This window comes from Chiroxiphia lanceolata, chromosome 22 (genome assembly GCF_009829145.1).
Source record: "Chiroxiphia lanceolata isolate bChiLan1 chromosome 22, bChiLan1.pri, whole genome shotgun sequence".
Taxonomy (NCBI): domain Eukaryota; kingdom Metazoa; phylum Chordata; class Aves; order Passeriformes; family Pipridae; genus Chiroxiphia; species Chiroxiphia lanceolata.
In genome coordinates, this window is record NC_045658.1 from 5,436,520 (window position 1) to 5,924,106 (window position 487,587).

The window sequence follows — 487,587 nt, forward strand, 5'->3', positions numbered from 1 at the left end:
TTTTTTTATATATATATTTTATACTTTATGTGGCTTTGGCATCTCCCGTACCTGCCATCCCTCCCCAGCGTCCCTTCCACGTGGGATTTGCATGAGTAATTCCCGACTTTTGTTTCCCGAGCAGGTGGCCCCGCCACGCCCCGATCCCAAACCCAAACCCGGGGGAAAACACCGGGGGAAAAAAAGGGGGAAGGAGCCGCCGGTGACCTCCCCCCTCTGCCCGCCAGGTGAGGCACTGCGGGGCTCACGTTGCAGCACAGATGGGATTCATGGAATTGGAGAGGGTGGCTCTGGAAAAGGTGGAGTTCTTCCCACCCCCCACCCCCCCCCGGTCTTTGTTTTACACCCCAAAGACAAGTTCAGGTCAAAGTCACGCCAGAGTCTTGATATTGATATTCCACTGTTTTTTTTTTTTTAATATTAATATTCCATTGATTTTTTGTTAATATTGATATTCCACTGATTTTTTTTAATATTAATATTCCATTGATTTTTTTTGTTGATGTTGATATTCCATCGATTTTTTAATCGATATTGATATTCCATCGATTTTTTGTCGATATTGATATTCCATCGATTTTTTTATTGATATTGATATTCCATTCATTTTTTAAATTGATATTGGTATTCAATTGATTTTTTAATTGATATTGATATTCCATCGATTTTGTTGTTGATATTGATATTCCATCGATTTTTTGGTTGATATTGATAATCCATCAATTTTTTATTGATATCGATATTCCATTGATTTTTTATTGATATTGGTATTCCACTGACTTTTTATTGATATTTATATTCAATCGATTTTTATTGATATTGATAATCCATCGATTTTTTATTGATATTGATATTCCACTGATTTTTTTATATTGATATTTATATTCAATCGATTTTTTATTGATATTGATATTCCATTCATTTTTTAAATTGATATTGATATTCAATTGATTTTTTATTGATATTGATATTCCATCCATTTTTTATTGATATTGATATTCCATTCATTTTTTAAATTGATATTGATATTCAATTGATTTTTTTATTGATATTGATATTCCATCCATTTTTTATTGATATTGATATTCCCCTGATTTTTTATTGATATTGGTATTCCATTGATTTTTTATTGATATTCATATTCCATCGAATTTTTTATTGATATTGGTATTCCATTGATTTTTAATCGATATTGATATTCCATTGATTTTTTATTGATATTGGTATTCCATTTATTTTTTTATTGATATTGATATTCCATCAATTTCTTTGCTGATATTGATATTGATATTCCATTTGGGCTGGAAGGGACCTTAAAAGCTCCTCTCATTCCATGGCAGGGACAACCTTCCACTAGTCCAGGTTGCTCCAAGCCCTGTCCAACCTGGAGCAATGTAACACGGATAATTTGGAATATCAGTGGGCTGGAATATGGGAATATTCCACAGATGGGCGGAATTGGGAATGAGAGGAAGTGGGAAAGGCTGGAATCAGGTGTTTGTTCCTCCAAAGGGTGTTTTGCCCGATGAAAAGAGCTTTAAAAGCTTTAAAAGCTCCAGGTGCAAAATTGAGGAGAACAATGGAACACAAGCACCAGCCATTGGGATACAAGGAGCACCTTTGGAATTTGAGGAGAGGGAATCCCTGTGTGTGTGGTGCCGGGTGTGCAGGGAGAGGAAGGCTCAGCAAAGCTTTGAACTTCCCAGAAAGGTTCTGGAAAAGGCCTTGGGAAGTGTGGAGCAACAGCCTTAAATTTGATTTACTGGGGAAGGAAGTGGCCAGGGGGGAATTGTGCCAGAGCTGGGCCACTCTGGGTGGCTGAACACACCTTTCCTGAGAGGGCAGGGACAAAATCCCTGCTGTCCTCAGCACGGACAGGGTTGGCTTCAGCAGCAAACAACACCGGAAGTGAGGGAACTTCCAGAAGGGCGGATTTTTTCCGCCGCTGACCCAAACCCTGCCTCTTTTATAGAATCAGAGAATCACAGAACCAGCTGGGTTGGAAGGGACCTCTGAGATCATCAAGTCCAACCCTTGATCCAACCCCGCTGTGGTTCCCAGCCCATGGCACTGATGCCACATCCAGGCTCACCTTAAAAACCTCCAGGGATGGAGAATCCGCCCCTTCCCTGGGCAGCCCATTCCAATGGCTGAGCACGCTCTCTGCAAAGAAATTCTTCCCAATATCCAACCTAAACCTCCCCTGGCACAGCTGAAGCCCGAGCCCTCTTGTCTTGCTGATGGTTGCCTGGGAAAAGAGACCAACCCCCCCCTGGCTCCCCCCTCCTGTCAGGGAGTTGCAGAGAGTGAGGAGGTCTCCCCTGAGCCTCCTCTTCTCCAGGCTGAACAGCCCCAGCTCCCTCAGCCTCTCCTCACAGCACTTGTGCTCCAGTCCCTTCCCCAGCCTTGTTGCCCTTCTCTGGACCTGCTCCAGCCCCTCCATGTCCTTCCTGAGCTGAGGGCCCAGAACTGGACACAGCACTCCAGGGGTGGCCTCACCAGCGCTGAGTCCAGGGGCAGAATCACTTCCTTGGACCTGTTGGCCACAACAATGGTCTATTCCGGCTGTTGGAGCCTTTTGTGACCCGTTCTGGGTCCTCTGGGTGATGTAACCCTGCTCTGGGTGTAATCTGCAGTCTGCACAGCTCTTAGGAGTGAAAATTGCCTCCATTGTTCCGGGGGTTTGTGGGTGTTTACGCTGCAATTCACTGACTTGATCTGCAGCAAACCTGTTTTTAAGTGCAGCCCTAATGTGGGAGATTGTTCAAAAGGGAAGGTGTGTCTGGCTGATTAGCAGAGTTGAAGTCACCCGACCCTGAGCAAATAGTTCCTGACCTGAATTTGATGTGAGTTTATTGACTTAATATAGAAACCTTCGAATTGGGCTGCAGGGAGCTGGGTTTAACCATTGCCTCTCTTGGGTCACTGGAGGTTTACAGAGGGGATAATTTAAGGAGTGTTGGTGGGTTTGGTGACTTTGCTGTGAGGTCCTTTCCCCTCTGTGGACTCCCCACCTTCCTGGTGCAGGGTTTAGGGAAGCAGCTCCATGCAAAGCTGTTCCAACACGCGGTGGGAGGGGTGGGAGGAGGAAGAAGGTGCTCACTGAGGTGTTACCTGGGCAGGTGACTCAGAGGAGGCCACGCCACGGGTTCTGCTCTCTGCAGAACCAGAGTGCTGACTCTCCTGTTCCTGCTCCCTCCTGGCACCAGGCCCTGGGGGAGTCAGGGCTGGATCTGCTCTGTCACGCGATGGGAGCTGGAGATCTGCTCCACTGAGCCAGCCCGGGGCTGTTCAGGTCACAATCCAGGAAGGAATCCTTTCCTAGCACAGGTTGCCCGGAGAAGCTGTGGCTGCCCCATCCCTGGAATTGTCCAAGGCCAGGCTGGAGCACCCTGGTCTAGTGGAAGGTGTCCCTGACCTTCGAATGCCGCTTCCAACCCAAACCATTCCATGATTCTATCAGGATTGAAACCCTCTGAGTGTGTGGGCAGAGGTGTTCTCAGTGCAATCCTGTTGCCCAAGAGGTTCTTGATTACATATTAAGCAGGTCTGGGGGGAAAGGGATCGCTGTTTGGCCCAATAAAACAATATAATTTGTGGCGGGGGAGAAGCAAAGGAGATTAATGGTCAGAGGTTCTTTGGGCTGTGACAGCAGGAAAAACTCTGCTGCTGGTAACTCTTGAGAGGCAAAGAACGTGTAATCCGTTCCTCTTTCTCTCCTGGTCTCAATTAACTAGGTTTTCTCTCAATCTCCCTTTCTTTACCTGTAATACAGAATTGCTCAGATTGGAAAAGCCCCCTAAGGTCGAGTCCAGCCATTAACCCAGCCCTGCCCAGTCTAACATTCTGTAGTGGGGGGAAAAGCCACTAAAATCCCATCTCAGCTCTTGCTTTTACCTAGATCATGGGGGTCTGTCCATGCAGCCCTTGGTAGGTTCAAGGAGCACTAACTCAGTGTGTAACTTGGCCAGTCTGTGGTCTGATCCCAGCCTAACTAACCCAGCTTACCCACAGCTCTGTTAAACTCGTGTTCCAGCAGCTCTGAGCACAAGGAAGGAGCTGGTGTCACTCACCAAATGTTTAAACCCAGCTTGAATCAGGGCTGCCCAACTTTGAAGGACAGAGTTTCTGCCCAAAGCTGAAGGGCTTTGTGTTTGCAGTTGTGATTAGAGGAGATTAAATTCGATTAGATCTTTGGGGTGGTCTGGCTCTAAAGCAGAATCTTGGGGCTGGTGGCATCTGCAAATGTGTGCTGCTAAAACAGGCACAGTGTCCTTTTGTGGACTGGTGTGTTCTGGGGGTGCTGCTGGACTGCTCAGCTCCAGGGCTACGAAATAATGCAACAAGAGCACTGCCATGGACTTCACTGGGGTGGCATTCAGGACCCTGACACATCCCATGGGTGGATCAGCTCCCAGAGCTTCCCAAAGCAGCCAAAGAACCTCCCTTCACTTTAGAAATCACCACCTGAAGAACACAGGTCTGTGTGAGGATAAATTGTGAAGAAGAAAACAACGGGAACCAAAGTTGCCTGGCAGAGGACAAGTGTTTAACAGGATGGAGCCACTGCCACCCTTCCACTGCCACCCAGTCCTGGCTCCATTTCCACGTCTGGGCCACAGGGAGCAGTTGCTGGGCCTGTCTGACTGTGCTGGAGATTAGCAGGGCAGGGAAACACCTGCTTCCACTTAACTGATCCAAGAGGAAACAAAGGGCAGGGAAGGCACGGCCTGAACAACCCAGGATTGGGTGAAAACTAATCCCTACCCTCAGCCTGGCAGTTGGCAGCCAGAACCCTCAATTTAAAGCAGCTGAGAGCCCCAACTCTTTAGATCTAAAAATCTTGCTGCCACCAGGATGAAAGGCTTTGTTCCACACACCACCACACCTCCCCCTTTTTTTTTTTGTTTTTTCCCCTCCCTTTTTTCTTTTTGCTCACCTGTGTCCAAATGGGAAGCAGGCAGATGGGAATTCAGCGATCCCAGATGCTGCTCTGTGGCACAGGCAGGGAGGAGGGACAGAAGGAAAGGGCAGAAACTTTCTGATCATTGTTTAGGAGCTCAAAAAAAACCCCTTAGGAGCTTGAAAACCCCCCTCTGGTTTTATCCCAGAGGAGGAAGGAGGGAGGATGGATGGGATTCGTTGATGACCCACAGCAAGGGCTTCAATCAGTTCAGATGTGGGATTGTGAAATTCTTGGAAAGGAGGGAACGTGGTGCTTTCAGTGAGGGCTGGGGCTCAGCATCTCTGCAAGAAAGGTCTCCAGGGAGGGGGGTTTAAAGTTGGATGCTCAAAATCATGTGCTGTGTCTAAGATCATTTAAAAAGTGAGTCAAATTTCATTCAGAAATTTGGGTGGTGTCCCTGCCTGTGGCAGAAATTTCGTTCAGAAATTTGACTTACGCCAGTTTAAGGACGCTGACATCAGGCTCTTTTTTCCCCCCCTCTGTTTGCTTTGGTTGGAACAGGAACAGTTCTTGCAGCTGAAAACAGAGATCCATAACACTGCCAGCCTCCAGAGATGGGCAGAAATGGGATGCTGAGGGCTCTCCTGGGACTCCTCCACGCCGTGTTTGTGTGTGTTTGTTGTGTGAGATCTCACCTTTCACTTGTGCTCCGCGGCAACACCACTGAGGTCTGGCAGATTGGGTGGGTCTGTTTGCAGGGAGAAAAAGGCTGAAGGTTATTAAATATTAAGATTGATTTTGAAGGTTCTCTGAGATGATAAAACCTCCCTTTCTGCCATCAGATAAACCCAGAGCAGGCTGGTTTGACCTGCCCACCGCTCGTGTCACCCCCGGAGCGGCGAAGAAGCGGCGAAATGGCCTCGTGACCTCGTGGCAACTCTGGCAAAAAGTGTGGTTTTTAGCCACAGAGAGTCACCCCTCCAGGTTATCACACCTTCCTGGGCAGGGAAACACCCTCCTCCTCTGCTTGCTTCACTCAGGGCACGGGAGGTTCCTCCAGCTCTGCCTCCCGTCCCTCACCTGCCAGGTGGTGCCTTGGGCTGAACTTTGCTCCCACAAACACGGTTGGGTTTCGTGTGTCGGCCACTCCTCGAGAGGACTCGCCCCATCTGCACGGAATTTGGTCCTTCTGGCAGCCTGGGGAGAGCAGGGTTTGCCACCCAAACCAGGATGCCAGGGGGTTAATCCCGGGCCTTTCGCTCCGAGGAGTTGCCGAGAGCACGGGTGGGAGGATGGAAGAGGTTCGAGCACAGGTGGGAGGATGGAAGAGGTTCCAGGTGATGCAGGAAGTGATGTCAGAGGGGATATAACCCTGGGATGAGAGGAATAAACACCTGGATGGGTCTGCACTGCTCTGAGCCCTTCTTAGGAACAAAGGATTGGGACATTGGATCAGGCACCCAGCGGGGCTTGAGGCCTGTTCGGAGGAGCTGCTCAATGGGAGAAAAAAAAATGGTGAATGAGCTGCTGGGAATGGCTCAGAAAGGGTTTGCTGGTAGGAAATGGAATCATTAAGGTTGGAAAAGACTTCCAAGATCATCAAGTCCAAAGTTGTGTGGCAGGGAGTGTTGGATCCTCCGTGTCCCTATCCAGCCCAAAGCCACAGACTCTCTCCTGCAGCCATCAGTGTTTCCCTTGGATCATTTGTCTCCTGCCAAAATTTTGGTGTCAGTGACATCCTGTGGTGCAGCTGCACCTGAACTGTGTCTGCATTTGGTCTTTTCATTTTCTTTTCTCCTTCTCCACAGCTCATCATCCCAGTCCATGGCCAATCCATGATTTTTGCGTGATGACACTGGAATTTTCACAGCTGGCTCACTGAGTGCCCCAGGACACAGCATTTAACAGTCCTGGTTCTTCTAACCCCAAATCTGATGGATATTTGGATTTCTCCACTTAAACCGTGCAGTTTTCACCCAACTGCCACCTGAATTCTGGTTCCCTTTTAACTCATCATTTACCCAAGGAAGGATTATTAAGGTGAGGGTTTGATTTGCTGTTGATAATCCAGCTACAGCTGAATTGGTTCAACAACCACAAAAATGAACATTTTGGTAGGAAGTGCAATAAGTCACACATTAACCTTTGCAAAGATGAAAAATACATAATCAGGTCTTCTCTGCTGGACTTCATGGGGCTTTTTAAAGGGCAGAGCCTGCACCTTCAGCACAAATACATCAGTGCCAGGAAGGGAATCTCAAGGTTGATGCTCCAAGATCATAAAACCCTCGAGAATTCTCATCTCTGCAAACACCAGGAAAAGATTTGTTTTCCTATTTGTTAATTAAAAGAGAAAACTCAACTGACCAGATGCTGATAAGGCACAAGTAGGACTTGGATGGCTTAGTCATCTGCTGGGTTATGCACCCCATGAAATGCTGCTGCTGCTTAATGTTCTTGCTCTGTAAATCATTTATTTTAAACCTGGGCACTCCTGAGATCAGCCAGGGTATTATTTGTAACCTAAATATGTGACTTCAAGCAGATCACCCTAGCTCTCTTCATCTCCCCATTCAACCCCTCAGATATCAAACAATTTATTTCTCCTTTGTCCACGTTTCCAGGCTGCATCCCAACCTCTGGAAGGCACATGGATGGAAAAACATCCAGGCACTGAGACTTCTCCCAGGGAAGGATGAGAGGGCAGCCACATAAACCAAGCACGAGGTTTTAAGTGGGAGCTTTAGAGACATCAAAGAGCTTTGCAGATGAAATGATTCTAATTCTCTCCATACAGACTCCAGGTAAGTCTTTGACCTGCACCTAAAAATGTGCAAAAGATGGGCTTGGAACAAGGTCCAGCAGCCACACAGGGATGGGGTTCATGGGGAGAGAAAGGTTTGGGATTGTCATCAGCCTATGGAAATCTCCTGCCTGTGCAACCAAATGGCTCCAGGAATTAACCCAGCACAGGCACACAAATGCAAATCCACTCATTTCTTCTCCAAAATACTGGGGGTTGGGCTTGTCCCAGGCAAAAATTGTGTATTTTGAAGCCCCAGCTGCAGGAAAATCGAGCTGGGGTGGAAGAGGCAGCTGCTCAGGAGCACAGCTGGTCCTAGAACTGACCTACAAAAAACTGGGGTACCCTGGCAGGAGAAGTCAGTCTGACACAACTCAAGGTTTCCAAGGCCTCCCTTGAGTTAGTTCTGAGGACAAGTTGTGTTTCAGGGGAATTCTTCTACCAGTTGGGCTAATTAGGAGGATAATTTGTTGTTTCATGAGCTGCATCTTTCATGGGAAATACGAATGTGTTTCCTTCCTAACAAGGAGAAAACATTTCACTTGTTTTTCTACTCTCGTGACACTGATGAGAATGTTCTGAAAACTCCCTTGAAAGGGGATGACTCTAAATATCCAACAACATTTAGAAAGCCAGGGTTTTAATTCTTTTTAAATTCTTTTGTTTGAAATGTTCTGTTACTGAGCACAGGTGGAACTGAGCATCAGTTCTGTCTGACCCCCTTTTCAATATTTCAAAACCAAGTCGTGTCTTCACCTGGGTCCACACCAAAAATGGAATTTCTGGCAGGAAGTGCCCCAAAGATCTGGGCTGAGGGACTTGCAGTCGCTGCAACCTCACTCGTGGTGCCCACCTCGGATGTCCCTGCAAGGGAGGGATGACCTTGGAGAGTTCCACTCAAATAATCCAATCTCTGATTCTCTGAGTCACATTCTGGTTGACTGAGCAACCAGTTGGCTTTTAAAGGATCAGTTCAGCAAATTGGTCTGGAAACAGGCAAGTGGAACTTGGTTTGCAGCAGGAGAGTGTGTGGGGGTGGATTTTAAAGGGGATGAAGAACACCCAGTCAGCCTGAACTCTTGGTTGCCCGTAGGCCTCTGCCCTTGGGCAAATGTCAAGGGTGTGGAGCTGGGTGTGGACAAGAAAAGGCTCTGGGGAGACCTTGAAGCCACTTTGAGTGCCTAGAGGGTTCACAGGAAGGCTGGAGAGGCCCTTTTGGCAAGGACAAGGGGAATGGCTTTAAGCTGAGAGTAGATTTAGACCAGATGTTGTGAACAAATCCTTCCCTGTGAGGGTGGGGAGGCCCTGGCACAGGTTGCCCAGAGAAGCTGTGGCTGCCCCATCCCTGGAAGTGTCCAAGACCAGGCTGGAGCAACCTGGGCTAGTGGAAGGTGTCCCTGCCTGTGGCAGGGGGTTGGAACGAGATGAACTTTAAGGTCCTGCTCTGGGTGCAGGGGGTTTGCATCTGGAAACACAAAACCAGCAGCAAACCTGGAGCCAAGGACAGGAGCTTCTGATCCAAGAGGACAATCCATGAGGGCAGAAATGATCCCTGGTACAGCCACTCCCTGTTGTTGTTACTGTTGGAAAGCCAGGGAGCAACGGGAGAGACCTGAAGTGATATAAAACATAGTAGGGAGGCCCTGACACAGGTGTTGCTGTGGCTGCTCCATCCCTGGAAGTGTCCAAGGCCAGGCTGGAGCAACCTGGGAGGGTGGAAGGTGACCCTGCCCATGGGAAGGGAGTTGGAATGAGATGAACTTCAAGGTCCTGCTCTTGGTGCAGGGGGTTTGCATTTGGGACCACAAAACCAGCAGCAAAGCTGGAGCCAAGGGCAGCATCTCCTGATCTAACAGGACAATCCATGAGGGCAGAAATGATCCCCGGAACAGCCATGACCTGCTGTTGTTGTTGGAAAGCCAGGGAGCAATGGGAGAGACCTGAAGTGATTTAAAACACGGTGGGGACTGTGATTTAAAACACTGGCACAGGTTATACTGTGGCTGCCCCATCCCTGGAAGTGTCCAAGGCCAGGCCGGGCTGGAGCAACTCGGTCTAGTGGCAGGTGTCCCTGCCCGTGGCAGGGGGTGGAATTAAATGTCCTTTAAGGTCCCTTCCAACCCAAACCATTCCATGACACACAGTTAAAGCCCAGCCCCTCACCTGAGCCCGCTCTCAGTGCCTAACCCAGCCTTTGTTAAGCCGGGGCCGGAGGCCGAGCCGGGCTCAGCGAAGCCGCGGCACAAGGCGGTTTCTCCGGGGCCGCTCCCCAAGGCCAGGACACACCTGTTGGGAGCCAGGAGGGCCCCGGGATTGGCTGGGGCAGGAATGCACCTGCGCAGGGAGGGGTGAAGGGCTCCATGTAAGACGAGCCTTAGACACTCGCTCCGTCTCTTCTCAATTCCAGCTTAAACAAGCACCACCGGCGCTGCCTGCGAAGGGAACCGCGCTCGGCCGAGCCCTTCCTTCGCTTTGCTTCTATTTTTATTTATTTATTTATTTATTTATTTATTTATTTATCTATTTATTCATTTATTTTACTTTTCAAACCCAGCTTTGTCTCAACCATTAACACCGTGGGGCAGTGTGTTGTTTTTCCAGGTACAGTTCTGTTTTTTTCTCTCCGTGACTCTCACGGCCAAAGCCTTTCGCCGCCGGGCTCGTCTCTCTCGCTCTCTTCCAGAAGATGAAAACTCTTGTGTTGCCGCTCGTTCCGTCCTTTTTTTCTTGCCCACTTGGTTTGGGAGAAGGCGGTTGTGCTTCCAGCACTGAAGTTGCTTGGTGGGTGTGTGTTCTTGGTCCTGGTAAGCCACAGTGTCCAGGTACTGCGGGGGGGAAAAAAGGGATTTAAGAACGACTTCTTTAGTGCCTTTCCTAACTGCCCATCGATCTCTTCCTCTCCACTCAACTTTCTGCAGGGCTCTGTCCTCTTTTCTCTTCCTCCCTCTTTCCCCCCAGGTGGATTAAAGAGGGTTTTGTTCGACATATCAGGTTTTGTCTGCTCAGTTAGGGGGGAGGGGAGGCTCTGCACATGAATTCAAACTGTTCATTTTACAACTGGCCAAACCAGTCAGGGCAGGTAAAAGCAGAACCAAGGAGTTGAATAGGAGGGAGTCGTGGGGGGGGAAAGCTGGTTTCACCCAGATGTCATGGAGAGCTTGGAGGAAAAAAAAAAAGGGGGGGAGAGTCTTTGGTAAAAGGGAGAGTCTTTGGTAAAAGCTCCCCTAAATTCAAAGAAAACGAATGTAAAATGAGCGTCGAGGCCTCTCTCCAAAGAGAATATTTGTATTTAAAAGAGGGTTTACCAGCTTTGGTGCTGCCAGTGAGGATTGTAAATGCAAGTTTGCTGTGGGCTCCTTTTCAGGCTCTGAGTAACGATTGCCGTGCTTCAATTAGTTTTTTAATTAACCAGCGTTTCGACGTCTTTTATTCCAACTGCAAAACACCCAACGCTCTGCTTTCATTTTTTTTTTCCCCTGCTGCTTTGGAGCCCATATTGGTGGCTCAGATGAGGGTGCTGCCAGTGAAGGAGAGAGATTTGGAACTTGGGGAGGTGAAGGGAAACTCTCACCCCGCCGGAGCCGTCGCTTCGCGCTCGCGGCAGGAGGAGCCATTTTGGGTTGGTTTTGTTTATTCTTTTCTCACCTGAGGCTTTTGCTTTTTCCCTTTTCTTTTTTTTTTTTTTTTGGGGCATGACCAAACGAGCCTAATTAAGCCTTGCCTTCACCCCAGTGCTGGAGCCTAATTAAGCCTTGCCTTCACCCCCTTGCTGGTTCCACTCCTGGCCCCGACCGGCCTTTGCTTGCGCCGGCGAGTTGGGCACCGAGGCCGGAGGAGAGGAGACAAAACCAAGAGGTTTTGCTTCATTTTTCAAGTGTGAACTTCTGGTGGTGGGTTGGAGGCCGAGCTGCTGCTGGCCTGGAGGATGAGGCACCTAAAAAAGTCCCTAAAAAAGCCCCTTCTCCCGTTTTCTAATTCCTTCGGCGACGCCGGCGGGATAATTTGGGCGTTTCGTGAGCGAGGAGGCTCCTTGGAGAATTCCTCCTGCCCGGATCCAGGAAGAGGAATCGGGCTTTGTGGACACTGAGGGAGTCAGCAGAAAATGTTTACTCGCTCCTTCCCTCCACCCCTCGAGGAAAACAACCTTCCAGAAAGTTCTTTGCGAGGCGCAAAGAGCGAAATTATTCCGCGTTTCGGCCCAAAAGAGTTTCAGGGGATTCCCACTTTTCGGGGGCAAAGCTCGTCCCAGTCCAAAGGCTCTTTGATTTATTTAGTTTTCAGGCTTTTAATAACTCCCTCCTGAAGAATTTGGCCAGAGATCCATGAAATAACACCAGTTTATTCCCCCCTTCCCATTTTCAGTGAGCTGAATTCCTGATTTAGTTTTTTTTTTTTCTGATATTTTTCCTCGTAATTTCAAGTCTTTAAAGTCAGCTGACTTCGCTTTTCTTTGATGCAAAAATGTGATTTAAATATTATTTGGCTTTATCCTCGACTCCTCTGTAACAAAAAGATCAGTCTCACTCTTGATTCAAGCAGCATTAATATAAGGAAATCACAGGCTGCTGTCCACAAAACCCAAAATAATAAAAGGTTTTATCAGAGGGGCTAAACGTGGAGTTTGAAATTTGGAAACTCAGGAGTGAATTTGAAAATTCAGGAAATTTTTTAGTTGGTTTGATAACTTTAATTTGAGCTCATTTCAGCTTGCAAAGGGCTGAAGTGCCCTCCCAGAGCTCGAGATGTTACGTGACGAGACTTTTGGAAGCAGCTTTGCTTTGTGGGTGCTTAAATCCCTCTCAAAATTCACCAATTTAAATACATTATTGGCTGTTGTTAAAGATATTGTTACCTATTATTAACTCTAAGTATTTTAGATTCTTACTGATACATTCTAGATTATTACTGAAGAAGAATTTGGGCTGTTAAGACGCTCTCGGGTAAATGGGCAACTAAATTCAGGCCACCAAAATGTTCCAGAATTATAGAAAATTATAGAAATAGATAGAAATATAGAAATATATAGAAATACAGAAAAATCAGGATTTTGGAAATGATTGATTAAACCTGGAGTTGTGTCTCCTCTTCCCATTCCACACAGGTACTTCTCCCAGGAATTACCTTGCAGTGGTAATTGTGAGCACAGCTTGTTTTAACACACTTCAGGAAAGCTAAAATCCCCAAACTTATAAATGTGGCACCTTCCAGGATTCCCTGAGGGCTGGAGGTGATTTTAATTCTGGATGCAGGGATGGAGCCAGGGGCTAAATTCTTGTACTGGTTATACTGGGCAGTGCTGGGCTCTCTTGAACATGAATATTAAATATTGGGCCGTGCAGTGGATGAGTTTGAGGAGCCTGAGCTGACCTGGTGACACAGTTTTATTGAGAGAATCTGAGATTTATTAAGGTTGGAAAAGTCCTCCAACATCATCAGGCCCAACCTTTGAATATAATAATAAATAAAAATAAAATAAATTAGAAAATATATATATATTGCTGTAAAAAATTGAGCAGTATTTAATTCAGAAAAATAAGAAACAGTGCTTTTAATTCAAGCTGAGTCAATGCACGTGAAAATATTCAAATGATACCAGTTAATGGTGGAGTTTAAAAAGCATTTCAATATCACATTCATAAAATTTTGAACCTTCTCCTCAGGTTTCCCCTTCGTGGTGGTTTATTTAGGCAGGAAATAGAGTTTTCTTTGTGCCCTTGGTCTAAAAAAAAAAAAAAACAGGGAGAAAGGCTGAAAGTGATAATTCTCTACATTTTTAATAAGAAGGGAAAAAATCTAAACGAGGTTCAGAATTGCAAAAAAAAATGCAAACTGGGCATAAAATATACATGTGATCAGCTGTTCCTCTGCGGGAGCTTTTGTTTGCAAAACAACTTAATTAGAAGGTTTTTACCATTTTTTTTAGGAAAAGCGATCCCAGGCAATTCCGTTTTCCACATTTTTCACTTTAATTTGGGGGTTGGGTGGGGTTTTTTTTACGTCTCTGCCTAAAAATAAAGGGAAATAAATGAGTTTTCGGGGCTTATCTCAGGTCGGGGAGGAACAATCACGGCTCGACCTGGGGGGGGGGGGGTTTGAGCTTTTAAACCCAGAACTTAGTTTGCATCGAGGCTTTTAAAGCTTTTATTTTTGTTCCTTTTCAAAACTCCAGGTCGAGCTTTTTTATCTGATGGAGCTCGGGAGATCTTTAAAGGCTTAAATTTCACCTGCTTTGTTCCTTTTCCTGCCCGTGACTCTTGATTAAGGCTCAGCCCTCCAGGTTTAATTAAATAAGTTACTTTTTTTTTTTTTCCCTTTCTCTTTTTGGAGCTGAATTCTTTGGGGAAATATCTCACCAAACATTCCCACTTTTCCCGAGATCCCAAACTGGAATTTTAGGGTGGAACAGGCAGGTGAGGAAGGAGAAGAGGGGAGGGGAAAAGAAAAGTAATCCGGGTCTAAAGTTAATTAGCGGGCTGTTAAAATCCAAAGGGGGGTGGGGTGGGGCTGATTTAAGTTCCTTGTTTTCCAACCCCTCTCCAGGAGTTCTTTCCCTTCTCCCAAGGCCTGGCCACTGGGAATGGTGGTGATGATTAACCAGGTGGTAACCTGGAGACCACGGGGTTGGGTTTATATCTCCCGGGTACCCAAGAGCCCCAGGGAAACTTCACAGAGGGCCCTGGGAACCAGGTGGGAAATTGGGAGAGTTTTGGTGCATTTTCCATATTTTTTCGTATTTTTCGTATTTTTATTTTTTTTTCATATTTCCCCATATTTTCTGTATTTTCATAATTTTCTTAATTTTCTTTTTTCATATTTTTCTTAATTTTATTTTCCCATATTTTCTTAATTTTCTTAATTTTCTTAATTTTCTTTTTCCATATTTTTTCTTAATTTTCTTTTTCCATATTTTTTCCTAATTTTCTTTTTCCATATTTTTCTTCATTTTCTTTTTCCATATTTTTCTTAATTTTATTTTTTCCATATTTTCCCATATTTTTCCCGTATTTTTTCCTATTTTCCCATATTTTTTTTCCCGTATTTTCCGTATTTTTCTCTTCCCGTTTCCCATATTTTTTGGTGCTTTTTCACTTCTCATTTGGTGCCTGGATGTCTCCCCACGGTAAGGGTATAACCACCCTCTCCTCCTCCTTCCCTCTCCTCTTCCCTTCCCTCTTTTTCAAACCCTGCCTAAAACTAAAGCACATTTTCCCCTTTTTGCCCCTAAAACACCATCTCAGGGAGCAGAAAGGAGGTGGAAGAAAGGATTTATTCATCCAATCTACTCATTAATTGCCTTGAAAATCTGATTTAATTTTTTGTATGATGTCTCCAAACTTGCCCTGCTCCAGCCACAAGAACTTGGGTGTTATTTTCTCCAGACAACGACTTTAATTGCTTTTAATTGTGTGTTATTGCCACACTTGAGTGTACCAAAAGCAGGTGCTCTGTCCTACAGAGCCAGAAATTCGAATTTCTCAGGCCTCTGGTGGGCGAGAATATTTCATTGGCGGTGGAAATGTTGGATAATTTGCAATTTTTTTTCTCCTTTTTTTTTTTCTTTTTGGTAAATACTAATAATTCCTATATTTGCTAAGTGTTAAATAAGTCTCCTTGAAAAAGAAAAGACTATAAATGAGCTGAAATGGTTTATTAGGCCAGTGAGAGATTATATTTCTGAGATTATATTTCTGGGCTGAACTAGATAGAACCAATCATGTGGGATTGAGCATCAAAAAAGCAAAATATTTGGAATTACTGGTGGGATTGAAATGAGGATTTGACTGAGGAATGTGTGGATTAAAAGTGAGGGGTTCCATGTAACTTGTCTTCCCTCTGACAGGATCCATAATTCATTTGTAGGGTGTGAAATAAGGGGTTTTTTGGGGGGGTTCTTTCCCTATAATTTGTAATTTCCAGCCCCTCCTTGGCTGGCAGGTGGCTCTGGGATGTGGATTCCGGGGGATTGGCTTCGTTTTCCCTCACTTTGGGAAATCCTGGCAGCAAAGAAACACAACTGTGGAAGTTCCTTCCTCCTTAAAGCAGGAAAATCAAAAGGCATTTTAAATAAAATATCCCATAAAATTACCCTCAGGCCTTTGAGCTGCTTTTTTTATTGAGTTGTTTTCCTACCTGGCTGTTAAATTTTTTAAAGCAGCAGCTGCTCCACGTCCTAAACCCTTGATAAAAACCATTAATTTACTGGTTTCAGTTCCAGGATGATAAAAGCTCCATAAACTCTTTATTTGCTGGTATATATTTATAAATTCTCAGCAGAGATCAAAGTGTTCTGGGGGTCTTTTCCCTCCTAATAAAAGCAGAAAACCATCACATTTTTGCATCTAGAGCAAGTTTTCCTTGAATTCATCATCTGTAATTCACTCCTGAAACTTGTTTGATATTTAAAGTATCTCCTATGGTGCTAAGAAAAAAAAAAAAGACGACCCAGAAGCTCTTTCTCTTGTCTGTGATCTTTTATTTGACAGCATTTGGGCAAACCAAACAGATTATTATTGCTATTTTAATACATTAATTAATTATTGCTATTTTAATACATTATTAATTATTGTTATTTTAATACATTAATTATTCGAAAGCCCCACGAAGGATTTTGATTCTTCTTTGTAACAGGGAAAAAAAAAAGGCTGGGAAATGGTTTCCATGTTAGATTTTTATTCTAACTTTTATTCCAACTTTTATTCTAACTTTCATTATTTTATTTATTATTTTCAGACTTTTATTCCATTTTTTTTTTTTGAAAAAACCCTCATTTCCTGGTGATAACGGATGGGCTGTAAGTGATATGAAGTTTTTTGGGAATAAAAGCAAACTCCCCAGGCATTGTGAGGCTCAGTAATGATTAACCTGGTGCTGGGGCACAGGGATTGTTTGGTAAAAAGTGCATTACACAGCTCAGAAATATGTGCCTGGGTCATTATTGTGGCACGTTCCCATTCCCAGACTTGGATGGGAACATGGGGGGGGGGGTTGGGTTTTGGGGAAAAAAAACCAGCAAAAAAGCTGTTGTTGGATTTTGGGGGGGGGTTGTTAGTTTTTTTTGCTGTTGTTGGGGGTTTTGATAGGGTTTTTTGTTGTTGTTTTGGGGTTTTTGGAGGGGTTTTAGGAGGGTTTAACCCCAAATACAGGTTAGAGGGGTTGACTTAACCTGAATTTGGCTCTCGTGGAAGTCAAGCCAGGCCAAGGATGAGTGGCTGGCACAGCACTGGGATGCAGTGGTGGGGCACTGATGGTTTAAACTGGTGTTTTGAACTGGTTTAGGTGATTTATGGGGTGCTGGCAATGCTCTTTCACACCCTGTAGTGGTGCAAAGATCCCAAGTTTCCACTGGAAATGGATTTGGGGGACGTTGCAAAGATGCCAGGCCGAGGATGAGCGGCTGGCACAGCACTGGGATGCAGTGCTGGGCCACTGATGGTTTAAACTGGTGTTTTGAACAGGTTTGGGTGATTCATGGTGTGCTGACAACACTCTTTTATACCCTGTACTGGTGCAAAGATCCCACATTTTCCCTGGAAACGGGTTTGGGGGACGTTGCAAAGATGCCAGGCCAAGGATGAGCGGCTGGCACAGCACTGGGATGCAGTGCTGGGCCACTGATGGTTTAAACTGGTGTTTTGAACTGGTTTAGGTGATTTATGGGGTGCTGACAACACTCTTTTGTACCCTGTACTGGTGCAAAGATCCCACATTTTCCCTGGAAACGGGTTTGGGGGACGTTGCAAAGAAGGGATTTGGAGGACGGTCGATGCGAGGCCGCAGCGCACAGGAATTTTTGGGAGCTGGAGCAAGGCCTGGCTGGCTGAGTTGAGCAGCTCTGGTTGTTTGGTTGTGTAACATTCCCAGGATTGTCTTTCCAGAGCAATTCCTGCCCCGTGGGTCAATCCCTGCTCGGGGCAGACACCCCTGGCCTGGCTGTGACTTGATTTTTCTGGGCAGAGGGGGCACAGAGGAACTGGGCACAGCTCCTCAGCCACTTGTGCCACGTCAGGATGAGATGGAGGGAAGGAACTTTTGCCATGAGGGTGGCACAGGTTGCCCAGAGAAGCTGTGGCTGCCCCTGGAAGTGTCCCAGGCCAGGCTGGACACTTGGTCTAGTGGAAGGTGTGGGTGGAATTAAACATCCTTTAAGGTCCCTTCCAACCCAAACCATCCCATAATTCTCTCAAAGAACAGACTGAAGTGAGTTTAATCCAGGCTGGTGCTTTTTTTGGAGTCTTTCTCAGTGTCTGAAGGGAATTGATTGATCCCAGTGCAATTCCTTTTGGAGCAGGTGCATTTTCCAGCCCCCTCTCCTCCCCCTTCCCTTTTGTTTTTAGTTGCCCACGGTAAAACACCATCTCAGGGAGCAGAAAGGAGGTGAAAGAAAGGATTTATTCATCAAATCTACTCATTAATTGCCTTGGAGACCTGATTTAATTTTTTTGTATGATGTCTCCAAACTTGCCCTGCTCCAGCCACAAGAACTTGGGTGTTATTTTCTCCAGACAAAGCCTTTAATTGCTTTTAATTGTGTGTTATTGCCACATTCGAGTGTACCAAAAACAAGTGCTCTGTCCTACAGAGCCAGAAATTCTAATTTCTCAGGCCTCTGGTGGGCAAGAATATTTTACTGGTGGTGGAAACGTTGCTTTTATATAAAGGAGTTTTATTTTAAGATGGAAAAATCTGTTTCTCTCCAGGGTGTTGAAAAAGTGCCTGAACACCCGAGCTGAGGGTCAGGGGCTGATGGAAAAAGGGCCCCTGGCCCTTCCTGTGGGGTTTTCCAATGATCCCATCTCATCTCCTCCCTTTCAAGGAAGAGATTTTGACCTTCCAAGGAGCTTTAGTGGAAGGAAGGGAACTGATGTGACCTCCTGGGATTTTCTCCATCACAAAACCCGTCAAAAGTCAGGAGGGTGAAAAGGGTTTTTTTGAAAGGAAAATGCCCTAAAGAATTCCTGACTTTCCATCCCTTTACAAATTCCCCTCTTGCAGAAAGAACCTGTTGAAATGTGGCTTTTTATTTTAGGTGTTCTCTGGTGAGCAGGAGGTGGGTCCAACACTGCTCTGTAAACTCTGGACACACAAAGAGATGTCCTGATGAATCACTTGGCACAATTTGACTTTTATACCTTTTAGGTGTTGGTTTGTGGCATTTATATACATTTTTTTTTCTGCCTTGAACATGTGACTGGGTGAGTGCAGCAGCTCTGGAACTGTGGAAAGGTTCCAATAATCATTTTAATAATTAAAAAACCACTTTAGGGAAAGATTCAGTGAGAACCAGGCAGGGCAGGATTGCTCTTGGAGGCCTTAGGGCAGAGATTTGATAGTTTAGGTTGCATTTTATTGCCCATAAAAGCGGGAGATGTCACCTTGCAGCTGGGCCACAGTTGGAAATCCTTTGGATCAGGCTGGAATTTGGAATCAGGATCGTGCCAACGCCTTCTCCTGGTGTTGAACCAGCAGGAATTAAGTGGTGATTGCCTCGAATTGCCCTTGTGGCATCTCTGAGATGTCACCAGAGACACTAAATCACTAAATCACCCAGACTGGGTTGGGTTGGGCTGATAAAGGTCATCAGGGGGATCTGAAGGGAGCTCAGGAAATCCTTCCAGCTGGATTTGGAAAAGCAGGTTGTACAAGCTCCCATCTCCCAGCAGGTCTGACAGTCAGGGACACCCTGGGAATGTCCTGGGAAGGAGGGGCAGGAAAGGGGCACCTCAGTGCTAAAGGGGAATATTTCAGTATTTTAAAGTGAGGAAGTGGCTTCCTGGCAGCTTCCCCAGGTTGCTCTTGCATTAAATGTTAATTAAAATCAGGTAAAAGAGGGACAAACTAGAGAACCCCCTCTCTGTCCTCTGTAATTGTGACATCTTGGGTATTTTCTGCCTCAGGGGAGAAACATTCCCTTGTCCCCCTCAGCACTGGCTGCTGTGTCCACCCCAATTGCTGCAAAAATGGGATTACACACGTTGGAAGGCAGAATTACACTGATAAATTCAAATATCTGATCCCACATTTCACCCTGAAGTGATGGGATATCTCACAGTGCATAGTAATTTTATGACTTCAGTCAGAATCTTGGTTTATTCCCTAAATTGTTACAGTCAGTGGGTTGATATTTCCTGAGTTATTAACAGCTGAAGGATTTTTCTCTAATTATAGTTGGACATCACAGGGGTTTTTGTGAACTGGAGTCATTCCAGCACATTATTATTCTTCTCTATATTAATTAGATAACAGGTTGCTCTGATTAAAACTGAGTTTAACTCAGCCTGGGGTTTTAGTGCTTAGAAAGTCTCTGCTCTACCTATTTTATTTCAGCTACAGTTGTCACATCTAAGGGTACTTCAGACAAAGAGCTATTGTCTAATTCTCCTTCTTTTTGGCTTTATTCCATGTTGTTGATGCAGGAAAGACACTTCCTGGTGTAACTGGAGTGTGTCTGTGTGTTCACTCCTTTAGTGGGACTGATGGGCTTCAGTGTTGTCATAAAAAGACAAAAAAAACCACCCAAAAATACAAAAAGAACCCACCTGCAGGGTTTTGGGGGTGTTTTTTTTTGCAGTGGCCTTGCAGAATGTCAGTGAAACAGAGCAGGGGGGACTCAAAAATCAAAAGTATTTGTGTCCCAGTGCTGTGGGAAGGGTAGGATGTGCATTAAAGGACATTAAAACACACATTAAAAGGTGGCTGTGGCAGCCTCAGGGAAGAGCTCTTGTCCTGGAACTGATTTGGTTGGAATTTCCCTAAATTGGATCTCGAGGAGTTTGTCAAATGATTGGGAATCACAGAATCCTCGAGGTGGGAAAAGAGTTTTGTACCCCAAGCCCATCACCTTAAACTGGGGGGGGGAGGGATTTTCACCACTTCACCACATTTTTTTGGTAGCTATTTTCACTTAATTTGAACCATTTTCACCGATTTTTAACTTTTTTTATGCTGAACTCAGTCCTGTTCTAACAGTTCTGAGCTTTTGCAGCTTTGGTACAAGCAGGGAGGGGGTTTTTACTCCTCTCCTTACCCAAATCCGACCACTGAGCTCCCATTATTCAGGAATTCAGCCTCCCTGACCCGGAGTTCCCTAAAACCAAAGGCAAAAAAAAAAATCTCTCCTCCTCTACTTTTAACTGCCCCTTTTTCATCCCTGGGGGTTGTCAGAGATGGATTTAAGGGCGTGTTCATCACTGATCAATCCTCTGGCAGCAAAAAAGGGGAGAGGATGCTAAACCCCACCCCGAGGCCACTGGGCTGGGGAAGTTTATTTTGGCAGCAGGGCCTGGAAAACAGGGATTTCCAGGGGGTTTTGGGATGCCCTGGAAGGTGTTTGTCAGGTTACAAATCTTATTTTTTTCATGGGTATTAAATGTCACCACTGAGTTTCTTTGGGGTGAGAACGCTGCATTAATTTCTTTAGTTGCTCCAGAGTTGTTCAGAGGTGTTTGGGTTTTTTTTTTTTAATGTATCTGAGGCAAAAATCAGTCATAAATTCACAGGATAGGAGGGACCCACAAGGACCATTGAGTCCAGCTCCTGGTTTGTGAGATCTTGGGTGAAGTGTGAGAGGCTCCAAACCTTTGTGATTTCTTTGAGTAACTTCGTGCTCTGCAAGTTGTTTAGAGACATTTGGGGTTTTTTTTAATGTATCTGAGGCAAAAATCAGTCATAAATTCACAGGATGGGAGGGACCAACAAGGCCCATCAAGAACTCCTGCTTTGTGAGATCTTGAGTGAAGTGTCAGCCTCCAAACCTTTGTGATTTCTTTGAGTAACTTTGTGCTCTGCAAGTTGTTTAGAGGTGTTTAGGGGTTTTTTTTTAATGTATCTGAGGCAAAAATCAGTCATAAATTCACAGGATGGGAGGGACCAACAAGGCCCATCATCCAACTCCTGGTTTGTGAGATCTTGAGTGAAGTGTGAGAGGCTCCAAACCTTCTTGATTTCTTTGTGTAACTGCTCTGCGAGATCTTGGGGCTCCCCAACCATAAATCTGAATTAAATCATGACTGAAAAAAATCAGCAAATTGCCTTCTTGAAACCCAGATAAGGTTGAAATGGTGTAATTATAAATAGGAGCATTTCTTGGTAAGTGCTGAAGCTGAAGGTGGGTGGGGAGGTGGTGGGGAAGAAGCAGGACTATTTACATATCCAAATATTTCTGGGATGACTTTTCAGGACGTTGTTGCTTCTGCCTGTCCCAAAATGACCAGCATCTGAAAGCACAAAAATGCTGAATTTCTCCCCCCCAAAAATGCTGAATTTCTCCCCCCAAAAATGCTGAATTTCTCCCCCCAAAAATGCTGAATTTCTCCCCCAAAAATGCTGAATTTCTCCCCCCAAAAATGCTGAAATCCCCCCCCGAAAAATGCCGAAATCCCAAATATCCCCCAGGTGATGTTTCCCCTTTTCCACCCCTCTTTTATTTCTCCTCCAAGCCATCAGGTTTTTGTAGCTGGACTCTTTGAGATTCCATCACCATCTTACTGGGCAGCATTGGATGTTTTCTGCTTTTCTAATACTGCCTGGTAATGATGATGATGGTGTCTCGTGCACAACGCGGGAAAATCCGACAGCAAAATTTGGGGAAGCCAAAAAAAAATCCCAAAAAAAAAAAAGGCAATTTCCTTGGCCACCCAAGAAATCCCTGCTGGCCTCACAAATCTTCCCCCTGAGCAGGAATAAATTCATTTAAAATGAAGTGCTAAAGAAAGGGTAGATCTCACCTAACAGCAATTATGGATCGATAATATGAATAGAAAATTATGGGGGGAAAAAAAAAAGCGTGAGAAACGCTCAAATAAATGAAATATTTCCATGTTTAATGTTGTAGCAGCCAAATAATCGCAGGGATCCTGCTCCAAACGTGGGTTTTTATTTCCTTTGAAACACTTTTTGAACGTTTAAAAATGTTTGCAAAGGTTTTATGGAGTGAGTTTTCCTTGTTCAGTCGTTTTTTCCCAGAATCAAAATGTTCTTTTCCACCTCAACCACCCAAGAGTTGCCAAAAGTGGAGTTTTCCTTTTTTCAGCCCCTCCAGGGCTGCTCCTCCCCAGGCCAATATTTTGAGAGCAAAGCCATTTATTTTAAAAAAAATTTTAAATTTTTTAAAAAAAATTTAAGACTTTTCTGTGGCCTCCATGTTTGTTTTTTTTTTAATACAGATTTAATTTCACATTTTATATTTTTATACGGATTTAATTTCACTTTTTATACGGTTTTAATTTCACATTTCATATTTTTATACAGATTTAATTTCACATGTCATATTTTTATACAGATTTAATTCCACTTTTTATATTTTTATACAGATTTCATTTCATATTTTATATTTTTATACGGATTTAATTCCACATTTTATATTTTTATACGGATTTAATTCCACATTTTGTATTTTTATTCGGATTTAATTCCACATTTTATATTTTTATACGGATTTAATTCCACATTTTATATTTTTATACGGATTTAATTCCACGTTTTATATTTTTATACGGATTTAATTCCACATTTTATATTTTTATATGGATTTAATTTCACTTCGTGTGGGGGAGAGAGAATGAGACTGAACTCCCATTCCTTGTTGCTTCAGTGGATTAATATTCTATATTTTAAAATATGATTCTTCTTCTATGAGGGTTTTTTTTTGACTTGTATAAACCCAAATGTGTGTGTGTCTGTGTGCATATTTATATTTTATATTTTTATTTGAATATTTCTCTCTATTTCTACATAGATATAATTAAATATAGTCTAGAATTCATTGTATAGATAATTATATATAGTTATTTATATATATATAAAGATTAATAATTTTTATACAGGTTGGTTTGACCTGTATAAACCCAAATGTGTGTGTCTGTGTGAATATTTATGTTTTATATTTTATATTTTATATTTTATATTTTATATTTTATATTTTATAATTTGAGTATTTTTCTCTATTTGTACATGCATATAATTAAATATAATCTAGAATTCATTAGATATATAATTATATATAATTATATATAAAAGATTAATACAAATATATTTGTTTTTCATACAGGTTGGTTTGACCTGTATAAACCCAAATTTGTGTGTCTGTGTGAATATTTATATTTTATATTTTATTATTGGAGTATTTCTCTCTATTTGTACATGTATATAATTATATCCAATGAATTCTAGATTATATTTATAATATATATAGTTATTTATATATATGTGTATATATATAAAGATTAATAAAAATATATTTCTTTTTATACAGGTTGGTTTGACCTGTATAAAACCCTGTATAAACCCAAATGTAAAAACAAATGTCTTTTTATTTATAGATTCAAAAATATGATATTATTTTTATTTTATATTTAATTATTTTAATATTTCTCCCTATATTTTATATTTATATCTATCTATCTCTCTCTATATATATGGTTTGACCTGTATAAAACCACGTATAAAACCAAATTTATTTTTATTTATAGATCTAAAAATACGTTATTATTTTTATTTTATATTTTATTATTTTAATATTCTCCCTATATTTTATATTTATATCTATCTATCTATCTATCTATATATGGTTTGACCTGTATAAAAACAAGTATAAACCCAAATATATTTTTATTTATAGATCTAAAAATATGTTATTATTTTTATTTTATATTTTATTATTTTAATATTTTTCCCTATATTTTATATTTTATATATATAAATATATGGTTTGACCTGTATAAAAACACGTATAAACCCTAATATATTTTTATTTATAGATCTAAAAATATGTTACTATTTTTATTTTATATTTTTTATTTTATATTTTATTATTTTAATATTTCTCCCTATATTTTATATATATATATATATGGTTTGACCTGTATAAAAACATGTATAAAACCAAATGTATATTTTTTTATACATATATATTTATATGTATATATATATAAAAATTATATTTTATATATATACATATAAAAAATTATATTTTATATATATACATATAAATATATATTATATATATACATATATATATTTTGTATATATACATATATATATTTTGTATATATATATATTTTGTATATATACATATAAATATATATTATATATATACATTTAAATATATATATATTATATATATATTTATTTTTTATATCTATAATATGAAATACTACATCCTTATGGCTGTAATAAGTACACACAGTGAGAGGCCTTTCCTAATCCAAGAGATCAGACAAATAATAATAATAATAAGGGATGAGGAGAGGGAGACAAACCCAACCACCCTGGGCATGCAGAGCCCTGGGCTACCAAAATTCTGAATTTTTTCCCTTCTCTGCTGCTTTTAAACTTCCCCTTCTCCTAAAAAACCCCCCGAAGCAGATGTGCCTTATCACCTTTATCATTAATTCTCATTAATTAACATTCACTCTGCTCGATCGTTGCCTGCCTGTGCACCTCAGTCTTTAATTTAAAACTCAGTCCCTTGAATTTAAACCCCCAATTTGCCTCTTAAACCCGACCCAACCAAGTGCTTGGTGTAAAAACAACTCCCTGTGTTAAATCCAGGCCACCTTTGTCACCTTTTTTTTTGTGCCCTTCCCAGCACTATTTTCTTTAGAAACCACTTTTCAGGGCATCTTTTGACCAAGAAGACTTGAAGTTTTGCGAAGCAAGAGGGAGGAGGGAGTGAGGAAACCCAGAAATAAAACCCCAAGAAATCTGAAATCGAGCCTGACCTCCTATTTCTATTTTAGATCTGCCTCTTAAATCAGCTTTTTGGCCTCTCCTGGTCCCTTGGAATGCGCCAGAACTCCCAAACCATCCTTTAATATCCAACATCTCCCTTGTTTTGCGCTCCCAGTGGCCTTTCCGCGGGTTTTACGGAATTCTGACCCCCAGAAGAAGGCGGATTCCTGGGCAGACCGTGGTCCTCTGTGGGCATCTTACTAGACAGTGCTGGATTTTTTGGCTCGACTCTAACACTGTCTGGTAACGATGTTTAAAGGGTGACCCAAACACCAGCACGACTCAGGAGGACACTGTGCCACCAGCCAGGCCCGAGTGGAGCGTTGGCAAAGAGGGTAAGGATGTTAAGGTGTTAATTTTAGGCAGAAAAAATGGCTATAAATGTAAATAATTACGGAAGAAGCCGCTGGAAACCACCCTGCGGGTGCTGCTGGGCCTTGAGGTTGTTGTGCCAACTCCACCAGCTCTGACGGACGAAAATCCACGTTTTTGGGGGTCGTGCTTCCTTCTCCCTGAGCTGTGGGGTTGGAGCTGGGATTTGCAGGGCGTGGGATGCCAGGATTTCCCCCTGGCACTGCCATGCCTGGCTGGCAGAGGTGGGTCAGGGCAAGGCCTGGAAAGGTTGGAAAGGTTGGAAAGGTCACTCTTCCCACTCCCAGTTCAATTATCCCTCCACGGCTGAACGGCCCCTGAACTCCCAACCTTCCAACCCGCTGAGGGGAAGGGGGGGGGGTTCATCCAATCGCTCCTTAGGGAACACAGGGATTTATCCCAGGCAAGGAGCAGCTCCTGGGGGCTCACCCTGCTCTCCCCGACCAGGTGGAGGGACCTTGAGAGCTGCTGCCTCCAAGGATTCATCCCAGATTCCAGCTGAGCAGGACACGGGGGGTGGGGATGGATAAAGCTGGGATTAGAAGCTGGAAGTCCCTAAATAAATAAGTTCCTCTCTCCAGTGGTTTGGGGTCCAATTAAATAAGTTGCCTGGGGTGACAGAGGACACCTCTTCTTACTCTTATCACCCATTTCACGGAATCACAGAATATTCCAAGTTGGAAGAGACCCACAAGGATCATGGAGCCCAAGTCCTGGCCCTGCACAGGCCCATCCCAAAGAGTCACACCCTGCGTTGTCCAAACCCTTCTTGGACCCTGTCAGGCTCAATTCCATCCTGTTGGATCCAGGCAGTCCAGCTCCATGGGATTTAATAAAGCAACAGGAGTTCCAGCACTGCTGGAGGGAACATTCCTGGGGCATTGAAGTCCTGATTCTGGGAGCAGCTTCTGGGGTAAAACAAGGCCTGTTTCCTGGCCAAATCTGGGGACTAAATAAGGTGCAAGACTAAATAATCTCTCCTCTAGACAGATTTAGTTGCCTGGAGATGTTCAGGATCCTTGTCCTTGTCATCCTCATCCAAATCAGTGCTTTGTAGACAGCTGGATTTATTATTCCCATCCTGTGGAGGATGGGAATCCATGGCAGGACTCATCAGCAGGCCAGGGACAAGCTGAGATTCCACCTCACACGTGGAATCCCAGAATCATTTAGCTTGGAAAAGACCTCCAGGATTATTGATCCCAAACTTTGACCCATCCTTCCTTGGACACCTCCAGGGATGGGAGTAAACTGGGTGCAGAATTCCTTGCCAAAACTAGTGGGTAATACAGAAACACCAAAAAAAAAAAAAAAAAAAAAAAAAAGGATTAACTGGCATCTAATTTAAACTTTAATTTGGATTACAAGGTGAAGAATTTGGGAGGATGTGGCTGTGCCTGCTCAAAATCCACTTTCTGAGTCCCTGGGCCAGGCTGAGCTCTGTGTTTGCCCTTGCAGGTTGTAAATTCTCAGGCAAACAGGAGAGAGGGAAGAAGGAGAGGAGAGTTCTTTGGTGATTAGTTACTGTGTTAATGAGTAACTGGCTCGGGAGGGATTGAGGAAATGGTGTGAAATTCGAGTGACTCTGCAAATTGGCTTTTAACAAGCGTTTAAATGAGAGGAATTGGAGCACACACCTCCCTCCCTCCCCCCCTCCATCTCTTCTTTAAACAAGGCATGGGGGGCCTCACCTTGCGTGGAGTTGAGTAAATAAATGGTAAAGTGTAAATTGAGGGGGAGAAAGTAAATAGTAATTAAAAGAAATGTTTAAAAAAATGAAGAAAAAAAAAGAAAGGGAAGAAAAAAAGAAAGGGGAGAAAAAAAGAAAGGGAAGAAAAAAAAGAAAGGGAAGGAAAAAAGAAAGGGAAGAAAAAAAAAGAAAGGAAAGGAAAAAAAAGAAAGGAAAAATAAAGGTGGTAATTTGAATCATCCGTGGCAGGCATGGGAATGTGGCCCTACAAAAAATGAAGTGGAAATCAGGGAAATCCCCCCCTCACCCCCCCTCTCCCCTCTGTGGTGTGTGCTTAGGAAAACATCCATCCCACCTTGTCTCAGAGACTCAGGGTTTAGTCATGAGGGCCAGGGGGCAGCCCGGAAAAATTCCCTCCTGCCTCGGGATCTTTCCCTCCCCTTCTCCTCCTGATTTTTATCTTCTTCCAACCCCTTTCACAGCAGAGCCATTCCATGGGCAGTGCTGGTCCTTGGGGTGGTTTAAGAGCTGTCTGAGGGCTGGGCTGGGCCAGGCTTAACTCTAAAAAAAAGTTGCCTCACAGAGGGGAGTTTTAATATGGATGAGGGAGAGTCTTTAGGGAGCAGCCAAAATGTGCATCCAGGAATTGTGGGAGCAGCGTCCAAGGGAGAGGAGGGGACGCCATGGATGGAGCTGGAGGTGAGTCCTTCCCAATATCTTAAAATTCATATCCCAGTGAACTGGAAACAGTGGTGTTTTCATCACTGAGCTGCCTCGTAACCAGCAAGGAGGTCGAGTTAAATATTTACTGCTCATTGCTGGGGCTGAGGGAGAGGCCTCCAGCCTTTCCCTGCCCTTTTTCCACCCCGGATCTGGAGAAAGTGTCCTTGGCTGGTGGTGCTTTTCCCGTGGCCTGCTGATTGCTGTCTTACCAGGCAAAGTTAGAGCTGGCTATTTGTGTCTAATACTGTCTGGTAATGCCGTCAATCCCAGGGCAAAACCTTCGTCCCGACGGAAACGGAGCCAAACCCGCCTTGATCCCGAGAATTCCCGAGGGGCTGAGCCCTCCTGCTGTGCTTTGGGATGCTACTGGAAGCTCCAGGTGTGCTGGGGGGGGGGGGGTGTTGTAAACACCCAAAGATATTCCAGAATTCCCGAAGAAGTAGAAAGAGAGATGAGAAAAGCCAGGGGAGGATGAGCTGGAGTGTCCAGCTGGTGTTGCTGGGTCAGGATGGGTTTCCTGCACTTCCTTCCCTGAGGAATGAGGCTCCTGGGATGCAGCTCGGGAACTCTGGGGTCCTATTGTCCCACTTGCCTGGAATTTGGGGGGGGTGCAAAGATCACAACCCTGGAGCTTCGAAAAAAATGTCCTAAATCTGAATCTGTTGAGCAGTTCATCCTAAATCTGAGCAGTCCATCCTAAATCTGAAACAGTTCATCCTAAATCTGAATCCATTGAGCAATTCATCCTGAATCTGAATCAGTTCATCCTAAATCTGAATCCATTGAGCAATTCATCCTAAATCTGAATCATTTCATCCTAAATCTGAATCCGTTGAGCAGCCCGTCCTAAATCTGAGTCAGCTGAGCAGTTCATCCTAAATCTGAGCAGTTCATCCTAAATCTGAATCAGCTGAGCAGTTCATCTTAAATCTGAGCAGTCCATCCTAAATCTGAGCAGTTCATCCTAAATCTGAATCAGCTGAGCAGTTCATCTTAAATCTGAGCAGTCCATCCTAAATCTGAGCAGTTCATCCTAAATCTGAATCAGTTCATCCTAAATCTGAGCAGTCCATCCTAAATCTGAGCAGTTCATCCTAAATCTGAATCAGCTGAGCAGTTCATCTTAAATCTGAGCAGTCCATCCTAAATCTGAGCAGTTCATCCTAAATCTGAATCAGTTCATCCTAAATCTGAGCAGTCCATCCTAAACCTGAATGCATTGAGCAGTCCATCCTAAATCTGTGCAGTTCATCCTAAATCTGAATTGGTTCATCCTAAACCTGAATCAGTTGAGCAGTTCATCCTAAATCTGAGCAGTCCATCCTAAACATGAATCAGTCCATCCTAAATCTGAGCAGTCCATCCTAAAACTCCAGTTTTGAGCAGTTCATCCTAAACCTTGTTGGATCTTCCCTTGTTGGAGCTTTGCTCTTTATATTTCTGCCTTCACAAGATGCCCCAACATGACATTCAAGGGGTTTTTTTTGGGGTTCTGGTGTTCCCTGAAACGAAACAACTGCGACCTTTCAGCACCTCTTTGCTGATGAGCTTTAAAAGAAGTGAAAACAAGAACTATAAATGCCTTTTATTAAAATGTGTTTTATTAAATGCCCTGTCCAGCCAATTTTCAGGGTTAATTTTGCCTCCAACACCCTCAAGGAAGGCAAAGGGATGAAGAAGTTGCTGTGTTCTCACCTTCCTGCAATTATTGGCAGGAATATTCTGCTGTCGCTGGTTTTTATCACTGGAATCCACCTGTGAGGAAAAACAGGGACACAAAGGTGGTTTTCTCTGCAGAATTTTAGGAAGAAAAGCCTCAGTGGCTGCCACTGCACAGATATATTTTGATATTTTACAGCCATTTCATGTGCTGTTTGGCTGCCTTAGAGTTGATGGGGTTAATTTCAGTTTATTTTTAAATAAAGTAGTCGAAACTTATCCCGTCTCTGAGTTGAATTTATTTCGAAGCAACACACATTTTGTAAGCGAAATTTTATGAGCAAATTGTTTTATTTATTCCTCTTTTGTTTTGACCCTCTTCCCTTTTATCTTAGACCCGATTTGACAGCGAAAACCTCGAAAAATGGCGACAAATATCTCATTTAAAGTTTTCAAAAGGAGTTTTTTCCCCGTCCTTATTCGTTCCTTGTCGACCCCAAACCCCTTATTTCGACATATTTGATGTTTAATGTCTGATATTTAATTCTGTGGAGCCATTTGGGGCCTGCCCAGCTCATTATTCCCTGTCTGCTCTTTGATGCCTTCCCAGCCCATCCTCGGAATCAGAGGGAGAGAGGAATTTTTGAGCACCAGGGGGATGAAGGGAAGCCCAAAAAACGAGCCAGGGTGGGTTCATAGCCCCCAACTCTTTCACCTTTGGCCTTTTTCTCCCTCAGAACATGCCCTAAAAAAAAAAAATCAGGGCCATTTTAGAGCTGTTTGGGAACAGGGGAAGTGCTTATAAATGTATTTAAAATCATAATAAGGGTTGGTTGGAGGGTGAACACGGTGACTTAGACACAGCCTGAATTTAACTCTTTTTTTTTTTGTTTCTTTCTCTCTTTTTTTTTAATTAAACAAGATTTCAAATTAGAAGTTTCAGGCAGATCTGAGAGGTCTCTTGTTGCTGCATCCCGTTTTTCCTGCCTGGATGAGGGAATGGAGGGAGCAGGGAATAAACCTCGGGGTTAATCACTCTGTCAGTGCTCAGAGGGTGAATCTTTGGGATGCCATTCCAGGTTGGAGCTGTACTTATTCCCTGAAACCTTCCCAACCCTTTCAGGGCATGTCATAAACCTGATAAAACCGGGATAAGTTCATTTGACATGGAGCTCTGAGGTCATGGAGCAGGAAGCTGATGGAAACAGTCCCTAAAAAGCCCCCAGGATGCTGAATGCTGCTCAAAAATAGAATTTCTGGGCTGCACCTGCACGTAGCTCAAAAATAACACAACTGGTTTTTAAGTCCACTTCTACTCCAGGCTGATGCTGCCAAAATCCCAGTGACCTTTTACTGGTATTTAGGGATGGGGGGAAGTTGGGTTGCAAGGAACTGGAAGCTGGAGAGGATAATTGAGAAATAAAACCGAGTTCTGGAGCCGCTCCCAAGGGAGTTCCCAAAACAGCTCCCAAATGCTCCGACAAATAAAGGGCTTAAAAAAAAAAAAATCACAATAGCTCTGGGTCCTGCAGGATGTGGTTGACAACAGACAGGAAAATTTGGATCCCCCCCGATGCTGGGAAGCAACAGGTTCACTACCAGGAACTCCCAAGGGACAAAGAAATGAGTGGAAAAAGCACTTTTCCCATGAAACTCCACTGGAATAGTTGCCTTTAGACTGTTGGGATAGCAGCTTTCCACCAAAATTCCTTCCCAAGGGCGCTTGGGCATCATCCCTCTGCCCTTCCCAAGGCTGCTGGGAGGAGCTTCCCGGACTTCCCAAATCCCTGGAATGGCTTCAGAGCCCGGGATGCAGCCAAGGGACAGGTCCAGGCTCGAGCAGCCGTGGACTGGGAAAGCAAGGAAAGGCCTTTTGGGGCAGGAACAGCTCAAGTGGAACAATTAAACTGGTTTAGTCTCAGGGGAAATTCCTGGTTGGTATTTTTGGGAGCCTCACACGAATTCAAACACCTGGAGAACATCCTGCAGGGAATGAAAGGACACTGGAGCACAAAAAAAAAAAAAACCTGGAATGTTTTTTTCCAGCCCCCAACCAGGAATGTTTGGACACAGCCTGAATTTAACTCTTTTTTTTTTTTTTGGTTTCTTTCTCTCTCTCTCTCTCTCTTTTTTTTTTTTTTAAATTAAATTAGATTTCAACTCAGAAGTTCCAGGCAGGGCTGGGAGGTCTCCTGTCGCTGCATCCCATTTTTCCTGGATGAGGGAACGGGGGGAACAGGGACGTTTTGGGGGCTGGAAGAGCTCTCAGCCCTCACTGGTGGCAATGGAGAATTCAGGGAAGTTCCATGAGGTCGCCAGTAATTCCGGCTTCCCAGGGATGCAGCAGGACTGGGGGATTGATGGGATTGGAAGAGCCCAAATCAAATTAAAATTCAAGGGGATTTGGGTGCTCAGCCCTTGGAAAAGCCACAAATCCTTGGAGGACCTGCAGCCCAGGGGATGGTTTAAAACACCAGGAGCTTTGGTTCCCATTCCTGAGCTTATTTGAGAGTATTTAAGAATATTTAAGAGCATTTGTAGCTCATTTTCTCTGGCCCAAAACCTCTCTCAGGGCCAGACTTGTGGCAGCAGGTCACTGTTGCTGCCCTAAAAAATATGACTCCACTGAAGATTGGAATTATTATATTTTGATGATACCATAATTCCATATAAAATTATGTCTAATATACAGAAATAATGATTTTTTTTGCCTATTTTTCTTTTTTTTAAATAAATTTTCTGCAGTTTAATATTTGAATTTTGCCTATTTTTCTGGTTTTATTTTTTTATTTTTTTTAAATAATTTTTCTGCAGTTTAATATTTGAATTTTGCCTATTTTTCTGGTTTTATTTTTTTTAATAAATTTTCTTCCGTTTAATATTTGAATTTTGCCTGTTTTTCTGGTTTTATTTTTTATTTTTTTTTAAATAAATTTTCTTCTGTTTAATATTTGAATTTTGCCTATTTTTCTATTTCTATTTTTATTTTTTTTAAATAAATAATTTTTCTTCTGTTTAATATTTGAATTTTGTCTATTTTTCTGTTTTTATTTTTATTTTTATTATTTTTTTAAAATAAATTTTATTCTGTTTAATATTTGAATTTTGCCTATTTTTCTGTTTTTATTTTTATTTTTATTTTTTTTAAAAATACATTTTCTGCAGTTTAATATCTGAATTTTGCCTGTTTTTTTGTCCTGTACACCTTGGATTTCAAGAGAACACCGAGCAAGAGTTCTAACCTTATTAAATGGGCCTTTCCCATCAAAACTTCCCAACTTTATCCCCTTAAACAACAAATTGCCCCCAAAATGACTCCAAGATTGTTTGTAGAGCAAATCCAGCCCCAGGAACTCTTTTGACAGAAAAACCACCTCAGGTGAAGTCTCTGGGTTGGCAGCACAGGATATTTCCTGTTTCTTTTTCCTGTTTCTGTTTCTTTGAGCCTGGAGTTTCCAAGATAATAATAAATAATATGAAAAATAATAAATAAATAAATAGTAGATTAATAAATACAACATAATAAGTAATAAATAATATGATAAGTAATATAAATAATAAATATAATGTAATAAATAATCTAACAAATAATAAATAAATGTAACATAATAAAGATAAATAATCTAATAAATAATTAATATAAATGAATAAGTATTGAATATAATAAATAATCTAATAAATAATAAAAATAGATAAATAATTTAATAATAAATATAATGAAAGAAAAATAAATAATAAATAATAAATACAATGTAATAAATAAACTAATAAATAAATAGTAAATATAATATAATAAATAATAAAGATAATAAATAATCTAATAAATAAATAATAAAAATCCATAAATAATTTAACAATAAATAAAATAAAGAAATAAAGATTAAAAAAATAAATAATAAATATAATGTAATAAATAATCTAATAAATAAATAATATAAATAGATAAATAATTTAATAATAAATATAATAAAGAAATAAAAGTAATAAATAATATGTATAATGTAATTAATAATCTAATAAATAATAAAAATAGATAAATAATTTAATAGTAAATATCATAAAGACTTAAAAATAAATAAATAATAAATAAATAATAAATATAATGTAATAAATGATCGAATAAATAAATAATAAATATACTATAATAATCTAATAAATAAATAATATAAATAGATAAATAATTTAATAATAAATATAATTAAAAATAAAAATAAATTAAAAACAAATAATAAATATAATGTAATGAATAATCTAATAAATAATAAAAATGGGTCAATAATTTAATAATAAATATAATAAAGAAATAAAAATAAAAATAATAAATAAATAATAAATAATCTAATAAATAAATAATATAAATAAATAAATAATAAATATAATAAATCATCTATTAAATAAATACTAAAATTGGGTCAATAATTTTATAATAAATATAATAAAGGAATAAAAATAAATAATAAATAATGAATAGTCTCATAAATAATAAATGTGATATAATAAATAATAAATATAATAAATATAATAATAAATAATAAAAATAAATAAATAATAAGTACAATAAATATAATAAATAAAAATAAACAAATAATAAATAATAAGTATCATGAATAATAAAATAATAAATGAATAAATAAATAAATAAATACTAAACTGTCACTTTGTAATTTCTTGCTTTAAAGACTTTTAAGTTGGAGTTTTAAAGCCTCCCAGGTTCGTGCAGGTTTTGTGTGAAGGGGCAGCTGAGGGGGGGTCAGAGGAAGAGCTGCTGATGCTCCTTCCCCCTCCCCGTCTCCTCCCAGCCAACAGAAACCTCCAGAGTCACTGAATTATAAATTTAACCCAGCAAAAAGTGGGAGAACAGATGCTTAAAGTGCACAAAATTCAATTCCCGGTGCCACGGGGGGGTTGCAACACTCCCGGAGTGCCCAGGGAGGGCAGGGAATGCAGGCAGCGGGAAGGGGAGGCAAGGCCAAGGCTCCTGGGAAGCTCTGGGAGCGCTGGAGCCCAGCAGAGCCACTGTTGGGCAGCAGGGAAAGCACAGGGAATGTTCCTGGAGGTCGCCGTGAGCGGGGAGAATCGCAGCCAAATTCCACCCGCCGGGGATTTCTCTCGTCCCTTTGGGAGGGAGGGAGGGAGGTGGGGGAGTCACCACGTGGGAAAGCAGGTTTGCTGCTGGATTTTCAGCCTCTCGGGAACAGTGGGGCCAACAGGGCCAGGGAAGTGATTCTGCCCCTGGTGAGGCCACCCCTGGAGTGCTGTGTCCAGTTCTGGGCCCTCAGCTCAGGAAGGACATGGAGGGGCTGGAGCAGGTCCAGAGAAGAGCAACGAGGCTGGGGAAGGGACTGGAGCACAAGTCCCATGAGGAGAGGCTGAGGGAGCTGGGGCTGTTCAGCCTGGAGAAGAGGAGGCTCAGGGGAGACCTCCTCACTCTCTGCAACTCCCTGACAGGAGGGGGGAGCCAGGGGGGGGTTGGTCTCTTTTCCCAGGCAACCATCAGCAAGACAAGAGGGCTCGGGCTTCAGCTGTGCCAGGGGAGGTTTAGGTTGGATATTGGGAAGAATTTCTTTGCAGAGAGGGTGCTCAGCCATTGGAATGGGCTGCCCAGGGAAGGGGTGGATTCTCCATCCCTGGGGGTTTTAAGATGAGACTGGATGTGGCATCAGTGCCATGGGCTGGGAACCACGGCAGGGTTGGATCAAGGGTTGGACTCGATGATCTCGGAGGTCCCTTCCAACCCAGCTGGTTCTGTGATTCTCTGATTCTCTGATTCTCCCATATTCCCAGGAAGGAGCTCCCTCCTCCCCCAGCAGGTCTCAGCATCCCTGGATGTGTCCAAGGCCAGTTGTCCAACCTTCAGCAGCCCGGAAGGATCTCCACTCCCCTCTTCATTCCAAACCTCTTAAGGCCCTACAGGCATTTCCAGGACTCTGAGGACTCTGGGATAAGCATGGAAAAGCAACAAGGTTGGGTTTGGAGGTTTCTTCACCCCTGAGTTCTATCCCCTGCCAGTTTTTGGCTAAATGAACCATTTGATGCTGATGACAGATCCCTGTTTCTACAGGAGCCTTCCCTCCCTCACATTTTTGTTTTTATCAGCCCATTCATTTTGTGAGTGCAGTGAAAAGGAGTTTGAAACAATGGGAGCCTGGGTTTGGTTTTGGTTTTTTTTTTTTTGTTTTATTTTTTTCAGGCAGCTGCTGTTTTGTTACCAAACTGGGTGTGTTAAAGGATTGTGATACTTGTGGAGCCTCAGGCAAAAATGTGAAGGTAAGAAGGCTGATTTGTGTAACCTTAAATTCTTACATGTAGAGATTTTTCTGTCCTGCAGATTCAGGAGCAAGAATGGATTGGTTCAGATTGGCAAAATCAGTCATTATTTAGACCAAAATGTGGGTTTTGCCACGGACAAGCAGCAGTGCCAGGGAAGAAGTGGTTGGACCCTGCCTTAGATCTCCTCTGGATTCCCATTAGTGAGGAATGACCCGTGCCCTGAGGAAGGAGGCTCCTTATTCCTTTGAAAACTGCTGTTGGCATCGATTGCTTTAACAGCATATCCTTGTTAGCTGTGCAGACATCCAGCTTTGATGATAAAGGGAAACAATTCCCAGGTTACATCACTCTGGCAATAAAAGCAGCGCTGCTGCATGAAGGGCTCTTTGTGTTCTGACATAAACTTCGTATATTCCCCGGTAAATATTAGTAAATCTTTAATTACCTCCCGCTCCCCGGATCACACGGTTCCTATTCCTCTGGAAAGGAGCTGCTGTGGTTTTTCCAGCCTCTCCCACGAGCTCCCTCTGCCGCCAGAGAGTGTTGGGAACACCTTAAGAAGGGTCGGAAAAGGGACAAAGAGCTTTTAGGTGTGGGATGAGCAGGCTGGGAGCTTTGACTTTCCATTTGATGGGTCAGGAAAACTCCCAGTCCAGAAGAAGGGGAGGGTGTGGTTGGCAGAGGTGGGAGCAAGAAAGACTTTGGAGAGGCCAAAAAGAAAATAATTTAATAATAAATATAATAAAGAAATAAAAAATAAATAATAAATATAATGTAATAAATAATCCAATAAATAAATAATAAAAATATGTCAATAATTTGTCATGCCTGAAAAAACCCCTGCAGCCAGGAAATGGATGTGGGATTGTGATCTGTGCCATGGATCTCTGCCTGACCTGGCAATCCCTCTTCCCTGCCCCTCTTCCTGCCATCATTCCCTCATGGATCTGCAGACCAGGAGCTTCTCAGGGCAGTCTGGTTGCAGCACCAAAAGGAGCTTTAATTTATGAAATTGGCTGCTCCTGTTGTGCTGGAACACAACAATCACAGGATGCAGATGTGTTTTTCCAGAGCCAGAATTCCTGTTTCTCCTCTTTGCTTCTCAAAGAGACTGTTCTTGCTGGTACCCCCAGATATCTCTGGTCACACAAAACTTGAGCTCTCCTTGCTCAGCTCTCCCTGAGATTTACTCCCAACAAGGCTCTCCCTTAGCTGGAATTGTCCCTGATGAAAGGGAATCAAAAGAACCAGAAGGAAGGAACAATTTGCTTTTCCAGCCCTTCTCTCCTCCCAGTGCCACCCTCTGCTCCAAGCACTGGCAAAACACACCCTGGAATATCAATTTATATATCAGAAAATCCTGTTCACTTGGAGTTTTACATGGCCTGTGGAAGTGCAGGCTATGGTTGGGATTATCAGGGTGCCTCTGGTTTCCCTGGAATAGTTTGTTTGCTCACGGGGGAGAGCTTTCCACCCGGGAATTCAGGATCCCCTGGCACCAGTGCTGTTAAACAAAGGGCAGGTGTTTATTAGCAGAGCAGTTCCTGCTGGGAGGGGGGAAACAACCTGATCCTGGAGTTCTTCCCGATTCCAGATGCCTGGATGAAGCCAGGGGGGTGGGATGTGTGCCATGCCAGCTGCTTCCCAGTTATCCTTCCCTGCCAGAAACTCGATTCTCCCCGTGCTCTGTTCCCCAGCACGGGCTGGGGAAAGATGAGAGTTTGGAGGGTGGAAACTTCACCAGTCATGTTAATGAGGGGTTCAGGAACACCAAAGGCTCCCCAAAGGCTGGGTTTCACCGTGTTTACTGCTCTGTGCCTAATTAGGGAGGCAGGGATAGGGAGAAAACCCTTCAGCTCCCTGAATTCCCCAAGGAAAAACACCCAGCGAGCAGGGAGGGATTGGTGGCCCCGTGACAACCCTTTACCTGCAGGTGCCTCCCCCAGGAGGGAAGAGACAGGGTTTAATTCTAGTAAAACAGGCAAACAGCTGTTTACTGTTTTATTAGAGAAAGGGGAAAGAGTGGAGATGTCAATGTTGGTGATAAAAATGCAATTATGGGCTTCACAGTCCCAGCCCAAGGCTCTGGTCCTGGATTAACAAATAAAGTCCATGTTAGGGAGCTCTGAGAAGAGACCCCACTGTCAGTGATCCCTTTCCTGTCTGAATTGGTCTCACTGTCCACTTTCTGTCTGATTTTGCCACGTGCAAATCGTGGCAGGGCTTTAGAGCTTCTCCTGTCCCGGAGGAGAGACGAGACTCGACCGCTTTGATTCCTCCCCGTCTTCCTCAAGAAGCAAAGTGGAGGAATTACCTGAATCCCTGAGGCTTCATTCCATCAGCCCGAGCCCAAAGATGCATCAGTTGTCTCCATGACTCGCTGGGGGGAGAATGGTGGGGGCAGAGGGCACAGCTTCCTCGGGGGAATTTTGGGAATGCTGCGCTTTGGAGCTGAACACAAAAGAAATTGTGAAGGCGTGCTTTGGTTTAGAGAAAGCTCAGAACCTGGTTGAGTTCTCCAGGTTTCTCAGAGGATGAGAAACTTTTCAGCCAACTTTCTGGCCTCTCTTTTCGTGCATTTCCACTCCAAACTGAGGGAAACAGCAGCACCTGCTGCGAGTTGCTGGAACTCACCAAAACTCTCTCAGTAGAGAATTTTTGCCTGATGCCCAATCCAAACCTGTCCTCTGGCACTGGGAAGCCATTCCCTGTGTCCTGTCCCTCCATCCCTTGTTCCAAAGTCCCTCTCCAGCTCCTCTGGAGCCCCTTTAGGCACTGGAAGGGGCTCTCAGGTCTCCCTGGAGCTTCTCTTCTCCAGGTGAACCCCCTCAGCTCTCCCAGCCTGGCTCCAGAGCAGAGGGGCTCCAGCTCTGATCCACATCCCCGATGATCCCTGGCTTTAAACCAGTGTGTGATGCCTCTGACACCACAGGGAATACACTGATTTACACCAGTTAAATATCCACCCAAGGCAACGAAGTACTTGCCTTCACCACCCTGAGTTATCAATAATTATCCACCCAGTGTCAGAAGCAGCATCTCCAGCTTGACCATTTAGCAGCAGCTCCTCCCAGAGGAGCCTTTAAAACCTGCTCAAATTACACCTCGAGCTTGCAAAGGGTGAATCGAGCCCGGCCAAGGGGTTGCCCGAGGAAAGGGAAGCGTTTAAATGCAGCGATTGAGGTGCTGCGAGGGCAGCCCAGCCCTTCCCAAAAAAACCACCCGGCGGATTCTGCCGCTGCCAAAGGAGAAGAGGAGCTCAAACACATCCCGGCAAAGGGCAGCGGGAAGAGCCGAGCCCGCGAAAGGGTGGAATTAGTGCAGCAGGAGCGGGCAGGGCACCCGACAATGGGGCTCTTTGTGCGGGAGGGCACCGGGGGAGAGTCGGTGGCACAGCCACGGGAGCTGGGGCTGCTCAGGTTTCACCGGGAATTGTCCTTCGGGAGCTGGGACTGCTCAGGTTTCACTGGGAATTGTCCTTCGGGAGCTGGGACTGCTCAGGTTTCACCGGGAATTGTCCTTCCCAACCTTGGCGTGCAAAACCCTGCCTGGGTAAACTTTTAAGTGGAAGAGAAGTTCCAGTGTCACCCCGTTGTGGCAACTCCTGCTTGGCTGGTTAAAAACCTCAGCCCTTCCAGCCCCCTGCGTTTTCCATATGGAGCCCCCAAATTCCATAAGCAGCCCCCAAATCTGCTTTTTGGCAAGAATAGGGAGGCTCTCCAGGCACTTAGTCAAAGAGTCATTAGGAAGCTGGAATGTCCACATTCCCACATTTCCAGTCAGTCTTGGCTTTCTAAAAACCTCAGCCCTTCCAGCCCCCTGCATTTTCCATATGGAGGCCCCAAATTCCATAAGCAGACCCCAAATCTGCTTTTTGACAGGAGGGTCTCCAGGCACTTGGTGGTCCCAGAGTCAGTTGGCAGCTGGAATGTCCACATTCCCACATTCCCAGTCAGTCTTGGCTGTGTGGAAGCAAGTTGATAACGTGGTCATGACCTTGCACTTCTGACAGTGTTTCCCAACTACTGACCAGGAAGTGAAATTTGGAGGTAACAGGCACAGAAAGGACTCAAGATATCATCATGGGAACCATTAAAGAACTGGGAACCATGAATTTCCATGAAAGGCAGAGATCTAAATGCATTTAATTTACCACCACAAAAAAGAAAAAAAAAAAAAAACAAAACACAAAACCAAAACAACCAAAGAAACCAAAAACAAACTCCCCAAAAATCCTCATCAACTTGTAAAATATGGAAGCTAATCAACAGCCTAGGAGACAAAAAAAAAAAAAAGTATATTTATAGTGGAAATGTGAAGCTATACAAGATGAGACCACAATAAACTGGAAAAGGTGCACATTACCCAGATTGTAGAAAACTGGCCACGGGAACACAGGAAAAACATTTTTATGCAGAGTTTAAGAAAAAGTTTGGCCATTTTTTCTAACTACTGCACAGTAACTTGAACGGGATTTAATTCAAGTTACTTTTAATTCAAGTTACTCCTTCCCTGTGACCCCCGGTGAGCTCCAGCAAAGACTCACCCAATTCAATGAACTAAAAAGACAATTAAATGAACTAAAGGTGGGTTGTTTCTCTCTTTTTTTTTTTTTTCCTTTCCCTCAGCAGCAGAACAAAGCCCTGGCTCAGTCCTGCATTTCCTGCACACGGAAGGTTCGGGGGCTTTGTCTGTCGGCAGCAAAACCTCGGCGAGCTTTGAAGAGGCAAAAAAAGAACATTTTAGGGAGAAGAAGGAGCTCACCGAGAAAAACCTGTGGAACGTCGGTGCCCTCTGTTGGCGCCTGCGAAGCGGATTTTCCTCTCCCTCTCCGAGGGGAAAAAGAAGGGGGAAAAAATATCGATGTGCTGGACACGGGGGGGCTTCCAAAAACACCTGGATGTGGCACTTGGGTGGTGAGATTAATGGTTGGACTCGATCTTGGAGGGTTTTTCCGACCTCAGGGACTCTCCAGATCGCGTTTTAGCTCTTTAAAACGTTAAACTCTTTAACTCTTTAAAACGTTAAACAATCGTTTAAACAATTAAGTTGTTGTCGTATTTCTAAATTCTCTCTGTTTCTAACTTTTACTTCGCCTCTAAAACCTTCGGGGTGTTTTTCAGGGATATTTCATTTTCTCCCTTGAAAAGAGATTCAAGAAAATCAAAAGCTTTTTAGGCATTTCACTGAATGCCAAAAATTTGAGAGAGAACCCTTTTTATTTTACCCTCCAGCCCAGATCGACCTGCAGCTTAAACCAGGACTTTAAAACTTGTCTTGGTTTGAAATTGCCCCCCCCCCGGGAGTTGGGGGGCCTAGAGGTGAGATGATTTGTGTAATAATTGAAATATAATTTCCTTCCTTCCCATATTGAGTCTTGTGTTGTGCCTGGAAAATCCCTCTCACGCTGGGGTGAGTCGTGGGAGGGGGGCTTGGACTTGGAAATGGGATTTTTGGGGGTCTCAAACCACCACAAAACCCCCCCAAACTCTGTGATTTGAGCTAAAAATTCAACCACCCTCTGAGTCAAACATCAGGGCAACAGCATGATAAATATTGTCCTTTCTGATGGAAACTTAAACACTCTTTCCAAGCTCTCAGTTCTGAGCCAGGAGCTTTCGTTTCCTTTGGTGCAACGAGCAGCCCTGGTATTGAAACCCTCCAGTGGGGTTTTCCCTCGGAATTGGGGTTTTAAGCAGCCAGAAAATGGGTTGGTTTTCCCATCAAGGAGCCAGATGCTTGGGCAAGCAGAAAGTGGAACTGCTCTTCGAGGTAGGGCGGGAAAAATCTGAATTTCCATGGATTAATCAGGCCCAGCTCAGCCTGTTTCAATCTTCATGGCCCCTCAACACCCCCAAAAAGCCTCATGCACCTCAGCCAGGCTTCCCCAGGGCACTCAGAATTTATTCCTCACTCCCTGGAAGGGTTTCTTACCCCAAAAAGTTGCTGTTTCTCTGCAGGAAACACTTTGTCAGCCGCGGTTTCCTGCTCGTTTGGCGGCGGGAGCTGAAAAACCGGGGGAGGGAAGGGGCAGGAAACGAGAGAGGGGGAGGCAGGAAGGGAAAGAAGTGCAAGTGCAGAGGGGCACGTTCAGTGGCAAAAGGGTTGGGGTGAAAATTCGGTGACAAAAGGGTTCAGTGTCAAGTTCAGCAACGAAAGAATTCGGCTGGAAATCCAATGACGAAAGGATTGGACTGAAAATTCAGTGACAGGAGGATTTGGTTGCAAATCCAATGACAAAAGGATTGGATTGAAAATTCAGTGACAGGAGGATTTGGTTGCAAATTCAAAGGATTTGCAAAAGGATTTCGTTGAAAGTTTGATTAAAAAAAAAAGAATTCGGTTGAAAATTCAGTGACAAAAAGAATTTGTGTTTAAAAAAGACTCAACTATTTGAAGCCAAAGGGTAGAGCCTTGTTTGAAATCAGTGTCAGAAAGCAACCAGCTCCAGCTGCCCCTTGAAATTGAGGCAGAATAATTCATTTCCAGCTCTAGGAAACTGGAGGAGCACTAATCTAATATTAAAAAAAAAGCTTTTGTTCTTTTTCTTCGGGGGCAGGGGGAAAAAAACCCATCAGTGTTGGGCTTTTCCCTGTTTTCCACTGTCTTTTCCTGCTCTATAAACTCATTCAAGCCAATGTCTTCCTCTGGGCAGGTTGATCCTCGTTTGAGGGGTTGGGAAGTGTCCCTTCTGTGAGCCAGTATTCCAGGCACAGGGATTGCCGAGGGCCGGGCCAACAAGAATTACAAGAATTACTCCCTTTTTTTTTTTTTTAATCCTTGGTTTCCCTGCAAATTCCGTGGCTTCCCAAGGGAACCTCTGTGCCCTGGGAACTGGGCCTGAGCAGCACCTTCTGCTGGGATGGCAGAGGAGAGGATGGAATGGGGGCAGAGGAACACCAGGAGAGCGGTTGGGCAGGAGGGAAAAGCACGGGAAAAATAAGGGAATGAGAATATTCCTTCTCCCTGTGCCCTGTTCCCTTAATGTGGGCATCACTCTGGAAAAGCTGTGAGAGCGCCCTCAGGAACGAGTGCCAGCCTGAACCAGTAGGATTTTCATTTCCCAAAAGCCAGGTCTGTTGAGAGCAAAGCCCCCAAGTGCCCCAAAAAGCCGCTCCTCCTCTTCCTCCTCCTCCTCCTCCTCGCCGCGGGTCTCCCGATGCTTCACAGCCCATCCCCTTCCTCCTGTTCCTTTGGGAAAGCTCAGCTCCCCGTTCCCACGGCGCCCCACAGCAGTTTATCTGTTGGAGAGCTCGTTGGAGACTTTGAGGGACAGCATGGAAAGCTTTTCCTCGGCCGTTTTCCCTCCGTGCTCTTCCTCGGGGAACTGGATGCTGGAGGTCTCCGGGAGCTGCGGAGCCGCCGGCGGCCTAGGGAAGTGATGTTCCACGTCTGCAGTGAGAACAAGGACAGCAACTGCACCCACGAGGGTCTCCACACACCTCGGGGGTCCCAAAGACCTTCCCAAAAAGAGGGAAGGATGGAAGGGGTGGAATCGTGGCACGGGTTGGGTTGGAAGGGATGTTAAACTCGTTCCGTGCCTTCCCCTAGAGCAGGTTGCTCCAAGATGGTCTTGGACTCTTCCAGCTGGCCTTGGACTCTTCCAGCTGGCCTTGGACTCTTCCCCAACTCCCCAGGGTTTGGGAATCCATTCCAGGGCCTCACCACCCTCCCAGGGAAGGATTCTTGTCCCGATATCCCATCTCACCCTGCCCTCTGTCAGTGGGGTTGGAAGGGATTTTAAACCTGCTCCATGCCTTCCCTTAGAGCAGGTTGCTCCAAGCTGGCCTTGGACACTTCCAGGGATTGGGAATTCATTCCAGGACCTCACCACGCTCCCAGGGAAGGATTTTTTCCCGATATCCCATCTCACCCTGCCCTCTGACAGCGGGGTTGGACAGGATGATCCCCTTCCCACCCTGTGGTGTGACCCGAGCGACGCTCAGCGACCCGCCCCCCAAACCCGCTGGGTAAATCCATCTGAATTCCATTTATTCCCGCTTCATTTATCCCACTCAGCCTCCTGGAGAGCCCCCGAGGGTGGCCTTACCCTCAACTGCGAAATATTTGTCCTTCAGGGTCCAGATGCAGAAGTGCAGGAGGAAGGTGAGCAGGATGAGCACGAACACGGCCACGGCCGTCAGGATGGCCAGGATGGTGGTGGACAGGGAGCTGGAGGGCAGGAGAGCTGCAATTAAAAGAGATTTAATCAGAATTAAGCAATTATGTGCCCAGGTTGTCGTTAAAGGAGAGGTATTTCGAGGAAGTTTAGGTGTTAATTTAGTTTTTTGGGGGGAAATAATTTCCCGAGGAAAGAGGGCGAGTTCCAAGTCAAGGGTGTGACGGAGTTGTGGGATAATAAAGGGAGGGAGAAAGGGAGAAATAAAAGGGGGAAAGGAAAAGGGAAAGAAAGCAGGAAAGAGAGTGAAAAAAGAAAAGGAAGTAAAAAAAAAAAGGAAAGGGAAAGGGGAAGGGAATAGGAAAGGGGAAGGGGAAGGGGAAGGGGAAGGGGAAGGGGAAAGGGGAAAGGGGAAAGGGGAAGGGAAAGGGAAATAGATAAAGAAATGGAAACAGAAATGGAAATAGAAATAGAAATAGAAATAGAAATAGAAATAGAAATAGAAATAGAAATAGAAATAGAAATAGAAATAGAAATAGAAATAGAAATAGAAATAGAAATAGAAATAGAAATAGAAACAGAAATACAAATACAAATAGAAATAGAAACAGAAATAGAAATATAAACAGAAATAGAAATACAAATAGAAATAGAAACAGAAATACAAATACAAATAGAAATAGAAACAGAAACAAAATAGAAACATAAATTAGAAATGGAAAACTCAAATAAATGTGCTCTGTCCAAGGATAACTGGGCTCTCCTCTACCTGGGTCACTGGCAGAGCTTTGGATCTTTGCCCAGGTCAACAATTCCACGATCAAACTCACAGGGAACACAGCTGGAATTCCCAAAGCCAGCTGCCATGGCAGCGAGCGCCGGGTGGGAAAGAGTCCCGGGGGAATTCCCAAAGGAGCAAACCTTTGGGAAGGAGGTACCTTGCTCCACATCTTTGGGAGAAGGAGGGAGGCCACACTTGGAGTTGTGGGTGCTGTTGCCTCGGCTGAGTGTCACAAACCCCGAGCTCTCACAGCTGGAAGAACAACAAGAGGCACATTTGGAATATCCCTGTTTTCCCTTATCCCTGTTTTCCCTTATCCCTGTTTTCCCTTATCCCTGCTTTCCCTTCCTTCCCCTCTTGGCTCCCTTTTTTCCTTCCCTCCCTCTTCCCACAGCTTGTTTCCTTTAATCCCCTTTTGCAGCAGTGCAGGTAAAGTTATTGCTGTTCCCCCACATCACAACTGCTTTATATTCCCATTTTCTTTACTCTCTTTGTTCCCAGTTTGGAATAATGTCCCTGTTTGGAATAATTTCTGAGCTTGACTTGGAAGCAGGTTGAAAACCCAGCAGTTTGTCTTAAGTTCTGCTTTGAGACTGACTAAAAAGCCTAAAGAGACACATCTTGATTAATTTAAAAAGCTCATCAGTTAATATCGTTGGTGATCTTGTCTTTGATTGGGTTTTATTTTGCAACGTCAGCATTAAATATTTTAGTTGTTCTTTAAATGTTAATTAATAATTAATAATAATAAAAAATTAATTTGGGTATGTAAATGTTAATTAATATTAATTTAAATATATCAATAATATTAATATTATTTAAAGATTTTTTAATATTACTTTTAATATATTAATAATACTAATATTATGTAAACATTAATTAAGTTGATATTTTAATATTATTTTAAATAATTAGATAACTATTAAAATAATAATGTATAGCCATTAGTAACAATTAGCTTTATTAATTAATGATAAGTATTTCAGATTATCAATTTAATATTAATAATATTAAGATGATATTTAAATAATAATATATTGATATAATAATAATCTAAATAATAATCTAAATAATAATTAATATTAATTGCTATATAACATTATCTAGCAATTTAATAATAATAATATGAAAATGATATTTAAATAATAATATAATATTAATGTAATAATAATCTAAATAATAATTACTATTAATTGCTATATAATGTTATCTAGTAATTTAATATTAATAATATTAAAATGATATTTAAATAATAATATAATATTAATATAATAATAATCTAAATAATAATTGATATTAATTGCTATATAATATTATCTAGCAATTTAATATTAATAATATTAAAATTATATTTAAATAATAATATAATATTAATATAATAATATAATATTAATATAATAATAATAATAATATTAATATAATAATAATCTAAATAATAATTACTATTAATTGCTATATAATATTATCTAGCAATGATGATTACTATTATAATTCTAATGCCTATTTTCCAAGCAGGGCCATGTCAATAAATCCATACTCAGTCCAGTTCCTACACCAGCCATTCTTCACACTGGAATAAGTTCCCGTCTCGCAGGGTTTACATCTGAACGTGAAATCTGTGTCTCCTGCACGAAACGAGAAGGGGCGGGGTCAGTGCTCAGATCCTGCTTGGGAATGTGGGATCAGAGCAGCAGGAATTCCCTCCAGGGATGGCCCAGCCCTGGGGAGGCTCAGCAGCAGCTCCTGCCCCGGCTGGGAGGGCAGAGGGACAGGGTGTGATGTGCCAGCACAGGGAGGGCAGAGGGCAGAGTCTGGGAGGGCAGAGGGGCAGAGTGTGATGTGCCAGCACAGGAGGGCAGAGGGCAGAGTCTGGGAGGGCAGAGGGGCAGATTCTGGGAGGGCAGAGGGGCAGAGTGTGATGTGCCAGCACAGGGAGGGCAGAGGGGCAGAGTCTGGGAGGGCAGAGGGACAGGGTGTGATGTGCCAGCACAGGAGGGCAGAGGGGCAGATTCTGGGAGGGCAGAGGGGCAGATTCTGGGAGGGCAGAGGGGTAGAGTGTGATGTGCCAGCACAGGGAGGGCAGAGGGGCAGATTCTGGGAGGGCAGAGGGGCAGAGTGTGATGTGCCAGCACAGGAGGGCAGAGGGGCAGATTCTGGGAGGGCAGAGGGGCAGAGTGTGATGTGCCAGCACAGGAGGGCAGAGGGGCAGAGTGTGATGTGCCAGCACAGGGAGGGCAGAGGGGCAGAGTCTGGGAGGGCAGAGGGGCAGAGTGTGATGTGCCAGCACAGGGAGGGCAGAGGGGCAGAGTCTGGGAGGGCAGAGGGTCTGATGTGCCAGCACAGGAGGGCAGAGGGGCAGAGTCTGGGAGGGTAGAGGGGCAGAGTGTGATGTGCCAGCACAGGAGGGCAGAGGGGCAGAGTGTGATGTGCCAGCACAGGAGGGCAGCTCAGAGCCCACAGGGACTAAACCAGGACCCAATGGGCTGGTCCAGGAGGGAAAGTCCCCCTGGAAGTCTGAGCACCCCAGGGAAAAGCTCACGTTCAGGAAGGGGAAGGTTGAGTACAAAACAGGGAAGGGAGGGGGTTTGGCACAGAGGTCACATTTCTCCCTGAGCCTCCCCAAAAGCAGGGGAGCTTAATAAGCATATTGAGGAATATTATCTAGTTATAAATATATATTATATTTCATTTATGATGCATTATATTATATTTCTATATATTTATTAAAAATTATTATAATTATATATTATATATGATATTATTTATAATATTATATACTATATATTATATAGAAAAATTTATTATATATTATATTTATATATGATTTTATATTTTATATTTATGATATATATTTTACAATATATATAATATATATTTTTATTATATATTGTATTTTATATATTATATTATAATATAGAAATATAGAAATAAATAAATAAGAATAAATATATAAATAAATTTTATAATTTATTTATATATTATATATAATTATATATATAATATTTTAATATATATTTAAATATATTTATATATAAATATATATATTATATATTTTATATATTTCTACATATAATATTACATATTACATATTATTTTATATATATTATATATTATATATTATATATTATATATCATATATTATATATTATGTATATTTATAATATATATTTATATAATATATATATTTGTATCTTATATACAATATTTATTATATATTATATTAATTATATTAAAAACATAATAAGGCATATAATATATATATTCTAGCATATTAAATATATTCTAGCATATTATTTATATATTATATATTATATATAATATTATATATAATATATTATTTTATATATATTATACATTATATAATATTCATTATATATTATATATTATATTAATTATATTTATTATATTAATTATATTAAAAGCATAACAGGGCATATAATATATATATTCTAGCATATTATATATATATATATTCTACATAAGGAAGTGGGAAGGGCAGTGACATTCCAAGGCTGGGGCAGACTCTTGGAGTGAGTTTGGGGTTGGTTTAGTTACCAATCCTGGTGAGCTCCTGGCCCTCAGCACACTCTGGCAGCTTCCTGCAGTACAGACAGTTGGTGTCCCCACAGCTGTGGCCCTGGGGGCACCTGCAGTCGTGGTCCTCGATGCCCTGGCACAGGTTGTTGCCTCCTGCCAAAAAGAAAGAGCTTGGACTTGCCTCTCCCCAGAGCCCACAAATTCCCATCGCTGGGAATAACCCCTGGAATAAATGGATGCCAGAAGATGTCACCCCCAACACGCTGGGGGATGGTTGGAGTGCCCAAAAGCAGCACCACTCACATTTTTATACCTGTTGGCAGAACTGGGTCTAAACCCAACCCATTAAACCAGCACCTTCCCCACCCTCCATCCTTCTGTTTCCAGGGGAGTTTTGTCACGAACTTTGCTTGCCCTGAGAAAATATCCCCTCTGGTTCTGAGGCTTCATGGAAGCAAAGGGTTGCTGATGTCTCCTGAGCCCATCAGTGAACAGCATCAAGCCCTTGAGGCAGCAGGGAAAAGACTGAGAAGAAAAGGTTAAGAAGAAAAGGTTAGGAAGGAAAGATCTGCTCAATCCTGGAGCTGAGTAACTGTTAAAGGAAAAAAAAAAGCCTCCATGGAAATGCTGGCTGGGTCAGTGGTGTGATTAAAAACCCACAGAGAGAGGCAAAGATCATCTCCTGAGATTGGTGGTGGAATGTCCAGGATCACCAGGGGAATGCCCACACCTTCCTGTGCCAGCTGCCCTCCTCTCCCTGACCTTCAGAGCTCCAGGAGGTGTGCAGTGAGTGCCAACAGCCTGGGGAGCTTCTGGCTGCAAATCCCCCCCTGCTCAGCTCTGGCTGCACTAAAGAACAGAATGGTTGGTCCTGGGACCATGGAAGGGGCCACGAGAATCCTCTGCTCTGTCCTGCAGCTTCACAAACACAGGATGTGCCCTGGTCAGTCCTGCAGCTGCCCCCTCCCACCTCTGCTGCCTCAATCTGACTTAAAATGACAGGGGAGTTACAATCATGGACCCACACGATGGGTTGGGTCGGGAGGGATTGTAAAAATCATCCAGTTCCACCCCCTGCCACGGGCAGGGACACCTTCCACTGTCCCAGGTTGCTCCAACCTGGCCTTGGACACTTCCAGGGATGGGGCAGCCACAGCTTCTCCGGGCAACCTGTGCCAGCCTGCCCACCCTCCCAGGGAAGGGTTTCTTCTTAATATCCAACCTAAATCTGCCCTCTAAATCCAACACCACCCCAAGATCAGGCAGAAACAAAGGCTAGAACCAGTGATCACCTTGTGTGTGCATTCTGGGATGGGCACAGGTGAGTGCCCACTGCCCTGGGGAGCCCGTTCAGTGCCAACCACCCTCTGGGGGAAGAACCTTTTCCTGACATCCAACCTAAACCTCCCCTGGCACAGCTCCAGCTGTTCCCTGAGTCCTGCCTCTGGTCAGCAGAGCTGCCCCTCCACTTCCCCCTGTGAGGATCCAGGGCACCTCCTGAATTTAGGGCTCAGAGGAAACTCTTCCCACCTCTCTCTGCACCTCCAGCTCCTCGAGACACACTCGGCCAAACAAACCTCCCCTGGCAGACACCAAGATTCCCTTACCTTCCATCAGGATGCATTTGGGGCAGCATTTCTCTGCATCTTTGCTGGTGATTCTCCTCTCCCCAGGCTGGCACTGCAGTGCCAGGCTTTGCTGTGCCCAGAGCTCCAGGCACAGCAGCAGCAGCAGAGCCCGAGCCCTGAGGGGCCCAGATTTGAGGGTCATGTCTGGAGCAGACGACCCAAAAGCAGGGCAGGGTGGGCTGTGGCAGGGCTGTCCTGCCCCAGGGCTCCTTCCCCTGGCTCTGGGGCAGGTGCTGGGCTTTTTGTGGCCTCGCTCTTCCTGCTTTTGGAGGGGCGGGGAAGTGATTTCGGGCACGTCACCAAATCTGACAGCGGTGACTCTGAGTGTCAGAGCAGCAGGGGAAGGGTGAGGTGCAGCACGGTCCTCCAAGGGGTTTGCAGGTGGATGGACAACTGGGAATTAAAGCAAATTAAGTGGTTGGGTGGATTCAGCGCAGCCAGGCTGTTTGATTCATGGAATCGTGGAATGTTTGGGTGGGAAGGGACCTGAAAGCTCATCCAGTCCCACCCCCTGCCAAGGGCAGGGACACCTTCCACCAGACCAGGTTGCTCCAAATCCCATCCAACCTGGCCTTGGACACTTCCAGGGATGGGGCAGCCACAGCTTCTCTGGGAATTCCCTACCATCCCTCCCCACCCTCACAGCCAAGAATTTCTTCCTAATATCTGATCTAAACCCCTTCTCTGTCAGTTTGATGCCACTCCCCCTTGTCCTGCCACTCCAGGCCCTTGGAAATAATCTCTCTCTCCTGTCAGCTCCCTTCAGGCACTGGAGGGCCACAATCAGGTCCCCCCAAAGCTCCTTTTCTCCAGGCTGAACAATCCCAGCTCTCCCAGCCTTTCTTTCTATCCACAGTATTTTTTCCTCTCTGCCTGGAGTTTTATCAAGCACATTTGTTTAAAATGAAGGGATTTAATTTTAGATTAAAAGAGACAGAAGAGACAAGGGTAGGGTGATCTAAACCCCCTCTGTGTCAGTTTGAAGCCATTTCTCCTCGTCCTGCCACTCCAGGCCCTTGGAAATAGTCTCTCTCCATCTTTCCTGTTGCTCCTTCAGGTCCTAGAAGGCCACAATCAGGTCCCCCCAAAGCTTCTCTTCTCCAAGCTGAACAATTCCAGCTCTCCCAGTCTTTCCTCCATCCCTCGGATCATCTTGGTGCCTCCTCTGGACTCTCTCCAACAGAACAAGTTTCAGCTTGGAGTTCCTAACAAATTTAGAAACCTTCAAGGGTTTACCCATCAGATTTCAATGTCCAGGAAATTCATCCATCCACTCAGACCTTCTCATTCTGTTCACTGTTCTTCCCTTTGGATCAGGAGACTCCAGTTATTTTCCAGAGCTGATGTGGATCCACGTGGATGCCACGAAACCAAGACAACGGATCCTGCAAGCTCAGCCCTGGGACCCAGGCTGGAAAAAGCTGCCCTGGGCTCTTCAGAGACCATTTATCCCCCCTGGGATTGGGGTGCAAAAGGCACTTGTTCAGCAGAATTGTGCCCAGGCACAGCCTTGTTGCCTGTGAGCAGCACCTGCTGCTGGGTTTCGGTTCCCAAATGTCTGGTCTGACACAAACACACACACACAGAGACTTCCATCTCTGCTGGAACTGTGCCCAGTTTGCTTCCCCCCATCCCCTCCTACCTCCCCTGTTCTCCAGGTTTGCTCTTAATCCTGTGGCTTGGGGCTGCTTTTACATGTGCACAGTGAAGACTATTTAAAATCCAACCCCATTCCCAACTGAGCAGGGGAATTCTGGTGCAGAATCACCTTGTAATGGATTCAAGGCTGGGGAGAGTCAGAGCTGGGAGGAGCAGCTCTGGAAAATGCCAAGTCTGCAGTTTCTGACACTTGTCCTGCTAATTCCTGAGTTAAAGAGACACCCAGTGAAGCCTGAATTAACTTCCCACAAGGCACCACTGCTCTTCCTTCAGAGTGCTCTGCACTTTCTGCCTGAAGATTCACTCCTGGATCTCAAAGAATAAGCCAGTCAAAGAATAAATCAGTCAAAGAATAAACCAGTCAAAGAATAAACCAGTCAAAGAATAAATCAGTCAAAGAATAAATCAGCCAAAGAATAAACCAGTCAAAGAATAAACCAGTCAAAGAATAAACCAGCCAAAGAATGAATCAGTCAAAGAATAAATCAGTCAAAGAATAAACCAAAGAATAAACCAGTCAAAGAATAAACCAGTCAAAGAATAAACCAGTCAAAGAATAAACCAGTCAAAGAATAAGTCACTCAACACATCCTTCTCTTGGTCTTTGGCCCATCCAGGGATCCACCCAGCTGGTGGTGGATCCCTGAATGGCTTCCTGGTGTTCCTGCCACGGGCTGCAAACCCTCAGGTAGATTTGACATGCAAACACCCCCTTGCAGCTTTAAAACTGCTGCTGCAGAGCTGCCTGTGCCCTTTGATGTGCTGAGAGAAACCTTCCCATCCCAGGGTGACATCCAAGGCTGGCAGGGGGCACGGGGCTCTGCCCTCACATTTTCCCACACGATGCCCTGAGAAGGACAAATCTTATGTTTCAGAAACCAAAAACCTCCTACCTGGTGTTTCTGCCACCCAGGAGATCCCCTGCTCTTCCCACACAGCCCTGTTGCTGGCTGGGCACAGCCTGTCCCGTGCCAGGGAACAGGGACACGATGCCACCGGTGCCCGGTTGGGAAACCCCATGTCCTGGGTCAGCCCCCTAAATCAGGATCCCTCTTCTCAAACACCCTGCTTGGGCAGCCAGGGGAAGGTCTGGAGGTGCCCTGTGCAGCAGCACACTTTGGAATAACCCACGGGAACAACCGTTGCTCCCATGGGATGGGGGATTCTATGGGGGAAAACGTGAGCAGCAGAAGGTCAAGTCTCTCCACACCTTTTCTGACCACCTTCATCTCCATCAGTAGAGCACAGAGACACAGCATGGTTTGGGTTGGAAGGGACCTTGAAGATCATCTTGTTCCATCCCCCTGCCATGGGCAGGGACACCTTCCACTGTCCCAGGTTGCTCCAACCTGGCCTTGGACACTTCCAGGGATGGGGCAGCCACAGCTTCTCTGGGAATTCCATGCCAGCCCCTCCCCACCCTCACAGCCAAGAGTTTCTTCCTAATATCCAACCTATGATTCTCAACCTCCTCCATGTCAGTTTGAAGCCATTCCCCCTTGTCCTGCCACTCCAGGTCCTTGGAAACAGTCTCTCTCTCCTGTCAGCTCCCTTCAGGTCCTGGAAGGCCACAATCAGGTCCCCCCAAAGCTCCTTTTCTCCAGGCTGAACAATCCCAGCTCTCCCAGCCTTTCTTTCTATCCACAGAATCTTTTCTCTCTCTGCCTGGAGTTTTATCAAGCACATTTGTTTAAAATGAAGGGATTTAATTTCAAATTAAAAGAGACAGAAGAAACAAAGGCGGGGTGATGGTGCCAGGGCTCATTCCCTTGGAGCTCAGCACCAAACAACAACCACCAGCACGGCCTAAACAGCCAATTAATTGGAATTTTTTAGCTCGGTGCCACACAGGGAACAGAGAAAGGGACCTCTGAGGGCTCCCCTGAGCCCACAGGTGGTACCCAAGGGGGTGCAGGCAGTTGGCCCAGCTGGTACCTGCCACCTGGTGTTTATCAGATCATTTATTTATTTTTCTCTCTCTTTTGGACCGTTGGGTGGGTTTGGGGGGGTTTTTTTAGGTTCTTTTTTTCCCCCCAAAATTGCCCTGTACGTGTTTTTCATTCTTGTTCAAGCACTACAGTCGTAATGACACTGTGAGATGGTGGAACATTTCCAGTCAGATCACAGACAACAGTTGTTCAAGCCAAGCCTAAAGCTCTAGAGTCAGCAGTGACCTTTCAGAGGTAACCTGACTATCTGGCTTCAAAATCTTTGGGGTTTTTCAGCCTTACCTGTCTCTGCTGGAAGGTGACATTTCAGCTGTCAGCCCCTTCTTCCTCGCTCAGACCCCAAAATCAGGGCTCCACTTCCTACCCCAACCTCCCCAGGGGAAAGGACTCTGTTCCAGCCCCCCCTGTCCCATCCCTCAGGGCAAATTGAGGCTCAAACATCCATGCACCTTGTGATGGAACAGGGAAAATGCCCTTCCAGACCCCCTCATCCCTTCTCCCTGCACCCAGAACACAACAAGGAGTGCTCAGGGATGAGACCTGAAGGAAGAACCAGGTCCCTTTTTTGGCCCCTGCTGACCTGCCCAAATGACTAATCTTTTTTTGGGGGGGGGGGAAACAAAACCAACCAAAACCAAACCATAATAAAAAATAGCCCGAACCGCTTCTCAACCCCAAAATTAGTTCTTGGCACTCCAGCAGCTTCACTGCTTGGCCCTCACGTCAGCAGTGAGAGAACTTTGTCATCAGAGAGAATATTTGGTTTCCTGACACTGAGTTTTTGCTGATTACCCATAAGAGGTGACCAAAGAAAGCCTCCAGTTCTCCTGTAAGAGGCTGTTCACGTGAAAGCTGCGTAATTGCTGAATGACTAACGAGCTTTGTTGGGCCCAAATTTGCCTTGTAAGCTCCAGCTCATCAATTATTTTTGTGCCACCGTGGAAAAACTCCACGAGAACCTGCAGGACCCATGCCCTGTTGAGGGGGGGGGAACTGGTTTGTGCTCTTGGGGAACAATTGTCTGTCGGGGTTTGAGGAAAAAGCCCTTTGCTGGGACAGCACCAAGAGGTGGCACTCAGGGGAGATGGAGGGGTTTGGCACAGCAGGGAGTTTAAAGCAGTGGAGCTGGGGAAGGGGCTGGAAAATGAGTCCTGGGAGGGGTGGCTGAGGGAGCTGGGAGGGCTCAGCCTGGAGAAAAGGAGGCTCAGGGAGGATCTTGTTGCTCTCCACAACTCCCTGAGAGGAGGAAAGAGCTGGAGGGGATCGGGCTCTGCTCCCAGGGAACAAAGGACAGGAGGAGGGGGAACGGCCTCCAGCTGTGCCAGGAGAGGGGCAGGTTGGACATCAGGAGGAATTTCCTCATGGAAAAGGTTGTTAGACACTGGAAGATGCTGCCCAGGGAGGTTTGGAGTCCCCAGCCCTGGAGGTGTCCAAGGAAGGGCTGGATGTGGCACTCAGTGCTCTGGGCTGGGGGACGAGGCGGGGACGGGTCAAAGTTTGGAATTAATGATCCTGGAGGTGCTTTCCCACCTCAGGGGATGAATTCTGTGAGCCTGGGGTAGAGCAGAAGCTCTGCTGGGCTGCAGGGAGCCTGGAGGGACACGGGCAGAGCCCGGGGTGCAGCTCAGCCCTGCAGTGGGGGCACGGTGAGGGTGGCACAGGGACAGCAGGACACCCCCAGGACACCCCCAGGACACCCCCCAGCAGTGACAGCTCACCCAGTGCTGCCCAAAGACTGGGGTGGAAAAAAAGCTGGAGGGCAAATAATTTATCTGCTGCCTGAAACCAGGAGATAAAATTGCTGTGTTCCTTCAAATTGCTGTGTTCCTTCCTTTTTTTTTTTTCCCTTTTTCCTAGAAGTTCTGCTTTTAGGCCAAACCTGGAGCGTTTGCAATGACAGGACTGGGGCTGCCAGACCTTGAGGTCTTGCAGTGCCTAATTCCTGCCCTTTTTGTCCCACAGGGAGGATCTCACCTGGCCCAGGTGAAGCAAACAACGTGGCAGAACTCATAAAATGAGTTAAACCCTCACCCCAAACCCTCAGGGCTTTACAAGGACCCCCGGATCCTTCCCAAGGAAGGTCACCTGTGCAAGGAGTCACCTCTCCGGGCTTCAAAAGTGAGCCCAGGGAGTAAAAAAACTGAATTCTCAGAGGGAAACCAAACCCAGACAGAGGCAAAACCCCCCAGCCAGGCTTTGTGTTCCCTTCCCATCTTCAGCAGCTGCCTGGGTGTCTGTCCCTGACCTTTCTGGTGGCAAACCTGAGTCACTGCGAGGCTCCTCCGAAGCAGGGGAGGATGTGAAGAGAAAAAAAGCAGGAGATAAAGGATCTGGGGTAGCCACAGCAACAGAAACTCGTCACAGGCTGGGGAGAAACCCACAAAGAAGAAAAAAGGCAAAGGAGGAAGTGAACATGAAAAGCATAAAGTGACAGATCGGGGGGGGGGAGTTTTGGGTCTTGTTAAAAATAATTATGATTGCTCCTGTAACATGAAATAGGTCTGGAACAGCCAGGTCTGAGAGGAGGGTTCACAGACAGCAAAAACCAGCTCATTTTTTCCAGTGTGGCTCTCAAATACTGTCTGTTCTTGCCCCAATCCTTCTCCAAAACTGAATGACTGCTGTTTCTGTTCTTGCTGTCTCTGTTCTTGCCCCCATCCTTCTCCAAAACCAAAGACAGCACAGCAATAATGAAAAAAAAAAAAAAAAAGGAAAATCCCTTAATTTTAAACAAATATGCTTGATAAAACTCCAGGCAGAGAGGAAAATATACTGTGGATAGAAAGATAAGAGGACTCAGGGTTTTGTTTGGTTTTCCTCCTGGGTTTTGGGAGCAACCCAAACCTCTGCAGCTCCTCACGAACAGTGGAAGGGGCTGTAACTCATGGCCAGTGCAGCTGAAAGGAAGTGGAGTTATCCATGGAAAAAAAGGCATTATTCTCCCCCAGAAATACAGTTATTAGTCATTTTTACAGATGGCTCTTAAAACAATCCTGAGGGGCCAGACACAAAGCAGCCCAGCCTTGTGTTGTCAGCTCAGATGGAGCTGCACAGCTCAGACTGGGGGGGGGGGGGAAATAAAAGCTGAAGTGTCTCTCAAGTGCCTGAAAAAAAAAAGGGGAAATCTGAAAGGCTGAAAAACAGGAACTCATTTGGTGACAAGGCCTGCACCTCTGAGAAGGGAAAGTTTCATTTCTGGCAGTAGGAAGACGAGCGTGGGCAGAGGCAGCACCAAATCATTCACCACTCTCAGCTACTTCCTGGCATTTTAGGGAGGACTGGACCAAAAAAAAAAAAAATTCCAAGCAAGTTTTTCACAGAAGGGTGACAACGGCAATTAAAAGTAAAAAATTGCTATTCCTTCATTTCCAGGGAAATATTTGTGCTGGTTTATTTAAACTGGCAACTCGCCAACCAACACCCAAATCCTCAGTAAATCCAATCACAAATCACAAACTGCTTTGGGTTGGAAGGGACCTTAAAGAAAAGGTCATTCCAATCTCCTGCCACGGGCAGGGTTCCCAGTAAACACCTTCAATCCTATCAAATATTGAGTTTTTTTATAGGATTATCCAGCACAGGGATGGGATCACCCAGTACAGGGATGGGATCACCCAGTACAGGGATGGGATCACCCAGTACAGGGATGGGATCACATAATACAGGGATGGGATCACCCAGTACAGGGATGGGATCACCCAGCACAGGGATGGGATTAACCAGTACAGGGATGGGATTAACCAGTACAGGGATGGGATTACCCAGCACAGGGATGGGATTAACCAGTACAGGGATGGGATCACCCAGTACAGGGATGGGATCACCCAGCACAGAGATGGGATCACCCAGGACAGGGATGGGATCACCCAGCACAGAGATGGGATCACCCAGCACAGGGATGGGATCACCCAGCACAGGGACGGGATCCAGCTCTAGGGCAGGATTGAGCAAATGCCACTTGTCCTCAGCTCCCCCAGCAGGGCCAGGAGATGTTCCTTCTCCAGCCCTATTTTTTGAGGAAATCTCCAGCTGGGGAAGCTGCAGGAAGGCACAAGAACACTCTGCATTGGGTTCATTCCTGTTCAGCTGAGGCAGGAAACGAGGGAGATTCCTGGAAGCAGCTGATGAGCCCACGGGACAGAGGGGCTGAGACTTGTGACACGCCACCAGCTCATCTGTTCCTGTGGGCTGCCCTTATCACAACCCACAGCAGCCTCACAGGGCCCAGGAGTTCTCAGCACCTCACTCACTTACAGGGAAACGTGGTTCCTGCCCCAGGGCCCCCGAGCTGCTGCTGCCCACGGGCTGATGCTGCTCCTCTTCCGAGAACCTGCCGGGTGTTCCCTGGAATCCCTGCTCGGAGTCATCCACCCACCCCCCAGGAGGAGTGAACCTTGAGGTTTAAAGAGCTCTTCTGGAGGGGCTGAGCCTTATCATGTGCCAGGTCCTGCACTTTGGCCACAACAACCCCCTGCAGTGCTACAGGCTGGGGACAGAGGGGCTGGAGAGCAGCCAGGCAGGGAGGGAGCTGGGAGTGGGGATGGACAGGAAGCTGAACAGGAGCCAGAGTGTGCCCAGGGGGACAAGAAGGCCAATGGATCCTGGCCTGGCTCAGGAACAGGGTGGCCAACAGGGCCAAGGAAGTGATTCTGCCCCTGGACTCAGCGCTGGTGAGGCCACCCCTGGAGTGCTGTGTCCAGTTCTGGGCCCTCAGCTCAGGAAGGACATTGAGGGGCTGGAGCAGGTCCAGAGGAGAGCAACGAGGCTGGGGAAGGGGCTCAAGCGCAGGTTCTGTGAGGAGAGGCTGAGGGAGCTGGGGCTGTTCAGCCTGGAGAAGAGGAGGCTCAGGGGAGACCTCCTCACTCTCTGCAACTCCCTGACAGGAGGGGGGAGCCAGGGGGGGGTTGGTCTCTTTTCCCAGGCAACCATCAGCAAGACAAGAGGGCTCGGTCTTCAGCTGTGCCAGGGGAGGTTTAGGTTGGATATTGGGAAGAATTTCTTTGCAGAGAGGGTGCTCAGCCATTGGAATGGGCTGCCCAGGGAAGGGGTGGATTCTCCGTCCCTGGAGGTGTTTAAGGACAGACTGGATGTGGCATCAGTGCCATGGGCTGGGAACCATGGAGGGGTTGGATCAAGGGTTGGACTTGATGATCTTGGAGGTCCCTTCCAACCCAGCTGATTCTGTGATTCTATGATTCTATGGCCACCCCATCACCTCTGTGGTCAGAGCTGCTCCAGAGCAGATGCTGCACCCACAGTTCTCAGGTCCCACAGGAAGCCAAAGGCAAGGCAGGGGGAGGACTCAAAGCCTGTGATGATTTGGTGAGCACAGAACATCCTGAGCAGGAAGGGACACACAACATCATCCAGTCCAACCCCTGGCCCTGCCCAGGACACTCCAACAATCCCACCCTGTCCCTCATAGCGTTGTCCAAACCCTCCTGGAGCTCTGGCAGCCTTGGGGCTGTGCCCACTGCCCTGGGGAGCCTGGTCAGTGCCAACCACCCTCTGGGAGAAGAACCTTTTCCTGAAATCCAACCTAAACCTGCCCTGGCACAACTTCAGGGCATTCCCTCAGGTCCTTCTACCTTTAAAACAACTTTTAAGAACCAAGCATAGTTTAGCTTACCAAATTATTCACAGTTCAAAATGAACTGATTTAACCAAACCATTAGATCCCTCCCACAGCAGCTGTCACACAAGCAGTTCAATAATCAGAGAAGCCTTCCAGTGGCTGCATAATGTTACTTTTTATGTAAAGAAGCTAATCCCTACAAACTAAATTGAATTTAAGCAACAACAATAACTAAAAAACCTCCTAAAATTAATTCACAAGACAAGCCAGAAAAGTCCTGAGACTTGCAGCACTATGAGGTCAATTAAAAGCCTTTCAGGAATTATTGCAAAATTTTATTTGCTCAACTCACAGAGCAGAGCTCAGTGCCTGCCCCTCCCCTTCCCCTCCTCTGAGTTAATCCTGCTTTCTGCAGGAATTTTACACTCCAGAATTTTTGCTCCCAATTCCACACACACACACACACGGGCAGAGCTGCGACCACACCTTTATTTGCAGAAGTCCCTCTCAGCCCCTTGTATACAATACAAATGTTTCCATACAACACAAATGTTTCTATACATTGTATATGCACCTGGAAAACAGGAAAAGTCCCCCATATGTATAACATATAGGAAACTTATGTTTAAAAATATTTGTATTCTTGAATACATTTTTAGCTGCATATTTTCTCATATGCTTCAGTGCTGTGGATCCAAAGTGTCATTTCTGAGGGGTTATCTACAGGGGAGATACATTTGAAGTGGAAACCACTTCTGAATTCTGTCACTCTCAAGTTTGCTGCCTCTTGAACTGAGGCATTTCAAACACATCAAAAGCTGCCCACGACAACGCTTCAGGTTCCTCCCAGATTTTCGAACTTGCTGTCTTCAAAAAAAAAATAAAAATCATCAGAATGCTTTTCAAAACACTCCAGGCTGCTGAACTTGTGGGAAAAATCAGAGAAGTAAAGTTATCACACACAGTGTGGGGGGGTTCTGGGTGGGGGTTCCACTCCCAGTGTGCTCCAGGGGAGCAGAGTTTAGGGCAGAACAAGAGTTCAGGCAGCAAAAACGCTGCCCCAAAGGCCCAGATATTCAGCACTGGGTTAATAAATCAGCTCGTGCCTCTTCCCAGGGAGCAGCCAGGGAAGGGATGTCTTTCCTAAGCCATGTTTTCCGGCCCTTCCAGCTCCCTGAACACTCCCTGCCATCCCAACCCAGTGCCCAGGAATGCACGGAGCACTCCCAGCCCAGCCCGGGATGCTGAGCCCGGGATGTGCCTGGGAGGGAGAACCACAAAATTCCAACCGGGAACAGCTGCTCCCTGAGGCCAAAGGAGCCACTGAGGAGCCCCAGAGGGACCCAAGTAAACAGTTCCACAATTAATTAAACAGCTCCACAGTCAAACAGCTCCACAGTCAAACAGCTCCACAATTAATTAAACAGCTCCACAGTTAAACAGCTCCACAATCAAACAGCTCCACAATTAATTAAACAGCTCCACAATTAATTAAACAGCTCCACAATTAATTAAACAGCTCCACAATCAAACAGCTCCACAATTAATTAAACAGCTCCACAATTAATTAAACAGCTCCACAATCAAACAGCTCCACAATCAATCAGTTCCACAATCAATCAGTTCCACAATCAATCAGTTCCACAATCAATCAGTTCCACAATCAAACAGCTCCACAGTCAAACAGCTCCACAGTCAAACAGCTCCACAGTCAAACAGCTCCACAGTCAAACAGCTCCACAGTCAAACAACTCCACAGTCAAACAGCTCCACAATTAATTAAACAGCTCCACAATTAATTAAACAGCTCCACAATTAATTAAACAGCTCCACAGTCAAACAGCTCCACAATCAATTAAACAGCTCCACAATCAATCAGTTCCACAATCAAACAGCTCCACAATCAAACAGCTCCACAATCAAACAGCTCCACAATCAAACAGCTCCACAATTAATTAAACAGCTCCACAATCAAACAGCTCCACAATCAAACAGCTCCACAATCAAACAGCTCCACAATTAAACAGCTCCACAATTAATCAGTTCCACAATTAATCAGTTCCACAATTAATCAGTTCCACAATTAATCAGTTCCACAATCAATCAGTTCCACAATCAAACAGTTCCACAATCAAACAGTTCCACAATCAAACAGTTCCACAATCAATCAGTTCCACAATCAAACAGTTCCACAATCAATCAGTTCCACAATTAATCAGTTCCACAATTAATCAGTTCCACAATCAAACAGTTCCACAATCAAACAGTTCCACACAGTCCCAGAACAGGCACACCCCTTGGAACAACCCCCCGGCTCAGAAATGCAGGAGACAGCAAAGAATGGGAAGTCAGTTCTTGATGAGGCTGGAATTGGAGTCGACCTGTTCCTCCTGGATAGGAATTCGACAGCTCCCGTCCTCTGAAAGAGAGAATTAGAAAAGTAAATACTCAGTAAAAATGCCAAATAAAAATAAAAACTGAATAAAAATAAAAACTGAATAAAAATAAATACTAAATAAATATAAATATTAAACAAAAAATTAAACAATAAATAAATAAAAACTAGATAAAAATAAAAACTAGATAAAAATAAAAACTAGATAAAAATAAAAACTAGATAAAAATAAAAACTAGATAAAAATAAAAACTAGATAAGTATAAATTCTAAATAAAAATAAAAACTACTTTAAAAATAAATACTAAAAAACCACGAAATAAAAATAAATGCTAAATAAAAATAAAAACTACTTTAAAAGTAAATACTAAAAAAAATTAAATACTCAATAAAAATAAATACTAAATAAAAATAAAAATGAAATAAAAAATAAATACTAAATAAAAATAAAAATGAAATAAAAAATAAATACTAAATAAAAATAAATATGAAATAAAAAATAAATACTAAATAAAAATAAATATGAAATAAAAAATAAATACTAAATAAAAATGAAATAAAAATAAATACTAAATAAAAATAAATATGAAATAAAAATAAATACTAAATAAAAATAAATACCAAATAAAAAATAAATACTAAATAAAAATAAATACTAAATAAAAATAAATACTAAATAAAAATAAATACTAAATAAAAATAAATACTAAAAATAAATACTAAAAATAAATACTAAAAATAAATACTAAAAATAAATACTAGATAAAAATAAATACTAAATAAAAATAAATACTATATAAAAATAAATACTAAATAAAATTAAATACTAAATAAATAAATACCAAATAAAAATAAATACCAAATAAATAAATAACAAATAAAAATAAACCCCAAATAAAAATAAACACTGTAGAGTAGAAGGGGCAGGAAAAGGGAAGGCAGGGACTTGTCTGGTTTTGTGGATGATCATCAGATGGGTGACATTTGGTGCTGGAAAACACCAGTGTAGGGATCAGTGAGGACACACTTTGCCCTGGATCTGTGCATGGAACCTGAGGCAGCTCTGGGCTGAATTCTCTTAATTCTGAATCTCAAATTCATCCCTTCCCAGCCAGAGCTTCCCTGTGTTGGCAGGAAACCCTTCCAGGCAGTTCACTTCTCCACGGGCAAAAAAATTCACAATATAATCTTTAAAAGTCCCTTCTGGATCCTGCCCGTGCTGAGCAGAATTCCCTGCAGGAAACCACAACAAAATTCCTGCAGGGATTAAGGAGGGGGGAAAACTGGAAAGGGGTGAAAAATCAGAGAGAGGATCCTTTTGAGGAACCTGGGCTTTAAAACTGGGACCTCCTGCCAGCAGGACTAAACAGGGACTAAACCTCTGGAACTGCAGCTCTCATTAGGATTAATTATCAATTTTCCAGCAGGAGGGTCCTGATTGTTCTTTTTTCCCCATAAAAAGAACCTCACTCTGGTTGTTGCTCTGCAGGGATTAAGGAGGGGGGGAAAACTGGAAAGGGGTGAAAAATCAGAGAGAGGATCCTTCTGGGGAACCTGGGCTTTAAAACTTGAGACCTCCAGTCATCAGAGGCTAAATTTCTGGGAGAAACTGCAGGTTTCATTAGGATTAATTATCAATTTTCCAGCAGGAGGGCCCTGATTGTTCTTTTTTTCCCCCATATGTTTTATTCCATAAAAAGAACCTCACTCTGGTTGTTGCTTCCACGAGGCCTCCCCTTGGTCTCTTTTCTGGCTGCCTGGATGATGAGCAGCAGGATGGACATTCCACTCACCATGAGCAGGATCAGACACAGCAGGAGGAGGGAGAGAGAGCCTGGGGAAAAAAAAAATACAGGAGGAGATATTAAAAAAAAAAAAGATTCAAAAAATTCAAAGATTAAAAACAAAAAAAGGCTCCAGCTGGAGCTTTCCAGCTTCAAAAGGAGGGATCTGGAAGTACCCCTGAACCACAAAGCCTAAAAATCCCAAATGTGGAATCTTGTGTCTCACTGGGGAGCTGTGTAAAATACAGATATGGTTCTGAGTTAGAGTGGGATTTCCCCTCCCAGGAAAATCACTTTGATTTCGTCTCCCAGAAAAATCAGTTTGATTTCTTCCCCTCTTGGAAAAATCAGTGGGATTTCCCCTCTTGGAAAAATCACTTTGATTTCCCCTCTTGGAAAAATCAGTTTGATTTCCCCTCTTGGAAAAATCAGTTTGATTTCCCCTCCCAGGAAAAATCACTTTGATTTCCCCTCCCAGGAAAAATCACTTTGATTTCCCCTCTTGGAAAAATCACTTTGATTTCCCCTCTTGGAAAACCAGTTGGAGGGTGAAAATCCCTGCCCAGCTCTTGCAAGCCAAGCCCAACCCTGGCCAGTCCCCTCCTTACCCCAGTTGGTCTCAGTGGGATCAGTGGGATCTGGGCAGATGGAAGGACCTTCCCCAGGTCTGGGTGGGGAGGAGATCCCAGCAGTGGAGCTGTTGTTCTCCCTGTTATCCCTGTGGGAAGTGCTCAGGACACTCCAGGCAGGGGTTGGAGTCCCAGGGACCTCTGGCAGGGGGACAGGGCTGCTGCAAACAGCATCCTGGAACTCTGTCCCTGCTCTCAGGGTGCTCTGCCCAAGGCTGCTGCAGCTGGGAAAAAGAAACACTCAATTAAAATAGCAAATAAAAATAGCAAATAAAAATACCAAATAAAAAATAGCAAAAATCAGGGGGAATTTTTCAAGCCCTTGCTGCAATGACTTTCTGAATTATATCCACCACAATCCCTGTCTGAGCAGCACAAACTCAGGGTTTAGCTCTTCTAGAGTGCACAGAGATGTGGAGAACAACTGAGATGTTTTATTAGTGGAAAAACAATCCTGCTGGGATTTTTCTGACAGGTAACAGCCCTGAGGCACAGCTGCACTTGGCCAGGGAACCTTCTGGACAGAAACAAAGCATCCTGGGCCTCTGTCCCTGCTTTTCCCAAGGCTGCTGCAGCTGGGAAGAAATCAGGGGGATTTTCCCAGCACTTGCTGCAATGACTTTCTGAATTATATCCACAGAACACATGAGTGACCACCACAATCCTTGTCTGAGCAGCACAGACTCAGAGTTTCTCTCTCACAGAGATGTGGAGAACAATTAAGAGATGTTTAAGAACAAAGTTATTAGTGGAAAAACAATCCTACTGGGATTTTCTGACAGGTAACAGCCCTGAAGCACAGCTGGGAATAAATCAGTGGGAATTTTCCAGCACTTGCTGCAATGACTTTCTGAATTATATTCACCACAATCCCTGTCTGAGCAGCAACAAACTCAGGGGTTATTTTTCCTGGAGTGCACAGAGATGTGGAGAACAACTGAGACGTTTAAGAACAAAGTCATTACTGGAAAAACAATCCTACTGAGATTTTTCTGACAGATAACAGCCCTGAGGCACAGCTGCACCTGGCCAGGGGAACCTTTAATACAGAAACAAAACATCCAAATCTCTTAAAAAAAAAAAAAAAAAAAAAAAGGCTGTTGTTGGAGGTGAAGAGAGAAAGGGCCAAAGGCTTCAAATCAGCACAGGCTGCTCGAGGCTCCTGAGAGCCACAAGGAACATGGTTTTCACTGCCCCTACTGCAGGTTTGTTCTGCACATCCTGATTTTTTTTGGGGCATCAACTGCTAAAGATGTAAAGATGGACACCTCTGGCTCAGTGACACCTACTTGGTCCAAGGCTGACACTTCTCGTTCCTTCCTGGGGAGAAAGTCCCCTCAGGACATGGTGAACACACTGGAAAAAAGGGAATAAAGCAGGCAGGGTGTGAGCTCAGGGAGCAACACAACTGTGTGACAGCTACACAACAATTAAATAATAACTTAGAATGGTCTGGCTCGTAGAACAGACCCAACAAAAGCCTCTAAAAACCCGAGATATTGGGGCAGAAGTAACACAGCACACCCAGTGGTTGGTTTTAATCTGCAAGTGGCAGGATTTCCTGCTTTAGCCACTGGTGAATGATGGATATTACCAAGGAGAACATTCCTGTTTCTGACAGGAACCACAGAGCAACAAGTTTGAACAACTCCCCTCGTGGGGAGATCTCCAAGAGATAAATGCCAGCAGCTTTTACACTGGAAATAAGAGGAGACAAACGACAATAGCCTTTTTTTTTTTACACTGGAAATAACCACCTCAGTCTGGTGTGGAGGGAAGAGCTGGGAGAGCCTGGCACATCCAGGCAGGGAGGGAGCTGAGAGTTTGGATGGACAAGAAGTTGAACAGGAGCCAGAGTGTTCCAGGGGGACAAGAAGGCCAATGGATCCTGGCCTGGATCAGGAACAGTGTGGCCAACAGGTCCAGGGAAGTGATTCTGCCCCTGGACTCAGCGCTGGTGAGGCCACCCCTGGAGTGCTGTGTCCAGTTCTGGGCCCTCAGCTCAGGAAGGACATGGAGGGGCTGGAGCAGGTCCAGAGGAGAGCAACGAGGCTGGGGAAGGGACTGGAGCACAAGTGCTGTGAGGAGAGGCTGAGGGAGCTGGGGCTGTTGAGCCTGGAGAAGAGGAGGCTCAGGGGAGACCTCCTCACTCTCTGCAACTCCCTGACAGGAGGGGGGAGCCAGGGGGGGGTTGGTCTCTTTTCCCAGGCAACCATCAGCAAGACAAGAGGGCTCGGTCTTCAACTGTGCCAGGGGAGGTTTAGGTTGGATATTGGGAAGAATTTCTTTGCAGAGAGGGTGCTCAGCCATTGGAATGGGCTGCCCAGGGAAGTGGTGGATTCTCCATCCCTGGAGGTGTTTAAGGACAGACTGGATGTGGCATCAGTGCCATGGGCTGGGAACCACAGCGGGGTTGGATCAAGGGTTGGACTTGATGATCTCAGAGGTCCCTTCCAACCCAGCTGATTCTATGATTCTCTGATTCTCTGATCCCTGACTCACCACTTCCCAGGGGCAGCCCAGCTGGCATGAACCCTGCCTGGCACATGCACACCCTGTCCGAGGTCTTCTCACACTTCTTCACCTCCACGCTCCCACTCCCTAAAAAAAAAAAAAGGATTAAAAAGCAAGTGAGAGACAAGACATAACACTGAGAGAGAACACAAATTAATTCCCCACCCTGTGTGGAAACACCTGCAGGGAAGAGAGAAGAACCCTGCAGGGTTTTCAAGCCCCACCACGAGCAGGAGGGATCAGACATTGGCACAACCCAGACTCTGGGTGGGAGGTGAGAAAGGAAACAGAGACCGATTCTTCCCGACTTTGGGGGAGGAAATGCCCCCCTGCCCAGTGCCTTACTGGTGTTGCAGACTGTGCAGCTGTTGCAGAAGCTGTGGTGGTGCTCACTGCTGAAATATTCATCCTGGCAGGGGATACACTCCGTGTCTGCCGTGGCCGTGCAGCGGTTCCTCATCCTCTCCCCTAAACCAGGGATCACAGAGCACACACTGCTTGGGATCACCACAAAACCCTCTTTCCCCCCCCCATTTTTCCCCCTGAATTAGGATTTTCATTTTCACAGGGTAAAGCATTTCCATGCATTAGGATGAAACAGTGCCCTGAGTGTGCTGGTCCAGCTTCCAGCTCTGCCTGAGAACACTCGGCGGGTTTTAGGATCCCAACATCCCAAAAACTCTGACCCACAGCACCACTGGGAACCAGCAGCTGAAGTGGGATAAAAAGGGCCTGAGAGCTGAGGCAGTGATTCTCCCAGCAGATCCCAAATATCCCTTCTCCAGACCACCTTTCCATAGGGTTTGGACATCTCAGTTTGCAGCCAGTGGCAGAAAAAAGGCTGAGGCTTCATGCCCCAAATAATTCTCCCAGCAGATCCCAAATATCCCTTCTCCAGACCACCTTTCCATAGGGTTTGGACATCTCAGGTTGCAGCCAGCAGCAGGAAAAAAGGCTGAGGTTTCGTGCCCCAAATAATTCTCCCAACAGATCCCAAATATCCCTTCTCCAGATCACTTTTCCACGTGGTTTGTGCACCTCAGTTTGCAGCCAGTGGCAGGAAAAAAGCAGGTTTTTAGCACAGTAATAAGTTTGATTTCCAGTGTAGTACAATGGTTTTGTGACAGAACCTGCCTTCCTTTAGGACTTAAATATATATATTTATACATAAATAATGCAATTCACCCCAAATAATCCCAAACAGGGACAAAAATTGTTGTTCCCTTCATTTTGCTTCTCCATTTTCCCACCTGCAGGTGAATGAGCATCAAGCCTCTTGCTTGCTCTAATTCTGTTTTATTGAGGGCTGAGTGGCAAAATTAGGATTATTAAGGAGCATAATATGTGCAATAAATGACATTTTAATATCTACAAGACGAAGAGACTGTGAAGAAACGTTTCCCCAACAGCAGCACATTTTCTAACAATGCAAAAACCTGATAAGAGGGTTTTTTTTTCAGTTTAAGGGGGAAGAAAAGGTGAGAGATAAAGTGTTATTTATCTGTCTCTGCCCACAAACGTGCCTTGAGCTCCCAAACACTCAGATTTTAAAGAGTTTTGAGAATAATGCAACAAACTGCCTCAAATCTTAAGATTAAAGGCTGATTTTAGCCCAATTAGCATCCTGGAGGATAAAACTCCTGCATCAGTTCACCCCACATCCAGTTCAGGGATAGATTTAATGATGAAAATAAAGAGTAAGGAGGGAAAACCAAGTTGGTTTCTCCTGACAAAAGGCTGAAATCCCTCCTGGAGACTCGTGGATTGTGGAAAAAAACCTCGTTCAATCTCTACAAGAAGAAAGGAGGAAACAAATATACTCCCTGTCAAGTAAATTTGCTCATCTTTATCTCTAAATCAAATATTTTTCCTTTAAAAAACCCCTCACCTTGTTACACTTTGCTGATCTCTACGAGCCAAGAACATTGATTTTTTTTTTCCCTTAAAAAAAACCACCACTAACATGAGTAATATAAACTCTGCCACAAAGGAAAAAGCTTAAAAAAAAACATCTTTAGCAACAGAATTAATAATTTTTGTTATTATCTGAGACTTCTGAGGTTCTTTATGTGATAAAAGACAATAATAGAATTGCTCCCACTTTTTTTTTTTCAGACAACATTCCCAAAGTGAAAATGCCCTTGACTGACATTTTAGAGACACAGAAATTAAAGAATAAAAGGTAGATCCCTAAATTTTGTACGTTACAGAAAGGAAAAAAAATCTGAAAGATTTTTTATGTTATAATAAGATTTATCTGAAAGATTTTATGTTCTAGAAAGAAGAAAAGCTCCTCACCAAATTTTCTCTCTGTTATCCTTCCTCCAGCCTTAAATATATCCTTTGCACATATTGAAATATATCCTGATATCCTGAAATATTCCTAGGAAGCTGGTTTATACACTTATATCTTTTATATAATAAATAAGATTTCCCACAGAACCCAACTTACCCGGGGCACAGTCGCTGCAGCATTTATCCCGGTACGGATACTGGTGTTCCCTGCATTCCAACCCCCAGGAATTGGGAACAGCAACCAGCAGGAGCAAGAAAACAGCAGGAAAATTCCCCCCTGACCGTGCCATAACCGTCCCAGCCCGGTTTGGGTGCTCGGGGAGAGGCGATTTCACAGCCCCGGGGCCACCAGAACAAATTGATATTTCGGGCGCCGGGAAATTCCCGGCGAGTTTTCCACGCCCCTTTCCTTCTTCCCACCCCCCCCTTTTCTTTCTTCCCACACCACCCCGAGCCCCGGGGGGTTGTTTTTTTTTTTTGTCATTCAGTTCATCACTGAAAAGATTCACAGGCAGGAAGGTGAGATGCTGAATTGCATTTTGAGGTTTCTATTCTTAGCTCTCCACGCGGCAACTCCAAAAGAGCGGCAAAGGCCAGGCTGGGAAAAGCAGGAAAAGGCAGGAAAAGCAGGGATGGGAGAGGCTGAGAGGCTCCCTGGCATCGCAGCTGTGCCCCCACCCGACACCAACAGGCAGAAAAAGCAGGGAAGACGTTAAGAATTCCTAAATTTAATTGTTTGGTCTCTCAGAATTTGACTCGAAATTCTTCGCTCGGGCTTTTCGCTCCGGTCTCAAGAAGACCTAAAATTTCATTCCTTGCCCAAACGAGTCAAATTCTGAGAGACCAAACAATTAAATTTAGGAATTCTTAACGTGCCCCCTGCTTTTTCTGCCTGTTGGTGTCGGGTGGGGGCACAGCTGCCATGCTCAGCCTCTCCCATCCCTGCTTTTCCTGCTGGAATGAAATTTTCAATCTTCCCGAGACCGGAGCGAAGACGTCCCACGGGGAGCAAATCTCTTGATTTAGGTTTAATTGAAATTAAAAAACCACAGCCAGGCTTCCCAAGTCCCATCCAGAGGTGCAAAGGAGACTTGCTTGGAACGCCAGGAATTCTGGAACTGCAGTTTTCCTGCAGGGATTGGGAAGGTTGAACGGCGACATCACGGGGGGGGGATTTATCCGGAGCTGCCACTTTCTCTTTTCTCTCCTAAATTTCTGGCAGAGGCAAAAACAGCAACTGGTTTTCTACTTCTCCCGTTTTTCCAAGGATTTGGGAAGACAACTCCCATGGAAAAGAAGTTATAGCTTGAAATCTTTCTTTCCAAAATTTGACTCGTCTGGGCAAGGAATGAAATTCTTCGCTCGGGCTTTTCCCTCCAGTCTCGGGAAGACCTAAAATTTCATTCCTTGCCCAAAGGAGTCAAATTCTGAGAGACCAAACAATTAAATTTAGGAAATCTTAACGTGCCCCCTGCTTTTTCTGCCTGTTGGTGTCGGGTGGGGGCACAGCTGCCATGCTCAGCCTCTCCCATCCCTGCTTTTCCTGCTGGAATGAAATTTTCAATCTTCCCGAGACCGGAGCGAAGACGTCCCACGGGGAGCAAATCTCTTGATTTAGGTTTAATTGAAATTAAAAAACCACAGCCAGGCTTCTCAAGTCACATCCAGAGGTGCAAAGGAGACTTGCTTGGAACGCCAGGAATTCTGGAATTGCAGTTTTCCTGCAGGGTTTGGGAAGGTTGAACGGTGACATCATGGGGGGATTTATCCGGAGCCGCCGCTTTCTCTTTCCTCTCCTAAATTTCTGGAAGAGGCAAAAACAGCAACTGGTTTTCCACTTCTCCCGTTTTTCCAAGGATTTGGGAAGACAATCCCTATGGAAAAGAAGTTATAGCTTGAAATCTTCCTTTCCAGAAGTCCCCTCTCCCTGAACTGGAACCTCCTGCACGGAGGGAGCAGCCAAACCTCGGCCTGAGCCCAACAGAAATTCTTAATATCAAATACAAAATAGAAAAATGCACATGAAACACTTGAATTCTTAAAAAGAAGTTTCCTGACAAACTTGGAATAGTTTGAACTTAACATTCCAAGCCAGAAATAACCTCGTGGATCCCTTTTCCAAGGGGTTCCCTGCTTGTGTTGTCAGGTTTAATAATTAAGGTGGTTTAAGCATCATCTAATTCCCAAATTTTAATGATCCTGGCATATATTAACAGCTGAAGTTCAGGACATACATTTATCAACTGATATTCCTAAAATTTCTGTCTTTAAGCTCGTTTTAATGTGAGATTATCAATGGAATTTATCCCTCTCTTCCATGTTTAAAATTGCATTTTCATTTCTCTCTTCCCAAGGGTTTCATTTTTCCCCACAAAACCTCACCATTTCCAAAGGGAGATAAATATTCAATGAAAAAAAAAAAAAAAGAAAAAAAAGAGATATATGGATATAAAAAGACTCTTACACAAGCCATTTAATAAAACAAACAGACAAAAAAAAAAATAAAGAGAAGGAAGAGTGAAACAGAACCGGCAACACTTATATTTACATTATATTAAGAGAATAAATTTAATCAAATATAACATCTCACTTGCAGGAACCCTTCAGAAAGAGGGGTTTTCTTTTTTTTTTTACAGTAAAGATGGAACCAGAGTAAAAATAACTGTTCTATTTTTGCAGGAGTGGATGGGAGCCAAGATGCTCTCAGAGATTTACCCAGAGCCAGGTTGATCCAAGGGCTTCCCAAGCAAAGCCTGGAATTTCCTCCCCTTCAGCACCTCCAGTTCAGCTCCAATTTGCACAGAGACAACTGAGTTTATCAGTCTGAGCAGGGAGTTTTAAATCCAGCAGCCATCACACCCCTCAGGGCAATCCCACTGCTCTGGGAAACTTCCCCCCCCCCCCCTTGGTTTCGTTTTAGAGCAAAAATCTGATTTTTTTTTCAGCCCTAATTTGAATTCTCCCCCATCTCCCCCCAACACAAAGCCTGTCATGCTACAACCAGGTTTATTTTTTAGGTAGATGCAAAAAAAGCTTCTGTGGAACCTTTAAAGTGAATTCCTCCCCACGGTCCTGAAGGATAATTGAGTGATGGAGGGAAAACTTGGATTAAATTCCCAACTAGGCTGAGAAAAGCACTGGGAGATCAGTGGAATATCCCGTGGGTATTCCCAGGAGGTCAGAACACGCCTTGGAACCGCCACTCCCTTCCCAAAAACCCACCATCTCCCTGTTATCTGGGATTCCCAGGGATCAGCAGCTACGAGGGCAACGAGTGAAATATTTCAGAAGCCTCCCCCAAAAGACGATTTGCCCAACTTCAGCTGGAATTCCTGCCCAATCCAGGGGGAACTGAGGCATTCCAGGACCTTTCCCACTCTTCCTGGCCTGGTTTCCCCTCACCCCAAAGGCAGCAAGATCCCGTGGACGGACGGAAGGTTGGAAGTCTGGGACAACACACCGGAGGCAAAGGACACAGATTAGCAGCAAAAGGAACTTTCTGTCTGGTTTTGGGGGCTTGGATTTATTCCTTTTTTTTTTTTTTCCCCCCCTTCTCTCTCTTTTTTTTTTTGGAAAGCCAGAAAGTGCTTGAGAGCTCTGGAGGAGCCAGCAGGGTCAGAATTCCTCGTGGACGTTCCGGGCGTAGTCCATGAGTTTGCTGCCGGTGAAATATTCGCTGTATTTCAGGATCTCCTCCAGCTCCAGGTGGTGGTTTTGATTCTCATCTGCCACTGCAATCATCTGCTTGGCCTCGTTGAGGGCGTTGTACTCGTTCATGGGATCCATGTATTCCTAAAAAACAGGGATGAGCAGCGTTGGAATTCGCTTTCCCACAGAGCGGAACGAGCTCAGCGTGGACCTCACCGACACGGCCCTTCCCAAATCCTGGAAAAAGCTCCTGGCACTGATCTCCAGGAGCCAAGAACACTGTCCCAGCTCTTTTTCCTCTCACTGCCCCCTTGGCTGATCCAGCAGAAATCCAGATTTTTCTCACCTTGTGCCAACAGAAATATTTTTGACGTTTTGGTTTCAAACCAAACCGGCAACTTCAAATTCAGAACTCACCCCAGTTCAAAATTCCAAATCCTCCTGTTTCTGGAGACGACGTTTTTTGAGGATATGTTGAATTTAGAACTTGCTTGGGCCATTTTAAGCCACACTGCAGAGGTCAGAAAGCTCAGAATTAAAGCATTTTGCCCCTTCACCTGACGTGAAATGAATTAAAAAGTCTCGGGTGGGGCACTTAATTAAAAGTTACAAGAGTCAAGATTCATTTCTCCCCAGAATATGTGACAGATGTGTAAGTGCATAAAGACTTCACAGGTAAAAGAGTTATTTTTAAAAGAAAATACTCAGTAAAAAGATCATAAAATTGTCCATATAACCAGATATCCATAAAATATCATAAAACTGCCCATATAACAATTTATCCACACTGCCAAATATCTCTATCCAAATATTTGCACACTGAGGTGGTGAGGGACTTTAACATTCCCCCAACATCCATTTCAACTTTAACAGGGAGAGAAAAAGTAAAAAAAAAAAGCCAGAAAAGGCCCCAGACCAGAATCCACACTTGAAAATAACAATTTTTAAAAAAGAAAAACAGCCCAAAAGACAAGACAGACACTGGGGCCCCCAGTGTTTGTTCCACTCTTGAAAATCATCTGGGTTTTTAAAGAAGAAAAACACCCCCCTCTTTTCAAGGCTGTGGGGCCCCAGTGTTTGTTGGGCACTGGGTTTTTTTTTTTTTTTTGCTTTCTTCTTTCTTTTATTTTGGTGGTTTGGGGTTTTTTTTCTCCCCCAGAGAATCTCTAGGTTGGCAGTTGCTCCTTTTGCAACTGAAAGTCTGAGTCAGTGCCTCTTTTGCCCAGCTCACCTGAGGAAATAAAACACACACCAGTGTTTTGTGTGGGACAAAAAAAAAAAAACACACAAACCCTCAAAGCAAAGCCCTGAATAACAGTTTGGTTAAGAAAACTTCCCCTCTCCTCTTTAACTAAAATCATAACAGCACCTGCAAGCCCCACAGAGCACAATAAACCACGGGGTTGTGCTATTAATTGGAGTATTTTGGGATTTTGTGTTCTCTCCAGCTGTTTCAATGCCTGTGTTTTAGAAGTGGTGGGGTTTAAATGATGAGGGAACTCACCTCCAGCTCTTCCATGGTGACAATGCCATCGTGGTTGGCATCAATGACCTCCTCAAACTCCTTCCTCCTGTCTTTCACCCAGTCATCATCAATGTCCTGAGCCTGCTGGTTCTCCACGGTGCCAACGGGCAGGGAGATGAACTCGGACAGGGTGAGCTTCTTATCTCCATCCTGATCTGCAGAAGAACCACCAAAGAGCTGAGAAGTATTTCCCTGGCACTCAGGTGCCAACACTTCTGAATTAAAAAAAATACAACTTTCTTGGAAAACTCAACCCTTTATTTCCACTTTTCTGAGTGGAAGTCACGACTGTGACAGGGCTGCTGGACCAGGGAAGTGCAGAGCAGCCAGTGCCCTCCTCAGGAAACCTTCATATCAACGTGTTTTATAATATTTAACATTTTATATCAATGTGTTTTATAATATTTAACGCTCAGCAAACCTTTTCTACTGTTGCTCCAATGACCCTGCAGCAGCAGAGCTTTGTGTGAAGCAGGGAAGAAGCAGAAGCTGAAGGAGTAGAAGCTGATTTGTGTTGTATGAAGTACTCAGAGTACCTTTAATGTTCCTACCCAGAGTATCTTTAGTGTTCCTACTCAGAGTATCTTTAATGTTCCACTTAGAGTACCTTTAATGTTCCTACTCAGAGCACCTTTAATGTTCCTACTCAGAGCACCTTTAATGTTCCTACTCAGAGCACCTTTAATGTTCCTACTCAGAGCACCTTTAATGTTCCACTCAAGAGTATTTTTAATGTTTCCACTCAGAGTATTTTCAATGTTTCCACTCAAGAGCATTTTCAATGTTTCCACTCAAAAGCATTTTTAATGTTTCCACTCAAGAGTATTTTTAATGTTTCCACTCAAGAGCATTTTTAATGTTTCCACTCAGAGTATTTTTAATGTTTCCACTCAGAGTATTTTTAATGTTTCCACTCAAGAGCATTTTTAATGTTTCCACTCAAGAGTATTTTTAATGTTTCCACTCAAGAGTATCTTTAATGTTTCCACTCAAGAGCATTTTTAATGTTTCCACTCAAGAGCATTTTTAATGTTTCCACTCAAGAGTATCTTTAATGTTTCCACTCAAGAGCATTTTTAATGTTTCCACTCAAGAGTATCTTTAATGTTTCCACTCAAGAGCATTTTTAATGTTTCCACTCAAGAGTATCTTTAATGTTTCCACTCAAGAGCATTTTTAATGTTTCCACTCAAGAGTATCTTTAATGTTTCCACTCAAGAGCATTTTTAATGTTTCCACTCAAGAGTATCTTTAATGTTTCCACTCAAGAGCATTTTTAATGTTTCCACTCAAGAGTATCTTTAATGTTTCCACTCAAGAGTATCTTTAATTTTTCCACTCAAGAGTATTTTTAATGTTTCCACTCAGAGTATTTTTAATGTTTCCAGAGTACCTTTAATGTTTCTATTTAGAGTATTTTAATGTTCCTACTCAGACTATTTTTAATGTTTCCACTCAGAGTACCTTTAATGTTCCTACTCAGAGTATCTTTCTAATGTTCTGGTTTTTAACAACCAGAGACCCAACTTAGCCTTGAGACAACTCCAGGATTTGTGTTAACAGCTTATTTTTTTTAACTCATCATGCCAGAAGACAAGCAAAGCAGATGTGCCAGAATTCCAGCCTGACCCCTGGCACTGCAATAACCACCCAATATTCCATTGGTGATGAGCTGTGGTTTCCTCCCTGCGAAAAATTTCCTCAGAAACGTAATGTGTGTTAAGAATGTGAGTTGAACAAAACATGAGTTAATTTACAGGGAAATTACAGGGAAAAGCAGCTCCCAGGAAGACCCTGGAAAATTCCCTACCCAGATCCCGGATGATTTCCTTCACCATGAACTTGAGCATCCCCCTGCTGTGCTCGGGGTGCAGGAAGGACAGGAATTCCTCCTCGTTCAGCAGCAGGTCAGGAGGGGGGTTGTCAGCCTGGTACCACCGATCCTTCAGGTTGTCTAAAACTTCCTGGGCTGCAAATTGAATCACATTTAAGTCACTGTCACATTCAATTAATTTAAAATACACCTTGGCCTGGCACTCAGTGGATGCTCCACGAGCCCAAACCCTCCACGTGCCTCAGCAGTTTAACACAAAGGAAACATTTTTGCTGCAAAGAGCAAATGCAAGTTGAAGTTCCCGTGAATCAACAGATAAATCAGCAGCAAAAAACTCCTTTTACTTCTCTCTCCTTTCATTTCATTTCACAGTCCCACTGCTTTCATCTCTCACACAACCACTGCAGTGAAGTTTTTTTTTCCTAATTTGACTGAGAATCAGAATTTACACCCCCCCCCCCCCGAGTTTCTGCTAAAACCACACATCTGATTTGAAATCAAACCCACACGGTGTGAGTTTGGGCCTGAACAGGAAAAGAAATACCTGCCCAGAGTATTCTTTGTCTCATGTGGGCATTTTCTAAATGACACACTGGAAAAAACTCTGCCTGGAGCACTCCCTGCTACCTGCAGATACACTGAAACACAAGTCTGAAGTATTTGCTTTCAGGAAGTTTTCAAACACTCTGAGTGTTATTTACCACTCAGATATTTTTAATATTTTTATTTCATAAATATTTTTATTTAATAAATATTTTTATTTAATAAAGTAAATAATTTTTCAGTGTCATTTAATAAATTTTTCAATGTCATTTAATAAATTTTTCAATGTCATTTAATAAATTTTTCAATGTCATTTAATAAATTTTTTAATGTCATTTAATAAATTTTTTAGTGTCATTTAATAAATTTTTTAATGTCATTTAATAAATTTTTTTAATGTCATTTAATAAATTTTTTAATGTCATTTAATTGTCTTAAATGACTCCTGAACTCTTCATCAATTTAAACTTCATGAGTTCAAAACTTTAAGAAGTTTTAAAAACCTCCTGAAAGCCTTCAGGTTATCATTTTTTAATTTAATTTAACAAACTGGCTTCAATAACTCCTGAAGGCTTTTGGTTGCTGAGTTACAAGAGGAAAAACCACCCCAACATCTACATTTGTTGAGCTGAGAGTTGGAATTTCAAGTGAAGTTTTCAGTGAATATTCCTGTGATGAGCAGAGAAATCCTTCAGTCTTAATATGAAATATTAATAATCTTGGGCAAGTTTGTCACTGGCAAGTTTTAGTTATATCAAGGACACAGTTAACTCAGAATAATTTATAGTTTTCCAAGGCAGTCAACCCCAAATGTGAGAAGTCCTAATTCAACACCCTTTGCCTAAGTCTTAAAAGAAATTAAAACTAAATTAAAACTGTCAATCACCAGGTAAAATTGTTGTTATCTGCAGAAATTAATTCAAGTGGTGCCCTTAATTTTGGCCTGGCATCCAAACTGTCCTGTGCTCCTGCTTGAGGCTCACAACAGGCCTTAAGCTCTGAACATCCCTGTGCTTTTTATTAAACAGACCCCCCCAAAAAAGCACTTTTATGCTGCTTTGGAGCACAAGTCTCAGCTTTTGCCTCTCAGCCCAGGAAGCTGCAGATAAGTAATTTGATTTTCCCAAATAAGGCTGGGTAGCACAGGTGGAGAAGTGCTGGTGCAGCCACTTGCCTGACTCAGCAGATGTGTTATCTGATGAGCATTCCTGTAAATGCACCCCAACCACGCTCCCCAGGTGTTTTCCCTGCTCCCATTTGCATCTCAGTTGCTTTTTGATCAGTGGAAAGTGTCACATCAACCCCATTTTCAATGACTAATTCCTGCAGGGAAAGGCAAAAGCTTCGTGTTTTTAATTAATGGGAAATTTAAACCCTTCTTGAGTCGGGGAGCAGGGAGATTCCTGCTAAAATTTGCCATTTTTATGGCACATTCCAGCTGGAAAATATGTAGGATTTCTGTTTTATGACTCCCACATCCTACATTTGTGTACAAGCAGAACAACCAAAGCATTCATCTCCTGTTAGGAACAGTTTTGACACTCAGGTTTTAGGAACAGAACAGAAAAACCAACACACCCCAGTCTGCACTTACTTTCTTCATCTATTTTCAGCTCTTCGTTGTTTTTGATCTTCTCAGCAATTTCTTTTTCATTGAAGCCTTTACTTGCCAGGAATTTAATTTTATATTCATCCCAGGACACGTGGCCTGTAAGGAGGAGAGAGATGTCAGGCATGACACAACAGGGTTAAAAAAGGATGAACTTTGGACTAAAAAACCAACTCATTCCAAACCTTTTGGTCCAGCCCAAGCAGCAGACTGAGATTTATGAATGGCAAGATGAAAACTAGCACCTGATTCACTTTTCTTTTTTGTCTGGGCTCTGTGGAAACAATCAATGATGTCACTGTTGTCACCCCATCCCCACAGAGCCACTTGCTCCAGTGCCCTGGGACCACAAGTGACACGACAGAGCAGCGAGCTCAGAACCACAGGCTGGGGCACAGCCCCTTCCTTGCTGCAGGAATGAAAAACTTGGGATTGTGGGCAGCCCAAAGGGATTTGGGATGTCAGCACAGCACCTCTGAGCAGTTCTGGACACCAGGAGACGCAGGAGTCTCTCACTCTTACCGTCCCCATCGGGGTCCACAGCCCTGAAGTGCATTTTGTTCTCTTCCACGGCCTCCTGGAAATGTTCATCCGTCTTCTCCATGATCCAGCGCTGCATCTCCTTGGCTCCAATCTTTTTGTCATTATTTATATCCACCCTGGAGGAAGGGCAGAGCCTCTGTCACACCTCCAACTCTGGGAACATGCTACAGCTGAGGCTTTTTTAATTCTGAACACATTTAAAGGTTCTGCACACCCACGAGCTTTCCAAGCTGTCCGGCTCTGCTCTGTCCAAGATTTAAGGATTGAGGAGGGAAAGGTGCAGCCTATTTTTAGATTCTAAATTAATTGCTTCGTTCAGCAGGCTGAGAACATTTACAACCCTCATTGTTGGAGCTCCAGAGTAACAAGCAAGAAGTGAGCAATTTATTGCCTAATTAAAGGAACTGCAACATTTAGTTACCCCCTCAGTGAAACACGTTCAGCCATCCTTCACTGCCCTGTAAATTAACTCATATTTGGTTCAAGTTAACCCACATTCTGCTCAAGTTAACTCACATTTATGTTTCTGAGGAAATTTTTCACAGGGAGGAAACCACAGCTCGTCACCAATGGAATATTGGCTCATCTCCTTTGGGGCAGAGCTGACAACTGCCAGCAGCTCCAGGCTTTCACTAATTGCAAACACTTCTCCTCCAAAGTTCTCTCAGCCAAGAATTCCCTCTTCCATTTGTCTCTCCAAGCCTTTTTTCCCTTTAATATTCCAAGCTCTCTGAGGTTTATTGCTGAGCTGCCTCCCTGTGTCTGCCCAGATCCCAAACAATGAAAATACAACGTGAATAAACTTGTCCTTTAAACTATTTTATAGTCTGTAGCACTTTTAAGTGGAATTAACCCTATTAAACCAAGGTTCCTCTGCTACACCTCCAACTCTGGGAACATGTTACAGCTGAGAGTTTTTAATTCTTAACACATTTAACACTTGTTCTCCACGAGGTTTCCAAGTTGTCTGGCCCTGCTTTGTCCAAGGATGTGCTTTTTTCTGACTAAAATCATCAGGAAACATCCAACCTGGCAATCCTGTTTTCCTTTATGTCCCACCAACAACTGCTTTCCAATTCCACTGATGCTGATTTCATTCAGAATATAAAAACTACAGATGAAGAATAAGTACAAACTCACTAATTTGCCACTTTGAAGGGGTTTTTTTTTGAGCACACCTTTAAGCATTTATTCAAAATAGATACAACTGAAAAGCCACCACTAATATTTGAGAGGCAAGAATCTATTTAAGGCACACCAAAACCACTCTGCTTCAATTGAAAAAACAAACCCCAAACATAATAAAAAACCCCCAGCTCGACTCTTGCTTTGTTATCTCTCCATCACTGGAGTGTTAGCACTGAAACTCAAGTTCTTAAATATGTGATTTGCCTTTAAATGTCAACTAAATGTTAAAAGGCTTGAGCCAAAGAACAACCCCAGCACCTGATGTTATAAAAGAGAATAAAACTGTTATGAGAGGGGGTTTAAAGATCATTTCAGGGCTATATTTAAATAGCAGTGTTGGTGACAAGAGCAAGAAGATGGTGATTTTGCACCCACCAGGTTTGACTGGAACAGGTACAATAAAAATGAGACTAAAACCAGAGCATTTCCCCCCCCCCCCCCAACATTTAACATTTGGTTTCCTGAGATCAAAGCTATCAAACTTTCTACTTCCAAGCTGTACTTTCCACCTAAATCACCCCAAAACTACCGAGGGAGGGAACAAACATCCCATTTATTGCTCATTTAGGTCACAGGTGGCACCTCTGAGTAAGAAATAAGTGGGCACTTTGTAGGATAACTGACTTTTTCCTACAGTAGGGGTTCTGTTATATAGGGATAAAATAAAAATAAACCACTTTCAGCCCAGTTTCTCAACCACAAGCCATGAAAAAAAAAATCAGATTTTTGTGGTCCAGAAGGTCCATTATCAATAAGCCACTTTCAGGTCTCACCCAGAGCCCCAAAAATGCCAATTTTTTTTTTTTGAGCTCATAAATCACTTCAGAGCTGGTTTGGGTTTCATCCAAAGAATGATTTCAGGGAGGACACCAGGAAGCAAAACACAGAATTACCAAGTGTTTCAGTCACATGGAACTTGCCTGGGAAAAAAATCCCAGTTTGGGGAGCAACTCTTTCATGTCCCAACTTTATTTTCACTAATCTTGTTAGATAATAATTTATGCTTCAAATTGACTATTTTATCCTGTTTTATCCACTGAGGAATCTCAGCTTTCACTGATTAAACCCACACTGTGTGTGTTGTCTTTGTGCCTTCCAACACAGCAATTCCAGAACATTTGGAAGCCCAGGACTTTGGATTTTCACAGGATTTCTCTTGTAGCCTTTAGGAGGATGTCTGGAAAGCAAATCAGAGCCCCCAAAATGCTTCCCTACATTTTTAAGCTGATCATCTGAGGGAATGTAATTTTAAGGATCTGAGTGGAATTGATCTTAAATCCAATTAATTTAAGCTTCCCAAGAAACCTCTTTCATAACAAACAGGCAGAAATTAAAGAGTTAGTAAATTGTCCTTCTCAAATTACAAAGTGTTTCCAATAAATGTAAAACAGCAAAGAAATCTTAATGTTTTTATATATCCTACCAGTGAAGTGGGTGAATAACAGACATAATAAAGGATTCCACCCTAAATTAAAATCAAACTCAGCAGCATTAAGGGCTCCAATGTAATTTGAGCTGCTCTAAGGAAATTAGTCCTTCACTCAAAAATGCAAATAAAGCCAATTGTGCCACCTTGTGTCTAAAAACACACCCTGGGTTTGATTTCCAGCACAATAACTGACCTCCAAACACCTGACCCAGCACAAAAAGTGCTTTAGGAAAGGTCTTAAAATAAATATTTTTATGCCAAGTAAAGAAACAGATGAACTTCTTTAAAAAGCTCTAAAAGAAAACTTTAATCTTTTCATTCCCACGTTTCATTTTCTTTTTCCAAATTCTGGCTTTGATAACACTTAATTCCATGAGGCTGCCCTGGGGATTGCTGAATTCCTGGAGTTTTTAACACCCTCAAAACACAAACACAGCACTTAAAGGCTGAGGTTTTTCCTCTCTTCATTGTTGTAATTTTTCAATATTACAGGAAACCACTCCAATTTTTCACTCTTTCCCTGCCCGACTTACTTGGCAAAAATGACCATCAGCTTCTTCCTGTTCCTCCTGGGCTCGGAGTCCTCCTCAAACTCCTCCATCTCTTTTCCCAGGAAAACCTCCTGGTGGAATTCTTTGTTCAGGTGCCCGTCCATCTCCATTTTGACCCCGTTCAGGTGGTCTGGGGGCAGGATCTCGTTCTCCTCTTTGCCATCAGCTGCTTTCTCCTTGAGCACAGAATTGTTTGCAGGCCGGGCACAAACGTCCATGAGGAGGGAGATGAGCAGGAGGGATAAACACAGAGAGCCCAAACTGCACAGGAAGGTTTGTCTCCACATCATTTTGTCCTTTTTTTTTAATTTAAAAATACTGGCTGATGGAATTGCTGCGGGTTAAACGACCTGAAAACAGAAAGGAGAAAATATATAAATTAAATTCTGGATAATAATAAATAACGAGCGCCTAAAAATCAGAAGAATTTACACACAACTATAAATATACAAGTGTAAAATATATAAGTATTAAAATCTACACAAAATATAAATATATAAGTATTAAAATCTACACAAAATATAAATATATAAGTATAAAAAACTACACAAAATATAAATATATAAGTATAAAAAACTACACAAAATATAAATATATAAGTATAAAAAACTACACAAAATATAAATATGAGTATAAAAAACTACACAGAATAAAAATATGAGTATAAAAAACTACACAGAATATAAATATATAAGTATAAAAAACTACACAGAATATAAATATGAGTATAAAAAACTACACAGAATATAAATATATGACTATAAAAAACTACACAGAATATAAATACGTAAGTATAAAAAACTACATGGAATATAAATATGAGTATAAAAAACTACACGGAATATAAATATATAAGTATTAAAAACTACACAAAATTTAAATATATAAGTATAAAAAACTACACAGAATATAAATACGAGTATAGAAAACTATACAGAATATAAATATATAAGTATAAAAAACTACACAGAATATAAATATATGACTATAAAAAACTACACAGAATATAAATGAGTATAAAAAACTACACAGAATATAAATATATGACTATAAAAAACTACACGGAATATAAATATATAAGCATAAAAAAACTACACAGAGGCATAAATATACTACATTGTAATATATGTGATATATATACTATATATGTAATATATATACACACTATAAATATCTGTATAATATGTATACTATGTGTAGGAAAAACTACACGGAAGTATAAATTAGGAAGAACCTACACACAAATACACAAGTATTTGCTGTGAGAGAGTAAAAAAGAGCCCTTTAAATAACAAATACATGGAATTAAGGTGCTGGTTTTCAGCCGGCAGAGGACTTTGGAAGGGAACACCCTTCAAGACGCAGAAATAGCCACGGCAGCACAGCAATGTCCCAGAGATCCCAACAGGACAGCTGTTTAGAAAGGGATTAAAGGTCTTTTTGGAGAGGGATGAGTGAGGGAAACGCGATTCGATACCAAGAGAAAGCGGAGCTGGAAACACGCAGGAAACAGCGGCAGGAAGCGCAACCCCGCGGCGGACCTGTCACAGAACCGCAAAAATCACAGAATATCCTGCGATATGTGGGATAATCCAGGGAAAACGCCCCAAATCCAACAGCGCGAGCGCGGGGGAGCCCGAATCCCCCCCCCCCTCCCACAGCCTTCCCACACGCCCCAAGCCCCGCGGGGCTGCGGGAGGGGCCGCCCGCACTCACCGGGGGAGCGCTCGGGAGGGAGGAGGACGCGGCCCCGAGAGCGCCGTGAGAGGCGCGGGGAGGCTCCGGGCGGGCCCGGCCGCCCCTCAGCCCCTCGCGGCCCCTCACGGACCCCCGGGCGCTGTGAGGGAGGAGGAGGAAGAGGAGGAGGAGGAAAAAGGAAGATGGCGGAACGACGTCACCGCGCAGCGTGAGGCCACGGCGGCCATGTTTGGTGAGGGCGGCCGCCATGTTGGCTGAGGGCAGGAGCCACCTCCCCCTCAGAGGGGGCGGCGCCGCCTAAAAGCGGCTCTTGAAAGAAACCTCTCCTAAGGCTCAGTTGGTGAGAAAGGGCGGAAAGCGAGGAGCAGCCATGAATCCCCCTGTGCGGGGCGCAGCGCGGTGAGCATCCCGCGAGGAATCTTGTCCCCTCGCGGCGGCCGTACGGACCCCCCCCCCCACATACACACACACCCCCGTTCCCGCCTAAACCGCGTGGGCGTGGCCGCGCTCCGTGAGGGGGCCGCGGCGGCCATGAAGGCGCTGCGGCGGCTGGGCCGGCACCGCACGGCGCTGGGGCTCGGCGGGCTGTCCCTGTGCGCCGCCGTGCTGCTCTACCTCGCCAAGTGCACCTCCGAGGGGCTGCGCCCGCTGCCCGCGCCCCCCGCCGCGCTGCCCCACAGCCAGCCGGGCCGCGGCGGCGCCCCGCCCGCGCCCCCCGCCCGCGCCGAGGGCAGCGCCCTGGTGGCCGTGGTGGTGATGAGCGGCCCCAAGTACAGCGAGCGGCGCAGCATCATCCGCAGCACCTGGATGGCGGCGGGAGGGCGCTCCCAGCGCGGCCGCGTGTGGAGCCGCTTCGTGGTGGGCACGGCCGGGCTGGGGCAGGAGGAGCTGCGGAACCTGGAGCTGGAGCAGAGCCGGCACCGCGACCTGCTGCTGCTGCCGGAGCTGCGCGACTCCTACGAGAACCTCACGGCCAAGGTGCTGGCCACCTACGTGTGGCTCGACCTGCACCTGGACTTCCAGTTCGCCCTCAAGGCTGACGACGACACCTTCGTGCGCCTGGACGTGCTGGTGGAGGAGCTGAAAGCCAAGGAGCCGCGGCGGCTCTACTGGGGCTTCTTCTCGGGCCGGGGCCGGGTGAAGTCGGGGGGGAAGTGGAAGGAGAGCGCCTGGGTGCTGTGTGACTATTACCTGCCCTACGCGCTGGGCGGCGGGTATGTCATCTCCGCCGACCTGGTGCGGTACCTGCGGCTCAGCAGCGACTACCTGAACATGTGGCAGAGCGAGGACGTGTCCCTGGGGGTCTGGCTGGCGCCCATCGACGTGAAGAGGGTGCACGACCCCCGCTTCGACACCGAGTACAAGTCGCGGGGCTGCAACAATAAGTACATAGTGACTCACAAGCAGAGCATCGAGGACATGCTGGAGAAGCACCAGACCCTGGCGAAGGAAGGGAAGCTCTGTAAGGAGGAGGTTAAGCTCAGGCTTTCCTACATGTACGACTGGGGGGTGCCCCCCTCGCAGTGCTGCCAGAGGAAGGATGGCATCCCGTGAAAAGCCTGAGGGAAGGGTGCTGAGGTTACTGTTACCTGGGGAGAATCCCAGTAACCAGGGGTTACAAATTACTCTTAAAAAAACAAACAAAACCAAAAAAAAAAGGTTTTTGCACGACTCATTATGTCAACGAAACCCTGAAACTCCCCAAGAGCTGCTGACGTGGCAGGAGGGAGAGATGTTTGAAAGAAAACACAGGAATAGGGGGCAGAAAGCACGGAAAAGGCTCCTGTGACAGGATTGAAGGCGAAATATGGATAGCAGAGAAAACACGGGGAGAGAAAAGTTGCTGGGAGATTTTTCCCAGGATTTATTTGCTAAAGATCAGTGACAGGCCTTTGTGCTGTTGATAAGGTTGTGAAAACAGAGCCTGCTGCTGTTTCCTGGTGAGGAAGAAGTGTCAGTTTGGGAAGAGTAAAAGAGCTCCAAATCAGCTGCTGTTACAACAGGAACAGGGCTGGTTGTTGGCACGGGCAGGAAAAGGGACCAGTTTGACCTGGGATACCTGTGCTGGGGGAAGGGAGAGTGTTCCTGGCAAGGAATGGAGTTATTAGACCTTCTGTGCAACTTGTCTCTAAGCTTTTTGCTGTTTTTTAAAGTCAACATGTACATAAATTATTCTAAATTAAACCTGGCAGCTCCAGAGCGTTTAGAAAGGTGGGTGAGTTTGGTATTGGGCAGGTAGAGAATATATTCTCTTTTTTTTTTTTTGAGGGGCAGGCAGTTCTGCAAAGCCTTCAGGGGTTGGTTCTCACACTGTGTGTGAGGAAACATTTCCCCTCCAGCAGTAAATATCTCACTGGCTGCTGCAAGGCATTGTAGAATTCAGATTTTATATTGCTCTGGATTAGTTCTCCTCTAAATTAGCAGTGGAAGCCCAGAAAACATTGCCCTCACCTAAAAGAAATAAATCAAGAGAAAGAGGTTCCTCCACCCTGCAAATCCCTGTTTGAGAACAGGAAAAATTACACTCTTTTCAGTGTAAAAAGTCACATTTAGATGCCCAAACCTGGACTGGGTGAATCCCCTCCTCCTCTCCAACAAGCACCTTGGAAAGGAACTCAAAATAATTGTACAGGAGGCCTGAACTAACTGCTCAAGTGACCCAGCCATAAATGTGATTGTGGCCCTGAGCTGTGGCTACACTGAGAGAATTCTTGGAGCTGCCACAGCACCAGCTGCAGATTTTAACAGTCAGTGCTGGCAGACAAACAATTCCACCACATCATTCCTCTCCAGACCTTTAGTTGAGGAATTCAAACATATATAATATATATATATATAATATATAACACCCACAGGTATTTTTTTCCAACTCCCAGTGGGCTCTGTCAGCTGCAGCTCTTCCAGTGCAGAGAGTTTTTTTGCTTTTCTGTGTAAAAATGTTACATTTCTTTCTCTTTGAAGTGTCCTTTTTTTTTCCCATCCTTGACGACCGGTTTTAATTTGTTGCACTCTGCACTTTCACACCCGCAGGAAGAGACAAAACACACGAAAAAAAAACCCAAACAAAAAGGGTGCCAATATCTTTATTTTCACAACAAAAGGAGCAATTCATACCAAAGGACTCGAGTGTTGGTTTTTTTTGTTGTTGTTGGTTTTTTTTTTAATTATTCTCATTTTGATCAAATTATCGAGGATTAAGAGAAGTGAAAATTCGAGGGAATCTCTGAAAAACAAAGTGAAATTAAGGAAAAACTTAATTTATTATAGCATGTGACCATCCTAATGCATGCTTAGGTGCTGCCAGTGCTTTTCCCAAGGGATCCTCTTCCAAACCAGGAATTTGACGAGATCAGAGGAAATTTCCCTGGATTTTAACTTTTTTTATTTTTATTTTTAAGTGTCTGTTTGCCCCAGTATTGTCTGTATATATGTGCTTGAACGCCTGTAATGTGAGTTATTTATTTATAATTCCTGCCAATGTGTTCTGTACAGGAAAAATAAGCTACTTAAATGACATTTGGAACTTCGGGAACTGTAGTTTGGAACTTTGGAACTGTAACATCCACGAGAATTAGGGAATTTTTTCATGTCCCAGCCATGGTTTCTGGGGCAGAACTGCAGATTCCTGTTTTCCCAGCTATTCCAAATAATCTGTTTCTCCATTCCCACCCACCACTGGATCCATGGGAACTGGAAACTCTCTCACTCCCCCCAAAAAAAGGGATTTTTCACGGCTGGGAAACGAAGAAATGTTGGGATTTCCAGCTGAGCTTCGAGAGCCTGGAAAACATTCCGTGGACAAATATCCAGAAATTGTGGTGATTCTTTGATATTCCAGGATCTGGGAGGTCTTTTCCAACCTAAATGACTGGGGGAGGGCTGGATTTTGGGCTGACACACCTTCTGTGTTCGAGGTTGAAAAACCAAATGAAGCTTGAGAGATTCTCTCCTCCTGGTCCTGGTTTGAGTTTTCCTACTAAAAATCCTTTTATGGCAGGTGCAGCACTTGGATTTCAATGCCCAAAAAAGTCCCCAAATGAAAATAAAAAAATAAAGATTTTATATATATATATATATATATATATATATATATATATAAAGATTTTATATATATATTTATATATATATATATATATATGTGGTCCTGGTTTGAGTTTTCCTACTAAAAATCCTTTTAATGCAGGTGCAGCACTTGGATTTCAATGCCCAAAAATTCCACAAATGAAGAAAAAAAATAAAGATTTTTTTTAATATATATATATATATATGTAAGTAAATATATATATATATATTTGGTCCTGGTTTAACTTTTCCTACTAAAAATCCTTTTATTGCAGGTGCAGCACTTGGATTTCAATGCCCAAAAAAATCCACAAATGAAAATAAAAAATAAAGATTTTATATATATATATATATATATATATTTGGTCCTGGTTTAACTTTTCCTACTAAAAATCCTTTTAATGCAGATGGAGCACTTGGATTTCAATGCCCAAAAATTCCACAAATGAAGAAAAAAACATAAAGATTTTATATCTATTTATATATATATATATGTATGTAAATATATATATATATATAGGTAAATATATATATATATATTTGGTCCTGGTTTAACTTTTCCTATTAAAAATCCTTTTATTGCAGGTGCAGCACTTGGATTTCAATGCCCAAAAATTCCACTAATGAAAATAAAAAAATAAAGATTTTATATATATATATATATATATATATATATATATATATATATGTATTTATTTATTTTTTTTTTAATATTTTAAAGGAAATGTCTGTGAGCTGAAATTCCAACTTTAAATTAAATTAAATTCTTCACTGAGCCAAACACGAAGCACTTTGGGAACAACTATAAATCGAATATTTAACATTAAAATTAAAGCTTTTTCTCAGGACTGGGTTCCAGAGCTTTCCATCAGGATATTCCCATCATCTCTGTGCTGTGTAAATGATGGTTTTATACTTGAAAAATGGGATTTAATTGTGATTTGGTCTCTTGGAGTCTCATTTCCGAGGGCTCATTTCAACGAGAAATAAGTGGATTTTTTGGTCCTTCTGGGAGAGTGGGAAGGTTGGTTGGGGAAAATAAAACTTCTCCAAAACCAGATTTTCCAGGGTTTTTTTGTAGCTGTTCTTAGTGGCAGTAACTCAGTGATACATTGAATTTTTTATTTATTTATTTAAACGTTTCCTGCTCGTTTTTGAGCTTTTTTCCCTCCAACACTTTGCGTTTTTAATCTTTATTTTTTTTTCATTTTAATTAAATTTTCTGGGGTTGAAATCCAAGCCTAAAAACTCAAACCCGAGGCTTTTCTTTGCTTTTAACCCTGTTAGAACTATAAATATTTATTATAAAATAATAAAAAGAAAAAAATATTTGCACTGTGACATCTGCTCAGATAATTTTAAAGATGGTTTAACCTCTTTAAAATGTGTGTGGGCCCCATTAATTTCAATAATTATTAATTTCAATAATTATTATTTTCAATAATTATTAATTCCAATAAATTATTAATTCCAATAAATTATTAATTCCAATAATTATTAATTCAAATAATTATTAATTCCAATAAATTATTAATTCCAATAATTATTAATTCCAATAAATTATTAATTCCAATAAATCATTTCAATAAATTCTTGAGTAATTATTCATTTAATTTATTTCAATAAAGTATTCATTTCAATAAATTAATTGCTAATTAATTATCAGTTTCTTGGATTAATTTCAATAATTATTAATTCCAGTAAATTATTAATTCCAGTAAATTATTGATTCCAATAAATCGTTTCAATAAATTCTTAAGTAATTATTCATTTAATTAATTTCAATAAATTATTAATTTCAATGAATGAATTGCTAATTAATTATCGATTTCTTGGATTAATTTCAATAAATTATTAGTTATTAATTTCAATAAATTCTTAGTTATTAATTCCAATAAATTATTGCCCCTGGCACACAAAAATCACTCAAAATTCGCTCCAACCCCCCCCCAAAAAAGGTCATTTTTGAACTTATTCCAAGCAATGTGAAGTAAATAAAAGGGAGAAATAAATAAAGGGCTCCTGAAATGGCAAAGTTATTTTTTTTTCCCTGTGATTTTGGATGGTTTGGATCCAAAAAAAATGATCCAGTTGCTGCTGGAAAATCGGGATAAATCAGGAATTTGAGGGGGATAATTGAGAACAGGCTGCCCAGGTCAAAAAGCTGGAAGATTTATGCCAAGAATCAAGAAATTGGCTTAAAAATAGGATTAATGAGGGATAGAAAAACAGAGAGAGAATTAAAAAAATGTGGAATTCGTTAAAAAAAAAGAGAATTAATTCATGGTTCGGTTTTACTTAACGAGGCAGGAACTTCTCTCCAGGATTCCACAGGAAAAAGTGGGAACTGATTCCTGGGCCTCTCAGAGCAGGAAGCTGAGGGAACATCCCAAATCTTCCTCCTGAGGGATCCCAACTTCTCCTTCTCCATAAAAAATGGGCCAAAAATCAGAAATCCGGCAGATTTTCACCCTCTGGGGCAGCAATGAACCCTCCCCTCGGATTAAACCCTTCCCAAATTTAGGATCAAACCCTTCCCAAATTTAGGATTAAACCCTTCTCAAATTTAGGATTAAACCCTTCCCAAATTCAGGATTAAACCCTTCCCAAATTTAGGATTAAACCCTTCCCAAATTCAGGATTAAACCCTTCCCAAATTTAGGATCAAACCCTTCCCAAATTTAGGATTAAACCCTTCCCAAATTTAGGATTAAACCCTTCTCGAATTTAGGATTAAACCCTTCTCAAATTTAGGATTAAACCCTTCTCGAATTTAGGATCAAACCCTTCCCAAATTTAGGATTAAACCCTTCTTGAATTTAGGATTAAACCCTTATGAAATTTAGGATTAAACCCTTATGAAATTTAGGATTAAACCCTTCCCAAATTCAGGATTAAACCCTTCCCAAATTTAAGATTAAACCCTTCCCAAATTTAGGATTAAACCTTTATGAAATTCAGGATCAAACCCTTCCCAAATTTAGGATTAAACCCTTCCCAAATTTAGGATTAAACCTTTATGAAATTCAGGATCAAACCCTTCCCAAATTTAGGATTAAACCCTTCTCAAATTTAGGATCAAACCCTTCCCAAATTTAGGATCAAACCCTTCTTGAATTTAGGATTAAACCCTTCTTGAATTTAGGATTAAACCCTTCTCGAATTTAGGATTAAACCCCAAATGGGATGAGTAAAATAAAGAGAATAAATAGAATAAATGAAAAAATAGAATAAGTTTAAAAAAATAGAATAAAAGAAATAGGATAAATAGAATAAAAATGAAATAAAATAAATTGAATAAAATGGACTAAATAAATTGACTAAAATAAATGGAATTATAAAAATGAAGAAATAAAATGAATAGAATAAATTACAAAAATAGAATAAAGTAAATTGAATAAAATGGAATAAATAAAATGAATAAAATGGATTAAATAAATTTCCTAAAATAAATGGAATAAATAAAATGAAGAAATAAAATAAATAGAATAAATTAAAAAAATAGAATAAAATGAAAGAAATAGAATAAATAGAATAAAAGAATAAATAGAATAAAATAAAAGAAATTGAGTAAAATAAATGGAATAAACAAAATGAAGAAATAAAATAAATTGAAAAAATAAACAGAATAAATTAAAAAAATAGAATAAAAGAAAAGAAATAGAATAAATAGAATAAAAATAAATTGAATAAAATGGAATAAATAAATCAACTAAAATAAATGGAATAAATAAAAGGAAGAAATAAAATAAATTGAAGAAAAAATAAATAGAATAAATTAAAAAAAATAGAATAAAATAAGAGAAATAGAATAAATAGAACAAAAGAAATAGAATAAAATACTGGAATAAATAGAATAAAATAAAATAAACTGAGTAAAATAAATGGAATAAATAGAATGAAGAAATAAAATGAAGAAATAAAATAAATTGAAGAAGTTAAGAAAATAGAATAAAAGAAAAGAAATAGAATAAAAGAAATAGAATATAATAATAGAAAAGGTAGAATAAAATAAAAGAAATTGAGTAAAGTAAATGGAATAAGTAAAATAAATTGACTAAAATAAATGGAATAAATAGAATGAAGAAATAAAATAAGTTGAAGAAATAAATAGAATGCATTAGAAAATAGAATAAAAGAAAAGAAATAGAATAAAAGAAATAGAATAAAATAATGGAATAAATAGAATAAAATAAAATAAATTGAATAAAATAAATGGAATAAATAAAATTAATAAATAAAATAAATTGAAGAAGTAAGATAAATAGAATAAATTTTAAAAAGTAGAATAAAATAAAAGAAATAGAATAAATAGAATAAAAGAAATAGAATAAAAGAATAGAATAAAAGAAAGGAAATCGAGTAAAATTCGGAGTGTTGGGATTCCCTCCCCCAGTTTTCCCGTTGCCTTGCCCTGTAAAATTCGGTCACTAGATGTCCCTCCCTCCCTTTTATAAAAGCACCCAAAGTGTCCAAAGCAGCTTTTTGGGCCCCAAATCTGATTTTTTTCTCTGCTTTTTGAACACAGGAGGCGAAGAGTTTTCCAATTCCCCAATGGAATTAGGAAGGAATTATTAAGATATTGCTCCGTGGAATTAATGAGTGATAATGGAAATGGAAGGAATAAAAGAAATCGACCAAAATAAGTGGAATAAAAAAAATTAAGGAATAAAATAAATCGACTAAAATGAATGGAATAAAAAAATTAAGAAATAAAATAAATTGGTGAAATAAAATAAATGGGATAAATTAAAAGAAATAGAATAAAAGAAATAGAATAAAAGAAATAGAATAAAAGAAATAGAATAAAAGAAATAGAATAAAATAAAAGAAATAGAATAAAATAAAATAGAATAAAATAATAGAATAAATAGAATAAAAATAAATTGAATAAAATGGAATAAATAAATCGACTAAAATAAATGGAATAAAAAAATTAAATAAAATAAATTGGTGAAATAAAATAAGTAGAATAAATTAAAAGAAATAGAATAAAATAAAAGAAATAGAATAAAATAAAAGAAATAGAATAAAATAATAGAATAAATAGAATAAAAGTAAATTGAATAAAATGGAATAAATAAATCGACTAAAATAAATGGAAGAAATAAAATGAATAAATAAAAGAAATTGAAGAAATAAAATAAATAGAATAAATTTAAAAATTGAATAAAAGAAATAGAATAAAAGAATAAAATAATGGAATAAATAGAATAAAATAAAAGAAATTGAGTAAAATAAATGGAATAAGTAAAAGAAATTGAGTAAAATAAATGGAAGAAATAAAAGAAATTGAGTAAAATAAATGGAAGAAATAAAAAAAAATATAATAAAAAATAGAATAAAATAAAAGAACTAGAATAAATAGAATAAAAGAAAGAGAATAAAATAATGGAATAAATGGAATAAAATAAAAGAAATTGAGTAAAATAAATTGAAGAAATAAAAAAAAATAGAATAAAAAATAGAATAAAATAAAAGAACTAGAATAAATATAATAAAAGAAAGAGAATAAAATAATGGAATAAATGGAATAAAATAAAAGAAATTGAGTAAAATAAATGGAAGAAATAAATAGAATAAATTAAAAAATGGAATAAAAGAAATAGAATAAAAGAATAAAATGAAATAATCGAATAAATAGAATAAAATAAAAGAAATGCAGGGCTGGATTTAGGGAAGCGCCTGATTTATCCATAAAAAAAGTCCAGCCTGGCTCCTGAAAAGCTCCGTCGGAGCCAAAGGTTCCTGAGGACGGGGGAGAAGGGTAAGAAAACAATGAGCAGGATCCAATTTCTGAGGGGGAGATAATTGAGGGCTCCAGCGGCTGCAGATAAGATCAGGCTCAGCTGCTGCTTTCAGCCAGCGGGGCTGGAGTCACCGGAATAAATCCCCAAACCTGAGCCAAACGGAACCCGGGCTCCCGAGGATTTCCTTCTGCATCAATATTCCAAGGGGCTGGAATGAGCCGGCAGGGAGGAGGCTCCCAGCCCCGTTGTCCTGAGCGCTGGGGGCACTGAAGAGGAGAGGGGAAGGGTTGGGATGAAAATGGGGAACGTGGAAGGGGTAAAGTGACCTTGCTTTTAATTCCAGCCGTGCCAAGAGGAATTTTCTCCTCCTCGGAGCGTCCCAGCAGCTCCATTTCCTTCGGGAAAAGAGGCAGAGCCCCACCAGGGCCATGATGGGCAGCTCAGGGAGTGCTGTAGGAGCCTCTGGAAGTGGGAAATGCCTGGGTGAATTCGGTTCTTCCAAACCTCAAACCTCACCTGGGTGAAACCAGATGAGCCTGGATAAGAAATTTGGGGGGGATTAATACTGAGCTGTGAGAAGCCCAGAGCCAGGACAAGGGGCAATGGGCACATTGACATGAGAGGGGTTGAAACTGGATTCAAAGGCATTTTTTTTCCCCATGGGAACAGTCAGTTGTTGGATCAGCTTGACCTGAGAGGTTGTGCAGTCCCCAGCCCTGGAGGTTTCCCAACCCTGAGGAACCTGCTGTGCCCCCAGAGCCGACCCCACTGGGAGCAGGAGGTTGGACCAGGCACCTCCAGAGGTCTCTTCCAAGGTTAATTATCCCAGGATTGACAGCAGGGATCAGGCACGTGCAGGGATCAGCCAGGAGTTCCATCAGCAGGCAGGGGAATGCTTGGGAATCATCCCATCCCACCCAATCCATGTGGATCTGCTCACTCCCTGACAGCTTGTTTATCCAAAAACATTTGGCTCTCTGGTGCCTTCCAGATGAAAAGAGAGATCAAAGGCCCTCGTTTCCTTTCCTCCCACTGCATTCCCATTCCACGGCCTCGCTGAGCAGGGATCGCTCTGTGGGATTTGAAGGACCCCAAGCAGAAGGACAGGCCCAGGCCCAGGTTGGAAGTGGCTGCAGATTCCTGGATTGGGAATGGCCAGAGGCTGAGTTGGCAGCAGCTGGGAGCAGGATTCTGCAGATCCACGGAAAATGCAACCCCAGCAACATCACTGAGCAGGTACAAAGCTGCTCGGAAGGGTCTGTCCCTGCAGGGTGGGAAGTGCCAGGACAGTTCTTCCACAAATCCTGGGAGCTGCTCCTGCTTAGTTCAGACACTAAGTGGGGCTCCCATCCCCAGAGAACTCACCCTCCACTCCCAGGATCTCTGCTCAGGGGGTTTGTGGATATTGGGAAAAGGCTGCCAGAGCTCCAGGAGCGTTTGGACAACGCTCTGAGGGACAGGGTGGGATTGTTGGGGTGTCCTGTGGTTCCAACTCAGGATATTCCATGATTTTAAGCATCTCAACCTCCTCATTCCTTGAATCATCCCAAATGTGTCCTCTCTTTCTTCCCCTGCCCGAAAGCAACCTGTGATTCCCTGATTCCTCCCCCAGCCCCTGCCGTGCAATCAGGGTGTTTATTCCAGCACTTCCCCTCCCATTGGGCTTCCCATTGCATCCCAAACATCAAACACGGATTTTCCCTTGGCTTTTGTCAGTGAAATGGGCTGGAACAAACCCTCATAAACAACTGGATCAGGAACACTTTAGTTAAAAGACAGTTATGATATTTATTTTTTTTTTTTACTGTCGTTTTTTAACTCTTTAAATCCCACATCTTTCCACAGCTGGGCTGTTCCCCTCCATGGCAAGAAACCAGAGGTAAAGAAGACAAAAAAAATAAAGACAGAAGTGGGATTAAATCATCATTTAATAACCACTGAACCTTGGGAGTCACCCTGGGTGGCAGTGGGAGCTTGGAGGATCCTGCCCTTATTTGGGAGCCATCCAGGGGAGAGGGAAGGAAGTGGGAGGAATTTTGTTTTTCTCTCCCCCTTTTTGTGTTTGGTTTTTTTTTTTTTTTTTTTTTCCTGGGCAAATCTAGAACAATCTGTGGGGAAAAACCTGGTTTAGGGGTGGAGCTGGCAGTGCCCAGGTGGTTCATGGCTGGACTTGGTGACCTCAGAGAGCTTTTCCAACCTGAATTATCCCGTGGTGGCACAGCTTTGGCAGGGACTGGAGCCCACAAAGGCATCCCATTTATTAGCAAATTATTAATTATACTCCCTTATTAGCAAATTTTTCTTATATCCCCTCTATTAACGAATTATTTCTTATGTCCCCTTTATTAGCAAATTATTTTTATATCCCCTTTATTAACTAATTATTTCTTATACCCCCTTTGTTAGCAAATTATTTCTTATATCCCCTTTGTTAGCAAACTATTTCTTATATCCCCTTTTTAGCAAATTATTTTTTATATTACCTTTGTGAGCAAATTATTTCTTCTACCCCCTTTCTTAGCAAATTACTTCTTATATTAGCAATTTTTTCTTATATCCCCTTTGTTAGCAAACTATTTCTTATATCCCCTTTATCAGCAAACTATTTCTTACACCCCCTTTCTTAGCAAATTATTTCTTATATTACCTTTGTTAACAAATTATTTCTTATACCCCCTTTGTTAACAAACTATTTCTTATATCCCCTTTATTAGCAAATTATTTCTTATATCACTTATCCCCTGGCATAACTCCTCAGCATCTTCACTTCCCGCCTGAACCCCGACCTTGCCCAGCCTCTCCCAAGTCCTTTCCATCACCCAATTTGTGAAGTAAAGTTTTTTTGCTTTAACTCCCCAGCCTTTTAAAACATTCCCTTGCTCGAGGAGGTTGATGAATCCATGACTTTGGGAAGCTCTGAGTGGAAACTCAGCGAGCTGGAGAGGAAAAGCTGTGGGAAGAGACTCTCCTGTGAACCCACCTGCTCTCTGCACTGCAGGTGCTGCTCTGAGGGCAGAGAGGGGCATCCAGACACCCCAGAGGAGAATTTAGGGGGCTGAATAACCCTCTAGATTATCCAATGTCTCCCCTAGGTTAGTCCCCACCTCTCCTGGAATAAATCCCTTCACCCTGGGTGATGTCCCAGCCTCTCCCGGGACCTCGTGCCGTGCACTGAGCAGCAAATTACTCCCAAATATTGCTGTAACTCCTCCCAGCACGGATCTCCCGGCTTTCCTGGACAGTTTTCCACCCTTTTTTTTCTGCCATCTGGTGTCCAGAGCCCAAAAGCAGATGTTCCCACTAATCAGAGCCCTCCAGATGGTCACCAGCCTCGGGATGTTTGTCTTACACAACTCCAAGAGCCAAAAATCCAAGGATGTCACCGAGGGAAAAACCAGCTGTGTGCTCTCACAGGGATTGAGACCTGACTGAGCTGGAAAGAGCCCTGTTTGGCATTTGAGAAGCTTCTTATCCAGTCACAGGCCTCCAAGTGCTTTGATAACATTAATCAAGGCTCACAGGCACGTCTGGAAGGGCAGGGAGGGTTTCTCCTGCCTCAGCTACAGAAGGAAACACCGAGGCTTTGGAAAGGGAATTGGGCCTTGAATGTTGTGATATATCATTAATGCAGTAATTAAAATATTGGGGTCTCATGGCTTGATTTTTGGAAGGTCCCAAGCCTTGATTTTTGAAAAATTCCAAGCCTTGATTTTTGAAAGACCCCAAGCCTTGATTTTTGAGAGACCCTAAGCCTTGATTTTTAAAAAGTCCCAAGCCTTGATTTTTGGAAGGTCCCAAGCCTTGATTTTTGAAGGGTCCTAAGCCTTGATTTTTAAAAAGTCACAAACATTGATTTTTGGAAGGTCCCAAGCCTTGATTTTTGAAGGGTCCCAGGCCTTGATTTTTAAAAAGTCCCAAGCCTTGATTTTTGAATGGTCCCAAGCCTTGATTTTTAAAAAGTCCCAAGCCTTGATTTTTGAGAGACCCTAAGCCTTGATTTTTGGAAGGTCCCAAGCCTTGATTTTTGAAGGGTCCCAAGCCTTGATTTTTGAAAGATCTCAAGCCTTGATTTTTGAAAAATCCCAAGCCTTGATTTTTAAAAAGTCCCAAGCCTTGATTTTTGAAGGGTCCCAAGCCTTGATTTTTAAAAAGTCCCAAGCCTTGATTTTTGAAGGGTCCCAAGCCTTGATTTTTAAAAATTCCTAAGCCTTGATTTTTGAAGGGTTGTAGGAACAAGTCCATTGTGAGGCCAGGAAAGCACATGAGGAACTCAAGCTTGGATTTTTCCTCTTTAAAGCAAATTCTAATCTCACTATAAAGACTCCCAATAAGCATTTTCTTGTGGAGCATCCTCACATCTCCACTGTTCCATGGCTCTGGCCCGTTTTCCAGCCAAGGAAGAGCTGTTTGCAGACAGAATGAGAAAGGAAATGAAAGTTTGACCTGCATTCCCAAGGAAGTGTCCCAGGGAAATCCCTGGTGCACAATCCAAGCCCAGTTTCTCCCAGAGATGGTGAAGTTGCAGTGGGCCCACCAAGTGTGTCCGGCCAGGGGATGAAGGCCCCAAACTCCTGGGAGAGGTTGTTGGGGTTTTTTTTTATTATTTTATATTTTTTTTAAATTTTTTTTTTTTTTTTAAATCTGACTCAACTTCATCCATCTTTGTTATTCTCATTGTAACCCAGATGATCTAAAAATTGCCCAGGCCTCCAAGTGTTTACTTTGGAAACAATAGGAAAGGCCTGGCCCTCGGTCACATGTGGCCCAAGACTTTCTTCTTCAGCATAATTAGAGTTCCTTCCATGGCTAATTAAATTCTCCAGTGAATGAAAACAAATTTCCTGGAATGAAGATCATCTTGATTCACTTTGGGCAGAGCCAGGCTGACGTGCTTCTCCCACTCTGCTCTCTGAGGGTGTTGGCTCTGTTTCTAAAATCTTCTTATCCACCCATGACAACGCAGGGAAATGGTCTCTGCTGGGCTCTGCACAGGAATTAGATCCATTTTATTCCTCTTCTCTGCTTTAGGTGATTTTATAGGCTTTTCATGTCTCCATTCATCTCTTTTTTTCCAAGCAGAACACTCATAGTCTCACCTATATAGTTCTATATTCTGATTATACCTCTTAGTCTTTGCTGGACCACTTTCTGCTCCGTGCTTTTAAGCAGGAATTCCTTGTTGCCTACCAGAGTTTTGGGGGTAAATTAGGATATTTCTATAGAAATATGATCCCTTTTCTTATTCCCAGCATGCCAGGTCCCACTGCATGGCTTTCCCCCCTTATCCTTTTTTTTCTGTGTCCCCATCAGGGATAAATCTGTGGGAATAAGCACCGAAGGGAAAAAAGAAGTCAGAAATATTGTTGTGACAGCTCTGAATTCCCAATATCTCCCTGTTCTGCCTCATTTCCCTCCCAAGGAATGTCCCCAGGTAGCATCAGAAGTGCTCACAGCAGCTGTGAGGGCACAGCAGTTGGTTTTTTTACTGCTGGTCCAGCCACGTGCGTGTGGGAAAAATTCCTAGGACTTGGACACCCCTTACAGTGGGTGAATGAATTATCTTTAGTGCTCCAATTCCCCCTAAAGACAGCACAAGAAAACAGCATTATTTTAACCTTTAAATGTGGTTTTAAGTTCCCAGTGATGAGGGGAATGAACATCAAGAGAAGGACAGGCTTTTACTCCCATCACACCGTGGGTTTTGGTTGCTGGTTTTTCCCCTCAGAGTTGCTTTCTTGGTTTTTTGCCCTCTTTTTTCCTCTGCTTTCCCCTATTTTTTTTTGGTGCAAGAATAAATCATAACTTTTGCCATACCTATTTAATTTAGACCACACTCTTTTATAGGATGGCAGAGCCTGTTGGTGTAACCATTGTGTGATCATTGGGGTTTTAAGCTCAATTTGCTCATAATTTGCTGGAAGCCACCACCAGGTTTCAACCCACTTGGGATTGAATTTGGGGGAGGTTCCTCCCGGGGCAGACACAGATCCAGCTCCTCTGGGATTGTCATGTCCTCTGGGAGCCTGAATCCCACCCCAAGAATTCCCTGGGCAAGGCAGGTCTGGACTCTGCCCCTGGCACCAGCTGAGGTTCAGCTGAGCCCAAGGGAGACAATAAATCATGGTTAGGCTGGGAGCAGAGTGGCTTTGGAGGCAAATTCCTTCCCTCTCTGACGTTTTCTTTCCTGTTTATCCCTTCCAAAGCCTCCCTGGATGGGGCTCAGTTCTCCATCATCCTTTGACACGTGGGCTCCGTGTCCAACTGGCCTCCCCCCATCCCCTGGTGGTCAAACCCCACCACATTCCCTCCTGTGCTGCAGAACCTCGTGCTCCAGACAAATTTGGTTCTCATTTTATCCCCCTAATTCCCAAATTTCTGCTCCCTCTGACGTCTTTATGGCCACCAACTAACACACAGCAAGCTCCACCTCAGCACTTCTCCCTGCGTGGTGGTGGCTGCAATCCTATGGAATCCTGAATATTATGGGATCATTCCTCTTCTGAATGAGGTAGATGTTCTGCTCTGAAGATAAAACTGTTCCTTGGCCTCCAGCACAACTTTAATTCGTTGTGGACGATTCTGACTCTGCTGCACAGGGTTTTTTGGGGTTTCATTTTCAGGACCAAACCCCTCCTCTTTGTTTTTGAAAACATTTAACTCACAAACTGAGGGCTGATTATTCCCAAGTCTTTGCTAAAATGGCACTAAACAGGTGGACTGTTTTGCCCTCTGTGTCAGGCCAGTGCAGAACAGAAATTCTGTGTTAGAAACGGGCTGGACATGAGCTCATTTTGCACTCCCTGAATTAATTCCTGCTGTTTGCTCAGCGACGTGGGAGCTGTTACGTGTGAAACTGCAGGGCCACCGCGTCAATTAACCTCATTATGCCATGAAATACTGGGGAATTTGTCAGTGAAAGGCTGGTTTCATAGGTGACCTGATGCTGCCAAGGACTCAGGTTGTGTGTCTGCTCCAGGCTGGAAAGGGGGAGGAAAGAGCAGCTCCAACCTCATCTGAGCAGCTTCACAGGTGCTGCAGCGCCAACTCCAAGCCCCTCTTTGCAGCACAAACACCAGATTTGAGTCTCAGGTGTTGTTTCAGTTGCATCTTCCACGTAAAATTTGTCAGCTGAGATGCTCAGGAGCCACAAAGCAGCACAACCCCCCCGGAGCAGGGAGGTGGCAGCAGATGATCCCGCTGGGAGCTCTTCCACCCATCCTGTGTCCCTGCTGATCCCTCACTCCAGCACCCCACACGCAGCTGGGCTGCTCTGAACCTCAGCAAAGCCTCCTGGGGGAAATATTTCCCAAGGCAGGGCTTCATTTTCCCCCTGGTCACCCCTCTCTCCTCTCTTTTCCTGCCACCCTGCACGGCCTCCCTGCCTCCCAGACAGAACAACCCAGTGTGTGTTGATCTTTCTGAGCTCCCTCAGAGAGCCAGTTCTGAAGGACCTGCAGGCTGCCAAGAATAATGTGAGGGACAGGAAAGCACAGTCTGCCGGGGCTGGACGTGCCACCCATGTCGTGGGGAGAGGAGCCAGGGGGAGGTGGGGAGAGGGGAGCACTGGAGGCTCTGCAGGGACTCAGAGCAGCTCAGGATTGCCCTGGGAATGTGTCCTTGGCCTCTTCCATTTAACAAGACAACCTGTTTCCAGCTCTGTCTCCTTGGGCTGTGACCACAGCAGGCTCAGCAACCTGCTCACCTCCTGGGACAGGTCAGCAGGGTGTTATCCCTGGGTTAACTCCATCACAAAACATCATTCCATGCCTTGGGTGCACTCCTTGTGCTGGACAGGGATTGAGTACAAGGACTGAATGGAATTAGTCTCTCTGGGGGCCAAAATTCCCATTCCAAGAGGGTGCAGAGCCTTTGAAAGCAATGGATTGAGCCCTGCTGAGCCTTCTGCCTTCCAGCACGGGAGCAGCAAGACGACCTTGGAGCTCATCCTGTCCCTGCAACTCCCCATCCATGTGGATGCAGTGAGTTGGGAAACTCTTCTCCTGGGTTTGTATACCAAGATCCACTTGCCAGAATCATGGAATGGTTTGGGTTGGAAGGGACACTGAAGATCATCCAGTTCCTGGATGATCCCTGCCACAGGCAGGGACACCTTCCACTATCCCAGGTTGCTCCAACCTGGCCTTGGACACTTCCAGGGGATGGGGCAGCCACAGCTTCTCTGGGCAACCTGTGCCAGGGCCTCCCCACCTTCACAGGGAAGGATTTCCTCTGTATTTCTACCCTAAATTTCCCCTTCTACTCCCCTGGCTTTGCTGTAAGACCTTCTCACCAGAAGCTCTGGAAATGTCCTTTCCTAAGGGATTTAACAGATGGAATGAAAGGAGAAAAATTAGATATGTTGCAGGAAGCCTTTTAGCTTTCTGGTTTAGTTTTGCAGACACAGCCCAGGTCAAAGAGCCTCAAGATTTTGGGGGAGTTGCTCCAAACCCCAAGCTCTGAACACTTCACAATCTTCTTGGGGCGTCCTGTGCAGGGCCAGGAGTTGGATTTGATGATCCTTGTGGGTCTCCCTTCCAGCTCGGGGTGTTCTGGGATTCCTCTGTCTGGGATTTGTTTGTCTGCAAATGGTCTGGAAAAATAAAAATAAAATAATAAAAAAAAAAGACCTGCCCTTCTCTCGAGCTCAGATTAATTTTTTTGGGAAGTATCAGTCACCTGGAAGTGAATGCCAGGGATTAGATCCAAGAGTGATAAAAGCAGAGAGATCTGGGCCTCAAAGGCTTTTCTTTATAGAAGAGCCAGTGCTGGCCCAGGCAGCTCCTTTCTGGTAATGCCCAGATCTTCCCAAAGGATTTAACTCCCTTTTCCACAGCCAGACAGGCTTTGGACAGGTGCTTAAGAGCTGGGCAGGAATCACTCAAACCTCCCTTGCAAAAGAGCTGCTTTTTAATTAAAGTGCTGGGGTTTATAAATAAAGTTATATAAATAAAGTTATATAAATAAAATTATATAAATAAAGTTTTACTCATAAATATGTATTTTACATATATAAATATATGTTTAGAGAAATAAATAGAAATTTTATTTATAACTATATAAAGTTATATTTATGAAAAATCACGTTTTATAAATAAAGCTGGGCTTGATCTGAAGGGTCTTTTCCAAGCTGTCCCTCTGGAGCTCAGGGATGAATCCTCCCAGTACCAAGCTGGGGAAACTGGTTTAATACCGGGAAAAGGCGACTTGGCAGGAGGCAGAGGAGGAACTTTGATGCCTTTGAGCTTGGCTTCATTCCCTGGGGTGAAGCTGGAGAGGTTCCCCCCCCCCTGGTTTGCAGGGATGCTGCTGGGACAGAGCGGGAGGGGAGGCACGTGCAGCAGCCAAGCTGCTTCAAAAAACACCAATTAATTGCCAGAGCCCTGCTGGCAGGGACCCAAAAACCGTGGGGGAGAGGTGAGGTGCTGGCACAGACTCTGTTTGCTTCCCAAATCTCCTGGTGGGATGAGGGAGGTGACGGTGGAGAGATGGAGAAGTGATTGAGGGCAGACAGAGCCTGCCCTCGTCACTCACCCAACGTGTCACTCACCTCCCAGGGCCTCTCCCCCTGCCAAGAGATTGATGAGGAAGAGATTTTGGAACAGACCCTCAGTCCCCAAGGCCTCACCTGAGGGCACTCGTGGAAAATTCAAACCCAAAAGCAACAGGAGTGGGCTTTTTTTCCCTCAGAGAAGCTGAGCCAGAACCATCAGCCAGGCTGGACATTCCTGCCCTCAGCTGCAGGAGGAATTCTTGGCTGGGAGGGTGGTGAGACCCTGGCACAGGTTGTGCTGTGGCTGCCCCATCCCTGGGAGTGTCCAAGGCCAGGTTGGAGCAATCTGGGATAAGGGGAAGGTGTCCCTGCCCGTGGCACAGGGTTGGACTCCCTGGCTTTGAAGGTCCCTTCCAACCCCAACCATTCCACCACTCTGTGATTCCCAAGGCCAGTCTGGAGCAACCTGGGATAAGGGGAAGGTGTCCCTGCCCGTGGCACAGGGTTGGACTCCCTGGCTTTGAAGGTCCCTTCCAACCCCAACCATTCCACCTTTCCGTGATTCCCAAGGCAGAGCTTCTTTTGCACACTTACTCCAAGGATTTCTCCCAAAATTCCCAACGGGAGGGAAACCTGAGCAGAGTGATGGAGCAGGTTGTGTTTGCTCCTGCAGGGAGGCACTGCCAGACCACACAGCTCTGCTCTGCAGGTGGGGGGTTCTTATAAAACAGAGACAATTTAGGGTTTGTTTCTTTGCTTCATAAATACAGCACATGTGTGGTCTGGGCAGGAACAGCCCAGCATGGGCTTCCCTATCCCAACCCCCTTCCCAAGGATTTTAAGGCAATGCCATCAGTGTGTTCATGACTTGGGCAAACTTGATTTTCCATAAATATAACTTTATAGTTATAAATTCCACAGGGGATGGCAGCAGGGCCTCTGTCCTGAAAGGAACAGTGCCCAGCCTCTCTCCCCTGGCACTGCCAGCCCGGGTTTGGTGCCAGGGGGCAGCTGAACTGGCAGAGCTGGCTCGGGGATGTGGTGGTGCCAACCCCTCGTCCTGGCAGCTTATCCTGCCTGCTGGGTGGTGGGAATGATTAAACACAGCTTGGGATTCATTCCAGGATATTGTTCAGGTTGCCTTGGGACAGACCTGCTGCCCCAGCCACCAGCCAGCTCCAGGAGGTCCATGTGAAGATCCAAGGTGCCAAAGGGATGCCAGGATATTGGTTGGGTTGCCTTGGGATAGACTTGCTGTCCCAGCCACCAGCCAGCTCCAGGAGGTCCATGTGAAGATCCAAGGTGCCAAAGGGATGCCAGGCACTGAATCCCAAGGAATTCCCCTGCAGTTCCCACTGATTTCAGCCCCAAAAGAGACTCAGGACCCCTGAAGAGGTGGCACAGGTGGTGCCATGCAGGGCTGTGCCCGAGGAGCTGGGACTGGCACAACCCTTGGACAATCCTTGGACAATCCTTGGACAATCCTTGGACAATCCTTGGACAATCCATGGCACTGTTGGGGCACAACACGAGCTGCCAAGGGCAGGATTTCAGGCTCAGCAGTGGATTCCCTGCTTTTGGCTGGAGCAAAATTAGCCCTGGGTCATCCAGTAGATGGGAATTTCCTCCCTGAAATTATGTCAATGTTATTTAAAGAGGTGCTGAGGGGGTTTCTAAACGTGGCTTAACTTTGGGGAGGAATGTTTGCTCTCGGTTTATCCAAAATGTTGTGCTTGTTGGGGGTGTCTGGGTTAAAGATGTTTTATCTTTACTATTCTAATCATGGAATATCCTGAGTTGGAAGGGACCCACAGGGACCACTGAGTCCAACTCCTGGATGTTTCTGCAGCTCTTCCTTGCTGAGTGACTATAATATATAAAATTATATAAAATTTTACATATTTATATATATATATTTATATAAATAAAACATAAAATTGTATATCAATAGATAAAGACTATATCATTATTGAACATAGCTGATCCAGGATATAAATACTAACATATTTATTTCTATTTCTCATAGGTAATCTGGTATTTATTTGGTATAAATAGAGACTGGTTGAGGTCAGGGAGGTCATTACCAAATCAGTTGGTCTAAGACAACCAAAGGTCTCCCCTCTTCCCACTCTCATGTTGCTTTTCCTGAGAAATCATGGCTTTCCAGTGCTCTTGGACAACTTTATTTCTGGTCCCAATCACCCCCCTGCTCTGATTTTCATGTTTAATGCAAAGCAGAGCAGCCCCTGCTCCTGCCATTCCCTGCTCCTCACCTCTGAAACACAAAAAGCTGCAGCATAATCTTCCCTTCAGTGCTGAAAAATCCAGGATAATCTAAAGTAAATATTAGTGTTCCCCTCACACAAACACAAACTGCCACTGAGGGCTGAGGAGCTGAGCCTGCCAAAGGCCCAGCTGAAAATATTCCTTTGGGAAGGGCAGGAAGGGTCAGGAGCCACTTTTTGGTGCTCCCTGGACTTGGGGGGGAAAGTTCTGCTTGGAAGAGAACAGGCCAAAAAAAAGAGCTTCATTCCAGAGCTCTTGGAAAAGAGGGCGAGGAGAAGCAGAAAGAAGGTTTTCTTGATTTATTCCCGAGGAAATCCCAGAAACACGGAGTGGGTTGGGTTGGGAGGGACCTGAGAAAGATCCTCTCATTCCAACCCCCCTGCTGAGGGTGCTCTGCTTGATGTCCTGAACCAACCATTGCCCCCTGGTCTCCTGCAGCATCTTGGATCCATCCCACCCATTAATCAGGATAATATTGATCCAGCACATCCTGGCCTCTTTCTGTCCATCCCTGCACTTTCTTGGATGTTCCTGGGAAGTTTCTCCATCACAGGGTTTATCCAGCACTTTTTCCCCCTCTGTCAGGAGCTGAGGGGATGGTTTGTACCTCCCACTGAGTGGACAATCAAACCCAAAAGAAATCAGGTCTTTAAATTACTGGTAAGAACCTGAATCACAGGGACAACACAGAACTTCTTATTTCCAACAGAGTTAAGAGGTAGGAAGGAAACATTTGCCAGAAAGGGATAAAGGTAAGACAGAAAGACACCAAAGCATTTCTACACCAAAAACTGAGCCCTAGTGTGAAATAGACTCTGTTCTTCTTCCCCTTGTATTCCAGAGATCCCAACTTGGAGGAAAATAAAGCAACTCAGAGCCTCAAGTAGGACCTGCACCTTCCAGTCCTGTGCTTCTCCACGGTGCCCTTCTGCCCCTGGCAGAGCAGGACAGGAGGAAAGGCTGGATCCTGGATTAATTCTGAATTTTCCATTAGTTTTTCAAGCAGCAGAGACATTCCACACTTGAAACCAACTGCATTTGCCCCGTCATTACTTTCTCTAAGCTTTCATTTCAGCCCCTTTTTTTTTTTGCCTCGTGCCCTTTTATAATCCCCCTGCTCGGAGCCAACCCCCTGCTCCTTTCCTAAGTGCCATGGATTTGGGAAAGACATTGGATCTCAGAGCAGAGCTTTGTCAAGAGGAGGTTTTGAAGACTGCTGACAGCAAGAGAAGCAATCAGAGGGTGTGCATCCCCATTTCCAGGCAGGATTTGTCCTCCTCCACGTGGTTTTATTTCGGGATAATCGGCCAGGGATGGTCCTGCAGAGCTGGTTCCTTCTGACCCCCCATCGCCCAGATGTGGGAGAGTGAGGGGTAAAACTCACCCTATGGCAGCACCAGGGGACATTTAGGGCAAAGCACGTCCCACCTGGCAGGTTCAGCCACCTGAGTGGTGATTTTGGAGGTGTGCAGGGCCAGGAACTGGTCCCTTCCCGCTCAGGATAACCTGTGATTCCAGGCCTTGTTATCACCACCCTTCCCAAAAGCTGGTTTGCTGATCTCAGGGTCCATGCCCTGCATTTTATACGTGCTCAAATCTTCCCCTGGACCCACTCCCAGCACACCCAGGATGCTGTTTTTCCAGGCAGGAATGCTCCCCTCTATCCCATGCCCACGTTTCCCCTCTGCCTGCCCAGGAGCTCGATCCCTTCCCACGTTTCTGCGGAGAACCTGAAACCACAAAGGCACTCAAATCCCAAATCCCCACCGGCCTCAGGGGGATTTAGAGCCCCAAATACCTTTGGGAAGTTTGGAGGGGCCAAAAAGCCAGGAAAGGGAGATGCCTAAAAATCAGAGAAGGGGGGGATGGATGAGCCCGAACTCCCAAAATAAACGAGCCCGGCGCCTTCCCAGCTTTCCAACTGGGAGCAGGGGAGAATAATCACCTGTAGCCAGCCCTACACCCAGTTCCTCCTCCCTACACGCCCCCCCCCCCAAAAAAAAATCTCTTCTTTATGGCACTAAAAGCACACAGAGCCCACTTTAACATTTTCCAACCAGGGTGGGCAAACAAACGTCCCGGTAGCGCCAAGTATGGCCCGGCTTTGGCTCCAGAGGGAAATTTCCAGCCACTATGGAGCCAGACACATTTACATTCCTCTATTTGAAGTAAAAAACCCTAATCCTCTGGAAGATTTGCAGTCTGAGCAGGAGCTGTGCTCTCTCAAACACACCCCACCCCCCCACCATTGCCTCGAAGGTTCCTCGCAGCAGCAGATTCCCGAAGGAAGAAGGGGTTGGGAGAGAAAAGGGACTGGGAGATTTTGGGAATTTGGGGAATTTTTGCCAGTTTATCTCCAAGATTTCACCTCTAGGAAAAGAATGAAGCTTTTTTTTTTTTTTTTTTTCCCCTTCCTTGTTTAACCAGCAGGCAAACAAATGAATGGAGAAGGAAAGTGTCTTGTCTGATGCCACCCAAAAATTAACAGTTTCGTGGCAGAGCCAGCCTTGGGAACTCCAAAGGCTTGGCTCCAGCAATGCCATTAATAAACATCAACTTAATACACAGCTTTGTGTATTAGTACACAATAATTAATATTTAATACACAATTCTGATCACCTGAAAGACTCACCTGCAGCCTTGGCTTTCCCTGCTGGTCGTTGCCCAAAATCGGCACTTTCTTCCCCATCAGAGGATTTTTTACTGAGCTCACTGTGTTTTGCTCCTCACCCTCCTCCTATTGGCAATAGGTGGAATTCTTCTGGGAACTGGAACATGCTGGGAAGTCAGATGGAAGGTGTTTCCAGCCCGGGAAGCTCATGTCCTAAAGCCAAAACTCTTTGGGAGTGACATCTCCTGTCCCTGCACTTCACCAGCACGGGGAGGTCACACAGGTGACATCCAGCCTCCAGCAGGGATAAGAGGAGCAGGAAATGGGAATTTCTTTATAGGAAATCTCCAGTTCCTGCCAAAGATAAGAGGAAGACAGAGAGAGGAACTTTTCCTCAGGAACAGGACGAGGGGCAATGGCTTAGATGGGATATCAGGAAGATGTGGTTGAGGTTTGGATCCCAGCCTTGGCCCTCAGGAGAGATCCCTGGAGAAGGGCTCTCACTTCCTTCCTGCTCAGGCCCAAGGACCAGCAGCAGTCCCAGAAGGGGTCAGTGAATGCCTTTTCCCTCCTGGAATTCCAGACACATTACCCAGCAAACCAGAAACTCTGCATTTCCAGTCAGGGGCTTGGACTTGCTGACCTGGTTCTCTCGTTCCTGTCAGCACAGACGTTGTGAAATTCTGATTTTCCTGGTTTTTCTCTCCTTAAAAACAACAACAACAAAAAACTAAAAAAATCTTAAATGGCCCTTGAAGGTTCCCTTGGTGGCCACCCTTCCACACCAGCTCTCCAGGCAGTGTTGCCACAGTGCTTTCTCCTTTCACATGTCAGGCCCAAACACTCCTGGCTGGTTTTGTGTCTGCAGGCAGATCATCTGCTCTTCTCCCAGGACCACCAGGGAGCTTTTGGTGTGGGGACCAAGGGTTAAAAGTGGAGAACACTCTCATGCCATGCCAAAGCATTATCCTTCCCACACTTGACTTGGATCCCCTCACCACTGAGAGTAGGTTTAGATGGGATATTAGGAAGATATTCCTAATTTTTTGAGGGTGGGGAGGCTCTGGTTGCCCAGAGAAGCTGTGGCTGCCCCATCCCTGGAAGTGTCCAAGGCCAAGTTGGAGCAACCTGGAATAGGGGAAGGTGTCCCTGCTTGTGGCAGGGGGTGGAATGAGAGGAGCTTTAAGGTCCCTTCCCACCCAAACCAGTCTGGGATTCTGTGTGGATCCATCACAATTTAGGGTCTCTATTTCCCCCTCCTGAGAACATTTTAGTGAAAGGCTCAAACTAAAAGATACACATGGAAAAGTCCCCTCCATGGGCAGTGCTGAGCACTCCTGTTGGATATCCTGACTGTAAACTTCCCTTGCTGGCCTGGGCACAGGGCAAAAACATCATCCCCATTTTTCTCCCTGCTCTTCATATCATTTTATGGCATTTTCCAGAAGCCTGAAATGGGATTCGAGTGACAAACCTCTGAATTCCTGTCAAGCTCCTCTATATTCCACGGCAAATTAGGAATTTGCTGTCCAAACCACACAGACTGAACTGGCCCTGATCCTGCTGCTCTGACAGTCTGATGTGTTTTCCTTTCCCCTCCATTTCATTCCCTTTGGCCAATTCCAGTTGTTACCCAGCCATGAATCACGACTGCCTGGCCCTCCAGGGTGACCCACAATAAGGGCATTATTTGCAGGATAATCAGCCTCTTCTGCCAGACAAAAATCTGGGAAACGTCAGACTTTGTCTCCCAGAGTCATGTCTGTCCCTTCCTACACGGAGAAGTGGGAGGTTCCTGAATTTCCTGAGGGGTTTGAGTTGGAAGGGACCTTAAATATCATCTAGTTTCATCTAGGTGACACCTTCCACTGTGCCAGGTTGCTCCAACCTGGCCTTGGACACTCCCAGGGATGGGGCAGCCACAGCTTCTCTGGGCAACCTGTGCCAGGGCCTGCCCACCCTCCCAGGGAGGGATTGCTTCCCAACATCCCAACATTCAATCAATCCCTCAAACTCTGGCAGTTTGAATCCATTCCCCCTCGTCCTGTCACTCCAGGCCCTTGTCCCAAGTTCCTCTCCATTCTCCTTGTGAGCCTCTTCCCAAAACAGATGAGCTGATTCCTGGCCTTGACCACTTCAAATTAAGCCTTTTATCCACTCTTCAGTCAGGAATATTTCCAGATTAGGCTGCTCCAGACCCCCTGACACCCCTCAAAACCCTCACTCAGACTCTTTCCAGGGAATATTTCTAGATTAAGCTGCTCCAAACCCCCTGACACCCCTCAAAACCCTCACTCCCAGACTCTTCCCAACTCTACCACTTTGAACTAAACCCTGCTGTGGAAACCACCTATGATTGCAAAATAACTTTGCTCCATTGGGTGAAACAGCCCCAAAACTGGGTGCTGAGTGTTCACAACCCTCAAAGAAGCTTCTTGCAGTGGATCACTTCCCACATATGTGAGCCCAAGGGACTGAGGCTTGGTGGACCCGAGCCAGGCTGAGGTGAGGGGTGTCAAAAATCAGGTCTTGACTCTTCAGTCAAGAACATTTCTGGATTAGGCTGCTCCAGACCCCCTGACACCCCTCAAAACCCTCACTCCCAGGCTCTTCCCAGACCCTTCCCTTTCAAACTAAACCCTTCTGTGGAAACCACCTATGACTGCAAAATAACTTGGCTCCATTGGGTGAAACAGCCCCAAAACTGGGTGCTGAGTGTTCACAACCCTCAAAGAAGCTTCTTGCAGCCCATCACTTCCCACACATGAGAGCCCAAGGGATTTGTTCCTCCCTGGCTTAGACTGGGACTTGCTGGCCCTGAGCCTGGCTGAGGTGAGGGGTGTTAAAAGTCAAGTCTTGACTCTTCAGTCAAGGACATTTCGAGATTAGGCTGCTCCAGACCCCCTGACACCCCTCAATACCCTCACTCCCAGGCTCTTCCCAGCTCTACCACTTACTTCTGTGGAAACCATCTAAGACTGCAAAATAACTTGGCTCCATTGGGTGAAACAGCCCCAAAACTGGGTGCTGAGTGTTCACAACCCTCAAAGAAGCTTCTTGCAGCCCATCACTTCCCACACATGAGAGCCCAAGGGATTTGTTCCTCCTTGGCTTAGACTGGGACTTGCTGGCCCTGAGCCTGGCTGAGGTGAGGGGTGTTAAAAGTCAAGTCTTGACTCTTCAGTCAAGAACATTTTGAGATTAGGCTGCTCCAGACCCCCTGACACTGCTAAAAACCCTCACTCCCAGACTCTTCGCAGCTCTGCCACTTTGAACTAAACCCTGCTGTGGAAACCATCTAAAACTACAAAATTAGGTGAAACAGCCCCGAACTGGGTACTGAGTTTTCACAACCCTCAAAGAAGCTTCTTGCAGCCCATCACTTCCCACACATGAGAGCCCAAGGGACCAAGGCTAAGCCTAAGACCTGCTGGCCCCGAGCCAGGCAGAGGTGAGGGGTGTTCCCAGCCCCATGGCACGCTCGGGTGGCCCGGAGCCCAGCCAGCCCCTGGCAGCCTAATTCCCAGCAGATAAGGGGCTCTGAGCATTCCCGGGATTGCCAGGCGGGCCAAGGGAGGCCCGGCCCGGCTCCAGCCCCCTCAGTGGAGCAGAAAGGAGCCCCCAGGCCGGGCTCACCCGGGTCAGGGATGCGGCGCCTGCGGGGCGTTGGAGGTTGGCAGGAGCGCGGGAGGGATTTGCAGGATTTCTCCCAGGGAAAATTGTTTTCCTTGTTTTAACTCGTGGTATGTCCTGGCTCCCCGCCCACGGCCTGGGCTGGAAGGGCCCTGCCATGGAAAAATGAAGAGTATTTCCAAAGCTTTCCGTTGCAAAACTTCCCGGCTCACGTGGTTTGCCTCCGTCCCGTGGAGCAGCACCAGGAGAAAGGTTTAATGCCTTTTTTTTTTTTTTCTGAATGGTAAAATCTAAGAAAGGGGCAGCCTTCAATCTTTGGGTTACAAATATATATTTTTATACATTTTTATCTTATTTTTATATTGTTATGGTTTTATTTTACGTATTTTATATATTTATATATTTTTATTTTATATAGTTTATATATTTATACATTTTTATTTTATATATTTTATATTTTATATATTTTATATCTTTATATATATTTATTTTATATATTTTATTTATTTTATATATTTCATTTATTTTATATTTTTTATATTTTTATTTTACATATAATATATATTTATATATTTTTATTCTATATATTTTATGTATTTTATATTTTATATATTTTATATTTCATATTTTTATATATTTTTATTTTCTATATATTATATATTTATACATTTATATTTTATATATTTTATATATTTATATATTTGTAATATATATTATATATTAATATATTTATATATTTTTATATATATTATATATTTATATATTTTTATTTTATATATTTTATATACTTATATCTTTTTATTTTATATAATTTATATATTTTGCATATTTTTGTTTTATATATTTTATATATTTATATATTTCATATTTTTATATATTTATATATTTTTATTTTATATATTTCATATTGTATATATTTTATACACTTATCTATTTATATTTTATATATGATATATTCATATTTACATAAATATATAAGACATAAAATTTATTTATATAATATATAATTTATTTATATAATATATAAAATTTATTTATATTTATACATTTTATATATTATATATTTTACATATATTATATATTTCATATAATTATAAATTATATTTAATTCTACAACCTAAATTTATTTCTATTAAATTATAATATATTTAGAGTTATAAATGATGTAATTTAAATTATAGGTGTGGATATAATATTTTAATAACAGTTTACAAAACAATAGTATTTGTAAACTAGTAGAGTGGTTTGTTTGTTTCCTGGTGTTTGAGGCAAAGAAAACAAAGAATAAAGAATAAAATGTGAACATTTTCTTGCTGACATGTCAGAGGGAATAACAGGTTGTTAAGTTCCTTCAGGAGGTGGAAAGAACCAACTCTCGAAGTTCCCAAAAGCCATTTGTGCCCACACACCACAACATTCCCCCCCACACCTTCCCTCTGCTTCTCTTTTCATTATTCACTTCTCCTTTCTCTTTTTTTTTCCCCTCCAGGATTGTTTTGTGGAGGGGGAAATCCAATATTCCGTGACCAGCTTGTCCCCAGCACCTCCCACCCTCTCCTGGCTCTTTGATCCCAAAGATCAAAGGGAGAAAAACAGCCCGAGCTGGTGACAGTGAGAAAACCAACACAGGCTGGAGAAACAGAAAACACCTCCTCAGAAAGAGAAATATCCTCCTCAGAAAGAGAAATATCCTCCTCAGAAAGAGAAATATTCAATATCTATTCCTGCACTTGCAGCTCTGGTCCCCGGTTCCCTGACAAATACACCCCTGAGTGACCAAGGCACAGGTTTTGGGGTCGTCTGGGAAGTTTCTGTGAGGAAAAGGGTGGGTTTTGCCAGAAAAACAGTTCAGGCCCCTATTATTTTTTCCTCTTTTTTTGGGGGGGGGAGAGAACTTCCTAAATTACCCCAAAAAGGACAAAATAAATGCATGAGAATCACAGAATATCCCGAGCTGGAAGGGACAGACACCCCAAACAATCCCACCCTGTCCCTCAGAGCCTTGTCCAAACCCTCCTGGAGCTCTGGCAGCCTTGGGGCCGTGACCAAACCCTGGGGAGCCTCTTCAGTGCCCAAAATCCTCTGGATGAGAAGCACAAGGAGACCTGGAGCAGCCTCTGGGGTGTCCCTGGGGTGGTTCTATCCCATATCCCTGTTCCAGCAGCCCAAGGTTGTCCCTGGGGTGGTCCTATCCCACATCCCTGTTCCAGCAGCCCCTTGGGGTGTCTTTGGGGTGGTTCTATCCCACATCCCTGTTCCAGCAGCCCCAAGGGAGTCCCTGGGGTGGTTCTATCCCATATCCCTGTTCCAGCAGCCCCTTGGGGTGTCTTTGGGGTGGTTCTATCCCATATCTCTGTTCCAGAAGCCCCTCAGGGTGTCCTTGGGGTGGTTCTATCCCATATCCCTGTTCCAGTAACCCCTGGGGTGCTTCTGGGGTACTCTTATCCTGTATTCCTATTGAAGCAGCTCCCCAGAGTGGTTCTATCCCATATCCCTGTCCCAGCAGCCCCCAAGGTATCTCTGGGGTGGTTCTATCCCATATCCCTGTTCCAGCAGTCCCCTGGGATAGTTCTATCCCACATCCCTGTTCCAGTAGCCCCCAGGGTGTCCCTGGGGTGGTTCTATCCCACATCCCTGTTCCAGCAGCCCCAAGGGTGTCTCTGGGGTGGTTCTATCCCATATCCCTGTTCCAGCAGCCCCAAGGGTGGTTCTGGGGTACATTTATCCTGTATTCCTATTCTAGCAGCTCCCCAGAGTGGTTCTATCCCATGTTCCTATTCCAGCAGCTCCAAGGGTGTCTCTGGGATGGTTCTATCCCATATCCCTGTTCCAGCAGACCCCAGGGTGTCTCTGGGGTGGTTCTATCCCACATCCTTGTTCCGGAAGCCCCAAGGGTGTCCCTGGGATGGTTCTATCCCATATCCCTGTCCCAGCAGTCCCCTGGGATGGTTCTATCCCATATCCCTGTTCCAGCAGGGGTATCTCTGGGGTACTTTCATCCTGTCTCCCTGTCCCAGCAATGAGCCATAACAGAGCAGCCCCCCCGGGCGTCTCTGCCCAGGGCGAAGGCGTCGTGTCATCACAATCCTGAGACTCTCCAAGCTGCCCATTCCACATGCCAGGACTCCAGAGGATTTTCTGCCTCTTCCCAGAAGGAACACAGCAGTTCCAGAATCCCAGAATCAACCGGGTCGGAACTCTGAGATCACCGAGTCCAACCCGTGAGCCAACCCCGCCTTGTCACCCAGCCCATGGCACTGATGCCACAGTTAAACACCTCCAGGGATGGAGAATCCACCCCCTCCCTGGGCAGCCCATTCCAAGGGTTGATCACTCTCTCTGTGAAGAATTTCTTCCTAATATCCAACCTAAATCTCCCCTGGCACAGCTGGAGACCGAGGCCTCTTGTCCTACTGCTGGTTCTATCCCATATCCCTGTTCCAGCAGCCCCTAGGGTGGTTCTGGGGTACTTTTATCCTGTATTCCTATTCTAGCAGCTCCCCAGGGTGGTTCTATCCCACATCCCTGTTCCAGCAGCCCCAAGGGTGTCTCTGAGCCCTCTTGCCCTACTGCTGGTTCCTGGGAGCAGAGCCCGATCCCCCCCGGCTCCCCCCTCCTGTCAGGGAGTTGCAGAGAGCGAGAAGGTCCCCCCTGAGCCTCCTTTTCTCCGGGCTGAGCCCCCCCAGCTCCCTCGGGAGCTCCTCACAGCCCTTGTGCCCCAGTTCTGCTGCGGGCACTGAGGCATTTCTGAGCAGCGGGCACATCGTTGGCAGCCCGCTGCCCAAAAATGCGTGTGGTGTTTGTGCCCCTGCAGAGCCCTGTCGTGCCTCCTGGCAGCAGCCCAGCGCTGTCACTCGGCACAAGGCACACATTCCCTGTCATCCCGCCCTCCAGCTGTCAGCCCTGGCGCCCGGGCAGCCGGGGGAGGATCCTGACAGGGATAATTTGTCTGGCTGGGAAGGGAGGACGAGCCAGGGGACGTGTGGCGGGATGTGCCCTGGAAAAGAGCTGAGCACTTGGGGGGGGGGGAAAGAGAGGGATGCAGACAGAGAGAGGCAGAAGTTAAGCAACAAACAGTCTCTCCTTCCCTAATCCTCTCTCTGTCTTCTCGGGAATGCTGCAGGTTAAACACAGAGCCCTCTGTCTCCTTAATTAATCCCTGCAACTCCCGGCTTTGCACCTTCCATAAACATCTTCCCCGAGCTTGGCTAAAGGCATTTATACCTAAAACATGATAACTGAGATATTTAAAGCAAGGAATTTCTATTCTGCTCCCCACCAGCAGCACGGGGATCACTGCCCCTCCGCTTCCCTGCCCCTCTGCTTCCCTGCCCCTCTGCTTCCCTGCAAAGTCCCACAGCCAAACGTTATCCCAGTGCAAAAATTCACCTGTCTCCTTGTCAATCCCTCGGTTCCAGCCCTGCCATCTTCCCACCTTCTTGCCAAGCTCCTGCTTTTTAATACCAGGGGCTAATTCTCCTGATCTCCTGCCCCACTGCCACAGGAAAGGTTCACACACACACCCCTGGGGCTGTGGCTGGTGAAAAAAAAAAACAGGGAAAAGGGAAAAGTGCTCCCGGCTAAAAGGAACATTCCTTCGGTGTGATCTCACCAGCCCTTCCATCACCTCTCCCAGCACAGTTCCAAGGTTGGACCTGTAGGTAGAAGGTGGGATAATCCTGATTTCCCATGAATTCAGATGGTGGGGAAGAGGGAAGGGATTTCCACTGGGATTGGGATGGGAAGGATGAGTTCAGGCGGAAATGCAGCAGTTTTCCCTTGCTGGCCCAACTCTCCAAATCCTCAAATGAGGATGGAAACCTCACCCAGCTCCACTTCATCCCGGTCAGAAAAGCACCACAACTCCCAGGATAAATCCCACAGTCAGGCTGTTCAGGCAGGATTTAGGGAATGGAATAGAGCTGCTTCTGCCAGGAATCAAACCAAGGTCAGTGCTGTTGGGATTTGTTAACCTGGAGCAAGAAAGGGCCAGAGCCTGTTATCCCACAAATGGGGGATAATCCAGATTTGGGGATGGAAGAGGAAACCAAACTGGGCAGGGCTTCACTCTGCAGAGTGCTGAGGGTGGAGAAAGGTGCCTTAAATGAGATATCTTTAAATAAAATGCCTTAAACAAGAATCTCTTTAAATAAGGGACCTTAACAGTGACACCTCTTGTTTAAACTGCCTTCACTCCATTCCCACAGGGATGGGAGAGGACACCTCCTTTATGGCCAGATCAGCTCCTGTCACCTGGAATTATTCAAACAGTCTCCTGGCAGGAGGAATCAGCCCAGAGAGCCTGGAATCACCCTCATGAGCTGCCCCTTCAATTCCCAGAAGGCTCTTTCTTCCTGCAAGGAATTCTTTTGCAACTTTTCCATGGGAGTTTGGTCCCAAGTGCAAGCCTGGAAGTGTGGGAGGAATGGAGGAGCCTTGTCCCATCATGGAAACAATTCCATCTGCTCCCTCAAACAGGGTAGGAACACCTCCTATCAAGGAAGATGATTTTCACCTTCAAGGGGGAGTTTCACCCATCAAGGAGGAAGTTTTCACCTTGAAACCTCTGGGGGGAGCTGGGAATTCTCCGGGATTTCAGCGAGGTGCCCCCGAAGAGAGGGATGTGCTTCTCCCAAAAGGGGCAGAGCTGCACCCCAGACTCCTCTGAGCAGGTTTCACTCCTGCATTCCCGTTGTTCTTTCCTCGCCTGCCTCGGGGTCATCCCGGGAAGCACCTGCCGTGGAGGTGCCAGACAGAGATGATATCAGGGGAAACTTTGGCACCGAGATCGACACACTTCTGAAAAGCCAATTTACATTCCTTGCTCTGGGCTTCTGGAGCCAGAAAAATAAAAACAACCCAAAATTAAAAAGAAGAAAAAAAAAAAGAAAGTTACTTTGGATCCGCTTCCCTCCCACCGTTTCCCTGCTCCAACACCAAAATGAGGTTCTGGCTCCTGTGCTGTGTCCTAGAAGAGTCCCCAGTGGGTACTGCAGAGGGAACAAGACAGCAATTATGAGATTGTGATGAAAAATGCTCCATTTGTTGCCTTGCCCAGCCCTGTTCCCATCTCTGTCCTCAAGGGCTTCTCTGCAGACGCTGATTTGCTTTTATGCTTAATGATGTTGGGTTGGAAAAGAGTCTCCTTTTTTTTTTTTTGACACAGAATCTGTGTGATTCCCCCCTTCCCTCCCTCCTCCATCTCATCCCTGGAGCCCTCAGGATCCTCAGGGAGGGAGATCAGCACCTTCCCAGCCCCAGGGATGGAGCAGCACCAACCAACACTTGCAGGTTTGTTGGTCCCAACCCGGCCCTCTCCGTGCTCCCAGGGAACAGAGAGGTGGGAAATGGGCATTTTCTGCTCCTGAATTTCCCTCCCATTATACTGTGAGTTGTTGCTGGGACTTTTACAGGGCTGGTTTGAGAAGCCACTTTGAAGAAAGGCTTAAGCAACTCATTCCATGTGCCCTGTCCCTGATAAATGCAGTGGGTACAGCCTGGCTTTGGCTTGAGCTCTCACATTCAATCTCAGGCAAGTCATGGGCCTGAGCATCCCAAATCCACTCTTTTCTTCCACCCATAGCTCAGTGCCCCACCAGCTCCAACGTGGAGCATGAATTAATGACCCAGCATTAGGTTGTGATGCAATAAAAGATAATAACATTAATATCACTGATATTAATATCACTGCTTCTATCTCAGATGCTCCTGCAGCTTCTCTGCTCCTTCTGACCACTTTTCCTCCTTGTCTGCCCATCCTTCTGCACCTGAACCCCCTGGACACAGCTCAGCTTTGCCCTGTCTTACACAAACCCTAAAATTTGCCTCGATGCAGCCCCAGTGACCTGATTTTCCAAAGGAACTTTCTGCCTTCCCCCCTCCCTGCTGAACCAAGAGCAGGTCTTGCTCTTCCAGCTCCAGAGAGCTCTCAGGCAGCCCCATAACCTCACAGCCTCAACCTGGGATGCTCCTTGAGGAGCACAAACCTTTTAAAAAGGTGCTTAAAGAAACCAGACTCCTGTTTTCCTTGGAGCCCATGGAAGCCACAAGTGGCCGGAATTATAGGAACTGCAGTTTTCCAAACACCCCCCATTGGCCCCTCTGCTGTTCCTACCCAAAGCAAACATGCCCAGGCTCTGAGGCCTGGCTGAAATTTTAGGGAATGCTCATTTAGAGGGGAAAGGTTTCACCTTTACGAGGGCAGCAACACAAAAACCCCACTGAACCGATTATTTAAAGCAACACATTTTATGGAGTTTTTACGGGCTCTCCTCTCTGAGGAGCTGATTTTGGCAAATGCCAAATTGTCCAGGTGTGGAATTGCAGCCCCTGAGCAGTGCCAGGCAGCTCCTGATTTGCAGGAATGGAGGCCCCTTTGTGCCAGCTGAAGAATGGGACATAAATCTGCAAACCTGTCAACAAAAGGCAGCTCCTTTCCCTGAATTATTAATTCAACCCTATTGAATAATAGGAGCCCATTAACGAAGATTATTCCAGCTTTGTTAGGGGTTTGTGTTAAGCAGCTCCCAACTAGAAAAGCAACAGTAAATGGGGTCAGGAGGTTTTCTGGTGTTTTCCCACTCGGGAACAAAAGTTCCTTGGGGAAATGTTCCTTTCAAGCCTTTTTTTGGCTCTGGGGAGGGTTGACTTTGGATGGCACCTCGTTCTCACTGGGCCACGGGCAGGACTCCTGAACTTTTCCTGCTTTCCCCCCAAGCAATAAAAGGTGATGTTAACAACAGACATCGATGGACTGAGCATCCTTAAAGACAGCTTGGGAAATGAGCTTGGAAAATGGGGAGGACTGGAGTCTCTGGACAGGCAGAAAGGATCTAGTTGGGCTGTTCCATCCTCTCCCACACCCCTCATCACCTGCAGCAGCTTCCACACCTGGGGAGAGCTTTCCCTTTCCCTTTCCCTTTCCCTTTCCCTTTCCCTTTCCCTTTCCCTTTCCCTTTCCCTTTCCCTTTCCCTTTCCCTTTCCCTTTCCCTTTCCCTTTCCCTTTCCCTTTCCTTCCCAAACCTTCCCAAACCTTCCCTTCCCAAACCTTCCCTTCCCTGTGCTGTGCAGCGTTCCCTGGCACTGCTGCCAACCCTCTTCCTCTCCCCCTCACCCTCCCGGCTGTTATCAGATCCTTTTGGGAGTTTTAAGCTAATGGCTTCCCCGCTCTAACCCCGGCATTATCCCTGGAGATCCCTATCGCTCCCTAATATCCCCCGAGGCTCCAGCTCCTGTTTGTTTAAGCCGAGGGGGGAAAGGCAGAAGAATGTGGCCCATTGAGCCCCGCGAGGGGCAGCGGCTGCAGATCCGCCGCTCAGATGTCTCGCACGGGCCGTCTGACGTTCCCTTCCCTCTTTTTCCTTCGGAGACAAACGCCAGGGAAAAGAGTAAATATGTTAAGCGCGGAGCAATTCCGCGGATTCCAGATCGGCAGGAGCCGGGCTGGCTGCAGCTCCCTCCCCCTGTCCCTCCCTCCCCCTGTCCCTCGCTCTTACCATCAGTAAATTTGCAGATGACACCGAGCTGGGGGGAGTGTGGATCTGCTGGAGGGCAGGAGGGCTCTGCAGAGGGACCTGGGCAGGTTGGAGAGTTGGGCTGATTCCAACGGGATGAGGTTCAACAGGGCCAAGGGCCGGGTCCTGCACTTCGGCCACAACAACCCCCGGCAGCTCCAGGCTGGGAGAGAGTGGCTGGAGAGCAGCCAGGCAGGAAGGGAGCTGGGATTTGGGATGGCCAGGGAGCTGAACAGGAGCCAGAGTGTGCCCAGGGGGCCAAGAGGGCCAATGGATTCTGGCCTGGCTCAGGAACAAAGGCGAGATCAAAGAGGGAGAAGTCTGAAATTCCAGCTCCAGATTCCCTGCAGGGAAAGGTAAGGACAAGGTTAGGAACCACAACAAGTGATCCCTGAGTGTTTGGAGGGACCAGAACTCCTGTTTGGCCCCCGAATTTTGCCATCCACTTCCCCAGATTTATCCAATCCACGGAAAACCTCGTAGCAAGACCACAACCTTCAAAGGGATGGCATTTCCAGTAGCTCCTGCCTGTGGTTGAAACTGGAAATATCATCTTCTGAGGTCAGCATTTCCTCCCTGCCCTGCAGAACACCTCTGGCAGTGTAACAGAGGGAGGGGAGGGGAGGGGGTGTCAGCCAAAAAGCCTTCAGAGGAGGTGCTCCCCCCTCTCTCCCAGGGCGATTTCCATTTCATTTTCATCAGGAGGTTTCAGGAAGGCTGATGACTCTTTCCCTGTGATGACTCTTTCCCTGAGGGGAAGGGAGATGATCCCTCAGTGCCAGCACCCTCTGCAGAAGCCCTGAATTCATTTAATGCCTTTTCCTCCTCCTCCTCAGCAGGAGGAGGGAATTATTGCTCCCCCAGTTATGGGAGTTACTGGAGAGCCTGGAGGGCACTGGTGATCTTCACAAGGACAATGTCCTTGCTGCTCAGCAGGGACACCAGGTGACACCTCAGCTCATGGGATCAGGGAATGTCCTGAGCTGGAAGGGGACCCACAAGGATCATCTTGATGGGAAGGGAAGGGAGAAGGGAAGGGAGAAGGGAAGGGGGAAGGGAAGGTTTGGGAAGGGAAGGTTTGGGAAGGGAAGGTTTGGGAAGGTTTGGGAAGGGGAGGGGAGGGAAGGGAAAGAGAGGGGAGGGGAGGGGAGGTTTGGGAAGGTTTGGGAAGGGAAGGTTTGGGAAGGTTTGGGAAAGTTTGGGAAAGTTTGGGAAAGTTTGGGAAAGTTTGGGAAAGTTTGGGAAAGTTTGGGAAAGTTTGGGAAAGTTTGGGAAAGTTTGGGAAGGGAAGGGAAGGGAAGGGAAGGGAAGGGAAGGGAAGGGAAGGGAAGGGAAGGGAAGGGAAGGGAAGGGAAGGGAAGGGAAGGGAAGGGAAGGGAAGGGAAGGGAAGGGAAGGGAAGGGAAGGGAAGGGAAGGGAAGGGAAGGGAAGGGAAGGGAAGGGAAGGCTCCTTGACCATCTCCTGGTCAACTTAAAGCGAGTTCTAGAACCTCATAAACCCTGTGGGAGCTGCTGGAACCCACCCAAGACCCTTCCCTGAAGAGCTGGGTGAGACACAGGAGGGATGAGGGAACTTGCCCTCGTTGGAAATAGAGCCCTGGGTTTCCATTCTCTTGCTCTGAGACATATTTGCTCCCCAGGGTCAGGTTGTGCCCCCCTCCAGGACACACCAGCCACCCCAAGCAGCTCCAAGTGTCACCCAGGCTCAGCCCTGAGGGCAAGGACACACAGCTGCCCTGTGCTTCCCTGCCCAGCCTCCTGCAAAAACATCCCTGGAATCTCTATCACTTCATAAAACCCTCAGTCCAAAACCTGCCTGGAGATATTTTATACTGTTTGAGGTCATTTCCCCCCCCCCCCCCCCCCCCCCCCCCCCAGCCTGACTGTCACTCCTGCTTTAGAGATTACTGGCAACCCCCAGCACCCTTTGCTGGGAAAAAATAATAATAAAAAAAAGAGGGTTTGATAACTCCAACAGCCCTTGAGAGCTGGGCTTTAAACAAAAACAAACCAGGCAACCCCAACTTCATCATCTTGGGAGAGGATTCCAAGTGTAACACTGTCAAAGGGGACACCAGAGGCAGCTCTGGGGACAGTTTTCAGGCACTTTAAATGAGCTCAGCTCTGTTTTCTCTCCCAGCCCTGCAGAGTGTTCTCCACCAGCTGAGACTTGGTTTCCTGGCCACGCAAACAGCTCCTTAAATGCAGCTCCTGGAACCAGGGAAAGGTTTGTGTTGGAAGGGACCTCGAAGGTCATCCAGTTCCAACCCCCTGCAGTGGCATCACCACCCCTGGAAGTGTCCAAAACCCACGTGGATGTGGCCCCTGGGACGTGGGTCAGTGGTGAACACTCTGCTGGGTTGATGGTTGGGCTTGAGGACCTCGAAGGGTTTCTCCAACCTCAGTTTTTCTGTGATCCCAGCTCAGACATCCCCATGTTCTGCCTCAGGAAAGGACTAGGAAAGGCTGGCGGGGATTTTGGGAGACAACAGGAACCCCTTTCCCACTCTGGGTTCTGAGCACTTGGGTTTTCTGCCCCCCCCCATGAACCTTCTCTCCACCCTCAGGAAAACAAGCCCTCAGAAAAAAAAAAAAAACCAAATGGTGAAGAGGAGAATTCCCTAAAGAGAGAACAGGAGAATTCCCTAAAGAGAGAGCAGGACAAACTCATTTCCAGTCTCCTCCTCCCAGCTGGAGCTCCAAGTGTGTTCATGTCTCCAGCCCATCAACCAGAGGACACTTGGATCAGAAAGCATCACCACGAGCCCTGAAAAATCTGCTCTCCCAGAGCTCTGCAGCTGAGCCCCAGCTCGAGGAGGGCAAACAGCAGCAGAAAAAAAAAAAAAGAGAAATAAACAGTGAAACCAGTGAAGAAACAAACTGTGAAACCAGTGAAGAAACAAACTGTGAAACCAGTGAAGAAACAAACTGTGAAACCAGTGAAAAAACAAACTGTGAAACAAGTGAAGAAACAGTGAAACCAGTGAAAAAACAAACACACGAGCCTCGTTGACACCAAACAAGCTGCAAACACAAACTTCCTTTGCTTAAAAAAAACCCCAACAACCAATACAGCAGAGGCCCGAAGTGCAGAGAGGCTCTGACAAAGCACAAGTGCTTCAAAAGTGGGATTTAAGATCCCAACTTGAAAAGCCACAAAAGGCCAGAGGATGATTTTTATGGAAATGCTGCTCTCCAAACAATGCTGGGTTTCTCTCTTGGCCTTTGGCTTTAAATATTGATCAAAATTGCTTGTTGTGGAGGAAATAAAAACACTTGATCCTGTATGAAGCTGGAATAGAGGTCATAGAGTAGCAATAAACAGGTTTTCCCCCACCAAACATCAAAAAAACCCCAGAGGAATTACCTGAATAACGAGCAACCAACAGAGATCCAATTTCTCATCGATAAATCCTATAAATACATATTGATTGATCCCTTCCCCTCTGGTTATTTATTAGGGGAATAGTGAGTTCCAGAAGCTCTGCAGGAAACTGGCTGCACTGCAGGAACTTTGGGACACCTAATCCATGGAATTCCAGCCTCACCTGACCATTCCATGGGGTTGTTGAGGGAGATCAGCTGTGGAATCTGTGAGAGTTTAATATTTTCTTTACATAATTACAATTCAGGACACAAAGCAATGAAGATCTGAGCTTGTTTCAGTGCTCAGTTCTGTTTTCACAGGATCAGCAGCTCCCTGATTTTCCAAGGAACCTCAGCAGATTCCCCCCCCCTTTGGAATCTGCTCTTGCCAAAGCCCGTGGTGTTAAACTCCAAATATCACAGGGCATTAATGCCTTTGCAGGGCTCGTTTTGCTCTGCTTTTTTTCCACCACAGTCACCAATTCCCAAGAGTTTTTAAATCACCCCTGAGGTTTCCTGGTGGACTGAGCACTTCCCTGACATTCTGCTGCTCCCTTGAAACCTTCTCCCGGAGAAGAGGCTTGGAAAGGGTCTCTGTTTGAGTCCATCATTGGCCTCGGGGCTGATTTATAACCTGTGGCTATTTATAACAGGGGTTTTATATGACAAACTGATCATTTTTTCTGGATGGTTCCTAGCCTGCCATTCCAGGGCAGTTTACACGAGCTGGGCTCCCTCCCATGGAGCGAGGGAAGGCAGGGAATCTGCTGCTAATCCAACATAAATACCCCTGGAGTCAGTCTGGAGTGTGGCACTGAAATCATTTGCAAAACATGAAACCCGAACAGAGCTTAAAAACCTCATAACCTGGCAGCTCCCAGCCAGGGAAAATATCCCCCTGAGTGCCTGGGATTGGGATCCCAGCGCTGGGATTTGGATCTGTCCAAGGCCTGGGCTGTGGAGGCAGCTCTGCTGTGCTCCTGAGTCCAAGGGTGAGGGAAAATAGAGAATTCACTGCAGATTCCACGTGGGAAGGGCTGATCCAGCCAGAAAAACACGGGAGCAGGGAAGAGCAGCAGGAGCAGGAACAATCCAGGGATCTTGGGACAGCAGAGCTCCCAGGGCAAAAATTAAGAGTGGCCATTTGAGCATAAACACACCTGGAAGGTGACTCTGAATCCTGACAATCAGTCCAGGAGTTAAGCCCTGTCCTGGACCAAACACCTGCACTCTGGGATGAATCACTGGGATTTTGGGCCGGATTTTCCACCAGTCTCAGTGGATTCTCCACCAGGTTCATAAGCCACAGCTTTCAGCACATTTTCTGAGGGCATCCAGCACAGACAAAGCTAAAAAACCTGCTGGTGGCACTGCCTGGACCTCGGAGACAAGGGCAGAACATCTTCCAGGAGCCCCAGGAGATGAATCCACCACCTCACCAAACCACCCTTAGCTTGAAGCTGGAAACTCAGAGCTGGGCTCTGTTTAGAACGAGGAATTAAGAGTGAAGAGAATCACTTTTACAGACTTTCACCCTCACAAACCCGCTCTGATCTGCATCAGTTTGGCCTCAGTGTGAGCTGGATGTGCAGCCAAAGGCCTGGTGGGGATTGATGCAAAGATTGAAGCTGCAAAGACTGATGCAGGGGAAGAGGAGGGAGCAAGGGCAGGGTGAAGACAGCGAAGTTTTAGTGATTAGTAACCAATTCATCTCACAATAAACTTTCTGAAGGTGTTCTTGATTCAATATTTAGGACCTGGGCAGAGTTCTGACTCAATTTGTTAATCTTTGAAGGTGATTTTCTGCCAAACCTTTCTGCGAAGAACTCGAGGGTAAGAAAAAAAACTTCTCCCGGTAAGAAATGTGCTTTTCCTCACCTCCAGTTCCCCCCAAACCTTGAATTTATCAGAAATTTTAAAGGGAAAAAAGAAGCTGCAGCAGCTGTTTGTGAGCCCAACAGTGAGGTGTCCCCATCACATCCCCCTCAGCTCTTAGGGGGAGCACTTAAACACCCAGGAATATGGAGAGCTTGTCTTAAACACCCAGGAAAAACCCCAACCACTTGATCTGTGGCTTTTTTTTTAGCCTTCTCCCCTTGCACACTCCACAACCAGCCACGGGGTGGGATTAACACACTTGGCCACTGCAGCACAGGCTCAAGCACGTGGGGTTTATTTTGGTATAAACAACTCCTTCATCCCGAAGACTCCCGAGTTCTTAAACCCTCTTGGCCCGTAAAGTTTATGACAACAGAAGAGCTCTGAAGCTTTGCTTTGCACACCATTAATCTCCCCCCTCTCCAAACAGCTCAGGAGCCTCACAGAGGGTTTGTCTGAGCTCCAGCCCAGCCTCGTGTCCATATTAGTCAGGAGTTTTGTGCATCCACAGCAAGAGCATCTCAAGGGTTTCTTGGCTGCTTCCAACCCATTTCACTGCTGGATGGGCAAGACCATCCAGAGCTAAAGGACTCTTCTAAAAAAAAAAAATCACATTAAAACAAACTTTCTTTTCCAGCAGATCCTTCCACAGCTCCTCAAACACAACATCTCTGCCTCCCTCCAACCTCACCAGCTGTGCCACCTGGAGCTTCCAGAAATGTCATATATTGAGCAGCCTGAGCAGCCCCAGCCAGGGATGACATTTCCCACCCCTTCTGCTGCCCCAGCAATCTTGGTTTTCGTTGCACAGATTTATTGTAGGTGAGCAAAACCTGCAGCAGCAGAGAAGGGATCTCTCTGCATTCCCTGCAAACATCCTGGACTCGTTTTGGGGCCTTGTTTCCACCTATTTCTGACACTGTTCCACAAATTCCTCAGCTCAGCTGAATCACTAAAAGCCCAGGAGTCTGTTGGAAGGGAAAAGCTGCATTAAATGGGGGGGGGGGGGTGTCCTTCTTTGGGATTAAGAACATCCCAGGATGTTGCCACCCCTTGGGTCACACCTTGACCCACGAAATGTCACCACCCCTTCACTGTATCAAGCTGAGTTTGTCTGCAAAGCTGCTGGGGGGGGGGGCCTCAATCTGACATTTGCACCAGATTTGTCTGGAAAACATTCCCTGGATGGTCTTTGCCAGCACTTCCAGGCTCCAGGCACAGCTCAGACCTGTGACCCTGGAAACCTGGAGGGAGTGAGCCTTGCCCTGGGCTGTCTTTCATTCCAAGAGGTGCTGCACCTGATCCAAGGTTTCCAGCCTCACTCCAAAGCTTTGCCAGGCTTTGGACAACCAGTCTGATGCCCCCTGGGAGCTGCTGGTTTTGTGGTGCAGCCCAAAGCACGGGTGTCTCTTACTAAAACATAAGAACACGGGAAGGGAGCTCAAAGTGGTGCCCTGGGTTTTTTACCTCTTCCTAACAGCCCCAAAGCACTGGCAGGGAGTTATTCAGCTTCAATAACATCAGGGAAATACTCTGATATCAAGAATTAAAGAGTTCAGGTTGGATTCCCCTCCAGTTCAACATTCAACAACTCCAGTTCCCACGAGAGAGACAACTTAAAATCGCATGGAAAAGGCAGTTTTTCCAGCAAACCCTTGTCTCCTTCCTCCACCACACACAGAATGAAGTCACTGTGTCATTCCCCCCTCTCAATCCTTCATTTACAAAGTCGAGCACCCCCCAATGGACCCCAAAAGTTCATGCTGATTACAAGTGCTACTGTGAAATAAAGGTACAACACGACAAAGCCCCGAATCTCAGGCGAGCACCTGGTGAAGCCCAAATTAAATATCAAAGAGTCCGTGTCAGAGGGACAAAAGCACGTTTTGGGTGACAAATGAACCAGTGTGGACCTGGAGAAGCAGCAGTTTCTGAAAGCAAAGCCGAGGAGGGGCTGGGAAGGGAAAAAGGGCTCTTGGCTTGTTTGAAAGGATGCCACGGTCCCAGGGAGCAGTTTTCGAGGTCAGAGCAGGGTTTTCCTCAGTCCAATCTACACTGCAGGGATGTGGGTCCCATCCTTCCCTTCCCAGGGATGTGGTTCCCATCCTTCCCTTCCCTGCTACGCTCCCATCAACATTCCCATGAAGTCGGATCCGTTCTGGATGGTGACGGGAGCTCCGGCGCTGTTGTCCACGAAGATGGAGGTGTATTGTCCAGCCTGCAGGAGAAAGGGAAACATCTGACACATTCCAGCATAAAAAGGGGGGAAAAACCCCATTTCACCTCCCTCAGCTAAGCCCAGCAGCCTCCTGCCCTCCCCTGGGGGAACAGGATCTGCCCCAACATCAGCCTTGACCGGGAGGGAAGAGATTTTCTGCAGGGAAACTCTTATAGGTTTATTTTAACTCAGTCCTTTCTGCACTGGCATCTTTTGGGGGGACCTGTGCTTCAGCTTCCCTCCTGTGAGATGGGAAATCCAGCTGTCATCTTGGCAATGCCAGGGGAGAGTGGAGAAGGAAAAATATTGGCTCTCATTTCTTAGAGGGAAGGTTATTATGTGAAATGTGGATCTGCCCCACGTTCTCTCCAGTCCCCCCCCAGCTGAGGCATTTCAGTTCATTCACAGCAGGAAAAGGGGCATAAAACTGCTGAGTTTTCCCCCTCTGCTGCTGAGAATTCAGCCTGGCCAGGAAATAATTCCAAAGCCTTCCAAGAGAAGCAGGGCAGTGATTCCCAGGGTGCAAGGACTCACCTGCAGCTGCAGTAACCCGTGGACGTAGATAGTGAAGATCTTGCTGTTGCTTTCCAGCCCAGCAATGACTTCCAAAGACCTAAAAAGAGAAATAAACAGGTTAAAAACCCTTAGGCAACCACAGCAGTTGTATTTGGAATGACAACTGGCTCACAACCTCCCTGGAAATGAGACCAAGGGTACTCAAGAGGTGACCTGCTGGCATTTGGAAGTGTCCAAGGCCAGGCTGGAGCAATTTGGGATAGTGGAAGGTGTCCCTGCCCATGGGGTGGAACAAGATGAGCTTTAAGGTCCCTTCCAACCCAAACCATTCCATGATTCCATGATTCCAGCAGGAATCAGCTACCTTAAAAATAAAACAGAACCTCGTCCTCGCTGTCTGATGGAAACCCTGCAGAGGACCCACACAGGGCTGGGAATTCAACACCCAGCTGGGGGCAGGATTGGGAGCCCCCTTTTCTCTCACCTTCTCAAGGTCCTGTAGTCTCTATCCCCACCCTAAATGCCCTTTAGATTGATCCACACACCAATTGTCCCGGTTTTTTCGACCCCCACAACAGTTTATACTGGTTGTTCTGCAAAGAGCTACAGGCACTCTGCCAACAACAGCTCGTTTATTTGCAGGGTGTGAAAGGCCTGTTTCACCTTAACGACACAGGCAGGCAGCCTGGGTGAGAAAAACATCCCCTGCAGCTGCTTTGGGAGGACATTTGGATCAGGGGGCACATGGAAGCAAAAAAACCCAATCACTGAATAGTTGTGCTTCAGCTCCAGCTGGAGCAGAGCTCCAGGTCACCCCCTCAGGCACTGCTCTTTTCTAACATCGTGCTCTAAGAGCCATCCTGTTCCTTGGGAGATGCAGGACAGCTGCTCCTCCGTTCACAGAATTCCAACCTGGCTCCCCTGGGCAGGATCCAGGGTGGGAGGAGGTTCCTGAGACACCAGCAGGGCCCGTGTGAGCTCAGCCCCAAAGCACCATGCAGAACGGATCCGACTTCATGGGAATGTTGATGGGAGCGTAGCAGGGAAGGGAAGGATGGGAACCACATCCCTGGGAAGGGAAGGATGGGACCCACATCCCTGTAGTGTAGATTGGACTGAGGAAAACCCTGCTCTGACCTCAAAAACTGCTCCCTGGGACCGTGGCATCCTTTCAAACAAGCCAAGAGCCCTTTTTCCCTTCCCAGCCCCTCCTCGGCTTTGCTTTCAGAAACTGCTGCTTCTCCAGGTCCACACTGGTTCATTTGTCATCCAAATGCTTCTTCCCTGCCTCCCCAGGGCTGGCTGAGCTGGTTGTTTTCCCAAGAAAACCAACCCCTTTCCTCCCTTTTTTTTTTTCCATGGAGGGGGTTGCTGATGAAACCTTGCAAGTGCCAACGTGCTGCCTGCAAGGGGATGATGTGAAAGGCAAATGGGGGCAATTTGGCCCAGGGAGAAGGAGCCACTTGGCACCAGCTTGGCTGAGGAGCTCAGGCTGTGTGTCATATCCTGCCAAAAGCCCAACTGGGGTGGGGACTTCCCATCATTAATCTCTTCCACTCCAACTGTCTCCTTCGCCTCCCGAGTTTCCATCCTCAGCCCAAAGCCCTGGGGGCTCTCCCAGCTCCCTCCCGGAGTGAGTGTGTGTGCTGACATCCCAGGAAATGTGACTGTGTGTGCTGACATCCCAGGAGATGTGACTGTGTGTGCTGACATCCCAGGAAATTCCACAGGCACGGTGTCCAGGCAGGTTCCCATCCCTCCAGCCAGCTCCTTCCGTGCCATGGGCCAGTCCCACTCCCACCCACCCCACGAGAAAAGGGAATTCTGCTGGTTCTGCTTCACTGCCCAACCAACCCAGAGCCTTGCAGGATCATAAATTGTGGCCCTGGACAGCTGAGGAAAACTCCAAGCCAGACATCAGAGGGTTTTATCTCAGTGATTAACATCTGGGTCAGCTCTGTCTAAGAAAAAGAAGGGTTTGCTGTCCCAGTTCTTTGGAGAAGGCAGCTATAAATTCTTAGATGGCAAGTTAATCTCCAAAGATCCCAATAAACCTGCCTGGGCTGGATGGGACAGAGAGGTTCCCACACCCCAGCTAGAACCAGAACAGCTTTCTAGGAGCTTGCAGCTGAAAAGATCTGCAATGAAGAAGGCACAGGGAAGTTTCCTATTCAGATAATTCTTGTACTTGCATTTCCCAGACTGAGGAAGCAAGACTAGAGTCGTGCTGGGAGCACAGTCTGACAAACCCAGCCTTTAGTAATAACCTAAAAGGACAGCAAAGGAGAGAAAGGTACAGAGAGCAAGGCTTGGAGACAGAAGTGAGTCCCCCAAAAGGAAATATTCCCTCACATCCCAACAGGGAACACCTCTCTATATTCCCAAAGCATGTAGAAAATGATTCTGTGGAACTTGCTCATAGGAAATCCAAGGTCTGGGAGTCCAAGTTTATCCTCTTCTGGATAAACTTGCTAAGATAAGAGGAGGTTGTTGTAGGTGAAAAGGAAAAAGCACCAAAGTTGAAGAGAGGAAAATACTGATGAGTTGAGTCTGCCAGGCAGGGGGAAGGGCAGAGTGGGATCTGCACCCTGCAAAGGCACTTTGGGAGAGCTACTCCTTAAAAAATAAGATTCTGCCCTACTCATACCTCACCAACCCCTGGGATTAAAGGCCTGGGCTGTCCCAAAAATCACTCACTGTCAACACACATCCCAGATTTCAAGATCCAGCTGAGGGTCCACTCGTAGCACGACCTGAAGGAATTCTCACAAGCACCACCAGAAATTAAATGTCTCCCAAATTTTGCAGCTGACTGGGATATAAGGGGAAAAAAAAAAAGATCCCTCCCTTCTTCTACTGAGAGCAGCCAGTCTGACAGTGCCTCATCAAGGGCTGCAATCCTAAAAACTCTTCCCAAGAGCCTCCAAGGCCCAGGAGGTGCCAGTTCCTCCAGTTCCCTCCTTGACTTTCCCTCTTACCCCAGTCACTGAGGGGTGCTCAAAACCAACCAAGTCTTTTCCACAGCCCAGTGAAACCTGGGAGAGGTTTTATTATCCCAAATTTCATGTCCAATTCCCCTGCCAATAAATGCCTGTGGAGAGGGGCCAGTCCCATTTGCAGCTCCCTGACTCCCTGGAGGGCTGAACCAGCCAGTCCAGCAGCACATTGATGGGCTTGGGGGTTTGAAGTTGCACCTCTGGAGTGGTTTTATGGATAAATGGATATATTTCAGTGGTGCTGTTGCTGCTGGCAGAGCTGCAGGCAGGGCAGAACAGCCCTGCACACGTATTTCTGCTCTGGTGACAAGGGCAGAGCCACAGGCTGGGGCCACTCTGTGCAAGCACCATTGCCCTCTGCTGGGGGCTTCTTGGCCCAGGACAGGGGCTCCCCAAGCCCCTCTGTCTCAGCAGAGCTTTCCCAAATCCCCCTGAGCTCACTGACCTTCCCTGGCACTCGGGGAACCTCAGGGCTGCAGCTCAAAGGGTGACAGGAGCACGGAAAAGGAGGAGCCAACACATGTTTCCATAGCCCCGGGGCAGAAGGAGCAACACCCAAGGGTGCCATGGCCTAAAAAAGCTGTTTCTTGAGCAGAGTTTTGCCCCCAGCAGAGGAAAATTCAGCAGCATTATCTAAGCAAGGTCCCCAGGTCAGCTGAGGCCACCAGAAGGCATCAAAAACCTCTATACATGCCCTGCACTTTCTGCCCCGGGACCCATTCCCCTCTGTTTTCCACTTGTTCATTCTCCTCATCACTCCAACATCACGAGTGAGATGCTGGGATCCATGCAGGAGGAGGCTGAAATCCTAAAAATTGAGCTCTGGCCCCAAATTGAAGTGTTTCTGTGGCTCTGTGTGTTAATGATGGTAGCTGAGCACTCAGCACCTGGAGCTGAGTTCCAGCTGAGTTCACTCACAATTCTCTCATTTTAGGCAAATCTCAGATTTTAGGCATATTATATTAGGTAAGAGTAGTAATATTTAGGTAATTAACTAAATTAGTTATTTAACTAATTAACTAAATTAGTCATTGAACTGAAAGGTTAAAAACCAGAATTAAAGGAACACATAAAAACCCGAGGGCCGGCTGGAATCTCTCCCTGCAGAAAAGTTCCACGAGCATTTATCACTTAAAACCCACTGCTGGTGAACCTGATTTCTCCCCCAGTTGGTTGAAACATTGGCCCATGTGAGAAAAATAATTGCCAAGGCCACCCTTGGAGTGACTCACGTGTATCTGTGGCACAGGGACTCGATGCAGATCAACACCCGGACGTTGTCCCTGGCTCGGAGCTGCACTTTGCTCTTCAGCTCACTGTGGTCTGGGGGAAAAACAGAAGCACTTTCAGAACATAACAGGCCACCAGGTGGTAGTTCTGGGCTTCAGAGAGGCACCAGGAGCCTCGTGGTTTCTGCACTGGGTTTGGGGGTGGGGGTTACTGGGTGGGTTCTGGGAGAAGCTGCCAGAAAGTTCCCCCCTGTGTGATGGAGCCAGTGCCAACCAGCTCCAGGGTGGATCCACCACTGGATCAAGGCTGAGCCCATCAGTGATGGTGGTAGAACCTCTGGGATAACAGATTTAAGGGGTGAAAAAGTGCCAACTGCAAGCAAAGAGAGGATGGAGAACACGTGGGAGAAGAGATGCTCCGGGTGCTCCAGAGGAGCAGTGACAAAACACAGTCCAACCTGCCTTCGTGGAGTTCTACATCATCATCATCTCCATCTCTCCCAGAGCCTTTTGTGGGAGCCATGATTCCTGCACATATTTGGTCCCTGAGCTGGTGCTCCCTAAGGAATGTTGGTTGGTGTGGTATGCAGGGAGCAGCCCTGCTGTGGTACCAGCACCCAGCCCTAAGGCATGGCACCAAAGGGACATGGCACCAAAGGGACATGGCACCAAAGGGACATGGCACCAAAGGGACATGGCCAGGCTTCTCCCTGGATGCAGGGGGCTCTCCAGGACTCCTCCCTGCATGGCAGAGGTTCCTGTGGACAGCACTCACCCACGTGGATGTTGGCTGAGAACTGGTAGATGCCCGAGACGGGCGCCGTGAACCGTCCCGTGGCCAAGTTCAGCCCCGTCCCTCGCAGGAAAGCTCCTTTGGCCAGAGGCTGCAAGAGGACAAAAGCAGAGCCTGAATGAGCCCCCAGAACCCTCAACAAAGAACCAGCCAACCTGCAGGAGAAAAAAACCTGGAAAAATGTCCTTGATCCCCCAGAACACACATTCCAGAGGGGCTCTCTCAGCCTCCGGTGCCCACAAAAGGCAAAATTATCAGTGTAAGACACAGAGATGCCCCTTTTCCCACTGCTGAATTCTCCCAACTCAGCTTGACCAGACTGCTTATTCCATCCCTGTTCTTGTCCTTATTCCATCCCTGTGCTGGTCTTTATTCCACCCCTGTTCTTGTCCTTATTTCATCCCTGTGCTGGTCCTTATTCCATCCCTGTGCTGGTCCTTACTGCATCCCTGTTCTTGTCCTTATTCCATCCCTGTTCTGGTCCTTATTCCATCCCTGTTCTGGTCCTAGTGGCCTCCACTGATGTTCTGACACACAAAACCTCCCATTATTGGAGTCAAGAGGTCCCTCTTAGTCCCCAAAACTTCCCAGATGTGGCCAAGCCCTGTCCCCAGGCTTAACTTGGAATCTTCCCCCCTTCGTTTTTGTGACAACAAGGGCAGACAAAACACTCCTGTGGGTCCCCAAAGCTTCTCTGCCCACTTTAGGTCGAAATCAGATGGCTTTGAGACTGTTCAAGAGCAACTCTTGGATTCTCAGAGATTCCATTTTAGTTTCATTTCGTTCCAGGCTTGGCTTCTCCAGGACAGGCAACAGGCAGCTTCTCCTCGTGGCAAGGAGGAGGCCTGGAGTCAAACTCACAGCAGATTATCTGACTCAGACTAAAATAAACCCTGCAAGAGATGTTGATTGTTTGGTTTGGCCTCGTGTGAGCTTGGCTGGGGCTGTGGAGAGGCTGCAGTGGGCCAAGAAAAAGCACATTAGTCAGCCTCTGCTTCCACCACAAGGGCACTCTGGGCACTGGGAACGTGTCCCCCGAGCCCTGAGTGGGGAGATTTGTCCCAGACTGGTTTTATGGGACAGAGGAGCTGCTCAGGTCTGGCTCTGGGAAGGCTCCCCCACACTGCTAAATCCCCAAACCAGCCCCAAACACACGGCTGAGTGACCTCAACATCCAAATCTGACTGTGCCTTCCAACAGGAGATGGCAAAAAGGGGGCCTGAGACACGGGGAACACATGAACAGCAGTGCTGCTACACCACAAAAAGGAGTGGAACAGCTTTGTTACTCCCCTTTCTTGTTCATCACAGCCAGAAAACCCCAGCTCTGCCAGGGCAGGAGGAATAATTTATGTAGTTTTCTCTTTCAGTGCTCTGGTCTGGTCGACAAGGTGCTGATCAAAGGTTGGATTCAACGACCTTGGAGGTCTTTTCCAGCCTAAATGTGATTTAAAATTCTGAATATCTGGGCCTGGTGGTGTTTGTTTGGTTACTCCATGGTAAAGGAGTAGAATGATCAACCTGCTTTTATTCAGCCAACCCCAAGAAAGGCTCACAAAAGAGTTAATTCCTAGTTTTTACCTCTAAGATTTAGCTCCAGTCTTAAATTTCACAGAACTAGAAATGTTTTCTGTGAAAATACATCCACTGCTCACGTGTGTGTACAATGGGAAAACAATAACAATGAACTGCAGGACAATTGCATGTCATGCCATGATCCCTAAGTCTCTGTATTCATCAGTGGGCACTGATTTGTGCCTTTGTGCACATCCAGACACACAAACCCAGCTCTATTTCCTTGCATACGATATTTCCTATTTTCATTTTAAAATATGGAATTTTTGAATCATTTGAGAAATCAGATTATTAGGCTGATTTTGTGTTTTCTTCTGTGCACACACACACACACACAATCAGTAGAACAGCTGAGCTAACAACAAAGAGCCTGGATTGTGTTCTTATGCCATCACTACACCATAATTTTGATAATTCTATTTTTCATTTACCCCACTGAAAGCAGGTCCAAGCCCTGTATGTGCAGAACTGCACAGTTAATTCATTCCTTTCTCGTTCCAGTTATTAGCAGGATCAGCAACATAATTCCAAAACCACTGGCTGAGCATGGAAAGCAATTTTAGGCACCAGCAAATTATAACTGATAAAACATTCCTGTTTCTTCATGCCCTCTGTGGCTTGTTATTCTTCTGCTCACAGAAGTAGACAATGCAGGGTGAGGTTCTCTGGGCAAAATATTCCATTAAACCCTGTGGCAGAGTTCCTGCTGCATTTGCTGCCTCCCAGAGCACACTCATCCAAGCTGCTCCAGGGATTTGTTCCTGAGAAACTCCCTCTTGCACACAGTTCTTCCAGAAAGCAAAATATTTCAGTGTTTCAGACTCTGTACAAAACCAGCTTCTCTTCCTCAGTCATCTCCCATCCCCACACCCCCAGAAAACTGCCAGGAGGAAAACAGGAGCCAAGCTCCAAGAACTGGGATGGGAAGCACCAGCTTTGCTTTTTAGTGGGAAGAAATGTGTGGAATTATCTGCTTTTAAAGAACAGGGATGCCCCAACCTCCTGATCCAGCACTAGAATTCACCTGCCCAAGGCAGGACCTTCAGCTCGACCTCCAGGCACTGGAGACCACGAAAAGCTTCTGGGGCCACTTTAAATGATCTAATTCCAGTAAAACCCCTGGATAAATCCCACTTCCATGGCCTCTCAGAGGCTCCACTGCTTCAATTCTTGCTGTGAAGAGCTCTTGCAAGAGGCAAAGGTGAGAAAAGCTCAGGTGGGAGATACAGGAGGAAAAGGTGGAAGGGAAAGGAGTATCCTGTGTTTCATCCCACACTGCAAGGAAATTGGGAGACCCAGAGGGAGGGAATGTTCTTAGAGGGAATTCAGCTCTGAAGGATGAGATGCTCAAGGTCAGAGTGACTCAGACTGGAATCAGAGGATACAGGGAGAGGCTGCTCTGAGCATCAGCTCTTCCCACTATCTCCAAATGCTTTGGGGAAGCTCCAAATCCAGGAATTAGAGGCAATCCCTGTTATCTCACTGAGAAGTATCAAACCTTTGGCTTCCTCACACTCAACTGAGAGAATGGTGGGAGTGGAATTATCTCCCTCTCCTCCTTGGACTGTTTCAAGACAATGTTTTCATCCTTGCAGGAGCAGCCACTGCCTCCCTCCCTCCCTCCCTGCTGAATTCCCCTGGCTCAGAGCACAAGCCAAAACCAGACACTTCTTGTCCCAAGCTGCAGTGAAAGGTTGGCATCCAGAGCCCTGCCAGCCTCCCACACCAGAGCAATTAGAAGGGAGCTGGGCACAGGATCCCAAAGCTTGGGAAGGAGCAGCCCACACACCCATTGCTGAGATGTCTTTATTCACATTTTCCCCCCCTAATTAATGAGGCAGTAGATCTCTCTGGCCCTGCCCACACCTCGAGTGCAATCCTGCCCCTGTGCCAGCACCCACAGCGCTGTCAAACCAAGCTTCCACAAGTGTGTTTGGGAAAGAGCCAGGAAAGCACCCTGTTTGGAGCAAAAACCACTGCCTCCAGTCCTGCAGCTGGGGGAAGTCCAGCAGAAAACTGCTCCAGAAGGGACAGGATTCTCCAGAAACAGGACTCAGAGCAGCTGGGAAGAAAGTCAGCACCTCACTGCACAGGCAGGGTTAGCAAACCCTGCTGATGGTCCCTGTCCATCCTCCTCAAACTCTGCTTCTCACCTCCCAAAGGCAACCACGTCTCTGAAGGCCCTGTGCTCTTAGATTCTAGAATGTCTCCTCAATCATCAAATAACTATTTGTTTTCAGCTCTTACTTTGCCTGACTTTGACACTGCAAATTCAGGTCTTATCTGCAACTGTTAATCCAAGTTTTAATCTCAAATTCAACAGCTGGCTTATAACCATGCTTAGGATGGCCCACAATGGTGTGCTTGTCATTGTAACCTGATTGTAATTAAATTATATGAGTGATAGCTATGAGTCTTCTAAAAAAATGTTATGGAAAGAATTTGAGCATCAGGATTGGCCCAGCTAACAAAATTCTGACTTTTATTTGGGTTCTAAAAACTAAAACCAACGGCTTCTGTCTGCCTCTAACACCTTTCTACCTATGAATGTTACTCTGGAATTAAATGGGGTGGGCACTGAAAAAAAAGGACAGATCATGGAATCATGGAATATGAGTTGGAAGAGACCCACAAGGACCATCAGTCCTGCACAGACACCCCAACAACCCCCCCATGTCCTGAGGTGGTGCTATATCCATGGCATCCAAGCCTGAGGGGGGTTTCTGGGGTGAGCCTTTCCCCACAGAGCCAGCCCTGGAGCTGCTCCACACCCAGGGTGGGATTCTGGTTCAGCCTCTGACCCCTCCTCACCGACTGGAAATTCTGAAGTTCCACCAGGGTCTTCTTATCCACGGTGACCTGTCCCTTCAGCTTGCAGTGGAAAGCCTCTTCCACACGCCTGTGGGATGAAACCTCCTCCAGGGAGAGCAGGAGTGGAGGCAGCTGGCTGGGATGGGCTGAGACAGCCAGGGCTGCTCGACGCTCGATGGCTTCTGAGGGTGAAAGAGAAGAAAAAGAACAGGAAATCAGAGAATCATAGAATCAACCGGGTTGGAAAAGACCTCTGAGATCATCAAGTCCAACCCTTGATCCCACACCACCGTGGTTCCCAGCCCATGGCACTGATGCCACATCCAGTCTGTCCTTAAACACCTCCAGGGATGGAGAATCCACCCCTTCCCTTCTCTGCAAAGAAATTCTTCCCAATATCCAACCTAACCCTCCCCTGGCACAGCTGAAGCCCGAGCCCTCTTGTCTTGCTGATGGTTGCCTGGGAAAAGAGACCAACCCCCCCCGGCTCCCCCCTCCTGTCAGGGAGTTGTAGGCTTGGTTTCAAGGCCTGGCCTTTGAAGCCACCAGTGAACGTTTGCAGAGCCAGCTGTGGATTTGTCCCAAAGCAGCAGCTCCCAAAAAGCACAGACCTCTCAGAGTCTTTACCTTTTAAGATCTCCTTAAACTCCTGCAGAAGGACTTCCCGGGTCACTTCAGCTCCAGGGGCTCCCGGAGGTCCCTGAGGCCCAGGAGGTCCCGGGGGCCCAACGAGGCCACGCTGAGGGAGCAACCAAAGGAAAACACAGGAATTAGAACCAGGGAATGACAGGGATAGACCAAAAATTCTCTCAGCCACGAGGCCCCCTCCAACACCAGTTCAAACACAGATCCTAAACTCCCTTTCCATCCAGCTGGGAATTCCAGCATTTGGAACTTAACTCATGTGCTTCAGGTGGGAGGATAAACCTTGCTCAGGTGAACACTGACCGGTTCTTCAGGCACAAGGCTGAGTTTGGTGCCTCTGTGTCTTCTCAAACCACCAGAGCATCCTACAAGGCCTTTAAGCTTCTTATCTGAACTGGAATATCCCTCTTGCCACACCCGACATTATTAATTGCTCATTATTAATTGCTCAGACATAACGATCACACCTGGGGGGTTTGCTGGCACAGCAGAGCTCTCAGAAAAAAATAGAGCGGTTCAAACACCTCTAAAGCTCAGCTATAAACACCTCAGAGCTTTAAACTGACAGGACAAGAGTGTCATCAAGGCTATTTTTGAGGCACGTTGTTCCTGTTTCCTCAGGGACCTGCCTGGAAGCACTGCTGCCTATCAGCTCCCTGAGAAATAAAAGGAAAGCATGAATGCATTCAAAATTGTCTTAGCAGTGGATTAAAAGTGCCCACATGACTAAGAGTCACTCAGATTTGAAATCAGCTCCTTGTCCACACCTTGATTAATGTATATCCTTTGAGATGCTTGAGCTGGTGGAAGGAAAAAAAAAATGGCAGAGGACAATTTTTATTTCTACTGAGCAGAAAAATAAGCAAAAGAAGGCTCAGTCCAAGAACAGCTGCTTGAAACAAAAGCAAGTATGGAATTCCCACATCTTATCTCACGAGGCACTTGTTGGCTCAGACTTCTCCAAAACACTTGGAGGAATTAAACACAAACAAGAGGGAAAGTCAACGTGCCCTGGGGTGAGAAGGTAAAGCTGGAGCACCCAAAACCCCCTGAGAAGGAGCAGCAGGAAGGGAAGGCACAGTGCAGGGCAGCAACAACCCACCAGTTTCTTGTCCTTCCCTTTGCATCTCCTCTTGGAGGTGTTCCCGTCGTCCGGGCGGTGCACGAAGGAGATCCAGGTGCGCCGGGGGTCTGTGATCCGGGGGTCTGCAGAATCCAGGACCTGAAGAGGAACAACAGCAAAGACTGAAACCACTGTCTGGCCACTCCACGGGGTCAGAGAACATGAGCCAGAGTGTGCCCAGGTGGCCAAGAAGGCCAATGGATCCTGGCCTGGATCAGGAACAGTGTGGCCAACAGGTCCAAGGAAGTGATTCTGCCCCTGGACTCAGCGCTGGTGAGGCCACCCCTGGAGTGCTGTGTCCAGTTCTGGGCCCTCAGCTCAGGAAGGACATGGAGGGGCTGGAGCAGGTCCAGAGGAGAGCAACAAGGCTGGGGAAGGGACTGGAGCACAAGTGCTGTGAGGAGAGGCTGAGGGAGCTGGGGCTGTTCAGCCTGGAGAAGAGGAGGCTCAGGGGAGACCTCCTCACTCTCTGCAACTCCCTGACAGGAGGGGGGAGCCAGGGGGGGGTTGGTCTCTTTTCCCAGGCAACCATCAGCAAGACAAGAGGGCTCGGTCTTCAGCTGTGCCAGGGGAGGTTTAGGTTGGATCTTGGGAAGAATTTCTTTGCAGAGAGGGTGCTCAGCCATTGGGATGGGCTGCCCAGGGAAGGGGTGGATTCTCCATCCCTGGAGGTTTTTAAGATGAGCCTGGATGTGGCATCAGTGCCATGGGCTGGGAACCACGGTGGTGTGGGATCAAGGGTTGGACTTGATGATCTCAGAGGTCCCTTCCAAATCAGCTGATTCTATGATTCTATGACCAGACTGCTGCCTAAAGCACATCCCCAGCACAAACATGCACAGAGGGGGTGCTTGAGAAACCAGTACGAGCCAAGAGCTCTGAGAGTCCTTCAGAGACCTTTCTCAAGCTGCTGGGACTCTCCAACCACTCTCATACCACAGCAAACCTGCCCAGATGCCAGAGATTGTTCCCCACCGGCATCTGCCATTTATCAGTTGGCTCAAGGGAGCAATAAAGGGGATTAAAACACACAGAGAGTCTCGAAATGCTGCCTGACTCTCAAATCACAGGCTGCAGAGTGACAAATGTGCACAGAGGAGAAACCACAACTCCCAGTGAAACCCAGAGTCCAAAACACAACTCCCAGTGAAACCCAGAGTCCGTGTCTGACCACAGAAAAGATGTTTATTGGCAAATTTAACTCCCTACATCCCTCAGGTGGACAGAGAACTTCTGCAGAGGAGCTTTGGCACTGCAGTGCCTGGTTTTGGACCCCTGCTGAACCAGCTTGGGGCACAAGGGATGTTATTGAGGGGATGAAGCTCCTACAAGTCTGACAGCAGCTCTGCCACAGCTCAGACACCAAACCCCTGCCCTCAGTGCCCTGAGCAGTGAGAATGACCTTGCAAGGTGCTTCCAGTGCATGTTTGCTCATCACCTGTCCCATTTTTGCTCCCTAAATGCCACTTCTCAGAGAATCAGCTTGACTTTTAATCACATTTCTAGTCCCACTTACAAGAACAGATTCCCTTCCATCGCATAGCAGGAAAATAAAAGCACCCTTTAGAATGTTAGAAGGCAGGTGAGGTTCCAAAAACAGCCACACACCCTCCTGAGAGCAGCAGGGATTGGACAGAGGGTTGCAAATTTTAACTGGGAATAACAGGGCAAGCCCATTTTGAGGGGGAAAAGACCAGAATCTCTGTGTGATCTGCTGTGAAAAACCAGCAGGATGTGAGCAGCTCCCCAGAAATCAGGTGTGAGATGAGCAAGAGCAGTTGTTAAACATCTCAAATTCTGTTAAACAACTCCCTCAGTTCCATAAAATCAAGGACACCCTGAGACATTTCCCCATCTTCACTCTGGTTGAATTAATCAGGGTCATGGTTATCCACACTCCCCACAAATTCGGTCTGTATCAAAACCAAGAGCAAGACAGTTTAGTTCATTATTTCTCTCCCAAAATCAGGCTTGAACAGACTTTTTACTACTGTAACCACATTTCTACTCAGCCACAAACTGTGTTCAGCCAAGGGCTTCTGGTAGGTTGTTGTAGCTAATTTATTATTTGCCCCTTTTAATTACTTGAAGCTTCAATAGCTTTCCGAAATTCCATCACTGGGAAGTGCTGTACATGGAGCAGCCCAGAAATCCCAGGGATTGTGGGATCAGACACCTCACCAAAACAATTGCATCCGCCCACAGGTTGCTTGAGTTTTTGGGAAGCAGGAGAAAAGAGTCAGAGACACTCCAAAGAGAGTCCTTTGGTGCAGGTTTATCCACTGAAACATGTAAACATCAAACCCAGAGGCAAATGTCCCCAAAGTTTACAAAAGTCCTTGGAACAGCACAGGAGGTGCAGTTTATCCTAGAACAGCATGGGATGTATTTATCAGTTTCGTGGAAAATTAATGGGAAAAGTTGGTTCTTTCCTGCCCCACCTCACCTGAAAAACACAGGGGTGCAGCATCACCACCTGCAGAGGACTTTTATTAATATTTCAGTTTATAAAAGGTCATAAAGGCAGGTTAAAATCTTCCTGCAGGTGCCTTTTTGGGGACTGACAGTGTGTGGGGAAGCTGTAGGAAGGAAACAAGCAGGAGGAAACAAGTTATGAACAGAAGCACCTGGCTCGGGCAGGGTGTTCCCTCAGTGCTGTGACAGCAGAGAAAATGGAAATAAAATCCCATCCCTCTGCAGTGGCTTGGTTAAATCACAAATCCTTCCACAAGACACTCGTGGCACATCCCAGAAAAAAAAAATAAATAAAAAACCCCTGAAATATATATATAGAAAAAGAAAAAAAACCAGTGAAAAATAAAAAATCTCGTCCCTCTGCAGTGGGTTGGTTAAATCACAAATCCCTCCACAAGACACTCGTGGCACATCCCAGAAAAAAAAAATAAATAAAAAAAACCCCTGAAGTATATATAAAAAATAAAAAAACAATAAAAAAAATTAAATCCCATCCTTCTGCAGTGGCTTGGTTAAATCACAAATCCCTCCACAAGACACTCGTGGCGCATCCCAGAAAAAAAAAATAAAATAAAAAAACCCCTGAGGTATATATATGAAAAGAAATAAATCAGTAAAAAATAAAATAAAATCCCATCCCTCTGCAGTGGGTTGGTTAAATCACAAATCCCTCCACAAGACACTCGTGGCACTCCCCAGTTTCTCCAGCCCAGGGCTGATTGACAGTTAAAATGAACGTTCCATGCTCGTGGTATTATTATTTAATTACTATGGCATGCAGCAGCAATCCCAGCAATAAGCAGGCAAGCCTCTGTTTTTTTTGGCAGAGGGAGCCTCCAGCAGCCAAGAGAGACCTCGCAGCCAACTCAGGTATCCGAGGGGATGGGGAACAGCCCTGGAATCCCAGAGGGGATTTGTCCCTCCTTGGGATGGTGTTTGCAGGGCAAAGACACCCTGCAGGAGTCAGGAGGAATCCTCGGGGTAAATCCAGGGAAATCTCCTTAAAACAGCACCTCCAAACCCCACAGGAGCCTTGCCAGGGATTGTTAACGACCTTTCAGTCAGGTCTTTAAGCACGACTTAAAGTCTGAACACAATGGCACCTTTCACTCCATTCCAGAGGGTGACACTGGAATTAGCCCAGGCTCTCCCTGATTTCCCTCACAATGAGACAATTTGGGCTGGAATTTGGGTGCTGGATCTCTCTGGCTCCAGCCCCCCCGGGACACTCAAGGTTCAGCCACAGGGAAGAAACCACCGGTCAAAATCCACACTCAAAAAGCAGAGTTTGGATCCTGAGAGGTTCCTGAACTGCATCTGGACTTCCCTGACATTCCAGGATGCCGGGATCCAGTCCAAAAAAACCAACTGGAAGCGGGCAAAAGTCCTTCCAGGGTCTGGGTGGAGAGAAGAACAAAGTCAACGCCACCTGTGAGCAGAGTTTTACACCTAAAACCTGTGTTCTCAGAGTGGGTCAGGACGGAAAGCAAGCATGAGAACTTGTCATTTTGTGAGGGGAAAGCATCCTTTCCACCTGTAATTAGTGTATCCAAGAACAGACTCCAGACCATTCCAGTCCACACTCCGTGCCTGAAGTGACTGCCCTGCAGTTCTGCTCAGTTATCTGGGAATTTGTCCCTCTGGGAGGAAATTGTATTTAAGAATCCTTTGTTTCATTTTAATTTAATTTCCAGGCACAAAATGGACTTGAGTAAGCATTTCCATTTTCTCAGTACACACATTTCTGTGTTGTTCCCCCTGATTTACACCAGCCAGGGCATTGCCTGCTTCATTATGAAAATGAAGAATGAATAATTTATTTCAGTAGTGTGTTTTACTTGGACCAGGACACAGAGTGACAGAGCACTCTTATTTCAGCCTGAAAACCCCCGGTGTCAGCTGCTAATAACTTACAGCTCTGCACACTCCTGCTTATTAATGAGATGTAAAACCAAGGTCCTGACCACTTGTGGTTTTTCAAAGATCTCTCAAGAATTCTCCCCCAGAGCAGAAGGTATCTCAGCCAAATCCAAGAGGGAATTCCTACCGAAATTCCCACCGTGTTCTCTGATTAAAAAAAATCCCACTTCACTCCTCGAGCAACTTCAACCACAAACAGGCTGCAGTGGTCACACCCTTAATGGGTTTAACGACTCTCCTGGAGCAGGTCATTCTGGGTGAGAAAACATCACGTTTCTCATTATTTATTATCATTATTTTCACGTGGGCCACGAGGAACTGTTGTGATTCTGTGTGTTCTTTGTTCAGAAAATTCACAAAACCTCACCTGTAATATTCCAGAGCAAGACACGAACGTCAGACAGAAAACCAAAGAGAGCAACACCTGTTACAGGGAGGTCACAGCCCAGTTTCTCCCCTGGTTTTAGCACTTGTCAGGCCCCAAAATGCTTTTCTCTCTGTTCCACTTGCAGACACACCCTGCAGGCTCAGACTGAAATCTCTGTACAGAGGAGAAACTGGTCCAGGTAATGTCATAGAACCAGCTCCTGCTTTCAACTGGGAGCAAAAGACCCCTAAGAAATAACTCAAGGAGATTTAAGGAGTAAAGCAGGTAGAGCAAGGCCTTGGTGTCTGACAGAGCCAGGATTCCAGCTGGAAGGGACATCCAGGGGTTGCCTAGTTCATATCCATACAAATATCTCCAAGGGGGGGGTCAAGAGGATGGTGCCAAACTCTGTTCAGAGACAGGACGAGGAGCAAAGGGCATAAACTGGAACACAACAAGTTCCACCTCAACAGGAGGCAGAACTGCTTTCCACCAGGGTGGCAGAGCCTGGAACAGCTCTGGAACAGCCTGGAACAGCCCTGGAACAGCTCTGGAACAGCTTTGGAACAGTCAGGGAGGGCTTGGAGTCTCCCTCTCTGGGGACATTCCAAACCCACCTGAACACATCATGTGTCCCTGCCTGGGTTGGGCTGGATGAGCTCCAGAGGTCCCTTCCAAGCCAAACCACTCTGGGATTCTGGGATCCAACCCCCCCTCCCTGCTCTAAAGCCCCATGTGCAGGCAGGGGAAGGCAAATCTGGCAAGTGGCAGCTGCAGGTGCTCCACCAAACCCAGTCCCAGGGAGAAGATCCAGGAGATCCAAACCTCTGCATCCATCCCTCATGTTCTGCTCTCTCTCTCTCTTTCTCTCAGTCCATCTGTGTCAGAGAAGAAAACCCTCATGTGCTTGGCAAGCACATCACACTGTCAGCAGCTCAAAGATAAGACTGCAGAAAACCTATTTTAAAAAAAAACAAAATAAAAAATAAAAACCCAACAGACTCACTATTTCCACGGAAATATCGGGTTTATCAGATTTGAGGCTTCTGCTTCCCTGTTTTAGTAGAGGTTTCACCACATGACTCATGGACTGTGAATGTTAAAGGGGAGCTTTCTCCACTCCTGTTTTAAAAGAATTCCCAAGAGAGTTTTGTCCCAAACTGTTTGGCTTAATTAGAAGGAAAACACATCTACCTTTTCAACAGTAGGAATAAAAATCACTGCTCCCAGCTCATAATTCATTCCCTGCTCTGATAAACCTACCAGTTGGCCACAGAGTCTTCCAAGGTAAACACAGCCTTAATTTTTACTGCTCAAGGCCACAAAAATTCCATCTTTCCTGTTATGTGCTGCAGAGGATTAAATGGGACACTGCTGCTGCTTCATTTTCCTGTGCAGGGCATCCCCTCATGAAACAAAAGTGCTCTCAGAGGTACCTTCAAGGCTCTAAAAGGTCTGTTTTCCACAGAGAACAACCTCACATTAGGTAAGGACACCTTAACTATTATTTTACTTCTTCCCTTAGTGAATATAAATGGTGATGATTTGGTGTAAAAAGCAACTTTTACCCCAGAAATGGTGGCAATTTTTAAGCATTTACAGCTCGTGTAAAACCCTCCCTGAGCCTGGGCAGGTGCTACATAAACATAAAATACAAAAATACACTGTTTAAAAGCAACACTTAAACATCCTGGATTTCAACTCAGAACAGACTCCAAGGAGAAAAGTTCAAACCCTCTGTAAAAATTTGGGGAGTGATTGACATCAAAGGTTTGGGTTGTCCCATCCTTCCTGAACAGAACCTGCCCGAGCTGAACTCGTCCTGCAGCCAAACCTTTGCCATGGATATTTTAAAGCAAAGCATTTCAACACACAAACTTGCAGCTTCCAAACAATGTCTGCTTTAATGAATGCCCACGAGCCTCTGTGTGGGTTTTTTTTCCCCAGTGGATGTGTGACTGCATCAGAATTAACCAGGACCAGTTCCTGCTTGTTTTTTGCAATCGGGATGGATCCTGCTCGTGGTCCAATCCACTTCACATCAAGGCAAATTAACTCCAGAATAAATAGCTGCACCAGGTCTGTCCGTGGCCCCTCTGCAAGGGCAGAGAGTGAAGCAGTTGTGGGGAGAGCACAAGTGATGGATTAAAAGCACCTCAGGAATTCAGCCTGTGCAGAACCTGTGCTGGCAGAGCCCTGCGACACACACACGCACAAAGAGGAGCTGCAGGAAGGCAGCTCACGGCCCCCCAGGACAATTCTGAGGGCACAGCCAGCTTTTATATGCAGGACTATTCCCCAGACCTGCCCAACCTTAACCAATTACTCTCACAACAGCCCGGAGTGGGATATTTGGGATGTCAGCCCAATTGTTCCCCCTCGGCCATGCCCCAGTTGCTGGCAGGTCTGTTCCCCCATTGCTATAGTGACTGCCAGCCCTAATGCTGCTGATCAAAGTCGTGCTGGAGAGGTCACTCTGTCCTGACAAGGGACATTTTTGTGTGAGCAGGGGAGGGGGAGAGAGCCTGTGGCATAGGGGAGACTCCCTTCCTGCTCACTCTTCCAGTCTCCCTTCCACTTCATCCTGCTCCTAAAACCTGCTCTTAATTCTTTGAGCCCCTCTGCTATTCCCAAGCATTCTTCCCGAGCATTCTATGCAAATATTCATCCTAAAGGATTCTGGGGGCTCTGAGCAACTGAGTGGAAGTTTTCTGGGTGATTCTCCCAAACATTTAACATTTAACCCTGCCAAATTCACTCACCAGCTACAGCCACAGAGGTACCACACACACACACACACAGGGGCTTCACTTCCCATTTATACACAACTAAAAACCATCCTGAACCCTTTCCTAGAGCCTCAACCACCCTAAACACATCACCTGACCACACCCAAAACCCTCTCAACTCTGATTTTTGGCCACATTCTCCTGCACACAGAAAGCTCTGGCACTCTGAGATGTTTATAACGTTGTATTTGCTAAAGAAGGCTTTGAAATAACATTTCAGAGAGTTAAGACTGTGCCTGCAAGAGGCATATTAAAATCCCAGCATCATTCCTGTGATAGCCCAACTTGCTTTAATTTTAAGTTGTTCATGACACTGTTCACACATCAGAACTTTAAAATATCTTTACCCTTAATCAGCTACAAGGGGACTGGAACTTCAGCCCTGTGTGTTCCAAAGCAACCATAAATTGGAGTATTCCAGCGTTTGCTCCAGTAAAGCCAGAAAATCAGTCATGCAAAGGCAAAAGAGGGAACATTTCTCTCCTTAAAATCAAGCAGCAATTTAGCAAGATTGCCTGAAATCACTGGAAAAAGGAAGCAGCACCACTCTGCTGGCAGGAATAAGCTCTGCCAGGACACAAACACCCACCTTGGGATGCCCGTGCAGCTCCTCACTGTTGGACAGGGTGGTGTTGAAGGGCTCTGTGTACTGATTGGGCTCTTTCTTCACCTTCCTCTCTCTCTTTGCTGCTGAAACCCTGAAGAGGCAAAACTGCTGACACAGTAAAGTTGCCACAAACACCCAGGTGCACCCCTTCATTTTGGAAAGGGAGGGAGGGGCCAAGTCCGAGCACCAAAAAAAAAAACAAACTTCACCACCAATAAAGGAACAGAGTCCTCTCTCCAAAAATAAAAACTAACAGGGTCAGAAGTGCTAAAGAAGATCCTCTGGGCTGTGCACTGCCAGATGGGCAGCGAGATGGATGTGCTGGTTGCTGAGAGGTCTCTGCTCAAGCAGGACACATGGAAATGGTACAGATCAACTTGTTTAAAATCTGGATTCACTCGGAGAAGGAGGTAAGTCCATTCAGCCTCTGGGAGCTTTACATAAATACAAGAGGCCCTGAAAAGTCCTGCCACCCACCTTGAAGTGTTGCTCTCCCCTCTACCCCCCTCAAATAAGTCTTCAGACTCGTTTTAAATGCACTCAACTATGAGAAGTCAAACTGCTCTGGGCAACGGTTGCTCAGGCCAGAGCTGACAACACGAACTCATCAGGGGGGCTCTGGTTGTTCCTCTTCACCAGGAGGGTTCACTTGCTGTCATTTGAAGCCTCCTGTTGGGTTCAGAGCAGGTTTGGATGCGTTCCATCCGTTCCCTCTGGGCTGATCCTTCCCCCTTTCCTCAGTGACAAGTCCTCATCCTTCCCTTCCAGGATGCTGGGGAACTGTAATCCGAGGTTGCTACAGGCAGTGCTCCTCTGGAGGGGCTGGAAGCATCACAGCCTTGTCGGGGGATGAGAGAGACTTCTCACACCATTAAACTTAAAACGAGGAGAAACAAAGGATCTGAGGGCGTCCCCAGCTCCACCGGGAACAGGGAGAGTTTTCCCAAGTGTGGTTTGTCCCCCTCTCTAGCTGAGGGAGCTTTCCCTTTTCTCCGAGGATGAGCAGCAGCTGTCAGGGTGCAGAACCTGGTGGCTGTTGCATCCTCATCTCCCCTCACACCGGGCAGGATTTCAGGTACCTCTCAGGGTCTGATTTCTCCCGCTGCTCCTTTCCCCGGCTGCACGTTGGCAAAACCCTCCTCAGCTCCTGCCTTACCTCGGCAGAGAAGTCCTTCTTTCCCGAAGGGGTTTCCATCAACTTCAAGAAAAGCAAAAGAAAAAAGAAAAGACAAGGGGAAAAAAAAAAAAAGAAAAGAGGAGGGATCACATTCTAATGAGCTGTCAAGCCTATTCTCTTCACATTCCTATTAGACTCCCTGATAAGTGGAGCTGGCCCGTGTGCCAGGCAGATTTAAATCAGTGCCCATTCCCTGCTCCCTCCCCTCAGCCCTGCTCTGTCCCTCCCCTTCATTATCTCGGAGAAATCACCATTTTTCTGGGAAGTTTGTAAAGCTGCACGGGGGGAACGGGTGGTAGAGCTAAAAAATATGTGGCTTGGAATAAGCACTCGGCATCACACACGAGGATAATCAGAATCCTGCCTGATTTCCCAGGCTCTTCCCTATTTTCCTGCAGTTCCCATTGGGGGGGGGGGGGGCTGATTTCTTTACAGGGTGGGCTGTTGGTTAAAAATCCCAGAAACCCAAAGGTTCCCTGTGTCCTACCAGCACTTCAGGAGGGGATCTTGATGTACTTGGACACTGCAAATCTCTACCAGTTCCCCACCACCCAGAACAAATATTCCTGTTCTTCCCACAAAGATTTTTCAGCTGCAAAGATTTCCCTGAGGCTGCGTCGTGAGAAAGTCCAGGAATGCTAAAAAATTGAAGATCACATGGTTTGAAGTCCTTTATGCAGCCAGAAAATGAGAGATTTGCTTTATTTTGGCAATTCCTTCACCAGAACTTCTGTGATCCAACTGTCAGCACAGATCTTCCTTGGATTTTGCAGCCAGGGTGGATCAGGAGCAAAGCTCAGGGAAACTGAGGCACAAACACATTTGTTTGAGCTGCTTTATTTTGGGAATTCCTTCACCAGAACTTCTGTGATCCAACTGTCAGCACGGATCTTCCTTGGGTGGATCAGAGCTCAGGGAAACTGAGGCACAAACAACCTGAGCTGCAAAAAAAATCGAGAGGTGGAATAAAGACTGGTGGATCAGAAGCAAAGTTCTGTTAATATGGTTTGAGGAAACTGAGGCACAAACAACCTGAGCTGCAAAAAAAATCAAGAGGTGGAATAAAGATTGGTGGATCAGAAGCAAAGTTCTATTAATATGGCTCGGGGAAACTGAGGCACAAACCACCTGAGCTGCAAAAATCGACAAGCAGAACACGGATTTTTAAATTTTTTACAGCATCTTCGGGGAGAAATGGAGTTTAGGAAAGAGAACAAAGTAAGAAGGGCACTTACCCAGCAGCTCAAGAGTTAACAGCACATCACCCCTCCCCCAGCCAGCTCACATTCCATCAAAACTACGTGGCAGACTTTATTTGTTAATAATATTTAACTTTCTTTGGCGCCTTCTCATACTTAAGCCTCTTTTTTTTTTCAGGTTAGTTGTAGACAAGCCATGAATTTGTAAAAGTGCACTTGATGACACATTAATAGGACAATCTGTCATAGCCCAGCTAAACAGCCTGACAGCTCCACACACCACGGCGGGCAGGGACAGCCAGGGCTGGGCTGGGCTTGGCTGGGCTGGGCTTGGCTGGGCTCTGCCTAAAGCCTCTTCCCTAGCCTGGCAGCAGCTCCTGGGACTGGGGGGAAATCAATCCCAGCTAATCCAAGGAGAAGGTGTTGCTGGTTTGGGCTGTAAACTTGGGACAGTGGTGGGACAGTGACAGGGTGGCACCCAGAGAGATATCTCTGGGCAGCCAGGAGGGTTTGGGGACGTTGGGGACATTGCAGTGACATCATAGTGGCACCTGCAGGGAGCCCCAGGGGACCCACACAGAGCTCTGAGAAGGTGCTGACACAGGGACAGTGACATGGTGGCACCTGGAGAGGTACCTCTGGGCAGCCAGGAGGCTCTGAGGGTCTTGGGGACATGGCAGTGACATCGTGGTGACACCCACAGGGAGCCCTGGGGGACCCACACAGTGCTCTGAGAAGGTGGTGACATAGGGACAGTGATGGGACAGTGACATGGTGGCACCTGGAGAGGTATCTCTGGGCAGCCAGGAGGGTCTGAGGGTCTCAGGGACATTGGTGACATCGTGGTGACACCCACAGGGAGTCCAGGGGACCCACACAGTGCTCTGAGAAGGTGGTGACATGGGGACAGTGATGGGACAGTGACATGGTGGCACCTGGAGAGGTATCTCTGGGCAGCCAGGAGGTTCTGAGGGTCTCAGGGACATTGGTGACATCGTGGTGACACCCACAGGGACCCTCAGCAGAGCCACACAGAGCCCTGGGGACGTGGTGACAATGTGACAGTGACATGACAGCGACCTGGTGGCAGCCAGGAGGGTCTGGGGACACTGGGGACATCGTGGTGACATCACAGGGACACCCACAGGGAGTCCTGTCTGAGCTCCATAGAGCCCTGAGAACATGGTGACACGGGGACAGTGATGGGGCTGTGCCATGGTGGCACGTCCAGGTGCAGCCAGGAGGGTCTGGGGGTCTTAGGGACCGTGTTATAAACTTCCCAAAACATCCTTTTCCCTCCTTTGGGCTCAAACAAGTGCCAGCACAGCTGGTGCCTCCCCTGCAATCCCAAATTTCCAGCTGCCCACCTTGGAGTTCCCATCCCAGCTGCAGCAGTTCCCAGGTCTCGCCGCTGCATCCGCAACGTCCAACCCCTGTTGGCAGGAAAAAGAAAAATAAAGGGAAATCAAGGATATAAAGTCTGAGGTGGCACTTTCACAGCACAGCAGCTCAAAGATCTTGGAATAATGGGAAGGAACCCTCCAGCTCCCTGACAGGAGGTTGTAGCCAGGTGGGATCGGGCCCTTCTCCCAGGTGACAAGTGATGGGGATGAGAGGAAATGGCCTCAGGGGAGGTTCAGATGGATATCAGGGAAATGTTTTTCATGGAAAAGGGTTGTCAAGCTTTGGAATGGGAATCAAGAACCTCATGGATGTGGCCTGTGGGGACGTGGATTAGTGGTGACCACGGTGGTGCTGCTGGACTTGATGGTCTTAAAGGTCTTTTCCAACCTTACTGATTCCATGGAAGGCAAACAGTTTCTCCCTGGAGCTCAGCACCACTGAGGCACTTCCAGGGATGGCTGAGAACAGAACAACATCAATCCTGCGTGAGGAAAGTTTGGAAGCAGGGAAAACGTTGTAAGAAGCCACGTTAAGGATTCCAAACTGTGCAAGAACCCAAAGAGAGTGTTTGCAAACCCTCTAAGTGTGAACAGAGCCAGGGAGGGAACCGAAGAGTCGGGCAAGGAACTTGTGATCCCATCTTTCAATCTCCCCTTCCGTGATTTTACTCCAGACAGGCCTCACCTGACTGTGCCAGGAATAATATCCAAAGGGCAAAAGGGCAAAAGCTGGGATTCCCCCACTTGCCTGTTGTGGATATATGGAACAACTCCTAAGCCTTGGCACAGAGATGGGGATTTTTGAAGCCAGTACAGTGGCTGACACCCCCCACCCCCCCCATTCCTGCTTCATCCCAGATAAAGGGCTGGAACAGGGAAGGAATCCTGCCCTGGAAGGGTTGGGAGGTCCTGGCACGGGTTGCCCAGAGAAGCTGTGGCTGCCCCATCCCTGCAAGTGTCCAAGACCAGGTTGGAGCAACCTGGGATAGTGGAAGGTGTCCCTGGGTGGAACTGGATGATCTTTAAGGTCCTTCCCACCCAAACCATTGTGGGATTCTGGGACAATCCAACATAAACTCAGGCTGTTGGTTGATGTACACAGGCCCCAAGGCTGCCAGAGCTCCAGGAGGCTTTGGACAACACCCTCAGGGACAGGGTGGGATTGTTGGGGTGTCCTGGGCAGGGCCAGGGGTTGAACTCATGATCCTTATGGGTCCCTTCCAGCTCAGGATATTCCATGATTCCTGAAGCTGTTTGAACAAACCTGAACACACCAACGAACAAAAGAGCAGCTTTGGGAAGACTCACCCGGGGTTTATGGTCGCTCCGGTGGGAGCTGCAGTGCCCGCATCCCACATTCCAGAGCCTCTCCATGCCCGCATTCCCGGCCCGCTGGATCCCGACCCGCGCGGGATCGCTTCGCCATCTGCTGGCAAATCCATGGAAACGCCGACACACCTGGGAAAACCGCAAAAAAAAAAAACCCCCACTCGCTGCTCCTCCAAAGGTTTCTCTCGGAGTGACCAGGTGGGAAATAACCCGTTGGGGCAAAGCTTTTCCCGCTGGTAAAAGTTCCCAATAAACCCTCATGAACTGTCCCCTTCCTTGCCCAGAAAACCTTTTCAATGACATGCTTTTCCTTCTCCAGAGATTCTCTTTTGTACAATTTTTCCACTGAAAACACGATTTTCCTGCTTTCCTTTTGCAAAGGAAGGATCAGCTTGTTCACTGTTTGCCTCTTCGAGTCACAAAATAAACCACTAACAGCCCAAAATTATTCAGAGACAGTCAAAAAACACCTTGAGAAGCACAAGGCTTAAGGGAATAATTGTAATTACAACTTTTGAAATAGTTGTTGTTTTCTCATCCAGTTTCCTCCCAGTGATTCCTTTCCCAAAAAGAGTCCCACAGAAAGCCTCTGTTTTCTCATGAATGTTTATTATGAACAAACATTACAATGCAGTCATTCCCACTCCTCAGTACATGCTCGTAGCAAGGGAACACTTCCATGACCTGGAAATCTCAGGGGGGAGGAAGGTGATGACTACACAAAACTCCAGAATTTTAAAAGTAAAAAATAAAATAAAAATCAAAGAGATCTTTCAAGGCGACCACAAGATGTGTAATTCCAGCTGCAAAAGCTCCCTACCACCAATTCCTAACAGTCTGACAGAATAAATTTAGGGAATTGCAGCGTGAAAGTCAAGGGCCAGACATTTATTCCAAGATCATATAATGAAGGAGAGCTTTTAATTTGATTCCAGCAAGTAATGAACTGCTCAGGGCATGGGAATATTTCTGCCTGGGCTCCTCCATCCAATGACTTGGGTAACAAAAAGATCAGGTACTGTTAGAAATGCTTAAAAAAACCCCACAAATCAGTAAAACCTACACAAAGGGGGATAAATCTCGTGGTACCAAAGGCAAGGAGACATAAAAATGTTGCAAGGGGGTCAGGGATTGCTCCCAGCTTCCCACAGATGGCACCTGGAATGGCTGGCAAGTCTTTTCTCCCAATCCAGGGGACTCAAGAGAAAAACTGCAATTGTGGAAGTTTTGGGTTTTTAAACACAACCAATCCTCAGGGGAGGGAAAAAAAAAAAGCAGCATGTCCAGGGTTTGACCAAAGGGGGTTTTGTTTCTGCAAACAAGAGACCCACCTTCAGGTGCTCAGGTGCAGCTCAAGGCCAACTTCTTGCCAGGGAATAAAAAGCTTTTTCTTCACCATCTCTGGCTGTTTTTCTCTGAGCTTGGAGAGGTCACAGAAGGTGCAAACACACCCCACCCAAGGTCTCCTTGCCTTTGTCTTGGTTTTTGTGGAGAAAGAACTTCCAGAAGAGAAGATAACCATGGACAACCAACAGAAGGTGCTGTCTGGTAATGGCAGGAAAAGGCATGGCAAGGACACAAAGAGGTTTGAGAGGTGCAACCTCCTCCTCCTGCCTTGGAGAAAAAAAAACATGAGCCATCCCAAAAATCCCAGCCCTGCAGGAGAGCCATGGCACTGCCCTCCTCCCCAGCACCCCCCCAGACCCCACTTGTCTCTAGGATTAAGCACATACGAGAGGTAAATGAAAAAATAGTTATAAATAAGATTTGGTAAACCCATAAAATAATAATAATAATAATAAAAAAAACCATAATCAAAGGGTTTATAAATACACTTAAAATCCAGCCTTTTCCAAATCCCATCCTCACACACCCTGACTCCTTCCCTTCCTCACATCAGGAAGAACTGCTTTAAGATTTCTTTAGCAAAGAGCTGTTCTGCTGATTTTGGTAATTCCTACCTATTGCAGACAATTGGTCACATTTATTGGTGCTCTGAGCTGTTGGCTCATGGGTTGACAGGACATTTTTGCTTAAAATTCAAGATACCAAGAAGCTTGAGAGAGAGAGAGAGAGAGAGAGAAAATCTGAAAGGGGAAATAAGACAGTTTCAAAACATTCTTAGACACATGAGGTAATTATTTATTTGGGCTCTTGAGAATAATTAAAATAAGACTATACAGTGAGTGCAGAGCTTTTATCCCTGCTACCACCTTGGACAGTTGTAGCATTGACAGTGTGTCAATTCTGAAAGGCACAGCCAAGTTTGCCTCTGCTGAAACAAAGCTGTTGGGTAAACTGGTAAAATTCAAGCAGGAGGGAGAAAAATCGAGCAAACTCAATTTAAAAAAAAATAAAAAAATAAAAAAGAAGTAATTTCAGACAGACTTTTGAACTTCAGTGTTTACCCACAGTGCTGGAAGCCTGTGAACAAACAGCAATATTTCATTTATCAGTCACCTGAAGGGGAACAGTGATGAACTCACAGCTAAAAAAAGCTTCCAGAATCCCAGATGAATTTTGGGTTTGGCTTTTGGTGGCGATGGTGGTTTGTTGGGTTTTTTTCAAGAGTGAACAGTGGAACAATTTGAAGGGTTAATTCAGGCAGTGACACTTCAGATGGATTATCAGCTGACTCTGAGGAAGCTGGTTTGTCACTGAGACTCCTTTGCCTTTTTCCCTTCCCAAGGGCTGGGGTTGCCTCAAGCCCCACAGCCTGAGGAATGCAGAGATTTTGGAACACACACTCAACTCTCTCCATTGGTGGGTGCAGTTTTATTATCATTTCACCAGTGGCCCCTTGTGATCAGAAGGAACTATTACAACTTTCCAAAAGAACATCTCCCAGAATGAAAATCTGTAAGTGAACAAATCCCAAACAACCCTGGAGATGGGTATTCCCACTAGAGGCTGATTCCAAGGCTTTTTTTTCCTTGCTAAGGGCCAACAGCTGCACTTCTTGTAGCCCAAATAAAACCTTCAATGACACTGTGACAATTTGGACAACACATTTAACACACTGTGGTGTTATGTTCCCACTCATCTAATCACTACTGACTAGATATGCAATGATGGTCATTCTAGTTGGAAAAAAAAAGAAACCAGCAATTTTCTGTAGCATCAAATGTTCACATTGACCAAACCCTTCCCAAGTCCACGTGGAACCCCTACTTGAATCACTGAACACCTGGACAGACTCTTCCCTACCGAAAATAAAACGATATGCAGAGAGAATGGCAGAGTTTTAAAAATTGTACAGTGAAGTAAAAAGCCTTATTTGCTCGAGATTTTCAAATCTCCAACGACAGATGGAGGACTGCTATAAAAAAAAAAAAAATATCAAAGCACTAGAAATGTAGTGTCTCATCAATAATGCTTCGACTTGTGAGAAACTACCAGAAGAGCAGCAGGAGTTTCTGCCTAACCCAAACTAACTCCAACTCCCCACGAGAAAAAAAAAAAAAAAAAGAGTCCCACCACTCGTCCTGCCAAACTACCGCTAGAATTTTGGTCTTGGGGGGGGTTTTTATTTTGCTCTCCTCCTCCTCCTCCTCCTCACTCCTGGGCTATGCTCCTCAGGACATACTTCACTGTGTAGGCAAAGGCTGCGAAGCCCACGATGACAAACAAGTTCGCCAGAGCTCCGCCCAGGAGTCCATGGTTGCGGTTGGGCTGCTGGAGCCCGGGGGGGTTGGCGGGGCCCAGGGCCACGTGCCCGTTGAGGAGGGGGAGCCCGTTCTGACCGTAGTGCGCGTCCCCGTCGGGCACCACGTCGGGCAGAGGCAGGGAGGGGGGTCTGCTGTTGAGCTCTTCTTGTGCTTTCTGTTTTTGTTTGATCTCCTGGAGAGGGAGAAAGGCAAAAAAAAGAGAGAGAGAGAGAGAGAGAGAGGCCTGAGGGGTTGGAAGCGAAAGCTGGTAGAGGTTTGGGTGTTCTGAAAGGACTGGAAGTGGAAGTCGTGGAGCTTTGGGTGTTCTGAAAGGACTGGAAGTGGAAGTCATGGAGCTTTGGGTGTTCTGAAAGGATTGGAAGTGGAAGTCACGGAGCTTTGGGTGCTCTGAAAGGATTGCAAGTGAAATTCGTGGAGCTTTGGGTGCTCTGAAAGGATTGCAAGTTAAAGTCATAAAGCTTTGGGTGTTCTGAAAGGATTGCAAGTGAAAGTCCTGAAGCTTTGGGTGTTCTGAAAGGACTGGAAGTGGAAGTCATGGAGCTTTGGGTGTTCTGAAAGGATTGCAAGTGAGAAGCTTTGGGTGTTCTGCAAGTCATGGAGCTTTGGGTGTTCTGAAAGTCATGGAGCTTTGGGTGTTCTGAAAGTCATGGAGCTTTGGGTGTTCTGAAAGTCATGGAGCTTTGGGTGTTCTGAAAGTCATGGAGCTTTGGGTGTTCTGAAAGTCATGGAGCTTTGGGTGTTCTGAAAGTCATGGAGCTTTGGGTGTTCTGAAAGTCATGGAGCTTTGGGTGTTCTGAAAGTCATGGAGCTTTGGGTGTTCTGAAAGTCATGGAGCTTTGGGTGTTCTGAAAGTCATGGAGCTTTGGGTGTTCTGAAAGTCATGGAGCTTTGGGTGTTCTGAAAGTCATGGAGCTTTGGGTGTTCTGAAAGTCATGGAGCTTTGGGTGTTCTGAAAGTCATGGAGCTTTGGGTGTTCTGAAAGTCATGGAGCTTTGGGTGTTCTGAAAGTCATGGAGCTTTGGGTGTTCTGAAAGTCATGGAGCTTTGGGTGTTCTGAAATGATTTCAAGTCAAAGTCATGGAGCTTCATGTGTTCTGAAAGGATTTCAAGTGAGAAGCTTTGGGTGTTCTGAAAGGATTGCAAGTGAAAGTTGTGAAGCTTTGGGTGCTCTGAAAGCCAGGAAGCCTTGAGTGTTCTGAAAGGATTGCAAGTCAAAGTCATGGAGCTTTGGGTGCTCTGAAAGGATTGCAAGTGAAAGTCATAAAGCTCTGAATGTCCTGAAAGGATTTCAAGTGAAAGTCATGGAGCTGTGGGTGTTCTGAAAGGATTTCAAGTGAGAAGCTTTGGGTGTTCTGAAAGGATTTCAAGTGAAATTCATGGAGCTCTGGATGTCCTGAAAGGATTGCAAGTCGAAGTCATGGAGCTGTGGGTGTTCTGAAAGGATTTCAAGTGAGAAGCTCTTGTCTATCTTTTCCCCACTCTCCTGTGTGCAATAATTAAGACCTTTTAAAAGGCTTCCAGGATTGACACAGCCTGGGAAAAATCCTGAACAATTAGTTTGCTACATAGAGAAGCTGAACAACTCCAGAAAACCCAAATATTGTAGGGCTGAATTCCCTTACCTCCACCACTTCAGGGAAGAGCTCACAGAAGACTTTATCTTTTAAATTAAATGCTAAGCTTTGTGCAGCGAGTTGTCTTTTCTGTGGAGGAAACAAAAACATCAGCAGCAGCTGCAGAGAAATTCATTTGCTCCAATCCAACAGCTGATTTCCCCCAAGAAGGGTGCAAACCACCAGCCAACTTTATCATTTACAGCATCACACCTGTGAACATTACTCACTACAACACCTTTATAGACATAAATATGTTCTCAATTCTTCAGCCTGTGGGATTAGGGGGTTGTGTCAGTGTGACTGCTTGGCTGGCACATCCAGAGGAAGGAAGGAGGGACAAAATCCCAACCACACTGTTTATTTCTGAGATACCAAAATTCCTGCTGTTTTGCCATTTGCCAAAGCTGCCCCAAGGTCCCTGACACCCCCTGAACTCACTGTGAACTCAGATGTCTCTATGCTGCCCAGTGTGGGGCCTTTTTCCACCATAAAACTAAGGAGGCCTGTCAGGATTGTGGAGACTGACCACGCTGGATTCCACGTGTCCGGGTGGAAATCAGTGATGGAGAGACACAACCTTCAAAAAAAAAACACAGCCAAGAGGTTTGGGTTTGCCATTAAAATCATCACACAATTAGGCACAGTGCTGAAAGGGTGTTAATTGCTTAAGTGGTAGAGGAAAGGTCCTTACCTTGTGTTACACTTAAACCTTCCATTAGGTGTAATCATATAAATACTAGGAGGTTTAAAAGGGAATTCTCGGGGGAATATTAGTTTCCCATGATAATAGCCACCTGCATTACACAGAGAGAGGAATTACTTGTTTTGCATGAAGATTAAATCCTAAACTGCTACTCAAAATGGGCCAAATAAACCCCTTGGCTTGTCTCCTTCTCCCCCTCTCACTGAGATCAAATTCTTCATCTTGTGCCTCTAAAACTAGGGAATAATAACCCAAACTTGCACCAGATTTACTATGGAGGCAATTCTCTCACATTCTCTCTTACAAACAGTAGTTGCTGCTGTCAAGTCTGGAATACACTGAAGGAAAACCAGCCAAACTGTATTTAATACAACAAAATGGGTTATTTTTCCCAGAAGCTGAGTGCAAACACAACCCTGTGAAGAATCCCAGTCAAAAAAAGCATTTCTGAGAGGCTCCAGAGGACACTGTGACTACAACAAATTAACAAGGCTTTTACATTTGGAGCTTTCTCCAGAGAAATTCATAAAGAGAATTTTTACATCTCAGCTCACCGAGAACATTTCTGTGCTAACAAAATGGGACTTTTTCAAATTATCTTTTGCCACACGCTCTCTAAAGTGAGCTGTCTGCTCCAAAATCTTTAAGAGGAAGATCTCTGTCTTCATCTTCACCTCAATTTTATTTTATTAAACCCCTTGCTAACAGAAACATTCCTGACAGCAGTATCACCACCTCTTTTCAACCAGTTTTCCCACAGACTGCACTGACAGATCCTGGAGCTATTTTTAGTTGTATTTTGCCCATTTAAACCACCATTTAATCACTAAATACTGCAAACAAAACACATGGGTTTTACCTTCATAGGGTGTCATTTCAGGTCCCCTCACAACATAGTGCCTGGGAAAAGAAGGGAATGGAAACACTGTGGATCCAGCACAGAATCAGCCCCCAATATCCCTAAAAAAATGAGGATCTAATCATCCAGCCCAAGCTTCCCATGCTGAGGAGTGAGGGAGTTGGACTCGACGACCTGGAAAATCTTGTTCTCTCTCCACGAGTGATTCCAATTCCCATTCCCACTCTTACCATTCCAGGATATTGGATGGGAGGGGCTCTGCACAGATGTAAGGCACTGGATCTTTCTTAATTCTCAGGTAGTCTTGTTTAAGCCTCTGGGTTGCTGTGGTTGGTGCCCTCTTATTACTGTTGTTGCTCATCTAATTAAAAAAAATATATAAATACAGTGTTAGTAGACACAGAGCTACAGTCACTCCTGGGACACTGCTCCAGGTTTTTGCACAATCCACTTTATATTTAAAATATAAATTGAATAACCTTCACTTTTTTAAGTGGCAAGATCTTAACTGACACAGTCCCAAGAGACATCTGTACTGGATGATCCTTCCAGCTTGGGATATTCTGTCCTAAAGGTCTTTTTGAGTAACTGATTTCCCTGTTCAGCTTTGATATCTACTCTGTAAATTTACATGTTTTAAATTCATCTGGTGTTTCTACACGTCCAGTTATCTAAAAAAACAACAACAAACCACAATAATCTCGTTGCTGACTTGGGGGGGGGGAAGGACTTGGAATTAAATTTGCTCCTGCTAAGGACTGAATTTCCAGAAGGGAACTCCTGAGCCAGATTATTCTCTCCCAGACAAATAAAACCCCTTCCAAAGGGAGACAAGTCAGTGTGAGGGGAGGAAATCCCACAGTGTTTACAAGACAAAGAAAGAATTAGCCCTTATAATGCACCTACAGAACACACTAATTAACAACTGCTGTTTGACTCACTTTCCCCTGAGAACTTTAGGGAATTACTTGGCTTTAAACATGGAATAAAAAGGAAAGACTTTACAAACAGAGATAAGACAATGCCCACAATGTGACACGAAATATATGTTAAAATTCCTACAACCCTTTCTATTCCTTCTGTGCAAACATGCAGCCAAGTAAAATTTATTAAAGAAACAACATTTAAACCACGAGCAACAGTTGTACGTGGTCAAATATTCCACCCCTACTCAGAATAAACCCTTTAACCTGCCTTTTGTCAGAACTGCTTGAAACATCAGAGCATTTTTTTTTTTTTGAAGCCACCACCTCCCGAAATCATAAAATTCAGAACCTTTCCCCAAAGGAGCCAGCTCTGACTTTAAAAGAAATAATTAAATAATATCTTTTTACTTCGACACGATTATTTGTTCTGATGTTTTTCAGTAATAAATCGAAGTAGTAGTAGTAGCAGTAATAATAATTTGAAATAAGCCCTCAGTACCTGATAATAATATTAATAATAATTTGAAATGAGCCCTCAGTACGTGATAACAATAACAATATTATTAATAATAATATATTATTATTACTAATGATAATTTGAAATAAGCCCTCGGTACGTGCTGCGAAAACACACTGAAACATTTTAACGCTTTAAGTGCGGTCACTGGCATTTTAACGCGCCTCAAAGCCTTACCTGGAAGAACACTTGTATCTTAAACACGGAAAATAAATGGCTACGACCGCAAAGGCAATTTCTCACCTGGGCAATACAACCGGACGAGGAAAAGTGAAGGAAGAAAGAAGACAAGGGGGGGAAGGCAGGCACGGAGGGACACAGGGAAGGAGGAGAGAGGGAGGGAGGGACTGAGGGACGGAGGGACTGAGGGAGGGAGGGAGAAGGAGAGAGAGGGGCTGAGGGACAGACAGAGGGAGGGGGGAAGAGGCAGCCAGCCGGTCCCGCCGGGGGCAGCCCCCGCTCACCTCTCCGTGCCCGCCAGGCCCCGGGCGGCCCCTCCTGCCGGCGGGCGGAGGGAGGGACGCGGGCAGCGGGCGGTCGGGCCGCGATGGCGGCGGCGCGGGCGGGGCGGGCAGGGCCGGCCGGGGTCCCCTCACGGCTCCGAGCCAAGATGGCGGCGCGGGCGGCACTTCCGGGAAGAAGCCGCGACGCGTCCGGGGCGCGCGGCCACTTCCGCTTCCGGTGTCGCCATGGCGGGCGCGGGGCCGTGAGGGGGGCCCGGGGCTGGGCCGGCCCGAACCCCGCTGCGAACGCGGCGTCACCGCACAAAGCCGCACGAACACAGAATGTGCTGAGTTAGAAGGGACCTACAAGGCTCACAGTCCAACCCCTGGCCCTACACGGGCACCCCCACAAGTCCCACCACCCAACAGTCCCACCACCCAACAGTCCCACCACTGAACAGTCCCACCACCCAACAGTCCCACCACCCAGCAATCCCGCCCTGTCCCCTGAGGGCGTTGCCCAAACGCCCCCTGAGCTCTGGCAGCCCAGGAGCCACGACAAAGCCAATCGCGATTAAATAAATAGCGATAAAACATGCCCCGTGTAATTAGACATGGCTGTTCCATTACGACTTTACAGAATCAGGGGATATCCCGAGTGGGGAGGGAACCCCAGAGGAGCATCGAGGGCCAGCTCGTTGTCGTGCTTTGGAGGGATCGAGGCATTGTCTTACCTTTTTTTTTTTTCCCCCGAGGAATTGGCACGTAGTGCCAGGACAAGGGGGAACGGCCTCAAACTAACAGAGAACAGGGTTAAATGAAATATTGGGAAGCAATTCCTCCCTGGGAGGGTGGGGAGGCCCTGGCACAAGGTGTCCAGAGAAGCTGTGGCTACCCCTGGATCCCTGGAAGTGTCCAAGGCCAGGTTGGAGCAACCTGGGCTAGTGGAAGGTGTCCCTGCCCATGGCAGGGGATGGAAAGAGATGGTCTTTAAGGTCTCTTCCAACCCAAACCATTCTATGATTCTGTTTCCTCACTGAATTTACCCCAAATAAAGGCAGAATTTTTTCTTACTGCTCCAAAAAAATTCAGGCATTTTCCATGTGAGTAATTCCTGCAGTGCCCACGGTGCTCGAGTGCTCCCCGGTACCCAACAGAGGGCACTGGCAGCCCACGTAATTTTCGAGTTCTTGGTTAATAAAACTGGCTTCAGTCTCCAAATCTGTTGTCTAGATTTGCTCTCCTGCCATGGGGTTGGGGAAGGTTAAATCAACAGCAGGAAGGAAAAATAAATAAATGGCTGTGATGTCATTACCTGTAAGTGAAAATCGAAACCATGCATACGTTTTAAGTTTCAGTTTCTTTCTACAATGAGGACTGGAAAATATTGTGTCCTCAGACATCTCACTCAAGGATGTCTGTTTAATTGTAGTGGGATAATATATTTGATTAATTTGGTTGATAATTCCAAGGTCAGGGTGGACGGAGCTCGGAGCAACCTGCTCTAGTGGAAGGTGGTAGGATTGGAATGAGATGATCTTTAAGGTCCCTTCTGACTCAAACCGTGCTGTGATTCTACGATTTTAGCATTTTCAGCTTGCTGAGAGCTGTAAACATTTTAATTTCACGGTAGTTTCATTTTGAATGTGTCCTATTTTCCCTGATTCCCTCAGACTTCGGTCACAATAACGGGATATTTCATACACAGCGTTCACAAGTCCCACCTGTGGCCACATCAGATCTCTTTGATTTAGCGAAGTTTATCAAACCAAATCCTTTTCTTTGAGCTGTTTTGACTTTGAAGCCATGAAATGTTTTAAGGAAAAACGTTTTGCTTCAAAACCAGAAGCAATAGTTGATCTGTTTGGTTTTAATCTCTTACACTGATTCATCCTCCTGTCTAATCTTATATGAGCTCACAGTTTACAAATATTTTGCAGAACAGGAGGAAGTCTTTATTTTAAATTATTATTATTATTATACTTCAAGAATTCAAGCCCTGTATAAAACAAGGTATTGTTGGAATGCTCTATTAGCTACATATATTTCAGCTAATAAATTCCCCGGGGCAGCTCATGCAGGATAACACTAATTTTATACCCTTTGACCTGAGGACCTGTTTTTAACTCAGCCACACCATTTTGTCTATTTTGTGTGTGTGTGTGTGTTTACACTGGAATTCCTACTAAGTCTGGAAATATGAGAAACGTGAACCTGGAGACTGAAGCAAAGGATGCTGAGGGGATTCCAGAGCTCCCACTTAACACCTCTGGCATTGTCCCTGATGTTCCCCAAGCCCAGAGCATTTCATGCACAAGTGTGTTGTCATTAACATTCCATTAATCCCTCTGGTATGTTCTTCTCCACACTAATGACAGCCTGGAATGACACTTTGCTCTCACAGTAGTTTCTTTCTTGCCAGTTGTTTTCCAACATGCAAATGAATCACACACTTCAGAACTTCCTCTCTGTGAAGTGTCTTTGCGGGGGACTGTTGTCGTGTCTTGAAGGCATATTTAAAACCTGGCCTTGGGAAGTCACTACAAGTTCCATATTTATGTTTTTAAATCATTAGGTGCTCCAAGTAAATAAGTACCTACTGTTAAATTGATTTGGAAGGTGATTTACTCTAGGACTGAGACAAGGGAGACAGTTCTCCAACTCATAAAGTTGTTGTTTTAATTGGATATCAGCCTGTCAGCAGGATCATGAGGGTGGTTGCAGGACATGAAAACATCTTTATATGCATCTTTATATAAATTTTTATATGTATTATTGTTCAAAAATCCATAACTGCCTGACTTTTGCACCTTTCATTGTAACTGTAATGAAAGCATTGCAGATTTTCAGGACAGGTACAAAGAAGAGGAACCAGAATTCGTTTCATGTGTGGTTTCTATACACAGAATTAGGATCAGAATTCTATTTGGGGGTGCCTTTGAGAAGTCCTTGGCTGCAGCATCTCCATCAAATGAAAGCAGAGCTTCCTGGCCCACTCCACACGTGAGGACTTTGAGGCCGACCTTGGGGGATGAAGAAATAATTTGGGAAAGAAAACACAGCCTAAGGAATATGGGGTGGGGGTTACTCAATATGGTAAAGCAATAAAACCCCTCAGGAGGATAAAAGAGCCAAAAACAAGGAAGAGAAATAAAGAGAAAACACCTCTAAATTGCCTTTTGGGGCAAAGATTAAAAGACAGCCAACCTAGCAGCACTTTAGGAGAAAATCAACATCAAAAAAATCCATCAAGGAAATGGCACTGCTTTGGGATGGGAAAGGAGCAAGATGTTTTAATGCAAATGCCATTGCTCATAGTTTAGACCTGGAAGTGATGCAGGTGCTCCAATGGAATCTTGTCCAGTAAATGTGGCAACGCTGCAGCTGCTGCTTGGATTGTCCAGAAAGAGAGAAAATGTTGGGGGAACAGCCCGAGGCTGCTCAGAGCTGGGGGGTGCTGATGAGATGGAGGGTTCCTGTGTCCCAAAAAGACATGGGATGTATCCTTGGGGAAGCAATTTCATAGATTCACGGAATATCCTGAGTTAGAAGGGACTCACAAGGATCAGTGTCCAACTCCTGGGCCTGCACAGGGCACCCCAACAATCTCCAGGCTTAAGCAGTGAAAAAATTGAGGAATTTTACTTCTTCCCTGAATACAGAGAACTACTCCTTAGGCCTTTCACTAGTTTTCCAGTCCCTACAGCCTGTGGAATTGGAAAATCAGTCAGTTATAATGTGTTCTCTTATTTTACACGTCCCTGACGTGGATCCCAGTGAGACTACTGATCTGCTCATCTTCTTTGCTGTCTGAAGCCACCAGCTGGCACCACACAAATATTTTGGAGGTGCCAAGGCAGAATTTTCTTGCTGTGAAGAGGATTTTCCTGCCTACAGGCACGAGCTGCCTGAAAGAAATCATTGCCCAGGGAATAAATGCAGGAGCATGGTCTGATCTCTCCTGCCTGACAACCTCCTGGAACAGGGGCCTCAGGGAATGGAAGGTGCCAGACAAATCCTGCCCTAAAACACATCCAGGATGCAGAGCAAGCCAAAGCCAGAGGGCTCAGTAAAGAAGGAGGTCTGGGAGGGCTACCCCAAGCAGGGGTGGAGGTTGCCAAGCATGCTGAAGGTCAGAGTGAGATGGGACAGAGGGAAAGGGGCTTGGATGGAACACAGAAGGAGAGAAGAAATCAGGGGAAAAAAAATCCTCAAGGGCCTCAGAACGAAGGGGACGTGGTGACCTTGATCCCAGAGGTGTCAGGCACGGGACTGAACCTTTGCAGAGCCACAGGGAAGGAAAGAATGAATCTTTAGGATGTTGTTAAGGAAGAACAGTCACCTGGAAGAATTTATGCCGTGAGTAAGAGGTGATTTAGCTGAGACATCTTCTCTCGCTGGGCAAGGGAGCAGCATTTATGAGCCTTGCTGTTGGCAGCGTTGCCACAGCTGCAAGTTGCTCAGTGATGCTGGAGAAGCCATTTTTTATTTATTCCACATAAAAAACATGTGCCAGACACTGTTCTCTGAGAGGCCTTCTTTAGGAGTTTGGGTTGTGCTGTATTTAAGCATTAATAAATATTGCTGGAGTGTATTTACTCTTAATTTTTAAAGAGTATGTCTTCATTTTGGGGGGTGCAAATCTTTCACGAGTTCAAGGGGTTTTTTTCTTTTTTGGGAGGGGCTTTCAACGGAAGAAAGTTGGAATTGTGAACCTGATTAAAGGCAGAAGGATATTTGCTGTTCAGTCTTCTCTGGAAGGAATTCCTGGCTGGGAGGGTGGGGAGGCCCTGGCACAGGTTGCCCAGAGAAGCTGTGGTTGCCCCTGGATCCCTGGAAGTGTCCAAGGCCAGGTTGGACAGGGCTTGGAGCAACCTGGGCTGGTGGAAGGTGTCCCTGCCCATGGCAGGGGGTGGCACTGGATGAGCTTTAAGCTCCTTTAAGGTCCTTCCAACCCAACCCATTCCATGATTCCATAATGACTCTCCATCCCTGGTGCCTGAAGGTGCTGCAGTTGTCCCCACCTGTGTGCAGGTGAGAGCAGAGACACTGAGGAACAAAACCACTGTCCCAGGGTCATGTTTGCTCTGACTGAGCCCACCTTTTCCACTCTCTGAGCTGGCCCTCAACCCAAGACACATCCTCAACCAATAAACCTTCCGAGACCTTTCTGTGAGAGTTCAGAACACGAATACAAATGTCTTGGCCAGATTTAGTTCAAGTAATTATATCCTGACTCCCTCAACTCCCTTCCAGTTTCAGGTGCATGTGGGATGCATCACTTCCAGGTCTAAACTATGAGCAATGGCATTTGCATTAAAACATCTTGCTCCTTTCCCATCCCAAAGCAGTGCCATTTCCTTGATGGATTTTTTTGATGTTGATTTTCTCCTAAAGTGCTGCTAGGTTAGTTGTCTTTTAATCTTTGCCCCAGAAGGCAATTTAGAGGTGTTTTCTCTTTATTTCTCTTCCTTGTTTTTGGCTCTTTTATCCTCCTGAGGGGTTTTATTACTTTACCACACTGAGTAATTTTCCTGCAATGATCCTTTTGGCACATTTGTTTCATAGTGTTACAGAAATATAGCATATTATTTTCTGGTAGAACTGTAGTAATTTCTAGAATTCTCCAAACCCTTTGATTCTGTGGGAAGTTGATCCTCATTATTTTTCTTAATGGGAACTGCTAAGTTGTTCATAAATTGCTTCACGTGGGTGATCACCTTGAGCTCCAGAGAAGGGCTGTGATGGTTCCTGAGTCTCACTGATTCATCCCTGATCACGAGGAAATTATTCAATTGTTTTGAAGCTCCATTTTTCTCCCTGTCTAAAGAAGGGATAATGTGATTTATCTGGCTTTACTGGGAGCGTTCACACTTAATCATTTGGTGTCACCAAGTTGGAGCTCTCTGGACTAAAGGTTCCACATCAGCAAGTGTCAAACGTGAATCATAACCTTTGTTTTCCATCAGCACTGCTGTGATGATAACAATCAGTGTTTATAGGACAAATTATTATTTCCAGACATCACATCACGGTGATTTAGTTCATTTTCTCTGGGTGGGGGAAGGCAGCAGGCCTGAGGTGACCCAAGTAAAATGCCAGGTAATTTAACCCTAAATGCTGCTAAAATCCCTGGGAAACTTGCTGAAAGCAGAGCATTTTTCCCTTTGATTTCCTCTCCTGGCTGAGGTGGGGCGTGACCTGCTCTGGGATGATTGACAAGGAGATGGGATGACATGGGACATAACCCTGGCCTGGCCCTGAGTCAGCAAGAGGAAAGGTCAGTCCTCTTCCTTATTATTCCACCTACACCAGATAAGGAGCTCCATCCCCAGGCTCCATTCCCAGATCCTGCCTTTCCCAGAGGATAATTGGAGCACAGCCCTCAGTGGCCTTGCAGTGACATCATCCTGAGGAGCAAGGACAGCTGGGGTGACATACCTTTGGCCTCACTGGTCCTCACTTTCCCCTGGAGCCTTTCCCTGCTCCCACGTGCTCTCCCATGGGATTTGCCATCCGTGTGATTACACTGCTCCTCACATCCCAAATGCCTGGCATTAGGACCTTATTAAGCCATTACCTGGCCCATGGATGGATCCCTTCAAAAGCCATCCTAATGGCTGTGGTTTCTTTATTGCCAAACTTCCTTTACCCAGGGAAAATCCATGCCCAGATCTCTCTCCAGATAAACAGTCTTCCCAGACATCAGCTGCAAAATCCTAGGATTAATTGTAGCAGGTTTTTGTGACAAAATATATTTTCCTGCTTGTTTCAAATGGAATGAATATTAGAATTGAAGAGGGAGAATTTAATCCCGTGGCTGAGCTGAGCAGTGGTTTGTTTCCCTCACAAAATGAGCCTCTTTGAATGGTCTGTTTGCTACATTTCTGTGACAAATGTGCCCCTGCCTTGACCTAAAAGAATCATTTCCAGTGCTGACAGGAGAAATCGAGCTTCAGAGATAAAATATTGCCTTTACAGAGCTTACTAAGCAACACAGAGCAGCTGCTAAACTCAGCCTGAGCTGTAAATCCTCCTCCTGGTCTGGTTTTTTTTTTCTTTCTGGCCACTAAATGCCACCAGAATTCTTGGATCAGAGTCCAGGAGCACATCCAGTCTTTTTTCCAGCCGGGCTCTGATCAGCCCAGGTGTGGATGAACAGAGTTCCCTCTGATGCAAGGTTTTGGAGAGGCTGCAGCCTTGCAGGAAGACACAGCTTTGGAGAACAAGAGAGCAGGTTTTGGAACTATTTTTGGAACTGTTGGTACAAATGATGCTTAGAATTTGCCAGCACAGTCTCTGGGCAATTTAATAATAAATACATATCAGAAAGAATATCAGAAATAAGAGCAAGGCAACCTGATTTTCTGTGGCACACACAACAACAGGATGATGTCCCATCTCACAGTGTACATGGAATATTCATGGCAGTGTATCCCAGAGGGTTTTCTGAGGGATGCTCAGGGCACGTTCTGAACTCTGTGATGCTTCAAAGAGAATCTGTTTTGTTCATCCCAACAGCTGCTGATCCCTCAAGTCAGAGTCAACAATTTTAGTGGGATAGAACAGGAAAAGCTGATGTTTGCTGCCAAAAGCTGCTGGAAGACTCCTGACAAAAATGCCAGGGATAAGGGGGAAAACCAGAGTATTTGATGTTAAGACCCTTTGCAAAATTAATACAAAATTAATACAAAATTAATACAAAATGCATCATTTGCATTGTAGGCCTGTTAGTGAGGAGTGAATGAATTCTCTCCAAGAGGAGACAGAATTCCAGAAAAAAATCTCAGCCCTCATGATGGGCATTCACTTCTGGAGCAAATTCAGTGGTTTGCATGGAAAACACAAATTACACGTGCTCCTGATCCACAGATCTTGGGCAAAGAGGCCTAGAAGTGAAAATAATCTCAAGATCTGCTGAGGAAGTGAGAAGAAAGTCTGTGACATTAAGCAATGGGCATTGCAAGGGGCTCATTGATAAGCTAAAGGCCAAAATATTTGGCACCTGATCCACCAGCACCCCTTACACACGTTGGGATTTATCTGCAGGGCTGTTAAATGCACCAAGAATTCCATCCCTGACACAGGAGCAGGTGCTGATCACCTCCAAGTGTGAGATGAGATCTAGGAATATCTCATAAAAACATATTTTTAAGTGCTGCAGGATGACTCCGAGCTGCCCCCGGTGCAATTAAGGAGCGGTATCACAGCACGACTCATCATCGTGGTGCTTACAGGGCAGTGACATCACCAGGGCTTTGTACAAACACCAATTAACCCTCTGGACAATGTGTCATTAGGGCTGTTTCACAGATGAAGCAACAGAGAGACAGCGAGAAAGATTTGTCCAAGGTTGCACAGCAAGGGAAGAGAAAAGTTCAAGAGTTTAAGGCTTCCAAGTTGGGGGTTTTTTTGTCCACGTTAGGCCAGACTCTCCTCCTGCCTCCTGCCAGAGTTTTGGGTTTATTGCCATTGTTTTTGTGGTTCTGGTGGGTAGGGAAAATTAAATATCTTCTTCTGCATTTGGTTTTCTTTTTGGTTGGGAATCTTTTTGGTCCTTTTTTTTCTTTAAATGTGCTGGAGACTGGTCAAAATCTCCTTGGCAAAAGGGAGACCCTCCAACAAACTAGATGTGGATTTAAAGAGCTGTGAAGAACTTGGAGACTTCTGCCCTTCTTTGGGGTAAATTCAGTGAGAAAACAGAATCATAGAATGGTTTGGGTTGGAAGGGACCTTAAAGACCATCTCATTCCACCCCTTGCCATGGGCAGGGACACCTTCCACTAGCCCAGGTTGCTCCAAGCTCCATCCAACCTGGCCTTGGACACTTCCAGGGATCCAGGGGCAGCCACAGCTTCTCTGAGCAACCTGTGCCAGGGTTCACCCTCACAGGGAAGGATTTCTTCTGTACATCTGCCCTAAATTTCCCTTCTTTCAGTTTGAACCCCTTCTCCTTTGTCCTGTCCCTCAAGTTCCTGATGAAGAGTCCCCGGGAACATTCCTAAGCCAAGCTCCTTCTGCTTCCAAACCGTTCCTGTTCCATAACTCCCGGGGGTTCTTTGGGGACTCCTTTGGAGGGTTTCTGTTCATGCTGAGCAGACAGGTCAGCCCAGGAATATTTGTGCTGTGAGGAATGGGTTGTGGAAGTCACCTGGCAGCGTTTCTGCACTTGGACTGACTCGTAAAGATTTTTGGGGGCGTGAAAAAAAAATGAAACCCGAGTGATTAATAGCAAATCTTAGAGTTTAAAGGCTGAGTGTGGTGCTCTCTGTGTAAATAAACACAATCCAAACATCAGGGCAAACCCAGCCCCAGAGCACAGGGACATTTGTGGGTCCTCCAAATAATTTCTCTAATTTTGAATGAATCCAAAATAAATCATCTCTGCCGTCCTTCCATTGGCATCATTTAAAGGCTACAAAATGGTCTCTTTTTTTAAAGCCAGGTCTTCTCTTCGGCCACAACACTTCCCTGAGGGTTCACCTGCAATTCAGGGAATTATCACTGTGCCCTTTTGAGTTTTTAAGTTGGTTTTTTTGGAGTCTAGAACTGTTCATTTGCAATTCCCAACTCCGGGCACCGACGGAGCCGTTCCGCGAGAAGGTGAAGAAATCCTTCCGAGGTTTGGTGATGGAAAATCCAGGATTGCAGGTGAATTTAGCCCCAAAAAAAGCATCCATTTGGAGAGGCCTGGCAGCTGACACAGCCACTTATGTAATAGGCAGTTTCAATTACTGATTCGCTAATGACTGTTTTGCCCTTGCGCAGTTTGTTCCCGGTTTCTTCATTCCCTCCTTCCTCGCTGCCACGCTGTGCTGCCTCTTCCTCTTGTTGACATCTGTTCTAGTTCCCAGTAGGAAAAGCTGAAGTTACTGGACTGATTATCCCCAGGGAATTGCTGCCCAGCACTGGGAGCCGGGAGGAGCCCTGCTTGCCCCGTTGCCAGAGGACAGGAGCCACAAGAACTGGCTGCCTCGTTTCCCAGGAGCTCGGAAAACTGCTTGGGGAAGATTTTGGCCTCCTTCGTGACGGAGTGATGGTATCTGTGAGTCCAGGATGGTTGCATCTTGCATGTCCCCAGAGCAAGAAGGCTTTGCTGGCGTTCTCCAACCTCTGCCAGTCCTAATTGCCTCAGCATTCCTACAGATCCTGCATCTGAGCTGGAGGAGGACCAAAAAACCGGTCAGCAGGGTCTCAGCAGCCTGGGAATCTCCGAGGGGTGACAGGTCTGAAGTGGGGGCACGGCATCCATGAAGACCCGTGACTAAAAGAGGAACCCAGAGAGCAGGAAGAGAAAGAAAGAAGCAGGGGTGTTATCCCAGAGGGATGACAGGAGCAGCCCCAGCCATCTTACTCAGGAAGGTGAGTGAGTGGAAATGAATGCTTGGTCATCCCGGGAGCCAGCAGGGCTTTGCTGCTGAGCCTGGATTTTAACCCTCTGCTGGAGGCTGGACCAAGGGCAGGGCTGACATGGGGCCTCTGCAGAGCAGGGCTGTAATTAAGGAATATTCCAGTGGCTGGTGAGTAGCAGAACGTGCATGTGCTCATTGCTGGGACTGCTGGGCTTCCTAGGCATGTGTTGGAGGGCTTTAGCCTTCCTAACTCAGGCAGTGCTGGGGCTAAAACCGTGGCACAGGGAGCCCAGCACAGGTTAAGGAGTGTTTACCTACTGCCTGGAGCAGGTTTGGCAGCATTTGGAGCTGCTTTGGCAAAGGGACGTGGAGATGACACCAGTGCTGTCCTGTTTCTGCAGGTACAGCTCGATGGGGTTTCCAGACAGAGACCCCTCAGCCGTGGCTCAAAGCATCACACAGGCAAAGCAATTAATCCTGGGATTCCCAGCAGGAATTTTGGTGAGCAGAGCTCCACACAGCTCCCAGGAGATGAGCAAAGCACCTGAAAACCAGAGTCAGTTCGGGAGCGTTTAGGGCAGGATCAGAAGGAGACATGAAGCAACGTTTGGAAGCTCTCCAGGGCAGGGACTGCCTTTGTTCTGCCTCTTGAATAGACTTGAATTCTGGTTTGGAGAAGATGACAAAGTGGTTTTGGATAGTAAGAACCAGGGGGAAATGGAAGAGGCAGAGCCTGCTGCCTGCCAGTTCAAGCCCGTGCACAGCAGAGCCAACCAGCAAGTGCAAAGAGGGATCACTGGGAGGCTCCTTTTTCCCTTGTTGCCCACAGAAGTTTGTCTGCCTTGGAGTGGGAGGAGGAGCAGACTGGCTTGTCCAGTGGCCATGAAGAAAGGGCTGTGAGGGAGGTCCCACAAAACCAGAGCCAGGCAGCGCTGACTTCAGAGAGATTTCAGAGAGGAAAACCGGGAAATGCCGTCCTGTGGGATGAGAGAAAATGGGGGAGGAAGGTTTTGAGAGAGTAACCTGGAGCATTCCAGGAGGATAAAGGCCTTTCATGCAGGAAACAAGCACGATTTGCTAAAAATCGAGATGAAACCATAGATCTGCAGAGCCACTGAAGGCAGGAGGGTGCAGGATCTGCTCCATGTCCCTTCCACTGCTGGAGGAAGTGGGGGCCAAGGGCTGCTTTTCTCAGCTCACAGGCTGAAGAACCACCTAGAGGAAAAAAAGGGATCTCTGGAAGAACAGAGGTGAGCTGAGGGAGAATAGAAAGCAATGAAACACTTGAGTGTGAGAGAGCACGAGAACATGGAACAAATGCACCCAGGGAGAAAGTTAATCCCAGGGACACTCGGGGTGGTTTGTGGACAGCAAATTACAGGGAGCCTGCAGTGTGGTGTGGCCCAGGGAAAGCTGCTGGAAGGGGGGATTTCATGGCTCACTTCAGTTGGCTCCTTTCATTTGGGCCTCTCAGTGCAATCAATATTCAGCCAGCTGGGAAAGTCTGCAGGAAGGAGAAGCTGAAGTGAGCTCTGGTGGGATTTTCATCCACCTCTTTTCCTCCCTGCAATCCCGAGTTCTCACAGGCCCACGGACGCTGAGACGCCTCATTTTGGACATTTACCATGACCAAATATTAAAATTTGGTCAAAATATGAATATTTGAGCTCTAGAGCTCCAGGCACAGCCAGAGGGACGCTGGAGATCATCACTGACCTTCTCCAGTTTAATCTCTTTCCCTCAAACCCCTACACAGGGAGCAAAATGTTTTTCACGTGCACCAGCTGTGAGGAACTATTCAAGGATAAAACAACTGACCATTAGATTTCCCTGATTGCCTGAGTCCATTCCCCCAAGGAACATTAGTTCAATGAGTAATTTTTGCCCTTGTGAAGTGGCTCAAGCCTCCTCTCTGCCTGCAGGACACTCTGGGCCTCTCCTCTTGCTCTGGGCTGTGCTGGTGTGAGACAGGCACAAATTTAACATATTTGTGTTTTAGCAGTCTGTCAAATAGGTGGAAATCATATTATCACCCATCTAAGCCTATATAATATATATAATAATAAGGGCTAGTAGAGAGGCAGGGGCCAAGGGTGGATTTTGGACAGTCCTTACAACGTGTGAAAGCCACGGACAAGCTCACAAGCAAAATGACAGAAACTCCTTATTTTCTTTGCTTTTGTGAATTAAATGGGGATGATTCCATTAATACCAATGGGGGCATCAATATTCCATTACTAATATCCAACATTCAATTAACTGGAATACCAATATGCCATTAATACCAATATTCCATTAATACCATTAATAATATCCAACCTTCAATTAACTGGAATATCAATATGCCATTAATACCAATATTCCATTATAACCAATATGCCATTAATACCAATATTCCATTATAACCAATATGCCATTAATATCAATATTCCATTAATATCCACAATTAAATTAATACCAACCATCAAAAAAACCCCAGTGTGGGAAGCATCTTTCTGTGTGTAACATGTCCAGAGGGTGTTTTCAACCAGTGACATTTTGCTGCTGCTGCTGCACAGGACATACAATGAACTTACTCCTTCCCTTCCCTCCCTCCACTACTCCAAGCAGTAATAAACATTTTCTGCCTTACTCAGAATAATTAGAGCCCAGCCTTTGTGCAAGCCCAAAGGACTTTCTCAGGGCTCTTATCTCCATAATCTGTATTTTGAAAGAAACACGGAGGTTTTAAGCAGAGAAAGACTTTTCCCCCCCTTTCTCCTCCCAGTTGGGGCTCCAGGATGGCAGAGGAGCAGGTGCCAGCAGAGCTGGTGTCTTGCTGGAGGGAAAACATCTTCTGCTTATCCAGTTCTTCCCTGTTTCCTGCAGGAAAAAGCCCTGGCTGGCTCAGAGAGGGGTTGTTGTGATGTGTTGCCAGAGAATCTCTGCACCAGGGCCTGCAGCCATAATGAGGCAACAGAAGTTGTCTTGTGTCTGTTGGTTGTGCAAGAATCTCATTGTCAAGGATTTATTGTTGCCATTTTCTATTGCACAAGAGAAAATGAGGAGAGAAGGAAGGGTGGGGGACGAAGGCATGGACGTGACAGAATTAGGTTTGCAGTGTCCTGAGGATTTTTTTTTTTAAGGAGAATTTAAATAATTACTTCATCAGCCAGCGACAAGTGACTGTAGCTGTTCATTCAGGAGCCAACTGCATTTCTTTTTCAATCAAAAGTGTTGTTTTTACACTCCAAAAATACTGGCTTTTTCTAAAATCTAAACCATGTTCCTTGTATGTTTTGTGGCATTCCCTGTTAATACCAAAGATAAAGGGGGTAGAACCCAGTAAAAACAGCTGGCTAAGAGGATTCACACCTTTCAGAAGAATCATTTCAAAATTTGAGATGAACGTTCTACGTGCTTTGGTTTTCTAAAACAGCACCATCCTTGTCCCTTTTGCTGATTTGGGGTATTTTTTTGTGACTGATGGTCTCTGGCATCTTTCTGGATCTTTACTTTAAGCTCCTGAGTAAATCTACGTTGTCCAAAGTGTAAATAGGATTGAAATCAGCCCAAATCAGAGGAGTGTGTTTCCCTTCATCTTTGTCCTCTCTGTCCCTTCTCTTTGCATCCAATTTCACAAAGAATTCCAGTCGTATTTCACAACTTCCAGCGTGAGGGAAAATCCAGTTCTAGACGGATTTGGACGGCAGGCAGGAGCTCTGCTGGGCTGATTTGGGGCTCTAAACATTCCTTTTATCCAGAGTATTAATATTTCCTTATCGAAAGCTTGTCAAACACAAGCTTGTCAAACACCCCCTGCAGAGCTGTTTCCTTACAGTCAGGTGTTGGAATTAATCATGCAAACAATCCAAGGTGCTTGTGTTTGAGCTCTCCCAGAGTCCTGAAACCACTTCTGCAAGTCTTAGCTGAGCAGTGCTACAAAACCAGGCTGCTCTGACTTAAATTATCGTGGTGGATTTAGTCTGTTCCCACAGAAGAAATGGAATTTCCGAGCGGGGACGGGAGAGCCCCCGAGGGCTGAGCAGTGTTCTTGGAGAAGCAGGAAGGACTCCATGGCCACGTGTGCCTTGGGCTGAGTGGGTGATCACTTCGATTACACTCAGGTATGTGATTCCTCAAGCACACCTGTGGAAACCCTTAATGGCTCCCAATTACCCCTTGGCATCGTGCAAGGCTCCGGAAACCATGGAGAGAAGGCAGAGAGCTACTTCCTTGCTGGGAAAGTCCAGAGTGGAAAGAACCTGGTGGTTACTTCCCCTGGATATTTGTAGGAATTAAGGCCACAAAGCCATTCTAATGATTGGGGAGGGGGGGGGAATAAAGATGAACACACCACCACCACTCAAACCAACCTTAACTCGAGCATAACCTTCGTGTTAACTTGTTTGTCCAGTTCATTCACTTCCTATTATTCCCTGGATCATGCTTTGAATAATTTCCATGATCTGTTTCTTAAGTCCTGCCCCTTTTGATGTCATCAATTTGATCCATATAGGCTGGACAGCTCCCAATGTGTCTTCACTTAGAAATCGGGGAGCTTTGGACCAGGACTCCTCTTCTTCTGCTCAGGATAAAGCCCAGGGCTGAGTTTAGTGGCTTCTCTAAACACTCAAAGATAGAATTTCTGCCAAGGTACAGTGGGGGGTTTGTAATTTCCTTGTTTTACTATGTATTTCTGTATATCTGTGCTTGATCTGTGGCTACCTGTGCACGTGGTTAATTATTTGCCTCCACGACATTAATTAATCCGTGTTTGCTCTGTCGACCATTGAGTTGCTGTGAGGATCCAGGAGCATATTTTTGTTTGCCATTGATTTTTTATAACCTGCAGCCTTTTCCACAGGCAGCTGGGTTTTGTTAAATCCCAATTGTTGTGTTTAATAAATCAGTGGTGGGCTAATTTAGTGGTGGAGGGAATTGTGCTGCTGCCCGTACACGTGTGTGTTCTGAAAGATTCCCTCTGGGTTCTTTTGCATTATCATATGGGGGTTTTTTTTTCATTCCAGTTATTTTAAGAATGCAGATTTGATTGGGCTGAACTAGCCATGGCTTTAAAAGCCCAGGCAGAAGGTCTGAAAACTGTGGGCTGTCTCTGAAAGCCGGGGTTTGACTCTTCAGAGCTGGATTTTTTTTAGATTTCAAATTATACATCAAAAAAACATGTTTGATAGATTCTTTTAGCATTCACTTTGGGTAACTATGGCCTTTCATTCTGCTTTTTCTCATGAGAGCAAGGCTGAGGAGTGAGATGGATGAGGAGTCTGAGCTCTCATTCCATCACAACAATTCTTCAGTTATTTGTGCCCTCCTTGTCTTCAGATTTTGTTCCTGTGTTTTTCAGGTTTTTATTTGGAGCTAAGGTTGGAGCAAAGTGTTGTCCTCAGTAAACTTTTGTTAATAGCATAATAGGCAGGTGATTCACAGAGTGCTGTAATGTTGGGAACTCACACCTTACAGGACCTGGTGTCATGTTCAGCCAGTGGAAGTCTGTCACCAGTGTCCCCAGCTGGCACTAGAACCCATGGAGGTGCCCTCAGACTAAAACTTGGGAGCAGAAATAACGTTCAACACAAAGGCTGAAATTCTCTGCAAATAGCACAGGAAATGTTTTACTTACTGGGACAAAGGAAAGGTGGATTTGGATCTCTAGTTCTGCCGCTCTTCTGGGTGATTTTCCATTTCTGTGCTTCCTTTTCCCTCCTGTAAAAAGGAGAGAAGGTTTTTAGATGCCTGAAGAAGATACTTATGAAAGAGATAAGTGGCAAAATAGCTGTTAATAGCAGTAATATCCTCAGAAACAACCCCAGAGCATTTTATTTCAAGTAGTATCTGCTATGCTTTGCCCACATCCTGATTTGGTTCATCCCCTCTGTGGTTTCAGCTGAGGTGGTGTTTTTCTCCACTTTCTTTCCTAAGTACCTGAGTCTGAACTCTGAAACACCTACTCTGGTTCATCTTGGAAGAGATTTCAGGGGTGGCAGAAATGAATCCTGATTATTCTGCAGGATGAGTGGTCACACAGGGCAAAAAATAAGAACCAGATTCTAATCTGCCCCTTTTGCTCACTTGAAAAGTGGGTTTATCCCAATTCCTTGACACGAGGATGAAGGCACGTGGCTGGTTCTGAGCCAGGCCCACAATATTCCACTCGTGGCAATGAACTGCAGATCTGTGTGAACACACACTGGGATGACACTCCAGAATTAAATATTGGTTCTTAGAAAGAAGAAAACAAGCCACCCCTTTGGCTGCAGACTCCTGAGCAGGGTGTGCATTAGTCACCTTGGCTTTGCATGTCCACGCTGACAGAGAAGTCATTTGTCAGTGTGGTCAAACACCTCCATTTCTTCACCAGCAGCACACAGAGGGCTTGACCTCTTTGCTAATTCCTGGTGTCTCTGCCCACACTTACTGCCAGATTTTTCCAACAGCAAACTCCCTGTCTGGAAGAATCCACAGATGGGTTTGGAAGAATCCACAGATGGGTTTGGAAGAATCCACAGATGGGTTTGGAAGAATCCACAGATGGGTTGTGGTCGTTCTCTAACAAGATTTTTTTTGGGGGGGTGTGTTTTCTTCTTTCACAGAAAGACACGTAGAGGATGGAGCAGGGAGTGGCGAGGGAAGAAGTCAAGGAGGAAGGTTTGATTGAGTTCTATGACTCCTTCAAGGACATGTTTGAGTTCTTCTGCAAGAACACGACCATCCACGGCACCATCCGCCTCGTGTGCTCCGGCAGCAACAGGATGAAAACGGCCTTCTGGACCCTGCTGCTCCTGGCCAGCTTTGGGATGCTCTACTGGCAGTTTGCCCTCATGTTCAGCCAGTACTGGGCCTACCCCGTGGTCCTGACCATGTCCATGCACTCGGAGCCCAAGATGTTCCCAGCAATCACCATCTGCAACCTGGATCCCTACAGGTATCCTGGGCTTTCCTCCGGGCGGTCAGGAAGGGTCAGGGACCCCCAAACTGCATCCCAGGGGGGAGAGGGAGGTCTCTGCCTCGCTCAGGGGAGGTGGAAAGGGACTGTTGTTATTTCCAAACTGGTTTTCAGATAAGATCTTGTCGGGAATTGTGCAAGAGCCGGATAAGATCTTGTTGGGAATTGTGTAGCAGTTAATTCCATCCGCTGACTCAGGATAGAGGGAACTCTGCCTCGCTGTGAGCTGCTGGCTGATGTTGTGCTCTGATAAAAACAGCCTTTCCCTGAAAAAACGTGCCTGTTCCTTCTTAACTAAACTCCTGATGTCTGGAGTGCCAAAGCTGAGCCTCCTCATTTTTCACTCCGCAGAAATGGAAAGAATGGAGCAAATAAGGCAAAAGTACAATTTGTGTGGAAGTCTGTGTGGCTCTGCTTGTCAGGCAGGGCTCACACAGCAGTGGCCAAGTTATCAAGAAGTTTCACATTACACAGTGAAGGAATTATGTAATTTCCTTGGAATAATTAGCTAGGTGGCTGACAGGAAGGCCAGTTTGTGCAGCTCAAGTTCTGAGCTTTGCAGTGGAGGATCCAACAACTGGAAATTCAGCTCCTGGAGCTCCTGATAAATTAATTTATTGGTGTGCTAAGCACAGGCACCATAACTGCTGGATATTCTCACACAGACATGAAGCTCTGCAGGGACCAGAGCAGCCCTTCCAGAGGTGCTGAGAGCACATAAAATCCAGTGCTTTTGTCTAAGGGAAATGTGAATATTCACAAAGAGCTGCTAACTGTGCTCCTGGCAGGTTTGAGCTGGTCAGTGAGCACTTGGTGCAGCTGGATCGAATGGCAGCAGAATCCATCACCTTCCTGTATGGCATCAACACCTCAGCCAGGTTATTCCACATGAATGATGGGAATATCCGTGTCAAGGACTTGTCCAGCATGGGGAACCTCAGCAGGTCGAGCTTCAAGCTGAGCCAAAACTTCTCCCTCCTGAGAACGACTGACCTGAGGTCAGGGAAGAAACATTCCAGCGTGGGCTTCAGGCTGGTGAGTGTGTCCTCCTCGAGGCTAAACCTGGCTCCAGACACAGACAGCAAGGACCTGCTGCTCCCCCAGGGAGAGGGGGAGAGGGGGGAGTCCTCCAGCAGGGCAGTTTGGGGGCCCACCCCAAAAAAAAGTGAGGAAAAACAAGCAGGGAAAACTCACAGGGGGCGTCCAGGTCCAACCACGAGTCCATCTCAGCAGGGAAGTTCCTGGTGGTGAGGCAGGTTTAAACTCAGGATGTGAAATTTAGGCATCAACAGGGTCCATGGTGGGGCAGGAGCCCAGCAAAGCCCTGCACCACAGCCCAAGAGAGGTTAAACTCTGCCCCAAGCCAGGCTTAAATAGAGCCAGGGGCAGAGGGAGTGGGTGGAAGCCCCAGGTGAGGCTTTTCAGGGCCATTAAAGGTCTCACAAGGCACATTCAAAAATAAAAAAAAAGAGTAAAAAAATCGTTTCAGACAGATTGGAGGATGGGGATTTTTTTTCCCCTGCCTCAGTTTATCCATCCCTGCCTCAGTCCATCCCTGTCCATCAGTTTATGCTGATTGTGAGGGTTGTTGTGAAGTGAAAAAACAGCAACATCCATTAATTGACCCAGCCCAGCTTGACAAGCTCCTCAGGGAATGGCAGGAACAGGCTGTGGGAATCACTGCACCCCTTTCTAAAAGTACACAAAAGTACAGATTTACAAAAATAGAGGTTTAGCAGGTGATGCTAGAAATAACAGAACAACAACATGCAGGATCCCTCAGTTCTCAGTGCTATTCTACTGGAAGTGCTGCAGATCAAACAAAATCCAGCAGTAACAAATCCAGAGGGTGGATACAATAAATGTGTGTCTGTGGCCTTGGGAGAAAACACAAATCCTTCAGATTCTTCCTATCCAAACCTGGGTTAATGTAGATCCAGGAATAGAAGCTTGGATTGATGTGGCTGGAAAGACCAGCAGTTTTTCCCTGGTTATTCTGGAGTCCTGCACCAGGCAGACTTTCCCCAGAACCTGTGGGTGTTCCCCTGGCTGAGGCCTGAGTAAGACCAGAGAAAGTGTTCCAGGGCTCTGTTCATGATTCATGGGCTGTAGAGAATTCCCAGCAGCCCTGTCATTCCTTCTCCCAGGGTTCTGGAGTTCATTTCTCTGCTCCCTCCTCCTGCCTCTTGCCCTGAGCTCACCTGATGCAGCTCCAGGGAGAGAAGCTGCTCACACACACAAGATGCTTCCAGAGGTTCCTTCCAACCTCAGCCATTCTGGGAGAACTCAAATCATCAGAAACTTCACCTTCTGAAAAAAACCCCAGAGTTTCCCCTTATCCCTGTATCCAGTACTGCCTTTTCCCTGTGATCTTAGGGTGTCACGTGCTGGCTGTGCTGAATATTTCCTTCCTTTCCCTTCTCCCAGTGCAATGCCACAGGTGGGAATTGCTTCTACAAGACCTATTCCTCGGGGATGGATGCAATCCTTGAGTGGTACAGGTTCCACTACATGAATATCATGTCCCAGCTGCCAGTTATAATCAACATTTCTGACCACGAGGAGCAAATAGAAGACATGGTCTACTCCTGCCAGTACGATGGGGAGCCCTGCAGACCCAGGTGGGGCATAACTGGGATTTCCCTTCCCATATTCCCTCCTGTCCCTGCACACACACGAACAAAACACATCCTACACAATGGTAATGTTGTTAAATAATTAATTAAACCCCATCAACACCTCTCTTCGTTCCAGTGACTATGTCCACTTTCACCACCCTGTCTTTGGGAGCTGCTACACTTTTAACAGCAAGGGAACAGACCCTTTTTGGACAGCTACAAAGCCAGGAATTCCTTATGGTATGTTATTTGGGTGGGGGAAAAGAGCTAAAGTTAATATAATTTGGCCATGGATTAATATGTCTTCTATTCTGATGTATTTAGCCCTCTCTTCTAGTCTGGTGGCACAAATTCTTTGCCTGTGATAAGTCATATCAGCCCTAACTTACAGCAAGCAGAATGTTATCTTTGTTTTCAGAGTGTTATTACAGTCATTGTTGCAGTATGTTATATTATTTTGCAGCATATGATGGTATTATTGCAGTATTTTATGGTGTTAGGGCAGTTTTGGAACAGGCTGGTGCAATTGCTGCCTGACCCCCGTCCAGGTCTCTAAGGGCAAAGGATGGCTCTTCCGCCAGCTAAACCAGCAATTTGGTCAGTGCTGAGAATTCCAGATGTGCTGGTGGTGTTCTCTGGGCCCAGACCAGGCTGTGATGTGCTCCCCTTTCCTTGCCTTGCAGGCCTTTCCCTGATCCTGAGGGCGGAGCAGAAGGATCACATCCCGCTGCTGTCCACGGTGGCGGGAGTGAAGGTGATGATCCACAACCACAACCAGACCCCCTTCCTTGAGCACGAAGGCTTTGACATCAGACCAGGCATTGCCACCACCATTGGCATCCAGCAGGTTGGCCACTGGCTCCAGAGCTTTATTCCTCCTTTTTTTGGGGAGTTGTGAGGGGCTGGCATCCCCTGACCCACACAACGTGTCCACTCCTTGCCTCGGTGTATATTTATTTACACAACCCCCTTTTCTCTCTTTGCTGTGCTCAGGCTCCCATTGGTAAACCAAAAATTATTCCAAATGTGGCCCTTTTTTGTCCTCAAACTGGGGCCTGATGTGTTTTACACCGAGGCTTTTGCACCTCTTCAGTCCCATTCCAGCTCTGCACCTGGTGCAATATTGGGATGAGAACTTCCGGAAGTGATTTGGGTTTTTTTGGACAGGAGGAGTTGCTGCCTGTCAGCTGAACCACAGTGGCTAAATACTAAATCAGGGGAGATTTGGGTTGGGTATCAGGGAAAGGTTCTTCCCCCAGAGGGTGGTTGGCACTGACCAGGCTCCCCAGGGCAGTGGGCACGGCCCCAAGGCTGCCAGAGCTCCAGGAGGGTTTGGACAATGCTCTGAGGGACAGGGTGGGATTGTTGGGGTGTCTGTGCAGGGCCAGGGGTTGGACTGGATGATCTTGTGTGTCCAGCTCAGGATATTCTGTGATTCTATGACTGAACTCTCCCACCTCTGCCCTGATACTTTATATTTATCATCAAAGTGTAGCTCTGCTGCTCTTATACCTCACTGGACATCCTGTGCTGTCCTGCTCCCTGCAGTGAGGTTTGGGTGGTGATGGCTGTGCCCAATTAACGCTGCTAATCACTCTTTTGTGTGTCCACAGGATGAGGTGAATCGCCTGGGTGGCAATTATGGGAAGTGCACAACTAATGGGGATGATGTGGATGTGAAGCTGCTGTACAACAACTCCTACACCCTGCAGGTACCGTGGGAGTGCTGGCTGAGCCCCAGCTGAGCACACACAGCTCATCCCTCCCTCTCCAGAGAGCTCCTCTGAGTCAGCAGCTTCACTGCTGCAGAGAACAGAGGTTCCTGCCCCTCCAAAAGAAGCTCCCAACCAGGGTGTTACCACTTGGAATGTGTTTGACTGAGGGGGGGATAATCAGTGCCAAACACTGGGGCTGTTCCCTCCTTCTGACACGAGGGAGATCAGGCCAGTCAGGGCCATCCTGCTGCTCTGGTGGGATGTTCTTGGGCCATCAGGTCTTTATTTGTGTCAGTAGTTGCTCCTGGCTCGAGTTTTTTCGGGCTGTTTAACTCAGACGTTTCTGGGCATAATGAACAAGAGAGTTGGGAAGATTCTGTCTCCCAGAACGTAAAATCAAGGAATGAGAAGTGAAACCTTCCACATCATCGTGGCTGGGTGTCTTTTTGCACTGACAAAACCTGGACCTTGTCTCCTGAGAGCTGCATCCTCCCTGCTGGAGATTTGGGCACCTGAGAATTCCCGGCTTATCCGACCTCTTTTTGGCCTTCTTTATTTTCCAGGCTTGTTTGCATTCCTGCTTCCAGCACATCATGGTTCAGAAGTGTGGCTGTGGCTATTACTACTACCCCCTGCCCCCTGGGGCTGAGTACTGTGACTACAACAAGCAGCCTGCCTGGGGTAAGAGCCAGGGACTGCTGGCTTGTCCCCCTTGGAGAAGGGAACACCCTCCTGCAGCACTCCCTGGTTTTGGGACTCCTTGGATCCCTCCTGCTTAGATGGACTCATGGAATCACAGAGGGGACCCACAAGGATCATCCAGTCCAGCTCCTGACCCTGCACAGCACATCCCAACACTCCCACCACGTGCCTGAGAGCCTTGTCCAAATGCTCCCTGAATCCCTGAATCCAGTGGGTGACAGGCACCTGGCTGGGTTATTCATGGATATCAAGCTGGTGATAAAAACTCCTTTAATAAGGACATTCATAGAGGGTCAAACTCCTTCATCTTCTCAACACTGGTGGCTGTGCTGGTGTGAGAAATATATGGATGAAACTCTTCCCTGGGAGGGTAGGGAGGCTCTGGCACAGCTGTGGCTGCCCCAAATCCCTGGGAGTGTCCAAGGCCAGGTTGGAGCACCCTGGGATAGTGGAATGTATCTCTTCCAACCCAGACCTCTGTGATTCCATGATTCTGAGACAAAGCTTTGAATGAACCCTCCTGGTTTCCTGGTGGACCCCCCTCAGCAGATCCTCACCTGCACTTCCAGGGGGGGGGGTGAACCTCCTCTGGAACCATTCCAAAGGGAGAGGAAGCATCTGAGAGTGTGTCCCTTCCATTCCTTTCCCCAGGGCACTGCTTTTACCAGCTCTACAACAGGCTCAGAAATCACCACCTGAACTGCTTCGACCAGTGCCCCAAGCCCTGCAGGTGGGTCCCAAAAACAGAGCTCAGAAATGCCAGCTTGGAGGGGGAACTGAGTGGAAAATTTCTGCACCAACTGGCTTTTCCTGAGCCAGAGAGGTTTCGGTGTGATGTCTGAACCCCAGTGCTGGGAAAGGGAAAAGATGGCATTAGGCAAATTAAATAAGAACTTTGCATGTCCCTGACAGCAAGGAAGGGAAGAAATAGTTTTAATCACACTACAGTGTTTTATTCAAGCCCAAGCCAAGCTATTTTGTGTCATTTCTCAACCTTTATCACTTTATTTTCACCTTTTTTATTGGGGGTCAGTTTCAAAATGGAAAGACGTGTTTTAAAGCAAAATATTTTCATTTTGAACGTATCAAAGAAAAGCTACCAGCCTTTTGAAACCATTCTAGTTTTCCTCCTGACCTGAACAGTTTTTCAGGCAGCCTCTGGTTTTATTTTCTAAGCTGACTTAGAGAGCTTTTTGCAAGGACCTCAAGAGCTTTCCCAGGAACTTCTGCTTTGGGCACTGGTTGGGATTGTTAAACTCCTTCGTGGCAGGAGTCATTGTGATCATAATCTCCTCTTTTATCTCCCCAGGGAATCCCTGTACAAGGTGTCTGCTGGGACAGCAAAGTGGCCATCAGCAAAATCTCAGGTACTGCCCCTGTGAATTTTGGGGGGATTCTGCCCTTGCTGTGGCTGTTGAACAGTAAAATTAAGGGTGGAAACAACCACTTGGGTGGCAGCAAACAAAGCAAACTGGTCCAAAGTCTGGGAGTGACCTTGTAGTTAAATCAAATAATATAATACTCGAGTGGTTTGGGTTGGAAGGGACCTTAAAGATCACTTGGTTCCTCCCCTTGCCATGGGAAGGGGCACCTTCCACTAGCCCAGGGTGCTCCAAGCTGCCAGACTCAGATGCTGGAGAGGTTCAGCCAATCCCTGATCTATCCCAAACTTCCTTGTGACCTTAAGCAACCTCCCTGCCTCAGTTCCCACCTCCAAAGTGGGATTAATGACTCTGCTCCCAGTGGGAGGAGTTGGGGGGTGACAACTCAGGTGCTGCAGGGCTGCACTGGAGCCTCTGTGAGTCAGCAGGGGACTGTTTCTCATGTTCTGATGGCAAATGGCCAGGTCATTCATTCCTGCAGGTGATAATGGAGGTGTAAAATCAACCAGTGCATTTTAAAAGAGGAAATTATCTGGTGAGGTTGCCCATCAAAGGCAGAATAATGAACCAGAATGTTTTGCACACCTAAAACATCAGCGTGTATTTCCTTGATATTCTGGCAAATGTGGCTAGTGTGCTTGATAGGTATCACTGTGTGTCATAAATCAGCCAGTTACATCATTTTTTAGTATTTTTCATAGCCATTTGATGGCTAAAAATCTACATAGAAAACACAGCAAAGCTCCATAGGCAGGACTGCCACTAACACCCATCTTTGCTGCAGGACTGGGTCCGCCAGGCTCTGAGGCACCAGAACGGATACAACTCCACCAGCAACAGGTTAGTCCCTGTTAAAAACTCTGGATTAACTCTTCAGCCTCCCAGAATTTGTAGATGGTAAGGCTGGAAAGGGAGGACCAGAGAAAAAATAAACTTCCAGTCTCTCCTCACAGCGCTGTGAGATGTCGACTCCCGGGAGCTTTTTCCGTGTTGAACTCCCTCAGGAGGAAGGTTTGTGGGTGTGGGGGCACCTCTCTTGCCTGGGGATCAGCAAGTCAAACCAGCAGGTGAATGCCAGGTGGTGTCCCAGCATTCCTGACTGCTCCCTCTCTCCCATCCAGGAGGGACATTGCCAAGGTGACCATCTTCTACCAGCAGCTCAACTACCAGTCTGTGAACGAGTCTCCTCTGCTCTCAGTAGGTTCCACCCCGTCAGCTCCAAACCCTGTGCCCTGTCCTTAGTTTTGGGGTGTCAGGATGGCTGGAGGGAGGGTTATTTACAGCTGCCAGCATGGGAATATTCCCCTTAGGGAAGAGACTTGGAGTTTTTTCCCCATTTTACACCGAATTCCCTCCCCGGATGGCAGCACCGAACTGACCTGCTGGCAACGGGCAAAGATTTCCTGTTCCCAGGTTGATAAACACAACCCTGTGACTCTTCCCACAGGAGAACCTGCTGCTGTCCAGCATGGGGAGCCAGTGGAGCCTCTGGTTTGGCTCCTCAGTGCTGTCTGTGGTTGAGATGTTCGAGCTGCTCATTGACACCCTGGTCCTGTCTCTCCTCTTCTGCTACCAAAGGCTCAGGTCCAAGAAGACCCTGAGAGTGGCTCACACTGCCACTGTCCCCAGCGTGAGCCTGGCCCTGGAGAACTACAGAGTTGTGCAGGAAGAGGCTGGGAAAGGGGAGGATTCTGCTCAGGGTCCCCCCTCTGGGGTGGCTGTTGCCAGGGCCAGCAGTGGGGACCTGCACCTTCACCCTCCCTCCAGCAAGGTGGGAATGGCTGAGAGCTGCCCTGAGGTGGTGCTGGGGGGGTTTAGGGACACACAGGACAGCAGTTTGGGAGGGGAACTGAAGAGCTGAGGGGGTGTCTGTGTGCCTGGAGAAGTGGGAGACTGGGAACTCCTCTGCTGCTGCCAGGAAGGTGCCAAACAGAGACGTCCTGGATCCACGGCCTGGGAGAGCCTCCACACCTCCCTGAGCCTGGAAATCCTCCTCCAGCTGCTGCAGGTTCCCTGCTAACCCATCCACGTGTCCTGGAGCCAGGGTCAGTGGATCCTGAGGAGCCTCTGGGGAGGGCAGAGCTGCACTTCTGCTCTTGGGACAGTCCCTGAGTTCCCTCACAAAAGCCTGTTCACAGCTCTTCATTTATGACCCCCTGTGAGGAAACCAGCCTGTGGCTTCAGGCAGGCCCATCTACATTTCACAGACGTGCTCCAGCCTGGCTCTTCATGGAAAGAGTTCCAGTGGAGGCCAAGGATTGCCTGGTCCAGTGGAAGGTGCCCCTGCCCGTGGCAGGGGGTTGGAAGGAGATGAGCTTTGAGGTCCCTTCCAGCCCAAACCATTCCATGATTCCATGATTCACATCCAGGGTTGTCAGAGGACGGCAGAGCTCGTAACAGGCTCTGATTCCAGCTTGGCTTCCAAGACACCTCTTGTCCTGAGCCTGTTCCTGTTGCATTTTGAGGCCAAGGAACAGGATGCTGCTGCTGAGATGCTTTTAGACTCACCCCAGATGATTTCAAACGAGACTGGCTCTCCCTCAGAGGGCAAAAGGATGAGAAGAAATGGGGTTGATACCTTTTTCAGGTGAAAAAGCATCTGATTTCTGTAGAAGATTAAACAGTGCTGCGTTTTTGTTGCAGCCCATTTATAAACAGAGATGGTTTCATGTTAATATTTGACAGTAACTTATATGTACATAAAAATAACACGTTTATTTTTGATGCTGACATTTGCACAGGAGCATTTTACTCTGTTATATCTTTGTTTATGACTTTATGCAGAAAATGAGAGTTCACAAGAAATCCACAAGCTTTGTTTTGTAACTTTTTTTAGAGAATAAAATGCTCTGACTACAGACTGTGACAAACTGGGGGTTTAGTTTGACTTTGTTTTGCCTTTGATTGATATTTGGGGTCCTTGTTGCCTAATTGTTATTTCTGGAAACATCTTCTTCAAAAGGTCCAGAAGCTTAAATTTATAAGGGCCAAATCATGGGAAGAGTTTTGCTTCCGGACAGGGAGGTGGAATCCTCCCATCCAAGCACCAACATGGTTTTGAAAACCCAGTTTTGCTTGATTTGCTTAATACTGGTCTCAATGCACTAGAAAAAAAATCACTGCATCTTGTAACATAATTTCCAGAAGGAGCCAAGTTTGGGAGAAAGGATCAAATCCTCTGTCCAAAGGTCCCAGCAGGACCAGAGATCAAGTGGTGACATCTTGTCTCGTGGTCAGATTGGGCACAGGAGGGATGTGGTAACACAGAAGACAGGGATGGGGAAAATCTGCTTCCCACCTGCTGGTGCCACCTTTAGTAGGATCCAATGGTTTCTGTGGGAGCCCAGGGACAGGGATCAGGTGTGGAGGGAGCTCAGCTCACTCTCTGCTGAGGGTGGGCACCAATTTTCAGCTTAGCAGGTTCCTCTTTATTACAGAACATCCCTCAGCCGTGCTGCAGTTGGGAAATCACCTCCCAAATTCTGCACTGGGGTCATCCCTCCGTGCCTGTGATGTCAGCCCTGAAATATGTGGAGCTCTCACACCTGAGCTGGGCTTTTCCAAAAAATCAAGGTCCCCAAAGGGGGTCGGTTGTGCTCAGAATCACATGAGCACATTTTCTTCCTATGACATATTCCAATCACATATTTATTCACATGACTGTGAATAAATCCAGTGCCAGCTCCCTGCTCCAGTGCCAGGCTGGGCTCTGCTGGCCCCCAGAGCTCGTTGCTGAAGCAGAACAAGCTGCTGAAGGGCACCAGCAGATAATAACCAGCCCTCTGGGACAGCAAAGCCACAGAGTTCAGGTGTCCCAGTGACGAATCTCCCCGTGCAGGAATGGGTTTTATGCTGCAATTCTGGGGGTAATTAGGCACCAGCATCCCAGCAGTGACATCTTTGCTTCTCCAGCTGCTGCTTGACCGTTCTGAGGCAATTTTGGAGCTGCTGAGCTCATTTTTACCTGGGGGTGAACCCACAGGGGGAGAGATAAGTGAAGGATCCCAGGTATTCAGTGAAGACCTTTAGTCTGTCACACAGAGCTCCTGTGGCCCTTGTTTGACACAGGCAAACGGTGTCACTGTCACCCACAGGCAGCAGGACAGAGAGCTGCTGTCAGGAGCTGGTCATGCTGATAAAATCATGAATATATCCCTTGTGAGATCACCAGTAAAAACATTTGTCCTGGCACCACTGAGCTAAAACCCCAGTGACAAGAACCCTCCTGCTGTGGCAAAGTCCTAGTCTCAGACTAGCATTTAATCCTCATTAACTAAAGGAAAAGAGTCTTTTGGAGAGCTGGGTTTCTGCAGTCATGTTTCAGTCTTGAGTGTGGTTATCCTTGGGAAGTTGTGTGAGGTTTTTTAGCCAGGAAACAGCCAGGGAGGGGCAGTGGGAGTCACTGAGAGGGTGGGACCAAGCCAAGTGTCTCCCAAACCCTGTGCTTATGAATTTACTGGAATATCACACAGTTCTCCTTCCATAAATGCCGTAAAAATTACTGTAATGCTCCTATTTAACTCCTATTTAACTCCTCCACTGAGTTAATGACTCTACCTGGATTCATTAATTGGGATCTATTTGTCCCTCCAGAGGAAAACAGAATTTATCCCACAATTTCCCTTTCTCCATTTGTTTTCCACGCTGGGCAGGACAGATATCACGAGGCCAGGCCAGTCTTGTCTTTTCTCCTTCTTATTTTATTGTTTTCTGCCACAGACACACGGGATGGGAGAGCCCAAGGAGGGGGGAAAGGGTGCAGAAGGGATATTCCCATGGAGTGCAAGGTCTCCTGGGACAGAGTCAGGATCAAGGATTAACTGATTCAGGAATTCAGGAGGCACCAGTGGGTGGGTTGGGGCAGGGGGGTGACCTGAGCCCTGTCAACCTTTACCCCAAAGCAGCCTGAAATCCCATCTTCACAAGACAGGAGTCACAGCAACCCAAACCAGAAATGCAGAGTATTTGTGTGGCATTCCAGGCTACTCAGCTGCCACACAGCTCAGCCTGTGGGCTGCAGAGGGAAAGGGAAACAGGTTAAAAGGGGGTTTTCCAGCTCCAGTTAATACAGGCAGCAAGGCAAGAAACCCTACATCAATAAATCAAGCAAAGGAGGAGGAGGGAAGGGGTTTATCTAGATTTTTATTGACAGTGCTTCAAGAGACCATAGAAGAGAAGGGAAGGGAGGAAGGGGGGGAAAAAAGGTAGACACCACAGCAACAGTTTTAAAATTGTACAAAGATAATAACATAGAGAATATCTGGTTCCATGGTTACAGTTCAGTACAGGCTGTGAAGGGAAAGGGGGGGGGGGAATTAAAAAACCTGTTACAAAGTTGTACCGAAAGCAGGCAAGTGAAGGGAGGAGGTTAATAAGGTTACAGCTTTATTTACAGCAAGTGGCACAGCCCCGGGGCCACCAACCACTCTGAGCAGCTCTGGCCTGGCTACAGGACTCCTTTGTCCCTGCAGGACTCCTTTGTCCCTGTGCTGTTTGGAGAGGAAGGTTTGGGAGCCCCGGGAAGGGGCTGCCAGGAGGGCGACCCCGCGGAAGGAAAGGCTGGAGCAATTCCCGGGATCCAGCACCCCCAGGGTGGGGAATCCACGCCAACACTGCGTGCTGTGGGATGGGTGGAAGTCAACTAAAAGGTCCACAGAGCCATGGACAACCTGAGGGACGCCAGAGGTCACTCCCAGGGGTCACCTACGGGAGCAGGAGGACACGGAACCCAAACGTGCTCTGTCCTGGCCCCCGGGGGGAGGAAGGTGCTCAGTGCTGGGTTTGTGGAGCAAATGCTCCTGCTCCAGAAATCCTCTCTGTCCATCCCAACTGCTGCACTGGGAGCACTCATGGTCCTCCTCATGCCTTGGGAATTCCCTTGGCTCCAACCCTTTGGCTCCTCGTTCCCTCCCCACAACCATTCTCTGCCCTGTCTTCGCACCAGCACAGCTCAGGACGGGTGTAACAGCCCAAATTCCCAGCAGGGTGTAAACCCCAGCCCAAATTCCCAGCAGGCAGACTGCTGCCAGCCCTGTTCCTATGGAAACAGCGCTCCTGTATTTTGGAATCTCAAAAAAAAAAAACCCCAACAAAACAAAACCCCCCAAAACGTGTTTGTCCAGAACTCCCCCTCTCCCTTCTGCTGCTCAGTCCCTCCTTCCCACGCCCCCCTCTCCATGTGACAGCACCACACTCACACACACTTCACAGGGATGTTTGTCACCAGCTAAGCCACGGTTGAATGTCACCTTTCAGCCTGTTTTTGTCTTTGGTTGAAAGCAAGAATGCTCGGGCAGGGAGGGGACACGTGGGCTGGGGACAGCCCAGGGGCCTGGCAGGGACCAGCCACGTCGTGGCCACTGGACAGGGAGTTCATCAGTGCATTTCTTTAGGAGGTCCTGGGGGTTTTTTTTCTTGCATAAATAACGGCCAGTTTTGCTGCTCTGAGATGTTTACTGATCTAGTTCTTCAAAAAAATCATCTGTTCATCTCTCTCTTCAAACCTGCAGGATCATCCACTCGATGGTCTCAGAGGTCTCTTCCAACCTCAGTGATTTTCTTTTACACTCATCACAGCCTCAGCTTCTCCTATCTTTTTTTTTTTTTTTTGTTAAAGACATTCTTTAAGTGCCTTTAAATTCTTCCAGTTCCAGTTTTTTCCCCCCTCAATCCCCCACTGCAGGGACCATCTCAGAGCCAGCAAAATTAAAATAACCTGAGGCTTCCCTGGATGAGAGGGAACACAAGAGGGGATCGTTTCAACTTGCCAGCAACCCTGAACTCATCCCACCTGGAATCAGGGATGTTGTGTGGCAAGACCCCAAAGATTCAAACCTACCTGTCCAGGCACTTGGTTAAAGGGTTGGGTCAAATAAAAGCGAGGACAGGTAGAGAAATATTCACCCAGATGGTCAAAAACTCAAAGGATGATGGTTTGGGCAATGCCTGGCACGTTGCTTTCTAGACAAAGGCAAATCTCCTCATGTTTATCTGTGGTTGCAACCAAGTCACCGTCAGAGAGAGAAAACAAACCTGCCCTCTTTGAAAAGAAACAAGAGTGGGGGGGAAAAAAGAGCAATTCTGGCATTGAGATATCTCAAAACAACACAAATCCAGCTGTACTGGAAGCAGGGAAAGGAGAAAATGTTGGATTTCTGGTTTCCCTGGAGCCTGGTGAGCAAAATTTTCTGTCCAGCTTCCCCACTCTCCCCTGCAAACTTGGAAAGGCACACACACACACCCACACACTCCCCAAGCCAAAAAAAAATAAAAACCAAATCAAAGAAACACAGAAAACATCGAGAAGTGCCTCCTTAGCATGTTTTTTTTTTTTTTCCTGGAGAACTTAATTTTGTTTTGGAAACTGCGGGATGTACTCGAGTGTTGGGTTTATATTTAGAATTTGAAGCATTTGATGCCTCACGATCTGTAAAATGAAAACAGAAGAGAAAGGGGAGGAAAGGGGAGGGGGAAAAGAAAGGAGAATTGTGGGGGGAGGAGGGGGAAAAAAGGCAGGTTTTGAAAAATATTCCCTAACAATGCTACAAAAAAAATCCTGACATTAAATACAGACCAACTGTATTGAATAAAAATTGCACTAGTCCTCTGGGCACATCAATAATAAATTAAATACTTAACAATTTCACTGATTAAAAAAGACAGCACAAAACCCATAACAAAAGAACATAAAACCCCCCAATACTGTAATGTAGGAAAAGTGCACAAAGTTGCTTTATACATTGAATCTAAATAAAGTACCAATACATGTTAAATAGATAAATTGTCTTGCAAGACACTGCTTTCTGCATCAGTATTTACATTTTGCTTTAACTTCATGTACTTCAGCAGTGAGTCTGAGCTTCAAAGGACCGAACTGTACATGATTTTTTTGGATGTTCCCACGAAATAAAAACGACCCAAAGTGGAAGCCACAGTTCTCCCGGGCTTACAGAAAGGATCAGTTTTGTATTTTCTTAACTTCTCCTAAAAAGCTGGGAAAAAAAACCCAATTGGGGTGTTTTAAGTCGCTGTACATGTAAAAAAAACCAAAAAACAACCCATTGCTGGAACAAAGATCCATGAACAGAGCAAGGACCATGGCAGTGGTGAAACAGTTATTTCACTCTGGAGATCTTTGAGGTACCCTGAAGGATGCCAGCTTGGATTCAGCGTGGGAAGGGCACGACTTGAGGGCACATCAGCACCAAAAAAACTGTCTGGATCGATGCAGGTCAGTAAAAAAGGGGATAGGGCTGGAGAGAGGATTCACTGCAGGGAATCTCTCAGCTCCTACCCCAGAAGCAGAGGGAGCTCGTGGCTGGGTGAGGGCTGTGGAGAGCACTCCAAGTGCTCAGGGGGATGGCAGGATGTCACCCTGAGCACAGCACAGTCCTGAAGGGCACTGCTGGGTGGGGGACAGGCTCAGCACCACTGGCCACCAGCAGCCAAGCCCAGCCCAGGACAGGGAGGGCTGCAGGGCTTTGCTCCCCTGTGATTTCCAGCCTGCAGGTTTGCTCCTGGCCACACTCAGGCTGAACTGCAGCACCTCCAGCAGCTGCAGAGCAAAGGGGTGCAGCTGCCAGGGAAGGGAGGGACACACGAGTGAAGGCACCACCCCGCTCTGGGAGAGGAAATAATTGGAACTTGAGGTGGTTTGGATCAGAAAGCAGCCAAATCCCAATGGAAATGAGTGAAAGATGAAGCTCCTCGAGCATGGAAAGTGGTAATCTCTGGATCCTGCATGAGAAACACAGAGGGAAGAGATGCTACACCCTCACACGGGGGGCAGGAGGATGTTTAACCCAGGGCATGGTCAGTGCAAGCTGAGGGGGACCAAGAAGTGGCACTGCCACACACGGGGCATGTCTGCCTGCCTTTGGCATCACTCACCCAGCTCCTGCCTGCAGTGAGCCCTCTCCATCCAGGGGTGACTCCAGAGTCACCCATGGGAGCTACAATCAAGTCCCTGCTCCCAGCTGTCCCCTGAAGCAAGGATTTACACATCCCAGCTCCTCTGAAGTGCAGCAAGGATGGCATTTTATGCCATGCTGCTCTATCCCACACGGGGTCCTGAGTCACTCCTGAGGGTGCCAGAGCTGGGCAGAGGATGAGCAGACCAAGGGATCTGCCCTCTGCCAGCTGCAGGGCCTGTCCTACAGCTTTCACTCAGGGAAAAGTTCAGAGGGAGCACTGCCTGCTCCAAGACCACAGGATAGTTTCAGACCAGGCACTGAGCAGCTAAAAAGGGAGAATTTTCATTTTCCAAGACTGCTGGAAAGAGATTGTTCCTTATTTTGGGAAGCATGAAAGGCCCCGGGGGCAGAGTTTGCACTGCAGAGCCCCCAGGACCATTCCAGACTCAGACACTGGGATCAGAACTGAGCCCTTGGGACTCATCCCAAAGCTCCAACGGGAATGAGAAAGCAACAAGATAAAGATGGACCTCCAGATCCAGATTGCACAGCCAGAAAACTGCTCTGGCTGCAGGAAAACTTGGGACAGCACTTTCCTAAGGAAGCAGGGACTGTCCCTTGAACTGAGAGGACCCTACAAGAGACTGAGTGGAGTTTATTGATCCACCTGCAGCTCTGTGGGTGGACACCGAGTGCTGCTGGTTCAGTCTCTGAGGGCACATTTAGAGCAACAGAAACAAAACCTACAAAGGTTTCCCTTTGTAGGGGTTTGAGCCACTGAGGGGTGAGCAGGGCAGCAGCCAGGCTGCAAAAATTGTGAAGTCAAACGTGCAATGGATGAGAAATAAGCTGATTTTGTATCACTGCTGATGGCATGCAGGAGGACGGGGAAGTCTGCCTGGGATTCTTGCTTTTCTGGCAAGCTCCTGATCCCCTCAAAATCCCAGGACAATCCATAAGGCACTATGGCCTGACCCCAGAGCCAGCAGCCTCGGTGCCCAGGCAGGGGACTGTCACCCACAAGTCCTGACAAACTCTGATGCCAATTGTGGTTGGGGAGGTTGGGAAGAGGCTCTTCCAGCAGCACAGCTCAGCTCCCAGCCAGAGGACACCAGTGGGACCTGTGCTCTGCCAGCCCTCCCAAGACAGGATGACAGAGCTCCAGCAGCTCTGCAGAGACACAGACCATCGACACAGCAACAAAGTGCTCTGAGCAGATCCACATTCCCTCTCTCCAGCCAAGAATAACACGAGGAAAAGGAAAGGAACACCGAGAAGATTCTGCTGGTCACCGGAACCGGGAAACTCCAGAGCCCCTGGGCCAGCTGCTGAGACGCTCCAGCATGCAGGGGGTGAGCACAGAGGGAACACATGCAAGTGGAATTCTCCTTCCCAGGGGTGCTGTCAGAAAATCTGAGGTGACCAGGACACAAACTGAGCTGAAGTCCAACTGCAGGCGTGGCCGTGGCGGGGGCTGGACGTGGCTTCTCTTCCCTGACACAAAGCCCATCGCCGGCGACAAGCTTCTCCCGGCCTCCAAAAAATCAGCACTGCTGCTTCCACAACACTGGGCACTTTGCATCTTGGCCCAGGAAGCAGGGAGCTATGGCTTTGACCAGCTAAACCACTGAGGGCAAAAAAAAACTAAGGGGAGGGTGGCTGGTTTAGTCCTGAGAGCAGTGAAGGTGAGGAGCCGTCGCTCTCAGCCCTACGCCCTCTGTGCCTTCTGGAGCAAAACGTCTCTGCCCCACAGAGCAGCCTGTTCCTGACTCAGAGGTCAGCTCTGAAGTTTTCTAAACTGCTGGTCACGCTGCCAGGACCCAGAGCTCCACGCCAGGATCCCTCCCAGGCCAACTGTGCAGACAAGAACTCAGCGCCCTGAGGCAGAGACGGCTTCGTCTGATCGTGTTCTTGGTGGGTTTCTCCTGATGAGAGAAGGTTTCCTTTTCCTTTTCTCTTTTCTTCTCTTTTTTTTTTGTTTGGTTTGTTTTTTTCTTTTCCTCTTTTTTTTTTTTTTTTTTGTCTCCTTTTATTTTTAATGCTAAACTCGCCTCCCACACTTCTCACACACTCAAGTCCACGTGCCACGGTCTGTAGTCATGCCCTGGGAGTCTCCTACACAAAAAACCAACCATCCAGTAGTCAAGCATGAGAACTTAATGCTTAACAGGAAAAGACCCCCTTTGTCCTTCCTGTGTGCAGCTCAACCTATATGTGCAGGCATCAAAAACAGACCAATCTGCAAGGAACACCAATATACCAAGGATGGGGCTTCTCAGGGCCTCTGGAAAACTTCAGCCCAACTTCAAGACAGCAGAGGGGACACGGGGGAGTTGTCACTAACACTCGTCTATATTAAGGCTGATGAACTCCTGTATGCACTTCCTGTACTGCAGCTCAGTGGGGCTGTTGCTGGGATATTGCCCTGGTTGTCCAAAGGGACCCTCTGCTTCCCGCATTTCCTCGTTCATCCGAGCCAGACGCAGCCTGGAGTGGGACAGAGAGAGCACAAGCAGAGAGAGGTCTGGTTATTCCTTCCCTGGTGGCACTGCTCCTGATCCAAGCTCAGCTATGACCTCTTTTCAGGGTGAATACGAAATAATTTAAAGCAGGGAACTAAAATATCACATTTTTTCGAAGGCCCAGTGCCGTGTCCTTTGCACACCCAATTGGGAGTATACAAGATAATTTAGCTGAGGAGATGCACTGAAGCTAAAAAGATTAACACATCCAGCAGCTTCAGCTTCCAAAAAATACCAAAATTCACACAGATTCACTGGTGGTATTTCCACCGGGGGGTGATTAATTCTAGTGTCTTCCTCTTAAGAAAGATTATGCTGTATTTTCCAGCATATTCTTTCTGATTGTGCATTGGAATGTGTCCCAGTGACCCTCGGGTTTCTGGCAGACCCATTTCTCTCGCAGCCAGAGGTCAAAATTTATTGAGGGCTCAGGAGAGTGCAGTGCTGTGTATTGGGAGAACCAGCAAACAGAACCAGAAGCAGTTCTGGGGCCACTCTAAAGCTTCAGCTGACAGTGAAAAGGCACTGGAACACCAGAGTTATCTCAATCTGTGGGTCCCACTCCAGAGGGGCCGCAGGGGAGCGACACAAGGCTCTGAAAGCGGCACATTTTGCCCTCTGAACTCGCTGTACAGCATCTTAAAGACTCCAAAGGAAAAACCAGGGATGAGCCACCAGTGGCCTGGTGTTTTGAGTGCCAGGCTGGTTGACTCTGTGAGCAGTGGCAGCCCTGGCAGCACTCACAGGGTGACAATGTCTGCGTTGGCCGCCTGCACCGCGATGCTCAGCGGGTCCTGCCCGTCGCCGTCCACCGCGTGCTGGTTGGCCCCTCTCTTCAGGAACAGGCACACCTGGCTGCAGGAGGGACAGGAAGGGACCATCAGAGCAGAAATTCCAGCTCTCCCCACCCCTCAAAGGTGCAGGCAGAGCACGCTGTCCTTCCACAGGCAGGCACAGCTTTGCTTGGGCTGGTGAGAATCGGGAAATGCCGCCGTGGCATGGAGAGAGGAGCGGGTGTGCAGGGACACAGCTACCCCCTATCCATCATCAGGGAGGCAATTATCCATTGGATAATCCTGGGGCAGCCACAGCTTCTCTGGGCAACCTGTGCCAGGGCCTCTCCACCCTCACAGGGAACAATTTCTTCCTCATATCTCGTCTATCCCTCCCCTCTGTCAGGGTTCCCGTTGCTGATATGATATAAAAGCCATGCTTTGCAAACCACCAATTCCCCAAAAACCAGCTCCTGCCCCCACCTCACCCCTGGCTCTTGGTGTTAATGCTGGATCCTGATCCCAGGGGGACGGGGAACGTCCCAGGAAGGTGCAGAGCACTCACCCAGTGTGCCCCAGGTACGTGGCGTGGTGCAGGGGGGCCCGGCCTCGGCTGTCTCTTTGGTTCACATCTGCCCCATTCTGCAGCAGGAATTCACAGGCTATCAAGGAGCCCTGGCAAGGAAAAGAGGAATTTTTGCATATATCCCAGCCAGGAGCACTGGGAGGATGCACAGGGACATACCAGGCTGTGATCAGTGCACTCCAAACTACAGCCAGGACCTCAGAACATACCCCCTTCACAGCTTGGATCAGAGGAGTTTTGTTCTCATCCTCATCGTTCACCCAGTTGATCTCAGCACCGTGGGCGAGTGCTTCTGCCATGAGGGGCAGATTTCGGGCTTGTGCTGCCTTGTAGATCAACAAGCCAGGGTGCAGCTCCCTCAGGTCCTCCAAGTCGGATGCCTCCTGTTCAATCTCTGCCTCTCCGCTGGACTCCTCGGACACCTCGCACTCTGAGAGGCAGGAAAGGATGGAGAGAGATGAGCCAAAAAGCTTCACACTTCCAATTTCTCATGTTCCCTGTTGTTCCTGACACCAGACAGCCCCGACATCCATCCTGCCTTAGCTGCCACCCCAGTTCCCCCTGTGACACCTGATGCCTAAAATCAGAAAAATAATTACCTGGACTATTTTTGAGAATTAAAAGGCAAAAAGCACTTCTTGGCTGTGATTTGCCCACACTGATTGCACAGAAGACACACTTTTACAGTTTTATACCATCATGTGATTACAATATTCAGAATCTGATTATAATATTTGGACTTTACCTGAACTGTTACACCCACTTCCAAAACCATCCCTCCCATAGCACCAACCTCACCACGCCTCTCAAATTTGAGCCTCTGGTCCCAAAAAGACCATCTCTTCACCTTCTTTGTCTTCCTCCTCTTCTCCTCTGGCCCTTCTGGGATGGTTTAAAAGCTTTGACTACTCATCTCGAGGGCTCTGTCCCCTCACACCCACCTTCCTCTGTCACGCTGTCCACCACGGAGCCGAACACCAGGATGTCGGTGCTGCCGTCGGTGCTCCCGCCCAGCCCGCTGTCACTGCTCAGACCTGCGGGGCCAACAGAACACAAACCAAGGCCATTTTAACACCCAGGGCCCTCCAGAACCCGGCCCAGCCGAGACCACGGGGTGGGGACGGGGCTGCGCAGGCCGTCACCCGGGTGCACGAGGGACGGGGCACTGCTCTTCCCACTCAGCCCCCCCGAGGCAAAACTGCAAAGCCTTTATGGTGTCCGTGTGTCCCCAGGCTGCCCTTCATGCAGGGATGCTCCAGCACTGCCCTGGCACTTTGGGCTGCTGAGGGCTGCAATCCATGAGGGACGCCGTGACGGAGGCTGGAGCGGAGCAGCAGCAGAGACAGCTTTGCTTTGCAGCAGGTTTGGGGGGGGTGTCACCAGCAAACAAAGACACCCCTGTGCTTTCACCACTGGGCAGCTCGGTGTCCACTCTATCCCTGCTCTTTCCAGAGCTTTGCACTTGTCACTGGGGCACTTCCTTTGATTGGCCATGGCTGGGCCAGACTGCATCAGCTGTGGGATGTGTATCCTGGGCAAACTCTTAAAGCATCTTCCACCTTCCCTTTGCCCTCAGTGCTTCCCAAATTCCCTGCTTAGCCAGTGAATGTTACAAGAACAGCTGACTGCATCCCAGAAATGGAGTCAGGAATCGTTGAATCGTGGAATGGTTTGGGTTGGAAGGGACCTTAAAGCTTATCAGTCCCATCCCCTGCCATGGGCAGGGACACCTTCCACCAGCCCAGGTTGCTCCAAGCCCCGTCCAGCCTGGCCTTGGACAATCCCAGGGATGGAAGTGAAGAGATGAAGCAACTTGTCCAAGGACACACAATGTGTCAGTGGCAGAGAAACTTTCTCCCTTTCCCAGCTCACACCCAAAAGCAGCCAAGAAAATGACAGGAAGGAAGGAAGAAGCACATCCAAGAATTGCTCCTGCAGGAAAAGGGATGGCACATCACCTTTGTCCTGAGGGATGCCTGGCCAACTTTGGGAATTCTGCCTGGATTCACCTTTTTGCTGCTTTTAACTTCCTGGGCTGGGAGTATTTGTTCTCCAAAAACTCCAGAGGTTTAAGGTCCCATGATCTACCCCAAGGCTGTGATTTAGGAAGGAAAACAAGCCAGGATTGTGGCTGACAAAGTGTTTCTAAAAGAGCTGAGTGGTCTGTGCAAAGAGTAAGAGCAGGAAAGGCTGCAAGAACAACAGATCTGAGCCTTGAAAACCAGGGCAGAACAAGGCACCTGAACCTTAAAGGCTCTTGAACTCCTGGGAGCAGCTACAGCAAAGTCCCAGATAAGGAAAGCAGTCCTGAAATCGTGGATCACGAGGAATCCTTCAGCTCTATCCAAGAGCCAAAGCAGATGAGGAAGCCACAACAGGAAGGGTTTAAAATGGCACATATCACACGTTATCTTTTTTTGGATTTGCTGTCAGAGAAGTGATTGCAGTTTTTAGCAGGAAAAGCAAACACTGCCTGGTGAGAGCGTGCTCTCACCCTGGCACTGCGAGGGAAGTGTGGCTCCAGCAGGGCCACGTGGCTCCAGATTTGCAGCAAGGCAAGAAAGGAGGATCTGGCTCATCTCCCATGGATATTAATACATCAGATTCCCAGTTCTGTTCCCACTGAATCAGTGATAAAATTGCTATTTTTTTTCTATGAGAGCAAGATAAGGCTGTTGAGCCTTAACTCTGGAGTTAACTCCAGGACTTAACTCTGGAGTCCTGCATCTCCCAAGTACTGTTTCTGTTGACTGAGAACACTAAATTCCTTGAAACAGGAATAGCCCAGGCCCTGATTCAGGCAAGCACTAAATCACTTTCTTCTCTGATTTCAAGAGAGAAGGTAGACTTGGAGGAAAAGCCTGTGAGTTTCTGCTGTGCTGACTCAGGACTGCAAATATTGATTGTAAATTCCCACAACAACAAGCAAACGAGCCAGGAAGTTCTAATAAGTCCCCACTCCTGAGCTAAGTACAAAGGACCACATGGCCAGCCTGAGACAGGTGGGGAACACTCAGTTAGTGCTTCCCAGAGTCAAACAGGTTGGAAAAGATCACCCAGTCCAACCCTTTGACCCAACACCAGACCGTGGCACTCGGTGCCACATCCAGTCTTTCCTTAAACACCTCCAGGGATGTTGATTCCACCTCCCTGGGCAGCCCCTTCCAATGCCCAGTCACTCCTTCTGTGTAGAACTTCTTCCCAAAGTCCAGCCTAAACCTCCCCTGGCACAGCTTAAGACCAAGCCCATCTGAGACCCCACCTGTGCAGGGAGAGTCATTCCTTTAAGGAAATAACTGGCAGCCTTAGGAATCCTTTTGCCTTTTGGAAAATCTGCCCCCAGGTAAAAGGAGGAACTCCAGTCACTTGGCTGAAGGCAAAAAAAAAATCCTTTGGGATGTCGGTGTGGAAAGCAGTGAAATTTTGGGGGGGGGGGTGTCTTTTGCTGGCTGTCGGTGTGGAAGCAGTGAAATTTGGGAGTCTCTTTTGCTGCTGGCTGCCAGAGCGTCACCTTACCTCCGTCCAGGAGGAACGGAGAACCGCTCCCACCGGGACCAAGGCCACTGCCACTGCCACTCCAGGGGCCACCTGCGAGCGGGTGCTGCTCAGGGATGTGGCTGGCACCTAGAGGAAGGTGGACGGAACGTGAGGGGAGGTCATCGGCACCAACACAAAAAAAATAAAAAATGAAAAGAAAGGAAAAAAAAAAATAAAGAAAAAGAAAAAGTTGCGTGCGGTGAGGTTGGCTGGAAAAAAAGGGGGAATGGAAAGGAACGAGGGGGACAAATGGGGAAAATGGAAAAAATGGGGGAATGGAAAAAAAAAGAGGGGAAAATGGAAAAAAAAAAGAGGGGAAAATGGAAAAAAAAAAGAGGGGAAAATGGAAAAAAAAAGAGGGGAAAATGGAAAAAAATGGAGTGGAAAAAAATGGGGGAATGGGGGGAAAATGGAAAAAATGGGGAAAAATGGGAAAAAAATGGTGAAAAAATGGGGAAAAACTGGGAAAAAAATGGGGAAAAAGGGAAAAAAATGGGAAAAAAAATGGGGAAAAACTGGGAAAAAAATGGGGAAAAATGGAAAAAATGGGGAAAAATGGAAAAAATGGGAGAAAATGGAAAAAATGGGAGAAAATGAGGGAATGGAAGAAAAATGGGGAAAATGGAAAAAGTGGGGGGAAGTGGGGGGAAGTGGGGGGAAGTGGGGGGAAGTGGGGGGAAGTGGGGGGAAGTGGGGGGAAGTGGGGGGAAGTGGAAAAGGAAGAGGATGGAGAGGAAGGAGAGGAAAGAAAAAAAAAGAAAAAAAAATGAAAAAAATGAAAAAAATTTAAAATTGTAAAAAATTAAAAATTTAAAGAAAAAAAAATGAAAAAAATGAAAAAAGAAAAAATGGGGGAATAAAAAGAAAAAATGAAAACCAGAAAAATAAAAGCCAATGGAACGCACAGCCTGGGAGCAGAAGATGTCGGGAACAAAAAAAAAAAAACTCCCATCCACCAGAATGCAAACATCGGGGACTGACTGGAGAGTGGATTCAAATCGGTGCAATTAAAGAGCAACGGGCTGGAGTTTGTGCAAGTAACTCCTCATCAGTGCCAAAATATTCACCCTCTGCTCTGAGGGCAAGGCTTGGGGTGTGGGCAGTGCCCGGGCCCTGGAAGAGCTGCCAGAGGGACACTTGGTGGGCACTTACTGCGAGGGCCGGAGCCGGCGCCGGTGTCGAAGTAGGAGAAGAGGGAATCCAGCTCGTCGGGGCAGAACAGGGAATCCCGGCGGAACTTCCTCTCCAGGGTGGCTGCTGTTCCACACAGAGACAGTTTGGGATTTCCAGTTAACAGCATGTAAATGAGAGCCAGTTCTACAGCTGTATTTGCACGGGCTGAGCACACCCAGTGCCCCCCTACACCAAAATATCACACACTGCTGACCAAACGTGGGGATCCACTGCAAACCAACCATCCTACGGGGTGACCTGCTGCAAACCAACCATCCATGAGTGCTGATCCACTGCAAACCAACTATCCCAGGCAAACCAACCATCCCTGAGTGCTGATCCACTGCAAACCAACCATCCCAGGGTGGTGATCTGCTGCAAACCAACCATCCCAGGGTGGTGATCTGCTGCAAACCAACCATCCCAGGGTGGTGATCTGCTGCAAACCAACCATCCCTGAGTGCTGATCCACTGCAAACCAACCATCCCAGGGGGTGATCTTCTGCAAACCAACCATCCCAGGGGGTGATCTGCTGCAAACCAACCATCCCAGGGGGTGATCTGCTGCAAACCAACCATCCCAGGGGGTGATCTGCTGCAAACCAACCATCCCAGGGGGCTGATCCGCTGCAAACCAACCATCCCTGAGTGCTGATCCACTGCAAACCAACCATCCCAGGGGGCTGATCCACTGCAAACCAACCATCCCAGGGGGCTGATCCACTGCAAACCAACCATCCCAGGGGGCTGATCCACTGCAAACCAACCACCCCAGGGGGCTGATCCACTGCAAACCAACCATCCCAGGGGGCTGATCCACTGCAAACCTACTCATCCCAGAGCACCCTGAGCAGCCAGAACCCTTCCTAAGCGTGGCCTCTCTTACAGGCCAGGCAGCTAAAAATAAAATTATTTGAGACTCATTAAAAAGCAGGAACACGAAAGAAAACCCACAAAGTGGAACAACCTCCTCCTTTAGCCACGAGAAGCTCCTTAAACAGATGGCAAACGTCAGGAAACGGGTTTACAAACCCGCGTCAACGCGTGCAGAAGCATTTTGGGTTACACCCAGGGCAGGTCTGCAGCGAGCCTGGGGCCACAGGCTGGCACCGGGAGAGCACAGGGATGTTCCCACCTGAGGACAGCAGGGCTGGGGAGGCATTCCCTGCCTCGTGCCGGTACTTCCTCCGAGCTGTGGGTGCTTTCGTGGCGCTGTTGTGCCTCTGGCACTTCTTGACGCACCAGCGCCGAGGCTTCCGCTCGTTCTCCGCCAGAGCCTCCCCGCTCGGCAGCTTCTTCAGGAATTTCTTCTCCACGTACTTCACCTTGATCCAGGCCTCCTTGTCCTGCCTGAGGGAAGGCACAGAGCCGTGCACAGAGTCACGATTTTGTCAGCCTAAAAATTCAGGTCTCTCAAAGCTAAAAAGCATCTCCTCTTTCAAGGCACAGCTACCAACCCATTACATGAATGACTTCACCAGAAAATAGTTCAGGATGTTCAAGTTATGAGCTTCTGAGCTCGATGCTTCTTGGCATTCAGATAGTTTTAACCTTGCCATTATTTTTTTCCTTATTTCTTGTTTGCTGAAAGAAATAAACTGAATATTTTGCTGCTACTTTGTTTTGTCAAATAGAGTTTGTGAGTAGTGCTTGCAGAGTTGCCTACAGCAGTGATCTTTTTTCCTCAGAAGGTTTGTTATCATTTAATGTCATTTAGGAACTGCTGAAGTCCAGGTGGTTACTTAGAAAATTTCACATATTTTTTTTATGACTGTATCTTTGCCCTAATAAAAGGGGGTGGCTTTGTCTCTTGAATGCATTTGCCCTTATAACATTTTTGTGATTTTTGAAAAAAGAAAGGGGTGCAGCTGAGAGTGGAGTGTGAGATGTTCAGCCCCAGGCACCACCACGTGCTTCAGGTCTCAGAGCAGGTGTAACCCAGGGGTAAACCCAGCCAGTCCTGGTTTCCAGCACGTTTCACCAGGGCTGGGAATGACCCCCAGGCCTTTGGGAGGCTCAAGCTCAGGGGAGCTCCAGAGAGACTGAGCTGGGGTAGGTGTACCTGAGGTGTTTGGAGCCCTCTTGCTCTGACCTTCTGGGGAGTTTGGGGTACTGGGTTTGCAGTGTGGATGGAAGGATGGATGGATGGATGGCTTCCCACAGGACAGTGTGTGCCCCCAGACTCACCTGGAGCTCCCTGCTGTTGGTTTCTTGAGTCCCAGCTCTTCACACTGTGCCTCGTAAATCTGATTCATGGTGCTGTTCCCCAGCTCACACATCAGCTGCAATTCCACAGGGAATGAATTAAATCCCCAGGTGAGGAGTTACCTTCCTTCTAGTCTATCCTGCCACCAAACAACCCTCCCTCCATGCCCACCATTCATCCATCTCTTGCTGTTAAATTCCAACACTCACCTTCAGTAACTCTGGCTCCCAGGAATCCAGTGTGAGGGACCTGACCTTGGAGCAGTGAACACCCAGGCTCCTGTTCATCCAAGAGGAAGAAAACCAAAGTGGTTACATGCCTCAAAACAGAACTTCTCATGCATGTTCAGATGAGCAAGATTGGTCAGGTTCTTATTTATCTTCTACACAGATGCAGAGTGTTGTGCATATGCCAACACAGATGTACCTGCACACACAGGTACCTCAGCAAGCAATTACTTTTGAATTTATCTGCACAAGCATTTTAGTCAGTGGTAATTCCAGCTCCCCCCTTTTCCCCAGGAGCCTGCAATCCCTGCCTGGCTCACCCAGAGCACACACACGTGCAGTACCTGTGGATCCCTGAGCACTCAATGCACAGCAGAATGCCCAGGTTGATACTGGCCCAGCGAGGGTCTGGCTGCCCACAGTCACAGCACTGGTCATTTCCAGGGATGCTCTGCACTCTCTGCAGGATGGTCTCCCCCTTCCCACTGCGCTCCCGGGAGTCGGTGGCGGAGTCGATGCTGCTCGTGGAGGGGGAGGCAGTTCGGTCCAGTCTCTGCAGGGAAAAAGGGTTAGAATCATAGAATCATAGAATCACAGAATCACAGAATCAGCTGGGTTGGAAGGGACCTCCAAGATTATCAAGTCCAACCCTTGATCCAACCCCGCTGTGGTTCCCAGCCCATGGCACTGATGCCACATCCAGTCTCTTCCTAAAAACCTCCAGGGATGGAGAATCCACCACTTCCCTGGGCAGCCCATTCCAATGGCTGAGCACCCTCCCTGCAAAGAAATTCTTCCTTATCTCCAGCCTAACCCTCCCCTGGCATTGCTGAAGACCGAGCCCTTTGTCTTGCTGAGAGTTACCTGGGAAAAGAGACCAACCCCCCCCCGGCTCCCCCCTCCTGTCAGGGAGTTGCAGAGAGTGAGGAGGTCTCCCCTGAGCCTCCTCTTCTCCAGGCTGAACAGCCCCAGCTCCCTCAGCCTCTCCTCACAGCACTTGTGCTCCAGTCCCTTCCCCAGCCTTGTTGCTCTTCTCTGGACCTGCTCCAGGACCTCAATGTCCTTCCTGAGCTGAGGGGCCCAGGACTGGACACAGCACTCCAGGGGTGGCCTCACCAGTGCTGAGTCCAGGGGCAGAACCACTTCCCTGGCCCTGTTGGTCACACTGTTCCTGATCCAGACCAGGATCCATTAGCCTTCTTGGCCACCTGGACACTCTGGCTCACGTTCAGCTTCCTGTCAATCCCAACTCCCAGCTCCCTCTCTGGCTGCTCTCCAGCCACTCTGTCCCCAGCCTGTAGCACTGCATGGGGATCAAGGACTCTGCAAAGCTCTGTGGAATGAACCAGGCTTTGCCCAGCAGAGGCACTGACAGAAGAACAAACTTGTGCTAATTCCAGAAGGGAAGGGGGTAATGAGGGATGTTTCCTCCCTCACCTCGATGTAGTAGCTGTCCGGACTCTCCCGGTAGGCAGAGGCAATGCTGGCCTGCACTGCCTGGATCCAGGCCTGGCGCAGCTTCTCCGAGTCAGCCTGCAGCATGCAGCTCCTGGAAAGGCAGGGGAGCAGTTGGAAAGAGCAAAAGGAAGTTTTGGTCAAGACTGTTCCCCTTCTTCCTCAGCCCAGACATCCCAGCGCAGGCAGCGAAGGGGCAAAAATTAATCCTACAAGTTTGCACTGGCAGGGCTGTTCCCTCTTCAAACACTGACAGCTGCACTGCCTAGATGTATATTAGGTATAGTATATAATATATAACATATAATTTGCCTTATGTAATGTATCAGCTGGAATCCATGAGCTAGATTCAGTTATGCTGGTGTCTGACAAACTTCCCAGGGACCCTGGAGCACAGGCGACGGCATCTCCCAGCCACAATTTAACATTTAACATAATCCCATCTCTTGCAGCTCCGTGCACAGCCCAGCTCCCACAAGGATGGCCTGGGGAAGCCACCAAACTCACTTGGTAGGTGAGACCACCTCGAAGCAGAACCTCCTCTCTATGTCTTCACAGGGCTTGACGGTGCAGAGCCGCAGGTCCTCCACCACCACCGTCAGCACATCCTGCAAGGGGGAGAACAGGGGCCTTGAGGGCTCCTGAATCCCTGTCACAGCCCAGAAAACTCCTTCCCAAACCCTGCTGTTGGCACATAGTGCAGAGAGGGCAGAGCCAGCCCAGCCCAGCCCTCCAGGGCTGTGGGAAGGGGTTATATGGAATTAAAGCACAGGGCAGGTTTGCTGGAGACCCCACCAACTTCCTCAGCTGAACAGGAGTGTTTAATCTAAATAAACATTTATTTAACAAACCCCCATCTGCTGACACTTCACTCTCAGCACAGTCTAACCTTGGAGCACAAGGCTTGCTGTCCCTCTGATCCAAATCTCCTCCCTGCTCCTTCCACCCCACTCCCCACCACGGAGCAGGAGTCCCCAGCAAAGCAGGACACCAGAGCAGTTGGCTGATCCCCTGGGGTCATCTGGGGCAGCCTCACTGACCTTTAGCTTTTTCTGGTACACCAGCTGGCTGTTCTGTATGGAGAACCACCTCCTGAGGGAAGACAGACAGACAGGCAGACATCAGGACAGGCAAACTGCAGAGCTACACAGACCCAGCTTGTGGCAGAGCAGGATATTTCCATTTATATCTCCTTTTAAAAGGAGGATAATTTATTTAGCAACCTGATCACCTTCATGGAGGGCAAAGGAAGCCACGACCACCACGAAGTTTTCAGGAAGAAGGTTCTGGAACACCTGAGCAGCAGGGGGTTACTGAGAGCATGTATGACATAGTCTGCTGGCAAAAGAATGAGGGGAAAATGAGATGAGACAGGATTCCCTTTCTTTTGTCACGGCTGAAATATTAAACTGATAAAAGAGAACAAAAGGACTTGATGTGTCTGTGCAGAAATGGGAAAATACAGGTGACTGGAGGCCATCCCATCCACCTGGGAGCACTCTGGGCTGCTGTGACAGCTGCAGGCTCTGCTCAGCTCCTCAGTGTGATCCTTGTGGGTCCATCCCAGCCCAGGATATTCTGAGATTCCATGAGGATTTTGCTGCTCCCGTGAGGGGGAGGCTCTGCCGGAGGGGCTGAGCTCAGTGAGGAGGTGATGAGTGGGCTCCAGGAGCTGGGAATAGCTGAGCTGTGGGCAGAACTGGCTGAGGGTGGGTGGGATTGAAGAGATGGATATAGCTGTGGGGAGGCTGCTGCCTCTGTGTGACCGGGTTGTAGGAGGATAACTGGGATTTGGGGGCACGGAAAACTTGGAGCCCTTGACGCCGACGTTACTTCAGATATCAGAAAAACAAAGTCCCAGAGGGGCATTTTCCCTCCAAGGTGAGTGCCCTTTGGAGTGACCCATGAATTCACAGCCAGGGGAGCTGCCAGGAGGAGAAGGGAATTGCCTGGAATTGTTCCTCTCCATCCCAAAAGCCAAGCACAGGTCTTGGCATTAACCTGCCAGGCTTTGGAAGGACATTCTGCTGCACAGAAACACGTGGGGTCAGGGAAAGCAGCCACACTATGGACCAAGGCTGGACTCTGCTCAGGGGCCACCAAGCAGGGAATCCTAAAAAGGTGATAAAAATTCAGCTAAGACCCCTTCCCAGAGCACTGAACTCGAACACTGCTGCACTGGTTCCTCCAAGTACAAACTTAGTCCTTGACTGTCAGGGGACCAGAGAGCCTGAGGGCTAAGAAATCACCCCAAATTTGTCTGGAATCTCCTCAGCACTCAGGGAAGCTTCAAAGAGAAGGAGCTGCTTATCTAGCCAATTCAGAAATCTTTAATAATTCCAAGTCTTTTTTTCCATGCAAATACAGGCAGTTTCTGTGCATACCACAAACTGTTCACTGAAGCTTTTAGTGCTTATTTATTCCAAAGCCTAACAGCAGCACATTCCAGTATCCTCTGCATGCATCCCACAGCCAAGTAAAAGATCTCTTAATATTCTATCATTTCCCTGTTATGTGAGAGGAGGAAATGTAGGTCAGACCAGCATTGATCTCATACATTAGAAACCCACTGGAAGGGTTTGAATCCTTTTGTACAACCGTCTATGAAACCCACTGACTGTCTCAAGGGAAAACTAAACATAGAAATATCGACCAGGGGGAGAACATGAAACCTTTTCTTCCACTTTCCAAGGTCTCTGGCAGGTGCAGAGGCTCCTGGCTGGTGCAGGAGGCAGATGAGCCAGGCATTCCCAGGGAGCTATCAGATGAAATATGGATAAATTATTAAGAGCAGGGTCAGGGCACTGAAAGCCATTTCTGAGCTCCTGGCAGCACACTTGATATTTCCACTCTCACATATGTCCCTGTCCCAAAACAGGCAGGTTTGACACTCCTGGCACGTCCTGCTGGGTTCTGGTGTCTCTCTTAATTGTTATAAATGGGCAGCTTTCCCAGGGCAAGCCTTGAGCTGCACTGTGCCCTCTCCTCCCTGAGAGAAACCTGCTCCTTCTCCCATCGTGGAAGGCACTAAAACTGCAGAAACTCTCAAACCAACCTCATTTTTACTATTTTAACTACTCAGCTTTTAACTACTTGGTTCAGAATCCTTCCAGTGATGGTAACAGTCAGCCAGAGCTCACTAAAAGGGAGCTGTGTTCCTGTGTAGAGTCTCAGCCCAAATATCCAATGGAATATGGGTTCTTGCTCACCTATTCCATGTTTTGAAAGCATTGCTGGCTCTCTTGAAGAGGTAACCTTCCATCACCACTCCATTTGGGGCATCCACATTGAACTCCACCTTCGAGTCATCATAGGAGAAGTCCTGGAAAACAGAGAGAGCCTGAGCCTCTGGCATGGCTGCATTCCTGGGGCCATCTGGATCATCTCTAGGTGGAGATGAGTCTGATCAAACCATCAGGAAGAGAAAAACATCTGTCAGAACCTCGAGGTTCAGGCAGAGCTGCCTGTCACAGCACATCCTCTGCCTTCGTGGGCTGCAGCCACGGAGAGCAGTCAGGAATTATCCCCATTCCAGTGAGTTTATCCATCCCTGCTGTTTGCAGGAAGGCACTGGACACGCTGCATTTTGCTCCTCTGGTAGCTGGTAAGGAGGAAGGCAGGTGAGGGCTAAAAACTCCCAATATTTGGGTCAGCCTACAGTGGGAAATAAAGCACGAGGTGCTTTTCACTGGCCAAGTGAGGCAGCAAAGCTGCTGCCAGCCCTCTGTGCTGCAAGGGGCCAGGAGGAGAACAAACTCCAGCCTTTCCACACAAGGAATGATTTCTGGAGGGGCAGAGTTATCAATGCCATGCTCATGAGCTATCCTCAGATGCCATCTCCAGCCTGCACCCGCTCCCTGCTCCATGCTGTGCCACCAGTCAGAGCTGATTTGTCAGCTTGGCACCGACTCACCAGGGAGAGCTCATGGCTTCTGACAGCTGACACAGAGCAGAGGGAACAGCAGCTGCTCTCCAGAACGTGGGATCTGCCTCCCTGGGCCATGGGCTGCCTCCTTCCCAGGAGAAACTGGGTCATGGAACAGCAACAACTTCCCCTCCAACCTGGGGAACCGAGGCACGTTGTGCTCACTGATTGCACCCTAATCATCCACCCCACCCACACCTCCCTCTCTCCAGAGCAAATATTTCCCCCTGTGCACCTCGGTTCAAAGCCACAGCAGTGAAAACAGCCCCATCAGCTGCCTCCCCTGGCTCAGCAGACCCCGGTGATGCCGTGTTGCCAGGCAACATCCACTTGGCTCTCATTAAGATGAGTTATTTCCACGCTCAGAGAGATGCAAACGTGCCTGGGAGGTGTCAGGACGGGAATAACACTGATCCAGAAAGAGCAGATCCAATGGGACAGGCCACAGTGACTCCTTGGAAAGGCAGCATGATGCCCAATTAGCCACTGGAAACTGCTGCAAGGCACCCAATTAAGAGGGCTCTGCTCAGCCCCGAATTTTCTTGCCCTAAGAGGGTGAATCCCACAGGGCTCCTCTTCTGCAGATGTCTTTCATGTCCATGTTGCAAACAAAGGCTGGAGGGAATTTTCCTCCAACTCATGGATATTTCAACGTGTGATTTTTTGCAGAGCTGCTCCAAAGTGACAATTCTGTGTATTTGATGACAATCTGCACTGATTTATGATAAATAATGCAAACAGCCGAAAATCTGGACCTTGATGAAGAGTGGGGGGCGAAATGCTTCCAAAAAACATCTTAAAAATGACCATTTAGCTGTGCCTCACTCACCTTGTGGAATTGGGGGGAAAAAAATCAGGGGGAGGGTCTAATTCTAATCTCCTGACTTCTTCAGCTGCCCTTATCAAGCAGAGTGGTGGTAAGGAGGATCTGCTGCTGGGGAGTGCAGGAGGAACAGATGGGCCACCTACGTCAGTGTGGGGTAAATCCACTGAAAAGCAGTGGAGTCAAGCCAGGTGTGAATTTAACCTCATTTAAGCTGGATTGGAGCACACCTCTACAAATTAAACGGCTGGAGCTGCACAGCTGAAGGCACATGGAGCTGTTCCCTGCCTTTGAAGGAGCTCTGACCCACCCCAAGGCCAGTTTGAGAAGGTTACACCCAAACCCACCAAGGGTACCCACAGCTGGGATGACTCAGCCGAGGTCCCCGGGCCAAATTCTGCTCATATTTCTGCTGCTGGGAGTCCTGAGCAACCCCAGTGCTACCAACAGGACTCCTGGAGGGCAGCTGAGGGCAGAACAGTCACCAGGGCTGGAGGTTGGATTTGTGAAGCGAGTCCACATCAAGGGAGAGAGCTGAGGGAGAAGGACCAGCCTGCCCATCACCCCCAGGCACGAGGCCTCAGGGCCACTTTGTTCCATTCCACTGCTCTGGGCTTAAAAGACCTTGAAGTCTTTGCTACAAAGTCATTGGGAGTGTTGAAAGCCAAAGGAAGGGAAAGCAGAGGGTGAGGAAAATCCAGAATTTAGGCCCATGATCGATATGATTTCTCCTTTCTCAGCCAGGCAAAGGGGCAGAGATGGCTCAGAAAGGCAAAGCCAAGGCAAGTGCACTTGTGAAACCTCCAGCACACCAGAGTGAGCCTAAAGTGTGGCTTAACCCATGGATTCCTACACACAGCAGACTTCTGCTGCAGCCCATCCAGGGAACTTTCTTACCACAGCCACTGGAAGAGAGGACAAATCTCTGGAAAAGGGAGTTACAAGAACATCTGTTGAATGTGATTCCAGGTCAGAGCCAGCTCAGGCTCTGCCTGAAGAGATCATCCTGGTGAAGGTGCTGGGATACCTTAGTGACTGTGCCTGCTGCTGGAGGCACAGATGTGTGACAGGCAATCCCTGCCCCTAATGTGCCCCTCTATCTGTTCCACTCCTTGGCACAAAGAGATTTTGATCCTTTTTTTAGTTCTGGGGAATCAGTGGAAGGGCCCTGGCTGAGACACTGCCCCTGCCCAGCACAGCATCAGCTCTGTCTCCAGTCTCTGTGTCACCCCCCCGGGGATGCAGTGGAGAGCACATCTCATGCCTTCTCTTGTCCCCTCCTCCTCCTCGAGATTTTAATGCATGATTTCAACCAACAACCTTCTGCTGAATTCTCCCCCTCACTGCAAGGTACACACAGAGCAGGCAAGCCTGTCCTAAATGAGCCTGGGCTGATTTATTAAGCCTGCATTTAGCACCTCATTGTCTCTGCAAGGAGAACAAATGCTTGACACAGTAAAAGGCTTCCCAGGACAGGGATCTGAATGGCTTTGGCTCCAGCAGCATGTGCAGGCAGGATCAGAACAGCAGTGACATGCTGGATCACACCCTGGTACGAGAAATCAAAATAAGACACCAGAACTCTGCCATCATCTGCTTCCCTTTCCCTCCCTGACTGCCAGTAAATCACAGCAACCCCGCTCACTGTCCCCTCCTGTCACTCCCAGTTCACCCACCAGGCTGCCTGGGAACTGATATTCTCTTGGAAAGGCCACCACAATGGTTTCCATGGGAGCTGCTGGAGCAACAGTGAAGTCACACAACACATTCCAAGAGACACGTCCGGAGAGGGGAGGGAGAAAGGACATTAATGTGGATGCTTCCAAACCAGCAAATGGAAATTAAAAACCCCAGCACAGGGCACAGACAGACCCAGGAAAGGATAAAAAACGAAAAGAGGAGGGGGGAAAAAAGAAAGAGAAATCCTAATTTGAAGGTGGCCTCGTGGCCCACCCAGGAACTCCCCAGTCCAGCAAGAGGCCAGCCAAGCTCCTCCAATTCCTCCTCAGAAATGAGCATTTCATGCAGAGAAAACGGCTGATTAAATTAAACAGCCCTCCAGCATCAGTGAGCAGACTGAATATGAAGAGTGAAGCTGCCCCTGGAATCTTTGGGGGAGGGAATCTTCCAAGGAAGGAGCCCCCCTGCCTAAGAGCATTCCCACTGAAGGAGGAAGGTCTCACCAATAGGTTCATTCCTATCCCAAAAAGCACAACCCCTGGCTGAAAACAGGTAGGACCTCTCTTCTAAAATACCAAGACTTCCTTAAGAGTCTTTAAAATAAATACAATCACTATGGCAATGGCTCTGCCTGGAAAAGTCACAGCATTATTCCCTCAGTTATCAATTCAGCATGGAAATAACATCACTCTCCTTTTTTCTACAATATTTTGATTTTTACTGATAGAAAACACTATCAAACCTAAGCAAGCACGAGCAGGGACTCATTTCAGTTCTTAGATACTCAAAGAAATGTCTCTTACTACCAAACCTCCATATTATTTTCTTTTCCATCAAGACCATTTAGGATAAGCACCAACACATGCAACACCTGCTTTCCCTCTTAGGAGACAAAGGCTTTTATCCAAAAGTGCCTCCTTGGGCCTCCAGTGATGCTCAATATTCACAATAACATCAGGCACATTAACAACATCCATGCATAGAACACAACTTCTGGAAGCCAGTTGGAAATTGTGCCTGGTTTGGCTGTTTGATTGCCAAGAAAACCCAATTCCGAGGAGAATTCCCATTCCCTAAAGGTGCACACACCCCCTTCCACACACACACCCCGGTGCCTGCACTTGCTCTTCTCTCCTGGTGCCTGTTTGGATCTCAAGCTTTGCTCTCTCTGGCTCTTTTCCCCTCTCTGCCTGTGCCGTGTCCAACCCCAGTCCCTCGGAGCAGATGGAATTTGGAGGAGGGCTCCCCCCACCTCCGATCCCGTTCTGCTCAGACAGCTTTCACCCATCCTGGCCAAATCCCAGCGGCAGATCTTTTGTTTCTCGAGTCTCCTAATGCCAAACGCTCTCCCTGGCAGCAGACGATGCCCAGAGCCCCGTGCCCTGCCCCAGAGCCCTCCCAGCCCACAGGCAGGACCCGAAAATTCGCAGCAGCAAAACGCCGTTTGTTTGGGGTCCCATCAGCGAGCAAGGCGCAATTCCCAAGGGAAAAGGGAACCCTAAACGTGCTCCCCCGAGCCCAGGCATCCCTGCAGGAGTGCCCTTACCAGGAGGTACTCGAGCCTGCCGAAAATCTTCATGCTGCAGCTGCGAGGGAGGCTCTGCTGAGCTCTCTAGAGCAGCATCTCTGCTCAGCACCGGGGGCTGGCAGGGAAGGAGGGATTTCTTCCACAGCCCCTTCTCCTTTACCCCTCCTCCTCTTCCTCCTCCTCCTTTTTTTTTTTTTTTTTTTTCGGGAAGCTCCAAGCTCTGCCTTCGGCCCCTGGCAGAGCGAGGGGGCTCCGGGAGGCTGCTGGTCCCTGGGGACCACCCGCTGGCCCCCTCCCCGAGCCTCCTATTCAGGGGCAATCAGCTTAGAGCAGGGGCTAATTACCATACAGCTGGCAGGAGAAGCCAGGCAGCACAGAGCTGAGCTGACAGCAGGATGCTCACCCGGTGCCTCCTGACCTTAACAGAGCCAGCCTTGTCTGCCTTTCCCCGGGATCTGCTTCCCCAGCTCCTGGAGCAGGGCTACCCTCGGGCCAGTCGTTCCAGCCACAGGATTCAGGGGGTTGAGGTGCCATCTGGCCCCTGGTTTGTTGCCCACCAGCTGGGCTAAATGAGGCAGAGAGCTCTGCCTTGGCACCTCACACGGGCAACAGAGAGGCACGACTGCTTCCCAAACTGCTCCGGGCTGGGAAGAGGTGAGAGGCTGGAAAGGAGCTTCTATATAGCCCTTGGAATCACATCTAGTGATTATATAGCCCTTGGAATCACATCTAGTGATTATATAGCCCTTGGAATCACATCTAGTGATTATATAGCCCTTGGAATCACATCTAGTGATTATATAGCCCTTGGAATCACGAGATCAATGACGTTGGAAAAGTCCTTTAAAACCATCAAGCCCAACTTTTAACCCAGCACAGTTTTCACCCCCAAACCACATCCCCCAAGTGCCACATCCCCATGGTTCTGAGCACTCCCAGTGATCCCACCCCTGTTCCCATGCCCAACCACCTTTCAGTGGAGAAATTTTCCCTAATATCCGATCCAATATCTCCCACTTTTAGAGCCCACCCTCTCAGTTTTGGTGCAGTGGAAGGATTGGGGAAGGTCTGGGAGGAAGGACTGGTTTAAACATCACCCTCTCTCTACCCGTTTCCCACTGTGAAAAATTCCCAGGTCTGCCTTTTCCAGATTACCTAAATTACAGCAGCAAACGAAACAGTCAAGATTTGTGATGAGCTTTTCCTTCCCACCAGATTCATTTTAATTAAAACAATAATGAAACAAAATGCCACAGACCATTTCCTGATGAACTGGGCTCTCAGAAGGCTTCCCCTACACCTCACAAAGCTGTCCAAGGACAATTCCCTGCCTTCAGCATCTGCACAGCTCCCACACCCCCAAAAACACTTCAAAATGCATTCTTTAACCCAAATTTCCTGGGTTAAAGGAAGTCTGTTTGGGAAGACACTAGCGAGGAAAAGATTATATTTATGCCACCACTCTAATTAAGCACGACTAAATCTCCACATTTTTCAAGGGACCAGAGGGTTTTGTGGGCTCAGCAGGAAGATATATACTCAATTAAATGCTGTGGGGAATTAGGGGAATTGGGGACCCTGCTCCATCACAAAGGGAAGAGCAGCACAGACTCAGGGCAGCTGAAAAGCAGCTCATAAAAGAGTCCCAGGCAGGAAGCTTGAAATCCTAAATTGCAGTGAGGATGTTCAGCTCTCTCAGCCCCAGGAAGAGACTGGAGTGAAAGGCCCTGCCCTGGAGAGCTTTTTCACATCCCCTTGGATGAAGTCATCACTCCAGCAGAGTCCCAGGGGACCTGAGGGTTCACAAATGGACTCTCCCCCTCCCTCAGAACACTTAAGCAGAGGCAGCACATGCCCAGGCCATTCCCAGGGCACATCACTCATCAGCTTTCAAAGCTGGTTCTGTCCCCATCTCGAGGGTTATGACATTTTTTGGAGAGAGAGAAAGAGATTAGAGAGGAAACAACAGCCACTTCAAATTCCTTCTGTGCAGAAGTATTGATCCACACAAGTGCCTGCCAGACACACACTCCTCCCACCAGAGCAAGCAAAGGCTCCAGGCACCAAAAACACACCAGAGACCAGCCAGGAACTGCTGCCCCTGCAACACTGAGTCACAGCTGAGCATCACACAGAGCACAGGCAACCAAAACCTTCTTTTAGCACAGGGCTGAAAACCAATTTGGTGAGGGTGAAACCCAACTCACTTAAAACCGGGCTTTAAAAATGACATTTCCAGCTCGGGTGACACCACTGATGCCACACCAAGGCTTCTTGGGGTTGCTTTGAAAGGTAGCACAATAAATATTGTGAATATCCGGTAAATATCTGGTAAATATTGTAAGTATTGGGTAAATATTGTAAATATCCGGTAAATATTGTAAATATCTGGTAAATATCCAGAGCAGCAAGTTCTGAGAAATAAAGATGCCAGAAGAAGGAAATATATGTGGGTACTCACCTGCAGGAGGGTCTGCAGGGCCAGGCCAGCAGTCCAGGAGGAAGAGAAGGGAAAGAAAAAATAAGTCATGAGTTGGTATTTCTGCAAGCCTCAGATTGGAATCGTTCCCAGGTGTGAAAAATCAGAGCCCACGTTAACTGAAGATGCCTCCTTACTGAAAGGTCAGGCCTGTTTGACAATAAATCCCATTATCCTGCCAGTTTGTGGTGGTTCCTCCCAGTTCCAGCAGGTGAGAGGACACACAGCCAGTGGGTCACCAGAGCAGCAGCTTGCTCAGCCCCTGCTGGGACCTTCCCAAAGTCCTGCTGCTGCAGGCTGAAGCCATGGCATGTCCTGGCAGCTAAGCAGGAATCACCTGAGAGCAGTGTGGAGCAGAGGGGAGGTCTCTGCAGCTCCCTGCTCCTCTCTCCCCATGGCCCACTGACACCCCTGCAGTGCAGTGTGAGCTCCCTGTGCCTGCAGGAAAGGCAAGTCCTGCCTGTGGGTGCCACAGGGGCACCCCCTCGTCCATCTGCTGGATGATTTCACAGGGACTCTGCCCATCTGGGTGGGTTGGGCACCCAGGAGTGCTGCCACACTGCTGCCTCACCATGGGCAGGGCAGGGAGAGGTGGCAGGGACACCCCAGTGCTGGCTGGAGATCACAGAGCTGGTGGGCTAAAAGCTGGCCTGCCCAGCCAGGGGAAGGATGTGAGGCTGGGGGAGAGGAGAGGGAAAGAAAGGGTGGGATAAAAGGCTCTAATCTCCCCCCAAAAAGCAGCTCTGCTCTGCAGCCCTTTCCACAGGGGATTCCAAACCACTGCATCCACTCCTCCACCTCGGAGACATCCACAGAGCAACCTTTAAAGAACATTTAAGGAACAACCCCCACGCCCTCGGCAGCAAAGAGGGAGACAAAGTGAGCAGGAAGGTTTGCTCAAGGGCACAGCAGGTCAGTGGCAGAGCTGGGAAAACCCCCCTGGTGCCCTGGCAAGGGGGGTCCTGCCTGTGCCCATCTCCCTTCCGTGAGTCAGTGGCTGAACATCCTGCCTTTGATCCCAGCATCCCCAGGGTTATCCCTCATCTCCAGGCTGGGAAGGCCTGACCCAGCAAGGCCCCTCCCCAGCTGGCAGCTCCCAGCAGGATCCAGATGGACACAAGTGCTGCTGGCACCGGGCTGCAGCCCCAGGACTCACCCTTTGCTGGATCAGGGCGTGCTTGTGCTCCATCTCCCTCTTCTCCACGGCAGAATCGATCACCAGCTGGTCCAGCTAAAGGCAGGGAGAAGGACAAACAGGCAGAAGGGTCAGGAAGGAGGTTTGTGAGCCATTGGGATTACACCAGCCCTTCCTAACATCCCCACCAGAAGGGAACAGGCTGTGTCTGGGTGTGCACTGAGCAACCACAGCCCTTGGCTGTCACCCCACAAGTGTCACCCCCACCAGCCTCCACCAGGCTCGATGCTCCAACCACTCCCTGATGTGTGGGAACAGGAAAAAGGGATGTGCTTTCCCCCTCTCAGACATTCCCTGTGCCCTCACCTCCGTGGCCAGCTTCTTCATGTAGGGATCCAGCTCGTGGAGCAGAGTGTAGCCCTGCTGGAAGAAGGTGTACTGGGCGTGCATGAAGGACAGCATCTGGGGAGGGAACAACAGCAGGGTCACAACAGGTTCTGGGACAAAATTATTACCCACAGAACTGGGTCTAACTTTCCCTTCCCAAAGCAATCTCTCCGTTAGATGCCTCTCCCTCTTCTCCTTTCTTCCTCTCACAATTCCTTCCGCCTGCTGTGAGCACGAAGCACAAAAGGAGTGTCCTGCACCCCTGAAAATTCCCCCCCCTGGGGAGGATCCTGCTGGCCCTCCAGCTCCCCTCTGTTGCCATACCTGCAGCCCCCAGAGCAGTGCCAACAGTATCTCCAGGGCAGGCAGGTGGTATGTGGAGCCCTGCAACCTGAAATGGAGAGGGCCTGCCTTGCATGGGCTCACTGAGAGCAGCCCCAGGAAACACAGGGAGCTCTTACCGCGTCCAGGATCTCAAACTTCTTCTTGGCCTGCAGCACGTTGATCTGGGGAGGAACCAGGACACAAATCTCAGCACCAGCCTGGCTTGGAGAGCCATGACCAGCCTGCTGTGACAGCTCTCTGGGCTGTGATACCCCCAGCAGCACCCCCAGAGCATCCCCTGCACGATTCCAGAGTGAAGTTCCCCAGTAAAGGCAGTTCTGGGCAGTTCCAGGTGGGATAAAAATGCCTTTTCTGACCTGGGCTGCTCCGAGGTCACTGGTGGGTGGATGTCTGCACACAGGCTGGAACAAACAGTGACCCCGGGGTGCCCTTTGGTGCCAAGTGAAGGAAATGTTCAATTTATCAGGTCACTGATAAACTGATAAATCAGGTCAGTGATAAACTGATAAATGAGGTCACTGATAAATTGATAAATCGGGTCACTGATAAATTTCTTCGAGCAGGTACCACGTTACGGATATAAAAGAATAAAATAACTCTCCTCATTAAACCCTTAATTAAACACCAAAGGACACCTGGACAAGTTCATGGCTGCACATTTCAAAACTGAGGGGTTTAAGTGGACCAACAGAGAAACCTCCCCAGCAATGGATCAGCACAATCAGGGAATTCTCCCTCTTTGTCAGTGGGAGAAACGGAGGGAGCTTATTATGGAGTGACCTCACCAGGAAATAAAGATGTAAAAAAATTGCAGTGCTAAAGCACCAACAACATGCATGATTTATACTTTGAGGGGAAAGCATTGCCCAGAGGATGGGACACCAGAGACTGTCTCCTGGTCAGGCAGAACTGTCAGCAGATGGTCTGAGCTGATGCTGCAGCAGTGACAGCTCGTGGGGACACACAGGCAGCAGTGGTGACACTGAATTTCTCTGCTTAACCCACCCACTGCCTGAGAGCACAGACCTGCCAGGAAAGCTATGAAGGATTCAAAGTCAAAGCCCTGACCACTGTGGGAGCAGGGAGTGAGTGTTCCTGCAGGAAATCCCTGTCGGGAATGGGAAATTCGGTCCGAGCCACTTTATTTCTCTTACTGAAAAAAAAACCAGTTTAATTTCTCTTGCTGAAAAAAAAAAAAAAAAAAAGATTTTTCTTCTCAGGAATGAAAACACATCCTAAGGACTCCCTGCCCCAGGGGGCAGAGGGCAAAAGGGATTAGCAATCCCTGCTGAACGCAGCGGGAAGACCCCCCCCACTTGTCCCTTTGTCCCTTGTTCTGCACTGGAGCAAAGTGGGAACTGGGAGGGGGGCACTGCCACCAACCTGCAACACATAATCCAGGGCCAGGTGCCTGAAACACTTCCTGGTGATGGTCAAGGTGCCCGTGGCCTCCTCCACCTCGTGGGGTTTGTGCCGGGGGGCCTGGGCGTTCTTCACCAGCGAGATCTCCATGTCCTCCCGCACCTTGTCAAACTGCTTCTTGGTCTCCTTGAACTTCCTGACGTCACTGGAACCCAGAGGGGAACAGATTGGGACAGAAATCACTGTCACAGAGCAGCCAGAACATCCCTGACACCAGGGCACGGAGAGGTGCAACCAGGTACACTGGGATCACTCCAGGATCCTGCTGAGGATGCCACTGGGATTCTAAACCACTGGGATTCTAAACCACCCCTCCAAGCACCAGGTTAAATCAAGCCTTTCTTCACAGGCAATTGGTAAGGAAACTCAATGATCTCAGAGGTCTTTCCCAACCTAGTTGATTCTGTGAAAGACACTGGACTTCCCACACTGCCCTCAAAGCCTTCAGGAAATTCTCCCCAGACAGCATCCAGGGAGCCAGGCCAGGTGGCCCCCAGCCCTAAACACAGGCCACAGTTACTCCTCAGAACAACTGAGGAGCAGCATGTTTGAGAACCCACCTGCACCAACACATGTTTCATGTTTCACCCCATGAAAAGAGCAAAATCAGCTATTTCCAAACTCAGTTCAGGGCATGCAGGCGATCCATGTGAGTCTCAAGCTGATTCTGTCTTGCCTGACTCTGAAATCCAGGTATTTTTTGGCCATTCTTTTCCCCTTGCACCACAGGCACATTTATTAACATTTGCATTCAGAAATACATGATGCTTTCAAGGTTTCAATTATGCCCAGAGACCTTATAAAGGATCAGGGTCTGCTTTGCAGAGGGGGCTGTAAAGACACAGTGACAGGCAGATTTTTTTTTAGTTTGGTTGATTATTTTTTTTAAATCAGCAGGTACCACTCAGGCAGGACTTGATTTGAGCTTCACTTCACAAAGAAGTGAAGACAGCCCTGAAGATCAGCTCTTAAAAGCAGCCCTGATTCCTCAGCAATACTGATTTACAGCAGCTCTACCACAAACACTTGTTTTCTGTCCAGGGGAGCTCAGTTTATCTCAATTATAAACTGTTATAAAGTAGTTACAAGCTGTTAGTAAACAGCAGCACCCACTTATTCTTTACCCTGGGGGAAGATGAAGAGCCTTGGCTGAGCAGGACAAACAGTAAATGCCAAACTCTGCCCTGTGGAAAACTGTTGGGAATTGCAAATCCTTATGTATGGATGAGCCTCTGGCCAGGAGAATCCACCCTGGGCAGGTACAGGAGGGATAAATGAGCACAGAGGGGACTGGATTAGTGTTCAGGTAGTTACTCATTCACATCACCCTCAGTGCTCAGAGCTGCTGAATTATGGGAAAAAGAAAAAAGGGCACTTTTTGCATTTTGGGGTCGTTTGCAGCAAAGGGCTGTGGGGATTTTATATCATTTTATATCAATTTATATCATTTGGGATCCAGCTTTGGAGGGAATGGCTTCCTCCTCTGGGCATGTCCCCATGGAGAGGAGCAGGGACAAGGGATCCTGCTGGAAAGGCTCAGCTCCAACAGCAGCATCACCACAGCCTCGAGATTCAGCTCCTAAACCCCTCCTGCTCAGCAAGGTCTGTGGTTTGGGAAGGTGCTAAAGGAGCATTTGGCTGCTGACACCAGGCCAGGGCAAGCTGCCCCTCCTGTGTGACCCCATAAATAAAGCAGGCAAGGAGCAGCAGGGCTTGGGGACAGGCAGGGCAGGCAGAGGGCAAGCACTGCCTGGATCACCAGGCAGGGCACAGTTCCCGTTCTTTCTTTGTTCCCAGCATCAGCCAGGAAGCTGCAGGTTGCTCCTAAAAATGGGTCCCAAGCCTGGAGTTTATGTTCCAACCCGGGGCAGGAGCACTGCAAATGCCAAAGCTGCAGGGCCTGTGAGTGCAGAGGTTGAGCAGCACAAAAGAAGGAGTTGGGAAGATGGTGAAGGGAAGATGGTGAAAGGACCACAGAGCCAAACCCAAGGTGGAAATTCCCCCTTCCCAGCACCAGCCTTAAGCAGATTAAATCTGAGCTCGTCAGAGAAATGATTATGAAGATAGCAGGGGTAGGGGGAGTGCTGGGCAAGAAGATGGGGCTGAGGAATAGGGGGGTGGTCAGCCAGGGACCCCCTCCCTCCATCAGAGCACCCAGCTGCTGAGGGATTCAGCCCGTTCCCATGGCAACCAGCTCCTGCTTAGTGAAGACCTCAGTTGCCTCTCTGACCTATATTTGCTGCTGTGGGATCCCTGCACCAGGAACCTGCCCTGGGGAAAAGAGGCACTCAGGAAATGTGGGAATGCAGCAGGGACAGCCTGGATCCCAGGGACACACTGTCCCCATGCAATTAACTGGCTGGGCCCGGTTCTGCAGCACCCCAGGGAGTTACCAGCCTTAATGGGACACGTCCTGCTCACCCCAGGGCACTGCAAACCTGCTTCCCATTAGCAAATGGCTCTGAAGGGGTGGTCAAGCTCCAGGCTGAGGGCACAGGGCTGGTCAGCTGCTCCCTGCACACAGAGAAGGGCTCCCACATCTGTCACCTCCCACAGAGGTGCTCAGGTTACTCCAGAAGACCAGAGATGCTCTGATTTCGTGGGGCTTTGTGGGCAGCTAAACCACAATTGTTCTACTGCACCCCAAAGGCAGCTGGCAGCACAATCATAGAGTCACAGAATCAGTTGGGTTGGAAGGGACCTCCAAGATCATCAAGTCCAACCCTTGATCCAACCCCGCTGTGGTTCCCAGCCCATGGCACTGATGCCACATCCAGCCTCATCCTAAAAACCTCCAGGGATGGAGAATCCACCCCTTCCCTGGGCAGCCCATTCCAATGGCTGAGCACCCTCTCTGGAAAGAAATTCTTCCTAATGTCCAACCTAAACCTCCCCTGGCACAGCTGAAGACTGAGCCCTCTTGTCTTGCCTGGGAAAAGAGACCAACCCCCCCCTGGCTCCCCCCTCCTGTCAGGGAGTTGCAGAGAGTGAGGAGGTCTCCCCTGAGCCTCCTCTTCTCCAGGCTGAACAGCCCCAGCTCCCTCAGCCTCTCCTCACAGCACTTGTGCTCCAGTCCCTTCCCCAGCCTCGTTGTTCTTCTCTGGACCTGCTCCAGCCCCTCAATGTCCTTCCTGAACTGAGGGGCCCAGTCCCTTCCTTCTGCACTGGTTCAAACCACTGCATCAAGTCTGAGATAACAAAAGATGCAGAGCTTGCAGGGATCTGAGCTCTGGGATGGATTTGACCTGGAGGATCAGCTCTCAGATGGACTTGGGGATGATACCCTCATCAGGAGGTTTGCCTTGTGCCCAGCTTTAACTCCAGAGCTGGGAACAGGATGGAGAAATCTGGTTGCCAACAGAGCAACCAAGTGACAGTGAACCAAAATCACACAAACCAGACCCTTCCCTCTGCCCTCCAGTGTCATCCTGCTCCAAATTCAGCTGCTGGGCAGAGGTGGTGGTTCTGTTCCCAGCACACAGAGGACACGTGCAATGGAAGCTCAAGAAGCTGAAGACTAAACAGACAAGACAAGTACTCACTCTTTCACAAAGTTGTGCAGCTGCTGCCGGACTGACCTCTGAGCCTGGTCAAACAGGATCTGAAAGAGAGGAGGGGAAAGAAATTCGAATGTTTTGCAACACAGAAACATCTGAGGAGACAGAAAGTTCATAACCACTCTTGAGGAGCTTCGGTGGGAGGGACTCAGCATCACTGCAGGGCTTGGGGGTGTCCATTTCTTGCTGCCTGTCACAATGGATAACACCTTTTGCTGCAGCAGTCCCTTACCTCTGCAGAATTCCACAGGCTGTGCCAGGGGTGGGAATCTCACAGAGAGACCTGTGCCCCCGACATACTTCCATGAGAAGAGATGGTGCTCTTCCATTAGAAGAGTTTATAGGAGCAGTTGCCTTTATATCCCCGTTTGGAACAATCCCGAGCCTCGAATTCCTCATTTTGCCAGAGGAGGGCACTGGTACCTCAACTCTACAGAACAATCAGGAACATCCCAGCAGCCACACGCTGGGGAGAGGTCCAAGCACACGGCAAAAAGAGAGTCTCAGTTCTTAAAAACCTTTTAAATTTTACTCTCCTTTACAAGATAAATTATCCCAAGCCCGTTACCCTACACCCTCACTCCCCCTCCTCAGCCAGGCAGGGGAGAAAATAAGATGGAAAAGCTCCTGGAGCGAGACAAGTACAGGGACATCACCCACCAGCTGCCATCACAGGCCAAACAGACTTGACTGGGGGAAAGATTGATTAAAATGATTGCCAAACGAAAATAAGATAGTGACATACACAACCAAAACTAAAACCACGACCCCCAGCCTGAGCAGTTCTCTGTCCTCACACAGAGATCTTGGCAGAACGTGCCAGGACTGGCTGAGCATAAACAGCCTCTAAATATGAACAGATGCAAAGCAAGGGGGGAAAGAAAGAAAGAAAACCCCCAAGACCACCCAGCTCTGTGTTCTTTTACCCACGTAAATTATTTACTGCTCTTGGCATCCTCTCACTCCCTCCAGCAGCACTCCAAGAGGCACTGGCCTGGCCTGCAGCTTTTCCAACAGGGAGCTGCTTCCCTGAGTGATTTTGGGCATTGGGAGTGCTTCCCTCCACTCAGGAGGGCAAAGCAGCAAGAAAACATCTGGTTCCCACCTGCACCTCCACCTGGAGAGCTTCCAGCATTGGCTTCTGCCAGGGTGACACATTTGCTTTGGATCAGGGAAAGGAAGGGACACGATGATGGGACTGCAGACGAGTGCCCTGGGATATTCCAGGGAATAAAAGTCAAACCACACAGCTAAGGGGAAGGAACAGGGCTTTCCTCAGCTTGAGAAACAGCAAATCCAGGCTACACAAACTCTGCAGTGGCAGCACCAGTGTGACTGAAGTCACACAGAAACCCAGGCTGTTCTCCCTTATTGATGCCACACTGGGCAGTGCCACGCCCACCTTGCCATTCCTGCCTGGAGAAACGAGCTCCAAGCTGGTGCCTGGAAAGGACACACGCTTGGAGCAGCACAGCAAAGCATTTGCAGGACAGAATTTCCCTCCAACGACCCCAGCAGGATGCTCCAGGTCTGTGTGCAATGCTCTCCTCCTGCCACAGCAAGGGTTTGTTCTCCCGCTGCCTGGGAAGGAGAATCCACTGAGGGTTCAAAATCAGAGCTCAGAAAGCTGCTCCTTCCTGAAGCTGTTTGACTGAGAGGGAGCTGAACTCGTGGTGATCACATAAGCAGCACTGCCAAGGCACAGGGACATTGCTGTGGGGATTTTTAATTTAAATATCTCAATATCAGGGCAGAAAAACTGCACAGAAAAGGAAGTCAGACCATATATATATATATAAAATACATATAAAAAATATATATTATATATATTTGTTATATATTTATATACATATTTTATATATATATATATATATATATCTCATCTCCTGGTCTGTCAATACTCTGCTCCTGAGCCCCACGTCCCTGTGATGGGATTCATCCAGTGAGAGCCTGGAGCAGGGATTGCCAAGTGGTTCCTGAGGGAATCCCAGGTAATAAACGTGCCTTTCCTGCCAGCAGCATCTCTGCTGAGAAGCATCCTGATATCTGTATTACTTTGATTGCTCCAGCATTAATTTTGCCAGGCAGGATCATCACCAGGGGAACGTTTTCAAACGGGTCCCCCATTCAATTCTCAGCACAGAATAAAGAGAGTTTTAAGAGCTGGAGTTTCAAATTTATTAAAACAAAAAAAAAAAATAAAAAATAAAAAAAGGAAAATCAACCCTTGGCTTTTTCTCCTTTCCCAGACATACTTGGAACAAATCATTTGTTTTAAGATTTTCCAGACCAAACATCACCCCACCCTCTCTGCCTTTGCTTGCACCAAGGCAGGAGAGGTCCAGCCCATGACTCACACACATCTGTGAGGAGGGTCAGTGTGTGGAACAGGGGATGAACATCCCTCTCACCCAGCAGCAGAGAAATCCTACACTTCACTTTCCCACCACGGGTTTCTGAGGCAACAGGATAAACCCAAACCTGTGCTTTAGGAACTTCAGGCGCCCCAGAAACAAGAGCAAGCCCAGCAACCCAGTGTGTTATTTTTGGAGTTGAAGGCTATAATCAGGAGGGAAGACATCAGAGATCCAAAGGGATGCCATTCCTACAGCTCCCTGTGGAGCCTGCAGGAGGAGGGGAGATCCCAGCAGGCTCCAAAGCAAAGCAGGAGCCTAAAAGAAGTGGGATTGCCTGGCTGGGAAGTGCTTCCCTCAGCACTGACTGGAACAGAGCTCAGAAATAGGACATCCCAGCTGCACGTGGGAATGGGGCCTGAGGAGAGGCAACAAAACCCCTTTTGTGGTGGGAATTTCTCAGGGAGCAGCAGAGGCCACGGGAGTAGGAGCTGAGGGATAACAGGGAGGGCAGGGGTCTCACCAGCCCAGGATCACAGGACTCTCAAGCTGGGGGGATGGCACAGGTCTGAAGCCAAGCTGGGAAAAGCTGCTCCATGGATCAGGGTCAGGGAGCTCCAGGCAGATCCAGGGTGACCAGGCAGAGCCAGCACCAAGCTGGAAAAATCAGTCCTTGGAGCTTAAATAGGGGTGGGTGAGGTGTGGGCGGGTGAGGTGGGGTGTGGGGGCAGCCCCAGGTAAAGCTGGGCAGGGCCATCACAGCCTGTTGGTGCCCTGAGAGCCCCAGTCTGGGATGAGATTGGGATGATGAAGGGAATCAGCCCTTCTCCTGCCCCAGCTGAGGAGAGGGAGGGTGTGGAGCTTCCTCTGCAGCTGTGGGACACATGGATGAGGGAGGCTCTCCCCTCCCCTCCCCACGGTGGCCATGAGTCACATCCCAGCTCTGATCTCCCTCATGGCCAGTCTGGAGACCTCATTCCCCCCAAAACTGTCTGGGATCTGGTTTATGCTGCATTTCAATGAGAGCTGGCTGCCTGGTGGCCTGGGAATGGGAGCCTGACCCTTTTATCTGGAAAACAAGCCCAAACACTACTTGTATTCTCCATGTTGGGTGTCTGCACAGTCTAACTTCTGACCCAAGGTGAAGTTGAGTCTCTCACAAGAGGTTCAAGAGCTCCAGTTTGTGCTTAGGTTTGTGCTTTTCCTACCCCTTCCCTATTACTGCAGCTGATTCTTTCCCCTAATTAGAAAGCAGACAACCCGAGAAATTCTAGAAACCACCACAAACTGAACCTTTCTGAAAGAGTTCAGCACTGAGCTGGGCTTGACTGCACACACTGGCACCAAACTCCAAGGGCAGCAGCTCACTGACGTTTTTTGGACCAGGGTAAAACCTGGAGGAGGGGCACAGTGGCAGAACCTGGGAAGGCAGGGGGTGACAGAAGCATCCCCCCCCTGTCAGATGGCAGCTCTGCCTCCACAAATGCTCCCCCTTCCCTGGTGCACCTGGACCCTTCCCAGGCGCTGTCAGGAAATGCAGGTGGTCCTCCCAACCCTGTGGAGAAGGGGCAGCTTGGAAGCACTTCCCACTTTCCCTTCCTTCTCCTTCCCCCCTGAACTGCAGCAGGACCCAGGGACCTCTGCCATCTGACTCATCACGGCTTGGGTGGCTTTTCTTCTTGTCAGCAGGAAACGCTTCCCAGCTCCCTCAGCAGAGCTGAACCTCCCCTGCAAGCTGCTCCTGCTCCTGCTGGAGGATCCCTGTGATGCAGCCACAGTGATTTATGGCAGAGGGGAAGGCTCAGGACTTAATGAAGCTCAGCACAGCACTGGGGAGGGCAATGCTCGTGTCACATCTTCTGGGGTGGAAAGTACCTGGTGCTGCTGAAGGGGGACTGAATCCCACCCCAGCAGCACTTTCACTGGCATCCTTTCCCCTTTTCTTCTCTTTCTGAGCACACAGAGAAAGGAACAGCGAGGGAAAGAGAGCTGATGTGTGAATGTGACAAGCTGGTGCTGCAGATCCCGGGATTTCCTTCCAAGGCATGTGCAGGGCTGGTGGGAAAACTGCCTTCCCAGGGGTTATTGCAGCCCAACATTCCCTGCCTCTGGTCCTTGGATAAACTGGAGCCTTCCCTTCCCTAGTTCCTGGGAAGTGGATGCTGACAGCTTTGGACTGTCTCTTAATCTGGACAGTGTCAGTGCCACGGGGCTGGCACAGAGCAGAGCCAGTTGTGTTTGCTTAAAAACCCTGTGGAAAGGATCAGCTCCTGCCCTCCCAGGTGCTGACTGGGAACATCACTGCACTGGGAAGAACTGCCCCTAAAATCAGAGCAGGGAACCCTGACCTAACCAGAACTTTGGGGGAACCAAGTTCCCTTCTTTCCATCCCCTTTGACAATGGGGTGGGGAAAAAAAAGTGAGCTTCTGCACTGCTGGAACTGCAATCACTGTTGCTTTCTATCACAGGGGAAATCCAATATTAGATATTCATGATTATTAGATATCACTCTAGAATTTTTGCAACTTTATCTCCTTTACCTTGTTACACTCCTGCACCAACATTCATGAGGCTCTGGGAAAAGAGGGAAAGGTTTTTTTCCTGCCTTACAGTGGTCTGGCAGATTCCCATGCCTTTCAATCTGGTTTGTGTTTCAGGGGGACTGATAAGGAGGAAGGAAAGAAGGAAGGAGGCAAACAACACACAGATTTTGGAGCTGACAGCATCTGTCTGCAGACAAGCAAGAAGTGTTTCCAGCTCAGGAGAGCTTGGCAAGCCCCAATCCCAGTGTGCTCATTCCACATTTGCTGCAGGGAAGCAGTCTGGGATGTTGAGGTGTTTGCAGAAGACCCTTCCCTCATTCAGGGTCTCAGGCACAAGGAATTTTTTGGGAGCAAGGCTCCATTTTCACTCAGGGGTGGGATGTGCAAACTGGCACTGGAAAGGTGTCCGAGCACCTCGGATTCACTGAGTCCAGAGATCCCTGGAGAAGTTAAATACCTCTGAGACCCTGCATCTGGTTAAAAAAGAAGTAAACCCCTGTGCTTTTACAGGCACTGGAGGGAAGAGCTGATGATTTTAAATTTGCAGCCCAACTGACACCTCCCAGGGGCACCAGGGAATGATGGGGCCTTTTTCTTTTGGAACACAGGGAGGAGTCACAGTCATTTCTCACCAATTATTTTCCTCCTGCACGAACTGAAATTTTGGGTCTAGAATGCCTGAGACTGGGAATCCTTATCCCTTAAATATCTAATGCCCAGCTGAGGATCAGACACCGGTTCACTGTTGGAAAAGCTGAGTACAGCACAGGAGAGGGAAGGGACAGGCCCCCTGGAGCAAAATGCTGCCTCCACAGCACAGCCACCAAAAGAAATACGTGCTCAGCATCCTGCCTGGAATGTGGCTGGAGGTGACAGGGCCTGGAATGTCACTGGGGGTGACAGGGCAGCCAGCAGGACCTTTGGCTTTTCTGCTCCCAACATCTGCAGTGCAGGGAGGCCTGAAGAGGTCAGCATTGGATCAGCAGGAAACTCTTTTTTCCCAGACACTGCTCTGAACAGAACATCCTTGGAAGTCAATTGTCCAAGACTTTCCAAGGCCATTTTCCCCTGGAGCAGCAAGGAAAATCAGCCTCCCAGCTGCAGAGCTGGGATGTTACAGCAGCACATCCTCAGGGGCTCCAGGGCAGTGCCATTCCCCAGCCCACAACCAGTCAAATCCCACAGAACCAGCTGGGGAAATCCATTCCTTGAGCTCTTACTCATCATCACCACCCACCTCAGCCTGTCTGAGCCCTCCCTGTCTCCCCTGTAAAGCCATTCCCAGGAAAACAGGGAATGGTTTAACACAACCAGGAGCCCAAACTTCTGAAATCCCTCACAGGGAGATGCAGCCACTTCCAGAGGACAGCTCAGGAAGTCCTGGAGCACAACTTCCAGGACCTTCTCAGCCTGCACTGCACGCAGGAGTTCACTGGGTTGGTTTGGTTTGCTTTGGAGATGGCTTTAACTGGCCCAAAATCCAGCTGGTGCAAGATTGTGCAGTCCTGGCTGGTGCAATCCCTGGAGCCAGCATGAGGGAGGGATGACCAGGGCACTGGCAAAAGTTAAAAATGGAAAGAAGGCACGTGGCTGAGAGGACACAAAAAGGCAGAGGACACAAAAAGGCAGAGGACACCCGCTCCAGCTCTAAATCAACTCTTGTCATCTGTCCCCAAAGGTTGCTTTGATGTTTACTCCTCCCTGTGCATTAAAAGGTGGGAATTGTCCAGAGCTCAGTGTGTTCATCTTCCACACCCAAAGCAGTTTTAAGCTTGGATTTTGCTGAGCCTGAATCAGGACGAGTCCAGGCCTCGTGCTAAGGCAATAAAAGTAGAGAACAACTGATTTTCTTGGGGGGGGGGATACTTTCCCTTCTTTTTAACTTGTTCCAGTTGTACAGACTGTCCTGGCCACATTCCTGGAGTAAGCACTGACAACTGTTTCCGAGCTGAGATCCTCAGACGTGGATGAGCCAAGACACACAGACACACACACACAGAGCACAAGGCACTAAAAATAACCCAGCTAATTGAACCCCTGTCGGAAAGGGCTGAGGATGCAGCAGTCATTCCAAAGCCATTTCCTGGACAGGCACTCACTCTGCTGCACACCAGGGGAGGAGGATGCTCTCCCAAGGCTGGAGGGAGGGAAGGTTTAAGCACAATTCCCTGGGCATGGAGCTGGGGGTAGGGAAATGCTGGTTTGGAGAGCCCCTGAGTCACCCGGGGAAGGGTGATCCCACATCTGACAGCTCTGGGAAGGGTCCTTCTGCTGCTGGGCTGGCTGAGGGAAGAACAGTCCCTGCAAGGAGCAGGGGGCCAGGGGAAGCTGCACAGCTGGTGCAGCAGAGCCTGCAGGCACAGCTCTGCATCCCGAGCTTTCTGGCTGGGACTGCTCCCTCAGGGCTGGGCTGCACCACTCATCCCACTGTGGGGCTGCACCACTCTCCCAGCTGTGGGGCTGCACTACTTATCCACCTGGGATGTGTGAGACTTACAGACTTCAAATTGCAGGTTTGGCAGGGAGCCACCCATTGGGCACCTTCCTCTTCTGGGAGGTTTTGGATGTTTGGGATGGAGGAAGGGCAGAATTTAACTCCTCGTGTTGTGATCCCTGGAATCAAGGGGGGAGCTTCTCAGATGCTCCTTGGTACAAAGGTTTTAACACCAACTTCGAGCAGCATCAGAGAATCAGGGTTTGACTGTCTCTGCTTTGACACAAGCACAGCTTCCCTCTGATGCTCCCACTGATTTGTTCCCTCTCTCCTCACCAACAGCACTGCTACACAGCTGTTTGCTCCCAAATATTCACAGTCCCAGGAGACCTGCACGTGCAGTACCTTTTCCTTGTCATTTTTTCACTAGGAAGCAGCCCTTCCACCTGCTTCATGAAATAATTACATGGACTTGCTGCAGCTTCTCCCCCAGCTGCACGTGGTTATCTTGCAGCCCAAAAAGCAAGAACTGTGCTTAATGTGCTCTGACAGGGGCACCGTGGAGGAAAGTGGGTCAGTCCAGTGCTGACACCCTGAAGCTCCTTCACTTTAAAGCACTTGTGCTTGGAGCTGTTACAGACTCAGAGACTTCAAATTGCAGGTTTGGCAGGGAGCCACTCACTGGGCACCTTCCTCTTTGGATGTTTGGGATGGAGGAAGGGCAGAATTTAACTCCTTGGGCTCTGTTAGTGGGATTCAGCTGGCTCAGGAGAGCCACATCTGGGCACTGCCCTCCTTTGGGCTCAGTGGAGCATTAATGTGTCCTGTGTGTTAAAATCCTTCCCCCCAGAGCTGCACAGAGCTGATGCTGCTCCCAGGACAGTGCAGTGCTCGTGGACTGACCCATTCACAGCCTTACCCATGTCCCAATGCCACAGATTTGAGCCCCAGGCTCCAGGGTCTGTTCCAAACCTGAAGTAACAAGGTTAAACATGCAGGCTGTTCACAGCCAGAGCCTGGTGTGTCCTCACTGCAGAATCCTCTGCCACCCAAAAAGGAGAACAAAACATCTGGAGTGGGACCTTTGTGAGTTCTCCCTCTGAGGAAAGGGTTTCTAACCTCACCCTTCTTTGTGCAGTGTCACACAAACCAAACACAGGAGACCATCAGTCAGACCTCACCCTTGAGGAAGAGGGTGCCAGGAGCACCCAAAGGGACAAGAGGAAGCAGCACCTTACCATGTGGTAGTTGATCATTTCCTGCAGGCTGTCTCCGAATTTGTCGAGGCACTCCTGCAAGAAAAAAAAATAAAGGTGAAGAGAACTGGCAGTGAACAGGAGCAGCTGCTCTTCACTCCCAGGGGTGCAGGGGCTGAGGGGGGACTCTCATGGAGCCTCTGAAGAGCCACTCTGAGTTTGGCAAGGAGGCATTTCATGATGCTGGAGCCATAGGCTGCCTGTCCTTTGCAGTTCAGTGCTGGAATCAACGTGTCTGTTGTGTCTTGCTGGGCTGGTTCCCCACGTTTCCTGCACCACTGATGCTCACTGACCTAGATTCCAACAACCTTGCCAGCACTGTGCTTCTTAAAAGCCCAGATCTGCCTGCAAACAAGGAACCTCACTCTGACCTTTCAGCTTTGCCTGATCAGACAGTCTCCACACCCCTCCAAAAATAAAACCTCACCCAGAACGGCTGCTTAAACAGCAGAGGGGGCTTGGAGGTGTGATCCATTCACAGCAGCAGGAAGCTGGACACTCCCCAGCCCTCCCTGTGTGCCGTGCTCCATCCCAGGGGTGGGATGCTCCATCCCAGGGGGGGATGACTTACCGAAATCATCTCATCCTTCTTGCACTGCTGCGACAGGTCCCGGACGCCGCTGACAAAGTGCTTGTTGGTGGTGATGTAGACTTTGCCTGCTTCAATCATCCCACTGCAGAGCTTCACCAGCTGCACGGGGACATTCCACCACATGGAATTACAACCAGCTCGGGTTTAAGGACCCAGCCCACAACCTCAGAACCCTCACGTTCCTGCACTGCCAACCCCTCGCTGCCCGTGGCTCAAACAGGGCTGCAAATCCCCCCCTGTGCTGCCCAAATCCCCCCTGTCACTTAGGGACAGCAGTTCCAGGCTCTCTCCTGAGGACAGCCTGTTTTTTCCAGTGGGTTTCTCCTGCTCATTCTATCCTGAGGCATCAGGAGTGCAGTGAAAGGAACCTGATCCCACGGGCTGGTCGGGCAGGATCATGGACTGACTCCTCAGTGCTCAGTGAATGTGATAAACTGTGTAAAATGCAGGGAGAGTGCTGTTCTTTGGGATTGCTGAGCCTCAGAGCCCAGTTGACTGTTCTGGGTACTGGTGTGTACTGGTGGAGACTTGTTCTTCCCCTGGAATGAGGGGAAGACAAAATTCAGCAGCTGAGCAGCCAGGGAAAGTCTGTGTTCCCTCACATGCAGGTGAAACCATCAAGGCTGTGGGCAACTCTGAATTATTCCCACAATTCTGCAGCCCTGGAAAGCTTTGCTGGTGCCCTGGGAGGGATTACAGGGATTATAACTCTGGACCAACTGTGACTTGGTCCAGACTTTCTGGTGGACCCTGGAAAGAGCCTTGTCACAGTGATGTTACCAGAGAAGTTACCTGGAACTGGCAGCAAAACAGGGTGTCTTCCCACTTTGGAATTTGCTGCAGCACAAGGACACGTCTCCAGACAGCCTTTCTTAACTTTTGATAGTTTAACAGCTGCAGGGAACATTCCCAGACTTCCCAAGCCACAGCAAAGTGCCTTAGCACGCCTGGAACTGGCTCTAAGCCTTAGTTTAGCCAGAATTCCTGGCCATTAGCCTATCTCCTGTCAGCCAAAGCTCCTTGTAAGAGGCTACGTTAAACAACTTAAGATAAATCCATAAACCAAAGGCCCAAGAGATTTGCAGCAGTAAGGGCTGGGCCACGGAGCAAAAACCTTGAAATCTTTTTTGTTTGCTCAGTTTTTGCTTGTTTTACCTCATCACCATTCTGGGCTTCTAAACTGAGTAAAAAAGTGATGAAGAGCAACACTTGGAAAGCAAGTTTTCCAGTCTCAAAATCCAGCAGCTTTTCAGGGATAATAATTTTATTTAATGAAAGAATGGCTTTAGGAATCTTTGCCTGTCAACCAGCCTCAGGTACAGGCTGGGAATGAGGAGCTCTCAAGCCTGGTTTGATGCCAAACCCCATGTGCTGTTTTGGGGCTTGGGGCTCGTTCTGTTTATGCAGCCCCAGGGCTCTGGGGTCTGTTCTAGATGTGGAATTGCAGAATTGCCTCAGCAGTTCTGTAAAAATACAGCTGAGTACATCAATGTACAGATATATCTGCAGCCACCTGTGGTGTATCTGTGCACACATCACATTTTCAGCCCTCACTCTCACACCCTCCCCTGCCCCTGCACTTTGGCTGTGAGCAGATTTGCACATCCCATCCAAACCCAAAGAGAAGGAAAGCAAACAGCTGCAGTTCCTGTCCCATCTGGAGCCCAGACGTGCACCAGGGGTTTGGACAGATCCCATGGAAAGGAAATCCTTGGATTCACTGAGCCCAGAGATCCCTGGAGAAGTTAAATACCTCTGAGACCCTTGCACCTCTGTCCTGCTCTTGGTAAATTTGGTTAAAAAAAGAAGCAAAACCCTGTGCTTTTACAGGGACTGGAGGGAAGAGCTGATGCTTTTAAATTTGCACCCAACTGACACCTCCCAGGGGCACCAGGGAATGATGGGGCCTTTTTCTTTTGGAACACAGGGAGGAGTCACAGTCATTTCTCACCAATTATTTTCCTCCTGCACGAACTGAAATTTTGGGTCTAGAATGCCTGAGACTGGGAATCCTTATCCCTTAAATATCTAATGCCCAGCTGAGGATCAGACACCGGCTCACTGTTGGAAAAGCTGAGTACAGCACAGGAGAGGGAAGGGACATCCCCCCTGGAGCAAAATGCTGCCTCCACAGCACAGCCACCAAAAGAAATACGTGCTCAGCATCCTGCCTGGAATGTGGCTGGAGTGGGGATGCAGTTCCTGTCCCATCTGGAGCCCAGACGTGCACGGGGGGCTTGGACGGATCCCGAGGAAAGGAAATCCAGCCCCTCCTGCAACGTGGCTGTTTCCAGCCTGACCTCTGAGCAAACACCCCCGGCCAAGGCTGTGTCACCAGGAGCTGAGGGCCAAGGCAGCACAATCCCAGCCCCAAGGGGAGCAGTGGACATGGAGCACGGCATAAAATTAAGGGAATCTGTCTGTGACAGCCGCCGAGCCCGGATCTCTGGGTGAATCATTTACACTGCCTTTCACCTCCACTTAAACAGGTGTTAAAAGACTAATAATTTATAAACTAAGCGCTCAGGGGCACAGCAAAAGGCAGAGGAACAGTCAGGCCTTGGCAGTTTGCTGCTCTGTTAAGAACCAGCCCTGCCAACTGTTTGGGTACCACTGACCGAGGTGCCCACCAAGCCCTGGAAAAGCTGCCCTGGGCAGAGGAGAGGAGCTGGGCCATCCAAGGGTGATTTGTTGGGAGAGGGGGTGATTGAATCTGGTTTAAAGTTACCCTCGGAGATCTAGTTTAAAGTCCAGTGGCTTTTGAGATGCAAACTCCAGCCTCCCCTGCCCTGGAGCCAAGCCTGATAAGCCCATTGCTGACAGTGACCGAGCTCTTGCACTTCCACCCTCATCCTCCTCCCTCCAGGGCTGTTCCTGGCACACCAAGTCATTTACCTGGCAGCAGCAGGGCCAGAATCAGAGCAGTTTTCACCTTTTTCTTTAGGGCTTCAGCTTGGAGGGGAACAGACAACCCAAACCCCTGTGCAGCTCTCCCCCAGTGACACCAGTCAGCCCGTGCACACAACCATTTCAAGCAGCTTGATCAGTAAATAGATTTTGTAGGACACAGCTTTGCCTAGGGCTTGTGGCTTCAACAAAGCTCATTTCTCCATCAGATGCAGGAGTTTTATCCCTTGTGAGCTCTGGGGGGGGAATCTCACAGATAAAAAGCAAACAGCTCTTCTGGCTCGTCTTCGTCATTTCTCTCTGTTCTCCTTTAGAAGCAAATGTCTGATGTCTCTGGCAGCAGGAGGAGTGGAGGTGGAAAAGCCACCTCCCACCAAAAACTCAGATCCAAACTACCAGCTGGATGTAAAGAATCCCCAGCACCAGTGCAAAATGGCCAAACTGGTCCCCGAGAGGGGATTTCCAGCGTCAGATTCCAGCTGCGGTCTGAAGGTGCCCCTTGGTGACCTGCAACGTCTCCTCACCCCCCTGAGCTGGCACAGTGCTGTGAGGGCACCAAACACCTCCTGCCCCACTAATATCACAGGTAAGAAGGTGGAGAGGGGAGCAGACAGCACTGACAGAACTTGCCACAGCAGTGTCAGTCCCCTGGGATCCAGGAGCGGAACAAGAAGCCCCACATTCCCCAGCAGGAGCCTTCTGTTCCTCCTCCCATCCCTCTGGCAGTCACAGAGAGGCCCTGCCAGGTACCTGTCAGCAGAGGGAGACCTGGTCCTGGTGACAAGCCCAGTGGGTTCAACATTAGTTCCCTGGCAGCTGCAGATGGGCTCGGGTTTTAGAGGAGGCTCAGGGACTCCTCAGCCCCTCCTCAGACACTGCCCTGAGCTGCCCCACCTCACCTTGTCAAGCTTTGCCTCGATCTCCACCACATCTGTCTCCACCTCATCGATGGTTGCCCTGCAATCAGACGGCAAAAAGGGATAATTAATTAACTGATGGCTTGTGGTGATTGGGAAAGCACCAGGAAGTCGCAGGTGAGTCAGGATCAGAGGGGGCTGAGCTGGGAGTGCTGGAGGGGACAGGAGGAGGGATCCCCACTTTGGAGTTTCCTGCTGCTGCACACACTCAGGACTGAATTCCTCAGGAGAAGGAGGATCACACCTCCTCAGGAATGAATTCCACAGGGCTGGGGAAAGAGATGGGGAGTATTTTGTCTCCTGCCAGTGCCGAGGAGAAATTCAGGTGGGCTGTGGCAGCCACCCCCAGCAAAGTCATTCAGTGTTCTGACTCTGCAGGCAGTGCTGCTAATTGGTAGCAATGCTAATTGACACAGAAACCACCACTGTTCCACCTCACCATCCATTCCCACCAGGCACAAATTCCTTGTCCCAGCACCACCAACCCCCATTTCCAGGCTGTAACTGTGCCTGAAGTGCAGCCACGTGGCAGATTATGCCCTTTGGACCTCAGGAACCATCACTCCAGCAGAGCAGAGACACATCTTGGCCCTTTAGTCACCCAACAAACACCACAAGACTCTTTCACACATGTGGGGCTTTCCTTGGATACGGAGGAATCTCCTCCACGATTGCTGGGACTGTTCTCTCTCCACGTCACTGGACAGATGTGACAGTCAGAGGCCATTAGAATCCAGCTGCAGAGGTCACCAGGCCTCCCCCACCGAGTGAAATATTAACATGACATCAGGCATTTGCAAGAGGCATTCCCAGACTCAGGCATGTGCCGTGGAATGACTTTTTGGAGGCACTGCAAACCTGGGAGTGTTCCCTGGCAGAGCTGCTCCACAACCAGGATGGCTGTTCCTGCAACCACACACCTGGAAATGTGGTCAAACCTCACCCAGGGCATTCAACCCCAAATCTCACCCTGCAAGGAGCTCCTGAACTTTGGTGGGCTTGCAATTTTAAAAGGTTGGTTCCTGAAATGTCACGCTCGGGCTTTAAAAAAAATAAAATCCAGCCCTGCACAAGAACGACAGGGGAGAGAATCCATCCTGCTCCCAGCAAAGGGACAGGACACCCCCAGAGCAAAGGGAACAGCAAAACTGTGCCCCTGGGGCTCCTGGTGTCTTCAGTGACAGCCCAGGAATTGAAAAAAAAACCACTCCAACACTTAGCCCACCCTCTTCCCTGGGAGCAGCCTCCAGAATCCAACCTCCCCCCCGCCTCAGCCTCCTGTCATCCAGCCTGGAAATGAAATCCTGGTGCCTCCCAACGGGAGCAGAGCCTGCCTCGTGCCCGGGGCTCTGGCCACGATCGATCTGCTACCAGCTCTTTGAAAAGCCAGCCAAAAAAAGAAGCCTCTCTCTCTCTCTCTCTCCCAAATAATGCTGCTCTCTCCAGCCTTCCTGCCTCCCATATGGCTGCCCTACACAAATGGCAGCCTGGCTGTGCCCTGGGGGGGGCAAAGCTTTGGAGAGAAAAGGAATAATTAAAGAGCTTCTTTCAGGCAATTTTTTATTTTTTTTTTCTTCCTGTCTGTCTCTCTCTTTCTCTCTCTCTCTCTCTCTCTCTCTCTCTTAGCTATTTTTGTTCTCTGGGTTTGGGAGTCGTGTGCCTTCATGCATCGTGCTCTTGCTGCCAGATTCAATTTTTCCACTTGGTTTTCTCTGTGCTTCTGATAGCTGGACACAAAAAACCAGCTTAAAAAAAAAATATATATATATTAAAAAAAAAAAAAAAAAAGGGAGAGCTGGGATTTCTGGGGATGCTTTTCTTTTCAGGAAAGCAGGAGCAGCCATTGTTTAATCTGCAGAGGCGAGTCTGGCAGCATATTTCCTGCCAGAAGGTGGAGAGAGTATAATTTACTCCCCATTTTTATCATAACACATGGAAAGGAGTCGATATATTTGGACTTTGTGGAGGAGGAAGACGTTTTGGGTCTGGTATCTGCTAAGGGATGAATACAACTGCCTATGGCTGGGAGAGCACGAAATCTGAACTTTATATTTGCTGTGTGGACTTGATGTGAAAGGTTCCAAGTGTTTGATTTCAAGGACTCAGGGACTTACTCGGCTCCAGGACTGTGAGGGAGTTCCAGCTTCCCCACAGGGAGCAGAACTGAACATTTATCCCTCCTTTCCAGATCCATGGTGCCTTTATATCCCAGTGAAGTCCTTGGGGAGGTGAATTATGAGGCTGAGATGTTGCTGGGGGTGGTGCAGCCACACATTCATTTTGGATAAGCTGGAAGTGGAAGACAAAAGGACCCCAGTCCTCCATCCTAACTCCTCCCATGGGTCTTGTTGGCCCGAGATTTCTCTTCCTGCAGCCTGGCCCTTTGCATCCCAGGGCCTGATCAACACCTGATTTCCCATCCTTCAAGGGTACAACATGCCTGAGTTCCATGGAGTCCAAAATGTCCTTATCCTGCTCCCTGATGGCAGCTCCAGAGCTCACTGATCCTGCTTCCCTAGAAAAATAACAGCTTTCACTGCAGCTCCCTGCGGAACACAAGCACTGGGCTAAAGCCTCTGCCAACCCCAAATTCCCAAATTTAAATCCTCCCACTCTTCCACCAGCGTGTCACAGCTTAAAAGGCAAAGCCCTCTGAGTTACACAACGGGCTGGGAACCTGGAATGACTCCCTGGGGATGAGTAAATGCCACCTCAGCAGAGCTGAGCTCCCAGCGCTCCATCCCGAGGGAATCCAGCAGGGAGATGAGCGGGAGTGGGAAGTGGCACATATGATCCCTGGCCAGCCCACACGCCACGTCCACAGCGTTTGTGCCTTCTGACACAGACAGGGGAGCCCAGGCAGAGGAGGCAGCTGCCCTGGGATGCTCAGCACACGCTCTCCCAGCTGCAGGAATCTGAGGGATTCTCCCAGAGGGAACTGAGTCCCTTCACCAGCAAAGAAAAATAAAAAAAAAAAAAAAAAATAAATAAATAAAGCCAAGTGCCAGTGGCTGGGCAGCTCAGAGCAGTTGTAGTCATGGCCTGGCTGGGTGCCCTCTGTGTTTCCTGGTGCTCTTCCTGCTCATGCCCTGCCAGCCCTTGGGCCGTTTCCGTCAGGAGGGGAGAGAAAACAATCCCCAGCCTCATCTGCTCGAGTGGAGCCCTTCCAGCTGAAGAGATGAGGCTTGGGTTTCCTCACCCAGAGAAAGCAGCAATTCCCCCACAGTCCAGAGGGCTCTGCACTGTGCCTTTTTTTCTTTTGTCCTTCAAAGAATCCCACTCGGAAGCGGGATTTTTACGGAACCAAAATCTCACTGGAAGCGCTTTTACACCCCACAGGGGCAGGAATGATGAGCTGTGCTGCTGTCAGAGCATCACATCTGCCCTGCACCTCCCTCTGCCTTGTCCTACCCACAGTCCCAGCCAAAGAAACACCAGCAAAAAAAACACTTGCCTCCAAAAAAAGTGATCAATGCAAAGTCCGTTGGAAAACTATTGTGGAAATCAAGTCACTGGCACCACAAGCTGAGTGGGAGAAATGTGGGAGCCTAAAACTGGAGTTTATTTTATATAAGCTGTGCTCAGAATGCAGCTGGGAGGACAGGGCTGGCCAAAACCAGAGGGAAATGCCACCCTGACTGAGGGCACTGGCTGGGATGGGTCCCTTTTTAGCTGGGTTATCATTAATTATCAATAATCACCGTTTGCTCCTGCAACAAAAGAGATGGATGAGGACTGGAGCAATGAGCAGCCCAACACGGAAATCATCTCTGAGCCTCGACTTCCCCATTGCTGAACTGCTAAACACTGGCTTCCCAGGGAGACTCTGAGTATCCAGGGATGAATCCAAGTGCTGGGGATGCTCAGGTGACACGAGCTGACTACAGCAAAGCCCAGTCATGTCTTCAATTAATGAACCTCAGCATTAAATAATCTCATGTTACCACAGTTGAGGCGTGGACTGATCACCAGACATTGCTCAGAGAGGCCTGGCTGCATTTTTCCCATTGCTTTTTCTCCCTGCTGGAACAGTGGTTGTGGCTTTTCTCGGCATTTCTTTGTGAGCTGAGGGGCTCTGACACCAACACACACGTGTGCTACGTGAAGGCAGAAACCCAACACCGAGCTGGGTATTAAAAAGTAATAAAATGACCTAAAATTGCTCGGTTACCTCTGGCAACCACATGAAGAAGAGAAGCAAAGGCACACAAAGTGTAATTCTGAACTACTGGCTGCTATAATAGTGACTGCTTATCCCTGCAGCTGTCAAAGCAGCTCACAAAGCTGCCTTAATTAACCATGCCCTTCTTTTTCCTTGGGAAGTGCATTTGGCTTTCCTCCCTTTTCTGGCAGGGAAACTGAGGCACGATAATACAAAGACTAAAGGGTTTTTTTTTTTTTTCAGTGTTGATGTTCAGAAAAATTCTGTACTCAGCCCCCAGGTTGTTAAACTGGTCCAGTAAGGGCTCCTTTGTCCCCAAGGCACATTTACACACAAAACCTCTCTCTCCACCACACACAAAAACCAGCTGCAACTTTATGGTCCAGCACACCTAAAAAGCACCTTGGCTTTCCCAAGTGCCACCCAAGGCAGCGCTACAGGCTGGGCACAGAGTGGCTGGAGAGCAGCCAGGTAGGAAGGGAGCTGGGAGTGGGGATGGACAGGGAGCTGAACATGAGCCAGAGTGTGCCCAGGGGGACAAGAAGGCCAATGGATCCTGGGCTGGCTCAGGAACAGTGTGGCCAGTAGGACCAGGGAAGTGATTCTTGCCCTGGACTCAGCGCTGCTGAGGCCACCCCTGGAGTGCTGTGTCCAGTTCTGGGCCCTCAGCTCAGGAAGGACATGGAGGGGCTGGAGCAGGTCCAGAGAAGAGCTACGAGGCTGGGGAAGGGACTGGAGCACAAGTGCTGTGAGGAGAGGCTGAGGGAGCTGGGGGGGCTCAGCCTGGAGAAGAGGAGGCTCAGGGGAGACCTCCTCACTCTCTGCAACTCCCTGACAGGAGGGGGGAGCCAGGGGGGGGTTGGTCTCTTTTCCCAGGCAACCATCAGCAAGACAAGAGGGCTCGGTCTTCAGCTGTGCCAGGGGAGGTTTAGGTTGGATATTGGGAAGAATTTCTTTGCAGAGAGGGTGCTCAGCCATTGGAATGGGCTGCCCTGGGAAGGGGTGGATTCTCCATCCCTGGAGGTGTTTAAGGACAGACTGGATGTGGCATCAGTGCCATGGGCTGGGAACCACAGCGGGGTTGGATCAAGGGTTGGACTTGATCTTGGAGGTCCCTTCCAACCCAACTGATTCTATGATTCTATGATTCTGTGATTCTGTGATCTTGGGGCTGATCCCACCAGGAGCGACATCAGCAGGACATGTGGGATCCAGGCCAGCTCCCATCACAGTCAGTGGGAAGATATCCCTGCAGCAGGAGCTCCTGGAGATCCTGCTTCCCTCCCTCTCCCTCCACTGGTGCCAGCTCCAGCTCGGGCTGATTTGTGTCTCTCACACGTGTGATGCAGCTACTACATCGTGTTCCCACTCCCTTACAAGCCTCCCTATTTCTGGCCATAAAAGCCTCCCCCCCTCGAGGGGAGGGGAGGGAATTTGGAGCCCTTGAGCTCCCACCTGGGAGCCAGCTGTTCCCAGCTGCTGCTCTGGGCACTCCCAGGCTCCCTGAGATCCAAACCTCGGATGAATCCCACCCGAACCAGGAGCAACCCCGCAGTCAGAGCAGTGCTTTTATACCTTTAGGGTAAGTCCTAAAAACCCCACCTTGCCCCCAGGAAGGCCTGCAAGGACACAGGCATAAACCCACTTTGCTCCCAGCAACAGGAATGACTGTCAAATCCAGGGAAAAGGGCTAATCCATGCCTGGCAGTGACACCTCCTCCATGGGAACATCTTCTGCAGGCAGGGAAAGGGCTGCTCTGTGAGCCTGATGTGTTTGGAAGTGAGAGCCCCGGGCACATCCAGGGCAGAGACAACATTCTCCAGGCACCCAGAGCATCCAAGATCTCTGTTTGATCCAAACCAGGCTGCTGCAGGCCCTACCTGTCACTGCAGGGATGTTCAGGCTCTCCCTCAGTTAATGCCGTGGCACAGGGGGAAAGCTGGGATTTCCAGAGCTCAGGACAGGAAAGAGGAACTCCTGGATCCTGTGGCTGGTGGCCACAGCACCCACAGGAGCCTTTATCAGTCTCTGTGCCTCGTTATTGCTCTTAAAAGACAGAGGAAAATAATTCCTTCCCACTCTCACAGGAGTGTTTGGAGGGTTTCATGAATAATAACAGTGGCAAAATGCTCAAAGAGTCAGGAGCTGTAGGTGTGCAAAGCAGAGTAGTCATTATTATTATTATTATTATTATTATTATTATTATTATTATTATTATTAAATCTGACTGAGTTCTATTAGAAATGGAGTGGAACCAGCATCTGCCTTGGTGAGGTGATCTCTGCCCTCAACTAAATAGGGATATTTGGTCCAGACAAAAGTCATTTCTCATTCAGCTGCTTCTTCCAGAACCATCAGCAGCCAGACAAGGTCACTGACAGCTGGCAACCCCACCAGCTTTCTCCAGGAATTAAAATAAACGTGTTCCTTTAAGGAGTTTTGGGATTTTAAGTTCCACATCCTCACTATCTGCAAGATCCTGCATTTCTGGAGGTTTTATCCGAGCCAAGCACTGATTGTCAGTGGTCACTCTTTAGATTTTCAGATAGTTCTGAGTGATTCATCTTTTATTAGTTACTAACCTCCCTAAATATCGATCTGAAAGCCTCTGTGCCCTGCAGCATCCGCTGCTCTTCCTCCTTTCTTCCAGAGAACAAGTACACTTTGCATGTCTGTCAATGGGAGCAGACAGCACCATGGCAACAGCTCCATGGTGACAATATCCATGACAACCTGATCCTGCACTTGCCTGGCTCCCCATTCCCAGGGATTTGCAGAGCTTTTTGCATTTGCTCATGGAAATGGCTCGGGACTGGTTTAGGAGACAGTTCAGTGCAGCCAAAGGTCTCCGAGGGTGAGGAGCAGAGGATTCAGGATAGTGCTGGAGGTGAGAATTCTAAGGAGTAATGGAACTGGACATGAAATTCCAGCTCATCATCCCACCTCAGCTGGAAAGAGGATTTGAGAAGGGACAGAGGAGCTGCCCTGGATGAGAATTCCTTCCATTAATGCCAGGCATTCCTGAAACAAATCTCTCCAAAACATGGATGGAGCCTGGGTGCTCACGTTTCACACATCCCACAGCTTAGGGGGGAATTTAAGATACAAAAATGGGACTCATCTTGGGGAACTTCAAAAAGCAAATAAGCACAAAAGTCCCCTGAGCTCTGGGCTGGAAAAGTCAACCCAGAACTGGGAAGAGGGATGGTGAGGAGTAAAACCAACCAGAAGTCAGGAAGAATATGTGGGAAAAAGACTCCATTGACAGGAAACCTTCCCATCCCCAGCCCTGATGCTCTGTCAGCAAAGAGTGGCTCAGACCCAGCACTAATCCCTGCCATGCACACCAGTTACACCCAGAGCTAGAGAGTGTTAATTTAGGATTAAGTCACACCTGAGGCTTTAGGGGCTCCCTGGATGCTGGTCAGGATGCTCCTGCCATCTGTTTCTCCTTTGCTTCTTCCCTATTCCCTCTCCCAACCAGCCCTTCACCCCAAGCACCCACATGTGGTCCAGGCACAGCCCTGTCCCCAGCTCACTTAAAAGTCAGGAGCCACCTCTTTCAAGCTCAACCAGACTCTCCCATGACATTCCCACCAATCCCAATCCTTAACCCTTGCTCTTCCATGGCTTCATGCACCCTCTTCAGAACCTGGCTCTCCTCCTGGTTGGGGAAGCACAAAAAAAATCCCCCAAGAAACAGCCTGGATAGCTGAAAACTCTGCACACAACTGAGGAAAGTCAGATCCAATGTATTCCTGCTGGTACCTGGGTTTAAGCTGGCTGAAGGGAGCTGCTTTCATGGCCTTGAGCCTGATGTGCACAAATTACTGACAGCACATGAACATCACTGTCCTCACTTGTCTCTCACTGTCCCTCTTTCCTTCCAGAGATGAAGCAGTTCAGCTGGTGTTGACTCCCCTGGGCCTCAGGGACTGTTGTTCCTTCATCAACAGCAGGATCAGGATAAACTGGATTAAAACTCAGCTGGGTTTTAAAGACCAGTAACTTCAGTGATGCTGAAATCCCATTTCAGAGCAGCGAGTTCACAGAACTACAGAATATCCCGAGTTGGAAGGAACCCACAAGGATCATCAAGTTCTCACAGTGGAAGCTTCATTTCTCTTTCTGTGGATGAGTGGGGAAAACCCTGCATTTAACACCAGGAGGGTGAAATCCTGTCTTTCTTACCCTTGGAAGGGCTCCTGGTTTTACTGACAGCACTCTGGATCAGGGGACATCACAGAAAAATCCCCTCCATCAGCCCCTGCTGCTGCCTGCTCTCACCTCTCCTCTTGAAGGTTCATTTGCTCCCTTCAGATTCTTGGGAAAGGCAGCCTGTTCCCTTGTCCCCTCGTTATTTATCCCCTTTTATCCCTCCCTCACTCCCAGTCTGGCTGCAGTGGGGGAGGGAGCTCCCACAGTCCCCGCTGCCTGCAGCCCTCCCACAAAGGAAAAGTCGGTGTTTATCTGCTCCTTTGGTGTGTACATCTCTGCCCTGCTTCCAGCTCAGCCCAGAAGTCTCTCTGCAGCTGGAATGAACGCCTTGGAATACCGTATTCCAAGGGTGGGTCTGAGCAGGCTGGTGGCCGGGAGCAGGAGTCCCGGAGCCAGGGGCTGCATCCTCACCTCTGGCAACGCCTCAGCCGTGTCAGCAGAACTAACCCGTCATTCCCTGCCTCGGCTTTCCCTGCCTGGGAAACGGAGCCGCTTCCACGGGAGCTGCGCTGTGACAGCTGGGACACCCTCGGAGCCCTTCGGGCGGGAGACGCCGCGAGGAGATTTACTCCCAGCGTTGCCAGAGATTTATTAACACACCCCCGGTGCTGACAAGCCAACAGCACAAACGCTGCGCTCCGTGCAAACGCTGACCTAGATTTGGAGGAGTTCTGCTGGAATCTGGCGCATGGGATGCTCTCCCTCGCCGGCTTTTGAGTCAGCAGCATCCACGTCAGCAGGGAGTGCACGGCTACCTCCGGAGCTGGCCCTTTGCTGCTGCCACTCAGCGTTTCACAGAGCAGAAAAAAGATTATTTTTGCTTTTTCCACCCCCCTCAAACTGAAGGCAGAACATCTGCCAGGGGCAGAACGAGGTTTGGAACAACCCCTTGGCACTTCAGCTTCATTAGCACCGGGACAGGGCAGTGCTGCCTGTAAATGCCTGTGGTACAGGGTGAACACAGGGGGGCACAGAGCAGACTTGTGATGCCAACAGCGACCTGGCTGTGAGGGAGAGAAATTCCCACAACACACCAGTTGAGTTTCCAGTGGAGAGGAGGAGGACAGAGCTCCTTCCCGAGCCCTGCAGGGAGCAGGTGTCTCCTCACTCATTGTACATGTGACTAATCATCTTGCTTCATCAGGTTAAGGAGAAAGGTCCAGTTTTACAAGAATACACTGGTTTTCTTCCTGATTTCTGTCTGTGTGAGGGATTGGCTCCTGGTGCTGGACTCTCATGGTGCTGGTCCTCACAGAGCTGCTCCTCTGCATGTCCTGCCTGCAGGGCTCCCTTGGAGCATCCAGGCTTGTCCCAGCCCTTGCCTGGCTCTGGCAGGACCACAAGGATCCTTGGCTGGGAGTTCTGACAGCACCCAGGGCACCAGGAAACCTGCCGGAGAGACTTTTTGAGGAGAAGGTTTGCTCAGAGGCTCAAGGTCTCTTGGCAGGTCGGCAAAGGACCAACAGCCTCCTGCTCCACATGGGAAGGCCAAGGCAGAGAGGAGGGATGGTCCCACATGCTCACACTGCAAGGACTGAGAGCAGCTGCTACCAGGGCACTGCTTGGTGCTCTGAAAGCAAAACCCAGGGAGAAAGCAGCCAAAGGGGTGTTACCACCACAAAGGCTCAGGGGGACAGTCCTGGAGCCAGCCCTGCCTTTCAGGGGGTGAGACACCAAATCCTCCAGCAGATACTGCCCTGTAAACCTTCCCCCCATCCCAAATCCGATGGGATCTCACACGTGTGCCCAGTGCTGGGCACGTGCTTCACCCAGCTCACTGAGCTGGAACGGGAACCAGAGTGAGGAAAGAAATGTCTTTGCAGAACCAGTTGCACGGGTACAGCCAGTAAATGAACCAGATGCAGAGATGTGCCCAGTCAGGAATAAACTCAGGAGTTAATGGCACACACTGCTGCCCTTAAACCCCTGGGTGCCAAGGCTGAGCTGGCACACACAGATGCCTCTTGCTAAACTGGGTATCAGGAGCAATCCTGGTTTGCTGTGGCCTCGCTCCACCTGCATCACTTGGCACTGAAGAGCTCACTAACAACCTGGAGTCCCACAAAAATGCCACCCACAAAGCCACAGTGTTTTCACATCGTGGCTGAGCATCCCAGGCCAGCCTAAACAAACTGAGGGAAAGGGCTGTCCCCCTCCAGGCCCCTGCGGGTCAAACTGCAGGCTGTTAAATTTCTCTAAGTAAATAAAAATATTTTCGCTGCACTGTTATGGAAACGAAAGAAGGGTAAAGCCAGGCACGAGAGGGAGGAGGAGGTATTTTGGAGGTCTGCATGAGCATTGTCCAGATATCCTTGCCCATGGAACACTGTGACTCCAGCAGACACTTCCAAACACAGGACATATCTAAAAATAAGAAGTATGAAATCCTTCTTATTTGCCCGTGGGCTTTTCTCTGGCACCATTAATTCTTTGATTCCCCCGTGCCCCACGTGATCACTTGTCAGCAGAAGCTGCAACTTGACAAAAAAAATCAAATATCACAAATTAATTATCAACTCCTAATTTGGCCAGCAAGTGAAAGCAGACAGGCTGGATCTGCTGGCACAAGGCACTGAGCACACATCCCCCACTCCTGCCACAAATATCATCCTTAACACTGAGCCAGAAGGGCAGGACAGATGCAGAATCAGGGTGTAGTGGCTGTAGGTGGGTGATGAATTGCAGAATTGACTGTTAAATGTCTATATATATTAAATGAAGGCATTAAATCACACCCTGAACCTGCACAAGTGAGGAATTAGACCCTGCAGCTGAAGGCTGCAGACCTTGCCACTGATCTACATCAAATTAGAGGACATCAGGAGGGATTAAATAGGTTTTTAATTCGAAAACAAATCTGTTTCATGCAAAATCCTGCAGCCTCGCACCTTGCTGGTAACAGTGTGGGGTGGCAGGTAAAGTCAGGGCCTACAGCTCATGAGAATTCCACAGAAAAGTAGTTTTGGAAAGAAAAAAAAGCCCCACTGGCAGATGTTGTGTGGACTCTGCTACGCTGCAAAGGCTCCTGCCTCGAACCAGAAAGAGCTGGACTGCGGATCTTGTTTAGTCTATGATGGTTATTGCTGTGGAGAGAGCTTTGTTTTACTCCTAAATACTCCTTCTCCCACACACAGGCAGGACCACAGTGCACACGCAGAGTTTGGCAGCAGCGTTTGAAACCTCGAGCTGGAATGCAGAAGGGATTTCAGGGATCCATGGGAGCCAGGGAACAGGCAGGGCAAAGACACGGCGGCAAGAACAGGAGAGGCTGCAAACCCAGAGGGGGCCAGGGAAACCAGGCAGAGAGGGTGGGTCAGCAAAGGGAAGGAGAGAGAAGCGAGGGGAAAGTGCTTTTCTGCCTCTCCAGGGTTTGAGCTCACACAGAGCCCATGGGAAGCTGCTGGTTGGCACCAGCTGGGAATGCAGCCCCCGGCTCCGGTTCCGCAGCCTCGCAGCCCACAGAGCTGTGCCACAAAGCTCTGCCAGGCCAGGCTTTGCTTCCTGTGCCACTCAGTGTTCCAGAACCCCCCCCATGCACCTGGGCTGGCTCTGGACCCTCCTCTGAGGAGCCAAAGGGGAGAGAGAATGTTGAGAAAGCCCCATTCAGCGAGGCAGGGCAGGGAAAACGCTCCCGCTGCCAGTGGCAGGTGTCCCTGTGGCACAGATAAATGTCCCCCTGGCTGGGAACACACATCCCACCCCCCCACACACACACACTCCGGCTCTTGTTCCCATTATTCCCATTAACTGCAGAACAGGAGCCCATTCTGGGGGCAGGGGATCATCTTGCACTGATTGCTGCCTGTCCCCTGCCTCGCCGGGGCACTGGGAGCTCACGAGCCGCCGCTGGCCCCGCACGTGGAGCGCTGGCACACCCGGGGACAGGGACAATGCCCTGCCCTGTGGCCACAGCCACAGGAACTCCATTGTGCTCCCCAACACTGGGGCTGTGTTCCCCTTGGTCGGTTCTCCCGGCTCCGTGAGGATTCCCGACCCTCTGCCAAGGCTGAGCCTCGCCGGCCTTTTCACGCCGGGGTTTCGCTTCCCCGTTTCCCAGCACGGCGCTGGTGCCCGTCCAGCTCCGCTGGCAGGGGCCACATTCCCAGCTCCCCACCCTGCTGGAAGCCCTGACCCTGCAGAACCCCCGGATTTCTCCCCTGTGACCCCCAAAAAGAGCCTGGTTTGCATGAGGAACATGGCACTTAGCGCTGCTTCCCGCAGCCTTTGGGAAGTGTCTTCCCGCTCACTGTGCAGGGTCATTGGGAAAATCCACCTCCCAGAGGGTGTTTTTTTATTGCTCAAACCCCTCCCCTAAGTGCTGTGATGCAGGTAAAACAGGGGAATCCTAGGAATGCTGCTGGGATAAACATAATCACCCAAATCAGTGCCAAAATGCCACGGGAACTCATGGATTTGCAGTCTGGAAGCAGCAGGGACGGTCAGGACTGTCCAGCCATGCCTGCATCACCCAGAAACATCCCAGTGGCTACTCCAAGACCTGATTCTACTCTGCCAATATCTGTTTCCAGACAGAAGGAATTCTTTTACCCCTGAGAGCAGCGACATCCACAACTAAACTCCCTGGGAAGAGACACTGATGTCCTTCCCATGTGCACCCTTACCCAGCCTCACCCCTCAGCATCATCTCTTCCTAACATGGAACCTAAACCTCCCCTGACACAGGGATCTCTCTCCCAGCCACAGAAGGAGCTGTGTCCCATTATCTAAGGCAGAGAGAGCATCTACCACTTTCCCTGGATAATCCCTTAATTAGTGTGGCCTCCAAAATAATCCTATTGCACGGGGTTTACACGCAGCCCAGTTTAAAACAAGCCACAGATCCCAGGGAAATGGCCAGTCTGTCACTCCTGGGTGCCATTGTATTAGCTGATTAGTTCCCTTTTCTATCTGTTGTGCCCAACCCTCCCAATCTTTCCCCAGCACTAATGGACCTTTTGGTTAATAAATCACAGCTTGCTGGGCTGAAAGGCCAGAAGATGTTTCCCAGATCCACTCCAAGCTGGCACCCAGGAACAGCTTGCAGGCAGCACCCTTTGCAAGGAAAATCATTTCCATGCCAGCAGCTCCATCCTCCCCGTGGAGGCTGAAGGAGCAGGATGGGGATTAAGACATCATTAGCTTGGCCTCTTGTAGGAGAGTGGGAAGAAATGTTGTTACTGATTCATGAAGACAGATAAGGAAACAATTGCTCTGCTTATCCGACTGTGGCTGGGAGTCAGGGATCTGTGTGTGTCCTAAAGCACTGGGAAATGAGCTCTCACCACATCCTGCATCCACACAGGAATCAGGGGCACTGCAGGAATTACACCAGGGGGTCTGGTGCTTCAGGCAGTTAAAGAAAGCCCTGAGGAGCAAGAAAAGTGCTGCCTGAAATCAAACCCCTGGGGCTGCCAAAAAAAAAAAATTTAAAAAAATTAAACCAACCTGTCCTTTGGGGCACAATAACAGTTATTCTTTCTCCTTTCTCTCCCTCAGTGCACGCACATAAATATGTGCACTGCCCTTTTAACTGCAAATACTGAGCAGCTCTGGGAGGACAATGTCTGGAAAGGTTTCCTCCCATTGCCAGAAGAAACAAATGTCTTGTGTGAGAGATGCTGGCTGGGGGGAGAGAGGGGGCTGGGTTTGGATTTGGCTCTGAATGTTTTTTCTCTCCCCTCTTCCCACTCCCTGTTTCTCCTCTGATTCACGAGGAAACCACAAAGCAAACTCAGGGCTGAATGAGACTTGGTTTTGTGAATGTTCTGGCTTTTTTTTTTTTTTTCCTTTGGACATTCACTTCCTCCCCCTGCAGCCCAAATCTCCTCCTTTTTTCCAAGCAGCCCAACACAAACTCTGCAAACTTCCCCCAGTGTAAACACCACCAAAACCTGGCCTCGCATTTCATTTCCTCTGCAGAAGCCACTGGGAGTTTACAGTGATGGACAAAGGCAAATTTCAATGCTCTCCTTTGGTCCAATCCTATTTAATTTCAACTCTTCCAACACCTTTATGTGAGGACAGACTTGGAGGAGCAAAAGCCCAGAGTTACTCAGTGCTTTGAGCTGTGCAGTCCAGGAGGTGAATCTCTCTGTCTCTGCAGGGACCTTCTCTGAGAGGCACCTTCCAAGGTGACCCTCCACCCTCAGCATCTCACCCTCACCACGTCCCCAGGAGGCCCTGCCCTGCTCCACTGCAAAATCCAGCAGAACCAACTTAAATTACCTTTTAGAACACATTTTATATACTTCAGCCTGTGTCTACTCCATAATGGGATTTGAGGGATTTTTTTTTTTTAATTTCACAAGCCACCCACGTTATTTCCACAGGCCTTTAAAAATTCCAGCCTTGGATCATCAGCTCTAAAGTGAGATTAATCCCCTGCCTAACAAAGAACTGAGGGAAGAACTCTGTTAATGCTTATTTGCAAGGTCTGGATGATACAAGGATGGACTAATCCGAGTGGAAAGGCTGCAAAAAAATCCCCTGCAAAGCACTGGCTGGAATTGGTGTGTTTTAACCAAGGCTTCCTTTTCCTGGGAAACAGGTTCTCCTGCTCAGGGCTGAGTAGGAGGGATCACACATCAAAGGCTTTGCTTATGCAACCACGGGGGCCAAGAGCAACTTCAGCCTGGGATGGCACAGAATCCCTGGGGTGTCACATCCCTGGGGTGGCCCTGGGAATTTTCTGGAGGGGGAAAAAGGTATTTTCTGGAGGGAAAAAAAAGCATTTTCTGCAAGAATTCTTTGGCAGCACTGGTTTATCAGAGTGAAACATTTCATGAGACAGGGGTGAGATGGGGAATGTTCCGTTCTGGAAGGAGAAGATGGACCAAGATGTTGTGTTTCCATCACTCTGGGGCTGAGCTCTTTGAATTCTAAGTTTCACAGTAAGATCTGAGCCCAGCTGGAAAGGGAACCACAGTTTTCAAGTGAAAAATTACTTTGGAATTTCACGGAATCACAGAATCATTCAAATTGGAAAAGATCTTTGGAGATCATCAAGTCCAACACTAAACCATGTCCTCAAGTGCCACATCCACACGATTTCTGAACACTTCCAGGGATGGTGACTCCACCTGGGCAGCCTATTCCAATGCTTTTACAACCCTTTCCATGAAAAAAACCCTCCCACTTCCTAATGTCTAATCTAAGCCTCTCCTGGCACAACTCGAGGCCGTTTCCTCCCCTCGTTTTCACATCCCAGGAGTTTCTTGGACCGATTTTTAAAGGCCACACCGCTTCTGAAATAAAAATTGGGGGGGAAAAAAACCCCGAAAACCCCACAGAAATTCCTGCAAAGCTGCACTCCCGGCTCAGAGAATGCCCTGGGAATGCTGTGCAGAAGAACCTGTCACACCAAGGGGCTAATGAGGGATCTGTGTAACAGGAGCTGGCAAGCATAAGGAAGATTTCACACCCTTCCTGCCATGAATGGGAAGAACCATTCACTCAGGAGTCCTCAATCACTCCCTTTGTGTCCAGGGCTATTAATATCTTTACATGACTAGTCGAGCCACGGGCTAAGCTTTTGTGTCTTGGCTACTAATTAATGGTTGCAAAACACACACAGAGGTCACACCCATCAGGAAAGAAAGGGCTGGTGTGGGGTTACTGGCAGGAGTAACTGCAGATTCTCCAGGTGGACTGAAAACATGTGTTTGATATATAGAATGTCACAGAAAGACTGTCACACCTCCAGGGAGTTTAAGGAGACAAGGCAGCTAAAGAGTGAGAGAAACAGAGCCACGGGAGAGGGAATGTTATCCAAGGAAATCAAAAGGAGAATAGAATTATCCACCTGATCCCTCGGCCTGTGCTTAAAATCATAGAAGCACAGAAGGTTTGGGTTGGAAAGGATCTTAAGCTCATCTCATTCCATGGGCAGGGGCACCTTCCACTAGCCCAGGTTGCTCCAAGCCCCATCCAGCCTGGCCTTGGACACTTCCAGGGATGGGAAGTCACACTTCATGCCATTTCTGTCAGCCACCAGTGAACATCTCTGCCCACTGGAATGGAGATCCAGCTGCCTTTGGTTTAATTAAGGAAGGCCTTGGGAAGCAGGAGCACTGCCCACCAGAGTGCTTTGTTCCAAAGGGCCCTTTCTTCCCCACATCTCTGTCCTGATGATCCCAGAAGATCAACACTGGGAATATTTCACCCCGTGCCTCGTGCCAAGAGGTGACTGAGCACTGAGTCAAACAAACTCATGCCAGTGTTCAGCTGGCACAAGCTGCTGGCAAGATGTACCTACAAGCTGGATAATCCACCTGCAGTGCCACTGTTCTGGCCATCCCACAGGGATCCATGGGATAACCACGTGCCAGGCCAAGGATGCTGTCCAGACACAGCCACCTGCCACACTTTTGGGTTCACTTACTGATAAGTGGTGGCAAGAGAAGAGTTTGTGACTCCAACAGAAGTCAGGGTGTGTTCAGAGACCCCAAGCCGTGGACTGCTTGCTCCTGGAGGAGTCTCTGAACCCCCCTGTTTTCCAGCCTCCTGCACAGCCAACATCCTCTCCCTGCACAGGGAGGAGGAGGAGGCAGAGCCCTGAATGAGATGTCCTGGAAAGAAACGGGCCAAGGAGACAAGAGTTCATGTGGGGAGGAGTTGCCTGGGTTTGATTTGAGGCTGAGTCAAGGCCAAGCCACGGCCCTGGATTCTCCATCACTGAGATCACACAAGACTGGGAAAACAACTGACCCAAACTCCTCAAACTGGTGACTGTGACACACCAAACAACCCCAGAGGCACCAAACTCAGCCTTCCCCCCACCCAGCACCGAGGGGGCTTTGACCTGTTTGCATCCAGAACCCCCTCAGGGGCTGACACAGGAATGATCCAACAGCACTCCAGGACCTGGATGTGCAGGGGAAACACCCTCTGAGTTATCTCCAGATTTCCAAGGCTCCCTGTGCAGGGACAAGTTCATCCCTCAGAGCTGCCAAACCTCACCCTGTGCTCATTTTGGGGAGGATTTCTGCACTTCCAGGTGATGTGAAATAAAGATCACTTGGAATAAGAAATAGGTGGATGCTCCTTCTGTGTGACAGCGCCCAAATTTATGTCACAGCTGAACAGAAACAGTGGCTGTGGTGATTTCTGGAGCTCAGTGTGCTCTCAGCACTCCATCCAGGCAGGCAGATCCTTCAGCTCTGACCCTTCCCAAAGCTGTGCCATCAGCCTGAAAACATCCCCAAAACCCCAGACCTGCTGCTGATCTCCGTTTCCCTTTTCTGCTCAGAAGTGACAAAGCAGAAAGCAGCTCCTGCCTCACATTCCTCCGAGCCCACAGGAAACCATAAATCAGGGGGAAAACACAACTTGCAAAAGGCCAAACACCAGGATGGGCCCAGGGGCTGGGGAGAGGGAAACAGGCAACCAGCAAAACCAGCCACAAAGTGGGCACCAAACCCACACCTCCACCTCAGCTGGGACGGGTCCTGCTCCCAAAAATACAGGAGAATTAAGGGGGAGGGCAACTAAAAGTCTTCTCCTCTTTCAAGGGAGCACATATAGACACATACAGATCTATATTCTGCATTTCCTTCCACCACCCCATTGCCTAGTCTGTAATAATAATAATAATAATAATAATAATAATAATAATAATAATAATAATTTAAAACCTTTTAGGAGGAGAGGGTTGAGCTTCCCCCAAATGCCACCTGGGCAGAGGGCTGAGCTGGCTTTCAGGGGCACCAAGTGACCCTGCCAGGGGACAGGCCACCAGCAGGAGGGGGTGGGAGGAAGAGCTGAGTTTGGAGGGGAGGGAGGGGGTGAGTCTGTGACCTCCTTGCTTTGGGTCTTGAAGGCTTTTTGGAGTGTCCCAAAGGGATCCTACCTGGCCACAGGAGCACATGAGGAACCCAACTTGTTTCCTGGCACTCCTGGGAGCTTGGAGGACACAGGGAAGGGAGGTTTTGGCTCAGTTTTTCTTTGCAGAGCCCCTGAGAGCTCAGACCCCTCAGTGTGACCATCCATGGGAGTGAATCCCCTGGCACATCCCTGTTTTTGGGACAGGACCTGCTCCATGTGCCCCCACCAACCCCGAGGGAGATGCCTGAGGCTGAAGCTCTTTGTGTCTGAATGCAGCAAAGGACCTGCTTGTTTAGAGGTGACTTGTTCTGGTCAAAATGGCTGAGATTTGCTCTGGCCCAGATAAATCTATTTATAGCAAGTGTTATGCTAATTCCACACAGGGATCTGATCCTGCCTGCAGCATTAATTCCTCCTGCTACCTGTCCTTTTTAACCCCTTCTGGGCACCAGCAGCCTTTCCATCCTCAGATCAGCAATTCTAACAACAAGCTAGATGGGGTTTTTTCCCCTTTCTTCCATTTCCAGAAAACCCCACAGTGCTCCCTTTCCTGCATCTCCTCCCTGGGGAATTTGCTGCTTCAATCCGTGTTTGGAACAAGTGGGAGAAACCTCGGTAAAAACAGGTTATGGAAGCAATTTTAAAGCCACTCACATTTAAGTCACTTTAAAAAAAAAAAAAAAATTGAATTGCTTTTATTACCCTACCTGAGGTTCATGTCAGGTTTTGTAAAGACTAATTCACTTGTGAACTAAGGAGTGTGGAGGGGATTGAACTCATCATTGAAATGAGTCTTTGGGATAAACTGGACCAATTGCTTAATGGAGAAATGGTAATAGAAGAGCTGTTTTTAGTGGCTGGAGTCTCCTGGTTTTGCTCCAGGATAATGGAATAAGCTCTATTTCTAATCTTGACTAAAATCTCTCTGCAGATGGCTGTAAGCATGATGCAGATGTGGAAGGCTGTGCCAGTGCTTTTTTTTGATCCTGGGAGTTTTCTGCAGGAGAAAAATGAGGTAGAGCAGCAGAAGCTTGGACCATGTAAGTGACACTGAAATCATCTCCCTCCTCTTCACTGTTTTATTCTCATTTGTGTTTTTGGTTTTTTTTTTTCCCAAAGGCTCAGTGAAAAATCATTTCTCCCTTTTCAGTGATTGCTCAAAAACTTGACCTTGTCATCAAATCCATCAGCTCCAGCTCCTTCCCTGCTACAGAACAAGTAGCCACCAGACTCAGCTCCTCACCCTTTGTATAAAAAGTCCCACTGGGCAGCACTTGGGGATTCCTGGCCTGTCCTGCTGCAAGGAGGGGTTTGGGTCACCAGTTTGCCAAGAGCACAACAAACAATTCAAACAGAAAAGTGCATCAAGACTCGAAAAAGTGACTGCCCAAATCTCTTTTTCACTGGGCCATGAATACAGATGTTTCCTGCTGTTTGGTGTTTTATTTCCCCCCATTTTTCATGGGGGCTGCAGCCCCTAAAGCCACGATGTTTCCTCAGAGGTGAAGACACCCTGTGCCTAAACTCAGCTCTGCCTTTGGTGACAGTGCTCACAACATTTTGCACAGCTCCACAAACCCCCAGGTCTTTGTCTGGAACCTGCTAAATGTCAGTTTACAGCTCCCACCCCTTCTCCTGAGAGGCTGGAGGTGTATGTTTAGACAAGGCTTTGAAGCAAGATGAGTAAGACTTGGTAGTTTGGTTGCTTGGCGTGTTCCATTGACTTTAAATCTGTACATTAATATTCAGCAAGAACTGGCACTGCCTTCAGGAGGACACAGAATTGCAGCTATGGCTTTTATGCACTCTGCTGTACATACAAATACGGGATTTTCCACTATTGCTCCTCGTTTATGTTCAAATTATAGAAAGGCCCATTGGAATTTATGAAAGGATTTGAGTTTCCCGAGTACTTTGAATCCTCCATCACTATTTTCTGACAGCCAGGCAGCTCCTGCAGCATCAAGGAGCTACTTGGACCAATGCTTAGAGAAGGGCATTGGATTAGATGACCTCCAGAGGTCTCTTCCAACTTAAATTACTCTAGGATTTAGTGGCTTAAAGATGAAATCCTTCCTTAGCTCTTCTAATGCACTCCTTATGTAATGTATCTCATGATAACAGGTTTTGCCCCAGCTTCTCTTTTGCAACTCCCAGCCAAATGTTCGAGGAGACCAGAGCAACTTGAGCATCTGGACGTCTCATGTCCAGCCCTGGCTGATCCCTAGAGGAGAGAAAAAGGGCTGTGCACGAGGCAATTTGCTTTTCAGCACCCATCCTTGCAGTCTGGGGGGGGAAATTCAGACAGAAGTCGCAGCAAACTATTTCCTACTCTTGCCCACAGCACTTGAGCAGCTTCCCAAATCTTGGGAGGAGAGGGAAGCAGCCCAGCAACATCCCAGCCTTGTTCCTTTTCCATTCCTGATGCTTCAGAGTGAGGGGAATCCCATTAGAAAAGGGATTTGCTGGGGCCAGGGGGGTCAGGAAGCAGCACTGAAGGGGTTTGGTTCCCTTTGGTGGTTTAGATCAGCAGATGTCTGTGCCAAGTGTGGTCAAACCAGTCAGGACCACGGACCCCTCGGGGGTTCTGGCTGTAAATCAGAAAGCTGACTGTGAAAAGGCACCAACCCCGAGGGCAGAGGGGGTTCTCCACTTGCCAGAGCACTCAGACCACCCATTTCTTGTTCAGCACTATTCTCAGGCCTTTCAGCTCACTAAAAGCTATTTCTCAGCCAAGCTGCTGAGCTGGGCAGCTCAAAGTGATGGATTCTCCACATGGACCATTTCACCACGTGTGCTAATGCTGATGGATCAGCAGGGACCTGACAAAGACCATCTGGTGGCCACCACACAGCACCTTCCACCTTCAGCTCAGCAGAGCATTGCCCCTTTTCTGCTGAGAGCCACTGATTCCCCTGGTTATCAGACTCTGCCTTCCTTCCTGCTCCCAGCATTCATTTTGCAGGAGGATGACACAGCTGCAAGAACTGGAGCTCTGGTTCAATGGGCAAGAGAGATTTTAGCACCACATCTCTAATAGGCTTGGAGAAAAGCCCAGGAGGAGATCCAGGTCTGAAAGGAGGTGGACAATGCCCTCCTGCAGTTCAGAGACCCCAAGGCCTCCCTGAGCATCACACAGGGCAGTTCAGCTCCTGGAATGTCACTGAGAGGATGCAAGGGATGGTCTGGGTTCTGGAGAAGGAAATATCACCCAGAGACCCATGGTGAGCAAAGGAGATGGGGCAGCAAACACCTCCCCACACCCCCCAGTCCAGAAGGTGCCTCCTGAGCCCAACCTGACCAGTTCCACCAACTGGAAAAACCCTGGCACAGGTTGCCCAGACAAGCTGGGGCTGCCCCATCCCTGGAAACACTCAAGGCCAGGTTGGACAGGACTCTGAGCCACCTGCCCTGGCTCCAGATGTCCCTGCCCATGGCAGAGGATGGGATCAGATGGCCTTCAGAGGTGCCTTCCAACCCAAACCATTCCATGATTCCAGGGGACACATGCCCAGAAACAGGAAACAGGCACCAACAACTAAATATTCTCCACCCTCACAACTCCATCAATCAATTTGCCCTTTCCCAGGAGTGACACTTTTCCCTGCACACTTTGATCCACCTTGCTGAGCAACCTCAGAGCAGAGCTGGCCTATCTGCTCTTTTCCCTGCTCTTTTCCCTGCTCTTCTCCCTGGGCTGCAAGGACTCAGCTTTTGCAGTGGAAACTGCACACACAGGAATATCCCTTCCCTGAGCTGCAGGAAGACTCCTGATGTGGCACGAGGAGGCTCCTTAAACGACATTTGTTCGCTTTCTTTTTTTTCTTTTTTTTTAAACGAGCAAAATGGATTTATCAGAAAAAGCTCCTCTCAGACGGTTCCACCTTCTCCCCGAGTGACCCTTGGAGACATCTGTTTACCAACAGGGCTGGAGGGGATCCAGGAGGCTTTTGTTGAGACTTCCCCTCGTGCACAGCTGAGCCCGAGCCACCCTCCCCCAGCAGGGATCGCTTTCAGCACTAAATGCTCCTTGTTTCTTTTTTTTTTTTTTTTTTTTTTTTTTTCCCTCTCCTCTCTCCTTCCCCTGGGCCTTTGGCTCAGAGCTGCAGCTCCCCAACCTCTGGGCTCCCTTTGTCTCTGCCTGAAAGGCTTTTCCTGTGTCGTGTCCTGCCAAAGGCAGCGAAGGTCCTGCCCTCCCTGGCAGCAGAAGTGCTCGAGTGCTGCTGGCCCCGGGGCCAAAAAGGGAGGGTCCTGCCCCTTCCTGTGCCACTTGTACCCTCCCAGAGGTGCCAAATATTTTTTGCTGTGTCCCAGTGCCACGAAACAACTGGATTTTTTTTTCTCCCACCAGCAGCACAACCCTTTCCTAAAGAGGTGAGAGTTTATGGCTGGTGCTGCATGGAACCTTGCTGGAGGAATATCAATCAGTGTCCTAGACACCAAGCATCCCTTGCTTTTATTTATTCCTCTCAAGGGTTGGGTATGGTCCTATTTTTCTAGCTCTTCCCCCCTGACACCTCTCCAGAGGGAACAGAACTGTTGTGATGTGGCTGGGACTGGGAGATTAATTCTCATCTGAAAAATCAGTGTCTCTGGGAAAGGACACTTTTTGAGTGCAGCTAGAAGGATTTTCACCAGTTACACTTTGCTCTCTGTGGCCATGGGAGGGACTGTCACATCCCTCTGAGCTCCTGAATCATCCCTGCAGGACCAGCACCACTATCCTGCTGCATTCCCAGTGCTGTCCTAGAACCCACCCTGGAGATGGGTTGGTCAGGCTCATCCACAAGGAGCAAATTCCCAAGCTCACACAACAGTCAAAATACTGAGGGTAGATGGAGTAATTGGGACCACTGGGATAAAATTAATTCACCCTCTGTGCTGAGTGAGGCAGCCCAGGCACAGAACAGAGCTGGTGTTGGAGCAACAGGAGCTGAGCAGGGAAAAAGAACTCAGGCACAAAGTGCAGGGTCAGAACAACAGGGCTGAGCCCTGCAGGACTCACAGATACTCATCCTCTGTGCTGAAAGTTCAGCTAAAAACCTCCACTTCTTGATTTCTCAGCGTCTCACACCCCTGAGCTCCACCCACACAGCTCAGAACCACAGGTGAAAGAAAAGAACTGAACTGGGACTGACTGGGGGGAACTCGAGCCAGGAGGAAAGTCCACGACAGCATCCTGACTTCTGAGAGCAGCCTCTTCCCATCCCACCAGCACATGGATCAGCCTGGAGCTTTCCAGTGCCTCAGCCCTGTTTACCAGTTTGGCATTTTCTGCCTGATCTCTGAAATCAGATGAGTCAGTGGCACATCGAGAGTTGTGTTATTCCCAACTCCTAAACTCAATCTGGCAGGGCTGGCTTTGTCCCACTCTTGGAACACTGAAGGCTGGAGTCTTTCTACAAATGTCACTCTGCTGCCTTCTCGTCCTCCAGCCTTCAGGTGGGCAGCAGCTGAAGTTGCCAGGCTCCAGACAGTGCCAGCTGGGAAGCTGGGAAGTGTGGGGAAAGGGAAGAGAGGGGAAAAAATAGGGAAAAAAAAAAAAGAAAGGGAAGGTTTGGGAAGGTTAGGGGAGGTTAGGGGAGGTGGGGTTGGAAAGGGGAAAAGGGAAAGGGGAAAGGGGAAAGGGGATGGGAAAGGGAAAGGGGAAGGGAAAGGGGAAGGGGAAGGGAAAGGGGAAGGGGAAGGGAAGCTCTATCAGTGCTCTCACAGGGTCTGTTTCCTCCATCCTGGGGCAAGGTCATGGAGCAGGGACAAATCCACGTTTCCTGCCCCAAACTGGGTTTCTCAGAGAACAAAGGGGTGATATTCTGCAGAGGGGCTGAGCTGTGGGAACCACCATTGTTTCCCTGAGCCAGGATGGAGCGGGAAGAATGGACAGGCTTTAACAGCTGCCCTTCAGAACAGCCCTGGAGATTTCTGCACTGCCCCAACACTGCCAGGGTGGCAGGACCCTGGTGGTGCTCAAATAAAGCCTGGCACAACTGCCTGGGTGCTGAGAAAGCACCACAAGCTCTCTGCCTCTCTCTCTGTACATGCAGGACATACAGCTACATTTTACTGCCATCAGATATCCTTTCACCTCATCCCAGGCAGAGCTATCCAAGCCCTGGAATCACCCAGGAATTCACACACACGTTGTTTCCATCAGTGGCAGCATTTCACGGAGAGAATGGAAATATTTCAGCCCTGCTGTAGCGTGATGGAGCAGGCTGGGTGTGCAGAGCAGGGATTATCTCACTCCCTGATATTATATAATCTGTTTAGACGGTGCCACTTGATGCTTATTTAAGGAATGAATGAGCCCTTCGCTCCGGGATGTGCCACCCGTGAGCTGTGACATCATCCCTCTAATCCACTGGAATGACTCCACTGCTTTGCTTCCCAGCCATTCCCGAGTCCTGGGGGATTGCACTCAGGGATGTGTGAGTGTGCACGTGTGGGAGGGTTATCCCACAGCAATGTCACACAATTCCACAATCATTTAGGTGGGAGAAGACCTCTGAGACCGTCGAGGCCCCCCCTGTGCCACGTCCCCACCTCGTCCCCCAGCCCAGAGCTCTGAGTGCCACATCCAGCCCTTCCTTGGACACCTCCAGGGGTGGGGACTCCAAACCTCCCTGGGCAGCCCCTGCCAAGGCCTGACCACCCTTTCCAGCAAGAAATTTCTCCTGATGTCCAACCTGACCCTCCCCTGGCACAGCTGGAGGCCGTTCCCTCTCCTCCTGTCCCTTGTTCCCTGGGAGTAGAGCCCGACCCCTCCCTGGCTCCAACCTCTTTTCAGGGAGTTGCAGAGAGCAGGAAAGTCCCCCCAACTCTCCTTTTGTTAGCTACATCAGAATGTTCTCTACCTCCCTCGAGAAGGGCCCTGGCAGGTAGGAAAGGTGAATTTCTGCAGATAAGGTGAAGCAAGACAAGAACCTGACGTGTGTGTGGCTCTGTGAACACACCACACTGCATTTGTTTGGTTAACCTCACATTCAGAGGGTTGGTATGGGCTGTTGAGAGCACACTTACAACCTTTCCATCCTTTTTTTTTCCTGGTCCTTCCTTCCTTTTAACCAAGCCTCTGAGCTGAATTTCCTCCCTTAGGCCAGAGGAGACAGCAATGTGCAAAACCAGAACGAGCTGTGGATGCACTGCTTGAACCCAAACCCTGCCCAGGCAGCACCCACTGAGGCAAAAGGGTGGAATCCTCTGCCAAGAGGTTGTGGAGGGACAATTATCCTGCCTGGTTGGCTCCTTTTGGGAGCAGTGGCTCGGAGGAGTCATCAGCTCCTGCAGCAACACGTGTGGTTTGACCAGGGGAGGGGATTCTGTCCCCCCTGCTCTGGCAAAGAGGGGCAAAGCCTGTTCCTCAGCACCCAGCAAGTGCAGGAGGAGACACAGGAGGCTCCTCAGAGTCTCCAGGATACCCCATCCTCTTTGCTCATCTGTTGCAATCGAGGCAGAAATGCTTTTCCCTCCCTCCCAGCAGCTCCCCCAGCAGCAGGCAGAGCACTGCCCAGGATGTTTTCCCTTGCTGGTGCCCAGCCAGCCCCAGTGGGTGCTGTGCCTGCTGCTGAGGGCCAGCCTGGCTGCAGCTGGGCATGGATGCAGTGGAGCTGCAGGAAATCAGCCTCCACCCTCCCCACAGTGCACAGGAATAACTGGTTGTTATCCCAGTCGTGCTGCCCCATCCTGGGGGGTCCTACAGAGAGGGAGGCTGCCAGACACCTTCCAGTGCTGTGTGCTGGGGAGTAGAGACAGGATTCACCTCCAACTCACCTCCAGTTCACCTCAAATTCACCTCCAGTTTACCTCCAATTCACCTCAAATTCACTTCCAGTTCACCTCAAATTCACCTCCAATTCACCTCAAATTCACCTCCAGTTCACCTCTGTGCAGCCTGGAAGAAGCTCCCCTCTGCCAGGGGCTGCACCTCAGCCACCCCTGTGGCCTGGGACTGAGGCAAACAGGTCCCCAGTTCTCCATCCAGGGAATTCCACAGCTCCAATTCCTCACCTTGCCCGCTCTGAGATCCTCAAGCAAACTCTGCAGCTCCTCAGAGAAGGCAAGGCAGCAACCACAAAGCTGCTGGCAGGTAAAAAAAAATCTCAGCTTTCCACACTGGCCGTGTTGCTGCTTCCCCTCTCCCTCCCAGTCTGGAATTGCTGGGCAAAGAGGGAACAAATCCTGCTCCTGGTTCCCCTTCCTTTCCCCACGGGGAACACTCAGCATGGCATCATGTCAGCACAGAGCCAAACCTGCTTTCTTTTTGTCTCACTTCCTTTCCTCCACCCTCGTTTTTGGAGCTTTACATTAGAGAGGAGCCACATTAACTCTGGGGAGAGCTGACAATCCATGCAGGGAGCAAACCCTCAGGAAACAGCAGCCAGGAGTGCCTGGAAATGTCTGAAATCAGAACACAGCCCCGAGAACAGAGGAGAACTGCAAGCAAACAGGCAAGGAAGCACTTGGCTCCAGGGGAACATTCTGTCCCGTCCTCAAAACTCAACCAGACTTGGACTGCAGGTCTGTTCTAAGGGCTCTTTTCTTTATCCCAGATAACCAAACTCACACAGAGAGCACCAGCCTGGGTTGTTGTTGTTGTGTTTGTTTTTTTTTTTTTAAGCAAAGCCAGTGCTTAGGAAACCAGAAAAACTCATGGTTGCAGTGGCCTTCCTGCTGAAAAAAAAATTCATACCGTGGCTGAAATTTCATAGTGTTATGAAAGCAGGTTTTAAAGGGGCCATCGCCCTCTCAGAAAAGTTTGGGATTCCAAAGCTCCTGGGCTTGCTTTTCACTCCTCCCTCCTGCCCCTGCCCCTTGAGAACTCCTCCCTCCTTCCACTGCCCCTTGAGAACAGCAGCTGAGGACGTCTGGAGTGGGGTTTGCAGTTCCAGGTTGATTTTAGGTGCAGGAATGAGCTGATTTCCCGAGGGCTGCAGGAAGCAGCAGTGAGGAGAAGGGCCCTGAGCAGGGGCCAGGGCTGTGAGCTCTCCCTGACAGCCCGGGTGAGACAGCCCAGAGACAGCTGCAGCCAGCCCCAGAGTCACTCCTGCAGCTCTGGTTACAGGTCCCAGCCTTCCTGCTGCTCCCATCCCCAAATAATCCAGCGCACACCCGCTTTCCACCCTGAGCTCTGCTGTCCCCCTGACACCGAGCTGGGAGCCTCCAGCCTCCTGCCAGCCTCAAACAGGGACTCTCAGCTCGCTGTACCTGTGCAGCAACCCCGGGATATGTGCCCCAGAAACCAGAAAACGCTGGTTTTAGCTGCAGAAAAAGGGACTTCCAGGATCCCCCCGGCGCGTGTTTAACTAACTCCGGAGCTGTAATGGAATTTCCAGCGCCCTGATCCGTGCATTAGCTGATGAGACAGTGCTTTAGTCCTCATCCAGTGATTACAGGTCACAGCTGAACCGCCCTACTGACAGTGCAAAACTTTGCCAAAGCACCCAGATTAGCAGAGGCTGCGTCACCGAAAACCCCACGAGCTCCCGGCACGGCAGGGGCCAGATGGAGGATGCCGCCAGACACAGCCCCAGCTCCTCCAGGCCAAGGATTCTCCTGCATCCCTTCTCCCTGAGCAGCCTGGATGATGCTGTTGAGGCAAAAAAAAAAAAAAGAAAAAGAAAAGCCCCAGCCTGACTCCCTGCAGGAGTCTGAGCTGCCTTCCTGTCTCCGGGAGGCTCAGCGGGGTGAAGGTAAACAGATGGCTCCTCTCACTCAGGCTGGGAAGGTCCCCCTGCCCTCCTTTCCAGCCCTCCTCTGGAATGTCAGACCCTCCTACCTAAAGGAACCACCGGGAATGAATGATGAATCCATCAGTGCTGATGGCACCACGTTATGAAGGTGCTCTGTCATCACAGACATTAATTATTTCACGGGCTCTTGACTCAGATCCACGGCGTGACCCGTCCCTACCTCAGCTGAGGGAAATGAAACAAAAGAGCTGCTGGAATGAGTGAATAAAAGGGACTTTCAGCAGTCACACAGCCCCTGAGTGCCAAAGCCCCTGTGCTCCTCAGGCTCCACTCCAGCTACCAAGAGAGCCTGGATCCTTAGGTTCACACCATTGTTTTCCAGCACCACAAAACTGGCTTTGTGGCACCTTCCTGAGCTTCAGCAGTGAGTGACAACAGACTCTGACTTGCCCCCAGCACAAGAAAGAAAGTTTGCAGGAACACACATTTCCACAGGAGCCTGACAGAGTCCACATGAACGAGGATGCATCAAATGCTGTTGCCCTGAACCCTCTCTCACCCTCCACCCCTGAACTCTCACCCTCCATCCCTGAACTCTCACCCTCCATCCCTGAACTCTCCCCCTCCGTCTGACCTGGCCATGCTGAGGTCCTTCGAGGACCAGGGCTGGAATCCAGAGGCACTGCCCAGTGCCAAGACAACCAGCAAAGCACAATTATCACCACAAGTGTCCCTCTATGAGGAGGACTGGACCACCCTCCCCAGACAATTCAAGAGCACAGAGAAGCTGAAATCATCAGCTCTGAGCCACAGCACCCCTGGGTCTCACTGCCCTCTTCCCCCACAGGGTTATTGCTGTTTTGTTTGGTTGTTTTTTTTTTTTCCTTTTAGCAAGCTTTGTCATCTGCCTTCCCAGCCTTTTACAGTCTTTATTGCAGCCAGAAAACCTTGGCTTTCTCAGTGGCTTTTGGGCATCCTAAAGGCCAAGGCCTGTGGTTCCCTGTGGTGTTGCCCTCTGGAAGGTTCCAAGGGAATGAAGAAGAGACTCACACCCTCAGCTTCAGGTGTAAAATCATTCAGGTTGGACAACTTTCCCCTTACCCTTATGGGAACCAGAAGAAGCAGTGAGAGAGAAGGATGTCCAAAGACTGTCAGTGAGAAAAAAAGAGATGATTTTCATCTGTGTGTGCCAGCAGAGAGATAACAGAGAGGAACAGCTACTGAAAAAGAAAGACTGGACATGAAAATCAACTGAAAACAAAAGCTAGTCAGAAACTGCTCTGTTAAGACAACTAGAAGCATTTGAAAGTTTGCAAATACTCTCACACTACTACAAACAAGAGCGTTATTTTGGTGACAAAGTCAATCACTTGGTTACCAGACACCAAATATTTCCCTTGCTCGTGTGGTACACAAGCAAAGTCCTGAGCTGCTGCTCCCATGAGCAGCCAAAATCAAAGGTTGCTTTTCACTGCAAACTCACAGCTTGTAAGTCAGAGCAGTTTTATCTCGGGGGGGGGGGGAATTAATTAAAAAACCCTTTTCTGATTTGGCGGGTTGGGATGGACCCCTGGGGTTTTACCTTCTGAGTCTTGGCCCTTTGGGACACTCTGTTTACACAGCTCACAGCTCAAAGTTATTAAGGAAACTGCTTGATAAAAATTTGGCATAAAGCACCATTTTGCCAAGCCAGAGGTTTCAGGGCAGAACTGTCAAGTCAGTTCTCTCATCCCAGGGGGTTTTCCCTGACTGAATAAAGACCTTCAGCTCTGCCCACAGCACTGCAGCTTTTCCTGAGTATCTCAGGATTCCCAGGGGAGTTTTAATGACAGGGAACCTCAGATCAAGGGATTTCTGCTTCCAAATACTCCTGTGCTACCACTTATGGAGGAAAAATCCCTGTGCCACGTGAGGGTCCCGGTGTGATCTGAGTGAACAGGATTCACCTGACACGGGAGCAGCTGGAATGTCACACACCCCCTCTGGGAGATGCTGGGAATGGCACATCGGGTACAAACTGCCACAAATACACGTGTGGGGAGAGCTGACAACCATCAACCCTGTCCCAGCACAACCCCAGCAAAGGCCAGACCCGGTTCTGCTTTGCTGACTTGGGGTCACTTTAAAGCGACGCTGGAAAAAAGGGAGGCTGGAAAGCAGGAAAGGGAATAAAGCCTCACTCCACGTGGGAAGCTTCACACAGAGATATTCAGGGGCTGGATGGACAGGATGGACAACTGCAGCTGGGAGAGCATCTCACGGTGCTGTGAGAGGAATTAACTCCACGGTGACATTCTTGCTTTGACTTCTCCCTTTCCACCCCTCCCTTTGACTTCGGGAGCGCAACGATGGAGAGAGATAAGAAATAAATGCAGTAGGATTGACACAGATGATATCAATCTGCTTTTATGATGATCTCTCTCGTGCAGCTGAAGCAGCAAGTGCTGGCAACTGGGCTCGTTAGGGTGAGATTCAAGAAGCAGCAGCTCTGTGTGGGCGTCGTGCGACTGCCACCGGGCTCGGGGATCCTGCTTACATAAGCCTTGTGTAACAAAAACCGATTCCAAATCGATGCCTGGGCTCTTTGTGGTTACACTGATTTTTTTGAGTTCCTCTTGGCCACCCCGTGTGTGATTTCAATCTGCTCTGAACTGACGAGCTGGCAGGTTTGGCTCACCTCGAACTGGCAGGGTCGGCAGGAGCCACTCGAGTTTTCTCTGGGCAGGCCTTTGCTAACACACCTTCCCCCAGCCTGGGTGCATCAGAACTGGTTATGCTGGCTTTGAACTTGTCTAATTCCCTCTGTTATCAGACTCAGCGAGATCAGTTCGACTGAGGGGTTTAATTCCTCCCGTTCTGTTTGAAACGCCCCAGTCAGAGTTCGAGGATTGTTTTCTAAATGTACTCGTTTTTCCACTTTCCTTTCCTCTGGCGAGTGGCTTTTTCTTTTCTTGCACCTTTCATGGAGCTGGAATTACACCCCTGCACCTTTCCCTGCCTAATGAGAGCCACAACAAGGTGCAGATGGTGCTGCACAGTGCCAGAACAAAGGTCTCTGCCCATGTCCCTGGGTCCCTGCCTGATGACAGCGCTGCTCCAGAAAGCCCTGGGAGTGTCTGAGCCACCAGGCAAGAGGCTGCAAGGCATGGGGGAGGTGAATCTGGGCTTGGGAAACCTCAATTCCAGGTTGAGCAGCACAGGGGTGTCCCCCCCCCCAGTGACCTGGAGCTGGGATGTCCACAGAGAGATGCTGTTAATTGTCTGTTCCTGTAGGTTGTGGTGGCTCCTTGTGAGAAGGTTCCTTGTAAGGGCTCCTGGTGAGAAGGTTCCAGCACCTGAGTCACTGTGCTACAGTCAGGGCAGGCCAGCCCTGGCTCACTCCATGGTCACAGGGAACCCTGACCTCACAACAAGCTGATTAATCAGGTTCATTAAGAGCGACAACAACCACACCAGCAATGTTAGTTATGGAAATAACCACCCATCTCCCGCCCTTGGGGGAGTCACCACAGAGGCATTTGGGGTTTTCTGTGGCCTGCAGAGGGCTGCAGCCAGGCCCAGCCTCTGCAATTTGTTCCTGCTCTTCCCTCACCCTCCTGAGTGTTCCTGGAGTGCATTTACACCCCGAGTGAGTTACAGTGCCACAGAATCACAGAACGGTTTGGGTGGGAAGGGACCTTAAAGATCATCTCATCCCACCCCCTGCCATGGGCAGGGACACCTTCCACCAGCCCAGGTTGTTCCAAGCCCCATCCAACCTGGCCTTGAGCACTTCCAGGCATCCAGGGGCAGCCACAGCTTCTCTGGGCTTCCTTTTTGCCAGAATGAATCACAGAATGGTTTTGGGCTGGAAGGGACCTTAAAGATCTTCTCGTTCCAACGCCCCAAGGAACCCAACTGACTCATCTGGCACCGTCCCCTAAAGATCTCCAAGGGTTAGGGCAGCACTGGCTCCTCCTCTGCATCACCCCAGACCACCAGCTTCCAGGGGCAAGTGGAAGAAGCCAGGAACGTGTTCCTAGATTTCCCAGACTCCTCCCAGTTTAAACAGGGCAGGGAGATGAAAAGCCACAATATCTCTTGGGGTTGCATTCAAATGTGCAAGAACAGGTCCTCCAAGGTAATTATCCTTGTTTACTGGAACTGAATGCACGTCTCTACAAGATGCCTTGCAGAAATCAGGCTTATCTGCCCATCTGAAGGTTGGACAATATTCAAGTGTACGAAATTTAAAAGGAAATACAAGTTTTCATTGTCTCTCTGAAGCTGGAAGCACTGAGGGATTGAGTGTGTTCTTAGTATTGATTTGGAGCATTTTGGCATGTAATTGTGTGCTAAAGCAGACCAGTTTGGTAGCCTTATTTTGGGATGTTCAATCCAGTGTTTGTTTATGCCTGTGTCATTTTTTTGGAGCTTTCTGCCCTCCCTGTGTCTGGCACTCAGAAGACAATTTTTGATCATCTCCAAGGCTCACGACTGAGGAGAATAAACCAGCTGTAAAACACAGCACAACCTTTTGCTGGGAAGTGCAGAGGGGTTCTGTGGGTGCCAGCAGGAAAGGGAGGGTAATTCCTACCTAAAGGACTGGCATAGGAAACCTGGATTAAATTTTCCCTCTTTCACAATGTTTCCTATGGAAAGGGACTTCAGCTCTTGCTATCTCAGCCTCTGTTTAGAAAGTAGATTATGTGCTACCTTCTATCACCACTTTTTAATATATATTTATAGATATATATCTATATTTTACGTTTTTATAGCTGTAAAATTTTAGGGACATGTTAGCAAGCATCTCTGCCTCCAAGGATTCTCTTGTACTACCAACCAATAATTCTAACAGAAGAACTAATTAAAGATTTGGAAGGAAGAAAAGTACAAGAGGAGGCTAAAACCTGTACCTTTGAGAAATTCTATTTGGTTTGGTTGTTTGGGGTTTTTTCCCCTAGCCCTGCTGAAGTCAGGATTTCTCACTGCTTAAGGTGTTCACAGTTTAAATATTCCCCTGCTCCATATATTTCAGCCCTCTTGAAATATCCAGCCTTATTCCTCCAGCCTAATCTCTTGTTCTCCCTGTAACAGTCAGACTGTGTCTGGCCATTTGGGAAATAGTTCATAATTCCATGCTTAAATAACTGCCTTTTGATAAAGGTCCAGCCCAGTGCTCTGAGAGCTGTTTTGTTTTTATGGATGGAGCAGACAGAGCAGAATGATGTTGCCTGCATACTAAGAAACTTGGCCCGGAGCCCACACACACACACACAGACACACACAGCAAAGGCAAAATAAATAAATAAACAGATCAATCAATCTTGACGTCACCAGGAAAAGGGTCACTGCCATGTGGAACCAGACATCTGGCCAGTGAAGTCACAGCTCTGGAAGAAAGCCACCGAGCAAGTTCACATGCTCTGCAGCACAATGGGATGAAATGACAGTCAAAAAGAGGAAAGAAAAAAAAAAAAGGGGAGGATCAATTCTAATTGATGCTAAGTGAGCAAGGGATTAAAGCAGGAGCTCCCTACCTTCTGCCAACCTGTCCATGCCTTCAACCTTTTCCTGTTGAAAAACTCCCATGATTCCGACCCCACCCGGGGTTAGGACCAGCCTGTCATCTCACATGACACTGTCCATTACCTTTTAGAACCAGCTTTGGAACAAGCCAGAGCAGAACCTTACCACACCATTAAAATTAAAACACGTGGAGGAGGACCCTTCCCGCAGCCCTCCACATTCCCACACGCAGGAATAAAGAGGGTGCACTTGCCCAGGTGTTTGTGTTACCTGCAGCTGCACCACAACCACACACAAAATGACAATTTGTCAGAGAACCCACAGCCACAGACCACTGCAGCCTTTGGGATGCAGCCTGCGTTCCAAGGGGAGCTTTGTAAACGCACTTAAAAGCCAAATGCAAACTGTTTCGCTCATTAAACAGAACGGTTTTGAGAAGAAGGAACACGAAATGTCTGCAGGAAGGAGAGAGATCCCCCCCCCCTTTCCCGACAACTCTTTCCCCTGCACACACGGCCAGCTCGCTCCTGCAGGCTATTGTCTGTATTTCCCTCGGTCCCCATCCAGACACGGCATTGAAAGCAGCAGGAGATTGTTCCCAGTGGAAGCTCTGATATTCCCTTTATAGCGCCGGGGCATCGGAGCCCATCCGGACACGCAGCCGGGATGCTCCTGGCACAATGGAGCATCTGCCCCCGGAGCGTGGCGGCTCCCGCAGCCCCGGGCACTGCTCGGGCGGCCTGATTTGAATGCAGCGCAGCCGAGCCGGAGCCTTTGTTGTCATAGCCCAGATTCCTTCAAGACCGCTAAAAAAAAAAAATAATAAAAAAATCCACCCTCCGAGAGATGGGAATGTGACTGCATGGAAAATGACTGTATTCCTTGAGCCCCGGCTCTGCGGGCGGCTCCAATCGGCTCTGGCCGGCCGAGCCCCGCGGGGTGATGATGCCCCGTCCCAATCCCAACGGGATCCGGCGCTGCCTGCCCGGATCTTGGAATTCCTAATTTTTTTTTAAATTTTTTTTTTTTCACGTGCCAAGCGCCCGGACAGAGCAGGACAGCGCGGCGGGGAGGGAGGGCGGGATGCGGGGGCACGGGAGGGTGAGATGCGGGGTAGAACGAGGGGCACGGGGGGGATGCGGGGCACGGAAGGGGGGGGATGCAGGGTAGAACGAGAGGCACGGGGGGAATGAGGGGCCTGGGAGGGGGGGATGCAGGGTAGAATGAGAGGCACGGGAGGGGGGGATGCGGGATAGAATGAGGGGCACGGGGGGGATGCGGGGTAGAATGAAGGGCACGGGGGGGATGCGGGATAGAATGAGGGGCACGGGGGGATGCGGGGTAGAATGAAGGGCACGGGGCTGAGGCGGGGTAGAATGAGGGGCACGGAGGGGATGCGGGGCACGGAAGGGAGGTATAGGGGGCAGAATGAGGCGCATGGGGGGGATGCGGGGTACGGAAGGGCGGCATGCGGGGTAGAATGAGGGGCACTGCGGGGATGCGGGGCACGGGAGGAGGGCATGCGGGGCACGGAGGGACAACGCCCGCTGTCCCGGCTGGGCCCCGTCTCCATCCCCTCGGCGGCTCCGGGGCCGTCTCCCCTCTCTCCCCTCCGCAGCCCGGGCGCGGCCCCGCGCAGCGCGGAGCCGGGGGAAGGGCCCTGCCCGTCTCCTCCGTATCCCTCCCCAAGCCAAGCCGCCCGAAACCATTCCCGGGGCCGCCCCGGCTGCCTCGCCCTTACCGGAACCGGGGCGAGTCCTTGATGCACTCCTCGAACTCCACCGTCATGCTGCCGGTCGGCCCTGGGCGCGCTCAGCGGAGGAAGCGCATCGCCCGCCGCTCCGGAGCCGAGGACGCGCGGGCAGCGCCCGCCCCCCGCCGCCGCTGCGGGGATGGAGCGAGCCCGGCACCCGCCTCCCTCCCACCGCACCGGGGCACCGCGGCCACCGCCGGCCACGCACCGCGCCGGGACCGAGCGCGGGCACCGCCCCGCCGGGCATCCCCTGCCCGGCACCGCGCTCAGGTGGGGGGGAGGCACCACCTTCGCTCGCAGTGACCGAGTTAATTAGGGTGCGAACGACCTCTGAGGTCATAGGATCGTGAAAACATCAGGGCTGGGAGAGGGGTTTAGGATCGAGTCCAACTGTCGCCCGCTGTGACCACAGCGCTCAGCACCCGATCCGGATGGCTCTGGGACACCTCAGGGGATGGGGACTCCACCACTTCCCGGGGCAGCCTGGCCACCCTTCTTCTTCCACCTTTTTATTCCGATGCCCGACCACCCTTCGTTTTCCACCTTTTTGTTCCGATGCCCGGCCACCCTCACAGTGAAAAACTTTTTCTAATGTCTGATCTGGCTCTCCCCTGTCTCATCTTGAACACCTCCAGGGGTGGTGGCTCCACCACCTCACAAAGAGACCTATTCCAGTGCCTGACCACCCTCACAGCGAAAAAAATTTTTAATGTCTGCTCTGAATCTCCCCCACGTCATCTCAAGGTTGTTTCCTCTCAGTGCCAGCACGGTAGGAAAGCAGACCCCTCTTCCATACAGTGTCCTTTCAGTGAGGTGCCACCTGAGCCTCATCTTCTGGATCTAAACAAACCCAGCTCCCTCAGCTGTTCCTCATAAGACCTTTGACGGCCTTGTTGCCCTTCACTGGACAACCTCCAGCATTTCAATGTCCTTTTTAAAGTGAGATCGAGTCCAAACTGTGACCCAACACCACCATGTCAACCAGACCATGGCACTCAGTGCCACATCCAGCCTTTCCTTAAACACCTCCAGGGATGGTGATTCCACCACCTTCCTGGGCAGCCCATTCCAATATGTTATCACCCCTTTTGGGAAGGAAGTTTTGCCTGTTTCTCCTCTGTTTGGGTGAGGATGGGTGCTCAGATGACACTCAGGACATGGCTCAGGGCTGAGCTGGCTGTGACAGCAGCCACCACCTTGGACACCAGCCCAGGCTGTGATGAGCTGGAGGGGCAGCCAGTCATGTCAGGAAGGAATTTTTTGCAATGAGGGTGTTAAAACCACTGGGATGGGGTGTCCCATCCCTGGAAACATCCAAGGTTGGACTGGACAAAGCTCTGAGCAACCTCATCTAGTGGAAGGTGTCCTTGCCCATGGCAGGGGTTGGACTAATCTCCCTTCCAACCCCAAACATTCCATGATTTGCAGGTAGGACTGCCACCAGGTTGTGTGCACTGGAGAAATAAAAAACCCAACCAACCAAACTGTGCAATTCTATATCAGCAGCAGCAAAAGGATTGACATCAATCCTGTTACTACTTAATCTAGTTTTTAATTTTCTATACACAGTGGATTTGCTGCTGCCATCAGCCCTGTGATAAATCTGCAGTGTCTCCTCTGAAGCCAACATAATCACCCAAGGAAGGAAGACATCTGGGCTTGGGGGTCCAGCTGAACAGATCACAGGAGAAGCACCATAATGTGGTGTGGATAAATGAGGCTAATTAATGTGGGCTTAGTCCTGAGCCTCCCCCCACCCAGCACCACAGACACAACAGTGTGAACCACCTCATTCACTGCAAGCTTTATAGGAACTGAGAGAGGAAATTTTATGGGAACTGAGAGAGGAAATTTTATAGGAACTGAGAGAAGGGCCTGAAGTGTAAATGTCCATGTTTTAAGAAAATCCTGTGTAATATGACCACGAGTCAAACATGAGGGCCAGGGGTGTCTGAATCCATGACACGACGTCACGAGGAGGCCTTACCTCAGAACCGTGATGGAATCAGATGAAATGAGATGTTTAATGTCATTCCTACACAAAAACTACAGCCAAGGTTCTCCTCCAGCCCCCTTGTTTCTGCCTGGGTTCTCAGACCTGCTGGGTTTGTCAGCCACAGCCACGAGCACCTTTGTGTGAGCAAAAAGTGAGTCACTTCACACAGTTATCAGATGCTGGAGGGTTCTGAGGAATGCAGGTAAAGGAATTAGCCCTGCCAAACACCTCCTCGGTCCAGAAGGGGCAAGGTGACCTCTTGTGGCCTCTGTTTTATGTGGTTTCATAAAGGTCAACCCACTGCAGTGATTATTTCCTTTGGTGCTCCCAGCAGAGATGAAAGCGGGCGGCTGCTCCCGCCCGTGTGTGTGTGTGTGTGAGTGCCCAGGCTGAGGGATTAGAAATTACTGTCCCCTTTAAAGCTGAGATTCATCACTTTCATTATAATGGAGTCTGGATGCCATTGTGTGGGTTGAAAGCCGGTTGGATTTTTCCATTCAAAGCAGATCCCAGATTTGTATGAGGGGCCGGGGATCTTTCTGTTGCTCTCTCCTGCTTTTCTAACGAGTTGGGTGCTTGTTTGTACTGGTTTGAGGCTTCTGCACATACAGACATTGCAGTTCAGTGTTTCAGAAAGACCAAGATTTTTAAATACAGATCACAGTCATTAAGAACATCTGCAGCCTTTGTGTATTATCATTATCTTTGCCTATTTTTGTCCCCGTAGCTGTTATTTACCCTCAGCCAGTGGCTGCCTGAACACATCTTTCCACAGGCAGGCTGAAATACATGGATGTGGGATTGCCTGAAATGCCTGTGCTGGTGGGATTTGGAATGGAAGGGACCTTAAAAATCATCCAGTTCTCACCCCCTGCCATGGGCAGGGACACCTTCCACTAGCCCAGGTTGCTCCAAGCCCATCCAACCCGGCCTTGGACACTCCCAGGGATGGGGCAGCCACAGCATCTCTGGGCAACCTGTGCCAGGGCCTCCCACCCTCCCAGGTAAGGATTTCTTCCCAATATCCCATCTATCCCTGCCCTCTGGCAGTGGGAAGCCATTCCCCTTGTCCTGCACTCCAGACCCTTGTCCCAAGCCCCTCTCCAGCTCTCCTGGAGCCTTTTTAGGCTCTAAGGTGTCCCTGGAGCCTTCTCTTCTCCAGGTGAACCCCCCCAGCTCTCTCAGCCTGGCTCCAGAGGAGCTCCAGCCCTTGGAGCAGCTCTGCAGCCTCCTCTGGACTTGCTCCAGCAGCTCCATGTCCTCTTTATCCCAGAGGCCTCAGGGCTGGACAGAGAGACACATCCCCATAAACCACTTTTTTTGTGCGAGAGTTACATTCCTGCCTTAACATTTTAACTTTTTGCCATTCTCCTCTGCCTCAGGGGGGGACTGACAGGTAAGTGATGCCCCCACGCTGAGCTGGGAATGGCCCCAGGGATCAAATCCCGTTAGGAACTGACAAAAACCAAACAGTGAGTCGAGCTCTGGTGGTTTCCAATGGCAAACGCTGAGGCAACCAAAGCTGGGTCACATAGTTTAACATGGTTATCAGCTGATCAGTTCTAGATAACAACCAGAGTTATCAGGTCTGAGGAAGGCAGGGAAGGCAATGAGCCCTGCAGAACCCTTCCCAGGCCAGGAGAAGGGGGCAAGGTGACCTCCTGTGGTCTCCACGGGGTTTCACAGGTCAAATCAATACAATTATTATTTTCTCTGGTCCAACTAAGTTGCAGGAGCTGAGGAGCAGCTGAGGTGAACCCCAGGGTTCCAGAGGGATTTGCTCCCTGTGCTCACCACCCAGGTCACCTTCAGCCACTTGGGTTTCTCCAGGCAGAAGAAAAACCCTGTGAGGGTGAGGTGTTCCCACCAGCACATCCCTGGCCCCCATCAGCAGATCCCTGGTCTCTTCCAGCCCATCCCTGCTCCCCATTGCCCCATCCCCGCTCCCCAACATTCCACCCCTGCTCCCCACCAGTCTATATTCGGTCCCTGCCCCCCCAGTCTCCCCCCACCATCTTAGTCCCCATCATTCCATCCCTGCTCCCCATCATCCCATCCTGTTCCCCCCTGCCCATGCTGGTCCCCATGAGCTCATCCCGGTCCCCATGACCCCATGCCGGTCCCCATCATCCCATCCCCACTCCCCATCCTCCCATCCCGGTCCCCATCACCCCATCCCAGTCCCCATCCTCCCATCCCGGACCCCATCATCCCATCCCAGTCCCCATGACCCCATCCTGGTCCCCATGACCCCATCCCGCTCTCTATCCTCCCATCCCGCTCCCCATCCTCCCATCCTGCTCCCTATCATCCCATCCCGGTCCCCATCATCCCATCTCGGTCCCCATCCTCCCATCCCGGTCCCCATGACCCCATCCCGGTCCCCATCATCCCATCCCGCTCCCTATCCTCCCATCCCGGTCCCCATCATCCCATCTCGGTCCCCATCCTCCCATCCCGGTCCCCATGACCCCATCCCGGTCCCCATCATCCCATCTCGGTCCCCATCCTCCCATCCCGGTCCCCATCATCCCATCCCGGTCCCCATCATCCCATCCCGCTCTCTATCCTCCCATCCCGCTCCCTATCCTCCCATCCCGGTCCCCGCGGCCCCCCCGGCGCGGGCGGCGGCGGAAGCGGCGGTGCCGGGCGGGGGAAGCGGCGGTGCCGAGCGGGGGAAGGGGCGGTGCTGCCCGGCCGCTCGGTGCCGGGGTGGGTCCCGGGGTGCCCCCCGGCAGAGATGGGCTGTGCCCCGGCCCGGTACCTGGTGTTCTTTCAGTACTTTGGCACCAGGTACAGGTACGTGCCCAGGTGACCCCGCAGAGAGAGCGGCAGAGACCGGGGCGGCACTGGGAGAGCTGGGCAGGGATGGGGAGAGCGAAATTTGGGGAGAGCGGAGTTTGGGGAGGGTGAAATTAGGGGAGAGCGGAGTTTGGGGAGGGCAGAATTTGGGGAGAGCGGAGTTTAGGGAGGGCAGAATTTGGGGAGAGCGGAGTTTAGGGAGGGCAGAATTTGGGGAGAGCGGAGTTTAGGGAGGGTGAAATTAGGGGAGAGCGGAGTTTCGGGAGGGCAGGGTTTGGGGAGAGCAGGGTTTGGGGGGTGATGGGTGAGAATAGTGTTCAGGTCTGGGATGGGGAGGGCGGAGTTTGGGGAGGAGAGAGTTTGGGAAGGGATGGGTGAGAGCAGAGTCTGGGGAGGGCACAGTTTGGGGAGGGCGGTGTTCAGGGGAGGAATGGATGAGAACAGTGTTTGAGGAGGGATGGGTGAGAGCAGTGTCCTGGGGAGGGATGGGTGAGGGCAGTGTCCTGGGGAGGGATGATCCCTTGCTGAGCAGGTGGGAGCACGCAGGGAGCTGGACTCTGCTTCCTGCTGTTCACAGAAGTGCGAGGGAGGGGATGGTTCAGGCAGGAAAGGCATAAAATTAGCAAAGAGAAAAGGTCAAAGGACTGAGAAGAAGGGAAACTTATCTCAGGCTGGGGAGGGAAGGGCAAGTTGCTGTTTTTCCTGCAGTGGTGCCTGATTGTGGCCAGTTCCCAGCGTTCAGGTACCTGTGCTGCCCAGAGGTGCAGGTGAAGTGGTTTGTGGGCTGTGATCCCTGCAGGCTGAGCTGGGATTTCCCCAGGCCTTAAACACCTCACGTGTAGAACTGTGCCTGTTCACATCTCAAAGTGTGTGGGAGAACTTGGGCAGCCCCAGCTCGTGGAACTGTTCCTGTCTTCGTGAGGATGTTACAGAACCACAACACCCTGTGCCAAACTCCACAGCTTGTTCCCAGTGTGTGGTCTGGGTCACTGTGGGCACTAAATTACTCTGAGGAGTTCCAGGTAGGGTGGGTTTAGCCTTGGGATGTCTCTTCATCTCTTCAGTGGGAATGGCAGTGATTTCTGCAGCAGAGAGGGAAGCTCCTCACAAACTGTCTTCGTGGTCTTTTAGTCCCTTTATGGCCCTCATAGAAAAGCACCTGCAGTTGGCAACCAACTCCTGGCCCTGAAATAGTTTCATCTGCAAACTGGTGTCATTTGTCTGCCCTGTCTCCCACCCAGCCTCCCTCTGAAGGGAGAGTTCAGAGGGTAATAATTTAAGGGTGATTTTAATTCCAGGCTCATTCCTTGCACGTAACCCCTGCAACAGTTTTCCTGCCCGTTCATGAGTTTTGTGGGAATACCCAGGTGATCCAAAAGCAAACAGTCCCCCATGGGCTTCTGGCTGTGTTGGTGGACTCTGTGTCAGGTCCTTGAGTGTTGACACATATCAATAACTGTTGTCTTTGTTTTACTCTGCAGTGGGGTTATGGAGACTAAGAGGGATCAGGCACTGATTGGAGTCCAGAATTATTTGGAGGTAGGTCCTTGCTAATCGTGTCATTAGAATGAAGCTCCTGGGGTCACACTGCTCAGCTCCAGATTTTATCAGGAGTAACTGTTATTTTGAGGCTGACACAATAAAACTACAATACAACTCAATAAAACTCAATAAAACTACAGTGCTAAACACTGTAAAGCTCCAAACAGCCCAGGTGCTTTAGAAATGATGTCACTGTGGAGATTCTGATCCTGAAAAAGATGTGAACCCTTCAATGAGCCTTGAAGTGGAGGCCTCTGAGTGCAGAACTGTGATTGTGAGAGGCCCTGCTCAGGTGCTGAAGGTACCTAAGCATGTGAGGCTTCCTTGGGACTCGTGGCTTTGCCTCCCCTTGCTCTTAAAACTGCCCCAGTTCCAGTTCTAGTTCATGGCAAAATCCTTTATGGCTTTGGAAACTCCACACTGTGTCCTCCTGGGAGAGGATGCCTCTGATGGATGTTTTCAGAACAAAGCACAGCAGGATGTCCATTGTTCCTTGCTGTTCCCATTCTTTTGGAGTTCTGATATGCCAGGGGAAAGAAGTTCTGATCCTGTTGTCGTGGTTGTTCCCTGTGCTGCTCCCAGGGATCCCCCAGAATACAAGAATGGCTTTCAGGACCCGAGTGAGCGTGCAAAATGTAGTAGAAAATGGGTCAAAATAGGGTAAAAGCTCAGCACACCTGAGCATTGTAATCTAGTTGTAATTTAATTACAAGCTGCTGGTGAATCCCATGTTCTGGGGCAGGGCAGGAATCAAAAGGAAGCTGCATTATTTGTCTTGGAAGCATCGTGCAGTTCAAAACGAAGCTTGTGCATTTTTAGAAGATAAAGAGGTTGTTGAAGAGGTTCAGGCTGATTGCTGGGGGTCAGATCAGACCTGTGTGTTAACAGCCAAGCCTTTTGTACCTCATTTTGGGTCCCAGGTGCAGCAGTGTGCAGGTGGGGTGCCCACCAAGCTGGTTTGGGACAGTCTGTGCTCTGCCCTGGCTACAAACCTGGTGTTCTGAAGAGCAGAGCTGTTGAAGGGCTGGTCCAGAAGGACTTTCTATCCCACCCAGCCTCTCTCTGTGACCATTTCCACACCACTGAGGGTGGGAGTTCCTGTGTGCCCTCCCTCCCCAGCCTGCAGGGGGAAAGTGTGAGGAATTATGGTTTGAAGAAGAGTTCTCAGGGTGTATTTCTGTGCCTTCTTGCCTGGGACCGTTGCAGAGAAAGTGGATAAATATTGTGCAGATCTTGAGAGAAGAGCCCAGAGGACTTTCCATCTCATTTATCTCATCCTCTGAGCCATCCAGTGCCTCAGCCCCAGGACTCTGGGTGAGCCCAGCAGTTGTTTTGCATTATCCCAGTGACTCTGTTTGAACAGGCAGATGGGCAGGGTGGGCGATTAGGGGAGAAAAGAAGAAGGGGAAAAAAAGGAAAACATGAGCTTATTTGGTGTTGTCTTTTCACAGTATCAGCACTTTGCAGGCCAGTTCTGGGCTATGTGCTTTGCTTTCATGTGGTGGTATTGATGCTGGGCACTGCTGAGCGGGGCTGTGTCTATTGGAACCACATGGGAAGTCTCAAAGCAACTCTAATAGAAAACTTCTGGAGCCTGTAGGAATTTCTCTTCCTTCCTCCTTTTCTGGGCAGCCTTGAACTTCACTGCTTTCCAAAACCAGGAAGGCAGCTGAAGGGAAGGGCAGAATTAAACCTGGAAGGAGGTTTAATTGATTTTATTGTGTCCTAGAGATGTTCAGACATTTGTTTGCAGTCACAGGCAAGCAGAAACAACCTGTGAGCTGCACACCTTGTGTTTCAACAACTGCCTGGTTGAAAGGGTGGTTGGTTTGTGAGTGTGTGCTGGGGTAAAACTGCTGGGCTGGAGCTGAGCAGAAGATCTGTGTCTCTGTAAAATGCTGGATCATACAGGACACAGAAACTTTTGCAGTCCTCAGTCCTGCTCTGTAACAGAGCCCTGGGACTGGCACGAGGAAGTGGAGACTTGTTTTAGCTCTGTGGATGTAGATATTTGATGGAGCTTTTAATATCCCTTTGAAGGGGGGTGAGCTTTGCAAGAAAACACTTTATTTCTTTCCTGGAGACAACATATTTGTCTCGAAGCCCTTGGAAGCCCAACTTGCTGGTGATGGGTCCAAAACAAATCCCAGAGCTTGTTTCCCCAGAGGGGGATGTTTTAGCCCTGTGACTTGGCTCCCTCCAGTTCTTTGTGGAAGCTTTTAAGATGCAGGAGTTCATGTTCTAGTCTCAGCTCTCACAAATATCCCTGTTCTAAAGGGAGGTGTCTCCCATGTAGCACCTTTTGCCAGGGTCAGTGGCTGTTTGTGGCAAACACCCCATGTCATCCACAGATTCACCTTCCCTCTGGTGGCTGGTTGGGATCATCTCTCCTGAGTGTGCTCCTTCCCACTGTGCTGGTGGATGCTGCCCAAAGCTAATCTTCCCCCCACAAAGCTCTTTTTTTGGCCAGCAGCCTTGTGCCAAGGCCAGATATTATTCCTCATGAAAGGAAAAGGGAGGAGGAGAGGGGAGAAGGAACATACACCAGCTCCTTACTATGCAAGGCAGCTTTGCTACAACCTCCTGCCCTCCCCTCTTCCCAACCCCCTGAAAAAGAAAAAAAAAAGAGGAAGAAAGAAAGGAAAACAGACCAGGAGAACTGTCATCTTCAACCTCTGTTTTGATAATAATTTCAGTGACGTAGGAGATTGCTTTGGAAACCTTTTTTTTTTTTTCCCCAGCAGAATCCACATTCTCAGCTTTCCCTTCAACTTTTATCTATCCCACTCCAAACAGGTGAGATTTTTAATTGGTTTCAGTTGACAGAGCACCCAGGGAGAGTCAGGGAGGCTGGGATGACTTGCAACCAGAAGCTTGCACACATTTATTATTTATTAGAACATTGTCATTTATAAATCCTGGCAAGGGCAATGCAGCCCCCCCCGTGTGTCTGTGCTGCTGAGGCCACTGCACAGGATGAAACCAGGAGCAATCCAGCTGCTGGGAGAGACACAGGCACTTATTTTTCCAAGACATTCCTAATGCCTGCAGAGGTGGATGATTGAGTATCTCCAGGATTTTTTCTTTTTTAATTTAGACTTCAGGGAGAGAAGGGGATGAACTTTTGCTTCCCCACCATAGTTGGGGTACATTAGTGGGCCTGCTCTTCCTCTTGCCTCTCTTGTGCAGAGTGAGAAGAGAACTGAGCTGGGAGTAACAGCAGCAATTTGGAAGGTGGATCCCCATCACTCTGGCACACAGCAGTGGAAATTTCAGCATAATTCAAAATATGGAAGTGCTTAATGACTGAAAGCTGTTAGCAGGACAGCCCTGCTAAGTGCAAGTAATACTTTCCCCTGCATCACTGGCAGGGCAGGGGGATAAACTTGCACCCTGGGATGCTCCAGGAATGTGGTTGTCTGGAAAGACTCTGGGAGTGAAGGTTAAATGCAAATGGGTGAGATGTGGCTCAGGGAAAGGCCTCCAGCAGGCGCCAAGCCAAGGTTTTGGTGTTTGTGGCACCTGCTAAAGAGAATATTTGCGTGTTCTGTGGCTTAAAGAAGGGAGCAGAGACCTGTGAACCCTGAGCACGGGGAGGACAACCCAGCTCCTTCATTGCTCTGCCTTCTTTAATTCCTTTGAGCTGGGTGCTTAACTCCTGCTTCAGTTCCCCCCCAGGAATCCACAGATGGTGTCAGACAGGAGGGGGATCTGGATTAACAGCACTGAAGCCTTTTGGGTTCCTCACACAAAAGACCTGCTTCTTTTTAGGGGCCTGTTTGTACTGAAAGGGCAGGAAAAACTGGTCCTTATCCAAGCAATTACTCCATGTAAATAATGCACCTTTTTTGAAATGCAGTGTGGGGGATAATAACAGATTCAAGTCCACAGGAAGCAGGGCAGGAAACCTTCAGCTGCCTATGGGATCCAAGGACTTTGGATGGCACAGACAGGAGACATTTGCATAGGTGAAGGGTCACTTCTTAGTTGCCTGCAAAGGAGTTCAGCAGTTCAGGAATTCTCTCTTTAAGGAGATTGTATCCCATCCTAATTAAATGAAATATTAAAATCGAAACTGGAGGCAGCAGCTGATAGGATATGATCAGCTGTGTGCCTGCTGGGCTGGGGGAGGGATCCACACACAAAGATTTCAGCTCCACAAGCTGTGATGGTGATCACAGCCCTCCTGGGATGCTCAGGGACGTGGTGCTGGACAAGGGCAGCTGTGAAAATCCCTCTGCTTGAAGGTGTCCTTCAGTGCTGCCCCTCTGTGGGTTTGGGGGCTGACCTGGGCAGGGCAAAGAACCAGCTCTGGCTCAGGGGCTGCAATCCCCTCTCCCTCTCCTGCCTGGTTTCCAGCAGTGTTCAGCTCCTGGCAGAGGAGGAGGCATCCAGTGTTCTCATTATCCAGCCTGAAATGGGATGCAGTGTGGGATCCAAAGCACTGCTGCATCCAAACTTCTGCAAGCCTGTAACAAAAAAAGAAAAGAGGATGTTTTCCATGTTCTCTCCTGTTCTCTCTCTTTCAACTCTTGTTTCCACTGGCTGGTTTTTGTCTGATGAGAAAGGAGGGGGAGAAGAGGGTGGAGGAAGGGAGGAGCCTGTGAAACCCAAACATCTCAGAAACTTTGCTCTTAAAATCAGCTCCTGCTTTAAGACAAATTGCTGAGGCACAAGCCAAGGTCTGCTCCAGAAAACTATCTGATTTCTGTCTGCTTCTCTCTGCTTAAGGGCGATAAATAAAGATTTTTCATTGTTAATTGTAACCACATGTGAACACCAAATAGAAGGATTAGGAAGGGGAAAATCAGTTTTGTTCTGTTTCCCAGGCCTCCCCCTGCAGCTTGGGGACATTTTTTTTTTCCTGCCTTCCTCTGTGTTTTAACTGTACATTTCTGAGAGCCCAGAATCCTGAACTGCTCAAATTGGAGTCTGGAAGGTATTTGTGAGTCAGCAGTTCAAAACTTTTACTGGCTCTTGTACCAAATTAAAATCTAATAAAGACCACCGCTGGCTTCGCTGCTCAGGAGTGGGGGTGGGAAAGAGAAGGAAATTTCTAGTCATCCTTCTGGGTTTTCTGCCTTCTTTTGTGGGTTTTCAGTCTTTCAAAAATGTTTCACTTATTGCCTGTAACGATTTTCACTGGATTTTCTGTCTCAGGGCCTGCCCTCATCTCTTCTTCTCACTCTTGTTTGAGTGTGAATCTTGATTAAAAGACACCTTATTAGTGACTCATTTAGCAGGGCTTTATTTGCTTTCCCAGCAGGAACCTTTAGTTAATTCCCCCAGTTGTTTTTCCAGTCAGTGGGCAGAAGGGAAAGGCAGGAATAAAAGGGGATGAAAACCAGCTGTTTGGAGAGGAACAGCTGGGAAAGGGAAACAACAGTCAGAGCCACAGGTGGATCCTCCAGCAAATCCCTGCCAAAATCCATAGGAAGGGACCTTGAGGGTCTTTTTGCATTGCTTTTGCTGACTAATTTTTAAAGGGCATCTCAGCTGCAGTGTGATTTTGGGGGGTTTGGGGCTCTAATAAGCTTGAACTCGCTGATGCTGTAATTAAGTTTGTTGTTTTCTGCTTTAGCCCTGCTGTACCAGAGGTCTTGGGGCGAGTGAGGCATCACCTGAATATTAAGGCAGCTCTTGGCTCCTGAAGAAAACTACTCTTGAGGAATATATAGGGAAAAGTATAAGTAAAACCCATCCTGTTTGTGCTGTGGTTGGTTGTAGCTGCTGGGACAGCTCAGTGTCAGCTCCTCACTGCTGGTGGGGTTTGAGAGCTGTGTTCTTGGTTCTTAGCTCTGTTTAGATTGATATTTCTCAGTGGGACCAATAAGTGCATTCCCTCAGTGCTGTGCTGCCCCTGCTCTGGCTCCTGTGCTCTCCACAGCTCATGGAAGTGTGTTCTTCCCATTGTGGCTGGAAAAGAACTTCTGCCTGCAGCACCAACCCCAGCATTTTACACCATCCTGGCCTGCAGTGCAAACAAAGGCTGCAGCCTGAGCTCCTTCAGACACCTTGGCTGATGTCTTGGCTGGTTTCCATCCCTTTAAGGGCCTGGGTTTTCAAGGATGGTTGGTCTGAATAGTTAATCCTCTGCCTTGTTTCTCACTCACCCAACGACACAAGGCAAAGGACAGGGAGATGAGTGTTTTTGCTTCTATTTTCTACATGAAGGGAAGCTCGTGTGGCATTTTGGGTGTTCTATTTGAGGTGATTTCAGGGCACAGAGTGAAAAGCCACTGGTGCTGGGATGAGTCCCCCAAACAGGCCCCTCTCCATCACCTCCTTTGCCCGCGGTAACTCCAGATTCCATCTCTGCCCGAGCAATAACAACGTGCTGAGTGAGGAGGAGGATGGGTTTTTTTTCCCCAGCTGGCTCCAGGTGAGCCCAGTGGTGCTGACCCCACCTCCTGTTGGCTTTCAGAAGGCAGCAGAGGGCCTCAAGGCCAGCGCTCCCATCAAGTTCCGCATCTCCAGCCGGACGGACACGGGGGTCCACGCGCTCTGCAACGCCGCCCACCTGGACATCCAGAGGGGCCCAGGGAAGCCCCATTTCAGTGAGGAACAGCTCCTCTCCAGCCTCAACAAGCACCTCAGGCCCGAGCCCATCCGGTGAGTCGCTGCCAAGTCCAAAATCTGTTCTTTTGCCTCTCTTGGGGAAGGGAGGAGATGCAGCGATGATCCCCCACCTTCACACACAGGGTGTGTTTTCCCCTCTCCTGGGGTGGTAAATCACCCCCTTGCACATGTATTTCTGCTACAATTAAAGTAGTTAATTAAAAAAGCACCCATTTTATTAATGATATTGATTACAATTACTTTATATACATATAATCTTAATATATAATTAACAGAAATCATCAGGACACGAAGCGTGACAGCTTTCAGTTATTATTTCTTGCAGAGTTTCAGAGTGAGCTTACTCTGCATGAGACTTAGGAAATAATCATGGAATCAACGTTTTCTGTTAGGAATGTGCATCAGTTACAACATTAATTACTTCACACCTTGTGAAGGTTTCAAAAGGTGGATTGAATTTCATGTTCTTTGATTTTTCTCCCCGAGTTGTTGTGTGTTCTCTGTCAGGTGTCACCTCTGGTTCTTCCCCAGACATGAAGAACTTGAACTTTTCGTGCTTAAAGTGCAAACTGAACGAAACATTAGGATTTTTAACCTAAAAGCCAAATCTGTGCCGTGTCGTAGAATCAAGATATCATTTGCCAGCAGCTGCTTTGCTCTGCTCTGTTCTTTCCTGTGTTAACTTTGTCTTATTTGCATAAGTAAAAACTCTTCAAGGCACAGGTGGAGGGGGTCAAAGCACTTCAGAGTGTTGTGCAAGAAGGGGGGTAGTTTATGGGAGATGTTGAAGGGGAGTGGTTTATGGGAGGTGTTGAGGTGAGCAAAAGAATTTGGGCACAAGGTTGGTGATTACTCCAAGGCCTCAGGTTCTCCATTTCATGGCACTGTCACCCTCCTGATGTCTGGTGACATGGACATAAGGAAAGATTATGGAAGCAAAGTCCCCATGGCAGAGCAAGGGCTCAGGACATAAAAACACCCCCTGCCCACCCCATGGAGGGGATTGTTGTGAGAACTGGGAGCTCCACTCCCCCTGCCTGCTCCACCCAGGCTGCTTTATTTCCTAATCTCTCCTTTGTGCTGCCCCAAATGCTGACAGAGCAGAGCCTGGGATTTGGGGCCTGACATCATTCTTGGTTTTGCAAGGGAGGATTCTGGTTCTCCAGGGCTGCAAATCCACCTCTGAATGGGCAGGTTGCTCAGATGGGTTGGGCTCTGAGGGAGGATGGTTTTGCCCTTTTCCCAGGAGGTTCTTTCATGGGTGCAAGTGCTGTGGAGTTCAGCAGCCCCTGGCACAGCTTCTCCAGACTCAGGGAGGGGCTGCAGGGATCACCTCCTGGTCCAGTGGCCCTTCCCAAGCCCATGTGCTGTGTGATGCAAGGTGGAGGGACTCTGCTGTGGCATGTCCAGAGGGCACAGTGACTCCAGGGAACAAATTCCAGCCTGTGCTGATGGTCATGGGGGGGGGGTGTGACACTGGTGGCTTGGCACTTGTGTCTGGGCTCCCACTTGTGCACCTTCTGTAGGTCTGTGCCAAAGAAGAGTTTGGTGCCTGTAGCTCTCCTGGCCTCAGGACTGGGTTTCCCAGTGTCTCCTGCAGCATTTCTGGAGCTGTGTGTCAGTGATGCTTTGCATTTGTTGGAATACAGTGGGGGACCTTCTCTCTTTGGGATCTCAGCTGGAGCAGGAGCTGCAGGAGCTGTCTCAGCCAGCTGCATTCTTTCACCTCTGAACGAGCACCAGGGGAGCCATCAGAGGGTGAAGGGGAAGAGGAAGTGAAATCCATGGAATCTGAGCTCAGGAAAGAGGGCAGGAAGGGGCTGTGAGTGCCTTATATCTACAGACACATAGTTCCTGTTAGTGGCTGTTTGTTGTGTTGCTTTATCTGACCTTTTCCCCTGGTGTTTGCAGTTCCTCTGGCAGTCCCCAGACAGTTTTAGGAACAGCATAAGGCCACCCTGCCTTTTCCCTTTGATCCTGGCAGTCTCCTGACTGTCCGTGTTAGCTCAGGTGTTGCTGCCCCTCCATGAAACCCTCTTGTGCTGTGTCTGAGCAGGTGAGCTCAGCCTAAGGGTTGGGGTTAGATGGGGAGTTAGATGGCTCTTATGCTGCTTGAGCTCCATACAGAGTGTGGCTCAGGCTAGAAACCCATGAATGTCAGCCCCCAGAAACCCACCAGGGAATTTTTCCCTCCCCCTGCACCTTCTTTGCAAAAATGTGTTTTGGCAGTTTGCAGGTTTGGTGGAGTGTTAAAGCAAAGGTTTCACAGGGGGGGCACCTGAAGGAAAATAGCAAATCCTGTTTCCACTGCTCTTACCCCACAGCCCAGGGGCAGCCACCCAGGAACAAGTCAGGTCCTGCACCCCAAAAACCTGAGGTGGAATATTAGCATGGTCATTAAGGAGTGACAGCTCTGCACTTACAAATCCAGTTCCTCTGAAAGGAGCAGCTCAATTCCTCCTCAGTGAGAGGCCACGAGGCAAATCTCTCTCTCTCAAGCTGACTGGGAGTTCCTGTCCCTTGACAGCTTTCACCTTCCCTGACATATGTGCAAAGAGTCTGAAGCAGCTGCTCCGGGGTGGGGCTGGAGATGGTCTCTTTCCAGAATTAAAAATAATATTGTGAAATAGAATTTGACTTGTGCAGGGGTTTTGGGTTGTTAATTTTTGCTCAGACTGAAAACTAGGTCAGACTCGGTGCTCCCTGTAAGTCAAAACCTTTCTGGATGTTTTAGCAGTAACAGGGAACGTGAAGTAGGTCATGGTTTTGGTTTCCTTCCTTAAAAGACTAAAGCAGTTTGGGAGCAAAACTCTCTGATTTTACAACCAGGGAGTCTGTCTGTAATGATCAGTCTGTTCTGAGCATCCCCAGCCACTGAATCTCAGTCTCTCTTCCCTGAACTTGGGGCTGACTTTGCTCTCTTCCCTGAACTTGGGGCTGACTTTGCTCTCTTCCCTGAACTTGGGGCTGAATTTGCTCTCTTCCCTGAACTTGGGGCTGAATTTGCTCTCTTCCCTGAACTTGGGGCTGAATTTGCTCTCTTCCCTGAACTTGGGGCTGAATTTGCTCTCTTCCCTGAACTTGGGGCTGAATTTGCTCTCTTCCCTGAATTTGGGGCTGAATTTGCTCTCTTCCCTGAATTTGGGGCTGAATTTGCTCTCTCCCCTGAACTTGGGGCTGAATTTGCTCTCTCCCCTGAACTTGGGGCTGAATTTGCTCTCTTCCCTGAATTTGGGGCTGTAACTGCGAGCGATGGTGTTGAGCTTTAATGGCATAAGTTGTCCTAGAGAGCTAAAAGTGCTGTTGTGACCCTGCTGGAAGTCACACAGACCCATAGTTATAGTTAGGCTTGTCCCAAGAGCAACCAGGATCGCTGCTGGAGAAGGTTTAAACCAGAGACCATCTCCAAAAGGAAGGAGCAGTGGGATCTCACCCTGAGATCTGACAGCTTTCAGGAGGTGATACCTTCTGATAAAACACACCCCAGCCCTGCTCAGCCAGTCTGAGTTAATCAGGAAGTTTTTCCTTCTGCCTGGGGCTCAACCTTTCCAAAATGGTTCTTCTGCTTCCCATTAAGGAGCTGGTGTCAGGCATGAGCCCACGTGTGCTCAGCACCCACCCCCTCCCTCTGCAAATCCTGCTCTGCCAAGAAGAATTCTCTCCTCATGCCCAAGAGAGAACTTCCAAGCTTTCATGTGGTTTGCAAGCAGGGGGTGATGGAGAGAGGGATCTTTGTGAGAACACATTGTTGGTGGTGGAGCTTGGAAGGGAAAGGAGATTCCAGGCAGGGTGACTGGTCCATCAGCCACAATAACCTCCTTTGTGGGGTGCTGGGTCTCCTCTCTGGACTGATCTGCCTTTTAAGCTTGCAAAACATATGGGAAAGGATCTTGTCCTCGGAAGATCAGAGTGTGTTTCAGAGATGGGGTAATTTTAGGAGGACTTTGCTGTCTCTTAAATGCCAGGAGTAGACTCACACCTCCTGTTTCTGGTTTGGTTTTGTAAGCACACAGTGGAAGTTGTCTGAGTGACAAGACAGATTCCTCCCACCTCCTGCAAATTGGCTTTGGGGTCCTGCTGTCAGTGGGGAGAGCAGGATGTGTTTCTGGGGGACATCTTTGTCTAATACATTGTCATTTCCAGTTACACATCTTTTGGGCTTTTTCCCTTCGATCTCCTCTGAAATTCAGGCTCTGTTGGAAAGGTGAAGAATGCCACGAGTTTTTATTTACCATTATTTCAGAAAAATGGGATCTGAACAAGGCCTGAAATTGTAGCTGCTGGAATATTCCTAGCTGGAAGGAATCTGTGGCAGCAATTGCATCTGGTTGGAGAGGCAGGAAAGGATGCCTGACTTGAAGAATTATGTGAGCATAAATAGGTTCCTCTGAAAGAATCACCCTAAAAGGATGGTTATTTAATAAAAATCACAGAAGTGTTAACAAGAGAAGCTCAGGATAGATGATATGCTTGTGGAGGCATGTAGGCAGAGGAAAATAAGTGTAATAATTTTATTATTGTGTTTAGAAGAGGCTGGAGGTCCTGGGTTCAGGCTCCACTGCAGGCCTGGAGGATGTAGTTTGCATTTCTCCTGATGGTTTACAGCAGTGAAGGAATCTTCTGGGCTTGTTATTGCAAATCTTTGTGGAGGCCTGTGGCTCAGCTTTAATTTCTTCTTCTGTGGTCTGAGCCTTTGCAGTGAAGGGCTGTGAGCCAGAGACACTTGAGCTGGCAAAAATCCCCCAAGCACCAACCTTTTTAAAATAAATAAATAGATTTGACTGTTACGTGCTCCCAGATGGTATCCTGGGGTTTTTTTGACCCTGTCTGGGTCCCTTCTCTTCCCTCTGCCAAGTTCCAAAGGCAGAAGGGCAAGCAGGAGGAGAAAAAACTACCCTCTAAGGAGAGGCATCTTGCAAAGGAACACCTGCAGGGAGGTGCTGCTGCGTGCCAGGGACTCTTTGCTCCCTGCAGAATGGGAAGGAGCCACTGCTCTGGGATGGGGGAGAGTCAAATCCAGCAAAAGCTGCTGGGATAACACTTTGGGGGAGATGTAGACACACAGGGAAGCTCTGTTTTCTCCCCTGCCAGGGGAGAAGGGAGTTTTTCCCTGACAGCCCCTGTGCCCTCCCTCCTGGCTGTGTGTGGTGGCATTGGCCTGGGGAAACACAATTCCTCCCTGCTGCTTAGGGAGGGAAAAAAACCTCCCTTAGGGAAGAAAAAAAACCTCCCTTAGGGAAGAAAAAAACCTCCCTTATGGAAGAAAAAAAACTTTCCTTATGGAAGGGAAGTTCAGCTGCCTGGAAAGCTCCTTCTTGAGTCAACTGCCTGGAGCCAGTGGGAGATGAGGAGACAAGTGCAGAAAACAGCCTTTGGGGATGTTCCTGTGAAGTGAGAGGGGTCATTCTGCTGCTTTCAGTCAGACTCCACCTCGGGGATGGGGGGATTCACCTTTATTTTCATTGCTGTGTCTTGGAGGGGGAGGTGGCAGGGAGGTGACCTACTTACAACTGTCTCCATCTGCTCTGAGCTGCCCTTGGGAGTGAGCACAGAGGTGTCTGTTGCTGTTGTTGTTTTTGGGGGGGTCGTTCCCCCTCAGTTTGGGCTCACAGATCTGCAGGAGCAGGAGGGTGAGGGGTTGTAAGGTGTGCTCCTCACCTGGAGGGGCTGCCAGGAGCTCGTGTGTGCCCTCAGTCAGAGGTGAGGTGCAGTTTGATGGGCTGGGGGAGGTCTTTGGTTCCACTCTGCAAACACAAATCACACTCTGTCTGTTGGCTGCCATTTCTCCAACAGATCAGTCTCAGCCTCCTGTGACGGTGTGAGCGTCCCCAAAACGTGTTGAGGGATGACCCAAAGTCAGTGTGTCTGATGCCAAAAGGCTCTTCTGCCTTCTTTTAGTTAAGAGATGCCTGTGGCAGCCTTCAGGTGCAAGTCCCTGGTCACTGGCTGTAAGGAAAATGAGATTTCACCAGGACTGCAGCGACAGGACAAGGGGGAGTGGGTTCAGAGGAGATTACAGACAGTGAGTGTAGATTAGATATTAGGAAGAAATCCTTCCCTGGGAGGGTGGGGAGGCCCTGGCACGGGTTGCCCAGAGAAGCTGTGGCTGCCCCATCCCTGGGAGTGTCCAAGGCCAGGTTGGAGCAACCTGGGACAGTGGAAGGTGTCCCTGGGTGGAACTGGGTGATTTTTAAGTTCCCGTCTATGTGGCGACCACACAAAAGCTTTTGAATTAGTACCTGACATTTCTGTCCATCTCTGTCCCTGCAGCATCCTGAGTGCCCACCGAGTGCCCAGCAGCTTCCATGCCCGGTTCTCTGCCCTGTCCAGGACCTACATTTACAGGCTGTTGCTGGGCTGTGCCCACCATTCCCAGGTGCCTGTGTTTGAGCGGGATCTGTGCTGGGCTCCTGCTGGAGGGTGAGTGTTTGCCATGGAATATCCCCCAGAAGCCACCTCAGAAAGGAGGAGTCCCATGAGGAGCAGCTGAGGGAGCTGGGGGGGCTCAGCCTGGAGAAAAGGAGGCTCAGGGGGGACCTTCTGGCTCTGCAACTCCCTGACAGGAGGGGGGAGCCGGGGGGAAGTCAGGCTCTGCTCCCAGGGAACAAGGGATGGGATGAGAGGGAACAGCCTCAAGCTGTGCCAGGGGAGACTCAGGTTGGATATTAGGGAAAAATTTTCTCCTGGAGAGGGTGGTCAGGCACTGGAAGGGGCTGCCCAGGGAGGTTTGGAGTCCCCACCCCTGGAGGTGTCCAGGGAAGGACATGGCACTCAGTGCTCTGGGCTGGGGGACAAGGTGTGGGGGTCTCGTTGGACTCCTGGGTCTGGGAGGGCTTTCCCAACCCAAATAATTCTGTGGTTCTGTGAAAAGCTTTTGGGGGCCAATTTCCACAGGTGAGAGACCTCGTTCCCTGTTTGTACTGACAGGATTTCCACGAGGAAATGCCCCAAGTTGTGTTCCCTGAGCCCTGACCCCCCATCTCCTTTGGGTGTCCCTGTCCCCTGAGCACTCCCAGCGCTGCTGAGACACTCCCTGGCTCAGGGGAAGGGATTTTGTGTGTCCCTGCCCGTGGGAGGGATGAGCATTTCCCCAGCTGACCTTCCCAGTTTGCCCAGCCTGAAGGAGCAGGGCTCTGGTGTGATGCAGAGTGGCAGAAATGCTTCACCCGGCAGCTCCCTGAGTTTGAGGTGTGACTTTTTACGTGCAGGCCGAAATTCTTTCATTATTCATTTTCCCCTATTTCTCTAAATCTCCTCTCTCATTCCCTGAGTGTTTGAGCAACCCCTCAGTGGCTCTGAGCAACCCTACAATAATAAATCAGGGTATCAAGCTCAGTGTTCACTTGTGTCCTTGCAGTAACCACCGAGTCATAACAAATCAGTGCTTGTGTGTATGCAGGGGAAGAAAACAAATTCACTGCCGTTAAAGAAAATACAAAATCTGAGGGCATGATAAACAGTGGGTGAGAAAAAAAAAACAAACAAAGCCCAGAAGATGATTTGTTATTGTTCCTTTAGTTTATGTTGTACTGAGATAACACACGTTCAAGAAACCTGGAGTTTCCTTAGGCATTATAGAAAACCAGGTTTGTAACCAGTTTGTGGTCATTTCATCAGCACTGCTGGGGATAACTGTTGTGGGTAATGGGGGAAAAATGTAATTCAGCTGCCTTAGGAGAGGAATGAGATGACATTGCCCTAACATTAAACTGCTGACTTCCAACTGCTGTGGAAGGGAAAAATAAATAGGAAAGCGCAGAATTAGATGTTGTGTGCACAATGTGCTTTGTGAAGCAGCATTTAACCAAGTCCAGGCACTGCAATTAATTTTCTCAAATGGCAGCACCACGTAAAGGAAAGATTGAGCAGATCAGAAATTCCAAATGGGGGTGGGTCCTTACTGAAAGGTGGGATATTTGGGCTGCCAGTAGTGGAGAAGCTCTTGGTTATTCTTCTTGAACACAGTGAAAAAAATTTAATGATGCTGGAAAATTCATCTTGATTTTTTTTTGTTTGGTTGGTTGGTTGGTTGGTTGGTTTTTGTTTGTTTTCTTCAGAAACATTTTGACTTCTGGTAAGATCTGGAGAACCTAAGCCAGGCTCACGTGTACCTGCTGAGGCTTTTCTTAGCAGAGACATTTGCAAAAGTACAATAAAAATAGAGCATCTGCTCAGCAAATACACCAGGAAATCTGTCCAGATTTCTTTGTTTGAGACCTAAACACTTCAGATGAAGAAATCTGAAGATTCTGAGTTTTACCCTTGGCCTTTTCTTCTGCATCCCCACCTTGCATCCCCACCTTGGTTTCGTCCCTGCCCGTTTGCTCCCTCATTCCATTCCTGTTGCTTCCTAATTTGGCAAACCTTAAGGCCTTGATTTTATTTTTGATTTTTTTTTTTTTAACCTGGCAGCATCTTTTTCAGTTTATAAGATCCAGAGACTGCAAAGCATTTTGCTTCACAGGATATTCCGAGTTGGAAGGGACCCACCAGGTTCTCTTTGCCCTGCCTCGTCTCCAGCAATTCATATGGAGTTACTTGAGTTTGAACTGTTCCAAGGAGCAGAGCAGGCTAAAGGTTTGGGTAAAAGCCTGTGCCTGGGGCTTTGAATACCTTCAGAGCTCAGGTCACTTGGCATTTTGGTTTGTGCTTTGGGCCATTGCAAGACAGACTCCATCAGAACGTGTTTCTGCAGTGCCACAGGGTGAAATCTGTGCCAGGTTTTCATGGATTCATTGGACTTTGACCCCCTCTAACATTCTGGTCCCACCTGATGCTCCTTTCCCTTGGCTGTGTGTGTTTAATTCCAGCCCCCTGAACGTTCCTGCCATGCAGGAGGCAGCACAATTCCTGCTGGGAACCCACGACTTCAGCACCTTCCGCTCCCTCCACTCCGAGGCGGAATTCACGTCTCCGGTCAGGACCATCTTCCAGCTGGACATCCAACCTTCTGCTGGCTTCCTATCCCACCACTACGAGCACAGGTGAGAGCCCAGAGACCCACCAAAAGTCTTTTCTGAGCTGAAAAGCTGCTCCCAGCCCTGTTTTGGGGACTGATGCTGTGCTGGGGCTCTGCTGAGTGACACCTTGGAAAGGGCCGTGTCTTTCCCTCCCCTCCCCAAAAATGTGCTGGTTTGAGCCACCACAAAAAAATCCAAACTCCAATTTCCAGGCTTCCCCCACCCCTTCCCACAATTTTATCTGGACACCAAAGAGAAACTTTCAGGCAGACACCTCTCTAAAGGGAGGGGGAAGTACATACATTTATTACTATACAAAATAAATACTGTACAAGCTAAAAGCAACTATATATACAATATTACAATATACAATTACTAATATACAATATTACACACTTCCATCAGCCCCTCTAAGCCTCTCCCTCAATCAGTGCAGGCAAAGCCCTTCAGGCTAATAGGTGAGCAGTCCTCAGGGAGAAGGATGAGCAGGAACAAGGGCAAGGGAGACTGGTCCAGTTGTTTGTCCATAAAAAGGCTGGATGTTCTGAACTGGTGGCTGGAATCTGGCAGGGAGCAGTTCCTGTGAGGTGCTTCCAGCACTTTACACTCATTTTGGTTGCTAAAAACCACCTCTGTACACTCATTTTGGTTGCTAAAAACCAGCTCTGCCAAGGGATTAGACTTCTTTTTTTTCTTTTTTTTCCCCCTCTCCTGCTGCCGTCCTGGCTTTGCCTAAAGGCTGGAAATTTAGGGAAAAACCCACCCCCAACACCTGGGTCAGTGCTGTGGTTGTGCAGATCCACTCAGTTCACACCACCAGCTCCTCCTGCCTTCCCAGGGGGTGGTGCTGAAATCCAATATTCCTCAGTCGTTGCATAAACAACAGATAGTTGAGTGTCAGGTTCTCTCAGGGCCAGGTCTTGCAAGTATTGAAATGAAGTGGCTGAATGCATTCTCTCTCCAGCAGAAACTCAAGTTTTTTTCCCAGAAAGATCATGGATATTCAGCATCTGAACATGACTTCTGCTTTCCTGCTGGCTTCTCTCACCGTTGTGTTTCAGCTTGAAAGCAAACCTGGCTGTTGTCTGTCTCAAATTCCACTTTTGTCCTTTAGGATGAGCCCTGGAAGTAGCAGAGCCCTGAGCTCACCTGAAAATAGCCATTAAGAGTCTCTCAAGATCACCAAATGGACCTCAAATCCAGCCCTGCTGTTGTCACTGGACTGATCTCTGAGATTTAAAACATATTTTATGTCTCCAGTTTTAACATAAAACACGGAAATTGCCGTTCTTTGCATAACTTGCTGCAGGAACCCATCCCACAGGAGGCCAAAAACAGCTCGAGAGGGAGAGAAAACAAACCCAAAAACTGCTCTGCAAAGCATCAAACCAGCCTCTGATGGAATATTTTTGGTTTTGGTGACACATGCAGCCAAACTTGGGGTTTTACAGTGAGTCATTTTTATAACGTGTCAATATTAATTGGTTTAATGGATGTTTAGGCTGAAAGGAATGGCTTTGAGGAGCATAATGGCATTTAACTCCCTTGGAGTCCTTTGGCAGTGATAACCACAACCAGGAGCTTTCTGATTTGGAGACAAGAGCTGTGGGGTTTGGGTCTTTGTGACAGACTCAACACAGTCCAAAAGGAGTTAGAGAAATGCAAAAATGGTTTGAAAAAATGCAAAAATGGCTAGAAAAATGCAAAAAAATAGTTAGAAAAATGCAAAAAATATTTAGAAAACAGCTTGTAAAAGGTTTAACAGGTGCCAGTGAAGTGTTGGAGTGGTTACCCTCAGGAGAGTTCTTACAGGGAATGTTGGTTGCTACCATAAAAATTCCTGGAAAAATGGTGTCTGTATGAATACATTTGCTCCATCCATCCCCAAATATCCCCATTCCCGCTCTGGAAGTGTTTCCCTGTCTGCCACTGCCTGTTTTCCTGCTCCAGCCAGATCCCTCAGGCACATCTCCTGGCTCCTGACCCTTTCCAGTGGCACGTGGATGTCCTGGTGGGCACTGCTGAGGGTTGGAATCCATCCTGCAATTCCTGGAAGCAGGAGCACCTGATTCCCTCAAGCCACCCCTGAGGGAATGGTGGTTTCTTTGCCATGGTTGGTGGTTTTTCCCTTTCTCCAGGGAATATCCAGGCTGAATCCCTCAGCCCAGCAGTGCCTTGGCTGCTGCTCAGGTGCACCTCGGTTTGGGGTTGCCCTTTTCCCTTTTATTTGAGGGGTTCTGCTGAGGACAGGAAGGTTACACTTAAGGCAGCAGGAAGGTCATAAAACCAGGAATGTGCCAAGCAGGTAGGAATTGTTTCATCCCAGAAACCCTCTGTGTCTGAGCAGCCAAGGAGCAGCCTGGGCTTCCAAAAGGGGGGCAGTGCAGCTGCCTCGCTGTCCTCACATTCATCTTTGACATTTACTTCATCTGTGGGTGAAAGAACCGTTTGAAATGTGATTTTTAAATGCCTTTTTCTTTTCTTTTTTTTGGCTTTCTTTAGGGCTCTGGAGTTCTGGGAGGTGAAGATCAGGGGCAGGTCGTTCCTTTACCGACAGGTAGGTTTGGGGCTGTGTCCAGCAAACACTTTGCCTCCCAAGAACCAGAGCGTTGCTGCCTCTATAAATATGGATTGTTTTAGCAAAGTTCCACCCCTGTGTAGCTCCATCTCTTGCAGAGCTGCTGTTCCAGCTGTGTGACACTCACAGGGACCCTGGGGCAGCAGAGAGGTCAAGGATCCGTGTCCTTTGATCCATTTGAACCAGGATCTCTTCGGTTCATGCCTAAAATAATTGTCCAGCCTCACAAACTCGTGTGGGAGGATGGAAGGTTTTGTTTCCACGATCCTTGTCCCTGCAGTGGGGTGGTAAAACCCAGCAGACATGTGTTCCTGCTCTGCTGGATGGCACTGGGCCCGGCAAAGGCTGCCTGGAATTTTAGTCCCTGGCTTTGGAGCGTGAAGTGACTCTCAGTGGGAAGACCTGACTTGAGCTCTGCAGCACAACTGCAGCATCTCTGCAGTTATTCCTTTGAAATAACTCCCCTGGGGGTTTGCTGGGATCCTCAGGGGAGGCTCCCTCTTCCCAACTTCAGGCATCACCTCATTAGGGAAGAGCTGCTCTCACTCTGCCTCCCCAGCCCTTGATCACACTCTGGAGGCAGAGAACAGGCAGGAGAGGGCTTGTTTTTTTGGAGCAGAGGGGGTGTTTTGTGGGAACAGCAAGCAGCTATTTTTTATCCTGTTTTGACAAACCCAGTTTGTTTTTTATCCTGTGCCAAGCAACAGCTCTGGGAGCTGTGGCAGGGGGTGTCTGGGTGGGAGCAGGGGAAGAACAACAACGTGCCTGGGAAGGGCTTGATACCCAGCAGGGATCTGCTCCCTCAGGTGCTCTGGTGACAAGGAGAAAATGCATCTGCTTCTGCCCCCCATCATAAAGAGATCAGACTGAGGTGAACCTCTGCTCTCACTCATATGGGGTCTATAAATACTGAAATCTGGATGGTTTCATTATTAAAAACCACCCCAAAACCTATATATATATATATATTTTTTTTTTTTTTTTTTTTCTGAATGCCCTGCAGGAGGGGGAAGACACCAAACACGTGGCTGTTCAGGATGTAGACCATTAGTGTGTGTGGGGTTTTTTTTTTTCCAGCTGACTCTTGAGTGTGGAGATGTCAAAGCTGAAGTCGTGGCATGCAATGACCTCTAGTGAGGGTGGATAAAATAACAGATGAGGAGGATCCTGCAGGCAGGCTCAGGGCACTCCAAGATCAGAGCACACAAGGAGAGCCAGCACCTGCCTCTGGATAAATATATCTTGGCTTGTTGGACCTTCCTCCTTACCAGGGATAAACATGACCTTAGTGGGGTTTGGTTTATTCTTTAGTAAATGCCAGTGGATCAGAAAGTCCGAGCAGTGATTCATCCCAGCACTGCAGGGAAGGGTTTGGAGAGCTCTGAAAGGGCATTCAGGGAATGAGTGTTTGTTTAGTCCAAATAAGTGATGTTTTTAGCCACCACACAGGGAGAATTAGGGATGGAGAAGGAGGAGGATTGGGAATTAGGGATGGAGAACCAGGAGGATGGAGAACCAGGAGGATGGAGAACCAGGAGGATGGAGAATTAGGGATGGAGAACCAGGAGGATGGAGAACCAGGAGGATGGAGAACCAGGAGGATGGAGAATTAGGGATGGAGAACCAGGAGGATGGAGAACCAGGAGGATGGAGAACCAGGGATGGAGCATTAGGGATGGAGAACCAGGAGGATGGAGAACCAGGAGGATGGAGAACCAGGGATGGAGCATTAGGGATGGAGAACCAGGAGGATGGAGAACCAGGGATGGAGCATTAGGGATGGAGAACCAGGAGGATGGAGAATTAGGAGTGGAGAACCAGGGATGGAGAATTAGGGATGGAGAATTAGGGATGGAGAACCAGGGATGGAGAACCAGGGATGGAGAATTAGGGATGGAGAATTAGGGGTGGAAAATGAGGGATGGAGAATTAGGGATGAAGAATTAGGGGTGGAGAATTAGGGATGGAGAACCAGGGATGGAGAACCAGGGATGGAGAACCAGGGATGGAGAATTAGGGATGAAGAATTAGGGGTGGAGAATTAGGGATGGAGAACCAGGGATGGAGAATTAGGGATGGAGAACCAGGGATGGAGAATTAGAGATGGAGAACCAGGGATGGAGAATTAGAGATGGAGAACCAGGGATGGAGAATTAGAGATGGAGAACCAGGGATGGAGCATTAGAGATGGAGAATTAGGGGTGGAAAATGAGGGATGGAGAATTAGGGATGAAGAATTAGGGGTGGAGAATTAGGGACGGAGAACCAGGGATGGAGAAGCAGCATTTGGTGTGCAGGTGGCATTGGCAGCTCCAAATCTTGGCCCTCCTGGGGATACAGGAGGAATTTTCTCAACCAGGAGGATGCTGAGGTGTGAGGGCTGTTTGTGCAGGAGGTGAGCACTGAGGTGTGAAATCTCTGCCAACCCACCAGGTCTGGAATTGCTGGGTGTGGAGGGAGGGAAGGGAAGCTGTGACAAGCAGAGGTGTGTGAAATACCAGTTTGCTGGTGGGATGTCCTATTTGGGTGATTTTTTTTTTTTTCCTCCTCCCTCTTTTCTGGCTTTCTGAGAGAGAAACAAGTCCCTGCATAATCCCCCACCTTCAAAGTGTTGCTTGTGTGTTGAAACCTGTGAGCTCAGCTCCCCACCAGGCACGTGAGCTTCCTGCCACAGACCCTGTGTGGGGGCTGCTCTTGTTTCTGGAGCTGAAAGCAGCCCCTGCTCAGCTCCCTTCCCACGTGTGGGGGGAGCAAAGCCTTGCTCCAGGGCAGTGCTGTGGGGCTGGAGATCCTTGTGTTACAGGTCTTTAGTGAATGTCTTCAGTTGCAGGGAAGGGCTTAAAGGAAATGGGGTGATTTTACTGGTTCTTTTCCCTTTCCCACCACCCAGCTTTGGGCACTAAGAAGATTCCAGTGCACATTGCAGGCAGGCCGAGTGTGTCACCCAACACAGGCAGCCCCTGTCATCCCTGCTAAAAGGGGAAAGAACAGCTTGTCTTGCAGATTTTGGGGTGGCTGTGGCTGCTGGGGAGAGCCCAGGGGCTCTTAAGGAGTGATGAACTTTCTGAAGAGTAAAGTTAACACTGGAAGTGCTCCCTGGGGGGGGGATTATGTGATGCCAAAGGCACACAAGGGGCAGCCAGGGCTGGCTTGGACCCTGATGGGCTCATCTGGGTGGGCTGTGACTTGTGGTACTTCAGTGGCACCTAAAACAAGGGTCTGGAGAGAACTTCCTCATCTGCTCTGGAGTTTCTCCAGGGAACAGCTCCTGAGCTGTGGCCTCTGTTACAGGTCTTTAGTGAATGTCTTTAGTTGCAGGGAAGGACTTAAAGGAAATGGGGTGATTTTACTGGTTCTTTTCCCTTTCCCACCACCCAGCTTTGGGCACTAAGAAGATTCCAGTGCACGTTGCAGGCAGGCTGAGTGTGTCACCCAACACAGGCAGCCCCTGTCATCCCTGCTAAAAGGGGAAAGAACAGCTTGTCTTGCAGATTTTGGGGTGGCTGTGGCTGCTGGGGAGAGCCCAGGGGCTCTTAAGGAGTGATGAACTTTCTGAAGAGTAAAGTTAACACTGGAAGTGCTCCCTGGGGGGGAATTATGTGATGCCAAAAGCACACAAGGGGCAGCCAGGGCTGGCTTGGACCCTGATGGATGAGCCTGAATGGGCTCATCTGGGTGGGCTGTGACTTGTGGTACTTCAGTGGCACCTAAAACAAGGGTCTGGAGAGAACTTCCTCATCTGCTCTGGAGTTTCTCCAGGGAACAGCTCCTGAGCCATGGCCTCTGTTTTCCCAGGTCAGGAGGATGGTGGGGGCTCTGGTTGCAGTTGGCATGGGGAGGTTGGCACCTCATCACGTGAAGGAGCTGCTGGAGGTCAAAGATGCCCTGGCTTTTCCTCCCAATATCATGGCCCCGCCCTCGGGGCTCTTCCTGAAATCCGTGGAATACGACCAGGCAGGTGGGTGGATGCTGGGAATGGCTTGGGTTTTTGGGAGCCTCTGTGGGCACCCACCCAGGATGGTTTGGGTTGGAAGGGACCTTAAAGATCATCTCGTGAAGGTCCCAGGGAGGGTGTCAGACACAGAGGGGTTCCCAGCAGCTGATGTGGAAAAAACAGTGTATTTTTCACTTATAGATTTTCCCCTCTTCCTTTTCAGGTTAGTAAGAGAGAAGTTCTGTTGGCAATGACTTTAAAATATTTTAAAATGTCATGGATACTGATGTAAGGTCTTTACTTTTTCTGTTTTGGTGAAGTTAGAGAGGGAAGCAGCCAAGAGCAGTGCAGGGAGCTGGAATGAGCTCTGGGCACTTGGCTTGGCCCTGGAAAAGCAGCTGCTGGGTTTGTCCCCCTCCTTCCCTCCCAGAGCCCCGGGGGGAAGTGCAGAGCACAAATTTTAAGTGCTTTCAGGTGGTTTCTCTGCCATCTTTCCCCCTAAGTCAATGTTTCCTTTTTTTTCCCCTCTCTCCCCTCTCAGATTTGGACGTGACAGTGGCCCCAGGAGGGTGAATAGAGCCCTGTGGGACGAGCTGTGTGTGAAAGGACTGCTGTGGCTGTGGGATGGAGCCTGGCCAGGGGACACAGCCTTGTCTCAATAAAAACCATTGACTGTGGCTGGAGCATCTTCCTCTCGTTTGTTCTTGCCCTCTGAGGCTGCCAAGGGAAGGGGAAGAGCTGCCCTCAGATAACTGCTCGTTCTTTTTGCCTTCCTCTGGGCTTCTGCTGCCTGTCTCAGGAGGAGGAAGGAGCTGGGGCTTGGTTTTTTTTTGTAGGTGGGGTGTTTTTCTCCCCCTGTGGTGTGTGTGGGAGGAAGGCAGGCTGAGAGCAGAGGAGAATTGAGCATTTCCTCTTCCCTCCAGCCCTGCCTTTGTGCAGGGCAAGGCCCAACTGTTGCTGCCTGATGAGTGATTTACAGCCCCAGCCTTTGAAAGTGCTGCTGTTTCCTCTCCCCATCACTGCTGAGCTGCAGCAGAGGAACTTCCTCCTGTCCCCCTGGTACAAAGGCACTTCTGTACAGACCAAAGTCCCTCTGAGGTCACTTAAAAGGGTTTTAATGGTGCCAGCACGGGAGCAGCGACTGGGGTGAGTCAGGAGAACCACAAAATGGCCCTTTGGGGTTTCTCTGAGGTGGCTCGTGCTGCTGCTGGGCTCTGATGTGCTTGTTGTCACCTTTGCTCCTCTCTCTGGTGCTGCAGAGTGTTCTGGGTCTGTCAGAGATCTCAGGGCCTGTGAAGCAGAGTGCAGAGATATATTTTTCTTTTTATATATATTTATATATATAAATATATCTTTTATATATTATATATAATGTGTTATATATATTTATATATTCTCTATATTTAAATATATATTTTTATGTATTATATATTATATATATTTATATATTTTCTATATTTAAATATATATTTTTATATATTATATATAATGTATTATATATATTTATAAATATTCTATATTTAAATATATATTTTTATATATTATATATTATATATATTTATATATTTTCTATATTTAAATATATTTTTTATATATTATATATAATGTATTATATATATTTATGAATTTTCCATATTTAAATATATATTATATATATAATATATAATGTGTTATATATATTTATATATTTTCCATATATAAATATATATTTTTATATATTATATATATTATGTATTATATATATTTATATTTTTATATATTTAAATATACATTTATATATATTATATATATAATATTTATATATATTATATTTTTAAATATATATGTATATATTATTTAAATATATATATTATATATTTTTATATATTTATATATTTTTTAATATATTTCTTTATCATATTTTTGTTTTCTTTTTTTTTTTAACCCCCCTAACCTCAGGTCCTGCCTACTTGCCCAGGCAATAAATACACATTGTGGGGCTTTTTCTGGTGAATGACACCAGAATCTCTGTCTGTTTTGGTTCTAAAGTGACTGTTACAGTGTCAGGTTACAGGGAAAATAAGGTGAGCTACTTCTGCCTGCCCTCTCCCTTCCCATGGAATTCCCTCAGGGGTTAATTCCCAAAGTCTCCATGGATCTGCACCAGAGCTGAAGCTGCTCTGTTGCTCTTGTGGTACCTGTTTGTGCTTCCTGGCCCCTCCTGGCTGGCTCAGGACAGGGAATTGGGGATGCTGAGCAGCCTGCAGGGCATTTTCCAGCACCAGCAGTGGGGCTTGTCCAGGGCTCTTTGTCCAAATCTTTTCAGCCAGAGGTTTTCCTGAAGGGGAATGGCAGCATTCCTTTGCTCTTCCTCCCTTCAAAGGGGCAGTGGGAGTGGAAAAACAGTGCATTTTTCACTTGTTGATTTTCCCCTCTTCCTTTTCAGGTTAGTAAGAGAGACGTTCTGTTGGCAGGGGCTTTAAATGGTATTTAAATTCTCCTAAATCCTTGTTCTGTCCCAGACCATTGGATAAAGACCCAGTGAGTTCAGTCCCTTTTCCCTTGGTATTATAAAGTCTGGAGGGCAGGGCAGAGCATCCTTTTGCTCATATAGTGGCTCTCTTAATTTAACAGCATCTGGCCCATTTTGGAGGCCCATTTTGGAGCAGTGGTACCTGGTTCCAGCTGGGATGGGATGGGATGGGATGGGATGGGATGGGATGGGATGGGATGGGATGGGATGGGATGGGATGGGATGACTGGAAGGGACCAGGGGTGGCTTTGGGTGGGTGTTTTGTGCCCCCCTCATGCAGTGGGTGTTTGGGGAGAAGGAAAGCACCCCCTGGGGCTGTCTGCCCAGCTCTGGGGGACACTTCACTGCCGGGGCAGGGGCTCTGTCTTGCATGTGAGTGACAGGTCTTGGCTTCCTGTGGTTTCTCTCTGCAGAGCAACGTGACAGAACTCACCACTGGGGTGTCAAAACTCCCCACAGAAGAGCTGAGCAGGGACCTGGTGGCTGTGAGGACCTTGGAGAGGCCACTGAACTCACCCTGCAGCTTTTGCTCTGAGCTCTGGTAAGTTCTGTTTCTGACTGAATTTATTGTGAGTCTTTGCAGGGCATAAAACCACTAAATGCTGACACTGTTTGGGTGTTAACCAGGCCAAATTCTGCTGCAGGCTCAGGCACCACCACTTTTTAACATCACAGTGCAAAAATACCTGTCAGTGAGGTTTCTGCAGGTGTTTCCCAACTTCTGGTTACAATGAAAACCTCGTTATCCAATGCAGGGGCTGAGCAGCCCAGAGTCAGCTGCCCAGGCAGTAATTCAGGAGTAGATTCCCTGGCAAACTCTGCAGTTGGAACAAAGAACTATTGAGGGGTTTTTGCTTTGCTTTTTTCATCCCAGAGCAGCTGTTAAAAGTAATCTAAAGGCACTGAATTAAAGGAGATGCTCTTTTAGCATCAGTAGAGAATTTCTTTATAAGTCCAAATATTTTTTATGGCCACCATTAATACTTATTATCAGGGTTATTTAGCATTCTTTTACTTTTTACATGGTTGCATTACTGGTTCCTTTCAGTTGATTCCATTTGGACATCCCATGCATGGGGAGATCTGTGTGTCTGATTGTTGCTTTAAAACCAGAAAAACCTCACAAGTGACCAGAGTTTAAACACCTTGGGTTTTACATGAGAACATTTCTGATCATTTCATGAGCTCAAAACCCAGTGGGAACTTCGATGTGTGCTTTTGTGTGCTTGTAAATCAAATAACTCTGTTCAGAAACAGAGGTTCAGTGGTGCTTTTTATTTATCTAGAAGGAAAAACAGCCTCAAAAAAAAAAACCCAAACACCTGAACACAAAACAAACAAACCAGTTGTGGGGATTTGATCAGACTCCCATACTTCTAAAATGGGTTTTTAAATAAGTGAATCTGTCCACTCTCAGAATGGAAGGTGTAAAATGGGATCCTGTTTCAGGTGGGGAGGGGTTTGGGGGATTTGTCTGGTGAGAAGCAGGAGCTCCTTGGTCTCCTTTCACCCTCCCTGTAAGGATTTTGTAGGTCTTACCCCTCCCCAGCTGCAGCCCCACACTCTGAACCTGCACAAGGTGGGTGTTCAGTGGCTCTTGCTCTGCCAAACTCTGACATAAAGGTCATTTCCAATCCTAAAGTCATGCCTGGCTTGGTATTAATTCCCCCCCCATGTTTACAAACCCTCTGCTGTGAGGTGCCAGACCTGTGCAAGCAAACCTTGCCTGCTTTTTTTCTGCCTTTCTCGTGTTCCACTTACCTCTGGTGGCTTTGCCTTTGTGAGAAAAACAAGCGTGGGGAGGAAATGTGAATTCAGAGTTTCCTCTGGAAAGTCCCCAACGACCTCTGTAGCTTTTGTGCTTTCAGTGCCTCGACTTTGGGAGCCTTTTTTGCATGTTGTGGCTGAGTTTAGTTTCTCAAGAAGCTGTGTTTGGTTTGCTTACTCAGATTTCTGTTGGATGGGAGCAGCACCGTTGGAGTGCAGTTTATTGCCTGGGTGACACGAGTGACCTGGGTGAGGAGTCCTGCTTGTGCAGTGCCTCTTTGCCATATTCCAAACATAAAAACCAGTTCTTTAGGCTCCCCCTTGTAACAGAGGACTGGTGGTTTCTTTTCTGCCCACAGAGAAGGTTTAGGGTGCTGTAAATTCATCCCTTGTACACGAACATCAGCTGGCTCTGTTATTGTCACCTTGGGGTGATTTTAGTGCCAGTAAATACCGTCTACTGTGTAAACTCAAATGCTGGTGGTTTAAATGATTTTTTTTTTCCCTTCTAGTGGCACTGCTTTCCATCTGAGCAGCTCTGAAGCACAGACCCCACCAGGCTGAACATCTGTGGTGCAGCTTTAGCTCCCACTCGTCGAGAGATGAACTAAAACTCCAGGACCTCTTGAGGGAAGGGATGGATTGAGGCTCTCAGCCCGTGTTGGATGTCCTCCTCTCCAGCAGAAACCATGGCAGGTGCTTCCTGGGCCTCCAACGGGACAGTTGCCAGCGGCAGCTCAGAGCTCTGGTTGGAAGCAGATTCCCAGGATTCCTTGTTCACCGTCACCTACAGCGTTGTCTTCGTGCTGGGGCTGGTGGGAAACACCCTGGCCCTGGCCCTGCTGTCCTGCAGAGCGAGGCACACGTCCCACTCCTACATTTACCTGATCAACCTGGCCCTGCTGGACACCCTGTTTGTCTGCGTGCTGCCTTTCAAAATCCATTCCCACCTGCAGGGGAGCAACTGGACCTTGGGGGCCGCTGCCTGTGGGATCACAGGGACCCTGTTCCACCTCAACATCTACCTCAGCATCGCCTTCTTCACCTGCCTCTGCGTGGACCGTTACGTGGCCGTGCTGCACCCCTTCGCCTACATCCAGCTCAGGGCCGGCCACTGCGTGCTGGTGGCCACGGCCCTGTGGGTGGTGGCCCTCGGTGTCACCGTCCCGCTTGTCCTCGCGGGTCCCCTCCACCAGCGGGGTGTGGGGAACACCACAACCTGCCTGAACTTCCCCACGGGCAGCTGGACCTGGCGAGAGGCCCCTCACGATGTCCTGGCCTTGCTGTTGGGGTCCGTGGTGCCGTCCTCCCTCATCCTGGTGGGATTCCCGCTCGCGGCCTGCAGGATCTCCCGCGTCAGGCGCGGCATGGCCCGGAGGAAGGCCCTGAGCACCATCTACATCATCCTGGCCATCTGTGCCCTGTGCTTCCTCCCCTCTCACCTCACCCACCTGCTGCACTTCCTGACGAGGGTGCAGCTCAGCCAGGACGAGTCGTTCTCCATCCTGATCCACAGGATGAGGAGGGTCAACCTGGCCCTGGTGAGCCTCAGCTGCTGCCTCACCCCGCTCCTCTGCTACCACAGCTCTTCCAGCAAGCAGTGCCACTGCAGCTTCAGGCTCAGGTTCAGGTCTAAAAAGGTGTTCACCATCTGTGACCGGAATTTCGGGGAGCCCTCCTGTGATTATAAACTCCAGCAGAGATGTGGGGGCAAAAACCCCAGAGGTGGAACCAACTGGTTCACTTCAAGTGAGTACAGGGGCGATCCTTCCAGCTGTTTCTTTACAAGCAAAGCTGTAAAACCTGTTGTTTTTTGGTGTGGTGGCTGTTAAAGCACGGGAGGGAAGTGCCCACCAGCTGTGGGTGTTGATCAACCAACTGGGACAGCCCCTGGGGGAGCTCTGTCCTCAGACAGACCTTACCAGCACGTGCTGTGTTTGTGATGTTTTGGGCTTGTTCTGTTTAACTTCGGGGTTGGCAGTCCACAGGGCTTTTTTTTTGGGAAGCAGCACAGCCCAGGAAAGGGGCACCTGAAGGAGATCAGCCTCCTAATTGATGGAGGTGGATTTGGGCAGCCCTGCTTGGGTTTTTTTCCCGTTTTGGAGGGATCTGGTGTGTTCTCCCTGGGTTCAAAGCCCACGTTCCACAGCCAAATAAGGGCTTCTCATCCCCACTTGGCTTCCTGAGGAGTATTCCAGGACAGGCTTTCCCAGATTCGAGCTGGACATGGATTAATGGAAGTTTAGAAGGGAGCAGATCCCAGTATTTATCAGTCAGTGGTAAACAAGCTCCTCTGCAGTTCCTGGAGCTGCCACAGCTCTTTGCACTGTGCAGTCCCCTTCAAATGTCAAAGCTCTCTCTTTTTCAGTCACATTTTGTGCTGTAAACACAACATCTGAACTCTCTCACCCCCTTTTTCTTGTATTAACAGACCCACGTGGCTTCTGAGAACTGCTGAGTTTTCCACCCCGCGAAACGTGAGACTGTGGAGAGAATTTTTCATCTGTGGGTGCTCTGAGGCAGCAGAAAACCACAAGCCTGGCTGACAACCCGACTTTACTTCGGAGGGATGAGGGTTTTTGGTGTAACAGATGCAGAGACTCGCTGCTCTTCTCCTTCCCCAGGCCACCCCAAAACTCTCTGTGTGCTCTTGGGCTCTGGGTAGCAGGGCTGTGAGTAGCTGAGAGCAGCAGGGACACTGTCAGGGGCTTTGGTTAACAGGACAATGTGCTAAATCAGTATTTTAGTTTCCAAATGCAGTCTAAAATTCCTGTTGTAACCTGGCACGTGCCCAGGTTCTGCTGGACTTGGAACAAGAACTGCCCTGGGCCTGGAGGGAGAAACCAGGATTATTGTGGCAGAAGGGTTTGGGGGAATCAATGACAGTGTTTCTCTGTTTATTAATTTCTCTTTACTCAACAATGGACGGTGCAGCTTCTGCCCAAATTCAGCCACAGTTTTGCTTTTAGCTTGGGTGAAATTTTAAATACTGGTGAGAAAAATCTGCTCAAACTTTTCTAAAACAAGGAAAACGATTCCTGTGCTGTGTGGGCTTGGGGAGCCAAGTGCAAACCCCAGCACTGTGAAGGCAGGAGAGGCTCAGAGGGAGCATTAGCACAAATTAATCCTTCACCTTTCCTGAGCCATTGCTATTTTTATCCCATTTACAGACTATGGAAAATCCTCCCAGCACTGGAGGGGGACTGTTCTTATCAACTAAGCACAATCTTTATGCTCTGCATAAAGGAAGAAAAATGTTATTAAGAGGCTCCAGGCAGGAGAGCAGCTTTCCTGGAGGCTCCTCAGCTGTCCCTGAGGGAAGGAGGGAGAATTAAATAAGTTTAGCAGCTTGATGATCAGCACATTTAGGGCTTTATTCTTTTACCTCCAATATCCTTTGCATTTTAATTGTTTCACTCAGCACTGCTGAGATTTTTAAGGGCAATGAGCTGCAGGAGGGAAGAACACTGAGTGACTTTTGCTTTACTGGGTAAGCAACTCAAAGATTGTTCCTCAGGACTGTTTAAAAACAGGTTGTCCCAACTCCCTGCACGGGTTTCCAAGGGGGAAGATCACAGTACTGGTGACAGGTAGGCACTGGCACTGCAGTAACTGGACAAACACTGTAATTCTTTTATTAAAACAAACCAGAAAAAAACCCATTGGCAAGGTAAACAAAATAAAATCTCCGTCTCTGTAACCCCCTGTGCTCTGCTCTGCTCTCAGGATGTGCTCTGGGGCAGGCCTTTCTTCAGGAGGGAGGTGAGATAACTGCCCAGCTCTTCATCCTACAGAGGAGAAAGAGAAACGGGATGAAAGCAAAATCTTCTACTTGCCTGTCCCATCTGGGGCAGTAAATTCAACTCTGGTACCCAGAAATAGGTTGAAACAGCTCTTGGACCCTGCAGGATCTAATGTTAGCTGTGTTCAAAAATGGAAACAGAGCCACAGCTGCCTTTCTGGGTGTTCCTCCCAAATACTGGTGTAAAACTCCCATTTCTCAAAGGAGGTGGCTGGATCTGAGGGGTCTCTTTTGAGGAAAATCACCACTTTTCTTGAAAGTAAGGAATAAAGAACCATTGATTGTGTTGCTTTGCCCCCAAAAGGCATTTCTTTGCTGTAAAGAAAGAATTTAATAATACAGCCAGAGAAAGTGTGCTCTTGAAAGGAAGAGAACATAATGAAGATCTAATAAAACAGTGTTAAGATTAGGCATAGGCTTCAAGCAAGAAGAAAACTAAGAAGTACAATGTAAAATACCTCCACACTCTGCATGGCAGTAGGGATACAGCTCAGTGTCCTCAAAACACAGAATTGTAATAATTAACTGTAATTACTCCAGCTCAGTGGTCCCAGAGAGCTCCTGTAAAGCCATTTCTACTAAACCCAATATGGTCAAGAAAATGGCAGCAACTCAGCTCATCCTCCAGTCAAACTCCTTCCAAACCAGAGGGAGGAAGGCTCAACACTTCCAGCCACCTCCAGCTCAGGACAGTTTTGGACTGAAAGGAGTTCAGAGCAGAAAGTCCTGGAGTGTTCCTACCTGGTAAGTCCAGGACACGAGCAGGACTTTGGTTCCCTGATCCTCTGAGTGTGCTGTGGCCTGGATAAGGATTGACTCCACGGTTATAGAGCCATCAGGGAGATGCTGCACAGAATAATCCTTCAGGACCCTGGGAAGAGAGGAAAAAAATGATTTATTTGGGAGGGAAATGCACCCAGGTGAAGGGTGGGTCACCCCTGCATCTTCACCCCAAACCCCAGCCTGTGGTTTACTCCTTTTCGCTGTGGATGAGCCAGCACCTACTCCCCCCAAGGAGTCTCCTACTCCCCCCAAGGAGTCTCCCACTGCCCCCAAGGAGTCTCCCACTTCCCAAGGAAGGGGGAACAGGGATAACCCACAGCTTGGTGATTCTGCTGCTTGTATTAATCGTGTAGGATTTCCTACAGAATTTATTTCTGGCCTTCATGACAGTTCTACCCCCAGTTCATCAGAGCAAAGCCCCGCTCAGGGACCCGCCGGCTGCCTGTAGGTTCTGCTGTTGCCAGCTCAAAGGAGGGGGCACCTGTGCTACCTGGATTAGGAATGATAAACTCAACTGCATCCCTGGGTGGGGGGAAAAAAAACAAACCCTGTGAGGTAAGAAGGGCCTCACCCCTTGAGGTGGTTGTAGACCCGAAGCACCGTCTCGTGCTCCTTGCGCGGGTCCTGGATGTGGACGCGGCACGTGAAGCGCAGCTGATGCTCTGCCAGGCCCAGCTCCTTCAGGGCCTGCTCGGGGGAAACCAGCCTGAAACTCTGCAGAGAGAAGGGATAAATCCATGCAAATCCACTGCTTGGAGCTTTCTGCAGTTGCACTGCCCCTCTGTGGGCAGCTGCTCACGGGTGTGTTCTGCACGCTTCCATCGCACGTTGCTGTTTGTTCACCTTTTCCATCTCACTGCTGGGAGCATGAGGGGGTGATGGCAGTGGCCAAATGCCCACCTAAATAATCATACCAGCCCTTCATTTAACAAAACTGAAGCTGCTCTCTGGAAGCTGGTTTTATCCTCTTTAGGCAGGGGAATGGTGTTTGAATACAAACGTGAGGTCACAGAGGAAGAAATCCTCCCCTGGCGCCTTCTTTGTAAGAAACCAGAACTGCTTAAATCTTGATTTTGGCTCCTTGTGCACCCAGAACTCGTGTGTGAGTTATAAAACATTCAGAGGACTCAAGACAGGCTTAAGAACACTTTTACTCACGTTATCCTTCATGAGTAACGTGCCGTGCATGAGCTTTGGTTTCTTGGCATCTGGTACAGGACCTAAACCAAGGCCAGGGGAAAGAAAAGACAAGTTAACAATGAAGTGATGAATTTTCCCATTAAACAGCTGCTCTGGGACTCAACAGATGGACCTCTGAGGCCCTCATGAGGTTCAGACACTAAAATTTTCCACCTTTTTCCTGCTAAGTGCATTCATGGTGCTCAACCATCATCAGAACTCCTGACCCATAAGAAACCGTGTCTAGTTTACAACACAGAACAACTGCCTCTCTTCCCAGAGCACATCCTGATTTGGGAGGGTTTAGATTATTTTTTTTTTTCAACTTGAGTTTATAAAAGTAACTCCAGTTTTCCCAAACCTAGCTGGTAAAAGCACACGTGAGTTTTCTGTTACCATAGTGAACGAGCAACAAAGTGGCAAACAAGGCAGCCTGTGTGAGTTTGTTTTTAAACATTATTATATTTGCAGCATTCTGCCTCCTGCCAGCACAGGAGCAGGGCCTGAAAGAGGGAATTTTGTGGTTGGAAGAGTCACCTATTGCTGCTTCTCTCTTGAGGAGGCCCAGGGAGATGTCCACGGGGATGCAGGGGTTGGTGAAGATGGTGGTGGTCTCTCCGTTGGCGGGCATGTAACAGCTGACATCTGCAATGGGAGCAGCCCCTGTCAGGCCTGTGGCAGCAGGAAATGCTGCACCACAACAAAACCACTTCACTTCCAGTCCAAAGGGCCGTTAAAATTAACTGGGCTTAGTTAACATGTTAATTAGGATGTTGCAGACACCAGTTTTTTGAGGGTGTCTGTAAATTCCATCAGACCTAACCCTGCTGAGGGCCTGTGGGTTAAACACGTGACCTTCAGTGCTCTGCTGCCATTCCCTGCTCAGCACCACCACACATGGGATACCTACGGAATTCCTGCTCTATTTTCTGCTTCAGGAACTCCATTTTCTTGGCTTCCCCGTGGACCAGGAGCACGTTCCGAGGCTCAGCCTGGCGGATGAGCTGCATGATCCCCTTGGCATCTGCGTGGGCACTGAAGGACATGTACTCCACCTGCATCTTCACTTCCAGCTGGGGAGGAGCAGAAAGCATGGGATTTGGGGACTGGGAATGGCTTTGGCTCACAACAGCTTGTATAACATCCACAAGACAGACCCAGCCTCCTCTCTAAAGGGGGAAGGAGAACACCTAAATTGCCTTGAAGAAAAGCTTTCAGTAACTTACAGCCTCAAATTCCCCAATTCCACAGAATACTTGACACACATTTGCCAAAACAAATCAATACTTAAGGACAACTGGTATCATTTTATTACCCACATCTGCTTAAAAATGTAACATTTTTACCTATTTGACTCATGGGGCTTTGTTATTAAACATTATAAATGTGCCCCATTAATGGCAGAAGACAACATGCTTGCCAAGGCAAAAAAGAAAAAAAAATGAGTCCAAGTCCAAAAAAAAAGTTACTTTGAGGCATTTTCAGGGTTGGGTGCAGCATGATCCATGGTGTGTTAACTACCACCTTAAGTTTTGAAGGATTTCCCCCCAAGTGACCCTTCCCTTGGATTGAAAAATCCAACTTACAATTTGTCTGCCCTCCATCTCCAGCTTGCGCTGCCCGCTGAGGATCTTGTGGCCCACAGTCCCCTGCACGCAGTATCCAGGCATGATCACCTGGGATGGAAAACCAGGAATGTCACCCAACTGCCCCTGCCCTGGGCCTGGCACAGCTCTCAACATCCAACCAGCCACAAATGCACAGTTTGGAGCTCGGGTGAGCTCTGGCCCCGGGCTGGGTCACGACAGAACTCGTGGCATTTAAAGCCCAGAGGCCGAGGAAAAGCTCTCCTGCAACCTCTGCCCTCGGTGCCACTGGCACAGCAACAGAAAGCATCACTCAGGGAAACAGTTTCTTACCATATTCTTCTCATTCCCTGCCCATTTCCTGAAGATTTGAAGGGACTGTCCTGCGTGAAGCATTCCAGGGGTTGCAAACACCACCTGGAATTCAAAGATACGCCGTGAATCATCACAGAAAAGGGGTTTTCCATTACTTATAATATATAAATATTCTAAATCTGTGCAGAAAATCCCCCCATGCCCATTACAGACACTTCATCAAATGGGGATTTTTGCTATTTTATTTTTTTCCCCACTTTGTCTAATTTTCACAGGAGCTGAACTGCTGTTTTAGGAAACGTTTGTGAGCAGTGTCTGCTGAAAACTCTGAATGGTTTTATCATCATAACTAATAAACCAGTCAGAAAAAAACCCAGCAATGCAAGATTGTGCTGTAAAGGATCTGTCACCTGAGCTACTTACAGAATATACTGTAAAGATGATGGTTTGAATCATGATGGATCCATCAGATTCAGTTTGAATCCATCAGATGTGAATCAGATCTGAATCTATCAGATCTATCTGATTATCAGATCAGATCCATCAGATCTGAGTCTATCAGATGTATAGACTATATAGAGATGCAAGTTTTTAATTTACTCTGGACATTTTACTTTTAGTAAAACAAAGAGAGAAATATCTTTAATAGTTATAGAGATGGGTTGGCCATAAAAGGGTCTTAGGTGAGATTAACAGGATAGAGGAGGCTTGGGCTGCCTTGTTGATCCCAGACTGGTTAAAAGCAGCTCCCTGAGCCCCCAGCTCTGCCCTGTTCCCTCCCTAACACCCACCTACCATGGGCCCTGGGTTGTCTGCAAAGGCCCTGTCGAAGGCTTTGATGTGTTTGAACTCAAACATGTTCCTCTGCACAAAGGTTTTCCGGATTTTCTGGTTAGTCCACGTGATGAAGAGCTTGTAATAATGGTTGGCCTTCTCTGTCAGTCCCGTGGAGAAGTAGATTGGAGCCTTCAAGTTCATCCTTTCCCTGTGGAAAGAAGTGTCCCAGAGAGCTGTGAGGGCCTAAGTGGGATCCTGGCTCTCCAGGCTGGAAGTCCAGAAGCTTCCTACCTTTCCAAATATTCACCAGACACAGGAGGATCCCAGAAACCTGCCAGGAGCACAGAGGAGGACAAAAAGGTACCTGCACAGAGACACTGCACTCACCAGAAAGTTTCCAGTAAAATGCAAAGTTCCTGGGCACGTCCAAGGGCAAAAACTGGGATAAGAACCTGCAACAGAGATGGGATTTAGCGTCTGGAAAACCCACACAGCCTCAAATTCACTGCAGGGGTGTTATTTCTGAACAAGTCCCTCAGTTCCCTCTCACTTTCTGATACTCTTTTCACTTCCCAGGAATGTGTTGTGCAGTTTGGAATGAATGAAAGGCACTGCCACCTGACCAGCACCTCTCTGGGTGGCATGGAAATGTCTTTATTAAACTACTTCCATCTTGGGAAGAAAGTAGTGCCTGAAAATAAGCAAGGCTGTGGGATCAGTTTTATTCCATCAGCTCTTACCATCCCAACCCATACAAATGACTGAAATGCCCACCCTGCTGATTCTAAAAGTTGTTGTTTTTTTTTTTCCTGGTAATTATATTTTTGCTTTTGTATAAAACAAGAAGTTTCAGCCTCTGCAAAGGAGCTTTCCAGTTTTCCATTTCCACTGCTACTTCACAACACAAACACACACAAACCTAAATAAATAAAACTAAAAGTAAATAAATAAAACTAAAAGTAAATAAATAAATAAAACTAAAAGTAAATAAATAAATAAAACGGAAGAAATACAAATAAAACTGAAGGAATACAAATAAAACTGAAGGAATACAAATAAAACTGAAGGAATACAAATAAAACTGAAGACATACAAATAAAACTGAAGACATACAAATAAAACTGAAGACATACAAATAAAACTGAAGAAATACCTAAGAAAAGCACATATAAAGAAATTATGGGTCACAGTTACCACTATCCCAGTTACCAGCCTGGGTGAGACCCCACTGTGCACACACTGAGGGGAGGTTTCTGTTCTCCCCTGGGTAACAGGAAACCAAACGGTTGAGAGCAACAGTTGTGGCATTATTTGTGGAGGTGGCCACTGTACCTTCCCTCCTCTTTCCACAGTCTCATGGACCTTCTTCAGGAAGTCTCTCTCCCTGCAGCGTTTGGAATCTCGGATGGTCGTGGCGTAGGTGGACTCGCTGATCAGCAGATCCGGGCGACACTTATCGATCCAGGCAGCCCTGGATGAAGGGGATGGAAGGAAAATCCAATTAGGAGCTGGCACTAATGACCTGCAGGTCTCAATAGCACTGCCTCCCCCATGTGCAGACAGGAAACAGGAGCACGGCTGTGCCTCGGCCTGCCCGAAGTCACTGGGAATTCTGGGGCAGCATCAGGACCCCTCTCTCTCTGCAGGCACAGCTCCTTTAAATTAACCCAGCTCAAAACAGACACTACAGACCTTGAAAAGCAATACTGATCCAGTCCATTACCTGTTTTAAATGCATTAAAATGTGAAGCATGAGTACTACAAAACTCTCACATATGCTAAGAAAAATAAAACGAGTGTTAAACTTTGTGACTCGTACTCTCTTAGGAATTAAAAGCATGGAGAAGACACCATGAAATAACAGTTCAAACACTGAAGTCCCATTATTACACAGCCTTAAAAATAGATTAATATGAGTTAAGATTCATAGAACAGATTAATATGAGAAGAAGATGACATTAAGGTCTGTCAGAATCAATGTAAACCCGTTCACCCTCACAATTTAAAACTGCATTTATCTTTCCATCATTAAATGTTCCAGTCTCCTAAGAAAGAATCAAAGCTGATAAGCCCCTACTATTAACAGTCTGTGCTGAAATCTTCCTGTCAGAAATATTTGCAAGTCATAGAAATATTTACAAGTCCTACTCACCCCAAGTGTCTGTCTGGTGTCATGTTATAATCACCCTGATGGAAGAAGAGAAATCCATTAATATTCTCAAGGTGATGTAGGGACCTAGAAGTATTGCTGTGCATATATATATATATATCAATATCTTTGTATAATGTCTATGTAAGAGGCAAATGTGTATAAATCTGTGCATACTCACAGTGTACACAACTGACTCACATCCAACCTTGATCTGGAACATGGCAGCTCCAAGGACGTGGCCTGCATAGTATGCCTTGATCTCCAGCTCCTCATCCACCTGCCCCACCAGGCAAACACTCCATTAGTGCCAGCATTTCCAAATAAAACTGCCTGTTGCCTTCTGCAACAACCCTTGGTGTGACCAAAAAGTACCCAGAACTGACCCTTTACCTGCACTGTCTGGTGAAGGTGCACAGCCACCACCTTTTTCATGCAGTCTTTAATCATCTGGGAAGTGAAGAAGTTGGTTTCCCCTTTCTTGTCCACAGTTATTTTCCTGTAGTCCTCCAGGAGGATGGGGCAGATGGCCTTGGTGGGGTGTGTCATGTAGATGGGCCCATCATAACCCACCATCTCACTGAAATAGGGCAACGCTCCACAATGGTCCAAGTGGAAGTGGCTGCAAACAAGAAAACCCACAAAGAATAAAGGAGGTGCTGCATAGAATTCAGCCTGGCTGGTGCTCTCACATCTTGCTTCTGATTTTTAAAGCTCTGCACGGCACAGAGGAACCAGTCAAAACATGAGTGAGGGACCTGGAACATGTTTGGGTTGCAAGGGGCAGCCTAACAAAGCATTCCCATTTCCCACTGGGGCTGTGACAGGGAAGGAGCTGCCTCACCTGATGATCACACAGTCCAGGAAGTCAGTCAGCCTCCCATTCTGGGTGATGTAGGAAAAGTCAGGGAAGCGCCTCTGCGGACATGGGAAAACAGGGAATCCATCAGGACACAAAGCCAGGCAATGCTGCATCACTGATCCAACAAAACAACAGAGGGAGGGACCTGGAACACTGGGAATGTGCAGAAAGAGTCAGAGGGGAAAGGAGGGGAGAGCTGCCAGGGGACAGACAGGGAACTGGCCTTGGGTAAAGAAGAATCTTCCCCCAGAGGGTGGTTGGGCACTGCCCAGGCTCCTCAGGGCAGTGGGCACAGCCCCAAGGCTGCCAGAGCTCCAGGAGTGTTTGGACAGTGCTCTGAGGGACAAGGTGGGATTGTTGGGGCGTCTGTGCAGGGCCAAGAGCTGGACTGATGGTCCTTGGGGATCCCTTCCAGCTCAGGATATTCCATGATTCCATACACACACCTCTGTGTCACGTGAGATGAGCCAGGACACATTCAAGGAAAAATTACCAGAGTGGAACAATCCTGCTGGGAAGGGCCAGGACACGTCCCCTCAGCCCATTCCTGCTCCCCACTGCACTCACATCATCGTTGTAGCCCATGTGCATCCCACAGTCCAGCATCACGTTCTTCCCAGCGATGGACACGAGGATACAGCTCCGTCCCACATCCTGCCCAGCCCCTGGACACAGGGAAAAGGCAAGTAAAACATCTCTGGGAACGTTTGCAATCCTTTCAAAACAGAAGCACTTAAAGGTCTGCACGAACTTCCTGCAGGTTGCAGCTACAGTTTCAAGTAAAACCGAAATAATCCTTTATCTGGAAAGGATTAACATGAACCTCAGCTCCCTCTGGTGCTCTGCCCTCAGTGGAAGCTTCATTAAGCTTTAATTAAGTCCACATCAAGCCCAAAAATTATCCATCAGGATAAGGCAGTTCCCCTGCCCAGCACAGAAACAGTGTCTGTGCAACCCATAAAAATAGATTAAAAAAAAAGAAAGAAAAGAGAAAGATTTGCTTCCTGTGGCTCTTTACCACGGTAAGTGAACTAATGCTCTACAGTCCTGCACAACCCTACAGTGCCTTTACCAGAACACGTTAATTAATCCTCTAATCAAATGAGTTATGACTGTTCAGAGTCTTATTTGCTCGAAAGGCACACGGAGGGCAGTGAGAAGACAAGAACTGGACTGACAAGAAGCTGGCAGGAACCACAACTGTCCCACACATTACAGGTGCCACCAAGGCCAGTTTTCCGTGCCAACCTGACACATCTCACCCTCTAAATTCCAAATTCCACAGTGTTTGTGTTTCAGGATGGTTTTGGACTGGACTTACCCAAGGGGGTGACTTTGATCTCAGGCATTTTAGCAGAGTCCAGACCCCAAACCGCACAGGGAATCACTCCAGACGCTGCTCAGGGAGGGGCACGGGAAGAGAAGATCTCGTTGGTTTTGCAGGAGCCATTTCGACTGGTTTGCACAAGAGGGGGAAAGTATCTGGCACAAGACTCGGGCAGAGGCCAAACTCTTTTCTGGAGAAGGGGAAAAGAGATAGGAAAGGAGTCAAATGATAAACAAGTTACGGAAACTTGGCCCTGCCCGGGTTCGATATCCATCCCCATGGCTGGGAGCTGAGAAAAACACATAGACACACCAAACACACACAGAAACACACCAAACACACACAGAAACACACAGAAACACACAAACCCGAACACAAACGCAAACAGAAACACACAAACACACGAAAACCACACAAAACCAAACCCACACGCAGAAACACACAAAAAACACACGGAGACATGCAAACACACAAAACCAAGCACAAGCACACACGCAGAAACACACAAAGCCAAACCCGCACGCATATAAGCACACGGAATCGTACGAAAGCACACAAAACTCACAAAAACCCACAGAGAACCACGCAGAAACCACCCAAACCCACCCAAACCCCGCGGCCGCGGCACTCCCGGCCCTCTGCCCTGACACCACCTCACTGCGCCTGCGCCGCCACCGCCCCGGCAGCTCGCGCCCCTGTGCCGCACCCAGCGCGGATTGGCCGCGCCGCGGTCACGCACCAGACGCTGATTGGTCCGCTGTCCGAGCCGCAGTGACGCATCGTAACCCGATTGGTTCGCTGGCAGAGCGCGGAGTCGGACCGCGCGCGGATTGGCCGCGCCGGGGGGGTGGAAGAAGGAGGAGGAGGAGGAGGAGGAAGCGGCGCCGCGGGGCGATGGCGGCCGCGGGCGCGTTCAGCCTGAGGGAGGTTCTGGACGCCTTCCGGGGATGCGTGACCGAGCGGCGGGAGGTGCTGCTGGAGCCCTACCTGAGCGGCTGGTGGGGGCTCATCCGGTGAGTGCCCCCCGCGCACAGCGACTTTGGACGGGAGCGGGGAGTGACAGCGCACGGGGCGGCAGTGGCGGGTCAGCTGCTCCTTGAGGCGGGTGGGAACGTAAAAGAATTACAGTGTTAGGGCAGGAAGGGGAGCTCCCACGGGAAAAAAAATGGTTCCTGGGGATGGATATCTGTGCGCAGCCCTGCGGCCTCCGGGGTAAGGAGGATGCGAGTCCAGGGGAAGCCACAGAGACGCTCCAAGGGCTGGAACCAGGCTGGGAGAGCTGGGGGGGGGTTCACCTGGAGGAGAGAAGGCTCCAGGGAGACCTGAGAGTCCCTTGCAGGGCCTAAAGGGGCTCCAGGAGAGCTGGAGAGGGACTGGGGCAAGGGACGGAGGGACGGGAAACAGCGAATGGCTCCCCACTGCCAGAGGGCAGGGATAGATGGGATATTGGGAAGGAATTCTTCCTTCCTGGCACAGGTTGCCCAGAGAAGCTGTGGCTGCCCCTGGATCCCTGGAAGTGTCCAAGGTCAGGTTGGATGGGGCTTGGAGCCACCTGGGATAGTGGAAGCTGTCCCTGCCCCTGGATACTGTTTAAAGTCCCTTCCATCCCAAACCATTCCCTAATTCCATGGTCCCCCAGGTTCCTGCAGAGCCTCGGCGCCGTCTTCGGCTTCATCTCCAAGGACGCCGTTGCCAAGGTGCAGATCATGGAGCGGCACCGCCGGGGGGAGCAGGGGCAGCACTACGAGTCCCTGCAGTCCATGGTGGAATTCGAGCTCTCCCGGGGGCCGGGGGAGCTGCGGGGCCGCCCCGAGTCCGGGTGCCGGACGGTGCTGCGGCTGCACCGCGCCCTGCTCTGGTTGCAGCTCTTCCTGGAGGGGCTGCGCACGGGACACAGGGATTCCCGGACCTCCACCATCTGCACGGACTCCTACAACGCCTCGCTGGCCAAACACCACCCCTGGGTGGTCCGCAAGGCCGCCACGCTGGCCTTCTGTGCCCTGCCCTCCCGGGACGCCTTCCTGGAGGTCATGAACGTGGGCCCCCCCGAGCAGGCCGTGGACATGCTGGGGGAGGCCATTCCCTACATCCAGAGTGTCTATGGCATCACCCAGGAGCTCTTTGCCCAGCACAGCCTGCTGGACCTGCCCTGACAGGAGGGGGCACATCCCAGCAGGACTGGGGTGAAAATCAAGTGTTTCTCTGGCTCTCTGCCCGTGGGCACCTCCACTTTCCCCTTCCCACTTAGCCAAGCTACTCTGGGTGCCTCACCTTACAAAACATACACCAGGGGGTTTTATATCTATTTATGTGATACATATAAAACACATATCATACATGTAGTTTATATCTACGTCAGTGTCTGTGAGGGGGCTCCCCACGGGCTTAAGGATTTCCTTTCCCTTCCCAGCAGGGATCTGACCACTTAGCCAAGCTATTCAGGGTGCCTCACCTTGGAACAGAGAAATATGAACCAGGGTTTTTTATATCTATGTATGTTATATATATAGATACATGTATGAAATGTATTTTATATCTCAGTGTGGAGCTCTGCAGTAAGGAAAAAAAAACCCACAGCAGCAGGAGCTTTAAGGATTTCCTTTCCCTCTCCAGCAGGGAGCTGACCACTTAACCAAGCTATTCAGGGTGCCTCACCTTAGAACAGGAAAAGATGTACCAGGTTTTTTACATCTATTTATGTTACACATATAAAACACATATCATGCATGTATTTTATATCTATGTCAGTGTGTGTGTGGAGCTTGACACTAAGGAAAAAAAACCCTACAGCAGTATGAGCTTAAGGATTTCCTTTCCCTTCCCAGCAGGGAGCTGGCCAAGCTATTCAGGGAGACAGAAAAAAGATGTTCCAGGTTTTTTTTCTATCTGTGTGTGTTGTACAGATATACATGTATGATCTGTGTTTTATATCTATGTCAGTGTGTGTGTAGACCTCAAGACTAAGAAGAGAACTCACAGCACTATGAGCTGCTTAAGGGATTTCTTTTTGTGTTCCTGGAGTCACCTCCAGCTCTCCAGCAATGCTGGGAGGGGAGGTGGTTTCTTTTTTAAGCCAAACTCTGCAATTCAGCAGCTTCTGTGCATTTACACCACTAGTTGTGGCCTTGTGTGACACAAGGTGGGGTCTGAACACATTTACACTCCACTTGATCTCCCCTGGCCACTTCTGTTTATCAGCTTCATTGCATCTGGGGGGTTTTGGGGGGTTTTTAACCTTGAGAATGTAACTCTGAGTGAAGGATGTGTGGTCACCCCCCCACCTGAGCACTGCTGCTAATCCCGTGTCCCCCAGAGCTGAAAGAGCTGGGGGTGGATGTCCCAGATCCCCTCAGCAGCACCTCCTGTGCCCTTCCCCTGCCCATTAAATCCATGCTCTTTGCACTTGGGATGGGGACCAATTCCTAAGCTGTGTCCAGCCCAGGCTGCAGACTGCACCTGAGCTGGGTTCCAGCTGTGCTTCTACGTTGTGTGCTCATGTGGTGGTGGTTTTTTTTTTGGTTAATGAATGTGTTAAATGCCTACAAAAACGATTTCTCTGACTGGGGAGAAATCCACACTTGTACTGTAAATCACTACATGGCTTCTACTGCAAATCACTGTAATAGCCAAAGGATGCAAAATGGAATTTACTGAGCTTCTGGAAAGCTGAGAAAGCACTACATGTTTAAGCCAGGGTGATGTGAATGTTTGGGGGAGGAGGAGGAACCTCACAAGCTGTACCATGTTCTGATTGTATCTTTTGGGCATAATGTAACACTGTGTGATCCAGGAAATCACTGTTACCTCGTGGAAACTGGATTAACTGGACATAAAGTTACGTGAATAATGTGCTTCTGAGGAGTGTCCTTTATGGGAATGTGCTCTGGGATTGTGGGGTTGGAAGGACCATGTCTTACACTGTTATCTCCTCTGATCTTCTCTCACTGGCAGAGTCTGTTTCATTTACCTGGAGATCAAGTTGAGCTTTTTAAAAGAAGTTACATATTTAAAGCTATCACTTAAATATTCCATTAAAGGGAAAGTATCCTTAACAATATGTCTGTACAAACATACCTATATATAACACAGCTACAACTGTTGCTTGCCTGAACTACTGGTGTATTTAACTCTCTGCAATGTATTTGCTTCTCCTCATTCAAGGGAAATATTGCAGCCTTGGTGCATCACTTTGGTGCAACTTGGTGCATCAGTTTTATAATACAGCATAAATATATAATAAACCAATAAAATGCAGTAAACTGAACTTTTCATTCAGAGCTATCCTGTGTGCTGAAATTCAAACCTGACAGGAGAAATGCAAGCCATGACCCAGCCTAAACTGCTACACTCTGAACTTGTACCTAAACCTGAAGTTTTTCAACTGAAATCAATATCATAGCTCAGTGTGAGGAAAAAAAAATTCAACCAGCCAGTAAAAACTTCCTAAAAAATAACAAGCACCAACCTTGTGACCCAGGACTGGCCTTCTCCAGGTAAATTCCTGATGGAATGAGGAATGATGCCCTGAGGAAGAGCTGGTTATCTCCATCGTGGGGTGACCCTGAATTTGAAAAATATATAAATAAAAATTACTGCTGTGTAAACCTCTTACAAAGAGGTTTTACAAAAATTAGAGTGGGGCACCCGAGTTTTTTTACCACCTATCCCAGAGGAAGCCCCCGATTTCCAGAGCTGTGCCAAAAGGATTTGGTAATTCACTCTGAGCAGAGGAAAGCAGGATGAGGGCAGTGGTTTTCCAACCAAGAGCACTCAGAGGGCATTGCTGCATATTTGACTACTGCCCACTGAGCACAGAGTGAAATTAATGCATTTTGCTAAACAAATTCTTGCCCAATATTTTCATCTCCGAGTTCTATTTAAAGTGATGAGGCTGGATCCCCCCTGCCCTTCTCCCACAGTCACTCAGAGATTTCTTCCCCCCCCAAACAGCCAAAAATGGTCCCTGAGCTGCTGCTGTGCCTGGGTTTGGGTTGTGCAGGAGCCCTCAGCCCCACGTGCCTGTCGGCTCAGTTCAGGAGGCCCGGGGATTATATCCTGGGAGGGCTCTTCCCGTTTGGGAAGGACACCCTGAACCTGTCGATGCGTGTGGAGCCCACCCCGGTGGTGTGTGAGAGGTAAGAGGTGGTGTGTGAGAGGTAAGAGCCATGCTGGCTTCACCAGGGCTGGGGGGAGAGAGGAAAAAGTCAAGTCATCCTAGTGGTGTGTGGGAGATAAGAGCAATTTTGGCTTCACCAGGGGAGAGAAAGGAAAGTCATCCCAGTGGTGTGTGGGAGATAAGAGCAATTCTGGCTTCACCAGGGCTGGGGGGAGAAAGGAAAGTCAAGTCATCCCAGTGGTGTGTGGGAAATAAAAGCAATTCTGGCTTCACCAGGGGAGAGAAAGGAAAGTCATCCCAGTGGTGTGTGGGAAATAAGAACAATTTTGGCTTCACCAGGGGAGAGAAAGGAAAGTCATCCCAGTGGTGTGTGGGAGATAAGAGCAATTCTGGCTTCACCAGGGCTGGGGGGAGAAAGGAAAAAGTCAAGTCATCCCAGTGGTGTGTGGGAAATAAGAGCAATTTTGGCTTCGCCAAGGCTGGGGGGAGAAAGGAAAGTCAAGTCATCCTAGGGGTGTGTGGAAGATAAAAGCAATTTTGGCTTCACCAGGGCTGGGGGGAGAAAGGAAAAAGTCAAGTCATCCTATGGGTGTGTGGGAAATAAGAACAATTTTGGTTTCACCAGGGGAGAGAAAGGAAAGTCATCCTAGGGGTGTGTGGGAGATAAGAGCAATTTTGGCTTCACCAGGGCTGGGGGGAGAAAGGAAAGTCAAGTCATCCTAGGGGTGTGTGGAAGATAAAAGCAATTTTGGCTTCACCAGGGCTGGGGAGAGAAAGGAAAGTCATCCTAGGGGTGTGTGGGAAATAAGAGCAATTCTGGCTTCACCAGGGCTGGGGGGGAAAAAGAAGAAGTCAAGTCATCCCAGTGGTGTGTGGGAAATAAGAGCAATTTTGGCTTGCTGGGGGGAGAAAGGAAAGTGGTTCTTCTGGTGGTGTCACAGCCAACACTGACGGTGGGATGGAGCAAAGAGGAGCTCTGAGGTGCTGGAGCACTGGGGTATGTCAGCTTCTGATCCCAAAATGGAAAGTGGGTTTGTGTTTTCTTGATGCCACTCTGCTGTCAGACTTCAGGCACAGCCGACTCCCATTTTGATGGAAGCTTTTAGCAGCACTGGGCTCCCTTAGTGCTTGAATCTCACACACAAAGGTGGCAATGCTGCCTTTGCTCCATGCCCTGCTCTCCACAGGCAGAATATACACGGTGCTGTTGCCCTTTATGAGGTAAAGGACACTCAGTACTGTGCAAAAGGCAAAGCAGGGAAGAAAATCCCCTGGCTTGCACATCTGCTAGTGTGTGACAGGTATTTCCTACTCACTCACACCAAGGAGGTTCACAGCACCCCCTTACAAGTTCCTCACAGCTCTCTGTGAGAAAGAGAAGTGTCCTGCCTCCTGCTTTGGCAGCAACAAAGCACAGAAAAGCCCAAAGGGGCCAAAATCCTTCCATCTTCACAGGCCATGGGGCAGGGAATATGCTCAGTGTACTGAGATACAGGTGGGAGGAAAATCCCAGGAAGAAGGACATTTGCCCTCAATTTAGCACCTTGGGAATCTCTGGCTTCAGGGGGGAAGCACACAAAGCTGAGAGCAGGTCTTGACCCTCAGAGCTAAACATACTTGTCTCCATATTCTGTTCCTTCTCCTGGGAAGCTCCAAGGATATATTTGCTGGCAGACAAGATTAATTAGCTTTGAAAAGTGCTCAAACTCTCACAGCAGAAAACTTACAAATGGGTCCAGGGGTGCTCTGGCTGCTGACAGTACCACAAATGCCTGGCTTGGCCACAGACAGGATGCAAAGTGTAAAAAAAACATGGAATAAGCTGCTCCCTGTTGTAACAACCCCTGTAATTCCTGCCTCCTCCTCCTCCTCCAGCAGGTTGTACACGGACGGGCTGATCTGGGCTCTGGGGATGAAGTTCGCTGTCGATGAGATCAACAATTCCACCTCCCTCCTGCCAGGGGTGACACTGGGCTATGACATATATGACAGCTGCTTTGAGCCCCTGGTGGCCCTGCAGGCCAGCCTGATGTTCCTGACCCGGAATGACACCGCAGGCACTGGAATTCTGTGCGACTCCACCGACTGCCAGCCCCGCGTGACCGCCGTGATCGGGCCCCACAAGTCGGATCTCTCTCTGGTGACAGCCAAAGTGTTCAGCACCTTCTACATCCCACAGGTAAAGAACCTCTCTGGAGAAGCAGGAATCCTCCTTTCTGGTGGGGAAGGGTTTGGATAGACAGCGTTGTCCGTGCTCTGGGAACACGGATTGTTGAAGTGCAGTTCTCGTCTTTCCTCTGCCACAGGTTTCCTGGGTGATCTTGGGTAGGTCAGTCAAATTCCCTCCTGGAGACACTACAGTGTTTAACCACCCAGAGAGAACAGGGACAACTCAGACCACTGTGATCCATGTAAAATGGGAATAACAGAGCTCCCAGTGTAAACTGGGAGGATCTCATGAAAATACTGACTAAAATACTTGACTACACACAAGAAAACGTGACTAAATACTCAGTTACCACAACAGAGGGCTCTAATGGTCGGGGAAATTTAGCCCTGAGCTAAGATATAACTGAATTTTGAGGGTGTCACCCTGTGTAGAAAGCAGCCAATTATCACTGTCATTAATGATAAGGGTTGGTGCTCTGCTGATGGACACAAGTGGCAGTGGAAGGAGACAGTAAATGCAGCCAAGATGGATCAGTTCTTCCCACTCTCCTGACCAGCATTTTTGAAACCTTAGGGCACTAACACTAAGAAAAGAAGGTGGAGAATGACCTGGACATCCCTCTTTGCCTCCCTCTGTCCCTCCCACCCTGCAGGTGAGCTATGGAGCCAGCAGTGAGAAGCTCAGCAACCCCGAGCTGTTCCCGTCCTTCTACCGCACTCTCCCCGGTGACAAGAACGTGGTGGAAGCTGTGGTCCAGCTCCTCAACAGGTTTGGGTGGAACTGGATTGGCACCATTGCAAGTGATGATGAGTATGGCCAAGGAGCCCAGGAACTCTTCTTAAGCACAGCTGGAAATAACAACATCTGCATTGCCTTTGAGGGCATAATTCCTACAGACGTGACCGAGCCCAGTGACAAAAAACAAATGGAAGAGGTCATTAGCTTAATTAATAGGACCAAAGTCAACATCATTGTCCTTTTTACCTATAGTCTGTCAGCCCAGGCCCTGCTGGAACAAGCCATCAAGATGGGACTGGGCAAGAAAGTCTGGATTGGCAGCCAATCCTGGATGCTGTCTGACCTACCTACCTCCATCCCAAATATTCAGAGCATTGGGACAGTCTTAGGCTTTGTCACGAAAACAGGCACAGTCCCTGGCTTCCAGCAGTATGTTGCTGACCTCTTTACCTCTGTTCAGCAGGATGAATTTTGCCAGCAGTCCAGAGAACTCAACCAGCTCATGAGCACCAATGTGCTGGACCTGCAATGCCAGGAGTGTGACAACATCTCCCTGGGGGACCTCTCCTTGCTGCTGGGCATCACCCAGGTGCAGCCCGTGCACATGGCCGTGTACAGCGTGGCCTATGCTCTGCACAGAGCCCTGGGGTGCACCTCCAAAGCCTGTCCCAAAACACCCATCAGATCCTGGAAGGTGAGTAAAGGCCGGGGGGGGACAAACAGCCACTTTTCATCATAACACAGCCAGACAGTCCCAACCTGAGCCCTTGTTGAGGGACAACCGATTTCAGCCAGAAACCTGCTTGCAGCCTTATCATCCTCCAAACATCAGCTGTACCAACCCCAATTTCCATTCTCTCCTCAGCTGCTGTACTACATGGACACTCTCCCGTTCGAGGTGAACGGCCAGAGCTTCAGGTTTGATCAGTACCACAGCACAAACACTGGCTACAAGCTCATATTGTGGTCCTGGAAGAATGGCATCCTTAGGTACCTGTCTGTAGGTGACTATAAAGAGTCCCTGCACATCGAGGAGTCCCAGATCCAGTTTCACACTCCAGATAAAAAGGTAAAGATGGCCCAGCCAATTCCTTCTGATTTCTTTGGTGATACAATTCTCCTGGAAGTGCCTGGCTGATGTTCACTCCTCCCTTTGCCAGGCGCCCACATCAGAGTGCTTCAGGCACTGCAAACCAGGACAAGTCAGAAGGGTAAAAGGATTCAACCTCTGCTGCTATGACTGCACAGACTGTGCAGAAAACACCTTCTGGAACAGTACAGGTGAGGTCTGAGAAATCTGAAGGCTTTAACTGTATTATGTGTATCTGCTGGTTGAGGTAACAACCAGTGATGAGCTCCTCCTCCATGAAGCACTGCCAGTGCAAGGGATTTGCCTCCCTGTTCTGCTGTGCTTTGCTCAGTCTTGCCCTACACACCTTCCCTGGGGACCTGCCTCTGCTGAGCCCAGAGGGATTGCACGAGGACAACATGTATGTATTTTACCTCAAGAGGTAGGAGAGAGGGCTGTGATGAAATTCTGGGGTCACAGGTGGGAGAGAAAGGCATATGATGAAATTCTGGGATCTTTTGGAAGCTTTCTGGGGAAGGGAAACAAGAGCTAAGAAAAGTGAGTCCTTTGGGGAGAAGGGTGGGGAAAAAAAAAAAAGAGAGTGAACTGTCACAAGCTTTGGAGTTCCAAGACACTCTGGAGGCAGGGACATCCTAACCCACATCTGTGATCCATCCTGAAGGGCTGGGTGGTCATCATGCTCTCACTGCTCCTTCCCAGACAGCACCACCTGCACCCCCTGCCTGCAGCAGCAGTGGGCCCCTCCCCAGAGCACGCAGTGCTACGAGCGCAGCGAGAGGTTCCTCTTCTGGGACGAGCCCCTCACCATTGCCCTGCTGGTCCTGATGTCCATCACCATCCTCCTGACGTGCCTGACAGCTCTGCTCCTCCTGAGGAACCTGCAGACCCCCCTGGTGCAGGCTGCTGGGGCCGAGAGGAGCCTCTTTGCCCTGCTGTGCCTGGCGCTGCTGAGCCTCAGCTGCTGCCTCTACGTGGGGAAGCCCAGTGACACCCACTGTGCCATGCAGGAGGTGGTCCACGCCCTGTGCCTCAATGGCTGCTTCTCCACCTTCTTCATCAAGACCCTGGAGATCACCCTGGTGACAGAGTTCCCCAGCTATGCCCCCTCCCTACTGCGCTGGGTGACCCACAGGAGGTCCTGGCTCCTCATTGTCTTGTGCCTGCTCCTCCAGGGCTTGCTCTGCCTCTGCCACCTCTACCTGGGCCCTGCCTACCTGGACCCTGACTACAAATCCCTGCCCACCGAGGTGCTGCTGGTGTGTAGCACCAAGTCCTGGGCGGCCTTTGCCCTCCTGCACAGCCTCAACGGCTGCCTGGCCCTCCTGTGCTTCCTGGGCACCTTCATGGTGCAAACGCTGGGCAAGAAGTACAACCTTGCCAGGGGCATCACCTTTGCCATCCTCATCTACTTCGTCGTCTGGATCTTCTTTGTGGCCATCTTTGCCACGCTGGGGACAGTCCTCAGGCCTGTCTCTCAGATTGCCACCATCCTGATCATCAGCCTGGGCATCCTGGTGACCAACTACGCCCCCAAATGCTACATCATCTTGTTCAAGCCCGAGATGAACACGCTGGATTGTTTCCAGAATTCCATCCAAGAGGAGCCAGAGGAGGACTCAGCAAACAAACAATAAGCCAGACCCATTGTCACCTGCTCCTCAGCAAAAGCTGGCTGTATTTTAATGAGATAATTTTGTTTATGAGCACTCTCTGGCCCCGGGCACAACCACCAGCTGTGAAAGCACAGGGCTCTGCTCAACCAGCTGAAGCCAAAAGAGGAGCAGATCCATCCTCTCTGGAATGGCCTGTTCCATCCCCCAAAAACAGCCAAAAGCAGGTTCAGTTAATCAACCAACCTCCAGTAGTGATATTTTATATGAATTTCTCTCTCAGCTCTGGCAATGTGAGCAGGAAGCCTCACCCAGAACACTTCCCTGTAAACGCTGCTGGTGATTTCCCCTTCTAATTAACTAAATAACTGCTCCAGAGGTAAAGCCATGAATCCTTTCCCAAGCCTTGGAAGAATTTTCAAATATATCCAACACCAGAGCAACAAAAAGAACATTCTGATAAGCAACAGCAGCTGTGTGCACGATATAAAGAGAGCATTACCCATTCAAATTGCAGCTCACTCATTTGTGTTTTGTTCACATGGGTTTGCAAAGGACATGGAAATCAGGGCCAGGCACATGGAAATGAGCAGTGTGCAGATCACACCACCCCAAGCCATGGCACAAAGTTCCTCCACCCCAAAAACCACACAAAGATCACCAAAAACTCCACACTGCTGCCAAACAGTACCAAGTCAATACCAAGTCACATCATTAAGATCTTTTCTCTTCCCCACCCACTTTAACAAGCAACTATATTAGTCCTTTATTCCCTACATTAAAGTTTTTCCATTACTGCCCTTTTATTCCCTATATTAAAGTTTTTTCATCTCTCCATCGGGTGCTGTTGCAAATTAACTCATCAGGTCAGCTCAATTAAAGAGCTGGGCAAATTAATCTAAACCAGGAAATACTTTTATTCTTTAAAAAAAAAAAAAGAAAAAAAAAAAAGAACTTTCTGGTGCACTGCAGAGCTACTTGTCCTAGATTTTTGTGAACACCTGCATACAGAAATACTCCTCAGTGTGATTAAAAATACCAAAACTCTGACCTGAAGCCTGGAGTCCTTACTCCTGGAGCCTGCAGCAAGTCTTCATGAAGATGTTGTTGCACCTGAGCCTCTCAGTATTCCTTGCTCCAGGGCTGTGATTCCATAGCACAGAAGCCTTAAGTAGCTTTTGATCATCATCATTCCAGAAATAGAGAAGGAAAAAAAAAATCCATTTACCTCCATTGGCAGCAGCCAGAAAGCCAACTCTGATCACAGCCAGAGCCGTGACAGGCTGAGTTTTCTTTCAGGGGAAGAGGGAGGGAGGGAAAAGCAGCTGATGAGACTTTTCAACCAGCTCCAGTCACCTGCAGACAACTCACTCTGGGTCAACTGGGGCCCATCAGGCCCTGCAGAGAAAGGCTGCAAGAACATGTCCAAAATTCTGATCATTCAATATTCACCTGAATTTGGACGATTTAATATTCACCTAAATTCTGCTCGTTTGATATTCACCTCACTGGGAAATGCTGGCTAAAATTTGTGGTATTTAAACAGTGTTTGACCCTCCCTTTGCTCTCTGATCTCTGCCAGCTGGGAAGAGGGAATCTGCCTCCTCAAGCTGGGGTTGTCCTTTGTATATGGAATGATTTAGGATGGAAAAGACTTTTAAATCACTTGAGTCCAACTGAACCCCTCAGACCCTGCAGGGAGCCTGGTAATACATGACAAACAGCCTGTGGTTTAATGCTTACCAGAGAGTAAAGTGGTGTCCTAATGATCCTACCTTGGAGAGTCCAGAAATGGGGAATATTCCCATGGAACAGCTGAATACACTGATGGGCTTTAGCAGCACATTCAAGTTCTGGGGCTGCAGGTAGGACAACTTGTTCCAGCTCATGTCTGGGGAACAGGGGTTTTTCCTCCAGCTCTCTGGAGCCCTCACAAAACTCCCCCCTGCCTACCAGCACCTCCTGAATCTTCTTGAGAGGACAAAACTTCAGTGTGACATGGGGGGAAAAAAAATAAGAGGAAGATTCAACCAGCATTTCATCAATAAATGACTAAAAGATAAAATGCAACAGTGCAAAGAACTGAAGACGTACACCGAGGTTATCACATAAAATTAAAAGCTTTTTAGTGTTTAAAATAGCATTTACACATAAGCAGCTATATATTAACTATACAGACACTTGGGTTTTAATACAATATCTACAAAAAAGAATTCAATTATGCAATAGACATTTAACAGGAACAGTGCAGTCCATGCTAATAAGAGGTCACTCTTTGAGTAGAACCAATTCTAGGATAGGTGATAGTCTGGATTTTCATTATTTAAAATCATGTAACTTTGTTCCTCTACTGTACATAAAATTCTTTACATGTATTTCTAATCACTGATTAGAATTAATAATTTTAAGTCAATCTTATTACAATCCAGTTAAATGCAAAAAACAAAAACAATTACATCAACTCATGAGCTGTCAAGTCTCAGGAGGGGACTGCCCATTTGAAGAGAACAAAAATAATAGCAAAAGTCAATGTCTGTGCATCATTGCTTGCCATCCAATAAACCTTTGGATAAAGTGTCCAGGGGACTGTTACCTTGGAAAAAGGAGATTTATTAATAGGAGGTAAAAGACAATAGCAGTGCTTTTAAGACTTATTTGCCAAAAACTCCTCAGAGTTAATATACCGGGTGGATACACTCCCCCTACAGATCCTGCCTCCTTTGGGGAGGAGATGTCATCCCAAACTGTTTCCTCATCATTTTCCATGATCCTCCAGACAAACCTGCTGTTAAATCTGTTGGCAGGGACGTGTGAGCCTTAAGCTCAGTCGCGGGTCTCACTCCCAGAATAAAAATGTCAGCCACTGAAGGCTCCTGATTTGAGGTTGTTTCAATGCCCTGCACAGCAAACCCCTCGCTGGAGTTGGAGCCCAGTCACTGACATTAAATCAGGGATAAATCTGAGGCCCTGGTGAGAGAAAACAGATGGATCTGCACCACTCCAGCCTGCAAACTTCCTTCCACCTGGCACAGCAGGGAATGCTGTGCCCAACAGGAGACACTGGCACAGGCAGGTCCCGAGGCCCCCCTTGGTGGAAAGACACATGAGCATGCACTGAAAGCCAAGGATGGGATCTGGGAAATCTCCTGTCTCTTGTGAAAATCTAGCAAAGATTCAGGCCTGACCTTCCACTCACTCCACCCTCTCCACTGGACACTACAGGGGGGGGATCAGGGGTTTGTTTTACACACAGTGGCCATCACGTATTGCACTGTCCACACAGGGGCATCTCCACCCTCCTGCTCTCCCTGCAAACAGCAGGTTCCTCAAGGACCAGCACACCCAGAGCAGTGGATGCCTGTTGTGGGTGAAGCTGCTTCAGCCTGAATTCCTCAGCAGACTAATGCTTTCCCACACCTGGGTTATGGATTTGCAGCCTCATTCCAGAGTGACCCACGAACACACAAGTTTATAACACAGTCATTTCAACATAGCAGCAAAGACCAGCAAGACACAGAACAGTTTCTGCCAACAGCATTAACAACAAGACCAAAAAAACAAACAAAAAAAAAACATACAAAAAACAACCCAGCAGGTGTGTAAACTGCAACTCTTGGAAAGACATAAGGAAATAAAACACGTTTCTTCCACGGGTGAAAGCTCAGCCCCCAGCTTTAATCCCTTTTGGAAATATTAAAATGAGAGTCTTTTCCTCCAGCCCTCCAAGTTCTGCCTTAAGACAGAGTGGGCCAGAAAAATCAATATATAGACCAGAAAAGTTTTAAATTAATTTAAAAGTAGAACCACTAGTGATTGTCAGTAAAGTCACAGACTCCTTAACAGTGTCTCCTGGAGACACAGCAGAATTACACCATTATTTTACCCTGATTTACTTCATTGCTTTCAATGTCAATCTTTCAGAATAGGTTACCAGGTTAGGGTAAGCATCTTTGCTGTGGAACTGGGAGGAGGAAAGGAAAAGAAAGGTACTGTTTGCACAGTCAAGCTCTAGGTAGTGCCACTCTTTTGGAGGAGCCACCTGCCACGTGGCAATCCATGCCAGCCCATGGGATGGATGATGATGAAAGCACTGCTTTCAGAGACATTAGGCAGCTTTTTGGGAGGTTTCTGTAAAGAAAACTAGTTTAGAAGGCCAGGAAGGGGAGTACCTAGTCTGAGTGACACAGAGTTTCCCAAATGCCTGGTTCCCTTTTGAAGGAGAGACTCGAGTCTCCAGTTAACACAGACGTTTGGAGCTTTGGCTGGAATCGTTACTGTGGCTCTGACAAAGGGATGTGTTTGCACACAGAGCTGGAACAGGGAAAGAAGTGAAAAATCTATCAGGATGAACAACACCCAAAATGTTTGAAGAGGGTGACAAATGGACATGGAACTGTGTGTGTATCCTGAGGAAGATGTTCTCTTTTGGCCTTCATCTCGGGCGTTCACGCTACCCACAGAGCACGGGACGAACCAAAAAGCAGCTTCTTACCAGTGAAAAAAATGCTTATATACAGTCAAGACTGATCTTAAAGCACCTGTCCTAAAACCTGCCAGCAGCAGGCACCTCAGAAAGGAGGATTCAACTGAGGCATGGCCCCGTGGCCAAATGCCACTAAGTGGCTGCAGCTCCCCACGTGTGTCCCATCACATGAGGCACCGTGACAGAGTGTGGGTGTGCTCTCACCATACCCTCCTTCTGACACCCTAAAAAAAAGCTCCTTACCCACCACTGGAGGCTCCTGAACTTGATTTATCAAGTGTTCACAGCCTCAGAGCAGGAACCACACAGAAATGAAACCTTGGGCATGTACAACAGCAGTTGCTTCAGTCAGGTCTCCTCAGCAGAGAGGGTCCCACTTGGTGTCAGGTGTAAGGATTTGTTCACTGTACCATTTGGGATCTGCTCTCAAAACACCCTCACACCTCTCTGCCAACAGCCAGCCCCTGTCTGTGCTCAGAAACGTTGCCCTGGGACTGCAAGTGGGATTAGACAGCTCCAGGTTTCCATTTCAACAAAAAGAGAAAGATACTGCTCCAAAACAAAGGACAGAACAACAGGTATCAAAATGAAACCAAAGTGAAGAGCCACGTCCCAGTGGGAGCCAGGATTTAGCTGGAATGGGATGAATATCCCCTTGGAAAGGGAAAAGCTGCAGCTACACTAACAGAACTGCACAGCAGCAGCTGTCCTATTTCTGTGGAAATAACTTCTCCAAGCAAGTGCACATCCAGCAGGAACAGCCACATCTGTCAGCAGGGGTGGGACTGGAATGCCCAGGAACCGACTGCAGCTACAAAGTCACTATTGTGGTACTGAAGGAAACAACTTGACAAGTTCTGCACAATGAGCACATACAGTAGCAAGACTCCAGCACTCCCTTGATAGAATAACATCCAAAAAAACAACAAAAAAAAAAAAAGAAAAAAAAAAGAAAGAAAGGTTGATTTATACTCCCTAGTCAGCAGAAGGTAGCCACAACTTTGTTTTCCACTTGGGTTGATCCTGCTCCTTTCCAAGCACGTGCTGTCTGTACACTTGTGGGTGCAATGTCTGCTCAGTGCTATGGCTGCATCCAAGAAACAGCACTCCAAGGCAGTATCACAGATACCAGCCAAGGGTCGTTTTTTTTCCTTGTAAGAGAAAAAAAAAAAAAGGCAGGGAAAAATAAAAGTGCTCCTATGCAATATCGGGAATTTAGAAGTCGTGTGAAATAAGAGTCCTTGAATCAACCAAAAAGATACACCAGTTGCATCGAAGCAGGTGCCACAATGACCAAAGCTCATTAAGATGTGAATATACACCAGCCATTCACAATCCAAAACAAGAGGAGGGGGGAGGGAAAAAAAAAGGATAAAGAAAAGATGCCATCGGTTTGCTGATATTTAACAATCCCAGGAGATTTTTTTTTTTCTGTTCATTTTTGCGGAGGGAATTTTTTTTTTTTTTGTATTTTTCGCTCCGTTTTCTTGATATATTTCTCTTTTTTTTTTACTGCAACACACTTTGCAAACAGGAAGGTGTGACATGCAAGACCAGCCAAGTCTCTTCCATTAAGTGTTCGACAACAAACCACCCCCAAAAAAAAAACCAACCCACCCCCTCCCTCCCCACCCCAACCCAGGCAGAGTCTGAAGGCACTTCCTCTCACATGATGTCTACGAAGAACTCACAAGGGTTGCCCATGGCCTTCTGGAAGGACTGGCGGCTCCCGGTGAGCTCCGGGGGGACCGCGCTCAGTTCCCGCACGGGAGGCCCTCCGGGGGGGCCGCTGGTCCCGTAGACTTTGGAGCCCAGCTTGGGGAGGCTGTAGAGCGGGGGCACCCCCGGGGGCCCCCCGTAGGAGTGGTGGCTGTGGTGGCTTCTGTCGCTGTGGGCGGCGGAGCCGTGGCTGCGGTGGCTGAGCTGGCTGGCGGGCCGGTCCCGGCGCGCGGTGCTGCCGCCGCTCCGCGCCGTGTGCTCCGACTCGCTGCCGCTGCCCCCCGACTTGCGGTCCTTCTCCCTGCCCACAGCTCGCCTGCTGTTCTCGCTGGTGCTCCGGTTCGAGCCGCTGCTTTTGCTTCCTGCAACCCCACGAGGGGGGGAAAAAAAAGCGAGCAGAGAGAAGGAAAGTTAGCCCGTCGTCGTCCGCTCCAGGCTCCCGCGGCGGATCCGCGCGGGACCGACGGCCGCGGCGAGGGCTGAGCGTGCCGGTGGTGGCTCATGGGGTTTGGCAATGAGGGGCAGTGGGACGAAGCTGACAGGGTTGTGCCATGCACAGGGACACGGAGACACCTCAGAGCTCGCACAGTGAAAGCAGCAGCTAAAGAACAGCTCCTGGCTGGAACCCACCCGTCCCAGCGAGGAGGAGCAGGATTTGGGGTGAGACTCAAGCAAATGAGGTTCAGTCTGTAACTGTCTCTGCTTTGGTACCTTCTACCTTTTCCAAAAGAAACTCCTTTGCCTTCTCTGTCATCCTTGGTCTCACTGGGCACACTCGCACCCAGGGTCAAATCTCTGAGGTTTTGTTGGCTTCAGTGGGGAGATTCTTTTCAAATTCACCGCTACAAGTGTTCTGATGTTGGAGAATTCTTTAAACAACAGTTACCTGTTGAACAGTTATCCTGCATGTTACCAGTAACATGCAGGATGTTCCCAGAAGAGGCCACTAAATCAGTTCGGGAAAAAAGTATTGCCACTGGACTGTCAGCTGAGTTGTTGCTACATACAAACTTCACTGAACTTCAGAATTGATTTTAGATGAAAGTTGAAGGTCTTGCTCTGTTCCCAAGAGAGACAGGCTGGGATGATGTCGGGACACAGTCCCAATGGAATTATTTTTTTAAAAAAACCCAACAAATCAACCCAAGGACCATCTCATTAAGTTCATGCCACCTTAGTGCAAAATTCTCCAAAAAAAGATCCCCAGCCAGCAGAAGAGGGGACCAGCTTTTGAGTCCAACTGAGCCACTGAAATGGAAGAATCAGAATGATTGTGAACTACAGGTGACCTTCTGCTTGCTCCTGTTGACACAGGAGATGGGAAAGCAGACTGGCCTGGTGTGTAACATTCCCTGTAGAGTGCCAGAGATGGAAAACACGGGCTACAAAATCACTGGGCTTTAAGTTATTAGTGTTCTGAGCCTGGGACTCTGAAGTGCTGTTTGCTGGTTGTTAGGATGTAACCCTGCTGATAAAGGAGAGGGTTCACAAGAAACCCAACTCTAATATTCCACCCTGATAGTGACCAACACAGCCCTGTGTCCCTGCACATCAGACTCATAAACCAGGAGCAGGGACTATTTGCTTATTTTATGAGGAGCAGTGGGGAGCCTGGTGACACCTGACAGTGAGGGACGTGGTGCCACCTCCTCTGAGCTGCTGCAGCACAGTCACACAGGGGCCACACAGGTTGATATGCCAATGTCACACTACTGCACTGCCGTGCACTGAGACAGGTCGAGCGTCCAAGACAATCCAAAAGAAAATAAAAATCAAAACGATAATAAAATAAATAAAAATACAGCTAAACATCTGGGTCACGAGAGTCTAAATGGTCATGCTGTGGATTTGTTATGGAGGCATTTGAAGCTTACCAATCCCCTAGAGTCAGCCATTCCTCTAGGAATCCTTCAGTCTAATGCTTGCTCAGGACAAAACAAGGGAATAACAGTTACAAGCCAAGAAACAACACAAGAAGTGTAGTTTCCAAAAGAAGAACAAGGAAAAGCGTCGAAACCTTTCAAAAATCAAACACCTTGGCACCTTTTGTGAGGCTCTCTATAGCCAGGGGACCCAGCATGGATAAAACACCATTCCTTTCCTATTCCAGCAGCAGAACAAATTCCTGCTGCCCACAGAATCAGCTGCCAAAAAGCACCCCCAACGTTCTTTGCAGTGCAATCAGTTCTAAAGCCTCTGGATACCACTGTGAGCTTCCTCACAGCAGAAATTCTTATTCTGAGATAAGGTGAGAAGCCACAGTGCTCAAATCTTGTGAGGAAGCTCCTGTTACGAAATTATTTGTGCAGTTTTTGTAAGATCTAACTGCCTGTGGCAAACAGGGATAAGTTACCTCCCAGTTATTGGATGTTCACCATAAAAACACAGAGAAACCTCACCCTTTCTTTACTGGCAGCGTTTCCAAAAGCAAAACTCACTCTGGAAGTGATTTTTTTTTTTTAAAAAAGAAATTAAAAAATAATATCTTTACAGTGGAAAATACGTAATTTTTGTTTACTAAGGTTAAGGATGAACCACAAAATTATGCTAGGGCAGGAAAGGAGGAGGTCAGGTCTTTAATCCATGCAGTATTCTCTTTTTTTCCCTGTCACATATGACAGAAGGGACTCTCCTCCCTGTGAGCAGTGTTTCAGCCCTGTAAACCTCTGGCTGGCCACCTCCCTCTTGTGTATCTCACACAAGCCAAGAATGCGATTTTCCTTTTGTGCTGAGTACTGAAGTGAAAGCCAAGAGCACCTTGTTCTAATCCCTGTTCCATCAGCAAAGAAATGGCCTCATTTCCAACATTATCAGCCCCAGCGCTGGCAATTCCTGACTGGGATAAAACAAGGCTGGCAGTTCCCATACAGAGCTGAAAGCCCACTCCACCACAGACACACACACCTCTGATCAAGTGCTGTTGCACAAAACCCATGCAGGTAGCAAACAAAACCACAGGACAGGCACAGACAGAACGAAGGAAGGCAAGCAAATGGATCGGGATAATGACAGGCACGGAAATAAAACCCGGATTTACCACCCTACCTTCACTTTGCTGGCTCCCTGCACTGCCACTGCCATAGCTAAAGCCTGGGTCTTGGTATGCTGGTGGAAAACACGGAGGGGGCAGAGGATACTGGTAGGGGTATCCTTGGCCTAATGGCCAGGGAGCAGCAGGATGTGGGAGCGGAGCGAGGGTGTCCTGATCCGAGGCGCCGCTGGAACCGTTGTTGAGGTTCAGTGCAGCCAGGTCTGGAAAAGAGAGAAAGGGTGAAGACTCTGCTCTCACCTGGCAGGGGAGAATTTTACAGCTTGGAAATGGAGTGGCAGGCCTGTGGCATCACCAGAAGTAAATCCTGCCTGCCTGAGCCTCAGTGCAACGCCACTACTTGAGTTCACCCTTCTCTTCCAAGTGCTCTAATTCCTGGTCTGAGGAGGCATCGACCACTTGTCCCACAACTTCAGACTATGAATGACCTGTTCTGGAACAGCCAGTTGTGAAACCCCCCAGGACTCACAGAATCCCAGAACATCCAGGGTTGGAAGGGTTGCAGATCATCTGCCCAGGGCGGGGTCACCTGGAGCAGGTGACACAGGAACACATCCAGGTGGGTCTGGAACGTCTCCAGAGAGGGAGACTCAGAATCACAGAATCAGCCGGGTTGGAAAAGACCTCTGAGATCATCCAGTCCAATCTTTGACCTTGTCAACTCCACACCCTCCTTGGGCAGCTGCTGCAGTGCTCTGCCACCCTCCATGGAAAGGAAGTTGAGGACACACCTCTGTGCATCCTGTGAGCACGAGGGACACACACACACAGCTCTGCCCTTCCCAGAGGGGAACTTACTGCCACAGAGGTCTCCAAAGACGTAGTAGCACTGCTCTGAGAAGGTGATTTTGTTCACAGTGTGCCTGAGGTAGCCGTGTTTTAACATGCTGCTGGCGTATTTCCTCGCCTCCCGCCGGTCTTTGAAGCCTTCCACGTGTGTGTAAAGCCAGTCAACCACATCTGCTCCTGAAATGACAACAGGGAGAGGAGACACGGGATCATCTGAGCCAAACTGATCCACCACGTGAACGGCGACACCAAATACACGCACAGAAAATCTCATTTACACACATTGTGCAACTCTTTCACGAAAATCACACAGCATTTCCAGACAAGAAGTGACAGGGAGAGCCATCCTCCTCAAGAGGCAGATGTCAGGTTGTCAAAAGACCTGTGTTCCAATGCCTTTCTCAGCAAAAAGTAACTGCAGCCTAGACTGACTAAACGTTAGCACAGCTCAGGCCACAGGTAGAGACTAGCAGTGGTAATTTTAAAACTAATTAAGATGCTTTATTTAAGGCTGGAACTGGAATCCCAAGGACTGTTGCTCTGCTGAGCTTGGGCAGATTGCTAGAGCCACCTGAGCATCTGAGATATAAAACCAAGGATTAAGACCCAGGCTCTGTGTGAGCATGAGAAACATGCAGCAGTTTTGGCTGTCCAGGCTCAAACAAGAGTTATTAATTATTTCCTGTCACACTCAGAGCTGCTCATAAATAGCAAGTCAAGGGAATTTAAGAGGTCACAGGCAGAAAAATAAAAAGTTCATCTAAAGGTAGTTTCTTGAATTTATTGCCATAAAGTCACTGATTTTTTCCCCCCAGCATTCCTGGGATCTGCTTACCTATCACTGCATTGGAGATGGTGATTTTTAACCACATCCTGTCCCGAATTTCAAGGCCTGAGTCTGGGAGCTGCATAACCTTGACAATAGTAGCCATGTCACTCTTCACAGTTAAGGGAGATTCTTCTAATTCTAAAAGGAAGAGAGGTTACAGGCTGCTTTGAAATGAACTGAGTCTGAAAAGACCTTCTCAGCTCCCCATTTGGATGAAACAAAGACACAGTTTTACCAACAGATGCAAAAAAAAAAAAAAAAGAAAGACACAAAGGTTCCCAAATGCACCCTCATCCGTGGCATAAATTACAGCATTTGTACCAATTCTTCAAGTTTTGTGCTCTGTGCCACCAGTTTAGTCACTGAAATGCTCAGCCCCCACGTGCCTGCATTTCCCATTCCAGGGAAATCAGCTCTGGAATTCACACTGAGATTGGCAGGAAAGGAAATCCAGAGAGTCCTGTGACCCTCCCCTTCCATTTCACTTTGCCATGAACAGCCCTTCCCACCAAGGGATCAGTGCAGAACTCTGTGGGACAAGGTTTTTTTCCGCTTGTTCTTTAACTTCTGGGTTAACTCTCAGAAATAAACCATCTGCATGGAGGAGGAGGACAACCCTGCCTCAATCAATATCCTCTTTTTTTCCTTTTTTAAGACTTGGACATCACCATTCTCGGGGAGAGTTGAAATTAGAAAAGAAATCTTCCATCATCAGGAGAAAGGCAAGTGGTTTCCTTCAAAAAAACACTTCCCAGGATCCTGGTGTTGGAGCCTTACAAGTGAACAAGTCACTCCACCCAGAACTACTTTGCCCTGCATCTTTCCTGTAGAACACTTTTAAAAAAAGCTCCCAAATGCCTCCACAACCATCCCTGCTCCATTCCCATTTCACACTCCCAAGGGCAGAGCTGGATCCTCAGAGGCTTCACACTGTCCTGATGGATTTTTATAGTAAAATCAGAATAACAGGGCTGACACTGACCCTGCTGAACTGAGGTTCCTACTGCAGGAATCAAATTCCTTTAGAAATTCCTTGCCTGCCCAGAGGGTGAATCTGGGTCCAGGAATCCACCAGCTTCCCTGTGTTCTGTGCAGAACTCACTTATCCTGTCATACATAACTATTTTTGGATACAGCACCCATTCCTCCTTCCTGTCCCATCTTCCAGCCCCAGAAAATTCATGTTGGATGTGTCTGTGTTTGCAGTCCAGACCCTTCTCCAGCAGGAATTCAGAAACCCTCCTCTCCCCTCCCTTCTCCCCGTATCACCCACCTTTCAAAAGCACCAGGGAACCAATTTTGTCCTTTTCCAGCCACCCAGAATTTTGACAGAAGGTACAGCAAGCGTGAAACAATGAAAACTGAAAATGCTTCTTTCCATACATGCACTGCCAATAGGCATGAAAATACCTCAGAGCAGCTATTGCATGCAGCTTCAATACTTACAAACTCTGAATAAACACTCAAATTTTGCTTTTGCTTTAAGTTAGTTTGGTTAGTGGCAAAAAGCAACATGTTCATTTGGGGAAAAAAAAATCAAAACCCAACAAACTAACATTCGAGTAAAGTATGTGGGGAGCAATAAATTGTATTTTCTTGGAGACCTGCACATAAAGAACAACACTGGCCAAATGGTCATCAGTGTTTTTTTCTAAGTTCTAGTTGCTGGACAACTAAGGAAAATTCTAAGAGGCATCTAAAATGCTCCCAGCTTTGGAGAGAACTCAGTGAACTGTGGGATGTTCACAGAGGTGCTCTCTGTGCCTGGGGTCCTGAGGTGCTGCTGCCCTGTTTGGGGCAGGTCACAGGGCTGGGCTGAGGGAAGGCTGGAGAGCAGAAGGCCACAAGAAAGCTCAGGGGGTACTCCATGTTTCCCTGCACTCCAGAAAGGAAACACTGGAAGCCATTGGCACAGAAATGAGAAGCTGTCTCCAGGAACGTGGTTCTGCTCCCAAATACCTTTATTTTCAACGTATGATTGAGAGGGTGGCTGTTCCCCACTTCCCAATCACAGCACCATAATCAAGGCACAGAATACATGGATCAAGAGGAATGCTGAGCACAGACTCTTGTTTGACAGCAACCAGCAGATACATTTGATTCCAGCAATCTGTAGTACCTGTAAGGCTGAAAACACATCTCAGGACAAAGCAGCCACCAGGGAAGGGGTTCACTTGCTTTCTGCTGCAGATGTATTTCCCCTCAGTGCTGCTGCCTGAGATCTATTGGCACTGAGCTACCACACCTCCAAAAAACCCCTTCCCTTTTATTGCAGGAAATATGAGCTTATAAAACCTGAGACATTTTATAACCAACACCAACATTGGTCTTCAAAATCCTCAAAGTGTGGTTTTGAGTAAAACAAAGGGGGAGTTAATATTCCTCAAACAAATATTTCCAACATAAGGCACCGTGGCAGTTTCTTGGTCACGTGGATATGACTTAGTTTAGAGACTGCCACACACAAATCAGGAAAGAAAGTTGAGCTCTAACCATAATAATTTCACATAGGACACTGAACTTGTTTTTTCCTTGTTCAATACATTCTAAAAGTATAAAAAAAGTATGAAACAAGGCCATGGGAACATCAGGGGAAGATTTCCTAAATGGCACACTACTAACGTTATTAACCAGCGACATCTATCTGAAGGAACTTCTTTAAATTTATTTAAAACCTTAGTAAATACTTAAATTTATTAAAGCCATTTCAATTTATTAAAGTTCTTTCAATTTATTAAAGTTCTTTCAATTTATCAAAGTTATTTCAATTTATCAAAGTTATTTCAATTTGTTAAAGATATTTAAATTTATTAAAGATATTTCAATTTATTAAAGTTATTGCAATTTATTAAAGATAGTTAAATTTATTAAAGACATTTAAATTTATTAAAGATATTTCAATTTATTAAATACATTTAAATTTATTAAAGTTATTTAAATTTATTGAAAAACAGCCAAATGTAAGGAGGGAGCTCTCCCACTCCCCTGAGGGGGCGAAGCCGGGGGCCCGACTCGTATCTTTAAAACGGGGACCTTTCAAAAGGGACCACGAGCTACTCCTTCCTGAGGGTGAACCCTGACCGAACACTTTGTTAACCTTTAAAGGGAAAAAATAAAAAAAAGGTTTTTCTGCTCCCCACAGGAATCCCAAGTGCAAGGCAAAGCATTCAGGGGCTGGGTGTGGTGTGGTGGCTGCCGCTCTCATGGTGCTCGTGGCGGGGTTGGGGCCCACCAGGCCCCGGGCACCCCCCTGCCCTGGGCTGGCCTCAGGGTGACTTACTTTCCGACTCGGGAATTGAGCTTGTTAGTGAGGAGCTGGTAGATGTGGTGATGCTCATGGAGGGGCTCATACCGTAACGGGGGTACGCTCCCGTCATGGCCGTGGTATGAGAGATCCAGGCCGCGGGGTCGATCGGCCGCACCGGCTCAGCTGCGGGGAGAGAGAGACATGAGGGGGTCACACGAGGCACCAACACCTTCAGAGCCCCAACACCTTCAGAGCCCCAACACCTTCAGAGCCCCAACACCTTCAGAGCCCCAACACCTTCAGAGCCCCAACACCTTCACAGCCCCAACACCTTCACAGCCCCAACACCTTCACAGCCCCAACACCTTCACAGCCCCAACACCTTCACAGCCCCAACACCTTCACAGCCCCAACACCTTCACAGTCCCAACACCTTCACAGCCCCAACACCTTCACAGTCCCAGGGGGTTTGCTTTGGGTCGGGCTGGTTTTCCCAAGGGCTTTGCCCCCAGTCTGCATCAGGCTGGGGCGTTCATGTCAAAGGGCAGTGCCATCCTCAGCTTCAGACGGGGACAAACTGGGCTCAGCCCATACTGGGAACAAACTGGGCTCACCATCATGAGCTCAGCCCTTACTGGGAACAAACTGGGCTCATCATCATGAGCTCAGCCCTTACTGGGAACAAACTGGGCTCACCGTCATGAGCTCAGCCCTTACTGGGAACAAACTGGGCTCACTGTCATGAGCTCAGCCCTTACTGGGAACAAACTGGGCTCACCGTCACGATCTCAGCCCTCACCAGCAGGAGGCAACTGTGTTATTAAGTCACGAGTTTTAACTTGTGTTTTAACGTTAAAACGAGATCTTGTTAAAACAAGATCATTTTCTACTGCATTAATTTCAGAGGACAGTGCCATCCTCATCTTCAGACTGGGAACAAACTGGTCTCACCATCACAACCACAGCCCTTAGCAGGAGCCAGCTGTGTCTGTCACATGAGCACAGATCTTTTCTGGCTACTGAAAAGCCACAAGTTGTAAAACTTGTTAAGTCACAAGTTACTGTAAGCCACAAGTTGTAAAACGAGATCATTTTCTATTGCATTAATTTCAAAGGGCAATGCCATCCTCATCTTCAGACTGGGTCAGCCCTTACTGGGAACAAACTGGTCTCACCATCACAAGCTCAGCCCTCACCAGCAGGAGGCAGCTGTACCTGTCACATGAGCATTGCTACTGAAAAGTTTATTAAGCCACAAGTTGTTAAATGAGATCATTTCAATATTATCTATTAACAGAAATATATTTCAATATTCTATTAATATTACCTATTATATATTAATATGTATTTCAATATTAATTATAATTATCTCTTTGCTGTTTGCTTCAAATTTTAAAAGTATCAGTTTAAATTCCAGGAAGTGCACGTGACAAAATGAGACTTTCTAACACTTCTGCATGGTTATCCTCCAAACTTCCTATCAACTGAAAGGTCAAGATCATGAGGATATATCCTTGAAAAGGTTAAAAGTTTGATTCAAATCCATGTGAATCAAAAGAAAAACTCCCAGGAATTCAGTGGGCACTGGAGTCTCAGAAAGGGACTTAAACCCCTGCCTCCCAAACCAAAAGCAAACTTAAAAGAACTGAACTTGTAGGGAATGGGAATGTGTTGGATGCCAAAATAGGTGAAAATATTCTAGACCTTGAGGGCTCCACAGGAACCCAGCAATGAGCCCAAATGTGTACTCACCCCTGGGGATGGTGAAATAACTCCTGGGAGTTGGGTCCCAGCATTTGGCTACTGTTAGGCTGATGGGTCTAGGAAGAGGGAAAACAGGTAAGGATGACTCTTAACTTTCCTGCAGAGTTGGAACAGCTACAAGAACTATTTGAAGCAAACTTATTCCTGTCCAACAGCTGCCAAGCACATTCTGAGAATGTTTTTGAGATGCTCGTTGAAATATTTCCTGTATGAACCAGTATCAGGATGCTTCTGGTTTTGCACAGGTGATGAGCACTTGTGGGTGAAATCTGTTGGAATGATCAGCTCTTGAGATACTAAAATGCTCATCAGGTAAAGAAATAGTGCTGCTGAAACCAGGCAGCTCCTCATTTGTGTTGGTTTTGGCTGGCGCATTGAGACCAGTCTCACCTATTCATCAGCACACTGAGAAGTTCAGGGCTGGGAACAGTCATGCTGGTTCCTAATGGAGATCAAAATGCTGGTTCCCAATGGAGATCAAAATGCTGCTTTCTCTGAGGTTTGCCCCATTCCAGCAACTGCACATGGAGGATAAATAGCAGGAGGTTTTGCAATGTGCTCACCCTGGTTTGGAGACTATTTCCCGTAGAACCCGAACTGCATCGTCGTTGCTCATGTTCTCAAAATTGACATCATTCACCTGGAACAGTGCAGAAAGCAGAGGTCAGGCTCTGGGACAGCAAAGTTAAAGACATTTTAATTATTTGTGTCCCAATTTATCTGCCTTGTAACTGTTGCCATTCCTTTGAGCAGCTGCAGAAATGTCGTTTCTCAGAGCCGATAACAGCCTTTGTGATGCACTTCTCTGAGTGTGAATGAATTCTGTTAAGTGATTACTATGGCCCTATGGGCCTGGTGGGATGCCTGAACTGAGCCAGCCCTGTGGAAGCCAGCAGCAGGTATTTTGGGATGCTCTGGGACCAACCTGCAGGAGCATGTCTCCCGGCTCGATCCGGCCGTCCGCTGCCACCGCCCCTCCTTTCATTATGGAGCCAATGTAGATGCCACCATCACCCCGGTCGTTGCTCTGCCCCACAATGCTGATTCCCAGGAAATTATACTTTTCTGTTGGGATAGAAAGCGGAGGGCAGGGAGGGAAGAAAGCAAACAGAGTGATTGGAATGACAGCGAAGAGTTAAGACCAGGCTACTTCAGCTTCCAAAAATCAGCTCTCTCAACACATCAGCTGGGCCAGGTTTGGCTTACAATGATCTCAGGTTGCCCTAGTGGCCAGTGTCTGCCTGGCCCCTTCAGGGAAATACTGCTAAAGACATGATCTGTTCATACAGGATAATGAAAGGTTACATTAAAAAAAAAAAACAGCAAGAAAACCAACACTGAAAGGACACGTCTACACCTCGAAATTGGGCACCCCATCAGCATTGAGCAATGTTTGTTCCACACTTCAGAGTGGCAGGAAGGGTTTGGTGCCACTGAAAGCTGCTGAGCTACTTGGCAGCCCTGCACATTTCTGTCTGGTTAAACAATGAAACGCAGGAGCGGCAAAAACACAAACCTCCAGTTCCCTTCTGCCCTTGCTTCTGACAATGTCTGACCCCTCACCATCCCTACACCTCACCACTAACTCCATATCCTGGACTTCCAGCCCTTTCCCTGGACAGAACACTGCTTTGTTCATGTAAATGGCTCAGAACTATCCAGCTCTGGACTAGGAACCCAGGCACAGTCAACACAGGAGCAACTCTCAGCTGACAGTCCCTTTAGTCCACCTGGCATCCTTTCAAACCAAGGAACTTTCTCCTGGCTCCAAAGGCTACCACACCACCACAAAATACATCTCAAATTCATCACAATAAACGGGGCTTATCCTCTTACCCATGTTGAGTGTGACAGTGATGATATTTAGGGACATGGTGGAATCGGTGATGCTGCTGAACGAAGACGACTGCAAAATACAACAGAGAAGTCTCGAGGTTTTAAATGGCACAGAGTGAGACAATAAAAAGAACTACTGAGGATTAACTCATCAGGATTTGATTAACAGGTTTCCACTTGGAAGGCATCCAGAAGCTACTGTAAGGGAATCTGTAAGGGAAAGAAATCTGAACACAGTCTGCACCTTCCCCAAAGATTTGTTCCCAAAACACACAGAGCACGTTCCTATTTTGAGGTTTCTCAGCTGAACTTCACCTTGAATCCTTTCTGCTTCCTGCCTGTGACTGACAGGCAAACATTTAAACCCTAAAGTGCCCAGTGCAGTGTGAATTATTGCATCCACAGCTCCTCCCTGAAGAGAGGGGTGAACAACATGATCTGCCAGGAAGTGAGAGGAGAGACACTCCCCTGCCTCCAAAATTAAATACAAATGTGCTTATCAAAGACCTTCTCAAACACTACCCCAGTTGTTGGGATAAAATGTATGTGAGCTCATTCTTTAATGTGTGAAGACTGGTATTTATGGGAGAACAGAACAGTTCCCCCAAGAGCCTGTCATTTAGGCCATCCTCATGCTGCTGCCACAGCACTGGCACGGGAAAGGGTAAGAGAGAAGAGTGGAGATTTCCTATAAATTTAGACTTCTCCTTCAGGAACAATGCAGGTCTCAGTGATTTATACACCAGGCATCTGACACCCTTTCCCACATCAGCCAGTGGCATAATGGACCTTCTCCTGCAGGGACTGGTCTCGGAAAAGACAAGAGATGGGATCACTGAACAGCAAAAGGAAGAAAAGGAGCGGAGAAAAACTTGACTCTGGTGCTGCAGAACTTCAAACGTAGAGATTTATCCAGACTGGAGCCAAAGGGAGCCTTTCCAAAGAATTCAACAGGCACAGACCTGTTCTGGACCTTCCTGAGCCAAGAGCTAAGCTCAGGAATCACAGTTCACCTCCTGGGAGAAGGCTGGTGCCAACCTTACCCTGTCAATCTGCCGCATCCTTTGTTTCCTCCTCCTGCGTTTGTGCTTCCGGATGAGCCGGGACGAGGTGCTTTGCTCCGTGGAGCTACTCAACCTGAGGGGGAAAGGAGAGCAGAGATGTCACCTCTGCAGAGCTGAGCCATTTGCATTTCCCTGCCAAAAAACAAAACAAAAAAAAGGCTGATTCCAAATGCGGGAGAGAACAAATCCTGCTGACACCATCAGGCCGAGCACAGCCCGAGCACAGCAAGAGCACAGAGGAGATTCCAGCAAAACTCCAGCAGGGATTGGAGGATAATTTAGTGGCTTCCCTGCTTTTGGGAGCAAAACCCTTAATGCCAATTTTTGTGAGTCTTGTGCTGGTGCTGTATTTTCTTCCACTGTTAAGAGGAACTTAAAGTTAAGGCTTGAACTCAATGAAATAAAACACCAAATAGTGACAGAGGAACAGGGAATATGATCTACCTTCACATATTCTGTTAGTTTTATCTTGTTGTGGTTGTTTTTTTTTTTCAAGCTCTTCAAACTTGTAGAACTTACATGTGCCACATTCTACACAGAAATCTTTAAGACCCCTCTAAGAGTTCAGAGCTTTAATCATCCCCAATTTACAGAGAGCGGAATGAGATACAGAGAGACATAAATGGATTTGCTCAAATTAATTTCAGGAGCCTGGAACAAAGCCTAGATTTCTCAGATACCACTACAGCACCACGGAGACATCTCTATTTATTATGTTAAGAATGGGGGGAAAAAAAAAAAAAGGAATGCTCCATCATTAACCAAGATTAAAAAATCCAACCCTGCACAAGGCAAGTAACTGAACTGGCACTGCCACAAAACAAACAGTGCCAGGCTTCTTCTTCCCCAGTCTCTCCAAGTTCCAGCCACATTCAGGAATGTGAGAATACCTCAAGGAAAACTTGATACCAGGAGCCTGGTGTCATGAGATTCCAGCCCACCATGGGAAACCCATCGTGCACAGAGTGGGGTGTCCTCACCAAGGACACCGAGCTGGGTGTTAGAGATGCTGGAGCTGCTCAGAGGGTGTGAATCTCCTGACGTTCCCTTTGAGTTCACAAAACTATTTCAGGCATGTTAACCTCACACACTCCCTTCTCTCCCCTCCCAGCAGAGGCGAATTAAAAGAGCCAAGAGGTGGGATTTTCAAAAAAGAGATCAGAAATTTGATAATCCTCCGTTGGTGGAAACAGCTCAAAGCACCTGGGTTTGGGAGGTTTTGCCTTTCCAACAGGAAAAATAAGGAGGTCTCAGATCCAGGGCTCCCAAAACTGGACTTGTTCAACACCCACCACTCTCTTGAAAGAAGCAGCAAAGAGTGACACAAAAACCTCCTCTTACATTTTACTACCAATATTCTCCCCCTTCCTATTTCCACTCAAGTTTCATTCTCCTCCTCTTCTCTCCCAGAATATCTCACCAGTAGGGTTCAGCCTAAACCTTCCAGCACACAAGAATTTAGGAGAATTTGAGCAAAGGAAAGGCATGTTGCTCACAGTGAACCTGCTCTTTAAGAAGGGGATTTTCTTTTAAGTTAAACCAGCAAAATCAGAGGGTTTTGGCAATTCTCTGAACTTCTGTTACCAGATGATAATATGTGCAAAGTGAAGTTCTTCTTTCTATGGTATCTTTTTGCGTTCTACCCAATATTAGAGTGGAAAAACGGGAATCAGCTCCTTCAAAAAGCCTTCAAAAGGTTTAGTTTAAGACAGACAGTATTTCAGAGAAGTAACTCCTGGAGCTAAAACAGCCTCTTCCATTAGTTGTACAAAATTGATGAGGCACTGCAGGAATATATTTATACCTATTTTCATGTAGCTATGGCACATTTCACCATCTCTTCCTGTAATTTCTATAAAATCCACAGCCTTCATGCATGCTTGCTGAATCCTTCATATTTTAGGAGTATCTGGATGTTGAACAACAGCTCAAACCTGTCCTAATGAGGAAAAATATTTTGCTCCCTGAAGTATCCTCAGAAATACTGAGCAAAAGTTATTACCACAATTTGATGAGCAAGACAAGATGGTATATTTGAGCTTTTGAGACAAACCAAGTGCAAAGATGAAAAACAAATCTGCAATCATCACTACCAAATAATTTCCTGCGCTGGCTACTGCCCAAGAAACCCTGACTGCACTTCTAAAACAAGGCTAATAAATCCCACAGAAGACATTTTTTTAAATAATAACAATAATTTCACCAATCTATATCCCCCAAAGGAAGGGGGAAAAGGTAACAGTTGTTAAAGACAGCTTATCCATATAGTTTAAAGAGAACTAATGTTAATTTCTTAAATGAGAAATAAACATCATCAAGTTTTTTGCAGTGAATTATCTTAGTTATACTGAACTGAGAATACTAACTGCACATAGCTGACAATAATCCTACAGATGTCATCTCTCTTAGACCTTTGGTTGCTTAACAGAAATAAGATTTTTACTGTAAAGTTCACCCTGGGCTTCCTACATCAACCTGTGTTCAAACTCCTACCTGCAAACAACACGAGCATTCAATCATGTCATCCTTTGAAAAGAAAGCAAATAAATTATTGTGCTCACACTGCCCTGTAACATCTGTGAACAACTCAAGTCATCAAAATAAGACATTACTCTTTAACTGAATGCAACAGATTCTCCTTGGACTGGGAATTGCCCCACTCTGCTGCACTGCTTCAAGTTAAAAATAAAAATAACACCCAGTTAGAAAAGCATCCTCAACCTGCAACCTCTTCCAAGACAGTAACATCCCTTACATCTGATTTCTTCTCTCAGTGGCCTCCTCCCTGTACAATCTCCTCCACAGAGCAGGCTGTGACAGCAGAGTCCCTGAGCTGTTATTCCCCAAACTTACCCCCTTCCTGCCCAGGCTGCCTCCAGCAGGTCTGGAGCATTCTCGAGGTGTTATTTGCCTGCGTTCGCCTCGGAAGAAAAAACTTCTCCCTGCCAGCACAATCTCTCATCTGCCTGAGAAACACCATCCCTGGAACACAACAGCATACCTTGGAGCATTCCATGGAGTGGTTCTTCCTGACTAGCTGGCCTGGCAGCTGCTCCCTGTGCCAAAAGCTCCTGCCCCAGCCTCGAGAGGGAAAGGCTGCGCAGCAGCTTCGAAGAATCTCTTTATTCTCGGGTCAGACGCAGGAAGTTTGACTTTTATTAACACAGAAAGGTTTAGCTGGGTCTGCTCTGAAGTGCTCCAGTGCTAATCCTGCCCCACTGCATTGCTTGCTGCCATGGGAATGATTAATTCATTTACAATAAGCCCCGAATCAGCTGCAGGGTTGTTGTTGTTTTTGTGGGCTTCGTTTTTCAGGGAGGGAAGGAGGGTTAGAAGCCCTAAAGGCTTTAGGGAGGCTGAGAGTGCATTCAGGTTAACTGCTGATCTTGCCAAGCCTTTATGCACATGAACATCCAGGTGAAGCACAAAGCATCCAGAAGGGTAATTTTTTTGTGTCTTCAGGTGTTGGGAACTTCATCAGAGAATCACGGAATGGTTTGGGCTGGAAAGGACCTTAAAGATCATCTCGTTCCAACCCCCCTTCCATGGGCAGGGACACCTCCTACTTCACTGCAACTGCAAAATAAGTTCTTGAAACTAATTCAGGAGCAAATCTTCAACTAAATCTTCATCTAGTTCCCCCTTCAGCACATGGTCTTTAAGCAGAATTTGGAGGAGCTGCTGCTCTTCAGCAGCTCTTTGAGCCATGACCAACTGCAGGACCAGACAGACCCACCGAGTTCAATGAGCTGATCATGTTTGTAAACACAGCAAGTGGTTCAGTATCTCCAGCAGCTGCTCTTGCTGTTTCCATTCTACCTAAAATTTCAGAATATCACATTGCATCTTATTTGTTTTAGGCTGCAGATCTCCATGAACCACCAAAGATTTACAATTTTGTTCCCTGACAATTCACAGAAATCTGTAACGGGTTTTCAGAGCTCACTGGGAAGAACAACAGCTCCAGAAACACTGTTTAGAGAATGTTGCCAGGAAAGGAAAGTGTATTTGTTTTGATTCATTTTACACCCTTAAAAATAAGCATTTTAAATCCGAGAAATATATTGGCTTATAAACCTTTTAGGGAACAACAAAAATGTCTTCAGAGATTTACAAGAATCTTTCCAAATGGAGAGGTATTTTTCAAGAAGTGAGGAATAATTCACAGAAAGAAAGAAATAATGAAGGAGCCATAAATATATGGCAACCCAGCCTGCCTTTGCAATAGCATTAACTTTGATGAATTCCTGTACTGCTCACAGGTCTCAGACTATGCAATTACACAGGAATTCCTTTATAATTCAGCTCTAGTGAAGTGCACACTTATTAGGAACTTATGCTGAAGGTATTTTAATATAATATTCACACTATTACTTTATAAATAGGTAGGCAGTTGCACATTACTTTGATCTTAAAATGTGACCATTCTTGCTGTTAAAAGGAAAGGGCAGGAGTAGAATTTTCCTCTTTATTGGAGCAGTGGCTACAGGCAGGTTGGAGAGTGACCCTGTAACTGAGCTTGGTTCTTAGAGCAGAGATTACACAGAACATGATGTTATTGGTGAGTTATCACAGAGTCAACAAGGTTGGAAAAGACCTTTAAGATCATCGAGTCGACCCAACACCACCTTGTCTACTAGACCATGGCACTGAGTGCCACAGCCAGGGCTCAAATCATACACACTAGGGCAAAACAGGAATGAAAAGGTGGAAGGAGAAGACCTAAATCAAGCCCAGAACCAGAGTGGAGAGCCTGGAGAGAGATGCAAGGAGCATTTCCCAGCTCGGTGCCCGTGGCAGTGCCCCACCTGCTCGTGTTGTCGTCGTCCTCAGAGTCGATGAAGCTGCTGGACTCCAGCTCACTGCTCATCATGGTGGAGGAGCTGTCGTAGCCAGGGGGGTGCTCACGGTGCCTGTCCAGCTTTGGGTGCCCATTGATCCGAGGGGCTGCCAAAAAAATCACAGAGGGGGTGTTATCAGGCAGAGGGGAAGGGAAGCAGCAGCACTGGGAGCAGCAGGACGGGCACAGCCACGGCTGCAGAGGACCCTCATGCCAAAACCAAGCTGATCCCATTCAACAGCTGCAAAATCTCCTGGCTTGCCTTTTCCCTAACTTTTCCATCTGCCTGTGGCTCAGTTCATGGACAAGCCACAAATGGATTGAGGCAGAAGGAGGAGGTAGGAACAACTACTGTAAAGGTATCAACCACCAGTGAGAAGGGCTGTGAGAAGCTGATGTCAGTGGGAAGGTACAAATAAAGCCCCTGGGAAAGCAGCAGGTAACACAATGTGAGTTTAGTAGAACAGAGAACCTTAAACAATAATCCTTATTTCTAGATGTTCAGAACAACCTGGTTTATGTAGATTAGAAGGGCTCACTATACCACTAATGCCTCCTGTTCATATTTTTCCCCTTTCCTTTATCCAGCTATATCTTCTCTGTTGTATTTTAAACAGAGTTCAACTTCACATTTCCTGTTTGAATTAGGTATTCTGCTACAGAAAAGCTCCCATGTACTGCTGCAGCAGCTAAAAATTATTTTATCAGCCACTTAAACTTCAATTTTAGCTCCCAAACAGCACCAGGTAGCCTTGAACTCACAAGAAAGGTTTCCTATGTAATTAAGGCGTGCATTTAAATACATAAAGTTTTCCCTAATTTCTCTACTCAAATAAAATTCCCTTTTCCAGCACAGTTTGGGGGCAGGGGGGTCAGGAAACATAAACTGAGTGAGTACTTTCACAAACCATGGTTATAAGGGGTTTATTCACAAAATACTCCCACTTATCCAAGTTTTAAGTCCCAACAAGAATCATTCCCTGCTCTGGTTCAATGCCTGTCCCACTAATGACCAGGGACTTTCTGCCCTGCTGACCCCCTGCCCCTGTTTCTTCCTTGGAGGATGACAAGAGTTCACTGGGACCTTCTGACAAAAGCCTTGGAGTGTCTCACAGAGATGAGAATAAAGCATAGCCTGGGAGGGTAAAATGTGTCCTCCTTGACTTTTATCAACAGCAGAGTAGGCCCTGCCTGAGGGACAGAAGCACATCAAAGACCAAATCAAAGCAGCCTCGAAAGCAGAAAGGGGAGAGCAGCATCTGCTCAAGGAAGGTGTAAGGAGGGTTCTGTGATACTGCAGAGAACAAGGGTGTCTCAGGGAGAAGGCACATCCAAGCTCCCAGTTAAGAGGAAAAACAACTGCCCTTCCAATCCCCTCCAGTGCAGAAAGTCTTTACCAGTTATTAACAGAAATATGTTCTCAGTTTCTCAATAAAGACTCGTAACTCCTCTGGGTGCAGGGCTCAGTCCCTGCTCTGGAAGTAGGCAAGAATGATGAGATTGTCCATTCCTCCTGCTCCATGCTTGTACCCATATCCATGCCCTACCCCTGCATCCTGCTTTGCCTCGTGTTTGAAGTTCTTTGGAACCCTCAAACAGCCTCCAATCACTCCACCAAAGACAGGCTTCGAGTTCCCATTGCAACTGTTTTCTAGTTCCAGCCCTTCTTCACATTCCTTGGCACACACTGCGGTAAAAAAATCCATATATTGCAGCACTGAGTGGAAACCTCCAACAGCTCCTCTTCCCAAACATTTGGGGATCTACAAGCCTGCCCACATGAAGAGCTTCTCAAGGCACAGGCCATCATGTGGCACTTTTCAACTGCCTGCACAACAGTTAAATTCAGCCCACAGCAAACCGGGTGTTGAAACACCAGTGTCGACACTTGACATCTGCAGACTTGTCAGAGACAGAGCAGCAGCTCTAAAACGTCCCTCAACGCCAAAGGAAACTTGTCCCTTAATTACCTCCCTAATTAGAGCCTCCCCAGGCCCCTTTCCCACTCCCCCTGAGCAGACTGACACGGGAGCTTTGTTCTCCACAGCGAGGGGTCCCCAGAACATGTGCCAGGCAGACCTCCCACGTCTCTAATTAAGATCCTCACTCTACTTTCACTTAACGGGACTCTGTCAACTTCCCAAAGCAACTTTTGTCGCTTGAAGAGACAAAGCAGAGCCCTGACATCCTGATTTCTTTTCCAGATTGGTTTTCCTGAAGATTTCCTGCACTGTCACAAACCTCCAAAAGCACGTGGATGGACAAAAGAGTTTTATTATGTTCCTCAAGCCACCACACTGTGGGTATCACTTGGAAATCAGAGAATATACAAGCCCAGGAGAAGATACAAGCATTCATTGCCTGTGCACTTAAAAAAGGAGCATAATTTAAGGGAAATGGGTGGAAGAGCTTACAAATGCCCCAGCCTGTGTTGTTATCTGAGTGGATCCCTGGTCTGGAAATCACAGCCCCTCTGCTGCAAAATCCTTTTGCATTTTCAATATGGAAGAGGTGTGAAAACGTTGTCAGATCACCAGGTGTGTCCACATCTGCCAGGGCCCTCAATATTTATAATGGCCTCTCTCTGTGTGTCTGCAATTGCCCAGCAGCAATTCAGCAGAAACACCTTTTTGGGGATGAGTAATCCTGCAACAATGAAGGAAAACACACAGGCTGGTTTGGTGAACAACCCACCCATGATACCACACTTTTAATTACCACCTGGTTAACTTCCCATCACCCAGGCTCCAAATCAAACCTGAAATCCCTCTGTAAGAACCCCGCTGCTGTCCAAGCCCAGGCTGTCACACTGAAAGCTGGCAAAGCTTTTCAATAAAATCAGGAAATTATTTTTGCAAATTAAAATGGAAAGTAGGACAGAAAAATCTTCGTTTTGCTTCCTTTCTCTTCCCAGCCTTGGGGTTTTCCCAGGTCAGAACAAGATCCTCAGTTCTGCTGAGCCTCTCAGTTCTGCTCTGGGATCAGTGGACTCAGCCTCCTCGACCTGTACAGGTTTTGGCTCGATGTGTCCACACCTCTACAGCTCCCAAACGGCTCCTTAGCACCTTCTCTCACTTCACCTGTTTGGAGTGAAGGCTGTAATACACTGCTCATGTTTTCCTGAGGAACAAGTGCTCCTTCCCCTCTGCAGAGTACCCAGGGAAACCCTCACTGCCAGGGTAGGTTAATTCGTTTGTTGTTCTCTTTACACCAACAGGGAGCATAAACATTCACACTTCACCCAACAATGAGCCCCAAATGAGTTCCAAACACTCGGTGCTCAGGTTATTGTTCAGCTGGCTGAGCCGGCAGGGCTGTCCCTGTGTCTCTGCAACAAACCTCTGAGTAATGCAGGGCTCCAAGGAGATCCCTCATCCTGCCCCTCCAAAACCACCAGAGCTGTAATTTTGGTATTATTCAAACGAGTCCCTGCAGGACCAGATCAAACACTCTCACTGCATTCCCTTCTTTCTGCAGGGAAAGGAGGATTTACCACTGTTTCATAATGACAAGCCCCTGGAAGAGCTGGGATCCAGGTGTCACACCCTGCTGCCCTTTCTCCATCCTTGTCCCCCTTTCCCTGGGACTGCAACCCCATTTTACACCCAGCTGTGCTCCACACAAACAAGACGTGAAGACTCAAGAAAAGAATAATCCCTGTGATGAAAAGGCCTTCAAATCCTTTCCAGAATTAGGGTATTTCACTTATTTTAGTATTTTCAAGTGGGGGACAGTGCTCAACTGTGCACTTTAGGGATGCTCCCCACTGAAAACAACACACTGGGGTGTTATTGTATGTATTGTTTGCCATTACTGTCAAATAAAATATTGTTGTGACCACAGAAACACTGTGGAAATCAAACAATATATTTTGATTGTTACCATTGTTTTGTGCATGCTAACAAAACTCACCTGCTTCAGGTAGAAGGCCTGGATTGTTTAGAAAACAGGGAATGTTTGCATTACTGACATGTTATTGCCTGAGCTTTGACAGGAGAGGGAGGAAATTTTATCCCATTTTTTTCTAAAGAACTAATTTCAGACCCCCCCAAAGGCAGAAACTCCTGTGCTCCAACAATCCCATATGAGCATTCCAGACTGTGGCCCCACACCATCCAACACCAGCTCTCAAGCCATGAATGTCCACAGCAAAACGTGCATTGGCACTGATTTAATGTTTAAAACAATTCCCCTTTTAACATCCTTCCCGTAACAAGTTTTTTAACACAACCCTATTAGAAAATTTCTGCCCCTTTCTGTGATTTCCCAAAGGAATTTGCAGTCAGGGTCATGCACAGACACCCACTGAGGAATTTTCAGTCCTTCTGAATCAGTGACATGTTGGAAGGGTTAAATGAACAGGAAGACACCTGTTTTTAGCCCACAGTTTATAGATGTGATTTCTGGTTTTCTAACTTTAGTGGGTGGAGCTGTGAATAAAGATTGTGACAGCATCTCTTGGGCCCAAGTATTCCAAATTCTGGACCATCTTAAACTCAATGGGTGGCACCTATTAATTCTTAATTAAGCCTGGAAATTCTTGTCTGGCAACGAATGAAAAAAACCAAGCTTACTTTGATGTACAGACTAGAGGCAGGAGATGGAGTTCTGCAGTTTATTTGTGTACTTTGGGTGTATTCAGATATAAAAAAAGATCTCCAGAGCCAACGTTATATCGGCACAAAACACCACGGCTGATCTGAGCCTTGAGAAATGAACAGTTAGTCCTCTCCAAGCTACTCATCTTCAGAAAGCTCTGAATGTTGTCAAAAAATAATCTCTCTGCCACTTCACTGCAGGTTGCCCAGACCTCTCAGAAAACGCCGAGCTTCAAAGAGTTTCAAAGCAATTATCAAATTATTCCATTAAAATAATCACAGTCCCTGAAAGCACGCAGGAACACAGACACAAGTCTCCTTGCACGGCAGAAAGCAATTGTTGCTCTGAAAGACAGGCAGGAAAATTGTTCTTTCTGAGGGAAAAAAAGAGGGGTTGGGGGTGGAAATGAGCCAGGACTCACCATCCTCGTGCCCTTCCCTGTTCCTCCGCCGGTGCCTGTCCCGCCGGTGGCTGATGACTGACTCTGTCCCTGTGTCATTGTCCAGGCCATCCCTGCTGCTGGCAGCGTTGGGGCTGTCACAGAACAGAGAGGAGCAAACACCAGAGTCATCCCTTTTTTTCTCTCTTTCAGTAAAACAGTCGGTTCAGCAGCCAGAAAACTGTTCTTGCAGCCAAGCACTGCGCCCCTGTCCTCCCCCAGCCTGGCTCTGCCCACCCCAAAAAACCACCTGGGGGGGGTGAAAACACAACTCCACATCCATGCCCTGAGACACACAGTGCTGTTTTCAAACAGCACAAATATTATTCAAACAGTGAAAGCTATTTTCAAATGCCCTGAGACACATGGTGTTATTTTCAAACAGTGCAAATGTTGTTCAAACAGTGAAAGGGTTATTTTCAAATGCCCTCAGACACACGGTGCTGTCTGCACCAGTATTTTCACATCATCCTGACGTGGGAAAAGCTGCCTGATAAGACTGTTGCCTGACATTTCCATAGGACAGAGAGGTGCTGATGGGCCAAGGGGAGGGATCATTCTGGTACGTGCTGAGCTCCCAACCAAAGGGCAGGAGCTGCAGGTCGTTGGCCAGTTTTAATATAGAGCACTGACCTTGAAGGTTGAAGTCCTGCAAGTCACAGCCAAGCTGAAAGTAATTAAGTGCATAAAAGCACAGAATGCTCTGGGTTAAAAAGCTCATCCAGTCCCACCCCCTGCCACGGGCTGGGACACCTTCCACCAGCCCAGGTTGCTCCAAGCCATGTCCAACCTGGCCTTGGACACTTCCAAGGAAGGGGCTGCCAGAGCTTCTCTGGGAATTCCATCCCAGCCCCTCACCACCCTCACAGCCTAGAATTCCTTCCCAATATCCCACCTAACCCTGCCCTCTGGCAGCTTGAAGCCATTCCCCCTTGTCCTGCACTCCAGGCTCTCACAAATTCTCTCTCTCCATCTTCCTTGTGAGCTCCAGTGCTGGAAAAGGCCACAGCTCACTTTAATGGATTAAACTGAGGGAAGTGACCTAAAGCTCCTGAAAATACAACAGTGTATGATGTGACAAGGGCTAAAGCTCTGCTGTGGAACATCTCCCTTAGAAAGCTGCTGGTCCTACTCTTCCTCTCTGTCCCTCAAACACCATCTGATTAAAAAGGACTCCCCATTCATACCTGAGCACCTGCCATTCGTGCCTGACACACCCTCACTTATGCACACAGAGGGTGTAATGACCATCACTGACTGACACCACAGCACCAGAGGCACTAATGTATCACTCCCAGGACTCCCCGAGGCTGGAGAACACTGCCCTGCCTGTTTTACACAGGGAATTAAACCCCCAACCATCCAACCAACCTGTCCCTGGACCCAGGGCTGGTTCTGTGCAAGCACAACTGTGGAGTGTTATATTTAAGAGGCTTTTGTGCCTCCTGCACACCCACACACACTTTCTGAGCATGAAGGAAATAAATGTGCTGACGTGCCCACCACAGAAATGAGGAAATCGAGGTTGTCATTCGAGAAAACCTTTGCCTGCCCATCTGAAGCCCTGCCAAAAATGCCAGGCTGTGTTTCAGTGCTGTCACACGGATGTTTGCACTTCTTGTTCAGCTGAAAAGGGGGAGAGGGGTGGCAGATCTCTCAGGTTACCCCGGGAGTCCCTTGGACATCCCAGCAGCACCATCTACTGACTCCGCTCATAACTCCCATTCCCAAATCGCTTCCTGGGCTAAACCCGCCCACAAAAGGTGGTTTATTCCCTAACAAAGGATGCAAAAGGAACCCCCAGCTGCCTTGTTTCCCCTCTCCCCGCTGAGCCAATTAAACCCAGCTCAGTTTGCAGAGCACATCCCCAAGAGCTGCCTGAGAGAGGTAACTCAGAGGTCACTGCTCTCACCTCACTCCTGCACCTCCATCACACCAGGAGCAGCCTCCCCCACTCCCAGGGATTTGGCAACCACCAAACAGAGCCTGAAATCCAGGATGAACTTCAGAACCCGCATCAGGGAGGGGAAAAAGTTAAGTTCTATTTGGGTTTAATCAATGATTAAGCAAAATACCAATGCTGTCAGGAGGTGGTTACCACCTCACCTCCAACGAGGACCTCATTCCCTTGGATGTTCCTGCTGCATCTATTCCCTGGATTCTTGGTTGTCCAGCAACATTTCTGTACAATTCTGCACAATTATACAACAGCTGGTGCTTCTTTATTTATAAATAAGGCCTCAATCAACACTGAAGGAGGAAGGCAGGAGATGACACATCTCTGGCAGCTTGAATAGCATTAAAAAAAAAAATCTCAGGGATTTAGAACCCAAGAAGGTAAATCACACTTACTGCAGAATCACCACAGCTAAATCCCCAAGAAACATCATTTTCCAAAATTTCTGGAGGACAACAGTCACGGATCAGGTTTTGGAAGCCAGGCTTTACAATTAAAGACTTGGAGCAGCTCAACTGAAGTTTATCCAAGAGAAACAAATCATTTCAAAACCCAGTGGATTCTTTACCGCTGGGAATCTTTAAACCTGGAGTGGGGTGTGTTTTAAAATTAAATTCTAACAGTGAAACAGAATTTAGGGCTTCGTTGCAGAATAACTGAGTGAGATACCCTGCCCTGAGTTATGGACATAAACTCAGGCCACTGTTTCATAAAACACAGCAGCAAAAACCACTGCAATATGTTAAGATGTTCAATTGCGAAGAGAAAAACCTAAAAAGGCATTAAGGGAGAACAAGTTTGAGCCCAGAAGATCTCCCCACAAGCCAAATTCTTTAATGCAAGAGAGAAAAAGAAAGAAAAAAAGGGGTGGAGAGAGAGTGTCTGATTTACAGGGTGGTTATTTTTTTTAAATAAAGGTTGATCTTCCAGCTATTCCACGTAGGTTTAGGTCAGAAAGACAAAGAACTGGTTCTATTTTCTGGTCACATGCACTGGCACAGGCCTCTCCCAGGCAATTCATGAACACAGGAGGGCAGCACAGCCCTTGCAAGACACACTGGCAGGTATTTCCCAGGATTTCTTGTCCCCTCTGGAAAGCTTTTTATCTGTACAAGACTCACACACAACACTAAGGGTGTCAGTGATCCCAGAAATCAAGGCCAACACCAGGCAAATTGAAGCCACGTTTCCTTCTCCAAACACAGGCTAAGATCTCAGCTAGAACCAGCTTTAAATCCTCCCTAAATTCCAAGGCCCTCCCTAAAAAATGAAGGTATTTTCAGGATACCCATTGGCTCTGCACAGGGAACAGGAAATAACGAGGCTCCCATGAAACCAGAGGACTCCCAGTCTGGCCACACACAGAGCTCTGGCAGCCTCTGGATGGACCCTGGACGAGGCATTATTCCTTTATGGAAATTTTTCCTTCCTGATAGCAGCGTTCAGCTGGCTCTGCACACTCCATAATTACACACAACACCCTAATAAGTTGCCATCCATCCACCACAGAAAGCATTTTGGGCTCCCTCGCTGCTTAACTCTTCCACAATGGCTTCGAAAATGAGGTGATTTGGATATTTATTTCATCCATTTCCCCTTTTAATTCCCCAATATGTTATTTTTACAACAACAACAACTGCGGCAGCAGGAGAAATAAATAGGCAGGAATTGCAGTTTAATAAATAAATAAGATAATTTGCCCTTACTGGAAGGATGGAGGGCGGGAGTCTCCGATGCCTCCTGTTCTCTCGAGGGGTGGTGGAAGGTCTGTGTGGCTCTCAGTGCACTGGGAACCCGTGTCAGAGTGAGAACTTTCAGCCAGGACCAGCTGTCAAGAGAAAAAAAAAGAGAGAATTACCCACATTTGTAGCAGTTTCTCCACTCTGACATAGAGATTTTTCAGCCACTTTGCTAAAAAACCTGGAGGTCGGAGGGAAACTGGAGGGAAGGAAGGACAGGGATTGCTGCCAAACCCCCACAAAATCAGGGTGCATTCCATCCCAACATGAAACCAGCAGCAGCCTGGGGTGTGCACAGAATTCCTGCAGCCCCCTCAAACTCTTCTCACCCCGGGAAAAGCAGCACAACAGGCGGGGAGGGCATTTTTGGGGGACTCACACTGCAGGGCTGTGCTCTCAATCTGGCCCTGCCAGGCCAAGAGTAAAAAGGCAAAGCTGAAAACTTGACAGTAGGACAGCCCAAAAGTGGCACAACTCCTTCTGCAGACAGCTTCAAACCCCCTGAAAATCCACAACCTGGTCTGGCCCGACCCCCAAATCTCTGTTAAGAGCCTGAATTAAAACCCAAACCCACCCAACCTCAACAGCCATACACTTCTAGAGGAGGACTAAGATTCCTGATGTTCATTCTACTCATCTCTTCTACTCTCTCTCAGTGTTCCCTCAAGGCAGAGTTGCAGGTAGGAAAAGGCAGTTTTCCAGCCATAAAACCAGGATGTGCAGTGAGCGCTCTTCTGTAATTCATGAGGACCTGAAAACTTGGCCAAAACGTGGAGCTGTCACCTTCAAAACTCCTCTGACACTGGCATTTGCATTCCTGGAAGCTGGAGGGGCCTGGCAGCCTTTGAGGCAGGGTGGAAGGAAAGGCTGCAGAGCACCCAACACACACAGAACCCACGTGGAAATCGGGAATTAAAGACACGCCGCGACAATCCATCTTCTCATTCCGAACACCACATGTCTACACAGAGCCTGGTGTGTTTGGGAATTATTATATATTCCAGTCCTGTCACCAGGCTGGATGTAAATTCTGCCTGGAACAACTAATGCCATCAATACCCTCAATCATTAACAGGGATGCTCCTGGATAATGGATCACAGGCACGGTCGTGGCACACGAGGGGTTCGCCACACTCAGTCTTGTTCCCAATAAATTCAGGGCATCCATCTCCACTCAGCACTCCCACTGTGACATCTTTAACCAGCAGATAAACAGACAAGAGAAAGAAGAGTGATTCTCTTCCTCTCCCCCACCCTCCTGGTTTGTAGCTCATTTTAATAAATTGATTGACACAGGATCTTAGATTTGACTAAGGTCTGATTCCACCCACTTATCTACTGGCTAGTACCTACTTTTCTGTGTTTAACAAGGAAATAATAAGTATTTTAAAAAGGCAAGAGATGCTTTGTGTTCCAGAATCCTTTTGTACACCCAGGTGAAACTGGTTTTCCACATTATTTTTGGTTTTAAATCTTCCCAGTGCTGGAAAAGAGCTCATGGCTGAAACACTCAGGAACCAAAGAGAGTCAATGGCCCAGTGAATATTTTATAATGAAATCAGCATTTTTGCCTCAATTTTCTAAGCTAGAAAGGCAGGATACCCCCAATTTTACACCAGTGAGATGAAAGCAATCAACCTGCCTAAATGCACCCTAAAGCCCAGGGGAGAAGAAACATTCACTGGGTGAAGCAGCACTACAGAAAAACAAACATGCTCTGCTCCAAGACTCCCTTTTAATTTATCTCTGCAAACAGAACAGGACGATTCCCAATTAGCAGTCCCAGTTCTAATTCAGCTTTACCTGCCAGGTTAAGTGGTTATATTTTATTTAAAAGCCTAAAAGGGGAGGAAGAGATCCCAGTTCTCTGCTGTTCAAGCAGGAAGGCAGGTGACCAACCTGAGAGGGTTTGTGCAAAATGAAAAAGAGAATTCCGTGAACTGAAGGACCAAGTTCTCATTTTAAGTGACTTTACAAAGAGTATTCTCCCATTAAACTGGGAGAATTTTGCATTTCCTATGCAAAAAGTGTGTTTCAACAGCCCACTGACCACTTTCTGGCCATTGATCCACAGAAATTAGACTTGAACTAGTGATCTGGAGGTGACCAGGGTTATATCTTGTCACCAATCCCCTGAGCCCCCAAATCATTTGGCCAAGTCTCCTTAAACAATACAATTATAAGGTTTTTAATTAAATAAATGCTCCATTAATGATATAAATTAATACCTTTCACTGAGAGGCAACAGGGTCTCAGCCTCCCTTTATTTTTAGCTGTGGAAGAACTGGGGTATAAAGAGGTTCCCAACAATAATTAGTTAATTTATTGAGGACTAATTCTAATTTAATGATCAGACGGATGCTGGCTGTTAAAGAAAGGGATGGAGAAGGAGCAGGATAGGAGGGGACTGGCATTCCAGATGCAGGGCATTATTCCTGAGAGCATAAACCATAAATATGAGAAGGGAAACACACACAGGCTGTCAAAAAAGGAACTGCCTGGAGACAAAACAGTTCTCCAGCACCACATGGAGTCAGCTGCATTATTCAAACTCTTTATCACCAAAGCAAAGAGCAACAGAGGAAACACTGAAGGGAAAAAACAACACAAGCCTTTTCCTAATAACTTGATAATTAAGGCTTTCTTTCTTTCAGGTGGGGGAGTTAAAGGGAGATGTTTAGAAAGTACTGTTGGCATTCTGGAGATGCAAGGATGGCTCATCCCCTGAGGAATCTCTCCTCGCTGCCAAAATCAAACCAGGGGATAAAAAGAGGAAAAAAGAAAAGAGGGGAAAAAAAAAAAAAAAGAGATGAAACTGGGTGTGTAAGTAAGATCTACACATCCCCTCACCCTCCACGCTCTGGATTGTAGCAAGCTCTGCAAACAAGCACTTGGCACGAGGTTTTTGGGAGCAGGGAAACACGTTCCTGCTTTGGGCCTTTCTGCTGATGGCAACACCTGACTCCAAGACAAATCCCTTCCATATCTCTGGGTATTTGCTCCTGAGCCTTTCCCTGCTCCTGGAGGAAGAAGCCTTGGCAATGCAGGAACCCAGCAAACCCATTTGTGGAAAACGAAAAGAGAATTCCACGAACTGAAGGACCGAGTCCTCATCTTAAATGACTTTACAAAGGGTGTTCTCCCATTAAACTGGGAGAATTTTGCATTTCCTGTGCAAAAAGTGTGTTTCAACAGCCCACTGACCACTTTCTGGCCACTGATCCACAGAAATCAGAATTGAGAAATTAGTTTGTGGGGGTAAACCCAGCTGCTGGAGGCTGTGGGTCACCCTGGGAGTGCTGCTGAGCAGGGGCAAAATCCACCCCAGAGAAGCAACTCCTCGGGAATATTTCCCCCAGGGCTGTGATTTCCTCAAGGATGAGGCACTGGGTTCCCACTTCTTACTGACCTGCAGTGGGATTAGAGTCACAACCACCCTCAGACACTGCCATTACCATTACAAAGGGAAAAAGAGCTGCAAAAAAATTACCCACACTGCTCTTTCAGGAATTAAATCACCTTGAACTTGAATCAGTTCAGCACCAGACAGAGTGAACTCGAGATACATCTGAACTCAAAAAACCACCCTGGCAACATCCCCTGTTTCTGAGCAGCTTGTTAATCCCAGATAAACATCTTTCACATTTCAAGCAGCAAATCACAAGCACAACAGCCACGATGATAACGTGGTGGCCAGTGCACATATTCCCATGTTTACCTCCCCAAAATAAGATCCAAGTTGTGCTGCCTGTGCTGCTGGTCACAGGCACTTCCACACAAAGCACACTTTAATTCACAGACTCATCCTTTGGGGTGAAATTTTGCCCCTGAATAATAATAATAATAAATAATAATGAATAATAATGAATAATAAACAACATTAATAAATAATAATAAATAATAATAATAAATAAACATAAATAATAATAAATAAATAATAATAAATAAAATAAATAATAATAATAACAGAAAATGAACCCAGGAGCATAACAGTTTAAATAAGTTGCCTTAAGGTGATCTTACTCTTATGATAAGCAGGACCTGGGAGCTCCTGCAAGAGGACCCAACTTCAGAGGTTTAGGCAATTAAGATCTTGAAGCAATTAAGTTGTTAAAACAAGACACAGACTGTCCACATCTATGTCTGGCTACAAGTGGAGCACTTGCCCTTCAGCAAAGCTTTCCTTCTTGACTGACAGATCCCTGTGTTCAAGAGCACTGAATATAAATGGATGGCTGCAGACCAAATTAAAAAAAATAATAATAAAACCACTCCAAAAGAGCATCAGAACAACATTTGTTGGGCTAGAAAAGAAAATCTGCAGTAGAAGATGGCACGTGCAGCAAGATTATTCTGACTGCACTGCCTGGTTTATTCTTCCCATGCATCCAAGGGATCAGAAAGGTGGTGGAACACCTGACTTCATGGAATTCTGGGCTCAGCTGGTGCTTTGTGGTGGGGCACGGCCCTGCCTCTCTCAAGGCAAATCTTCAATTTGGTGAGGGTTTATCAGCAGCTGAAGAAGCAGAAGAATTCTGGGGGTGTGGGTGTGCACTTGAGAGAATTCACAGGTCCTTGCCCTGGCAATTCCAACGTGGAATTGCTGCTCCCCGCTTTGCTGGGCCACCTAAAGTTCCCTCATTTCTCCCACCGACGAGTGACAGGCTGCAAATCATTATTAAGATGAATTCTGTCCTTTTCTGTGGCGGGCACAAAGCCCTCCAATCTCCCACCCCTTTTGAGTGGCAGAGGTAACTCACCCCTGGGCTGCCCCAACACAGACTGCCCAGTGTTTGCAGGTGAAAGGCAGTGCCACAGGCAGCTCCCTGGCCAGGAGCCAGCCCTGATAATTACATTTCACCCTTCAACCCCCCCCCCCCTGCAGTTTTGAGTGGCAGGAGCATTTTAATGGGTTTCTCTCTCCTGTGCTGCTCGGGATCTGTGCCTGTGGGCTGGGAAACAGCTGTTGGGTTCCACCCAAAGGACTGCATTTCCATGTGAAACGGGGGATGTCTCCCGTGTGGGGCACATGGAGGAAGTTAATAAAGAAGCGTGGAACTAATTGCAACTGTTGATTCAGCTCATTCCATCCTACTGAACGCTGTTGGTTTTGTCCCACTGTCACGCTCCCTGCTAAAATCTTTCCCAGGAAGTGGAGAAAGCATATCAAGCCTGGTATTTTAGAAAAGAAACTCACGTTCTTTTGATATCCCCAGTGGTTCCCAAACAGCCACTTCCAATCCGTGACAGGACAAACACCAGTGAGCTGTGCGAGCAACAAACCCTGCAGCTCGTTCATGCTGAGAAAAAGCTCCTGTTTCCTTCTGTGCTGGAGAAGGTTTCCAGCATTTCCAGCAAGAAACATGGCTGAAAACCAGTTATATTGGAACTTGTTTGCAGAAATAAGTGCTCAGTTCACAGTCTGTGTCAACACCAGACTTCCAGACTTCCATTATTGCTCCTGATCTTCAGTGACTCGTTGGATCAGTTGTTTCACCTCTCTGGAGCTCCATTTCCCCTTTTCTCCTCTACACTATATTTGATTATGATTTCTAACTAATTATGGCAAGGCCTGCCTTTCACAGAGCTCAGCAGACATCTGAAAAAACTCCCAGCCCAAGGAATCACCTGTGCAGCATCCATGGATGGGGACACCAGGAAAGAACCAGCCTGGGAAGGGGAAAGAGCCAACACTGGTTATACCCTGCTCTCATATCCCCACCTGCCTAAACATTTGTTAATTTATCAGCAGGAAAACTACAATATTTAAATTCTCACTGAGAGCAGCAGCAGCAGCAGCTCCTGGTGTGTCTCTGAGCTCAGCAAGAGGTGAGGGACTGACACCAGTCACTAAAGAAAAGCCCCAAAAGAGCCATTTATATTTTTGACAGGGACTTCAGAGCAGCCACATTTTATCTCCAAGTTGAAAGTAATTACTTCCCCTACAGTCCCAGGCATCTGGAATCCCCCAGCCAAAGCTTCAGAGACGTGGCCCATTATCCACACGAAGGCTGCTCCCACAGGAGCAATTGCAGAAAAGGGTTTGCTGATGAGGCCCTGTATTCCAGCAGGAATTCTGTCAAAGGCAACGGGGCTCCACACTGCTGGAAGGCCTGGAAAAGCCCACCAGGAAAGGGATGTTTATTTGAGTAACAAGAAATTGTCTGTGCTGGATAGATCAGGCTCCAGATGAATGAGGGTTTATACGATGTGTGACGAGACTGGTCCTGAAATCAGCTCGTTTTAGACATAACAGATCACCAAGAATCTGCTCCTGTGGATTTTCCTTCTGTGCCTCAGCTCTGTGCACTTTGCTGAAGATGACTGAGCAGCCTGAAGCTCCTGTGTTGCCCTGTTAAGTGGTTCCACCCAACAGGGTTAATTGTAATTGCAAATACAGCCTCTCAAAAGCTTATGTACAAACAGGACAAGTGTTATCTGTTGGTACCCAGATAATGGAGAAGAAAAATCAGGGAAAACCTCACAGAAGGCTATGACATCACTGGCAGCCAATAGGAAACAGTGCACATTCCCAGCAGCCAGGCAAGGGGATTGTTCCCAGATGTTGCAAATCCTTCCTAAAAAACACAGATAACAGCCAAGGCAGCTGCTGGCACAGCCCTCCCTCCTGGCTCCGACCTGGCAGCACCCACGAGCCAGTTCCTTCCACGTTCCCAGTCCCTGGACCGTGCAAAGAGGACAGAAAAATATTTTAAGCTCTTGCAAAAAAAAAGCCTGAAGGTAAAATACTGTATCTCTGCCACGCCAGCTATTTGTTTTTCCAAATCGCCCCAGCTTGCGAAAAACAAAACTAAAGCAATCATTTCATTCATGTAAGCAGTCCCCAAGAACTCAAAATAAACGATTCCCAGGGAAAAAAACTGTATTCTGTGTTTTGTGCGTGTAGCAGAACAGGGAATGTATCAGCTATTTTTGGCAGAAGCTGCATTTACAGTAAAAACAAGGCAATGAAGAATTCTGACACACAACTCGTGGTAGTCTCTGTACTGCTGAAAACCTAAAGGTCAACCACTGAAAAGGGATCTAGTAAGCAGTACCCCTCTGTCCCAAATTATTTAGTGCTTAAAACAACCAAAAAACCTCACTAAATAAACAAAACCACAAACACATGCACCAGAAAAAAAACAAAACAACAACCCAACCCACCCTGAAATCAAAAGAAGATCTAAGATGCAGAGGAGAAAAACAAGCAGGACACAGGAGGGATGGGGAGGAAGTTTAAATAGCTAATTAGCAGCAGTGATTCTAATTCAAACCTAATTTAGCTGTACACTGAGTTCTCAGGGCAGCAAAAGTAAGCAACAGCTAAAGACTTGCAGATCCTCCCTTGAACATCTTCCCCTATGGAAATCAAGTCCTGCATATGACACCGAGATCAAAGTTCCCACCTCTGACAAATAGAAGGATTCAAATGTTATTAAAAAAGATGAAAATCTCAAATTTCTAAACGTCACTCATCCTGTAAAACTTCAAAGTGGCCACTGGCTCAGTCGGGAGGGGGGCTGTGGGGGCAGAGCCAGTTCAGCTCTGTCGTGTGTGCTTTTAATTTTCCAATTTTCAGTGCGTTGTGAGGGTCTGAACTCCACACACGGGGACACTGCAGTCATTTACAGCGAGGGCCACAATTATCACAGATGGTTTTGTGAAAGAATCCCGAGCTGTCTGCTACCAGCTGACACACATTTTATAGCGCTGGAGACAAAGAAAGCTCAGGTCCAGCACGTTAAAAACCAGAGAAGATTTAACCAGCCCTGCCCAAAACACGTTTGGTTTGGTTTTTTTTTCAAAAGGTAAAGACCAACTTTGCTATCCCTGAAAGATTTGTATGCAATTATCTGGTAAGTTCCAGTGAATAGGATATTAAAGAATTCGAAACTGTGAACAATTAACTTACAGCAAGATTTACATAAAACTCCTCCAGTAATTAGCAGCAAATAGAGGCAGATAAGCCCGGCAATTTTATGGGTGTTAGTGTGGAAAAAGTAATTTGCAATTCATAATGCAGGTCAGACACAGATGTTTCAGCTGATTGCTGAGCCAGTGAACAGAAGCCCTTGTCAACATCATCTGCAAAAAAAGCGCCCTGAGTGATCTCTGAGAGCTCCAAACCGAAGCCAAACCGGGGGGAGAAGCAGAGAAATTTGGAAACAGGCTGATGGGAGGGAAGAGCCCACATTTTGAAGCGATGGATCTCTCCCTGCTGCCTCCAAGCCGTGTGTCTGCCTCAGCTGAATTAAATGGGTTTATAAAGCATTATGTCATTTGCTGCCGAGAGCAGAGTCTGCAAACCCCACGTTGCTGCAGAGCACACAAAAGGCTCCGCGGTGCTAATGCTCTGAAATAATCAATTTAAGCCACACATCTGAATTTTGCCCTGAGATCTTTGCAATAGCAGCCTTCTCTGATACAGGCCTGGCTGCTGGCTCAGACTGATCCTCCTGGGTTAAAGTTCCTGGGCTGGCCAGCAACCTACACTGGAACAGGAATAGCAGTGAATCGAGTTAATTCTTAAAATTCTTAACATTAATTCTTAAAATTTCACAGATTGTAATGTTTCTCTGAAATGAAAATAGTAACAGCCCCAGAATTAAAACACAACGTTGAACTTGTGTGTGTGTACATATATAGAGTCTTGTTCTGATCTTACTGTTCTTCATATTCTCCTGGTTTTCAGCTGGAAAACAGAAAAGCCATATATTTTCATGTTATTTAAGGAGCTGGGAAAAGAATTCAGCTCTCAACCAGAGATAAAATACCCTTGGGGGTTTGGTTGGGAGAGGGAAGAGGTTAAAGAGGTTGATTTCTTATTTATGTGGAATAGTTTGGTGTTGGGGGACCGGTTTTGCTTCAACTCCAAGAACGTTGGCCCTCGTTGGAACAACCTGAGTCACATTTTGCTGCACAGAAGAGCCCAAATGGTGTCTGGGAGTCAGAATGAATCACTGGTGTGTTGAATCAACAATGCAAAGATAAATGTTTTAACCAGACCACACAGATAAAAACAAACACCACTGGACTGGGAAGAAGAGACCCAGGTCAGGGATGCAGAAGACAATCCAGATTATCAGCCTGTTGCCTGAATTAATATTTACCAGTTCAGCAGCACAGGGGGAAAGGGGAAGAAAGGGAATGACACTGAGGAGCAAACACAGCGCAGGTGTTGCACACTCAGGAAGAGGAAAAGGGTTCTCAGGAGTAATTTGCTCTCCTGATAAGAGCTACTATTAATTTGCTTTTCCAACAGAAGCTGCTCTCACGCCACGGCCACACAAGTGACATCCCCCCAGCCCCACTGCACCCGAGGCTCTCGTTAATCACACATGAAATCCCTTTTTGTCCCTTCCATTCCCATACTGTCAGAGCCCCACTCTATAGCCCTCAGTAATCCTTGGACTGAGGACAAAAACAGCACCACCAACACCCAGGGCTCAGGCACGTCCTGAAAGGTTCAGCAGATTCAGCAGCACCGAGCCCTCCAAGCCAAATCCAGCCCTTCCAAGGGAACATCCCACACCAGTGGCCACCAGGATGGATGTTCAGCCACGGCCTGGAGGGGTTAACACCCCCCCTGGGCTCAGTTCCCACACCAGGATGGACACCAGCCAACCATCTCATTAAGGAAGAACTTTGTGCTGCCTCCAGATGGACCATGGGGTCTCAAAGACCTGTTTGTTTGTTTGTTGGTTTAAACATTAATTTGATTCCCTAATGCCAGGGATTTAATTCTTTTGACAACCAATTTGCTCCTCCAGGGGAGCAGGTCACATGGGGATCATCCTTTTCTAGTGGGGCAGATCCCTGTGGTGCTCGTTTCCTTCCCTGAGCACTGCCCAGCAGCACAGCTTTAGGTCAGCATAATTCTGCTCACCCATTTCCAAACCAGGGCATTCCAGTGCCCAACACCCACTGCTGGGTGGAAATACAGTTCTTGGAACAGCTCTGGAAGTCACACTGGTTATGAGCCAACCTTTGCTGCTGAGGCAAAAGGTTGGGCCAAAAAACAGGTATGGAGGTCCCACAGAAAATAAAAAATAAAAAAATAAAAAAAATAGCTTTTCCTCCTGAATGCATTTCCCAGGGAGAAACAGGTCACTTTTCAGAGCACAGAGTGAAGGGAAAACGCTCTCCCAATTTTTCAGACCTCAATTTAATACCACATCTAACAAGTGCTTCACACTCTGTGCACGTGTGGGTGTGTGGGAGGACTGAGGTGACAAAGCCAGGGGTTCTGCCTGCCCAACACTGAGAACCTGTTGGGACTCCACAGCTGCCAGAGCCTGAGTGCCCTAAAATGCAAAGCAATCACTAGGGCAGGAAGAAGGGCTAATATTTTATGCTCAGCTCACCCTCCAGCCCTTGCCCTCCCAAGAGGAGCATTTCCAGCTGCTCAGACCCCAGCAGGGGCTGTGCCTCCTGATCCACGAGGCATCCTTGCCTGAGAACAGTCTCCCAATCAAACTGAGGGTTAAAGGATCCACTGCACTTCCCTCCCACAATAATGGAGTGCACACACACACTCTGCTGCAGGAACCAGCGTGCAATCAATACTGTATTTGATTTTAGACTGAAAGGACATGTAATCCTGCCTAGAAGAAGCCAGGCTTAGAAACTTTTAAGCTACCCAGCAGGATTGTATGCAAATTCCCTTCTCCTGTCTAACTTCAGGGACTGAAGTCTAAAATATTTCAGGCTATAGTCTAAAATACTAAAATATTTTAGGGGTCCAGGCTGTAAATGTGTGAGGAAGATCTTCAACTCCTAAAAATCAGTACAGGACTGGAGAAATAGATGGAGACAGAGCAGCTCATTTCAGCTGAGAATGCCAACAGCCCCAGCTGTGCAGCTGGAAAAAACTCTTGTAAACCTACTTTATTGCTACTACTTTCTTGTGTACCTTGATCCCACCAGAAATAGGAAGGCTGCAAACATATATCCAAACATTTCTCCAGTGCTGAAAGGCTGCCTCATGTCTCCAGTTACTTCAGCAGAGTTCTCATCCCATGGCACTATGTTTCTAACCTCTCTTGCATCACTTGTTGTAGCCAAGCTCTTAGTAAAAATACATTTCACACTCGAGACAAACTTGAGTTTTGGGGAAACAGGCAATTCTTCTCGTCCTCTGTCGTGTCCCTGTCCCCAAGATTGTAAGGTCAGCTTGAAAGAGGGTATTAAAATCACAGACCACGTCCCAAATGTGGTGTTAAAATATAAAATACTAGTGCTCTCTTCTCTCCCTGAAGGTGCATAACCACTTAATAAACCTTGATAGGGTTAAACCTCCTGTCCCCAGCTGGAGAAACGTGAACGGCCAAGCACTGAATTTATCCCTGTGTTTGTTTATCTGTGCCTCAAACATCACCTGAAGGTGGAAATTACTGTGTTTCACAGAGCAAACCTGGGGACCAACAGGCTTTTATGGCATCTCCAGTAAGCAGAACATTACAAATTTAAAGAAGGAGGCACCTGGAGAAGGGACCAAGCACGGCAGCACCAGCAGGGCTTGTGCTGCTGCTCACACCCAGCCCAGCAGCTGCTTGTGGATGGGAAGCAACCAAAAGCTGTGGAACACTTAGGAGATGGTAATTAATCACTCCAGTTAGCTGACAAACAAATATCATGGCATACTGGAGACACCAAGACATTAAAAACAGGCAAGGGAAAGAAGAAGGGAGGTGGGACCCGCAGAGCAGCTCAGTAACATCTGCATCGCTGACACCCTCCATAACTGGGCAAATTACCCCAAATTCCTCTGCCCTGTTTATTTTTCCAAGGCTATAAATTGTTGTGTCTTTTTCCTGAATGCAAACACAGTGCTCAAACCTCATTTAAACCTTCCAGGCACTGCCACAATAGCAGTACAATGACATTTAAACAACAGGACCAAAACCCCCCAGAATATCACGTTCAGCTGGTTTTCAGTAAGTTGTTTGGGCTGTTTAGTGACAGGACTAAAACTGTTTTCGTGTGTAAATCTCCTTTTCAGCCCTGCACACTTTGTGGGCTTCACTCTCATTTTTAAAATAGATTACTTAACGACAGGATGTTATAGATATAATTAAAACCTAAGCTTTTGTTTTCACGTCATTGGAGACTCAAGACACTTCTAGAAACCAGGATCCAGGTACCAACTATGCTGCTACTGTACATATCAAACCACACAGATTTATTACAGACACATGAGCCAACATACCCAGGACACCACTCTTCCATTGAAGCAAGGGAGCTTTGCATTGTCATCTGAGATCTCCTCCTTTACCACCCTGGAAAAAAAAAAAATAGGAAAAAAAAAAATCAGGATTTTGAAATTACAGGAGATTAGAAGTGGTTTTCTCAAATAGTGCAGGAAAAATACAATTTTTTGTTAAGATGTTGGTATCTATGGTTAAAGAACTACTAGAACAGAGGAAGCAAATAAAAATATAGGGTTGAATAGGATCTTTCCATCCCAAGCTGGTTGTCACAACAGCAATTTCAAGTATTTTCCCCCTTTGGATCCTACCATTTCTCCACAGTCTTTAAAGGTCTGATGGTGACTAAAATCCCCCTGTGCTGTGCAGCCTCTGTGTCACAGATCACAGTGGATTCACAGCAGAAAGAGATTTCTGGCCTCAAATCCCTGCACAGCAAAGCAGGGCCAATCTGCTTTTGACAGAAAAAAGCCAACCCCAGGTCCAGTCAAACTCCATAAAAATGTGTGGATCCACAACCACGTTTTCCTTTATTTACGTTTTTGTCTTACTTTGTTGCTGTGTAAAGACAAAACCACAAAAACAGCCACAAAGCAACTGAAACATGGAAGGGGGAAAACTGGTCAGGAAGGAGAAGAGAGCAGAGCAAATGCACAGTTTCCTTCCATCTCACTTTTGGAAAATTACAAATAAATAACTCCACCACTAATACCTGCACTTGCACATATTTTAAGAGGGAGTGAACGCCACCTTTTTTCTCCACACTTATTTGCATTGTTAATGCCTGGCAGTGCAGTATTAGGCAGCTCTTCACCCCTTTCCTATTATTGGCAAGAAAAACATTTTCAAATATTCATTTTACTCCTAAAGCATCTGTCCTCCCTTCACCTTTTGGCAGCAGGAATGAGATCACATGGTTCCATTATTGGTTTTAGTCACTTGTACTTGGACTCTGAGGAGACAATTAAGAGTAAACTCCACTGAAAGCAACAGATACTCAGGGCTTTCAAAACCTCTGACAATTCAATGAAGCTCTCAGACCTGTAATTCTGGAGCTGCAAACCCTGTGTGCAGACAGAGGATTTCAACACTTGCCTGGATCACCAGCCCCAGTGGATGGACTCAAATTCAGACATAATCTTTTGATTTTCATGGAGTCCTGCAGAGAACACTCGCTCAGCAGAGCCCCAACTGCTGAATCAGCAAAGAAAGACACTGCAATAATTTTATCTTGACAGCTGTAGGTTTTAAATGACAGTGTCTTTCTTCCCCCCCCCCCCCCCCCCATAAGGAAATTACACTTGTGGCACCTCAGGAATCACAGGGAGAATTTCAGCACCAAGCCCTAGGATTTAGGCAAAAAGCAGGCATTAAAAGGCTTGGGGGACTCCAGCAGGAGCTCCCTGCAAGACTGCACTGACTGGTTCAGTTTGTCCTCGTGATGGAAAACGAGCTCCTGGACTCACCACTGGCAAACCAACGAGCTCCATCACAGCCCCAGCCTCTGCTGCAGCTGAAGGGAACAACTTCCAGATCTGTTGCAACTTGAACTACTAAATATAGCCTCGAGCTATGAGGCAAGAGAATGACAGACTGTAATTCCCAGCTTGCTTTGGGTAGCAATCAGCAGTGCCAAGAACATCAAAGACAGCAGCAGCCACTTAATTTCGAATATCACTGTTTTACAAATCATTATTTGTAGGGAAGAGGCAGTTCCTCTCAATTCTCAGCGAGGAGAAGCAATGGAGAGGAGGCAAAGGAAGGAACAGGAATGGTTGCAGCAAATGCTTCAGTCTGAGGCCAGCTTTGTGTTGAAGAAGATGCTGTTTGTCCATAAAAACTTGGGAGCCAGGGCAGAGGGAGACACGTGCCTTTGTCCTGTTTTGGAAGACAGGGTCTGTTAGGAGCTGATATCCTGAATATCAGGGTGGATAAAGCCCTAAAGGATGGGTTCACAACCCAGAGCCAACCCAAGGCAGCGTGGCAAGGAAGGGGGGATGCATTTGGTCTGCCAGAGAGCTCCTGGGAGGTGAAGAAGTCTATTGGCACTGGATGTGGTGGAGATACATCCCCAGTGCTCTCAGTGTAATTGTTAACACTCACTGTCTGCTAACAAGACCAAAGACCATCTGATAGCAAGAAACACATCCCCTGCTCTCCCAGAGTGAAAGCTTCCCTTCAGAAAAGGAGAATATTTGTTTCCCAGGTCACATCCTGCTCCTGGCAGCCTCTGTGATCGCTGGCAAGGTTGGGACACACACACAGTCCCTCTTCCAGCACACTCAGCCGAGGTGAGGAGCCACTCTGGGTCAGGGGGGAGAGAGCAAATAAATAAACACCTGGCCACAAAGCCACTCACAAAGGCACCACTGAGTGAAACCCAAAAGGTGACACAACAAAACAGCCACTTCCAGCTCAGCTGGGTCACCAACCCCTCTGTGTTCCACCTGCACACGGTTCTCCCTCGCAAAGGGGAGGGAGGGGAGACTCTGCCAGCACACCAACAATTTAAGAGATTTTTCTCCCATGTTCAGAGACTGGTAGCACTTTCCTCTTCCCTGCACTCCAGGAAAAACCTCGATGCTCAAGATGTGAGACCCTTTAGTTCATCCTTCAAATGCATCTGCCAGGGAAAAGGGAGGTAAAAGGAGACCACGGGGGAACAGCTCACCCGAGGTCACTCAGAACATCACAGACAGAGCATGAAAAAGACCCCACACTCTTGAATCCCCCCAAAGCACCTGCCCTACATCACCAGCAAGCCCCCCACCACACACCTCCCATCCCAGAGGATCTGCAGAAAAGGGTGTGGGTACGTGGGGAAAGGCAGGAGGGAGCAGTTCCAGGAGCTCACATCCTCTGCTTTATTTGCCTTAGAGGAGATTTAACAACTAATTGCTAAATGAAACAATCCCTGCTGGTAACAGCCCCTCCTTCCTCTGGCTTCCTGGAATTGTGTCTGGATCCTCTGGCTCTCCCACCACCCTGCTCTGCACAAAAAGGTGTTTTGTGCATTTCCCAAACCCAGCCCCGTTCACCCTCTCACCTGTTTCTGTGACAGGTTACACTCCTGCTCACCCCCCAGTACCCTGACTCCTTGTTTTCCTCCAAAGAGCTGGGAAAACAAGGATTGTTTAGGCTCACCCTCCCTCTCCTCCCTCTGCCAAGCTGTTTGCCTCAGAATATCCACGGATTCCGAGTTAACTGGGCTATGCACTGATTCCAGGTGAGCCCCACAAACCCCTAATGACTGTGATTCACCAGCATTTGGGTAATTGCCTCTTAAACACCGGGGTTGATAGTGTTGCTCACACTTGCATTTTGATTGCATCATGCATGTCTGTGACAGGCTGCACCTCCACAACGAGCTGGAGGATTTTTCTTGGACAATGAGGCTTAACAAGAAAATTTCCCTTTCCAGTTGCAGGCCCAGGACCACAGAGAGGGGGAAATGCAGGGTTGACACAGCAGGGTGGCCCTACAGATTCACTGCAGGTTAATGTCTGCCATGACACAAAACGAGCATCCTAAATTTATTTCAGCACCAGATTAATCCCATCTCATCACTGGGATCATAATTAAGTCTTTTCTTGACTCTAATTGTCCTTTACTGATGGGAGAAGGGGAGAGAAGCTTCATTCCTTACCAACTTGCTTGGAGATCCTTAGAGAGAAATCAAAGGAATTAAGTCCTTCAAGCACCTCCAGTGACTCCTGGCACCTCAAAGGCAGGTAAGAGATTATTCAGGTGTTAGTTTTGATTCACAGAATCATGTTGGTTGGAAAAGAAATCCGGGGATCATCCAGCCCAAGCTCCTGCTCACAGCAGGTTTAGGTTGCTCAGGGCCACGTCCAGTCAAGTTTTGAGTATCTGCAAGGATGGACATAATTTGGGGCAACTTCTACTTAGGAAGCAGCACTTCTCCAAAATTCTGTTTAAATTAGTAAAAACTGTAAGCAATCATAATTGGAATCCAAGGCTGCAGCTTTAAAACAGCCTTGCTGAAGCTGATTAATTTGAATCTTTAAAAAACCTTAGGCCTTTTAAAGACACAGAGAGCCTTTAACCACCCTCCCAAAACAGAGAAATGAAAGGAAATGAAGCCACTTGGCTGAATTTACAGGGATGTAATGTTTTCTTTCTGGAAAGAAGAGAGAAGAGAAGAGAAATAAATCCCTTTGCTGGGCAGATGAACACCCTGGTGCAGTGCAGTGTGGAAGGGCTCTGCTCAGCACAAAGGACCCGTGCTGCACGGAAGCCTCAGATCTTGTCTGCACCCCACAGAGCTGGTGAGCAGGAACTGTGTGGCAGCATTCCCCTTCTTCCTTCTGTGCCAATCACTCCTCAAAACACCATGGTGGAACCAGCATTCTCTCTTTTTAAGGCTGTTATTCCCAAACTACTCTGCCAGTGCTGTGCCTTTCCATACATGCACTGCTGTGTGCCAACTCCCACATAAACCTGTCAAAAATGTGTCTGAGTGTGCTACCCACAATTATGACAGAAATGACACACCCATATCTACAAAACTGACACAACTGTGGAACAAAACCCTCTTCAAAACCCTCTTCAAACAGAGACACCCAGCTTCAGTGCACACCAGCCCCTTTTTTACAGGTTCTGTAGAAATTTTTTAGCGAGAAACTGGGAAATAAGTGTTGGGGAAGTCACCTCTTCCCACCCAGGTGACAAACACATCAAAAAACACTCTTTTTTTTTTTCTTCATTTATATAATTAGCTGCTCCTCTCCATCTCATGTTATTCTTAACCCTTGTAAAAAATCCAAACACGCAGTCCTGGCGATTCTGTCTGCAATTAACAGTTAATGCTTTCATATATTTATAAACCACTTATCCCCTGCCACATCTGATCTTCAGCACCACACCAAACACTTTTGCCCACATAACTGCCTCTTCCCTGTTTTTTTCCACTCCCACTTTACTCCTGCAGGCACATCCAGCACTTTTGCCATGCCAGCCTTCTGGAAGAGGAGGGATAATTTATCATCTTGCAGGAGAACTGCAGGACACTGGAAAAGTTTTTGGTGCCTTGGCCCCGGACCAGGTACTGACCTAAGCCTTAAGCACGTGGATGAAGTAAGAAGTGCTGTGTTCCCCAAGAGAGAATCAGCCCAAATCTGCCCTTATTTCAAACAGAAAGCTTCACTTTTTATGGCAGTTGAGTTGGGACTCCAGGACAACTAAATTTGTTGGGGCTCTGCTCTGGCACCAACGCGCTGTGTGACCTCGAGGAGGACACCCAGTAAGAAAATTATGGCACCTCCACGTTTAAAATTTTCTTTGTGAGCATTTAAGACAGACATTCAAGCAGCAGAAAGCCTCCTCACTTGGTCAGGGAAGTCCAGATTCTGCTTGAGCAAGATCAGGGCACTATGAATCCCAAAGGAACGACGGGAGAATGGGAGGGAGGGAGGGAGGGAGGGAAGCATTTGTGTTCCAGCTGCCTGACTGGGAACAGGAGAATTCTGCTCCCCAGCAAGCCCATTTTGCCCTCTGCATCACACCCCAAGCACTCTGAAAGGCCTGTCAGTCCTTCCCAAGTGCAGCCCTCTGACCCAGTGACTCATAGGAAAAGGTTCCACGTGTTTTGAACCAACTGGTCCTTGGGCTCCCAGCCCAGAGCTGCCTCATCCTTCCATTTCAGTCAAGTGCAGCTCAGCCCAGCTCCAGACCCTGCCAGAAATTCTGCCCATTGCCTCACAAGGGTCTCCAAATACGCTGCACTTCGCAGCATCTGTGAGGAATGGCTTCCAATTAAGCACCTTGAAATATTTATGACTGACTGTTAAAGAGCAATGGCACGTAGAGAATATGATTTGCTTCTCTGCCCCTTAATTAACAATATTTCAATAGCTGGGTGATGCTCAAAGTGTCTCAATCCCACTAAAATGCAGGCATTTATGGCTTTTAAATTGATATCTCAAGAAATTAGTTTGATTTTAGCACTAACAGGCACAACTGTGCAGGCTGTTATCCTCCACTCCATGCCCAGCTCACACAGAAAAAAGGTTACCCTTAATTATGTGCACAGAGAAGCGAAGAAATGGTTGATTTTTGGAGTCCTAAGACCTTAAAATTTCTTTTTTTATCTATACCATCTACTCCCTGAGAAAGAGTTTGGAACAGAACTGGCCAAAACAAAGCATTTTAGCCACACTGACAGCCTTCTCTCATTTCTATTAGTTCCCCTTTTTCCTCTGCTGCCTGTATTATTTAATAAATTATTTATGTGGCTATATTTCAATCTCACAGGTGTTAATGAACCTATTCTTGCAGCTGTCCCAAGGGGGACAGGCACATCTCTGCCACAAAAACCGAGGAAGTCAGAGTAGGAAGGGACAGGTCAGCATAATTATGACCCCAACCCAGCTTTCCAAGTCCCAGCTACAAACCAATAAATATTAACAAGCCCCCCCCCCCATAAAATTACGAGCAGCTCTTGAAAAACAACCTAGGGAAAAAAACCAGTGTACAGGAGATGAGTGCTGCCAATAAATATTAACAACCCCCCCCCCCCATAAAATTAAGAGCAGCTCTTGAAAAACAACCTAGAAAAAAAAAAAAACCAGTGTACAGGAGATGAGTGCCCGTTTCAAACAGCTGGCTGGGAGATTTGGCTTTCCCCAGGGGGGCAATTATCTTCCAAACTCCAGAGCAGGACACTGGAAATAGAGCTCAGGGATGTCATTCACAGGGATTGCAGCCTGTTGGAGAGCCAGGGCTCTGCAGGATCCACGGGCGGGTCGTGACCCGGCGCTCCGACGTTCCTGGAGATGCTGCTCGTTGTCCAAGTGCCCCTTCTCCAGGCCAGTCTGGGAGTTTGGGGATTGAAAGATGTGCTGATGTAAAGGTAAACCAGCAGGGGAAATGAACTCAGCTCAAAGGAGAGATTATAAGTCAGAATAACAATTTAAAATAAAATAATACAGTAAATACGATTTATACAGACAAACAGTTGGTTTTAACCCACCAAACCCAAATGTACAACCCAGCACCCTGGGGCATGAACAGAGTGGTGTTCTTTGGGCCCCCTGAGTCCAAAGTAAAAGGAGAGGGATAAAACCTGTTGGTGAGAGTGCTGGTGCAGTCTGGTCGAGAGTGGTGGTCTCAGTCCTTCTCTGGATCCCACGAGTGGTTAAAAAAAGTCCCAAGACATCCTTTTAGCTATGCTTTCAGTCCTTTCAAAGTTATTTGGGAAGCTCTAAGAGCTCCAGGAATGCCCAGGATGTCACAGCATCCCTAAGGATGTGCTGGGATAACACAACTTCAGTTCACCAACGTGCAGCCACTGCTCTTGGACCTCCAGCCAGAACTGAGTGTGGATGCCTCAGCCTGAGCCTGGAATTCACCTGCTCACTATCAAAATGGACCCAGAAGCATTTCAAGGTACAAAACCCAAGTTATTTTGAACCCAGCTGGCTCAAGCAGTGACAGCAGGAGGAATTACATCCCCAGGGTTCATTACAGTCCATGGATCACACCAAGGGCTTGGGGACCTCCTCTGGCTGCCAGACCACCCCCTTCAGCCCCTGCTGCCACAAATTATTCCAAGGGCTTCCCACACTAACAGGACTCACATTAAGACAGATCCACTCTTTGCTGTCACACCCCCCAAAACGGCACAAAGGCAACTCCTAATCCCCTGGCTCACATCCTCCCCCCCAGGAAGGCAGAAAGGGGGTTCTGGATGGCAGCAGGAGACATGAACAGGGTCAAAACATCAGCTTCTCTTTATCATTTCTTCACCCAAACACCACTCCTAAGATAAGCAAGTTTTCATCTAAAAATCTAATTTCCTCTGAAACACTCTGAATATTCATGCATGGGATAGCAAAAATCCCAGACACAGTCAGGTCCTTGTTTTAGAAAATGAGTAACTGTGTGTATTAATTTTGCAAAAATTCAGATGTCCACATTCAGCATGTGCCCTGTTAAAGGAGACAGGTGCCCATCCTGCTGATAGAACAGGGAGAAGAAGAGATCTTCCTTTGAGATTGTGAAGGAAAGGTGCAGTGTCAAGCCAAAAGTGATGGCTCTGGCTGAATTGTCCTTCAGGAATCAGTTCTGGAGCAATAAACTCCAGGAATGAGTCAAAGGACTGTGTGGCCCTAATCTCAAATACTCCACCAAGTTCTCTGCTCTCAGTGTGGAAGGAAGCACCTTCCTGGAGAGGTGAAAATCACTCCCTGAGAGGCAGCTGAAGGAGAAGGGGCTGCCTGAAAATGTGTCCTCACTCTTCACAATCAGAACAACTTTCAGTCCCTCACAAAGAAAGCAAGAAAGAACCAAGTCCAGCACATGGCCTTGGAAAGTAGAGCATTTTTTCCTAATCAACCACAAGGGAGTTTATTTCTACCATTCCAAGTAACCACTGGCTATGGCAGCAACCCCAGTTATTACAACTGTTCAATTCATTTTCAATAAAGGTGTCACAGAGCCATGACAAGAAGTCAGCACCAGCTGCCAAACAACACAACCCAAGGAATGCTAAACCCACAGCAGAGTGGGCAAGATAAGAATCAGTTCTTATTCCTCTGTGAAATGTTCCTTTTGTCCTCTCCTAAAAGCACCCCATCACAATAATAAAGCTGGGTCAGAAAACAGCCACAAGTGTTAATCAATACCTCACAGAAATATTATTTACAGACAGGTTAAATAATTGCTAACAAAGAGATAAATGCCAATCCAGTTAGACCAGAAGAAAACATATTATCCACCAGTGGCTACAGTGCTCCAAGACTCCAGAAACTTGGGAGAGAAAAGAAGCTATTCATAAATTTGTTTAGTATGGTCCCTGTGCAGAAACCTCAAACACTTATTGCAGATAATATCTCCCTCCCCCTAGGTTATTTGTCTAGACATATTTTAATTAAATGCCCTAATTCTGGTCACTGATGTGGTGGAAATTATTTAGTTTAGTTTAACGAGGTCTTTTGGTCTGTACTAGTCCAGCTTCCAGAAGGACAACTCCCAGCCCACGAGTCAGATGTTGAGCTGGAGTGGATAAAACACAGGCACCAAGGTGGAGTCAAACATCTCTGACACCTTCCAAGCACATGAAAAATGTCAACCCTCCCCCAGGATCACAGAGAAAACCCCAGAAAGACCCTTTTGTTTTGTGGGAAGCCTTCACTAGTGGGTTCTTTGTAGGAGCTTAGGAAGTGAACTGCATCCTGGACACAATTCCCAGAACCTCCAGCGAGCCTCAAAGGCAACCCAGGAGGGATAAAACACAAACCCACTTCATATTTCAGCTGCTCACACGGCCTGGACACTCTGTGGACAAAGCACTCTGGAATCCAGATCCCAAGATAAGGTTGTCCTCGTGTGCCCCTTGGAAGTTCAGTCTCCCACCAGGAACATGCTGCTGGTGAGGGGGGGGAAAGCAGAGCCACAGCCCTCCAACACTTCCCTGGGACAGCCAACACTGCAAGACAAACTTGTAACATCATGAAAAACTGGGTTTCAGACCTCTTGCATTCAGACCTGGTAATAAATTCCACCCACACTTCGACTTCAAAGTACAACTGGACCTACGAGTTTGTTTAGGCAGTAAAAGAGAGATTTCCAGCTTGTCACAAAATCCCAAGTCAGATATAAATTAAGGAGCAGGGAGTCTCTGGATATGTGTCCATATGGGAAGGTGAGCACTCTCAAAAGACTTCCCCCACACTAAGCCACAAATTTGTGTTTTCACCATGGGAAAGGTTTTCCAGCAGAGAAGGGAAACAGGTTCCTGACAGAAAGTGCAATCCCCCAACCCCCTGTTCCATGTTTTGAGGGGAGTTTGCAATTCCAGGCTACACTATCACACGTTTTACAACAATATCTGCTACTTCACTTAGAAAAACAGCAGAGTGACAGCACAGATTGCACGGGCTGATGGATCACAGCTGTCCCTATAAACATGGGAAAGCCAACCTCCCTTAATTCAGGAGTGGCCCCTTCAGTTTAGAACTGGAACACAGTGATAAAGGAAAGAGAGAGCTGGTTATTTTATTTCCTCCAACGCTCCTGAAGAACTATAAGCAAGAAGAAAACTGCAGGGACTCACTCAGGTACCTGACCCAGGTTTTTGAGTTATTTCTAAGGAAATATTCATCCAAGCTATTCTTGTTCAGGGCATCCCCACGAGATTCAGCAGCACTGAAGGACACAGGAATGCTGCATTCCCCCCTTTTCCCCAAGGTTTTCCATCAGATCACCAACTCCTTGTTCCTCATGCAGCCAGGCACATTTGCCAACAGCTCTTCAAGCCACCCATTTAAGGAAAATTAAACTCAGATAGGTCTAAAACACTGAACCATTCAGCTGAGACACGGGAGCAAGCTTGCCAAGAACTGCCATGCACCAAGGAATGGTGCTCCTCCAAATACTGCCCTCATGGAACTATTATCCAGGAGCTGGAAAAACACCTAGGGAGCCTGTTCTGGGAGAGGCCCCATTAGCACAGGAGGTACCTGCTCTTTACCTGCCCAGCTCTGCCTGTTTGGATCTCCACCTCCTACTCTTGGAAAAAAAAAAAAAGAGTCATTTCAGCAACCTGAGAGGCTGCTCAGAGCAACAGCTCAGATAAAAGGTGCTGGGATTTTATGCATCACAGGCAGAGAACTGAACCTTCTCCATATGCAAAGGGAAATGCAAACCTTTCATTCCAAACCTGCACCAGCCCAAGTGCATTTGACTTCTAAATGAGTATTTCACAGAATCACAGAATGGTTTGGGGTTGGAAGGGACCTTAAAGATCATTTCATTCCACCCCCTGCCCATGGGTTGCTCCAACCTGGCCTTGGACACTTCCAGGGATGGGGCAGCCACAGCTTCTCTGGGCAACCTGTGCCAAGCCCTCCCCACCCTCACAGCCAAGAATTTCTTCTTAACATCCAATCTAAACCTCCTCTCTGTCATTTTGAAGCCATTCCCCCTTGTCCTGCCACTACAAGCCTCTTGTAAATTTTTGTAAACCTACTATTAGTAGGTTGAAGTATGGAATCCACCAGAATTCCAGCCTTAATTTTCCAGTGTATTAGGGTTGAGGAGAAGGGGAGGAAAACACAGGCCCCAATTGCTATTTTCAGTGAACACATTCATCACCCCAAGAAGAAGGCTAAGCTTGAAATTGGGAAGAATTTCAAGTTCTCCCCTATTACTGGAGCTGTTAAAGTTGCATCACCCATCTTTCATCAAAGCCAATATTTTCCTCTTCTGGGCACGCACTGGTCCCACACTGAGATTTCCACACTCTCCCTGGAGAACAGGCAGAGCACCAGGAACAGCCTGGCAGGTGCAGCCAGGCTGTATTTCCATGTTTCTGGCTGTATTTCCGTGTTTCAGGCTGTATTTCCGTGTTTCAGGCTGTATTTCCGTGTTTCAGGCTGTATTTCTCTGTTTCAGGCTGTATTTCTCTGTTTCAGGCTGTATTTCTCTGTTTCAGGCTGTATTTCCATGTTTCAGGCTGTATTTCCATGTTTCAGGCTGTATTTCCATGTTTCAGGCTGTATTTCCATGTTTCAGGCTGTATTTCCATGTTTCAGGCTGTATTTCCATGTTTCAGGTTGTATTTCCATGTTTCAGGCTGTATTTCCATGTTTCAGGCTGTATTTCTCTGTTTCAGGCTGTATTTCTCTGTTTCAGGCTGTATTTCTCTGTTTCAGGCTGTATTTCCATGTTTCAGGCTCTATTTCCGTGTTTCAGGCTGTATTTCCGTGTTTCAGGCTATATTTTCATGTTTCAGGCTGCATTTCCATGTTTCAGGCTGCATTTCCCTGTTTCAGGCTGCATTTCCCTGTTTCAGGCTGTATTTCCCTCTTTCAGGCTGTATTTCCCTCTTTCAGGCTGTATTTCCCTCTTTCAGGCTGTATTTCCCTCTTTCAGGCTGTATTTCCCTCTTTCAGGCTGTATTTCCCTCTTTTAGGCTGTATTTCCCTCTTTCAGGCTGTATTTCCCTCTTTCAGGCTGTATTTCTCTGTTTCAGGCTGTATTTCCCTGTTTCAGGCTGTATTTCCCTGTTTCAGGCTGTATTTCCCTGTTTCAGGCTGTATTTCCCTGTTTCAGGCTGTATTTCTCTGTTTCAGGCTGTATTTCCCTGTTTCAGGCTGTATTTCCCTGTTTCAGGCTGTATTTCTGTATATCAGGCTATATTTCTGTATATCAGGCTGTATTTCTGTATTTCAGGTTATATTTCCGTGTTTCAGGCTGTATTTCCCTGTTTCAGGCTGTATTTCTGTATATCAGGCTGTATTTCTGTATTTCAGGTTATATTTCCATGTTTCAGGCTGTATTTCCGTGTTTCAGGCTGTATTTCCGTGTTTCAGGCTGTATTTCTCTGTTTCAGGCTATATTTCTGTATATCAGGCTGTATTTCTGTATATCAGGCTGTATTTCTGTATATCAGGTTATATTTCTGTGTTTCAGGCTGTATTTCTGTGTTTCAGGCTGTATTTCTGTCTATCAGGCTGTATATCTGTGTTTCAGGCTGTATTTCTGTCTATCAGCCTGTGTCCTGCCCACCTTGGGACACACAGCAGGGCTGCCAAACCCTCCTCCCAAATCCTGTTAGAGAAGCCAAAGCCATTTGCCGTATCAAGCTCCAACTAATGAGAAGAGCCCAAACTCAAATTAAAGCCCCCAAATCCCATCTGCCAGCAGAGCCACAGCTCAGGAGCCAGAGCAGCTTTTCACAGGTCACACTTTGAACTGACCCAACATCAGCTGGAATGTCTGAACTCCAAAGTTTCCCTCACTGCTTTTGTCACAAACACAGTGAAGAGCAGCTGAACGAGCTCCAGCTCGACCAATCCACCCCCAGAAATCCTCCCATAAATAGCTTCCTGAGCTTCCCAAATCCTATTTTTTTGCAGCAGGATACCAATAGCTCCTCTCCAGAGTAAAACCCCACTTTGTCCTTTCCTAATCCCGAGTTTATTGAGACACACAACCTGCTCTTTGGCACGGCCAGATAAGAGGAGCCCCCATCCCAGTGGGGTTTGTAATCTGGCCACTCTTTATTCCAGCTCTGGCCCTGCCTCCAACTCATTTTCTGCCAGGGGCTGGGGGAACACCAGCACCTCTGGGACTGCAGCACTTGCCAGTGGTTATCCAACCAACCAGGGGCTGATTTCTTAATTAGTGATCCCTGGAGTCTGGAGAGAGAAACAGAAGCTATTAAAAGGAGACAGCACCGATGAGAAGGGGGGGTAGGGGGATGGCAGGGCTGGGAATTCAGCTTTGAAACACAGGCTGGTTGTTTAAATTTGCCCAAAGACATCCTGAGTGCCTTATCCTCAGGCAAAGGTCTAGCTGCTGCTTTTCAAACCACTACCCCAGGAAGCCACCAAAAATCCTTTTAAAAGGCAGGCTGTCTGGTGGGGAAATCAGAAATCCACATTAAGCACAGGATCTTGAAGAGGGCTGACAGCTTGGCAGCATCTCAGGACTTTCTAACACAGAAATCACCTTCTGACCGTGTCCTGAGTCACTGTTTTCCAAAGGAAATCTGTCCCTAAGAAAACACGGCGACCACAGGAGGCACTGTCAGGTTCTCAAACCCCAGAGCTGCTTTACTTCACCTCAGCAGACCCCGTTCTCCACCCCTGGAGACACAGCTTTTCCTGGTGACACAGCTTTAATAAAAGTGCAGATTTTGTACACAGCCTCCCACAACACCTCTTGGATGGTACCTGACACCTGCACTCCCAGCTTCACACTCCAGAGACTGAATCATACCAGGAAAGGAATGTTATGTTTTCAAGAGCATTTTTGTTTTGCATTTATATCTCTATACTTCCTACCCTTAGAGGAAAAAATGTCTTAAGACTCCACGAGCTGACAGATGTGCAGGTCTCTGCTGGTGTTATTTATTTTACCTGGCTGCTGCAAGCAAAAAGAAAACACTGTGAAAAAACCGAGACCACGTGAAGGTGAAAAATCAGAAGTCTTGGCAAGGAAAAGTCAAGGTAGCTCTAGGACTACTTTAAGTAAGTTTTTTAAGAGCTAAAGCAAATTTTAAGAGCCAGGTTTTCCATGAGCAGCCTGAGAGAGCTGGTGCCATTTAGTGCTGTTCCACCATCACTTAACCTCACTGGACCCCCTCGGCCATGGAAGTTCGCAGGAATGTCCCATTTGGGCACAGTTCTAAAGCCAGTTCCTGATTTGTATGACATTCCTCCAAAGAAATCAAACCCAGAGAGCTCTAATGATGATATTCAGCCTGCTCTGAGAGTTCACAGTGCCCCAGTTATTAACTGACATATTGTAAAGCTGGGAATCCAGAGACAAATCACCACTGGTAGGAGCCCTCGGGATAAAAGGAGAGGGGAACAGCAAGACCCAAGAGTTTCTAGGACTATAAAAAAAGAAGAAGGGTCTTATTTTGCTTAATTTGAAGCAAAACATTTTATGGGAATGACAGTGATAGACTCAAGGTTGTCAAAACCAATTGCATCCCAAAGCAATCACTGGAAGGAACTTTCAGTCACTTTGCCAGGCTTGGCTACAGAATTTTGTCATGAATTTCTTCTTGTACCCAGTAAATCCCAGGCCACGGGCACAGAGAGGGATTCTAACTTCTACTCACTCATTTTCTATTACTTTCTACTATTTTTATTTCAGATAAAGAAATATGTGTGCATGCAGAACATGTAAAGGTGGGGATCCAACCCCTCTCTCTTCAACAAGTTTTAAAGCCTGTTATTTATTCCATGATCCTCTCATTTAAAACAAACAAACAAACAAAAAAAACCAAACAAATCCCTTCAATTCTGCCTGTCCTTAGGTTTGTTTCTTTTTGTTCAGCTGCAATGTGAGTTCTTCAGAATAAGGACTGTTTTCTTACCAGGAGCTGACACAAAACATCCCCACAAAGGTTCCCTCCCTGTGCAAACAAACAAACCTGTTCTATTTGTCTCCCACTCCTTTTTTAAAGAGCAAGTGCAATTCAGCAGCAACTCACAGGCCAAGGCCAGGACAGACCCGGCCAAAGATGTCCCCAAAAATGACCTGCAAGGAGGTGCCTCCTAAAGCTCAGCCTCCAACAGGAGTGGAATTCCCAGTTCTTTTTTTTGCACTGCCTGCTGTTATTCCCACAACTAAAGTCAGCTTGGCACTAGGGCTGCAAAGCTGCCCTGCAGCAAAGGATAATTCACAGTAGCATTATCTTCAATTCACTGGCTTACTGGTAATTTGGGCTGAGCAGGAGGGAGGGGGGGGGAGAGTGTTAGACAAAAATAAGCAGATGACAAATTTGCTTATTAACCGCAGAGAATATGAGATGCACTAAAAAAACCTGAGGAGGGAGGGATGGGAAGCAGGATGGGAAAGAAGGAGGAGCTGGAACACCCTGGCTGATGTCAGCCATGAAATGCAAGCCCTGCTGCCACGATTGGAAAGGCAGAAAGGCAGAGTTTTTATTCAATATTTAACTGTTTGGTTGCTCTGCTTCAGCTGCTCTGTCTGACACCACGTGAGGAATGGGGTTCCCAAGTACCCTACAGGTGATTCCTACGGGTTGGAGACCTGAAACAGCACCGAGAACAGGGAATAAATTCACCCTGCACGGAAAACCTCACTCAAAAATCAAAGCTGATCTTCACTCAGAGTCCACCAGGACACAGATTGGGAAACCAGTCACTCACCAGGAGCTCCTCACAACCCTCCAGGGCCAGCACTGCCTTTACCTTTCCCCCAAATCCCCAGAGCCCTGGGAAAGGCACATTCTGTACCCTTTCAGGATTAGTTTGCAGTGCCAATGCAGGCAGTGAGGATTTTTGCACACACTGAAATAAGGAACTCGTCAAGCATGTCTGTGAGCATTGCACTTGCTCAACAATCTCTGATGACTCAGGATCCCCACATATTTACCTCTGACATCAGAAATCCAACCTCTCCCCTTGGACTCAGCATTTAAGTGGCACCTCTAGTTACAGACAACATGGTTGGTCCAGAGATTCCTAAATATTTGTGTTTTCTGCAGCTCTCCTGCCTTGCCATCACTTGCTGCCACTGGGCAGCTTTATTGCTTGGTAAGAGCAAAATGTAATCACTGTCAGGCACTTCTTTGCATCTTCTTTCCCAAATAAAGAAGAACTTTGTCCTGCATCCATAGTCCCTCCTCACCTCTGCACCAGGCAAGTCTCTGGGCTCAATTAATTTCATTTCATTTACTGTACCTTTTTTTCAATTTGGGTCTGTAACTAAAACAGGTCATAAATTACAACTGCAAAATGAACATATTTAAAAAGCAGCCCCCCCCCCAAAAAAAAGTCTTGCAAATCCACTTTTTTCCCCACCCAGTTCTGTTTTTAATGCGTTGGCAGATTGGTTTTATTTATTTACATCGTTCTAAAAATTCCACCACAACAGTAAATTCTATGGAAAATGTGACATGGGTACAAATGGAACTGGTCAGTGCAGAGAACTTCCACCACAGAGTCTGCCAAAAAACCAAGGCAGTAGACATGTAATTTTAACATGTTCACAGTCTCCTCCCAAAGGCACAAGTCCTGGACAGAAATTAGGTGAGGCACAAGTTTAACTGGTTGTAATCTCAGGGAGTAGATCCCTTACTCAAGGTCAAATACAGAGTAGCTGGAAAAGGGAAAACTGAACTCAAACCTCAAATCCCAACCCAGTGCCTCACCTGTTCTTCTCCTCATATTCCAGAGGGAAGGCAGACAGAAGGCACTGAAATATTGCAGGTTTCAGATAAAATTTAACTAAAAAACCTCTTATTTTGAGCTGGTTTTCAAATCTATCCGTTCCCCTTCGACTTCAGGTGATGAGTTCTTGGTTTGAACAGTTGTTAAACAGTTGTTAAAACACGAGCTCTTGTCCCTCTTCCCCACAGTGGCAGGTGGGAGCAAACACTGTCTGCACTCACACTCACTAAGGGTGTTCCAAATCTATCTCCTTCTTACACCTCAGAAATGCAAAGGCAGGTTTAAAATAAACAAATAAATAAAAATCTGGAGGGTCCCCTGTAGGGCTGATCCTCCCAAACTGCTGCCCGGCCTCTATGGGGCACTTCTTCCAAAATCAGAGATATTTTGAACATCCTCCCGAATGGTTTTCATGCTTTATCTTACCAAGGCCACTGAAATAACCAGAAATGATGGTTATTCCCTCAGTTACTCACATCTCACATGGAAATAAAAGCCACAACAGGATCACAGGGCAACTATTTAGGTCGTTCCTTCCTCGAGCACTGTGAAGTCCTCTGTGTTTGCTCAGCAGCTTGTCTCAACTGATTAAACTCTGCAGCAGGAATTGCAGGACAAGCCTTCTCTGGGAAGTGGGACCCCAAACCAGCATCAGCAAAATCACCAGTGACACCCTCAGCCTTCCCCAACACGCTCATTAATCCCCGAGAGCTGGTGCTTAATTACTTTGGAAAGTGGCATTCCAGTGGCAGGGGCAGCCCAAATGCCCTTTGCTCAAAGGCAAGCAGTGGAAAGATGGGAAAAGCAGAGACTCTGCATCAAATAAAAAGCTTTCCCTGCACAGAACATGGGAATCTCCTCTTGGGTCTGATGCTGAGGGAGTTGAAGGCTAAAGGAAGACTCTGAGCCCATCCCAGATCCCACTGCTCAGACATCCACAGTGGAAGAATCACCTTGAGTGATCCCAAAGAACTCCCATGACCAAGCATTCTTCCCTCAAACACAGACATTCTCCACATTCCATCCCCTCTCACCAGGAAGTTCCTTATTGCAAGGGAAACCTTCCAAATCCAGTGTAATTTATATCCTTAACACATATTTATACCCAAACTCTGGGCTCTTAGAGCTTGGAGCATCTCAAACTCCTGTTTCCAGGATCACTCCCAAAGGGACTGTTGGTATCCAACAAAACCTGGGCAAATATATTGGTCAGAATAACCTGTCCCAAAGCCCACCAGAATTAACTGTTCACTGTTTCCAGGTACCATGAAGTTTGGGATCAGGCCCCTTTGGGAATGAGGAGCAAGAGAACCAGAAATGAAGGGCTGTGTAAGCACATCACCACCACCTGGGGATGGATTTGCTTTGGAGATTCCAAGTAAATAATAAATAATAAGCATTCAAGAGTTTCACTAAATCAGGGTTTAAAAGCTCTGTGTGTCACCAGTTCCCTGAGCTGATGTTTGGGGTTTTAGGAACAAGCCCTGCTCCCATCCCCTCCTTGGCTACAGAGACATTTCCTCAGAGCTCCGTGAGGATCACCTGGCTCCAAACCACGGGAATGGTTCTGATATTGCCAAAAGACAAACAACAAAAGAAGCAGAAGCAGCAAAAACTAAGAGATTCCTGAGGTACTGGATACCCTGGAAAGAACATCCCAAGAGGATAAATCAGTTCACCTTGTAAGGTGGGGGTGTAACACCCTGGAAATTCTGTATTTTTCAGCTCAGATGGGAGTGTATTTTCACTATATTCTGTTCTCACACACGCAGAGGACAAAGCAATCTGACCAAATCATCCCACAAAAATAAAGAGGGTTATAAATATCCTTTTCTTCCCAGTAGGAACAACAATGACTAAAAATGGCTTACTGCACTTCCACAAAACACTGTATTGCTGCTGGACAAGACTGTTACCTTTCCCTGAGTTTCAGTCCAAGCAAAACCTGTCACCTCAAGGTCATTACCAAGCTTGGGAAAACACACAAAATCCAGTATCTAAGAGGATTCTCGGAAGATACTCTGAGATTTGCAGGTTTTTTGGACACACATGACCTCTTCATTTTTTCCTCCAGAAGAGGATCATCTCTCTGCCAAGTTTGGGAGGGTGTGTAAGGACAGGAATTCTCATTTTTGTGTCCTCTCAAAGCAAAAGAGGGTCAGAAAACAGTGGGAGCTGCCATGAACTGTGGGAGGGAGGGGGTGAAAATCTGATGTTACTGTCAACAGATGCTGCTTTCTGGAAAAATTCTCTTCTGAATTTGCCTTAACACGCTGATTTTTAGGCTGATTAAAACCATGATGAGGAAATATCTTCCAAAATACCTTTAACTGGCTATTGAGGGATTACACCTGACACAGTTCCAGGCATGTAGAAGGTGTCAGCACATTGGGAGGTAACCTCAGGTAAGTCTCTGTATCATGGCATTGGAACATGTAATTATAACTTTCACTGTCAGCAACAAGCTCTTAAACAGACATTTGGATTTAATTCCTATTAGGCTTCCATCTGCAATAGGAGCTTTGTGAGTTAAAGTAATGATGAAGAGCAATTTAATTGTCTGTATTAACTGATAAATCTTTGGACAGGATTAAAATAAGGGAAAAAAAAAAAAAAGAAAGCCCTGTTTGGAACTCTTGGATGGGCAGGACTGCTTTTCTCAACACTAATGGGGAAGATTTTCAGGAGTGGTTTTCCTCTAACTCCACTGGAATTACAGTTAGACCTGCCCTAAATGATGATGAACAAACAGCACATTTTGCTGGGAGAAGAAAAACAGATGAGTTTAATCATCTGTCCAGATTCACAGCACCCCAACCAAGAGAATAAAAACAAGGGCAGATTAAACAAACAGTCAAACTGATCTTAGAGATGGGTCAGGAATGCTCTTCTCCCCCTTTTCATTTTTCCCAGCTGAACTTCTCGGTGCCTCTTGTCTGCAAACAGTTCTCTGGAACTGGGGGGGGTTGCACACACAACATCTGGCCAAATTCTCCAGAAATAGCTGCACTTAAACTGAATTTCCACGTGTTTTTCCCCACGAGCTGCACGGAGGAGGATCTCAAAATGCTGCTACTGAAGGGCCACTGCTCTGACATTACAGCAGAGGTTCATCTGCAGATCACACACACACACGAACATCCCTTAATTACCACTCAATTAGAGCACATAAAGCAGGCATTCGGCAAAGGATGAGGCACCTGGCTTTTTTTTATTTATAAATAGAAAAGATGCCACGCTGGACATTAATGATTAGCCACTAAACTGCACCAGGAATATTTCTGCTCAGCGGCTTTAAAATCCCGGATTTCAACCGATTTAGGAAGGGAAGCATGGCAGGAACACGGAGAAGAGAGTGAAAATTAGCCAGAATTTAAGGGAGGGAAAACAATCGACATTTAAAAGGATTTCACGTTGAGATGAAGACAGAAAAAATCCGCTGTTGATCATCTCAAGCACAGCAACGTATCAGTCAAACACACGGGAACCCCAACTGTTGTGGGGCAAAAAAAAAACAGAGAAAGGAGGGAACTTGAATTCTCCAGACGTGCAAATCGAAACATGTGATTCCCGAAGAAGATAAAGTGCAGAAGACCGGGGAGAGGAGTCTGTAAGTGATGCCATTTACAGAAAAAAAAAACACCTCTATCTGTGTTTCACAAACGCCACCTTGCCAACCTTCCCTCCTGGCGCCACAACAGCTGGAATAAACGACTGGTGCTCCCGAACAATTCCCTGGAAGCGCTAATGAGAATGCTAATTGCCCAGCCATGGAAACACCTCTCTGGGCTGCATTTCAAGTGAGAGCCTGAAATGCAGCAGTGCTGAGGCTATTTTTGAAGATGCCGGGGGCTCCAGCTCGAAGGTGAGCAGGATCCCAAGTGATCCTGCTGCCCATCTCCCAGCCATGCCATGGAAACCTGGGCAGCCTTGAAGACTGGGTGGAAATGAATTCCTTAATTCCAGATTTTCAACCTGTTCCATGGCTGTTCAAAGCTCTGCATGTGCATCTCCTGGTGCATCTGGATCTCCTCCTGGTTCCCTCTTCACTCTCTCCCCGTGGCGGGGACAGGATGGTGATAATCCTTCAAAAATGTGTTATTAAATTAATCCCACTTAATTCAACCTACTTGCCAGGCAAATTTTAATTAAGAGATGCAGCAAGCCCACAGATAAGTTGCTGAACTTGACTCCTATGGAGATGGTTAATGTTTCCTCCAACAGCTGCACAGCCTCTGTGGATCCTCAATCCCAAACAAATCTACCTGAGCACCAGGAAGAAAAAAAAAAAAAAAAAACAACAAGAAAAACAAAACTCTGCATACACTACGTGGAGGTGCTCATTAAATGAACAGTAGTAAACTTGTTTTTCTAACTTGTCCCGCTGCAGATCACAGCCCACAGGAAGCAGACCAAACCTGATGTGTCCCTTTAGCATGTTTTCATAGCATTAGCTTTTAATAAATATAACATACTCCACCCTCGGAGCCGAGCAGGGCTCGGGTTCCAGCAGAAAAAGTGGTTGTTTTAAATATTTAGATTACATTACGGCTGGGACATTAAAATAAGCAGTGGCTTGTGCTGCAGAGAGCTATCAGAATCAGCCTGGCAAAATATGTGTCAGCTCAGCCGGTGTGGCTGCAAAGAATGAGCCCTGAGGTCTGTCAGCCCCCTGTTCTTACACTTATTTTGTATTATTTGTGCTGCAACAGTGCTTTCTGATGTCAGCAAACAGAAAAGCACCACAGTGTTAGACGCTGTGTAGACATAAGCAGTGTAAGTCTCCAGAAAGTTTATGGATTTCAGCGGGGAAAACGGGGAAAAGCCGGGGAAAATGAGGGCTGTTCTCATCAGGCAAGGACCAACACAGCCTGCACTCCACTGTGTCCAAGTGCTTTGCTGAGTCCAAGCCTAAATACAATTCTTTTTCTATTTCCAGTTCTCGATTCAGTGCTTTAATTATGCAACTATCCATTTTCTTCCACCAGGTAACAGCACTCCAAGTTCCCACAGGTATTAACAACTCTCCCTTCCAGCCTTAATTCTCCTTCCCCCTGAAGGCCTCTGTGTGGCTGCTCTTGATCCAGCCTAGGACCTGCCCTTGGTAATCCTGATTTTCAGACTATTATTCCAGATTTATTTGATGGAATCAAGATGAAACTTGGGGACCTGGGGACATGTTTTAGTGATGGCCTTGGCAGTGCTGGGCCAATGGCTGGACACAGGGATCTTGGAGGTGTTTTCCAAGCTGCTCAAGTGTCTAACAGACCATGTGGAGTGGAATGAAAGCTGGGAAGAACCACGACCAACCCACTGAACTGTGCACTCAGAGTCACCATACTCGGGTTTAAGGGCTGCCTCAAAGAACTAATGAAAATCCAAGCACCTTCACAACTAAATCTACTCATCCAGCTGTGGGTTTTTGAGGAAAAGCTTCATTAAAAGCATTTCCCTCCCACTGCACTCGCTGCAAGTCACACATTTGAACCAGCACCATCCACATGACAGTGAGGAACTGGCTCAAAATTCAGTGTATTGCAGAAAACAGTGACTTCACCAGGCTTTGGACCAGCCCCAAAGTGAGGGTCAGTGCTGCCACATCCCCTGCTGTGGGCTCCCAAGGCAAAGCTGGCAGCAGCAGAGGAGAAGGGTCATGGATCTCACCCAGGAGGCTGGAACATGCCTCAACATTCACCTCCCTGGTCAGCCCTGCCTGTTTACATCCCAGGAGCAGCTGTCCCAGCGTGACCTGGAGCCAGCTCTGGCTGTTACACAACCCACCATTCCTCCCCAGCCTCCAGCCAGGCAAACCTGGCCAAAAAGGAGGAAAAAAAAAATCCTTACAAGAAGCCCACTTGTTGCTCCATCTGCTGTTATCCCAAAGACATTGTCAGTAAACATGTCACAGAGGTCTGTGGGGTAAATCAGGAGACTGGATGAGCAGCTGAAGCCCAAACCCTTTTTAACCTGAGCCCAAGTGAACTGCTGGGTTTTTCTCAGTGCAACTGGTCTGACCTCTAAATATCTACTACTGATGAAGCAGCCCTGAGAGAATAGAGAAAACACAGCACTGAGAGGACATAAATCCTCAGGAAACCTGCTCTGATTAGTTCTGCCCCCCATGGAACTACTCCCTTAATCATTCACCTCTCCTAAAAACCCCCCATTCTCTCTGTAGCACTGAGGGTACAAGAGACTACACAGGGAGGAGACAGATGCACTCAAGAAGGAAATGCCACCTGGTTGCTTGGTGAGGATTGTCTTGCTTGTATTTCAGGACCAAACTTTACATGGCACACCTCTTTTCTGCTCATCTGCCTGCCCATCTCTGAGCTCTGTAACCTGGGCATCACCCTGAGCCCTCTGGCTGCTCTCACATCCCACCTCTGTTCAGCTCTCACAGTCTGTGAAGTTTCTGACTGAAACTTTCCAGTCACAGCTAAAATTCCTTGCCAGAGCTCTCTGTAGCTCTGAGGGTACAAGAGACTACACAGGGAGGAGAGAGATGCACGTGGGAAAACAAGCACTCAAGAAGGAAATTCCACCTGGTTGCTTTGTGAGGATTGTCTTGCCTGTATTTCAGGAGCAAACTTTACATGGCACACCTCTTTTCTGCTCATCTGCCTGCCCATCTCTGAGCTCTGTAACCTGGGCATCACCCTGAACCCTCTGGCTGCTCTCACATCCCACCTCTGTTCAGCTCTCACAGTCTGTGGAGCCTTCCTCAAACTTTCCAGTGACACAGCTAAAATCCCTTGCCAGAGCTCTCTGCTCGTAGCAGTTGCCTCAACATCCCCTTGCCTGGTTCTGAGCCACCACAGCCTCTCTCTCTCTCTGTGGGCATCAATCCCTGTCACAGAGCTCAGCAAAGATCATTTTCCTGAGCTGTTATTTTTAGCCCATGCCCCCTCTCTCTCTGCACATTGGCCTGCCAGCTCCGTGTTTTTCTAATGCAAATAAGAATCACTTTGCCTGCATTTTATTTTGTTTCAAAAAAGACAGACTCCTACCTGTAACTGCCCTATATCAGCCTCTGTCACCTGCTTGCTCAGTTTTCAAACAAGGATGGAGGTTGGCATCCTTTCATGTGGCTCTTTTAGTCTCGAGAAGATCTCCTTAAAAACACCAGCAAAAATACCTCATTAAAATCTGTGTTGCAGTAACTACCCCCAAAAAAAGCACCCAGCCCAAATCTGTGCTCTCACTAATCCAGAGCACAGCAGAGTCCACCTAAAAGGCTGAATCCTACCTGCAAGCCCCTTTTGTCCAGACTGCTGCATATCCCTGAATAAGCTTGGAAACAGTTTTCCAAGCACAGAACTCAGCCCAAAAACTTCCTCTTGACTTTAGACCTCTGTGGCAACTGGTAACAAGAGAACAGGCAGAAATGAGGCTTCCAGGTTTTTGTCCAATGTTCCTTTGCTTGCTGGATTTTTACAACAGCTTTCATTTAATGAGTGTGGAATTCTTGTGGCTATAACACACAAATTTACTGTTTTCCAAATTATATATGCCCAGTGTCCAAATGACACTTTAAATATCACAGAATCACAGAATGGCCTGGGTTGGGAGGGCCCTAAAAGACCATCCAGTCCCACAACTGTCTAAGCCTCATGGATTTGTGAGCAACTCCTGTTTTCATTTCTCCCCCTAAAAAATATCTTGGGGATTTTTTTTTTTAAATATCTTGTCTTTAAAAGCTTTCCCAATTATGAAATTATTCCAAAACTCCATAGCTGTAGACAGATACCTGTCAATTAGGACTCCTGTTTCTCAGTTATAACCCCTCCAAGGGCAAGGGCGAAAACAGAGATGGTGCATTCCCTCCACGAGAAAAGGCACAAAACAGTGCTTCTCATCTTCCTCTTCTATCCAAAATTGCCCCATTCAGCTCACAATCCCAAGCCCAAACCGGATTCCTAGTGCTTTAAATCACATTTTCTTGCTCGTTTTCAACACCCCGAGTACCGAGAAAACCCAATTTCTGCGCAGAAACAGCTGCACCTAAAAGTGCAGCTTGAAAGGGAAGTTCTTTTGCTGATACCAAAGGAATGTTCAAAAAAAGCCACTCCTCAGAGTACTCCCTAAAGAAGTATAATCAAAGGAGTATTAGTTCACACAATGGAAAGAATGAGGAGTTGAACCTCACCCAGAAGGATGGCAGGACAGACACACTCTGGAATTCCATGGGCAGGGATTGCACAGCCCAGGACACGGGGACTGAACAGAGCAAAGGAACCACAACCACACAGAGAGGGAATATTTATCAGTTTTTGGAAAGCCCCTCTATTTCAGGTTCAGCTCTTCCTCTGAACCTCTCCTGCTCTAATCATGTCCCAGCATCACATCCTACCCTGGACCAGAGCTGAACCAGCAGCAACCAGGTCTCAAAGTAGGTTATTATACAGCAAAATTAAAACACGTGACTTATGGCAATGCCTGGGTGATAATTCATATTTTTGGAAGTTAGTGATAAGTGTTCTACAAGCAAAGCTCTGGAAATATCAAATATTTAAAAGCAGACAGATAGGAATTCCTCTTGTAGGATCTGTCACGCAGATTCATTATGAATCATTTGGATCCCACACAGCTGTCACAATTTCAGTCATGAGAGCCCAGACATCACAAACTGAAGCTTTATTTTTAGATGGATTCCTCAGTTGTCATTTTTCAATCATCAGAGAATTAATGGAATTGCATTCTATGTTCTTCTGTGGCTCTAACCTCACAATCAACAACCTCACTGATGGGAAGTGACCTCTGAGCTTCCCCCTGAGGAAAGAATCAGTGGCTGTAAGTAACTAAATCAGCTGATGACACAGAAACCACACCACAAACATCACCTTTTCCAAATTTCACTGCTGGTAGATACTGTCACATTAACGAGCCTGAGCCTGAAATGTCCCTGCTTCATTTCCCACCAAGCAGAATAAAAATAGAAGCTACAAAGCACTTCCAAGGGTTGAGTCTTAATGTCAGGGCACAGTTGGACATCCTGCATCACAGAAACAGCATCATGTCTACAGATGGAGTCAGCAGGAAAGCCCTGGCTTGCAGAATAGAGGCAGGGCCATCCCATCATGAGTTGGGGAAGAAGACACCCTTGGGAATGCACTGGCACAGGAAAAAGTGGTGAAGCAGTAAATTAAACTGTAACCAAAGTTTAGAAGGAAATACAACATTCCTGCACCTTTTCCTGCAGCTTCCAAGGAGCAAAGCTGGACTCAGCACAGGTACACAAAACACAGGACTGCTCAATTCCATGAGATATCCATGATGCAGCTCCATATCCCCAGCCCAACTCTGTTCCAATCCTTAATAACTCTTGTCTTTCATGGCTGGAAACCATTCAACACATCCACTGCTTCTGAGCACAATTATTTATTCCATTATTTCAGGATCCAGGAAAAGGCTGTGCCTTAATTACAACAACATGTGCAGAACTGCAAAGTCAGTTCCCCATCCCTGGCTTCTCCAGGAGGCTCCAATTCTCCAGGAAAACATTTGCTCTCCTAACACAAGGAGCCAGATCCCAGCTCTGCACAGCCCTGGAGCAGCAGTGGGATGAAGAGAAAGAACACCAGGACTGCAGAACAACCACAGGGAAACCCAAAAGTGTCCCTGCAGGTCAGGCCTAAGAGCCACCCACAGAACACAGAGAAAATTTTTGAGGTTGCTTTGGAGGGCATTTCCAGGCACATCAGGTAGAAACTACAGACAACAGTTTTGTTCTGGTTAGGGGCAACTACCTCTAGAATTGTCTGTTTGTAACAATTAAAAGTATGGAGCTGTGCCAGGGGAGGTTTAGGTTGGGTATCAGGGAAAGGTTCTTCCCCCAGAGGGTTTTTGGGCACTGAACAGTGTCCTCAGGATTTGGTCACAGCCCCAAGGCTGCCAGAGCTCCAGGAGTGTTTGGACAACGCTCTGAGGGACAGGGTGGAATTGTTGGGGTGTCTGTGCAGGGCCAGGAGTTGGACTCTGATCCTCGTGGGTCCCTCCCAGCTCAGGATATTCTAAAAAAAAGTCAGCTTGCAGAAAAGATGATGAAAAGAACCCCCATGTTTGCTATCAATATTTACTAAGACAACTGAAATTCATCCAAGTTCTCCTATAATTCTTCTTTTGATTCCCTCTTTTTCTAAGTATTTAGCATTTAGTATTTAGTATTTAGCAAAGTATTTAGTATTTAGAGAGGAACAAACATGCAAGGAACAAGACACACAAACCAAAAGGAAACCAATCTGACAGCTCAGTGGCTTCCATGAGTCCCAACTACGGAGTTACCTGGAGCTGTCTCAAGGCAATGGATCATCACCCAAATGCTTTCAGCAGCTGAGAGTATTATTTAAATGAGACAGGAATTTACAGGTCAAGATCATCACCCACTCGCAGCCCTTCATCTTCCATCATTTCCAAGACAACACGAGAATAACAGACCATTTTCACCCCAGTTTTGAGAACTTGCTGCAGGGTTTCCTCTGCTCCCCAGTCCAAGCCCAAGAACATCCCAGACGTGTTACTGCCACAGCACAATTTCTAGTCACCGATCCTAAATTTCCGCAGCAGAGGGAACGCTGCAGATGCTGCCTCAACCAACCCAACATCCTTCGGTGAAGCTGCACCACGAACACAGCTCGAATTTCTAGGACAGCTGCAGGGTTTGTGCCTCCCTGTTGTCACTCGGGGGTTGAAGGAGGGAAATTTACGGGGCCGCCAATTTCAAAGGCGTCGTTTTGAAAACAAACATTTTGCGGAGTTGTTTCCCCGGAAAAAAAAAAAAGAAAAAAAAATAAAAATGTTTTCACGACTCAGAAGAAACAAAAAAGTCAATCCACCTCCTGTGGTAACGGGCCAATACCAACAGCTCCCCACATAAGGGATACGTGTCAACAAACAATATCCACATTCCACCAGGGGATAAAAACACAATCAACGTGAAAAGGCTCCGGGTCTCACGGGTAAGAAAAGAGGCTGCACAACATGTAAAAGGATGCTTGGGATGATCTATCCCACCAAACATGAAACCTGCACCTCAACCACGGCGTTATTCTGGAGGCAGGTTCATATCAGTTTCCCACAAACCTGCTCCCCTTTATTTTATTTTTTTTTGTTTTCCTGGCAAGGCATTTAACTGTGCAAAATTGCCTCGCCAGCGACAGATGTGAGTACAAAGAGAAGCGATTTGCTACAAAAGGATTAATACATTTTGAAAGTTACTGTCTGGCAACCTGTCAAAGGGACTTTTATTGGTTTGTTTTATTATGGCTGTCGATAAGCCCGGTGGCACACAACCCACCCTGGTGTGCAGGGAGCAGAAGGATGGCAGATCTCCCCTGGCTCTGCTCACAGCCCTGGCCTGCACCACCACAGAGGGCATTTGAAAGGCTGGCCCTTGTCTTCTCCAGCATTCCCAGCACGAGGAATGTGTGGGCAGTGGTGAGCAGGGCATGCGCCCTTGGAAGTGGACATCTGGCCACTTGTCTCACCTGTTTGGCCACTGAGCATTTCATATCTGTTTGACCCTCAAGGATATGACACCTGTGTGACCACCGAGGATTTGACACCTGTGTGACCACCAAGGATTTGGCAGCACAGCCCCTGGAGCCCTTTGGCCACTGACCATTTCATACCGGTTTGACCACTGACCATTTCACACCCATTTGACCACGGACCCCTTGACCCCCATTTGACCACTGACCATTTCATACCTGTTCGACCAGGGACCATTTGACACCCGTTTGACCCCCAAGGACTTGACAGCTGTTCAACCACCGACCTCTTGTCACCCGTTTCACCACCAACCAACCCTTTTCACACCTGTCTGACTACTGACCACTTGTCACCTGCTTGGCCACTGACCATTTCATACCCGTTTGACCAGGGACTGCCTGTCACCCACCTGACACCCAAGGATCTGTCACCTGTTTGACCACTGAGGATCTGTCACCCGTTTGACCACCGAGGATCTGTCACCCATTTGACCCCCAAAGATTTGCAGCTGCTGCCTGAGAGCAGCCCCTGGAACCTTTTGACCACTGACCATTTCATACCCACTGACCATTTGTCTGACCCCCAAGGATCTGTCACCCCTTTGACCCTCGAGGATTTGCTGCTGCTGTCTGAGTGCAGCCCCTGGAACTGTTTGGCCACTGACCATTTCGTACCCACTGACCACCTGTCTGACCCCCAAGGATGTGTCACCCATTTGACCAGGGACCACTTGTCACCCCTTTGACCCCCGAGGATTTGCTGCTGCTGTCTGAGTGCAGCCCCTAGAACCGTGTGACCACTGACCATTTCGCACCCACTGACTACTGACCATTTCGTACCCGCTGACCACTGACCATTTCGTACCCACTGACCACCTGCCCGACCCCCGAGGATGTGACACCCGTCTGACCCCCGAGGATGTGACAGCCCGCGGACCCGCCGCTACCTCCCCACCCGCACCAGGCACCCCCTCCCCGCGGCCCCGCCGTGCCCCCGATGCCCGGGCACTCCGCGGCCTCTCCCGGTTGCGGTGACAGCCGCGGGTCGCCCCTGCCCGGCCCGGGGGCAGCGCCGGGCGGGCTCGGGGGTCTCGGCCGGGTCTCGGGTGCCGCGGGGGTGCCCCGGGCGGTCCCGGGCCGGGATGGGCGGCAGCGCCGACCCCGCTCCGGGCACGGCCGGGCGCGCCCGCCATGTTCGCGGCGGCGGCGGCTCCCGGGGCCGAGCGGGGCCGGGGCCGAGCGGGGCCGAGCCCGGCAGGTGCCCCGGGGATGCTCCGAGCGCTCCCGCGGGGGCTCCGCGATGCGCCGGCGGCGCGGCCGCTCACCCGAAATCCTGGTCCATGGACTTGAAGAAGAACTTGTAGCTGTGCACGGGCCGGTTGCTGAGGACATTTTTGAAATCGGCCAGCGTGACTTTCTCCGGCGGCACCGGCAGCTTCACCAGGTAGGGCGTCTCCTCCTCGTCGATGTGGTAGATGATCTTGGTCTCCGCCATGGGCGAGGGGAGCGGGGGCGGCCGGCCCGGGGCCTCCCGGCCGGCGCTCGGCTCCGCTCACGGCCTTCCCGACAGGAAGGGAGCTCCCGGCTCCCGGGATTCCGCTCCCTGCACTGCTCTCTAGCTGCCCGACCCGGGAACGGCAGCGCCGCCCGCCCCGCCCGCATCCTCCTCCCGCCGCCCCGCCGGCTGCCAGCCGAGCCCGGCCCGGCCGGGGATGCGGGTCCGGGGTGCGGGGGGTCCCGGGGGTGCGGGGGATGCGGGTCCGGGGTGCGGGAGGTGCGGGAGGTGCGGGGGAAGCCCCCCCCTTCCCCCGGTGCGCCCTCCGCCCGCACCGCGCCCCCCGCGCAGAGCCCGCACCGCCCCCGCACCGCCCCCGCCCGCGCGGCCGAGGGATGGGGTGGGATGGGATGGGGATGAGGATGGGAAAGGGATGGGAAGGGGGAGGAGAAGAGCACAGGGATGGGACGGGGAAGGGGAAAGAGAGGAGAGAGGGAAGGGGGTGGGATGGGGATGGAGAAGGGAAAGGGGACGGGGATGAGGATGGAAAGGGGACAGGAAAAGAGATGGGGATGGGAAGGGGAAGGAGGAGAAGGGGACAGGGATGGGACGGGGAAGGGGAAAGGGAAGACAGAGGGAAGGGGGTGGGATGGGGATGGAGAAGGGAAAGGGGATGGGGATGGAAGGGGGACAGGAAAAGAGATGGGGATGGGAACGGGAAGGAGGAGAAGGGGACAGGGATGGGAGCAGGGTCGGGGAGGGGAGGGGGAAAGAGAAGGGGAGGGGAAGGGGATGGGGATGAGAACAGGGATGGGACAGGGAAGGAGGAGAGGGAGGGGAAGGGGATGGGATGGGATGGGATGGGATGGGATGGGATGGGATGGGATGGGATGGGATGGGATGGGATGGGATGGGATGGGATGGGATGGGATGGGATGGAATGGGATGGGATGGGATGGGATGGGATGGGGAAAGAGAAGGGGAAGGGAATGGGATGGGATGGGGAGGGGAAAGGGACAGGACAGGGAAGGGGATGGAGAAGGGGAAGGGACAGGGATGAGGAAGGGACAGGGATAGGGATCACAGAATCACAGCGCCCTGCTTTGCAGGTGATGGATTTGGGAAGAGTTCACCTTTATTTCTAGAAATCTCCAAAAGATGGCAACCAGAAAATGAACATTTCAGACCTTAGGTCTCAAGGAATCTTTTGTTCATTAAAAAAAAAAAAAAAGCCCTTCTTCAGGTAAATCCCAAGCTAAAGGTGTTCTCTCTTCTGCCCTTTCAAAGGAAGGGGACATTCACTTCTCAGTGTTCAGCTGCTCTCTGTGCAGGGGTAAATCACAGCTCAGTGACTGAATTACCTGTGGCACTGGAGTGATTTTTCTACCAGCACAAAACACAGGAGCCAACTCTGTTAGTGGCTGCCAGAAGGTTTGTTAACATTATTGCTATTTATTATTTTCAATCTTCTGGAAGTTTAATCATTGCCAGGTCCCAGATCCTGACTGGGAACTTCTTTACCAACAGCACTGGATAATCCACAACTCAACAAGGTTTAACAACACTGAGGAACCAAAACCTCATCACCTGCCTGCTGCCATTTCTGGTTTAGTGAAGGAATTACAAAATCACAGCCACTGAGGTTCTCCAGCTGATGTTCCTGCCACTCATCACTGCTAAATGGGAATGCTTGTGTGATCATCAAAGAGGATAAACAGCAAGGTAAAGGTATGGCCTTAGTCCTCATCCTGTAACTAGTGATTTGGTGCTGGTTTAAGTCAGGAATGACCAATTTAGTGCATTTCAAAGAGTAATTTTCAAGAGTTGTTTCTGTGTACATAAAAAACTTTTCAGGATGCTTGGTCGTTTCTCACTCTTTTTGATTTTGGAATTCTGAGGACACTGAAGAGTTCTGTAAAAATATGTGTTCAACTTTCTGTCCTGTGTGTGCAGACACGAGTTAAGGCTCTGCAAGCACCCAGGAGCACCCTTGGTGCAGAAAGTGCTCTATCAACCCAGGAATTCCAGCACCCTCAAGAACCTCTGGGCAAGGGCTGGAAGGCTCCCTTTTGGCAGGACTGTAACTCTGGTACAAACTGTATTTTACGAGGTACTGACCTTTATTTTGCAGAATGAAACTCGGGCGAAATATTAACACCCAACCCTTTGGTCTCTTCAGTTGGTACTTAACGAGCTCCTGAGTTGCTCAGAGGCCCAGGTGGTGCCCACACAAAGGCTGAGGCTGCAGAGAGTCTGCTCTTGCTCTCTGAGCTTTGCTTTTACTCTTGGCAACTGAAAATATAACGACTTGTATAATTGTCAGATGACTACCTTGGAACAGGCACGAGAAGGCTGGATCTGTGACTCACAAAAAGCTTTCTGTGTCCCCATAAAGCACAGAAGAGAGGAGATAACCCACTTTCATGTTGCAGTCAAACCACAAGCTAATCCAATTAAAGAGAGGACATAGGAATGCAGGAAGACACCACTGGTCCATCAGGGCTAATATCTCGTTTCTTGCAGAGTTCAGGCCTTAACACTTCAGCAAAAAATAAATATGAGGCACAAAATCCCTTGCTAATAGTGCTGTGCTCTCTGTGATAGAGGAAATAGTCTTGCTGGCCCCTGCAGGGAGCTGAAAGTGTCCTGAGGCACAAAAGCTGCTCACCCTTTTCTTCATTTGTGCAGCAGTGCACTTGGTTGCCACACAGGGAACAAGCAAGGCCTATTTAAAAAGCCATCCTTTGAATTATAGCAATGGCTGTTGCTTGTCTCAGGGAATTCTCAGAGCTCATCACACTCTGGGTGCTCAGCAAATCAGTGTTTGTGTACAGGGATGTGACAAAAGGGAAACCAACACTCTGGGCACCCACTCGGAGATTTCAGGGGTATTTTTCATCCACCTGCAAGAATTTATATTTGTAAAAGGACAGAATCACCTTTCACTGGGAGGACTGTTGGCAAGATTAGCATCGGGGCAGAATATGAACTAAACACGGAGATGATCCTGAAACAGAAAGAGAAGCAGAAAAATATCTCTGCAAGAACACATTTTGGATGTGCTTAAGAGGCTGCAGGCTGCTGCCAGGGTGGGGGATGTCAGGGGGATGCAATCCAAGGCACTTTACGCTCCTGGATCTGGCCCAAAAGATCTGCAAGTTGTTTTTTTCCCGTTTATTCTCCCTCTCTGTGCAGCAGACCTTGGGCAGGACTCAGTCACAATAAGCTGACAAGGAAATAAAACCATTAAACACTAGAGGGAAGCAAAAGACTTTGAGAGCAGCTTCCTGCTCTGGAGCCTCCTGGGCAAAGCTCCCCCGGGGGCTTCCCTTGCCACTGGATTTAAACACAAAAAAAAACCCCTGGGGGAAATGACAGGAGGTATTTGCAGTGACATTCCCAAAACCCCCCTTAGCTGAGGAATGTGTGTTAAGGAGGGATATTGCCCTACAGGTCACATGGGAGGGGAAAAGAGAAGAATTGAGGACAACTTTCGTGTTGGTTTTCAAACAATTCTGTGGGATCTGCACCTCATCAGTTAATTTATTGGGTTGATCAGGACCCAAACTGTTTTCTTTCCTCTGGGTTTCCTACCTCTTCTTAGCAGCTGCAGCACTTGAAAGAGTCACACTTCCTTTAAAAAAAGGAAGAGTCCCTTCAGCAATTGTCTTCAGAGCAGCTCATCTGCCGAGGGCCACGTAGAGACCTCTAGAAAAGGAGTGTTTTTTGCTTAGGAATGTCTATTCAGGTCTTTATCCTGCTTCTCTCAGGTCCCCAGTGTTTATTCTTCCCCTCAGAAATTTGTTCTGTTAATGCCTTACAAGTAAAACTCTGCTCAGACTGAGAGGCAGAAAGGAAATGGGGACAATCTGGACTTCGTTTCAGACAAGTGGGAGACAATGACAATATTTAATTTCAGTGGTCTGCAAAGCAGGCCCTGTGGGTGCTAAATCAGCTCCTCCTTGTTCCCAGCTGCTTTCCTGGAAAATCAGATCCGTTGCCTGGAGACAAGAGAAAAGTGACAAGATGCCCCAGCAACAACCCAGCAGAGACCAGTAAAGCCCCACAGCAGCACCAGAGAGGGTATTTAGGATGGTGATTCACCCCAGGGAAGAGGTGCTATGGAATGGAGTGGGATTTCCAGCCAGGGAAGAGAGCAGATGATATGTTCACCAGAGCTGGACAAGCTGGTCGATAATCTTCACTTGCTAAAGTTTGCACTTTTTTTTTTTTGCCACTTTTTAGTTCCATATCCTGCTTTGATCCTTCAAATTCCTGCCCCTGCACCGTCCATCCAAGCAGCAATCCAAGCTGTTTCCATCAGTGTCCCTGGAAGAACTCTGGTGCCAGCTGGGATAGTGCTCAGGGGGTGGAAACCCTCCAGGAGCAGAATGTGCAGCAGGAACTTCGCAAGGTGTGAGTTCTGCAAGCAAAGAGGAATCTGGGCTGGGAGTGAAATAACATATTCCAGCAGGATGTGTTATCTTCCCTTCTGGACCTGCAAAATTAAATCCTGTGGAAGAGCTGCCAGCCTTCCCCTCTGATGGATGGTTTGAACTCCGTCTCCAGCTGCGGATCCGCCTGTTACACAACACTTTTGGAGAGCTGCAGTTTCTCCACGGGCCCCATGACCCTGTCAAATAATGATGTCCCACGTGGAAAGGATATTGGAATCACTGGAATAACTTATTGGATCCAGTCTGCACTTTGTAAAGCACTTTAGGATGCTCTGAGATGAAACACACTGCAGAGCTATTGGGAAGAATTAGCTAATGCTGGCTAATGGCTCAGGTAGCATCTCCAAAGAGCAAGAAATAAAACCAACCTTAGCTGGAAACTCCATTAAATTCTCCTTTATTTCTTAAACACTAGGAATTACACAGCAATGGCAAATGGTAAAAGTTAAGCGACAATAATAATGAAAATTAATTCAGTTACAACAAACAAAAAAAACAAACCACAAGCTTTATGGCCTAAGTCCTTCTCTCAGTCTGGAGAGGAAGCAGAGTATGCACAGAGCTGAAAAGGGTCTAGTTCTAGTCTCAGTTTTAACCCCTTTCAAGGTCACTGCCAAACAGCCTTTTCTTGTCCCACACCAAGGGCTGACAGTCCACACATTATCCTAAAAGAGACTTTGATTTCTCTGCCCTCACTGAGCCTCAGTACTCACTGAGGAGGAACTGCTGTAAAAATTAGGGATTATTACTATTTTAACTAACTGAACACAGAATGCATGTCTCAGGAAGCCAGGGAGGCTGTGATGAGGCAAAGCCTGCAAAGTGACAGGCAAAGGAGTCTGCCAAGGTGCAGCATTTAATTGGTACAGGGAGAACATCATCTCCAATAACTCGGGCAAAACACATTTACCAAAGTGCTACACACTTTAAAAAAAGTGTTTCTCCACCAGAGGCAAGTTACAGCCCCAGATTAGGGAAAGAAAGGCTGAGATGAGAGAGAGAGAGAGAGAGAAAACCAACCTGTCTGGCACTGCAGTGAGTCTGTGGCAGAGCAGGGACAGAGAGCAGTGGTCCTGCAACTTGAACCTTTTAATCTCCACATGCAAGATCAGCTACCTGGAACTTCCCCCCAGTGCCAGAGAGTGACAGACTGCAAAGTGCACTGTGAAAAACCTGAGTGGCTTCTCACCACTCTTTAAGGGCAAACAGCCTTTGATAATCCCTCTGCATTAAGAAAGAAACAGCCAGAACTCTTCAGTTTACCGTTCCAGTTGTCCTTTTCTCTTTTTTCCAACAGTTTGGAAACAACGACTGGTTGTCCAGCAGTCTTGCCTGGGTCTCCTTCAGCCAGAATTTTAACACCCTAAATTACACACACTGGATGTGGCAGCTGCCTTTTGAAGCCCACTGCTGTGATCAGCAGGCAGATCACTCAGCATGTGCCTCTCCTGAAGGAAAAAGGGCCACAATCCCAACTTGACCAGCCCAGGGTTATGCTGACGTGTCTGACCACTACCCAAATTCCAACTAGTGATCAAAGCAAGGATGAGGAACTCATAAAGCTCTTCCTAGTCCTTGTTACAGAGAACATATTAATTTTTCTCCCCTTAAGCTGTTTTGCAGCCCAGAAGTCCACTGAAGTATTTAAATGCCTCTGGAGCTTATGAGGAGCCCCACTTTGAGCTGGTGTCTCTGTGAGCTGTGCTCAGCAATTAGAACTGGCAAGTGAAAATCTCCAGCCTTTGACTCACAGACATGAAAGGGAGGGAGAGAGACATTAATGACAATTACTTGAGACTCTGCCACCCTGATGGAATAACCAGCAGAGCCTCCTGCACCTGCAGGAATGCAGCCTGGGTTTCAATCAGCCCCAGCCCTAAGGCAGGCTGAGAATCCCTGGCTGTTTTGGGGAGAAGCAGGCAAAAAGGGGCCTGGGACCAAGCCCAGACCCTCCTCTCCACGAGTCATGGGTCTGCCCAACCTGAGCACTTCTGTAGAGGTGATTCTTAAATGAAGAAAAAGGCAGTTAATTGCAAATCCCAAAAGGTGTCCAGAGAGCAGTGGAAGGGCTAAGCAAACTAAAAGATAAGGAACTCCACCTCCACTTATATTCTATTATTAATATTTACCACTTGAAGGCATTAAAAATAAGGGTCCTCACTATAATTATTCTTTCACATAGACCCCAATAATAGAGAGAAGTATTGATATCTAAAAAAATGCACATGGACCATTTTCTACCCCTAAAAAAAGTGTGCATTGAAGTCATGGTGTCCAGCCTTCTGAACAGATAGCACACAGGAGGCTTCACCCACCAGGTTTTTGGCAGAGCTGGGCAGCTGAGCTCAGCTTTTCAGGACCATCCCACCCAGTGCAGCATCCCTGTGACCTGCTGGGAGTCCTCCCCAGCCCTGGCACACACCAGGTGCTCGTGGGAGGAGGGAGAGGGGTCTGGAATGGGATTTAGATGTCTAAGAACATTGGCATCAGTCAGACGAGACACCCAAGTTGGCAGGGGAGGAAAGAAAGGGGTCCTGGAGACTCTGCCCCCAGTTCCACCCAGTCACCAAGCCCACACACAACCCCTCCCTCTGCCACTCTCTCCAGAGTAGGTTGGCAACCCTCAGCCACCTTCACCCTTGGCAATCCTCAGCCACTTTCACCCTTGGCAACCCTCAGCCACCTTCACCCTTGGCAACCCTCAGCCACCTTCACCCTTGCACAGCTCACTGTCATCGTGCTCACAACCTTTTCTTCTGTGCCCCAAGGACCATGGGAGTGCCTGGTTTGGGAATGGTGCCCCAGAACACCCCAGGTGGTCAGAGGAGCTGCATAGAACTGTTAACATTCCCCAGCTTCCACGGTGCTTTAGCCTGCTTGGATCACACCACCGAATTACTCCTGATTTTTTGGCGTCCCCACCTGACACACTGTTCATATGTAGAACTCCCCTTCAGCCCACAGCCCCACTGCCTCAGGTGTCCACTCACCAAAACAACGCCAAAATCCGTGAGAATGGATTAATCTCACTCCTGGACTGCCCTTCTGAGGCCCTGGCCCACCAAAATTCCTGACAGGCTCTTCAGTGCTGTTGCTCTTGTTCCTCAGGGGCTGCTCCTGAGGAGCTGCTCCCATTTCCAACCTGCTTGTGCTGGAACCATACCTGTGGGTTGATGTGCACACGAGCTCTGCGTGGCCTGGGTCCACCCAAGGACTGCAGGAAAATCACATCCCAGGTTCCACACAGGAGTTCAGCCCCCTCCAAAGCATTCCTGGTTCTGATCTAACTGTATTACAGCACTGTAACTCCATCAGTCAAGTATCTGCTCCTGCCAAATATGATTTGGTCTGCACTGAAATGAAAACAAACAAGCTCAGAGTGAGAAATACAGAGTTCAGCTTCCAGAGCTCTTTGGAGCTGAACCCAATCTACTCGTGGTCATTTATCTGCCTCCCTTTCCCCTGCAAAATGGGGATCCTGACATCTCCCCATTCACAAAATGAGGTATTTATATTGCCATTTGGGAGGGCTGTGCTCTTTGTGCTTCACCTGGAACATGTAAAGTGCTGTGTGACACTGATTTATGCCAGCCCACGGGAGATCAGGCTCTGCTATTATTATTATTCTGATGAATACACTACATGGAAAAATGCCTGATATATAATGATGGCTCTGGAGCAGTGATGCAGGTTGGTTTATTTAAAGCAATAACATCAAAGCAAAAGGTCTGCTGATTCAGCTCATAAAAATCATTGATGCATAAAACCAACAATAATATCAAGAAAAGAAGAGAGGAATGGAGGATTGGGAGATGAGGAGGAAAGGCAACCCAAACCCATAAATGCACACAAGACAGTCTAACTCTTTCAAGAAGCATTTGCAAACACCCTCAAGTCTATGTGGAAAAAAAAAAAACAACTCTATGGGAACTGGAGGGAGATGGTATTAAGAGAAGTCATCTCTCTTCCATGTTATCTATCTTTGGTTGAAGCTTCTGGTCCAGCCAGCAGCTTGGGAGTGTCTTCATTTACAATATTCCTTCCTGAAATCTGAAAGCAGATGGAAATGGAGGTCAGCACCTGGAGAGGGATTTCAAACCTTTCAAATGAGCACAGAAACATGGACTTACTCTATGCAGTGACAAGTGACCGTTTGCAGTCAGCCCTGTCCCCAGTCCCCCCTCAGAAATATATATAAATACCCCCTCACAAAGCCCCCAGTGTATAAATTATTGCACAGATCACCTCTGAAGAATGCAGGGAAAAAGTATCCTGAGAACTCCAACAGGGACAGCAGGTCTGAGGCAACTCCTGGGCTCTCCAGACCATTCCCTGCTCGGTATCATTTCAGTCCCATTTGTTATATTCTAAATTCCTCTTAAATGAGTCATGGAATCTAACAGCTTATTACAAGCACTGCTTGACATAAGTGCTGCTCTACAAACTAAGGCACAACTCTCAGGATTAATACTGGGTAAGCAAAAGGAGATTCAGCCCCCAGGGAGGGCGAGCTGTTTGCTTTTGTTGGATGAAGTGAGTGACTGCCCATAAATTAATTCAGCTCAAAACACTATCTTCAGCACAGTGTTTTCTCCCCAGACAGCACTGCCAGGACATTTTTGGGATCCATCTCCCTCTGAGGTTACAGTAGAGCAGGCCCTATTCCAGCCCTGCCAGGCATTCTTTTTCCAATAAAGAAAAATTCGGTTTGGGCCACGCCAAAAGCTTTCAAAAGTCCTAATCACCACTTGCATCTTGTGGCTCCACGATGAAAGGATGGGCAGGGAACTGGCTCCTCATTCCTGCTGCCATTTGCCAGGGTGGTTATCATTCCTGCCTGGGCTGTGGCTTGGTCAGCTCACTGATGGACTGAGTTGCTCCCTCCTGCTGCCCAGCAGAAGGTTCCTACAGCCACCAATTAAGGGGGAAAGCAAGTCATTATTACCTTTGTCTAAATCAATGTTCTTTGCTGGGAAGCTTCTGGCTTGCTCAGCCTTCTCCTTCAGGATGTTGTTTTTGTAATCTGTGCAAGGGAGGAGCGTGGTTCAGACAGACATTAGAATATTAAAACAAGAGTTTTACAGGCAAGACAGATCAGTCCTTCCTTGATGTACTCCAGGCCTTCAGATTTCTAGGAGTGGAGTTACTCAGCCACTCAGCAGCAAAAGGAAAGCTGCTGCCACCTCATTTTTGCCCCTGGCACTGATCAGTCATGGATATTTCAGGTTCCTGCTCCTCACAGGTACCACAGATTCTCCCAGCACGTAACAGAAAGCTCTGGATCATCCACTCAAAGCTCACTTTGAGGTGACTGATGCAGTTATTCAGGGGATTTTTCTCTCCTGGGACACGCAAAGAAGAATTTTTGCAACCCACCCTCTGCAATTCCTCTGTTCTTCCCTTCCAGTTTTGTATCTACCTCTTGTTTAACGGAGCCTTTACAGCAATTCTGTAGCTTGGGCCCTAAAGTTTGTCAGCCTGTTCTTTTAAAAGTTGTACCTTTTCTGGGGGTGCAAAGAGACAAAAAAAAAGGGACAACTGTTTAATTGTTTCCTGGTTTACAACACGATCACCTGTAAGATGAGCTTCCTTCCCCTCTTTTCAGTGTTTCATGTCCCCACGAGTTCCAGTGGGGTTTGTATTTTCCCTTTTGTGTCTTATGACCTTTGTTGCAAATTTCTGCCATTTTCTCCAAGTTTATTTGCCCTAATTGCTCTCACAGATCTGGATAAAAGGCCCAAATGTTCACTAAATTTTTGACACCCAGGGAGGATGGAATTTGACAGTTAAACCAAAGTGGCTTCAACAGGAGATGGACAGAATGAACTCAGCTAACCCTGGATTTCCCTTCATCCCCATTTCCACACTCACTTTCAAGAGGTTAAAGAGGAGGAGGTTAAGTCACCTGAAAATGGGCATCCAAATGCCATTAGAAGCTCCTGAGCTACAAGGAGTTTTGACCTGGTTTGGCACAGGGTTGCCAGCTGACACATACCCAGCCTGATGTCTTCGCTTTTGTGTGGGGTCAGATCTGTTGTGTCCACTGTAAATTCCTTAAGGTTCACATCCTTCCTGTAAAGGGAATAACAGTGGAATATTGTCACATCCTCTAATAGCTGTCTCCTTCCACACTTTTTCACAATAGCTTTTCTAAGAGGACTTTAGGGAATTAAATTTATGGCGTTTATTTGGTATAGCTGGATCTCTTTTTTCCCCCATGTGTTTGTCCAGAGCTTAGAACAACAGACAGCCAATCTGTACTGGAACTTCCCATCTCTTCCACTTTAATAATATAAAATAAACCATAAAGGAACCCAGATACATGGTCTTGGCCCCATCCCATAGCAGATCTGTGCATTATTCCTATACCACTAATTCCTAATGATGTCTCACGGAACCAGGATCTGGGATTCAGTTCCCAAAGCAGAACAAGAGGAAATGTAATTGCCAAACCAGCCCTACAAACCACTTTCTCCTTCTAACCAAATCCTCAGCTGTCTTAGGTTTTTAATGACAAGTGAGGAAAGGGGCCACAAGTTCACTTTTATGCCTTTTACTCCTTAAATAACAGACCCTGTCATTCTACTTACTCTCCATATTTCTTCACGTTATATTCATAACCTGAAAAGGGAGAAGAGACAGAATGAGCAGTCAGGGCCAGTCCAGCCAAGCCCTTCCTCTGACAATGATAACCCCTGGTATCTTTTCACACTGCCCCTTATTTGTGCTGCTTACCAGAGTCCCTTTCACAATCCCTCCATCACCCAGGAATTAGAGCTTCCCTTTCCTTTACTCACCAGCTTCCCAGTGCTCTCCCCAGCTCCATGGATGACCAGCTATGGGAAGCCACAGCCATTGTCATACTCCATTTCTTTCCACCTCCCATTTATTACAAAAATAGGAACCCCACCTGTTATCTCTGCTGCACTTGCCCATCCCCAGCTCATCCCTCAGCCCTGTATCCATCACATGCTGCAGGTGCTGGTTTTCCTCAGCCTCCCACATCCCAGGGATCCAACTACCCCTCCTGTTTCACCCACCCTGATGATTTCAGGCTCCTGTTCCACAGAAAATCCAGGGCTCTGCCCCCTCCCTGTTGGGGCCCTCGTTGGATACAGCCCCAGTTTGTTGGTGCTAATCCCCTGACACACAAATAAGGGTGAACGTGGCACTGCAAAGAACACTCCAGCAGACAGACATTCCTGGGATTTGCTTTTTGTGGGGCACCCAAAACTAGTGGTGTGGAAGTCGCCAGAAGATCTCAGTGTCTGTTTATCTAATTCTTCCAGGGTCACCCAGCCCAGGGAGTCCAGCAAGGACTTGGACATCTGAGTTCCCAAGGGATGCACATGAGCCTTCTGCTCCAAATAAATCCCACTTGTAAAGAGAAGCTGTCTGGCACTTCTAACTTTCTTCTCCCTTCCAACAGTGCAGCTCAGCAAATCATGAGTGGTGTTTGGTCCAAGGCTGGTTCTTGATGACCTCGGAGGTCTTTTCCAACCTTAATGACTCTGTGAAATCGAGGCCTGGAAGTTTTTACACCCCACTAATTAATCCAGGCACCAGCACCTGGATTAATTAACCCTCCCTGTGCAGGTTGCTGGTTTGCCAGGAGGGGATCCCTGCCTTCAGCAGGGTGTTTTGCAGGAATTACTTGCAGGATCATCCCAGGATACCCCCCCCAAGCAGGACAGGGCTGTGATTTTTCTGGCACTCACCTCTCTGCCGGCGCTTGCGGGTGACGAGCACCACGATGATGAGGAGGACGATGAAGAGCAGCAGGGTTGCCAGGATGTATCCCAGCTGCTGGAAGAAGTGCATCCTGCTCTCAGGGATGATGACATTTATCACATTGTGGCCCCTGACAATGTTTGGGTCTGAGAGAAAGGCAAAGAGGTTGATCATTGTAATTGGCATCCGGAGCAAAGCAGGATCACACATGGGCACAAGAAGGATATTCAGGGAGAAACTCTTCTGAGCTGCTTGAATTAAGGAGCAAATCCCTGCCTGATTTACAAAACCTCTGATTTATCTCAGGTGGGAGACGCCTGTGCTCTTCACAAGACCACAATTCCCAGGAAGATAAGGTTTTAACAGTGACTGTTGCACATTCCCTTCCCACTGCCTGGCCATCAGTGCTTATTGCAGAGGGGAAGTTCAGAGAAAAGTCACCCCCAAACCCAGCCCCAAACCTTCCTGAGGGTAACACAACCCTCCTCTGGGTCCCTCACAACACACACCCCACTCTGCTCAGGCTCCAGACAGAGAAAATATGAAGCAGCCCCTCCCTGCCAAGGGAGGTTATAATTTACGGAGTGGGAGGAATTTTCAATGCCAAAAGAATAAGTTTTCCTTTGAAATGAAATAAAAATCAATAAAATAAATAAACCAAAAAAAAAAAAAAAAACCAACCAAAACACACACACACAAAGAAAAGCCAAGATTCCATTCCATTTGTGGGTGCAGCAGCATTTCAGTTCCACAGCACTGGAACTGGGGAAGGGAAGCTCAAAACTTTTACGTGGAACATTTTTGTAGGTCTCAAATAAATAGGTCAATGTTTTACACATATAAAGAGGAAGTGAATTCTCTGCTTGCAATAGGCAGAGGAATGGACAAATCCAGCCCTGGAACAGACTGGAAACCCATAAGACTGTGCTGGGAGAGGTTTTTCTCCTCAAAACAGCTGAAATGACACTCTCACCCCCTGACAGGGAACATTCACAGGCAAGAACCAGGATGGAGTCCTGGCCTTCCATTCCCTTGGGAGTTCCCCCTGCAAATCAGTCAGAGGGAATAAGGGGAAAGATGGGGGGAAATACCTCAAAAGCCACAGCACCACTTAACAGATGTGTTCTACTATGAGGAATGTTGACATTTCTGGAAGTGCTGGCACAGTGACTGGTTCCAGTTTGTCAGGGAGTTTGTTTCCAGCGTTTAAAAAAACCCCAACCCACCAAAAGTAAAAATCAAATAACACAAGAGAGGATTGAAATAAACACTTTGAAACCAGAGGTGACAGTTTGCTAATGCCAGCAGCAGTCCTAGAAAATGCAAAAGTTTGAGCAATAGGCTCTGTTCTGGTAGCCCAGAGCTCCACTCCAGCAGCTTCCAGTTTATCCTGGCACTGCCACATGCCATGTGCTCCTTGGCTGCACTGCTGGAAACTACCATGTGGGTTTTTTTCACCATTGCCAAGCTACAAAAATACCCGACCAAAAAACCCACTTGCAAAGCTGCAAACAGTACTTGTGACAGTTCTGCTTTGTCACATCCCTGGACCCTGAAAGGCTCCTCCAGCAGCTGCCACGATGAGATGGTGCCACTGGAGCAGCTGTTGAGCCAGGAGTCAGCAAACAAAGGCATCCTATTCCTGGCTTTTTGCTTTCCCACAGTCCTGCAAGGCAGGATTGAGAGCTGAGCTAAACTTTAGGCAGCATTGGAGAGGTCACTGTGACAACAAACAGTGGAAACAGAGATTAAGTAACTTGGGGCCTCCTTGGCTTACTCAAATAATACTAAAAATACTTATCACACCAGTGTTTAGGCAAAGCATCACTGGTGGGCCTCAAAGTGCATCATCAGGAAGGCAATAGAATATAACCCATTTTATAACTGGGGAAACTGAGGCACAGAGTGACAGCTGATTCAGTCACACTAGTGAATTCCAGTGCCCAAAACAGGATCATCAAGGTCATACAGACTCTCCTCCTCATCCTAGTCCTAGATCAGAGTTCAAGCTGAGCTGATGAAAGTCTATTCTGTAATCAAGGTCTGATCTCTCAGTACATCTCATGGCCATCTGTCTCCAGTTCACCCACAGGATCTGGCTTAATTACTGAAAAATAAGTTCTAAAGAAAACTTAGATCAGGGGTTCCTTACACTGCTGTCCCAAAGTGTCAAGGGTCAGATTCTTCTGCTGGAGCAAACGAAGAGCTCCCCACCAAGAGAGCTCACAAACCTGGCCATGGGGCCTGTTTTCTGGCAAAGGGTTGTGAATAGTTCAGCACCAAGCAGGAGATACAGCAGATGCCATTCTCCAGCATCTTTGCTCCAAAGCAAACACCGAGTAAAACTGCTCTGGGTTAGCAGACACACACCACAGTTACACTGCCGGGACTGGGAGCAGAACTGAGCTCCAGCCTCTCTTCCAAACAGGACGAAATTTCCTGTCTGGAAATGGCTCCAGGCCTTTTGGAGCAAGGCCAGAAGCTGTAGCTGCTTTGCTGGAGCAGCTCATTGTTGTGCTTTTGTTACCTCCCGAGGTTTCACTTATGTTGTATTCCCCACGATTCCATATGGTTTTCCAGGGGATGGGGCAGCACCTCAGCCCGTGGTGCTGCACCCCAAGCAGGGCATGTCCCTGCAGGCTCCTCAGCAGCGCTGGGTTGGGACAGGCACTCCGGATGTCTCCACTTCTTGCACATTCCCATGCACTCAGCACATTCCTGAGTGCGTGGTGCTCTCAGAACAGCTGAGGGTTCACTGCCCGGAGGGGCAAAGCTCTTCCAAAGGTTGCTCTTTCCGACAGTGGAAATGGCTTTTCCCAGGAAGGAAAATTTCCTCCAGCGCCGAGGGCACCGCTGCCAAACTGAGACAGCCCCTGGCAGGTTAAACAACTTTAGAGGTTCCATCTAAGTGCTGAGCAGGTAGGGAACTATTCAGCAACAGCCAGGACAACATCCAGGAAAGAGAGGAATAAATTCCTGGGTGGACAACTCCGAAAACAAGATCAAGTTTCCATCTGCACAGCGTGATCTGGAGAGGGCTGCAGGCAGGGACGCTGAGATTTGGATGTCCTGGTCTCCATGTCAGCCCCAACAGCCACCTCTCCTTAGCACTGCCAGGGTTTTCTGGACACCAACCTCAATCCCAGGGGGGAGGTTTAGGTTTCTGTGACTTGAGAAAGCCAATTTCTAGAGAAGAATAAACCTATTTAAAAATGTATGAAGCGTATCAAAATTCTGTATTAAACAGCCAATAAATATTAAACCACAATGAATATTTTAAAATGTTAATAAAGAAGTATGCCCAAAAGACTTTAAAAAAATATTAAACTTGGGGGTTTTTTATTTTATTTTTCTGCCTGAATGAAGCGTGATGGTTTTGAGTTTGGACAGGCTGTCAGATGATAGCTCAGTGCAGTGGAAAATATGAAAATTGGTTTAAGATGAAAAAAAAAAAAAAAAAAAGAAAAGCCAAAGGGTGGAGGAAAATTCCTGGGGCTTAATTCTGCATGGTCTGGCACCTCGCACAGCCCAAACACCCGTGCAAAGGGGAGAGAAACACTGGTGAGAGTGGTGGTATGTTGTAACAGCACAAGCAGCATCAACCCCCTGCCCACACCTTCTCCTGATCCTAAAAGCAAGGAGGAAAGGGAGCCTGTTCCAAAACCAGCTTGTTTGCCTCGGGGCCTGTCAACAGTGAGAGCAGAGCAGGCTCAGGACTGCCCTGGAGCAGAGGAAACAGGAGCTGACATGGTGCCACCACAGCACCCCAAGCACGGTGAGCGACCCTCAGAGTGGGACACTCAGGGATTTCCCAGATTTCCCAGAGTGTTCTGAGTTGGAAGGGACCCACAAGGACCACCGAGTCCAACCCTTGAGTGAATGGCCCACACTGCCCTCCTGGTGGCTCCTGCGTGGTTTGTTTCAAAGCTGCCTTAACTCCCTCTTCCCATTTTTCTACCACTTAGCTCAATGCTCTCTGACTGTGAGGATGTAACACAGCAACAAAGGACCACAAGAAAGACACGGGATTAAAGTATAAATGGATCTAAATACTTAATAGCTGGAAGGAAGAAAAGTGTGACCTACATTAATCAGAGGCAAAGTGGTGACAATGGGCTTCAGCTGGTTGTGTACCTAATTGTTTGTGTGTTCACTTATTTATTTTTAAGGCACCAAGTAGCAAGAAAATATTCTTGAAAAGGTTTCACTCAAATGTAACTTCAGATATGATTTGGAAATTTTCTACACCTTGGAAACAAGCAGACAGCACTTGAGGGAAAAAAAACAGATTTCACTCAAATGTAACTTCAGATATGATTTGGAAATTTTCTACACCTTGGAAACAAGCAGAGAGCACTTGAGGGAAAAAACCAGAATTTGGTTTTATGAAGACTGGCACACCAGACAAGACACAGTCAAGAATGGCCACGCACCCAGCTCTGGGCACACAACGGGAACAGCTCGGGAACAACCCCAAAGGTGCAACTGGTAGAGACCACCCACCCTCAACCGGGAGAGCCGCTTCCAGAGGCTTCCAGAGGCCACTCACCTACGGCCGGGGCGACGTTGTGGGTGGTGAGGTTCACCACCTTCCTCTCCCTGGCCACGGGCTCGGTCACAGAGACGCGGTAGATCCTGCGCTCGTGCAGGCCGCAGTAGTGGTGGTGCAGGTGGCAGGAGTAGGTGCCCTCATCGGCGCTCTCCAGCTCCGAGATCCGCAGGGAGAAGTCGCCCAGGGCGAAGGCGGCGTCGGTGACGTTCATCTTGCGGCGCACGAAGAGGGGCCCGTAGGAGCGGCGCTCGCCGGAGGCGTACAGGTCGACGAGGCGGTCGGCGCGGTCGTGGGGCACCCCGGGGGGCTGCCGGTCCCAGTGCACGACCTGCTGCTCCTCCTCGCTGTGCCGCTCCGTCCAGATGTGGTTGCGGTTGACGCAGGGCAGCGTCACCGTGCTGCCCTGCAGGGCCACCACCACCGGCTTCTCCCCATCCCAGAACTCGCCGGCGTCCTCGGCTGCGGGGGCAACACACACGGAGTTACGGGATCTGCCCGGCTGGAAGGGACTGTTGCCTTAAGGTTTTTTGATTTTTTTTGATTTTTATAAGTTTTAGAAGTTTTAGAAGTAGTTATATAGCAGAACACAGCTGCGCTGGGCAGGGCACGTCTCAAGGATGAAGGACCACCGCCTCCCTAAGATCCTGCTTTACGGTGAACTTGCCACCGGCTGCCGCATGAGAGGAGCCCCAAAGAGAAGATACAAGGACTCCCTGAAACAACATCTCAGCCTTGGCCATATTGATCACCATAACTGGTCTACTCTGGCCTCCAATCAGGTGGCCTGGAGACACACCATCTGTAACACTGCTGCTTCTTTTGAGAACACAGCAGGATCACCCTTGGGGAGAAAAGACAACACAGAAAGAATCGTGTCTTGCAGAATTTACCACCTAAGGAGTCTTTCTGCTGTGCCTTTTGCAATCAGACATACCAGTCTCATATTGGCCTTTTTAGCCACCAGCGTGTTTGTAACAAACGTGGGCAGAGCCCTTCCCAAATCATCGTTCGCGAAGCCCGGCCATGATGATGATGATGATGATGATGATAGCAGAAGTAGATTTTAAAAGCAGCTGCATTCATTCCCTCACCCTTTAGCTGCACATATTCCCCAACCCTCTTACCCCCATTCCATGTTCCCCATACCAATTCCCCTTAAATTCCATTTGGCATGTTTAGTCTCTCTCCTGGGTAGACCTTCTGCTGTTTAAGAACATTTGCTCCCTGGCCTGAACCAGAAGACACGACCAAGAACTGGGTGACTGTGTGGACTTTGTACCCTGAAGAAGACCAAAATGAGGAAAAAAAGGGTCTCAATACGATACCAGACCCAATTCCCAAGGGGTGGGTCAGGGGTGGACCAGAGTAAAGGCCAGGGGGTGGATAAAATCAGGGATTGGACAGACAATCCTATAAAAATTGTGACACTGGATCAAGCAGCAGCCCCCATAAGTTGTTGCATCATTAAACCTTCCCTCACCTTACCTCCAAAAATTAAGTTGCCTCGGAGTTTTTTTCTCCCTGAGTTTTCTTTTAGGCATCAGACCCACAAGGGTCATCGAGTCCAGCCCTCAGCCCTGCACAGGAACATCCCCAAGAGTCACACCCCCTGCCCCAGAGGATCACCAAAGTGCTCCTTGGGCTTCGCACCTTTCTGGCATATGCTCAGAAAGCAAAAGTACTGAGGGGTTTCAGAGGAACTGAGTCTCAACATTAGAGGACAGGGCTTAAAAAATCATGTTAGAAAAACTGCAGACAGCTCACAAGTCTACAAATGGCTTCTCTGGTTCACATTCAGGTGACAGGGTAGCCAGACAAGTGAAGGAGAGGGTTCTTGTAAATATAATTCCTGCTGTTCAGAATCACAGAATATGCTGAGCTGGGAGGGATCCACAAGGATCATCAGTCCAACTCCTGGCCCTGCACAGGCCCATTCCCAAGAGTCACACCATGTGCCTGAGAGGATCATCCAAACCCTCCTGGAGCTCTGGCAGCCTTGGGGCTGTGCCCACTGCCCTGGGGAGCCTGGTCAGTGCCCAATCAGCCTCTGGGGGAAGCACCTTTTCCTAATATCCAACCTAAACCTGCCCTGACAACTCCAGACCATTTCCTGGGTCCTGTCCCTGGTCCCCCCAGAGCAGAGCTCAGTCCCTGCCCCTCCTCTGCCCCTTCCCAGGAAGCTGGAACTGCAGTGAGGTCTCCCCTCAGTCTCCTCTTCTCCAGCTGAACATACCAAGTGCCCTCAGTATACCTGAATCTTCTACACCCTTGGTCAGTGCTTTAAGCAAGGCCACTTTCTTTTCCTTATAACTGAGAGTTAATCTCTTGCTGCAGAAAGCAGGAAGCATATTCCCTCTCCAGACTAAGAATGGAACGAGGATCTTGGATGTGCTGCATCCCAATCCTCTGAGCAGGAAATGCTTTGCTACCCACAAACGCCCTAATTGCTGGAGGAGTTGAAGCAGCTCTGCTCTGTATTTTGCCCTTGAAAAGGAACAACAGGAGAACCAAAAACACAGCTGAGCAGGCTGGGGCTCACAGGGTGTGAGCAGCAGCAGAGGAGATGCACTTCCCTCCTCTCCCATCAATCCTCCCAACAGCTTCCCAGCACCACCAGCCCCAGCAGCTTCCCTTGTTCCACAGGGGTCGATTTTAATGGCATGGTAGTGGTGGCTGTGTGGCATGGGTGGCACACACTGCAGCTGCCAGCAGCTTGCTTTTAGAGCTGGGCTTAAGGTGTGGTAACTCGAGGTGGGTTTTTAAGTACAGACTTCTCAGGACAAGCTCAGAAGCCAATGTACAGGGCAGGTCTTTGTGGCTGAGCCGAGTGGGGATGGACTGTCACCAGGCATGTGCTGCTGCTGCAGGAGCAACAGGACGGTTTGGGAATTGGGCTGCCAAGAGTAAACAGGCTCCACACACTGTTTGGCACACGCCAAGGAAGGAGGGAGGTTCATAAACACACAGACTGAATGAAATCTCTGAAACTCAGGGAATCAGACAGCAAAGCAGCACAGTGAGCACCACGTTCTGCTGATGCTTCCCAGGCCTCTGGTGGCACCTGTGCCCTGACCTTGCAACTGAGGTGACATGGGAAGAACCCTGCAGGTTCTTCTCGAGCAGAACAGTGTGCAAGGCCTGCAGAGAACCAGCACACACAGCCCACTGTGAATCCAAGAGCCCTGCTGGCCACTGGACTCCAGCTGCCAGACCAGGTCCCTCCCAGAAGGGACACAGAGCTCTCAGCCACACCTACCTTTCTTGGTGATGGTGAGCTGGATTTTCTCAGTTTCATACAAGTGGCAGTAGTGATGGTGAAGATTACAGGAGTATATGCCTTCATCACTCTCTGCAACACCTGGTACAGCAGGGAAGAGAGGGGAAGCTGAATGTTTTATTCTCTGTCATTTACACTGTTTCCCAAATCCTTGTATGGATGAAAAGGGCCTTTATACAACTTAGTTCTAGGGTGGGTTAAACAGAGACAAATCATCTCACTTAATCTAATAATTTGCTCAGTTTGTTTGCCCTTGGAAGGCAGGTATTTGTATTAACAGATGGAAAGAGAAAGCTGATTTAAGTTTAGCTAAAGCAGGCAGAGGAAGAACGACCATCGAGTGTTTATAGCTCAGGAAATTAAATACAATCAAAGGCCCACAAAAAGCCCAAGTGGTTTTCAGGCTGTTACAAATTCTCTTTCAAAATGTGGCTGTTTCAAAGGCAATTAAAACACTATTGCCAGTGCTTCAGAGAACCTCACAGAATAACTTAGGTTGGAAAAGACCTCTGAGATCATTGAGTCCAACCTGAGAGCAATCACCCCCTTGACAACCAGCCCAGAGCACTCAGTGCCACGTCCAGTTGCTTCTTGGACACCTCCAGGGACGAGGGGTCACCACCTCCCTGGGCAGCCCCTTCCAATGCCTGACCACCCTTTCAGTGGAGAAATTCCTCCTGAGAATTAGACTCACTGGACCGATATTTATTTTTTCTATAGAAAAAGCACCGTGAAACACCCACTTTCACCACAAACCACCAAGTTAAGTCAGTCACGAACCCTCCACCCCTCAAGACAGCGCGGAGCGAAGAGCTCCCGCCTCATACCTTTGATCACCAGGGAGAAGTTGCCCTCTACAAAGGCGTTCTCGGGCATGAAGATCCTGCCCCTGTTGTAGGAGCTGTAGACACGCTGGTCCCCAGCAGAGTACATGTCACAGAGCCTCTCCATCTTGTTGTCCCCGTAGTAGGTGCTGTGCACGTCCCAGTGCACGACGCGCTGCCGGTCGTTGAGCCGGTCCTGGGTCCACACCATGCGGTGGCTCTTGCAGGGCAGCACGGCCTGAGAGCCCAGCACAGCACTGATGTTCAGCACGGACACCACCACGCTCTCTGGGTTGGAGGCATCAGCTGGCACTGAGAGCCAAGGAGCAGAGAGCAGGAATTGGAGTTAAAGGTGTGAGGACAGTAGAGTAGGACCCGGACCCGCCCCGGAATCTCTCTGCGCGTTTTCCACCCAAAAGTGACCTTCAAGACCAGCACAGGGCACTCTCATGGGCAATTATGAAATATCTCCAGTTGAAAGAGACCCACAAGGATCATCAAGTCCAACTCCTGGCCCTGCACAGGCACCTCAACAATCCCACCCTGTCCCTCCAAACACTCCTGGAGCTCTGGCAGCTTTGGGGCCGTGACCAAACCCTGGGGAGCCTGTTTGGTGCCCAACCACCCTCTGGGGGAAGAACCTTTGCCTAATAAAGAAATGTAATACAAAAATTTAACACGCTGATTTCAGTCAGTGAAAGCAATGTCTGTGTGATGTCTGTTATCAGGATTGTACACCTGACCTGCCCTACCTACCCTTCCTAATCTTAGCCCCCAGTTTAATCAAAGTTTAGAGACACCAGTGCATGGGATGCATGGCTCCCATCCATGGGAGTTAGCAGTGAAAACCCCAGTGCATGCCATGGATTCAGGGTCTCTCATTTCTTCTCATGATCACAAAACCAGGCAGATGACAAAGATGTCACTCACCTGAATATGAACACACAGAACCTGTCAAAGCAGAAAATAAAGAATGTTACTGGCAACAAAAGGAAGAGAGAACGACAAATACACTCAAAATCAGCCACCTCCTCTGTTATTGTTCCATCTATTCCTCCCTTCTCTGTTAATATTTATGTATTACCTTGGCTGTTTCTCCTCACCCTCCTGGCACACACATTGTCTGCCCAGTTAATGCTGCAATGCTCTGGGTGACACTGCAACTCTCCCCAACTCAAGTGACTCAGGTCTACACAGGAAGAACTTTGCAAGGAGTCAATCAGTGCCTTTGTTTCCGCATTTCTCCGGTCCAGTCCCTCCTGCTCTTTGTGTAGGAGGGGTCTAGAAGGTCTCCTGGCATCATGATTTGAGAGCAGGATTCAGATTCCCAGCACAAGAGCATCATTCATCTCTCTAACCAGTCAAGCCCAAGTGGGCTCCATCAAGATCATTAGATGTTTTGTCCTGCTAATGTCAGAGGCACAATGTCCTCCTGACAAAAGCTGGGCTTTTTTTTTTTTTAGTCCTGGAATTTATGAATTTCAAAAGAGAAAATTAACTCCAGACTGGGGCTATTTTAGCACTAATGCATGGGCTGAGGACAAACTCTGTTTCCTTCCCTTCTCCTATCACAAAAGACCAGGCAGGGACAGCAGAGAACAAAACTGGGCAGCACTCTCAGCTGAACTGCCAGCTCAAAACCACTCCAAATGTGAGCTATTTTTTCTACATTTATCATCTCGGCCTCACAAAGAGAAAAATAAATTCTTGGACAAAGTCTGTAGTCTGTATATCAGACAGAGATATACACCATAACTCCACCATCTGATTGTCTCTCCTAATAGCCTGGAAAATGCCTGATGAAGATATAACCTGTCTCTGGAAGTCAGGGCTTAGATTTAGCTTAGAAAAACAAAGGAATGATTCAAAGCTTTTTCCAGCAGCAAATCAGGCAGGAAAAATCAGTCTCAGCTGTGACAGGACAACCAGCATCCACTTTATTAGTGTGACAAGGCAATGCCCACATGTCTGGATGGGTGTTGTTTGCCCCAAGGAAATAATGGGGTGTCAGGACATGGAGAGGACTTGTGTGCTCAGGAGGGGTGTCAGAGCTGGGCTGGCAGCACAGCCACTGCTCCCACAGCCCTGCATTAACAGCCAATTGATTTGGTGCTGCAGAAACATCCTGTCCTGGCTCAGCCAGAGGAATGAAGGCATTTACTGCTCCCCTTTCCTCCTGCGAGTTGATGCGAAAAACACTGAGCCCGAATTCCGCGGCGTAAATCCGTGGACTGACAGAAAGCATCCACCTCAGCTGTCCAAACAGCTCTGCTCAGCAGCCTCTCACGGCCCTGAGCTCACACCAGCACCAGCCCCTGGTTCTGTACCTCCTAGCTGGCCCTGCTGCCAAGGGAAGGACCACCCAGGCCCTCGCCCTCCATCCCACCCACCCGGGCCCGTGGCCAGGTGAGGCTGCTGGAGCCTGGTCAGCCACTTCTCCAGCACTCCCAAACACAGCTCCCTGTAAAACAAGGGGCTGGGAGTTTGCTTGCGATGTGACAGTGTTTAGATAAGAAAAGCTTGTGTCTTGTGGGTTTGGACAGCTTCTTTTTCCCTCCACTCCAAGCCTCAGCCAGCAGCTCCCCAAGGAGCAGGGCGGGAACGCGCTCGCTTACTTGACGAGTCTTTCTGAGGTCTTTCTAGGTCTGCCCCTCAGTGACCAGGAGATGCTGCTTCCTGTTGGGAAAAGGGAAGAGCCTGTGGATGCCCTGCTTGCATTTTCCCTTGCTGAGTGTTGCCACACAAAGCTGGACAGCCCCGGGTTGCACCACAATGAGCCCATCCAAGATAAAGGCACAGTTAAATATTGTGTGGGAGCTCAGCACAGAGGTGTGGAAGAAAAAGGGTTTCTCACTGCATGTCTGTGCACACAGAGCCTGGAGAGAAGCTTTAGGTTTGAAGCCTGCCCTAGGTTATAGCCCATACACTCAGACAACGTGGCAGGTGCAAATACCAAAAAAACCAGTGGCATTGCAGCCAAGAAGCAAAATTCTAGAAGGGAAAGAAAGGACGAGAGGCACCAGACAAAAGAGGAAGAACTGATTGTTCTGATCCCCCAGAAATGCTGGAAATCTGCACCCATACATCAGGTCATGGATAAGACCCAAAATTATTTGACAGAACTGTAAATGAGATCACTTAGAAATCTAAGGAATCTGGAATGTCTCTGATCCCTTCTCCCCTGGAGAATATGGAATTTAAAACAACTGACCTTCAATAACCCGAACACGGAGCAGCAGTGAAAGAAGGGATAAGCCTTTTTCTCTTTTCAGTCTCCTCCCTCTGCTGTGGGACCTTGGTGTGCCATGTGAGACAAGCCAAGTTCCCCAGCCCTGCTTTTCAAAGTGATTTTTTGTGTAACACAGGAGCTGCTGAACAGGGACAGACCCACAGCCCAGCAAAGGTGACAGCTCATGAACTACAGGACTGGGGTCAGCTGGAAGCAGTTGTTTTGGTGAGTCACACTTCCCAACCTGCAGCTGTAAAACCAAAGAGTATTTGTGCACTCAGTGAAAGTTCTGATTTCTGTAATGTCAGGACTCCAGGACCTGGAGCTTCAAAACACCCAAACACCTTCAGAGTTTTCAACACAGAACCCACTGTAGCTTTCATTTTAAAATTCCAGGTTCCATGTGATGGGTAATCACTTTGTCTTCTCTGTGAGATGTAACCACGGTGGGGGGGGGGGGAAGAAAGAAAGAAAAAAAAACCCCAAAAGACATTTATGTGCTGCCCCTTGACACATTCTGTGCTGACTCAGCAGGATTCCAGAGGTACTCTGTGGTCCCACAATATAGGAAGAGGAAAGCAGCCTGCAAAAGTATTTCTTAATCCCTTGTAAAAAGCAGAGCCAGCTCTTACTTCTTGAATCCCATCCACTTTTCAAGCAAAGAATTAAGCCACAGAAACTGTGGGCAAACCAGAAGCCCTCAGGCTGTGAAAAAAAAGAGTTACAAGCTCAGAGCTCTCTGGGCAGTGTCCTTGGAGCAGGTCAAGCAGAAAACTGTCCCTTGAGTCCTGCCTGAACCATCCCACCACTTCTCTCCTCCCAGGGCAGCTGCTGCTGAAACCACCGAGTTCCTGCCTCACGCTGGAAGGTGAAAAACTCCCAGAGCAGAAAAGGGAACTGCAAACACCACGAGTGCCAGGTGGCTCAGACACTCCACGGGACGTGACAGCAGCAGCTCTACCTGCTGGGGCTCTGCTGAGCTCAGGGAGAGCCTGGACACTGATCCAGCAGAGTGAGGATAAACAAAGAGCTCACTGGAGAAATGTGTCAGAACCCACCAGGAGTGTGGGCAAACAACAGCCTGCGAGGTTCACACTCCACTGGCCTCAGTAAGCTCAGTTCATTATTCCTTTCCACACCTCCAGCATCTCCTGCTCTGTCTCAGCTTCTTTTTCCCCTTTCAAAAAGGAGGTGACATCTCCTCTCTTTAGGAGCACAGAGGGCTGCTCCAGCCCTGCAGAAAGGACACGTTCTTCACAAAATCTGTATGTGCCAGACTCCTCCTTTCTCCCATAAATCCCATTGTCTAGAGAGGGGGTTTAATGGTCTCTGGAGAGCCATCCCACAATTATTGCAGAAACAGCAGCCTGAGCCACCAAGTTGTTTCCAAACCCTGTGGGGAGTGGCAGTGGCTCCATCCTGACTCCCTGGGGGGCTGACCCGGTGTCTCAGAGGCCATCATGGCTTATGATGCAGCAGCACCAAGGTGGCAGCCAAACAAATGAGTTCTGTTCTCTTCTGGGAGCCAGTTTTTCTAAAACCCGCTGGCCACCAACAGAGAAAAACATCTCAAAGAGGCAAAGGAGGGAGATGGTGAGCAATGCAGTCCCACCAAGGCTCCTGTTTACCACCTGCCCCCAAACTGGCCTGGGACTGCAAGGCTAAGCTTTTCAGTAAAACAAGATTTCCCTTTCAAAGCCCACAGATGGCCAAGCCAGGCTTTGAACTGGGCTTTTATCAAAGTCTCTGTGTCTGTTTATTTTTAAAGGCTTCCTGGGACAACTTTCCCAAGAGCAGAGTCTTCTGCTTTCAAAGAGGATGTCAGGGCTGCAGAGCCCTCAACCACCCAGCCAGCCCCAACAATTCCAGCACCTCCCTGCAGGTAGGAACATGCCCCTGAGTCGGCACAGAGCAGGAATGTGCTGCCTCTGCAGAAAGGGAAAAGCCTTGTGTCTGGACAAGAAGCCAATCCCCCTCTAAGCCCACGGACAGGATCCCTCAGAGATCTGCCCAAACTTTCTGACAGGCAGCTCAGATGTGAGCTCAGCTTCAGAAACCCTTCCCTGCTCTGTGTGCTTCACCTTGGCTCCAGGCCCACGGAAGGGCTCGTGGAACCATTCCAAACACGAGCTGCTCCTCCTCCCTGCCAGACATTAACACTTGAGGGTGTGGTGCCTCTCCAGGAGGGACCATCTCAGATTCCCTCCCTGCCCATCTTCACTCGTTGTGTCACAGCCTGGTTGGTTTGGGGACAGCAGGACTCAAATGTCAGGGCAGCCTGGCACGGGGATGGCTCATCTCCAAAAAACACACCTGAGGAGTCTGTTAGGGATCATCCCTCCTCAGGTGGGACACCTTTGCCTCCTCACAGCTTTGCAGCAGCCCAACCTGCTATTCCTGCCCTGGGTGCTCCCCGAGCTCTGCCAACATGCTGAACCTCGCTGGGGAGTCCCTGGACTGGCTGGTGCTTCTGGAATACAAGATGTGGCCTCTCCTCCTTCCCCTTAACCCACCCCACACACTCCTTTGCTGAGCCACTTTACCCTTTCTGTCCCTACAACCGATCCCATAAATTGCCAATTTATTGCCCTGAGGCATTGGAGGTGTGGGGATGACATGGAAACTGGATTAATCAGGGGCCAAACTGAGAACTCCTCACCTTCCCCCCACTCAGAGCTGAGGAGTTTTGAGGGGCTCAGGTGTTCAGCCACTGCCTTTCACCAACAGGGCTGGGAGGAGCAGGGGGTCACCAGTCCCCACAAAGCTTGTGCTCCTCACTTCCTACTCCCAGCACCCCGAAAGAAATCTCTCCACACTGTTCTTGGAGCTGTGTTTGGTCCTTTGCTCACAGGTACCTTCCTCAGAGCCCAAAGTGTTGCAGGTGTGGATGTGCTGGGGCTTTGCAATTAATCCTCAAATCCCCTCCTGCCACCCAAGCCTTACTGGGGTGTCTCTGTTGTCCTGGGGACAATGAATCTGCTTTCAGCTCCTACAGAAAACTGTGACTAAGGAAAAGGTACGAGCCATTCTGTTATTTTAAGCTCATCAGGTTTGTCCCCATCCCTTTCTTGCACCTTACCCAAAAGTGAATTCCTGTGTCTGTCTTTTTGCTGACAGGAGAAAAACAAACCAAAACAAAAAAAAACCAAACACCAAACATCATTTTTTAGCTCCATCTGAACACTCAAACACAACACAGCAGCTGTTTTTGCTTCTTCAAAAGTAGAAAATAACTTTGCATCCTGTAAGTTTGACTGTGTGAGATTTACTGTACTCACACTGAAGCTTATTGTTTTTGAATTTGCTGATCAGGGTAACTGATAGGAAAAAGCAGATTGCACAAACATGCTGAACAGAGCACTGCTTCAACAGCCTCAAACATTTCTCCACTCTCCCCCCAAAAAAGCAGGAGAAATCCATGATTCCCTCCCCTCCACGGACAAAAACACAGCTAACTCAGGAATCTGAACACAATCTTACAAAGATAACAGTTCCAAACCTCCCAGCAAACCTCCAGCCCCGTCCTCTGCAGCTGAAGCACGACCAAGTAACAGCTCAGAACTCACTTTGCTGAAGCAAAATGTGCCACAGGAGGAGTTTTACAAGTTGCTCCATTTCTTCTTCGGCTCCTCCGTGTTTTCGTCTCTCTTGAAAAACAAGTTGAAGACTTTCTTTTTTTCCTTAACTTTTTTCTTTTTTTCTGTAACTGGAAAACACTATGACCTCATCAATTTACATCCAGAAAGCTGTGGACAGCAGCTCATATTCTGCAGAATTACTCCACCTCCCAACTTCCAGCTCCCCACCTCCCCTCTCACTCCACCTCCTTCCCTTCCCTCGCGCTTTCTGCAGATCCCTCTGAACTCCCTCTCTTCCCTTTCCCCTCCCTCTGGGTCTTTCTGATCTGCCCCTGACTTTGATGTGAAAGTTTTATCGGGTGAAGTTGGTCCCACACAGCTCTGGGCTCACAGAACAATCTTCCTCCCTCCCCCTTGGGATGGAACTAATTTTCCTCGGGCTTTACTTGATCCAGCTGTTCCTGCCTTTGTTTGACACTCATCCAGCTGTCTGCTTGAGACTGGATTTATTCTGCTGCCTGCTGTGGTTTTTTGATCTTTGTCTCCTCATATGGTTTTACTTCAAGCTCAAGTCTCCAAAGACAATCTAGAAAACAACATTTACTCTGTCCTGTAATTTGTAAGCGAGGGCTGGAGAGCAGCAAAAGGATAATAAGGCCTAACAACCTAATCCATGCAGGTGACTGAATTAGCCAGGAGTCTTTTAATGCAAGGCTTGCAAGAAAATTACAATGAGTATTAAGTCAGGAAATAGTGTAGCTGCTGCTAGTATATGTTAAAAAAGCAAAATATGGTGAATTTTTCTGTTTTCCTGCATTCTGTTGTTAGATTGTTGTTGTTTGTTGTGAACACCATTTAGTGAATTTAACAACAAAATCAAATTAGTCATCAAGTGGAAAACGTTGGGGAAAGGGAATTAAAACTTATTGGTTTTAAATGCCTGTCTGTAGATCAAAGCTAAATATATGTGGGACTCTATAGCAGAGTTTAAAAACAAGCCTTCCCATGGCATCCATGGGGATAAACTTAATTACCCCACTTGAATTTTTCCTTCTGACATTTTTCTGTCTCTCTACTACACCAGAAAATAGATTTCCTCTATCCCAAGGGGAAAGTGTTTCAGGAAAGTGGAGGGCATTATAATTACAGCAAAACCCTAAATAAACATCTATATAATTATGTACTGCAACCATGGAACTCGGGAAGCATCCAGCCTAAATCAGAACTTCACCTAGTCCAGGATCCTGTCTGCAGCAGCAGACAGAACCAGATACTCCCAAAGAAATTCCAAGAAACTGGAGCTATTAATATTATTATTATTATTATATAATATGACCATGAAAAGAGCCTGCTGTTAACTCCAGCAAGTTCTCCCCACTGTCCAAAACAGACCCAGAAAACTGCTGGTTTGGTTCTAGGGAAAAATTCTAAAATAACCTTCAGCTAAAAACCCCACAAAATTTCCCTGCAAACTCCAACTCTGGCACTTCTGGGAAGTGGGGAGGTTTGGGGGGAACGAGGCACAAACAGTCCCTCACTCCACATTCCCACACTCATCACCTGAGCTGTGTCACCACCTCTGTGGCCACAGGTCCAGCCTAATTATGACCCTTTCCAAACCCATCAGCTCATCTTTGCAAGCCTCAGGAATTCCCATGAGTCCAATTCCATAACCACCCACGTGCAGCAAAGGCTCCTGATCCCCCGTGTCCCTGAGGGGCAAACCTGCTGCCAGGTTCTCAGGTGTCACAGCAGAGCCTGGCCCAGAGCAGCTGAGGTACTGGGCTGCTGCTGAGCCAGGAATTCATGGAAGAAGGAGCCTTTCCCGCTGTCTCTGTGAGCCCAGGGAGCCAAACCAGGCTCAAATGTGACAGCCCTTTGTGGAGCTGCGTCAGAGCAGAGGCTGGAAATGTTTGGCTGGGAGGAAAAAAGAGCTGTTCCCAGGGCACAGACAGCAAACCCAGCAAACCCCCTCCTCCCTCTGTTTCTCTCAGCCTCAGTCAGAACCTTCCAGGCTGCAATTCCACGTTGCTTCTCCACCTTTCCCTCTCCTGGTTTTGGCACTGCAGAGGTTACTGCCCGGCTCTTGCAGGGCTGCTGGGAGGGATGCAGATTGCTGTGGTTGCTGCTGTCATGAACTGGATATTTCCTGACTGAGAGGAGCCAAGTCCAGGCTGAACCCGCTGAAGTCTCCTAGAGAAAATCGCCCGCTGGAAGGGAAGAGCAACAGCTTCTCTGGGGTCCACAAAGAGAGGAGCAAAGGGACACAGGAGCCTGTTTTGCTGATCTCTGCCTTTTCTTTGCTCTAATTCTGCACAGCCCCTGCTTCCTAGAGCTTTGCTGCTCCAAAGAAATCCTGGAAGAGCAGCTGTGTCAACATTTCGCCCGGTCAGGAGCTGAATTTTTAAGCAGATTCTCCACGGAGGCAGAGCAGTGCTCCCCAACCCTCCTCCTCCCTCACCCCCAGAGGAGTTTGGGCATCGATTCTCACAACAAGCACCATCCCTTGGCTGCCCACTGCCTCCCAGACAGCTGCCTGCCCTCACCACAAAGGCTGACCAAAGCAAACAACCTCGGCCAGGCGAGGGAAAGGCACCTTCCAGCAGCTCTGCAGTGGTTTTGCAGGCTCTGCACCTGCCACCCTCACCCACAGACCAGCCCAGCAGGAGCAGAAAGGCTACCAGAGTCACCCCGATTTCAGAGATGAAATATTAGGGCACTAGAAAATAGATATGAAATAGATATGAAACGTGGGGACCCGGGTGGACAAAGCCCTGCCAAAAGACAGCACAGGGTTCACAAGATTAAGGTCTGCCAGGAAGTTTCCTCCTCCCCACCCCTTCCATTTTTAACATTTTGGGTTTCAGGCTGCCCTGAAAGATCTCCCAATAAATCTGAGCTGAAGACCACCAGTCAGAAAAACCAAGCAAGTGTCAGATCAGGAAGAAGGTGTGATGCCAAGAGGGACCCTCCAGCCCTTATTGCAATTTTGAGGGCCACTAACCCCGGGAAAGCAGGAGTGGAAGTAGTCACTTCCCCCCCACCTTCGCAGCTATAAATACATGTATTAAAAAGGAATGCCAGGATTAATGCTCTGTTGACACAAATTACAGTACAAGGCCTTATGGACAGGATTTGTCACCACTCCAGGCTTATTATCAACAACCTCTTCAGATCTTCTGTAAATACAGGACCCACAGTGCTCTGCCATGATGAAAGGAAAGGAGAAAATACCTACCCATGGGAAGGAGCAAGGATAATTCCTAGAACTGCAAAGTAGCTTGGGAATAAAGAGTACAAGAGAACAGCTGATTGACTGGTACAGTGGCAAAGGCAGCAGGGATCCCTCAACCCAAAAAACATGCAGAAATAGAGCTTTGCATGGGAACAGCAAAGGGGAGAAAGGCAGGGGCTCTGCAGGTCAGGGTCAATGTTCACTGACACCATTTATCTTCTAGTTATCTTCATTTATCTTCACTGTGATCAACCTGTAACACCCAGAGGGATAAATACCCACCCGTATTCACTCCCTCATCCTAAGAAAGGTCTGGAGTGGGTGGGGGGGCCCTCAGAGCAGCCTGCTGATGGAGGAGAGAACTGTAACCCAGGACCACAGGGTGTGCATTCCCTGGGAGTTTTCACTTGGTTGCAAAGCTTTTCTCATCAAAATAAATCTTTCAGCTGCAACGAACCCCATGAGCAAGCCTGAAATAATCCAATTTAGGGCAAGAGCTGTGAACCAAAAGGACAAAACTGAAACCCAACCACAATAACAGGGCTGTGGAGTGGAGCCTGTCATTACTGCAGTGATGTAACAAGCCTTGCACCTCTCAGCCCCAGCATTACCACTGTTGTTCCCCAGCCATGAACAGCAAAGCCCCTGATTTGCCTTCTCTGAAGAGCACGTCCAGAATGACAGGTTGGAGGTCTGGCCAGATGTTTTTCTGCTTTGTTTGACATCACTGGAGTCCACTGTAACCACCAGCCTGAGGTGCAGCTGCTGAGGCAAACACGGGTCTGGTGTGTGAGGAGGGCAGGTCTCCGACACCCTTTGTTCTGGGGGGGTATGAAATGATATCCTGGCAATAATTAATAACACCCCTGGCACAACCAGAGAGAGGTGAAGGCCACAAAACCGCCCCACAGTGGCAGCCACTGCGAGGGGCTGAGCTGTGCTGTGCCCAAGCACTCCTGAATCACACAGTCACGGGATCACTGAGCTTGGAAAACACTTCCAGGATTATGGAATCCAACCTGTGCCCAATGCCCACCTTGTCCCCCAGCTCAGAGCACTGAGTACCACGGCCAGTCCTTCCTGGGACACCAAACCTCCCTGGGGAGCCCCTGCCAAGGCCTGACCACCCTTTCCAGGAAGAAATTCCTCCTGGTGTCCAACCCAAACCTCCCCTGGCTCAGCTCGAGGCTCCATTTTGAAGCAAAATGAAGTTTCCCAGGAACACTCCGTGGTTTTGGGGGCTGTCCTTTCCTCAAGTTCTTCCTCTCTTGAATCTCCAGCTGGAAAGCTCTATTTCCCTACGTGCCCAAGGCATTGGAGCATAAATTAATTAATGGGACTGTCCAGGTATGCAAGGTATGCAGTCAGCTGGAATGCTGAGAGGTTTTTGATCTGCTTAACCTGCTGAGCTGTGCAGATTGCCCAGGAGAGACCCGGCCATGCACAAAATGAGGGGTTAAACTGCAGCATCCAAGCTCTGCAAACTGCTCTGACTGAAGGGATTAACATGTTTGTGTGTTCTTCCAGCACTGCTGTCCTCACACCAGGTCACAGCCCTGTCTGCACCCTCTGCCATCAGCACCTCCAAAGCTCTGTGGTTCCTGCAGTCCAGCATCCTTGGATGGCACAATATTTAAACACCCCCTTTGGCTGGGAAGGAGCTCAGCTCCAGATTCCTGGGATTCATCTCGAAACCATTAATAGGAACCAGTTACAAAAACAGAGAAATTGCCCAGGAAACCAACACAGATTACTTTTCTTTTTTTTTCTTTTTTTTTTTTTCCAGACAGAAGCTACCCAAAAAAAACACTGACCAAATGGGAAAACAACAAGCAGCAAAGCAAATCAGGGGTGGGAAGAGAGACACAAAGAAGCACCTCACTGATACCCACAAAGCAGGTGTAAATTATAGTTTTCCCTTAATATTTTTTTTTTGCATGAACCAAAGTGTTTAAAAAGGTAAATCTGGAAAAGTCAGTTCTCTATAAAAATAATTTTTAGTTGGAAAAAAAAAAAGAATTAAGTAGCTCGTCACAATTTTTTCGGTTTAAATGTCTTTAAAAACTAGACCTAAAACTAAAGGAAGTGTTTTTCCTGGTCCCTCACTCATGGATGAAGGCTCTCTCCTGGTGGTAGCACACTTGTGTCTGTCCCACACAGCACAGGCAGCTTCTGGGAGGAAAAGTCTGTAGTCTAAACAGACAGGAGCAGGAGGGAGACATGGAACACAAAAGGAAATGACTCACCCAAATCCGCAGAGCAGTGGCAGGACTGGGAGCAGAGTCCAAAGCAGCTGCAGGCCAGGCTGTGGTACCTCAGAATCCTGGTTTTTAACTTTACAATGGCCTCTTGCATCCCTGTTGCCTGAGATCTTCCCAATATTCCAATTCCCTGGGGCAAACAGGTGTAATTTCTACCTGCTGCTTCTTTTCAGCACAGCACAGTGACATTATCTTTTTTAACTTTTATTTTGTTTAAATTATTAAGTGCTTGCCTCCCAGTCTATTCTGAGAGCCAGCAGTGTTATCAACCCAAGAGGATTAAAAAAAGAAAAAAGCAGGTACGAGCTCAAAATCACCACATGAACCATGAAGTTCCTGAGGGGATGGAAAAATATGAATTGATATGAATTGAGAAATATGAATAAGATCTGAATTGGAGTTCCCATCAATCAGAACTTCAGGAGTGGCCCTGCATCTGTTAATCTTCCCCTAAGGTTCACAGCAGCAGCCAGAAACTGTGTTTTGCTGGGAAACAGGGATTTTTTTGCAACTGAGTGCCCCCAAACCTTCCAGATCTATACAATGATCCCCCCAAATTAAATTCAGAATGCCAAGTGCCTGAGACAAACGGGTGTCCAACCCATGACACGGGACTGAGTCACTCCCATGTGGTTCTGGAGCATCTTGGCTCTTCCCAATCCACGCTCTAGGGGACAGATCCAACTTGGTCCAACTTGGCAGATGGCAAAGAGAGCTGCAACTCAGGAGGAAATGACTGAGGGATCAAATCACCACTCTGAACTCTGCTCAGCCAGTGTGTTTGTCTCAGGAATTGTGAGAGAAAGCAGCAGCTCAGAGCTGTGACATTCCACCTGGTTGGGACTCACCCACTTTCTAAATTCCAGGGAAAAGGCACGGGATGGGCAGACCTGGGTCCCACGTTTCAGCAGCTGCAGGGAAGGGGGCCTGCATTTTGCACACTCTTTCATCCCACATCTCAAGAGGTGGAAGTTGATAGTCCTGCAGAAGGCAGGCAGGTGCTGAGGAAGAGAAGGGAGAAGTAACTGGACCAAGGGCCACTGAAAAATAGTGCCCAGAACTCCTGCACCACAGACCAGCATCCCAAATCCATGGCCCTCGAGCAGGCTGGCCAGGAGCACAGCACAACATCTCACCCCTAGGCAGCACTGGGTCAGGTTTGTCTAACCTGGGAAAAGCCACAAGCACCCAGAGCTGCTTATTTCTGTGAGGAACAACAAAGCTCTGGGAGTGCTCAGGAGCTGACACACTCAGAGAGCTGCATTTTGTGTCCCCTTCCTGACCACCAGCACCGTGCCCCAAACCACATCTTTTGGTCTCTGTGCACATGGGAACAGTGCTCTGGCACGAGGAGCTTGGGAAGGGAACCTCCATCCCTCACACAAATTGCAGCCCATCCGTTGCACCCGCCCAAAATAATTAAGCAGTGGCATTCCGGGCACACCAGCTTATTTTGAGATCAGCAATGACTGGGAAAGAGTGGAAAAATTAATAGGTTGGCTCTGAGAAGGGTGCTTAAAGGTGCCTCCCTGAGTTCTCTGACTTACCTCAGGTTTGCAGGCCGTTTCATTTCAAATAAAAATACTTTGGGTGAAAGGAGGTTGCCCTCCATAATGCAGTCTAATCCTGATTTAGACACACAAACATGGAGCCTGGCCAGCTTTTGAGGGTAGTCTGTGTGAACACTGTATTTGCTCAGGATCAGTGCAGGAGAACTCTAGCAACCATCATTTTAGCTAAAAAAAAAAAAAAAAAAAAAAAAAAAAAATCCCAGGGTGCTGCTGGCTTTGCCTCCCTTAGAAATCAAATTCCCACTCCACAGGAGAGCAGCCTGATGACACCACATATAGAAATGCATGTCCCTCCATCAGGATAAAGTGGAAATGTTCAGGTGACTTTATCCTGGCAGCCCTACTCCAGAAGGAGCCATTCCTGCACTGAAAACAACATGTGGGTATTTTTGTTTCTGCTCCCCAGCTCCATAATTAAACAAACACTCCAGGAGAAGGTGTTGTGCCCAGATATTGTTATTTTCCTCTCACTTTTTTTTTCCACAGCAGCAGGTTTTTGCATAAATTACCCCTGGGAGGAAGCCTTTCCTGCCTCGGCTTTCCCCAAGGGATGATGTTATCAGAAAGCAGGACACTGTTTATCTGCCTTCCATGGCCTACACCAGCCCACAGGATGCCAACAGCAACACCCTCCCACACCAGAGGGACGGGGAATCCTCGGGGGATGCCCACTCAGACCTCGGGAAAGCAGCAGGACAGATGCTGCCCAGCTGGAACCCCGATGGGGTGAGTGGTCAGGGGAGCCCAGGCAGGCTCAGCCCAGGGGAGCAGGCACATGTTTTGCCCTCGGGATGTACCTGCTGATGCTGCTGCTGGGCAGGGTCCAGCTGGCTGCCCCTCCAGGGACTGGCTCCCTCCGTGCTGACAGCAGGGAAAACCCCTGGCCAGGGAGGGATCATCGGCTCTGACTCAGGAGCAGCCGGGCAGTGGGGCTGGTGAGTCACTGCTGCTGCTCACACACAGCTCCCTTTGCTGACTAAAACTCTTTGCAGCCTCTTCTACCTTTTTCTTCTTATCCTTCGACTTTAACCAGTTCCTCACTGGCACGTGATAAAGCTCAGCCAGAAGCTTCTCACTGATTCCCTCAAACCAAACCTCTCAAATCCCAAGCTGTTGGTTTTTTTTTCTTACCTGCTGTGGCCTTTCTTTGCTCAGGACTCCACATCTTTGCCTCAACACCAGTCACTTTGCAAGTGAAGAGGGACTCCGAGCTGCTCCAGCTGCTGAGAGGCTTCCAGGGGTGTTTTTTTCCAGACCTGGACACACCAAAGGCAATGACAGTCCCTCTGCCTGAGCAGCACCAAGCCTTGATTACTGAACAAGTGAAAAATCTCACTTTAGAACCAGTATTTCACATTATTCTTCTACTTCCAACTAAATTTTAAGCCACTTCCATTTAGCCCTGTTTCCATTTCCTAAGGAAACAAGGCACCTACAGTTATGTGGCCCCACTGTCCATCCAACCTCCTCCTTCTTCCCATTATTTTGAACCACAACAGAAAATTTCAGCTGCATTCAAGGGGACAAGTCTCAGTTTTATAATTCTTAGTGCCCAGGCAAGGAGCAAGACTAAAAAAATTCCCTAAATCAGGGAACTGATGCAAAAGTGATGCATCACATGGTTTCCTTAAACTCCCTGGCTCACAGAACTCCTTGCTGCAGTTTTGTCCCTGTGTTTTATAGGGAAAGTCAGGCAAGAATGGATCCTTCCACAGGAAAGCCAGCACACTGTTGTTTGCTCAAAGCCAGCTCAGATGTCTGCAGGAGCTACAGCTACTGATATTTTATTTATTTACTTAGAAATCAGTAGGAAAAACAAACCCCACTTTTCCAACCCGCTCCAGGTGAAGGACTGAGTGCTGTTATTTTTGGAAGAGGAACCCATCAGGCTCAGCCCAAATGAACCCAAACCAGGATGTTTTCCCAGTCAGGACAGAAATGCCAACAGCAGAACACGACTGGTGAAAAGAAAAGATGTCATTTTAAGTTACCCACAGGTGCTGTCTGCGAGATCAGCCAGTGGAAACAAGCCTGGTTTGTTAAATTTGGAACCCCTGGAGCAGGGATCAGACCCACTGAAGCAGAGCTGCCTTCAGAATTTGAGAAGGACCCAGAGCTATTAAAGCCAACAAGCATACACCAATATTTTGACAGTTTTTCCTATGAAAGTGTCCCATTTAACACAGGCATGAGCTCACCAGAGTAAAGGTAGCCACTGTTCCTGCTCAGGAATTATTAAGCAACGATAGTCAGGTCCTGTTAATCCCCTAAAAGGTGCTTTGTACACCAGATGCTCATAAGTTTTCCCTGACATGGGCTACTCACTTGTTTTTAAGCCTGGTCTTGAGTTTCCTAATGGAAGAAAGAGCAGTTCCCACAATATAGACATGGAAAGAACTTGGGCTTCCAGTGGCAGAGTTTTGCTGTGCAGAGAAATGCTCCTCTCCCTCTGATATTGAAACAAAAAAAAAAAAATCCAAACCAAAACCAAACAATCGAACAAAAAACAAACAAAAATCAATCAAACAACTACACACACACAATACAAAAACAAACAAAGAAAAAAAACCCTGACCCCCAACAAACAGTAAACCCAAACAGAAATCCAACACTGCTTTGCAGGGCAAGCACAAGAGTTCCAAACAGGCTTTAAACAGGCACCAGTTGCTTTTAACCAAGACCAGTAGCCTGCTGGGCTTCCCCTTTTTCCATGCCAAACTCCAGAGTTGAACAGAATTCATCTGAAGTGACCCAAAACTACAGGAGATATTACCAAGGAGGCTGTTCCTGTGAATTAAAGCAAAGGCTAAAATCTTTTCCACAGCCCCCAGACCATGAGGGGTCATGGTTAACTTGGGCATGAAGAGGTGAAATAATTGCTAAGATGATGCAATTTATACACACTTCAAATGTTTCTAGTTTCCACCCATTTGGGCTTCAATCCTTGTTGCCAAGTGACCAACTTTCCTGGCTTCTTGATCTGCCCTGCAATAAAAAGGGTGCTCCCTTTATAAAAAAGGTGCTTGAAATTAATTTTCTACTTCCCATCAGCATCATAAATCCCCTCCTTCTGCATCATTTCTAAAAATCCCCTGTCATTGCAAACACCTCAGCTCTGTGAGCACTAAACAATCATTTAACCATGCAAAGCACTGGCAGCTGATCCAGGCTTTTCCACCCCTGTGCCAAGCAAGCCTATCTTGGATTGTGTTGACACAATAGTTGAGGAAAAAGCTGCAGGAAGCAGTTCTTTTGCATTGCTTCCTTTCCCATATACAGCCAGGCCTGAGCCTCAGCTCTAAGTTATTCTGGATCCATTTGTGTGGCTGAAAGAACTGTTATTTTATGTCCAGAAGCCTCTAAAACTCTTCAAGAACCACGCTGATGTAACTGAACACCACGTTTTCTAGAGAAGACTCCTAAAAATGCATTTAATTCTTACCCTACTAGGAAACACTGCAATGCAGGCCAAGGAGACAACCAAAATTTCATTTGCCAGGAAGCATTATTTGCCAGCATTAGAAAGAAATGGGTGTTTCTGCCACTGCCACCACGGCGCTGGGCTCCCACTTTCCCAAAAGGCAGAGCACTCTCTGAGCCTGCAGTGGGATGTTTTTTTGGCTAAAAGAAACAAAATTCAGAACTTGTGGCCCTTCCAAGTCAGCTGACTTCCTCTTTTAGAGCCAAATCACTTCAGCACAAACCTGATCACTGTGAGAAAAACTATTAAACTCCAATGTTCTCAGCTGAGCTCACTGTCTGATTTGAAGAGCACGCAACCCAAGAATTAAGGGTATAAGCATGAGAGGAAAAACTGGGTTTCTATACCAATTTTGAGGGACCTTTCCAGACTAATGGCTGACACAAAGTCATCATCCCACTGGTTATCTCCAATCTCTGGAATAAAGAGCCTGGATTTGAATCATCAACCTCCTGCTTCCAACCATTTCCTCTCGGGACAGCAAAATAAGGAGATGAAAGAGAAATCTTCCAAGTCTTAAATATTTTGGGAATTACAACAGTCAAACCTTTCCTGGTATTTTTTTTTATCACAGCTATACATGCACATACACATTTGCTAAGTGTGCAGATATTTTGGAGAGGAAGAGCAGCTCACAGCAAAGCTTTGTGAACAGGATCTCCTGGACTCGTGCTCCCTCTGCAGAAAAATTTCAGTGCAGCTTTCTTCTGTCTGATCCTGTTCAGCAAAGTGAGGGAGTTTCAAATTGCATCCTGTGCTCAGGAACATTAAAGCAGAATAATTAAAGCATTTTCAGGGCAGCTTCCCCGGGCACTGCACAGTGACCAGCCCAAAGGAGCTGATTCTTCTTCCCTCCTCTACCAGAGGTCAGTTCAGCCCAGGAATGCAGAGAGGGAAAAGTTAAATCACACTGAACCACCCAGAACTGCCTCAAACACAAAACCCAGAAGCAGAACCCAAACCAGAGCCCAGATATAAAGTCCTCTGTCGGGGTTTATTTTAGATACCTGTATTTTTTCACAGCTTTCATGACTCTCTTCAACCATGCAAAAACCAGGTGATTATTACCAGGGTTGTCTCAGGCACAAAAGTTTCTGTAGTTAACGAATAATTAGCTCTGAGCTTTTATTGATACCAAGACCTGGATGTTCTGTGTGACAGGGGTCAATCAAAGAAAAAAAAAAAACAACAGTTCTTTATTAGCACAAAATAGAGCACAAATGTGCCTTTAAGGTTGTCCATGCAATGCCTAAGGCACATGCACACCAAGGCTTCAGATAAAGCTTTTGCAGATACAGACACATTCTATGGAATTCTGATCCAACTCCTATCTCCCCAGAATTCTTAGAAAACACCAGCCTTTCTGAAACAAGGCTATGAGAGAATGCAGTTTTGACCTTTTCCAAATGCTTGTGTCATATATACAGCCAAGAAGAATCCTTCCACTGATCCCATCTCCCACAACTGATTGTTCTTATGCTCTAATTAATCAAACAGGAATTCCAGAAATTCAGCTGCAGCCCCAGGACACCTTTGCTCAGACAAAGAGCACAGAGCAGCACCAAACCACCACACAAAGAGCTCACACCACTCCTCTGGGGAGGAAAAGCATATTCCCATCAGGTCTGTGCTTGGAAAACTCCTCCCTGCTCATTTCATCACATTCGGAGAAAGGGTAAATGTCATCCACGTACTGCAATATTTTTTTTTTTTTTTAATTACAATTACAGGTCAAAACTCATGACAGGTGGGGTTTTATCGCTTTGAACTCCTCAGGAATATCTTGGGTGTTTGCCAGCCTGCAGGAGGGCCTTTCAAACCAGCCCTTTTCCAGATGCGCTCCAAATCCTTCTCGAATTTCATCTGAAACAGAAAAAAAAAAAAGAAAGAAAAAAAAAAATGTAACACAGCCCAGAAGCAACACCTGAATATTCATTCACAGCCACTGCCCACACGTCCCAAGGACAATCTGAGGGTAACACACACAAAGGAAACAAAGGCAGCTTGTTTTAAGTGACAAAATATTTAACCTTGCTGCAGAAAGTACATTATTGGACAATAAAATGCACAAGGATCTTGGTAGCGTTATTTTAAAAGCCTTGTGCAAGAAGAAGTGAGAAGATGGACAATGAAATGGGATGAAATTGAAGAGGATTTTCTCCTCATTAAGTGTTCAACACTGCCTCCCACAAATCTGAAGACATGGAATTACAATTAACCCCAATTTGCAGCCAGGCAAGGTGAGAATTAGCAGAGAATGAACGAAACTATCACAGCAAACCCTACTGAAAGGCAGTGCTGAATGAGAACATCCATAGTTTGAATAGAGGCCCATGTCTTCCCCCAACCCTTCTATTAATGGAAGAAAAAGGCTTCTCCATAGGATAAAACAACAGGAAGCACCTGAGGATGTTGGCAAGACAGGAGAGAAATTAAGATTAAACCAATCTCCCTGATACAACACAGACATATCTTTCACACAAACACCAAAATTCTTCTCCATCAGCCACATGTTTTTGTAATTTACTGTCATGGAAGAAAAATTTCACTTATTACCTATCTCACCATCCCAGAATCATTAAGGTTAGAAAAGGCCTTCAAGATCATCAAGTCCACCCTGTGCCCCATCCCCAGCTTGTCCCCCAGCCCAGAGCACTGAGTGCCACATCCAGCAGTTCCTTGGACACCTCCAGAGATGGGGACTCCACCACCTCCCTGGGCAGCCCCTTCCAAGGCCTGACCACCCCTTCCAGGAAGAAATTCCTCCTGATGTCCAACCTGACCCTTCCCTGGAACAGCTCAGGGCTAAACACTGAATTTAAGGCTCTCCAAGCTGCTGCTTTAAAACAATCCCACTTAAAAACATCCCCCCAACACCTGCCCAGGGGCCGTTTTGAGGAGCAGCCCCGTTGGCACCGGGGAATTCCCCCTTCCCTGAGCTCACCTGACGCCTCTTCTTGCGCCCCTCCTTTATCCTCCTGCGGATGAACTTCCTCCTCTTGAGCAGCTTCTTGTACTTGTGGCGGTTCATCTTCCTCCTGCGGATCTTGAGGACGTTCTTGCACTGCACTGTCCCCCCGGGGGCTGCCCCTCCTTCCCCCCCAGCGGGCGGGGGGCACTCGGAGCCCGGGGGGGGCTCATGGCCCACCTCCTCCTGAGCTCCCTCTGCTTCGGGAAGGGAATATCTCACTGACAGCCAGCTCTCCAAGGGGCTGATGGAGAGTTTCCTGGGAATCAGGATCTCCTCCAGCTCCGGGTCCAGGGTGTGCCACTGCTGGGGCTGGGCCCCGCTCGTGTTGGGGGGCTGGGTGCTGTAGTGGGCGGACGTGGAGCGGCAGCAAAGGAAGGAAGACACAGACCTGGGCAAAAGGTGGCCTTTAGGAGAAAAGAATTTCGTTTAGAAGGCAGAATTTTCACCAGAAAAGCTCTCAAACCACCAGGCAGCTCTGGCCAGAACAGTGTGATAGAGGAAAAGCCTTACGAAAACTGTACTGTCATCACAAAAGCAAGGAAGTCTTTCTAAATTTTAATTACGCTGCTATAATGCCATCTGCTAAAAATACACTGTACTTTACTGTGTGAACTGCCCAAGTCACCCAAGGTAGAGCAGGGTGGAGGTTTTCCTTCACTGAGCAGCCCTGGGCTAGTGGAAGGTGTCCCTGCCCACGGCAGGGGGTTGGAACTGGTCCCTTCCAACCCAAACCATCCCGTGATTCCATGAAGTGCAATTTGGAACGGTGAGGGAACCGTTTGCTGTATCAAACCTGTGCTTTGCTAAGAAATCTCCTCTTTGGCTTAGAAGAGGTTAAGTCAGAGCTACTCAATCCTGACATAATAGATCTGAGAGGTAACAGCACTCAGCAACCACTGACTCAACAACAGCCTCCTCACTCCTAGTCATTGCTTCCCGGAAAAGAAATTTCTGAGAGACAAATTACCCCAGGAAAAAAACCAAACAGATAAACAAATAAGGTCCCACAACACCAGTTTTACCTGCAATTCTCGAAGCCTTCAGTAACTGGGAACTCAGCTGTGATATTAACATTTTGTTTCACTTTGTTGACTGGCAGAGCCAGCAATGACTGTTAAAATAAGAACATTTATTTACGGAGGCAGACATGCATTTTACAAAAAAACCTTCTCTATTTAACCCCAACCCCCCCCCAAAAAAAAGACGGGCTGAGACACCCTAAGCACCCTCCTCGTTTTACCACATCAGTCTGCCGGGCTGTGCTGTGGGGGCCAAGCACAGGGGGTAGCTGAGCCGCGGAGGTGATTAATTAATAAAGCTTGGGCTGCTTCAGCTTTAAAAACACGGCAGCCGAGTCTCCCCGGCACAGCGCTGTTGCCCCTTCAGGCCGGGCGGAGCAGCCGCTCGGCCCTAACGATGGGCAGGAACCGAGGGGCTGCCCCCGCTCCCCGCAGCCCTCCCAGTGCTCCCCGCCGCCGCCCCGAGCCCCGGCACGGCCCGCCCGGAGCCCGCACGGCCCTCCCTCCTTCCCTCCCTCCCCGGCCCCGCCGCCATCACCCGCCGTCACACACCGGCCCCGCCGCCGCCGGAACTTCCGGAGGCGCCGGCGGCGCCCTCTGCGGGTGGCGGAGGGACGGAACCGCACGGTCCGTAACGGCCCTTTATGGTCGGTCCCTTAGCGCTTGCATCAGCGCTGCCTCCGTACAATCCTTAACATCCGCTGGTCAGATTATGTGACCAATACATCTGTACTAGAGCAAGCAGCTGTCACTAGTGTTGAGGCCATGTTGATGAGAACGCAGCTGCGATGGGCAGGGCACGTCTCGAGGATGAAGGACCAACCACCGCCTCCCTAAGATCCTGCTCTATGGTGAACTTGCCACTGGCTGCCGCATGAGAGGAGCCCCGAAGAAAAGATTCAAGGACTCCCTGAAACAACATCTCAGCCTTGGCCATATTGATCACCATAACTGGTCTACTCTGGCCTCCAATCGGGAGGCCTGGAGACACACCATCTATAACGCAGCTGTCTCCTTTGAGAACTCATGCAGGATCACTCTCGAGGAAAAAAGGCAACGCAGAAAGAACCGTGTCTTGCAAAATACACCATCTAAGGAGTCTTTCTGCTGTGCCTTTTGTAATCGGATATGTCTGTCACGTATTGGCCTCATAAGCCACCAGCGTGCCTGTAGCAAAAGTGGATAGTGCCTTCCCAAATCTTCGTTCGCGAAGCCAAGCCATGATGGTCGGTCCCTCACGGCCCTTCGTGGTTCTTCATGGTCCCTCACAGTCCCAGTCTCGGCCCTTCATAGTCCCTCCCGGGCCTGTCATGGTCCTTCATGGCCCCTCACGGCCCTTCATGGCCCCTCACGGCCCTTCATGGCCCCTCACGGCCCTTCATGGTCCCTCACGGTCCCTCATGGTCCTTCATGGGCCCTCATGGTCCTGGTCTTGGCCCTTCATGGACTTTCACAGTCCGTCCTGGTCCTTCATGGCCCCTCACGGCCCCTTACGGTCCTTCATGGGCCCTCACGGTCCTGGTCTTGGCCCTTCATGATCCCTGATGGTCCTTCATGGTCCCTTATAGTCTCTCACAGTCCTTCATGGTCTTGGCCCCTCATGGTCCCTCAGGGTCCTTCGTGGTCCCTCGTGGTCCCTCATGGTCCCTCAGGGTCCTTCATGGTCCCTCGTGGTCCCTCACAGTCCTTCACAGTCCCTCACAACCCCTCGCAGTCCTGGTCTCAGTCCTGGTCTCAGTGACCTTGTGGGAGTATCCCAGGCTGAGCCCCCTCCCAGCTCCCTCAGCTTCTCCTGGTGCTCCAGACCCTTCCCTGGCTTCAATCCAAAATAAATCATTCGACCGGTTCAACCCCAGCGTGTCCGTCACCCACTGGGTTTGCACAGACACCTCAGTTGCACTCGGAAAGTCAATGTCTGTGTTGTGTTCACCTGCTGAGTCACAGCTGAAACAGGTCTGAGCACGGCAGCGTGGCACAATAAGCTGCATCAGGAGGAATTTTGGACATCAGGAGGAGTTTCTTCACAGAAAGGGTTGTTAAACATTGGAAGGGGCTGCCCAGGGAGATGGTGGAGTCACCATCCCCAGAGGGGTTCAAGGAACAACTGGATGTCGTTCCTTAACACTCAGTGCTCTGGTTTAGTTGACGAGGTGGAGATCAGTCAAAGGTTGGACCTGATGTTCTTGGAGGTCTTTTCCAACCTCGGTGATCCTGTGATTCCGTTCCAGTGAGACAGTCTATCCCTGTTGCCATGGGGATCATGGAAGGCGGGCAGACACCTCTCCCTTACACACCCTCGTCTGCATCCGTGGGCAGGTCTCGGTGGCTGCTGTCCAGGCACAGCCACACCTGTCTCTCTCCCTCTTACCTGGCTGTTGTTTGTCTTTTCTTGGTGCAGGAACCCACCATGTTGGCACAGCATGAAAGTGCCTAATCAGCTGGCATGAGGGAGGGATGGTGAAGCCAATCCCAGACTTCAAAGAACGTTTTGCTTTTATAGCTCCCTCAGCAGCTCACAAGGGATTTATTCACCGGCTGCTTTTAGTGTTTCAGACCAGAACAAGGGTCTGTCTCAGTTTTACACCCCACCATGTCAAACTCATCTAGCCTGAAAGGGAACAGCAATGGCTGGAGTTCCTTCTTGCAAGGTAGAAGTGCAGTTCTTTGGTCAGGGAAGAGAGACCAATGGAGAGAAATTAATTAAGGAAGTACTTCAGTAAACAGACTGGTTTTTTAAACAAGACTTTATTGAAGACACTTAAGAAGTTTATGTACAAAACAACATTCCCACCCCCGTATCAGGATGTTAGTCACCCGCTGGGAACAAAGCAATGCCTGGTGTACGCTGTCAACCTGGGGACAGTTTGCCAAGGAATTTACAGAAGTACCAAATTCACGTGGTTTAGAGCTGGGCACTTTCGGCCTTGGCTCAGTTAGGACCGAAGGAAACCAAAGGACTTCTTTTCTGGAGACATGTCTCCAGCAGACTGAGCATCCTGGGATCTGACAGCCTACACTGGCCTTGCTCTGAGGTCAGCTCATTTAACTCTGCAGAGAGCAAGAGGCCCGCTTTGGTTTCGGAAGTGAAGAGGAACCAGCCCCTGGATTTAACTCACAGGTTTTAATCCATTTCAGACGGTTCCAGGAGATACCCCCCACCACCAAGAGCACAGTAGTGTTTGCAGGAAGCATTAGGATAGAGCAGTAGCAATACCGAGTGAGAGAGTCAGCCACTTCATTTTTCAAAGACACCTAGAGAGGCTGGATATCAGACTGGCTACTTCAACTAGTGTGTGAGAAAAGCCCAGAGACACAGACATGAGAGGTTAGAGCACGGCTGACGTGCTGTTTCTTTAGTAACCTGTGCACTTCTACCATGGTAGAGTTTCCCCTTGCCAGTCCAGGAAGGAACCATTCTCTTTTTCACCAAGACGGTCCAGAACAGAGAGAATACCTGGGATAGCCTCTTGCACCTGCATGGGAGCCTGGAAAGAATCAAGCTTGGGTTCATTACTGGGAATTTCCTACGGAAGAGAATCAAATGCACTTAAGGAGTTACTAGAATCAAGAGGGATGTATCTTCCTGCTTCACAGTGTGCCTCTGCAGCACAGGGAGGTGAACACTGTGCCAGGGGCTCTTGGGATAACAAGGGAGCCCTACTTCCACGTTTTCAGAGATGTCACTTACCATGTTTCCACCCATGTCTGTCTGGAGCCAGCCCGGATGCAAAGAAATACAGAGAATTCCATCCGATTTCAAGTCTGCAGCGAGACACCTGGTGATCATGTTCAGTGCAGTCTGCGAGAGTGGAAACCATCTCTTAGGGGGCTGGTTTAAAAACCTCAAGCAAGACCTCAAACCAAGCTAATTGGCACCTCCCTTCCACCATTCTGACAAAGGAAGGGGCAGTTAAAAGATCACAGTAACTTATCCAGACTTACTGGGCCTTCATTCTCAGAGACACCTGTTAATAGAAGCATTGTGGAAGCTCTGTAACCACAAATTGACTGCCCAAAGATGAAACTAAGTTATGATGGAAGATACAGTAGCATTTGAAACTCCTGAGGAGCTGTGAGGAAAATAATGTTGACATAAGGACTGTGTTTTTCTGCAATAATCACTACACAAACCTTCATTTACTTCTGAACAGGGAAAACAAGCGTTTAACAGCTTATGAGTAGGTGGTGTAGGAGAAACTCTGTGTCTGATCTTCACTATCCATACAAACTCAGTCTCTGGAGGTGAGAAAACTAAAAATCCCCCCTCTCACTAACCAGCATCACCACGTACAGGTCAGCACACCTTTTGCTGAGTTCTGTGCTCTCTCTCCTCCACTGGAGAGGAACGCAGCTGACAGCACACACATTTCATGGCATCAGTTCTCCCCTGAATGCCAGATCCCTCTGAATCACAGCAGTGATTTGGGGAGCCTGTTCTTCAGAAGTTCACATGCCCGCTCCAGGTGTTTTACAGGTCCCACTTCCACCCACGAGAAGAACAAGCACAGTTTCTGTGTCCATCACCATCCTAAGCTCAGCGTGGTCTCTAACTCCCAGCCTACCCTCAGCCAGGGAGCCCACAAACCTTGGCTATCCTGTAGGGATAGACCTTGAGGAACATCTCATTTGCCTGGACGAGTTGCATGGAGGCAGCGAGAGAGGACATGTTGATAATAGCAGCTCTGTGGCAGCCCATTCCTGTGCTCAGCTGGGCTGCCTTCCTCAGGAGGGGTAAGAACGCCTGGGAAAACAAGAGTTTGGTTTAATTTCGTGATTTTGGTTTGATTTGGTTTGCGTAATTTCCCCATTCAAGGCAAGCCAGGCTCTTGAAGAATTCCAGTACCACCAGCACAGAATGGTGATGACTCCTTGGTGGCCATAGGAAACCTTCCTACAGCAGCCAACTGGAAGTAGCAAGGACCTTCAGACTCTTCCACCCATCTCCTAACCCCACCTGTCCTCTGAAGTGACCTCACCCCAGGTGGATCTAAATGCAGAGAAAGGTCCTTGACAGACTGCTGCTCTCCAGACACGCAGTTCAACATCAGAACTGTACCCGTGCAGTTCCAAGGGGAAAACCACTTTGGTTATAAGAGAAAACCCCCTTTAATACCCCAGATTAAGCACATTCCTCCCAGTTCTTACCTTGGTGACCATCAGCTGGGCAACAGTGTTGGTTTCATAGATGGTGAGCATCGTCTCTGCCGTGACCTCTTCCAAGGAGGCGAGCACGTTGATGCCGGCGTTGTTGATGAGGCAGTTCAGCCCTTTGTCCCCCACAATTTCTTCCACTTCCTTGACTACTTTCTTGATGCTGTTTTCACAGACCACATCTGCACAGAGGAGGCACAGTGAAGAGTGTGGGTCAGAGCCTGCCTGGCACGACACAACACGTGCCCAAACCAAAGCCAAAGCTGAGTGGGGACATTTAGGCAGCACACGGGTGACAATGCACAGAAGATTTTAGATAGGTTTTGTTTCCCCAGTGTTATCTTAAGGGAGTTTTCAGCTGCTGGACATCATGTCCAGCTACTGATCACCCAGGAGAGCGAGTTCTTAAGGTGCACTCACCTGAGAAAGCTGAACATATTTCTATGGACAGAAATAAGACCCTGTACTCACCCAGCTGGAGAAGCTTGACATTGTTGTACTGCTTGCTAAGCTGCTGGAGTTCCTAGGAAGAAGAAATTTTTTTTTGTTATCTTCTATATATATATATAGAGAGAGAGAGAGAGAGAAAGATCTCCATGGCTATTACATAAAACAGTTGAAGATCTGCACCTCCAGAACTGAAATATTTTCATGACTGGACTAAAGGCATCGATACTACTTCGTTTTCCAACCTGCTGAGCAGCTTTCCTTAGAGCCAGATCAACTGCTCCAAGAAACTGGACTCTTTCCCTGCTTAGTCAGATCCCAGCATGCTGGATTTTTAGTGGGATAGTTCTCAGTGTGTTCAGCTCCAGGGTGTGTTGGCAGGGTAAGCACCAAACAGCAGTTCCACAGCAGGCCCAGAGCTCAGGCAGCATTCCAGTAAAAAGCCAGAAATTCCCCAATTCTGTAAGAAAAGCATCATTCTCCTGAAGCTCAGCTAGCACTGCACATCACTTCAGGGCAACAGGAATGCTCAAATTGGAATTACTGTTTGCAGGAAAAGCAGTTTTCCCGTGGAAATTCTGCTTCCCCAGCATCTGTTCTTGTAGCTGAAGGTGAAGCACACATGAAACCAGTTCCATGCAACAATAACATTCCCTGCTATAATTCAGTCATCTGTTGACTGCCTCTGAGCAGAGATTGGTGTTCCTGGAGAAAATCAGGACTTTGTGGTGTTATGGCTGGACAAAGTGTGTCCAAATTGGATTTATAGCCCCAGCTGGAATACTTAGGTTTCTGTGCCATGCAGCCAAGTGGGAAGCGTGGCCAAACATAACAGATGGATTGCATACTCCCAGTTGTGTTCAGGAGACAGCAACCTGGCCAAACATTCCAGCTCCAGCAAATCCCTTTCTTTAGGAGCCCTTTGGGAATGGGGGTCAGGAGGGCTGGTTTTGAAAGAATACTTCTCTGCCACTTGGAGACACTCAGGGACTCGGTGTCCTCTGACAAACTATAATGCATTACAACTTTTATCTCAGCTCATATCCTGCAGGATTCTCTCCAGGCTTGTTTGGGAAATTTGTTCTCCCACTGAGGCCAATCTACAACTGCAGTTCAGGCTGTTAAGGGGAGGGGCAAGGAGAACAAGTCAGAAGCACAAAACCAGAAGACATTCCTTCCCTTGGACAGGGCTTAGTGGGGCAGTTTTCAATAAATTAAAGGCCCAGAACACACTGTCTTGCTTATTGACAGTCCAGGATGAAATAGTTCTGCCATGTCAAGGCCTGCAATAATTACATGGCTTTGGACTGTCACTGGATTTCAGTTTGACAATACCACTTAATTGATAATAAACTCCAGAAGTGCTCTGGCTTCTCAGGGCTTGTTCATTTATTTATAGTTCATTTATTTATATGCTTTATTCTCTGACAGAAACAAGCTACTAAGTCCTGCTAAAAGGTCAGAGCTGTTTTGTGTAGCAACAGCAACTGAGAGGCTTCTGAGGTGAGTAAGCAATATTTTCAATTAAGAACTCCAAACACTGTAGCATTAAGCACTCTCCAGAACATAAACAGCATGAAATTACAATCACTGCAGGCAAATCAGGTTTAAAATTCAATGGTTTTTCCAGTTAGTTAATTATTTAGTTAACAAGTGACTCCCACTGCAGTGGTTAAAGTTTCTCAGAAGCAGCTTCCAGGCATAAAGGTAACCTAGACCTTGGTCCTCAAGAATGTTACACCTGATATAAGCTGAAAAATCCAGTTAGGAAAACTAAAAATTGCAGGTAAGCCTATTTTTTCCCCTACTGTGACTAGAGGAACGTGAGGAAAGGAGGACAGAGACAAGCAGGTCCAGCCAACATATCCCAGCTAAGGCATTTTCAGTTAGTGTGCTGTGACAGCCAACTTAAAAACAAACAAGACAAACAAAACCCAACAAAAACCCCACAGCACAAAGCCCAAATTCTGTGTTTAACATAGTAGCTCTAGAACTGCCCTGCATCAGAATAGTCACCCCTGAGAATCAACTCTCAGGGAGTCCAAGAAGAAAATCAAACTCTGATTAGCATCTGTTGTTTCCTGGTTGCTGATTTTTTAATTACTATTAACAAAGAGTCAACCTACTCTGATTTAAACAAGATCCTCTGGCACTCAAGGCTCCAGATACAGATTCCTCAGCACGCTGGGTATTTATTGCTAGATTTCAACCAGGAATGTTTTGTTGCCTTTGTCATTTAGCAAGATTTACTTTGCCTTCTTTACAAAAGCATTATCCACTCCAGTTACAGCCCTTGGAAAGGATTTGGCTCTGCTGGGCCAGTTGGAAGCAATCAAGCCACACAAACACAGCCTGTGGGCAGCTTTGTCGGGATAAGGATGCCTGGGTATCCTCCACATCATCCTGCTTGCACTCAGGACAAAGCCAGAGGTGTATCCTCTGTGTCCCTCTGAGACAGATTATGTCCTATCCCAGTGTACAGCTTGAAGTGTGTAACAGCTTCCACCAGCACTGCCCAGCCCCACAGTCCTCTCTGACTCAAGAAAAGCCAGACCTTAATGCTGTAGGAAGTGTAAAACACTTCCAGGAAAAAAAAAAACAAAAAACAACCAACCAACCAACCAACCAAAACAACAATACTGCAATAACCTCAAATTAGAAAGACTTCAAGAATGCCCTCTTTGCCTGATACATATTCAGGAATGCCCCCTTTGCCTGATATAACACATCTATCACTGCTCAGCTGCTCTTCCCACTTGCAAACCACACGGCTAAAACATGGACAAAGGGGGAAAAAAAGAACCCCCGAGCTGCCAGAGCCCGCGAGGAGCAGGAGAGCTCCGTGTCTGCCCGGGGAACAGGCACAGCACCGCCGTAACACTATCTCCGGCTTCGGAGGAAGGGAAACAGCACATTAAGCCCTGGAAGCTTTCCAGAGCTCTGGAGGGGACCCTTGAGCAGTGAGGAGCTGAACGATTCCTTGTTCACCTGAGAACTCACTCGGGCTGCGGGGAGAGCAGGAGGAGCGGGGGATGCTCCTGTGCTGAGGTCCCACATCCAGCTCTGGGAACGGATTTCCCCCGGGGCCATCTCCTCCTTTCCCCCCCTCAGAGCAGGGACTGAAGGGGCTACAGCATTTTTAAGTGAGGTTCCAGACTTTAGGTCAGAGTTTTTCCCCTTTGATGGGAAAGAAGGATGGGGGAGGAAAGAGTAGGAAAGAAAAGCAGGAGCGCGGGGATGATTACAGCTGCGTCCGTGAGCCCGTGCAGGCTGCGCTGTGGTTTGGTCCATCTGGAGCGCAAAGACAGGACGTCAGGATTATTTTGCAGGAGATTTGTAGCTGCTTCCACTCGCAGCGCCGGAGCAGCCCGAGTAAAGGCAGACTGGAATCCAAGTGTGGCTGGAGGAGTCTCCCGATGGTACTTTTCCAGGAGGGGCAGCGGTTATCTGGATGTGCCTGCGGGCCTGCTGCCTGTTATCGTGTGATCTGCAGCCCATTTGTTAGGCAAATGTTCTGGGGAGGCCACCTAGGAGCTACTCAGCACAAGGAGTTTTTACAACTTCTGCCAGCACAGACTCACATGCAAAAGCCTGCAGCTGTTGAGCATTATCCCAAGGTTAGGGAGTTACAGGAGATGTGCTGCTTTCCCTGGTAAGCAGAGGAAAGCAGAGTCAGCCTTCCCCAAGCATCTTCCTCAAGTCAGGTCTTGAAGGGCTCTTCTCTGTGTCCAGTGTTTGGAGGACTGCAAAGTGTTCAGTCATCACTGCTGAGATATTCTTGCCCAAGGTGGACACTGTCTTTGCCAGCAGCTAAGAGTATTTAATCATTTTTCCTCTAAAAACTGGAAGGTGATTTTTAAAAGCCCCTTCATTTAAGCTTTTCCCATCCTTTCCCTCCCCTCTGCATTCTGCAATGAGAAAATGCTCCTCTGCCAAACCAGAGCAGAGCAGAATTTAAAGGAACTGTCCAAAGTTGCTGTTCATCCTCTAAAGCAGGAGAGGAAGTGGGGGACAGTGCACTCATGTTAAGAAGGATTTTTCATATGGTCACTTATCCCAAAGCAAAGTGGGAGGAAACAAAATTAGACTTCAATTGCTGTCAAGAGAAAAAGGAAGCACTGACATTCAGGTGTGCAGAGAAAGAACTCACTCAACTTTGCAGCCCAGTCTGAATGGTCAACAAGCAGGTCTTAGTTGGGCAAAGCCCATTTCATGTGCCCTAAGCCAAGCCTGCAGTGCCAGACTCTGGAGAGCAGGAACCTGAACTCAGGGTGTTCAAGATTTGATGGAAACGTCAACGAAGGCAAAGGTTTCTCTCTGGGAAAGAAAAAAAACCCAAACAACCAAAATACCAAGAGAAAAATCACTGAACCTTTGCCTTTCCTACCACGGCAACACTCCAGCAACACTGCCAGGCTGGATCCAAGCTTGGAGATCACCAGTTGAATTTGTGCTCCCACGAACAAGACTCCCAGTGCTGGAGGCTCCAACAGGTCCCTGCTCACCCTGTGCCAGCCCCAAGGACCAGCAGCACAGTGCAAACACTCAGGAGGTCACAAGGTTTTGTGCCAACTCCAGGCACTGCAGATGGGGCAGATAACACTGGTGAAACCACCACAGTACCTTTAGTAAAGATTTCTCTCCCTTGTGGCGTTTCCAAACCCATCTGTTAGAAATCTGCTTTCAGCTGGCTGCAGAGGCTTCTATTGATGTCCTGCCAAAGCACAGCACATGGCCTAGAGGTCCTCACAAAGAACAAAAACCCACCCTGATGCACCAAGGACAAACCTTGCCCCCCTAAAAACCAAAAAGCTTAGGATGCACCCCATGTGTCCTGCAGAATCCCCGCTGGGGTTCCTGGAATGTGGCTCTGGGCCAGCTTCCTGCCTACAGGACACTCTGCCAGCAGACTTTCCAGGTTTTACCGCAGGCAAGGAGTGACCCAGACTCTTCCCAGACACCCTGCACTGTCTGAAGGCTGTTTAATCTCCTTGTGCAGCTTTACCAACCTCTTTGCTCGAGAATTTTGGGTACTGACAACGCAAGAAACCCGACGAGTTGCGTCGAGATGCGTCGGTGTAATGTTTCCTAGCAAGCTCTTCCTATTGAAGGAACAATTTTGCTTCTCCATGTAATTGATCCCAGACCATTACAGTGAGAAATCACTGCTGAACACAAGGGCCAGTCGGTGAAAAAGAGAAAGAACCTCCCTCAGCAGCGGCTCAAGCAGCTTCAGAACAAACAACCCGGCGGGGAGATCTCTATCTGACACAGGTCAGATGTCTCTGCTGCTTTCCTGGGCTGCTGCTGCACAGGGGTTGTGCAACCACTAAAGGAAACAGGCTGGGACAGGTGCCAGGTGTGGGAACAGGAGTTAAAAGGGAACAGAATGGCAGTGGATTCCTGCTCAGGAGCTCAGGTGGTACAGGAGGGGGTGAGGGGGAGCCAACAGGGGCCAGAGCTCTGAAAGGCAGCCTGTGCACCTGATTTCAGCCTGGCCGGGCTGTTTCGCAGCACTTCTGTTCAGAAATATCCTAAATGTGCTTTTGTGCTGGAGAGTTTTTTTTATTTTACAAGAAAAAAAGGAAATTAATACTTTTCCCTGCAGTTTCATAAGTGGAGCAGCAGAAGCTTCTGGTGGTCAGGGTGCAAGTGTTACCTGACCAACCCTGCACCACATCCTTGAAGGAGACCCTCAGCACCACATTTTTAAGGTTTTATGTAGCTAAGCAGTAAGCAAAGTGGCTGTGTTTGGTTTATTGCTGGTGTGGTGTGATCACACCACGTGTGAAAGGAATCAAATCCACCAGAAGGAGCAGGTTCTGTTCACCTCTGCACGTGCCAGGGAATTCACTGTTCCCTTGAAACAGGGCAGATGCAGAAATAGGGCTTTGGGTATCAATTCTCCTACCCAATGCCTGTGGCATCACAGAGGGGTTTGAGACAATCACAGAACCAAGAGCTCAGATTCCTGCAGCTCTGGAGCACCAGGAAGAGAGTAATACCTGTGCATATGACTGTGCTGCCCTAAATTCACCTTACTGAGGAGAGTTAAGAAGAGATGCATCACTAGAGACCACAAAGTGTCTGACAATCCTCATCATTTTGCCTCCCAAATTTGTCTGACAGTCATTTATAGCAGCTCAGGGATGGGGAAGGAGTCCCAGCACTCTGTAGCTGCAGGGACGTGGGCTGCAAGGGAACAGGGCTGCAAGTGGATCCACCAGCAGCAGGTAAGAAAAGCTGCTGTTTTCAGCAGAAAGTGCTGGGCCCTGCCCTGCCGAGGGGGCACTGAGGGGAGCGTGGAGTTCACTGAGAGGAGTGTGGAGTTCACTGAGTGTTGAATTCATCATTCATTCGCGCTTCCTCACTGTTGCAAGTGCAGCGGAGAAAGAGAAGAGGCAGACGGGGCACAGCCCCTTCTGGGGACACAGACACACCGCGTGGAGAGACAAGGAAAGCTGCGACGGGTCTCACTGGGAATGTTTCTGAGGGATGCGCTGCCCCTGCAGGGCTCCGGCTCCGTGCAAAACGGAGAGACAGACTTATCTCCAGCTGCAAATCCGGCGAGAAACTCGTGGACAAGAGGAGCGGGGCAGCAGGAGCGCTGGAGATGCTCGGGGGCTGCGGAGCGTCCCGCTCGCTCTGCTCCTCCCGGGGACGCTCCCGAGCGGCGATATCCCCCTGCTCCAGCCTCGGAGACCTCCCCAGCACCAGCTCCATCCGCACCGGCCCCCGCCCCGGGCAGGAGCTCAGCCCCCAGCTCCATCCCATCCTCTCTCCGTCCCATTCCCAGCTCCATCCAATTCCACCCCGGGCACTCGCTGCCGGCGCTCGGGCGCGGAGATGCTCGAGATGTTCCGCGCTTCCCAAAGTGCCTTCTCCTCGCCTCCCCCCCCCCGTTACCCGCCCCCCGGGACCCCCTGCGCCCCCGGCCCGGTTACCTGCGCCTTCTCGGGGTCCCGGCAGGTCGCCAGGACGAAGTCTGGGGAGGGGGTGGCGACCGCGAGCCCCCGCACCAGCCCCAGCCCGATGCCGCGGCTGCAGCCGGTGATGAGCACGGAGCGGCAGCGCGGCTGGGCCATGGCTGGCTCGGCTCGGCCCGGCTGGTCCCGGCTCAGCTGGTCCCGGCTCGGCTGGTCCCGGCTCGCTGCGCTCCCGGCTCGGTTCTCACCCACACGCGGTTCTCAACCTGCGCGATGCGGAGCCGTCCCGGTCCCGCCCCCGCCCGGCGCCTCCCCCGGGGTAGGGAAGGAACGGGCTCGGACTGAGGAAGGTGGATCTGCTCTTCTCCCTCTCACAAAGCCCCGAGCCCATCTCGCTCCCAAGCCCCGCTCCACAAACTCCCGCAGGGAACAAAGAGAGCCCCGACCAGAGCCTGCCCTGCCTTTGCTAATCCTCACACACATTCCCCACAGGGCGTGCGTGTGCCATCCCACATCAACAACCTACTCCTGATCCACACACTCACACAGAATTTGGTATGTGCAGGGATAGAGGCTTTAATTACATCTGCTGGCACAATATTGTATTTTCTTTATTAAAAGCTCACTGAGCTTTTAAAATATTAACTCCATCCTGACAGAGGTCAGGGGTAGCCTCTCCCCTCAGACTTGGGAGACAAAACCACAAAGAGGTTTTGCAATTCGTTAAAATTCTGGGGAAAACCCTCAAACATTTGCTGGGTGTGCCCCGTTTCCCATTTTTTGGTTTATTTCTAAGAAACTGCAGTAGCTCCAAAAATGTACAGGATGTACTTAAAGTATCTGGAAGTGTCTGAAGGTTTAATGCTCCTGTCACGCTCCCAGGGTGAGAGGAGGGTGACAGGACACTTGCAGACAGGTCCTCAGACACACCAAGTGTTGGCTGTGAGCAAAGATGACCAGTAGCTCCTGGCTCAGCCTGGATTCCAGGTCCCCAAAGCTGGTGGGAAAAGCTCATCCCTGTGCACACACTGGAGGTGGCAGAAGCCAGCAAGAAAGGCCATCCCTGGATACTCAAATCAGCTTTTCTTCCCAATAAAGCTCCTTTCCAGCCACCTCTGTCTCACAAACACTCAACACTCTTCTTTTCCAGGTACTTTAATCCACTACCTTCCTCCCCAGGTGTGCATTTCACAACTCCCTATGTGACAACAAAACATTCTGGTGGGTTTGCAGAATCTTTCAAAAAATCCCAATCAGGCATAAAACTGCTTAGTGACCTCTCTGTGCTTGGGATCTGAACACCAGGAACAGGGATCACTGAACAACCTGAGATGTTCTGATGAGCAAGAACCCTGGAAGAGTCATCAGATGCTGAGACAACAAAGTCATAACTCACCTGGAGAGCTGAGACCTGTATGTGCAGGCACATAAAAACGTGGGGCTTTTTAATTTCAGGTTTATTTTTGATTTCAGCTCCTCCTCTTCTGCCAGCTCCAGCCATGGAGCTGAGATCAGCAGCAGCACCAACTTCCCAAAATGTCCCAGCCCTGCTCAGGAACCTCAGCTGGAGGCAGGGAAATGCACTTCCCAGCTCAGATCTTTGTGGACTGGGGGATGTTACATTTGGGATTGACTGGAGAGGTGCCTAAACTACTAGAACACCCCAAAATTATCAACTTTGAGGGAACAGGGATTTAATCCGATGTTTCAAGCCCACTACAATTTGACAATCATCCAGCACCAGATTTCTTTCCTTATGAGTAGGCACAGGGGTGTAGCTCATAAGAAACTACTATCAAGTAAACTTAATAGAAAATCAAATACTTTAATGAAATCAGGGAGCATGAGAGAGTAACAGCTCAGATATACCACTAGAACTGATACTACTGGGCTGTGGGGGTCTGCTAATTTGCTTTTAAACGCTCTGTTCTCCAACAAGCATGCAGATTGACAAACTACTACTTCTTCAGAGTGTCAAAGATCCTGAGTAAAGAATTTCAAACCACTCAAAATGTATATATAGGAAATGTCTTATGAGCTGGTGGCCTGCACACAGCATTGCACAGATAAAAATATACTACTCTCAATGCACAGAGCTAAATACTTTCACATTTATCAGAATTTTCTACACAAGGGTTTGTTTTTTTATAGAATTCAAGTTTTGAATTTTCTGTATATATCTTCACCTGTATTAAACAAATGCTTATTTACAATTGTGGATAAAGTGTAAAGGCTAGTAAGGCCATATTTCCATATTGTACTGTAACACTGCAAAATATATATACACATAGAACCTAATATAGGCAACAGGGCTAGAAAAGTCACCCCCCCCATCTGTACAACACCAGAGTCAGTATGAAAAGACAGCTTTGTTAGCACCAGAGCCACTCCCAGGGGTTAGGAACTGCCTGGGGGCCTTCCACCTCCACAGGGCACAGCATTCCAAGGGCTGAGCCACAGGGAAGAGGAAGTCCCAGACGGGACGCTACGGGATGGGAATCACTAAAGAGCAGGACGGGCGACGCTCCAGCACGACAGTCACCGGGACATCCCTCCCTTTGGACTGAGGAAGGAGCAGGCAGCTCCAGCAGGATGGAGCTTAGGGAGCGAGGTGGTTTTCAGCCCAGGCCGCGGGGGCGGGGGGTGCCCTCAGCGGCGGTGCCGGCTGTGCCCGGGGTGCTCGCGCTCGTAGCGGTGCCCGGCGCGCTCGTAGGAGCGGGAGCGCTCGTGCCGGTGGTTCCTGTAGTAGTGGCTCTTCTTCTTGTACTTCCCGGAGTGGTCGGAGCGCTCCCGGGAGCGGCTGCGGGAGCGGGACGAGCTCCGGCTGCGGGATTTGCGGGGTTTGTGCGTGGAGTATTTGTAGTCTTTGGATTTCTTGTAGCTCCTCACCTTGGAGCCCTTGTAGCCCGAGCTGTGGTTGAACTGGCGCGGGGGGGAGTCGCTGCGGCTGCGGGAGCGGCTGTGGGATTTGGAGCCGCTGGAGGTGGAGTAACTCTCGCTTTTCCTGGGAAAAAAGAGGAGAGAAAATGGGATTTTCTTTAACTGTGACACCTTCATTCTGCACTCTGTTGTTCTGTGCAGCTGTAATTTCCTCACACACAACCGCCCACAAACAGATCTGAACAAGTTCACAGAAAGCAGAAGTTAATCCGAAACTTTATGCCAAACACTGTGTCCTAAAACATCTGCTTACTGGAGAAATTTTTAGGAACTTGTATCCCTTTCTCCAGCTTCAGTTATAGTGACACTGCCACCAAAACACCCCAGCTTGGAGTTTAATCTGGAGTTTAACTGGCAGCACCCACTGCTGTGTCACTTCACAGCCTCCTGGGGACAAACCACTGTGAAATCCCAGCCTGGGAGGGTGTCCCAGCACAGCCCCCCCGTGCAGCAGCACCTACCTGTGCTTAGGGGATGCAGATCTCGAGGCTGATCTGGAGTAACTCTGATCTCTGCTCCCACTCCGACTTCTGCTCTCCCTCCCTTTCTGGACACTGCAAGAGACAATCAACACTCAGTTATTTTGCTTAAAGTACTCATGGGAAGAAATAAGCTATTTCCTTAGGAGGCCTTACCCATTTACTGGGCTATTGGAGCTCGTTCTTTTGGCTCCCTCTGTTTTCCTTTTAGCATTCTTCATTGCCTGGACAGGTAGTGGGGAAGGTTTATTTCCTTTAACCTCCTTTGGAGACTCTGGAAAAACAAGCCTTTGTTACCTCTTTTGCAAGTATGGGAAGTACCTGAAAGGACTGAAGGCTCCCCTCGCCCCATCTCACCACCTCTGCAAGGATCAGAACTGTACAGCTGGATTTTCCACACACACAACCAACCCACAAACAGATCTGAACAAGTTCACAGACAGCAGAAGTTAATCTGAAATTTTCTGCCAAATGTTTCACCCGAGGAGTGAACTGGAGGCAGAACAGCAACTTCCTTTTCTTGCCAGTTATTCAGTATCACTTTAAAGGTAAACTGAGGGGAGATGATGGTAAATGTTACCTTCTAGGCAAGACTGGAAACTTTCAACCAAGAAGTGCAGGAAAATATTCCCCACCAGTCACCCCAAAATGTTACTCCTGCCAGAGCTCCTAACACACCTCTGCTTTAATACTGCTTTAGCATAACGTGCCAGTTGCAAGTATTTATTGCCAAAACCACATAAAAACAAGCCCCTGTACTATATGAGTTTAAACTAGTCTTAATTTTAGACTAATTTTATTTTAGCTTTTATCTGATTCAAGAAATCACGAAGCTGCAATGCTATTCAAACTCTGCCAGTTGAACAGTAGCTAGAAGCCAGCTTGAAAAAAAAAATCCCCAACCAACCCCAAACCACACTTGTAAATGCATCCCAAAGGGGTAAATACACATGAAAGATGAGAGTGTTATTAAAACCGAGTTATCCACTATTTACCGTTTTTCGGGGCAGGGGAAAATCCTGATGTGTTATCCAAACTCGGGACTCCCTCAGGTACCAGACCTTTAGCTTGTGCTTTTGCCTCTTCAATAGCTAATTTCTTCTTTTCTATTTTACTTTCCAGATCAGACAAATCCACCTGTGGACACAGGAGCACTGCTGGTGACAACACTTAGTGAACTGACCTTCCTGCTTGCTCGCTCACAGGGACAGCGACTATTCCTTGTTCCCTTCATGTTCCCTTCCCAAAACCAGCCTTGGTTTCAAACAGGACAAGGTTTTGTTTGTTTGGTTGGTTTTTTTTAAGTGAGGGCTCCCAACATGCAAGAGAAACAAACCTTTTTCCTTGTGTAGAGCTGCAAAATTTTTAAGCAGATTTCTTGGATTTCTTCCTCCGTCGCTCCGAACAGTAAAAACCAGTGCGGGCGATTGGGAAGAGGGATCTGAAAGGGAGAGACAGAGACACCCTCAACTTTCTGCTCCTGTGAGGAGGCTGAAACCCCCCCTCCCAAATCCATGGAAAACCCTGGCTCACCTCCAGAGTCCTGGCTGCCAGGTAAATGCATGCACAGGCAATGCTCTCTGGCTGGAACCTCACAAAGACATCTGTTCTCAGGCTGTCGTTCATGTAGTTCCTGGAAGACAGGAGAGCAGAAGGTTGCAAGGCACTGCAAAGCTCTTTGGGGTGTTTTTTGTTTTGTTTTGTTGTTTTATTTCTTTTGGTTTTACTTCTATGAGGGCTATTTCTTTCTGCATTCAGTTACTAGACTTCGACATTACAGTCCTGTAACTCTATAAAGAGAAGTTGAATGATTTTTTTTCTTTTTTTTTTTTTTTAACTTGGAAAAAAAGCAAAACTAAAGTAAATCCCTCAAGGGTAGGGATGTGTGACAGGAATTAAGCCTGACTGACTGCTGAAAACTCAGCTGTGAGGAGAGAACCAATTTGAACTTCACTTTTCCCTGCTGGATCTCTACTGGCCTGCTCTCATGCAATAGACAAGTTATTTTCATCAGGACAACATACAATATGGTCTGGAGTACTCAGTTATAGAATTTTAGGTTCACATGTTTCCCTGCAATAGGGCAGAACCAGATGTCTGGCAAAAGCTGCAGCTCCTTCAGTAGCTGTCCCAGGAAAGTGCAGTCCTCTTCAGCACATGACAACTCCCACTGGGATTTAAGGGGGTCCATTTCCTTCAGAAGCAGGATTTTTCCATCCAGAACAGAATTCTTTTTTGATGCAAAAATCAGCCATAGAAGAAATCAGGTTGTTTGGGAACGTCAGTTCAGGATAACAGTCAGTTTTCAGGGAGATCTCCTCTTTGGCACATGAAATAAGGTTTCCAAATTGTCCCATTTCAGTAAGGTTGCTTAAAATGAATATTCACAGAATGAGAAAACTGTAAAATATTGCACATATTCCAGTCAGTACACTTAAGAATTATCCTGCTAAATCTTAAATACACAAAGTAACTTCCTCTGAATCTCTCAGCTGATGTGCTTTAAGAGATCTAGTATTTGAGCACTTATATCAAGCAAAATATCAGATGGAGAAAAACTAAAACCAGACACAGTAAAAGTCCTCAAAATATTATGTTTTAAAGTAGTAATTAACCATGTGGGTACCCAGTATACAAGGATTCACTGACCCCCAAGACACCCAAAGCAGAGACCACAGGTCAGACATCTGCAATCAGTTTACAAGGGCAGACAAAGGAACTTGAATCCCAAGAGTATCCAACTCCCACTTGTCCTACATTCCTGTTTACACAAAGAACAACTGCTACCCCAGAGAAGCAACACTACCCATCAGCTCATCTTTCTGGGAAAAAAAGAACTTCAAAACCTACTTTTCTTGTCCCACTACAAAGAGAGCACAAACCTTTTGGTCAGAAAAAAAAAAAAAAAAAAAGAGATAAAGTGGAACTTCAGCTGGAAGTCACACAGCTTTTTTTTCTTTTTTCTAATGTGCCAAATTGAAAGACATGCCTGCTCCAGGTTTGGCCTCTGCACATCTTCCCTGTGGGCTCAGAATCAGACACGTGGGGAAATGAATCCTTGTCACAATATTTTAAGAAAAAGGGAATGCTGTAAAAAAATGCACATTTCAAAAACCAACTATACTGGATACCCACCAGTTTGCAGGTACTGGAAGCAACCAACAGGAGCACAAGAGATGTGTTATTGTAACATCTGACCCATTTCTCTAGCAGGGTAACTCCCTCCCTCCTCCTCCCCCTCCCATTACAAGCAGATAACTGGCAGTGATCAGTCCATACCTCACATTCCAGTACTCCATGCAATGGTACTGGGAAGTCAGGAAGTGTCTCTAAGTGTTACATTTGTCTCCACGCTTCAAACATGTACTCAAATGTTTTCTGACTAGTTCACAAATGCAAACTACTCGTACTTTTTTGCCTTAATCCATCCCTTTAAGACTTAAAACCCCGCCTTAAATTTGCTTTATCACTTAAAGAACACATCACATTACGAGATAAGAACATTAAAACCCTTTCGTAACTTCAACAGTCAGGTTATAAAATATACAAACAGTCAAAAATGCACGATAAAAAAAATAAAAGTATAAGCACAAGAAGCAGTTGGCCAGTTACTCTACTATCATGTATATACCACCTGTCTAGAGCCAGCCTTCTCTTTGGAGAGCTTTGGGTTGACTGAAGACGGCAGCTATCCCTGCACCATGGGCAGCAGAGGAGAAGTCTTAGTCACTTACCCTCAGAGGCTACCCTTTGATTAAAAGAGTACAGAAAAGAAAAGTCAAAACTGGTTCTCTACACACAGGTCACAGTACCAGACAGTTCAGTCAGCAGAAATATGGTCTTTGGATTCACTAAAAGGGTTTTTACACCACGCTATTGTTAAAAAGCATTATGGTTTCAAAGCGTTTCTTTATTCGTTAAAAGTTTTCAGACCTGCAATTTTACAGAAGCTTCCCACCCCCAAGCAAATATTTATTGTAATGAGAGCAATAAGGCAGAGGACATTTCTTGGCAAACAAGAATCCAGTCTATCCATCTATCCAGTCTCAGAAGCTGACAACTTGCATTATCCACATAAATAGAAATGTGTCTGTGCTGAGGTTTTGACACACCTGTAATCGAGCTCAAGCCCTGGGAAAAGCCATTTCCCAGCACTGGAAACAGACTTGAACTACACATGAACAACAAAAACCCAAGGAAACGCTAAAACCCACCCCAACATTTTCCCTTCAGCTGAAAAGTGGAAGCAGAGAGGAGGGAAGTGAGAAGTCAGGGTGGAAAGCTACCTTACCATTAAAACAGTGCCTCTGACTTAAGAGGCCGATCAACATTTGGGAAGTAGTTTGGGGCACGCCAAGGACAGTGGATCTGTCTGGTGTGGCCCCAAGCACTCCTGAGCAATGCTGCCCAGTGCCTCAAGTGACATATTTCTGCTACTGCCCCTTCTGGTCTCTTAGAACAAGGAAAATCAACTTACCATGAGGTCTGGACCAGGTGTTGGTTACGTTCACATTCTAATACCTGAAGGTACATAACGATTATCTGGAAGATATGGGTTATTGAGTTATTAACGAGCATCTGGAGAGCCACCAACTCATTTCAGAGGGGCATCCATGAGGCATCTGTCAGCCTCTTTCAAGTCCTACAACACTCCACATGAAGTGTTTGCACCATCCCCAGTGTTTATCCACACAGCTCTGGCCTTCCTAGCTCTCCACGTTCCGAGCCCATCCATCCTCCTCCTCAGCCAGGTGTCTTGTCTTCACCTGGGTGCCACCTAAGGATGTTCTCCCACAAACCTCAGGGCTCCTTTTAGCTGCAGCTTGGGAGGAAATATTGCTGCCTGCACTGGGCAGTGAGGGAAGTGTGTGCAGAGAACAGATCTAACACACTGGGTGTCACTGGGCTGCTCAGCTCGAAGGGCTTTTCCTTTGAAAGGAAAATGAGGCTGCAGAGAAAAGGACTAAAGGCAAAGTTCACCCCAATGAACAAACAAGTGCAGCTGCCCTCCAGGGTGGGTGACACGAGGGAATTCTGGATGTCAAGTAGGCTCAAAAAGAAGACTTTCAACAGCAATTTTTGGAGGAAAGAGGAAGATCCCAAGTTCTGCTGGCACAGAAGTTGGAAGTTCTTTTACTGTAGTTATAATACTAATGGGAATAAAGCACCAACGGAACACCTGCAGGAGTTGTACCTGTCTAGTATCACCCTAGTCTAATATTTGATACTTCAATACTGAGAATAGTCTCATTTCTAGCCAAGCCCTTCACACCTGAGTGTAACTTTCAGAACACAAAACCCACTAACTAGCTCAGATGGCTTTAATACCTCAGCATGTTTCCACAAGGAGAGATCATGACAACTCCAGGTCCCCAAATTCCTTTTCTGCTCAAGAATCTATGTTACAGTGACATTTTCTAACACCAAAGCTACCTACTCATCCAATTTGACTTCAAGGGATACTGAGCACCTGCATCCACCTCGTCGTCATTCAGCAGTGATACAAGACCAATTAGTAAGAGTCTCTTAAATGAGAAAGAAAACATCAGGATGGTAAGAAACTAATCTTTCTGAATTAACTGAAGTTATCATGTACAATCCACGCAGTCAGGCAGCATTACAGCCCATGAAACACTGGTTATGAAGTGAACTTAGGCAGTACAAACCTTATGAGGGTGCTTCACATGAACACAAAATCCCAACTCCTTCAACACTCTTCTTTCTGCCTTAATTATTTGATTCTTCAAGTTCACATATTCTTGATCCAGTATTAGAGGCACAGGTTTTCTGCAAGACAAGGTCACATTCTGGAGATCATCTTAACCTCAGAGAGGGCTCATAGGCAGGCTGTGTTTGTGTAAAAATAAGAGGTATCAGTATTTATAACACTAAAAACAAATGACTGAATAAAATGTGTCAACTCCCCTTCATGAGATCTCTTCAAGATGCTCCCTGATTTATAAATCGGGGAATTATGAAGTTTAATTATTAAAATACAACACAAATACTTGATATTACTGCAGAGCCTCAGCTTACTTTTTCTCCCTCAGGTGCCTGAGGCGATGGAACACATTTATCACATCCCGTATCCGTCTCGGGGCTTCCTCAATTTTGGATGCCAGATGAACACAGGCCATGGACACATGCTGAAATACAAATATATAATGTATTTTACATAACATATTGTATCATATAATATCAGTTCCAGCCCAGGAACTGATCTCTTCCAACAGCTGAAGGAGGGACAACAAGAGAAAACTGTGCTAAAACAAGGAAACACTAAACATCTGACAAAAATCATTATTATGTAGCTTTGTAAAATTATGTTGTTCTCTAAGTGTGATCTCCAGGCCAGCCACTAACACTGGCCACATCTCAGATGACAATTTGCCAAAAGAGATCAAAGATTAAAAGGTGTATATGGCTCTGTGTATACAAATAACACATGCTATTTAACGTTCCCTTACCTCCATGGAATGCTTCACAAAAGACTTGGTATAAAAAAACCGCTGGAATAGCACCTGTCCTGTAGCCATAGCCACCTAAAAAAGAAAAAGAGATAACCACAACAGGCATGAACAAAACCAGCAGTTCCAATGAGAAATTTCTACAGATTTGGGACCAAGAAGCCTGGGTAAGCATGGGAGTAAATTCAGTGGTATCTAAGGAAAACTAGAACTGCTACTTAAGTACTTAAGTTATCAAGACCATAAATACTCTAAGCCAAATTCATACAATAAATCGCAAATTTTAGAAAGTATGAAAATATGCTCCAAGTTAATTGAATAGTGATTTAAAGGGGGAAAAAAAGCCCCCAAACTCAATAAAACTGAAAGTTATGAGGATATACCGGAAAAACTTTGATTCTGGGGCGTGGAAAGAGAAATGGAAACTAATAACAAATTGATTTGCATATATTTGAGTAGCTGAGGCCTGGCAGCTGGGAAACGCCTGGAAAGTTTTAACGCTCAGAGAGCAACGAGGCCGTTTGGGCCCAAAGTTCTCCAGGGGAACAAAAGCCTCCCGAGGTCACGACTCAAATCCGTCTTTGCACAATCCCCGATCACAGCAGAGGCGGCGGGGGCGGCGCAGGAAAGGTGCTGACATCACCCGCTTCCTGCGCTCCGCAGCCGGGCCAGGCCGGGCGAGGCCCCGAGCGACCCCCGAGCGGTCCCTGAGCGACCCCCGAGCGGTCCCTGAGCGACCCCCGAGCGGTCCCTGAGCGACCCCCGAGCGGTCCCTGAGCGACCCCCGCCACCCTGGGCGGCCCCGCGGCCTCCTCGGCCTGGAACCGGGACAGCGGGCCCAGGGACAAAGGAGAGCCCAGCCGGGCCAGGCCCGCTCCCAGAGCCTCCCCACCCGCGGCCCAGCCCCACCTGCGGCAGCCGCAGCAGGATCCCGGCCGCCTGGATGAGCTCGCAGCCGGTGACGCGCAGCTCGGTCTCGGTGTCCGGGTCCAGGCCGCTGCTCATGGACGGCGTGAAGCGCAGCGTGTGCTCGGGCAGGAGGCAGTTCTCCAGCGTGATCAGCACGCCCGAGTACAGCCGGTCGCCGATCAGCACCGCACCGGGGCCCGGCGCCGGGGTGGGAGCAGCGCCGGCCGCCTGAGGGCCCGCGGGGCCGCCGCCTCCCGCACCGCCCGCCGTCGCCGCCGCCATTTTGTGCCGCCGCCTTGCTGGCTCCGCGCTCCTTCTCCTTCTGCTTCCCCCCCCCGCGTCCGCCCGCCGCTGATTGGTGGAGAGCGGCGCGGGGCCGCCCGCTGATTGGCGGAGCGGCCGTGACGTCAGACGCCGCCCGGGGCCGCGCGCGGCGCGGTGACGCAGCTCTCGGGAATCCGAGCAGGGCGGGGGGGGCGGTGCCCTCAGAGCCGGGGCGGGTCCGGTCGCTGTTTGCGCACAGCGGTTACCGGAAAGATGTGTTTATTCAGTCAAAATGTTAAGTCAATTAAGTTAAAAGAACAGACTGTGTGTGCCCGTGTGTCCTTAGCGCGGCGGCCGTCGCGATTCGTGTGTGCGAGGGTCGATGTCCCGTCCCCGCCCTTCTCCCCCCCCACCTCAGGCTGGATTTTCCCCGTGCAGCGCCAGAACTCACTACACACACAAAAAACCCCAAAACATACTATTTTTCCCAGCAATAGTTGCCAAACCCTCCCTATTTTATTAAGTTCTTCTATGACCTTGTGTCCTTAACACAGCAGCCGCTGGGTTCCATGTGCGAGGGTCGCCGGGGCTGGATTTTCCCCATAGAGAGCCAGAACTCATCAAATTATTTCCCCACATTGTTTCCTCATAGCAGTTAACAAACAAAAAGGCCTTCATTAAGCCCTTAAAAGAACAGACTATGTGTGTCCTTGTGTCCTCAACACGCAGGGTCCATGTGCGAGGGTCGATATCCTCTGTGCCTCTGGGCTGGGTTTTCCCCTGTGCGGCGCCAGAATTCAACACACATATTGTTTTTTCCATTAGCCAGTTACCAAAAAAAAAACAAACCCTATATTAAGTCCTTAAAAGAACAGACTGTATGTGTCCTTGTGTCCTTAACACACTGGCCACTGAGGTCCATGTGTTAGGGTCAACATACTCCCCCACCCCGGCTGGGTTTTTGCTGTGCAGCGCTAGAATTCACCACACAAATGAGTTTTTTTTCCAAAGTTACCAAAAAAATATCTTTATTAAGTTATTAAGAGAACAGGCTATGTGTGTCCTTGTATGGCCTGACTGCTAACATTGAACGGTGCTTTTAATTTAACAGGTTTCAGTGACAACAACACAGGAAAAAGCCACCAAGGTGAAGCTTCACACCCAGACCCACCTCATCCTGCTGGAACCATCCTTAGAGGATACTGTCCCATATTTTCCATCTTAGCAGCAGTCACAGAGCAGGTTTACTTTGCAGTCCCATCCCTGTTTATAACACATATATACAGACTCTTTGATATCAGTAGTGGTGGCGCACAATCCGTGAAAATATCCCTTCTGGTTCTTTTCCATCTCCCAGAGCAGCCAGGAATCCTTCTTGTCTCCTCCTCTGGGCTAAAGCAGCCAGGGACTTGAAGGTCTTTGGCTCATAAATAGCCAGATCAGCGAGCACTTTCCTATTCAGCTCCACCTGGGACTAAATGCAAGAAAATTCGTTGGTTAAGTCCTGTAATTTTTAGGATCAACACTGCAATTCTTAATCACACTTTATTAAACATTAAATATAAACACTCTTTGTTGTTTATATAAACACTCTTCATTACATTTCATTAAACACTCTTAATGCTTAATACCTGAGGTCTTAAGGCAAATTACCTTTTTTCTACCCTGTATAATTTTGGAATTGTTAAAGACTGTCACACATGACTACTTGGCCATGGGTATCTCAATAAGCCACCGTGTAAAACCTGCTTCCTAAGTTTTTCTGGTAGAAACCAAGAGCTGAAGAAGAATCTCTTATTTTGCTCCAGGCCATGTGTTCCAGGTTAACCCATGGCATTTGTTTCAGCTCAAACAAATTAAAAACAGTATCAACAAACAAAAACCTATTAAAATTAAAACCAACAGTCTCAACACATTAAAAGCTGTATCAACAAATTAAAACCAATTCCCAGAATGTTTAAGAACAGGGACAATGGCACCAGCTCTCTGCACTGTCCATGCTCAGCAATGCACAAAGTCAGTGAAGAGAACAGAGATTTCTTAGGGTGGTTTTTTTTCTATTCCAAGCTTTGTATTTTAAAACTTCTTCTAAATTTCTTCAAGTAAAAGGAAAGCAAGTTGTCACTTAATGCCCACAATAGCAACAGTGTAAGAGCATTTTACAAGTCTCATTCTTAAGATGCTCAGTAAGAGTTTTGGGGACAGGACAAGGTGTAGAACCAAAATGTTCACCAGGATAAAAGGGGATGATGAACGTAAGGAAGAGAAACAGGTTTAGGGCAGAACTTAATTCCTGAAGTGAATGAAACTGCTTTCACAAGCCTTTCATCACTAGAATTAGTAAGTAATTATTCTCCAAGCCCCATCCTTACCTTAACCAGGTTGCTTATGAAGACTGGGTACTTCAAACCATGTTCAAGGGAAGCTGCTCCAATCCTTGTGATCCAGAGCTGAAAGGGTAAAAATGAACATCTTGAGTGATAAAATACTTTAAAAGTAATCCTTTTGCCACGCTGGTCTGCTCACACTAAATACAACATTTTCATAGAATCACAGAATATCCTGAGCTGGAAGGGACACACGAAGATCATCCAGTCCAACTCCTGGCCCCGCACAGACACCCCAACAATCCCACCCTGTTGCTCAGTGTTGTCACACTCCTGGAGCTCTGGCAGCTTTGGTGCTGTGCCCAGTGCCATGGGGAGCCTGTCCAGTGCCCAACCACCCTCTGGGGGAAGAACCTTTCCCTGAGATCCAACCTAACCCTGCCCTGACACAGCTCCAGCCGTTTCCTCAGGTCCTGCAACTGGTCACCAGAGACCCACAGCCTCCTCAGTGCACCACATGCACATATGAACTTCTGAACGAGCCATTCCAGCCCGCACAGGGACTGAGAATCCTTACTCTGAACACATATTTTTCACTGACTGCTTTTGGGGGAACCCCCCCAGTAAGGAAGACAGCATTTTCACTTCTGCCCTTCTCCCGTTTTCATGTTCACACCCAAGGTGTTGCTCTTTACCGCTCTCAGGAATCTCTTCTTCTCTGCTCTGGCCTTGGTGGACTTCACGAACGCCCTGCGAACGCTCCTCACTGCCAGCTTGTAGCAGCGGTTCTTCCTCCCACGAAAATGCTGGAACAAAAGCAAGATGTTCTCGTTATGTTTAAGGCTGTCAAACCCTCCAGTAACACCAGTATAAGCTCACGGACATTTCACAGCTCTCCACAGCAAGGATCACTGAACACTTCACTTCAGCTGGCGTGTAATGAAAATATTCTTTCCTTGGTTTATAGCATGGGAAATGTAAGGTTGAAAAGTTGGAGCAGGCTAGAAAATGTTGGTCCGGCGTGGAGCCAAAACCAGACCTTACTTTAGGCTGTGGTTCCACAAAATCATTGCCAGTGCTTTCACCCAACCTTAAACTCACACATTCATTCTCTTTCCTGAGCTGCCCCTTCGTTGTGTTTGTGTGAAGAGGAGCCTCAGATATATCAAAAAGTCACCCAAACAGAAAATATAACAAAAGGAGTTTACTGGAGGTACCACTGACACCCACCTAAAGTGATGCAGGAGGAAGTAGCCAGTGTCACACAGTCAGAAATAACTACCACTGGTACTGTGGGCAGCTTAGGTGCTACAAAATCAAGACACTCCCACTTCCTTCAACATTTTCTACCTCAATATTACAGCGAGATGTACCACACCTCCCAGGATGCCCTTGAGAGAGGTTCAATAGCCTGAACTTTAGCTGAAGTCACATTGTGCAGCAGCCTCTTTCCCCTTTCAAAAAGCAGCTCTTTTGCCCAGTTAAAAAAAAAAAATCAACAAAAAAAGCCACAATCAACCCCGGCCTACAGCACGATGTATTTGCAGATTGATCTTGTCACAGTGCTTTTATTTCTTCCTTCTTCTCAGGATTCTCGCTGTTGCTCGTGCCCACGCACACACGTGCTGTGCTGCAGCACAAGTACCAGATGCGCTTATGGATTTAACCAAACAGAGATCAATTTACACACCTAGAACACGTTAAATCGGTGTGAGTCAATCACAGAACGGTTTGGGTGAGAACAGGCCTTGAAGTGTGCCATGGGCAGGGACACCTTCCACCAGCCCGGGCTGCTCCAAGCCCGCTCCATTCCGGCCTTGGACACTCGCAGGAATGGAGCAGCCGCAGCTTCGGGAGCGCCGCAGGGACCCCACACGCGGCTCGGCAGTGCCGGGGAAGGGCTGGGACACCCGGGGGGCTCGGGGAGGGGAGCACAGGGCGGTGGGTCCGGGCTGGGAGGGCGGCTCAGGGCCCGCACTCACCCGCGCGTACTTGAGCACCTCCTGCTTCCTCCAGAAGCGGTCGGTGAGGCGGCTGCGGATCCACCGCGCCGCGCTCAGCACCACCATGGCTGCGGCGGAGCCTTCCGGGGCGGGCTCGGCGGCGGCCCTGCCCCTCAGCCGGCCCTGCCCCTCAGCCGGCCCCGAACCCTCCCCGGCCTTGTCCTCGGTCCCTCTGCCGATCGCTCCCCGTTCCTTTCCCTGGTGCTCCCCCCTGCTCTTTCCCCGTCCTTCTTCCGGCCCTTCCTCTGGTCCTTCCCGGCCTTCCCCCTGATCCTTCCTTGATCCTTCTCCCAGTCCTTTCTCCGGTCCTTTCTCCCGTCCTTCCCGGTTCTTCCCCTGATCCTTCCTTGATCCTTCTCCCAGACCTTTCTCCGGTCCTTCCCAGCTCTTCCCCCGGACCTTCTCTCGGTCCTCTCCCTGACCCTTCCCCGGTCCTTCCCCCGGCTTTTCCCCCTGCCCTTCCTCTGATCCTTGTCCCGATCCTTTCCTCCGTCTTTCTCCTGGTCCTTCCCCCGATCCTTTTCCCGGTCCTTCTCCTGGCCCTTCTTCCGATCCTTGCCCCGATCCTTCCCTCCGCCTTTCTCCCGGTCCTTCCCCCGATCCTTTTCCCAGCCCTTTTCCCGGTCCTTCCCCGGCCTTTCCGCCCTCCCCGGCTCCCGGCCCCGCTCCCCGTGCCTTGCCTTGTCCACTCTCACAGAATCCCGGAATCACTGAGGTTGGAAAAGCCCTCCCAGCCCATGGATCCCCCCTTGTGCCCGATGCCCACCTTGTCCCCCAGCCCAGAGCACTGAGTGCCACGTCCAGTCCTTCCTTGGACACCTCCAGGGATGGGGACTCCAAACCTCCCTGGGCAGCCCCTTCCAAGGCCTGACCACCCTTTCTGGGATGAAATTCTCCCTGATGTCCAACTTAAACCTCCCCTGGCGCTGTTTAAGGCTCTGTCCTCTCATTTCTGTGCTTCTGGGCTTTGTAACTCCAACAAGTGCCCAAGCCAGCAACGCTAAAGCACCGTGCAAAGATTTGGTGTTCTTTGCAGTGACTGGGACGATTCCAACCTGGGTAGAATTGTCCCGTGTGTAAGAGATTGCGAGACATAAAATAAAAATTTATGAGCTGTAGCAAACCACAAGATGGTGCTGCCAGAAAATTATTCCTCAGGAGCAGCAGTCCTTGGCGTCAGAGAACTAATGAATTTGTCTGATCCTCTTTAATCAGTACCAGTTCCAGCATTTCAAAGCAATGATGCTCCTGGTAGGAATTGCTCCATCATCCAGATATCTTTCCCATTTCTGGGCAGGTGCTTATTAAGGAGGTGGAAATTTCACAGAATTAGAGGCTTGGGCAATCTCTCTTACTATCACCAGGATTTGTTTAACACAATATCAGAAGAATCACTAGAATCTGCATGTGTTGAATTTTTTTTTTCTCCAAAGGAAAATAAATTTACAGACCTCCCACAGGCTAAAATGTGTTTTCGTTACAGCAAAAGAACTCTGGAAAGTTTCACTGGATTTCGCAGAGCTTTTTAGAATTTATGGCATTTTTATGACTAGTTAAGGAGCTTTGTGCTGTACTACCCCACTGTGCCCTCTCCAGATGGTAAAACCAGCTGTAGGATTTTGAGTTGCCCAGCACCAAGCTCATCTTTCCATGGTTTAAACCTAACCTCAATTATATTCTTCCCGTAGTTTTGTGTTGGGTTCTTTGTGTGACTTGTCCTTTCTCCTCTTAGAAGGCATAAATCAAGCTCGAAAAATATTACATCTTTAAATCAGCAGCTTTTAGATGGCAGAGTAAATACTGGGACTCTTTCACTGCCTCCGTGCCACTTGTCACATTTATTACACCCAACACCATCTGGTTTCCTGCACAGATTCAGGCTTTATTAACACTGTCTCTCAGCACTGAAGGCAGGCTGGATTCAGCAGTTATTTCCCTCTGGATGTCTGGACAGACCCGTGAAGAAATTTCACATTTTGCAGCTTGAGTGGCCTGCAACCTCCCCTGGGAGCCATGTGAAGGAACATGATGAAAATGGACTTTTCGTGCTCTGATGTCTGTTTTAAAGGTTGTTTTTCTCTGTGTTTTTCAGTCTCTCTCTCTCTTATTACCATGGCTGTATCTAAAAGGCTACATAAACATGCAGATGCCACTGTAATTCTTAAATAAAATTGATCATATGAGGCAGATTGAATAACTGATAATTGCTGTGCCTTCACTACAAGAATATCAATATGTTCTGCAATCAGTAACAGTGATGACTGCAGGGGACAGATGATTTCTGAGGTATACAGTGATTGTTATCCATTTCTCTGAGATTTTTTAATCTAGAGAGGAATTTTAGAAAATGAATCAGAGGCAGAATAATTGAGGTTGGAGAGGGACCATCTTTCCCTGGGGATGGATGGTTCGAGTGCGGCTCTTGGGTGCTGAGTGCTCAATCACATCCCTGGTGAGACAGATGTGAAGGATTGGCCAGCACAGAGAGCAGCTTCTGAGCCTGTTCTGTAAACAAAGCAGTGTTGCAAAGCTGAGAGCTGGCTCAGAAGGGACGACACTGCCTGGATTTGAGTGTCTGTGAGCGCAGACAGCTGAGAGCAGTGACACCACACACCGCTCCCAGGTCTGCACCCTGTGGGCAAGGACTCCAGAGAGGGGAGAAACAGCTCCTGCTCTTTGTCTTCACTGGTCACCTCGTTTGGGTGAGGCTTGAGCAGGAATATTTACATGGTTACAGGGTGAAGAGCATGGAACAATGGTTTGAAGACTAGGAAATATCTGTCAGTGCCTAAGCCTGATATTCCTAAGAACCAGCGGTGCTCAAAGGTGGAGGAGGAGGACACTAAAGCCAGTCACCTTCTAGAACTGAACAGCTGAGACAGCAACTGTTTGGGACCTCTTGGGATCATAATCCTGGGAAGAACAACAGCAAATTCATTAGAACTCTGGATTCTAAACCAAGATAATAACTACTGCCAAACTTCCAGCAGCCAGATCTACTTGGAACTGAGGTTGGGACACTGCTGGGAAACCACCTCAAGAAAACAACCTGTACTGGCGAGGTCCTGAGGAAGCAGGTGGCAAAGAAAAGAAGGAAGGAAAGACACCTTTCCTTCCTTGCTTCATAATGATCTCTGGTTAAGGGTTCTTGTCCACGTGTGGAAGAGGCAGAAAAAGCCTTTGCAAATTGTTTCCAAAAGCAAAGAAACCATTTTGGATAAGAGCGTGGGCTGACTGATCTCCTTGAAGAATGTCTGCCCAGGACACCGAGGACTTTGGAGCAGAAAACCTCTCAGAAAAGTCTCGGATGATCCCTGGCCTCCCACCCTATGACATGGATGACCAGCTCCTGCCCAGGGAGCAACGCAATCCCTGGTGCTGCCTGGCGTGGACCCTGGTCATAGGCACCATGAACTCCTTGGTCTTTCTCATTAATTTGCTCCTGATGTTCGTTATTTTCACCGTTGTGCTGCTCCCCACCATCGTGGTGGTTTATTTTGGCTTCCAGTGCCACTCCCAGGTAAGAAAGCCTCGCTCCCTCTGGCTGCTCCCAGCCCCTTTAGGGCCACCCCTGAGGGTTTATTTGAGCAGTGGCTGTAAAGGTGAGGTGAGACTCCCCAAGCTTTGGCTTTGTTTTCATAAGGGGTGTGGGCCTGGACAGATTTTTTTCCTAAGGGGGGTATGTGTAGAATCTGGGCTGACAAGAACAGGTACTGTGGGAAATGGCAGCTTGATTGGGCAATAAAGTTGCATCCCCATGGAAATATCAAGCAGCGGTGCCAGGTGAGGTGAACACACTCCCCGGCTTGATTTTGACTAAAATGCTGTTTGCATTTTAATGTCACAACATTTCTCTCTTGTCTGTGACTGAGAGCTGCCAACCTGAACTCCTCTGTAACTCACAGTCCTGCCTGGGCTCTGGAAGGGTTTGCTGCTTTCTGTTTAAGTAAGATAGAATTAATAAAGTCTGACAGAATATTTAATCCCCTTCTCATGCCAGTCTAACATTCAGATGTGTTCCTAAATATGCTGTGCAGTTTCTCACACCAAAAATGAGCCCCTTCTGCCCATAAAGGCTCTGGCTGTGTGTGTGGCTCTTCCAGTTGTTTGCTGTGCTCTGGATTGCATTATTTCCTTACAAATTTTTTCTTGGTATATTCCTATAAATATTTTTAGGATCACTTGATGAAACATGGAGGTGAAAAAGCAGTTCTCCTGCTTCCCTTGCAGGCATTAACTGTTAGGCCAGTTCAATATGACTGTTTCATAAGTCAGAATTTATTGGCTTCAAATTGGACTAAAAATGGGAAAAAAAAAAAAAAGATGAGAACTGGCTCCCAGAATTGTCCCTTCCAGCCTCCCTCACCTTGGAAAACCTCAAGTTCTCCTTTGCAGGCACAGCCAAAGGCTTTCAGGAGATGCAAAAGGTTTTTGAGTGCAGCCAAACAGACAGAAGTGAAAGCCCCTGTGTTGCTGGAAGCCACAAGGAGTCTTTTAACACAGACTTTTCTTTAATACAGTCATAGCAAGGGATTGTGGCAATTGGCTTCACAGGAGCAGTCCTTTCGTCTTTGGGCCTTTCAATGCCTTCCTGGTAGCCAGAGGCTGATTTCTGCACTGCAGGTCCATTAGATGGATTTATTGTTGGTTTTTTGCAGCATGATGGGTTGTGTTTCTTTTACTGCTGAAAGGACAGGGAAAAAGGAAAAAAGTCTGGGGACGTGGGGGCTGCCTGCAGCCTTTGTTAATGCACAACAACTGAGTGCTCAGCTTGGCTCTGCTGCTGCCAGCACGAAAGGAGGGCTTTAAATAACACTCAGCGAGGCCCAGTTGGACTTTGCTTTGAAGCAAATGGAGTGAATGGTCTTTCCTGGCAAGTTTTTCAGTGCCAAGAGATGCTCAGAGGCAGAAACGAGTCCAGTGTGTACAGAGGACAGAACACAAAGGGTCTGTTCCAGGGCAGGGGTCTGGAGGGTCTCCAGCCAGCAAGCAGCTATGGAATGACCAAGCTCTGTCTGCAGGATCTCACCTCTTGCTGTGTTTTTATTTGCTCTGTTGTAATTTCCACACACATGGATGTAGCACCAGGAGGCCTTTTGCTGCCCATCAAATGCTATTTGATGATTTAATAAAGATTAGTGTTTCCTGCTTCAGGATCAGTGTGCAGTGTCCTTGTCCCACAGCGATGCTGGAATAATTGCAATCTTGTTTAAGATGTGATGTCATCACCTAGTGCAGCCTGAAGTGTGCTGAGCTCAGCTCAGAGAGAGGGAAGAGGTGTTTTTGTGTGAAAGCACTGGGAATTCAAGGGTCCCCACCCACCACCAGTCCTGTGACAAGCTGTAGAAGCGGCGATTAGGAGTGGATCTGGCAGTGAGTTAATGGTTGGACTGGATGATCTTGGAGGTGTTTTCCACTCTCAGTGGCTCTGTGGCTCTGTGTTTCTAAGCTCTGTCTCACTCTCCCCACAGGTCCTGCACTCATCTGCCCGCTACTGCAAGAGCATCCTGGATGACAACAGCTCTTCTGCCCTCATCATCCTGGGCTTTGTCATCATGTCCCCTCTCATCGTGGTGGCCATGGCCATCTACTGCAGCCTGGCCCGGCGCCTGCGGCTCTTCATGTGCTTCCAGCCCTACAGCCTGGCCGTGTACAAGGGGGGCAGGTGGTGCCGCTACGAGGGGGGAGGTCCCTGTGGCTGTGCCAGGGGCTGGAACACTCAGGTCAAGGCCTGGGTGTGAGTTGGCAGCGCCAGCACCGTCCTCTCCCCTCCCCGTCCCTCCTCATCCCCTCGCGGTCCCTCCCCGGGACTCTGCGGAGCTCCCGCGGGGCCCGAGCTGATGCTCAGCCGGGTCAGCTGGGGCTCCCTCGTGATTCCAGCGGTGTCTGAAGTGGTAGCACAGATCCCCTGTCACACGGCATTGCCAAAAACTGCAGCCGAGGGACGGCACAATGCGGGTGAGAGGCAGGGGAGGGCAGGGCAGCTCCGTCCCGTCACATCCCCGCGGTCTCTGTAGCGATGTTAGTGGGGTCTGTGTGCTGCTCATCACTGCAGGCTGTGTGTTCCCGCTGGATGCCGTTCCCCTGCCTCCCTAGTATAACCATTTTCAGTGTTCTGTAGAAATAAAGGAGATTCCAAATGCCCCGAGGGAGTTTCTCTCTGTTCTGTCTCAAGCCACGCTGTACCTGTTGTTCCACACCACAAGCACTCCAAGGTTAAAGGTAATTTTTCTTTTCCTTCTGAGGATTGGTTTTTCCAGTCTCCTTGCCCTGCATGGCCCTGGTACCACCCTGAGAAACGACCGGGGTGGCTACAGGTGCAAGTGAATCGGAGAGAAAAAAAAAAAAGGGAGAAAAATACTTGTCAGCTTCTGGCAGGGCTGAGGAAAAACAAGAAAGTTCTGTTCCATGGAAAGGGGATATCATGCTACAGGATAACAAGGTTTTTTGCCTGGGGGCAATGTCTGCTCACTGGGTACAGATATTTGATATGAGCTGCTGTTCCTTTTGCTCACCTGTTCAATCCAACTGCTTTTACAAGGAAAGGATTCTTCAGGCTGGCCGTGCTGCAAGCATTGTAGTGAACCATCCCCATTGCTGTCCCTGCAAAGAAACTCAGAGTTATTTGCTACAGCCTTCCCAATAAATCAAAAATCGATTTAATTTGGTATTTTACTCTGCAGAAAAATTTAATAACAAAGGGGAAATGAATCTATCTGAAATCTCAGTCGCAGAGCACACGGCTCAGGCTGTACCTCAGGGTGTCCTGGCACGGGCAGGGCCCACAACAAAGCATTCCCAGCAGTGCTGTAGCTCTGAGGTGATATTTAGGTTTGATCCTAAATTTCCTGTAGAGAGTACAGAGCCACCCTCAATATCCTCAGCCTTGGATCAAGTGCTGAGGGCAGCTGTGCCAGCCTGCTGTGTGCAGGGCTGATGTGCCAGGCAGGGACTGTGCCCACAGATGTGGCGATGCCTCCTCTGCACTCCCACAGGCAGGGCTTTGTCCTGAGAGCTCCCAAACCAGCCCAGAGCACAGCTCTGCTTAGCAAAGAGCTGCAAGAGGACAGAAATACATTTTAACTGTGGTTTGTTTTTTTTTTTTAAAGTCCAAATTATGTATGGATTTAATTTCCCTGTGACATCTCCATGCTCAAAGCCATGGCACTAACCTGGTACTGAAAGACCTCAGAAGACACTAAAATGCATTTCCACCCAGCCTTTGGTCAGGTCCACGTTTATTTGTACTTTCCTGCTCCTCCCTCATCAGTGAACAGTGCAGGTGAAGGCATCAGGAAGATGCCATTCTCAGTGGTTATCAGCCCTCTGATGCCTCCAGTCACTGGAGTTCTCAGCTGGGGGCAGTGCAAATACAAACCATCTGTCAAGCTGAACTGAAATCAGGAATATCATCTTTTAGAGCCAAGGACAACACGGAATTTATTGGAAGGATGCTACACTCCTCCTCTGAGGGAGGCCAGGGAAAGGAAGCTGGAACCTGCTGCACATACCACGAGAGGATGTGTTGCTCCCCATCCCATCACGGGCAGTTGAACGCTCCAAGTGCTGAGTTTTCTGTGAATAACTCTCCAGGTTAATTTGGCAGGATTTGCATGATAATATAACCCCAGTGACACATGTTCTGGACAGTCTTCTTGTGCTCTCTCCACTTGTGTTGCTAACAGCTTCATTGTAACTGGAATGGCTTCAGGGAAGCTTCCCCGTCCTCCTTCCCCTCCCTTCTCTTTCCCTGAGCTAACTGGTCACTGGTGATTGTTTCCAGCTCTGCTGGAGAACTTGGGTGAGAATGAATGGAAGGAATTAAAGGAGGAATAATCAGGGAGTGCCTGCCAAGGTGTCCTTCCCTCTGCTGGTCCTCCTTGTATGTAAGTGCCTGCAGAATGGGTCACCAACTGCACCCTGTGCTGGGAATCCTCCCCTGGGACTTGGCTGGGCACTAACTGTGGTTTTGGTCCCCCCTTTAGCTGTCTGTCATCCCCCAGGATGGAATTTCCCCGGGTTTCATGTATTGTTTGCAAATGCCTGCTGTAGCTGGTGCTGTGCCTTGGAGGAGCAGCTGCTCTGGGTGTGCCCAGGCCTCGAGATGGGGCTGTGGGGCTGAGCCTGGGACAGTCCCTGTGCTCTGGGACAAGCAGCCTGGAGTGGCACTGACCATCCATGTACCTGGGCACGGATTCTGCCTTGGATCCCCCTTATTGGGCAGGGCCATTGCTGGATAACAGCATCTGTCCCTGGAATTTTGGCCAGATCTGACCCTATTTAGCTGGTGAGGGCTGAAAAATGCCAAGTGGGAGGGAGTATGGGATGGTGTGATCCTACAATCCACTGCTGGAAAGTACAGTGTCGCTTCCCAAAAGGAGCCTCGGGGGGATCAGTGTGTCCTGGCACAATGCACACATGACCTCTAAGTGCCAGCAGTCACCTCCCAAACCTCAGTCACTGCTTTCCCTCCAACCCAAGCACCTCCTGCAGCTGAATAGGAACCCAAATCCCACAGAGCTGAGACGCTGATGGGAACAATCCCTCTGCCTGTCTGTGGTAGGATAGTTGGGGCTGCCATCATCCCCCTCCCTGTGAAAGAGCAATGCCAAGGCAGGCTGGGCAACATTCCCAGGTTTTGTGGTGGCAGCCCAAGAGAAGGACCTACACCCCATTCCCCAGGGGCAAAAAAACCAGAGACATTTCTCAGCCCAACAACAGAGCCACTTTTCAAGAGAAGAGCCGTGGATTGTCCACGCTGGATGCTCAGAGCTGCAGGGATTGTCACGGCTGTGCTGGGCAGTTCTCCCTCTGCCAGGGCATGAGTTCATGGAAATGCTGGTGTGGAGAAGCAGGACCAGCCCAGGCTGTGGGTGGGTGCCCTTGGATGCCAGAAGCAATTAAATCCCTGTCAGCTTTCCCAGCCAGCTCCTCCCTGGCCACACACTCAGAGTGCCTGAGTCACAAGGGAGGGGAGGACAAGGGACACCCGGAGCATCTACTCCAGTTACACCAAGTGAAGTGCAACCTGAAGCTGTGCTCCAGGAACTCTGCCTCACTGGGGGCCTGTCCTTGGCTTCCTTCCCCAAAGCCAGACCTAAGTAAGGACTCCTCTTTCCTGAGCCTGCTGCAAGGAAGAGCAAAGAGATGTTTACTCAGGACATTCCTGCACTCAGGAAGGTGACTGGGAGTTATTGGAAGGGACACTGGCCCTCAGAGAGCATCCCAGCTCTGAGCTGCCTGCTGAGCTGTGCCAGCTGATGAGCATTCAGGGAGTTGTCTGCAGCTGCCAGAGCATTCTGCAGAGGTGCTGGCTCTGTAACTCCTTGGCAGCAGAGCAGTGGTGATGGACAGGAGGGTTCATTCCTCCCTCTCCCCCAAATGCACTGTTCTGCTCCTGCTCTTCAGCAGCAGAGTTAATAAACCAGGGTGCTGAAATCACTCTTTTGTCAACACCTTTCCATCAGTGTGGCACCAGGCAGGAGGCTGCTGAAGTGTGTTAAAGCCTTTGTGAAGTGTTGCAATGCCAACATGACTGCCCTGCCCATCCTGGGGGGCTGGCAGCTCGTGTTTTATCAGTGCAAAGGGGATAATCACAACTTCCCAGCCCCTGCACCTACCTTGTCTCTCTCCCCAGGAAAGGATGAGAACCTGCCTAAGGGATCACAGAATGGTTTGGGTTGGAAGGGACTGTAAAGATCATCTGGTTCCAACCCCACCAAGGAAGATGGTTTTAGGTAACACGGTGAAAACTGCAAAGAGAAAGTGCTGGCTGGTGTGGGGACAGACGGGGCAGGTGGCCAAGAGTGAAAAGGGAGCTGGCTTCAGGTCCCTGGTCTGCAGGAGGAAACACAGGGATGCACTTGGCTGCAGTGGGTGTCCCTGTGAAAGCAATCTACCCTTGGGATCTGCTGTTGTGAAAAGCTGCCACTGAGCCCTTCTCAAATCCCTGGCACCTCCAGGGACAGAGTAGGATGCAATCAAAGGCTGGTGAGGATTTCCCATGGGCACAGAGTGGCTGTGGCCCATCTTTGATACCACTGGAAGGAACTCCTTGTGACAGACATTTGGGGAGGAGGAAGGGGAAACAGAATTGTGCTGTTTTCCTGTGGCCTTTCAGCATATTCTTGTCAGGCTGCAGAAACTGGGGCTTTGAGCAGATCTACTGGCACAAGTTATCACGCTGGATATTTAAGGGGAAGCTGAAAAGCCATTCCCAGCCCTTTTAGGAGCTGGAGATTGTTCTGACATCCTGTCTCTGGGGCTACTTTGGGAGACAGGACATCTCTTCATGGAGCAATTTGTTCCACTGTTGGCACAGCTGGGGGGTTCAGCATCATAAAGGTCAACCAGACCATCCTGGGAAGCACTGCTGGGTCACACCAGGGGACACTGGAGTGCTCCTGCCCCCTGAGACACAGTGGGCAACCCTCCAGCAGGTAAAAAAGAGACAGGATGTGCAGGGCTGGACCTGGGTTTCAATGGTTCGTGTGAAGCTCAGGGAGAGATAAGAAGCAAAGCCAAAAAACCCCAGACAAACCACTCAGGGAAGCAGTGGTGCTGTTTGCTTTCTGCTTTCAGATGCCTCCAGTTCCACTCGTGCCTCCTTCATTGTTCCTCACGTACTTGGATAGAACTGAGGAAACCAAGCCCTACACAGAAGAACAGAAGTAAAATTGGAAGCCAGGGGAGCAGACTTCCTCCAGACAAAAGCATCCTGCTGCTGAAAGCCCAGAATATCTGCTTTGTCCCTGAAAAGCCCTCCTGGCTCCTTCACCAGCTTCCCCTCATCAGTCTGGGCTGTTTCAGCCCCAGTTGTGATGCTGAGCCTGGGGCTCTGCTCAGCACATTCTGGAAAGAATTGCCTTTTGGCCTTCTGGTTTCTATTTTAGGTGTGGTGACCGCGGTCCCATGCTGGCCATCAGCACTTACACCAGGATTCCCACCTTTCCAGCCATCCTGGATCCCTCAGCCTCCCTAAATCAGCTGCTGCTGAGAGGTAGACAGAGCCCTCCACTCACACAGCACTCACTGTTTGAGAGGAACAAGTGTTAGCAAAGTCCAGCTGGGAAATAAAACTCCATATCCTTATCCTTGTCCTGAAACAAGCTCAGCCCTGCAGCACACCCAGGGACTGCCTTTCCTGCCAGAGAATTGGGCTTTACCACAACAGGGCATGGGAGAGAGGGAAGAGATCCAACCAGTTTTCTGCAAACTGCTCTTGGACAGCTCCTATTTCTTCTTGGAAATGGCTTTCCCCTCTCACACTGCCTTTCCCCTCATGAGGTCTTGACCCACAGACAGGGAGGGTGGGATTGTCTCAGCTTTGGGCACAGATGCTGTTACAAAGGGCACTTTTCTTGCAGGCACCAGCTGCACTTCACCTGCTGCTGGACACATTTAATTTGCTGTGGGGTCTGAACTCTATCTGAGCCAGATGCAGCAGGCAAACACTCTGCTTGGGATATTCTGGCATTTGCTTTCTAGTCACAGCTTAGAAACCCAGAGAACAAAACATTAAGCCTAGAGAGGAAATCAATCAGTCCAAGTGTTTCAGAGCACCAGAGGGTTTTAGTTCAGGTTACAGGGAAAGGGTTCATTCAGCCTCCTGATTTACTGCTTTTTAATAATGCAATACTCCATATCCAACATAAATAGAGGGGTAAGACAGAAAACCCTTTTGCCTGGTTGCAGTTAAGAATGTCATGCAGTGGAATAAGGGTGTGAATACCTCTGCTATTTTTCTAGTTTGTTCTCAGTACCTGGGCATGGCTCTGTGCCTGGGTTAGACCATTCCTGTCAGCACTTGGCAAATCAGGTTTCTTTGGGATTGCACAGGTACTGAGTGTGGAACTCACCTTGGTTTCTTGATGAAGGGCCCTTTGTTCATGGAGCTTTTTGGTGCTTGCCTTGACCATTTAACATCTCCCTGCCCCTTGCCACAATTTTAGCCCCTCCAATGTGGTACCCAGAGGCTGTGATGAGCCTTTGGGGGTTGTCTCATCAAGACAGCAGTGATGGAGAATGGGGTTTGCTATGACCTGTGAGCTGGAAAAACACAGGTGGAGATTTCCTGGTGTACAAATCTTGCAGCTGCAGAATCCCCCCATTTCCACCAGAAAGCAACAAATCTGTGTTTGTGCTGAACCATTTCACAGTGACTCACGGATTCCCAGTAATAATGGTTAGAGGGAAAAGCTGTAGACCAACAAGCCCCTTTTCTTATCCAGGAAAGACTAAAAGGATAGAACAGAGCAACCCACAGGTGGTGGAGGTTGTTCTCCTGTGTAACTGCACCCCAGGGCAGGGCTGTTCACAACAGATGCACCATCTCTCCGTCAGTCCTGTTGGATGTGGCTGCTCAGCAAAACCCCATGAATGTTCTGGAGACGAGGAAAATTCCCTCCAAAGCCTGGCCAAGCGTTCCTCTGGCACAACACATTTCCATGAGGTCACTGTTGGAGTTCCTCCTGTGTCTGGATCGTTCACAACCAGAAATTAAACTTTCTCTTTGAGCTCATGACCTCCTCGTGCGCAGGATGTTTTACTCTGGTCTACCATGGGACATTAAGTGTCTTTGCATTCCTGCTGGCATCCTCCATATCTGCTCCAGAAGGATTTGGGATACTCACTGCAGCACACACAGCTCAGCCTCCAGCTTTCATGCTCCTTTCCAAAACTGCAACACAGGAAAGTCTTGTCATCCTGATTAATGACGAACCGTAACAAAAATGATTCCAGGAATCCCTGTACTAAAACTGTCTGCTTTTTGATCCACAGTCCTGGAAAACGTTTGATTCCTGTTGGGGGTCAGAGGTCTGACACAAGGGGTGAAAACACTGTGGTTTTTGCTGCGTTCTGCTGATGAAATATGGAGCAATGGGTGTCCCCTCACATCCAGCCATGGATTCATCTGAAGGGGCAGGAGAGAAGAGGGAAGAACCCCCAGAATTTCACCACTGCTTTGGAGATTTGTAGGGAATTCCACACAGGGAAAGAAACCTTGATAGCCTACATGAATGATGATGCAAGCAATAATAAATAGTCTGGGGGAAAGACTGCAGGGAAAAGGTGCTTTTTTTTCAGTTTCACAGGTCCATTGTGCATCAGTTTTCCTTGTTTACCCTCTGGGACATCTCTCCATCATGTTCCATGTGTCACCTCCATTCCTGACCAGCTTGCCACAGCCTCTCAGGAGCTTGTCAGTCATGGAGATGAGGAAAGGCACAGAACACACAAAAAGAGAAGCTCTGAGTGTCTTTTACTGGCAGAGTATCACGACAGCAACGTCCTTGACAGGTGCCAGGAAGCAGAGGCAGAAAGAGCCCCATGTGTGGGAGAACTCTCCAAAACAGGATCCGCCAGATTTCCTCTGCAGGACCAGGGATCAGGGCAGGCCCCACACTTTGAGCAGCCCAGTTTGAACACAGCCTTCCCTGCCACCTCTCCTGAACAGCAACAGAAACACCTGGAATTTCCAGCTGAACGTGCCCGAGGCTGACGATCCCTCCCTCCCTTTTTTTCTGCCCTGCATCCCATCCCCATATAAATCTGTGCACACAGAGCTCTCCTCTTCTTTGGAGAGCCAGGAGGGAAAATGACTGTGGAAGTGGTAAGTGTTACTTCATTTCTTGATTCAGCTGGGGAGGGCAGGAATAGCTGGAATTGCAGATTTTCAGTAAAGACCAGGATTTGAGTCTAATCATGCACAGAGATGTGGGTCAGTGTTAGTGTGAGTGCAGCTGTTGCTCTGTTGCTGTTCCCATACTCTACTTCTCTGAATGTTTAAGTGGCATTCCCTGTGACCCATCACATTTTTGGGGGGATTTCCAAGACCATTTCTAGGAATTTGCTGCAGTGGCAGATTTCCACGAGGCTAATTTGTTTAGCTTAGTGGACTTCAGCTCCTTTCCAACTTCAGTAATGTTTCTTACTGCATTTGATTTGACTCCTCTCTCCTGTTGGGAAGTGAGGAGTGTGGATGTGGCTCTGCACTCACATCACCTGCCTCTTCTTTCTTGACTGAAGAAGCAAATTCCTCTTGCAGAAGGAGCCTCCCTGGAAGGGTGGGGAGCAGAGGGGACATTTCTGTCCAATAGTGCCACTTATTTGCGGGGGAATATTTGTGCTCTTGTTGTCCTTTCGTCATTGGGTCAGGCATTACAGCACCCAGCCCTGGAACAAAAGTCTCTTATCCCCAAAATAGATGGGAATTGTTTTGATGGCTTTGCAGGCATCAAGTCACCTCTTTCTTTATGGACTGCTGGAATTGCAGCTATTTCCCTGGTGTGACGTGGGAGGACACAAGGCTGGCAGGACTCGCAGTGAGGAAGAGTCAGGCAGAGTGTTTCCCAGCAGAACCCTCCACTCCCTCGGGCTTGTTTATGCCACAGGAATTCTAATCTGCCTTCTTTTGACTGTAAACAGCGACTTGTGGATGGTAGGAAGTCTTTCCCCCCTTATTACTTTCAGATTTCATCCTGCCCTCTCAGAGCTCAGCATGGCTCTTTCCAGGAGTGAGTTCAAGTTGGATATTAAGGGTTATGTCCCCCAGTGTTGGCATCAGGTGCAGTGAGGCTCCTGCCTGCACTGGGTGGCTCAGGGTGGAATTGGTCCCTTCCCACAGAAACAAGTAACTGTTCAGTCCTTGGAAATCTCACCAGCCCTCCTCTACCCCTTTAATTGATAAAATGACCTCAAACTGAGCCTGTGATGGTGAAAAAGGACATGTGAGCGTTGCCAGCTCCCGAGGGTTGGTTTGTGAGGGCAGTGGCAGCCTTGCCCAGGGACAGAGTATGTCCTGCTCCACATCCTTTCCCTCCTGAGCTTCCCAGTGCTTCAGGAACCTGACTGGCTCAGTTCTTTTGGGCCAGAAAATTCAGCATATGGATTGTCCCATCCTGTCTGTGGCTTTTGTGCACCAGAGCCTGGATCCACAAGGCACCTGCACCTCCAGAACTTGATGAACATGCGGAAAATGAAGAATCGGTGCCTTGAAGGAGAAACTTGGAGCTGACTCAGAGATGATCCCATGCTGTGCTCCCTCTGTCGCTGCCCAGCACGGGGGGGACAAGTTTCCAAGTGTTCCAGGAGCATGGAGTGAGCTGGCCAAGGTCAGCTGGGCTGGAGGAGCCCTGCTGACGGCACAGGGAGTCATTCCCTCTCCTCCCACTCACTACCCGGCTGCCGGGCTGGGTTCACACAAAAAGGGGGATTGTTTCTTGTGCTCTGAGCTTTGTTCCTGCTCACGGGTTTTTGCCTTATTTCTGAGAGGGGGTAAAAGGCTCCAGATGCAAAGGGAGCCCTCAGCAAAGCCCACCTTAGAGGTAGCCCCGTTATGAACCCTAAAACTGGAGGTCTGTGCCTTTCTGGCAGCCTGGGCCAGAGAAATAACTGGAAATCCCTGTCCCAGACTGGTCCAGTTGTGCTCCTGTGCTGCAGTGCTGAACCTGTTCCACCCCAGCATGCCAGTTTTTG

General features: G+C 47.7%; 20 protein-coding genes and 2 long non-coding RNA genes across 38 annotated transcripts; 9 read left to right on the forward strand and 13 right to left on the reverse strand.

Moving 5' to 3' along the window:
* Positions 1 to 42,513: 42,513 nt before the first annotated feature.
* Positions 42,514 to 50,468, reverse strand: TNFRSF18 (TNF receptor superfamily member 18). 2 transcript variants are annotated; one of them, XM_032709236.1, is made up of 6 exons: positions 50,195 to 50,468; positions 48,606 to 48,740; positions 46,588 to 46,675; positions 45,208 to 45,302; positions 44,201 to 44,338; positions 42,514 to 43,520 (listed from the first exon to the last, which is right to left on the reverse strand). In XM_032709236.1, exons 1-6 carry the CDS (start codon positions 50,355 to 50,357, stop codon positions 43,354 to 43,356), a joined length of 786 nt encoding a protein of 261 aa, XP_032565127.1. In that variant the 5' UTR covers positions 50,358 to 50,468; the 3' UTR covers positions 42,514 to 43,353. The 2 variants fall into 2 exon arrangements, with proteins under 2 accessions (XP_032565127.1, XP_032565129.1); XM_032709238.1 differs by having other exon boundaries at positions 42,514 to 43,542; positions 50,195 to 50,466.
* Positions 50,469 to 59,869: 9,401 nt separating this feature from the next.
* Positions 59,870 to 69,414, reverse strand: TNFRSF4 (TNF receptor superfamily member 4). Of its 2 annotated transcripts, XM_032709234.1 has the most exons (8): positions 69,173 to 69,414; positions 67,066 to 67,188; positions 66,709 to 66,807; positions 65,496 to 65,562; positions 64,186 to 64,430; positions 63,502 to 63,627; positions 61,780 to 61,817; positions 59,870 to 60,265 (listed from the first exon to the last, which is right to left on the reverse strand). In XM_032709234.1, exons 1-8 carry the CDS (start codon positions 69,303 to 69,305, stop codon positions 60,170 to 60,172), a joined length of 927 nt encoding a protein of 308 aa, XP_032565125.1. In that variant the 5' UTR covers positions 69,306 to 69,414; the 3' UTR covers positions 59,870 to 60,169. The 2 variants fall into 2 exon arrangements, with proteins under 2 accessions (XP_032565125.1, XP_032565126.1); XM_032709235.1 differs by lacking the exon at positions 59,870 to 60,265 and having other exon boundaries at positions 61,737 to 61,817.
* A 2,044-nt stretch (positions 69,415 to 71,458) lies between these two features.
* On the reverse strand, positions 71,459 to 83,781 carry SDF4 (stromal cell derived factor 4). Its single transcript, XM_032709115.1, has 7 exons — positions 83,602 to 83,781; positions 81,868 to 82,235; positions 78,697 to 78,833; positions 78,160 to 78,273; positions 75,999 to 76,157; positions 74,168 to 74,343; positions 71,459 to 72,807 (listed from the first exon to the last, which is right to left on the reverse strand). The coding sequence occupies exons 2-7, from the start codon at positions 82,173 to 82,175 to the stop codon at positions 72,631 to 72,633; spliced, it is 1,071 nt and encodes a 356-aa protein (XP_032565006.1). The 5' UTR covers positions 82,176 to 82,235; positions 83,602 to 83,781; the 3' UTR covers positions 71,459 to 72,630.
* On the forward strand, positions 83,644 to 86,017 carry B3GALT6 (beta-1,3-galactosyltransferase 6). The gene has a single exon (XM_032709114.1). The coding sequence runs from the start codon at positions 84,115 to 84,117 to the stop codon at positions 85,135 to 85,137; it is 1,023 nt and encodes a 340-aa protein (XP_032565005.1). The 5' UTR covers positions 83,644 to 84,114; the 3' UTR covers positions 85,138 to 86,017.
* Positions 86,018 to 127,038: 41,021 nt separating this feature from the next.
* Positions 127,039 to 152,888, reverse strand: C1QTNF12 (C1q and TNF related 12). 2 transcript variants are annotated; one of them, XM_032709110.1, is made up of 10 exons: positions 152,324 to 152,888; positions 150,980 to 151,045; positions 147,219 to 149,354; positions 139,058 to 139,177; positions 137,938 to 138,049; positions 137,311 to 137,492; positions 132,908 to 133,016; positions 132,136 to 132,226; positions 127,926 to 128,004; positions 127,039 to 127,391 (listed from the first exon to the last, which is right to left on the reverse strand). In XM_032709110.1, the coding sequence occupies exons 3-10, from the start codon at positions 147,387 to 147,389 to the stop codon at positions 127,293 to 127,295; spliced, it is 963 nt and encodes a 320-aa protein (XP_032565001.1). In that variant the 5' UTR covers positions 147,390 to 149,354; positions 150,980 to 151,045; positions 152,324 to 152,888; the 3' UTR covers positions 127,039 to 127,292. The 2 variants fall into 2 exon arrangements, with proteins under 2 accessions (XP_032565001.1, XP_032565002.1); XM_032709111.1 differs by lacking the exons at positions 150,980 to 151,045; positions 152,324 to 152,888 and adding an exon at positions 149,542 to 149,793 and having other exon boundaries at positions 147,219 to 149,445.
* A 1,577-nt stretch (positions 152,889 to 154,465) lies between these two features.
* Positions 154,466 to 161,224, reverse strand: UBE2J2 (ubiquitin conjugating enzyme E2 J2). Of its 2 annotated transcripts, none has more exons than XM_032709112.1 (7): positions 161,098 to 161,224; positions 159,421 to 159,551; positions 159,191 to 159,231; positions 158,320 to 158,422; positions 158,067 to 158,205; positions 157,635 to 157,715; positions 154,466 to 156,184 (listed from the first exon to the last, which is right to left on the reverse strand). In XM_032709112.1, the coding sequence occupies exons 2-7, from the start codon at positions 159,549 to 159,551 to the stop codon at positions 155,900 to 155,902; spliced, it is 780 nt and encodes a 259-aa protein (XP_032565003.1). In that variant the 5' UTR covers positions 161,098 to 161,224; the 3' UTR covers positions 154,466 to 155,899. The 2 variants fall into 2 exon arrangements, with proteins under 2 accessions (XP_032565003.1, XP_032565004.1); XM_032709113.1 differs by lacking the exon at positions 161,098 to 161,224 and adding an exon at positions 160,811 to 160,936.
* A 10,023-nt stretch (positions 161,225 to 171,247) lies between these two features.
* SCNN1D (sodium channel epithelial 1 subunit delta) lies at positions 171,248 to 187,038 on the forward strand. The gene is made up of 13 exons (XM_032709090.1): positions 171,248 to 171,438; positions 178,019 to 178,350; positions 179,160 to 179,406; positions 180,799 to 180,992; positions 181,126 to 181,229; positions 181,673 to 181,836; positions 182,603 to 182,701; positions 183,268 to 183,385; positions 184,058 to 184,136; positions 184,716 to 184,773; positions 185,573 to 185,628; positions 185,910 to 185,985; positions 186,236 to 187,038. The coding sequence occupies exons 2-13, from the start codon at positions 178,034 to 178,036 to the stop codon at positions 186,647 to 186,649; spliced, it is 1,926 nt and encodes a 641-aa protein (XP_032564981.1). The 5' UTR covers positions 171,248 to 171,438; positions 178,019 to 178,033; the 3' UTR covers positions 186,650 to 187,038.
* A 2,874-nt stretch (positions 187,039 to 189,912) lies between these two features.
* ACAP3 (ArfGAP with coiled-coil, ankyrin repeat and PH domains 3) lies at positions 189,913 to 271,730 on the reverse strand. 4 transcript variants are annotated; one of them, XM_032709084.1, is made up of 25 exons: positions 271,603 to 271,730; positions 236,447 to 236,504; positions 232,620 to 232,739; positions 232,031 to 232,084; positions 223,446 to 223,504; positions 219,865 to 220,048; positions 218,598 to 218,642; positions 218,116 to 218,211; positions 217,771 to 217,845; positions 216,597 to 216,608; positions 209,389 to 209,501; positions 207,220 to 207,271; positions 206,687 to 206,787; positions 206,162 to 206,273; positions 205,069 to 205,277; positions 204,707 to 204,776; positions 204,479 to 204,573; positions 203,427 to 203,641; positions 202,271 to 202,372; positions 201,098 to 201,205; positions 198,523 to 198,615; positions 197,791 to 198,011; positions 197,561 to 197,670; positions 196,967 to 197,077; positions 189,913 to 196,187 (listed from the first exon to the last, which is right to left on the reverse strand). In XM_032709084.1, exons 1-25 carry the CDS (start codon positions 271,647 to 271,649, stop codon positions 196,040 to 196,042), a joined length of 2,610 nt encoding a protein of 869 aa, XP_032564975.1. In that variant the 5' UTR covers positions 271,650 to 271,730; the 3' UTR covers positions 189,913 to 196,039. The 4 variants fall into 4 exon arrangements, with proteins under 4 accessions (XP_032564975.1, XP_032564974.1, XP_032564977.1 ...); XM_032709083.1 differs by having other exon boundaries at positions 202,271 to 202,375; XM_032709086.1 differs by lacking the exon at positions 201,098 to 201,205 and having other exon boundaries at positions 202,271 to 202,375.
* LOC116797493 lies at positions 261,069 to 263,183 on the forward strand. Its single transcript, XR_004360662.1, has 3 exons — positions 261,069 to 261,155; positions 262,555 to 262,750; positions 262,962 to 263,183. It is a non-coding gene; the product is annotated as an uncharacterized LOC116797493 (long non-coding RNA).
* Positions 271,731 to 276,269: 4,539 nt separating the features above from the next.
* On the forward strand, positions 276,270 to 300,682 carry PUSL1 (pseudouridine synthase like 1). Of its 3 annotated transcripts, none has more exons than XM_032708980.1 (8): positions 276,270 to 276,409; positions 277,894 to 277,951; positions 284,379 to 284,566; positions 290,804 to 290,953; positions 293,344 to 293,517; positions 295,996 to 296,050; positions 299,867 to 300,029; positions 300,547 to 300,682. In XM_032708980.1, the coding sequence occupies exons 1-8, from the start codon at positions 276,351 to 276,353 to the stop codon at positions 300,576 to 300,578; spliced, it is 879 nt and encodes a 292-aa protein (XP_032564871.1). In that variant the 5' UTR covers positions 276,270 to 276,350; the 3' UTR covers positions 300,579 to 300,682. The 3 variants fall into 3 exon arrangements, with proteins under 3 accessions (XP_032564871.1, XP_032564872.1, XP_032564873.1); XM_032708981.1 differs by having other exon boundaries at positions 276,298 to 276,403; XM_032708982.1 differs by lacking the exon at positions 276,270 to 276,409 and adding an exon at positions 277,217 to 277,434.
* A 1,235-nt stretch (positions 300,683 to 301,917) lies between these two features.
* LOC116797439 (G-protein coupled receptor 183-like) lies at positions 301,918 to 309,098 on the forward strand. Its single transcript, XM_032708979.1, has 4 exons — positions 301,918 to 301,993; positions 302,931 to 303,058; positions 304,797 to 306,033; positions 306,716 to 309,098. Exons 3-4 carry the CDS (start codon positions 304,950 to 304,952, stop codon positions 306,730 to 306,732), a joined length of 1,101 nt encoding a protein of 366 aa, XP_032564870.1. The 5' UTR covers positions 301,918 to 301,993; positions 302,931 to 303,058; positions 304,797 to 304,949; the 3' UTR covers positions 306,733 to 309,098.
* Positions 307,889 to 317,764, reverse strand: INTS11 (integrator complex subunit 11). Its single transcript, XM_032708977.1, has 18 exons — positions 317,671 to 317,764; positions 317,059 to 317,254; positions 316,305 to 316,402; positions 315,720 to 315,793; positions 315,269 to 315,497; positions 315,057 to 315,155; positions 314,879 to 314,913; positions 314,059 to 314,197; positions 313,114 to 313,178; positions 312,745 to 312,934; positions 311,968 to 312,051; positions 311,635 to 311,724; positions 310,959 to 311,121; positions 310,586 to 310,693; positions 310,028 to 310,089; positions 309,441 to 309,583; positions 308,828 to 308,957; positions 307,889 to 308,072 (listed from the first exon to the last, which is right to left on the reverse strand). Exons 2-18 carry the CDS (start codon positions 317,084 to 317,086, stop codon positions 308,007 to 308,009), a joined length of 1,803 nt encoding a protein of 600 aa, XP_032564868.1. The 5' UTR covers positions 317,087 to 317,254; positions 317,671 to 317,764; the 3' UTR covers positions 307,889 to 308,006.
* Positions 317,765 to 317,911: 147 nt separating this feature from the next.
* On the forward strand, positions 317,912 to 320,915 carry CPTP (ceramide-1-phosphate transfer protein). The gene is made up of 2 exons (XM_032709048.1): positions 317,912 to 318,077; positions 318,704 to 320,915. Exons 1-2 carry the CDS (start codon positions 317,959 to 317,961, stop codon positions 319,215 to 319,217), a joined length of 633 nt encoding a protein of 210 aa, XP_032564939.1. The 5' UTR covers positions 317,912 to 317,958; the 3' UTR covers positions 319,218 to 320,915.
* Positions 320,916 to 322,020: 1,105 nt separating this feature from the next.
* TAS1R3 (taste 1 receptor member 3) lies at positions 322,021 to 328,570 on the forward strand. Its single transcript, XM_032709055.1, has 6 exons — positions 322,021 to 322,199; positions 324,059 to 324,359; positions 325,003 to 325,782; positions 325,954 to 326,157; positions 326,249 to 326,369; positions 326,878 to 328,570. The coding sequence occupies exons 1-6, from the start codon at positions 322,021 to 322,023 to the stop codon at positions 327,810 to 327,812; spliced, it is 2,520 nt and encodes an 839-aa protein (XP_032564946.1). The 3' UTR covers positions 327,813 to 328,570.
* A 1,319-nt stretch (positions 328,571 to 329,889) lies between these two features.
* DVL1 (dishevelled segment polarity protein 1) lies at positions 329,890 to 402,093 on the reverse strand. Of its 2 annotated transcripts, none has more exons than XM_032709039.1 (15): positions 401,842 to 402,093; positions 372,354 to 372,423; positions 360,110 to 360,231; positions 356,429 to 356,541; positions 351,377 to 351,515; positions 346,548 to 346,641; positions 345,505 to 345,574; positions 344,594 to 344,733; positions 344,232 to 344,308; positions 343,657 to 343,724; positions 341,938 to 342,087; positions 338,664 to 338,795; positions 337,838 to 338,005; positions 337,036 to 337,242; positions 329,890 to 334,352 (listed from the first exon to the last, which is right to left on the reverse strand). In XM_032709039.1, the coding sequence occupies exons 1-15, from the start codon at positions 402,009 to 402,011 to the stop codon at positions 333,937 to 333,939; spliced, it is 2,136 nt and encodes a 711-aa protein (XP_032564930.1). In that variant the 5' UTR covers positions 402,012 to 402,093; the 3' UTR covers positions 329,890 to 333,936. The 2 variants fall into 2 exon arrangements, with proteins under 2 accessions (XP_032564930.1, XP_032564931.1); XM_032709040.1 differs by having other exon boundaries at positions 342,010 to 342,087; positions 401,842 to 402,091.
* Positions 401,793 to 407,725, forward strand: LOC116797477. Its single transcript, XR_004360661.1, has 4 exons — positions 401,793 to 401,960; positions 403,299 to 403,442; positions 403,539 to 403,739; positions 406,257 to 407,725. It is a non-coding gene; the product is annotated as an uncharacterized LOC116797477 (long non-coding RNA).
* A 2,423-nt stretch (positions 407,726 to 410,148) lies between these two features.
* MXRA8 (matrix remodeling associated 8) lies at positions 410,149 to 429,900 on the reverse strand. The gene is made up of 10 exons (XM_032709046.1): positions 429,648 to 429,900; positions 423,783 to 423,803; positions 422,856 to 423,164; positions 422,008 to 422,109; positions 418,749 to 419,210; positions 414,187 to 414,345; positions 413,059 to 413,089; positions 412,464 to 412,540; positions 411,414 to 411,491; positions 410,149 to 410,518 (listed from the first exon to the last, which is right to left on the reverse strand). The coding sequence occupies exons 1-10, from the start codon at positions 429,694 to 429,696 to the stop codon at positions 410,493 to 410,495; spliced, it is 1,314 nt and encodes a 437-aa protein (XP_032564937.1). The 5' UTR covers positions 429,697 to 429,900; the 3' UTR covers positions 410,149 to 410,492.
* Positions 429,901 to 441,182: 11,282 nt separating this feature from the next.
* On the reverse strand, positions 441,183 to 446,262 carry AURKAIP1 (aurora kinase A interacting protein 1). 4 transcript variants are annotated; one of them, XM_032709051.1, is made up of 4 exons: positions 446,132 to 446,262; positions 444,201 to 444,289; positions 443,152 to 443,582; positions 441,183 to 442,070 (listed from the first exon to the last, which is right to left on the reverse strand). In XM_032709051.1, the coding sequence occupies exons 2-4, from the start codon at positions 444,250 to 444,252 to the stop codon at positions 441,963 to 441,965; spliced, it is 591 nt and encodes a 196-aa protein (XP_032564942.1). In that variant the 5' UTR covers positions 444,253 to 444,289; positions 446,132 to 446,262; the 3' UTR covers positions 441,183 to 441,962. The 4 variants fall into 4 exon arrangements, with proteins under 4 accessions (XP_032564942.1, XP_032564940.1, XP_032564941.1 ...); XM_032709049.1 differs by lacking the exon at positions 446,132 to 446,262 and adding an exon at positions 444,750 to 444,837; XM_032709050.1 differs by lacking the exon at positions 446,132 to 446,262 and adding an exon at positions 444,736 to 444,773.
* Positions 446,263 to 446,929: 667 nt separating this feature from the next.
* On the reverse strand, positions 446,930 to 457,025 carry LOC116797470 (C-factor-like). The gene is made up of 6 exons (XM_032709047.1): positions 456,740 to 457,025; positions 449,820 to 449,871; positions 449,343 to 449,530; positions 448,783 to 448,938; positions 447,886 to 447,996; positions 446,930 to 447,682 (listed from the first exon to the last, which is right to left on the reverse strand). Exons 1-6 carry the CDS (start codon positions 456,878 to 456,880, stop codon positions 447,569 to 447,571), a joined length of 762 nt encoding a protein of 253 aa, XP_032564938.1. The 5' UTR covers positions 456,881 to 457,025; the 3' UTR covers positions 446,930 to 447,568.
* A 2,258-nt stretch (positions 457,026 to 459,283) lies between these two features.
* CCNL2 (cyclin L2) lies at positions 459,284 to 467,798 on the reverse strand. Of its 4 annotated transcripts, XM_032709041.1 has the most exons (11): positions 467,517 to 467,798; positions 466,608 to 466,682; positions 466,177 to 466,286; positions 465,807 to 465,927; positions 464,618 to 464,682; positions 461,674 to 461,773; positions 461,477 to 461,581; positions 461,136 to 461,277; positions 460,297 to 460,414; positions 460,123 to 460,215; positions 459,284 to 459,725 (listed from the first exon to the last, which is right to left on the reverse strand). In XM_032709041.1, the coding sequence occupies exons 1-11, from the start codon at positions 467,796 to 467,798 to the stop codon at positions 459,371 to 459,373; spliced, it is 1,566 nt and encodes a 521-aa protein (XP_032564932.1). In that variant the 3' UTR covers positions 459,284 to 459,370. The 4 variants fall into 4 exon arrangements, with proteins under 4 accessions (XP_032564932.1, XP_032564934.1, XP_032564933.1 ...); XM_032709043.1 differs by lacking the exons at positions 465,807 to 465,927; positions 466,177 to 466,286; positions 466,608 to 466,682; positions 467,517 to 467,798 and adding an exon at positions 463,775 to 463,888 and having other exon boundaries at positions 464,618 to 465,800; XM_032709042.1 differs by lacking the exons at positions 465,807 to 465,927; positions 466,177 to 466,286; positions 466,608 to 466,682; positions 467,517 to 467,798 and having other exon boundaries at positions 461,674 to 463,888; positions 464,618 to 465,800.
* A 993-nt stretch (positions 467,799 to 468,791) lies between these two features.
* MRPL20 (mitochondrial ribosomal protein L20) lies at positions 468,792 to 472,243 on the reverse strand. Its single transcript, XM_032709054.1, has 4 exons — positions 472,090 to 472,243; positions 470,803 to 470,913; positions 470,153 to 470,230; positions 468,792 to 469,254 (listed from the first exon to the last, which is right to left on the reverse strand). Exons 1-4 carry the CDS (start codon positions 472,174 to 472,176, stop codon positions 469,078 to 469,080), a joined length of 453 nt encoding a protein of 150 aa, XP_032564945.1. The 5' UTR covers positions 472,177 to 472,243; the 3' UTR covers positions 468,792 to 469,077.
* Positions 472,244 to 474,527: 2,284 nt separating this feature from the next.
* On the forward strand, positions 474,528 to 478,255 carry TMEM88B (transmembrane protein 88B). The gene is made up of 2 exons (XM_032709053.1): positions 474,528 to 475,630; positions 477,582 to 478,255. Exons 1-2 carry the CDS (start codon positions 475,361 to 475,363, stop codon positions 477,849 to 477,851), a joined length of 540 nt encoding a protein of 179 aa, XP_032564944.1. The 5' UTR covers positions 474,528 to 475,360; the 3' UTR covers positions 477,852 to 478,255.
* The last annotated feature ends 9,332 nt before the right edge of the window (positions 478,256 to 487,587 follow it).

Excerpts from the sequence above, each read along its gene's own strand:
- TNFRSF18 (XM_032709236.1), bottom strand. The coding sequence starts at position 50,357 with ATGACCCTCAAATCTGGGCCCCTCAGGGCTCGGGCTCTGCTGCTGCTG. Across the intron at positions 48,741-50,194 it reads CAAATGCATCCTGATGGAAG|GAGGCAACAACCTGTGCCAG; the intron begins GTAAGGGAATCT and ends TCTTTTTGGCAG. Across the intron at positions 45,303-46,587 it reads TGGTGTAGGAACTGGACTGA|CTGTGAGAGCTCGGGGTTTG; the intron begins GTATGGATTTAT and ends TTGTTCTTCCAG.
- TNFRSF4 (XM_032709234.1), bottom strand. The coding sequence starts at position 69,305 with ATGGCACGGTCAGGGGGGAATTTTCCTGCTGTTTTCTTGCTCCTGCTG. Across the intron at positions 64,431-65,495 it reads AAGTGTCAGCCTTGGACCAA|CTGCAGCAGCCTTGGGCAGA; the intron begins GTAGGTGTCACT and ends TCTTTTTCCCAG. Across the intron at positions 61,818-63,501 it reads TCGTGGAAGCAACAACCAGA|AGGACGGGAGCTGTCGAATT; the intron begins GTGAGGTTCTTT and ends TCTCTCTTTCAG.
- SDF4 (XM_032709115.1), bottom strand. The coding sequence starts at position 82,175 with ATGATGTGGAGACAAACCTTCCTGTGCAGTTTGGGCTCTCTGTGTTTA. Across the intron at positions 76,158-78,159 it reads GCTGAAAATAGATGAAGAAA|CCCAGGAAGTTTTAGACAAC; the intron begins GTAAGTGCAGAC and ends TTCAATTTGCAG. Across the intron at positions 74,344-75,998 it reads GGAAATCATCCGGGATCTGG|ATCAGGATGGAGATAAGAAG; the intron begins GTAGGGAATTTT and ends GTTCTTCTGCAG.
- B3GALT6 (XM_032709114.1), top strand. The coding sequence starts at position 84,115 with ATGAAGGCGCTGCGGCGGCTGGGCCGGCACCGCACGGCGCTGGGGCTC.
- C1QTNF12 (XM_032709110.1), bottom strand. The coding sequence starts at position 147,389 with ATGAAGGGGTGCACCTGGGTGTTTGTGGCAACTTTACTGTGTCAGCAG. Across the intron at positions 138,050-139,057 it reads AAGGGAAGGACAAGAAACTG|CGTGGCCTCGTTGGGCCCCC; the intron begins GTGGGTTGTTGC and ends TTGCTCCCTCAG. Across the intron at positions 133,017-137,310 it reads AACTTCAGAATTTCCAGTCG|CCTCTGGCCAAAGGAGCTTT; the intron begins GTGAGGAGGGGT and ends GTCCTCTTGCAG.
- UBE2J2 (XM_032709112.1), bottom strand. The coding sequence starts at position 159,551 with ATGAGCAACAACAGTAATAAGAGGGCACCAACCACAGCAACCCAGAGG. Across the intron at positions 159,232-159,420 it reads CCATCCAATATCCTGGAATG|GCACTATGTTGTGAGGGGAC; the intron begins GTAAGAGTGGGA and ends TTCTTTTCCCAG. Across the intron at positions 158,206-158,319 it reads AGGTTTAAGTGTAACACAAG|GTTGTGTCTCTCCATCACTG; the intron begins GTAAGGACCTTT and ends TTTTTTTTGAAG.
- SCNN1D (XM_032709090.1), top strand. The coding sequence starts at position 178,034 with ATGGAGCAGGGAGTGGCGAGGGAAGAAGTCAAGGAGGAAGGTTTGATT. Across the intron at positions 178,351-179,159 it reads TGCAACCTGGATCCCTACAG|GTTTGAGCTGGTCAGTGAGC; the intron begins GTATCCTGGGCT and ends TGCTCCTGGCAG. Across the intron at positions 182,702-183,267 it reads ACAACTCCTACACCCTGCAG|GCTTGTTTGCATTCCTGCTT; the intron begins GTACCGTGGGAG and ends TTTATTTTCCAG.
- ACAP3 (XM_032709083.1), bottom strand. The coding sequence starts at position 271,649 with ATGACGGTGGAGTTCGAGGAGTGCATCAAGGACTCGCCCCGGTTCCG. Across the intron at positions 204,574-204,706 it reads GGGAGCCAGAGTTACTGAAG|CTGATGTGTGAGCTGGGGAA; the intron begins GTGAGTGTTGGA and ends GTGGAATTGCAG. Across the intron at positions 197,671-197,790 it reads TGATCCAAGCTGTGAAGGGG|GGCTCCTTGATAGCCTGTGA; the intron begins GTATGTTCTGAG and ends TTTCCTTGCCAG.
- PUSL1 (XM_032708980.1), top strand. The coding sequence starts at position 276,351 with ATGGGCTGTGCCCCGGCCCGGTACCTGGTGTTCTTTCAGTACTTTGGC. Across the intron at positions 293,518-295,995 it reads TCCCACCACTACGAGCACAG|GGCTCTGGAGTTCTGGGAGG; the intron begins GTGAGAGCCCAG and ends GGCTTTCTTTAG. Across the intron at positions 300,030-300,546 it reads CGTGGAATACGACCAGGCAG|ATTTGGACGTGACAGTGGCC; the intron begins GTGGGTGGATGC and ends CTCCCCTCTCAG.
- LOC116797439 (XM_032708979.1), top strand. The coding sequence starts at position 304,950 with ATGTCCTCCTCTCCAGCAGAAACCATGGCAGGTGCTTCCTGGGCCTCC.
- INTS11 (XM_032708977.1), bottom strand. The coding sequence starts at position 317,086 with ATGCCTGAGATCAAAGTCACCCCCTTGG. Across the intron at positions 310,694-310,958 it reads GAAAATAGAGCAGGAATTCC|ATGTCAGCTGTTACATGCCC; the intron begins GTAGGTATCCCA and ends CTCCCATTGCAG. Across the intron at positions 310,090-310,585 it reads CAAGAGAGAAGCAGCAATAG|GTCCTGTACCAGATGCCAAG; the intron begins GTGACTCTTCCA and ends GCCTTGGTTTAG.
- CPTP (XM_032709048.1), top strand. The coding sequence starts at position 317,959 with ATGGCGGCCGCGGGCGCGTTCAGCCTGAGGGAGGTTCTGGACGCCTTC. Across the intron at positions 318,078-318,703 it reads GGCTGGTGGGGGCTCATCCG|GTTCCTGCAGAGCCTCGGCG; the intron begins GTGAGTGCCCCC and ends ATGGTCCCCCAG.
- TAS1R3 (XM_032709055.1), top strand. The coding sequence starts at position 322,021 with ATGGTCCCTGAGCTGCTGCTGTGCCTGGGTTTGGGTTGTGCAGGAGCC. Across the intron at positions 324,360-325,002 it reads GCACCTTCTACATCCCACAG|GTGAGCTATGGAGCCAGCAG; the intron begins GTAAAGAACCTC and ends CCCACCCTGCAG. Across the intron at positions 326,370-326,877 it reads CACCTTCTGGAACAGTACAG|ACAGCACCACCTGCACCCCC; the intron begins GTGAGGTCTGAG and ends GCTCCTTCCCAG.
- DVL1 (XM_032709039.1), bottom strand. The coding sequence starts at position 402,011 with ATGGCGGAGACCAAGATCATCTACCACATCGACGAGGAGGAGACGCCC. Across the intron at positions 346,642-351,376 it reads GACGACGACAACACGAGCAG|GTTGAGTAGCTCCACGGAGC; the intron begins GTGGGGCACTGC and ends TTTCCCCCTCAG. Across the intron at positions 342,088-343,656 it reads TTATTTCACCATCCCCAGGG|CTGAGCCGGTGCGGCCGATC; the intron begins GTGAGTACACAT and ends CTCTCCCCGCAG.
- MXRA8 (XM_032709046.1), bottom strand. The coding sequence starts at position 429,696 with ATGGAGCAACTTGTAAAACTCCTCCTGTGGCACATTTTGCTTCAGCAA. Across the intron at positions 412,541-413,058 it reads AACGTGAAGAAATATGGAGA|GAAGGATGTGAACCTTAAGG; the intron begins GTAAGTAGAATG and ends TTCCCTTTACAG. Across the intron at positions 411,492-412,463 it reads AAGCGAAGACATCAGGCTGG|ATTACAAAAACAACATCCTG; the intron begins GTATGTGTCAGC and ends TCCCTTGCACAG.
- AURKAIP1 (XM_032709051.1), bottom strand. The coding sequence starts at position 444,252 with ATGTTAATATCACAGCTGAGTTCCCAGTTACTGAAGGCTTCGAGAATT. Across the intron at positions 443,583-444,200 it reads GAAGGCTTCGAGAATTGCAG|GCCACCTTTTGCCCAGGTCT; the intron begins GTAAAACTGGTG and ends TTTCTCCTAAAG. Across the intron at positions 442,071-443,151 it reads GGCGCAAGAAGAGGCGTCAG|ATGAAATTCGAGAAGGATTT; the intron begins GTGAGCTCAGGG and ends TTTCTGTTTCAG.
- LOC116797470 (XM_032709047.1), bottom strand. The coding sequence starts at position 456,880 with ATGGCCCAGCCGCGCTGCCGCTCCGTGCTCATCACCGGCTGCAGCCGC. Across the intron at positions 448,939-449,342 it reads CCCAGCTGATGGTCACCAAG|GCGTTCTTACCCCTCCTGAG; the intron begins GTAAGAACTGGG and ends TTGTTTTCCCAG. Across the intron at positions 447,997-448,782 it reads ATCCCTACAGGATAGCCAAG|ACTGCACTGAACATGATCAC; the intron begins GTTTGTGGGCTC and ends CCACTCTCGCAG.
- CCNL2 (XM_032709041.1), bottom strand. The coding sequence starts at position 467,798 with ATGGCGGCGGCGACGGCGGGCGGTGCGGGAGGCGGCGGCCCCGCGGGC. Across the intron at positions 461,582-461,673 it reads TGGCAGCCAGGACTCTGGAG|ATCCCTCTTCCCAATCGCCC; the intron begins GTGAGCCAGGGT and ends TCTCCCTTTCAG. Across the intron at positions 459,726-460,122 it reads TCTGCATCCCCTAAGCACAG|GAAAAGCGAGAGTTACTCCA; the intron begins GTAGGTGCTGCT and ends CTTTTTTCCCAG.
- MRPL20 (XM_032709054.1), bottom strand. The coding sequence starts at position 472,176 with ATGGTGGTGCTGAGCGCGGCGCGGTGGATCCGCAGCCGCCTCACCGAC. Across the intron at positions 470,231-470,802 it reads AGAAGAGATTCCTGAGAGCG|CTCTGGATCACAAGGATTGG; the intron begins GTAAAGAGCAAC and ends TTACCCTTTCAG. Across the intron at positions 469,255-470,152 it reads TCATAAGCAACCTGGTTAAG|TCCCAGGTGGAGCTGAATAG; the intron begins GTAAGGATGGGG and ends TCTTGCATTTAG.
- TMEM88B (XM_032709053.1), top strand. The coding sequence starts at position 475,361 with ATGTCTGCCCAGGACACCGAGGACTTTGGAGCAGAAAACCTCTCAGAA. Across the intron at positions 475,631-477,581 it reads GCTTCCAGTGCCACTCCCAG|GTCCTGCACTCATCTGCCCG; the intron begins GTAAGAAAGCCT and ends CTCTCCCCACAG.